At 45.7% G+C, this 546216-nt stretch overlaps 4 protein-coding genes and 3 long non-coding RNA genes across 24 annotated transcripts; 4 read left to right on the top strand and 3 right to left on the bottom strand.

Annotated features, from left to right (window-relative positions):
- Positions 1–66957: 66957 nt before the first annotated feature.
- Positions 66958–104190, top strand: SYNJ2BP (synaptojanin 2 binding protein). Its single transcript, XM_047738574.1, has 4 exons — positions 66958–67146; positions 87079–87215; positions 97356–97451; positions 100030–104190. Exons 1-4 carry the CDS (start codon positions 67083–67085, stop codon positions 100168–100170), a joined length of 438 nt encoding a protein of 145 aa, XP_047594530.1. The 5' UTR covers positions 66958–67082; the 3' UTR covers positions 100171–104190.
- A 4358-nt stretch (positions 104191–108548) lies between these two features.
- LOC125105267 (cytochrome c oxidase assembly protein COX16 homolog, mitochondrial) lies at positions 108549–140284 on the top strand. 4 transcript variants are annotated; one of them, XM_047738576.1, is made up of 5 exons: positions 108549–111295; positions 119396–119467; positions 123536–123574; positions 126711–126773; positions 138338–140284. In XM_047738576.1, the coding sequence occupies exons 1-5, from the start codon at positions 111227–111229 to the stop codon at positions 138431–138433; spliced, it is 339 nt and encodes a 112-aa protein (XP_047594532.1). In that variant the 5' UTR covers positions 108549–111226; the 3' UTR covers positions 138434–140284. The 4 variants fall into 4 exon arrangements, with proteins under 4 accessions (XP_047594532.1, XP_047594534.1, XP_047594531.1 ...); XM_047738575.1 differs by lacking the exon at positions 138338–140284 and adding an exon at positions 130358–133035 and having other exon boundaries at positions 109596–111295; XM_047738578.1 differs by lacking the exon at positions 123536–123574 and having other exon boundaries at positions 109168–111295; positions 138338–140277.
- A 128-nt stretch (positions 140285–140412) lies between these two features.
- On the top strand, positions 140413–193933 carry LOC125105268 (uncharacterized). The gene is made up of 5 exons (XR_007128851.1): positions 140413–142306; positions 145554–145664; positions 148415–148656; positions 191617–191737; positions 192728–193933. It is a non-coding gene; the product is annotated as an uncharacterized LOC125105268 (long non-coding RNA).
- Positions 181958–184623, bottom strand: LOC125105270 (uncharacterized). The gene is made up of 3 exons (XR_007128853.1): positions 184540–184623; positions 184110–184174; positions 181958–182232 (listed from the first exon to the last, which is right to left on the bottom strand). It is a non-coding gene; the product is annotated as an uncharacterized LOC125105270 (long non-coding RNA).
- Positions 193934–197349: 3416 nt separating the features above from the next.
- LOC125105269 (uncharacterized) lies at positions 197350–208548 on the bottom strand. Its single transcript, XR_007128852.1, has 3 exons — positions 208233–208548; positions 207486–207712; positions 197350–200282 (listed from the first exon to the last, which is right to left on the bottom strand). It is a non-coding gene; the product is annotated as an uncharacterized LOC125105269 (long non-coding RNA).
- SLC8A3 (solute carrier family 8 member A3) lies at positions 204804–346644 on the top strand. 9 transcript variants are annotated; one of them, XM_047738565.1, is made up of 8 exons: positions 204804–204991; positions 229176–231021; positions 327921–328027; positions 335429–335446; positions 339405–339529; positions 340075–340174; positions 341830–342105; positions 344475–346644. In XM_047738565.1, the coding sequence occupies exons 2-8, from the start codon at positions 229238–229240 to the stop codon at positions 344849–344851; spliced, it is 2787 nt and encodes a 928-aa protein (XP_047594521.1). In that variant the 5' UTR covers positions 204804–204991; positions 229176–229237; the 3' UTR covers positions 344852–346644. The 9 variants fall into 9 exon arrangements, with proteins under 9 accessions (XP_047594521.1, XP_047594523.1, XP_047594529.1 ...); XM_047738567.1 differs by lacking the exon at positions 204804–204991 and adding an exon at positions 208857–209460 and having other exon boundaries at positions 341833–342105; XM_047738573.1 differs by lacking the exons at positions 204804–204991; positions 327921–328027 and adding exons at positions 208859–209460; positions 330522–330625 and having other exon boundaries at positions 341833–342105.
- A 15479-nt stretch (positions 346645–362123) lies between these two features.
- Positions 362124–514228, bottom strand: SMOC1 (SPARC related modular calcium binding 1). Of its 7 annotated transcripts, none has more exons than XM_047737985.1 (14): positions 513880–514228; positions 446140–446305; positions 444642–444754; positions 417746–417845; positions 415362–415409; positions 415204–415230; positions 400613–400702; positions 398559–398639; positions 381845–382037; positions 381227–381309; positions 379399–379504; positions 369635–369879; positions 364675–364728; positions 362124–364195 (listed from the first exon to the last, which is right to left on the bottom strand). In XM_047737985.1, the coding sequence occupies exons 1-13, from the start codon at positions 514138–514140 to the stop codon at positions 364694–364696; spliced, it is 1548 nt and encodes a 515-aa protein (XP_047593941.1). In that variant the 5' UTR covers positions 514141–514228; the 3' UTR covers positions 362124–364195; positions 364675–364693. The 7 variants fall into 7 exon arrangements, with proteins under 7 accessions (XP_047593941.1, XP_047593942.1, XP_047593946.1 ...); XM_047737986.1 differs by having other exon boundaries at positions 362124–364192; XM_047737990.1 differs by having other exon boundaries at positions 400613–400669.
- Positions 514229–546216: the final 31988 nt, after the last annotated feature.

Raw genomic sequence — 546216 nt, 5'->3', positions numbered from 1 at the left:
CTCTGGGTTTTGGAATCTTTAAAGATCCCCCCGTGAATTGAATGTGCAGGTCCATCTAATCCTCGAGACAACCCTATGAGGAGGGGCCGGCACTATTATTGTGGAACCGGCTTTACACTTAGAGGAGGACAAATTAATCTTATGAAGACCGCATTAGCTCCCGAGTGGCGGGGACAGAACCCACACCCAGGCAGTCTAGTTCCAGAATCCTGTCGTCTTCATCCCTGTGCAATGCCATTTATCAAATGTTTGGTATTATTATCTCACAAGGAAACTCTATACGTACCTGTGCCGTGTGGTTGAGCACAGTAAATTGAGTTGAGTGGAATTGATGTTAAGAGAATTAAGTGCAAAAGACTATGCAAGCACACCAAGTGTAAGATCTAAGGCTGCATTCACGGGTTGTCTCATTTGATCTTCTTTTATAATCTTCTTTTTAAAAGGAAGTCATGCTAGAGCATACTGCCCTGAGCCTGTTCCTTATTTTTGTAAATAAAGTCTGAGAACACAGCCAGGCCCACGGGTTTCGGTATTATCTCTGGCTGTTTTTACCAACAAGGCAGAGTTGAGTCATTATACAAGAGACTGTATGGTCCACAAAATCGAAAATATTTACTCTCTGACCATTTACAGAAAAAGGTTGCCAACCCTGAGTTAAGTGCTTCTTTCTCCACAGTCTTAGCTGGGAAGTGACTATCGTCTTTCTTCAGACCCACGTCTATACAAGTCCAAAGCCAATCCTCATGACCTCACGCATTCACAGTCTTCCTCAATGGGGAGTGTTAGGAGTTCATTCAAACGTTCATTCAAGAACACATTTAGTGGATGTCCCTTATGGGCCAAGTGCAGCTCATTATTGAGAGAAATTAGATTTTTTTTTTTTTTTTTAAAGAGAGAGAGCATGCCTGCAGAGGGGTCAGCGTTGGAGGGGCAGAGGGAGAGAGAGAATCTTAAACAGGATCCATGCTCAGTGCAGAGCCCTAAGTGGGGTTCCATCTCACAACCCTGAAATCATGACCTGAGTTGAAATCAAGAGTCAGACACTTAACGGACAGAGCCACCCAGGTGCCCCAAGAGAAATGGGATTCTGTTCTCTCCCCTTGAAGGAGGAACAGCGTGTCCTTAACCACTCAATTCACCCAGAATAAATGGTGGCCTTTGGCCGGTTAGATTTTCACAGATGAAATGGAACAGGAGTAGTGGCCCAATGCCAGACATGTTTAGGCAAACAAGGTCCAGAGACAGCCTCCTCAGTCTCCCTCAGCGGCACCGTGGGCTGACAGCTGAGAGTACGGGACAAGAGAAGGGAGCTGAAAATTGAGGACCACTGGGTGGCTGGAGGTTGGCAGGGGGTTCCCATGGTAATGGTCAGGAGAGCCTCAGAAGAGACTGCTAGGTGGCTATCCTAGGCCAGGCACAAGGAGGAGGCTGAGCTAAGAGGGTCCTGGAGGGAGAAGTGGGTGCACATGTGGGCTCTGCCATCAACCCACCTGGATTCCAATTCCAGCTCCAGCGGGCACAAGCTGTGGGATCTGACCAAGTTACTTAATTTCTCAGTGCCTGGGTTTCTTCAACTGTAAAATGGAAGAACATCACCGACTTCTCCCTGTAAATTGAATGAAACACAGTGCTTAGCACCAAGGAAGTGCCCCATAAATAGTAGCTGGGTCAAGAGCATGATGAGAAGAGGAGGATAGTAATCTCTGACCTTAGGCATGGCCTGTGCTCTGATACCTATGCATGGAATGGAATGGCAGCATGGTGTGAGAAGGGGAGCACCAGTGGGAGGTGCCAGGAGCCAAAGGGTAGGCACCAGAAGAACCCAGGGTGGCAGGAGGGTGACAGGCTCCTGTAAACATAGAGGCATGAGGACACCCCCCTCAAATGTCCCCAGATATCAATCCAGATAAAAATCTGTGATAACACAAGATGGTGGCAGATAACCCAGCCACCAGAGATAAGTGCACTGAGAAGCCATTCCAGAGTCCATCTTTTTGTGTCTAATAGTGGGACACTAAGTGAGAGGTTAAGATTAGAAAGCAGTCAGTATTGGAGAGAGTAGGAAAGAAATTGGTTAAGTGTAGAGCAGGTTTCTGCACCTCACCATGACTGACATTTGGGGGCCGGGTTGTTCTTTGTAGTGTGTAAGGTTGGGGGGCTGTCCTGCTCCTTGTGGGATGTCTAGCAGATTAGCATCCTGGCGGCTACCCACCTGATGCCAGGAGCACCCTTCCCTCAAGTTGTGACAACCGAAAATGTCCCCAGGCATTGCCAAAAGCCTCTTGGGGGAAGGAGGGGCAAAATCTGCACCGATACCGCCCCCCACCCATGACGAGAACCACTGGTTCAGGGAGAGAGAGGGCTAACATTCATTCATTCATTCATTCTGTTTGATAATGATGGTCAAAGGATGGACTCTGGATCCAGACATCCCAGATTTTGATTCCATCTCTGCCACTTCCTGGCTGTGGGATCCTGGACAATCTCTTCACTTATCTGTGTTTCATAGGTTGCTGTAAAGTTCAAATGAGCTGATACACATGATGAACAAACTCAGAACAGAGTCTAGTCAGGTGTCCACTATTTCTCGAGTGCATAAGTGCCAGACACTAGCCTGAGCCTTGAGGATCCCTACAGTCAACTGTCCCCACCATGAACAGACTCAACTTTTATATGTGGATATTTCAACTGAACTATGTAATATTGTCGATCTAAAAAAAAGGGGGGGTAAATGGAGGCAAGCTCAAAAAAGGAGGCATTTATTTGGAAAGAGCAGAGGAATTTCAGTTTGAGACAGACAGACTATTACAAGCTATAAGTGAAGGCCTTGAGGGTTTGGGGTAGGTTGTATTTGTGGAGAGGGAAGGTAAAGAGGGGAACGTTCAGCCAGAAGTCAATTTAGAATCAAACACACATGAAGACCAGCTTTGAAAATGAAGGGGTCCAAGACAGACCCCCCCAGAATGTGCGAATTTGGCATGTGGATTGTCTTGAGCCGAAAGCACCATGGGCTCAAGAGACAGTTTTGTCCCTCCCTTAACCATGGAGAAGAATCTAAATTAAGGGTCTTTCCGTGAATAAGAGTTATTAACAGAGATCGGTTTCATCAGAGTGGCCCAACTGTCTGGTAGGGCAAACATCTACTTACCAAACATCGGCTCCTCGTCTTTTCATCCTGTGAAGTACATTCCTTTCTTCCGAAGTCCCAGATCGGTACCGCTTCTCCTTAGTTCAGGATGATATACACACCTGATTTTACCTGTCTTTGGAATGTCCATGTCTGTGTGGATTCCCCGTATGTACGCTCTTGATTTTGATTTTTCTCCTGCTAACCTGTCTCATGTCAATTTGATTCTTAGTCCAGCTAGAAGGACCTTTGAGGGGACTGGAGTTCTCACTCCCTGACCTAGTAAAATACATACCACATAAAATTTTCCACTTAAGTACATGTACATGTACAGTTCAGTGGCATCAATCATGTTCACATTATTGCATAACGAGTCCACTCCCAAAACTTTTCATCAGCTTAAGAATCATCCCATCCTTCCTCAAATAAAATCCCACCTGGCTAACATCAGCTGACTCCTGCTTATTCCCATGACCTCATTTCCTGTCACAGGACTCACTCCGCTCCAGCCCTCCTGGCCTTCTTGTCTTTGCCTGTGCCAGTCCCTCTTCCGGGCATGCCCTTCCCCTTCCAGTCACGCAGCTGGTTCCTGCTCCTGAGAGATGACATCCTGCACCCGCTGACCTTAAATAGCACACAAAACCCCATTGCTCTAAAGCCTTTCATCTTGCTTTACTTATTCTCTTTATACCTTTCTTAGTTAATTTCCTAGCTCTCCACTAAAATTTAAGAGCAGGGACCTAGATCTCTTATTTATTTCTATACCCCCAGTTCCCAAAGCAGTAGCTGCCGCACAGCAGGGACTCAGTAGATAAATATCAGTCGAATTAAATGGCATAATAAACGTACGTGCAGATTGCTGTGATCCTAAACACAGGGTTGGGGGAGGGGAGAGGCACCATCTCTTCCTGGTTGTTTTGGAAGGAGTTCCAAGCAATCAATAAGCATTTATTTAACCCTGTGGTAGGCAGTATTCTCAGACTGGCCCCACAAGAACCCTCACTCCTGTATGAACTCCTGCAGGTTGGGCGAAACCTCTGAATAGGATGTATTAAAACAGAAACAGCAGACCCAAAATGGAGTCACTTATGCTAAGCCCCACATAGCAAACCTAGACTTCCTAGCAACCAGACTGCAGCTTCAGCCTCTCCCAGAAGTAGAATTCTTAACCAGTCTGGAATTTCCTGATTAACACTAACAAGGTAATCTGCATGATAGACCCCTAGCTTCCTCCCAGCAACACTCCCACCCTCCAAGAAAAGTGATCTTGCCTGAAACCGTCCTTTCTTCTGTTTTGCTAACAACTTCCGTGTCCCACCCATTTCTGCCTATAAGTCTTCCATTTTTTTAAGATTTTATTTATTTATTTGAGAGAGAGAGAGTGTGTGTGTGTGTGTGTGTGCGCACATGCGCGTGCGTGCACGCACACACGCAAGAGCAAGAGGACAGGGAGGGGGAGGGAAAAGGGGAGGCAGAAGAAGAGGGAGCCCAATGTGGGACTTATCCCAGGACCCTGAGATCATGACCTGAGCTGAGGGCAGATGCTTAAGTGACTGAGCCACCCAGGCACCCCAGTCTTCCAGTTTATACAGCTCTTCTGATCCCCTTTCTACTTGCTAGCAGGATGCTGCCTGATTCATGAATCATTGAATAAAGCCAATTCAATCTTAAAATTTACTCAGTTGAGTTTTTGCTCTTTTAACAGATCACATATCACTCCTACAATTATGTTATTGTTGAAGGTTAGTTGGAAGAGAGGCAGGCAGGGACAAGGGTCCCGCCCTAAGAGAACAACCACCCTTAAAAGGATTTTACACCACCTTGAAAGGAGCCCTCCACTCTTCCCCTCCTGTGGATGACAAAACCCTGATTGGATGACAGGCTCACAGAGGGTTTCTCAGATAAAAACAGTGCTGCCACCCCACCGAGCCCATTAAAAAACTTCTAGATTCAGGAAATCCAGGGGCAACCCTCTGAGATCTCCTCCCTCTTTGGGAGCTTGGTACTATCACTTTACTAGGACTCAGAAAACTTTGCTGCCCACCACTCTTAGTCTTGTCTACTTCATTCTTCGAAGTGGCGTGACCAAGTGTTCTGGGCACTGAAGAAGGAAATCCTGTAACATTGTATGGCAAAAGAGAAGTCGTCGGGGCAGTTGAGCCTAGTTTCTCTGGCTGGTGGTTGAGATCCATTGCTGATAAAATCAAGGTATATCATAGTAGCTGCTCAGTAATTGCTCGTTTTCATCTTTATTCATCCCCATTACATTTCTAGGTTAGTCTTCCAACCATGCTGCAATCTGTCCTCTACACATCAGTCAGACCAATGACACTTTGAAGTCTTACACTTTTAGATCACCTCCCTGTCATAACCACACCTTACTGTGGCTCTGCAACCCTATCTTTTACCACCTGCCCCCCTTACCCCCTCCTGCCAGCCATGCTGGCTTCATGGCGACACCAAACACGCCAGTCTCATGCCTACCACAGACTCTTCCATTGGCTTTTCCCTCTGCCCGAAAGGTTCTTCTCACTGAATTCCCAAGACTTATTTATTTTCTTATTTGCATTGTGAAATATAACACGGACACAGAAAAGTACATAAAAACACATATGTATAGTTGAATGAATGATTATAAAACAAAATCACCCCTGCACTACCCAGGTCAAGAAATTAAACGTCATCAGCACTTCAATCATTCTATCCCCCCACCCCCACCTCCACCCAAATGCCCCCCAATGGCCACAATTCCTTTCCCACCCCCACAGAGACCCACCCTGTCCTTATGACCACTATTTCTTTCTTTTTTTTTTAGACCACTATATCTTTGCATTTCTTTATACAGTTAGCATCTAAGTCTGTATCTTTAAAGAATATAGTTTGATTGCACCTCATTTGGAATTTACATGATTGGGATCATACTGTTCTTTTATGCCTTGCTTCTTTACTTAAAAACATTTATTATTGGATTACAGTTGAAATACAATGTTATATTAGTTTCAAGTGCATAGCACACTGAGTCAACAATTCTGTGCATTGCATAATGCTCTAACTTTTTTTTATTGAAGTATAATTAACATATAATTTCATATTAGTTTCAGGTGTACAGAGTCTTGATTCAATAATTTTGTGTGTTACTCATTGTTCCCATAGTAAATACAGTCACATTATTACAATAGTATTAATTATATTCCCCATCCTGTACTTTTCATCTCTGTGGCTTCTTTTTTTATAATAGAAGTTTGTACATTTTTTTTAAGATTTTTCAGAGAGAGACACAGCGAGAGAGGGAACACAAGCAGGGGGAGTGGGAGAGGAAGAAGCTGGCTTCCCGCCAAGCAAGGAGCCCGAATGTGGGGCCCGATCCCAGGACCCTGGGATCATGAACTGAGTTGAAGGCAGATGCTTAATGACTGAGGCACCCAGGCTCCCCAAAGTTCATACCTCTTAATTCCCTTTATCTATCTATCTTGCCCTTCCTACAACTCTCCTCCCCTCTGGGAACCATCAGATTGTTTCGCTGTTATTTGTGTTTCCTTGTTCATTTATTTATTTATTTATTTTTAAAGATTCCACACATAAGTGAAATCATATGGTACTTATGTTTCTTTGTATGACTTACTTTACTTATATGCTTTGCTTCTTTTAGTAAACACTATGTATTTGACAATCTTCCATGTGAATGTTAATAGAAGTAGTTCATTCATTTCCATGGCATCATTTGTGCTGTATGGTATAATCACAATTCATCCTTCTACTGTTTTGAGTTTTTTTTCTTTTAAGATTTTATTTACTTATTTAAGAGAGAGAGAGCAGGAGCAGTGGGGCAGAGCAGAGAGAGAGGGAGACTCAGGCTCCCCGCTGAGCAAGGAACCCCATATGGGACTCCATCCCAGAACCACAGGATCATGACCTGAGCCCAACGCGGGAACTCAACCGACTGAGCCACTCCGGTGCCCTCCCCCCACAAACCAGTTTCTAAGTGGGTTTCCCGTTTTACATTCCCGCCAGCCAGGGATGCCAAGTCTCATTTGCTCCACAACCCTGTCGACACTTAGTGCTGTCAGACTTTTTACCAATCTGATAGGTCTATAATGGCACTTCATTTGGGGTCTTTAACCCACTTGAAACTGATTTGTGTGAATTGATTGAAGTATTTCCTCACTTAATTCAATCTCTACTCATGTGTCATTCTCTCAGAAAGGCTTCCCTGAATATTAAATAGAATAGACAGCCCTATCCCTACCCTCAACTCCCCCTCCAGGGTTCCATCCATCACTCTCTATCCTCTTACCTCGTTCGTTCTCTTTCTCTTAACTTTCGACGCTGTATTCTATATTTATTTCTCTTGTGATGTTGTACTTTATGTTTATTTGGTTGGGTGATTTGTATTTTCTTAACAGATAACCAGCTGTGTTCTAAGGGCATCACATGTATCCTTTTAAACCTTTTAACAACGCCATGAGGAGTGGCCCTATATAATGAATACTATTATTAGCCCATAATATAGATGAAGAAACTGAGCCTGGAGAGATTAACTAACACGTTCAAGGTGACACAGCTAATAATTGGCAGAGCCAGGCTATAGTGCGGGTGTGCACTGTTAGTTTATCATGTGGTTCTCGGGGTGTGGGGGGCAGGTGTCTCTGAGATGCTTATAATTGGCAACCTTAAGCTGTCTCCCTTTCCCCTACAAGATCCATCAACACCATCTGGAAAGGAAGTTGAACAACACAGTATGGAAGGAAATAGAGGAACACAATATTTCCTACTCATCCGAGGATAACTGTGTGATAACCCTACTAAGAGAGAAAACAGAAGTAGGTAGGGTTTGTATTCTAAGCTCTGTTCGAGAACACCCAGGCAGGCCTGCACAGTCTCACCCTTGGGAGAGGAGAAGAAGGAGGTTGTGCTGCCAACATGCACTTTCACCATAAAGCAGATCTAGCGAGAGACACATGAGCCTTCTACAGAGGCCTGGTGAGGACTCAGTAAACACCAGGTGATGATAGAGGAAGAGGAGGTTCTAGGGTAATCAGAAACAGGTCTGAAGTCAAGGACTAGGGTGCCTGGGTGGCTCAGTCAGTAAAGCGTGACTCCATAATCCCGTGCTCCTGAAGTCCCAGCAGGGAGTCTGCTTCTCCCTCTCCCTCTGCCCCCCCACACCCCCCACCCCGTGCGTAGTCTCTCTCTCATTCTCTCTCTCTCTCAAATTAAGTAAAATCTTTAAAAAAAAATAAATAAAGTCAAATAAAGTCAATAAATAAATAAACCTCAGAAGCCCAATTTTTAAATGTCTTTTTCCCTTTAGCATTAAAGCATTCATGTTTTCTTAATACCCACTCAAGACGTGTTAGCAGAGTATTATTTTATCTCTTAGTTCTCAATAAAGGATTAATTAATTAATAATGTCTATGAAGTAGGCACTATTACTATTCACATTTTACAGATTAAAAAAATGAAGACTCAGAGAAATTAAATATGAGGTCCAAAGTTTGAAAGGGAAGTAAGCCCAGAGAGCAGAGGTTAAGAATCAAGCTGAGCTGGGTCTTTTCTCCCCCAAGGTTATTGTCAAGGTTGTATTTCATTACCTGGTGGCATATGCTTTTCAGAAGGACCAAGGCAGAAATTCTGACTGGCCTTAATACAGTTGGTTGCTAAGTAGAAGACACTGAATTGTATAAATCAGAAGGTGTGTTTGAGTGAGTGAGTGAGTGAGTGTGAGTGTGTGTGTGTGTGTGTGTGTGTGTATAATTACAAGGCTTATTGCAAAATCTGTGGCCCACTCCAAGGAAACACACAATTTTCCAGATTCATTTCTGACCACATTTTATGTCACCACCTCTTGTCTCTTTTCTTTCACTTTTACCCCCAAAGTCATTCTTTTAACACAACAACCTATACCTGGGAAGAGAAGACATGCTTTTGTAAAGTCCATTTCCAGTGCAATGCTGTGTATCTCAGGCACTTACCATGAATGCGGAAAAAATACGTAAAGGCCTCTTATTTGTGGCGAGCAATGCCATGGACAATGAATTACATGACCTTTTTAAGATGACCTTCCTTCAGAATATCCTAGGAAGACAGGAATTGTCTCTAGGAATTGTCATAGATCAGTTTCCTAGAAGCAAAGCCTGAGAGATTATTCTTGTGCTAATAAGCTGTAGGGGGCACGCTCCGGGGACCTGGAGGAGGGTGTTGGAAGGGGACAGGGTGAAGGAAGAGGCTCTGGAAAGATGTGGGTTCAGGAAGAAGCAGGTAAAGGCTGATCTCATGAAGAACTCAGAGCACAACAGTACCGTAGAGGTTTCTCTACCCAGAGGCAAGAGGGCTGAGCTGTTTCTTTTCACATCAGCTGGTTATTGGCCATGAGGACTGTGACTTCCAAGGCTTCTCCTGGCAGGGGACAGCTTCCCTTAACCAATGGCAGAGTGGGCACGGAGCAGGGCACCAAGAGTTCCCGCTACGCTGGGACCACCACAACTTATGTGTGATACTAAAGTCGGGTATATGTGATAGTTTTCTGGTTGTGCTATTCTATTTATTTACTTGATTTTAATAGACTTTGTCGTTTTTAGAGCAGTTTTAGGTTCACGGCCAAATTGATCAGAAAGCACGGAGAGTTTCTATCTATGTCCCCATCCCGCACACGCACACAGCCTCCCCAGCGATCCACATCTTTGTCCTTTTATTACCATCAATGACCTTACATGGATACATCACCATCGCACAAAGTGCACAGCCTACATTAGACTTCACTTGTGATGTTGTACATGCTATGGATTTTGACAAATGTATAAGGACACATATCCACCATTTCCGTATCAAACAGAATAGTTTCACTGCCCTAAAAGTCCTCTGTACTCTGCCTCTTCATTCCTTCCCTCCTCTAACCCCTGGCGACCACTTATCTTTTGTACTGTAGTTTTTACTGCTTTTTTACTATAATTTTGCCTTTTCCAGAATGTTATGGAGTTGGAATCCTCTGGTATATAGCCCTCTACACTCCTGACTTCTTCTTTTTTTTTCCCCTAAAGTAATCTCTGCACCCAATGTGGGACTTGAACTCATGAGCCCCAGATCAACAGTCCCACAGCTCCAACTGAGCCAGCCAGGCTCCCCAGACTGGCTTCTTTCACTTAGTACTATGCATTTAAGTTTCTTCCATGTCTTTTCACAGTTTAATAGATCATTTCTTTTTTTCTTTTAAGATTTTTATTTATTTGACAGAGATCACAAGTAGGCAGAGAGGCAGGCAGAGAGAGAGGGAAGGAAGCAGGCTCCCTGCTGAGCAGAAAGCCAGATGCGGGGCTGGATCCCAGGACCCTGGGATCGTGACCTGAGCCGAAGGCAGAGGCTTTAACCCACTGAGCCACCCAGGCACCCCCAGCTCATTTCTTTTTAGTGCTGAATAATATCCCATGGTCTGGATGGACCCCAGTTTATTTTTCCTTTCATCTACTCAAGGACATCTTGGTTGTTCCCAGGTTTAGCAGTTATGAGTAAAGTTGCTCTAAAACGTCCATCTGCAGATTTCGTGCAGCCGTAGGATTTAGCTCACTTGGCTCAATACCAAGGAGTGCAACCGCTGCAGCCTATAGCGAGAGTGTTTCATTTTGTAAGGAAGTGCCACAGTGTCTTCCAAAATGTTTGCACCTGTTCCATCCTGCGTCGTCCCCAGCAATGAATGACAGCTCTTGTCCTACATCCTCACAAACACCTGGTGTCATTCAGGGTTTGCACGTTAGCCCATTCTAACAGGTGTGTAGCGATGTCTCATTGTAGTTTTAATTCACGGTGAAATGTACACATGATATTGACCCGTGACATTGAACATCTTTTTGTATGTTTATATACCATCCCTGTATCTCCTGTGATGAGGTGTCTGTCCAGGCTTTTTAACCATTTCTTTTTTAAGATTTTATTTTTAAGTAATCTCCACACCCAACATGGGGCTCAAACCCACAACCCCAAGACTGAGAGTTGCACACCCCACCCACTGAGCCAGCCAGGCGCCCCTTGACCATTCTTTTTTTTTTTTTTTTCATTTTCTCATTGTTGAGAAAATAATGTGAAGATTTATTTGTGTATTTTGGAGAAGTCCTTTAACAAATATATCTTTTGCAAATATTTTCTCCCAGTCTATGGCTTGTCTTTTCATTCTCTTGATTTATTTACAGTTTTTAGAAAGTGTTTTACTCAACACAGATGAACCTTGAAAACACTATGATAATTGAAAGGAGCCAATTACAAAAGTCCATATTGCCTCATTCCATTTATATGAAATGTCCACTAGGCAAATCTATAGAGTCAGAAAATAGTGGTTGTCAGGGGCTGAGAGGATGGGGAGTGACGGCTAACACAGTTTTCTTTTGGGAGATGTCCTAAAATATTGGTGGTGGAGGCAAAGCCATGAATATTACTAAAAGCCAATTTACACTTTAAAAGAGTGATTTTTGTGGTACATAAATTATATTACCATAAAATTGTTACTTTTCAAAGTTTGCGCTATAGAGTTAGGAGTTATACAGATTTACTTTATTTTTTCCCTTTTAAAAAAATTTATTTTTTATTAACATATAGTATATTATTAGCCCCAGGGAGTTTATTTTATTTTTTAAAAGATTTTATATATTTATTTGAGAGAGCGAGAATGAGCATGAGCGGGGTGGGGGAAGGGCAGAAGGAGAGGGAGAAGCAGACTCCTCACTGAGCAAGGAGCCCGACGCAGGGCTTGATCCCAGGACCCTAAGATCATGACCTGAGCTAAAGGCAGACGTTTAACCGACTGAGACACCTAAGTGCCCCTTTATAGACATTTTTAATAAAAACTTGGGTTTCCAATGTTTATAGCAGCAACAGCCACGGTCGCCAAACTGTGGAAAGAACCAAGATGCCCTTCAACGGACAAATGGATAAGGAAGATGTGGTCCATATACACTATGGAGTATTATGCCTCCATCAGAAAGGATGAATACCCAACTTTTGTAGCAACATGGATGGGACTGGAGGAGATTATGCTGAGTGAAATAAGTCAAGCAGAGAGAGTCAATTATCATATGGTTTCACTTATTTGTGGAACTTAACAAATAGCATGGAGGACAAGGGGAGTTAGAGAGGAGAAGGGAATTGGGGGAAATTGGAAGGGGAGGTGAACCATGAGAGACTATGGACTCTGAAAAACAATCTGAGGGGTTTGAAGGGGCAGGGGGGTGGGAGGTTGGGGGACCCAGGTGGTGGGTATTGGAGAGGGCACGGATTGCATGGAGCACTGGGTGTGGTGCAAAAACAATGAATACTGTTACGCTGAAAAAAAAATGAAATTAAAAAAAACAAACAAACAAACTTGGGTTTTAGGTCAGAACAGGACTTTCATATTTACATAACTTCAGTGTCACTCTCCCTCTAATTAATGCTCCCTGTATTTTATGCATCCTTCAAAAAGGACTGCATTCAGTCCTTTCTGGAACAAGACTGGGTGTAAATAAAAAGATAAAGACTGAAATACCTGATTCATCTTTATGTTCCTCAGGTGCCTTAACCCTTAGGGGTCCAAAGATTTTCATATTTCAGAAGCAAGAGAGAATGTCGTGGTCAAGGTCCATCCCCAGAGGTTACACATCACGTGTCGAAATCTGCTGCGCCTCTTGGGGAAGTGCCCTTAGTTACCAACACAAACGGTCAACATCTTCTCCTTTGAGCCAGTAAGCACTTCTTAGTCATTTTGCAGATGCCCTTTGACTGTCATGTGATGCTGTGGACAGGGCTGGATCAGGTGACTTACCCCAATTAATCCACTCAGTGGATCCAAGCATTTCCTTTAAACTGTGACCCTGGGGAAGTCTCTCAGCATGCTGACATGCCCAGAATGTCATACCTCTGTGTGTGCTGATAGGCAGATTGACAAAGAGTTCTTAGACTTCCAGAATCAAAAGACACCTCGTGGGGGATGCAGTAAGAGTGGAAACAAATGAACGACCCAGAAACTGGCTGGGCAAGCTTGCCCAAGGCACTCCACCATCACCGCCCATCAACCCTTACTCACCTTGAAAATCAGACTTGAATTCAATGATCCCTCAGATGTCTTCCCACTTTAACAGATCAGCTGGTCTAGGGCTTCCCAAACTCTGGGATTTCACTGATTAGTACAGTTTTTGCAAACATTCAAGAATTGACACAGGGTGTTAGGGGCGCCTGGCTGGCTCAGTCGGTTATGCGACAGACTCTTGATTTCTGCTCAGGTCATCATCTCAGGGTCCTGGAATCAAGCCCCATGTGGGTCTCCAAGCTCAGTGGGGAGTCAGTTTGGGGCTGCTCTCCCTCTCCCTCTGCCCCTCCCCTTGCTCACACACTTTCCTTCTCTCTCTAAAATAAATAAATCTTTTTAAAATAAGATTTTATTTATTTATTTGACAGACAGAGATCACAAGTAGGCAGAGAGGCAGGCAGAGAGAGGGGAGGAAGCAGGCTCCCCCCTGAGCAGAGAGCCTGATGTGGGGCTCAATCCCAGGACTGGGATCATGTCTTGAGCCAAGGGCAGAGGCTTTAACCCACTGAGCCACCCAAGCGCCCCTAAAATAAATAAATCTTAAAAGAAAAAGAATTGACACAGAGTCTTTACTTTCTTACTTCAAAAGGAAGGGCAATGAAAAAACAACTATTATTACTGCCATCTGCTATCATATCATTTTCAGAAAGGAAAGCTATATTAACTTAAAAAAAGGTAGGAAAGAAAAAATCTCAGGATGAAAGACAGTCCTTGTTTAAGAAAAGAGTTGGCAACTTGACTTCAGCATAAGTACTGTGTACTGGTTCTATCCTCCTCATTAAAAAAAAAACAGCTTTATTGAGATATAATCTACATATCAAATAATTCATTCATTTTTAAAAAAATATTTTATTTATTTACTTGTCAGAGAGAGGGCACAAGCAGGGGGAGGGGCAGGCAGAGGGAGAAGCAGGCTCCCTACTGAGCAAGGAGCCCGATGTGGGACTTGATCCCATGACCCTGGGATCATGACCTGAGCTGAAGGCAGACACTTAACCAACTGAGCCACTCAGGCATCCCCATTCATTTTTTTTTTTTTTTAAGTAGCCTCCATGATGGGCGTGGAGCCCAACACTGGGCCTGAGATCCAGACCTGAACTGAGATCAAGAGTGGGGCACTTAACTGATCCACTCAGGCACCCCTCAATTCATTCAAGTGCACAATTCAATAATTTATAGTAAGTGTATAGAGTTGTACAAGCATCCCCATGATCCAATTTTAGAACATTTCTATCACCCTGAGAAGATCCCTTGTACCCATTTGCAGTCACTTCCCATTCCCATCCTCCAGATCTGGGTATGTCCTTATATGGCAAGAAACTTTGCAGACATGGTTAAGGATCTTAAGATGAAGAAACTATTTCGGATTATCAAAGTGGGCCCAAAGTAATCATGAGAGTCATTATAAAGGAAAAGCGGAGAGAAAAGGAAGAGCCAGGTGATGCAGCATATGCAAAAGACTTGTCTGGCTTTTTTTGCTGGCTGTTGAAGATGGAAGGAGGCCGTGAGTCAGGAACGCAGGCAGCCTCCGGAAAAGGCAAGGAGTTGTATCCAGAAGGAATGTAATCCTGCCAACAGGCTTTTAAACCAGTGAGACCCATTTTGTACTCCTGACCTTCAGAACTATCAGAGGATAAGTTTCTGTTATTTTTTAAATATTTTTTAAAAGATTTTATTTATTTATTTATTTATTTATTTATTTATTTATTTGACAGAAAGAGACACAGTGAGAGAGAGAACATAAGCAGAAGGAGAGGGAGAAGCAGGCTTCCCGCCAAGCAAGGAGCCCAGTGTGGGGCTAGATCCGAGGACCCCAGGATCACGACCAGAGCCAAAGGCAGACACTTAATGACTGAGCCACCCAGGTACCCCAGTTTTTGTTATTTTATACTGTCAAGTTAACCGTAATACATTACAGTAGCCATAGGAAACCAACACACTGGGTCATAAAGTAATCTTAACTTCACTTTTATGTTATTAACAGACTCACTTAGGGAAGCATTGGTGGATGGACTTAAGAGCTCAATTTACCAAGTGTATGGGTTCAAATCCAGCTCTGCTACTTACTGTACACCATCTTGAGTAAGTTCTTAAAAGTTGTGTGTTCCTCAGCTGCCCCATCTATAAAATCAAGTAAATAAAAATACCTACCTTTGCATTCTTTATTTTTTTTTAAGATTTTATTTATTTATTTGACAGAGATCACAAGCAGGCAGAAAGGCAGGCAGAGAGAGAGGATGGGGGGGATGCAGGCTCCCTGCTGAGCAGAGAGCCCGATGTGGGGCTCTATCCCAGGACCCTGGGATCATGACCTGAGCTAAAGGCAGAGGCTTAACCCACTGAACCACCCAGGCGCCCTGACCTTAGCATTCTTTATGAGGATTAAATGAATAAATTGAATGGGATTTAGTATAACACCTGGCATATGGGAGGCACTACAGAGAATAATTTACTTGTATCATTACTCACATGATCTTCCCCAAACCAAGGAATAATAATAGCCTGTCCCAGAGGTGAAACAGCAAATCTAGTTAAGCCTTTCAAAAGATGTTTTCTTCCTCCCAGCAACCTAATTAAAATTAAAGATTTTTATTTATTTATTAGACTGAGAAAGAGAGAAAGAGAGAGAGAGTGTGTGTGTGTGTGTGTGTGTGCATGCGCACACAAGCACGGGGAGGGGCAAAGGGAGAAGCTGAGCAAGGAACCTGATGCGGGGCTCGATCCCAGGACCCTGAGATTATGACCTGAGCCAAAGGCAGAGGCTTAACCCACTGAGCCACCCAAGTACTCTAAAATTTCTACGCTCTTAAGACCAAATTTCCTCTAGAGCTCAAGCTAAAGGCTTCAAGAAAGTCCTCTCCTTAGAGAATTATCTTTGAGAAGAACCTTTTGCCCAAGCTCCTAGCTGTGGAAGACACAGGAGCCCAAAATGCTCTTGGGAGTTCTGGTCCCTTCCAGCACCTCCTACTCAGAAATCACTGCTTAGACCATGGACAGCAATCTGTTATGTGTTTTTATCCAGTCCCTCAAAACATTCTTAACCACCCAGCAAATGTTGGCTGAATACCAAATAAATTTAAATGAATGGGAGCTGACCAGAAGAGCCCTCTGATTCAAACTTCTGGTGATCTCTCCAAAATAGATGAAGACCCCTGTAAGACCTTGGATATAAAACTTTAGAACTGGAATAACTTAGGAGGTGACAATGGCTGAGGACCCTGGTTTTGCAATTAAAGAAACTGAGATACCGAAGGAAACATGATACCTAAGTATGCAGCAAGTTGTCCACGAAACAACACAACTCTTCTGTTTTTCAGCCTGATGCCTCTCTAGATGTTGCTACAGGTGAGAGTCTAAGACTTTGGACTAAATGGGCTGATCTCAGGTCATGCCCTCGAAATCATTTGCTGTATCAAGTTCCTGGTATCGCCTTGTTTCCTTTTCTTATACTTCCTCTCCCAAATAAGCCCTCTTTTTCAATTTTAGTGTTCAGTAAATCAAAGAAGTGCTATCAGTATTATCTCTTTTCACATCTTCTATCTTCAGACCTCAATGAGCATGAAAAGACATTGGCAAAAGCCACTCTTATCTTTGGCGGATATCGTGGAACCCATGACTTCCCCAAACCGGGGCAGAATTGCATAAATAGTAAGGCTAGCTTGTGATGTTCAGCAGAACACAGACAATAATTAACATGAATTTAAAAAAAAAAACCCTAGTTAATAGGAGCCTAGAGTTCCTCTTTTTCCTTCTTTCTCTACAGTAAAGCACTTGGTTAGATGAGAAGCTGCTGACGGAGGAACTAAAAAAATCAAAACAGGAAGCAGTAAATGGCTCACTGTGTCTAAGAAGACACCAGACATTTTCATGTTTTCATAGATGGGGTGACTGGCTCTGACGCAATGAAAAGTTATGCAGAGCATATGAATACCTTCAAATCTCATTCTCTTAGGGAGACTTTATGTGAATAAAGTCCTGGGAACCCTTACTTTCACTTATATCATTCAGGGAAAGAGTAACTTTATTACATGTATAGATTCATGTAACCACCACCACAGTGAAGGTGTCAAGATACTGGGTGCCTGGATGGCTCAGTGGGATCTAGCCACTTCTCAGGGTTGGCTTCTCGGGGTTCCGTCCCCAGAGGTCTGGCCCTCCAGCCCTCCAGACTGGGGACCGCTGAGGCCAAACCACAGGACTCCCCCTGCCACCCAGGAGGAAACCCTGCCCTTGGGAGCTGTGGGAAACACTCAGAGCCGGAGAAACCTGCACGCAGACCTCAGGCCACCCTCACCTTGGGCGCCCCCCTTCTGACAAAAGAAGCCTGAGCCTGAGGCTCAGGGTCACACCCTAACACAACTCTGTCCCCTGGGATCTCGCCTTTGCGGGGGGCCTCTGGGAGCCGCATGGGCCTGGCTCGAGGTCTCCGATGGCCACAACACGCACCTAACGGGAAAGGACTCTCAGCACCGACCGGAACGCAGCCCCGTTCGCTGCCCATCACCAGCCAACTCTTGAGAGCTTTCTGCCCAAATCGATGTTGATTTGGGCAGGAAGCTCCTGAGAACTGGACAGAAAGCCCCGGTGAACTCGCTTCCAGCGGCTGGGGCCTTCAAGGGAGCTGCCTATGTCCGGCCCCGGGGTTCCACGTGGTACTGACCAAAGCCTACAGGAAAGCGCTCTAAAGGGCGTGTGCACCCACGGCCCTAGTCACCTCCAAACGCCACCCAAACCCACCCTCTTCTCAGCCACCCCCCCCCCCCAGCCCACCTCAGCACCGGTTCAGGCTAGGCCTGAACCCTAAGCCTGGGTTGGGTTCTCAGGCTTCGTCCCCAGAGGCCTGGCCCCCAAGCCCTCCAGACTGGGGACCCTTGAGCCACAACCTCAGACTGCGCCTGCCACCCAGGAGGATACTGCGCTGTTTGGAGCTGCACAAAATCCTCAGAGTGGGAGAAACCAGCATGCCCCCCGAAAGCAACCCCCATCTTTGGCTCCCCACTGGGCCACCAAAATGGAGCCTGTGGCTCGCCTTGAGCCCCTCCCTCATCTCTGGCCCTGGAAAGCTCCCCTCAGCTGTGACCCTCAGGGGACTCGAGTGGGTCCGGCTGAGTTCCCAGATGGTCCCAACATGCACTTAGTGAGAAAGTGCTCTAAACAGCAGGCGTGAGCACAGCTCAAATTACCACACAGTGCTGCCCAATTCTCACGAGATTTCTACCCAAATCGATATGGATTATGGGAGAATGCTCATGAGATTTGGCCGGAACCCCCCCCCAGCAAACGCTCTTCCAGCTTCATGGGCCTTTAGGGAAGCCACCTGGCCTGGCCAGAGGTCCCAGGAAGTCTGGCCCAAACCCTGCAAGAAAGCGCTCTAAAAGCCAAGGCACGGGTGCCCAAACCCTCCCTCTACTCAGCCCCCTGGGGTTTCGTTTTCAGCGCTGGCAGATCGGGCCTGCCACGACCCTAGGCCCTATCCCAAACCCTAGGTTGGGTTTTCAGGCTTCTGTCCCCAGGGGCCTGTCACCCAAGTACTCTAGATTTGGGACTCCGGAGCCACACCCCAGGAGTCTGCTTGCCACCAGATGGAAACTGTGCTGTTTGGAGCTGTGCAGAACCCTTCAGAGCCAGGGAAACCCACATGCCCCCTGAGGACACCTCCGCCTTCTGCAACCCCCTGGCTACAAACCAGAAGCCTGACACGCAGCCTGACCCCGCCCTCAACTCAGTACCCCAGGGAGCCCACCTCTGCACTGGCATTTCAGGCCTGCCATGCTCTTAGCTCAGCTCACCTCAGGGACCCCTGTCAGCTCTAGGCAGACCCGGAACTCCCATCTGCCGCAAAGCTCTGGGATCCCCCTCCTTCTTCCAAAATTACACTGGCCCAAGTCTTTCATGAGAAAGGGAAAAGGATGCCTCCTGAATGCTTTACACCTCCTTTCCTCTTCTGTCCTATCTCCCTCCACTTACCTTTGTGCCTGGGCAAACCGTAAGGAACACAGGAATGGAGCGTGTGCGTGCTCTGAGATCTGAATCTTTCATGGCAGCTTTCTGGGGCTCCTTATGCAATCAGAAACTAGCGTTGCCTACCACAGTGTGTTGGAAAATGATCATCTACAGAACAGGAGAGCGAAAATCACTCCATTTTTACCCCAGTCTTCATGAAGCCGAACACGGTCTTCTTCTTCCCTTCCTTGACTTCAATTCCAATTTGTTTCCATGCGGTGCTAATTCCCTTGCTTCAGGGATAGGATTTCACAATTCCTCACCTGCGTAGAACGGCCAGAGCTCATCACAACAACTGCCTCCCTAACAGCCGTCACCCATTCAACCCTTCCCCCACACCCCTGCCCTCTAGCAACTGTTGGTGTGTGCTCTAAGGTGGAGTCTGTTTCCTCACTGGCCTTTCTCTCTCCCTCACTGTGTTCACCTGTTTTCTTTCTGAAATTCCAAAGGAGTCAAGTCATAGGGTATTGGTCTTATCCTACTGATTTCGCTGAGCCAAATCCACTCTAGATCCATCCACATCCTGGCAGATGGGAGATTGCATTCTTTTTGGAGCTGGGTCCTATTCCGTTGTGTGTAGATATAGATATAGATATGGATATACATGTAGCTATCCCATATCTTCTTTCTCCACTCTTCAGCGAATGGACATTGGGACTCCCTCCATAGTTTCGCTATTGTTGATCATGCTGCTATAAACATCACGGTGATTGTGCCCCACTGAATGTGCATTTTTGTGTCCTTTGGGTAAATACCCAGGAGTGCTTTTGCTGGGTCCTAGGGTTGTTCAGTTTTTCGCTTTTGGGGGAAGCACCATACTCTTTTCCAGAGTGGCTGCAACAGCCCGTGTGCCCACCGACAGTGCAGCTGGGTTCTGCTTTAAGCAGAACATTCCCTGCCGGCAATTTCCTAAGGAGGAAATGGAAAACCTGTGGGATAACTTGACTCATCCAGGGTCAGGCACGAAATTCACCCCAGGGTTCCTGACGCCAAGCCCCTTGAAGCCACCAGCATGCCTCTATCCAGAATTCCCAAACACCCTCCTTCTGACTTTACCACCCATGAAACTGGGTGTCCTCGACCCGAGTCCCCGGATGTTTGCAACACACCTAGCCTGAGAGCACTCTCAGCAGCAGGCGTGAGTGTGGCCTGAATTGCTGCACGATGCCGGCCAATTCTCACAAAGTTTCTGCCCAAATCATTATCGTTAGCGATTTGGGCAGAAAGATCATGATAATTGGCCAGGAGCCCCCAGCATAATCGCTTTCAGCTGTGTGGTCGTTCAGAGGAGCTGATTGGGCTTGGCCCGAGGTCCCCGAGAGGTCGTGGCCGGAACCCTGGGAGAAAGCGCTCAAAACGCCAGGCACACACATGGCCAAACCCTCCCTGTACTCAGCCCCCTGGGGTATCAGTCTCAGCACTCACAGATCAGGTCTGACATGCCCCTAGACCCTAACCACAACACTAGCTTGGGTTTTCAGGCTTACGTCCCCAGGGGCCTGTCCCCCAAGCCCTCCCGATCGAGGACACCTGAGCCACACCCCTGGACACAGCTCGCTACCCAGGAGGAAACCGTGCCAAACCCGCCCTTTACTCAGCTCCCCAGGGAGCTGAGCTGAGCTGAGCTCAGCTCCCCGCCTCAGCACCAGCAGGTGGGGACTGCCATGCCCCTAGGCCAGAACCCTAACCCTAGGTGGGGTTCTCAGGCTTCTGTCCACAGAGGGCTGGCCCTCAAGCCCTCCAAACTGGGGACCCCTGAGCCATACAGCAGGACTCCGCCTGCCACCCAGGAGGAAACTGTCACTGAGAGCTGCGGGAAACACTCAGAGCAGGAAAAACCTGTACGCCCACCTCACGCCGCCATCACCTCCTGCTCCCTCTTCTGCCAAAAGAAGCCGGAGCCTAAGGCTCAGGGTCACACTCTAACTCAACTCTGCCCCCCGGGGAGCTTGCCTCTGCCAGGATCCTCCGGGGGCCGCATGGGCCCGGCTCACGGTCTCAGAGGGCCGAAACACACACCTAGCGAGAAAGCGCTCTCAGCGCTGGGCCAGCTCACCGTCGGAATCACCGCCCAACACTGGCCAGTTCTCATGAGCTCTGCCCAAATCAATGTCGATCTGGGGAGAAAGCTTGTGAGAATTGGCTGGAAAGCCCCAGTGAAATCGTTTCTGAGGTGGGGGTCTTTGAAGGAGCCACCTGGGCACAAGACGGGGTCCTGCATGGTGTCGCCTGAAGCCTAAGAGAAAGAGATTTAAAGGGCAGGTGCACGTGCAGCCCCGTTGCCTCAGACCAACACCTGCCCTCTTCTCAGCCCCCAGGGAGCCCACTTCAGCAGCGACAGGTGGGCCCTGCCAGGCCACTAGGCCCGAACACCAACCCGGGTTGGGTTCTCATACTACTATCCACAGAGTCTTGGCCCTGAAGCCCCCCAGATTGGGGACCACTGAGCCACACCCCAGAAGACCGCCTGCCCCCCAGGAGGAAACTGTGCCATTTGGAGCTGCACAGAACTCATGGAATGGGAAAAACTGCATCCTGAGGCCACCACCAACTTCAGCGGTCCCCCTGCCACAAACCTGGAACCTGAAGCACCGTCTGACCACTGCCCTCCACACAGCACCCTGGCGATCCCGCCTCAGCACCCGCAGATCTTTCCTGGACTCCCAGACTCTCCTGGGACTCTTCCTGGGGCATATTCTGGGAACAAAGGTCATGTCAGGGCCCCAGAAAACACTGACACTGATTATAATGAGACTCTGGGATGTCAATGGAGTCCCAAGCCATGGGCCATCTCAGAGTTTGTCTGCAAAGACATAGTCGGTAGGAAACCCAAAATGCTGACAGAGGGTAGAGGAAGATGGAAAAAGCTAGGCTTCTCCATCATGACTGCACAAGTGGCCTAGGCCAGGCCCGTGCCAGTGCCACAGAGGGCCCAGGAAGCCAGGAGCTCCGTAACATTGCTGAGGGCTGAATCAGACTTGTCCTGAAGCCCACATGTGCTAGATCCTCTGCTAACCAAGGAGACCACATATGTGCTCCTGGTCTTGGCCTGAACAAGATGAGCATCTGCATGGTATATAACCCGCAAGATATACCTGCCAGGCAATGAGGACTGACTCAGCCAAACAAGACCTACATGGGATTCAACCACAGACAAATGTGTTGTGGGAAGCTCAAAGGCGACAGAGAAATGGGGGTGGGGAGGGAATTCCTGAGGCCTTCATTGTTGGCCAATCTCACTATCATCTTCTTTTCCTTTCACCTGCAGGGGCCGGGGTCAGGCAGGATAGATCCCAGTGTCTTCCCACTCTGCCACTGGAAAGAAGAGTCCTCTCCCCCATCACCCATCATGTTGCAGATCTGCAGAAACTACCATCCATGGGCCAAATAGACCTCCCCCCGTATTTTCGCAATCAAATGTGTCTGGAACATGAGTTATGGATGGTCTGTGGCTGCTTTCAAGCCACAGTGCAACAGTGGAGTCATTGCCAGAGACACCACATGGACTACAACACCTGACAGAAAATCTTTACAGAAGACTTTCCAGAAAAGTCTGTGCCGATCCCTGGTCTCAAAGATCCGAGGATCATTGTCCCTTCTTTGAGTAGAATGTAGCGCCTTCTGGGTCAAATCTAATTTCTTCATCCCCAGAGGCAAGGACATCCATCCTTTTAGCCAGAACTCCATCCCCATCCTCCTCCTCTACGGACACCTGGAATGGCACGTCTACTTGTCTGCAGCCCAATGGGACTTCACTGTGGTTTCCATGGTAGTGATGCCCAGAAACAGAGCTGTAAGTGTGAACGTATGAGGGTGAGTGTGTGTTTCCTCTTTGGTAGCCACAGTGTGCAAGGAGAATACAATAGAGTAGCGTGCTTTCTGTCCCACAGGAACGGCCATGCACTGTGGTTGCACAGTAATCTCAGAAGGAGGCCACGTTTATAGAACAAACTTCATCTGGGAGGACTCCCAAGTCCCTTTTGTCCTGGACACTAGGTTCCACCGAGGCTGGGGGCACACAGGGGGACAGAGACTCCCCCTACCCATCAGGGTTTTGAGGGACACCTGCTATTCCAGGACCGAAGATCCTGAAACCATTCATCTGCCTGTCATCCAGCCAGGCATCTGTGAGTGAGTTCTACTGCAAGCAGAAAGGACAGACCGAGAGACAGCATATGATAGCCTTTTGTGACAAGTGCCATGACAGGGGACACTCAGTAGGACTGGGGGTGTGCAGGGTTGGCTAGACCTGGGGGTAGGAGGACAAACTCTAGGAGGGTGATCACAGCTGTGTCACGATAGGGGATGCTTGGGAGGACTGGGGGTGTGCAGGGTTGGCCAGACCAGGGGGCAAGGGGACCATGGGTGCTCCAGGAGTATGTCACAGCTGTGCCCTTGGGTGGCTACACACGTCAGTGTGACTGAGCATTGGCCAGACCAGAAATGACAACATGGGCGAGGGGCGGTGTCCTTAAGCTGTCTTCTGCAAGACAAAAGTTTGGTAATGAGATTTCTTTCAGTACAATTTCTATTTTTTTTAAAGATTTTATTTATTTATTTGAGAGAGAGAGATCACAAGTAGACAGAGAGGCAGGCAGAGAGGGGGCGGGGAAGCAGGATCCCTGCTGAGCAGAGAGCCCGACGCGGGACTCGATCCCAGGACCCTGAGATCATGACCTGAGCCGAAGGCAGCGGCTTAACCCACTGAACCACCCAGGCGCCCCTCTTTTGGTACGATTTCATGTCACATGTATCCGTGAGTCCCTCAAGCGATTGTGTAGAATATGAAGTATGTAGCGGGCCATGGCTTTCAAACCTGAGGTGCCGGAGGCAGAGCACACTTGGTCTTTCTTTTTGTTGCTTTCAGAGTAGGATGTCTTTTCCCGCCTTTCTCTCCAACCCCAGGACAGGGAACAAAGGCAACACACATCTACACATCGAATTGTCCACAGAAGTCTGTAAACCCAAGTTCTCATGGGAGCGAAAGGTTCAGGACCAGGGTGACAGAAAGAGGAGGCAGATAGCAAGGAACCAAAAGAATATGTCATGTGTATGTGAGCTAGCCCATTTCTCTACCTGTGGGAAGCGAGTCATGCCTGACAGGAGGGAGTCCCTCCTGTACCTGGTCGGTCTGTTTGCTGCCCTTGAGCAGAGCATAGGATGGGCAAAGCTGGGTGTGGTTGTCGGGGCTGGGGGGGGGGGTGCGGGGGGGAGATGGCCAGCTTGCCACAGATGCTACCTGCCTAGTATCTAGAAGACCAGCTCCTGGTCCTCAGCTGAGATGAAACAATCATTATGTGTAGTGACCTATTTCCGGGGACAGGGCATGTGCTCAGTGCTCGGTGACTATATCCTCTCCCACTGTACATTTTAAAAACACCTTAGGCAGGTAAGACTGACATACACAAAGCTGTCCATAGTTAATGTATGTATGTATGTAACTTGACCCTGGCCCTAACTTTAGTATATAGTTAAGGTAGACTCGATTTAGAATATGCTCGTCAATTAGAGGATGGTTTTTAGGAGCTAAGGAATTCAGGGACCAAACTTCTTAGTTCTTATTCTCCTTTGAATCCCGTTGAGTGGGAACCCATTCAGCCACGTGCTATCTGGAGAGTGGCCACATGGAGGCAACAGTGAGTCAACAGTGCCCCAAAGCCCACTGCAAAGCCCATTCTTCCTTCATCCTGTCAAGCCTTGTTCATTCAATGTTTACAGATCATCGTATAGATGATGACAAATGTGACGTTATTGAATTTTTTAGAAACCAAACAGATTCATTGAACCTGTTAAGAGTAGAAGATGTTTTCTAAAATCTTGAGGTGAAGGCCCTGGGGCCTGGAAAAGGGCTATTACTATGGAATCTATTCAGGTCTACTTAGGAAACAAGGATGTGTTGGGAACCATGAGGCCTGGTCGAGGGCATTGCCCCACTAGGTTAAGGTTTGAACGGATGCAGGCCTAATCCTGCCGAGGAACGGATCTCCCCACAGGCGGCTCCCGAGGGCCGGATAGCTCCCCAGATAAGCATGGTCTGATAGTCTCTTGCCTTTTTCTGTGATCCCTGTATCTCTCTCAGATTAAGAGCCCTCTACTAGTCCGTGGAATACACCTATTTTTTTCATTCAAAAGAAGTCTGGAAAATGGCATTTATTACAAGAGTTGAGAGCTATCAATGTCACTATGGAAACTATGATGTCACTACACCAGGGCTCCCTTCCCCAGTGGCAGTGCCAAAAGGTTATCATGTTATAGTCATTGACTTGCAGGATTGCTTTTTCACTATTCCCTTACACAAAGAGGATTGTCAGAGGTTTGCTTTCAGCTTAGCCTCTGAGAATTTTAAACAACCCTACCAGAGGTATCCATGGAAAGTCCTTCCCCAAGGAATGAAAAATAGCTCAACGCTTTGTCAAAGATTTGTCCATCAGTTCCTAAGAGGGGGGTAAGGGACTTCCACCAGTAGGCCTACATCACTCACTACATGGATGACATTCTTTTTTTTTTTTTTTTTTAAGATTTTATTTATTTATTTGACAGACAGAGATCACAAGTAGACAGAGAGGCAGGCGGGGGGGTGGGGGCGGGAAGCAGGCTCCCTGCTGAGCAGAGAACCTGATGTGGGGCTTGATCCCAGGATCATGACCTGAGCCAAAAGAAGAGGCTTTAACCCACTGAGCCACCCAGCCACCCCATGGATGACATTCTTATTGCTCATCCTGATCGAGCAACACTACAAGATATATTGGCATTGACAGTGGAATCTCTGAGATTTGGTCTAAAAATTGCCCCAGAGAAAATACAGTTGGAACCCCCTTTTTCATATCTAGGCAGGATATTATATACTCAGGAAGTCTCTCAACAAAATTTACAGTTAAGGAGAGATCAACTACAAACCTTAAATGACTTTCAGAAACTTTTAGGAGACGTTAATTGGATTTGGCCTCTTTTACAGATTACTACTGCTGAGCTTAAACCCCTATCCAACATCTTGCAGGGAGATTCCAACCCTAATTCCCCCACACCCTGCCCTGTCAATTAACACCTGAGGCTCATCAAGCTTCACAAGTTTTGGAGTCAGTTATTAATATAGTCTGAAGCTCAATAGAGTAGATTACGCTCAACCTTGGGCCCTCATAATCCTAGCCACAACATATTCACCCACAGGTTGCCTTTGGCAGGAGGGTCCCTTAGAGTGGCTACACTTATCAGCCACGCCAAAAGGGATAGTGATATCTTTTCCTGCTTTGGTGGCCTTGCTTGTAATGAAGGGTCGCTGATGCAGCAAGGAATTATTTGGTAAAGATGTCTCAGATATTATCATTCCCTATGGTAAGAATCAGTTTGCCTTTTTATTACAGCAAAGTGAAGATTGGCAAATTGCTTTAGAAGGCTTTTCAGGACAAGTTCTATTTCACCTTCCAGCTGATCCTCTATTACATTTCCTTAAGATGCATCCAATAATTTTCCCTTCTAAAGCCAAATCAGAACAGTCCCTCTGCAGTCCTCATTTTTACTGATGGATGGTCTAATGGAAAGGCTGTTAGAATTATTGACGTGCAACCTCAATAATATCCAACAAACTGCAGAAAGTTCAGACCAAAGAACTGAACTCATTGCCATCATTTTTGCCTTCCAACATAAGCAGGGTAGCCCCTTCAATTTGTATACAGATTCGCAATATATAGTCAGACTCTTTCCTAATATTGAAACTGCTTCTTTGCCTCAGCATAAGACCACTATTTTTCCCCTTCTAAAGCACTTACAGAAACTTACTCATCAGAGGGAATTTCCCTTCTTTGTGGGACATGTTTGAGCACACAATTTGCTCCCGGGCCCTTTGCACAAAGGAAATCATCAGGCAAACTTCCTTACTAAGACCCAAGTTTTTCCGGCGTTAGAGGAGGCCCATGTCTCACATTCCCTTCACCATCAAATTGCCTCAGCTTTAAGATTACAGTTTAAAATTTCTTGTGAAGTGGCCAGAGGTATTGTCCAAGCCTGTGGACACTGTCCCACTTTCTTACCTTGCCCCCCAAGTGGAGTTAATCCAAGAGGGCTCAGGCCAAATGACTTACGGCAGATGAGTGTTACCCATATTCCTTCTTCTTTTTTTTTTTTCTTTTTTCAAGTAGGCAGAGAGGCAGGCAGAGGGTGGGGGAAGCAGGTTCCCTGCTGAGCAGAGAGCCCGATGCGATGCGGGGCTCGATTCCAGGACCCTGAGATCATGACCTGAGCCGAAGGCAAAGGCTTAACCCACGGAGCCACGCAGGTGCCCACCCATATTCCTACTTTTAGCAAGCTCTGCTATGTTCATGTCTGCGTTGATACTTTTTCCTCACATAATAATTGCCTCGGCTCGAACTGGAGAGGCAGTTAGAGATATGTTTTTCTGTTTTGCTCATATTGGAATTCCCAAGTCCATCAAAACTGACAGTGCTCTGGCTTATACTTCTGCAGCCTTTAAAAGATTTTCTGACATGTTTCATATTGGCCACACCACAGGAATTCCCTATAATCCCCAGGGACAAGCTATAGTGGAAAGAGCTCACCAAACTTTAAAGACTCGACTTACCGAATTACAGGAAGGAGAGCTGACATATAGCTCTCCCCATCACATACTGTCCCATGCATTGTCATTAATCACCTTAATGTAGATGCAAAAGAAATTTCCAATGCACTCAGGCATTGGGATCCTGACTTAACTAAGCCCAAAGCCTTAGTCAAATGGAAGTACCTTCTCACTGGACAGTGGAAATGGCCAGATGTCGTCTTAACCTGGCGGAGAGGGTATGCTCGTGTTTTCCGACAGGACGCTAACTCCCCTCTGTGGATCCCTGACCGACGAGTACGACCATATGTCCAGCCACCGTCATCCTCTGCCTCCCCGTCTCCCAGCAGATCATCCCTGGAGAACGAACCCATCAGAGACGGAGATGAACCACGAGGACCCAGCCAGGAGACAGAGATCACTGCCACCACACCATTACTGACAGCAACGACCAACATCCCCCTCAGTGGAGTCTCTCCTGAACAACCTGTCCCTGGGGATTGAACGCCCACGCCCACGCCGCGGCGGGAGAATCGAAGATCCCCCGCGGGTGAGTATGCCTCCTGACAGAGACTCACCCCCCTCTTGGGACCAAATTGTGGCATTAACCGGAGAGGCCAGTCAAATCGTAAGAGGAAGGGGACTTATGTGTACCCCCGCCTCCGTGTTTCTGATATGTCTAGTTATTACAGCTTGTCAGACTCTTAGAGCATCATCATTGGAGGATAATTTTGGGGCCTACATTCCTACTCCCGCGATGTTGCAACCTGTTTCTTGGAATGATGAACCCATCCCTGTTTACACAGATCAGATTGATTTACTGGGAGACGATTCCAACTCTTATATAAAGCCTCAAACTAACCACAATTTTACGTATTTTGGAAAATCCCATTTGCCTCCCATATGCTTCTCTTTACCTTCTTACTCGAAGTCCTTTTGCCTTCCCACTGCCATAAAGGAATGATAACTGACACTCATATCTAGGGGCTTTCTGTAAGTGCCAGAGCTGTCGAAAATCACAATATGTGGTGGTCTCTAACATTTTTGACACCAGGAGGCCCTGACCCCAGAGGAGCTCAAACATCTCCTATTCCAAAAGGCTTTGCCCTATGCAAGGACCTGTATGCCACCCTAGTAAAAGAACATACTGATGCTGCTGAAATCATGTTTCTATCTCTGCCATCTGGATTTCCCTTTGCTCCCATCTTCTGAATCATTTCTGATTGGTCCAACCCTAGTCCTCATATGGATTATAGAGACCTCTTAAACAAAGCCAAGTTTAAATATAGATGGTCTGATGCATATTAACTCCCACCTCCATATCCCATAAACCATTGGCACCAGGGAGGATGGGTTCCTCCCACCCTCACCACTAAAACTGATAATGTAACATATTTTCAACCCAACTTATGGAAACTGGTGGCTTCCCTTAGGACTATTAGATATGCTAGGCCTGTTGGAGCAACCAACATTCATCCAAAGCGTGTGTAGCCTCCCCTTATGCACTGCTGACGGTTACTCCTACCCAGGGGCATTTATCTATGAATCCACATTCTGCAGACTTATATTCTGTGCAGTGCTATGAATGTATTCTTACAAATTGTGTTTCTCCTAGGGTGTCTGTTAAAACTGTACTTAGAGTAAAACAACCTCCTTATGTCATGCTCCCTGTAAAAGGAAGGCTGCCATGGTATGATGACGTTGAGCTTCTGCAGGCTCTCCAGGAGATTAATTTGGCTCTATCTCGATCTAAATACCAATCCTTGGTATAACAGCACTAATAGCTATCATTGGATCTTTTACTGCTTCTACTGTCGCTCTTGTCCAGCAGGTACATACCGCTCATCGTGTGAATCAACTGACAAAAAAATGTCTCTTATCGTCTTGCTACTCAAGAAATTATTGATAGGAAAAGTAATAACAAAGAAAATGCTTTGAAGAGGCAGTGCTCTACCTTGGGAATGAGCTACACTCCCTTAAGGTTCAGTTGTCTTTACGATGTCATAAGGAATATAGATGGGTTTGTGTTACCCCTCTGAAACATAGTACTTCCACTATTAATGTGGAATAATGTTCAAAATCATCTTCTTGGGGGTATGGAACCATTCTAATTTCGGATTAAATTTACAAGCCCTTCACCAGCAGATTCAAGATATAAATTTAGCTAATCCCCTTTCTTTGCCTACAGATGTAGCGACTACCTTCGTGGATAATATCAACAACATGTTTTATCATAAGGGCTTATATTGCTCTTCGCAAACAATGGCCTTCTCCTTGGTGTTGCTCTGATCCTCCTATGTCTGTTTCCAATTTTTTATAGAATCCTTAATTTGGCCATAGATCAAATCTCCTAGGATGTCCATGTCCTACATTTAAAAAATAAAGAAGGGGGAGATGTTGGGAGCCATGGTCAAGGGCATTGCCCCACTAGGTTAAGGTTGCCCCACTAGGTTAAGGTTTGAACGAATGCAGGCCTAATCCTGCCAGGGGCCGGATTGTCCGGCAGATAAGCATGGTCTGATAGTCTCTTGCCTTTTTCTCTGATCCCCATATCTCTCTCAAATTAAGTGCCCCTTGCTACTCTGCCGCAAACATCTCTCAGGCTTGTGGGCTGGAACAACTTCAAGGAGGTAAATTATTCTATACCTAGGACTATGGAGAACTTTAGATGTGTACCACAGTAGAAGGTTTCCTCCCTAGGATGATGTTTGTCCAATGCTGCACAAGCCGAGCCATTGAATTACACCTGCCTCCTGCAAAGGTAACACCTTCTTCTTCCTAATTCTCTCCTATATACTTAGTTCCTCCAGATAGCTTCTCGTTTTCCATTAACCTATACCTTGTTTTCCTGCAGTTCCTTACTATCTAGTTCACCCCTATAGCTTCTCACCTTCCATTAACCTATATCTTGTTTTCCTGCAGACCCCAGAATAAGTTACCGAAAAGCACATACTTGTGCTACTTCCCATGGCTTTCTGAGGGACATGATGACTCAAGAAGCACGACCCTGTCTCCCATCCCTGGCACCGGTCTGTACGCATTATAGCTTAACTAGAATAACATGTGCTGAACAAAGAGAAATTGTCTGAAGGGTGCTTGTAACCCCCTACCCCAATTAAACTGTCTATATAAGAAGCTCAATAATCAGAATAAAATGGAGATGCCCAACTACTGACCAGAACTCGCTCTGTGGCTCTCCCATTCCTCTCACGACACTGCCCCTACTTCGGGGACACCTGGACCCGCTGAAGCTGGAACCTGGCAAGGATGGATTTTATTCCATTTCTTTTCAGGAAGAATTTGTGTCAACTAACAGCACAGAATCCACACCAATAAAACAGTGCAAAATGGTGCAGCTCAGAGGAAAACAAAAGAGAATCAACACCCTCCAGAAGCAGAGAAAGAGCCACAGCGAGGAACAAAGATGACCTACCACAAAGGCTCTGCTCAGGCCAATTGGCATTACTGGAGATCCTCTGGAGCTAGAATGCCCCCAGTGCCCCCAGGGGAGGGGGGCGTGGGTCAGACAGAGCGAGCACCCTGAGGCTGCCCTGCTGGAACCCTTGATGAGCCTCCTGGTCCCTTCCCCCACGAGACACCCCCTACCCCCTGACGACTCCGGTCTGCTTCTTGGAACTCCCATTCCCCTTTCTGACCCCATCGTTCACTCTTCCCATCATTGCCATCAGATAGAGTACGTTGAACTACTTACTATTCTGTCATTTACATGTTTTTGGTCATGTTTGCTGTGAAATGAGACCTTGCATCATCTATCCTGATGGAGAATCCCTTGTCGCATTGCCTGACTTCGGTGTGCCCTCACAGTGTCATGGGGCTAGTGTCCTGGGCAAGGTTCTCACTAAGCCGTCTCAGTGGTTGCAGTGAAGGCCTGACCCAGGCACTGCTATTTTTGTGCAAGGAAGGCAGTACAGCCAAAACCCTGGTTTGGGTTCAGGATTGCTCGTGTCCCCTCAGTCACATCAGATGGCCTGGGGGCACACCCTGGAGACAAGGGCTCGTCCAGTGTTGCCCTGGGGAATCTCCATGGAACAGCCATTGTGTCCAATGGGGGAATGCCATAGGGGTGGGGATGGATGGGAGTCACAACTCCTGAGATAGAATCCATCTTGGAGACTGTCCAGAACTTCCTAGGAGTTCATTCCATCGTCTTGCATGAATCAATTCATCTAGAAACATTTCCTCATTTTAGAATGAGCTCCAATGAAGGGAATCTCCTGGATTGTACTGGCAATCAGCGAAAGAGCCAGACTGAGATGGGAGATGGCCTCCATCAGGATCTCCCAGAGTGGCTTTAGCTAGAGCCACAACCACCCATTAATCTTTCCTGGACTCCCAGACTCTCCTGGGACTCTTCCTGGGGCATATTCTGGGAACAAAGGTCATGTCAGGACCCCAGAAACCTCTGATACTGGTTATAATGAGACTCTGGGATGTCAATGGAGTCCCAAGCCATGGGCCATCTCAGAGTTTGTCTGCAAAGACATGGTCGGTGGGAAACCCACATGCTGACAGAGGGTAGAGGAAGATGGAAAAAGCTAGGCTTCTCCATCGCGACGGCACAAGTGGCCTAGGCCAGGCCCGTGCCAGTGCCACAGAGGGCGCAGGAAGCCAGGTGCTCCATAACATTGCTGAGAGCTGAATCAGACTCGTCCTGAAGCCCACACATGCCAGATCCTCTGCTAACTCAGGAGAACCCCAAATGTGCTCCTGGTCTTGGCCTGAACAAGATGAGCATCTGTGGTATATAACCCACAAGATATACCCGCCAGGCAATGGGGACTGACTCAGCCAACAATACATACATGGGATTCAACCACAGACAAACATGTTGTGGAAAGCTCAAAGCTGACAGAGAAATGGGGGTGGGGAGGGAATTCCTGAGGCCTTCATTGTTGGCCAATCTCACTATCATCTTTTTTTCTTTTCACTTGCAAGGGCTGGGGTCAGGCAGGATAGATCCCAGTGTCTTCCCACTCTGCCAGTGGAAAAGAAGAGTCCTCTCCCCCATCACCCATCATGTTGCAGATTTGCAGAAACTATCACCCATGGGCCAAATAGACCTCCCCCCGTATTCTCGCAATCAAATGTATCTGGAACATGAGTTATGGACGGTCTGTGGCTGCTTTCAAGCCCCAGTGCAACAGTGGAGTCATTGCCAGAGACACCACATGGACTACAACACCTGACAGAAAATCTTTACAGAAGACTTTCCAGAAAAGTCTGTGCCGATCCCTGGTCTCAAAGATCCGAGGATCATTGTCCCTTCTTTGAGTAGAATGTAGTGCCTTCTGGATCAAATCTGATTTCTTCACCCCCAGAGGTAAAGACTTCCATTCTTTAGCCAGAACTCCATCTCCATCCTCCTCTACGGACACCTGGAATGGCACGTCTACTTGTCTGCAGCCCAATGGGACTTCACTATCATTTCCATGGTAGTGATGCCCAGAAACGGAGGTGTAAGTGTGAACGTGTGAGGGTGAGTGTGTGTTTCCTCTTTGGTAACCACAGTGTGCAAGGAGAATACAATAGAGTAGCGTGCTTTCTGTCCCACAGGAATGGCCACGCACGATGGTTGCACAGTGATCTCAGAAGGAAGCCACTTTCGTAGAACAAACTTCATCTGGGAGGACTCCCAAGTCCCTTTTGTCCTGAACACTAGGTTTCCACCGAGGCTGGGGGCACACAGAGGGACAGAGACTCCCCCTACCTATCAGGGTTTTGAGGGACATCTGCTGGTCCAGGACCAAAGATCCTGAAACCATTCATCTGCCTGCCATCGATCCAGGCATCTGTGAGAGAGATCTCCTCCAAGCAGAAAGGACAGACCGAGAGACAGCATATGACAGCCTTGTGTGACAAGTGCCACGACAGGGGACACTCAGGAGGCACTGGCGGTGTGCTAGGCGAACGGGGAATCCTCCAGGATCATGTCCAAATGCCGACCACGCCTCTCTTCTACACAGTCCTCCATGCAGGCCACCTCAGCTGGGCAGAGGGGCCCATTATGCCCCTAGGCCCTAACCCTAAGCCTGGGTTTGGTCCTTGGGCCTCTGTCCCAAGAGGCCTGGCCCCCAAGCCAGCCTGATAGGGGACCCCTGTGCCATACCCCAGGAGTTCACCTGTCACCCAGGAGAAAACTGTGCCCTTTGGAGCTGCAGAAAACCCTCAGAGTGGGAGAAACCTGTATGTATCCCAGAGGCCACCCCCATACTCGGCGGGGGATTTGACACCCCCTTTGAACCATGCCCTTCAACCAGCTCCCCAGTGATCCTGCCTCAGTGCTGGCAGATAAGGCCTGCCATGCACCGAGTCCCAAACCCTAACTCTAGTTTGGGTAGTCAGTCTTCCGTCCCCAGACGCCTGGCCCTCCAATCCAGATTGGGGACCCCCGAGCCACTCTCCAGGATTCCGCCTGCCACCTAGGAGGAGACTGTGCCACTGGGACCTGTGCAAAACCCTCGGACTGGGAGAAAACTGCATCCCCCCTCAGACCACCCCCTCCCTTCTGTGCCACCCTGGGCTACAAACTCAGAGCCCAAGGCTCAGCCGCTTCCCCTCCCTTAACTTTGCCCCCAGGGAGCTCAATTCCCTGATGGCCGACAGGGAAGCCGCCTGGACTCAGACCATGGTCCTACAGGTCCCCAAGATGCACCTAGCGAGAAAGCGCTCCCAGCACCAGGTGGGCGTCTGTCCGGTATTGCCTCACAATGATGGCAAATTCTCACTAGTTTTCTGCCCAAATTAATGTCAATTTGGGTAGAAAGCTCATGAGAATTGGTCGAGTACCCTGGCGAACTAGCTTACTGCGGTGGGGGCATTTGGAGGGGCCACATCAGCCCATCACGGGGTCCCGTGTAGTCACGGGCTGATGCTTGCGAGAAAGCCCTCTAAGCGCCAAGCGCAATCGCGGGGCAGTTGGCTTCTGAACGAAGGCCAAGCCCGTCCTCTACTCTGCCCTCTGGGGGACCTGCCTCGTAGCTGGCAGATAGGGCCTGCCATGACCCTAGGCCTTAACCCTAAGCCTGGGTTGGGTTCACAGGCTTTCCCCCAAGAGGCCTGGCGTCCAAGCCCTCCAGAATGGGGACCCCAGACCCCAGGAGTCTGCCTGCCACCCAGGAGAAAACTGTGGCCCATGGAGATACACAGAACCCTCAGAGAAGGAGAAACCTGTATGTACCCCTGAGGCCACTCCCACCTTTGAAATTCCCCATGGCCATAAATCCGAAGCCTGACACCCCATCTGAACACACCCTCCACTCAGCGCCTGGCAATCCTGCCTCAGCACTGGACAGATCAGGCCTGCCATGCCCCTAGCCATGAACCCTAACTCTAGATTGGGTTGTCAGGCTTCTATCTCCAGAGGCCTGGCTCTCCTAACTCTCCAGACTCGGGAGCCATGATTGAACGCCAGGACTCTGCCTGCCAGCCAGGAGGAATCCATGCTGTTGGGAGCTGTGCAAAACCCCCAGAGCTGAAGAAACCTGCATGCCCACCTTTGGCGCTCCCAACCCCCCTGGCCAGAAACTCAAAGCCTGATATTCAGCCTCACCAACTCTGTCAACCCTACCCCGGGGAACACACCTCCGTGGTTGCCCTCAGGGGAACTACCTGGGAACATCCCGCAGTCGGGCATGGCCCCTACCTGCATCTAGCGATAAATGGCTCCCAATACCCAGAGGTGGCCCGAATCACTGCACTATGCTGGCCAATTCTCACAAGGTTTCTGCCCAAAACAATGTCAATTTGGGCAGAAAGCTGGTGAGAATGAGATGGGAACCCCTGGTGAACTCCCTTCTTACGGTGAAGGCCTTCGGGGGGGGCCTCCTGGGCCTAGTCAGAGGTCCTGGGTGGTTGCAGCCCAAAGCCTGTGATAAAGCCCTCTAAAGGCCGGGCGCACGGGTGGCCTGGATTGCCTCTGAACACTGGCCAAACACGCCCTCTACTCGTCCGTCTCCCAGGGAGCCCACTTCAGGGCCTTTTGATGGGGACTGACATGCCCCTAGGACCTAACCCTAAACCTGGGTTGTGTTCTCAGTCTTCTGTCCCCAGAGGCCTGGCCACCCCAAGCCAGATTAGGTACTCCTGAGCCACACCCCAGAACTTTGCCTGTCACCCAGTAGGAAACGGTGCCATTGGGAGCTGCCCAAACCCCTAAAAATTGGAGAAACCTGCATGCACCCTGAGGCCACCCCCACCTTCGGGGGGCCCCCTGGGCCAGAAACCGGGAGTCTGACGCTCAGCCTCACCCCCTCCCTCAACTCCGCCCCCAGGGAGCTCGCCTCCCCGGGGGCCCTCAGGGAGCAGCATGGGACTGGCTTGCAGTCCCACAAGGCCCCAACAAGCACCTAGTGAGAAAGCCCTCCCAGCACAGGGCCAGTGCGCAACCTGAATTACTGTCCAAGGCTGGCCAATTCTCACGAGCTTTCTGCCCAAATCAACATAGATTTGGGCAGAAAGCTCGTGAGAATTGACCGGACATGGCCGGTGACCTCGCTTCTGGCGGCAGGTCCTTCAGGGGAGCCTCTTGGCATCTGCCCGGGGTCCCGCGTGGTAGCGGCCCAAAGCCTTTGAGAGAGTTCTCTAAATGCCAGGCGCAAGTGTGGCCCGGATGGGCTTGAAACGCTGGCCAAATCCGCTCTCTATCAGTCCCCTGGGGAGGCGGCCTCAGCTCCCTCAGTAGGGCCTGCCATGCCCCTAGGCTCTAACCATAATCCTGGGGTGGATTCTCAGGCTCCCCTCCCAGAGGCCTGGTCCTTAAGCCCTCAGATTGGGGACACCTGAGCCACAACCCAGGAGTCAGCTGGCTACCCAGAAGGAATCCGTGCCGTTTGGAGCTGTGCAGAACCCTCAGAGCGGGAGAAACACACATGCCCCTGAGGCCACTGCCGCCATTGGCAACTCTGTAGCTACAAACACCTAGCCTGATGCTCAGCCTCACCCACTCCCTGAACTCTGCCCCAGGGAGATCACCACCACAGGGGCAACAGGGGAGCCGTGTGGGCCCGACCCACGGTCCTGTACTACCCCAAAACGCACCTAGCGAGAAAGCCCTCCCAATATAGGCAGGTCCACGGCCCAAATCGCCACCCAACGTGGCTGATTCTAAAGAGTTTTCTGCACAAATTGACCTGGATTTGGGCAGAAAGCTTGTGAGAATCAGCCAGAAACCCTGGGCGAACTTGCTTCCAGCTATCCGGGACTACAGGGGAGCCTCCTGTACCTGCCTCGGGGTCTCGAGTGGTCGCTGCACGAACCCTGTAAGGAGATGCTCTAAAAGCCATGTGCACATGTGGCCAAACACTCCGTCTACTCAGCCCCCTGGAGTGCCCATCTCAGCGCTGGCAGATCAGGCCTGACATGCCCCTAGGCCCTAACCACAACCCTAGGTTGGATATTCAGGCTTCCGTCCCCTGGGGTCTATACCTCAAACTCTCCAGATTGGGAACCCCGGACCCACACCCCAGGATTCCGTCTGCCACTGAGATGGAAACTGCCATTTAAGGTGCACAGAACTCTCAGACTGGGGGGAACCCGCATGCCTCCCTGAGGTCACCCCAACTTTCGGCAGCTCCCCTGGTTACCATCCCAGAGCATGACACACCCCGTGATCCCTGTCCTCAACTCCGCCCTCTGGTGATTGGGTCTCAGCGCCGGCAGATTGGGTTGCCCTGCCCCTAGCCCCTAATCTTAATTCTAAATTGGTTTTTCAGGCTTCTGTCCCAAGAGGCCTGGCCCCCAAGCCCTCCAGATTAGGGACCCCTGAGCCACAAGCTATGACTCCACCTGCCACCCAGGAGGATACTGCGCCATTTGGAACTGCACAAAACCCTCAGAGTGGGAGAAACCAGAATGCCCCGGAGGCCATCCCCATCTTCAGCGCTAAACCCGGCCACCGACATGGAACCTGAGGCTTGGCCTGAGCCCATCCCTCATCTCTGGCCCCAGAATGCTCCCCTCAGCTGTGGCCCTCAGGGGAGTCGAGTGGGTCCGAGTTCCCAGATGGTCGCAACACACACTTAGTGAGAAAGCGCTCTAACAGCAGGTGCGAGCACAGCTCAAATCACCGCACGCAACACCGGCCAACTCTCACGAGATAAAGTGCACTAAAAGCGAGGCACACACATGGCCAAACCTCCCTCTACTCAGCCCCCTGCAGTGCCGGTCTCAGCACTGGCATTTCGGGCTTGACATACCCCTAGACCCTAACCCGAACCCTAGGTTGGGTTTTCAGGCTTCCATCCCCAGGGGCCTGTCCCCTAAGCCCTCCAGATTGAGGACACAAGAGCCACAGCCCAGGGCTCAGCTTGGCACACAGAAGGAAATAGTGCCATTTGGAGCTGCGCAAAACCCTCCGCGCAGGAGAGGGTGCACACCTCAGGCCACCCTCAACTTCGGCACAGCCTTCTGCCATAAAAAGCCAGAGCCAGAGGCTTATGCTCACACCCTAACTCAACTCTGGCCCCTTGGGTGCTCGCCTCTGCGGGGCCTCCTGGAGCCTCGTGGTCCTTGCTCACCGTCTCGCATGGCCGCAATACGGACGTAGCCAGAAAGGGCTCTAAGCACCGGCAGTGCGTGGCCCGAATTGTCGCCCAACACTGGCCAATTCTCACGAGCTTTCTGCCCAAATCGGTGTCGATTTGGGCAGAAAGCTCGTGAGAATTGGCTGGAAAGCCCCAGCGAACTGGCTTCTGGCTGCGGGGGTCTTCGGGGGAGGCTACTGGGCCCGGCCGGGCATGTGGTCCTACCTCGGTGTTGCCGGAAGCCTACCGGAAAGCGCTCTAAAGGGCGCGTGCACACGTGGGACCAGTCACCTCTGAATGCCTGAATGCCTACCAAACCCGTCCTCTACTCAGCCCACCGCGCACCCCCGCCCCTGCCCCCAGCCCGCCTCAGCAAGTGCAGGTGGGGCTGACCATGCCCCTAAGCCCGAACCCTAACCCTGGGTTAGGGTCTCAGGCTTCCGTCCCCAGAGGCCTGGCCCTCAAGCCCTCCAGATTGGGGACACCTGAGCCAGACAGCAGGACTCCGCCTGCCACCCAGGAGGAAACTGTGCAGTTGGGAGCTGCAGGAAACACTTAGAGCAGAAGAACCCTGCAAGCCCACCTCAGGCCACCCTCACCTTCAGCGCCCCCTTCTGCCAAAAGAAGCCTGAGCCTGAGGCTCAAGCTCACACCCTAACTCAACTCTTCCGCTGGAGAGCTCGCATCCGCAGGCCCAGTGGGCCCGGCTCCTGGTCTCTCACCACCGCAACAGGCACCAAGCAGGTAAGCGCTCTCAGCACAGCCGGTGTGTGGCCCCAGTCGCTGCCCAACGCCAGCTTCTGTCTGTCTGCAGGTCAGAGGGAGAGGGAGAAGCAGACTCCCCGCTGAGCAGGGAGCCTGCTATAGAACTCCATCCCAGGAACCTGAGATCATGACCTGAGCCAAAGGCAGACGCTTAACCGACTGAACCACCCAGGTGCCCCTAAAGAAAACATTTTAAACCACATTAAGATACCACTACACAACCACTGGGATGGGGGGAAAAGGTTAAGACTGACAAAACCAAGGGCTGGTGAGGGTTTGAAGCAACCATAGCTCTCATCTATTGCCCATGGGCGTGCAAAACTGTAGGGTTCTCTGTAAAATATTTTGGTTGTTTCTTTTCTTTTTTAAACTTGTTTAAGAGATTTTTATTTATTTATTTGAGAGAGAGAGAGCACAAGTCAGGTGAGGGGATGGAGGGAGAAGGGAGCAGGGAGCCCTATGCAGGGCTCGATCTTGGGACTTTGGGATCATGACCTGAGCTGAAGGCAGACAGTTAACTGACTAAGCCACCCACGTGCCCCCAGTCTGGCTGTTTCTTTCTCTTTTCCCCTTCTTTTTTTTTCCTCTTGTTCAGAAGCCACCATTAGTTTTTGATGTAGTGTTCAACGATTCAACAGTTGCATAGAACACCCATTGCTCATCACAACACTTGCCCTCCTTAATACCCATCACCCAGCTGCCCCTCCCTTCTGAAACCCTCAGTTTGTTTCCCAGAGTCAAGAATCCCTCAGGGTTTGTCTTCCTCTCTGATTTCCTCCCCTTCAGGTTTCCCTCCCTTCCCCTATGGTCTTCTGTGCTATTCCTTATGTTCTTAGCATAACCCCTCCAGTTCCATCCCTGTTGATGCAAATGGTGGGTATTCATCCATTCTGCTGGCTGAGTAATATTCCATTGTATATATCAACCCCAACTTCTTTATCCATGCATCTGTTGAAGGGCATCTCAGCTCCTTCCACAGTTTGGCTATTGTGGACTGATGCTATAAACATTGGCGTGCATGTGCCCATGTATTTGGGGGTAAATACCCAGTAGTGCAATTGCTAGGTCATGCAGTAGCTCTACTTTTAACCTCTTGAGGAAACTTCATACTGTTTTTTTTTTTTATTTTAATTTTTTAAAAATTTTTCAGTGTTCCAAAATTCATGGTTTATGCACCACACCCAGTGCTCCATGCAATACATGCCCTCCATAATACCCACCACAAGGCTCACCCAACCCCCCACCCTCCCCCTCCAAAACCCTCAGTTTGCTTCTCAGAGTCCATAGTCTCTCATGGTTCATCTCCCCCTCCAATTTCCCCCAACTCACCGCAGCTCTCCATCACCCCATGTCCTCTGTGTTTTCCAAAGTGGCCGTACCAACTTGCATTCCCACCAACAGTGTGAGAAGATTCCCCTTTCTCCACATCCTCGCCAACACTTGTTGTTTCCTGCCTTGTTAATTTTCGCCATTCGAACAGCTGGAAGGTGGCATCTCACTGTGGTTTTGATGTGGATTTCCTTGACAGCTAGTGATGATGAACATTTTTCATGTGTCTGTCAGCCATCTGTATGTCTTCTTTGGAGAAGTGCCTGTTCACGTCTTCTGCCCATTTTCCTGATTGGATTATTTGTTTTTTGAGTGTTGAGTTTGAGAAGTTCTTTTTTTTTTTTTTTTAAAGATTTTACTTATTTATTTGATGGACAGAGAGAGATCACAAGTAGGCAGAGAGGAGGGCAGAGAGAGCGGGGGTGGGGGGAAGCAGTCTCCCTGCTGAGCAGAGCCCAATGCGGGGCTTGATCCCAGGAACCCTGAGATCATGACCTGAGCCAAAGACAGAGGCTTAACCCACTGAGCCACCCAGGTGCCAGAGAAGTTCTTTATAGATCTTGGATACTGGCCTTTTATCTCTAATGTCATTTGCAAATATCTTCTCCCATTCCATGGCTTGCCTCTTAATTTTGTGGGCTGTTTCCTTTGCTGTGCAGGAGCTTTTAATCTTGATGAAGTCCCAAAAGTGCATTTTTGCTTTTGTTTCCCTTGCCTTTGGAGACGTGTCTTGAAAGAATTTGCTGTGGCCGATGTTGAAGAGGTTACTGCCCATATTCCCCTCTGGGATTTTGATGAATTCCTGTCTCACATTGAGGTCTTTCTTCCATTTGGACTTTACCTTTGTGTATGGTATAAGAGAATGGTCCAGGTTCATTCTTCTGCATGTGGCTGTCCAATTTTCCCAGCACCCTTTATTGAAGGGACTGTCTTTTTTCCACTGGGTATTCTTTTCCTGATTTGTCAAAGATTAGTTGGCTGTAGAGTTGAGGATTCATTTCTGGAGTCTCTATTCTGTTCCACTGACCTATGTGTCTGTTTTTGTGCCAGTACCATGCTGTCCTGATGATCACAACTTTGTAACATAGCTTAAAATCAGGCAATGTGATGGCCCCAGCTTTGTTCTTGTTTTTCAACATTCCCTTGGCAATTTGGGGTCTTTTCTAGTTCCATACTAAACAGATTGCTGGGTTCCTAGGAGGAAGGACCTATTGACATCATGACACATAGATAAGGGAATCATTTTCCCAGTCCTACCCCTATGATCCCTAGAGCCATCTAGGATTGTTTGTTCCAACTCTTTGAAAAATGCCAATGATATATTGATAGGGATGGCATTGAAAGTGTAGATTGCTCTAGGCAGCATAGACATTTTTACAATGTTTATTCTTCCAATCCATGAGCATGGAATATTTTTCCACCTTTTTGTGTCTTCCTCAATTTCTTTCATAAGTGTTCTATAGTAGTTTGGCTGTTTCTTATTAATGTAAACATAAACTGGGCTATATACTCAGCGATCCCACCTCTAAATGTTTCTCCAAGTGCATGGAGAACATAGGTCCGTACAAAGACCTGCGTGCAGACGCTCATAGCAGTTTTGTTCATAATAGCCCCAAACTGGAAACAACCCAAATGTCCATCAATGGTAAATTAGTCAAGCGGTCTAGCCACACACTGGACGGCTACTCAGCAATGAAGAGGAACCAGTTACTCATGCAACAACCTGGGTGGATCTCAAAATTATGCTGAGTGAAAGAAGTCAGACCCAACAGACTGCAAGACTGTCTGACTCTATTTAATGTGACATTTGGGAAAAGGTAAAACAATCAGGACAGAGAACCGATTGATGGTTGCCAGGGTCTGGAGGGAGGCACTGACTGCAAAGGGGCACAGGGGAGATTTTGGGGTGAAGGAAATGTTGTGTTTTGACTGGAGTACGTGGCTTCATGGTCGCATACATTTGGCAAACTATTCTATACCAATTATGTCTTGGGAAATCTCCTTTTAGAAGTAACAACATCAAGGAGGAGTCTTCGACTCTTGGTGTGAGGATGATATAGATGTTGGTCCACATCCTGCGGGGATGTTATTCTACCTGCCAAAGGTACCAAGCCCAGTTATATGCCTAGAGACTTGGGGAAGTGACCACTGGCCTGGGCGGCAGGCCCCTTACCCCACTGTAGGCTGTATATCAGCTAGGACTCCACTCTAACAGGGTCTAGCCTCCGCTCTAACAGGGTCCATGAGGATGCATCGGAGCTCTGACTATCAATGTCAATGCAGAGACTGTGTCCAATAGTCTGAGGTATTTCTCAATCCCTAGCATACAGACTCTCAGGAAAATGGCTCTAGGGTTCATTGGGGAAGGACTGGAAGAGTCATTCCATTATCTATGGAATCCATTATACATTTCATCCATGTGTCATGATGGCAATAGGTCCTTCCTCCTAGGAACCCAGCAATCTGTTCAGTCAACCGCTTCTGCCTCTGCAAATCGTCTTTGTTCCAGGAACCGCACAGGGATCGTGAGTTTTTATTGGTGCAACCTTTCCCAGCCTCCTTCCCTGCCAGTTTTGGCTTCTCCCCATTGTAGGTGTTAAGCAGCACTCTGGCTATGACTCCTCTGTTTGCCGCTAGAAAGACTGTGCTTGTACTCCCTCAAAAGTCCCTATGGGTGAATCCCCCTAGCTGCCTCTCCTACTCTGACCATTGTTCTGGTCATTGTGGTTCCCTGGCTGCGGGCTGTCAAGTGCAGCCAGCCGGCCTCTGTTACTTCGGGAGACCTCCTTGTCACCCTAGTTGCTAACAAACACCACTATGTGCCAGTCTGTCCTCTCACCAGACTGGCCTGTAGAGGAGAGACACAGATGAGCTCCTGAGAAGTAATGCTTCTCCTTGCCCCAGCACAGCTCGGTTGTTTCCCTCTCATTGAGGTACAGTGGATACATAGCATTCTGTCAGTTTCAGGTGTACGGTGTAACAATTTGATATTGGTACAGATTGCAAAATGGTCACAGCAGTAAGTCTCGTTAGCATCTGTCACCATACATAGTTACAAAGAGTTGTTTCTGGTCATGAGAACCTTTAAGATGTACTCTCTTAGCAACTTCCAAATAGAGGATACAGTTTGAGTAACTATAGTCACCATGCTATACACTACTTCCCCAGGGGTCATTGGTTACATGACTGGACATTTGTGCCTTTTGACTCCCTCCTTCCATTTTGCTCGCCCCTCCGCCCCTGCCTCTGGCACCCACCAATCTGTTCTCTAGGTCTTTACCTGTGCATTCTGAGAGGTCCTCTGGCCACCTGTAACATGTGCAGATACCATGCTTACTTTTCTCAGCCTTGTTCTGCCAACTGGCATGGGAAATTAAGCATTTCTACTTTGCCCAGGATGGGCTGTCACTTCTCCCTGTTTGTAAGAGTCCCGCTACAAGCGCATGGGCCCCATTCCCTGGACGGTGTCCTTCCCAGGGTGACTCTTGCAGCTACTGAGTGTGAGCCTATTCCTTTCAGAGTGTGGCTTGTCCAGCCAGCTTATGCTCGCAATGACACAGCAGCCCCCACGGGAAGGAGGGCAGCCGGGAAAAGAAGCGGGGACAGTTCCTTGTGCAGGACAAGCTCTGAGCCTCTGTATGGTTCTGCAGAACCAGCATTTTCAGGGGATATCCACCCAGATGTCACCATCTCATATTTATTTATATTATTACTTTTTAAGATTTTATTTATCTCTTTGAGAGAGAGAGAGCGCATGAGACAGGGGAGTGTCAGATGGAGAAGCAGACTCCCTGATGAGCAGGTAGCCTGATGTGGGACTCAATCCCAGAACTCCAGGATCATGACCTGAGCCAAAGGCAGTGGCTTAACCAACTGAGCCACCCAGGCGCCCTCCATCTTGTGTTTAAATCACCTGGTTTCCCCAGCACAACAGGCAACACTCTTGCTCCGGATGACCATGTACGAGTCCCTGCTGCTCTTGGGCCCTGTCTGATCCTGAGATGGCTCCCAGCAATGATTCCTCTTCCACGCCAGGAGATAAGGGTCCTTCGGTAAGCAACCAAGAAAGCCTTCTGGCATTCACAGATGACCTCTAACATTTAGGAAACTAGGGCAGTTGCCCCTCATTCTCATTACCTTTGACAGGGCGAAAGGGCATCAAGATGGCTTAGTCACAACCCGCCAACTCTGCCGTCCTTGGAGACTTGGTGGCTTCATTCAAACACATAATATGTTGCACATGAGATAGATAGAGAGAGAGAGAGAGAGAGAGAGAGAGAGAGTTGCCCTCCCTCGGGACCTTTCCCTGGGTCGCCACTGGTCAATTCCTCACCGTTGGGCTACCGACCACTTTGTGCTAGGGAGTATCTTTTCTTCACATTCCTCCAGGGAGAGAGTCCTCCTTGCCAGCTGAGTGTTGACTGAGCATGGCCCCAAGCCCATCTTGGTCTTTTGTCAGATCACTATCAGCACCACTGTCTTTGGAGAAGCAGATGTCAAGACAGGATTAGAACTTCAGGAGGCTCATGGAAGGAAACATCTCTAAAGATAAAGGGGGAGAAATAGGAGGAGACCAAGAGAGCCTTGGGCTGCAATACCTCTCCTGTTCAAGGAGAGAGGAAAGATAGGATCACATTGGAAGAGCCTCAGATGTCAGAGTAGGTGTGAATCCTGTTCATTCAGGCCAGCCGGAGCCCTTGAGGCAGAGTGACCAGCCTCCTACTTTGGGCAGCAGTGGTCCTATTCCATGCCACCCTGCTTAAAGGGTGGCTGGAGTTTCCCAAGAGAACCATGGCCTGGGGAGAATTTCCCGCAGCCACCAAGGGAAGACAACTGGAGACTGCTGATCAGCCAAGCTCCCTGTTGTGGACTACTTCCCTGAAGGGTGACCTAGGGAGGTCACAGAACAAGCAGCTCCCATGACCAGGAAGGTTTTTTTCATGGGCCACACAAGGACCTCCAATGGGAAGAAACATGGCTCACCATTCTTATGTCCTTCAGGTAAACATGATCTTGCTACTGCCTTAGTTGGTATATTGCTCCTGTGTTGGTGGAGGAGGCAGTTGGAGGGGCTTTCACTTGGCCTTTGCTGCAGTGGTGAACCCACCTCCCTCTGTCAGGGAATCAGTGAGAGCATTCTGCCAGCTGCTAAGTAGAATCTGCTGCTTTCTCAGCAAAGAGCTGGGAAGAGGACAACATACATGGCATGGGTCATGAGAAGGACCTGTGCCAGCAATCGGTTTGTTACCTTGCCTCCATCTGCCCCCACACTAATGCACCATCTCCATCACATTTGTCTGCCTCGAGATCAATAGCAGCTCAGACCCTGTATCTGAGAACTGCTGGTAAGATCTGAGTACTTGCCATGCTCTAGGATCCGAGTATCGCTTGACAGAGGAGTGAAGGGATGGGTTCTATGAATACGTGCATGGTTGCCTTCCGAGTCTCTGCTTGAGGTGATCCTCCTTCCACTTCGATCAATGGGTCCGTATCTGATAACTGGCCCAGGTCTGGCAACTGGGTGAGGGGGTCAGGGTTTTCCATTGTGGCTGCTAATATCATTTTTAAAAAAGATTTTATCTATTTATTTGACAGACAGAGATCACAAGTAGGCAGAGAGGCAGGCAGAGAGAGGGGGGAAGCAGGCTCCCCGCTGAGCAGAGAGCCCAATGTGGGACTTGACCCCAGGACCTTGGGACCATGACCTGAGCCAAAGGCAGAGGCCTTAACCCACTGAGCCACCCAGGCGCCCCATGCTAACATCATTCTTGAGAGCTTTTGGCTTGCACAGATCATGCTTGCCCTCACGGGTTCCCATCTGTCTCTCTCATAGTGATATCATGTTCTTTTTTTTTTTGTAAAGATTTTATTTATTTATTTGACAGACAGAGATCACAAGTAGGCAGAGAGAGAGAGAGAGAGAGAGAGAGAGAGAGAGAGAGGAGGAAGCAGGCTCCCTGCAGAACAGAGAGCCCAACGTGGGGCTCGATCCCAGGACCCTGGGATCATGACTCAAGCCAAAGGCAGAGGCTTTAACCCCCTGAGCCACCCAGGCACCCCGTGATATCATGTTCTAGTAGACATCATCATAGACCCCTGTGAATGAAAGTTTCCTGGGTGGACATTCCAATGTTACGTTTATTACAAATGCTTTGCATTTGATGGTTCAATGATGCCTTGTGACCCCTGCCATTCTAGAATCCTGTCATGTCCAGTGAGAGCTGGAGTCCAGGTCTGTGGCAGCATCAGCCCAGGTCTTCCAGAACATAGCCACTACTGAGCTGCTCAGGAGTGCCAGTGTCCTTCCTTATTGATTCAGTGAAGAGATGCCCTCTGGGCTGTCCCAGGAAACACATTGGGATAGTGGATTTTCTTGTCTTTCCATGCCTTGGTGGTGTCATTGCTAACTTGAGCTAAAAGTTGGAACGCATTTCTCAGCATTGTGTGGGAGTTGGCTTGAAGATGTGCAGAAATGAGTCAATTATGTCTCGGGCAATCTCTCCCCAAATGAAGGAGAGTATCCTCATTTTGGAGAAAGCTCTGTCATCATTTGTGGCCTACATGCCTACAAGTCATATTTCCTTAAACACTAGGGATACCCCTTATGACCATCCCTAAGAGGAACGTGTTCAGGTGAGAGGCCAGTTACTCCTGGTATATACAAAATGCCCCAAAAATGTTGGTTACCATTTTGAGGTCCTTTCCAGGGGCACTTAAGTCAACTGGAGCGTAGCTCCAGTATGATTTCCCAATAGCTAATAACTCCTATGTTTCTCCATTTAGTTCAAATAATTTAATATAGTCCTTGTGTTTGCAGAGACTAAAGGCACTTCTCTGATTTGTCCTGTTTGTGTACCCTACTAGTCAGGTAGTATTCGCCCACATCCCAGATCAGTGGTAAGCTATAGAGTGGAGATGAAGGAGGCATCTGAAGGCATTGTCAGGTGTTTTGCATGGTGCAGGAATTGGGGCCACTCCTGTTTTTTCCAATTGATTTCTCAATAAGGTAAGGTGAGATAGTCAAATCATGGCCAGGGCTGTCTTGTAGGGGATGGCAGAGTCAGGAGCTCCTTGAATTTTTGATGCCTGCAGGGGTCTGGCAGAGCTGCATCAGGACAATATCCTTCATGAGGAAGGTTACGGTGGAAGTTCTGAAAGATAAAAATCTTTAATGTCCCTTTTTCCCCCCAGGTCTGAGATATTCTCTTTTCAAGTTCCAGGGTTGTTGTTCTCTTTCCACTGCCACAAAATTGGTATTTGTCCTCCCTTTTTAATTTTTTTAAAGATTTTATTTATTTATTTGACACACAGAGAGAGAGATCACAAGTAGGCAGAGAGGCAGGCAGAGAGAGGGGGGAGGCAGGCTTCCCGCTGAGCAGAGAGTCCAAAGCAGGGCTTGATCCCAGGACCCTGAGATCATTACCTGAGCTGAAGGCAGAGGCTTTAACCCATTGAGCCACCCAGGTGCCCCAAAATGTTTCTTTTTTTAATGAAGTAGGCTCCATGCCCCACATGGGGCTCAAACTCATGACCCTAATAGCAAGACTCACATGCTAGACTCATGACCCTAATAGCAAGACTCTACTGTCTGAGCCATCCAGGTACTCCTAGAATCTTTCTAAAATCTCCTACTCATACCTAGACCTTCCCTCTAGAAGGGCCTGGTACAGATGACTCTAGGGCACTTATATAAAATTCCATGAGAATTCGGTTTAAATTCTCAAAGCCTCCTTCTGGTCAGGCTGCCCCCCCAGAGGATGTACTGCCAGAGCAGTATACCAGGGGAATGAAGGAGGCATCACCATGCCTAGGAATGGTCACAGCAGAATCCAGAATTTTTAAAATAGAGCTATACAGCATGCCACCCCTTGTGTCCTTATCCTGACCCAGGAAGGAAGTTGGCAAGATGTTGCTGGGGAGTCTGGGGAGACTCCGGGCTCAGAGGCCACACCTACTGGTCCCCAGGATGTCTCTGGAGGCTCTTGGTTTTGTGGCAAGAAAGAATGTGAAGATAGACTATGCAAAACAGTTGGGAGGTACATGTGAAGAGTTTATTAAAGTGGGAGCACACCTAGGGAAGCGAGACAGGTGCACTCAAGGGTGAGTTGTGCACCCCCGGGTGTGGGTTTCTATTATTCCTTGACAGTTGTTAACTAGAGGGTGGAATATTTATTACTTGGGGAGGCGATTTTTGGGGAAGCAGGGTTTTGTGCTTTTTCTTCCTTACTTGGTCAGGGTTTCTGACCTTGTCTTGGGCCTGCCTGGTTTGGTCCAGCTTCATGTGGCTTTGTTTAAGGAGGGCTGCGGGCACAGCCCTCTTCCTTTCCCGACAGCCGGCTGGGACTCCCCCTTGGGCCTCCAGCATTCTGTGAAAGCCCAGGAACTGCCCATGCTAACAAAGAGGCAATGATTCCTTTCTGGAGATCGCATCATTGAGTGATTAAATCATCTTATATCGGGTGGGAGTCAATAGTAGGTGAGGGAAGTAGAAGCTAAAATCTTATTGAGCTGCATTCTTGGAGGTTCTTCCAACACTTGTGTAATACCATGTTTGTGGATGTTGAAGGTTCTTTGAATACCTTTACTGTCTGTTCATTGTTGAGTGGCTTTAGGGATAAAATGTGTGCTCTGTGTAGGTCTCGGTCTATCCGTAGTGATGCTGTTGGCTAGCAATGGCTGGGGCCACTCTCCTGCACCTCTGCTCCTTCTAGTGACTCTCCACAGACATTTCCCCCACTGGAGCCAGTGTTGTGCTTGGACTGGCCCTTGCTGTTCTCCCTATGATTGCAAGACCCACCTCAGCAACAAGCATTAGGGAACTTTGAAAAAGCAAGGTTTATTACTCACAAGTCCTACATGGGTACCTTGGGACCACATAGCCAGGATAGGACTGGGGGAGAGTGCATGGATCTGGGGTTCTATCCTTATGGGGGTTGAGGATGTCACCAGTTTACTCTTTATTGCTCATAAAACGAAAGAGTGGGAATTCAAGCGCAGGAAGAGAAAACCGATCCCAGGGTTTAGTTACCTAGATGACCCAGGGCTTCCTAAAAGGCAAGCTTGATGGGTGGAGTGGCCTGGCTCTTTACCTATTTGTATAGCTAACAATGTATTTATTTGTGATAGCTTTGAAATGGGCACCTCAGCAATCAAAAGCTTAATGTCAGACCCTTATACTACAACACCCTACCACCGTCAGGATGCAAATGGTTCAGACCCAGATTAATTTCAAAGGTTCCAACCAAGTGCCTGAGGTTGGCTGAGATTGAAACAGTGATACTGGAACTTCAGAAAGTGTCCACCATGGCTGGGTGCCTCTGGCAGCCCCAAGAAAGGCTCAAAGTTCTTTGGTCCTCAGTCTGCAGGGAGCTGGGCTCTGCAACATGGGCTCTCAAAACAGGCAGAAGCTTTCAGCAGGAATCACAAGCCTGGCAAGCATCACAAACCTAGAAGGCAGTGGTAGCCTTTGCATCAGAAACAGTCTTTTATCTTTGGGGTATCTTTGGGGTAAAGATACAGACGTAGTAAAAAGAAAGGGCACACGCACCCCAATGTTCATAGCAGCAATGTCCACAATAGCCAAACTGTGGAAGGAGCCGAGATGCCCTTCAACAGACAAATGTATAAAGAAGACGTGGTCCATATACATGATAGAATATTGTTCAGCCATTGGAAACAACGAATACCCACCATTTGCATTGACAGGGATAGAACTGGAGGGGATTGTGTTAAATGAAGTAAATCAAACAGAGAAAGACAATTATCATACAGTTTCACTTCTATGTGGAACATCAGCAATAGCACAGAGGATCATAGGGGAAGGGAGGGGAATCCAAAGGGGGAGAAATCAGAGAGCGAGATGAACCATGAGAAACCATAGGCCTCGAGAAACAAACTGCGGGTTTCAGAGGGGAGGAGGCTCGGGCGGGGAGGGAGTAACAGGGTGATGGGTATTGAGGGCACATGCTGTGATGAGCACTGGGTGTTATAATTAACTAACAAATTGTTGAACATCGCATCAAGGACTAATTATGTACTATACAGTGGCTAACTGAACAAAATTTTTTAAAAATTAAAAAATAAGATAAAATAGGGGCGCCTGGGTGGCTCAGTGGGTTAAGCCGCTGCCTTCGGCTCAGGTCATGATCTCGGAGTCCTGGGATCGAGTCCCACATCGGGCTCTCTGCTCAGCAGGGAGCCTGCTTCCTCCTGTCTCTCTGCCTGCTTGTGATCTCTCTCTGTCAAATAAATAAATAAAATCTTTTAAAAAAATAAGATAAAATAAAAAAGAAACAGTCTTTTATCTTCTGCCTTGTATAGTAGAAATGGATGTGTTATGTGCTTGTAATTTCTGAACCATAAGTGTGTGCCCAGTATATGTAGGTAGATGTTCTGCCGTGTATGGCATGATGGGTGGTACAAAGTTTGATCACTAGTTCGATTCCCGTTGGTCTCATCAGAGAAATTGCTCTTTACCAGGGACATCTACATGCATGATCCAGATGGTTCAGTCCCTACAACTTGTTTCCAGGGCTCATGGCCCCAAAGGGTGTGTCATCATTGTGCCAATCTGTTGTATTCTAAGTAGCAGATTGAACAGCCAGGCCATTGGCAATAGGGAAGAATCCATACAAATGTAGTGGGGCACAGCGGCCCAAGAGCACCCGGCTCTGGGTGGGCCCAAACAGACCAGGTTTGGCCACTCGCCACTGACAAAATCCAAAGGCAGAGGGACGAGTGATGGTGAAAGGAGAAAGGAGTTTATGTCAGTGAGGCCAACACCTGGAAGATAGTGGACTAGCGTCTCAAAGACCATCTCCAAAGCGCTGCAGATACTTCAAGGTTTACAGGAGGAAAACATGAGGCAAAAGTCGGTGGGTACACGCAGATGGGCAGTAGACGGTCAGGACATCATCATCATGGGTGGGGTCTTGCTGGCTCATGGCAGCCCTTACTGCTTGAGAGGGTAGTTTTGGTTCCTTTCAGGGGATGTTTTGCCTGCAGGGTCCTTTGCCTGAGTTAAGATACAAGTGGGAAAGAAGAATTTGATCGGTTAGAAAGGTTGAGGTCAAAATGGCTGCAGTTGAAGTTCTCTTTCGACCGTACAATGGATATTAGAGGCACCTGCACTAAACCCTGACCCGCCCTGCTTAAGGCTCAACCAAAGTAGCTTCTAAAGTTTGGAGCCCACTCAATTTCTAAATCTTCGTTGTGGACACCATTTATTTCTGCTTTAAGGATGCCTTGAGTCAGCAGCTATAGCCGTACTGCATTTTGGCTAGGGCTATATGGATTTCTGCCTCTATTGTCGTAATGACATCCCTTCCTCATCCCTCTTTGGAGGAGAATGAACAACAGTCAAAGGAGCCTTTGAGACTTGTTTGAGCCCTAACTCATTGCTCAGTTTCTAAGCATTTATTGAATGTAGGGCAGAGAGGAACCCTCACTCTCTTCTTGACCACTGTTTGATCATGAGCACTCAGTAGCGGATCAGTCTGGCCTGTGGAAGCCTTTGTTCTCTTTATTCCAGAAAAGCATATTTCTGTTAGCATCCCATCTTTGTCACCAAAATCTGTCAAGAAATGTGATAGGTCTAAGATTTTACCCTATGTGCATGCTAACAAGTTAGCCTGCCACAGTTTTGCGGGGCAATGTGATTGGATGGGGGGCACCACATGCGGTGTGTCCCAGTTGGGTGGGGTCCAGCAAGGTGGATGGCAAAAGACTTTACCTAAGGCAGAACAAGAGATAGAACTTTACTGAATACACGGTAAAGGAGTGGCAGGCAGGAGAGCAAAGGAAAGACTGGGACAAGGTGATGGTGGGGGACCACAATTATAGGGCAGAGGGAGGGAGCTGTGGGAGAGGGGCTGGGGGGGCGGAATTTTCCCTCTTTTGGTAATCTTAAGAATTGTGCCTGCTTGTAATTGGTCAGTTAGGGCCTATGGCCATTTCAAGGTGGGTCACTTAACGAGCCTGTTTGCATTGCCTGTTTGCATTCAGCTTGGTGGCTGCTGTGGGCCCTTTTACCATAATCAGGCTCAAGCTTGTTGCCTAAAAGTGGCCTCTCTAAGTTTCATGGGTGGTAGCAGAAGATGAGATGCCTGGTACAGAGACAACGGACTTTATTTCTCATGGCACAGCAAGGAGCACGAATATCATGCTCTTGTCAATTTAACTTATTCCAAAGCCTAATGAGGGCAATGTAGAGGGGTTCCGAGGATACTGCACGTATAATAACCCAGAGGGAAAATAGGAAACGTTGATAGTGAAATTTCCCTCCTCTACTTATTTTAATTTTATTAGGTTCTTTTCTTGGATTGAAATGTAACTCACTGAAATCCAAATCTTGAATGGTTCTTTTTCTCATATAAACTCTATTAGGTTTTTGGAGAGAAAAGGAAAGCTGGGGGGAAAAATGGGTAGAAAGCAGCATTTAATTGGTACCTACTAAGTGCTAAGTAATTAATATTTGCTCTATAACTTATTGATCACAAAATAGTGATCATCATTTCTATTGTAAAATGTGACCAAAGTTCAGAGTTAAAAACACATTGCAAAACCACATTGAGATACCACCTTACACCAGTTAGAATGGCCAAAATAAACAAGGCAGGGAACAACAAATGTTGGAGGGGATGTGGAGAAAGGGGAACCCTCTTACACTGTTGGTGGGAATGCAACTTGGTGCAGCCACTCTGGAAAACAATATGGGGAGATTCCTCAGAAAATTAAAAATTGAGCTACCCTATGACCTGGCAATTGCACTACTGGGCATTTACCCAAAGATACAGATGCAGTGAAAAGAAGGGCCATATGTACTCCAATGTTCATAGCAGCAATGTCCACAATAGCCAAACTGTGGAAAGAGCCAAGGTGTCCTTCAACAGATGAATGGATAAAGAAGATGTGGTCCACATAAACAATGGAATATTACTCAGCCATCAAAAAAGATGAATACCCAACTTTTGCATCAACATAGTTGAGACGAGATTATGCTGAGTGAAATAAGTCAAGCAGAGAAAGTCAATCATCATATGGTTTCACTCGTGGAGCATAAGGAATAACATGGAGGACATCAGAAGGAAAGGAAAATTGAGTTGGGGGAAATCAGAGGCAGAGACAAACCATGAGAGACTGTGGACTCTGAGAAAAAAACTAAGGATTTTAAAGGGGAGGGAGTAGAGGGATTAGTGATCCTGGTAGTGGGTATTAAGGAGGTCACGCACTCCATGGAGCACTGGGTGTGGTGCATAAACGATGAATCTTGGAACACTGAAAAAATTTTTAAAAAAATAAAAAAAAATAAAAGTCCTTATTTTCCAAATGTGGTCCTACAAGGCGTTCCTCAAACAGGGAAGACAACAAGGATGTTTGCTGTCATCAGTTGGCTCTTCCTTTCACAAACAATTTCTCTGTAACATGTGATGCCAGTTTATAGCACAGTAGAATCACAGTAGATAACACAGAACTTCTTTCAAAATTGGAGTTCTCCTCTCAAATCCTGCAGCTTGCTTTATCAACTAAATTTATGTAATAGTCTAAATCCTTTGTTGTCATTTCAGCAGTCTTCACCAGGAGTAAATCCCATCTCAAGAAACTGGTTTCTTTGCTCATCCATAAGAAGCAACTCCTCATCCATTTGCCTTAACACGAGATTGCTGCAATCCAGTCTCATCTTCAGGTTCCACTTCTGATTCTACTGCTCTTGCTGTTTCCATCACATCTTACTCTACTAGGGCCTCGAACTACTCAAAGTCTCCATGAGCACTGGAATCAACTGCCAGCATCCTGTTAATATTGATATTTTGACCTCTTCCCATGAATTGCAAATGTTCTTAGTGCCATCTAGAATGGGGAATTCTTTCTGAAAGTTCTTTAATTTATCTTGCACAGATCCATCAGGGGAATTTCTATCTATGGCAACTATAGACTTCTGAAATATATTTTTTTTAAATGAACTTTTTAAAAAAGATTTTATTTATTTGATAGAGATCACAAGTAGTCAGAGAGGCAGGCAGAGAGGAGGAGGCAGGCCCCCAGCTGAGCAGCAAGCCTGATGCGGAGCTCTCAGGACCCTGAGACCATGACCTGAGCTGAAGGCAGAGGTTTTAACCCACTGAGCCACCCAGGTGCCCCTGAAATATATTTCTTAAGTAATAAGACTTGAAAGTTGGAATTACTTCTTGATCTATAGGCTGTAGAATGGATATTGTGTTAGGAGGCATGGAATCGACATTAATCTCATTGTACTTCTCCATCGGAGCACTTGGGTACATTACCAATGAGCAGTAATATTTTGATAGGAACCTTTTTTTGAGCCCTTTGTCTCAACAGTAAGCTTAAAATATTCAGTAAGCCATGTTGTAAACAGATATGCCATCATCCAGGTTTAGTTGTTTCATTTCATTCATTCATTCATTCATTCATTCATTCATTCATTCAGCACAGGAAGGGGGCACCTGGATGGCTCAGTTGGTTAAGCACCTGCCTTTGGCTCAGATCATGATCCTGGAGTCCTGGGATCTAGCCCCACATCCAGCTCCCTACTCAGCGAGGAGTCTGCTTCTCCCTCTCCCTCTACCCCTTCCCCTGCTCATGCTCTCTCTCCGTCCCTCAAATGAATATATAAAATCTTTAAAAAAATAATAAAGCTCAGGCAGAATAAATTTAGACTAATTCTTAAGAGCCCTAGGATTATCAGAATGGTAAATGAGCATCAACTTCAACTTAAAGTCACCTGTCGTGTTAGCCTCTAAAAGCCTATGAAGCTTTGAAGCCAGGCATTGACTTCTCTCCAGCTATGAAAATTCCAGATGGCATCTTCTTCCAATGAAAGGCTGTATCATTGTATTATATGGATGGAGGTTTCTGTGATTTGTTCTGCATAACTGAAATCCTGACCTGCAGGTGTGCAGCAGACTAAAGAATGTTGTTTATGAGACTTGTGCTGTGTAAGTGACCTTGGGAGCCTGTTAGTTGACATTAGCTTGCTTCCAGGTCAGAACTGTCCCTTATGGTCTGGATGTGTAAAGCTATAAATTTTGCCTTCCATGCTCTCCAGCCCCCTGAATGGAATCCAGGAGAGGGGGTGAACACACCTAGCCCAGGCGCCTTGAATATGTGAAGACATTATAAAGCAGCTCGCTCCAAACTGCAGGTAGGCAAACAAATGCTTAGCTGTAGATCCTGTCATTTGCCCTATAAACGTGGCCCATTAAGGGGATGGTGAGTTGGAAGTCTTCCTGAGGGGAGGACACTCTGCACCGGCCTCTCAGTCAGGACTCTAGCCTGGCTGTCTCCCCAGGGCTAATGAGGCTGGATGTTTTAAGTGCCAGGTTTGGTGTAACTTTGTTTTATTCTCCTTTACTGCTTACTATTGCCCTTGTCTATGTGCAGATTTCTCTTTTCTTCTGTTTCTATTAGATTTTTACAAAATCAATAAAGTGTTCTTTTCTCTTTGAAACTGAGAGTAGAGCTGCTTTTAGTCTTTTCTTCACAACAATCATCCACATTGAAAACCTCTTGTTCAGTGCAGCCACCTTCATGAATAATCTTTTTTTTTTTTTAGATTTATTTATTTATTTGACAGAGAGGCAGAGAGAGCATGGAGAAGTAGGCTCCCTGCTGAGCAGAGAGCCAGACACGGGGCTTGATCCCAGAAACCTGAGACCATGACCTAAGCCGAAGGCAGAGGCTTAACCCACTGAGCCACCCAGGCACCCCCTTCATGAATGATCTTAGCTGAACCTTCTGCATAACCTGCTGCAGCTTCTCCATCAGCACCTGCTGCTTCAGTATCACTCTGATGTTATGGAGATGGCTTCTTTCCTTAAACCTCATGACCCAGCCTCTGCTAGCTTCAGACTTTTCTTCACCGGCCACAGCCGTCACAGAATTGAAAGGGTTAATGCTCTGCTCTGGATTAGGTTTTAGCTTAAGGCAATGTTGTGGCTGGTTTGATCCTCTATCCAGACCACCAGCCTTTCTCCATATCAGCAATAAGACTGTTTCACCTTCTTATCATTTGTGTGTTCACTGAAGGAGCACTTAAAAAAAAAAAAAGATTTTACTTATTTATTTGACAGAGAGACAGATCACAAGTAGGCAGAGAGGCAGGCAGAGAGAGAGAGAGGGAAGCAGGCTTCCTGCTGAGCAGAGGGCCAGATGCGGGACTCGATCCCAGGACCCTGGATCATGACTTGAGCCAAAGGCAGAGGCTTTGACCCACTGAGCCACCCAGGTGCTCCTGGAGCAACACTTTTAATTTCCTTCAAGAACTTTTCCTTTGCAGTCACAGCTTGGCTAGCTGTTTGGCACAATAGGTCTAGCTTTTGGCCAGTCTCAGCTTTCTATGTGCTTTCCTTGCTAAGCTTAATCCTTTCTAGCTTTGGTTTAATTCGAGAGACAGGTGACTCTTCCTTTCACTTGAACACTTAGAGGCCATTGTAGGGTTATCAATTAGCCTAATTTCAATATTGCTGTGTCTCAGGAAATAGGGAGGCCTGAGAAGAAGGAAAGAGATGGCAGGATGGCTGGTTGGTGGAGCAGTCAGAACACACACAACATTTATCTATTGAGCTTGCGTCTTATATGGGTGCAGTTTGTAGTACCCCCAAAACAATTACAACAGCAACATCAAAGATCACTAATTACAGATCATAATAACAAATACAATAATAATGACAAAGTTTTAAATGTTGCAAGCATTATCAAAATGTGACACAGAGATGTGAAGTGAGCAAATGCTGTTGGAAGAAGGGGCACCAATAGAGTTGCTCAATGCAACGGTTGCCATAAATTTTCAATTTGTAAGAACCACAGTATCTGCAAAGTACAATAAAGTGACTTGCAATAAAACAAAGTATGCCTGCATGAAGTAAACCCACTTAGGCTGAAATATTATCACGATTTCCATTTTCATGACTAGACCTTGAACGATGTCTATATGCACGGAGAATTTCTAGACACTTACACAGAAATTATTTAACAATGCTTCCCTTTAAAGAGTGGAACTGATAAAGCTGGAGGAAAGAACTTTTACTTTTCATTTTATTCCTTCTGAATTCTGTTTCATAGCTGCTACAAACTGTTTTATTCCTACTGTAAACTTTGTGATGCTATCTGTAACTTATTTCACAATAGCACAGTAGAATATATGCTTGGTTGTTTATGCAGAAGTCCCAACTTCAGTGATGACTGCCTGGGACTGAATCAAAAGCCTACTCTCCAGAAATGATTACTACCAGTCTTTTAGCTATCTACTCTAATCAATGCCAGAGGCTTTATTAATTAGCTTAGCGGCTTTTAGATACAGATTTTTGTTGTTCTACTGAACGAGGAATAACTAGAAGATTTTTTAAACTTTTGACAAACTCATGGTAGAAAGGTGATTATTTCCTTATTTTAATATGAGTCTGATATCTTTTTTATATGATTTTGTCTATTTTTTCATCTTTAGGTATTTATAGAAAAACTTTTTTGCATGAATAAATGTCTTTGTGATGTATTATTATTAGGACCAAACCAAACAAACAAACAAAAGAAGTCATAAACTATGATGTGTAGTAGAATTCCACTTTTTTGTCAAAAAATATCTAGAAATAGAGATAGGTAGAGGAATAGATACATAGATACATAGACATTATATATTTGTACCAGGACCTTGAGTTAAACATTTAAAAGTCTGATCTCATTTTCTTTCTCCAAGATCTCTAGTACACCCAAAGCAACTAACCAGTCCCACATTCCTTCAACGCTTTGACTAAAATGATCTAGGGCATCAGATACTTGACTCCAGGAACCACTGATGATAATTTAAATAACCATTCTGAAGGAAAGCTATGGAGAACCAATTCCACATTCCCACCTTGCGTTCTATTCCTCTATTCTATACCAATAACTCTATCATTCAGGATGCAGTCAGGGGTGCAGAATCACTATCAGTGTTTAGGATAAGTGATCCACATTGAAAATTAGGCTTTACACAACTGTGGAGGAAGTGGAAAGTAAAGGTCCAGAAGGGCATCCTGCTGAATCAGAGAAGGAAACACCAAGCAGTCAGTGTGAAAAGCCGCCCACATCCCGCTTTCTGAAGTAGTAGTAAAAGGAAGTTTTTGCCTCTGTGTTTCTACCTCCTCTGCGTGTCCATGTTCAGGTTTCTAGGGGTAGGCCTGGGTCTTCTCTTGATCATCTTGGACAAGTTTTAGGAAGAAGAGTAATGGATGGGACAGAGGAAAACAAGAATGAGCTAGAACCCACCAGGCACCTTGGCACTGTCCATCGTCATACACAACTGCAAAAAGAATTTCAAAAACTACTAGTTCACTTCTGCCTTCCAAATTAAACACATGTTTTTTCTTTGGTTAAAGCCTAAGTTTTAGGCTTTAACCAAGGCCTAAATGTAGTGAAACTTAGTTTGAGAAACTCAGTTTCTAGCTTAATTAAGTTGACAGCACAACTCATCACAGGAACCACTACTATTACTGCTATTTTGCTCTTACTATTATTACTACTAATTTGCTAATTTCACCCTTCCTGTGAAAAATGAATGTGAAATTCAGAAAATGGTTTTTAACATAGTCAGTCAATCAGGGACCTACCTGCATGCTTATCTTATGAAGTCTGAATAATTACACCAAGCTACCAGGAATCCTAATTGCATCAGTCTCTGGTTCTTTGGGAAAGGGAGGTGTATTAGAAAGACCATCAACACCTAAGCCGTACATTCAAATTCTGATAATGCTTCTTTCTTGCCATGCACTCTTAAGCAAGTTAAAATTTTCCTTGATCTTTAGCTACCTCATCTACAAAATAGATTTACCCATACTTACTCTGAAGGTAACTATGAAGGTTAAATCAAATAATATACTGAAACAAACCCATCTTGTTCCCACCATTAGTTAAATGATAAAGTGCACTTGAAGACTGACACTAGAATTAAGTTTCAGAAACCAAAAGATGATAAAATTTACACTATCATCAGGGAGTAGGCATGAGGGGAGACCTGGTTTAGAAGGAATAAGGTATTCGGAGAAGGGATCTAGTCAAGGATAACAGTTCATAGTGGTCTGTGAGAAACTGATCCTGTCACTCACATGTTCTCTGGCCCAATTCCAGGACAATTAACTTATTTATTCATTCAACAACTATTTAGAGAATAATCACTATGTTTCGTTATTACACTCACTGTCACTGTACAGGGGATATGAATAGGAAGACAAAATTTGTACATCTGAAATGTAATATAGGAAGAGTTGAAGATGATGGTGTAGGAAGACTCTGACCTCACCTCTTCCCACAGACATACAGAATCTACACCTACATAGTCATTCCTCCTGAGAAAGAACTGAGGTAGGGCTAATGAAACATCTCTGCACAGCAAAGGATGGGGGAGCCACACAGAGAAGAGACAGAGACACAATAATGACCAAAACCCCACACCTGGTGCTATGAACTATGGGGCAGGGTGGCGGGTTGGAGGGATGGGCACAGATTAACCTAACCTGGGACACAGCAAAACACACACACACACACACACACACACACACACACACACACACAAGACAAAACAAAACAAAAACCCAGTGGTTTAAAGGTCAACTAGACTATAAGTGAAGGAAACCCATTTATGATTCCTTGAGTGTCCACCAAACAGTTGGGGAACTATTGGAACTCTCTCTGAGGTTGGAGCTGCTGGCAAGCACCATTGCTTACATTGTCCCTCCATTATGATAGTGCAGATGGGAGCAGGACTCTAGCTAGTCTGCCCCCTCAGTGGGCCCTGGGCCATTAGCCCACACCAGCTTCCGCTGTTCCACAAATGTGGCTCCCTGATTATGCCTACCCCGGCTCCAGCCTTCACACCAAGGCTGCCCTGGCATGGTACACACCAGGCCACTCCTGGCCTCCACCCGCTCTAGCTCCAGATGACTCACTAAGACAGCCCAAGCACACAGCATCCCAGGACACCCCAAGCCCATGCCTGCTTCAGCTTCAGCCATTCCCCAAAGTGCCTCCTGCATGGAGTGCCATATTCTTCCAGGCCCAGCTGTCCTGTCAGGGCAGCCCTTGTGCAAAGCACCCTGGGATCTGTTGGTTCATGCCCTCTTCAGCTCCAGCTGACCATCCAGGGTGGCCTTAGTGTGGACCTAAGCCCTGGAACCACCCAGTCCAAGTCCACCACAGTTCCAACCAAGCAGTCAAAGTCAAAAGGCACAGGTAGTCTACACAGTGGATATTCCCACACAAACCCACAATACTCAGGACTGGCAGAGGTATGTTTCCCTTAACCCACAGAAACAAACAGAGAAAGTCAGATAAAATGAAAAGATAAGAGGAATATGCTCAAAATGAAAGAACAAGACAAAACTTCAGAAAAAGAACTAAATGTAATAGAGATAATCTACCTGACAAAGAATTCAAAGTAATGTTCATAAAAATGCTCACCATATGAGAGGAGACTGAATGAATTCAGTGACAACTTCAATAAAGAGATAGAAAATATAAAAATGAACCAGTCAGAGCTGAAGAATACAACAACTGAAATGAAAAATTAGTCATTAATTGAAGAAGAGATAAAGAATTTTCCAGAGCAAAAAAAGTTAAAGGAATTCATCACCACTAAATGTTAAAGAGACCACTTTAAGTGGAAAAGACAAGAGCATAACTAGAAGTAAGAAAATTATGAAATAAAAACCTTTCACTGGTAAAAGCAAACATATAATAAAGGTAGAATATCAATCACTTATAAAATTAGTATGAAGGTTGGAAGACAAAAGTAAAATCAATTATATCAAAAAATGAGTAAAGGGATTCATAAAGAGATGTAAAGTATGATATTATATATATAAAACATGGAGTGGGGGAGTGTAAATGTAGTGCTTTTAGAATGTGTTCAAACTTCAGCGACCATCAGCTTAATATGGACTGTTATACGCTTAGAATTTTATATAGAACCTCATGGTAACAAACTGAGAACCTATGACAGGTATACAAAAAAAAAATAAAGAAAAAGAAATCCAAGCATAACATTAAAATCATCTATCACAAGGAAAGAGAGTAAGAAAAAAGGAGAAGACTACAGAAAATAACAAAATGGCAATAAGTACACACCTGTCAATTAATTACGTTAAATGTAAGTGGTCTAATGTTCCAATCAAAAGACAGACACAAGATGACTGAATGCACTAAAAAAAGCAAAGACCCATCTATACGTTGCCTACAAGAGACTTATTTCAGACCTAAAGACACACATAGACTGAAACTCATGGCAAAAGGTATTCCATGCAAATGAAAGTGAAAATTAAAAAAGGTTAGGTAGTAATACTTATATCAGACAAAATAGGCTTTATTTTTAAAAATTTTTTTTAAGTTCAATTAATTAACATATAATGTACTATTAGTTGCAGAGGTAGAGGTCAGTGATTCATCAGTTGCATATAATATCCAGTGCTCATGACATCACATGCCCTCCTTAATGTCCATCACTCCATCCCTCCATCCCCCTCCCCTCCAGCACCCCTCAGTTTGTTTCCTATGTGATTAAGAGACTCTTATGGTTTGTCTTCCTCTCTGATTTCATTTTGTTTTATTTTTTCCTCTCTTCCCTTATGCGCCTCCATTTTGTTTCTTCAATTCCATATCAGTGAGAGCATACGATAATTGTCTTTCTCAGATGGACGTATTTTGCTTACCACAAAATAGACTTTAAAACATAGAGGAACAAGGGCAGCTGTGCACCTCTGAGAAGGGCTAGGTAGGGAAGCAGGTGGCTGTCTGCTAGATGAAGCCACACAGGTCATATGACCGAGGGGATCCCAAGGGATGCTGGCTCTCCTCCCCTGGCCTGAGCACCCAGCCAGACCCCAGTTACGGGGTGCTGCTACAGCAGCAAGAACAAGTACTCGGACCAGAACCAGGAGGAGCAGAAGCTGCTGCTGGACCCTAGCAGACGCCCCCCCCCCACCACCGCCAAAGCCCTCAAAGGAGCAGAAGCCAACTACCACAGCCTGCCTCCCCTCGCACAGATAGATGAGCAGGCCCTGCTCTCCTCCAGCCTTGCTAAGACAGCCAGCAACATCATTGACGTGTCTCCTGTGGACATGAGCAGCACGAGTACATGGACCGGGCAAGGCAGTAGGCACCTGCTTGGCTATGCTGAGCAGCAGCCTGACCCACTGAAAGAAGCTGCCATGGCTGCCGTCTCTCACCAGCCAGCCCCACGAAGTGCTGGCCAGCTAGCCCATCCCCTTCCCTGACTTGCAGCAGGTCTCCGGGAGAGCTGCTTATGCCTACAGTGCACTTTCTCAATCCCTGTGGATGCAAAAGAGGAGCTGGTTGTACAGTTTGGGATCCCATGAGGAGAAGGATCCTTGAATAGCCCTTCTTCTCTCTTTGCCCCATCTCCATCCTGCCTTGGCTGGCCCCAACCTCTCAGGGGCTCACACAGTTCCCTAACATGCTACTAACCACAGAGAAGAGTGTGGAAGAGTCGAAGCGTGAGCAAATGAGGATGGAGCAAGGGAGGGTAGAACCATTTGGGGTTGGCATTCAAAACCCTGGCCAGGGTTGGGGTGAGGGTCAAAAGTAGTCTTCACTAGCAGTGTCTTCATTGTCACTGGAAAAGTGGAGGTACCACTGTGAGGGTGATCCCTAAGGGGTCTATGGAGGCCTCTTCCTACCTTCCCTTGGCCTCTTCCTACCTTCCCTTGGCCTCACTCCATTCTCCCTCTCCCTTGACTTGATGCTCACGTGTACCTCACCAGGGTTTGTTACTACAATATTATTGGCTATATTCCCTATGCTGTACATTACATCCCCATGACTTATTTTATAACTGGAATTTTACCTCTTTATCCCCTTCATCTATTTTGCCCACCCCCAATCCCTCCCACTCTGTTAACCAACAGTTTTTTCCCCTTTATTTTGAGTCTTTTTTTTAAAGTTTTATTGTGTTATGTTAGTCACCATATAATACCTCATCAGTTTTTGATGTAGAGCTCCAAGATTTCTTGTTTACATATAACACCCAGTGCTCCATGCAATTTTCTTGTTTTTTTTTTTTTTCATTCATTTGTTGCATATTCCCTCATTGATGATTTCCTTTTCCCACTTCTATTTTCTCTCTTCTCTCTTGATATTCCAATCTCACTTATTTATACTTTACTTTTTTCACTTACTATATTCTGCTTTTTATTACGATCATGTTATCCACTCATTCAATCAACATGTTGAGGAGGCTTGGAAGTGAGGGTTGTATGAATCTGAGTTTGAAGATGAGAATTTTTTTTTTTTTAAGATTTATTTGAGAGAGAGTGAGAGAGCATGTATGCCAGAGCACATGAGGCAGGGCAGAGGGAGAAAGAATCTCAAGCAGAATCTCAAGCAGACTCCCTGATGAGCACAGAGCCTGGCCCAGGTCTCAATCCCAGGACCCATGAGATCATGACCTGAGCCAAAACCAAGACTCAGATGCCCAACTGACTGAGCAACCCATGAGACCCTGAAGTGAGAAGTAATTTTTAAAATATCATCTCATTTAATCTTTTCAACATTTTAAAGATTTTTTTTATCATGCCCTTTGTCGGATGGGGAATCACAGTTAGGAAATGTTAGGTTACCCACTCGAAGCCAGACAACTAAGAAGATGGGACCAAAACTTGAGACCAGGTCTTCTGACATCATTTCCAGTGTTCTTGTCATTATTCCTTATTAAATTCTTGCAGGATTAGCAGGTAAGAGGTCTTCCTGCTGAATCTCTCTCTCTCTCGCTCTCTCTCTCTCTCACTCTCTCTTTTTAAACATGGTAGGTTCTGGTTTGATTATTTAATCTGAAATTGTTTAATTTTTATTAATTTTTTAAAATTTCTTTTCTGTGCTCCAGAATTCATTGTTTATGCACCATACCCAGTGCTCCATGCAATACATGCCCTCCATAATACCCACCACCAGGCTCACCCAGCCTCCCACCTCCCTCCCCTCCAAAACCCTCAGTTAGTTTCTCAGAGTCCACAGTCTCTGGGGGAGACTGGGGAAGACTGGGGAAGAAGTTTGTCTTCCCCTCCAATTTCCCCCAACTCCCTTCTCCTCTCCATCTTCCCATGTCCTCCATGTTATTCCTTATGCTCCACAAATAAGTGAAACCATATGATAATTGCCTCTCTCTGCTTGACTTATTTCACTCCGCATAATCTCTTCCAGTCCTGTCCATGTTGATGCAAAAGTTGGGTATTCATCCTTTCTGAGGGAGGCATAATACTCCATTGACCATATCTTCTTTATCCATTTGTCCATTGAAACACATCTTGGTTCTTTCCACAGTTTGGTGACTGTGGACATTGCTGCTATGAACATTGGGGTACAGATGGCCCTTCTTTTCATTACATCTGTATCTTTGGAGTAAATACCCAGTAGCGCAATTGCAGGATCATAGGGTAGCTCTATTTTTAACTTCTTAATGAATCTCCACACTGTTTTCCAAAGTGGCTGCACCAACTTGCATTCCCACCAACAGTATAAGAAGGTTCCCCTTCTCCACATCCTCTCCAACACATGTTGTTTGCTGTCTTGTTAATTTTGGCCATTCTAACTGGTGTAAGGTGGTATCTCAGTATGGTTTTGATTTGAATCTCCCTGATGGCTAAAGATGACGAACATTTTTTCATGTGTCTGTTAGCCATTTGTATGTCTTCTTTGGAGAAGTGTCTGTTCATGTCCTCTGCCCATTTTTTAACATGATTATCTGTTTTGTGTGTGTTGAGTTTGAGGGTTTCTTTACAGATCTTGGATATCAGCCCTTCGTCTGTACTGTCATTTGTGAATATCTTCTTCCATTCTGTGGGTTGCCTCTTTCTTTTGTTGACTGTTTCCTTTGCTGTGCAGAAGCTTTTGATCTTGATGAAGTCCCAAAAGTTCATTTTCGCTTTTGTTTCCTTTGCCTTTGGAGACATATTTCGAAAGAAGTTGTTGTGGCTGATGTCCAAGAGGTTACTGCCTACGTTATCCTCCAGGATTCTGATGGATTCCTGCCTCACATTGAGATCTTTTATCCATTTCAAGTTTATCTTTGTGTATGGTGTAGGAGAATGGTCGAGTTTCATTCTTCTACACTTAGCTGTCCAATTTTCCCAGCACTGTTTATTAAACAGACTTTTTTCCATTGTATATTTTTTCCTGCTTTTAATCTGAATTTGAATGCTTTAATCAGAGCTGCACTTTTCAACCCTCCAAGGTGCCCCACCAATCCCTGTGGTCTAATTCCAGGTTGTTTCCCACATTTAAGTCCTCTTCCTGCACTTTAAGCCTTTTGAGTTTTTGATCTGAAATCATTCCTTAGAGCTCTATTTTGGAATTCTACTTCAAAAGTCAGGAAGGCTGATGAAGTCACAGCTAGTGCATCCACTAGTCTTACTGTAAGAAATAAATAAATAAAAACTTTGATTTTCCAAAGGAAGAAACCTTTACCCCTCTAGTTTTTCTTAGCAAATTTTCTTGAGCAAATTTGTAATTATAAATCCTTCCTTTGCCTGTTTTTTAAATTTAAAAAAAAATGTATTTACTGTGGTGCGGGGGTGGGTGGCTGGGGTGGCAGGGTGCCGGCTCAGTCCTTAAGCCTCTGCCCTCCGCTCAGGTCACGGGATAGAGCCCCACATCGGGCTCCCTGCCTGCTTCTCCCTCTCCCACTGGCCCTGCTTGTGTTCCCTCTCTCACTGTGTCCCTCCTTGTCAAATAAATACAATCTTTTAAAAAAAAAAAAATGTATTTACTTATTTGAGAGAGCGAGGGAGCAAAAGCGCAAGCGGGGGTGGGGTGGGGCGCGTGGTGCATGGAGAGAGAAACAAGCAGTCCCCCCCTCCCCCAACTCCCACCTCCCCGCCCCCCTGAGGTCTGAGCGTGAGGCAGGGTTCATCCCAGGACCCTAATATCACGACCTGCCCCGACATCAGGTCAGAGGCTTAACCAACTGAGCCATCCAGGCACCCCTCCTCTGTATCTTTTATTTGTACATAATTTTTTTTTCAAAAGCCAAAAAGCTTTTTATCAGGTACAACTCGATTTGAAAGGAAAATAGTGGTCCCATTTCCCCTCACTGTAGGAGTTAGCCTAGGCTCCTTGCTCCAAGCTTTAAGTATCCTGCTTGTCACAGTTTTATTTTTCTTTCGGATCGTGGCAATTACCTAAGACGGGTGGCCATTACAGGGGTGAGATACCGAAGAATGTATACAGCAAACGGTGTTAAGTTCTCTCCCACGAGACCATGCATGGGATGGATTGTATCTGCCCGGCTCTGTAAAAGGGTGAGATTTCGTTCTCTGCAGTCGCATTAGCGGATTGCCTGCGACGCCCCGGCTAATCTGAATAACAGGATTTATCCCCCCCTCCCCCACGAGATGTCAGGAGATTTTGTTGAATTTCTCCTCGCCAATATCAATTTATTTGTGTCTCCGACCTTGACGACCTCCACTCCCAACGGTAAAGTAGGAGGATGGTAACCGACTCGTCTCAGCCGGTAGTTCGTGGCGCGGGCGGGGCAAGGGAAGCCGGGAGAACCACGACTCCCAGTATGCCTTGCGCTCCCGGCGCTCCAGACTTCCTCTTCCGGTCGCCGGGCTCCTGAAACCGAAAGTGCTGTGCTTTGGGCGCCGCGCGGAGATTGGTTCACCTTCACCTGCGCGAGCCCGGGCAGTCCCAAGTGGGAAGCCAGAAGAGCCGTGAGACATGAACGGGAGAGTGGATTATTTGGTCACTGAGGAGGAAATCAGTCTTACCAGAGGACCCTCGGGTATGTGCGGCACAGGTCGTCTCCGGGCGCAGGGTGCTCGAGGTGATGGCAGAGCAGAAAACTCTCCTGCTGAGCCCGATTCCTTCGGCCTTGGAGCCAGCGGGCCCCAGCCTAGAGGTTCCCCCACAACGCTCTGAGCGCGTAGAAGACTATATGGTCATCCATCGTTAGCCCGACCCGGGTCTGAGGAACCCACCTCATTTTTCAGTCGGCTTATCACCTGTATTCTAGTCTGGAAGGTTTTCTTTCGCGTGCTGATAGTGCTAGAAAGTTCTGCCCCAGAGCCTGCTATTTAAACAAAACCACTCCCCTCCTTCCCGTTGCCTGCCTAATCCCTGTTCCTGGGAGAGAGACTGTTCGGTAAAAACAGGAGCGTAAACGGTGTTGACTGTAAATGCATCGCCGTTTTCTTGGTGCTAGAATCATCCCTCCCGCCTTCTTTCCGTTTTGGGGAAATTCATTTAGAATGTCAACTGGAATACTAAAACGGAAAGAATCCTTAGACATTTGCTACAGCACTTTTCAGACCTGGTTGTGCTTCAAAATGACCCAGGGTTTCTCGGTTTTTCTTAAAAAGTTAATTCCAAATAAAATCTTTTTTTTTTTTTTAAAGTTCATTCCTAGGTCCCATTTCTAGGAATTTGGATTCAGTGCAGATTTTTGTTTTTGTTTTTGTTTGTTTTTAAACAAGCACATCCTGTGATTCCGATACCGCTAAATCCTCACTTAGACTTTAGTCATCTTTCCCCTAGAGCCGCCCCCCCCTCCGTTTCCGCCAGCGATTTCTCTCGAGTGGGCTCTTAACGCTGTTCAAGGTCAGCCTGCCTTGGTTTTTGTTGCCTCCCCTTTACAGCTGTCTAGTGTATGGATTAAGAGCTTTAGCGTTGGGATTATGTAGATCCATCTGGTATCTAACCTCTTACTAGAACTTTGACACTGATTGTCTGACTACTTTATTGATAGAAACTAAGCCTTAGTTTCTCATCTGTAAAATGTGCATGATAGTAGACTATACTTCAAAACGTTCAGAACATTGCCTGACACCTGGAAAGCCCTGTGTGTTTGCTACTATTGTTGTTATTCTTGATAGAGGAATAGATAGATGAGCACAGTAAATCCTAGTAAATAACTTTTTCCAAGAGTCTTCAATAGGTCATCAAGTACTCAGAGCTCTTGTTCTGAAATGTTTCTGTAAATCTCCCACTCCTTTCCGCGATCCCGCTCGAATCTCCACTACCTAAGACAGCCCATCATATTTACTCATGGAATTTTGCAATATCTTGACCACCACTTACAGACTATTCTTCATAAAATATAGCTTTCAGAGTCATCCGTACTTTTTTTTTTCTAGTTATATCAGACTGGGAGTCAGCTTTACTTATAGAAAAATAACTCATTCTAACCTGCATGATTTAGTGTCATACTTCATAGCAGCTCCTAAATGTTTTTTGAATGCTCATTCAGTATGCCCAGTTCTTTTAGATTCATTTTTCCTACTTTATGTAAATTTATCCTTCTCTCACTCTTAGTATTTATTGACTTTTGAGGCCAGTATGAAAAAGTATTGCTAACCCCAAAATCTGCTTTTCTGTACTTCTCATCCATTGGTACTTGTTCCTAGGGCCAGTTAAAACAATGCTAGCTCCTTTTCTGATTGTCCCGCAAGTATTTAAAGTTGTTCTGCTCCCATTTTGTCTCTCGTCTGTAGCATAGGCACCCCTCATTATTATATTAGCTGCCTTGATGTGATTTGGAATTTGATTCTTGCCCGTTAAGAATTTAACGTAGTTTGATGTGGTTCTTTTGCTGTGGCATCCGCAATATTTCCAGGATCTCCTGGCTATAGCAGAGGAGAACTCTGATACTATTTTGTGTGTTTAAGTCATTGAATATTTTTTTTCTTAAGATTTTATTTATTTGACAGAGAGCGAGAGATCACAAGTAGGCAGAGAGGCAGGCAGAGAGAGGAGGAAGCAGGCTCAGTGCTGAGCAGAGAGCCTGATGCGGGGCTCGATCCCAGGACCCTGAGACCATGACCCGAGCCGAAGGCAGAGGCTTAACCCACTGAGCCACCCAGGCGCCCCCACTGAATATTTTTTTTAAAGTTCAAAGTAATATCACATTTTTTGGTGTTTGCATAGCAGGGTTGACAAATGTTCAGCTCAGTGTTTGGTAAAATTTTCTGATCCTGTTGATCTTGCAGACCGAAAGTTCCTGGTGTTGACATTTTTCTGAATCATTGGAGTTAGGACAAACTTCAAGGTACTAATTAAGAAGAATAATTATATCTAGGTAATATATTTCCCCCCAAAGTACTTTAGTTTCTGTAGTATATATGCATTTATTCACAATGAGTATTCATCAGGTGACTCCATTAATTTTCCTAAGTATGTTCATGTCTTACGCATATAAATTGATAAACTTAAGAGTTTAGGAAAGTAGAGCCCCAAACTTAGGATTGAACTGGGATAAAAACAGTCATTTCATTTAGGATTGAACTGGGATAAAAACAGTCATTTGACGTTTGGTTGTTTCAGTTAACAAGAGAAGTTTCTGTTTTTTGCCTCTCAGAACTAGTTACCTGGTATGTTGTACGTCTAGGAAGTCTCACATTCTGATTCAGCTTTTCTTCGCTGTGTCATCATGAAGACACACAGGGAAGAAGTCATTTATCCCAGTAACTTTGATAAGCTCATAGAGATCTTTTGCTCTGCAGAAGAAATATGAAAAACCTCTAGTTCAAATATGCATTTCTGTATGTAGGCAACATTGTCACTCTTTTTGTACAACTTCCTGTGCAGAGACCTGAAAGTTTAACCAGCTAACAGCAAAAAATGTATATTCTCTTGCACTTTTGTGCCAGTGTTCTGTCAAGGGCAAGAGGGTTGGGATATTTTCAGTGTTTGGGCCCATTTTGCAAGGTAAATGAACTTACTCTGTCTGATCATGCTTACTGCAAGGGAACGAATGAAATCTTGGGGAAGTTATGACAAAGAAGTGAGTATCTGAGGAGGCAGAAAGAAGCTTGGCATGTAGCTTGGCATCTCACCTGTTCCTTCTTCCTCAGCTGTTTTAAGGCGACACTTAGGCTGGATGACTTTGGTGGTGTCTTCCACTTACTTCCAAGAGTTGATGATTTTTGGGGGGAAGGGGGGACATTCCACATGTGTTCCTTACGATTCCTGCCATTTTGGACTGACAGTGGGTGATCTGAAGAATTGTCAGAGGCAGTGGTCAGAATTTTAAATGGCTTCAAAGACTTGAAGAGTTCACCTTTTATTCTTTATGGAATACTGTTGATTTTTTTTTTTTTTTCCCTGTGGGAGCTCAGCTTGGTTACAGTCTCTAAAGCCTCCCACATTGTCCTTTATTAAATTAAGAGTTCTTAATTTGGAAAAGACCCAGTTACTCTAAGAGGTATCACAAGAATCTAATCTAGCTCACTCCCTCCACCCCCTGCCCCCAACCCCACTGTAACAGATAGAGATTGGCCATAAAGACAGCCTTGTGACCCACTGGGTGTTAACATTAGGATTCCTTGTTCAGGGCTGAGGCCTCAGTGGGTTTCAGCAGGTTGCTCCTGATATATTATCTTTAAAGAAGGAAGAGAATCTCTATTTTTCTACCCTTTTTTGCAGAGGATACTGCTTTGGTATGGTGTTTTAATAATGAATAATTAGTGGGGTATTATATTTCTGATCTATGCTAATTACTTTATATATTAACTCATTTAATCTTCACAGCAACCATGAGTGCTAAGTGATTCATCCACTTTATTAGATGAGGAAATACCTCTCACAGAGGTTAGGGATTTGTCCAAGTTCTAAAGCCAGTGAGTTCAACCTAGATCTGTTGATTCTACTATTCCATATGTTGCCTTCCAATATAGTAGCCATGTCTAAGGAGTTGATTCCCAGCCTTTCTCCTAGCCTTTATTTGATTATATAATGCCTTAAGGATTTGAGGCATCTTAGACAACTTGCACAGTCCACAGTGGGAAGTTTTTATAGTTTGCTGTTGGTAGAGCTGAGGGCATTTCAAGGGAGAAACTAAAAACAGGAAACCTCATTAAGTCCAAGCATTTAAGTCTTTACAGATTGGTCATGCACTTTGCATTTGACCTTGAGACTGTTGTTAAGTTTTCTGAACTGTTCATTCATGTACCAAATAGATCTGAGACTAAGGTGCTATGTCTTTGCCCTATTTTCTCTTGCTTGCATGAAGTCTTACCCTTAGGAATTTACATTCCAATGGAGACATTACATTTACACCTGAAAAGTGAAATCTCAGTGCAAAGGATTAAGGACTACGATGAGCCAGTATGTTGTCATAGGGCAAGGGAAGTGTGGTCGGGAGTGTGTTAATCTCACCTTGTGCAGGACAAGTTCAAAGAATGGAGCCATTGATAAGGGCCAAACCCATCAATTTCAAGAAGGTGGAATTTATGTTGGACTTAGAGACAGTCTGTAGGTGAGTGCCAGGCACAGGGAAGGGTATGACCTGTGTAGTAATAGAAAAGAGAAAATTAGTAAAGCATATTCTGAGGTCAGTGAGTACACCAGCCTGGGTAGAAGGGAGGGTTCGTTTAGGAGAGTTAAGGGAGATGAGGTTGCTGAGGTTGTTAGACAAGTTCTTAATGCTAGTGTGGAAACTTAACCTTTCTCTTAAGGTTCTGTCTTGATCCCTTTCCCTTCTTGTTCATTGATTAAGACTGAATTCTAAAACCTTCTCCAGGAAGCCTTATATAGGCTAGCTGCCTCCTTGTTACGTATACCATACACCATTTATTGAATGCTTGTCATGTATTGCTAAACTAAGCACTTTGTCTCTTGTACTCCCGACAAGGAACAGTTGAAATGGTTATTAGACCATTGTACAAATGAGAAAATCTTGACTCTTATGTCACACATTTCTTTTTTTTTTTTAAAGATTTTATTTATTTATTTGACAGAGAGAGATCACAAGTAGATGGAGAGGCAGGCAGAGAGAGAGAGAGAGAGAGAGAGGGAAGCAGGCACCCTGCTGAGCAGAGAGCCCGATGCGGGACTCGATCCCAGGACCCTGAGATCATGACCCGAGCCGAAGGCAGTGGCTTAATCCACTGAGCCACCCAGGCGCCCCATGTCACACATTTCTTTAAGAGGTATTGTTAAGAATCAGATTCAAGTCCGTGTGACTTAAAAACCCAGGTTGTGAACCATCATACAAAGTTTTTGTTCTCTTTAGGTTCCAGCAGGACCCTGTACATATCTCTGTCTTAGTGTTTATTTCTGTATTTGCTCCCTTACTTGTGTCTCCTCCCTCTATGAGCTCTTCTGATTCAAAAGATATATATCCTTCGTCTTTTGTTTTCCTAATGTCTTGCTGGGTATGACACAAAGTGGTGGGTAAGTGTTCATGAAATGACTAGGAAGACATAAATGTCGGGAAAAATAGAATAAAAATATTGATAAAAGAACCAGTAACGTGGTCTAATTCAACTTTCAGAAAGTCAAACAGGGTTCTCAACTAACTTAAAGAAAGAATGAATTTAAACATAATGTGTTATGCATAAGAAAGAATGAATTTGAACATAATGCGTTATAATGCATAAGAAACTAAGATTCAAGAAACAAGGAGCTAGAATAGCTAGAAAATCCCATCGAGTAAAAAGAGTGTATTATACAAGTCTTTAAGATTGCTTCAAGGATCATTTTTGTTAATATTTTTTCAAGACAATCAAAAATAACTGAAGTAAAACATCTAGGAATTACTTTGAAGAAAGTAAGAAGAAAGGCAAGCTGATAGATGCTGAGCTATAGAAACATTTTTTAAAGCCATATGACTAGGCAGAAAAGTCATCAATGACTATTTGAATAAGTACAAAATTATTGAGGAAAAAGATCTAAGATGATCTTTTCTTATTTAGGAACAAACTGTTGGTTTCAGGAGAGTCAGAAATAAAGGGAAGCAAACATTCATTTGATGTTTACTATGTGCCTACACTATGATTAGGAATCATAGATACTAGAATAAAGAATAAAAGATGCTTATTTTTAAGACTTTTGCAGTTCAGTAGGAGAATAATTATTAATTATGATAGGCATATGGCAGGTACCTTCAAGAGGTAGAATAACGATAATAACTATGGACCTTCGTAAGGTAGGTTTGGTTCCTTGTAGGTCAGACAAGAGACTCAAGACCATATTAAATGTCTTTAGGAAATGTTTCAGAAACAAATTAGATAATATCCTCCCCTTGTACAAAACTATGGTGTATACATGCCTACTACAATGTGCAGATTACCATATCTTGGGTAAGAAGCAGTAGAGTAAGAGAAAGTTGAAAAGATGGCAGTGGGGGAGGGTTCAGATTATAATATGAGGTGAAAATGAAGAGATCGAAACTTTTGAAAGAAAGGCAACAAATGGAGACATGATCCTGTAGAGACCTGGCATGTATGTTCAGTGTTTGAACAAAGGCTTATCCTGAAATGAGAGATTAAAGATACCTACATAGATATTTCAGAAGAAGTTGAGGAGCTGTCAGTCAAGAAGAGGAGGCTGTAAAGCAGTCAGAATGTTTTCGGGGTTTCACTGAGAGACAGGGTTAACCGAAATTGAAAGTGTGCCGTGAATTGTGAGCCGGAAGAACAGGCTTATAAAAGTAAATGCCACAAGGTCACATAACTTGTTTTGAAAGAATTATAATGGTGCTGGCAGAGTTTAAGCTGATTATCTGATGCAGGATTGGCTGTTTAATCAACAGGTGTTACATTAGCTCTCTTTTGTCCAAAGTAGAAGGATGTGCCCAGTTGGCAAAAGTAAAAAAAAGTAATGATGTTCTGAGAATTAAAATAGGAGACGTACATAAGGCCTACTTCCTCAAAGTCCTTTGCACTCTATTTTGAATGACTCTTAGTTAGCAACCCTTCCTTCATTTTGAAACTTCTTTTACAGAGCAATAAATAGAGGCCCAGGTATACCTCCTCAGTACAGCCTGAACCATCTTTGGGAGGCCATATTCTTTGTTGCCCCTGTCGATGGAGCACCGTGATAGAAAGGGACTGGCCATGGGGGTAACACGTTTTTGGATTGTGGCACCACCTTTTTGTTCCTGCAGTGTTAAAGATTTTCCCGCTTTCTGTGTTTGTCAATGCATATTTACTTGTTAATGTCTTTTCGAAGAGGTAACAAAAAGCAAGTGATGTATTTTATCTTTGCACCAGAGGATTTCTGCAGAGCACACTTTTTTTAAAAATTGTGTTATGTTAGTCACCATAAAAGACATCATTAGGTTTTGATGCCAGTGTTCCAAGATTCATTGTTTATGTACAGCACCCAGTGCTCCGTGCAATACGTGTTTTCTTAGTGCTCACCACCAGGCTGGTTTTGAATGACAAGATGCCTAGTCATTTCATCTCTTTTTTGAGTCACTCGTTTGAATCATTCATTCATCCTTTCTATTCACATATATTTATTTTTTATTTTTTTTAAAGATTTTATTTATTTATTTGACAAGGAGAGAGAGATCACAAGTAGACAGGGAGGCAGGCGGGGAGGCGGGGAGGCAAGCTCCCCGCTGAACAGAGAGCCCGATGCGGGGCTCGATCCCGGGACCCCGAGATCATGACCCGAGCCGAAGGCAGAGGCTCAACCCACTGAGCCACCCAGGCGCCCCTCTCTTATATTTTTAGTTTGCTGAGAATACTTATCATGAAAAAGTGTTGACTTTTGCCACCTGCTGTTTCTGCATTTACTGAGATAATCATGTGATTTTTCCTTTACTAACTGCTGAATTTGTTCATTTGATTGACCAGTGTTAAAACCACCTTACATTCCTTAGGTAAACCCCACATTCATCCTTTCTGTATATTGCTGGGTTCAGTTGGTTAATATTTTCTTGGGGATTTTTGAGTCTATGTACAGGAGGAATATTTTTCTGTAGTTTTGTTTTAATCTATATTTCATGTTTTGGTACCAAGATGATCTTTTTCATAATAAATGGGTTAAGAAACATTTTGTGAAATTATGAACATACTGTGGATTTTTTTGCATACAGAAATTATTTCTTCCTTAAATGTTTGCTACAATACACCAGTGTAATAGTCTAGGCCTGAAGTTGTGGGAAAAATTTTTTTTTATTATGAATTCAGTATCTTTAATACACTTGGAGGTTTCTTTTTAAAGATTTTATTTATTTGACAGAGAGAGATCACAAGTAGGCAGAGAGGCAGGCAGAGGGAGAGGGAGAAGCAGGCTCCCTGCTGAGCCGAGAGTGGGATGCAGGCTTGATCCCAGAACCCTGAGACCATGACCTGAGCCGAGTGCAGAGGCTTAACCCACTGAGCCACCCAGGCACTCCTACACTTGGAAATATTTTGAATAGATATGGGGATATTCAGAAATTCTATTTCTTCTTGAGTCAGTTTTGGTAAGTTGTGGGGGGTTTTTTTGAAAGAAATTTCCTGTTTTACTGACAATCATCATAATTATTCATAATATTCCCTTATCCTTTTAATATCTTTAGGATATATAGTGATAATCCATTTGTATCCCTGAAATTGGTAATCTATAAAGTACATTTTCTGGATTAGCCTTGTTAGCAGTTCATCAACCTTATTAATTCTTTCAAAGAGCCATCTTTTTGGCTTTGTTAAATTTTTTTCACTTTTATTTTCTTCTTTTACTTCCTTTAGGTTTAATTTAGTCTTTTTTTATTAGTTTTTAGAATAGAAATTGAAATCATTGACTTTATACCTATTTATTTCTTCTGTGAACATGTAAAACTGTAAATTTCCCTCTAAATGTTGCTTTGGCTGCATCCCACAATTTTTAATATATTGTGATTTCATTTTCATTATCATTCAGCTATAGTGTTTTCTGGTTTCCTTTACAGTTTCATCTTTTACTCATTGGCTATTTGTTTTCCAAACATTGAGGAAATTTTTTTCAATATCTTTTTTTACGGACTGGGACTGAGTGTTTGTGGTACCTCCCCCCCCCCCCCCCCAATATGTTGAAGCCTTAACCCTCAGTGTGAACAGTATTTGGAGATTTGGAGATAAGATCTTTACAGAAGTAATTAAAGTTAAATGAACTTAAGGCTGGGGCTCTGATCCTATAGAATTAGTGTCCTTGTCAAGACCCAGAGAACTCTTTGTCTCTCTCTCTTTCTCTCTCTCTGCACATGCACAAAGAAGCACACAGTTAAGGGCACCTGAGTGGCTCGGTGGGTTGGGCCTCTGTCTTTGGCTTAGGTCATGGGGTGCTGGGATTGAGCCCCACATTAGGCTCTGCTTAGAGGGGAGCCTGCTTCCCCCCCACCTGCCTACTTGTGATCTCTCTCTCTGTTAAATATATAAATAAAATCTTTTTAAAAAAGAAGAAGAAGAAGCTGCAGCAGCAGCACATAGTGAGATGATAGCTACCTACAGTCAAGAGGAGGCCTCAGCATGAAATTTTCCTTGCTGGTACTTTGATTTTGGACTTCCCAGGCCTCCAAAACAGACATTTTAACTTTGTAGTCTGTGGTATTTTGTTATGGCAGCCCAAGAAAACTAAAACAGTTATTTTTGCTGATTTCTAATTTTAATGTCTTTTGAAATTTAGCAACACAGACTTATGGAGTAGTCTGTGGTCAATCTTTGTGAACATTACCTGTGCATTAGAAAGGAATGTTATTCCATAATTGTTGAGTGTGTTGTTCTGTAAGGATAAATTAGGTCAAGTTGGTTCTTAGCGTTGCTCAAGTATTCTGTATTTTTACTGATTTTTCTGTTTGCTTGTTCTATCAGATACTGCAAGGAAAGTGTTAAAATCTACAACTGTCATATTTTATTTGCCTTTTTTTCATTTCAGTTTTTGCTCCATATATATTTAAGTTCTGCTCTTAGGTATGTTCATATTTAGTATTTTAATGTCATCTTGGTGAATTGATTCCTTTTTCATTAGGAAGTGTGCTTTTTTACCCTCTGTAATATTCCTTGTTCTGAAGTCTACTTTTTATGATATTAAAAGGGCCAATCCAGTTGTTCAGTGTATCTTTGTCCATCTTTTTCATTTTAACTTGTGTTTTCCCATGTATTTATGATATTTGGTGCTTTTATTCCTTTATATAGATCCAGTTTCTGTTCAATGTTATTTCTCTTTTGCCTGAAGGATTTCCTTTAACATTTATCATAGTTTAGATCTGCATGTGACAACTTCTCACAACTTTTGTTTTTCTGAAAAAATAGTTACTTTGCCATTCTTTTTGAATGCTATATTCACTGGATATAAAATTCTAAGTTGACTTTTTTTTTCTTTTAGCATTTTAAAGATGATGTTTCATTGACTTAAGGCATGTATAGTTTCTGAGAAAAGACTATTGTCATTCTCATCTTTGCACCTTAGTACATAAGTGTCCTTTTTCCTGTGACTACTTATAAGATCTTCTTTATATCTGTCTTTGAGGAATGTGGTTATGATGTACTTTGCTGTTTTTTTTTTTTTCTTTTGTGTTTATTCTGATTGGAGTTTGTTGAGCTTAGATCTGTTTATGTAGATTTTTCACAAATTTGAGCCAATTGTTTCTTTTTTTTTAATTTTTAAAAATTTATTAGAGCAGAGCAGAGCTAGCGAGAGAGAACACAAGTTGTGGGAGGGGCAGAGGGAGAGGGAGAAGCAGGCTCCCCACTGAGCAGGGTGCATGATGTAGGGCTCAATTCCAGGACCCTGGGATCATAACCTGAGCTGAAGGCAGACACTTAACCAACTGAGGCACCTAGGCACCCCAAGCCAGTTGTTTCTTTGAATATTTTTTGTTTCCCTTTTTCCTCTTCTTCTGGAACTCCAGTTACATATTGCTGTTATCCTCCATGTTACTGTGGTTTCTCTTCTAAGTCTTCAAGTTCATTTATCTTTTCTCCTGTGGTATCAGATCTGCTGTTAATCACATCTGGTGTATTTTTACTTTCAGACGTTGTAATTTTCAAACCCTGTAAGTCTCATTTTTTAAAAAAATCTTCCATATTCATATGTACATCAATGGAACAAAATAGAGAGTCTAGAAATAAACCCGTGCATGTATAGTCAATTAATTAATGATGAGGGGGCTAAGAATATACAATAGGGAAAGGATAGTCTCTTTAAAAATGGTATTAGGAGAACTGGACAGAATGCAAAAGACAGGCAAACATGAAGAAGAATGAAACTGAACCACTATCTTATACCATATACAAAAATCAACTCAAAATGGATTAAAGGCTTGAAAAAAAAAGTTCTGTTTTGTCATTAGATTTGACTTTATGTCCACATAGTTATAATAGCCTTTTAAACATCTTGTCTGCCCATTTCATCATTTATTATTTCTGGCTGTTTCTAATGACTGATTTTTCTCTTGATTATTGGTCATTTTCCTTGTTTTTTATAGCATGTTAATTTTTAATTAGATTCTGGATGTTCCAAATATTACATTGTTGCATGTCTGCATTTTGTTTTATTACATTAACATTGTTAATATTATAATGTTTACCTTTGTTTTAGCAAGCAGTTAAGTAACTAAATAACTTATAGATGGGTTTGACCTCCCAAAGGCCTGTTTGTAACCTTTTCTATGTTCTAAAGTAGCATTTACTTCACATAAGTTCAGCTCTACAAATGAGGGATGCTCTAAGTGAGTGTCCACAGAATTTTCAAATGAATCACTGAGGATTTCCATTCTGGCTGGTCAGAACTTGAAAGTCTCCTTGCATTTTGTGAACTCTGATAACAATTCAGCTTACAACTTCCTAGTGTTTGTTTTTCCAGCTTTGTGGAATTTGACTTAACATATGCATGGGCCAGTACTTGGTAAAGACTCATGCAGATGCCTGAATCTCTCTCTCTCTTTTTTTTTCCTGCCTGCGTTCCTCCTTTCTAGAATGTTGCCCTGCAACTTCCAGCAACCTCACCCTCTCCAAACTCTAATCCCCATTTCATCAAGCTGGTAGTTTCTGCTTGGGTCCAGCTCCATGTGGTTTTGATCAGAAATTGCCTCCAGATGGAATATTAGGGTGATCATTGAGCTACACTGTTTTAATTCAGTATAACATATATTAAGAGGAATATATGCCATGACAAAATGAGATCTGTTCTATGAATGCAAAGAAGATTCAGTGAAAGAAAATCGTTCAAAGTAATACGACTTGATAATAGAATGAAGGAAAAAAAAACCAATGTGATCATCTCAGCAGATACAGAAAAAGCATTTAGGGATATTCAACACCTTTCCATGTTAAAAACAAAGGAATAAGAGGAAATTTTCTCAACACGATAAAGGCCAAATACAAAGAATCCACAGCTAACATCATACTCACTTATGTAAGCATGAAAGCTAAGACCAGGAATAAGACAAGGATGCCTGCTTTCACACTTGTATTCAACATGGTATTAAAAGTTCTAACCAGGGCACCTGGGTGGCTCATTTGGTTAAACATCTGACCTCAGCTCAGGTCATGATCCCAGGGTCCTGGGAATGAGTCCCACATTGGGCTCCCTGTCCTGTGGGGAGTCTCCTCCCTTTGCCTCTGCCCCTCCCCCCATGTGCTTTCTCTCCCTCTCTCTCAAATAAAATCTTTAAAAAAATAAATAAAATAAAGTTCTAGCCAGAAAGATTGATTAGGCAAGGAATAGAAAGAAAAGGTATACAAATTGAAGAGGAAGAAGTAAAATTGTCTCTATTCACAGATGCATGATTTTACTTGTAGTAAACTCTAAAGGTTCTACAAAAAAACCCAACAAAACCTGTTAGAATTTATAACAAATTCAGTGAATTTACAGAATACAAACTCAACACACAAGATGAGTTTAGTTTCTCCCCGTTAACAATGAACAATTTGAAAAGGAAAGTAAATAATTAATTCCATTTATGGTAGCATCAAAAGCAATAAAATACTTGTAAATAAGTTTAAGGAGGCAATAACTTGTACATTGAAAACTACAAAATTTGACAGAAATTAAATACATGAGTAAGTGGAAATATATTCCACATTCATGGATTGAAAGATTTAGTATTGTTAAGATGACAGACAATACTATCCAAAGCATTCTGCAGACTCAGTACAATATTTGTCAAAATCTAATTGGCCTTTTTGCAGAAAGAAAACCACATTCTGCAATTCATATGAAATCTCAGTGGACCTCCCTAATAGCCAGTGCAATCTTGAAAAGAAAGAACAAAGTTGGGGGACTCACAGCTTCCTGATTTCAAAGCTTGCTACAAAGCTACAGTGTTCCAAATAGTGTGGTAGGATAGATGTATAGAGGACAGAAGTATAAGGACAGATGTATGGAGCAATGGAATAGAAAAAGGGGCCCAAAAATAAGGCCTCTCCTTTATGGTCAAGTGATTTTTGAAAGGGTGCCAAGACCATTTGTTTCATGGAAGGACAGTTTTCAACAAATGATGTTGGGAAAACTGAATCTCCAAATGCAAAACACAGAAGTTGGATTCTTGCCCTATATATCCCATACAAAAGTTAACTAAAAATGCATCAAACACCTTAATGTAAGAGCTAACACTATATGTCCATTGATTGATGAATGGATAAAGAAGATACAGTATAAGTATACGATGGAATATTATTCAGCTGTAAAAAAGAATGAAATCTTGCCATTGCAATGACATGAATGGAGCTAGAGAGTATTATGCTAAGTGAAATAAGAATGGCACATTATGATTTCACTCGTATGTGGAATTTAAGAAATAAGACAAATGAGCCAAGGGGAAAAAAAAAGAGTGAGGCCCAAACCAAGAAACAGGCTTTTAACCTCAGAGACAAACTGATAGTTACCAGAGGGGAGGGGGTAAGGGGATGGATTAAATTAGTGGGGATTAAGAAGTGCACTTGTTATGAGCATTGGGTGTTGTATAGAAGTGTTGAATAATTAAGTTCCACTCCTGAAACTAATATTACACTGTATGTGAACTAACTGTAATTTAAATAAAAACTTAAAATTAATTAATAAATAAGATATCTGCCCCCCCCCCAAGATCTAACACTATAAAACTCTTAGAAGAAAAGATAGGGGAAATATTTACATTTTGGGGCTTGATGATTTTTTGGATATGACATCAAATGCACAGGCAACAAAAGAAACAAATTGGGTTTTACCAAATTTAAATTAAAAATTAATTTTTGAATTAATTTTTAATAAAATCAAAAAATTTGTGCATCAAAAGACACTAAAGAGAATTAAAGATAACACACAGAATGAGAGAAGATATTCACAAGTCATGTATCTGATAATGGATTAATATCCAGAATATATGAAGAACCCTTACAACTCAGCAACAAAAACAACAAAATCCAATTCAGAATATGCAAAGGACTTGAGGGACATTTCTCCAAAGAAGATATGCAAATGGCCTATGAACTCAAGAAAAGATATTCAGTATCACCAGTCTTAGGAAAGTGCAAGTGAAAACCACAGTGACATATCACATCCCCTTCCACTTTATATCCACTAGAATGACTGTTCTCCAAAAAACAAGTGAAAATAAATAGTATTGGCAAGGATAAGGAGAAATTGGAACCTTGGGCGTTGCTTGTTGGAATGTAAAATGATGCAGCTGTTGTGGGAAACAGTTGAGCAGTTCCTCAAGTTGTCAGAAAAATTGCCATGTGATCCAGCAATTCAGTTCCCAGATAATTGCCCAAAAGAATAGAAAGCAGGGACAGGCACTTGTATACCAATGTTCTTAGGATTATTCACAGTAGCCAAAATGTGGAAACAACCAAATGTCCACTGACAGGTGACTGGATACACAGTATGTGGTGTGGACGAACAATGGAATATTTTTCAGCTTATAAAAGGAGTGAAATTCTGATACATGTTACAACATGGGTGAACCTGGAAGATACTGTGCTACGTGAAAAAAAGCGCATCACAAAAGAACGAATATTGTATGATTCCACTTAGATGAGGTGTATAGAATAGGCAGACTCCTGCTGAGCAAGGAGCCCTAGTGGGACTCGATCCCAGGGCCCTGGGATCATGACCTGAGCCGAAGGCAGCAGCTTAACCAACTGAGCCACCCAGGCGTCCCAATATAATCTTTAAGAAAATGGATAAAAAGATAAATTTTATGTTACATATATTTTACCGCTAAACAAACAAACAGTGAGTTTGATTGACATCTAGGGAAAATTTGTGAGATTATCTTGGGCTAGAAAAAACCTGCAGGTTGATGGGGGCAAATAGGGTGTTTATCAGTCTGGTTTTCATAATTCAGCAAGTGGCTACCATCGTTGGTGTTAATGGACTATTTCATTTTAATTATGTCCAGAATTATTAATTCTAGACTAATATGTAATATGGTTAAACATTGTTTTTTACTTTTACTTTATAACTTCTAGATTCTATAAATAAGAATCTAAAATAAACGAAGGGTTTTTTCCTTCTCTTGCCGAAAGTAAACAATAGGGACCCCGACTAAGGTGACAGAACCCCAGAAGGACCAGTTCCTCCTCTGTAATATATTACTTTTGTTAACTGTTCTACAAACATTATTCCAACACTGGCAGGTTGACTCCCAAGATAGCAGCCTTACTTTTCTTAATTTTTAATTTTTTGGCAGCCTTACTTATTAGCAGATGTTTTTTCCTAAAGTGGTTGTTTCTGTTTACTACAAAGATACAGTATGGCAAAATGGTTTAAAACTCACACTGTGTAATCACTGTCTTTGCTTTGTGAAGAGCTGTGTGACCTTTTGTAAAATTACTTAATCTCTAAATGCATCATCTTGAAATTCATCTGTAAAATGTGAGTAATAATCACTCTTTATTGAGATTAAATGAGATGATGTATGTAAAGTGGGTAGCATAGTACCTGGTACGTATTAAATGCTCAATAAACATTAACCATTGCTTCTGCTATTACTGCTCTTACGCATAAACAAGCTCAAGGTCCAGACCTGGAGATGGGAGGGGGGTGTCCACAAGAAGGCATTTCTTATTTAACTGTACAAAACTCTTATACAAAAACGTACTTCTTTTCTCTCCCACTCCTACGGTGGCATCATTCTTCAGCTGTCTTTTTACTTTTTTGCATTTAGACTTCTCTTCCAAATTGCAGACCAAGCACCCATTTTAATCTTATCACATTTAAAAAATTTATTGGCACATTATAACCAGAGTTCACTATGCAATACTTCTTTATTCCCTCACTTTTTGAAAAGTCTTTTGAGTGCCAGTCTATTTCTTTTTCCCTCTGCACTCAACCCCTTCTGCTGAGAGCTGAATTAATTATATCCTGTAGTTCTGTCACACATTGTCATCATCAGTACATGCAAGGTTCCTCTTTTTTTTTTGTTTTTTGATTTTTGCCCTTCATCCCTAAACTTCATTTTGTATCTTTCCCCCAGAGGCACCCATTCTAATGTGTTTCTACATGTCTTTAAATATACATGTACTTTTGTAAGTAGGTAATACTGTTTGTGTGCTGGATTTCTAATTTATAAGAAGGTATTGGGCTATTAGTGTCAACATTACATTTTAAAACTCTGTTACCTTATATATGATTATTCAGAACTTCTCCCTTTTATAAAGATTTTATTTATTTACTTGACAGAAACACAGCAAGAGAGGGAACACAAGCAGAGGGAGTATGAGAGGGAGAAGCAGGCTTCCCGCTGAGCAGGGAGCCTGATGGTGGGGCTCAAATCCAGGACTCCGGGATCATGACCTGAACTAAAGGCAGACCCCCAGTGACTGAGCCACCCGGGTACCCCAGATCTTCTGACTTTTAACCAAATTCTAGTTATCTGTTCCCCAACGGATGGATAACCTGAATTACCATCAGTTCCACCCTACCACAAAGCATGCTGCAATTCACATTCTCACATCACCTTTTTTTTTTTTCTTACATTACCCTTTATAGTTAGGATGGTCATACTGGTCCACAATGAGATGCTTTTTAAATTGAAGGGAACTATTTTAATAATACTGGGACAACAGGTATATATCAAGACTCTCAGACAAACCAGAATATGTGATCTACTCTATTTATGGAAGATTTTCCTAGACACAGTTGATAATCAGCATATATATACTGGGATAGCCCTTCTCCTTCTGCTTATTTCCAGCTGACATCTCTTGCAGTTGGGTGGTGCATGTGCTGGACTGACTGTTGCATATTTTAAATACCACCCTTGCTAGAAACTTCATGATGGGGCTGTGTGGGTCATGAGTTATAGACATACTTAATTTCAGTTAGGTTTGAGTTCCAAACCAGTCTTGTCCTATTAATGGACTTTTTATCTGCCTTGTATTTCAGGGTTTTCCACATTGGTACTGTGTATTTGTTAATCTTTTCTCCGTCAGACTATCCAATTTGGGGCAGTAGCAGGCACCAGTTTGTTGACATCTACTCTTGTGGTAACTACTTTGTAGATCATAAAGGACTTTTTTCAGATTTTATGTTATTAGACCCTACCAATTAGCTTTTGAAGTAGGGAGGGCAGGATTTGTAATCCTTATGTTACAGAAAAGGAAACTGAGTATCAGAGAGGTACACTGACTTATTTTAGTCCACATCTTGTAAATTATGGAGTCGAATTTGTGACCAGGTCTTCTGACTTTAATTTGTTTCTGCGAAATCTAAAAGGGACAGGGAAAAGAATAAATTTCTGTTTCTGGTAAAGTGGTGACTTTCCCATTTAGCTTTATGTCTTCCTCAGAACATAACACAGTACCTGACACATAGTAAATGATCAGGTTTGAGTTGGTAGTACTGCTGCTCAGTGCTTTGGTGACTTCTGTTTATTTCAGCAATGCTTCATATTATAGGTAAGTTCTGTTTTAGAAATGTTCCGGCGGAACAAAGAGACTTCATGTGGGTCTCAGAGTTTTCCTGTGAAGTGGTGTGGTTCATTTACAACTAATGGAGCAGTTCTTTATTAACATGCTTATATAACGTGATTTTTGGGTGAGAGTAAGCACTTGCATGTTTATAGAAAATTTCAGTAAGATTTCTTCCACTCTCCTTCTTTAGGCACTGTTCTGTAGCTTTCAGTAACCAGTAGCAAAGTCCCCCTCTTTCTAACTACTGGATTGTGTTTAGCTACTTAACACATCCTCCCAGTACCCCATGTCCCCAGAGTCATTTGTAGCGTTTGGTGAAGATGTTAGATTGGAAAGATTTTCTCTAAATTGTTTGTGCTAGTATTGTGAAAGGCTGGTTGTCCTCAGCCACCTTGCTCAAACCTGTCAGTTTGGAAATAATTTCAAAGCCTTCACTAATCAGGCTTCACCTACCTTTCTGTCTTATCACTACCCACCTTCCCCTTTCCAGTACCTCCTACCCACTATGATACAAATTAAGTGTTCTAAGAGAAACCATTTAGTAACTTAAATTTTCATAGGCTACTCTTCAAGGAAGTTGAAATAGGCGTCTTTAGAAGGAACTCTTGCTATCCTGTATCTTGAACACTTTTCATTCTCTAGATGAAGTGGTGTGGACCACTGAGCTGAGATAGTTGGTCCATAAGGTATGCTGTCTAAATGAGATGTTTCCTGCTGCTTCTCTCCCTTTGGCCATGTGTTTTCTTAAATCACAGATTGATTTGCTAGTACTTAAGTTAATACTGTGAGCTTCACACCAATGGGGAGAATTTTTTAGAAAGCCCACATATGTCTCCTTTATTTGTTTTCTACTGAAACCAATAGTAAGCTAGTGATCATGGCTAGTCCTTCTAATTGTCCACCAGATTTTTGTTTTTTAATTGTTTTCATACTATTTCTTTTCTCTTGGCACTATGACTATGAATTCTACAGTATCTGACAGAAAGAAAACCCCAGGGAGGTTCCCCCCCCCCCTTTTTAATGCAGAGATAAAATCTCTTTATAACAATTTTTTTTGTATAGTGAAATTCTTTCCACAACTTAGTGGTTTATCCATGGAAATGACACTTTACTAGTCTTCTTTCTTATTAAAATTTTATTTTATTTTATTATGGTAAGAACACTTAAATGAGACCTACTCTCTTAATAGATTTTTAAGTGTACAGTAACACTTGTTATCTATAAGCACCAAGTTGTATGTCATCTCTCAAGAACTTATCTTGCATCTTGCGTAACTGAAATTTTTATACCCATTTAAATTAGTCATTTAGGGAAGCAAAGAATAGAAGGGTGGTTGCCAGGGGTTAGGGCAAGGGGGAGAATGGACAGTTGTTAATCAGTGGGTAGTCCGTTTCCTACAGTGAATAAAACTTGGCAAACTACCCAAATTCATGGTCGTTTGCACTGGAGGTAGAAAAGGAAACAGTCAATTTGGTGATTTAGTTCTATTGAGAAGCTTCAGTTATCTTTTTGGTTCCCAGGATTCCTGCCAACACCTACACTAAAATAGAAAAATAAATGAAACTCCTAAGACCATTTCTTCCAAAATACCTCCAACACAAACTGTCCTGAACACTGGGAGAAGAGAAGTATGAAGGGGAAGCTTTGCTTAAGAATCTCTGCTCCACTGAATTAAGGATAGTTCATTTGCTAAATAGTTAAAAGCATGACTTCTCATGAACACAGCTCACATTGTTACATTAATAGCAGGAAAGTAAAAAATTGGCTCCTCTAAATGTCGCCAGCAGAAGCTAAATCGAATGTGAACAGAAGTGCATAAGAAACACCATTATTTCACTGAGTTTAGTATAGATCTTTTTATACTCAGCAAACTGGTATGACTAGTATAAACAAAATGACTACATTTATATTTTTAGTCTTGCCTGGTTTAAGTGGACAACTCTGGGTACTCTTGACCTCTGTTGATGATACTCTTCACTGACCTTGCCCATGTCATTTGACCCATTATATCACAGTTGACTCATCAGTGTCCCCTCCCGACTAGAACTTTCCTCTTTCTCTCTTCTTCTCCTTTATTCCCTTTCTTCTTCATCACTATCTCCTTTACAACTCCTCCATGATTTTCTCAGGGCTGGGCTTCAACATCGTCGGTGGCACAGATCAGCAGTATGTCTCCAACGACAGTGGCATCTACGTCAGCCGCATCAAAGAGAATGGGGCTGCGGCCCTGGATGGGCGGCTCCAGGAGGGTGATAAGATCCTCTCGGTGAGAACTGGCTTCGGCCTCCTTCACTGTTCCTTGCTCCCTAGACCCCAGTTCTTACCCTTGGCCCCTTCCTTGGGAAGATTTCTGCCTGCCTCTTTGGATCTGGAAATACCGGATTATAGAATGTGGTGGGAGGAGGGACCTTGATCAGTCACCTTTTCCAACACGAACATAGAGCAAAGAGGATATAATTCCTCATTTGATAGACAAGGCATATTTAGTCCAGAATGAAGCTACTTAACCAAGTTCAAAAGGCAGGAAACAGGTAGGGATGAGGGACTGTTGTGGGGAAAAAGGACTTAAAACTCAAAATTGTCCTTCAATTATACTTTATTACCTCCCTTTTGTTAATTGAAAGACTAATGTGTGTCTTCCTTTACTACAAAGAGACACAAAAGGAAGGTAGGAATTGAGTGTCCTTTTTTTTCTTTTTTTTTTTAATATTTTATTTATTTATTTGACAGACAGAGATCACAAGTAGGCAGAGAGGCAGGCAGAGAGAGAGGAAGAGAAGCAGGCTCTCTAATGCAGGGCTTGATCCCAGGACCCTGGGATCATGACCTGATCCGAAGGCAGAGGCTTTAACTCCATGAGCCACCCAGGTGCCCCAAGTGTCCTTTTTAGACTCAGAGCCCTTCTCAGCTGTCATGAAGATGAAAAATTGGAATGCATTCTCATTTGGGTTTTTGTCTAATGAGGTCCCATTTTACTCTGCTGTTTGTAATAAGATGCTATATGGTGAGATTTGATTCTTTTCTAGAAGTTCTTCAAGGAAAGGGACTAGATCTTTTTTAACCTTTTGTATCCTTGCACAAGGTTCATTATATATTTTACAGATGAACAGGTTGAGAAATTTCAGGCAAGCCTAGAAAGGTTGGCTGATCCAGGGTATAAATATAATGTCATGGATGGTAATATCCTACTTTTGTCCTTCTCACCAACTATTTTGCCTCTTTTCAGACCGTTAAGCTTTTCCTAGATCCTGGTTTTTTTTTTTTATTTTTATTTTTTAAAGATTTTATTTATTTATTTGTCAGAGAGGAGCTAGAGAGAGCACAGGCAGAGTGGCAGGCAGAGGCAGAGGGAGAAGCAGGCTCCCTGCCAAGCAAAGAGCCTGATGTGGGACTCGATCCCAGGACGCTGGGATCATGACCTGAGCTGAAGGCAGCTGCTTAACCAACTGAGCCACCCAGGCATCCCTAGATCCTGTTTTTTAATTTGAGAGATTCAGAGAGTGATAAATATCTTTTATCTCAAAACAATTCTGAGAAGTTGACAAGTAGATTATTTCCTATAGACCCCTGGAGAAAGACATCCAAAAAACATGAAATCAACTTGAGTGGTACATTACGGAAAATTTAGAGTAGGTTGTTGAAGGTATAGCATGTACGTAGAAACCGCAAGTTTATTTATTCATTTATTTACTTATTTGGGGGGCAGCAAAGTACTGTTTATTGAGTGATAACAAAGTGATAGTACAAAGCTCCCAAGGAGAGAGGGGACCCGAAGGGGTTGCCTGAAACTATGCAGTTTAAAGTGACATACCACATCCTGTCCAGAACACTGGGGCCTGGGTTACATTTGAAAAGTGTAGGGGTTAAGAGGACACCCATGTTTTTCAAAAAGGTTTGGTAAAATGTAGATTGTTGAAAAATGAGACTGGTTAGAAGTTTTCGAGCACTGTATACTAGCAATATGCTGAGAACCTTACATTTATTTAAAATTTCAATAACCCTATGAGGTGAGTCCATTTATTATGACTGTTTGGCAGGCAGCCGAGGAAGTTGAGTCTTGGTGAGGTCAAGCGGCTTGCCCAAGGTCACACAAGAAGTAGGTGGCAGAGGACTAAAACTAGGCTGCCTGAATTTGGAGCCTCTGCTCTTAATCAGTATGATGTACTGCCTCCTAAGAGGTAAATGAGGAGCTAGGACTAGGTATCCTAAACAGAAAGTTTCATGGTGAATGCATTGCTTTTCTGTGTGGTTTTATATAAAAACTGATAGCAGTCTTTCTGTAAGGGATAGAATCAGGAAAAAAGGTTCATAGAGCTCAGTGTGAGAGAATTTATTAGACATCAAAGAAGATGAGCAGCCTTTCTTATGTGGACCATTGCCTCATAGAGAAAAGAAATTATTGGAAGGCTGCTCAGGTTTGTTTTTTTTTTTTCTTTTTCTTTTCTTTTAAAGGGTATGGTAGGAGATAGATGTCCATGCAGAGAAAAGTAAATGTCAACAAAACAAGACAAAACAAAAAACTCAGCTCCCTTCACTTTAAAATTTGTAGCAAGGAGGATTTTACTTTATGTTTCAAGCTTATGTTTTCGTCAGTTAAGACATGGGAAAGAAGAGGGAAGAAATGCCTGGTGAAGAAGAGGCAAAAGTATAAGACAGATATGGAGAGGAGTAAGACTGAGAAAGAGAAGATGGAGCATGTACAAGAGGAAGAGGCCAGCATATGCTCTTCATTCTTTCTAGGGCTATCTTATTTCATTCCAGTTTCCTTTCCAAGAGTTTGCTCCAAAATTCTTCTTTCTAGACCCCGTTCCTAAGAAATACTGCCTCTGTTGCCTCACTCACCGTCTTCTCCGCTTTCTCTCCTTAAGCAAATTTGCTGGGCATTAACCGTTAAATGTTTATGTCTCCTTTGTAGCTCAGTCTCTCCCTCTGATGTTCTTAAGCGCTCTATTACTGGCTTTGGAGTCTCTGTAAAATGATGATGCTGAACTATTTATTAGTCTATATTCTCATTGATTCTTGATGGGTTTTTCTACTCTCTTCACATAGGTTATTTTTCCATGTTGCAAAATGTGCCCCAACTCTTTTTCTTTTAACTTTTGTTAGATAATCAGACTAAGAATGTCACTTCCTTAGCACATCCATTTTGGATAATTAATAAAAGTTTCATTAAGTGATCTAGATTTCCTGAGTTGTTATTGACAGTTTAATCTTTCCATTTTTCTTGAAATAATGCCCATAATTTTGTCTTAATTTCAGGTAAAATTAAATAATAGCATGACTTACACAGTTTCCTCTTATCAGAAGTTAAATTTTTTGCGATCTCTGTGGAATGTTTAAACTTAAAAAGGGAGAAGAAAAAATTTTTTAACTAATGCAAATTTTTTTAAGGCCCTATTCTATCTGACAACCATGAAACAAAAACAGATATTACTAATAGAATGAACCTGAAGTTGAGATGAGGGCTGGAGATGGAGATTCCTCACCTGAAGTTTATTTTGTGTGTGTGTTGGTGAGGCCAATTTGATATTTGTATAGGTTACCAGGGAACCTGGAGAAATTTTACTTTTGTGGGAAAAAAAATGTAAACTATCTAGGTTTGTCATTTCCCTTGTTGTCTGCCTAAATGAAGGCAGGTGGATAGTCAGGAACAGTCCATCCTCAGTGAACCGTACATTTTTATGATGCTCAGGGTGATGTGAACTGACCCCTACACTGAATAGGTGAATATTCCCTTTTGACCAAACCCCTTATATAACAAAATGGCACCATCAGGCCACCAGTCAGCTGCATTTCATGTTCTCATCAAATAGAATTCTTAACTTGGTGAATGAAAGTGCTGAGTAGTCCTCAACATTCACAACTACTCTACTTGACAGCCTGCAGACCACCATGCCAGGTGCTGTGGAATGATTTGAAAAATGAAAGACTTGTCTTCGCCCGTAGCTTAGAAATTAGTGGGAAAGATCCACCAAAAAACCTTCATCTCAGGCAGCAGCCAAGACATTGAGATATGCAGAATCCTTTAGACAAAGGATGCCTCTAGGCACTTTGTCCTCCTGTCTCAGCAACCCCAGCTTGTAGGCTGGCACAGAGCACACATGCAGTAAGATAGCTGCTCTGTGAATGCATCATAGCATAATGGACTTTTTCGGTTTGGTCTGATTAATTAGAAGTAGATAATATGGTTTTTTCTTCCTTCTTCAACTCTGACAAAGGCACCCCCCACCCTCCATTGTGATTCATTTCAGGATCTTGGCAAAAAAATTAAAATATCCAGAGTATAATCTGGGTCAGTGCTTATTAAATTAAGTCCATTCCTTCCATACATCATCTACATTTATATTAATGCTATTCTATAGGTAGAGCTCTTGAGGCAATTCAAAATTATTAATCATCAAAGGTGATTAATTTGGGGGTATCTGGGTGGCCCTCTCAGTTAAGCATCTGACACTTGATTTCGGCTCAGGTCATGATCTCAGAGTTGTGAGATCGAGCCCTGTGTCGGGCTCTGCACTGGCCATGTAGCCTGCTTGAGGGTTCCTCCTTGCCCTCTACCTCTTTCTGTCTCTCTCTGCCTCTCTAAAGTAAATAAATAAAGGAATACATAAAAGTCACACAGGTGAAAAGTTAAACTTCAAAAAAAAAGATGGAGGAAACTGATTTTAACTGTTTACTCATTTCCTAAGGCAGAAAATAGGAGACTAATTTTTAAAGATTGCTCACAACCATACTTAAAGCAAAAAAAATTCTATGTTTCCCTATCTGTTAAGCAGAACACCAGCATTTCAATTCTCTGAACATTCAGTCAGTAGAATTTTCTACCATGCTGCAACATCTGCCATATCTCAGGTTCAGTGAAACTATTCATGAGTTAAGGAAACTGAAGTAGCAAGTTAGCAGCGTTCTAAGATTTCTCTGTTGAGTAGCTCTTGGGACTAAAAGTGAGGTCCAGGGACCATCTGGCCATTACTTGGGAGCTTGTTAGAAATGCAGAATCTCAGGAGCCCTCTCAGACCTACTGGAATCAAAACCTGCTTTATAGTAAGATCCCTGGGTGTGAATAAAGTCCCTGGGTGTGAATAAATTGTTGAGAGGCACTGCTCTAGGCAAGTGTTATTCAGATGTTTTAAGTTATGACCTATAACAGGTAATACACATACATGCAACCACACATGTAACCGAAGCAAAGGTTAAGAAAATAGTATTTATCCCTTCTATATGTGATACACTGTGTGTTGTGTTTTCTTCTACTTTCACTGTTTTAAAATTAAATACTTATCTTGACCCACTGGATTAACTTCACTGTGTTCTGTGGTGGGTCCATAGACTCATATTTGAAAAATCACTACTTTGGTAAACAGAAAATCACTGATGAAATCTGTGTATGCACAGAATTTGTATTGAATAGGGTAAGCAGGCTGGGTGTAGAGACCAGTTAAAGATTGATTCAGGCAGGTTAGGTTAGAATTAACTCATTTGGAATCACTTGGAGGGCTTGTGAAAGCACGGATTGCTTTTAACTTTTAAGTTCCCTGGTGAATGCTAATGTGGCTGGTTCTGGGGTCACACTTTGAGAACCCCTGGTCTATATTAGTATGGAAGGTGACAAAGAGAGCAAATTCCACATATATTTAGGAATAAAATCTATGGACCTTGGTGGATAGTCAATATGAGGTAGAATCTGAAAATGCATAGAGGAGGCAAATATTGGAAAGCCAATCTGGCTTTGAATTAGAGATGACCTGGACAAGAGACAGAATCATAATTTGTTTTATGGGGCTGTTTTTAAACTTGGGCAAAGGATAAGAAATGGTTCTTTAAAAAAGAAATTGCCCTTGAATGTCTCAAAGGCCTCTTGTCTGGAGTTTTTGTTTTTGTTTTTGTTTTTGTTTTTAAGTAATTAGAGTAATAAATAGTCCCTTTATATTACAATACCTTTAGGCCTAACTAAGAGGATTGAAAGACATGATTGCTATAATTGGCTTATGCGCTGTGTGGCACCCTTTTTGGCCTGATACCACTAATGTCCTTCCCCATGAGCGGAAGGAGGCTCAGGTGAGGACCAAGGTTACACACTGAGTCACTGGTAGGCAAAGCTGCTGTCAGAGTCCAGGCCTTTCAGCTTTGTATAATATTGACAATATGTCGTCAGGCTTTTTCAGGCTGCAGTCGGCAAGCAAACTTCAGGAAATCATGTGACAGTTATTATATTCGTGTTCTTCAAAGTACTCTTCAGATATTACAGGGGTTATGAAGAGTTTTGTGATACAGCCTTTCGAAGTTATTTACAGTAGAATGTTAAGTGATATAAAATAGGGTAGAGTTCACTTTGAGCTTTAAGATCATTACATAATACAGAGATTCAAAGAAAGAAATCAGTCACATCTAGCGGAGTTCTCTAGAAAGGTCATCGACTTGGCACTTAACTAAATTTTATCTTCCCAAATTTTAATGCTGCTTCAATATATGCACATGAATAAAAATATTAATGTAGAAACACCTTATATTCCACAAAACTCTAAAATTTGGAAGTGTATAACTTTTTAGATAAAATGAACCTATAAAACCAGTAAAAATTTAATTTACAGTATTAATGAGATGGATAGTGGTAAGTTGCTGAGATAAAATCCTTGCTTACAATGTGAATTTCTGTGGGTTAGTGTTTTAAAGTGAAGCTTTTATAGCCAGGCCATTTGAATTCTGGCTTTGCTACTTCCATTCTATATGCCCACGGACAAGTTGCATAGCCTTCCAAGTTTTATCATCTATTAAATGGGAGTTCATAAGTCGTAGGATTATTGCGAGGACTAAATAAGTTAGTACGTGTAAAATGAAGAGACAGCTCCAGACATGATAATAAATATTCAGTGTTTCCTGACAGTTATTTTGGGCTGTGATTGCAAAGACGATCTTGAACTTAGTACTGCTGCCATTGAATGTCATTTAGTGACTGAGTTCTCCCACTTGCATTCTTATCACTATGAAACTTGGCTGTGATGCTGAGCTCTGAGATCTTTGGCATTTATTGACATAACTGCATCATTAACCTAATTTGTCTGTCTCTAAGAGAAAATAGCCATTTCCTTACAATGAGAAGTACAGTTATCACATGGGCTAGATTAGTTACATGAGCCTTCCCACTACAGTCCGCAATCTCACACTGATTCTCTACCCCAGGAATTAACTAGAAGGTTGAGATGTTGAGAATTCACTGTGGTGGTTCTAGGACTCCTGAAGTTCTTTTCCTGTGGCATGTTCACCAGAACAAACAAAAGGCATGATCAGAAGGTGGCTTGGTGGCATGAAATCGAAGTCTATCAACTAGAAAACTATATTCGCTTCTACACTGTAGGTAGCAGGACTGATCCTATTTAAGATTAATCTCGGAAGATATGTGGAATTTTTAAAAAAGGAAGTGTATTCAGATGGTCGAAATAGCTGGGGCACAGGCGTGAAAGTAAGGATATATGTTTTACATCGTAGGGACAGTGAATTTTGTGATTTAGAGCACAGGATTTATGAAAGGGAATAATGTGAAATTAAATTGAGAGAGTGGGTTGGAGCCACTTCCTGGAGGACTTTGTATACCAGAATGAGAAATCAGGCATGCAGTCTCTTCTCTCCTGCTCCCAGGTTTGTAGGAACAGAATGGTCCTTTAGGAGGCTTGATCTGGAGACAGTGTTTGAATAGGATAGAATGGGGGGCCGTGCTAGAGGAAAGTGAGTCAATGAGAGGGTGATCACAATAGTTCACCTGAAAGTGTCCACCACCTAAATAGGCAATTGAAGGAAAATAGGGTGTGAGGAATAGTATTATGTTAGCCTATAGGATTTGGCAAGGTATTGTATGTGAACATCGACAGGGAGTGGAGCTTAAAAATACCAGAATTCTAGTCTGAAGGAATGGTAGTGGCAATAAGAGGGAAGGTGGGATAGACTGGTTTTGTGGGAAGTGAAAAGGAGGCTTTGGATTTGTTGAATGGGGGTGTAGCAAAATATTCCTGTCCAGGCATCCAGCAGGAAACTGGCAAGTCCAGAAGTAGAAATAAGGATACGGATTTGGGAGTTGTCTTGCAGAGTACAGTTGAAATTGTGAAAGATCACCATGGGAGAGAAGATGAGGGGACAGAGGACTACAGACATTGAGGAATGCTTAAGAAGGATGGAGAAGAAGAGGAATTGGGAAAGGATTCCTTCAAGAACTAAGGGAGCTTCAGAAGCGGAGACCAGAGAGAACTACAAAAGGGAGAAGTCTGACGCCTGGGAAAGGGCTGTAGGATTTGAGGATTAGAAGTCCCTCCTGACCTGCAGGACAGAATATTCTTTCCTGCCTCCTCATACTCTATGCCTGTACCAGGGATTAGAGTGCATGGCTGTGGAGGAAGTGGAGGCAGTGCTTTCCAAGAGCTCTTTAAACAAGTTTTGCAGTGAAAGGTGGAGGACAGAAGATGGGAAGAGGGTGATAGTGGGTTCCAAGAAATATTGATATTGTTTTCTTTACAGATGAGGATAATTTTAGTTGAGAAGGAGCAGAGAGCAATAATGAAGGAATCAAGAGGAGCCAGTGATCACTTAAGTTCTCTAAGAAGGCTGGAAGAAATGTGACCAACAGCATCTGTGGCTGGTTTAGCCTTGGTAGAGGGAAATGGATCTAAATCAGAAACAAGGGCAAAGAAGCGGTGAGAGGCCATCAGGAAACTTTGAAACGGCAGGAAAGAACATGGAGAGTGTGTGGGAGGTTACCCGTATTCTCAAAGAAGATAAGGCAAAGGAATCTGGAGAGAGGAGATAGGATCAGTGTTGGAGTTTGATGGTAGGAAAGGTCTGGAACAGCTGCTCTTGGGCATTCATTAGGGAGTTCACCAGGTGAGTAGAGTTGTCATAAGGATATAGCAGGTGTCAGCCAGCATGGATCTGTACTGGGAAGTAGGAGGGTGTATTTTCCCCAGGAACATTAAACTCACTGATGACGAGGAAACTAAATGTATTGTGTTTCGCGGGACTGGAAAGATGGCAGAAGATCATGGCGACAAGGGATTCTAATAGTTGACGAAGTGCTTTGTTGAAATAACAGCAAGAACTCCTAGATGGGTTAGGATGCAAGTAAAATCTAAAAAAGGTTATTAAAGGTCTTAGGATACTGAGCAGATTCAGTAGAGGAATAGCAAGTGTGAAGGGAGTAGAAATTGTGGTCAGTTTTCTAAGAGTAAGGTAGACAGTTTATAACACCAAAGTGCTATTAGATTAAGTCACCTAGCAGGAGATTGTATGGAGGAGTGATGTGAACCTCTTGGAGAAGGAAGACAGTAACAAGGAAGATGAAAGGTTTGAATAAATCAATGGCTTGAGCTTCAGCTGAAGCTAGTTCGTGAGTCCAGGTGGAAGAATAATAGTTCAGAAGGAAGAGTAAATTGCAAGGGCACTGTAACGCTACTTCAGATATTTAAAAATACTAGCCCTAGCTCCTATACTTACTATGACTTTGGGTGAATTATCTACCTTGCTAAGCCCCAGTTTCTTCATCTGTGAAAACAAGATAAAAATGGTGTCTACCTCATAGGATTATCGTGAGAACAACATTAGACAGCGCGTGTAAAGCATACAGCACAGAACCTACCAAATAAATACATGAGGTGTTCCTGCTGCTGTTGCTGTTAATGACATGGATGTGTACAAAAGATGTGTAGATCTTGCATAAAGTGGGTGAGGCTGTGGCACTGAGTACACCATAGGGTAGATAACACTTGCGGACAGTGTCACTCCTAACACTCAGAAGATTTAATCCCACTGGTCATCTCTCACCTCTAGATGCTACACTGAAGCATTTTTTGGAAGTTTGTATCATCAAAGAAATATTGTAAAATTAGTAAATTGATGGAGGATGGGAGTATCCATGGAACCAAGGGAAATTGTTCACAATTGAACAAGACCAATAGAATGGGCTAGTAGGTTTGCACCACATCAAAATAAATTGTTTCATAGAGTTATATTTCTAGAGTTGAAGCTGGCAGTACCAGGGATTAGCAATGTGAAGGATAGGATGGTAACCCAGAAGATCATGTTAGCTGTAGGGAAGCAGGCTGATGCTTAGGGAAGACACACAGGTACATAGCAGAAACCCAGCTGTCAAAATGAGACAGGCAACAGGAGCCAAGGTGAAGGAGAAACTTTTTTTTTTTTTTTTTAATAAAAAACCTTGGTGCTCTTCAGATGGCCCACAGAACCTCAGTTCTAGGAAAATGTAGCTTTGAACATGAAAAAAGTGACTTAGTTCTACTTTACTTAACCCATTCTCCTAGTCCTTGAAATTTGCTCTGTAGTTTTTAAATGTTTAATCACATGAATATCAATCTTTGACTTATCATTCTACTTCTTTTACTACTTTTCTTGCTGTTTTTGACAGGTAAATGGCCAAGACCTAAGGAACTTGCTGCACCAGGATGCTGTAGACCTTTTCCGTAATGCAGGTTATGCCGTGTCCCTAAGAGTACAACACAGGGTAGGTTTACCTGCAGCCAGCAAGCTGGCACCAAGCTTTTGTATCATTCTTGGGAATACGACATATTGCACAATCTTTAGTAGTGCATTTGGCTTTTTTTTTTTTTCTTTCTCACTCTTTGGAAGAGCTTGTCTAGCACAGGCAGGGGTCTTCAGGGACTTCTTATCACGAAAGGAAATTCATTCTGCTTGCAGCCTAGGTCCTAGCTTCCAGGAGATGTATCTTAACTGTAAAGCTTGACAACCAAATTCAAATCAATGGGGAGAAAATTCAGCAAGAATCAATTTTATTTTTTAGTAGGGAAGGAAACCTGTGTCTGCCCTTGAACATACTTATTAATGAAACTTGAAGTGTAGAGGGGGTGGCTTTCCTGATACCCACTGTGCGCTTTTCCCAATCACGACACAACCCTTTTCTTATCAACTTGTTGACCCTCTTGACCAAAGCTGTAATGCTCAAAGGGGATCTCCAGGAAAAAGAAAATGGATTTCAGAATTTAGTCAAAGGACGCCTGGGTGGCTTGGTGGGTTAAGCGTCTGCCTTCAGCTCAGGTCATGATTGTGGGGTTTTAGGATTGAGCCCACTATTGGCCTCGCTGGTCAGCAGGGAGTCTGCTTTTCCCTCTGCCTCTCCCACCCACACATGCGCTCTCTCTCTCTCTCTCTCACTGTATCTCTCTCAAATAAATAAATTTTTAAAGAAAAGAATTTAATCAAAGCAGCACCTCTCCCTGCATCCACTTCTTAGTTCCTAGTGTTTTATAATTTGGATGATGGGTAGAGAAGCCTGGTAAACCTAATTCCTCCCTTTGGAGGAATTCTACTCCAAGGACTTTGGGGTGCATTTACAACACAGGTTCAGTGTGCCCTTTTTTTTTTTTTTAAATAAAGATTTTTTATTTATTCATTTGACAGAGACACAGTGAGAGAGGGAACACAAGAAAGGGGAGTGGGAAAGGGAGAAGCAGGCTTCCTGCCGAGCAGAGAGCCCGATGCAGGGCTTGATCCGAGGACCCTGGGATCATGACCCGAGCCAAAGGCAGACACTTAACAAATGAGCCACCAGATGCCCCCAGTGTGCCCTCTTAAATGGTGCTGTCATTGGCTTCAGAGGCTGAAGAAGAGCTTGACAGGAGGTGGTACAGAGCAGAAGGAGCACAGAATGAAAGATACCAGAGTTGTAAGCAGAATCTGTGTGATGGATTAGAAAACAGGTCAATAGTTGAGAATATTGGTAATTGGCTGCTTCTGCCTTGGCTGTTATGTTTCTAAAGTATGGAAGACTTCATGCAATGGTAAAGGCAAGTAATGAATGTAGGTATACACTTCAGGTATGATTAGAGTTCTTTTAAAGGCATGTGGGAAACGATTTCCAAAGTTCATGTTTTGGGAAACATCTATAAATAACTTCTAGTAAAACATAGTAACCCCTAATAAAACACTGGTCAGAGAATTGGCCTAGCCCTAAAAACCATTATCTTATTATTGGGCAGGCCCTCTCAGGACATCTGAACAGGAAATGAGTGAAAGATGTAGAGGTGGGGAAGAGGATAGAAAAGGTAGTTCATACAGTGCTGCCTTTCATATGGAAGGGTCAGACTTTTCACGGGTTGTAATGAGGAGGTTAAATCGAACTGAGACAAAATGGCATCATAATTATTGCAAGTTAGCTGTTAAAAGTTAGTATGAAGAGGGGCACCTGGGTGGCTCAAGTCAGTTAAGCATCCGACTCTTGGTTTTGGCTCAGGTCATGATCTCAGGGTCGTTGGATCGAGCCCCATGCTGGGCATGGACCCTGCTTAGGATTGTCTCCCTCTGCCCCTTCCCCCACCCCCATCCTGCACTCCCTTAGTCCCCTAGCCCCCGTTCACTTGCTTGCTTTAAAAAAAGAGTTAATATGAAGAAATGCCACCCAGCCTCAAATGGGAATGCTTATTAGACAGTGGAAAATTATCACCACTAGGATATGATTTTTTTTTTACTTGTTTACTTCTGAGTATTTTATCTCTGTTCCATATAAGTTTCCTCTTTATCTGTGTCTAGTGTTACAAAATAGAGATGAAGGCCATGACACTGTATCAGGAGGGAATTGGTGCCTTTTGAGAACTGGAAAGTATTTCCAAAAATGGCACTGTACCTGGCCCTTACTGCTTTCTGACAACTGGCAATCTTTCTGAGTAAACATTTCTAGGAAGGTGGGCACCCTCTGCTCCTGCCCAGTAATTTTGAGGTTCCCTACAGGATCAGTAGGTTTCATCTCCTATCTTTGGTTTCCTAGCATGATACATGTAGAGCTTGGTGGAGGCAGCAGAGAAACAGAATGGTTATCCGCTCACCCCTGGGCCCCTTTAGGTCAGTAGCACAGCAAGCTTAAATGCCTCCCCATCAGACTTCTTTCCACAGAGTTGATGGCTCTGATGCATCAATTTAGAATAAACAAAGAGGACTCCTTCTGCCAGATAGTGCTTGGAGGTCACAGCTTTGGGTGGTCTAGACCCAGGTAATGTGTCAGCATGGACACTGGAGTTGGGGTGAGCACACATTGCTTACTAGTGTTAACATTTTTCTCTCCCTTCCAGTTACAGGTGCAGAACGGGCCTATAGGACATCGAAGTGAAGGGGAGCCAAGTGGGATCCCTATAGCTCTGGTGCTGGTGCCAGTGTTTGCCCTCACCATGGTAGCAGCCTGGGCCTTCATGAGATACCGGAAGCAACTATGAAAAGTTTGCTCTCTTCCAGTGCTCCCATTAGAAGACCCATTTTCTTTCCCTCTCACCCTCAACCCCTGCCATTCTCCATATCCTTCCCTCTCTCTGCGTAGTCAACATGTCATTGAAAGTGACTTCTACCCAAGCAGGACCTTGCTGTCCAAATCTCCACATCCTCATATCTAATGGGAGAGTGAAGGTATTGTTTGAAAGAAGGCCGAAGAAAAGACATGCTTAGAACAGATGGGAAATTACATATTTTGCTAGGATTGCCAATAGAAGTTCAGCTACAACCCAAAGAGGGAAAGGTCCAGTCTTCACATCAGCACGGGTAATACCTTTTTCTTAGCTGGCGTGCCTCAAAGGCCAGCTGTGCGATGCAGGAGAAGAGAGGATTTTTCTTCTTAATGATCTTCCTTGGGAAGTTTTTGTGGCCTTTATTTAATTTCTATCTACATACTTGGGTGCCTATATCAAACACAGGATAATGAGAGCATTTTTACTTTTGTAAAACACGTGCATGTGTGCGCTTGCATGCACACGCGCATGCACACGCACACACACATGTCCATACATGATAGTATAATAGCGATGCCTTATGGAGAATTAAAGAAGTGGAAAGCTGCTATTTGGTTTCAGGTTTCTGATATAAGGGAAGTTCTTAATGGGAGAATTTGATGTATAGCAGGAGTGAGAGAGTGAGCCTTGAAAGAGGATGCCCAATCTGGGTCATTTAAAAAAAAAAAGAAAAAAAGGAAAACCGAAGCAACTAATTAAGAATCTTAGGACAATATTTCTTTCATAATAGCTGTGCTGAAGTGGAGGTAAAATGCCATAATCCAGCTTTGTGCAAGTCAGTCTGTTCCCCACACTTTGAGATGTAAAGATAAACCTTACTTCTTCTCTGGGCTGCCCCAGTGACTTTTCTGGAACCTCCCAGTCCTGCTAAAGGATCAGCTGGAATGACTGTGGTCAGAGCTTTGGTGATGGGACCAGACCAACCCAGTGAAAAAAACTCTAAAAGACAAAAGGATAATGCCTCCAGGGTGGCACCGGAACCTTCTCGGGCCATCTAACATAGTCTTTGGTTACTAGTGATAGGCAAATTATGAGAGAAGGGATTGCTCTCTGGCAGGACAGGCATGAAATGAGCTCTGCTTCTGATTCAGTTGAGAGGGTTTGGATTGCGGGTTTTTTTGAAAGGCTCTAAACACTGGCCATGGCTTCTAATAAACCATTTTGCAGGGAAGGGGAAGAAAAGGTTTTTGTTTTTTTGTTTTCTTTTTTTTTTGTTGTTGTTGTTTTGTTCTGTTTTAGTGGGTAGGAAAGTTTGGTAGATGTTTCCTGGGGAAACCTTGAGAGCAGGATATGGGTGAAAGGATGCTCAGGAATACCAAAGACGTTAATTATGAGGTGGGAACCATTCTGTTCGTGTGATATTAAATGTTGATTTTGAAACACTGAGGAGAGCTGAACCAAGGCTAATTCTCTGGCTTTAAAAAAATCATTTCCATTCTCCAAATATATTGTCTAGACTACAGGTCTTACATAATCTTGACAGCATGAGTATGAAGACTTACCCTGAGAAAACCAGTCATGTCCAGTTCTTAGCATGGATAATCCGGTAAGCATTTTACAGGTGTTGATTGGACACCAGTTTTGTTAAGATGCTTTTACAAAGAATGTCAAATTTATATTGCAGATAGCAAAAGGGAACAGTGACTGAGAAGACACTTGAGAAAGTTCCATGGAGGAAGGGAACAAATGAAAGACCCTTGAGGAGCTCACAAGTCTAGTTAAGAGAATTCATAAATAGATGAGAAGTTAAAAGTACATCATCAGGTTAAGTGACAGTTGAAAATAATAAGAAATGGAAAAAGAAATTCAGAGCACAGCGTAGCAACAGAGATGTGCAGGCAGCCATCACTTTTTTTTTTTCCCCCCACAGGGACTGCAAAAAAAAAGCTGTCACATAGTGGCATCAGGCCAGAGTGGGAAGGAAAGGCTTTTAAAAATAACCCGCCTAAGGCCTTGCCTCTGGGCCAACCATTGGTATAGGGAGAAACTTGCTTTAAACAATCCTGGTAGGACTTAGGCCTTTAGGCCTGGAGTGTTCAGTACCTTTGAGCCTCACTTAGACAGCTGCACTTGTAGGTCCGCACAGACGCACTGACAGTATTCCAGTTCTCAACTCAACCAGCCCCGCTGTGCAGGCACAAGCCCCGCCACCCTCCCTGCGTCTGGAGGCTTGTGCAGCAGCTTCCTCAGTGGGCTGGCTTCCCTCCCAGGATTCAGCTCAGGGTTTGGGCATCAACTCCTGAGAGGACCTTGAGACATTCAGAATGAAGCAATTGGCAAGCAGGAGGGAAATCTATCTTGTTTTTTTCTTAGTTGGTAGATGTGGAAAATGACACTTACCCCCTGGTTGGTAGAAGTTTTGCTTTGTTTAATAATAGGGATTCTTATGCACTTTAATAATTTAGGTTTTCTCTGGAATTAAAGAGCATTTAAAGATCCATGATGAAAATTTCAGGCAAGTATACTATTCAGTTTTTATTTCTGATTCTCTAGAAAACTAAATTGCCCTAGATGAGGTATTGGAGTCTATTGTAAGTCACTAAAAAAAAAATTCATGATCTTTGTAGATCGAATCTAATATTTCTTTCACTTTATAGATTGTATCTAATATTCCTGCTACCTAAATTACTGTTTAAAGTTTCAAAAATTGAATGAAAGTATTTTAAGACCATATACTTAAAGCACTTCTCTGTATTTATCATCTGATATTACACATATCATTTTAATAAGACATTGTCTGCTTCATTTGTCTCTCTTTTCCTGCCAAGTTTTAATCTGTGCTGTTGATTTCACTTATTCACACTGTCTAGCCATGTGTAATGGAAAAGGAAACTAATACTTGTTACTGCATTTTCTGCCAGGTGGTGTACTAAATCCGGGTGGGTACGCTGTTTGTTCATGACTCACCACTCTGAGATCTAAGTATTGTTAAAAAGACACTAAGGGAAAGAGAATAAATTACTTTTCCTAAGATTACGTAGGTGGTAATGATAGACTCAGGATATAACTTAGGACTTCAGGTGCTACTGTCGATATTTCTCACTGGCCATGGCTCTCAAAGTGTGGTCTCTGAATAAAAGCATCAGCATCATTGGGGAACTCGTTAGAAAAGTAAATTCTGGGGCTTCACCCCAGACCTACTCAATCAAACTGTGTACAGCACTTCTAACAATCTGTCCAGGTGACTGAGGCACAGTAAGTTTTGAGAATCACTGCTCTCTGCCAATAGTTGTCCCCTTTTTCTCAGGTTAGAATCATCTGAAGAGCTTATAAAATTCTGGTTCTCAGGCTGCACCTAACCAATTAAATAAAATCTCTGGAGAGCGGGACTTAGGCAGCAGTAAAATAAAGTTCATTAGGTGGATTCCACTGTGCAGTGTCAGTAAACAGTGCTCTGTGGCCTTTAAATTATTAAATAAAAACTTACATAAATGATCACATCACACACAGGCATTTGCTCCAGTATAAAATGAGAATTTCGCTTGGGTCTTTTTAGAGCCCAGCTCTCCATGCCCTTCTGCCCAAGTATAGATGTGGAAGAAAAAATGGAGTGTTCTAGGGCTTATTTGTTTAGGACTGACCAGCAAAATGTATTAGTGTTTCAGTATGTGCATCTGTTAAATAAATTAGAACCCAATCAAAGAACATTGGAGCTAAAAGGGAGCAAGAAAGATTCTAGGATGAATCTATCTTAGAGATGAGAAAAATCAAAGCTCAAAGAGGTAGACAGACTTAGTTCAAAGATTTAGTCTGTTGCAGAAGTGCCCTTTCTGTATCATATTTATGTCTGCAATGTATGCACTACATGAACATAGATGAAACTATCCTTTTTATCTCAATCCACTTCTGTCATCTCTCTTTGGACTTGAATAGAGACTGGGGACTGTAAGCCATAATGCAGAACTGGTAGATTCCATGGAATCTGCGAAAGCCTTAATATAAAATTCAATCACATGAGTTCTTCTGTGACTTGTTCCAGTAGTTCTAAACTAGAGAAGTGTGGGGGTTTTTGATGTTGGACATTGTTTTTATTGTGTAAATAGCAATTTAAACTATATTTAAAGAAATGGAACAAAAAACATTAGGCTGTCAAGTATGGGCAAGGGGTGGGGAGTGTCATTTGTGTAATTTCATGTGGAGCCAATAAAGATTTTATCCTAGCCCATTTTAGTCAGACTTTATCTTTGGACAGATGAGTCTTTTTTTCTTTTAGCATATGAGTGCCTACTGGATCCTTGATGATGACAATACAGAGATGCAAAGATCTAGTCACTCTAAGCTGAAACAGTGCATTATCTGAACGTGGGGGAGTCTTGTTGATCTTATAGTATTTTGCTAATATCCTCTAGAAGTAGAAGATTAAATTATGAAGTTGTCAATCTCTTACCTATAATAGGTTTAGAGTTGGTTACTATCCCGGAATAGGCCCCTTTTGCTGTTCGTCTTTGATCTATAAGCAATCTTTTTGAGACCAGCACTCACATCCAAAAGGGCAGTTGTGATCACAAAGAAAACAGTATTTTAAGGAATTCTGTTCTGATTGGAATCAGGTTCTTGACTGCCATAGACTTTTGTGCCTGATGATACTTATACACGCGCATACTGTAAAGCATTTGATGTGCTTACCTGATTGCCCTTGGTACTGTAACCACCTATATCATGAGAAAGTACCGCTGTGTCTAAAGGAGTTCTCCAGATACTAGGTCCCATTTCCAAACATTTTCCATACTCTTCATTTTCTTTTTCTTCTTGCAAGGAGAAGAGAGTAGGGGAGAGGCTGAATTACTTTTTCAAATACAAGTCAATCATTAACAGTCATAGACAAAAGAACTTCACTGAAATTTATTAACCAATCACAGGAAAACGGGATGATCCCTCTTCCTAGTTTACAGATTTCTGAATGGAATCTCAATTGAATTCTGCATCTGCAATGCTGATTTGTTTTTTTGTTTTTTGTTTTTTGTTTTTAAAGATTTTATTTATTTATTTGTCAGAGAGAGAGAGGGAGAGAGAGCGAGCACAGGCAGACAGAATGGCAGGCAGAGGCAGAGGGAGAAGCAGGCTCCCTGATGATCAAGGAGCCCGATGTGGGACTCGATCCCAGGACACTGGGATCATGACCTGAGCCGAAGGCAGCTGCTTAACCAACTGAGCCACCCAGGCGTCCCTGCAATGCTGATTTGAATAGGAGTTTCTTGTTCCTGGATATATGTGCATTTTTACCCCCCAGGCCATGTTACTTCTTACACGATTATTTTCTTTACAGACCTTATTTTGCTTCCTTTCTACTTTGATCCTAACTCACATTGCACACCTAGATCTAAACAGCAGTCATTTTCTCAGATGAAATAGATGTCCTGTTGCAATTTGGGAGACACAGGGACATAAAACCGTATCTTCTAGGGAATATCACCACAGGTTAAATGTGTAAGAGGCCATGAAAATAGCTGATAATCTCTCCTCAGCTTTGCTCTGTGGTACCAAAAATAGCAAATGAGCTAACAGTGTCTCTGACTGTGCCTGGTTCAAATTGGCATTAAAAAAAAAAACCTGTTGCATTTGTCAGTGAACCTTTACAATCTCTTTTCCACCTTATTTTGGAGATTACTGAATAAATATCTCCTAATTTTTCTGCCAGCTTCTTAGCATAACATCTCACAGAACAATGGAAAGAGGAAAGGAAGAAGTCTAAATGACCGGTTTGAGGCTTAGCTTTGATATAGGAGATAAGGATAAGGGTACATACAGTCACCGACATTTACTATCTTACTTGGTCCAGAAAGCCCGACAACAATATAAAGAAGGCAGAAATGGGTTTGTGCCACAGAATGAAAAAGGACTTGTCGGAATTGAATATTGGCCTTTTGTCTAAGTTACTTTGCATATAGCTGACTTGGATATGAAGAAAAAAGGCAGTTTACTTTAGTCATCATTGCTGTGTCACATGACTTCAGCAAAGTTCAGACACAAACGAAGTCCCAGGGCTAGTCTGTCATTGCGGTGTGTACAGAATGTCCATTTTCTCCCTCCACGGGCAGAGGTGTGTCAGTTAGCAATTACATAACAAACCGCTGCAAAATGTGAGTTAAAACAGTGTTTTAATAATTTTTCAAAGATTCTGTGGGTTTCTGAGCGTTTCTTCTGCTGGTACCACCTGGGGCCACATGCAGCTACATCCATCTGATCACAGAACGGGGGTGAGGGTGGGGTAGGCCAGAATAGCCTCCTTGTGGCACTCAGTGCTGGCTATTGGCTAGGGTGCCTTGATTTGTCACTACATGGCCTCTCATTTTCCATAGGCTAGATTGAGCTCTTCACAGCATGGGGGAAAACCACATCTGGTCAAGATGTGAAGCCAGACCAGAACTTTTTCTGTGCTCCTTATACTCCACCACATTGCTCTTGCTTGTGTGTTTAAGAGGAAAATAATGTATGTAGACTGGTAACTCAGGCACGGAAAATTTATTTGGCAGAAGTCAAAAAAAGTAGTGACTCTTCAGGTGGAGAGAGAAGATAGGGAATAAAAAGGGTTGGTCGTTTTCCCAACCTGTTTTAGATATTGGGTATTAATAGAATAATCGAGGTAGAGGTATAGTAAAGTCCAAAGATCAGGGGACAACAGACACTGGAAAGATAGTTTGTTACACACAGTTCCCAAGAGAAGGGGACCCACTATGCCACGGAGAACACAGAGGAAAGCACTAGCAGTGGTCGTAAGGCAGAAAGAAAGGAAGGAGGTGCAGACAAGAGCCATTACTGTGGTTGCATGGGAAGTAACAGGCAAAGCCAGGTACCCAGGGTTAGGATTGGCTGGTTTGAATAATTTTAGTGGTCTGCATGGCATACCTAGTTGTCTGGTATCTGGCGTTGGGGTGATTAGGGCATGTGAATAATGACCCTGAGCATGAGAGCTCCATAAAGGAGTATAGGCTCCGGATTGGTTTGTTTGTATTGGAAAAGTACACTCGTGAGAGAATTGTTCACTACCTGTAAAAATCAGTTAACCCCGGAGGAGCAGTCCCTCCAGGGTCAGCAAGGCCCCAGATGTCAAAACATTAAAATACAGAACATAAAAAAAACTAGTGAATACACTTCCACTACTACTGTCATGGGTTCTCTGTCCCTCTGATTTCTACCTTTACTCCCAAACCTAAAGAAATGTCTGAGATACCCAAAGGTAATCTGAACTCTCTAGAAAATAGCCAAGAACAAGGAAAGAAGCAATGACAACAAAAAAAATTTTTAAACCTGAGCAAATATCACCAAACTCAGTTTTATTTGATATAATTTTCCATAATATTTTATTTTTATATTTTATCCATAATAAACCACAGTTAGAACTATGGCTGGTTCCACTGCCTACTAGGGGCTGGCGGTACATATCCTCCAGGGCCCCTGTTCAGTTAATGGGGAGTAATTCTTTCCCCTTACAACTTTCATCCATCCTCAACCACAGTGTGATTGCATTTCAAACTTTGTGGTTAATTAGGAACCATTTTATGGAAAAGAGGTTTAAGTTAGCTCTTCTGGGCAGCAATCACCATCTAAAGCAAAGGACCACGTCAAATGACCCTGGGTACCAATGCTCCTTGGGCCCATTCAGTTTGGTGGCATGGCACTTTCAGCATTTTATTCTATTTCCCACCTATCACATTGTTCCTTGAATCTTAGTCCAAACCATCATCCAGTTTCATGGGGATTACTGTATTAGGTTTATAGCTGACCTCTTCACTACCATTGTGCCCACCTCCATTTTGCTTGCCTTAAACTAGAGATCCTGGTAAAACGGATTCAGTCCTGTCTTTCATTTGCTTTAAAAGCCCTTGAAGTTTCCCATTGACCTTAAGATTCAGTCCAAAATACTGAATCTTTTGTATTCAGTATGATCTGAATACTGTATGATCTAGTTCCTGCCTGCTTCTCCAAACTCATTTCACCCAATACTTCATTCTTTCTTTCTGATCCCTCCACTCCCCCAGCCTTTTGGTTACTCAAAAATGCCAGACTCTTCCGCTCAGGGTCTTCATACAAACTTTAAAATTTGTGTGTTTTCTCCTTCACTGATTTTCTAGTGAAATTCTTAACTTCACGTCATTTCCTCAGAAGCCTCTGCTTTCTTTTCTTCTTTTTAAAAAATTTATTTGTTTTAGAGGGAGCAAGAGAGTGAGCACATGTGAGTTGTGGGGGTGGGTAGAAGGGGAGGAAGAGAGAATCCTCAAGCAGACTCCCCACTGAGTGTGGAGCCCAACACACGGCTCAATCTCATGACCCTGAGATCATGACCTGAGTCAAAATCAAGAGTTGGGAGACGCTTAACTGACTGAGCCACCCAGATGCCCTGAAGCTGTCTGTTTCCAAGCTTGTCTAGCCCCGAGGGCACCCTGAGCTTTGTTCCCTAGCTACAGCCAGCACACCCCCTCCCCATCACAGTGCATTTCAGGCACCTGCTCCCCACAGTCCTATCTACCTCACCACAGAAGCCTCCACAGGTTAGCCCTTTACCAATCAGCTTCTCCATCCCTCAGACCATCCTAATACCAACTTCTTATGCATTTACATTTTGTTTTCAAATTTTCTTCTTTTTCTCATCAGCACTCTAGTCTCCAAACATTCTTCTTGGACTTCTGTTTTTCCCTGGGTACCCATTCTGGGGTTACACAGAAAATGAATAATTTTTTGATGGATACCAATATATACAAAGAGGAAAAGGTTTGCACCCTGTCCTCATAAAGGGCAGGCTTTAAGAACTCTAATGCTTCCAGAAACCTTCAAACAACTGGCAAAGGAAGTTGATATATAAGCCCTGTGGTCATACAGTCAGAAGGAAAAGGCTCTTGGATTCATGAAATGGCAAATTCCTTTAATTCTAGTCCCCAAGAAGAACTTAATAGAGGAGGAATAAAATTTTGCACGGGGAAGGGGGGGTTACAGGTAACAAGTGCCTTTCCCCCCTTATTTTTAAGTAGGTTAACACAGCTTGTTTAAACAAACGTACAACAAAAAGCAAAAGTCAAATAATTCAAAATAAAGTACAAAAAAATCACTTTAAAGGAGATCCATAGCAACACTTTATACACCCATCCCTCCGATCCTAAATTCTCTTGAGTTCTATAACTGTTCCAGACTCTTTCCCTTAATCGACATAATTTTTTCCCAGCACTTTGCACTGTGCAGCTTGACTTAACTTCTCAGGCTAAGTGCTCCCACCTTATTGCTTCAATCCCCAGGTTTGCAGGGTGTCTCTTCCTTGGAGAGATTGGGGCGACAGAAGATTTGAGAAATAGGGGTAAGAAATTTTCAATCTCACTTTAATAAAGCCTGTCCTGATCAGTCCAAAATCACCCTTGGCTCAGCTCAGCTGATGCTTCTTTGGGGAAGGATTAGTTGGGAGGTTTGACTCATTTCCTCAGTCTCAGAACCAAAAATTAAGCCCCAAGGTTTAAATTCAAACTCTGAAGTATCCTTCCCTCTTTCCTGTTTTTCATCTTGCTTATTTGCTATTTGGAGCAACAGTGACTTTGTATACTAAAATTGAAAATACAGTGTGTTAGTGTTCTGTGATATATATTGGTCAAAGGCTATTGGAGCTCTGAGAAGGGAGTAATTTATATTGCCCGTGGAATAAGGGAGGCTTCAAAAACCTGGGGTCCTTGAAGCTGCATTTTGGATATGTGGAAGTTCATGCAATCCTCAGGGAATAAGATCTCCTCCAAAATTGAGTATGGAGTGAATGGAGAAGAGTAGCAGAAAAGGCAGGCCATTACAAAGGACCTTAAATTCCTTGCTAAGAAAATTGGAGTGATTAGTATAGGTAAACAAACAAAACCAACCAGGAGAATTTCATTTATGCTTTTTAGATAACTTTTCAGCAGTGTGGAAGATAGACCTGAGAATCACAACTAAGGTTATGTTTGTTTTTTGGGTTTTTTCATACTTGACCCTGTGGGCCTATAGATATGGGTGTTATAAGAGCAGGTGAAAGGTAGAGAGGGAGTTTCTCAATGTGAGACTTACTATTGTGGAATGACTTCAATATGTGGAAAGATGACAAGGGATTAAACCAGAATATTTCCATGGCAATAGAGGCAGGGGCAGATGAGAAGATCACAAGGATAACATGGGAAATGTTACTCCATGTCACCTGTATTTTATACTATTATGTCAGCTCAAATAGCACGTGTTAGGTGAGGCTTTCTCACTCACCCTGGCAAATGGCACGTGGGGGTTGGTTCCTGATCAACTGTTGCACTTAAGGCACAGGCTCATTTGTTTGCCCACTAAACTATCAGCTTCTTTAAGGCAGGGATTATATCTTTTCACCTCTGTTTTCCTCAAACCTTCTAATGACCTGCAAAAATGTGTGCTGGAGGGTTGCAGAATGAGTGGAAAATAGACATTCATAAATGGCTGAACATTACAGGCTATCTAGTAGTTAAAGCACTAGCATTAAAGGTTCAGTGATATCAAGGGGCTACACTGATTGCCATTCAACCTACCCTTTCGTGGTGACTTATTTCTAAATCTTAATTATTAAGCTGTAGAACTCCCCACCCCACAAATAGCCAAGAGTACCAGAAGCTGCAATACTAGCTCGAAAGTAACTTTTTGTTTTTTTCTTAGCTGATTTTATTGAGCGGCTATGTGCTAGGGAACGTCAGAAGACGTTGGGCAAGACCCAGAACGTGGGAGGTATCTGTTTCCACATCATTTACTGAGGACTACAAATACGGCTTCAATTCGTTAAGTCCCGACTGCAAACCAATGTCCCGGAACCAAATGGCCGACACACGAAATTTCCCCCCGGACGCGCGAGTGTGTTACGCGCATCTATTGCTTTTGCCTGGCGGAGGCTGATCAGGGGAGGACCGAGCACCGAGAGGCCGAGGAAAGGAGGCGAGTCAAGGACTTCCTTCTGGGGAGGGAGCTTGGATTCGGGAGGCCGCGCTGGGCCTGTCGGACTAGGCGTCCGCTCCCGTGGGAGAGTTCAGTCATGTCTGTACATTCGGTGATGCGCACCCTGCGCAAGAACAAGACGCTTCGCTATGGAGTCCCCATGCTGGTGAGGGCCGGCAGGGAGAGCGCGTGGGGCGTGATTCCGGAAGGGGTGGGGCGTCCGGCTCGGCCGGTCCCGGCGGCCCAGATCCGGGAGGCAGGGGGGGCGGGGTGCCGCAGCCTGGGCGGGGAAGGGGGGCGGGGAAGGGGTTGGCGGCAGGTGGCAGTCCTAGTCCTCTCCCTTCGCTCGTACCACGATCTGGAGTCCCTCTTTTACCCTCCCTAGTAGTCACCAGGGTGTGCTTCAGGGAGCGAGGTCAGAACCAGATTTTGCCCCAGGTCTGGGTGATTACTGAACTGACATTGTTAACCTCCTGCTACACCTGGACGGTGGTGTGGCTCGTTGGAGCCAGGTGTATTTACTTAATTTGTACAGTTTCGGGCATCTCCACGTTTCAGCTTCCTGGTTTGTGAACTGGTTTAATTCTTCCCGGGTTGTTGGTAGGAGTTCAATAAAAGCTTGTGAAAACTGAGTGTTTAGCACGGTGCCTGCCACATTGTAGGACCTTTCAAAAGGTCGCTGACTTGCAGTTGATCATTTTGAAGCACGTTGAGTGTACTTTTGGTGTTTATGTGTTTGCGTCCTGTCCTACACTGAGTTCCCTGAGGATCTCATTCGTCTAGAAGATACAGCTTGAGGTTAACATAACACCAGCCAGAGCTGGAATCCAACCAGATAACTCTCTACCCCCCCCCCACCACCCCCCCGCGCCCTTTTTTGTTGTTGTTGCTTCACCTTGGCAAGTTATTTTGCTTCAGCAAGCCTTGATGTGATAGTACATGAGGCAATTTCAATAAAACGTGTGGACAAAAGCCACTTTCTTTTAAATCCTGTTTAATTCTTTGTATGGATATTGGTAAGATGAAGTTACCAACTTCCACATTTAATCAGAACTAAAGGAGAGAAGTGACCTTTAAAAAGTTTAAAGAGGGGCGCCTGGGTGGCTCAGTGGGTTAAAGCCTCTACCTTCAGCTCAGGTCATGATCTCAGAGTCCTGGGATCGAGCCCCACATCGGGCTCTCTGCTCAGCAGGGAGCCTGCTTCCTCCTCTCTCTCTCTGCCTGCTTCTCTGCCTACTTGTGATTTCTGTCAAATAAATAAATAAAATCTTTAAAAAAAAAGTTTAAAGAAAACTATCTTAAAAGATAATGCAGTAATTATATTTGTGTAAATGACAGGGCATGTGTAAAAACTATCCTCCCTCTAGGTTCCTCTGCCCCCAAATGGAGATCCATTCAGAAGCATTGTGGTCGTGGTCACTAACTTGTGGTCACCTGCATGTCCCAGGGAAGGCCAACTTGATTTTGTTTCTTATTTTTCAAAATCACAAGCCACGGTATTAAAACCACTAGTGTTGAAGTACCTTCTAGGAGTTTAGGGGTTTCCACTTGTATTTTATTTCAGGGAATGGAAAGTACCACAGTAGCCTTTTCCCCAAATGTGATACCCTGTACTGGTCTCTACATCTATACCAGACCTAGAGAACCATGTTTCAAAATATGAGTCCTAAACATAGTAATAAATTGAAGAGGAAAATGTTGAATTCAGTACTCTGAAACCAAACAGTACTGGAAAGAACTCAAAAGATACATCCTCTTCATCATGTAACAGTTGCATATGCCATAATTACTATACTACATTTATCTTCAAGCTGAAATTATTTCCTCTCTTGGATAAATATTAATGCTTCATAGGACATACAGAAGAGGATTTTGAACACCAGGTATATAGGCAAATACAACTCTCCTTCCCTCCGTGTCCAAACTACTTGAAGAAAGAGAATATACTTGTTTCAGCTTCCACACTACCCATTTAGTCAGGATTTATCTTTCTAATTTGACCAGTGACCTACTGGTTCCTACACACCAAAAAATTAGCCCATTTTAAGTGTTCGGTTCAGCGTTTCTACTATATTCACAGAGTTATGCAACTACCACCACTGTCTAACTTCAGAATAATTTCATCAGGGACACCATGCTCATTAGTAGTCACTTCCTGTTTTCTCCTCTCTCCCCCCAACGTAGGCAACCACTAATCTACTTCTGTCTATAGGTTTATTTTATTTTTTTTTAAAGATTTTATTTATTTATTTGACAGAGAGATCACAAGTAGGCAGAGAGGCAGAGAGGCAGAGTGAGAGGGGAGACACAGGCTCACCGCTGAGCAGAGCCCGATGTGGAGATTGATCCCAGGACCCTGGAATCATGACCTGAGCTGAAGGCAGAGGCTTTAACCCACTGAGCCACCCAGGCGCCCCTATAGATTTTTTTTTTTTAAGATTTTATTTACTTATTTGACAGAGATCACAAGTAGGCAGAGAGGCAGGCAGAGAGAGAGGAAGGGAAGCAAGCTCCCTGTGGAGCAGAGAGCCCGATGCAGGGCTCGATCTCAGGACCCTGGGATCATGACCTGAGCCGAAGGCAGAGGCTTTAACCCACTGAGCCACCCAGGTGCCCCTGTCTATACATTTAATAGTGTAATATGACATGTGGTCTTTTGTGACTGACTTCTTTCAATTAGCATAGTGTTTTCAAGATTCATTCACGTTATAACACGTATCAAAACTTCATTCCTTTTTATGGCTAAATAATGTTCCAACATTTGGCTAGAAAATTTTTTAATCCTAATCCTGTCCTATTTATTTATCATTTTATTTATCCATTGGTGAACATTTAGATTGTTTCCAGTTTTTGGCCCTTGTGAATCATGCTGCTACGAACATTCATGTACAAGTTTCTGTATGGATGTACGTATGTTTTCTTTTCTCTTAGGTATCTCCCCAGTGATAGAATGGCTGGGTTATCTGGTACTCCATTTTGAGGAACTGTCAAGCTCTTGCCCGGAGTGGCTACATCATTTAACATTCCCACCAGCAATGAATCCTCCGTGTCCTTGCCAACACTTGCTAATGTCCATCTTTTTTGTTACACTCTTCTCAGTGTATGTGAAGGTATCTTATTGTGGTATGGATTTGCATTTACCTCATGACTAATGATATGGCCCATCCTTTCATATGGCTATTGGTCATCTGTATCTCTTTGAAGAAATGTTTATTCATATCATTTGCCCACTCTAAATCAGGTTATTTTTCTTTTTATTGGGTAGAGGTTTCCTTAAACACCTGGAACCAGTAAGTCTTTTTTGAGGGCCTCTGTGTGCTTGTTTTGGTGTGTCTTCAACACTCAGCCAGGCAGGTTACAACTCTGCCTTGAGCTTTTACTTCCCATTTGCTCAGAGACTCAAGGTTAGCCACAGGCAAGTGTTTAAGGCCTTCTCAGATCTTTCCTGAGCTTACACAACTCTGGGCATGGGCACAATTCTGTTCATGAGCATTTCCTTCTAGATTCTCAGGAGTATATTAGAACTTTCCAGAGTCCTCTGTGGACACCTTATTTCTCATATTTTCCTTTTAAGCTTTTTGTTTAGACTGTTATTTGCCCTGTTGCCTACCATCTCAGGCAGTCACAATGTTAAACAATTGCCTCTGAATTTTTTCAACAAACAGTTCTTGGGAGAAGTCTCTTAGTACTAGTTGAGCTCCAAGTCAGGAAAACTGAAGCAAGCCTTGTGACTGTGATTTCCACTGAACCACCAGATTTGGTCAAGCAGTGACAGTTCTCAGAGAATAAGATTTTAAGGAGCCCCAACCCCGTGCTGCCCCTTTAGAGGATACTGCTTTGTATCATGATGCGTTCTATTTGTTCTCATGGTTACCATGGAGCTGGGGCAGGGAGGTGGGAATAAAAATGCCACCAAGCTTTCTGTTCTTACTGAAAGGTAGTCTCCTTCTTAAGAAGATGTTCCCAACATTACTGCAAGTCTTTGCTTAATTTTCAAATTTCTAAAAAAGTTGCTTTGACAACTTTTGCCAGTTTTCTCATTGCTTTGATGGAGAAGATTTTTGGAGGTTCTTAGTCTGCCATTTTACTTGACGTTATCTTTTGGTTCTTTTTTTTCCTATGTCTTTGGTGAGATTTTCTAATTTTTCATTTGTTTTAAGAACATCTGTTACTGCTCTCTGAAGCATTTTTATAATGATTCCTTTAAAATTTTTGTTAGGTCATGGGGTGTCTGGGTGGCTTAGTCAGCTAAGTGTCCAACTCTTGGTTTGGGCCCAAGTCATGATCTCAGGGTCCTAAGATCCAGCTGGCATGGGCATGGGGCTCCCTGCTCAGCGGGGAGTCTGCTTCTCCCTCTCCCTCTGCCCCTTCCCCACAGGTGCAGGTGCAGGTGCAGTGGGCGCTCTCTGTCTCTCTCTCAAATAATAAATAAATCTTAAAAATAGATAAATAAAATCTTTGTCAGATCATTCCAACATCTGGTTTATCTCCATGTTAATATCTCTTGATAGTCTTTTCTAATTCAACTTGCTGTTTTCCTGATTCTTGCTATGACAAATGAGTTTTTATTGTATCGTGGACATTCTGAATATTATGTTAGGAAACTCTGTATCCTATTTAAGTCTTCTACTTTAGCAAGCAGTCACCATGCTTAGACTTAGCTTGTAGGTAATAGCATACTATTTTGGGCTTTCTTTCCAATAATAATTTAGGTTCCAGAACCTTTGCAGTGCTATTCTGGTATGCTTTGTTTGTTTACTTGGTGCTGCTTTGTTCCCCTGGTGCCTGCTTGATCCCTTCTAAAGGTGGAGTATTAGTAATCAACATGTGAATATTTTTAAAGTTATAGGATTGATTGAGATCACAAAAGAAAGTAATGTAGAGAAGACCAGTCATTGTGCGCTGGGGTACTCCCAACATTAGGGGTTGAGTGCACAGGAAGAACCAATAAAGACACTAAGAAGTATTCTCAGGTAAAAGAAAAACCAGGTGTAAGGGGGAAAGGAGTAAAGTGATCAACTGTGTCAGATGATGCTCATGAATAAGATGAGAACAGAGAGTTAACCATTGGATTTGGAAATGTGGATGTCTTTTGTGGTTGGAATGGGTCTAAGAGAGAGTGGGAGGGACAGTGAGCATCAACAACTCCTTCGAGAAGTTTTACTGCATATAGGAACAAGGAGAGAGGACAGTAATGTTAGGAAGTGAGGTCTAGAGAAGTTTGTTAATAAGTGGGAGAAATAATAGCATTTTTTATTATGACTCATGTGGTAGTGAGCAAGATTTTCATGATCTAGGAAATGAGAGAATTGATGAATCTGGTTCCTTCAATAGATAAGATAATATAGTATCTACTGCACAAATGAAGATACTTAGTTAGGAGTGTAGATACTGTGGTAATGAGGGGTAGGTGGTACAGTTCTGGCCCTAATCAGAATTAGCACAGATTTCACAGAATAAGGGAATAGTCCTTCATGAAACTCCCCTTATTTGAGACACCAGCTGAAAGCTCTGGCATTCTTAGACCACCTGTGCTTCTGATACAACCGATTATAAATTCATGGGTTCCTGTTAACCCCCTCAAATTCAGTAATTCACTAGGATGACTCACAGAACTCAGGAAAGCACTATACTTACAATTATAGTTTTATTATAAAGGGTATAAATTAGGACTAGCCAAAAGAAGAGACCACAGGGTAAGATCTGGAAGGTCCCAAAAGCAGAGTTTCCATTTTTCCTCCTGTGAAATCAGGGCATGCCACCCTCCCCGCACATTGATGTGTTTACCAGCCAGGAAGCTCAACCAAGCTTCAGTGTCCAGAGTTTTTTTAATTGGGGTTTTATTATCTAGGTATGGTTAATTGAATCATTAACAATGTGAGGGAACTCAGTGTCCAGCCCCATCTCCTTGGGGGTCAGGTTGATATCATAGGGCTTAAAGCCCCATCACTCTATTCACACGTTGGTCATTCCAGCATGGCCTGACTGTATACTGTAACTATCTAGGGGCCTGCCCTGAGTCACCTCATTAGCATAAACTCAGGTGTGGTCTTAGGGGCCCCCCACCAATAACAAAGATACTCCTGTCACTCAGGAAAGTCCCAGGTAGTACTTTCTGCCCAGGAACCCAAGACAAAGATCAGACAAATTCTTCATTATGTAACATGTGGGTACTATGATTGTAGAAGTTCCAGAAAGAGATAATGGATGCCTGGACTAGAATGTCAGGAGAAGGTATAGTCAGAAACTGTCAGATGCAGGAAATATTTTAAAAGTAGAGGTGATGGGGCGCCTGGGTGGCTCAGATGGTTAGGCATCTGCCTTTGGCTTGGGTCATGATCCCAGGGTCCATTGAGCCCCACATTGGGCTCCCTGCTTGGCAGGGAGTCTGCTTCTTCCCCTATCTCCCCCTGTACCCCCTGCTTGTGCTCTCTCACTCTCTCTGTCAAATCAATAAATAAAATCTTTAAAAAAAAAAAAAGTAGAGGTGACAGAACTCAGGGATGGATTAGATGTGAGAAACAAATGAAAGGAGCTTATGATGATTCCAAAGAAGTTTGCTTGAGCTGTTGGATGAAAGCTGTTGACATTTACTGGAAAGAGTGTTGGGGTAAGAGTCAAGACAGTTTTTTTAAATGTTAATTTATTATATCTGCTAGACTTTTTTTTTTTTTTTTTAAGATTTTATTTCTCTGAGAGCATGTGGAGGAGGGGCAGAGAGGAGAGAGGGTGAAGCAGACCTCCCCCCATGGCGGACCAATGTGGGCAGATTCCAGGACCTGGAGTTCATAACCTGAGCTGAAGTCAGATGTGTAACCAGCTGGGCCACCCAGGTGCCCCATGTGTCTGTTAGACTTTCAAGTGGAAATGTCAAATAGGAAGGCAATGGGATGCTTCCCATTGAAAGCCTGCATTTGGAGGTTGGTAGGTTATAGAGCCCATTTAAAGCCATGAAATTGGATGACATCAGCTATGGACTCAGTTTTGATTGTGAATAGTTAGAAGAAATGTGAAAATTGGAGCCTTTTGGGATACTCCCAACATTTTGAGGTTGGGAAGATGAGGAAGAATGAAAAAAAGGAGACTGAGACAGAGTTACGAAAGCCAGGGATGTGTCTCTTCATTGAAACACAAAGACAAGAGTTATGTTACTTAGTAATTCTTACGTATTGACATTGCCAGATATTTTTCCTGCTTTGTTGTCTCTTGATTTTGTGTTGTTATTATTTCATTTATTTTTCAGGATAGACATTTAAAATTTTTATGTGGTCAGACTTACTGGGTTTTAAAATTTATAACCTAAAGGTTTTATTAGTATTTCAACTTTAAAATTGTAAAGTTTTATATTTTACAGTGTTTTATATCTTTATATTTCCTTATTTGGTGATATTAGTATATTGACATAAAAACGAAGGTAGTGATCAAACTTTATTTTTATCCAAATTGCTAGACTATTACAGCTTTAGGATTAGGGGTGAACGCCCATTAGATTATTGGAAGAGATGATAAAACAGCAATGACAGCTGGAGGGATCTTGTAAGGTTTGCCCTGTATTGAGAAGTGTGGTATATTTTATGCGATTCTTTTATTAGTTGGTAAGAAAATGGAGAAAAATGCTGTGTAGTTAGCTTATTTTGCAAACACAGAAAATTGAAAGAATTCTGGTCTTGAAGAAATGAGGCCAGAATTTAATTCCTAGCTTTACTCAGATATGATCATAGGCAAGTCATTTAGTTGCCTGTTCTTTTATTTCCCCATCTTTTAAATGGATTTTTTCTTAGCTTTAGTTCTTTTATAAGATCAACTAATACAATGCTTGTGATGATGTTATTTAAACCATAAGGTGTAATACAAGTATGAGGGGGCACCTGGGTGGGTCAGTTGGTTAAGTGTTCAACTCTTGGCTTCTGCTCGGGTCATGATCTCAGGGTCATGTGATCAAGTCCCACATTGGGCTCTACACTCAGCGCTCAGCACAGAGTCTGTTTGTCTCTCTCCCCCACCTCAAATAAACAAATAAAATCTTTAAAAATGAACAACAACAAAAAAAAAACAAGTAATGGGGTACTGACTTTGATATTTGGTGATAGGGTAAAATGTTTCCTAGTGACAGTTCATACTGCATCTACTCTGAACGGATGAATGGTAGCTCACCAAGAAAATAATGTATTGGGTTTCATATAAACTGCCACTGTTGACATTAGTCTGTAGATAGACTGAATTCTGCCCTTCTGTTTTGTTTAACTGTTTCCTTTCTTTGTTTCAGTTGCTGATTGTTGGAGGTTCTTTTGGTCTTCGTGAGTTTTCACAAATCCGCTATGATGCTGTGAAAATTAAAGTAAGGACTGTAATTGGAGTTTAACATGTGTCTGTGTATATGATTGTTCAGGTTTAGTGTGTTTACTTAGTGTACTAAGCAGTGTGAGTTTTGTCTAATTTTTCAAGGGGTTGTATGATCTTTGGGCTCTTTCTTCCTCTTTAAGACAACATGAGTGATCATATGGAAATGAATCATGAAATATAAAGAATTTAGTTATCTTATTCATAGAAAATTTGCAATACTGCATTCTCCAATGAAATATATTCAGTAGAGTTGTTTTTAGGATTTAAAAGGGGCTGGAGAATGTTGGACAATTTTACTCCTGTTATATTATTCTAATTACAAATTAGCTGTTTTATATTAATACCAGTAATTTTATGAATTATATTGATATATAAAGTATACTGATAAACTGAAGGAAAGGAAAATTATTTTTCATTACAAATAATGATACTTAACTTTTTTAGGTATATATTTATATGTTATATATGAAACTATACATATAAATATATGTGAAATTTATTTCACAGGTGAGGAAACTGAGGCTCAGAGAGCTTCAGTAACTTACCTATGGATACATGGCTATTTAGAGCTATTTAGGATTTTCACCCTCTTTGATTTACAATCATGAACAAATTTAGGCCAGGTGTTACATAAGAACTCTAGTTAAGTAACTCTGATTAATTCATTCAGAAGTATGTAGTTTTTTGGGGCACCTGGGTGGCTCAGTTGGTTGGGCGACTGCCTTCAGCTCAGGTCATGATCCTGGAGTCCTGGGATCGAATCCCACATCAGGCTCTCTGCTTGCCAGGGAATCTGCTTCTCCTTCTGACCTCTCTCCTCTTATATTCTCTCTCTCTCAAATAAATAAATAAAATCTTAAAAAAAAAAGTATGTAGCTTTTGTTTGTGGCCACATCTGATATTTTTCCCAAGTTTTGTATATGTAAAGCATATATACATATGTATAATTTCCTATGTACATATATAACATTTATATATACAAATTTTTCTACCAATATTATTGAGATCTACTAGTGAAATATATATTATATAATGTATATTAATTATATTAATTAATAATTATTAGTAGGAAAGTAAAGTGTATTAAAGACCCATTCAATTTTCTCAGTTAATTTTATAGTTTAAGAGAAACACCAACTTCAACTAGTCTTAAAGACAGTAAGTATTAGGGTAAATATTAAATTTAAAAAGAATGTATAATACATATAATGTTCCATGAAATCATGTTTTTATTTACTTTTTCCTTTAATATCTTGAATATATATGTTACTTTAAAGTCCTATCTCCAACGTACATCAACTATAGATCTGCTTTAATGTCTAGTTTTTTTCTCTTGTTGGTTTTGTGGGTAAATGTTCTGTCTTTGAACACACCTTGTAATTTTAATTTTGTTATTTTTATTTTAAGATTTTATTTATTTATTTGAGAGAGAGAGTGAGAGAGAAAGAGAGAAAGAGAGAGAGCATGAGCAGGAGGGGCAGAGGGAGAGTAGAGAAGCAGACTCTGTGCTGAGCAAGGAGCCTGATGCGGGACTCGATCCCAGGACCCTGGGATCATGACCTGAGCCGAAGGCAGAAGCTTAACCAACTGAGCCACCCAGGCACCCTGACCTTATAATTTTTTAACTGAATATTGGATCTTGGATAGCCTGGGGGCCAGTCCCCTTCCTGCTCTGGAGGAGTGAGTATTGAAGTTGATCACTGCTCCAGTGTCTGTTGGTCACTTATATTTCCTTTTTTGTGTGTCTTCTATTGTGATGTTTTAGGTCTTGGTTGCCCATTTTTTCTGTGGATTGTTGGTCTTTTTCTTATTGTTCTGTAAGATTTCTTTATACATGGCAGATTATAAGCCTTTTCGTCATCTTAATGGTGTCTTTTGATGAACAAGTTTAGTGTAGTCTGTTATTCCTTTTTTACTCAGAGTTACTTTTCTTTTTGTCCTTTTAAGAAGTTTTTCTTATGCCAAAATAAAAATATTTTTCAATATGATTGCTAAAATTTTTGTTTGGCCTTTTATACTGAGATCTGCAACTATAAAACCCAAATGGAATTGATTTTTTGTACACAGTGTGAGGAATTGTGATATTCTGATTTGTAAGAGATAGGTATTTGGTCTTTGCCCTATTTTCTGGCATTGAACTAAAATCCCTGGAATTTCCTAATTGTTGAGAGCAAGCAAGGTGTCTTTTGTTGTGTGAGTGATTTATGGAATGCCCCTGGGTAACCTAAAGATGGGGGCTGGTTGCTAGGAGAGCCAGCCTTGTGAGACAGGGTTGGAACTTTCAGTCCCACCTCTTGACTTCCAGGGAGGGGAGTAGGGCTAGAGGTTGAATCAATTGCCAATGGCAAGGACTTAATCAGTCATCCCCATGTAATGAAGCACGAATAAAACCAAAAAGATAAGATTCAGACAAATTCCTGGCTGGGGAACTTGTAGAAGTGCTGGGAGAGTAGCCCTCTTAGAAAGGACATACAGGGACGCCGGGGTGGCTCAGTGGGTTAAGCCTCTGCTTTCCGCTCAGGTCATGATCTCAAGGTCCTGGGATCAAGTCCCGCATTGGGCTCTCTGCTCAGCAGGGAGCCTGCTTCCTCCTCTCTCTCTCTTTGCCTGCCTTTCTGCCTACTTGAGATCTCTCTCTGTCAAATGAATAAATAAAATCTTTAAAAAAAAAAAAAAAAGACATGCGATCTCCACACCTTCCCTTGTACTTTGCCTGAATAAATAAAATCTTAAAAAAAAAAAAAAAAAAAAAAGAAAGGACATGCGATCTCCACACCCTTCCCTTGTACTTTCCCTTGTGTCTTTTCTATCTGGTCTTTTATAAATAAAATGTTTCAGTTCTGTGAGTTGCTCAGGGAGGGATTGTTGGAACCTCCAGTCTATAGACAGTCAAGTCAGGTGACATCCTGGATTTGCAGTTGGTGTATGAAGTGGGGAAGGGGGCTATCTTAGATGACTGAGCCCCTAACGTGTGGGACCTGACTCATCTCCAGGTAGGTAGTGTCAGAATTGAGTTAATTGCTTGGTGGTTTGGAAAAAAACCCATACACATTGGAGGAACTATAACGGAACTAGCTGTAACTCAACTAATCTGAGTTTGTTTGCTCCTTGGTGAGTTGCAGATAGAGATTACAACAGCTCATTTATAGGAATGACAGCAGGCGGAGTTGTTACACAAAGGAAACTTGATTTGCAGCAAACAAGAAGATAATCATGGAAATAACTTCCAAATCCATGACTACCCAAACAGGGGTGAGAGAGTTCTTTTTATTTAAGATTAGGATGGATATTCAGAAAGGAGAGCTTTGTCATCACATGTAAAGACAGGAATAAGGTTGTGCAGACATAGTATCTTATGAAACCTGTGCTCCTCACAGGGCAAAGACTTTAATACTGTACTGAAGCATAATAACTGTTGGACAAAGGGAAGGGGCTATGGACACGATCCACAAGCTAGTATAAACTGGATGGGATCTTTCTTTCTTTCTTTTTTTTTTTTTTTAGGATTTTATTTATTTATGACAGAGAGAGAGAGAGGGAGAAACAGGTTTCCCCTGAGCAGTGAGCCCTATATGGGGCTCCATCCTAAGACACTGGGATCATGACCTTAGCTGAAGGCAGACTCTTAAATGACTGAGCCACCCAGGTGCTGAGCTGGATGAGATCTTAGGCTGGTTTTCTCAGGTAAGGTCTGCCAGGGCCTGCTTGTTCATAGACTGGAACCTTATCAGTTGACCCATAGCCAGTGTATTTCTTAGTGGGGTCTGAAAAGAAACAGTAGCTGACTACAGAGAAACAGTTCTGAAAAACAAGCTTTAAATTTCCTGCTAGTTTCAATCCTGCAAAGACAGCTCAAGAATGTGCTAGGTCAATCTTTACTTTTGAAATAGCACTGGGAGTTTTACCATTGATTTTTTTGTTTCTGATATGGTTAGGCTATCTACTGGCCTATTAGAGACTTAGTTTTTACATTCCCATTGTTCCCTTAAAATTCTTAACTGCTGTTTTGTTTTTTGTTTTTTCTTTTTCTTTTTCATTTCTTTGTAATTCTAACACCCCGTAGGCAGTTCTGCGAAGAAGTGTGCTTGGGCAAGTAGAGTTGGTAAGGCACACATCCAGGGGGTGGGGGAATAGTGGCAGGGGATAGCTGGGGACCTGAAATGTCTGGGTCTTTCTTTTTCTGGGGATCCCTAACTCTGCTTCTAGAATGTTTCCCCTAATATAGACAATAAGTTGTCTAAGCACCATTTACTGACACAACATTTTTCCTTCCTGCTCTTCTGTGTCTGTTTTGTTGTCTGTTCTGTTGCATTAATTTATTTACAAATTACATTGTGGTTTTCAAATTAATTGTGCATTCCTGAGAAATGAACTCACCTTGTCTTTTTGGTATGTTGCTGTCTTTTGTAGTATGTTCTTCAGGAATTCTGCATTAGTGAAGTTGGCCTGTTCTCTTACTATCTTTTTCAAATTTTGACATCAAACTTGTGCTCACCACATAACTAGAAGGTTTTTTTGTTACACTGGCATTATTTCTTCTTTAGTGGATTCCACTGGTAAAGCCACCTGAACCTGGGGTTTTCTTTACGTAAGATTTTAAAGTTCAGATTCATCTCTTTATACATTATAACACTGTTCAAATAGTTTATTTTTTCTATTACATGTTAGAAAGTTGTAGTTTTCTATGAACTTGTCCATTTTGTCTAATTTTTCAAGTTTGTGGGCCTAAAAGTATTCATATTATCCGAGTATCTGTTGCCCATAAAATTTATATTGTTGACATCCTTTTCATTCTGAATACGCATATTTGTGACTTCTCTTTCTTCTAAGTCGATTTTACTTGAGATTTATCGATAACTTTTGGTTAAGTTTATTCTCTTGTCATGCATTTGTTTGATCTTTAATTAGTTCTGTTCTCTATTTACTTTTTCCTTTAAGTTTCTTTTTTCTAACTTTATGAGGTAGATTCTTAGCTCTTTTCCTGTCCATCTTTTTTTTTGTAATTTTTTAAAGAATTTTATTTATTTATTTGATAGAGAGCATAAGCAGAGGGAGCAGCAGGCAGAGGGAGAGGGAGAGGCGGGCTCCCCACTGAATAGAAAGCCTGATGTGGGACTTGGTCCCAGGACCCTGGGATCATGACCTGAGTCAAACACAGCTGTTTAATTGACTGAGCCACTCAGGCATCCTCTTTTTTTTGTAATATATGCTTATAAGCTGACAAATTTCCTTTTAAACATGGGCCTAGCATGTCATGCAAGTTTAATATATAATATGTTCACAATCATTTAATTAAAAATGTTTTCAGTTATTCAGAAGCTACTTAGAAGTGTTTAATTTATAACTATAGGGTATTTTCTAATTATTTTTTATTGATTTCTAACTTAGATGCATTGTGATCAAAGAATATTTTCAATGAGCTCATTCTTTGATATTTGTTGAGACTTTATGACACAGCATATGATCAGTTTATATATAATGTGCGCTTGAAAAAATGTACGCCTGGCAGTGCTGGGTACATATTAAAATTTACACATCCATTTATACATTCATTTGGTCAAGTTTGTAGGGTTTTCTCAAATTTTATGTAGTGTTGACTTTTTAAATCTGTTTTTTCTATCTGCTACTGAGAAAATTGTGCTGACATCTCTATTATGACTCCCATTTCACCATGATATTAGGCACACATAATTTCAGAATTAGTACATCTTCATGGCTGAGTTTTTAGTATAATGAAGTTTTCCTTAAAAAAAAAAATTCAGGGTGCCTGGGTAGCTCAGATGGTTAGGTGTCTGCCTTCAGCTCAGGTCATGATCCTGGGGTCCTGGGATCAAGTCCTGCATGGGGCTTCCTGCTCCTTGGGGCGCCTGCTTCTCTCTCTGCCTCTGCCTCTCTCTTTGTCTCTCATGAATAAATAAATAAAATCTTTTAAAAATTCCAAATAAATATCAGTAAATTTAAAGATCAGGTTGGTTTTATTCATTGATTCCTGCATCTGGCAAAAGGAAAGAGCTCTGAAGAGCTGTATAAAATAGGAGACTTTTAAAGACCGAACTGAGCAGGGACAAGGAACATGTTATTTCATCTTTCTTTGGGGGACAGACGGGGACAGTCAGGCAGTTTACCTCACTCCTCTGACCAGGAAGTTCCAGACTGACTGGTTAAGATCACATTCCTGAGAGAGAGTGGAACTTAGGTTAGATATTAAGTGTCAGTTTGGTGACATGCTTAGCAGAAGTGACTCCATTTTGGACCTGTTGCCTTTTTCTTAACGCTTTGCTTGCTAATAATGCTTCTTTCCTTAAAGGCTGTTTTGTTGGATGTTAATATGACTTCTTTAGCTTCCTTTTTAAGCTTAACCTTTCTATATACTTAGGTTTTAAATATATCTCTTATAAACAGAATATATGTTTTTAATAGTCTTGTTTTTTAATTGGATCATTAAATCCATTTGCATTTAATGTAAATTTTTATGTATTTGGGTTTAAATATACTTCTTATTTGCTGTTTGTTACAGTTATTTCTTTCTGACTTTTTTTGTGGTCCTCTTTTGGATTAATAATGTTTTATTAATTTGTTATTGTTCTTTTGGTTAGAAAGCTGTATTTTTACTCTTCCACTGAAGGTTACTCTAGAGATTATTGCAGGTTTTAGTTTTTGTTTTTTTCCTTCTATTGTTTGGTGTTGAGGGGGAGCAGGATATGCTGTCCCAAAATGAACCATTTTGACATGTGGATTATTTTGAGCTGAAGACCTAGCAGACTATGGAAAGGATTTTTATCTCTCCTTTAACTGCCTAAAACAACTTAGATGGAGGGCCTGTACCAAGAAGAGACCTATTACCAGGGATAACTTTTTATATCAGAAAGACTTACCTGCATGGCATAGTGGACATTTGTTTACCAAACATTTGCTTTTTATCTTCCTGTGAATTGTCTTCCTCCCCTTTTAAACGCTAGCTTCCTACCTCATTTTCCTTAGCTCAGAATGATATTTAATTGTCTGACTCAATTTCCTGGCTACCTGTGAGTCTCATGTCTTTGTGGGCCTCCTGTACATATATAATTAAATTTGTTTTTCTCCTGTTCATGTGTTTTATGTCAATTAATTATTAGGCCAACCTCACCATCCCAGCCATTCCATATATAACTTTTTTTTTTCCCCTTATATAACTTTTTAAATTCAAAATTGAATCTAACAGACTTAAATAACTTATGGCTCCTCTTTCTTTTCTGCAGATTGATCCTGAATTAGAAAAAAAACTGAAAATGAATAAAATATCATTGGAATCCGAGTATGAGGTACATATGTTAATATATGTTATATGTTAATATAATCTCTCTTTTGTAGCAGTTAAAATAATATAATATATAATGTTAATATAATCTCTCTTTTGTAGCAGTTTTCCTAGCCAGTGACTGATTCTATCTTAAATTATTACCAGTGCAGAAAAAAATGAGCCCAAACAATATGGTATTAGGACAACTAACTATGTAGTCATTTGATAAGAAAATATGATGGATCTATATTTCACGTGTTAAAATGAATAAATTCTAGGTAGAACAAAAATTTAAAAATAAAAAAAAGTGCTAAAATACTAGGGGGAAAAATGGAGATTCTTTTTGTGGTCTTAAGTCAGAAAAGTTGATTTAAATGTGATACAAAATTCAAAAACTTTAAAAGTAAAGATTGATGAGTTTATATATAAAAATTCAGAAGTTCAGCCTAAAAAAAAAAAATAAGGTATATAAAGTCACTAGTTAAATGAGGAATCCTAAAAATACTGTTATGATGAATTAGTTTACTTAAATATGAACAGCATTTACAGATCAACATGGAAAAGTTTAACATTTTAGTTGGTCAGTGGGAACATGAGGCAAAGAATTTAAAGACTTCAGCAAAAAGGAAATAAATATCATTCTTTTGTGTGTGTGTGTGTCTTTTTTTTAATGATATTTTTAAATTTAAATTCAATTAGCCAACATAGTAGTACATCATTAGTTTTTGATGAAGTGTTTAGTGATTCATTAGTTGCCTATAACACCCAGTGCTCCTCACATCACATGCCCTCCTTAATGCCCATCACCCAGTTACCCATCTCCCTACCCATCTCCCTTTCCACAACCCTCAGTTTGTTTCCCAGAGTCAAGAATCTCTCATGGTTTGTCTCCCTCTCTGATTTCTCCCCATTCAGTTTTTCCCTTCCTTCCCCTATGATCCTCTGTGCTATTTCTTATATTCCACGTATGAGTGAAACCATATGATAATTGTCTTTCTCTGACTGACTTATTTCACTTAGCATAATACCCTCCAGTTCCTTCCATATCAATGTTACTGGTAGGTATTTATCCTTTCTAATGGCTGAGTAATACGCCATTGTATATATACACCACATCTTCTTTATCCATTCATCTGTTGAAGGACATCTCTGCTCCTTCCACAGTTTGGGTATTGTGGACATTGCTTCTGTGAACATTGCTTCTGTGAACATTGGGGCACATGTGCCCCTTCTTCTCACTACATCTGTATCTTTGGGGTAAATATCCAGTACTGCAATTGCTGGGTTGTAGGGTAGCTCTATTTTTAGCTTCTCGAGAAACCTCCATACTGTTTTCCAGAGTGGCAGTACCATCTTGCATTCCCACCAAAAATGCAAGAGGTTTCCCCTTTCTCCACATCCTTGCCAACATTTGTTGTTCCCTGTCTTGTTAATTTTAGTCATTCCAACTGGTATAAGGTAGTATCTCATTGTGGTTTTGATTTGTATCTCCCTGATACAAATGTGATGTGGAGAATAAATAATTCTTAAACATAGGACAAGATACCAAGCTTATAGGAATGTTAGTTAAAATTATAAGAATGTGTCATCGTCCACCCATCTGATTAGCAAAAATTCCTGTTTAATAGCAAATGGTGTTATAGCATGTAGTTAGGAAGATGTTTTCCATTTCTTGTATATTGTTGATTTTTTGCCTGTGGATCATACTTTCCTGTTTCTTTGTATGGTTAGTTATTTTGCTTGAAAGATGAACATTGTGAAATACATTGAAGAAACTTGTGAAGAGTGTTGATTTTCATTTTAGCAGGCAGTTCAATTATTGGCTGATTATTTTGAGCTTGGTTTGTCTTTTTAAGGGAGGCTCTGTGGAAAGTCTTTGGTGTTTCCTATACTGCTGTAACTCTATGGGGCTCATTCGCCAAATTGTCTCTCCAGAGGATCTTGTCAGAGCTTGGATTGCAATGAGTCCAAAGCAGGTCTTACTCTTGGCATAATCCTTATTCCTAAAGATTAGCCTTTTTGGTGTCTCAGGCGTATGTCAAGGTAGGTGTTAAAGAGAGGTCTCCACTGTAGCAGGGCTGAAAATCCAGTATTGATTGGCAATGCGTTTCTTCAGCACTTCTTGATTCTGTTTCATACTCAATTCTGTAACGGTTGTTAAGTGGTAAGCCTTAGGTGGTCTTGCCCAACACATGTACAGCATGGTCTTCAGTGACTGTCCATGTTTTGCTAAATTCCACAGAGACACTTTCATTTACTGTAGACCTGTGAAGACTGAAACAGTTTTATGTGAAGTCGTTCTGCCCGCCTTGCATCCCATCTAAGAAATATTCTTAAATTCTCTTAAGCATATTTGTCTTATGTTACCGGGGTAAAGGCCATCTTATCTTCAAAGCTTTTTGTAACTTTGGGTAATTTCAATACTGTACTTGAAAATAACTTATTCCCTTGCACATTAAATAAGTAGAACTTTGTTCATTTATGTATATTTAATATAGACTCCTAGCGAAACTGTAAGTGACATTTAGAGCATGGTTTCAGTTCACTACTTCCCCATTATTTTGTCAAGACCAGTGACTTGCTACTTCTCAATCTATAAGCACTATGTCAGTAGTGATGCTCTGGAGGGTTTGTCTGGGAGTAAATTTTCTTTTAGTTATTTTGGGAACCATAGAATTTGAGAGCTGAAGAAACCATCTAGACCATTTGGTTTAGCCTTTTTATTATTACTTATGAGGGAATTAGTGCCCAGATGGCTTATTAAATCACTTGCCCAAGGTTATACAGCTTGTTAGTAAAAGAGAAAGGCTTATTATCCAAGTGTCAGTGTAAATTCATATTGTTTTTCCTATCTCTGGATATAAGCGATTCTGTGTTCTCTGAGCCTTTTTTTTCTCAGTAATTCCAGAACAATAAAAGTAGATGTAGAAAAGTTACTGTCAGAGTGGTGTTGAAGGGTGAAGAACCATTTATATTCTTCCCTTTATTCGACCTTCATTTCTGTGCTGGGCGGCATTTCATACTGTGAAGGTACGATGATCCAAACTGTAGTTTAAACTAGGTTTTATTGAATAAAAGGGATTTGCTCCTGGCATCTGTGGGGAATGTCTTCATTTGCAGGCTCAGGCTCATTTCTCAGGTGCAGGACAAATCATTAGTCTCTTTTCTTCCTTCTAGCAGACTTTAGGGTCTCCACCTTTGTTCTTTTCCTCTCATTTACTACTGTCACCAGGCTAACCCATGCTAGTCATTATTAGCTGAGTCAGCCTTCAGAGTTGGACTTTTGTTTTCCCGGCTTCTTGCCTTTCTTTGTGCTCTCAGAAATAAAGTATGCAGACTCTTTCTCTAATTCAGTAATTTTATTCTGATGGGGGGAGGGAGAAAGATTTTCTAATTAACCTCCACAGCAAGCAAGAAAAATTCCAAATCCTAGAAGATATGTCACTACTTCAGTTAGTATGTGTGACATGCAGCTGATTTATTTGTTACAATTTGAGGGCCTATTGGATTTTTTCCACTCATTTAGTCATTCATTTAGTAATGTCCTAATCAAAGCCACAGGACTTTTACCCTAATATATATACTTTAATTTTTGTGGCTCTGTAGAAAATAAAGGACTCCGCTTTTGATGACTGGAAGAATATTCGAGGACCCAGGCCTTGGGAAGATCCTGACCTCCTCCAAGGACGAAATCCAGAAATTCTTAAGACTAAGACAACTTGACTCAGTTGATTCTTTTCTTTTTCTTTTTCTTTTTTTTTTAAACAAAAATGTTATCAACTGGAATTCCCACTACATACTAAGGGGGAAGAAAATTTCAGACCTGCAGAAGCTTGGATATGAGTAATGTGATGACAGATAATCTTGATTAAAACATCACAGTAACATCAGGCAGTGATTTTTTTGTCAATCCTGTGTAGGAAAATAATATCAATCACAGGTGATGAGAGTTTTGGTTTTACGTATAATACCTCACATGATATACTAATCAGTCTCCAAAGTATATAACTGATGATTGTGTTGATACCATTAAAACATGTTGAGAAAATAATATTGTTCTTGGTTAAGGCAAAGATCATGTAGTAGTACATATTATATACAGATACAGCAAATTTGTTCAAGTATTCCAAATTTGTTATCTATGTGACTACAATTTGGAAATGCTGCTTAAAGGTATACTTTATGCCTTAGCATAATTTTCATGCAACTTGACTGTAGTTCTATTCTTTTTCTTTTTTTAACTTGGGGTTTGCTATGATCTAAATGCTAGGCAAAAAGATAGAATTGAGAGAAGTTGGGTTTTTTTTTTAGTTTATTTTCTCCTTTTTACCTGTGTCTTAGCCAGCCTGTTACCCCACTCTCTGATTTTTTTCATACTGAGTTCCAGGTGCCTAAAGTCTCAATTGAAATACTCCCTCTTATGTTGACAAAAAATTATAAATCTACCTGCCTCTTGCCCAATCAAGATCACTGTTTTCAGTGGGTTAGTTTTAGCAAAAAGAAAATCAAGCTGATTATTTAATGATGATAAATCATGAGATATTAGAGAACAGTTGGATTTCATGGGCCAAAAAAAATAATAGATCTCCACTTAACATTGCTCCATGTACAAAAAGTAACTCAAAATGGATCTAAATGTAAAACTTAAAACTTTTGGGAAAAGAAGGAAGAAAGTCTTCAGGACTTAGTGTATAATTGTTGAAAAATAGTTCTTAACAAAAACATTCATAAAAGAAAAACTTGGTAAATTGAATCTCATCAAAATTAAAAACTTATGTTTTCCAAAGACCCCATTAAAAGTGAAAAGACAATCCAGACTGAGAGAAAATACTTGCAAACCACATTTATGATAAAAGGCTCATATCTAGAATATATGAAGAATTCTGAAAACTCAGTAATAAAAAAGCAAACAGTCCAATAAGAAAATGGTCAAAAGACACAAAGCAGCATTTCACTGAATATATTCACTATATGAATATGGCAAATAAGCACATGAAGAGAATGGTTAACATCACTAGCTATCGGGGAAATACAAATTTGGACTACCTTGAGAAATCACTACACACTTACTAAAATAGCTGAAATAAAAAAGTGACAATTCCAAATGCTGGTAAGGATGTGGAGAAACTGGACCCCTCACACATTGCTGGTATAATGTAAAATGGTACCACTCATCTAGGAAATTGTTTGACATTTTCTTTAAAAACAGCATGGGGGACTTCAGTTTCTGGTCAAACATTTAGGAACCTTGGAAGTTACACCTCCCATCCTAACACAAAGAAAAAGCTGAAAACCTGAAAATCAACAGCTATTCTTTGATCCATGGGAGAATTGAGGACACAGGACAAAACCACCAACTGAAAACTTGAGACAGACAGATAGAGAGGATCACAGGTTACCTGGAGGAGAACCCACCTGAAAGCCACTGTTGGAGCCAGGATCAGGTAGGAATGCTTGAAGGGTAATTGACTAATTACTGGAGACAGAGCATGGACAAGCTTGAGTTAAAAACTCCCTAGATACCAGGCCAGGGGCATATTTTTGTGAGTTTTAGTTCCTGGAGCCCCACTAGATTCTCACTCTGAATATTAGAGAAAAATCTTGTGGTTTCAGCAGGAGGGAGGAGAAATGAACCATTCTGAAATATGTCCTCTGAATTTTGTTCTTAACAAAAAGCCTAGCCTCAAAGGAAACTTTTGCTGGAGACTAATCACACTGGATTTTGCCAGAGCTTAACCAACTCTAGGGTAAGAGAACTACCCAATTTAGTCCCTTCTAGCCTCCTGTTTTACCTAAATGGGTTGAGGGTGTGGGGAGGAAACCTGGAGAGGTAGTAGTGAAAGTCATGTGGGACCATGATCACTAAAAGACTAAGACCTAATCATAAAACCATAGAATGTTCCCTTCCCCCTTCACATTACTACCAATTCACTGAAGGCTATTCAGTGGAGTTTCTTTTCCCCAATCCAGCTGAGTATTATGGTCAACTTTGAAAAGAGAAATTACAATGCATATTAAAATACAAAAAGCACAGCTTGAAAAGACCAAGCATCAAAATCAGATTCATATATGGCAAGGAAGTTGGACTCACCAGACTGAGAATTTAAAATAACTATAAGTAATATGTTTAGAGCTCTGATGGAAAAAGTACACAACACGAAAGAACAGATGGGTAATATAAGCAGATAGATGGGAATTTTAAGAGTCAAAGAGAAATTCTAGAAGTCAGAAACAGTGTAATAGAAATGCCTTTGATGGGGTCATCAATAGAATGGACATGACTGCCAGATGGTAATTTAAAGACAAGGAGCACCAATAAAGGTATTTAAGTAATTATTTTTTTTAAATCACAATTACATTTTTTCCTTTCTGAATTCATTTAAGAACAAATAAAACACTTTCTATAAAATGTATTTTGAGGTCTACATATAGAAATGTAATATATTAGGCAATAATAGAACAAAAAAAGGTGGGAATGAAGCTTTATTGGAGCAAGGAAATAACACCAGATGATAATTGAATCCACAGGAAGCAAAGAAGAGAACCAAACTTGATAAATAAGAAGATTAACATTTAAAAGCTTATAAATAATTAAACGACTTCTTTAGAGGTACTTGGGTGGCTCATTTGGTTAAGGTCCGATTCTTGATTTCGGTTCAGGTCGTTATCTCATGATTGTGAGATTGAGCCCTGCATTGGGTTCTGTGCTCAGTTAGGAGTTTGCTGGAGATTCTCTCTCTCCCTTTGCCACTCCCCGCCCAACTCATGCACATGTGCATGCATGTGTTCTCTCTCAGTCTCCCTCTCTAATAAATAAATCTTAAAAAAACACTTCTTTGAAACACATAGAAGAACATAAGTCAATAATTATAAGATGTTTGTTGGGCTTGTGACATGCATAGGCTCAGGTCATGATCCCAGGGTCCTGGGATCGAGCCCCACATGGGGCTCTCTGCTTGGCAGGGAGCCTGCTTCCCTTCCTCTCTCTCTCTGCATGCCTCTCTGCCTACTTGTGATCTCTGTCTATCAAATAAATAAATTTAAAAAAAATTTTTTTTAATGTAGTTAAAAATCATGGGATGCCTGGGTAGTTCTGTCATTGGGCATCTGCCTTCACCTCGGGTTGTAGTCCTGTGGTCCTGGGATCAGCCCCGAGTTGGGCTCCCTGCTCAGCAGGGGGCCTGTTTCTCCCTCTGCCTGCTGCTCCCCTGCTTGTGCTCTCTCTTTTTGCCAAATAAATAATAAAAATAATAAAGTAGTTAAAAATCATAAAAGGAATTAAATGTTACGCTATAAAATATCCTATTAATACAAAACAAGGCAGTTAAGGCCTAGAAAAAAATACAAAAGACGTAGAAAATAGTAAAAATAGCAGATGGCAGTCGTACTTAGCAGCTTACATTAAATATAAAAGAATTATATTCACTAATTAAAAGGCAGAGATTGACAGAATGGATAAAAACCACAATCCAACTATATGCTCTCTATAAGAGGCTCACTTTAGGTTCAAAGGCATTAAGTTCAAAGTATAAGGATGGAAAAATTGACACCGTGCAAATGGTAACCATATCAGAGAAAGTATACTTTGAGGCAAAAAATTATTATAAGAGACAAAGAGGAACATTTTATAATGATAAATGGTCAATAGGCAAGAAAACATAACTTATAAAAACATATGCAACCAACAACACAACCCAATAATACAAAAAGCAAATACATAGAAAAAGGCAATTTTAAAATAATAGTAGGAGACTTCAATATCCAACTTTTAATTATGAATAGAAAAAGTAGGCATAGGAGACTTTAATACACAGCTTTTAATAATGACTAGAACAAGTAGGTGAAAGATCATCTACTTAGGTAAACAAAAGACTTGAACAACACTGTAAACAAACTAGACCTGACCTCTGTGGATTACCCAACAACAGCAGAAGACACATTCTTCTCAAGTGTACATGGAACATTCTCCAGGGTAGACCTTATGTAAGATCATAAAACAAGCCTCAAGAAAACTTAAAAGGATTTCAATCATACTAATATCAAACATGTTCTAGGATTGTAAGAAATCAACTATAGGGGAAATTTTGGAAACTTATAAGTACATGAAAACAAAATGTAATTGACTGTCCAGCTGGTCAGAGGAGAAATCAAAAGCATAATAAATACTTTGAGATGAATCAAAATGAAGATACAACATACCAAAACTATGGGATGCATCAAAACAGTACTTAGTTGGAAATATGTAGCCATAAACACCTATATTAAGAAAAGATCTCAGAGTTCCTGGGTGGCTCAGTCGTTAAGCGTCTGCCTTCTGCTTGGGATCCCAGGGTCCTGGGATCAAGCCCTGCATCGGGCTCCCTGCTCGGCAGGAAGCCTTCCTCTCCTTCTTCTACCTCCCCCACCCACCCCACTTGTGTTCCTTCTCTCTGTCAAATAAATAGTCTTAAAAAAAAAAAAGATCTCATTAGTGACTTAACCTTTTACTTTAATGCACTTGAAGAAGAAAGCAAACAAAACCTAAAGCAGACAGAAGAAAGTAAAGATTAGAACAGAAATTTCAAATGAAGGAGAATAGAAACACAATAGAGAAATCAGTGAAATTGGAGGCTCTTTTTTTTTTTAAAGATCAATGAAATTGACAAGCCGATAGCTAGATTGACTAAAATTTAAAAAGAAGAGAAATCATTAAAATCAGGAATGAGAGAGGGGACTTTACTAGCAAACTTAGAGCAATTAAACTATATGGAATGCTATAGACAATTCTATGCCAATAAATTACATAATTTAGATTAAATAAATTCGAAAAGACAACTACCTAGAAAGACAAACTACCAAAATTGATTCAAGAAGGAATATTAATCTGAATAGACCTATAAGAAGTAATTGAATTATACCCACCCACCCACACATACACACACACACACACATACACAGCACAGACCCAGACAGCTTTGTTGTGATTTCTACCAAATATTCAAAAGAAGAATTAATACCAAATCTTTACACACATTTCCAAAAAGGTAGAAAAGAATGGAACACTTATCAACTCATTCTATGAAGCTAGTATTATCCTGATACAAAAAAACAGGCAAAAGCATAACAAAAGGACAGGTCAGTACCTTCTATGAACATAGATGCAAAAATCCTCAATAGAACACTAGCAAACTGAATCCAATAATATGTAGAGAGGGGTTTTCCATCATGATCCATTGAGATTTATCTCAGGTATGGAAGATTGATTTATCATTCAAAAATTATGTAATATGCTACATCAATGAAATTAAGAACAAAAACTTCATAATCATATCGATGCAGAAAAACACTTGACAGAATTCACCTCTTCATGATGAAAACACTCAACAAATTAGGTATCGGAAGAAACATGGTTCAGCTTGACAAAAGTCATCTACAAAACAACCAAAAAGCACCTCACAGCTATCAAATTTAACAGGCAAGGAATGACTGCTTTCTTCGTAAGATCAGAAAGAAGGAAGAATACCTGCTCTCACCACTGTTATTTGACATTAAACTTGGAGGTTTTAGCCAGGACAATTAGGAGGGCACAAAACGAAATAAGCATCCAGATGGGAAATGAAGAAGGAAAAACATCAATCTTTGTAGATGACATGATCTTGTTCAGAGTACATTGTAAGGAATCCACTAAAAACTATAATAAATGAGTTTGGCACTCAAAGGGGAGTGGTGTTCAGATTTGGTAAAACTAAGCCTCTAAGGCAGGCAGTGTTTCTTTTTCAGTATCTTGCCTGATCTCTCTTGTCTCCACAATGGCAAAGACAGTGCTTTGTGAACTGACCTTAAGTCTTTCCTGGTCATTCCAAGTCCCTGGTAAGGAATGAATATATCAGTTTAAGACATTGATGTCTTATGCCTTTGGGAATCCATTTAAGCATTGCAATTCAGCATTCAATTGATGGTTATGTTCTGTCTTTGTCCTTGAGTTCCCTATCATAGGGAAACTCAGCTTTCTGACATAAAGTATTAGTAATCTATGTAAAATTTACTGAAGATTTCATAGAGAAAAGAGAAATCCCCTTATTAAATTCCTCTTTCACACAAAGTCCATCATGATCTTCCCATCTTTTACTCACTTGGCCATTTCCTTATGTAGGGCCCAGCCTTGATGGATTCTGTTTTTCTGTTTCTGGATCTTCTCTTGCTCTTAGCCAGTACCTTCCCAATTCCTTTCCTTCTCTCTGTCCCCCAAACTCATTACTTTCATATGCACAGCAAGTTAGCTTTTCCCCAACTCCTGCAAATCTGCACACCCATCTCCCAATCCTCTGCAAATGAGCTCTTTTCTGTCACAGGGAACTAATGAAGAAACATAGTGAGGAACATTACATTCTACAAATTAAACATACACTTACTATCTTGGGAAAATTATTTAACTACTTGGTGGCTCAGTTTCCTCATGTGGAAAATGGGAATAACAGTAGCAATGTAATAGAGTTGATGTGAGTTAATTAAGAACAATGGCATAAAGAAAGTACTCAGTAGATGCTAGCTATTATTATTAAATAATTACTTAGCTAATAATTATTAGTGACAACAAAATTCTCATCAAAATGTCACGTCTAGGAGCACCTGGATGCCTCAGTCAGTTGAGCATCTGACTCTTGGGTTCGGCTTGAGTTGTAATCTCATGGTTGTGGATCCAGCCCCATGAGCTCTGGGCTTGGCTTGGAGTCTGCTTTGAATTCTCTCTTCCTCTCCCTCCTGTTCTCTCTCTCTCTCCTTAAGATAAATAAAATTTTTAAAATGTCATATCTGAAATAGTATTTTAATGACATTGCCCAGCTATCTATTAATTGAAATTAATCCTGTGTGGAAAACTGCATGATCTTATATGTCTCTTCTGCAAACAGCAAAGTTCAGTGGGAAAACACACAAATTGATAAACCTGAATTGGAATCTTGTCGGTTTGTCAGATTACAAGCCATGTAATCCTACATAGATTACATAACCCGCTTCAGTCTCAGTTAACTCATTTGTTTGTGAATTGGGAGTTTTAGTTGTCTCTGTCAGTTAACCTCAGTGACTAGGTATACAAGGCACTCAGTAGAGAAAGGGGCAAAGATGATGGGTGATAAAAGAGTGGCTGTTACTGTCATTGACTAGTAGATGAAAAATAATTTGCTTACAGATGATAGACATTCCATCCAAAGTCATTGCTTCATATAATTCACTAAACATTTTTTTTCCTGGTTTTCTGCCTTTGGACCCTTAAACAGTGCTTAACCTGCTGGATGTCTCAAAAAATGTTGGGGAAACACAGAAAGAGATTCCTGCAGTGGAATTTTTTATCTCCTTCAGTCTGTGAGAGTGGAGACTAGACTTTAAGGACAAAAGGGCTCAGAGGCATAACTAGTCTGTGATGCTCCCAATAGACAGCCTAATAGACAGTCACTGCCTAACACCACCAGAGGGCGTTCGAAGACCACACAAGACTGAATTTGGGGCCCTCCACCTCAGTAAGTCCAGTTCTGGTGTAGGGCTGCACTCTCTATGGGAGGTCCCATACTCAGGATCCTGACTTGTTCTCTCTCTGCATTCTCCCTGTAGGTACTGTGGGGCCAGGAGATTCCAGGCTGCCTAAGTCGCCTCAGCTACCTCAGCTACTGCATTCCCTTTGTGCAGAGCTGCCTCCCCCAGATCTGACTGATGCCTTTAGCCCAGCAGAACCACATAAGCCCTGTTCCACAGCAGGGACACATAACAAACCACAGATGAGAAAATCTTCCACATCTGGTGCTCTGAGGGGCTGCCACCCAGCTGGGCTCTATACTCTTCAGCTATTTCCTTGCCTTCATGCTTCGTGCTCAGCTTTCTCCTATTTGTTCTTGCCTCCTTTTTCCTTGCCATCGTGGATTAACCACAAGAAAACAGGGCTCCTGAGCATCAGCTGCCTCTAGGCAGTAATAACCAGCACTTCCCGCCGGTCCACTGAACCTGCCATTCCACAAACTACTGACACACATGTGCACACACCCAGGTGCACCTGTGATCTGCACATGGTGGGAGTCTGACTGGGAAGGCACCATCTGGGTCAGTGGCCCTGGAAGGTGTCTCTGAGGCCTGCCTTCAGCATAAGTTGCCCGGTTGTATCATATCACCATATCAACGTTTCCTCCTATGCTGTGAAGGGATGATGTCCTTGCAAATCACATTTTTCTTGACCTGGAAAGTCTCTTTGGGGTGAATCAAAGTTTTCCTCAGGCATTGGGAGAACAAGAAAAGAACTCCAAATCCTACACTGGATACTATGTGAGAAAACATCCAACTCCCAGAAAATCCAGCTCTACACCAACAAAGGCTCAGCAGGAAGATTCTTCAGGGCCTGTGTGGTGATTTTTGTGGGAGGGGGCCTGGATAAGCAAACTAAGTACGTTGGAGTATGGCCCTTTTTAAGCACACAGGAAAAACATCCTGAAAAACCCCTTGTAAAGGGGTCTACTGAGCAGTTCCTTGGACTTTACAATATTGTGAAGACCCCAAGAGCAGCATTCTGTCCTCTGTCCTTCCTTCCCCATCAAGGAAGGCAGGAAGCACCACGGTTGTCATCCATTTGCCCCTTTCCCTTCGGTTTGCTCTGGTAATCACTTTTACCATGAGCTGTCTCTGAACTTCTAGTATATAAAGAGGAGAGACCTATAGATAGCCAAGTGCCAATCCATTCCATGTGCTTAGGCCACAGTTTCTGATGTGGTCCCAGAAAATAGTATCTCTTACTCTTCACTAGGAAAAAATCTAGGCTCATCATCAGTTTACCCCAGCTATAACCTCAGTAACCTCAGCTTTCCTACAACTGATACCAGGTCTACATTTATTAAAGTGACAGAGTTAGAGAATGTGAAATTGAATAAGACCCTTACTTTACAGAAGTGGAAGAGGAGTCCAGAGAAAAAAGATGACTTGCCCAAGGTCACACAGCTGATTAGTAGACGATTCTGGGCTGAAATTTAGTTATCCTGACTACCTACCAGTAGAAGAAATCCTCCTGGTCACTGTCAGTTTAAAGGGTTGGGTAGAAATTATTTTTTTCTAAAGGCGATAAAGCCTGCATGTCTCCATTTGTGAACGTGGGTGAGGATACAAGCTCCTGAAAGCAGGTACAATGTTTTTGACATTTATAACAATGCTAGGTGAATACATGCTAAAAAAAAAATGTTAATTGAATGAAAAATGTTAAACAGGCTCCACTTGGTATATTTCAGGCTCCTCTATTGGGAAGTACAGAGCCTGAGGCTCTAAAACCTTAGCTCAGCTTTGGCCCACACTGGCTGTTTTTTTTTTTCCAAACCAGGGAAGAAATTGCCTTTGAACAGACAAAGTAGGTCACAAAAATCCTTAACAACACCAACTTAATCAAGGCACCAACATAGAAGACTTTTATTAAAGTAATCTACATCATCATTAATTCAATGTACATTTATTTTTATTTTATTTTAAAGATTTTATTTATTTATTTGACAGAAATCACAAGTAGGCAGAGAGGCAGGCAGAGAGAGAAGGAAGCAGGCTCCCCGCTGGGCAGAGAGCCCGATGGGGGGCTTGATCCCAGGACACTGGGATCATGACCTGAACTGAAGGCAGAGGCTTTAACCCACTGAACCACACAGGCACCCCTAAATGAACATTTATTAAGCACTTGCCATACACTAGGGACTTGTATAGATGTTGGAGATTCAAACAATAAGACTATCCTCTTCATGTTGCTTATATCCTTATATATGTTGACCCTTGAACAACATGGGTTTGCACTGTATGGGCCCACTTATATGCTGATTTTTTATAGTATGGTACTGTAAATATTTTCTTACAGTACTGTAAATATTTTCTTTACTGTAAGAATGCAGTATATAATACATATACAAAATATGTGTTAATTGACTTTATGTCATTGGTAAGGCTTCCAGTTAACAGCAGGCTATTAAGGGTTTTTTTTGGGGGGGGTCAAAAATACATGCAGATTTTTTACAACATGGGGTCAGCACCCCCAGACCCTGTGTTGTTCAAAGGTCAACTGTATAGTGAAGGCACTGACTTTATACATTAATTAATATATTGTGATAAGTGCTTTGCAATATGTATGAGTCATAGTTTCTGAAGTTCTGAAGAGGAATGAACTTAACACTGCCTGCAGAGTCTGGAGGCTTCATAAACCTGGTTTCCCTGGAGGTGCATTTTGTACTTATGTACTTATGAAAGTTCACAGAATTCTCGGGGAATGGTGTCTCCCTCTAGGTGGAGTATGGAGTGAACAGTGGGGTATAGAGGCTGGAAGGCAGCCTTTGACCTCAAAGTTATAGTACACAAGACTTGAAATTGCACGCTAAGAAAATCAGGATGAAGGCTATAGGCAAGGGCAGGAGAATCCCCACCCTCATTTATATGTTTTCAGTAACTTCCAGTAATGTCAAAGATGGACTTGGGAATCACAATCAAGTTTCTTTCCTCTCCTCCAACCCATATTTGACCTTCTAGTCCACTCTAACGGACATAACTTTTAGTGGAGCAGCCTAAAACCGTTGGAGACTGGCTTAAGGAACACTTTAATAGGTGGGAAAATAGTAAGATTAAACCAGGGACTTCTCAGTGACAAGAGAGGCAAATACAGATGGGAAGATTTCAGGGATAGCATGGGAAATGTTACTCCATGTTACCTTCACTCTGTACTATTATGTCATCTCAGATAGTGCTTGATAAGTGAGGTTTTCTCTGACTCACCCTGGCAAATGGCAGCTGTCCCCTAAACTACCAAATGCACACGTTCATTTGTGTGCCCGTTTAGCTGCCAGCTTTAATATCTTTCCATCTTTGTATTCCTTTAGCCTTGTTCCTTTAGCACACCGCAAAAAGGTGCTGGGGTTACTGAATGAATAGAAAATAGATTCATAAGTGACTGGATTACAGGCCATCTGGCGGCAAAAGCACTACTATTAAAGGTCCAATGATAAGATACTACACTGATTACCATTCGACCTAACCATTCATAGCACCTTAAAAAAAATTTTTTTTTATTACGCTGTAAAGCTCCCCTTCCCACAAGTAGGCACAGAGCGTAGAGTACCGGCTTCAAAATAATTTTTTTTTTCTTAGCTGATTTTAACAAGGATCTTTGTGCAAGTATCTATGTTCTAAGAAGATGTCAGTCCAGAAAATGGGGGTTTCGGTTTCCATGTCAGCAGACAGCAAACCCAATTCAAGTCTCTAAACCCCAATTGCCGGCCAACGCGCCGGAACCAAAGCGTTGGCGCTTCAATTTCCGGGCGGAGGCGCAGTATGTCGCAATGGGTTGATTGCTTTGGCCTGGCGGAAGTCTATCAGGAGAGGACCGCGGCCGCGAGGACCGTGGAAACGCAAGGAGCGTGTGATGTCCTCGTCGCCCGAGAGCTTGAGCTGCTGAGTTTCGGGAGGCCACGCTGGCCCTGTTGGGACGACCAAGCGGGTCGGAGAGTTCAGTCGTGTTTGCACACGCGCTGATCGAGTCCCCTTGTTGGTGATGGAGAAGTGAGAGCAGAGAGACCGGAGGTAGAAGTGTGAGGGCGGGATTCTGGAAGGGGCGGGTCGTGAGGCGGAGAATGTGTGATTCGCCGGGCGGAAGGCAGGGACCCCGACGCTCGAGGGTGGCCGGTGGGTTGGGGGGTCTTCAGGCAGTCTTCGTCGAGGGTGACCCTTGCAGGAGGTAACAAAATGACCAGACGTCGGAGCCAGATTCTAACCCAAGTGTGGGTAGTTACAGAGTCTGCGGACTGCGGCCACCGGGATGAAGTGTAGTTACTTCATTGTGCGGTTTTCGGCATCTCCGTGCGTCAGTTTCCTACTTTGTAAAATGGACTTAATTCGTATTTCGCATAGTTGATCGAAGGATATATAAAGAGTTCAGCACAGCGTCTTCCAAATGGTAGGGACTCCCAGAGTGGTTTACCGCTGTGTTACTCTTTGTGTTCTTACAGCTCTTTTTGCCTACCTCACTCACGTGATACTCTTGTGTTCTCTACGTGTGTTCCCTTCTACACTGAGTGCCCTTAGAATGAGGACTTTGCTCCATTGCCCAGGGGAGTGCAGGTTGACTTTGGCGTCAGCGGTGGGAGGATTAGGTCTTGGAACCATTTAGACCTCAGTTGGAATCCATGCAACTCCTTTGAGTTGCTTAGTGACCCTGGGCATGTTGTTTGCTTTTGCAGTCCTCCGTCTGGTTCATAAACACAATAATTGGGATAAAGCTTTGGGCTCTCCTTCCAGTCTGAATTAACTCCAGTTATACTAATGAGACCATGGACAAAGGCCATTTAATTGTAAACACAAAATGGTCTGTGTTTTTGAGGAACTGTAAAATTTATTTCTGGTGGCCTGTGAGGCAGACAGAAAATATTGGATTCGGCGCTCTTAAACCCAGCAAAATTACTAGAATGAATAAAGTAATGCACTGTCTTTCCTTGTAGCGATGTTATGTAAAAACAGCATATTGTTATATATATATCCCATAATTACTATGACGTCTTCAAGGTGGATTATATCTTCTGATAAATATTACTAATCTTTTTTTTTGTTAAAATCTTTTTTGTTTAGATTTTATTTATTATTTGACAGAGAGATCACAAGTAGGCAGAGAGAGAGAGGGAAGCAGGCCCCCCGCTGAGCAGAGAGCCGGACGACGACGATGCAGGGCTCCATCCCAGGACCCTGAGATCATGACCTGAGTGAAGGCAGACGCTTAACCCACTAGCCACCCAGGAGCCCCTAAATAGTACTAATCTTTATGGAAAAACATTCAGAAGAGGGTTTTAAAGTAACAGGGATACACTAGTAATATTCTCAGCTAATGCCTTTGAAAAAATGATGAATTTGATGCTTTGGCTTCTCTATCTGTTCCCTCAATTGCCCAGTGACCCACTACTTTCTAAATCTAATATTTTTTCATCTTTATCCACCCTGACTGTTCTATAGTATATGCTACCAATGCTGACTTCCTGCTTTTTAAAAACCATATTGTCATTCATAAACTCATTGTGCTTGCTTTCTTCTCCAACCCTGCTCCCTCCCCCTCCTTTTTTTGTTAGGTCGCAGTCCTTTCTCATTTTCCTTCATGATTTTTTTGGTCTGTCCATTAATCTGTATTTTTCAGCACTCCCTCCTACATACTTCTAATTCTACATGTCCAAAACCACACTTGACGTCTTCAAACTTTGTTCTTCACTCTACAATATTATACATAATATTCACCTATATACATGTATTTTCACCCTCCTCAGCCCCCACTGCCAGAATTCACCAGGATCTTTAGTTTGTCTCTTAAATGTCTCTATTCTATTCCTACTACTTTGCTTTAGTCCTCAGTTATGTCTTCTATTCCTGCTCATACTCTGATATTTCCTACTCATTGGGCAGGAACTTTGAATGCCCAGGGTCTAGGATTATCCTGAGGCTTCTTCATGCACATATTTTGCTTCTACCCTGGAATGGCTGTCATGGTATCTACTCATGGTCCCTCCGTGTGGCCCCTCCATGCTTCTCATAGCATAGAACACTCTCCTAAGGGAGTGTTCAGAAAAAGAATATCTGGAGACTGAGTTCCAGGCGAGCCAGGTAGAAACTACTTCTACTACTACTACTTCTTTTTTCTTCTTGTATATCTCTCTAGACTTGGAAGTAACCCAGGTTCATTATTGTTGCATTCTGTTAGTTACAGGCCAACCGCTAAGGCCAGTTGAGCCCAGATTCAAGGAGAAAAGAATTAGACTCCATCTCTTGATGGCAGAATGGCAAGGTCACCTGGTATAAGAGAATGTGGGATGGGGGTGCCTGGGTGGCTCAGTGGGTTAAGCCTCTGCCTTCGGCTCAGGTCATGATCTCAGGGTCCTGGGATCGAGCCTCGCATCGGGCTCTCTGCTCAGCGGGGAGCCTGCTTCCTCCTCTCTCTCTGCCTGCCTCTCTGCCTGCTTGTGATCTCTCTCTGTCAAATAAATAAATAAAATCTTAAAAAAAAAAAAAAGAATATGGGATGGATGATATCTTCAGAAAATATCATCTGTCAGATACATGTAATACATGTGTATACTATATATATACACAGTGGTAGTTTTTTCACCCAAAGAACAACAATATTCATAAACTAGTCTGAACTTTTTTTCTGTTATTTTGTAGTGATCAGTGATATGAGTGTCACATCCTTCTTTCCTCCCTATTACTTTTGTAGTAGTGTTCATGGCTGCTATACACAAAAATGTATCTTTAGACCAGGTAACCACTATGTAGGAAAAATGACAGTTGCCACTTTAAATACCTAGAATGTTGGGTCTACCCAGCTCCTTACCTTTAGTATGTCAGCCTTCATAAAGAGGAAAGGGGTGTGGCTTCTCAGTCCTCATCACTAATCACAAAATAGAGAACAGGGTGCCTTCTTTCTCCCTGTAATTTAGATGTGATACATGTAATTTCAATCTACTGGAGTTTCTCTAGCGCGCATTAGCAGATTACCACTCCTTTTTTATAGTGCTTTATTTCCGGAAATTCAACGAATAACCACTCCCATGTGCTTTTTGCCATTGGGAGAACATTCCTGTCACGTATTTAAAATTATATTGATAGGTAATCAGGTGCAATTTTGAGTTTAACACAAGGTCTTTGGAATTGCTCTGGTGATCTCCTAATGTGGGCCCTAGGGCCAGATAGAGAAAGGTGCCTCAGTCTGATTAAGCTCAGTTTGCTGTAACGTGGTTAGGTTAAAAGAAGGTTTCAGCGATGAATGACATTTCTCATTTTGTCTACCTCCTAGGTAACCCTGCTTGTCAGTGGCAGTTACAACTCTAGATGTTTGTGTGTCTGTTTTCAGTATCCTCTCAGGACACAGTGCTTCCCAGACTCTGTCCCACGTCCACAATTTATGGTAATATCTGTATGTCATTTTGCTGTCTGCATTAGTTTTTTACTGTTGTGTAACAAATTACTATAAACTTAGTGACTTAAAACAATACAGATTTATTTATTTATTTATTTATTTATTTATTATTACAGTTCTGAAGGTCTGAAGTCTGATGGGCATGTCACTGGGCTAACATCAGGGTGTTTGTTGTCAGGGCAGGACTCCTTTCTGGAGTCTTTGGGGAAAATCTGTTTTCTTGCCTTTTCCTGCTTCTGGAGGCTGTCTGCATTTCTTAGCTTGTGGCCCCTTCCTCCATCTGCAAAGCTGGCAGTGGAGGGTTGCGTCCTTCTCACATGTCATCACATCACTCTGACCTTTTCTTTTGCCTCCCTTTCCCACTTTTAAGGACCTTGATGACTCCATTGTAATTGTCTGGATCATCGAACTGTTAGCTACCTTAATTCTATCTGCAACCTTAATTCCTTTTTGCTCTGTATGATAATATAGTCACAGTTTCCAGTGACTAAAATGTGGATGTCTTTGGGAGTGGTGGGGAGTTATCCTGCTTAGCACAAGGAGAGTTTTATTATTTTGGAGGAGTCCTATTTGAGTATGATAGGAAAAATGTAGAACTATCTCACAAATAACATCATCATCGTCATAATCTTCCATTAAAAAACTAAGACATGTTAAATATGTTTGAAAAGCAAATAACAAGCTTATGCATATATATCAACTCACTAAAATCATTAAATAATGATCTAAAACTATCCACAAGTTACCACTTTACACTTAAATTCTTTTCAAATTTAATAATATCCAAAGAAATACGAGTCAGTGAAAATTTAAATAGTATTTTCTACCTGTTTGATTGTCAAAGATTAAAACACTTGCTTATGTACAGTTAGTGAAATGATTAGTGAAAATGTGCACGAATATGCACACTCATTCATTGTTGGTATTAACAAGTTTGATGTGAATTTGATAAATTCATCAAAATTTAAAATGGGTATTCCTTTGACCTAACATTTCCACCTCTGAAGTAAATATTCAGATGTTCTTTATAATGTTATTTGTAATTTTGAAGGAAAGAAAAAATGAGGTAGTTTATATGTCTAAAATAAAACTTTGACATTTATGTATGTATATCTATATGTTAGAATGATACCCATCACTTTAAAAATGTATGAGTAGAGGACTTGTAGTTCTGGCTAAGATGGAATATAAGTATCCCTTAGTGCTCCCTCTTAACAACTGAAATCCCTGAATGTAATACAACAAACAAATATAGGAAGACGCTAAACAGGGGAAAAGAAGATGACAAACTGTCTAGGAATCTCATAAAATGCAGTTAAGAAATGAGATGAAGTAGTCACCTGCCTTTGGGATACTGTATACGGACCTTCTGTTGAATAGCAAAACGTATTTTTAAAAAACAGTCCTTTGTGCAAATTCAGACCTTCCTAGGCCTGCCTCTACAGAGTTACTCCTTACTTTTGGAATTGGCACACTGTGGGCAGGATAGCTGAAAGCCAGATGACAGTCCCTCAGGAATCCCATGCTTCTGAAGAAACACTCTTGTAAACACTGTATATATAAGGAGGTGAGAAATATAATGGTTTTATTAACAAATCTCTAGTTCTCCTTGAAAGGCATTGACCTAGAAGTTGTTGAGACCCTTGGCTCACATAGCAGCTTCTGAGGAAATCCTTTTGAAAAGCAGTGAAATTTAAATTGCTCAGAACATGATGACAGGGAAGGAATTTGGGGATTCTGGAAAAGAGGAGTTTGTGAAATGGATCATAGTCTTCTCAAGCAGGGCATGCCAGGGCAAAGAAGAGGAGAGGTAGGGTGGTGACAGTGGAATTTATCTTTCTGGATGATTTTATTCATTTGTGTCATCTACTCAGTCTTTGAAAACGTAAAAATTCACTTTGGAATGATCCTGGGAATCAAGAAACCTATTCTCCGGTTCTACAGGATTTTTACTTCGATTTTTGAAATACTGAAAATAGATTGAATTTTCTTATCAATTCCTTTACAAAACCAGTTTTCTCTAAAACATGATGCCCTTGTTGTACCTCCCCCTCCTTGGCTTTCCCCACTCTTTATTTCCATCCCTTTTCCTGTGGGTCTTCCTGTTCAGGAGCAACAATACCACTGCCTTATTGAGAAGCGGAGGTGTCAGTGCCCAGGGTCCAGTGTTGGTGGTGTCCATCATACAAGCTGCTATATCTGGGCCTATCAGCAGCAGTGGCCATGTCTACCCTGGACCATCTGTGGAGCTAGGTGTGCTCTGCCTTCGTGGTCATTATGCTTGGCTCTCTGGCTTTCCCAGATGGAGCAGCTTAGATCACTTAGAATCCGTTTCATACTTAAAAACAATAACCTAGACTGATAACAAACATTTATAAAGCATCTGCTTGCTGACTAGATCTGGTGCTGCAGAAATGACCAAGACACCGTCCTTTCCCTCAAGGAATTTGCAGTGGAGTTGGGGCAAACTGACAACTAAAGAAATAACTACAGGACCTCTAGTATCAATAGTGATAGACCAGGTGATTCAAATCAAACTCTGAGAAAACCAGAAAGTCTAAGTAAAATTTACAATAAAAAAATCTACTTGAAGGCATAAAAGATATAACAAGATAGAGAATAATTATCAGGCGAGAATGGAGAGAAGAAAGAAATCTAGAGAGCTGAGCATGGAATTGGTGGTGTTTTTCCCCTGGGAATATTTCTGCCATAGGCTGAATGTTTGCATCTCCCCGCAGATTCATGTTGAAACCTAATCCTCATGATACTGTTTGGAGGTGGGGCCTTCGAGAGAGGATTACATCATGATAATGGAACCATCATGAATGGGATCATTGCCCTTATAAAAGAGGCCCCACAGAGCTCTGTGACCCTTCCTGACATGTGAGGTTATAGCCAGAAGACTAAACAAGGAAGGGGGGCTCTTAACACTGAATTTCTTCCCACCTTGATCTCGGACTTCAGCTTTTAAAACTGGCATGTAAGTCACCCAGAGTATGATACTCTGTTATAGCAGCCTGAATGGACTAAGTCAGTTTCTAATTTTAGAAGTGGTAGCTGAGATGCTAAGAGATGATGCAGTACTTATGACATTGTTGGAGGTATAATAATAAAAAAGTTGGGACCCAGGGCCCAGCAAAAAGGGTACCTAGTAAACTATCATGGCTTTGGATTGGACAGTTGGAGAGCTTCACTGACTGCTACTTAGAGAAACAGCCCAGAATCCATTCACTTTGAAAATAGCTTGGCAGTTCCTTAAAATGTTAAGCATAGAGTTGCCATATGACCTAATAAGAGAGATTAAAACATATATTCACATAGAAACTTCAACACAGATTCATAGTAGTAGTATTTATAATAATTAAAGGTGGAAATAATCCAAAGTACATAAGCTGATGAGTGGATAAACAAGTGGTATATCCATACAATGGAATGTTATTCAGCAATAAAAAATGTAGTACTGATGCCTGCTACAACATGGGTGAACCTTGAAAACATTATGCTAAATGAAAAAATTCATTCACAAAATGCCATGTATTGTATGATTCGTTTTGTATGGAATGTCTAGAAGATGCAAAATTATGGAGGCAAAAGTAGATGAATGGTTGCCTAGAGTTGGGCAGAGAATGGAGAGTGTGTACTAATTGGTATAAGTTTCTTCCTGGAGTGATGAGAATGTTCTAAAGTTAGAGAGTGGTAAAGGTTACAGAACTCCATGAATATTCTAAAAACTCTTGAATTGTACACTATAAATGGTGAATTTTATGGTATGTGAATTATGTCTCAGAAGCATATTTAAAAAAAAAAAAAAGAAGAAGAAGGCATTATCTTAGTCCCTGAATTTGGATCAGGGTGTTTTGGATTGCTGTTGCCTTTAGGTGCTGGCAGAAAAAAAGAGAGTGAAATTCTCTCTGGAGAATGAAAACACTGTCTTAGCCCACAAATTAATAAATCTTGCAGATGTAATGTTAAACAGAATTTTAAAAGAACCAAGCACATAAAGAGACAAAATAACATAAACAAGAACCAGCAGAAACAAAAAAATAATAAGTTCAAAAAAATAATAATAATAAGTTCATGGGAACTCTAGCTGTTGAAGTTAATAGCTAGAGACTTAGAAAACTGTGCTTAATAGGTTTAAAATGGTAAAAGACAATATTTTTTAATTTTGGCAAAGACCTGGAAACTATGAAGGATGTAAATTTGAAAAAGAACCAAAAGATACTCTAAAATGAAAAGTATAGCAAATATTTAAAACTCAATAGGTAAATAATAAGAAACAAAGCACAACTGAACAGAAAATTACCAAACTGAAAGAAAGTTCTGGAAGAAAATATCCAGGATAAAACATGGAGACGTAAAGTGATGAAAAGTAGTGATGAGAAGGTAAAATACAAAGAAGATACCATGAGAAGGTCTAACCTATATATAATTGAAGTCCTAGGAAGCAGGTATGAGATGAATGGGGCAGAAGCAACGTTTGAACAAACTAATCATTGAGAATTTGCCAAATCTCATGAAAGATAGCAAGCTGCACATTTGAGAATTGTTACAAACTACATGTAAAATAATAATAGCAATGATAGTAATAAACACACTTTACAAAAAATTTGCTGAAAACCAAGGAAAGGAAAATAACTATAAAAATAGCAGTGGAGAGTGCTTGGGTGGCTCAGGTGGTTAAGCATCTGCTCAGGTCATGATCTCAGGGTCCTGGGTTGGAGCTACACATAGGACTCCCACTCAGCAGGGAGTCTGCTTCTCCATCCCTCTCTGCTCCCCCCCACTGGTGTTCTCACCCTCTCTCAAATAAATAAAATTTTTTTTTCAAATAAATAAAATTTTTTAAAAAATTAAAAACAGCAAAGGGAAGTATCTTTATTGTGTAGCATACTACTAGTACTAAAAATGGAGGGGAAATTTCTTATTCTGATACAAGGTTATCTATAAAAAGCCTACAAAATATGGTGAAATGTTGAAGTCATTCCCTTTGAGGTTAGATCACGGATTCCCACACTTATCCCCACAGTTACCACTTATATTCAACAATGTACTGAAAGTCTTAGCCAATCTAGTAAGGCAAGAAAATGAAAACAATTGGTGACAGATTGGAAAGAAAATTTTAAATGTCATTATTTGCATGTGACTGTGTGAAAAATCCCAAAAGTTCTACAGATGAGCTTTTAGATTTAAAGAGTTTAAAAATTTGCAATTTAAGATCCATAGATAAGAATCAATTGTATTTCTATAAAGCCAGGTAAAAAAATGAAAGTTAATTTTAGAAACAATACCATTTATAATATTTTGCATATTGCATCCCAATATTTTGCATCAAATAAAAGGTGTTCAAGAATTCATCACAGAAAATTAGAAAATTTAAAAAAAAAAGAAAATATTATTGAGGTTAAAAGTGACCTAAAGTAAAGGTAATGATACATACCATTTCATGGATTATGAGATTAAAAATCATACAGATGTCATCTCAATAGAGCATGATCTATAAAATTAGTACACTCCAGTCACAATTCCAACAACTGTTTGGTGAAGTTTGAGAAGATGATTCTAACGTTTATGTTGGAAATTCAAAGGGCCAAGATTTGCCCAAGACAGGTTAAGGTATATGTGCAAGGACAGATGAATAGACAACGTAGAAAATAAAGATTATAGGAGAAAAGACCCATACATCTCAATACCTCAAAACATAGAGCATAAGATAAAGGAATATTTAGATATATAGTGCCCCCCAAAATAGATTCTTGATTCTTCTCCCAAATAACATAAAATCAGTATTCCATTAGTTATATTTGTCTTCATATAAGAGATTAGTCTCACATGTCTTTATATAAGACATTATAGTCTTCATATAAGACATTAGTCTTCATATAAGAGATTTTTTTTAATTTTAGATAATATTAGATAACTTAGAGCAGAAAAATAAATATTAAATGGGATATAAAATAAAGGAAAAAAAGTTTCTAAAGATGAATTTATTTGCGAAGGAGGTGGTGAGGCTGAGAGTCTTAAGCAGCTCAGCACGGAGCCTGACATAGGCCTCAAACTCACAACCATGAGATCATGACCTGAGCTGAAACCGAGAGTTGGACGCTCAGCCGACTGTGCCACCCAGAGGCCCCTAAAGGAAAATACTGATAAGTTGGAAAATGTTAAAATGAAGAACTTAGGTCCATCAAAAGATAACATTAAGAAAGAGAAAGAGAAAAGATAACATTAAGAAAAAGAAAAGACAAGCTTTAAACTGGAGGATTTTATTGCCATACATAAAGTCAATGAAGGGCTTGTGTCCAGAATATAAAGTGAACTTCTTATGAATCAAAAGTAAAAGAACAAAGGCTTCACAAAGGAGATATATCCACATTGCCAATACAGGTGTGAAAAGGGCCCAGCCTCATTAATCAGAGAAAGAAATGCAAATTAAAACCACAGTGAGATAACATTGCATGTCTAGCAGAATGGCTAAAATATTTTTAAAAAGAAAATAGTTAAGAATTGGCGAGAATGTGGAATAACTAGAAATCTCACATGTTGCTGGGAGGGTATAAATTGGCACAATTAATTTGGAAATAGGAATGTGTGTCTGTGCATCAAGATACATGCATAAGATTGTTCACAGCCACATTATAATAGCACATTTCATAGCAGTAAAAAACCTAAAATCAACCAAAAAGTCCATTATCAGTAGAAGGAAAAACACATGAGAAATGGTGAGGATGCTGACTGAGGCAGGGTAGAGACAGAGCAGAGCAGAAAGAGGGAGGGAGAGAGAGAGAAGCAAGATTTGAAAAGGAAACTAGCCAGATAGGACAACAGATTAGAGGGAGCCGTGAGGCAGAGGGAGAAACCTCAGTGAGTGAGGTCCCATGATCTCTTGAGTTGTGCTGGTTGCCAGTAGGGGAGAAGTAGAAGACAGAACGGATTGATCTCCTTTTGCTCATTAAACATTACTGAGCACCATTTATATCCTAAGCACTTCTCTAGAATCTCGAAATACAAATATGAGTTAAGAGTGCAGTCTGCTGAGTCTTCATTTGACCTTTACAATAGCCTTTCGAATCTAGACCGTCATTTACATTTGACATAGTAAAAACAACCCATACAGGTTTTATCCTGAATGGCGTTGTACATGGAAATCAAGGGGAAAATGTTTTTCAAGAGAGAGTGTTCACCTGCATCAGATGCTTGAGACTTTATATAAGAAGAGACTAGAGGACTGGTTATTGAGTTTAGCCACATGAAAGTCATTCCAGAGGGGGAGTGGGGATAAAGCTGTATTGGAATGTATTGAAGAGAGAATGGGAGGTAAGAAAGTGAGAACAGGTAATGTGGAAAACTTCCAAAAAGTATTTTTGCAGTTAAGGGAGGTAGAGAATGGAGTGGTAACTAGAGAGAAGACTAAATTGGTTAAGGTCATATTATGGAGAATGTTTTTCACATTGGCAGTGAAAACCCATGAAGATTTCAGAATCATACAGTTCACTGAATGTAGAGGGTGGAATTGGCATGATTACTTGGAAAGGGTGACGTTGATATGCCAGTGAGCAGATAGTCCAGGAATAAGGGCACAGGGATATGAACCTGGTGGTGGCCACCAGGATGGAAATTAACAAACAGAATGAGATAATTTTTTAATTTTATTTTATTCTATTTTCTTATTTTTATTTTTAAGATTTTATGTATGTATTTGACAGAGAGAGACACAGCAACAGAGGGGAAAGCAAGCAGGGGGAGTGGGAGAGGAGAAGCAGGATCCCTGCGGAGTAGGGAGCCTGATGTGGGGCTTGATCCCAGGACCTTGGGATCATGACCTGAGCTGAAGGCAGACGCTTAACGACTTAACCACCCAGGTGCCCCTATTTTATTTTTATTTTTATTTTTTTTTTTATGATTTTTATTTGAGAGAGAGAGTGCACGTGCTTGAGCTGGGGGAGGAACAGAGGGAGAGGGGCAAGCAGACTCTGTGCTGAGTGTGGAGCCCAGCATAGGGCTTGATGCGGGGTTCCATCTCATGACCCTGAGATCATGCCCTAAGCCAAAACCAAGAGTCATATTCTTAACCAGCTGAGTCCCCTAAGCGCCCCATAAGTGGGGGTCATTTTAGATCTTTAAAAAGATCATTTTAGTGATCTTTGCTGAAAGATTTTCAGCAAAATGCCCAAATCACTTACTTAGAGACAAAAGTATGGAGCTGAAAGGAATCTCATGTTATAGAAAAGGAAACTAACACCCAAGAAAGGAGTTAAAACATGTATCTTACTTGGAAAGAAATTAAATGTACCCACATATATTTATATATTTCTGCATTGAGAATATAAAATGTACTTGAAGACACCCCGGCCAAGGGTCCTGGCTAAGGTCCTCTGAGCAGTTTGCTCCGTGGTCTTCAGCCCCATCCGGCAAATGGTAGGACCTTAGGCTTTCCTCATTCATGTCTCTTAGGTGTTCCCCAAAGGGCAGGGCTGTGGTACACATTAACAGTTCCTGAGAACATCAGTTTATACTGGGCTCATGGGAACTTTACTCTGCACTTCTGTTCTATGGTCATCTTGAGTCAGTCACCACTCACCCTCTCCTCTGCACATCTGTGGCCCTCAGTCAGCCAACTCTCCCAACATTCCTGTTGTGGTGGAGCTGGCTTGTTGTCCTCCAACTCTGGTTACGATTTGGGCACCTGCCGTCCATATTGCTGCCACCGGAGACAGGCTGGCTCTTAGCTGCTGCAAAGACCTTGAACGAATTACTAACTTCTCTGTGCTTTTGATACCCACTTGAAAATGGTAAAAATATTACTGCTTACCTTACAGGTTTGCCTTGAGTATTATTAAATAAATTAATTACTATAAAACACTTAAATACATTAGCATTTAGAGAGCTTAGAACACTACTTGGTACGGAAGAAGGATTTTTAAGGCATTACTATTATTCTCACCGGATACTGGGGATCAAACTAAATGTTGCACTTAGGCTCTCTTCTTCCTGCCCAAAAGAGCCCTACATAAAAGGGGTGTGTGTGTGTGTGTGTGTGTGTGTGTGTGTGGTGGTGGGAGAATGCTTTACTACAGATTGGGGTATGGAGGAATTGCATTTCATTTGTGTCACGAACTTAAATTTCAGCGTATACATTTCTGTTCCTAAAAGCTTCTCAAGCCACTTTTAAATTTACTCTCCTCTCATTCTCTGCTCATCCCACATTTTTCATCTTTATGAATACAGAGAAATTGAGCTGTGTCTTCACCTTTAGCTGCTGACTTGTGATCGCAGAGTCTTATCATTCACTCAACTTGTTTATTAAGAATTATCTTAAGCACGGGTATTTCCTTCTTCTGTGAAACTGTAGATACAGTTTCTAATGGTTCTCATATATTCTTTAATATTGAAGTATGTCGAAAGCAGTCCAATAAATTTTCTTGTCATTTGAGCCATCAGGCTGGATGTAGGTTTTCTGTAAATCCAAACTTTCACACCTTAAGAGTGCAAAAGTAATACAAGAAACTGTAAGCCCTTAAAGAGCATAGATTAAATCTTTTTTATCTCTGTGTCTGCAGCAGTACCCAGTAGGTGTCTCAAAAACAGATGTACACTTAAATCATTGTATCTTCTCAGTAGAAATGAAATACTTTCTTCGGGGAGAAGTCTTCAAACTTGGTACTCATTTGCAGTGAGTCGGTGTAACGTTGCAAAATTTCTTCACTACCATGGTGGTAAAGCAAATGATTCCTTTTGGGCTCAGCTCAGGTGCCAGAGAGACCAGCTGATATTTATACTCTGACATAATGCCAGGAACATCATGAGCAGTTCTCATTCTTTTCACTCCACAGGACTTGATCTCTAACTTTATGTTACTATAATAATTACTCTTGATACTGAGTTTCTTCTGTGGAATAGTAAAGAATTTAAATTTTCTACCAACTTTAACAGTTTGACCGTAGTTATTCCTCTAGTGGTGTATTCCTGGAAGACGAACTGGTGAAGTGGTATCTAAAAGGAGAGTAACATTCTTTTCTCTGCAGACATAGTACTTCCAACATGGCAGGTACCCCTTTTGTTTCCTTATACAGTTTTGTTTAAAATATTTTTGTCATAAAGAGTGCGACTCTATTTTTTGATGTTTAACTGACATCTTTTAAGCCTCATCTCTTCCTCTTGGCCATCTGTCTCACATATGGGCAAGCTGATTGAGTGATCTTTCCTTGTGCCTATGGAACTTAAAACCATGCCTAGGAACCCTTGCTCTAATCACCGTCCCTAGTCACCATAAAAACCTGAAACCAATCTTTTCCTGCTCTCTCAGGCCATTTTTGGACCTGCCTGGAGCTACCCTGTTCTCACCAGAAGGTCTTATTAAATGATAAATTGTTTCATACCTTCCTGGTGTCTGTGGTGCACATTTAAGTCAGATTTGAATATCAGGGGTCCATCTGGACCCTACAGTGTAGGGTCAATTTTATTAATTCTTAATACATACAAAAAAAATGTTTATATGTTTAAAATATAAAAGGAGCAATTTAAGAAGTTCTAGACCTATCACCCCAATCTAAGAAATAGAACATTCCCACTGTATTTGAAGTGCCTTTCCCTGATTTCATACCTCACCCTTCATAAACCAGTTCCCTATCACAACTCATCAAGGCATTTTGGATATTTGATTGTTTGTCATTCCCTCTATTTTCTTTTTACATTTTAACTGCAGATGTATGTATTCCTAAGTTATATATTGTCTTGTGTTATATGTTATTTACTCAGTATAGTTGAACTCATACTGTGTAAACTATTTGGGTAGTTTTCTTGTTGATACTATGTTTGGAAGTTTGGGTTCATACAGCTTCATGCATTCATTTTTCTCTACTGTATTTTATGTCCATAGTGTGAATGAATTACAAATAATTTATGGATTCTCCCCTTATCCTTTGATCTTACATATAATATTGCATATTAAACATTCTTATACATAGCTCTGGTGAAAATGTTCAAGAGTTTCTCCAGGTTTATGCCTAGGAGTGGAACTTCTGCATCATACAACATCCATAGTTTAATTCTATTGGATGATGACAAATTGATTTCCAGTTTCATATCTACTATTTGGATAAACAATTTTTCCAGCACCATTTATCGAAAGGCTCTTAACACCACTGATCCACATTATCACTTCTGTCATACATCAGGTTTGCATATATATGTGGTCTGAGTTTCTCTGTTCTGATACACCAATCTTGTTTTATCTGTATCCATACAGGTACAGTTTGGCCTTATGAAGATAGTTTAGTTATAAGTCTTGATATCTAATAGAACAAGATTCCTACTTTATTCTTTTTTTTTTTTTTTTTTTCAGGAGTGTCCCAACTATTTGTGGACCTTGTTTTTCCGTAGAAGTTTTGGAGGGGCACCTGGGTGGCTCAGTGGGTTAAGCCTCTGCCTTTGGCCCAGGTCGTGATCTCAGGGTCCTGGGATCGAGCCCCGCATCGGGCTCCCTGCTGAGCAGAGAGCCCGGTTCCCTCTCTCTCTCTGCCTGACTCTCTGCCTACTTGTGATCTCTGTCTGTCAAGTAAATAAATAAATCTTTAAAAAAAAAAAAAAAGTTTCGGAAACTGCTTAGCGAGTCACCAGCCAAGAAAACAAAATAAACACCCAAAACTAATCTTAGGCTTTTAACTGGGAACAAATTGAATCTATAAATAAATTTGAGGAGAAGTGATACCTTTATCAGTGTTGGGTCTATGTATATATTAAACATTACATAACTGCCCATTTATAGAATTCTTTTTCAGTATCTTCAAGAAAGTATTACAGTTTTCCTCAGGAGAGTCTCACACATTTTTGGTTAGATTTAGTACAGCTACCTCCATTTTATATACTATTGTTCATGTAAATCTTTTTTCTAAGTTAGGTTTTATATTGGAAAGCTGTGGTTTTGGTGGTACATATAACAGAACTTGACTTGTATGTCTTGATTTTGATTCTACATACATTAGACACCAGCATTGTCATTCCAGTAATGTATCTATAAATCGTTTGGTTTTTTCCTCTGCATCTCTGAATAATAACAGTTCTGACGCTTCCTTTCCAGTCCTTGGTAACTTTTAACTCTTTCTCTGCCTTCACTGGCTAGAATCTCCCATATAGTGTTGTGTAGAAATGTCCTGATCCCTTGTTGTAAAAGGTTTCAGCATTAAGTAGGTATGCAGACTGTTTGTAGCTGCCCTACACAGACTGTTGGTGATGCCCGGGAGTGCTCCTTGGTTGCCCAACAATGAAGTAACTGGGGCTGGGAATGCTGTGTTCTACGGCTCAGTAGCAGGGGGTCAGCCTAAGCCCACTTCACAAGGACCTAGAGGCTTTCCATCCTTGAGGTACCTGAGTCCGGTTGCCTTAATCTCATCAGTAAGATGAAAACTATGACCGTACAAAGACTTGAACACGAATATTCATGGCAACGTTTTTCACATTAGCTAAAAAACTGGGAAAAAACTAAATGTCCATCCGCTGGGTAAATGGATGAACAAAATATGGAATAGTCATATGAAATGGAATATTATTTGGCAAGAAAAAGGGATGAAGTGTTGACACATGCTACAGCATGGATGAGCTACAGAATCATTACACTCAGTGAAAAAAGCCAGTCACGGAAGAACACATATGAATCCATTTACGTTAAATATCCAGAAAAGGCAAATCGAAAGAGATAGAAGTAAATTAGTGGCTGCCTACTGCTGGGGGTGAGAATGGAGAATGGCTATAAATGGATGTGAGGGCTTTTTTAGGGTAATGGAAATGTTCTAAAATCAGGTTGTGATGATGATTGTACAACTATAAATATAATAAAATTAATTTAATTATACACTTAAAATGGGTGACTTCTGTGGTGTATAAATTATATCTCAGTGAGGCTGCTTTAAAAAACCAAAACAACAGTAAAAACAGCTGATGTTCCATGACAGTAATCTGACTGACCGGCATCTGAACCTAGACCACTTGGTGTCCAGATCCTGACTGATTAGTCCCCGCATATGAGTCTCCCTCTGACGCTTGCCTGGCCAGTAGGATAGTAAAGGGGCAGGGGACCATTGCAAACAAATCCCTGAACGGCCGCCATCTACTCAGACCACAGTGCATATACCAACCAGCACAGTCCATTGGCCACATGGTACTGAGGTCATGGACTCGAGGGAGTAGCCATGGTGGCACAGAGCATGGCATCCGGCATTGAGGCTGACCTTGCCCCAGCTTCCACCCTGCCTGTCAACCGCAGACAACTGCTGCTGAGCCTTTTAGCGGTGTGACATCTTCAAGGAGACCAACCAAGTCCACTTAGTGGCACTTATCACATCAGACCTTCCACCATGAGGGGGAAGCAGTTCATTTGAAAGGGTTTTCTAAGTGTGCGCTTACGTTTCCTGCCGGTGTCAACTGGGTCAGCACCTCTGTGCTAGGACCTCGCAGCATTCCGATTGACTGACATGGGATCTCCACCTACTGTCACTTCAGATCAAGGACCTGATTTCTGAAAAGGTCCTGCAATGGGTAGATTCCTGTGAGATTCACTGGTCCTTGCTACTCCCACAGCCTCCATAAGCTGCCGGCCGCTGGAGCAATGAAATGGCCTCTGAGAAACATAGCTGAGCAGTACTTTGTATGGACGTGATACCCTACAAAGGTATGCGGTCGGGAGGCAGCATGTAGATTAAAGCAGAGGTTCGCAAGCTGGTTCCAAGGCCAGATCAGGCTTGCTGCTCTTTTACAAACATAGTGTTATTGGAACGCAACCACATGCTCATCTGCATATTGTCCGTGGCCTTCTCTTATGCCATATTCAGCAGAACTAAGTAGTCGTGTCAGAGGACTCTGTGGTCCCCAAAGTCTAAAATAGTTTACTGTCTGGCACTTCACAGAGAAAAAGTGTTTGCCCACTTTTTTCCTTAAACCACTGAGGATTATATGGTTCTGTATTACTGCTGAGAGCCAAGGAGTGGGAAGGAGGCTCTGTTCCAGCAACCCCTTGGGAGACTTTTGCTTCCAGTTTCTGAAACTTCAGGCTCTTCTTGTTGAAGAAGCAGAGGTCCTGGTTTCTAGAAAGGGGACACTCCACTAGGGGAAACATTATAGTTCCACTAAACCTTAAGGCTGTGGCTGCCATTCATCATTTTATGCTCATTGTGCCAGTAGACCAGCAAGAGCAGGAAAAGAGTACCATACTTGAAGGGGTAATTGGGTTTGCTAACCATGAGGAGGTGGGGGTTGTGGCTATGTAATGGTAGCAGGAGGAATATATTTGGCACTCATGTGAATTACTGGAGTATCCATCTCTTTATGGTAATTGGAACCTCTGTTTTCACTGTCAGTTCGCAAGTAGAGCTCAACCGTGCCAGGCAACAGCATGGGAACCAAAATCTCAGACCCCTCGGGTGACAGTACCATGCTAATCATGTAGGCCAGCAGACATGCTGGCACAGGTGAGGGGAGTATGGACTGGGAGTAAAGAGAGAAAATGATCCATATCAGTTCTGACCTCAGAGTGGACTGCGGCTGTGGAGGCTGTAGTTTATCCCCACGAACTTCTCCCTTTAAGTTTTCATAGAAACTGTGACCAGCCAGAATCCTGAAGGTTACAAAAGAATGGGGTGAACCTAATGTGTAAAGCAAGTGACCTGAGCTGTACAAGGGGTAGAGCACAGCAGTGTTGGTGCTCTGTCCAGATCGCCTTTTGTGTGGCTTGGTGTACTCATTCTTCTCCAGATGCTGCATGTGATGCCACTAATGCACTTGCACTGTTTTCAAGAGCCTTGCCTCTGGTACGTTGGAGCGCCATCACCAGGAGGTGGCGGGAAGTTATGCACTACTTATCCCTGTAATGGCCTGTAAAGAGTGGCTGCCCAGTGCATGATACGGAGGCGCAGAAACCTCACTCCCCTGCTCTAGGGTGGCAAAGACTGTGGTGCGGTATGTGCATCAGAGCTCCTGGAGATGTGGGCTGAGGCTAGACCACTGAAACCACAGTCTTTCTTTGCTCCTTCCATTGGCCTCTTCTGTGTTGTCCCTTTAAGTTCTGTTGCTTCCCTTTTTCTTACACAGTTTGAGTTGGACCTTAAAAGAGGCTGTTGATATGCGGATTGGTCTAAAACAGGCAGCATGGGGTTGTGTCTGGCCCAAGATTTCTTGTAATGTAATTTCTCTCTCAATAAAAACCGGTTTTATCTTTTGCCATTTGTAAAGTTTGTTCTGTATTTCCCCCTAATGTCTAAGGTTGGAATGCTTCTAGTTCATTAATTTTGACCCTTTTGTGTTTACTTAGGATATACAATTACCCATTTTCTTCAGAGTAAGACTTTAGGAGCATCTCATAAGTATTGAAAAAGACCTTCTTTATCATTCAGTTCTGAGAATTTTCTGATTTCCATTATGACTTTTTTGAGCCACAAATAAATTTAAAAATTTTCAAACACATGGAATCATTTCTCTTTGTTTGTTACGGATTTTAACTTAATTTATGTTTGTCAAGTAAGTGTTCTGTATGATATTGGAACACATTTTAATGTGCTTTTAATAATTTATTTAATTAACTTAATTAAGAATTAATTTAATGTGATTTTTAAGAATTTACTAACTTCAGTGTTTGTACCATCATAAGTATTGAGTGCTTGGAGAGAATGTATATTTGCAGCTGTTCAGCCCAGTATTCTCTCTCTGTATGTGTGCTTTTCATTAAACTTGTAAATTGTATTGCTCAGATTCTTTAATGTCCTTATTTTTGATCTATTTAATTTACAATGAGAAATTTAAAATCTTCCTCTGCGATAGTGAAATTGTCTATATATTTTGAGACTGCTATTAAGTACATAAAATCTAGAATTGTTATATTTTCCTGATAAATTGAAACTTTTATCATTGTATAGTGATCATCTTTATCTCTAGAGATGCTTTTTGCTTTAAAGTCTATTTTGGGGGCACCTGGATGGCTCAGTCATTAAGTGTCTGCCTTCGGCTCAGGTCATGATCCCAGGCTCCTGGGATCAAACCCTGCATGGGGCTACCTGCTTGGCGGGGAGCCTGTTTGCTCCCTCCCCCACTCCCCTGCTCATGTTCTCTCTCTCACTGTGTCTCTCTCTGTCAAATTAAATAAAATCTTAAAAAAAAAAGTCTATTTTGTATGGTATCAGTATTGCTATACCAGATTTCCTTAATATTTTCCTGGTCTATTTTTTCCATCCTTTGACCTTAATACTTTTTCTGTCCTTATGTTGTCACTTACAAAGAGCAGAGAATTGGATTCATTTTTTTTTTTTGCTTTTAATTTTAATTTTTTATTTGTATTTAAGTTCAGTTAACTAGCATATAATGTATTATTAGCTTCAGAGGTGGAGATCAACGATTCAAGTCTTGTATAATACCCAACGCTCATTATATCACATGTCCTCCTTAATGTCCATCACCCAGTTACCCCGTCCCCCAGCTGCCTCCCCTCCAGCAACCTTGCTTGTTTCCTGTGATTGTCTCTTATGGTTTGTCTCTCTCTGTGGTTTCATCTGGTTTTATTTTTTCCTCTTTGAGAATTGGATTATTTTTAATCCAGTCTGACAGTCATTGACTTCAAATTGGATAGTTTCGACAGTTTCCATTAATTTGGATCAGTTTTATATTTGGTATAGTAGATATCTTCAAAATAGTCAGTGACCCTTCCTAACAGCCCCTCCTTACAAGCCCTGTCTCTTCTAAGCCCATTCCTGTTGAAGTATTATAACCCCATTGACCTCTAAGTCTATTAAGAGACTTGGCCTTAATGATGATGATTTTTTACCAATTAAAAGCAAGTAGAAATAAATGTACTACTTTGAGTAGAAGATTGTAGAGTCACTATGTTATTCTGAGTTTTTCTGTGTCACCATACCTGTAGGTTTCAGACTAAAGCCATTCCTTCAGTCTGGGTTCCACCTTGAATAGCGAAGGCCGGCCAGGGACTGGCATGCAATGTGAGAAACAGATTTCATAAGTTGCTGAGGTTTGGGGATTACTTATGAATGCAGGATAACCTTACAAGATCTGATGCTTGAACAAAATGGGTTTGGGGCATTGACCCCCAAACAGTCAAAAATCTGCTATAACTCTGACTCCCCCAAACTTAACTACTAATAGCCTACTGTTGACCAGAACCCTTATCAATAACACAAATATGTAATTAACACATATTTTATATGTTATATGTATTGTATACTATATTCTTACAATAAAGTAAGCTAGAGAAAACTATTATTAAGAAAATCTTAAGGAAGAGAATATACATTTACAGTACTGTACTGTAAGAAATCTGTATTTAAGTGGACACATGCCGTTCAGACCCATGTTGTTTTAGGGTCGACTGTACACTTAAGTTTATTTCTACCCTATTATTTGCTGACCTCTATTGCTCTTGCACGCGCTCTCTCTCTCGCTCTCTCTGTTCCTTTTTGTCTTCTATTGTACTTTCTTTTTTTTTAACTTTTAAAGAAAGATTTTATTTATTTATTTGAGAGAGAGAGAGTGTGTGCACGAGAGGGGGAAGGAGCAGGTGGAGGGAGAAGCAGACTCCCTGCTGAGCAGAGAGCCCAATGCAGGACTCAATCCCAAGACCCTGGGATCATGACCTGAGCCTAAGGCAGTTGCGTAGCCAACTGAGCCACCCAGGTGCCCCTATTGTACTTTTTACTTGATTTATTTTTAATTTTTTTCATTCCTTTTCTCCCCTAAGAGTTTAGAATTATATTCTGTATTCTTTTATTTCCCTATAATATTTTAACTTACAAACCAGTAGGATAGACTATATTATGGACTGGAATAAACAATCCCAAATTCTTAGTGGCTTAGAACTATAAAGGTTTCTGTACTCCCTCTGTACTGTAGGCTAATGGAAGATTGACCATTTGAGAATATCAGTGATAGTAGCAAAATCAGAGAATGGACAGTTTGTAGTGGTGCTTAAATACCTCTGCCTTGGATCATTTCCCATATATCACATGGGCACACCCAAATTAGCGGGACCAGGGAAATGCAATCCTCTTATGTGAGTAGAAGGAAAGGAAAACTTGAAATAATGGAAAGGAGATAAGTGTCAACCACAGTTTGCCCTTCTGCTTACCAAATGTTTGGATCATTCTTTCTCTGGTGTAGATGAAGCTTACTCCCATGTCAAGGAGAGCCACCCCACATTCCCATCTAGTGAGGAAGTTTAGCTCAGGAACAGGTTTCCTTTGTATTGTAGGGTGGGAGGGATGCACAACAGTCTCTACAACAGATCTTGATGTGCTAACTTGATACAAGCACTTTCAGCCAAAAAGAAAAATTAGGTTTGTTACATGCTCCCAGTAGATAATGATGAAACGGGCACAGCATAAATAGAAAAGTGCTCCCATTTGGAAAAGACTCCATGATACAGAGAAATCACTGGTCCATAGCAGTTTTGAAATTCTGGTGGGCACATATGGTTAAGGCCCTCCATCTTTGGGGTGGATTAAATCTATTCTAGAAAGTGAAGGGACTTATTTTTCCATTGTTCTCTGTGGCCCTGACTCTACCTTTGGGAAATTTCCTTTTGTATTATTCTTCTCAGCCCCATCTAAAATAGAGGGCAATAGAATCTCCTTGTGGACCATCCAGTTTTCTCACCCTTTTGTTGCCCTATTTCCTTTGGCACTAAAACTCCTCAAAACTTAACAGACTTGCAATTTATTTGATTTCAGTCAGTTGTATGCCAGTATCCATATCTGCATTTCTTTATCAGTGTGCTTTCTTAGAGTGTAGTGTTTGTCATCTCTGACATATATTCCTATGTCCCCACCCCCTCTAATAGATAACTTGAGTTTACTGGATGTCACTGGGAAGAACACATACTTTAGCTGTTTACTCTGAGTGATTTTGTCTAAGTGAACAATTTGCTGGCTATCACACCCTTAATTTGCTTTTTGCCCTGAAGTTCTTAACCCATCCAGTGGTTTTCACAAAGTTATAATGAACACTCCTTTAATTTGACCTTTGCTTCAAAGTTAAGTGCTTTGCTAAGTTATAATTAGCCTTTGTTGCTCAAAGATTTCCTTACATTTAGCTTTGACATTTTGGGATAGTGAGGAAGTTTTCCATCTCTGAAAGTCCATGAATTTTCATATTCTCTCTACTCCCTTTTATTCCTGTCTATAAACATACAAATTCTTTCCTGAACCCAGAAAATGGTCAAATGCAGCTAATTACCAACACTCACTAGTAAAGTTTGTTTTCCAACTTCTTCCCTTAGAGCCACATACAAGTTTATTAGGTTACATGATATATCTCCCAGCTTAGGGCAGATAACTTTTTACCAAACATTTTGGCATTGCTTGTTGCTCACCTTCAATACACATTTCCCCACTGCTTTCAGTACCAGTGCTTGTTTCTTTGGGACAAGGTATATTGTTATATGAACAACCCAAAATTCTCAGAAAGAACCAAGATTTTGTCCTCACTCTGGGTCACAGGCTGTTGAGGGTTCCATAGGAATAGGCTTTTCACTGGTCACAGCAAAAAGGGAAGAGAGAATAGATACTCTAACTCATAAATATTTCTTGGAAGTGACACTTTGTTCATCTTCCATTTTTCAAGGCTAGTTTCATGGCCAAGGCTAACTTCCAGTAGACAAGGAGGTATAGGCTCCCAACATTCCCCAAAGGAGAGGAAAATCATAATACTGAGGAGTAGCGTTACTGTCTGCAATGGAATACAAAGTTGTTAACATTAGCCTCTTCTATCATAATATAAGGGCATTAGGAAACTTTAAATCTAATTTTCTGAACTTCTGTATTTCCCAGGATATATTTTTTAAAATCCTCTCCCAAATTAGATATTATTTTAATGCTGTTTTCTCCAGTCAGTATTTATTTAGATTCCTTCATATGTTTACTTTAATCTCCCGTATCACATTTTCTTACTAAATTCAGTTTCTTTGTGTGTGTGTGTGTGTGACATAAAGCCTTTAGAGTCCTTCAACTGAGTCTGTTAGTAGCAAATTATTTTTGTCTGAAAAGGTTTTATTTCACCCCTTTTCTTCTAAGTGAGAATTCTCTTCGGTACTCAATACTAGGTTTTCCTCTCTGATTTTGAAGGTGTGATTCCCCTTTCTTATGGCCAGCCAGTACCACTGTTGTTAAGAATTCAGCTGTTTGTAAAACTGCCATTACTCTGTATCTACTCGCCTTTCTTCCTAGTTTCTTTCACATTCTTCATTTCTTTGCTCTTCTCTAAGTGCACTGCGATGTGTCTCGGTGTGGAAGTCTAGTTTATCCAGTGTAGGATTTAGAAATCTTTATCTGAATGTTCTTATCTTTCATCAGTCTGGAAAACTTTCAGCCTGGATCGCTAGGAGTATTCCTTTACCAATTCTGTCTGGAAACTCTGATTAGGTATAGGATAGGTCTTACTCTAATGTCTAGGGATTTTTCACCTACCATATAGTATTTATCTTTTTGTTTTTTACTCTACTTTGGTCTTGGATAATTTCCATTACTTTCTTGCTAGGACACCTATATTATATAAAAAGTTGGGAGGATTAAAAAAAACAACTATCAAGGTGTTTAAATTAGTTTGCACTATAAGCATGGAACTGGATAGATAGTTCACCAAACTGTCAAGTATGGAAATGAATTTTCCTTTTTTTTTTTCTTACTTTCTTATTTATTCTCTCACTTTATTTATTTTCATTCTTTTTTTTTTTTAATTCTGTTACTTTTGAGCAGGTACTCTAGAAAGACCATTAAAGAACTGGTGTTTGTTTATGACCCTTTAAACTACAATGACCTATCACTGACTTCCATCTCATATATAGAATCTTCAGCATTTTCCAGTCCAGGCAGTTACCTTAGCCCTTTCCTACTTTGTCCATTTCCTTGTTTTTACTTCTTACTTGAATCCAGAGTATACTCAGGTTCTTACCTTTGTCTTTATATCTCATTTTAAACCCAAAGTTGACCTCATAGACTTGAACATAAGTTTAGCCTTCTGAGTTTTTATATCTTTTTTTTTTAATTTTTATTTATTTATTTATTTATTAAGATTTTATTTATTTATTTGACAGAGAGAAATCACAAGTAAGCAGAGAGGCAGGCAGAGAGAGAGGAGGAAGCAGGCTCCCTGCTGAGCAGAAAGCCCGATGCGGGGCTCGAACCCAGGACCTGGGATCATGACCTGAGCCGAAGGCAGCGGCTTAACCCACTGAGCCACCCAGGCGCCCCCTGAGTTTTTATATCTTGATAGTCCCTAGAATTTGCCTTTTGTCCACATCATTGCCCTTTATGCTTTTTTACTCTCATAACTGAATTATTACACTTGACCAGATCCTACACTAAGCATCCTACTCTGTTATTAGCCATCTGACTTATACCCTGGAAAATGTGTCCCCACTCCAAAAAAAAAAAAAGAAAGAAAGAAGAAGAGAAAGAAAGAAGAAAAGAAGAAAGAAAGAAAGAAAAGAAAAGAAACAGTAAGGAAAAGACACCCTCAATTCTACCTGTGACCACTCTTTCTGACAGTGATGAAACTTTAGTGCTTAAACCAAGTAATACTCTGAGGGTCTGTGTTTTTCCGTTGGCTGTGTTGGTATTCCTTTGATGGCATATCTTACTATGTACCAGGTGTTGATGTTTAACAAGTGTTTCTACTTTTCCTAGATAGCTGTTCATAGCTTGTTTTTATGCACACGGATTTTCCAGGCTTTAGAGTTGCAGTTCATTTCAGTGCTCCAAACATGGCATCTAGTTCCAAGGAAACGCCTTCCCATTGTGTGCACATTCTCATCTCAAATAAAGTACTGTGGACAGAGGAATGCATGGGTCTCAGTGAATGTGAAAATTCCAAAGCCAGGAAAGACTTCAGCTATATGCAGGTTGAAAACCCCAGTGGGAAGAAGTCATGGTGCTTTTATCAGAGTTAAGAAAAGATGGACGCAGAGCAAAAACAAAAACCCCTAAGATGTTTACTTCCACTTATTACTGTGGGTTGGACAAAGTCTGGCTACAAAAAGGTTTCCACTCCTTGAGCTTTCTTTTCATATGCCTTTGAATAACTGATTCTATCTCTTAATCTTCTCCCTTGCTTTGTGGTTTAGACAAGCAGCCTGGACCTTGGGTACCTTGAAGGGTAGCCATGGCACCTGTTCCCTATAAACCTAGCAGAGTTTCCACTTCTTCCCAAGCCCAGTTCCATTCCTTGGGATCTTCCATTCTCTAGATCACCACAAGGTACAGGAGGCCCGAGCAATGATGAGTATAAAGACTTAGGGAGGGCACTTGAAGTGATGAGCAATGGGCATTACATGCAACTGATAAATCACTGAATTCTACCTCTGAAACTAATAATAAAGTATGTGTTAAATAAATTGAGTGTAAATAATTTTTAAAAAGAAGGAGAGAGACTAGGTGAATTATTCAGTTGATTAGTCCAAGCCGAGCTTGGCTCAATTTACCAATCCTACCACATGGGGGCAATAGGAAGCAAGAGAGAAGGAGCTACGCCTAAGACCTTTTAATACACCAGGGCTACCAATCAGTAACTGGCCCAAACAGAATCCCAGAATTTGACAAGATATTAGTAGCTCCTCCTCAGGATTGGGGAAGAGCAAGAAGGGGGTGTGAAAGAAGGGAATAAAGTTTCTTTTTCTACTTGAGTATACATTTGCCCAGTTATTTTTCTAAGCATAGGGGATAATAGTTGTTTAGTGATTTGTTTTTTTACTTAAGAGTATAATTTTCATGTCCTTAAATATGTGATAGCACATAATTTTTAATCACTGGATAAATTTCCAGTCAAAAGACATAATACATCTAACCAAACCACTATTTTTGGATGGTTAAGGAATTTTCACATTTTCTATATTATAAGTAATAATGGTGTAATTGATTTACATAGGGTTGAATCATTATCAAAAATTATAGTTATTTTCTCCATACAAATTATATAGATGTAAGTGCTGGCTTTAAATGAATATAGATTTTTGAGGCTAAATATTGTAAATTCTTCAGGAAGTGTATACCAAACTATACTTCACAAATAACATATTAATTATTTATTTTTGTCTTTACCATGCCAATACTTGGTGACTTTTTAAATCTTTGCCAAGTTGATTTTCTGTTCATTCATATTTCTTAAGTTGTAAGGAGGTGAATATTTCATGTTATTAGCATTATAATATTTTATTTACATATTTATTGCTATTTTAATTTCTTCTTTTGAATTTTCCAGGAATATCTTTGATCCATACATACTTAGTTGTTCTGGTATTTAGTCTGATCTGGTTATGTGGCACCCCTGTCAATTTCCAGGACAAGAAAGCATTAGCAAAAAAAAAAAAAGCGGGGCACCTGGGTGGCTCAGTGGGTTAAAGCCTCTGCCTTCAGCTCAGGATATGATCCTGGAGTCTTGGGATCGAGCCCCACGTCGGGCTCTCTGCTCCGTGGGGAGCCTATTCCCTCCTCTCTCTCTGCCTGCCTCTCTGCCTACTTGTGATCTCTATCAAATAAATAAAATCTTTCTTTTTTTTTTTTAAAGGAATTTGTATCATTATGCTTTTGAAAAAGCACTTACATTTCTAATGCTGCATTTTGTTTCCATTCTCTTTTCCTCTCCCACATAATTAACCTCCCCCACTCTCCACCCCACCATCAATTTCCCCATGGGGGGCTGCTCCTTTAAAGAGTTTGTGGAGACACTGAGATCCACCCCATTCATAGTCCTCACAACAGGAAATTGAGCCCAGCACTCTACCTAATAAAGCATCCTTTTCTGACCTTTCCTGGTCTTCTGGTTTGTGATACACTGGCTTTCATTCAGTTTCCTGTGCAGCCTGTTCTGATGAATTCACCACGAGTCACTTTCACTATCAGTGCATCCATCATATTAAACTAGCACTTCAGAGTTGGGTGAGGCAACTAGGAGGAAGAGAGGAGAAAGTAGAATGAGCAGAAAGAGAGGAGGGTAAGGTGGGAATCCTGATGCTTGATGGGAAAAACTTACTGGACTGCCCTGAAAATAGACTCACTTAGTTTTGGATCAAACCCGGTGTTCTATCTAGTGTATTTGACAGCTGGAGTAGGTTATTATTATTACTATTATTATTAACATTTCTTCCTCTTTATGACAAAGTTATTTTTAGAAATAATCATGAAATGAAATAAATAATAATGGCCAGAAAAAATGTAAATAATGAACATTTTCTTTTTTTTTTTTTAGTTTTTTTTTTTTTTTTTGACAGACAGATCACAAGTAGGCAGAGAGCCAGGCAGAGAAAGACAGGAGGAGGCAGGCTCCCCGCCAAGCAGAGAGCCCGACGCGGGACTCAATCCCAGGACCCCGAGATCACGACCTGAGCCGAAGGCAGAGGGTTTAACCACTGAGCCACCCTTTCTTTTATTGAACGTCATAATACATCATGTCAGTAAAAATAAATAAATAAGCAAAAATTCCATTTCCAAAAAGGGAAAGAGGAAATTTTCTTTTATTGAACTTCTCATAAGTAACCCTACAATTGAAAAAGTTTTAAAAGGTAAAATATATAGGGCAGTAAAAAAGAGAGTAGTAGGTTAACACTTATTAAATGCATACGTATATATACGTATATGTATATATTTGACAAAAATATAGTAAAACTTATGCCCACATATTGGGCAATCACGGTAATGAGTAACAACATTACAGTTTCCGTTGGAGCCTTCTGCAGACTTGTCAGTGGCTTTCTCAATTCATTTTCACATACTCAAGTCTAATGGACAGTTTAACTTGTTATTAACTTTTTGTTTATTTTAACTTCGAAAGTTTTGACACGAAGCAAGATAAACTAGCGAAGAGAAGTTTTAAACAAAAGGATAAGCAGAGATTCATTAGAATTCAATTTCGTAGCAAAATCCAAAAATTGCAAAACTGCCTGTGTATTTCTTCAGGATGAATTCTAGCAACTTTGAGATAGCTCTATATTATTCTATCTCTAAATGTGGAAGTAATGTGTCTGTCTTTATAATCACTGTGCTGTCATTACTTATTTGAATTTTTGTTTAAACACTAGAATGTGTGGCATCATGAATTGGAGACACAAACTGCAACCATATTTAGTTTGAATGATTATGAACCTTTATAAACTTACTTTCAAAATGATTGCAGGTAGCTAAGTCTGAATGCCTAGGGCCAGCGCTCTCATTATTAACCTCCATGTTTAGAATGCAGTATTTACTAAAGAATAAGCAACAAAAATGCTAACATGAGGGTTATATATATAATTAAAAACTTAGCAATTAGCCACAGCAATTGTTTAGAACCTAGTCCAACCAAAAAAGTATTTGAGGAGGAATACTTATCACTGACCTCGTATAGGATTACAGATTTATAGTAATAATAAAAAGCAGGCCAAAAAAAAAAAAAGCAGGCCAACTTTTTCACTCAGTTGTTTTTTAACTCTCTCCAGGTAATATATTCCTTTATTACCTGCATCTGAGGCAGACATGTAGCCCCGACCATGGTACAAAAATTAGAGCAAATTCTCATAAGCTCACCAAAAAATAACACAGAAGTGCTACTATTTAGTGATTGGTCACTTGCTATGCTTCAAAGGCTCTGCTTTCCAAGTACTATTTCATTAATCCCTATTCTAACTATGAGATTAAGTGTCTTGAATATATACACTTTACCAGTGAGACAACTAAGGCATAAAGAGGTTAAGTAACATGGCTAAGATTACACAGCCGCTGAAAAATAATCCAGTCAGTCAGGATTGGAACCCAGATCTGTCTGATGCCAAAGTCCGGAGTCTTAATGACTACATGTCTGCTAGAAAAGCAACTTACACTTTTCTTGTCTGCTGCAGGATTTTCATGTTTGTAGTACTGAGTAGTCTCTTGTGACAACTGGATGGGGAAAGAAGGAAGCAAGAACCAAAATGGGGTCAGAAATATATAACTGGTTTCATGTGAAGAATACCAGACTTGGAGTCACAGTACCTTTATTTGATTTACCTAACGAGATGAGACCAGTAGTACCTGTTAGTATTTTTTGCAGGATGTGGTTCATAGTAACAGTTGAGTATTTTTAAAATACATATTCTTAGAGCTTACTGCAGACCTGGTGAATTAGAATTCTTGAGTTGGAACTTAGGAATATGAAATACATCAAATTTAAGTTAAAAAGGACACCAGAAGCTGACTACCTGGGGAAAAGATGTGACAAACAAGATACAGCAAACAAGCTCTTATAAATCAATAAAATGACTAACATCCCAGTAAAAGTAGGCATTTAGATAAAGATGAGATACAAATAAGCAATACATGAGAAGATGCTCAGACTAGGACTTTTGAAGGTATGCCTCGGTCAGTGTGTGGAAAAACAAGAACTCTCAAAGTTTAATGGTTGCAGTGTAAATTGGAGAGCTGAAGTATAAATTTCCAAATTGGAAAGCTAGCAGTTCTGCTTCAAAAGAAAACAAGAAGGATTTCCATTTTGGACAGTTTGGCCAAAGAGATACCTGGAATATCCCTTTTAGACTGCAATAATTAAAATGATAAATAAAACATTTAAAAAAAAAATTAACAGGAGATGTGGGGAGACCATTGAGAAACCATAAAAAAGAAAAGAAAAACTCTGGTTTCTGGTTCAGCCTGTGGGGAGCTTGGAGTTTCATTTTGTCCCAACAACAGGGAAAACACTGAACAAACTGAAAAATTAACAACTCTTCTTAGATCCATTAGAGAATTGAGAAGTTGTGTGTGGGGTGGAAACAGAAGGTATGTGGGAACTTTCTGTACTGGATGCTCAGTTTTGCTGTGAACCTAAAACTACCCTGAAAAAAAGTCTATTAAAAATTTTTGTTTAAAGCTTTTCTGAGTTGAGACAAGTGAAATGATTGACAGAGGCCAAAAATAATACTAGGAGGAACTCCCAAGAAGTAAGAGAGAACTCAGTCCTCCTTCCCCCCCATGGTTTCTCCTAATCCCTGGAGATTTTTATTTTTGGGGTCCTGAATGCCTGTATTATGCAAGGGAACAGGAAGTAAAGTCTTGGATCTCAGAAGTCGAACAGAAGATCTCTTCATAAAGCTAGACCCCAAGGGGAAAATCAGAAACAAACCTGCTACGAAAAGGAGAAAGAGGGTAATTACTTGTCTCAAACTTGTAACAAAGGAGAAGTGGGTAATCTCCTGTGAAAAGTTATAATAACAGGCAAACCCAAAGTAGGTTTGAAGCCAAATTCATACAATCTATGTGACCCCTAGAAATCTCTAAAAACTTTCAGTAGAAAATTTAATTTAAGGTCGTCCAGATTAGTATAGTGCCCTTAGGCAGCTAGTAGAAGGAAAAGCAATCTTTGCTGGAATGCAACTTCAACCAAATCCCAAAGCATTCCCAAAGATTCTAAAGTAAATGAATAAATGAATGAGTGAACAAACAAATGAATAAAGAGCTCCAGGAAAAACATCATAGGACAGAGATAAGGCCCCATAAGCGACTGCCAAAGAAACAACAGTACTATTAGGACCCCAAAGACCTAAAATATTCAAGTTGTCATATATAGATTATAAAATAAACATCCTTAATATATTCAAAGAAAGTTTTTAAGCTTAAAATATATTCAAAGAATAAAAGATTTGAAGATAGACCACTAAGATTTGGAAAATAACCAGCCAGAATTTCTAGAAATGGAAAACATGATACTTAGACTGATAAAACTCAGTGAAATGAGTTAGAACAGTTTCAAGAAAATTAGTGCACTGAAAAATACATTCAAAGAAATTACCCAGAATTCAAATTATCCAGAAAATGGAAAAATGAAAGAAATATAGACAAGGAGCCTAGAGCTACAAGTTCTAACAAGCATCTATTCAAAGTAAAATACAGAAATAACAGAGAAAAAGGAAGAGACAATTTTCAAAGAGATAATGACACAGAATTTTCCAGATTTTATGAGAAACACAAAGCCCAGTGAATCACAAATAGAATAAATTAAAGAAAATTTATACTTGACAAGTCATGGTGAAACTGTAGCAATGAAGAAAAAGATAATCTTTAAAACAAGCAGAGAGAAGCAACTAAAAATATTTGAGCTCAGGGATATATAATCAGACCTTGCACTCTAGATCTGGAGAATTAAAATTCCTTTCAAATTCACATGAAACTTATATGAAAATTAACCATACTACCACATTCTCCAACCGCAATACAATTTAGTTAGAAATTTTTTAATACAGCAAAAACACCATGTATTTAGATATTTTAGAATATACATACATACTTCTAAACAACTCAAAGAAGTCATGATAGTAATAAAAATATTTAGAAATAAATTATAATGGTAATTTTAAGTGAAATAAAGAGTCTGATTCCTCTGGTAACGTTTGCTGACAATTTTCACCCCCCCCCCCACCTCCCCACCCCCTCCCACCCCCGCTCCTTCCCCTTCTGTCCCGCTGCTGGGCAAGCAGATAAGAAAGCTTGGATGTTTCCTCCCTCCTCTGGTGCTAATAAGACATTGAAGCCACATAAGCTCCAGTCTACATGAGGGAGCTCTTACCTCAACCCCACCCCTTAACCACCATAAAGTCCCAAGCCAATTGCCCCTTCCTACTCTCTCAAGCCATCTTTGGAGCCACTATGAAGCTTGCCTTACTCCCCAGAAAACCTCATTATGTGAGTAATGAACCTTTTCATACTCTCTTTAGTACATACATGTGTGATATCATCAGTCTCAACATCAAAGTCAAATTTTGGGTGAAGTCTGCATCCCTTCTCTGTAAGGGACTACATGTTATATACCAAAGCTTTCTATGTAATACTGCTGGGCTCACAGGGATATTTATAGTCATGAAAGATATATATCCTGGGAAAGAATAAAGGTTGAAAATTCATGAGCCAAGTATCCAATTTAAGAAGTTAGGAAAAGAATTGAGAACAAACCCAAAGAAAGGCAGAGAGAAGGAAATTAATAAATGAATATAAAATTGAAAGATTCATCAAAGTAGAAACTGGTTATTCAAAAAGACTTACAAAATAGGTAACTCTTGGAACACCTGGCTGGCTCAGTTGGTAGAGCATGTGACTTTTAATCTCAGGGTTGTAAATATCAAGCCCCATATTGGGTATGGAGATTACTTTAAAATATTAAAAAAAAAAAAAAAAAGAAAAGAACCCTTTAGCAAAGATTACCAGGAAAAAAGAAAATAAACAAAATAAGAAATAAGAAAAATGTTATAACACAGAGATCAAAAAGACAACGAAATGAAAACTTTTCGATAGCACATTTGAAAACTTAGGTAAAATTGGGGTACTTGGGTGGCTCACTTGGTTAAGCCTCTGCCTTTGGCTCAGGTCATGATCCCAGGATCCTGGGATCGAGCCCCACATCAGGCTTCCTGCTCATCTCACTCTCCCTCTGCCCCTCTTCCTGGATAAACTCTCTCTCTCTCTTTTTCTCTCTCCCCCTCTCAATAAATAAAATCTTTTTTTAAAAAGATGTGGGGCTTGCTCTCAGGACCCTAGGATCATGACCTGAGCCCAAGGCAGATGCTTAGCTGACTGAACCACCCAGGCACCTCTCCGACAAGGATTTTTAAAGAGGCCATTATAAAATGCTTTAACAATCATTGCAAATTCTAAGAAATAGAAGTTATAAAAAAAGAAACACTGGTATTATAGAACTGAAAAATGCAATAAAAGAATTCTTTTTTTTTTTTTAATTTTTATTTTTTCAGCATAACAATATTCATTATTTTTGCACCACACCCAGTGCTCTATGCAATCCGTGCCCTCTACAATACCCACCACCTGGTGCCCCCAACCTCCCACCCCCCACCCCTTCAAAATTCTCAGATCGTTTTTCAGAGTCCATAGTCTCTCATGGTTCACCTCCCCTTCCAATTTCCCTCAACTCCCTTCTCCTCTCCATCTCCCCTTGTCCTCCATGCTATTTGTTATGCTCCACAAATAAGTGAAACCATATGATAATTGACTCTCTAAAAGAATTCTTTTATATTGCTGGATTAAAGAGTAGAATGGAGGTGACAGAGGATAGAAGCAGCAAATTTTAACACAAATCAATAGAATTTACCCAGTATGACAGGAAGTAAAATAGAGTGGGGGGGGCAATAGTGCTTTAGGGGCTCAGGGACCTCTGAGACAATGCAAACATTCAAATTATCAGAGTCCCAGAAGGATAGGAGAGAAAGTGGGACTGGAAGAATATTCAAAGAAATAACAGCTAAAAATGTCCCAAATTTGGTGAAAGACAAAAACCTACATATTCGAGAAGCTGAGTGAATCCCAAATAGAAAATCCGAAGAGGTCTACTCCAACACACAGCATAATTAAACTTCTAGAAACTGAATAAAAAGAAAAAAAATCTTGAAAACAGAGAGAACGTATTACCAAAATCCAAGTTCAACTGCCCATCACTCAAAAAGCTAATACTCATGTGATAAATTTTTTTTTTTAAGATTTTATTCATTTGACAGACAGAGGTCACAAGTAGGCAGAGAGGCAGGCAGAGAGAGTGGAGGAAGCAGGCTCCCCGCTGAGCAGAGAGCCTGATGTGGGGCTCGATCCCAGGGTCCTGGGATCATGACCTGAGCCAAAGGCAGAGGCTTTAACCCACTGAGCCACCCAGGCACCCCGTCATGTGATAAATTTTGATTGGAAAGGAATATGAACTTTATTCAAGAGGCCTGCCACCTGGGGAGAAGAGGGACTCTTGTCCAAAGACCAACTTAAAGATTTCTGGCTGGCTCAGGGGCTTTTAAAGGAATTTAGGGCAGTTAGTCATTAACAGAAAGGCAGTGATCCATAACATTTCTTGATTATGTGCAGACTCAATGGTGCCAGCTACAGACGTTATCTCAGTGCTTGGAGGTTGTGTAAGGGTGGTCTGGTTCCTTGGTGCCTGAGTAGGGGTCGTTACGCAAGAGAATTTGGTGATATGCAAAAGAGTTCTGTTTTAGGAAAGAATGCATAATCTATAGATATGCAAAGAAAGTTTTAGTTAATCACAAGGGCTAATGGTACCAGCCTGGAAACTACTAGGTTGGCCAGAGGGGCCAAGGTGGCTTCAAATGATGTGTTACCTATAAAAAAGGCCAATTCTAATGACAGCAGATGTTTCATAAAAAACATGCAGGCCCAGAAGGAAGTGATGAATTTTTCAAGTAGTGAAAGAACAGAACTGTCAACCATGAATTCTATATCCTGTGAAACTACCCCTCAGAAATGAAGAGGAAATAAGGACACCCTTGAAGGAAGGAAAAATAAGAATTTGTCTAGCAGACCGACCTTAAAGATTAGCTAAAGAAACTTCTTCAAAGAGATAAGATATGATAAAAGAGGAATCTTGGAGCATCAGGAAAGAAGAAAGAATAATGGGAAGAGTAGAAATATGGGTACACACAGTAGACTGTCCTTCTGTTCATGAGTTTTAGAAATCATTTGAAGATTTTATTTGACAGAAAGAGCACAAGCAGGAGGAGCAGCAGGCAGAAGGAGAGGGAGAAGAAGCAGGCTCCCCACAGAGCAGGAAGTGCAATGCAGGGCTTGATCCCAGGACCTGGGGATCATGACCTGAGCTGAAGGCAGATGCTTAACCAAACCAACTGAGCCACCCAGGCATCCCTAGAAATCATATTTGATGACTGAAACAAAAATTGTAACACCATCTGATACTCAAGACACCTAAATGGAAGTAAAGTTTCCAAACTTCACTTGAAGTGCTCAAATGTTGATACCAGTAGGATATAAGTCACTTATTTATAATACTTAGAGCAGCCAGTATGAAACGTATACAAAGAGGCACACTCAAACACACTATAAATAAGATAGGATCCTAAAAAATGTTCAAATAACCCACAGAAAGGCAAGAAAAGGAAACAAATGAGAACTAGAGGAAACAGAAACAAATAATAAAATTGCAGACTTAAACATTAACAATAATCACCTTAAATGTAAATGGTCTAAATATACCAATGAAAAGACAGAGATAAGTGGGTGGATAAATAAACGTCTCAAAAATGTGCTGTGTACCAGAAATTCACTTCAAATTCAATAAAATAGGTAGGAGTTGAAAGTAAAAGGATTGAAAAAGGTTTATCTTGCAAACATTGATCTAAAACCAGGAGTAGCTTCATTAATATCTGATAAGGTAGATTTCAAAGCAAAGAATATTACTAGAGACAAAGAGAAATATTACACAATGATAAAAGATCAGTCCGCTAGCAAGATACATTAGTTCCCTAAGACTGCTGTAACAAAGGACCACAAACTGGGTGAGTTAAAACAATATAAATTTGGGGCACCTGGGTGTCTCAGTCAGTTAAGCATCTGCCTTTGGCTCAGGTCATGATCCCAGGGTCCTGGGATGGAACCCCATGTCGGGTTCCCTGCTCAGAGGGAAACCTGCTTCTCCCTCTCCTGCTCTCCCTGCTTGTGCTCGCTCTCTCTGTCAAATAAATAAATAAATCTTTTATATATATATATATATATATATATATATATATATATATATATATATACTTATTATTCATAGTTCTGTAGGGTAGAAGTCTGAAATTAAGATGTTGGCAAGGCCATGCTCCCTCTGAAACTTGTAGGGGAGAATCTTCCTTTTCATCTTCTAGCTTCTGGTTGTTTGCCAGCAATCTTTGGCATTCCTTGGGTTTTAGATGTATTACTCCAATTTCTGCCTCTGTCATCACATGGCTGTCTTCCCCCTGTGTCTGTCTGTGTCCAATTTTTTCTTTTATAAAGCCCTCCCTAATCCAGTATGACCTCATTATAACCTGATTACATCTATTTCTAAGTGAAGTCACATTCACAGATACCAGAGGTTATAACTTCAACATAACTTTTGGGGGACACAATTCAACTTTTAATAGAAGATATAATTATCTTAAATGTGTATGGACTCAACAACAGAGCTTCAAATTACATGAAGCAAAAACTGATCTAGCTGAAAAGGAGAAACAGACAAACCAAAATTACAGCAAGGGACTTAAACAGCCCCTCATAGAAACTGATAGAACTACTAGACAGAAAATCAACAAGATCCTATTGAATGATTGTGTTGGATTCTACCTAGCAATCAAGCAATAGATAATCCCATCTTAAGCCATCTCTTCCAGAAACTTACAAAAGAGAGAATACTCTTCAATTTATTTTTAGAAACTGGTATAATCATGATAATTAAACCCAAGAAAGAGAACACAAGAAAGGAAATTATAGGTAATGTTCAATAATGAATATGGATTTAAAATTTTTAAATAAAATACCAGCAAACTGAATTTAGCAACATATAAAAAAAGATACTACATTATGACTAAGTTTAATTTATCCTGGTAATGCAACATTTGTTCAACATTTAAAAATTAATTGATATAATTCACTATATTAACAGATTAAAGAAGACCATATAACCAGGTCAAGCTATAGGGTTACTTGGTTAAATTTCAACACTCATTCATAACTTTTAAAAAACCTTGTTAGCAAACTAGATAAAGGGGCACCTGGATGTCTCAGTTGGTTAAGCATCTGCCTTCAGCTCAGGTCATGATCCCAGGGTCCCAGGATTGAGCCTCGCATCGGGCTCCCTACTCAGTGGGAGTGTGCTTCTCTCTCTGCCCCTCACCCTGCTTGTGCTCAATCTTTTTCTCTCGCTCAAATAAAGAAATAAAAATCTGTTTAAAAAAATTTTTTAATTAAAAAAAACAAACTAAAAATAGAAGGAAACTTCCTGATCTAACAAAAATAAACCTACAACAAATATCATATTAAAATATATTAAAAATTTTAAAATATATTAAAAACCTACAACAAATATCATGTTTACCTCTGAAACAAGCATTCTTCTTAAGATTTATTACAAGACACAGGTTATCTATTACTACTCCTATTAATCATTGTTCTGGATTCCCAGGCCAACACAGTAAGGCAAGGAAATAAATAAATGTATAAGTATTATAAAGAAAGAAATAAAATTGTCATAATTCATAAATGACATGATGCTACCAAAGGACATACAACACCTTCACTGAAAAAAATTATAAACCTTTAATGAATTAAAAGAATAAATAAAAATAAAATAAAAGAATAGATACATAAAAGAATAGATACAAATAAAAGAATAGATACATCATGTTCATGAATTGGAAGATAGTATCATAACAATATCAGTTCTCTCCCAAATAGATATATTTATTCAGTGTAATTCCGATCAAAAATCCCATAAATGCTTTAATAATCTTAAAAGCTAATTCTAAAATGTTTATAGAAAAGCCAAAAATAGCCAAGACACTTTTGTAGAAAACTTCAAGATGGGGAGACGTACCTACAAGATATGAAGAGTCCTTTTACAGCTCCAGTAGTTAAGGACAGTGCTACCTTTGGTGGAGATGTAGACAAAAAGTTAACTTGAATAGAAAGAAAGCCCAGAGAGACTCAGACAAATATTGAAACTTGGTATATAATGGATCAGTAGAAAAGGATAAATTTTTTAATAAACAGGGCTGGGATAATTGGTTATTTATATGAGGAAAAATAAAATTATGCCCATACTTCACATTATACACAAAAATTAGCATCAGGTGGGTTAAGATTCTAAATGTCAAAGACATTTTTAGAACTTTTTAGAATTTTTTGAGATTTTTAGAACTCTATAAAAAGTTCTAAAAGACAATATAGATGCGTGCCTTTACAAAACACTTAACAAGACAGGCCTTTATACATGCTGGCCCTTTTGTCCAGGTCTGTCTTGCCCTCTCCGGCCTGCTTCATGGCAACTCACACTTCACATTCTAGCTCATATGTTACTTCCTCAGAAAAGCCTCCTTAGTTATCCAGACTTAATCACATCCCCTGGTTATAAATGCTCAAAGGTCATTCTACTTTTTCTTTTTTTTTTAAATCATTCTTTGAGGTATAGTTTATATAAAATAAAGTGAACAAATCTTAAATGTACAGCCTGATGTATTCTTACATGGGTAAATACTTGTGTAACCACCACCTACATCAAGATATGGAACAATGTTTCTCCCAAGTTTAAGCAGGTGGCTTCTCCCTGTTGTTAGATAAATGGGCAATAAGGGCTGGATGGAGGTATTGGCTAGCAGATAGTGAAAACTGTGAACAATTCATTGAGGCTGAAATTAGTGCAGCCTCCAAGTAGGGCCCTTTAAGTGGGTGCCTGGGTGGCTAAGTGTCTGCCTTTGGATCGTGATCCTGGGGTCCTTGGGATCGGGACCCGAGTCAGGGTCTCTGCTCAGCAGGGAGCCTGCTTCTCCCTCTGATCCTCCTTGCCCCACTTGCTCTCTCACTTTCTCTCTCAAATAAATAAGATCTTTAAAAAAATAAAGGGAATGGATGTCACATACTGGCTTTGGAAAGAAAGCCCATTTATTCTACTCAAAGCAACTTCTTTTTTTTTTTTTAAGATTTTATTTATTTATTTGTCAGAGAGAGAGAGAGGGAGAGAGAGCAAGCACAGGCAGACAGAATGGCAGGCAGAGGCAGAGGGAGAAGCAGGCTCCCTGATGAGCAAGGAGCCCGATGTGGGACTCGATCCCAAGACGCTGGGATCATGACCTGAGCCGAAGGCAGCTGCTTAACCAACTGAGCCACCCAGGCGCCCCCTCAAATCAACTTCTAACTCTCTACTTACGTCACTTTCTGAACTCTATTCTCTGTGTGTGTGTCTATTTTTGATTATTTTATTCTGATTTCAATATCGTAAACTTTTAATATACTCTTATATATGATACTGAAAGTACCCCATCATTATCATTTTTCTTTTTCTTTCTTTTTTAAAAATTTTATTTATTTATTTGACAGAGAGAGAGAGAGATCACAAGTAGGCAGAGAGGCAGACAGGTGGGGGGGAGGAAGTAGGCTCCCTGCTGAGCAGAGAGCCCGATGCAGGACTCAATCCCAGGACCCTGAGACCATGACCTGAGCAGAAGGCAGAGGCTTAACCCACTGAGCCACCCTGGTGCCCCCATCCATCTATCTTTCTTTCTTTCTTTCTTAGATTTTATTTATTTGAGAAAGAGAGAGAGAAAGAATGAGGAGGGGAGGGGCGGAGGGGGAGAGAAGGGAGAGAATCTCAAGCAGACTCTGCACCAAGCACAGAGCCGAAGTGGGGCTGGATCTCATGACCCTGAGATCATGACCTGAGCTGAAACCAAGAGTCAGATGCTTAACCGAATGAGCCACCAGGCACCCCATCATTTTTCTTTTTGAGAAATGTCTCACTGTTTTCACCATTGTTTTTCCTTCTAGATAACTTTCAGAATAATTTTATCAACTAGCCATAAAGCCATAAAACATTCTAGGAACATGTCATTTCTTCAGTTGAGGTTTTTCATTCATGTCTCTGGTGACATAAACTGCTCTGTGAATTCTGGTCCGCGGAACGTGGGTCAAATTGATGACGGAACTTCCAGCCTTGGCTCATAAAAATCTTTCACTCAATATTCCTTCACTTAAAAATCCTTCATGCTCGTTTCCCATTTGACTTGGTTGGAATGGAGGTAGAAACAACCCCATGGCAACTTTGGATGAAACATGGAGGCAACACAATAGGGAAGTAACTTAGGTCCCTGAATCCCATTTGGAAGAGAGCTGCCCACTGATCTAAAATACCCATTTTGACTTTATGTGAAGAAGGGAGTAAATTTCATGGGGTTAAGCTACTGAAATTGGGGGCTGAGTATTATAACAGCTAGCCAGTTCTGAGTCATGCATCCTTTAGGTGGTTCTTCAGATTTTCCATCACAGAAACTATACTGTTTTAATCATATATTAATAGAACAATGTTAGAAAAAATAGAAATGAGGAAAGTTACATTAAAATCACCGTAATACTGCGATTAATGATAGCCATTTTTAACATTGGGTTCTATCTTTTCAGTTATCTGTCAGTTGATCACTATCTCTGGGTTTTGCCGTATTGTGATTAAAAAAATCAGTTACCATTCTTAAGTTCCCACTTGCCTATCAGTAGAGTTGTTAGATTTAGCAAATAAAATACAAGATCCAAGTTAAAAAACAAAAACAAGATCCCCAGTTATATTTGAATTGCACATAAACATGAATAATTGTTTAATGTAAGTGTTTCCCATGCAATATTTGAGAAGTACTTATATTTAAGAACTGCTGTTTGTCTGAAATTCATATTTAACTGGGTATCCTGAATTTTATCTGGCAATTCTACTGTGCAAGGACTTAATACACTCAAAGTGTGCCCCAATTTTTTCTAAGTTTCCTTGTCAAAAACAGCTCCAGCATGGTCTTTCTCTGATGTCTGTCTGCCCCACTGCTATCTCCCTTCCTGATGGTCCTCAATAAAAAAGCCTAGCTAAAGTTATATACAGCTTGTTGGAGAATCATAAACAACAAATAAAATAGAGCTACAAGCCTAGACTCATCTCCAAGTCCTTATTGGGCACCTCTTTCCCAATCTCCTTACTTGCCTCCACGTGGTAGGACCCATTCATTCCCATTATTGGGAAAACGAGCATCTCTGTGCCTTAAGTCCAGACTCAACTTCCTTGATGCCCTAAGTGAGCACTTCTGTCCTTGGCATCATGCTAAGTGTTTATGTGTATTTTCTTATTTAATTGGCTAAAGTGACCAACCACCCTGGGTCCCAATTTTAGTATTGCAAATCCTGGTCCCAGGAGAACCCCCCCCTCCCTGGGGGGAAAAAAAGGCCTGATTTTCAGTGATGGGTGTACAAGGTGGAGGGAAAGTACAGACCTCATAGAGTGGCCCAAAGAATAGAGGCTGAAAGCAACATTGCTTTCTAGTGTCAAATGGATACAGTATAGATCATCCATCTTTTGTAGCTACTGTTGATTCCCCTTGTCCACTGATGTCGCAATGGACTGCCCTCCGCAGTCCCATCATTTCCTCACTCCCAGTGATGCAGCTGAAGTGTGCATCTTAAGTGCGTTGTAATCAAACTGTTAACAGTTTGTGCTTGACTGCCCGTGGATTGTTTTGCTTTTTATCAAGTAGTGCTAGTTTATTTTTTCACATTGTGAATATGCGACCACGTTTTCTCATGAGTTCAGATAAGGGAGAATTAGAATGATACAATGCCATTGCTAACATCACCCCAACTTCGCTAAATAATGGGGCAAAGTGTGTTATTTAAATAATAAATGGAAAGACATACAACTGGGTAGGAAGCTATGTGACTAGAACAGACTACTGCACAGTATTGGGGTTGGGCCTGGTGGAGAGGGGAGGTAACAGCATATATAGAAACTGAACTTCACAAATCTGGAACGAGACAGGCAAATACTTCTAAATCAATAAAAATGTTTTGTCTCCCCCTCAAAGACACAAATGCTAACTTGAAGAGCATGGCTGCTGAATTACCTTGCATATAACACAGGAATAAACAAATACATTATCATATTTACCTTGACCGCTCCACGATATTGAATGAAGTTACATTTCCTGATTCAAAAGTTGCAGCCAAAAAGTCCTAAGGGCACACAAAAGGGCGGAGTTTCATAACAGACGTGTTGGCCCCTTAAAGTGTAGAGCCAATTCTGTCAGTTCTTATCAACCATCCTGCTTCTAGGGAACATCAGATGATGCTTCAAAGCTCTGAAACTAAAAGGTCCTTTGATTTCAAAACTGGAGTTTCAATCATCATCTTGATTTCTACTAAGATTTTAATGGAAGCAGAGAAAATATAAGACAACAGGTTGTTGATATCTTGTCCAGAAACAAACTAGACTTTGCTCATCTAGCAGCTCATGAGCTCATCTAGCTCATCTAGTCAGCAGAACAGTGAAGATTTAAGTTTTGACAAGTTCCATTCAGTCTGTAAATACCTTATCTTACCAAAGAAAAACGAAGACGTTGTAGCTTCTAAGGAATCTGCACATTTGTAGATAACACTGCTAACAAGAGGTGACTTGCTTACCTGTGAAATTGAAACATTCATAATGAAAAATTTTAGTCATTTCAGTGTTCTCGAATGTACAAAAGCATTTAATGAGATCTTTGATTTTACAGAATGGAAGGAGATAGCCTCATTATACCTTCGCCTACAAGACAGCTGTCATTGCTGCCTTCCATAGAAAAGAGGTTAAATGTTGGCCTCCCATAAAAATCAAATCTTTAAAGTGTGGGGTATGAAGAATATTCCTTCTCTAATTGGAAATACATTGAAGAGAAAAGGGATTACAGTAAAATAGAGGGTGCCTGGATGGCTCAGCCGTTAGGCGCCTGCCTCCGTCCGGGATCATGATTCTCGAGGTCCTGGGAGCAAGCCCCACGTCAGACTCCCTGCTCAGCGGGAAGCCTGCCTCTCCCTCTCCCACTCCCCCTGCTTGTGTTCCCTCTCTCGCTGGTGTCTCTCTCTGTCAAATAAAGAAACAAATCTTAAAAAGAGAAAGAAAGAAAGAAAGAAGAAAGAAAGAAAGAAGAAAGAAAGAAGAGAGAAAGAAAAAAGAGAGAAAGAGAAAAATGTATATGCTTCTTCTCTAAAATTGATAGTCTCTTGGGGCACCTGGGTGGCTCAGTGGGTTAAGCCTCTGCCTTCGGCTCAGGTACATGATCCCAGGGTCCTGGGATCGAGCCCCGCATCGGGCTCTCTGCTCAGCAGGAAGCCTGCTTCCCCTCCTCTCTCTCTCTCTCGCTGCCTGCCTCGCTGCCTACTTGTGATCTCTCTCTCTGTCGAATAAATAAATAAATATTTTAAAAAATAAAATAAAATTGATAGTCTCTGAAGAGGCTAGAAAAGGATGAAACTGATTTCTCCTGAGTTTGATGTAGTTTGTAAGTTGTGACAAGAACTCATGCAGTGAAAAATGACTCCTTTTTTGGAAATAACACTGTTCCAGAACGCAAAAGGAAAAACAAACCAACTACCAAAAAAGATACCAAGTTAAATAGGACTTCTTAATTTCCTTACTACCTGGTAACTTATTGGACTTCACCTTCATTTTCACAAGTTCAGATTATCTCTGTGCTTTTAAAACTATTTTCTCTGAGAAAGAAAGATTGAATTATGATGGCATTTCATGTGTTCAGAATAGTTTTAAAAGATGGGTATTTAAGACCTGGTTGGCCTAGAGGATGAATCCATTAATGCAAAGGACCTAATTAATTGACAAAGAACTAATCTATCAAACAACCCTAGGAAAACATGTGGATAGACTTTTAGAGAGCTGGAACTACTTTCTACAAGTTAGAAAATCTGCTGGTTGGAAGTAAATCCTCAGTTTCTTAGTGTCACGTGCTTTGTCAAGATGACATTTAGCGGGGCGCCTGGGTGGCTCAGTGGGTTAAGCCTCTGCCTTCTGCTCAGGTCATAGTCTCAGGGTCGAGCCCCGCATCGGACACTCTGCTCAGTGGGGAGCCTGCTTCCCCCTCTCTCTGCCTGCCTCTCTGCCTACTTATGATCTCTGTCTGTCAAATAATAAATAAATCTTAAAAAAAAAAAAAAAGATGGGGCGCCTGGGTGGCTCAGTGGGTTAAAGCCTCTGCCTTCGGCTCAGGTCAGGATCCCAGGGTGCTGGGATCGAGCCCCGCATCGGGCTCTCTGATCAGCAGGGAGCCTGCTTCCCTTCCTCTCTCTCTGCCTGCCTCTCTAATTGTGATCTCTGTCTGTCAAATAAATAAAATCTTTAAAAAAAAAAAAAAGAGGACATTTAGCTTGATGTCATCATATTGGACTACTACCTAGACTCAGAGTCATGTGGGCCTGGTAAGAGCAAAACTGCAAATCAAAGTCCAATTTTATGTTTTACTGCTCAGTTTTACCATTATGTTAAAAAAAAAAAAAGGATGTTCTAAAGTTTGTAAGTAATATTGGAAAAGGAAAACAGTGAAAATATGGGACAGAAGTCATCATTATTTTAATTAAATATAAGTAATACTTCTCTAATTAGTCCTATTGGTTTACATGTTTCTTTTAAAAAGTCTTACATTTATATGTCTTATAATACATAATAAACCAATGCACCCACGGGCGACTGATTTTCAACCAGGGTGCCAACACTGTTCAGTGGGTGAAGAGTAGTATTTTGAACAAATGGTGCTGGGACAGATTGCTATTGTTCTAATTAACATAATTATGTTAATAACAACAATAACATGCTATTTAAAAGTATTTAAAAGTAAATAATACAGGGGTACCTGAGTGGCTCAGTCCGTTAAGGTCATGAGTCCAGGGTCCTGGGATCAAGCCCTGAATCCGGCTCCCTGCTCAGCAGGGAGTCAGCTTCCCCATCTCCCTCTGCCCCTCCCCTCCACTCATGCTCTCTCTCTCTGCTAGCTCTCAAATAAATAAATAAAATCTTTTTAAAAAATAAAAGTAAATATACAGAATGATGTATAAGTTCAGATAAACACCTCTTTTCCAAATTTTTGTTAAAGTAATAAACATAATTATGCCAATTATGATTATACATTGTATATAATAAATTTATTACATGCATTTATAATATAATATATATTATATGTTGTATATATTTTAGTCTGATATGGCTGTGTCCCAGGTTGGCGCTTTAAAAAGTTGGTCACCCCAGTTAACCCTCACCTAAACCCTATGAGATAATACTGTTTTCCCCTCCAATTTATGGATGAGAGAACAGAGGCTCAGAGACATAAATTAACTTGCCTAAAATAACAACATAATAAATGGAGGAGTTTTTTTCCTTCCTCCCATCTAAGGTTCATCTACTCAGTTCTTTCCTTTTTTGGGGAATGATTGAACACGGAAATGTCCAATCTCTTTAATACAGGGTACAGAAATTACTGGTCCATGATAATATGAACATGTGTGTACACATACGTGCATGTATGTGTGTGTGTTGGCTAGGAGTGTACTCTAAAATTAGGAATCCAAAAAAAAAATAAAATAAAATAAAATAAAATTAGGAATCCACGTTTCTGTTTTCTCTTGAGAACCCAGAGGACCTGGAAACACCGGGCCCACCTTCTTCCACAGTAGCGGTTGCTGACCAGTAGCTGTCTGTCCAGGCAGGACATTCATCCCAGTTTGCCCAGTTCCCCTTCTCCCTTTTGCTCATGTCCAGCCAGCTTTACTCAAGGACGTTACCCTCGCTTCAGAGAGGCAGCAGACCATAAGGTAAGAGTCTGACTGCAGCCAGACGGGGGTTCAAATTCCATCCTTGCTACTCACCGGCTCCTTAACTTTGGACAAGTTCCTTAACCTCTCTGTACAGGATTCTTCCATCTACAAAACTACACAAACAATAGTATCTTTTCCATAGGGTTTTTAAGTATTTAAAATGATAATTCAAGTAAAACTTTAGGACACTCTTTGGCATGCGTGTTTCCTATCATTGTCATTACTGCTTGTCACCCTGTAACCACTTTAGTTTTGCATCCTCCGATAGAGAGGAAACTTCCTCCCTCCGCCCTCAGAGGTGTGGCCCCAGCCAGACAATGAGAACAGATCACAATAGTCCAGCAGCTGTGCTTTCTGGGTTATTCTGTTTTAGGTAATTCCACACACGGACATCAATCATCTGGCCCCCTTTGAGCTAAACCATGGCCAGTCCAATTACTCTTTACAGTCTCTGTTCTAAAGGGAAGATCCTGCCTCCTGTCCTTCCTGCAGTTTCAATTTCCAGCTCTAGATATCGGTTAATCTGCACGAGATTAACCGAAAAGGGACAAGCAACACTTGGCAAGGCAGTGCTCACTAAATTTACACAGGCAGCCAATTGTATCTTTTCCACTCTCACCTTGAACCCACGCCCCAAAGAAGTTACAAAGTCTCAGAGACAGCTCTGATGCAAACACACTCCAGACGGCCTATTACCAAACAATATTGGCCATTCCCATCTAATCATCTGAGTCATGTTAAGGGTCAAGTCCCCCAGTTCCCCTCCAAAGATATGAAATCAACTTTCTACCTCTTTGAGGACTGAAAAAAGGCTGGCTTTTTTTTTGGCGGGGGGTGGGGGTAATCTTTACAAAAGATTCCAAGGGAATCTTAAAGGTCTGGTTTTAAATAATATCTAGATATAAATTGAGATTATAAATACAATTTTAACAAAATAGATTCTGCTCTCCATAACATCTTTCAATATGTTCTTCCACTTAGCACTATATTGCTAATATATTTGGTGTCAATACATTTACTTTTACAATGCTATTTTTATTGGTTTTATGGTATTCAGCTGTACGAATGTAATCAATGCTTTATACTCAGACATCTGGGTTGTTTCCTGGTTTTCGCTAAGACAACAATGAAGTGACAAACACATCCTTGTGAATTAAATTTGAACAGCAGCTTCGTTTGTTTAACCTGGGAATTTTTCCTAGATGTGGTTCCCCTACGTACTGCCCACCTTTGGAAATAAATCCATTTGTCAGGGGGAAAAAAGTGTTAAAACATGCTAAATTGCATATTCCATCTATTTCCTATTAGACGTAACTGACAGAGAAGCTACTAGTTATCAGCACCTGCTATGTGTTGTACTTTCCATTTATCTGTACATATTATCTGTACTTTACATTCTTCACTTAAATGACCGAACAGTCTTTGCAATGGGCCTTATTATCCTCATTTAAGAAATGAGGCTCAAAGGAGTAAAGGATTATATCCAAGGTCACATCTAGTTAAAAGCAGAAAATTTGAATTCTTGTTGGTCCGACTTCAAAGTTCAGGAACTTTCCTTAACACCATATTCCTGAAGAGATTCCATAATTCAGTTTTTGTATAGACCCAGCAACAATTTAGATGCTGTGAGGCCGATGACCATTTAAAACTGTCATTGAGGGGCACCTGGGTGGCTCAGTGGGCTAAGCCTCTGCCTTCAGCTCAGCTTATGGTCTCAGGGTCCTGGGATCGAGCCCCTTATTGGGCTCTCTGCTCAGCCGGGAGCCCGCTTCCCCCTCTCTCTCTCTGCCTGCTGCTCTGCCTACTTGTGATCTCTATCTCTCTTTCAAATAAATAAATAAAATCTTTAAAAAAAAAAACCATCAGTGAATGAATTTGCAAAATGAATAACCACTCACTAAAAAACCAATGGAAACTGAAATGTTTCCTTATAAGTAGCTGAAATCAAGTGGTATTTCTAATTTCATTTGATCCTGAATTTGCATTACTCTGTACCATCAGCTCCAGGGTGAACGCATGCTCAAGGCATATCTCAGGCTCTTCCTTAGTGCTCACCAAATTCTCTGAGAGGTCCTCTATTGTGAGTATGACTCCCTGTTTCTATACTATGTAGGTTCACTTTTCTCTATTAGGTGTTGTAAAAAACATACATAGGGATGCCTGGGTGGCTCAGTCGGTTAAGCATCTGCCTTCAGCTCAGGTCATGATCCCAGGGTCCTGAGATCGAGTCCCACATTGGGCTTCTTACTCAGCAGGGAGCCTGCTTCTCTCTCTGCCTCCGCCTGCCACTCGGCCTACTTGTGCAGCGTTTTTCTCTCTCTCCTCTCTCCTCTGACAAATAAATAAATAAAATCTTAAAAAAAAAAAAAAAACATGTTTCAGGCTTAAGAGAAGCCTAAGGAGTATGCCACAGGGTGCCTGGGTGGCCCAGTCAGTTAAGTGGCTGCCTTCTTCGGCTCAGGTCACGATCTCAGGCTCCTGAGATCGAGCCCCATGTGGGGTTCCCTGCTCAGTGGGGATCTGCTCCTCCCATTCCCTCTGCTGCTCCTCCTCCTTGTGCTGTCACTTGTACTCTCTCTCTCATAACTGAATAAAATCTTTAAGAAAAAGAGTGGGGTACCTGGGTGGCTCAGTCAGTTGGGCATCTGCTTTCAGCTCAGGTCATGATCCTGGGGTCCTGGGGTCAAGTCCGGCATCAGGCTTCCTGGCTCAGCAGGGAGTCTGCTTCTCCCTCTCCTTCTGCCTGCCGCTCCCCCTGCATGTGCTGTCTCCCTCTCTCTGTCTCTGTCAAATAAATAAAAATAAAATCTTTAAAAAATGTGTATAAAAAAGTATGCCACGTTAACTGTGCTCAAGGATTATGGGATACAGATTCTGGATGATTCCTTTTGCTCACTCCCTCATCTTAATCTGTCCATCCTCTGGAAGGATCAGCTTCTACCAGTTGAAAGAAAAATGCATCTTATTCACCCAACTGGTCAACTCCTGACACTGAATTGGTGGTTTGTAATTTAGCAGTTACTACAATATTGACACTGCCTTTCAGAAAAGTTGAGCCTCTCATGCACTGGCCATCCTTGGCATGTATCAATTAGGATAGGTTCACCTGCAAGAAAGAGTGCCTTAAAGCATGAGAAATCTTCTTACTTCTTAGGAAAGATTCCCAAAGTGGGCAATTCTAGGGTTGACTGGTAACTCAAAAATGTCATCCAGGATCTAGTTCCTTTTCACACTTGAACATCAGCATCTTGAGCCTGGGGGCTTTTCACCCTCGTGCTGTCACCTCACTGTCACCAGATAGCTAGGCTGCCACAGCCGTAGGCACTAGGTCTTCATACTGCATTCAAGATGAAAAAAAGGGGGCAGAGGAAAAACACCCTTCTTATTCTCCAGGAAAGAGGTATTTTCCAGATTTTTTCCTGTGCCCATCATGGGAACTGAATCACGTGGCTGTCTCAAACAGCAAGGCAGGCTGAAAAGTAAGTTCAAGATTGAACCCCTAGCAAAGGGGTTCAAGATTCCCACGATTGACTTCGACCAGTCCCAACTTGTATTTATTCAGCCTTTTTATTCCTACCTTTCAGTGCCTTTTTTTTTTTTTTAAAGATTTTATTTATTTATTTGACAGAGAGAGATCACAAGTAGAGAGGCAGGCAGAGAGAGAGAGAGAGAGAGAGAGAGAGAGGGAAGCAGGCTTCTTGCTGAGCAGAGAGCCCGATGTGGGACTCGATCCCAGGACCCTGAGATCATGACCTGAGCCGAAGGCAGTGGCTTAACCCACTGAGCCACCCAGGCGCCCTGCTTTTTTTTTTTTTTAGCTCTTTCCTTCTTACTGTGGTCAACACTGAAAAAGGAGGAAGTGACTGTTGGGTGGGCAGCTGACAGTGCCTGCTCCTTGTGTGATAACGGTTCTTCACGAGACCCTCTGCACTCAGATAAGTAAGAAAGGACAATAAGGTCACACACATGCTATGACTGGGGCCCGTCAAGAAGTGGGCTGGGTTTATGTTTGGCTCCTGCTTTAGCCTTGCCACAGTAAGAATGACAAAGATAACAAAGACACCCAAATTGTAAGAATACAGAAGCTTTTTAAAATGTTCCATTGGCTGAACTCATTACAAATACCATTAAGAGGCTCGTGTGGGACTAAAAGAAGGAGGCGGCCGAAGTCTATGGCTCCAAGTCAGGCAGAGAACAGTTTCCCTCTGACAGGGTCCTCGCTGAAGACAGCTCTCCTCACCTCGCATGACTACGAATTGGGCCAGCTTCCCTGGTTAGAAAGGCCCAGTCACGAGGGCAAAAATCAGATTGTGTGCTGCGATATGGGTGGTCAGAAATTTTTTTAAATGCCATTTGTGTGGGTGTGTGTGTGCACGTTCCTCAGCAATGCATCACGCATTGCACAAGTCTGACAGCTCCCCACCAAAGAAAATCCTCTGCTCTAAAAGCTGGTCTCTGCGTCTCTGAGTCTCTCCTGTCCTCTTCCGGTGACATCATCTTATGAATTGGGGAAGAAAGCCAGGAAACTACCAGGTTGTAACACCACGGTTGTTACCTCAGAAAACAACCCCGTGGGACATAATTTGGCATTTGCCCACCCCAGCCTCGGGCTGCCTTGTTTTCCTTGGTATGGCTGGAGCCTAGAGCCCAGTCTGGGGACCTACAGAAGATACTGTCAGTGGGAAAGTGATTGCTAACTAGTGCTAAATTTAAAATTGGGATACAAAACTGTAGCTCCCAAATGACCTCAGGTAGACCCAAATATTAACTATAGTTATAGAAAACTAAAAACCTTAATAATAGTTATCTCTAGGTGGTGATATTTGGGTGATTTTTCCTCATATCTTCCTGCATGTGTAATTTCCCAACCACAAATAGTGTCCCCATAATTAGTAAATATCTTGTTTTCTTCTCTCTTTTTTTCATCAGCATCACCGAGGAAGACGCTGTACAACAGCTGGTGCAGTTGCCATCCTGAGAAGGAGCAAACCGGGCAGGAGTTGCTTTCTTCCGATAAAGAAGCACAAAGGCAGAATAATCCAAAGATCCAGACCAGAAGTCTTGTGATGGTTTCTTAGGGAAGAGACTGCCCCCCGGGGCGGCGCTCCGGGCCTCTCCCGTCTCCCTGCCGCTCCCGGCTCTCGGTAGAATTTAGCAGATTCATCACTGTGCTCCATCCCAGCTCTGCTATTTTTAGCTCTGTTGACTTCCCAACTATAGGCAGACAACCATCCTGTAGGCTAAGCACCTGGCAGGTGGGCAAGGGCGCCCCGGCAGAAGGAGAGGACGGCTCGCCCGGGGGAAGGAGGGCCTGGAGTCTCAGGCAGGAAGGATTTAGAGAAGCCGAGATCAAGCCTGCGGGCCCCCCCCACCCCCCTGGGGGACTCCAGGCTGGTGACCCCAGGGGCCCGGATGACCCCTCCTGTCCTCCAGCCCGCGCCAGGCCGGCCCGCCGCGCCTTGGAAGTCGCTGCTCTTCTGCGCGCTCCCCTCCACCCCCCACCCTCAGGACCCACCTTCACGGCCACCACCGCGGCCCCACCACAGCCACGGCCACTCTCCAGCCTTTCCTCTGGCTGGAGCTCTTGTCACACCACTTAGGTTCATCTGAAGTTTGACAAGAAGGCGGCGGAGTTTGCTTGTTGATGGACATCCCACCCCCACCCCCACCCCCACCGTGGGCTCTGACCCACGTCCGCCGGGAGGAGAACCTTGCGGGTCTCCGCCTGGAACGCCGCTGTGTGTCCGTGACTTTCAGTAAATAAATCGCGCCATCAGGGGCCAGACGGATCCTCGCCCTCCCCTCACCCGTGAAGCTGCTGTGGTGGCAGCTGGACCGCTGCTCCCTCAGGTCCCCGGTGAGTGCCTTTCACTCTGGCCATCCCGGCCCATCACCGGCGTCACTGCCCCGAAGCGCGAAGCGCGCGTCCAGCTCACCTCGCCGCTGCCGCTTTCACTCTGGTTCTTGCCTTCAGTCTGTCCGCGGGGGAGTCGCCTTAGAGCCTCAGCCTGTTTCTGGGAGTCTCAACTGTGCTTTTTTCGTTAAAAAAAGAAAAAAGAAAAAAAATGGGGGGGGGGCAGCTTTATTGAGGTAGAATCGACAAATAGAAATTGTATATATTACTTTGTACAATGTAATTTTAAGGTGTGCAGTGTGATGACTCAATGTATGTATATGTTTCCAGTGGGGAGAACACTTAGGATCTACTCTCAGCGAATTTCAAGAAGCATACAATACAGTGTTATTTACTGTAGTCACTGTGCTGGACATCAGATCCCCAGAACTTACTCTTCTTATAACTGAGGTTGTACCGACTCCCAGCAGCCGCCATTCTACTCCAGGCTCCCGGAGGTCCACTTTTCTAGATTCTACGTATTAGTGAGGTCATACAGTATTTGCCCTTGTGTCTGGCTTATTTCACTTAGAGTAATGCCCTCCAGGTTCATCTACGTTATGGCAAATGGGAGGATTTCCTTCCCTTTCACTCTATCATAACAGAAACATGTTCTTCTCCATCTGAACTTAGCCTCTGAACCTCAGAGACATAACTAATGTCCAAAGGCAATGATCCAGAAACGCCCACAATGGCCACCTTCTGGCTACAGGAGCTCTCGTGAAACCCAGTGCAACCCTGACACTCAGTTTGGCAATGTGACAACTTTTTCTCCCCTAACAGAATGGAACGGGTAGTCCTGAATTTAACCCTCTTACCAGCTGTGGACCTTTGACTACCATCTCATGATCCTTAAGTTACAAACATCATGGGAAAAGTCAAACATGCCAGGGACAGTTGAACAGAAATTTCAGGAAGTTCTCCCATTTTTAATGACTCATTTTTTTTTTTAAAGATTTTATTTATTTATTTGACAGAGAGAGATCACAAGTAGACGGAGAGGCAGGCAGAGAGAGAGAGGGAAGCAGGCTTCTTGCTGAGTAGAGAGCCCGATGTGGGACTCGATCCCAGGACCCTGAGATCATGACCTGAGCCGAAGGCAGCGGCTTAACCCACTGAGCCACCCAGGCGCCCTTTAATGACTCATTTTTAATGAGCTGCTAAATTACCCTGAGATAACTTTCTTTTGTACTTCTTATGGCTTAAACTGCTGTTGGGTGGGTATTCTATGGAGGGAAAAAATCCTAACAGGGTGTGGGATTGACCAAGGGTTTCTTACTTGCACATATAAATCCTTTAATTTTTTAAAATGTTATTCCATTATTATTATTATATCATTATTTGCACACATAATTCTTTATCAAATTACCAGTGTACATTTGGGTTTACCTATAATTTCTGTTCATTTCAGTTCTATTAAAATCAGGAAGAAGGAAAAATGCCTGTTATTTCTTCTGTGAGTCCACATTGTTTTATAAGATTTAGCCAATATGATAAGGAAATAAAATAAAACAATTACTTTAAATATTGGTAAATAGTAAAATTTTCCTTTTAGGATTAGAATATTGTTTTCCTAGAAAGACTAAGATATTCTACCTTAGGTCTCAGTTTCATCATCTGTAAAACTGATATAATAGTACCTATCTTTTAGAAATATTGAGGATTAAGTGAGTTAATATACATAAAAAACAGAATAATGCCTGGCCCATTGGTAGTTCTTGTTGTTATTAAAATAATGGAATAAGGTGGGGTGCCTGGGTGACTCAGTTAAAGATCTGACTCTTGATTTCTGCTGAGGTCATGATTTCAGGGTCATGAGATGGAACCCCACTTGAGAGTCCCTCTTTCCCTCTCCCTCTTCTCCCTACCTGCCCCCAAACTAGCACACACTAGTGCTAGGCATGCCTTCAGATGCCAAAAAAAAGAAAAGAAAGAAAAGAAAATTGAATAAGGTAACTGGACACAAAAAGTACAAAAATTAATAGTTTTACTTTTAATCAACAGAAATTTGGATGTCAGGAGGGAGGAAATCCCACTTTCTAATAAAAAATTAAACTGTAAAATGCCTAGAAGTAAAATTCACAAGAAAGGCAAAAGACCTAAAGAACTAACTATGAATCCTTATTAACATGTGAAAAGAGTCTAAGTGTAGTGACAACTGACTAAGAATGATAGAGGGGCATCTGGGTAGCTCAATTGGTTAAGTAATTGATTCTTAATTTCCTTGATTTCTGCTGGGGTCATGATCTCAGGGTTGTGAGATTGAGCCCCCCTTAATCTCCTCATCCAGCTCCTGCCTCAGTGAGGAGTCTGCTTCTCTCCTTCTCCCTCTCCCTCTGCCCCTCTCCCCACCCATGGTTGCACAGTCTTGCACACGCTCTCAAATAAATAAATAAATAAATCTTTAACAAATTTTAAAAATTAAGAATGCTAGAATGTCATAACATTGCCTGCCCTTCCCAAATTAATTTACATATTTAATGAAATGTCATCCAGAATCCTAGTTTATATGATGATTATATATGATGATTTTAAAAATCAGTGGAGGAGTAGCTGAGAGTACGCAAGTAAATTCTAACAGAAAGATGGATGGGTGATAAAACAATTTGCTTTATATCTAATGTAATAAAAAATACAAAGTATGGGGACAGAGAGTTTATGGGAACTCTCTGTATTTTATTCCCAGTGTGGCTGTGAACTTAAACTTGCTCTAAAAGATGGTTTATTTAACATAGATAAATAAGTAAAAAAAAAAAAAAAAATGATGGGCTTGGCACAATAATAGACAAAGGGATCAAAGAAACCGAATCCAAAATTGGTTCAAGTAGTTACCAGTCTTAATATTTGACCAAGTGGAAAAGGGTAGTTTATTTGATAAGTTACACTGACAGAACTGGCATCTGAAGGCAAACAGGTTAGACTCATAAAGCATACCATGTACAAAAAAAGTTCTAGATAAATTAAAAACCTAAATGTAGAATATAAAATTTTAGGAACTCAACTTTAGGAAAACATTTGTTTAAGCTTCAAGTGGGGAAGCCTTAAAACAAGGTCTAGAAGTCATAACAAAAACATGGGCATTTTATGCACATAAAAATTAAAACTTTCAGATCAGAAAAGATACCATAAGTAACATTTTAAAAGGCAAACACGCTTTGGGAAAATATTTGCAACATATGTGACGAATGAGGGGTTTATATCATGAATTATATTGAGTAGTCTTAGAAATTTGATAACAGTAGGAAAAAGGGCAAAGGATAGACACAAGAATTTTCGAAGGAGTACATGCACACGGCCAATAAACATTTTTTAAAAATTCTCTAAATATCTTGGAGTAAAATCAAATACATATTTCACCTAGTAGACTGGCAAAAATTGAGAAAGTAGCAATGTATTTATGCGGTTAGAAAAAAATAGAAACCATTTGAATCTCTAGCAACAGGAGAACAATTTAATAAATATGACATATATATAGTATGGAATATTATGCACTTATATACATTTTTTTTATGCACTGATGCAGTTCTTAGTAAAAAGCAAATTGCAGAATCGTGTATGCATGATACAATTTTTAAAAAACAAACCCAAAGGGTGCCTGGGCGGCTCAGTGGGTTGAGCCTCTGCCTTCGGCTCAGGTCATGAGCCCAGGGTCCTTGGATAGAGCCCCACATCGGGCTCTCTGCCCAGCAGGGAGCCTGCTTCCCTTCCTCTCTCTCTGCCTGCCTGTCTGCCTGCTTGTGATCTCTGTCTGTCAAATAAATAAATAAAATAAAAACAAACCCAAGCTAATTGTCTTTGGCAACCACTATATTGGTATATGTGAGTATAAAAAAAAAAAATGGAAGGATACTCAGCAGACTTTAACATTGGTTACTTCAATAAAGGAGACAGATTGGGAACGGGGATTTATTAAACTGTTCCTGGTATATGTCTGTATTATTTAATTTGATAGAGCAAACATATATTTCTTTTGTGTTTAAAAAAACAACTAAGTGATCTGCACTTTCAGCTATGGTTTGATGATAACAGAGCTACCAAGGCAGTAAGGACCCGAAGCACTAAAAACCAGAGGAAAGGAAGGCATTGAGAAGTGAGCTGGAAGTCTCTAGTGCATTCTTCCTCAAAGCACCTGCAGACCCATAAACTCTGGTCCACCGGAAAGCTAAGCAGGACATAGCAACTAAAAGATGGAGATATTAAGTAGAATTCTGAGCAGTCTAATCTACGTGGAGACAAAGGAATTGGAATTGTGGCTCACCACGGAGGTGAGCCTTGGGAAACGGAGGTGACCAGAAATAGACCACTGCTTGCATCAGCATGGAGCAGTCTCAAATAAACTCACATGCAGACAAAATTAAGATAATTCATCTCTATCCTAAAAGCCTACCCCAAAGATAAGTAAGTCCTCTCTAAAAAAGCTAATATTACCCAAAGACTCATATTGTACACTCAAAATGTGTAGGATTCTTCATACCTAATGTTAGTATTCAGCCCAAACAAACAACAAAACAGCAGGCATTCCCAGAAACAAGAAAAACAAGAGGGAAGGGAGGAGAGGGAGGGAGAGAGAGAATGAGAGGGGGAGGGGAGGAAGAGGGAGGAGGGAAGGAGAACAATATCTAGAAACAGACCTACAGGAGGTCTAGATTTTGGAGGTGCCACATCCAGACTATAAGAGAGCTGTGATCAATAGATAATAAGATAGCAATTTTCAGCAAAAACTTGGAATCTACTAAAAAATGAGCAGATGGAAATTAGGGAACTGAAAGATAGGTCAGTATAAAATACTTATGCTAAAACATAGAGATGAAAAGGAAGAGAAAATCCAGACAAGGGCGTAAAAGAAATGCAGGGCATACTAACACAATTGAACATCCCTGTAATTGGGGTTCTAAAAGAAGAGGAGACAGACAACAGGCAGAAATATTATTCAAAAGTATAATTACTATATTTCCAAGATCATTTAAGGACATTAAGTGACATGTTCAAGAACTTCTATAATGGGCTCCCGTGTGGCTTAACTGGTTAAGCATCCCACTCTTGATCTCAGCTCAGGTCTTGATCTCAGTGTGGTGAGTTCAAGCCCCACATTGGGCTCCATGCATTTCCCCCCCATTATTGTAACTTATGATTAGAAAAGAAGGTATAAGTGTCTAGGGGGAGAGGGCAAAGAGAATGCTTTAATACTGACATACTATTTAAAAAAAAAAAAAGAATTTCTACAAAATCCAAATAAGATAAATTTAATGAAAGCTATACCTAGGCCCATCATAATAACACTGATAAGAACCAAAGGCAGAGACAAATTTGGGAGCAACAGAACAAGCAGATCCATTAGCTGCGAAAGAGCAGCAATGAACTGACAACGGACTTAACTGCCTTACTGATATTAAATTTAATAAAGCACGGGTACCTCTTATAACCTCTAGGTCAGGGATTAGCACTTCTGTAAAAGGCCGAGTGGTAAGTATTTCCCTGCCTTACCGGTCATACAGCGTCTGTGGCCACCACTCTGCCCCTCTGTCCTCAAGCAGAGCCCTCACTGACAGTACATAAACAGGCATGCGTTCCAATAAACGTATATTTGCAAGACAGGCCACAGGCCCGATTTGGCCCATAGGCCATAGATTGCTAACCCCTGCTCTAGGATAATCGTTTAAAAAGGAGTAGAAGAGCATGTGGCTAGCACTACATATTCTCCCTGGGTGTTCTCATCCGTTCCCATGGCCTCCATGACCACCTACGCGCTCCCAAATCTGTGTCCCCCCACCAGCTCTGCCTCTGAAGCTTCAGATCTGTCTCTGTGCCTCTGAGATTTCCTTTTTGAACATCCCACGAGTTCATGAGGGGCAGAACCACACCTTCCTCCTTGCTTTCCAAACGTGTTTTCCCTTTCAGATTTCCTAAGCCAGTGCTGCCCTCCATCGAGTTTCTCAGGCCAGACCCTTGGAAATCGACTTAGCACCCCTTCTCCATCATCTGTTAGTCAATCAGCAATCGAGCCTACTTATTCCACCATGGAAATATTTTCTCTCCAACAACTCACAGCCCTAGTAATAAAACCTTCATAAACAAATGGAGAAATTATGTAAGAGGTAAAAGGATGTGTTGCTGGATATTGGATGAGGTTGTTCATTGCTTCTTAAGAACATCGCTAAATATCCAGGAAATTATGGTAAGCCATGGCTAGAAAAGAAGGTGTGTCTAGGGAGAGGGCAAAGAGAATGCTTTAATATTGACATGCTATTCTTTTTATTCCATGCCCGCTGTCGTCCACATGTCCCTGGCAGAAACAGTGTCCAAGAGCAGCCCTTTCCACCTGGCTGATGCTCCCATAGATATTTGGGAGGCCCGTTAGGGATGGAAGAACACAGCCCTCGAGAGAAACTTCAAAGGCATGAAAATCAGGGGCTCCTCTTAAAGAGACCTGTTCTCTTGCTTAGAAGATGAACGAAGTTCTTCTATACCTTTGAGTATTCTCAAGGTCACGGTGAACTGGAAGGGAGGAGAGCAGTTGTGAACACGGAATTGAGACCAAGGAACCTGGATGAAGAGAGATCCAAATGACCAAGAATATGGTTCTATATGGTTCTGTGAAGAAACAAATTTGTGAAAAACATTAGATAAGGACATTACAAGAACAGAAAATTGCAGACCAATCTCTACCGCGAATATAGATACAGAAATCCTTGACAAATTGTAAGCAAAGCAAATCTAATAATACATATAAAAAGATAAGTACATCACGACCAAATAACCTCTATTTCAGATATGTGAAGCTGGTTTAACATTAGGAAATGAGTCCATAGGGGCACCTGGGTGGCTCAGTCAGTTAAGCATTCATGACTCCTGATTTCAGTTCAGGTCATGGTCTCAGGGTCAAGGGATCCAGCACTGTGTCAGGCTCCGTGTGGAGTCTGCTCGATGATCCGGTTTCTCTTTCTCCCTCTCCCTCTGTCCCTCCCCCCACCTGCATGGGCACACACACACTCTCTCTTTCCCTCCCTCTCTCTCAAAATAAATGAATAAATGAGCGTCTGAGTGGTTCAGCTGGTTAAGCTATTGCCTTTGGCTCAGGTCATGGTCCCACGAAGTTCCAGGATTGAGTCTCAGTTCAGGTTTCCAGCTCAGTGGGGAGTCTGCTTCTCCCTCTGGCCCTCTTCCCTCTCATGTTTTTCTCTCTCACTTTCTCAAATAAATAAATAAAAATCTTTAAAAATAAATAAATAAATAAAATCTTTAAAAAAAAAAGTCCATATAGTTTATCACTTTAACAGAGCAAGGAAAAATTTCATACAATCATCTTAGTAGATACAAAGAAAGGATTAGATAACTTTCAATGCAAGTTTATGATTTTCCAAAAAAACTTTAAGAAACTAGGAATTGAAGGGAACTTCCTTAATATCGTAAAGATTTTCTACGAAGAACCTACAGTAAACTTCATATTTAATGGGAAAATACTGAAACTAGTTCCATTAAGACGAAGAAAAAAACCAGAGAGAGTCCCATCATGTCCACTTCTATTTACCATTGTATTTGATATCCTAACCAGTGCAAAAATGAAAGATTTGAAAGGAAGAAATCTGTAAACATGATTATGTATAAGGAAAATGAATAAAAAGGCAAAATCTACAACTGTGAGAACTAAAAATTTGAGCACTGTCATTGTATGCAAAGTAAGTACACAAAAATCAGTAGTGTTTTATTCACTGTAAAAACAATTTAACATAAAATTTTGTTTAACAACAGATTTTTGTTTAACAACATAAAGAAAACAATACCACTTGGTGTCACAAAATCTAAATACTTAGGAATAAATCAAAAGAAATATGTGTGAGACCTATACATTGAAAATTTTAGAACATTACTGGGAGAATTTGAAGAAGATCTGAGTAAATAGGTAGTCTGTGTTCATGCAAAAGACTCAATATTATAAAGATGGCAATTCTCTTTAAATTGATCTATAGATTCAGGGCCATCTTGATATTCCAGCAGGCTTTTTTTTTTTTTAAAACTGATAAACTGATTCTAAAATTTATATGTAATTGCAAAGGGTCAAGAATAACCAAGATAGGGGCGCCTGGGTGGCTCAGTGGGTTAAGCCGCTGCCTTTGGCTCAGGTCATGATCTCAGAGTCCTGGGATCGAGCCCCGCATCCGGGCTCTCTGCTCAGCAGGGAGCCTGCTTCCTCCTCTCTCTCTGCCTGCCTCTCTGCCTGCTTGTGATCTCTCTGTCAAATAAATAAATAAAATCTTTAAAAAAAAAAAAAGAATAACCAAGATATTCATGAAAAGAACAAAGCAAAAACACTCACTCTACTAAATGTCAAGTTTTCTTATAAGCTACAACAATTAAGACATATGTGAATAAAAGAAGAGAAAAATAAGCAAATCAAACCAACTAGAAAGTCCATAAACAGACCCATACATACACAAATACTTGATTTGTATCAAAAGGTAGTGCTGCAGGTGAAATGATGTCTTTTCAACAAATTGTACTGGGTCAGCTGTATGTCCATATGGGAAAAAAAAAGTTTCACCCCTTCTTCACATTAAATTTAAAAAAAGTAATTCTATAGACCTATAACTACAGAGAACAAGCTGGTGGTTGCTAGAAGGAAGGGCAGTGGCGAGGGGGCGATGTAGGCAGAAATGAGTGAAGAAGAATGGGAGATCCAAGCTCCCAGTTATGGAATGAAGAAGTCACAGGAATAAAAGACACAGCATAGAGAATATAGTCAATGATAATGTAATAGCCTTGTATGGTGACAGACGGTTGTTACCCTAATGGTGGACATAGCATAACATACAGAGTAGTTGAATCACTATGTTGTACACCTGAAATTGATGTAACATTGTATGCCAATTATACTCAAATAAAAACATGAAAAAAATAAAATCCTGGAATTATAGATCTAAATTTGAAACATAAAAAATAAGAATTCTAGAAGATAACACAGAAAAATATCTTAAAAGCCTTGGATAGACAAAGTCTCAAAGAACACGTAAAGAAAAAATGATAAATGTGCTACATTAAAACTATAAAAAATTATTCATCAAAAGACACAATTAAGAGAATGAAAAGGCAAGCCACAGGCTGGGAGGAAATAGTTGCAACACATGTAATGACAGAGGACTCGTATCCAGAATATGTAAAGAACCCTCACAAGGTCAATAAGAAAAAGACAGACAATGCTCTAGAAAAATAAGCAACAGACTTGATCAGACACTTAACGAAAGAGACTATCCAAAGGGGAATATATCTAGGAAAGATTTCCCACTTCCTAGTCACTAGGAAAATGTAAATGAAAGCCACAATTAAATATACACCCACCGGAATGGCTAAAATTAAATGGATTGATAAAACTCAGCACTGCCAATGACCTGATGCCACAATGCTGGGGAGGGGAAGGTGCAATTGTACCACCAACTGAAAACTATCATTATCCATTAAATCTACATATTCACCCACCTCATGAGCCAACAAGTCCATTCTGAGATACAGACCCAAGAGAAGCAAGTACATATGTAAACCCAAACCTATGCATGCAAATGCTCCTAGCAGCATTATTCAAAATAATAAAAACAAAATAAAAGAAAACAAGAAAACAAAACAAACCTGGAAACAACTTAGATGTCAATCATGAGCAGAATAAAAATTCAATTAAATTGGGGGCATATTCACCCAATGGAAACACCACAGCAAAGAAAAGCAACAAACTGCTGCTACACACACTTTGGATAAACCTTACAGACCCACTGTGAGCAGACCCAATAGTACATTTTGTGCTTCCATTTATACAAAGTTCAGAAATCACATAAAACTCATGTAACGGTCCGGAAGTCAGGAGAGCAGGTACCTTTGAAGACAGAGAGGACGCGTCATTGGGTGTAGTACCTGAGGGGTACCTGGGACACTTGTAATATTTATCGTTCTGGGTAATGATTCAATGAAATACAATCACTTTGTGAAAATTCCTTGAGCTTGGACTTATGACTTGTGCACTTGTCCGTATGTGTATTCTCCTTCAACAGACACTTTTAATAAAGGAAACAACAGAAAAATAATTAAGTGAAAAATGTTGGAAATACAGGTTATAAGAGAGTTAAGAATTATATGGGTGCCTGGGTGGCTCAGTCGGTTAAGCATCTGACTCGGTTTCAGCTCAAGTCATGATCTCAGGGTCCTGGGATGGATCCCTACGTCAGGCTCCACGTTCAGCTCAGAGCCGGCTTGAGATTCTCTCTCTCTCTCTTTCTAAATAAATAAATAAATCTTAAGGAAAAAAGAATTCTATACCCCATAGGGAAGAATTATGTCTTCCTAAACTCTCCTATTATCAAACATCCCGTGTGAAACTTCTCTCTCTCCTACAGAGCTGCTCCAGAGTTTACTTAAGTTCAACGTGTTGTCTGCTTCTGCCTCTCCTCAACTGCTCTCAGATTTTATAGTCCCAGGGCCATGGAAGGCCAGCACCTGGGCACAGTGATGTCTGTGACAAGCAGAGCTAAAGGCAGCAAAGGCAGGCAGGGCTGGTCCCAGTGAGGTGCCTGAGGCCCCATGTCTGGAGAGGCACCGACTTGAGGAGCTTTTGGGGTATAATGGTAAGTAGTGGGGCCTAAGGAAGAAGAAGCCACGGGGCAGGTTCTCAATATTCACCCCATCTGCCCCATTGTGCTGCCAACCTCTGGAGAAAGAAGGGCATTCATTACCTGCTCTTGTCTGGTGACAAGTCATGGGGGTGACTTCTCCCACTTGAAGTGTCTTCTTCTCTAGATAAAGGGATGCTATGCAGCTCCCAACATGGACGTGAGGAATAAATAACAATTTTTCGTGAACAGGTCTGACATACTCCTGCTTATGAATCTCAGAGTTTCCTGTTCTGGAACCTACTTCCTTCAAGCATCATCATGGCTCCCTCCCCCTTCTCCTTTGAGTTCTCACTTTACTGACTCTTTGTCATTGAAGCTTCCAAAACAAATTCCCCAATCTCTCCAATTAAAAAGCCAAATGATCTCCCCTCCCTCCCTTGGCAGCCCTTACCCTTTCTTCCGCTTTATTTTTTCTCCCCAGCCCCATGTATTTCGTTCATTCATTTTTATCCAAATGAATTCCCAAATCTGGGTTGTTTTAAGGTACCAAATAACCTGAAGGAACTCCTTGAAGTTGGAAGAGAGCCAGCCTTGCCAGGAATCAGCCAGAAGACCTGGTTTCTGCATGAGTCTGCTCTGGCCGCCATCAGAAAATACCACAGACTGAGTGGCTCAAGCAGTGGAAATTCATTTCCTCACAGGCTGGAGGTGAGAAGTCCAAGATCAAGGTGTCAGAAAGTTCGAGATCTTCTGCAGCCTCTGTCCTCAGCTTGCAAATGGCTGCCTCCCTGGTGTGTCTTCACATGGTCTTCCCACTGCCTATCTGTGCTCCCGTCCTTTTCTTATAAGAACACCAGTCATTTGATTAGGGCCCACTCTAATGACCTCATCTAACTTAATTATCTCTTGGCCCTCACATGCTGAAGTACAGGAAGCTACCAGTTCAACCTACGCATTTGGGGGAAGGGGGTCCCCCATGCAGCCCATAATGGGCTTGCTGTGTGAGCTCTGTGACTGGGTTGAATCCCCCAACTTCTCTGGCCTCTGTCTCCTCCTGATTTTGAAAATGAAGTCTGTGGCTCTTGTTCCTGCTGCTGACAACAAGTAGCCCGCTTGCTGGCTCTCCTGTGAAGATCTCCTCGCGTCCAACCACAACCAGAAATTAGGGAATAAACAACGGCAGAAACTGAAGGCAGACTGTCATCAGAATTACCGTAGTTGTTTATAACCCTGTATGCAGATAGTAGAGAGGGGGATAAAGTGGGAGTCTGTCCCATGTTCAGAGGAGACAGGTGGATGTAGAGCATACAGTGGGAGGCAAGCAGGGTAAGGGGGAGAAAGAGCGAACTGACGTGCATTTGAGAATTACTCTATATCAGAAACTGTAATCTCACGGAATCCTCACGCTGACCCCACGAGTGGGGTTGTTGTTATTAATTTTTCTTCGATGCTATAGGTGAGGACACAGAGACTCAGAATGCAGAACTGGGCTTGGTTATTTCAGTCTATCTGGAAGTCAGATAACCCCCACGAGTCACTCTGCCCCCAGCGATGGTTGAACGTGCCGAGCTACTCCCCTCACCTCCCACCTTCCTGCCCAGCCACACCTGCTGCAGGTGAAAAGAAAATGAAGCTCCCGTCAGTTTCTGGTAGTTCTAGAAAAAAGATAAGACCAGTTCTGTGTGTATTGTCACTGCTGCTGTTTTAGTGAATGGGAAATGTTCTTTGAAGAACTATCAAGAGCCATAAATGGACACAAAGAAGAAAGTTCTAGAAAAAGCAAAACTAATCTACAGTGACAGGAAGCAGATCAGTGGTTGCTTGAGGGGAGGAGGGATAACTGCAAAGGGGCTAGGAACCTTTGAGGGTAGATGTAAATGTTCTGTATCTTGATCATGGTTGTTATACTTGTGTGTACTGCTATCAAAACCCATCAACCTGTACACTTAAAACAGGTAATTTTATTGTATGCAAATTATACCTCAATAAAGTTGATTTTATTTTATTTTTTTAAAAGATTTTATCTATTTGTTTGATGGAGAGAGAGAGATCACAAGTAGGCAGAGAGAGGCAGAGAGAGAGAGGGAAGAAGGCTCTCCGCTGAGCAGAGAGCCCGATTTGGGGCTCGATCCAGGACCCTGAGACCATGACCTGAGCTGAAGGCAGAGGCTTGACCCACTGAGCCACCCAGGCGCCCCAATAAAGTTGATTTTAATAGAAAAATAAATCACTAAGAATCCCACCACCCAAAGATAACAACTATTACCATTTTGGTGTTTTTATGCTAGTAGGGCGCACACACACACACACACAGTGTCACATTCTATGTTCCATTTCCTTTTTCTCTCTCAGTAACATATCATGCAGACCTTTCCATGTCAATACATGGAATGCTGCACTGGCATTTTCATAATGGTAGAATGTACCATTATGTCACGTAACACAACCTGCTCAAACAATTCTGTTTGAAAATTAAGATGTTTCCATTTTTAAAAAATACTTTATTTATTTGACAGACAGAGATCACAAGCAGGCAGAGAGGTAGGCAGAGAGAGAGAGAGGGAAGCAGGCTCCCTGCTGAGCAGAGACGCCCCCCCCAACAATGTGGGGCTCGATCCCAGGACCCTGGGATCATGACCTGAGAAGAAGGCAGAAGCTTTAACCCACTGAGTCAACCAGGTGCTCCAAGATGTTTCCATTTTTTTGCTGTTATAAACACTATCATGGATATCCTTGTAATGTGTTTGAGCACATTCTTAACTATTGCCATAGAGTAAATTTCAACCAGTAAAATTACTGAGTCAAAGAGGTTCATATTTTTTAAGGAATTTGATATATCTTTCAAAGGTGCCCTTCCTAAAAGCAATACCAATTTACATCCCCACCAGCCATCTCTTGGTCTTCACTCTAGACCAGTCAGCATTGTGGATCTCTGTGGAAACAAATACAAGGAAGATCGCACCAATGACATATCCTAAAATCCCAAACTTTCGAAGTAACTGAAATCTTACAGAGTCAGTGTTTCAGCCTTAACCTTAACCGAACTCAAGAGCCATGAAGGTTCTGGGGTCTGAGATCACCAGGCTCAGTTAGGAGTACACCCGGGACTCGAACTCAGGATGGAAACCACCACATGATTTGCTGAAGGAGCAGGGAATCAGGAAAGGGATCAGGAAAGAACTCACATCAACCCCAGACTCACATGTTTTCTAACTCCTATGCTCACTTGTCGATTGGCACCAAACCTTGCTCTGGAACAGTCCCCCGGGGATCCTGGAATTTGCACATATCGTCATGATGATCAGCAAAACTCCAGTTGGTTCCACCTTTTTTCCATCTTCCCATCTCTGCTGCTTGTGGCCTTGAGATGGTTCTTAGCCTCTCTGAGGATCGGTTTTCTCAACAGAAACGTGGAGTTGGTCATTGTACCTACCTCATGGAGTTTTATGAAGATGACATGAAATAAAACAGTCAAATTCATTAGCAAGGCTGCCCATCCTAAGGAGGCGCTGATACATGCTAAGCATTTTTCTTCCCTGGCCCCTCAGGCAGCAGAGAAGCCTGAGAGGAACAACTTCCCACCTTTGGGATTCTGCCCCAGAATTCATAGCGGTGCCTCTACAAAGGGCCAGCCCGCCTGCCACCCCTCTCCTTTTAGATCTGCCTAATGCCATCGATAAACTAGAAGAAACCTCATTCTTGGGGGAGGCCTGCCCACCCCTCATGCCTCCAGGACCACGCCTGACAAATATAGAAGAAATTACAGGCATCTGATTTCAGGCTACGTGTGTACACTTTGTCTGAGCCAAGCCCCAATCCCTAGTTCTGCTGCTGCATCAAAAGACCATCTCTCCTCCAGGCTCCAGGCCCAGAGTAAGCAGCAATTTAGGAGGCAACCCCCTCTTATTTTTAGCCTTAAAAACCCAAAAGCCAACATACCAGCACTCACCCAAGCGTCTCTCGCAAGCTGTTGTTTGATTTGGGTTGAGAAAATGACAGACTGAGTTCTGCACCAAGAACAGAAGAAAAAAAGAGGGGAAAAAGGGAGTTTTATTTTCCCTCCCCTGCCAACCTCCATCCCCCTCAACTCCTCCCTTAGGCCTGGGTGGACCCTGCCTGGGTAATCGTCCCCTGCTATATTTAAAAACCACAGATGTGTTGGTGGAGACTTAATTTCGGAATTGCAGGCGGCGTCTCCTGAGGACAGGGGGAAAGCCGGTGCTGCGCGCCCGCCCGCCCGGCCGCCCTCCCCGCCCGCCGCCCGGAGCCCCGGACTCCGCGGAATCCAGGTCAGGACGCGCCGCCGTCTTGGGACCGCCGCCGGCCCGGAGGAGCCGGGCACCGGGCTCCGGCCGTTAGGTGGGTGGGTGGGTGGCCGCGGGCGAGGGCTCCCGCCCTCATTGGATCCCCCAGGGCCCGGCGTGGGAGGGGGGGCCCGCGAGGCGCAGGTCCGCTTCCCCGAGGCTGCTCGGGACGCTATCTGAAAATCCCCCCTCGGCGCGCGAGGATAAATATGCGCGGCTTGTCATTCGGTGCGGCTCCCTGGCTCCCAGCTGATAGGGTGACGTTCGGTTGGGAGGCTTGGAGATTGGCTTTTTGATTTGGCTTCTTGCTGCAGCTTAATGGGCAAAGCTCACGGCTCGCCCAGAAACCAGCCCCTCCGCGCGGCGAGGCCGACACGTCCCCCGCGGTGACGGCGTGCCAGGCGGAGAGTCGGCGCGCGCCCAGCCCCGGGAAAGCCCCGGCGACGCGGCCGCGAGCCGGGGTCCCTCCGAGCCGCCAGGGCGCGCCGGGCCGCCCGCCTTCCTGCCCCTCCCGGCAGGGATCCCCCCGCTGCCGGCGGCCGGGACTCCGGGCCTCCCCAGGCTCAACCCCGAGCCCGCGCCCCGGCCCGGGCTCCTCCGGGGGTCCTCGGGAGGGTCTCCCCGCTCCTCCCTAGGCCCCCTGCCCCAGCCGCAGCCCGCGCGCCCCCCCACCACCCCGGAAGCCTGCGAGCCCACTAGCCCCGCGGGCGGCGGCGGCGGCCGACTGACATGTCCCGGACGCGGCTGCGGCCGGCGGGCAGCCCGCGGGGGCGATGAGCCGCTGCGGCCGCTGAGCAGCCGGGTGGCGGGGCGTCGCGCACCTTCCTCTCCCCCCTCACTTGGCCGCTCCGCTCGGGAGACCGGGAGGAAACGGTGAGTAATGGGGTGAGCCTCCTGCCCTTCCCCCTCAGCGGGAGGCCGAGGCTGGGGGCTTGGGACGCCCCCCGGAGGGTTCCCGCTTGTGAATGCCGGTGTTAATTAAGTTATTTCTCGAGATCATTCATACCCGCTGCCTTCCCGTGGGTTTAGTGCCTCAAGAGGTGGGGGGAGGGTGCCTCGGAAAGTGAACGTTTTGTCTGCGGAGCTGGGGGGGGCATGGTGGCAGAGTGTCGGGGGGTCGGGGGGGCGCAGAACGAGACGCCGGGGCGTGTGTGTGTGTGCTCTCGGGCGGCGGGTGCGCCCCGGGGACAGGGAACGCTGCGGCGCGGGCCGGCTGCATGTGTGCCTGTGTGCCCGTGTGCTGGCGGTGCCCGGCCGTGCGGCGCTCCTGGGGCTCTGAGTGCCGGCGGGGGTCGGGGGCTAGGAGCGGAGCGCGTAACCCCGCGGCGCGCGCCCGCGTGCACACACGCACGCGCGCGCCCAGCCTCGGGACTCCGCGGCGGCGGGTCGGGAACTGCAGCCCCGGCGCACCGGCGGGCCGCGGCCAAGAGGGCGGGGAGAGAGGGAGGGTTGCTCGGGTCCCGGGCGCTCCGGACGGCGGGGTCTGGGCGGGCCGCGGCCAGGTGGGGAGAAGGGAGGTGTGTTAACTACCCACTCCCACCACCCTCCCCGAGACACACACACACACACACACACACACACACGCGCACACAGACGCACGCATGCACCCAGAGGCCCTCCTTCCGAGGCTAGTGCTGCTCTGCAGACCCTGCCGGACCTGCCCCGAGGACCCAAGCCACTGGGAGAGATGAAGAAAGCGATTTGCTCCGGGGAGAGAAAGCAGTTTTTCGTCTTTATTCACTGAGTTTTATTTTTAACCGTGGAGGGAGTGCGGGGGGGCGGGCGGTGGTTAAATAGAACAAATGCCTTTAATGCAGTGCCATAAATTTACCCGCCTGCTGCCCGCCTCTCTCCCTCCCTCTCTCCCCTCCCTCCCTCCCTCCCTCTCTCCCCTCCCTCCTTCCCTCCCTCCCTCCGTCACTCACTCACTCACTCACTCATTCACTCATCTTTTATGGCGACTAAAAAACCCTGCCCGTTTGCTGGTTCAGTCTCCTGGGCAGAGGTTGAAATTGGGGCAGGTTCTCAGAAAGGCAGGCTGCCGCGGGCAGCGAGACTCCGAGCTCCCGGGTGGTCGAGAAACACCCTGAGCCGAGGGAGTTGTGGGTACGTGATGGGCACGCAGCGGGCCTACTGGTGTGGCACCGAAAGGGAAGCCTCCGGGCCTCTGCCGACCCGGTGACTTGCAGCCGCCTGTGATTAATCTCCCACAGCTGTTGTGCCCCATCCACTGGAGCTGAGCTCTTGTTTACCTCAATTTTCAAATATAGCTTCTGCGCCATGCTCTTCCTGAGATGGGGGATCCGTACGCTTTACAGGGGCGCCGGCCTCCTGCTGGCCCTTCTTTTTAGCGGGCTCGCAAGTTTGAGAGGAACCTGCCTTTTCATGCGGTGCGGTGCCTCCCGTGGGGACGGCAGCTGCCAGATCTTCTTGGTGTGGGCTGATCACCCCAGCTTCTCATCGCTGCCTACAATTCCTGCCCGAGGTCCCCACACACGTGTCCACTCCCTAGCCCCTTTCTTTAAATAAAATATGGATATTGGGTTGAGAAGAAGCAGATGGAGCCTACAGAACTGAACTTGAAGACGTTCTTGAACTTAATGGAGATGGAAAGCCTACTCATGCGGTTTTCTGTACTTGGGATGCTTTCTTGTTCTTCCAACACCCCTAAACTCCAACTCCTTTCTTGTCTAATGTACTCCTAGTCTTCCTCCAGCTCCTAGGTCATTGGTTACTTCCTTAAGGATGCTTTCCATACCATCTCTGACCCGGCCAGAACGTCTGTACACTCATAACCTGAACCTGTTATTTTGAAGTAATTTAAAGAGGCACATTCAGTTTACTTGTGTGGTGGAGTAAATGCTAATCACAACTCTAGACTGTAAGCTGCAGGAAGGGAGGGAATATAACTGCTGTTTATTCATGGTGTATCTGCAGGGCCTAGCACTGTGCCTGGCATAGAGTAGGCAGTCAGTAAATGCTGGGTGGAAAATGAACTCGAAGGGCCAAGGTAGTTCTCCTCTCTGCTCCTGCCCCTCTGCTGTCCTCTTTGGCATCTCTTCTGTATGGCTTCCTGGTCACAGAAAAGAAAATGGGGTTATCAAACTGACCCTGTAAAAAAACATTTCCTTCTTCAGGCTCCTTCCTGGGCTAGAACCCTGAAGCTGAGGGAGTAGGCTCTTGCCTCATCCCTGCCCTGTCCCTGTGCCAGGCGGCCCCCTGTACAGTTTCTGGGCAGAGTTGCCGGGATTGTCCATGGGGTCGTGATGGGGGGCATTGTTCCTTGGCCTGCATGGTCCAGTCACTGCTCCCATTCTGGATCTAGGGGAACGTGTCCCACATCTTGGCTTCTCTTTAAAGTTACCAAAGTCAGGTAAGAAGAGAGGGGTGACCCCCTTTTCACTCAGTCTGGTTGTTTTGCCCAAAGGCTCAACTGTTTGGTGAGGCTCAGCCATATATTGGACTCTAAAAGAAAAAGCATTCATTTATTCATTCAATCAGCTATTTATTCAATAAATATTCAACAACAGCCTGCTCTGCCAGGCATCTGCCAGGTACAGAGACAAATAAAACAGAACGGTCCTTTTCCTTATAAACATACATTCATTCCCGCAGGAATAATCAGCTAGTGACTCCTTTCAGTGGAGGGTAGATCCTGGGTACAGTGGAAGCATGTAGATCACCTCTCCACAGAGCCTTCACAAGGACGTCTAGGGACATTGAATCCCAGAAAGAGAGGATGGGTAGAGGTTGGCTTTGGTGAAAGCAGAGAGAAAATGTTAGGACAGAAGGGCTCCACATGCAAAGGCCTAAGGTGCATAAGGCCAATGACTGAAGACAGAGGGTACAGTTCCGGGAGAGAAGTTTGGAGGACTCCAGGGGCCAAAATTTTTTTTTTGAATTTTAATTTTGTATTAACATATAATGTATTATTAGCCTCAGGGGTACAGGTCTGTGAATCGCCAGGTTTACACACTTCACAGCACTCACCCTCACTCACAGTAACCACCCTCTCCCTAACCCCCTCCCCCTGGCAACCCTCAATTTGTTTTGTGAGATTAAGAATCTCTTATAGTTTGTCTCCCTCCCGATCCCATCTTGTTTCATTTTTTCCTTCCCTACCCCCTAACCCCGCCATGTTGCCTCTCAAATTCCTCATATCAGGGAGATCATATGATAATTGTTTTTCTCTGATTGACTTAGTTCGCTCAGCATAATACCCTCTAGTTCCAGCCACATCGTTGCAAATGGCAGGATTTCTTTTTTGATGGCTGCATAGTATTCCATTTTGTGTGTGTGTGTGTGTGTGTGTGTGTGTGTGTGTATACACACACCACATCTTCTTTATCCATTCATCTGTTGGTGGACATCTAGGTTCTTTCCATAGTTTGGCTATTATGGACATTGCTGCTATAAACATTAGGGTGCACGTGCCCCTTTGGATCACTACATTTGCATCTTTAGGGTAAATACCCAGTAGTGCAATTGCTGGGTTGTAGGCTAGCTCTATTTTCAACTTTTTGAGGAACCTCCATGCTGTTTTCCAGAGTGTTTTCACCAGCTTGCATTCCCACCAACACTGTAGGACGGTTCTTTAGGGACCAAATCTTGAAGGGCTTGTACTCCATGCTAAGGATTTTTGCTGTTGCCAGTAGGGGCTTAGGAAGGTTGTTGGCACTGAAGTGCACAGTCAGGTTTGCATTTGAGAAGGTATGTTGAGACTGGACTACAGGGAGAGAGACAGAGGTGCGGAGCCGGAAGGCTGTGGGAGAAGCCCAAGGCATCCTCTGGGTGGCCTGTAAGGGAGGGGTACGGGTTCCTTTTTCTGTTTTAGCATATAAACTGGAGCTGCTCCTCTAGGAAGATGTTCCACCACTTTCTTTGATGAGATTGGCTTGGGCTTGGTTGTCTGTGTTTTGAATGGGCACTCTAAACCCAACACCAGACAGGGTGCCTCAGAGAAAAGGAAAAGTGACTCCTGCAGGTGTAACACACGCCTCCTGGCCTACTGAGCTGCAGAGCAGGGTGAACCCCTAAAGATCGGAGATCTCTGAGGACTGGGGATGGTCTCAAGAAGGAGCCTGGAAGAGTAAGAATGGAGTTAGATTCATATTTGGATCCATAGAGACTATTGAACAAGACGTTTAGATAGGAAGAATCACATGAGTTCGTATACATCTATGTGTAGTTTTTGATACTATGGAGAGTGAATAAAGGTTACTTCCAGAATCGAGTGTATTTGGATATGGTCTACAGAATCATGTCTACGAAGGCAACAGTTCTAGTTCATCCTGGATGAAATTTACTGCTTTGATACTTGAAATGACAAGTAATGCTTTCCTGGTTGTGCGGCAGGAGTGCTGGGGCATGTGGGGCCTGGATGTGGATATGGGACTGGGAACTGGGACTGGGAACTGGGGTCCTGCCCTGGCTTCCCTGCGGTAATTTCCTAATCACTTGAGAGGAGAGGAACTCAGGGTCATGCACGGCTATGCTCGTCCTCGCGAATGAAGCCAAATAGCATGCACTTGGTCAACGTTCTTCCTTTGCACCCCGACCTCCCCACTTGGCTCCTTGTGCTTCCCTGGCCCTGGTTTCAGAGTAAGAAAGAGCTCCCTTCCCCTCCTGCACGGGGCCCAGGAGCCAGCCCTGCTCTGCCTTCACAGCCCATCTTGCACGCTTTTTCCTCCAGCCCTGGGTCCCCTCCCTCCAAATGTAGGCATGGTCAGCAGGCCCTGGTCCTTGTCCAACTCCTACCCCTTCACGTTCCCTTTCCATGCAGCTTTCACCAGCTCTTGAATTTTAGAGTAAACCGCTGTCTTCGCTTTGTCACCACTGGTTTCTCTGTTTAGCCCCATGCTTTCCCACTTTTCTCTACCTTCTGCCCAACTATCACCCACCAAGGACTTCTCATTCCCCCCGAATGGAGTAACAGATTTCTGATTTCACCCGCACAGCCCCCGCCCCGATAAGATTGACTGTTAGCTCCCGAAGACTTTCCCCACTAGGCTCCCACCACGCTGAGCTCTCCGGGACCCATAGGTCTCTAGATGGTCCCCCTTCCACCTCCTCTCCAGGAGTCTCTCCTCCCTCCCATTGTCCCCTTCTACCGCCCCTCTGCAGTCTCCCTCATGGTTTCTGCTGTGACTGCGGCTTCACTGTCACCGTAGCTCTTTAAGCCTGGTGTCTTGTTTCCAGCCCCTTGCGCAATATCTCCGACAAGATGTCACCTCAGCTCCTCAAACTGAGTTGCTGCTCAACGGACACCGTCTTCATCCTTAGGAGCTACTTCTCTTCACTTCCCACTTTGTGTTGACAGCACCAGCCAACTTCCAGTCACCCTGGCTCAAAACCCCCAAGTTTCTGTCTGTCTCCTCTACCTTATTCCTGAATATTGCTGACATCCATTAAGTCTATCCCCACTTTCTCTGTCCCTATCACCAGCACCCGACTGCATTTGATAACCTCCTACGACATCCTACCGGTAACAATAACAGTTGTTATTACAGCGACCAACACCTGTGCCTGTACCACTGGTAGCTCCTCGGTTGCAAAGTGCTCTGTATTGACTTTCCCTTCAGGCCTCACCATACCCCTACCAAGGAGCTGCGATTATTGTCATACTCTATAAATTAGCTTTCTAACGTCTTCCCAGCTTCAACCTCCCAGTCCTTCAGGTCATGCTAAGACTGGGTCAAGATCCCCCTCCTAAAACAGCCTTCTAGGCCCATCACTGTCCTACACAGAGACCCAGAAGGGCCTCCCGTGGTTGGCAGCCGCCCACCTGCCCTCCATGGCCTGCTTCACTGCTGCGTGTGGAGGTTCCCGTCTTCCAGGTCCCACATGGGCACCTCAGTGAACTTGTCCTTTCCTCTTCTGTGCCTCCGCTCGCGGTTTACCTTTCACTGAGAATCCTCCCTGTTCTTTAGTGTAAAACTCAAATGCTTCTTCCTGACAGGAGTGTCAATGGAGAGCCTCTCTCTGAATTTTGATAACATGGTGTCCATTTTTCATGAGGCCCTTAGACTCATTGAAATGTAGTTTTGTGCATGCGGCTTGCCCCCCCCCCTTCTTGGACCAAGTGCTTTTTCTTGCTCCCACTCACTGTCACAGGATGCCGGAGAACCGGTGGGTGTTCAGTGAGAAATGAATGCGGGAATAAACGAAGAACCTGTCTCACTTTTGAAGTGGGTGAAACAAGGTCAAGAAAGGGGATCTGTGCCATTTATCATAAAAGAGGCCGGTGGTGGAGTCAAAAATCAAACTAGGAGCAGGCAGTGTGGTATAACAGAAGCAGCGCTGAGCTGCCGAAGTTTATGGTTTAGTTTTTATCTGACGACGGCAGGAGAGACCACTTCTGCTCCGTGGGCCTTGAATTCCTTATCCATCAGAAAGCGTTATGTCGGCTGCCTTTTCAGCTGCGCCCCTGGCCTGACAATTCTGTATTCTGTGAGTCTTGCTCCTCACGCTGTAGATTGCCTCCTACTGACAATACTTTCAGTGCTGACAGCATCTTTCATTTCAGAACCTCCCAGCTTCACGCTGAAGCCCCTGGTGTGTCTGCTTTCACACTGGGATTCTAAAGAGCAGCGAGGCCAGCTGACTCAACTCTCTGGACGTGTGGCCTCCATGGTGCCCCGAGCCGGTTGAGTGCCCGATGGCCCTAGGCTGCCACTCCTACCTGGAGTCCCCTCCTGCTGCCACACTGCAGGGCATTCCCAGAATGACAGGTGGTGCTCTGGACCCCATGCACTCCAGCTGATCTAGGCCTCAGCTCCCGCACTGCCCTGCCTTCCTTTTCCATCCAGGATGGCTGTTTTGAGATTTATGTCGACTCTGTTGAGCGACTTGTGGGACTCCTATGCTCAGCAGCTTTCCACAGGCTCTGCCCACCCCCTGCCACACCAGCGTTCTCTCTCCCCACTGAGATAGGAAGAATCAGGTTGAGTCTGTGCCTTCTAGTCCCTCAGGAGGAACAAATGGGGGAGTCAACTTCTAGGGAAATCATTAGAGGAGTGGGGAGAGCACACAGCCACCGCCTGTCCTCAGAGTCTGCCCGTGACACCCTCCTGTCGCAGGAGGGCCCAGAGTGCCCTAGAGCTAGCTGATTGTGCAAGAGAGCCCCCAGTCGTGGCTCAGAGAGATGACTTTGACCGCTTGCCAGAGCCCCTTTGTTCTCCATTCAGGCAATGATATGATTTAATTCCATATTTCAACATTGGAAAATTAAGAGAAATTAAGTGGCATTAAAATAAATCAGGCTCCTGGAGAAGGAGCCGAGGGAAAGGGACCTAAACACAGCTAATCACCTGCTTCCCCCGATGGGCAGACAACAGGGCAGAGCGATGGCAGCCCTCTCTCTGGGGATAACCCCCAAAGCCCAGGCGGCTTTCTCTGGGGGGGCAGCAAGGGGACAGGAACAATACCCCTCAGGCTGCCCTGGGCTTCTCACTCCCTCGACCCAGCCTGGGCAGGGGATATATTCTTCTGGCCGGTTCTGAAATGATGCTCCTTCAGGCTTGGGGGAAGGAGACCGCTGGCGGCCCTAGGACCAAGGTTTGGTTCTGGCTCCATCCGGAATTGGCAGAGAGATTCTTGGCATTGCAGCAAGCCCCAAGGTTGCTTCGCCTGTGGGAGCCGCCTCACGAAAGGATTACACGAGTCCAGGTGGCTGAGGACGGGGGCCTTTGTAAACCATTGGTAGCTGGCGTTGCTTAAGACTTGCTGAATGAACGGCGCCCTCTAAATGTGGCTTGTTCCATGCCGCACACTGTGCCGTAAGGTGCCAACAAGGGGGCCGTGGCGCAGAGAGGGAGTCGTGCTTAGAAACAGCCTCAGGACTGCTGTCCAAACAGTGTATGCTCTTGTTCTTTTGGAGGGAGGACACCGACTGCTGTCTGAGGTCAGTGGCTCTCTACCCGCCGGCTTCCCGGGAAGTTTGGAGGCCCCCTCACTGCTGCCTCCTTCCCACAGGACTTAGTCCTGTGGAGGCCACACGGATGTCGTCAGCAAACACGACTCTCACCCTGCCAGGCACCTGCCCTGAGCATACTGTGGGCAGGAAGGTGAACCAGGACGGGTTTCCAGCTACCGTGGGGATTATAGCCCAGGTTAAACTGGTAGACAAACAGAAACAGTGAGGATTTCAGCAAGTGATCTATGCCATAAAGAAAAGGAACGGTAGTGGGCCAGAGAGTGCTGGCGGGGAGGGCTGGGATCACCTTCAGAGAAGACGAGGAGGAAAGCCTCTGAGAAGCTGGCATCTGCGACCTGAACGAAATGAGAAAGTGACCTCTGGGGATATTTAGGGTAAGGGGAGGGAGTGCCAGCAAAGAAAACCGTAAACGCAAAAGTCCGGGGCAGGTGCATGCTTAGTATGTTCTAGAACCTTCAGAGAACGCCACCTTAGCTAGAGTGGAGTATGCAGGCAGCAAAACAGAGTGGGGGGAATGAAAGGCAGTAAGTTTGAAGCAGAAGTCAGTAACAGGGTGAGCAGTTCTGCAGGAAGAGGAGGTTACCAAGAATGGCGGCGTCTGATTTAAAAAAAAAAAAAAAAAAGAACTTTTTGGCTGTCTTGTGGAAAATAGACCACAAGAGAAGGGGCAAAATGAGTAACTATTGCAGGAATCCAGGCAAGAGATATAATATTGAATCCCCAGTAGCTAGAGCAGACTGGGACACTTAATTGCCGCTCAATACATTTGAGAACACTTCCGGGCAGAAGTGAAGCCTATAACCACGATGAGCACCTAGTATGGGCTCGACAAATACTTTTTTCATGAGTCAATGAACAGAATCGGGCTTTCTTTTAGTCACTCTAGGATTTGAGTTCCTCTCAATATTTTGGATCTTTAAAAAATTCTTTTCATTGTTCTAGCTAACAGTATTTCAGAAGGACAGTGTGGTCACGAGTTTATTTTCTTTTCTGTGAAACTGCATGCTCCTTTGAGACAGACATGAGATAGACATAAGAAATCCAACTCCACCACCTCTGGGATGCTCTCAGCCTGTGCACATAAATCCCCAAACCCGTTGCTCACATCTAGATCCAGATCTGGTATGCTTTTCCATGCACCGGTCCATGGAAGGACCAAACCTGCCTCATCACCCCATCTCCAGAGCTTATCACAGTCTGGACAACTGACTCAACAGAGAGCTATCGTGTTGACTCGAGTGAGCAGCATCTGGTGCTTTGGTTGAATTCCAGGGCCTTCTTGCTGTCTTCCCGGAGAGCCCGGAATCCTTGCTGGCCTCCTCTGTTGCAGGATGTCCTGAATGCGAAACATGCATCTAAGTTCAGTGGGTTTTGTGTGGCTTCCTTGCTTTTGGGCCTGGAGATCCCTGATGTAGGACGGATGTGGCAGAGCCAGTGGGAGACCCAGCAAGTCTGATGCAGTCTGGTCCTCGCTATACCTCTTCATTCTCTTTTCACCGTTCTCCCGTTTTCTGCTGGTCTCCATGGATGCTTCTTCCGAAAGAGCTCACACACCCACACCTTCCACCGCAGGCCCACTCTCATTGCGTCTGTTCTGGTTCTGGTTCCGGTCCTTGGTGCACTCAGGTGCTGGGAGAGCCTCCAGGCCCGTCTTCCTGCCTCCCATCTTGCCCTGCTCTCCTTCCCCTGCCCGGCTCCCCCATGGTCCTCACTTGAGGTCTCCTGTCCAAAAAACCATCACTCTTGTCCCTCCCATGATTGAATCAGTGCCAAGGGCTCCCGGTTGCTCCCAGGATAATGCTCTAAGTCCTTGGCTGGGGGTACGAGGCCTTTTACGAACTGTTCCTCACTTATCTCTGCAGCTTCTGCCCAGGGCCCTGCCCTTCAGCTGCACTGCTCCCCCTTCTCGAAGCAGACACTGCTCCACCAGGCTCCTTCACTTCCGTGAGCACAGGCTTTCTGTTCTTTGTCGGAGATGCACTGACTTCCGCCCGGTGAAGTCCTGTTCATTCCTCAAACCCTCCACGGCCCGGTTCATGCACCCGGCCCTAATGACTGTAGACAGCGCGAGGCCAGCCTTGCTCTGCGCTCTCTTGGCGCATCACACACGCTTCCACGTCTAGGACTTGTTTCGTTGTGATGATTTGGTTTTCTGTCACTCTTCTTCAGTGAAGTGAGCGCTCCTCAAAGGGGATTATTTTTTGTTCCTACTACTCAAACTTGAAAAACCTTGCTCCCAGCATCCCTGACAGATGGGATGCTCCATTTGAACACTGCCAAGCGTGGGAGAAATCGCTGGATATTATGCCTTCTATTTTTGCCCATTTATTCAATGTATCTATTCATTCAGTAAATATATACAGAGTAACTACTATATGCCAGGCACTGAGATAGACACTGGGGATACAGAAATACCAAAACAGATACAAATTCCTACCCTCTAGGAACTTTTAATTTTTTTTGAGTGTGCAAAAAAAAAAAATGAAGGTACAAATCAGAGTAAATCCGAGTAACTTCCTCACCATAATTCCGTGAAAATCAACCTGTGACACATAGACTGGGTTTCATTCAAATGCGTGCATGCACGAATGAATGAACACATGAAGGAACAGACTAAGAGACCAGAAGGAAAAGTGTGAACAAGCCAACCTAAGCTCCCATCACTGGAAGTGAAAATAGCTAAGAACCTGTCCTGCTAAAAATGGATAGGTTGCATCATTTTCCCATGAAAAGAAGGGAACTCTGGATCTTTTAGATTTCCTTAGTAGAAGTATAATCCCAGCAGACAGCAGGTTTAGGGAGAGACAAAGGGAAAATCTACTTGTGTGGATAGGCATACCCTTGGCAAGGTACGAAAGCAAGAGTCCGGGAGTGTGGTTTGTCTAGTACATAGAAAGACTTTCCGGTACCCTTCGTGAGTCAGCTCACTATACACCAAGACTTCTTCTCCTGGCCAGAGAAAGTCTCTAATGGTTGGAATTACTGAGCTGCTGGTGTCAGAGTCAGGCTGCATCCCTTCTCTTCTCTCCCAGGCTTTTCAACCTTGACTGTACCTCAAAATCTGGTAAGGAACTTTTTTTTTTTAAAGATTTTATTTATTTATTTGACAGACAGAGATCACAAGTAGGCAGAGAAGCAGGCAGAGAGAGGAGGAAGCAGGCTCCCCGATGAGCAGAGAGCACGATTTGGAGCTCAATCCCAGGACCCTGGGGTCATGACCTGAGCCGAAGGCAGAGGCTTTAACCCACTGAGCCACCCAGGCGCCCCTGGCAAGGAACTTTTAATTAAGAGACCTAGATATTGGGGCTCCACTCCTGGAGAGTCCAAAACTTAGGTCTAGAGCAGGATCCAGATGTCTGAATGTTCTAGAGCTCCAAAGTTAGTTGAATGCACAGGCCTTTCCAGCATGCGGTCCCAGCTCCATTCCTCCCTCCAGCTTGGGGGATGACTTAGAAGCTGTTGCAGGTCCTACCGTGGGAGAAGCAGAACGTAAGTGGAGAAGCACAACTTCTCTTCCTATCTCTGGCCCACTCTCATTGTTCCTTGCTCCCTAGATCTGTCAGGGACTTGCAGAGGCTAAAAGTCCTCTGGCTTCCACAGAAGTCTGGTAATCCTTAGAGTCCTGGAATCAATGAGCCTTTGAGTTCATAAAATTTTAGAGGCAGAGAGGATGTCAGAGGTCAGGTTGAACCTCTTGGCCCTATCAAGAGAGTTTCACTGCTTGTGACCACTTGTCCTAAGAAATAAATGAATGAATGAATGAATGAATGAATAAATAAATCTGCCCAATACTGAATTGAGATCCCTCAGGGAGTTCCCGTAAGAGTGTAGAGGATGGGGTCTCCCGGATGGCTCAGTGGTTAGGCATCTGCCTTCGGCTCAGGTCATGATCCTGGGGTCCTGGGATCGAGCCCTGCTTCAGGCTCCCCGCCCAGCAGAGAGTCTGTGTCTCCCTCTCCCTCTGTCTGCCGTTCCCCCTGCTTGTGCTCTTTCTCTGTCAAAAAATAAACAAAACCTTAAAAAAAAAAAAAAGTGTAGAAGACAGACATGTGAGCTTGTAAGCCCAGGTCAGTGTAAGTCCTTCAGGGTTGGTCAGCATGTTAGAGGAACACAGGAGAGTGAATGAGGTGTTTTGAAGGTGGAGGAAGAGGGCATTGCCAGGGCAGGCTTCCCAAAGGAGGTAAACATTTTGGGGGCTTTCGGTTCTTGATGTAAGGGCTCCAGATTCTTACCCTACTCTTCCAACCTCCCTTTCACCCCCTGAGGTTGGGAAAGCAGATTTTGGCAATTGATACCAAACTTCCTAGCCCGACTGTGCTCCTTGCTCATCTAGTGGCTTTTGGGTGGCTTATTAATCTTTGAGCCCAAGTCCCCTCATTTCTAACATGGACAATAATGCTTGTCTCACTGTGGGCTGCTTAGGTATTGAGTAGCAGCTGGAAAAGTGCTTAATGCAATGCTGGCCATAGAGTAGGCTCTTGATAAATAGATATGATTATTGTTTTTGTTGTCATTTTAAAAATGGATTATACAAAGAGGCTGAGGCTGCTGTTCCCTGACAGCCCCGGGGGGCTTCCTCTGCTGGTGTGATAGTGCCTAGGAGAATGTCAGCAGGGTTCCGTGAGGTTATCCTACGGTTTGGATATCATTAAGAATTTGAGGGACTTCTAGGGAAGGCGCATCTGCCAATCTCATGAGACCGGAGAAGCGAGAACTGTAAAATGCCGTAGCACATACTACTGCAAGATTCTTTACATTATGAAGCCGTGCTGCATTGCAGCCACTGCCCACATGGTTTGAAGCAAGGAGTGCAGGGACCAACCCGGGAGCTTAGAGTGGCACAAGGAGCAGATGGGACTTCCTGTGACGTCATCGTAACCAGTGATTCCCGGAATTCCTTATTTGTCTCCATCCCTTATCAGAAGAAAAACTCTAAGGTTGAGGACGGGGCATAGCTCGTTCATGGCATTACTCCCCAAGCACAGCGCTTGGCCCGGGGTGGGCATTCAAAGAGTGGTTGTTTAACAAATGAATTTGATCCAACGTGCATTTGGCTAGTCCAGAAGGTAGGCTCTCCTTGCCTTTTCCTTGGGCCCCATCTTCCTACCATCCTGACTTCACCTACCCTCTTCTGCTCAGAGGGCTCCGTGGGAGTCTGAATTCTGTGCCGGTTTCTCACACTGCTTGGGGCCAAGCTAACGTGAACGTGTCCCTTCGGTTCCTTGTCTTTGGAGAGACATGCCTCCCTGCGATCAGAGTATCTTTGTCCCAAGGGACCTGTGGAGATCATCCAACCCAACGTGAGTTTTCTGGACGAGGAAGCTAATTGCCTGAGAGGTGCAGGGACTCTTTAAAATCTTATAGCTTGTGAAAATAGTTCTTACCTCCTGCTTTCAAATCTGGGGCTCCCTCACCGCCCCAGGCTGCCCCAGAGTACGGAGAGCCGCCGAACTCGTGGTGAGAATGGCACCCCCAGAGAAGCTTACCCCATCCTTCCTGGGCCCGTGCTCCAAGGCAGCTCCAAGCCCAGGGCACACCCCAAGCCAGTGGGTGACTCCAGATGCCCCAAAGTCATGCTGCCAGTACTCTGATGCTTTGCTTTCTACTCGTTCCCTGCAGTGTCAGGCAAATTACTTAATCTTTAGGAGTTCGAATGAGCTTATCTGTAAAACAGAACATGAGGATAATAGCATCTTCATTCACTACCAAGATTCACAGAAATAATAATGCCCCAAATCCAGCATCATTGTGTTTTCCTCCTTGGATCCAAGGCCCTGTGGTGACCGTCAAACCACCTAAGTGGCCGGGGTCACCACTTTCCTACTCCAGAGAGTGTGAGGGCTGTCGCTCCTGAGTGTCTGGGGAGCTCTGCCACAGAGAGGACTGGGCACCGACTCCCCCCACCCCAGGGAAGTGCAGGAAAAAACGCTGTGCTCTTGCACTCCGCTGACACATGGCGTTCAGTGCAGCCTGAAAACTTGAACTTGGATTGGCCGTGACGCCCGTGCCGGGGCCCAGATTTAGAAGCAGAGCCGGACGACTCTACTCAGGCTGGCGACAGGCCTGGAGCAGTGTTCCCATTGGAGAAAGCGGAGGGCGTAGCAGGAGGGAGAATTTGCTCCGTCTGGCCTGGTGGCACTGTTTTATTAATGATCTGGAAGAGCAGAGGAACAGTGACTTTAATTAAATTTGCCAGTGATATTAAAAGATGTCAGGAGCTACTGCTGAGGACACAGACACCTTGCAGATGGCCCTGGGGGGGTTTGGAAAATAATCCAGGAAAGGGATGAGAAGCCATGGGCTGAGCCGGAGCATTGTTTAGGCCGAGGAGGAGGAACATGACACGGGGACCGAGGGTCATCCTATGCAGAAACACCCCAGGCCCATCCTCTTTATCGGTATCTGTTCTGTTTCCAGTGGGTGTCTAGCTTATCTTCCCGCTCCAGTCCTGTTCCTCTTAAACAGCCATCTTAAACCCTTTAGCCAAATTGGGTTTTCTGAAGTACAAATCAGACCATGTCATCCTCCTGTTTAAAATCCTGTCTTGGGCTTTTCACTGCCCTTCGGATGAAATGCATCTTCTCAGCCTGTCATGTAAGACTTGCCAGGAACGGAGTCCTCCCTACGTGTCCAGTCTCCCGGGCACTCATCTTCATGCCTCCGGCCTCACACTGAATTCCGTATAATCGCAGGCACACAGCAGGCTTTTCCATGTCTCCATGTCTTTCCTCCTTTCCAAAGAGGCTCTCCTTTTTGACTCAATGTCCATCCTCCTTCCTTCTCTTCCTTTCCCCTCCCTGCGCCTCCCCCTTCTCCTCCCTCCCTCCATTCCTTCCTTCCTTCCTTCTTGACTAAAGCTCACTTGTGCTTGAAGACTCATTTAAAGGATCACTTCCTTCAGAATGCCTCCCTGACTCTCCAGGCTGGCTCACTGCCCTCCTCATGTTCCCACAGCATTCTGCCCCCATACGTTCACTTCCTGTAGTAAAAGTGCGTATTTGTGCAGCTGTCATCCCCTGCTGGATTGTACCTTTGGGGGCAAAGCCTGTGTCTTACTGTTCATTTTGCCCATTGACATCTAGTACCAAGCCTGGCAAGCCATTGGCTTTAGTGAATTTTGTCAAACTGAACTGACGAGAAGGAGAATATTCAGGTGGGAGGTCCCCTCAGGCAGCTGGGACACCCCAAAAGCCTGGAGACCAGGCAGCTTTGCCAAATGGTCAGTCTGTCCTGTCAGGGTGGATGGGTCCGTGCTATTGCTTCTAAATCTACAGAAAATTGGAAGCTGACGAGGAGCCATGGACATTCTGCAACAAAGTTGGACATCTGAGTAAAATGGAGTGGTTAAAGCCATAAATTTTATGTCATCTCTGTGTGAGTTCCGGACCTCCTACTTCCTTGCTTTATATTTTGATTAAATGACTTAATTAAGACTTAGTTTCCCAAAATGGAAAACAGGGATAAAAATAGTACTAATCTCATAGGATCATTATGAAAATTAAGTGAGGAAGTGTTTAGCGTTACACACACACTAAGCACTTATGTGTGTTAGTGACTGTTATTAACATCTTCATTATTTGGGGTGATATTGGCGTTCTCAAGCTGAGTCATATCCCTGAATACGCATTAGGGCTGATTAAGAACCACGGAAGATCATTTGGGTCTTTAAGGAGCTGGGGTGGACCCCCAGTAGGTTGGGATCTGCCTCCGATGTGTCTGGGGCCAGGGGTAACAGCACAGAAAAGTGACCATTGGCCAGGTCATCCACAGTGTCCACGCTCCTCCTAACCATCTCGGGCAGAAACCATTGCCTGGCAGGGTCAGAAGGAACAATTGGGAATTCACAGGCCATTTTCTACCTTCAATTCCAAGGACTTAAGTACCTCCTAGTCACTTTCCTGCCTTATTTTCTTTCATCTTTTCCTTCCGTTCATTCATTTTCTGTCTTTTTAAGGTCGGCCCCGATTCTGACCACGTGACAGCATATTCCCTACAGAAACCCATTGCCACAGGTGTTTGCAAGACCTAGGAGAGCAGGGGCACCTGGGTGGTTCAGTGGGTTAAGCCTCTGCCTTCGGCTCAGGTCATGATCCCAGGGTGCTGGGATCGAGCCCTGCATCGGGCTCTCTGCTTAGCGGGGAGCCTGCTTCCTCCTCTCTCTCTGCCTGCCTCTCTGCCTACTTGTGATCTCTCTGTCCAATAAATAAATAAAATCTTTAAAAAAAAATGACCTAGGAGAGCAAAGACACACGATCTTTCTAATTCTCGTGCCGCATAAGATGAGTGGGGGTCCTTGTCTTCTGTTGGTTGGGACGACTCTACTGCCTATGCGTTCCGTGTCCATTGACCACAGAAAGCCAGCTCTCCTCCCTAACCTGTGGATGGCCCACCCCCTTCAGGATGGCCAGCCCATGCAGCTGCCACCTCCCATCACCAGGCGGGCTCCTGATCACAGAGCTGCTCCAGCTGCGCCCACCTTCTGTCTCCTACTGTATGGGGCTTATCAGAATCCCCAAAATGGAGGGTTTGCAGAGGTCAAGGCAGGGTGCCAAGATCCTTCTCTGTCCACAATTCTCTGGGGCTGGTGAGTGCCAAAGCTGTGTGTGTGTGTGTGGGGGGGGGTGTGGTTCTCTGTGTACATCGCAGATTATGAGAGACTTTTCAGCCTCTGACATGGATACCAAACAGTTTCAGCCGCCTCCCCTCTTCCGCCGTCAGCCTCATAACCTCTTCTGAGTGAGGACCAAGCCCCGAGCACGTGCTGTGATGATGCCCGGTACCTGGACTAAGGGGAAGGCGGCCTCAGCACTTGGCTGCCGTTCTGAGGAATATGAAACCAAGTTAATCCACGGAGCTCTTTGGAAGGGAGGCCTTCATGATTACAGTATGCACCCGGGCGCACGGTGTCCTGAGGGGAATTTCTCTTTGAGTACCAGCCTTGGGGATTTTGAGAGGTCATACATAGCCTCTGAAATCTCGTCAGGATTTGTCTGTGAGATCTATTTTTTCCTGAAGCAAATGGCTGTAATTCGGGTCATAAAGTGGCTTTAAAGAAGGCTGATGTCTGAGTGTATTACTCAGCTCAGGCGGCCGTAATAATGCCACAGACTAGGCAGCTTAAACAATAGAAATTTATTTTCTCACAGTTCTGGAGGCTGCAGTGTCCAAGATCAAGGTGCTGGCCAATTCGTTTTCTGGTGAGAGCTCTCTTCCTCGCTTGCCAATGGCTGCTTTCTCACTGTGTGGTGGGGGAGAAAGCACTCTCTCTTTTCCTCTTCTTGTAAAGCCATCAGTCCTATCAGAGTAGGACCAACTCTTATACCCTCATTTAACTTTAACTATCTCCTGAAAGCCCTGTCTCCCAATATAGTCACACTGGAGCCTAAGGTTTCAACATATGAGTTGGGGGGAGGGGACACAATTCAGCTGATAGCACCGAAGAAGCTTCCTTAGTGGCTGTATTTATTTGTTCCAAAAACATACCATTTACTGAGCACTTACTGACTACTTAGGATACCAAATACAGGATACAGAATAAACATAGTCTTTGCCTTGATTTCATTCAGAGTTTAATGGCTGAGCTAGACGTTAATTATATAATCCCATAAATATCTAATTTCAAAGTTTTAAAACTGCTATGAAGGAAAGTCGAGTGTGATGAGAGGACATAACAGAGAAAGTTGACTGTCTTAAGGAGTGAGGATAATTTTTTCTGGGACAGTGACACTTAAGCTGAGATCTAAAGCATTGTTAAGGGTGTGGGTACCAAGGAGAAACACTCATTTCAGGCACATGTGGTTGGTGTTGTGTGCAAAGGTCCTGAGGTAGAAAATAACTTGGTTATCTCCAGGGCCTGATATGAAGCCACTGTTGCTGAAATATGGTAGGAAGGAGAGGGGCAGAAGATGAAAGAGGAGAGGAGACTTTGTAGGTTACAGTAAAGAGTCTTTGTATTAAGAATAAAAGGAATTGGGGCGCTGGGTAGCTCAGTTGGTTTAACATCTGCCTTCAGCTCAGGACATGATCCCAGGGTGCTGGGATCCAGCCTCACATTGGGCTCCTTGCTCATCGGGGAGCCTCCTTCTCCCTCTCCCTCTGCCTGCCTCTCCCTCTGCCTATTCTCTCTCTCTGTGTGTCAAATAAATGAATAAAATCTTAAAAAAAAAAAGGGATAAGAGGAATCTACTGCAGGGCTTCAAATAGGGATGTGACAGTATAGGTCTGGGGTTTTTAGAAAAGGTGACTGTTGCTGTATAAGGAAATGAAGTGGGGAAGGGTGAGAATCGGAGTGGGGAGTTCAGTGAGGAGGTCACTGCAGTAGATTCACTAAGTCAGGGGTGATGGCGGCTCTGACGGTGCTTGTAGAGATGAGGGGAGAGTCTGGGTGCTGAGTAGACAAGGGACAGGAGTGAAAGGGAGGGCTGCAGATGAACAACACTCATTGCCCAGCACACATAACCCGGCGGATGGAGGTGCTATTTTCTGAGATGGGAAGCAGTGGAGACGGGGGTGGGGGTGGGGGACAGGACCTGAAACCCTGTAAGGTGCTATGCAGATGAAATTAGCATGCTTCTGTTACTCAAGGAACCCCGCAGGGCTATAGCAGAGGTGGTAATGGGCAAATAGCTTTTTGTTTTTTAAAGCTATGGCACGGTTATGGGCATCCTCATTGCATCTGAATGAGGTAGTGATTGGAAAGATGAATCCATAGTTTCTGCTGAATTTCTTTCCATTCTCCTGAATTCATGCTCACCTCTTAGTGGTCCCAGCCAGCAGGTGGGGCTGCATTTCACCCCCAAATCTTGTCTTGAGTTTTAAAAAAATGCATTCGAGAGCCACTTGCATGTTTTATTAATAGTGATTTCTATCACTTGGCCCTTTCAGTGTCTGGGTTTGGAATTCGAGTGGCTGGATGATTTTCATCTTCCTGTAACTGAGTGTCTCAATGGTCCCATAAGAATGTTTTGCTAGTGGGCTAAGGAGGCTGTGAACTGGGGCTTGAGCACAGCTTATAGGGGCCTTGGCTTAGCTATCCTGCAGGGAGCATCCGTGACGCTGTCTGTCCTCTTGATTTCCCAAGAAATGTCAGAATTACAGCTTGCCTGTAGAAGTTTTGCATTCGGGGAAGGAGTTTTTCCCAAGTGGGCTCAATTGCATGCAGAGTGATGTGTTCTATTTCCGGGGGAGTAACCCATGAGAAAAGTTCAGCTCCATCTGTACTCTTCTGGCACACGTATGTCATGCAGAATTCTTGAGTATGACAACAGCGCGGGGGAAGAAGCCCCCAAACCTAGAAACACTACAAGAATGAAGATTCGGGTCATGCTTGGCCTATTTTCAGTTGATTCTTGAGAACTCTCGCAGATAACAGCGGGGTTTGGAGACAGGACTGGAAGGGTATCACTTATGTTTTCATTACCAACATTCCCAGCTCTTTTAAACCATTCTTCAGCTGAGTCTCCACCAGATGGTCCTGAGGACAGAGTCGCTCTTCGTGCCTCCCATTGACATCATTTTTTCCGAGTGAGAGACCGCCCCTTGTGTTAGTGCCATATGTCGCTCAAGGTGAAACACCAATTTGTATTGGTGGGAACCTGCCATTTGCTGTCCCCCTTTTTCTCATGCCTTTCCCTACCTCTCTGGTCTTTTCTAGGTCTCTGGCCTGTCAGGAGGACCCTTGGCGCCGCAGTGGAAGCCAGCGGCTAAATCTCGTGTATGGCGTGGTTAAGGTTGCAGCCTCTCACCTCCGCCTTCCTCCATTTTGGGCTGATTACTTTTGTGCTCTTCCTGAATGGTCTTTGGGCAGAGGCTGGTGGCTCAGGGGAGGTGCCCAGCACAGGGCAGAACAATGAGTCCTGTTCCGAGTCCTCGGACTGCAAGGAGGGTGTCATCCTGCCAATCTGGTATCCGGAGAACCCTTCCCTTGGGGACAAGATTGCCAGGGTCATCGTCTACTTTGTGGCCCTGATATACATGTTCCTTGGGGTGTCCATCATTGCCGACCGCTTTATGGCGTCTATCGAAGTCATCACTTCTCAAGAGAGAGAGGTGACTATCGAAAAGCCCAATGGAGAGACCAGCACCACGACGATTCGGATCTGGAACGAAACGGTCTCCAACCTGACCCTGATGGCCTTGGGTTCCTCTGCTCCTGAGATCCTTCTCTCTTTAATTGAGGTGTGTGGCCATGGGTTCATTGCTGGCGATCTGGGACCTTCTACCATCGTGGGCAGTGCAGCCTTTAACATGTTCATCATCATTGGCATCTGCGTCTACGTGATCCCCGATGGAGAGACTCGCAAGATCAAGCACCTGCGAGTCTTCCTCATCACTGCTGCTTGGAGCATCTTCGCCTACATCTGGCTCTATATGATCCTGGCAGTCTTCTCCCCTGGTGTGGTTCAGGTTTGGGAAGGCCTCCTCACTCTCTCCTTCTTCCCCGTGTGTGTCCTTCTGGCCTGGGTGGCAGATAGGCGACTGCTCTTCTACAAATACATGCACAAAAAGTATCGCACAGACAAACACCGAGCAATTATCATAGAGACAGAGGGCGACCACCCCAAGGGCATTGAGATGGACGGAAAAATGATGAATTCCCACTTCCTGGACGGGAACCTGGTGCCCGTGGAAGGGAAGGAAGTAGATGAGTCCCGCAGGGAGATGATCCGGATTCTCAAGGATCTGAAGCAGAAACACCCAGAGAAGGACTTAGATCAGCTGGTAGAGATGGCCAATTACTACGCTCTTTCCCATCAACAGAAGAGTCGTGCCTTCTACCGGATACAAGCTACCCGTATGATGACTGGCGCAGGCAATGTCCTGAAGAAGCATGCGGCGGAACAAGCCAAGAAGGTCTCCAGCATCAATGAGGTGCACACCAATGAGCCTGAGGACTTTGTCTCAAAGGTCTTCTTTGACCCGTGCTCTTACCAGTGCCTGGAGAACTGCGGGGCCATCCTCCTGACGGTGGTGAGGAAAGGGGGGGACATGTCCAAGACCGTGTATGTGGACTACAAAACAGAGGATGGTTCTGCCAATGCCGGGGCGGACTATGAGTTCACAGAGGGCACTGTGGTTCTGAAGCCAGGAGAGACCCAGAAGGAGTTCTCGGTGGGCATCATCGACGATGACATCTTTGAGGAGGATGAACACTTTTTTGTGAGGTTGAGCAACGTCCGCGTAGAGGAGGAGCAGCCAGAGGAGGGGATCCCTCCGATAGTCCTCAATAATATTCCATTGCCCCGGGCCATCCTGGTATCCCCTTATGTGGCCACAGTCACCATCTTGGATGATGACCATGCAGGCATCTTCACGTTTGAATGTGACACTATTCATGTCAGCGAGAGTATCGGTGTCCTGGAGGTCAAGGTTCTGCGGACATCCGGTGCCCGGGGCACGGTAATCGTCCCCTTTAGGACAGTAGAGGGGACAGCCAAGGGTGGTGGTGAGGATTTTGAAGATGCGTACGGGGAACTGGAGTTCAAGAATGATGAAACAGTGTAAGTAATCTTTCCATATTCTAGCCCCCTCTATCCCTTGCCATCTCTTTCTGTCCTTACAGTTCTTCCTCATACCGCGTCAACGTCAAACTTGGGTCCCAGCACAGGTGTGCAGGATTTTTCAGCAGGCACCCCCGGCAGGGTCCATTTCCAGACCTTCCTTCAGTTTTCTCACTTAAATGGTCTCTGGGCAGGGAATTCCCTGGCAGGATCGAAGGATGCAGAACAATCCGTCCACTGGAACTCAGAATGATATGGCCAGTGGAGATGTGGGGCTACAGAAGTTTTGATGTCAGATTTTGGAGAATTCTTGTGACTAAGCAGAAGCTAGGAGGCCCGTTGGTTCTCTCCTTCCTCCCCTTCTCACACCAGAGGCTCATGTGAGCCTTGAGGCTGAGCCTTTCCGTCCTGAGGCAGAGCCAGCCCAATCAGGGCATCCTTGGGGAAGCAAGTGGCACTGGGTTTTTTACCCCCAGGGCCATCTTGAGGTTGTATTGTATAACCAGATTTCAGGCATCTCTCCTTCAATTTGGAAATTGCAAGGTTGGTTGAAACTTGGCAAGCTCTGTAAATGCCTGTAGGCTGTTTTATGCTATGAGACTTGCCCAGGCTAGGTGAGATGAGTCAGTATGGCTTGGGTATGGGACACATCTTGCAGAAGCAGAACTCCCAGAGCAGTGGCCACCTGTCTTTGGTCCCAGATGTGAGCTCTAGAATCTGACTAAGGAACATAGCAGGCATCTCTCGGGAATTGCAGGAGAAAATACACCTTTGGTGTGGTCATCTCTTTTCACGGTCTAGAATTCTCCCAGAAGACTTCTCAGGTTCATGGCCCATTTCGCCCTTCAGACATGGTGTGTGTTGCACTTCCATGACCTTGATCACTGTAAGAGCGCTCCCCAATGAACCTTCCTGTACTAGGTGTTCTGAGATTCGTTTTGTTTTGTTTTGTTTTCGTTTTTCTCAGATGGATAGCTTTGAAGAAGAAAAAGAATGACTTTCCCCAGAATTTGCAGTTTACGGGAAGCCAGACTTTCCAGGGTGGCCAAGGGGAGGGCGGGAACTTGTCTCTGAATTCCTGCTCATATCTACAATCAAGAAGCCATCACAGGAGGTGGCTGAAGGACAAAAGGGGCATCTAGGAAGGGGGGATGTCAAACTGCTCCAAGAGCCTGCTAAAGACACTGGGAGTGGGAAATGAAAACATACAACTTGAAGGAGAGTGAAGAATGGAACACACACAGAGGGGAGCCCCTAGGGCTGAGGGGGAGGGGTCTCAGAAGCGCTTCCTCCAGGTCCAGGCAGGGGGCAGGGCTCCCAAGGGGTTGGAAGGTACTGAGAGTAGAGTGGAGTGAGCCCCCCCCCCCCCCCCCCCCCCCCCCCGGGACTGTGCTCTTGTCCTCCCTCAGTCTCTTCCTGATAACGTGACTCTGGGCAAGACATTTAGTCTCGGCTTGAGAACTAAACTGTCTCATCTGCAAAGTCGGAACAACCATACTTTCCTTGCCTGGAGGCAGGGTCGGATTGTGGATCCCACCCAGCTCTAGGATTTTCTGTACCATAGATATGGGCACGTAGCTTAGGTCCTATTTGCACCAGCCAAATACGGAACAGGGATACTGTCTCTTGAAGTGAAATAGCCATCGACAAATTGATTGATTAGAGCTCTGTGTAGTCATTTCGCTGGGAGGGATAATCATTCATTTACCCAAGTAAAAACCTACATCTTCTGGAGAATACTGTCCAACTGTCCATTTCTGTGTGCTCTGGAGAGAGGGTTTCTACATACAAATGAAGGACAGCCCTTGTTGGGAAGACAGACTCCATGCAACTTCTTTATGTTTATGGCAATGTCAGTATGTAAGAGGTTATTGTTGGGCGTTAAATGACATCAAAACTCCAGCACTGGCTGTAATTTGAGGGACTAGTGGTTTCTCGAATTCGGTACCTACCTATCACAGGCACTGAAGAGTCCTTTTGGACAGGTCAGGAGCTTGGCACCCCATTTCTTTGTCCCATTAACAGTTGTGTACTTTGGATCTCTGAGTATGACTAACCCTTCCCTCAAGCCTATTTGTGTTTTCGGCTTGATTAATATCTTGGTGTAAATGGGCTTCTGAACGATCCCTTCTGATAGCGGTTTTAAATATAGCTCGAGCTCCACACGTCTGCCATGCAGGCCCAGCTCTTCCAGGGCTCAGGGAACAGGCTAGGTTGCCAGCTATTTTTTAGGCATGAGTAGACCTCAGCCTACCTTTTTGGTTTTCTTCATTGCAGAAGAATGAGTCCATAACCTGCTAGTCACCTGTCTTTGCATCGCAGCCCTACCCTTCTTACTTTAGGTTGTGATTTTATGAGAGGCAGTGGGAGGTAGCGGAAAAAGCATGGGCTGTAAATACTCTGGGTTACGATTCTGGCTCTAGTTCTGATTTCTCCAGGTAGCTAGGGGAAATTTTATTAATTTATGAGATTATTTCCTCATTGGTAAAGTAGGGATAATACGATTTCTCTTGCAAGGCTGTTGTGATGATTCAAGATACTGTATGCTGTGTTGTTTGTATATGGTAGGTACTTAGGAAATTAATAGGCCATTAATAATAATATCAGTGAGTTAACAATACTCTTTAGAAGACACTGTTGAGGAGATTGGGCTACTTGGATCGTTCTGTGACCCTAATTCATTAACTTGCTGGTTTTGGGGTGACTGTGAAGATTCCTAATGCAGATTCCTAAAATATTAGAGCCAGAAAAGACCTTAGAATAACTTCTAGAGGAGTGTTTCTCAAATTTTAACGTGCTTCTGAACCATCCAGGAAGCTTGCTAAAACGCAGATTACAGTTCGAAAGGTCGAGAAAAGGGCCCGAGATCCGGCGTTTTTAACAAGCTCCTGATGCCTTTGGTCCCAGCTTAGAGCTGAAATGCTCTAAAGCCCTGGGCCAAACCCTGAGACCAGGGAGGGAAAGTGAAGTTTCCGAGGACTTGCTTAACTGAATCAGGAAGGCTTACGTTCCAGTTCCAGCTCGCGACTCCAGCTTAGCCAGAACCCGGCTTCTGCTGAGACCTTGCTGGTTGTGGCACCAGTTTGGAGGCTGAAATGGACACCCCCGACGTACCTAGCCGGAAGCTGGGTGAGGCCGGGAGCACTTCCACCTTCCAGTCCCTCCCTCTCCCCATAACTTGCTTTGCTCATCAAGCTTGGGAGCGCTGGCAGTGTCGCCCTCAGTACACGCTTCTAAAAACCTACTCAGGTTGGAGCCAGGCCTGTGCTCTGCCCATACCATTGGGCTGTGAATTCACTTGTTTGGTTTTAGGCTTTAGTTCTTCAAAGATGTCCTTAGCCCCACGGGAGGATAGAAAACCCACGAACTCTGAGGTCTGACACACAGATGTGCACCTGTCACTCCCCAGCTGTGTAACTTGAACAAGTCATTTCACCTGTCCAGGCCCCAGATACCCGGTTGGAATGTCAGGAACAGCGCTCTTTCTCCTGCAGGGGAGTGGTAAGCATACATGCAAACACGAAGACAACGCACCTGCAGCCCCGTGCCTGCTCATGGAAGGTGCTCAGTCATTCAACAAACACTTATGAGATGTCTGCTATGTACCAGATGCATTCCTGGGGACGGAGATAGATACATGAGTAGGACAGATGGGCGTTTCAGCTCTCAAGGATCTTCTCCAGTGAAGAGGCTACTAGGTATGCAGACAGATCAAAACACCGGGAGAAGTGCTCTGGTTGAGAGACGCTCAATAAAAGAGAAATGAAAGCTGTCCGCTGTGTGTGTGACACCACAGAAGCTTCTACAGCAACCTTTGCGGAGGACGTGGCAGTGAAGCAGACAGAGCGGGGGTGGGCGCCTGACGCCCTTAATCCCACATTCCAATAAACGCTTGACATTTGAGAGAGAACCTGTTGACATCTTAATGATCTAGAAGAATCCCCACCTCTGTGACTACCACTACAGTACATCCTTAGAATTACGGCCTCCTGCAAACAATAACAAAACCTCGTGGAGATACCTGGGTGTGCTGCTGGCCCGTTCGTCTCGGTCCCTAAACCTGCATCTGCTCCTGTATCCCAGACTCAGGGGTGTTCCTGCAGAATAACAGAATATTGCAGCTCACAGATCTTTGGGATCTCTCTCTGAGAATAATCAGAATCTCCAATGTCAAAGAGGCAAAGGCCAAAATCTAGCACAATTAAATGGCATAGGCCTCTGTAGAAGAGAATAGCGTATTAGCTGTGCCTCATAGCTTCCCGTCCAATTAGAATGTTAAAGCCTGAAAGTATCTGACCTCCAGCTGTTCTAAATTATGAAGCTGAGATTCAAAGAGGGAAAGTGACTTGTCCGATATCACACAGCTAGACAGGTTAGAAAGTTAGAACTGGTGAGGTCTTTTTGGAGCCTACTGATTTAACGTCTCCCCCTCCCGGTTTGGACTTTCTTATTTTTAACCATCGGAACAATGTTAACTTTGGAAAGGTGCTCGGGAAGTACAGATCCAACGGTATCACATGACTAATATCCTAACTTAGAATAATAACATATTATGGACTATTTTTAATCTCTTGGCTCACCTTGAGACTGTTCAGGAAGAAAAATATTGAACCCATAGAAATTAAAAAAAACAAAAACAAAAAAAAAAAAACCAACCACTGTCTTCATGATCTCTTCCTGAGAAAAGGTGCGACAAGCCTAGCTGGGATGTCTTTTAAAGACCCTCTGGCCTCTTTTTTTTTTTTTTAATTTTTATTTGACAGAGAGAGATCACAAGCAGACGGAGAGGCAGGCAGAGAGAGAGGGAAGCAGGCTTCTTGCTGAGCAGAGAGCCCGATGTGGGACTCGATCCCAGGACCCTGAGATCATGACCTGAGCCGAAGGCAGCGGATTAACCCACTGAGCCACCCAGGCGCCCTGGGATGTCTTTTAGACAGTGCTGGTAACTTGGAGATGGGACCTCGTTCCATGAAATAATGACATTCTTTCAAAATTCTGCAGGCCATTCTCTTCCAGGTGTGCTTTCTCTGTAAAGTTTCCACCCTGGGGAATCTTTCCATCAAAATCTGGCATGCTCCAGGACACAGTTTACACCTTCTCCAATTTAACTGGAACACAGTAGTCCTTTTCTTTCTCTTTGGCTCAGCAGGGTGTTCGGACAGTCTCTTCCCTTGCCATCCGGGAGATTATTTGACCCTAGAATGCCCTTCTATGCTTGAAAAGAGTCACAGGCTACAAGGTTAGTGAGGGTAGGAGCAGAGTGGAGGTCACGGTCATGCTCCCTCAGGTGGCATCCCTCCCTTTCACTTTCCTTCTGCCTTCAGTGCCTGACTACGGGTAACGAGATCGTTCTCCAGACACTGGTAAACAGTGGGTTACCAGGACCCATGGCTTCATGGAACTCACAGAGGAGCTCCGTCCATGGCTCCCAGTAGTCCTGACGAAGGGAATCCATAGCTCAGCCAGCTGTGGAATGGAGTACTTAATAGTACAAGGGAACGTATCAGATAGGGTTGCTCAACTCTAGTGCTTTCCCTTCTGGGCCCACAGGAGTGATGAAAGGCTATGAGGCCTTCTTAGCAGAAGCTTTGGATAGTGTGCCCAGAAAGACCTTACATCCTGATCATTTTTTTCATAATTACTGAAATGGTCAAAGATGATGTTAAAGAAGGTCATATTCCAATTCTGGGATCCATAAGGCACCCCAAGTCTACTTAAACTGGACACATCTACAAAAATCTCTACAAGTCTTTGGGGCACCTGGGTGGCTCAGTGGGTTAAAGCCTCTGCCTTCAGCTTAGGTTGTGATCTCAAGGTCCTGGGATTGAGCCCCTCATCGGGCTCTCTGCTCAGCGGGGAGCCTGCTTCCCCCTCTCTCTCTGCCTGCCTCTCTGCCTACTTGTGATCTTTCTCTCTGTCAAATAAATAAAATCCTTAAAAAAAAAAAACAAAAAAACTCCACAAGTCTAGAGCCTTCCAGGTTAATTTGAGGGGCTGAGGTGCAGTGTCTCCTGGCAGCCTTGGACCGCTCAGCATGCCCTCTGCCCGACTTGATCGGAGAGCATATGCCGCCCAGCATCTGGTGTGCCCATCCCTGCTCTACTCACGCTGCCTTGCCCTCCCGTATACGACAGCGCAGCGGCGCACAGTTGGAGAGTCCACTGGCCAGAACGTTAGGTTGGTTTGAGGAGACAGGAACATGGCAATTGGAGACAATCACATGACTGGCCAGTCGGGAAACAAAGCAGTCTTACCCTCAGCGGCTTTCCTTCTTGGAGAAGAGCTAGTTGGGCCCCAGGCAGTAATAATAAAGAGATACTGATGGATATCCTGCCATGAGCTGTGGTTATTTTGTTTTGATTCTTCTGGTTCTTCTGGTCAGTGGTTCTTTGTTCATTCACAAGAATGATAGACAGGAGCGAAGTCAGGTGGGAGAGTGGGGAGGACTTTTCTTGCTGTCCAGCCTTTCATCAACTTCGCCGGTGTAGCTGGGTGGTGCATGAGCCCTGATTTCTTCTCTACCCTTTGGCTGTGACGCTGTCGGTTCCACAAGGAAGGTAGTAGAGTCTAGAGCTCAATCGAGATCTTGTTTTCTTGTTTTTTTTTAAGTGAGAAACTGAGCTATGCTTCCAGAAACAATAGAAAGCCCTGGCATAGAGTCAGTCGTATGTAACGGACAGTTGGAGGGCGAGAACTCCTTGATCTGCAAATAGAGCAAAATCCCCGTATTTAAATTCTGCACAAGTCAGAAGCATTTTGCAGGAATCAGATGCTTTGAGGGTTTTGCTAAATGACCACGAAGGAAAACACCAGGCAGACATTCTCAGGTGGTGTGATAGTTAGCATTCATAGGAATTCTATTCCAATCCCTACCACCTACCAGGTACCCAAGTAGGAAATTACCTGGATACACAGAAATGAAGATAAAGTTGAAGGTGGAACTTAATTCTTTATGGAGAAGTTTGTTTTTCTGAAAACGGAATCACCACTCGAGTGTATGTATACATTTGTGCTTAGTGATGGGTGTGGCGCCATCCTGATCCCCACTTCCAGCTAAGAGTCAGCACGCAGGGACGGAACCTGGTTAACCTGGTTAACCTGTCCCTGCCTGAGCCCAGTTCGGTTACCACTTAGTGGTTGGGGTTCACAAACCAGATACAGACAATGCTCTGTCGGGGGTGCTTTAATTGGTGCCTTCTAAATAGGACATCTTGATAATAAACTCAATACTCAGAACACGGCTGCAAACCAAATTATAGATTATAGATGACTAATACCCCTTCTTCTCCCTAGTGGTCCATGTCTTTCCGGAGCCATTGGCCTTGATTTGTCTATCTTTGGGTGTTGCCTTGTGAGCGCCAGATGATTTCTCCTTGTGAACCCCATTACCACCTGACCCTGTCTGTCCCAGCCGTGGTGATCGGGGGCGAGCTCCACCGCCATTGCTGGGGCTCACTGAGGCCCTGGCTGCAAATCCCCAGATGTGTTTGCTTTATTCCCCCGCTCACACCTTACTTTCTGTTTGAATGCTCTTTTCTTACACTCACTGCCTCTTCCAAACGTCCTGAGCTGCAGACTTTCTTTCTCTACTCTACACGCATCAGGTGCTGTCGCCACGAGAGCTGTGGTTTCCACTCCCACCACACTCAGTGCCTTCCTCTCCGCCTCCTTGAGTCTCTCTCATCATTTATTCTTATCCTGTTTCCTGCATCCTTGTCCCTCACACCACCGGCATCTGTACTGGGGTTGCCTCGTGTCTCCTGTCTGATCTATGCCTTCTTCGAGTGATCAAGAACGAGCTGGGAGCATCCCTTAAGCAAGCCTGTCATTTGGACAGAGAGAATGAGCTTCCCAATAATCCCAAGAAGACTGATGTTCCCCAGGAAGCAAACCACTCATGGTGGTGCCCTTTTCCCCTTCATCGCAAAGTCTCTGCCTGACTGTATGTTAAGACGAGAAGGTTGCATTGTAGGTATCTGCAGCGACTGGAAGTGGCAGCAAACACTGTCAGGCAGGGGAGCCCTCGAGACCACTCTCTCTTTCTGATGCTCTCCCTGCTGGCCCACATGGTCTCTGTCTCCCGAGTCTCTGTTTCTGTCTGTGGCCTTTTCCGTTATTGCTTCTAGCTTGCAGCGAGATCTCACAGACCAACTGTCTGAGCTCATGGCTCCTCTTTCCATTTAGCTCTTGGCTCTTCCCTGGAAGGATCTTCTACCTCAAATTCTCAAGAGAGAGAATCTTATGAGTCCTTTTTTCTCCCTCCCGCTTCTCCCCAAGTTGGCCATGTCCAAGTCCACTGGCCAGATATGTCTTGGTTGCCCTGAGTCAAGCCAAGATCCCCTGACCCCAACAGTTAATCTGCCAGAACCAGAGGGTGGAGTAGAAAAATGAAGTTGCCATGAGTATTCCATGGTGAGCTACCTAAGCAATTGTGTCTGTCAGTGGTGACAGTGTCCCTTAGAAGATAGCACCAGCTGAGACAGTCATCTGTCACCTCCAAACCGGCATCTAGAAGGTCTGCCAAGAGAGCACTGATTTCACTGTGGTCTGTGCTAGGGCCGTAGGCTGGAGAGGGGGAGAAAGAGCCCCCTCAGGAGGCCCCAGCTTGATCAGTTCATCAAGCTGACCACAGACCAGCAGCCGAGATCAAAGTGGCCTCAGTCCAGGTCAACAGAAAACATTCGATGCCCAGTGGCATAAATCTCAAGGCTCCTGGTGTCCCTTCTCCCCCCTCCCTAAAGTCTGTCCTCTCCAGGAGACTAGCGTCAGAAGATGAGCCGATGTCATTTTCAACTGTGCTATTTGGGTACTGAGTCACTTTCAAAGCCTCTTCCTGGGTTTGGGTTTCCAGACCGGCCTGTGTTCCAGACCAGGACAGAAAGCTCTCCTCCCTCCTGTGCTCGCCAGGGACAGAGTGACAGGCTTTCCTTTGCCACCCTTCCCCAGCCAGACAGCTGGTCGGCTGGACGTAGCTGGAGCCAGCAGGCACCCCCTCTCTGTCTTTGGAGCTGTAACTTGACACGCTTCCAGGAGCTCCCCAGAAGCCAGAGTATTCCCGTCTCCAAGTGGAACAGTGTGTGACTGTCAGCTGCCTGTGTCCCTGGGCACAGGGCTAAGCTGTGAGATAGGGCTCCTCTCATGTCAACTGCAGTCAGTTCCTAGTGATGGTCCAGGGGACCATCTTGGAAAGGACTTTTGAGGCTGGTCTCTGGGCTCACCTGTGGCTACGAGAAGGAACCTCTAGTCCTGGGGGGAGAGATGGAAGGAACTTCATGGGATTAAGAATCTCAGAGTTTCAGTTTCAGTAAGGTGCATTAGCGTGGGGGCCACTCTAACATGGGGCCAATCCTGATGGGAAGAAAATTTCTGAATCACTCTCTTCTTTAACCTACATAACATAGAACTCTCTTCTATTCCCCAGATGAATCCGTAAGTTCCCGTAGGACACACGAAGCAGATGATTTCCTTGTCAGACTGGAATCTTCCAGAACCCCTGCTAAGCCAGTGGGTTTCATAAGCTAGATCAGTGGTTCCCAGCTGGCTCCCTACACAGGCCATTTTAATTATCTGCCCCTCCTCATGGAGCCCATGTTTTAGAAGATTCGCTGAAAATTAATTAGATTTTCATTTTTTTCATAATAGCAAAAGATAAGTTGTGTTACTACAATGAGTTAAACTAATTCTAGCCAAAGCAAAGAGGAATGGCATTTAATTAACCCATGTGGACGGCTGGAAGAAAATACACTTTCTAGTTTGGGGGCTGGGGAGTGAGTAGAATGAACACAGCCAAGGGCCAACTTTCAAAGGAACTGTCTGATACAAAATGCTTTAAAACTATTAGACACTAATTGTTTAAAGGTACTTTGATGAAGGTGACCCCATGGGGAGATCAGGATACCGGAGAACATATCAGAATGTACTATATCAGACTATAGGGGGTGGTATTGGTACCTAGGCATCACCATTGTTCAGACCTTGGGGGAAAGACTACTTTTTTTTTTTTTAATGTAATAAAACTTGGAATATTTACATGAACATATTTAAAAAGTAAGGATTTTGTCATACCTTAGGAGTGACATTATCATTTTCTTCACATTAGGTAACCGAGTCTAAGAAATATTAAGTAATTTGTCCTAGAACACAGAGCTTTTAAGGGCAGGTATCAAAACCAAGATCTTCTGATTCCAAATTACACATTCTTTCTACAATGTTCTATATTTTAGCCTCAGAATAAGGTATGAAGCTGAAAGCAGCAGGCTTTCTTCTCCTCAGATAGAAGAAGCTAAGGGTGCATCCCCCATCCCTTCCTTAACAGCCAAAGTTGGCTGCTTTCCTTTTAATTCAGGGGCCCCTGGGCTCAGGGATGTTGGCAAGGGCCAAATAAACTCCTTAACGCCCAGCCCAGAAGTCTGGATCATCCCCCTTGACTGCTGGTTCGGCCCCGTCTGTGCCCAAGCTGGTGCCCCAGGACTCTTGCTTGTGCTGTTTACCATCAGGAACCACCCACGGGTGATGCTTTGGCCTGCTGCCTGGGCAAGAGGGCAAGGTTGGCGCAGGACCGTGTGTTCAGGTCCAGGGGGCCTCCTCGGAGGCTGTGTCTGAGGGCATCTAGGATCAGGGCTTAGAGGGAGGGATATTAAGAGAGAGCAGGAAGGGCTCGGCCAGAGCCCCCCAAGAGCCTATGAGAGCTTCAGTGAGACCTGAAGCAGCAGGAGAGTGCAAACCGGACCCAGGTGTCCGTCCCTTGGGGTACCATCCGTAGACACGCTTAGGCTCATCCTGTGAGCTGACACAGTGAAAAGAGGCCAGGTCCTGGTCCTCATGAAGTTCCCAGTCTGGCAGGAAGAGAAGTGTGTTGGGAGAGCTGCCTATATGGAATTTAAGAAACAAAACTAATGAGCAAAGGGGAAAAAGAGAGAGAGAGAGGTAAACCAAGGCACAGACTCTTAACTCTAGAGAACAAACTGAGGGCTCTCAGAGGGGAGGTGGGTAGGGGGATGGGGGCTGGGGATTAAGGAGTGTGCTTGTGGTGATGAGCACTGGGTGTTGTATGGAAGTGTTGAATCACTACATTGTACACCTGAAACTAATATGACCCTGAATGTTAACTAACTAGAATCTAAATACAAACTTAGAGTTGCCGTAGAAGAGGGGGCCTCTTCAGACAGAAGAGGTAGGTAATACACAGAAGTATTACCACCTGCCCTTGTTGGGATTCTGTTAGGAGGCCTTAGAGGTGACCTTCTCCTGTAGTCACCCCAGAAGGACTTGTGGAGAAGAATGGCTAATTGGCTTGGCTTGTGGGGTGCCCACAGATAAAAGCACAAGTTGTCCTCAGGAGTAAATGGTCCCCAGGCAGGCCCTGTCCTCAGAGTAGAGCAGCACCCAGTTTTTCCCCATGCCTGTCACCTGTCATAGAGACGCCAAAAAATGTCTGTTGAATGAATGAATGAATGAACGAATGAATGAACAGAGTGAATTCCTGGCGTGTCTTCTGTCTCTGTACCACTTCCGGTTTGTACGAAGACCAGGGATGCCTCCTCTCCTCTCCCAGTTTCAGTGAGATCCATGGGGCCCTCTGAACTCCAGTGTCCCTGAGCTTCTCCACAGCCTGACCCCTGCCTGGCACCGCTCCTCAGAGGGTCTGTTCCTGGACTGTTCATGGACTCGGTTACCTCTGAGTACAGGCTGCCTTTCATGCTCAGGAGACACCCTGTAATTCAATTAGGAGCTCCCTCCAGGGAGCATGTAATTATGTCCTCTCTGGGCCTTGTAATGACAGCCCCCTGCCACCGCACAGGGAGCTGCCCTGCTCAGCTGCCCAGAACCTTTCCCTGGGAGGGAGCTAATCTGCTTAGCCCAGATTGGATGCAGTTCTGCGCAGTACTTCCCTGAAGGCCTTAGAAAGAGTCCCACTAGCAGCAAGGAGGGAACCTGAGGGTTTACCCCATCCTGCTCAGCTCTTTCCCATAAGCCCCCCTACCCAAAATTGTTCTTGGCTGAATGGGAGGTTGAGAACCCCATTCCCCTCTCATGGTCAGAGACCCTGGGTGTCCCCAAGCCCTCCTGGGGTTTAGAAGAGAGAGGAAAGGAGATTGAAGGCCTGTTGTTTTCCATGTTAGCTTGGTGAGGAGGGGGGCAGTGTTAGGTCAGTTGAGTTACCTGGTATTTTGCCTGGAAGATTCAAATGTTGCACTTTGTGGAGGGTGACACCTGCTGTTTTGAGCTGTGGGAGAATTGCCTGTGCTCTGTGGTGACTTTCTTTGCTCCTTCAGACTCCATTTCTGTGAAATGTTCTAGGTGGGGAAGCAACTCAGTCTGATGTGAACAGTGCTCAGGGGGGGTCTCCCCCTTCCACCTCCCTACCTGCACCTTGAGCCCTCCTCTTAAGGAACCCACATTCTTTACTTGCCATTATGTGGGATCTGCCAGAAACGCCATTGGCAGCCTGTACTGGGTTGAAAAGAGTCCATCCACCCAGGTTCTTGTCCACCCCGAACGTCAGAATGGGACCTCACCCTCAATTAGGGTGGGCCCTAGCTCCTATGCCTGGCATCCTTATTGGAAGGCCATGTGACGACAGAGACAGAGGTGCAGAGAGATCTAGCTACAAGCCCGGGGGTGCCAAGGATGGCCGGCAAACACCAGAAGTTGGGAGAGAAGCGTGGGATAGATTCCCCCTCAGAACCTCCTAGGAAGGAATCAACCCTGCTGACCTTGATTTCAGACTTCTAGCCTTCAGACCCGTGAAAGAACAAATTTTTATTGACTGAAGCCACCAAGTTTGTGGTGATTTGTTATAGCAGCTGCAGGAAGCTAATACCCAAGCCCTGCCTAATGCCTGCTCTAGACTTCAGTGAGTGAGGGAACTCGCGCTCACGGTCAAGGGGTAGGTGCAGAGAAGAGCACCACCAGTGGGGTTAATGTTAACCGATAGCTCCCTGGGGCAGAGGAGGCCAGAGCTCATTTAACAGCTCATTTGTTATATGTGGACTGTCATTGTTAACCTTTCAAATTCCTGTTTGCAGATTATATGAGAGTCCAGAAAAAAAAAAGGGAGGTCACTTTCTCGAACCCATTGACCCAAATCAGTCTAGTTCCTTTATTACTGCTATTCTAATGGCCTCCTTTTTTGTCTTCCAGTCTCCTTGGTCCCAGTCCACTGGTAGTTCTTGGTAATTGCCCAGGGGCTCCAGCTCATGCTGCATGACCTGCGTGCCCATTTCTCCCTTTCCACCATCCCAGTGGCTAAACTCTGGGCCACTGACCACAGTGCCCCACCATGTGGTTAAGAATCTGTCATTTCGTGACTGGGAGGCAAGAGGAGGGCCTGTTCTCCAGATCTTCTCGCCCTCTGGTCTTCCCTGGTGCCTTGCAGCTGGCCCTGAGATCCAGATGTGTCACCTGCTTATCCTGAAACACAGAAGGACACTTTTCCTTCTGTAAAATGAGGCAGGCCTGGATGGGACATGACAGCCTGAGAACAAGGGAGCCAGGCCTATGTGTGATGAAAGGAGGACGGCCCTCGCAGGTGAGTAGGGGGCGTACTGGGTGAGTGTCAGGGAGCTGGAGGACAGAATTTTGCTTGATCGCCAAGGAAGTCACCAATGACAGAAGTAGGAGAGCAACAATGTGGGTAGAAGCCCAGATACCCATAAGAGGGTAATAGAGCAGGGTGGTTAAGTGCGTCGACCAGGTGTCCCACTGACCATGTCGGGAGTCCCTGCTTGCCTACTTATCAGTGATGTGAGCTAGGGCAAGTTACCTAACCTTTCCCTTCACTTCACTCATATATATAATATGGATAATAATAGTACCTCCCTCACAGGGTTGGTGTGAGGATTGAAAATGCCTGTCAAACATTTAACTCGGTGCCTAGTCTAAATCACTCATCAGGCGTATCATGCTAGTTATTAGTTAAGTAATTAACAAACAGAGTCGTGGCCATGTCGCTGCTGTTCTGACTTATGTGGGCCAGCATTGTGCTCAGGTTTCCCCATCAGTGATTATATTCCTTCTCTGAGCCCAAGGTGAGCTTTTAGGAAGACAGTTGATCTAAAGATAGAAAGCCAAAAAGTCTCGTCTGGAGGAAGGTAGAGGGAAATATCATTATCCAGGCTTTCTTTGACGATGTCAGGGAACATGACAGGCTGGTCTCCAAGGAGAGAGCAGCCTCAGGCCGGGGTGAGAGGTGACCTTGGGGTTCACTCCTCTGCATCTGCATGTGAACTTTATGGGACATGTTTGGGAGATGAAGGGAAGGAAAGAAGGAACGTGGAGAGAGAAGGAGAATAAAAGGAGAGGAGGGGCTGAGAGGATAATTACATGTGAAATCACTTGCTGGTGGGACTCTGGGGCTGGGACGACACAGTAATGGTAATGCAGGCTCCCGAGGGCTCTTGGGTATCTCTGAGCAGCATGTCGGTAGTGTTGAGGCCTGTCTCACTGGACTTGCCCTCTAGGCCCCATGCTACACCATCCACCCAGAGCTTGTTCCTGATCAGGAAACTTAAATGGAACAATTACTGTTCCAGAATGGAGTCATATGATGAAAACTACAAGCTCGTGGGGCCTGGGCTGCTTCAGAAGGAGAGCCCTGCTCTTGACAGGGAAGTGATCTGGAGCAAGAGAAGCAGGGCTCCCATAGTGCTGTCCAAGGTGCTGCCCTCCCCCCATGGCTCCCAGAAGAGGAAGTTCACCTAGTTCACTTATGAAGAGTTTAATCTTTTCCAGCCTGATCCTGGCTTTCCCAATGAGGGCTTCATATGTTTCCTTTTTTCCCTTGTATTCGGAAATGACTCACCCTTGCCTTTATCTTATGTAAGCAAGGCAATTTTCTGTCACCTAATGAAGTGCCAGATAAGAAGATTGCCATTTACTTAGTATTTTGCATGTGCCGGCTATTATACTAGGTGTGTGACATGTATTATTTATGATCCTTCCACCAGTCTGACGTTGGTGTAAACCCATCCCCACCCTGCCCACTCTGCCTGTTTCCTTATTCATGGTACAGGATTTTACTAAATTGAAGTCAGATATTTGAAGATTAAGCTTGGGTTTGATAGATGTTCATCCTTCCCACAGTTATGCAGAGTTTTCAACTAAAATTCCTGTGGTTGGGGCCTGGATGTGATCCCTGATATTGTGCCTCTTGGCTCTGAGTGCCTCATTGTTTGATTCCTGCCTTGACATGTCCCCATTCACATCTCTTCCCACTCAAGAAGACCTTCCCTACAGAATTCTTGGTCTCTTCCCAGCTTTTGGTCTCTGACCTGGCACTTTCTAAGTGCTGGCTAAATCTTGTCCTTGCATTTACTTGATGGAGCACATGTAATTGCATTCATGTAGATCAAAAACAATAATTTTGGCCACTTCCTGTGGCTCATCCAACACTAGGGATCTAGTGTTTTTCGTTTGTCTCTGTATAAATGTTGCTTCCTCTAAACTTCCACAGGCTATTTCCTAAGCAAGAGGAGGTAAAATGCTGCCCATTCCCACCCTTCAACTCCCAACATTTGGAGGTTGCCCACTTTTTAAATGGTCACCTTTACTGCCACCACCCAAGGCTGAAGAGACTCCCTTTGTGTTAGGGCTTAGACCTTAGCCATGGTGTCTGAATGTCTTTCATATCCCCTTCTGCAAATGCCCTCCCCATGCCAACCAAGTAAGGAAGCCAACAGACAAAAACTAAACCAAAGATGGTATTACACAATATAAAGGGCAAGAACATTGGCTTTGGAGGCAAGTGGACCTATGTTTGAACCTTGATGCTGCCACTCTTCAGCTGTGTGTACCAGCTTTCTATTGCCACATAGTAAATTACCACAAACAACACTCATTTATTATCTCTCAGGTTCCATGGATCAAAAGTCTAGAAACAAGTTAGCTGAAGTCCAGGTGTTGGCTGGGACTCTGATCTTATCTTGGGGTCCTTTTCCAAGTTCAAGTGGTTGTTGGTAAAATTAATTTCCGTGTATGGCTTGCTTCTTCAAGGCCAGCTTTTACCTCTTTTAAAAGGCTCCTCTCATCAAGTCAGGCCCACCCTGAATCATTTCCCTTGAAGTCAAGGCCTTAAAAGTCAATTGACTAGGGACCCTAGTTATATCTGCAAAATCCTTTCACCCGTGCATTGTGATATAATCATGGCACATAACTTTTACCAGGCTCACAGATGCCACTCCTACTTGAGGGATTACACAGGGCATATATGGAAGAAGGGAAAAGAATCCAAGGGCCACTTTAGCATTCTGCCTCCCATGCTCTGTGACTTCAGGTCAATTGCCTAATCTCTCTAAGATTCCATTTCCTTACCTGGAAAAAAAAAAGGGGGGGGCTGAAAACAAGCCATATGGAGTTATTACAAAGACTAAATGACATAAAATATGTTGTAAACAGTGACAGACAGTAGACACAAGTAGGATTTCCTTCCTTTTGTTGTTCATCTGTCCTGCAGACTTTGTGATTTGAAATACTGTAGAAAACCTTTCCAAGGAATCAGAATGATGCCAGAAAATGTAGCTGATTCTTTTCATTTGCCATAGCTCCATTCTGTAGAGTTGTTGCAAACACTGAATTCATGAATACTAAAACATTGTGTGGTGGGGAAACGCACTTTGGTTCCTGAGACCCTCTCTCTGGTCATAACGTTTTCATTAACTGGCAACACTTTAAGTGTGTTTCTGTTTAAGGACACCTTTATTTAATATAGACTGTTGATTAGTTATCGTTTCACAGCACTGTAGCTGATTCTTGAATGAAGATCATCTAACACACAGATATTCTCCAGAAGGCATATCACAACCTTCTCGCCCGTAGGAACACAAGACAGCACTTCGGCACGGTGGTCATGGGCCAATTTTATTTATTCATTTTCCAAAATTTATGTTTATTTTTCTTAAGTAAACTCTAGGCCCAACATGGGGCTTGAGCTCACGACCCTGAGATCAAGGTTGCATGCTCTGTGGACTGAGCCAGCTAGGTGCCCTGTTTGGGGGTCATTTTAAATAGCAAAATAAAAAAAAATTAAGAAACCACCAAAATGTGGAAAATGTGGCATTAAATAGGCCACAAGAAGTCACTTGTTTTCAGTATGAGATGAAACAAGAAGGCAGAGCATCACCTTGGTCGACCACCTGGAAGCATGTAGTCAGGTGACCTGGATTTTATAAACATGCAGATATATATATATATATATATATATATATACAGTAGGCTTATTTTTTCATGGCTAGATCCAAGTGCAGGAGCCATGGCCAGAAATTAAGCATCCTTTCCCCCCTTTCCCTTGCTGGGCCTCTTTGGAGAGCACCCATCCCCTCAATACATTTCACAGCTCTTCTGGGGTACTATTAAAAGAGGGAAACTGAGTCACTACTGATTAAAGAAAAAAAAAACAATTTGCATGTCACCTGGCACTAAGGGGTGAAATGTGCTTGGGTAACCTTGTGAAGACCAGGACTAGCCCTGGGCTTTGTGGCAGACCCAGATTCCTGCCAGAGGTGCTTTGACTTGAACTTTTGGATGTGGCATTGTGGCTGCTACAGACCTCACACAGCCCAGAATGGGGAGGCTTCCACAGTGGCCATTAGATTTCTAAGAAGGTTGACAAGGTGATGTCTAGGTGGCTAGAGCTGGGTGTGCATGGACCAAACATGGTGTCTTTTCCTTTCTTTCTTTTGCATGTGGTGAAGGATTGCATGCAGCCCCAGCTGCTGGTGGCTTTGAGACACATGCATGGCCTTGCAGAGGAAACCTTATACCAAGCCTCTACTTTGGACACTTCAGACATGCTGTCTTTTGGTCCTTCCTTACTTCCTTCCTTCCACTCATCTCCTTTAAAACCAGCTCTGCTGAGTGCCTGTGTTTTCACCTCTTCATTGGTGACATTGGAACACTTCCCTTCTTCCTACCCTGATGGTGGCTCATTAAAACCCAGTAGCAACGGCTGTATATGCTGGGCAGTAACTGCTGTGGGGCCGAAAAGGGGGCTGGGGATTCAGTGTTGGGTAGCAGGGTGGTGCAGTGGCTTTCTAGGGCAGGTGAGCTCATTTGTTCCTTTTGTCCTTTTTTCGTTCCCCCTCCCCCTCCCTTTTACTGAACCAAAGGAAAACAGAAAACAATCAGCTGTTTGGCAACGTGGCTGTTTTGGGTACCAAGCCTGCCATCTGCGGGGAGCCCTTCTGTATCATCAGTCAGCAGAATAGCAGAGCAGAGCCCACCCCCCAACCCCACCCCGCCGTGTTCTGTAGCTGATACAGCAGAGCAGTGTCTCTACCGAAGGGGCCAGGCTGTCTAGTTCTTTCATTAAGAAATTAAATAGCAGACCTGATTCTATATTTAGAAATCACACTCAGGTGCAACTGCGGGTGTGCACGCACCAACCCAGACTGGCTGGCTCCACTGCCTCTCCTCCGTAGTGACTGGTTGAATTTCTCAATGGGGAGGGAGGTACGAAACCCAGAGTGAGTTGAACTGAAGGTTTGGAGGCTTTGTGCGAAATTAATACATAAGGGCTTTGGCAGTGGACGAGGGAATCTTCCCTGATACTTCTCATTCAGTTTGGGAGCCAAATAACTAAGCATTTGCAAACGGCAAAAGAGAAATTAAAATGGGATTTAATCTGAGAATTTCCGTTCTTCATATGAACCACATCTTATAATGAGAATTATGCTTTTCCATTTCATGCCCAGTCAGTGAATATGATTGGTGGGTACCTAGTAAGTTCAGGGCACTGGGCTAAAAGGGGTTACCAGATGTCTTCATTTAACAAAGTCCCGCTGAGCTCCTAACCTGCGCCAGCACTATACCTTGTGAAGACTAATGTCAGAGCGTGTCAGACCGTAAAGAGCTTACCGTTTGTCAGGAGACATCAAACAAGTGAGCCAACAAAATGACTTACCATTTTAGAGACAGTCCCTAAATTCACGGAATTTACACCCTTGTTAGGAAGGCAAAAAAATAAACCTATAGGCATTAAAAACAACCACCACCACTGAAGACAAGAGCAGAAGAATGCAATTAATTATACAGACTTTAATGACTATAAAAATTCACTAAAAGAGATCATTATGAGCTGGGATCAATCCAAGAAATTTCCCTTTGGAAGTAGGTTTTGAGCACACCTTGAAAGGTGAATTACTTTTGTTTTTTTGCTTCCTGTAAAAAGTCTTCGTGTCAAACAGAGATGAGTGGAAGGACAGGTGGTGGCTCCTGAAGGAGAAAGATTTCTCTAAAGATTTTTCCGCTCTCAGGTGTGAACGTATTTTCTTTGAACCAGCCTTGTTCCAGTCCATCCTCTGTGCTCCATCACATGGCAGGAATACAGAGGCAATCCAGACACAGCCTCTATCCGGTCTGGTGAGGGGGCAGACTTAGAGACAGTGACAATACAAGGATATCAGTCCTATAGGAGACGAATGATCCTGGGGTAGAGGGAACTTCCAAGAGGAAATGACCAACTGTGGGGGAGAGGAGGGGGAAAGGGGCGGGTGTGGGGGGAGAATTCACAGAGGATAAGTAAGCTCCTGAGTGCTGGGGAATGTGTACACAGCTCGCAGCTGTGTTGCATTTCAGCACCCAGATAAAAGGGGATAGGGCTGCTGGCTCTCTGGGGGCAGGGGGAGGTGTGGGATTCTAGAACAGCAGCAGCAAAACCACCAAGTTACTGGCGCTGGTAGAACTTGCTCAGATCAGCTCTGGAGTCTAGAATCCAAACACTTTCCTAGGTATGAATTCAGTCCTTTGCTGTGGCTGAGTGGCTCTAAGGCTGGCTTCTCATTAGAATTACCCAGAGAGCTTAAAAAATACTGATACGGGGGTGGGGGGCACCTGGGTGGCTCAGTCCAGCTTGTGTTTTTGGCTCAGGTCATGATCTCGGGGTCCTGAGATCGAGCCCTATGTCAGGTGGGCTCTGTGCTCACTGTGGAGTCTTCTTGTCCCTCTTCCTCCTCCTCTGCCTCCCACTCCAGATAGATAGATAGATAAATAAATAGATAGGTAGATAGGTAGATAGATAGATAAAATCTTTTTAAAAAGTACTGATAGCTGGGTCCTACCTCCAGAAATTCTGCTTTTACTGGGCTGAGGTGGGGTCCTGGGCATCAGAATATTTTAAAAGCATCCCAGACAGTTGTAATATGTGGCCAGGGTTGAGAACTCCTGCTCTCCATGACCTCTCTGCTCTCCAGAGGAGCTCCCAGACCCATCCCTTCATGAGTGTACAGGGTGGTTTTTTTTTTTTTGCAGTAGTAGATGGAGAGAGTTCTGTGCCCAGGCTCTGGAACCAAGCACACCCGAGCTCAAGACGTTTTGCTCTCATTTAGTGGCCACTACTTAGGCAAATTGCTAAACTCCCTAAGTTTACAAATTCTTAGTCTGTAAAACGAGGACAATGATAGTACCTCCTCACAGGATTATTGTGAGGTTTCCATGGAATAATTCCCCAGCTCATAAATAAGCACTCACACAGGTCCCATGGGCTAGACCCCAAACACTTAATGTTTGAAACCAGAGGGAGCAGCCCAGATGTAAGGAATTTATGCCACCAAGTCAAAATTCTATGACCACTGTTCAGAAGTAAAAACCTGTCTCCAACAGCTCTTGTCTGGAGGATGTGTGAGGAAGAATGAGCCCCATGGGGTTACTGTGGGGTACTTGGGAACACAATGAAGTTCAGGAAAGCATTGAATGTCACTCGTATCTGTGCTCAATGGTGAATAATAAAAAATGAGTGTGGTTCCTAGACCAAAACTTTGTTGGTGAGACAAAGGCAATGGGTTAATTTTGCATCCACTGAGAGATAATTCTAGAAGTGTGATTTCTTCTTTTTTTTAAGCAAGAGAATCTGGAGGATATTTGATCCAAAACAATGCATAGGACAGAGTCTTGCCCTCTCTAGGACTAGATGGGGAAAAAGGTCAAATTCGGGAAAGAACAAAAGAACCCTCCACTGAAATAATAGCATTTAGATAACCACTTTTGACTGGGGGTTCTTAGAGAGTAGGTTCCACCCATAAATGAGTAGATTTCTAGCCAGCCAACCGTCAGAAGGCAATACTGGGCTTGTTTGGTTCCTAAAAGATCGGTCCTGTTTGTCTTTGAGAAAAATCAACCAGTCTATTGATTGGGTCCAAGAATGTAGCCTTACACTAATTCCAGCAAAAAATTACCTTTGTTTTACACAGTTGTGAATAGTTGACAGAAGCTACATCATATTTTGGGGAGTCCTATGCTCAGTGAAGCCTCTTTCCGATAAACTATGGATCGATTGCAGTGCAGTCCTTAAACTACTGGTCCACTCCCACTCAGCTTTTATGCGAATGCAAATGATTACAGAGTGTCTGAGGGTTTCCACTGCTTTTTCTGGACTCTGCAGGGAGAGGGTACAACATCTGTCAGGGAGGCCCTGGCAGATTGTCCAGGAGAGATTGGAAGCCTGTCTGCTCCTAGCTGTAACATGAATCTGTTCAAACATTTCCCTATGCATCAGAACTACTACTTTTTGTCTTTCTTTCTTTTTTTTTTAAGATTTTATTTATTCATTTGATAGACAGAGATCACAAGTAGGCAGAGAGAGAGAGGAAGGGAAGCAGGCTCCCCCTGAGCAGAGAGCCTGATGCGGGGCTCGATCCCAGGACTCTGGGATCACGACCTGAGTAGAAGGCAGAGGCCTTAACCCACTGAGCCCCCCAGGAGCCCCCCAGAACTACTTCTTGAGTGGGGTTTCTGACTCAGCACAGCTCCGGTTGCTTGCCCTTTCCACTTCTCTCTCTGGCTCACATGGGGCTGCATTGACCATTAGGTGCTGGGCTGGGCTCCGTGGAGCAGGGTTCTATGGCAGGACTCTTGTCATTGGTGAGAGACAGGCCCCCTGGGGCTACTGGGATGGATCTACAGGCCCTGGAGGTAGCAGCTAGGTGGGCACCTTTTCAGAGAGAAGCCTGGATTATAAGGTGAAAGAGGTCAGCCAGGGAGAAAGAGAGAACTGGTCTAAGAAAGGTACAGAGTCCCTGGGAGTGTCGGCAGAGCAGGTCAGGGGTGACTCTCTAGGATGGTAATATATTTCTGTATCACAGCACTTAGGTTCTGCGGTATGCATCAATTGATTTATGATCAGTTAAAGTCGGGAGTATTTCCTTAGTGTCATATCCAAAACCTCGCCTTTCCTCCCAATAAGTCTGGGGAATGCTTATCCTGTTGACAAGTACAAGTAGGTAGAAGAGGGTCCCGCGAAATCCTGTCCTATGGAAGAGCTCCATGTGCTAAAACAAACAAAGCCTACCTTTCTGAACTGCTGCTTTGGAGTCTTGTGTCTGCTACCAGGCTTGGACCTGACCAAGCTCCAGAGCCAGAGCGATAGAACCTCCATGCCGTCATTTGTTAGCTACACGCGCTCTGTCAAGTCACCCAACTTGTTAGCACTAGAGCACGGGGATTAAGACTCTGCTTTGGAGGCAAACTTCCAGGATTTGAATCTTGGATCTTTCCTTTTCTAGCTTTGTGACTTAAGCAATCTGAGTAACCCATCTATGCCTCTGTTTTTCTACCTACAAAATGGGTACACCAGCATCTATCACATAGCCTTGCAGTAAGGTCTACATGGGGTAATACTTGCTGAACACACTTTGAACAGTGTCTGTGCTGACTGTAAGCTCTTAGTCACTCTTAATTAAACCAACTAACGAACCCAGCCCCAGACAAAACCCTATTAACCAGGGTTGAAGGAAGGAGTCCCCAAGAGAACGCATTTGGAGAACCTGGTGCCATGCCTGCCATCAAGGGCTCACTAATTCAGTTTGTTCTTTTCAGTATCGGCATCCCCATCCTCTTTCCCTTCCCTAGGCCTCAGTTTCCCCCAGCTGTGTAACAGGTGACCATGCTTCAGCAGAAGCATGGACTGACCTGACTTAGGTCAGGCCCTTATGGTGTATATGGCCAGATGGGCCGGAGCATACAGAGAAGTGCGGATTTGGTTTCACGCTTAAGTAGCTTATCGTGTAATTAGGGAGAGGTGTAATCCGATGGAAAGGAAACCAAACACCCGCAAAGCAGGTCGTGGGAAGTGCCATGAGCTGCAGATACAGGGCTCCTTCGAGAAGGTCTTACTGATGCCGTGGGCGAGCAAGGGAGATGGGTGCCCCTGGAGCTAGGCTTTCAAGGGATTGGCTGAAAGAAGTAGGGAAGCACACATACGTCCCCGTGAGGTCCTCCCAGTCCCCTGATGGTGGGTGCTCTGCTTCAGCCCAGACTCAAGTGACATCATTTGTCCAGAAGCCCCAGGTGTGGGGCAGCGGTGCCAGGACTCGAGTCCGTGGCTGCTGTGCCCCGAATCTGTGCTCTGAATGCCAGTCCGGGGTTCAGTGCCCAGGGAGGAATGAGGGTGGCAGTGTGTTGCAAAGTGAAGACCAGGGGTTCCCACTCCGGCCTGACTCCTGGCAGGTTATTTTGGCTTCTCAACCCTCGGTTCCTCATCTGCTTGGTGAGGACTGCAGATCGCAGCTTGCATGGCAGGCGCAAGCGTGCAGTGGGAGGACATAGTGTAACTCGTTTGCTAGGCCGACTGGACTTAGACGGGATGTGGGGCGGTTCTGTTGTTCTCCACTCCGCTGTCTCCCAAGGCCTCCCATTCCTGCCCTCCCTCCCTGGGGCCGATGCCTCAGACTGGTTGAAGTCCGGAACAGAATCCATGATCTCCTGGCTACCTCGATGGTTTTAAACTGTTCTGTCCCTCTAGCCGAAAGCACCAGTCTCAGACACCCACCATGGCTCTCGGGGGGTACCGTTGGGGATGCACGGCCCACCTCTGGGACGCCTCCATCCTGGCCCACTTCTAGACTTCAACTCCTCTGGGTCAGGGAAGGGTAACAGGAGACCTGTCTGGGGTTGTCACTCCCCCTGTTGACACAGCTCAGAGTGACTGTGGATCCTCTGAGAGTGGCAGTTGTAATTCCCTTAGGCCAGACCCGTTGCTCTAACCCCTCTCATTTGACCCAGAAGCCGCCCAGGCAGCCTTATGGCTCCTGCCTGCCCTTTACCTTTATGTTCTCCTCTGGGTAGCCATGCAAGTCTCTGAGGTCCTCTTTGATACCCTCTAAGACCCAGAGGTCCCTGGAGGAAGGGGAGGGACGGTAGGACATTGCCCTGCTGTCCCCCCTCAGCTGGCCGCAGCTGTCCAGCAGGCCTCCTACCAGGCAAGAAGCAGCAGACACGAACCCCCCGTCTTTTCAGATGCTCCCAAACTCTCGGGGTTTCACCCTCGCTCCCTGAAAGACTCCCTCAGTCCTCTGCTGTGCCCACTGTGATGGCTGCACCAGGGAGAGCATGCAGACCGTCGTCTGGGAGTGGAATACCAGTGGCCCTTCTTGGAGCTGACCCTTGTGTTTCTAGGCAGTTGTCTCAGCGCTCCCTTCATTTGCCTCTGAAGGGGTAAGAGGAAGGTCTTCTCTCCTTTCTTTCACGAAAGGAGCGGGAGAGGCTGAAAATCCCACTCCCTCCACATCTCCTTCTCTCCTTCTCTGTGTTATGGAATGGGCAGGGGGTTTGCTGGAGCAAGGGGCAGGGGACGGAGGAGGAGCGGGCAGAGTCAGGGCAGTGGCCTTTTGCAAAGTCCAGAGGGAGGTGTCTGGCTCAGCCATGGGCTCTCTCTCTAAGTCTGGGAGACTTAAGTTCTTTCTGCCTCAGCTCTGTGGTCTAATTGCCGGCGTTGGGATGGCAGGGAAAGTTCCGTCCAACATCCTGTTAAATAGGGAATGCATATTAGCGCTGTGCCTGGCACCGGGCAGGTGTTTTCTAGGTGGTAGCCAAGGCGAGGTTTACTGTATTATTTTCCTGTTTGCTTAACCTCCAAGGTGGCTATTTATTCGTCCCCACGTGGCAGGACCAGCAGAGCCCTGAGACTGTGGGGCTCTCTGCTCTGTGTCCTTATCCCACCCTGGAGTCTGGGAGGCCAAAGCCTAGAGACACTCATTTGCAAGTGTTTACTGAAGCCTGCTCTATGCAGAGCACTGCGCTAAGCCACAGAGGCCACTTTTTCTGAACTCCAGAGCCGGGCACGTGGTTGGATAATTTCAAGTTTGGGGATCAAGGAAAGAGATGATTGTTGTAGGCAGGGCCCTGACCCCCTACCTTCCGGGAGCTTACAATCAGTGCGGTGATGGGAGAGGTTGGAAACAAGATTTAATCTGATTTTTTTTTTTTAAGATTTTATTTATTTATTTGAGAGAAGAAAGAGCATGAGTCGGGGGAGAGGGGACAGGGCGAGGGGCAGAGGAGGAGGGAGAAGCAGATTCCCCATGGAGCTGTGAGCCTGATGTGGGGCTCAAACCCAGGACCCCGCGATCATGACCTGAGCTGAAGGCAGACGCTTAACTGACTGAGCCACCAGGGGCCTCATCAATCTGCTTGACTTAGATGGGCGGTACAGTGAGCAGAACTACGTGCTCAGAGCAGGAAAGGTTCAAAGAAGCATTCGTCACCTTGAAGCTGCTTTTTATGGCTGGTGGGAAGCATGTGCGATCATTTATTCTTTCCTTCCTCTGGTCGACAAAGATGTCTAAGTCCTCCTACTCTGGGTGCTGAGGACATGACAGTGAGCAGAGCAGATAAAATCCTGGCCCTGTGGCATTGACGTTCTAGAGACCGAAAGCCCCTTTCTCAGCAGCTGCTCCCTTTCTTTGAGAAACCACAGGCTATTCTCATGGTCCGGAGCTCATGGCCCCACAGCGTCCCACAGGCGGTCAGGAAGCTCTGCGGCCACGGGATCCCTAAGGCCGGGGTCTGTGGCTGCTGACTGTGTGAGCAGGGACACCCCCTTCCCTGCTGCCTCCCCTCTCCTGAAAGCAAGATCTCAGGGAACATCTGCCTCCCATGGCCCCTCCCTGAAGAGCTCCAGGAAGGGCATATGAGGGCCTCACCAGGCGTGATGGAGTGAGGCACCGTGGACGTGAATCAACGCCCAGCCTGGAGAAGGAGGACAGGCCATGCTACGTCGTCGGTTCTTCTGCCTTGTGGAGGTGAACTGAAGATCCCGTTTCCCCAGAGAGTGAAAGCAACGAGGTGCTGAGCGATTTCCAAATTGAGGGCTGGGGGGAGGAGGGGAGGGAAAAAAAAGTCTCCACTAGCTTTCAAACCAGACAGACTGGTGGGTTGTTTTGTGGAGCCGATCACCGGGCATCCAACCCTGAAAGTGGGCTGAAGGCAAGGAACATATATGAAAACTTCATCCACCTCTGAGCAGGTGGTACAGATAAGTGTCCTTGTGTTTCCAGAGGCAGGAATCAGGGCCGTGCCTCGATGCCGGCTACCTCCACAAGCACAAAGCTGAATTTTCACAAATGATGGCTGAGGAAATTGTTGCTCATTTTACCAATTAGGTTACCTCAGGATTCCTTTTTAGTGGCTGGCTCCCTCAGTCCCTTAAAAATATGACTTGATTTATAAAAACTTGATATATAAACAGATTTTCATGATATTCTTAGCATGAGAATTGGGGAAAAAATAAAAAGCCTGCATTTTAAGTCTTAGAGGCCTGGTTTCTAATTCTGTTCCTAATTCCAGCAAAGCCACGCAGTCACCTCCACTGACGAGCCCCGCTGCTCCACGGGGGCGCTCCTTCCTTCATCAAAAGGGAGGTATGACAGGATGTACCACAATCCTTCACTCAAAACGTTATTTATCGAGCACCTTCCATGTGCCAAGCACTGGGTGAGAAGGATGTGTCGGTGAACAAACTCTTTCTAGACAGCAAGCTGGCTTTAAGCAAGCTCGGCTCAAAGCAACAATCCCATTAGACGGTCCGTGCCCGGATACAGCTGATGTTCTTGTGGGAGAGGGAGGTAAACCAACAGCTACACCTGTGGAATAACTTCAGGTTGAGATGGATGCTGTCAAGGAAAGAAGCAAGATGCTTTGAACTTATGGAGGTCGGGTGGTCTGGAAAGGTCCCTCTGAAGCGGCAACATTTGAAGCAAAACTGGAGAAAGAAGAAAATGCCAATTACACGAAGAGGAGGCAGAGAAATGTCCCGGGCAAAGGCCTAGTAGGCTCAAGCCCCAGAGGCGGTATGGGTTTCCTGTGTTCTAGAACTTGAAGAAGCAGCCAGTGTAGCTAGAGTAAGGGTCAGAGGGCACCACATGGTTCCGAGACGTGGGCAGAACCCTCGTCGCACAGGTTCTTAGGAGCCAGGTGTATCGGCTTTCTAGAGCTGCTGTAGCAAGTCCCATAAGCCCGATGGCTTCAAACAACTGAAATTTGTGGTCTTACCATGGCGGAGGCCTGCCGTCTGAAGTTGGACTGTGCTCCCGCCGTAGGGGATCCTCTGTGGCCTCCTCCTTGCTGCTGGTGGGTTGCTGGCGATCTTTGGCGTCCCTTGCCTTGTAGCTGTGCCACTCCAACCTGCCTTCATCATCAGGTGGCGCTTTTCCTGTGTGTCTCTGTCTTTCCATGGCCACCTTCTTAGAAGGACACCAGTCACACTGGCTTGGGGACCCAGCCCACTCCACTCTGACTGATCATCTTAACCTGACTGATCCCATCTATGGCAACCCCGCTTCCACATTCTGTGGCACTAGAGGCTAGGACTTCAGCACCGAAATCTCAGTGGGACACAAGTCAACCCAGATCACCATGCAAGCAGTGTGAATGTTACTCTACAGGCAAGTCCCGAGTGGTCTAGAGCAGGTAGATGGTGTGATGTAATGTGTGCTGTGTGGGGATGAGCTGCTGCTGTGGTGGAAGGGGGGTGAGGACAGAAGTTGGTGAAGAGCGAGTGACTTGTTGGAAGGGCCGTTCCAGTGAGAGGTGATGATGGCACGGACCAAGGTGACAGCAGTGGAAGTAGGACGTCAGAGAACAGGAAAAGTGACAAGATGTGCCTCTGGGCTGGTTGTGGGACGAGGGAAAGGAAGGTAATGGGGATGGCATTTGGGCTTTTTACTTCAGTTGCAAGGGGTGATAGTATTATTGACTTTCCTTGGGTGAACTTGGAGAGGACCAGGTTTGGGGCCGGAAGTGGTTTGGTTGGGGAATCACAGAATGGGGAAAATGCAGAAATGAAAATCCACTCCCAGTCACCATCATCTTGCTTCTGTCTAAAATATCATAAGTAGGGCGCCTGGGTGGCTCAGTGGGTTAAGCCTCTGCCTTCGGCTCAGGTCATGATCTCAGGGTCCTGGGTTCGAGTTCTGCATCAGGCTCTCTGCTCAGCAGGGAGCCCGCTTCTCCCCCTCTCCCCGCCTGCCTCTCTGCCTACTTGTGATCTCTCTCTGTGTGTCAAATAAATAAATAATAAAATCTTTTAAAAAAATAAAATATAAGTAAAAAGGCCTTCTTTTGTCAGAAAGCTCAATCCCTTGTTAAAATGTAAACATCTGTGGGAGAGGAAATAGTCGGCCAGAGCACCTTTCCCAAAAGCACCTATTGATCGGGAAATGAGACAAGACAGCAGAGAGAATGTGTTCAGGAAAGAAAGAGCAGTGAAGTTTCAAGGCAGAGCGTCCCGATGTCACACTTGCTCTGTGGACTAGCTGTAGGAGTGCGTGCTTAATTTAATTCCATCTCAGTGCTGGAGCAGAACCAAAAGCAAAGAGCCAAAAACGCCAGCAAAACGGGGTTATGGGGTCGCAAGTTCCCTTCACAGGAACCGACTGGAAGAAAGGAAGACAGAGGGGAATTCTAGGGGTGGGTTGCGGAGGGGCAGGGGACAGTAAGAGAAGTCCAAAATGCTGAGAACAGGATGGGGCTTGGAGTAAAAAGTGGGCTAAACGCCAACCTTTCAAAAGCGAACTGTTCCCTGAGCTTGACCCTCCATGTCCATGGCCTTCTCTTGCCTTATCACGTTCTTCCGCGTTCCCGGCAGGAAGGCGCCCAAGACCCAGCAGCTTTGCTTCTCCCGGAGCTATTTTCTTCACAGCATCCCCTTAAGCTTGTAGTCACTTGCCCTTTTGGGTTTGAATTCCTGACAGTTCAATGAGATTTGGGAGTTTGGGATGATAGCCATCAGAAGTGGCATCCTGGCTTTGGGACTAGGCACTGTGGGTCCCGCCGGTCCCCAACATTTGATGTGGACCCCCCATCCTGGGTTCTCCCACCCATGTATGGACTTTGCCAAAAGACATGCTCTGTGTCTGCTCCTCTCCAGCCTCCCAGCACCTTGCTCTGAATAGCATAATACCATCCAAGAGCATATGTGAGGGTGTTTGCCTTTGCCAGAAGGAGGCCCTAGCCCTTTTGTTGCTTTTTTGGGGGTGACAGTGGAGGAAGGGGTGCCTGCGGGTCAACCCTCTGAGAATATGGCATCAGGACCACTTGTCTAGCCTGTAGACTGGAGGCTCTTCTGCCTGAGCTGGGTGCGCACGGGAGCTTTAAGCAGCACTCAACACCCTATTTTATCGTTTCTTTCCTCTTTCCCTTGAGGGCCTCATTGCTTCGACCTTGAACAAATGGCAAAGGCGACCATCAAAGGCACCAAGCCAACCTTGCCTCAGAGTTACTGCCATGCTGGTGGGGAGGGAAGGTCCCCCCTCCCGTATAACTTCAAAAGACATCTCTTTGGTTTGGGAGATTGGGGGTGGGGGGGTGTAGCTCGAGGAAGGAAGGATTTCCTAAGTCATGTTTTCATGGGTTTTCTTTTTTTTTTTTTTTTTTTTTTTAGATTTTATTTATTTATTTGACAGAGAGAGATCACAAGCAGGCAGAGAGGCAGGCAGAGAGAGAGGAGGAAGCAGGCTTCCTGCTGACCAGAGAGCCCGATGCGGGGCTCGATCCCAGGACCCTGAGATCATGACCTGAGCCGAAGGCAGCGGCTTAACCCACTGAGCCACCCAGGCGCCCCTGTTTTCATGGTTTTATTGAGCGTCAAACCTGGCAGTGAATTAGAATCAGAAGACAGCAGTCAGTGACAAGTGTTGGCAGGGACAGGTAGCAGAGAGAGGTGAGTTGCCGGCTGGCCTTGTGGAAAAGATTTGGAGGTCTCGTCCTGTCAGGTGGTCAGTCCCTAGATGCCCGAGGATGGGCTGTGATGACCTGAACTCCTCCATCTACCGTCTTGTCCCCCCTCCCTTGGGACTAAAAAACAGCACACGCTTACTCACAGTGGCTAGGGATTCAGCAGCAAAGCAAAGAGCTGAATTTATCTGGGCAATCAGATACCCATCTCTGAACACCACATTGCCCAGGATTGCCCCCTCCAAAGGCCGCCCCAAGAGGCAGCTGGAGAACGGGACAAAGAGCTTCCGGTTTCCTCCACGTTTGCCTTTCCAGCTGCTTGGAGCACCAGGGGAAAGCTGCCGGAGCTCCGCTCGCCAGGCCGCACCCAGACAGCGCTGCTCCTGTGGCTGGAAGTCTGAGCCCCTCAATTCCAGTCTCAGCTTGGCTGTGGGCTCCCTGCGTGTTTGGCAAACTGACCTGTTCATCTGTAAAATGAGTTAGCTCTTCCTGGTTTTGTTTTTGTTTTCATCACTAACGTGCTAGGAGTCTCACGAGTCAACTCAAGCAGCGTCTAGCGCGGGGGGTGTCCCCCCAAATGTAACACGAAGGCTGCAGCCTTTACTGGGTTCGCCGCTTTCTCCAACTGGAGGCATTTTGTTCCAGTTGGGTTTCCTCTTTCTCATTCCAGTCCAGCAAGAAGTGGTTGCCATAAGGGGAACTCACCAAAACAGGACAAGCTAATTCTTTCATTTTTAACTCATTTCAACCCAACAAGTGCCCCGGACAGAGCCAAGGGACCCAGGTTCTAGCTCTAGCTCTGTCATTAACCACATGTTAGCCATTCTGGACTCCAGCTCTTCCGCTGTATGGTGAATGGGATGATGGCAAATCCTTCCCCACTGAATGGGATGATGACAAATCCTTCCCCACTGCTCACACGGGAACTTTCCCAGGAGGCTGCATGGGGGCCTCATGGCCCTCCTCCTCTTTAGAGCCAGCCCTGGGCCCCAGCCTCTCCTTTCTTGCCTGGGACCTTGTGTCATGGGCGGGCTTTCTGTTTCTTCCGTTGTTCTTGGACCGTTCTTTCCAGTTCCGAACTGTCACCATGACCTTTACTTTCTACTATCCCTGAATGTCAGCCTGACTTTGACACAGACATGGTGCCTTCCTAAACAATTGCAGGCTCTGTCACATTTTGTAACCAATGCATTTCCTGTCATCAGTTGCAAGGGTCTAGGAAACTCATGATTTCTCCCAGTTTCATCAGGAGAAGTGGGCAGCTCTTCAGTTACCCAGTTTGACGATGTGAGGGTCAGTGTCTGAATTTGCCTGTCTGTCCCTATCACTTCTGTTTTTTTTAGAAAACCTCTCCTATGACCCTGTGTCTTCCTCCAGCTCCATTTATTGAGCACCTACTGTATGCCCTGTGGTCTAGCTTTTATTGTGATCCCCTTACTGATGAAGAAACAGGCTCAGGGGTGACATGACCTACTCCAGGCCACACAGTGGAATGGAAGCTTGAGCATCTAACTAAGCCTTGCACGGCTCCGAAGCATTGCAGAAGCACGACCCTCTGCCTCTTCTCTTGCGTCACTTCAGCTCCTTCCCTCGCATACTTCTAGTTCCCATCTGGACTTCTCAGATGTCTCACCATCTCTGGGGCCCCATGTCCCTTCACTCCTTGGCCATCTGCAGTATGACTTCTCTGAGATCATCCAAGGTGTTTGAATTTGACCAGTGCTGATCACTGGCCTTCTGGAAGCTTTGTACCCCCACCTACTCCAGAATGGAACACACTCTCCTGGCCCTTCTGTCCTGTCTCTGTTGCTGGTGGCTTTTTCTCCATCATATCCCATATATATTGGTGCTTCTCAGGGTCCCACCTCTGCTTCTAAGGCCTCCTTGATCTGTTTCATCCGCTCAGGTTGTGTCCACAATTTCTGGACCGATGAGACCCAAATCTATATCTTTAGCCCTGTATCCCAGGGCCTGCTGGACCTCTCTGCATGAATGTCCCCCCATCCCCCCACCGCGTGCTGCAGGGTCACGTTCCCCAGAGAGCCTCCTCTTCCTCGGCTGCTAACACTAGCCCTCATCTGGGATCCTTTTAAGCCACGCTTGCTTTGCTCTGCCTCCAGTCCAACCCCATGTCCTTCTTCCCAACAACTTGTTCTCACAAACTGGTCTCAGGATGGCCCCAAGAATTCACCCCTTCTCTTTTCCATCTGCCCATCACTACCTGTACATCAGGCCTTCATCACCTTTATCCTCTCCCACGGCCATGCCTCCCTAAATGGTCTGTGTCTTTAGCCTGTCCTCCGGCCTGTCATATGGTCACCGGAGTAAACCTTGCCTCTGAAACCCTTTAGTGGCCCCCACTAAAGTCACTAGCAGAATGAGACACAGGCTTCTCATCCGGAGAAACGGCACCGTCTGTGATGTGGCTGTGTTTGCCTCACCTGCCTCATTTCCTTTCACTCTGCTTTAGGCTTTGTGTTTTAGTGGCACATCACAGCCCCTGGGCCCTGCCCATGACTTGGTGTTTCTTTCTTTATTTTTAAGATTTATTTATCTAAGAGAGAGAAAGAGAGAATGTGTGCATGTGTGCGTGAGCCGAGGGGGGAGAGACAGAGGGGGAGGGAGAGACTGTCAAGCAGACTCCCCACTGAGCATGGAGCCTGAGGCAGGGCTCAATCTCAAGAGTCTGAGACCAGGACCTGAGCTGAAACCAAGAATCAGGTGCTTAACTGACTGAGCCCTCCAGGTGCCCCCATAATATCTCTGTGCTTTCAGGTTAGTCCATCTACCTTGAATGCCCTCTCCCTTTTCTTGCCCAGAAGATCTTACCTACTCTATAAAACTCAACTGAAGGTCACCTCCTCTGGGAAGTCTTTACACACACACACACACACACACACACACACACGTACACAAACGCCGCCCCCCCCCCCCCCGGCCCCCAGTCTGCTTTGGGTATCCTTTCTTGGTCTTCCCTAAAATACTCTGTACAAATCTCCACCCTCCCACTCACGTTACTGCACAACTGTCCATTCATGTGTCTATCATCCCAGTCAGACTATGAGGACAATGACTCACCCGGGTGCTTGACCCCCATGCCTGGAACTCAGCAGGCACTGAGTAAATGCCTAGAGGATAAATGAGTGGACGCACCAAGTGCAGAGCAAACCTTTAACTTGGATGTCAGGACAGGGCTTCCTTTTCATCTCTCTCTCTCTCTTTTTTTTTTTTTAATAAAGATTTTATTTATTTATTTATTTGACAGACAGAGATCACGAGTAGGCAGAGAGGCAGGCAGAGAGAGGGGGAGAAGCAGGCTCCCTGCTGAGCAGAGAGCCTGATGCGGGGCTTGATCCCAGGACCTGAGATCATGACCTGAGCTGAATGCAGAGGCTTTAACCCACTGAGCCACCCAGGCGCCTCCCATTTCTTCTTTTTTAAATTTTATCTCTCATTCCTATTAAGCCAAAATGCTTGAGAAGAGCAGACCATAGAATCTTGAGAGCCAGCCTAGAGATGAAGAGTACTTCAAAACACATTAGGGCATGGTAAAATATGTGACCTGTTTTCTGTTATATGTGAGTAACATTTCTGGATCTTAGGTTTTCCCAAATTCATATATACACAGATGAGACCCTCCCGAGAGACAGCCTTTTAAAGGTGAGATTAGCCAAGGGGCATATTCCAATAAAAATAATAAAATTATTTAATAAAAATAATAATAGTTATTATTATTTTAAAAGATAATGTTTATGGGTAGTGGTTCCATGTACCAGGCACTCTTATCACGCAAGTTACATAGTTAATATAATTTGTTTAATCCTCTGAATGACCAAATGAGTGAAGTCCCTTTGCTCTCCCACTGTGCAGATGAGGAAACTGAGGTATAGAGATATTATGTAGCTTGTCCAAAGAAACGTAGCCACCAAGTGGCCCACGCAGATACTCAGAAATCTGGACAGCATTAAGTCCCGGTGGAATCTGTTCTGCCGGCTAGGCTGTCACAAGCCAACTAGCCTCACTTCGTTCAGAACTGCATTGCATCTTGAGAAGGAAGAAAGGAAAAGAAAAGGCATGAATCGATACTTTTGGAACACCTATGATGTGTCAAGAGGTGCTGGAGGGGTCCTATAAAGATTACCTTACTTTTTGCAATAGCCTGACAAAACAGGTGTTCCTGTTTTACGGATGGAGAAACTGAGGCTCAGAAAGGCTAGGGTACCTGTTTGAGATTGCTGAGGAAGTGGCAGAGCCAGAGGGGGACGCAGGCCTGTCTGATGGCATTGACATCACTCCCCAGTCAGGGCTCAGGGCAGGCAGGGCGAATGCTGGGGGGCAGAGTGGGCGTTGAGCTACCGGGTACCATGAAATGCAGTTCCTGGTGTGAGCCGTTGAGATCGTGGCACGTTCGTTGGTGAGGCTAGTCTGGAGTGGACTGCAGTAACAAAAATCCTCCCTGCCGGACGGTGTTTCTCTCGTTCGCTGGACACGAAGCCCAAGGCGGGATCTCTTGCCCTCCTTCAGCTGATGGCTCCTCCATTTGGAAAGGATGGAGACAGAGGGAGGAGTCACACCGGCTCTTAGCTGCCTTCGCCTTGGAATGACGCATTTCACTTCGTCCTAGACTGAGTACATGGCCCAATCCAACTGCAGGGGAGCCTGGGAAATGTGGCAAGGGCCTGGCTGCCCCAGGAGCACACCTTTGCCACGGTGCCTCTGCGCGGTGTCTGCCTCTTATCCCCATGGGCTGTTCAAAGATGTTGATGGTGTGAGCGTGGAGCTCTGGCTCGCCTCGAAATCAGTCCAGCACAGTTCTCAGCGCTCCTTCCTCCCGTGTGGAAGAGGATCAGGAAGTCCCAAAGAGGCAAATTAGCAGCTTAGCGCCCTTTGAACCCTGTGCCTTTTGGCTCTGGGTCTTGTGAAATTCAGCTTTATCCTTTTGCACTCACTGACAGAAAGGGGATGCCTGCTCCAAAACCCACTGTGAAATGTGCTGCTGGATCTTCATGGGCTGAGAGACAGGGAAGAGCCGGCCTGGGCAGGGCGCACCCGAAGGGGGTAGAAGTGGGGGAGGGCTCCAGGCACCCTCCTCCACAGCAGAGAACACTCCTCTTTTTATTAAGGCATAGTGCCTCTTTCAAAAATAATTTACAGCACAAAACCCGGCCTGCTGTGCAGCATTACGATTTGTCATTAGAACTCCATTCCCCTTGTGAGAGTAAATGAGCCATTACAGCCGGGCGCCAAGATGGACTGTTGTTATGTTTTCTGCTTTTGTTATTACGAATGCTCATAGCTCTTCTCAGACAAGCCCCCGAGGATCCCCACAGGACTTGCCTTGCCATTCAGGTCAATGAGCCTGGCTTGCGGGTGGTTTCCTGGGTGTAGGTGTCATCAGCCTCGCAGAGAACTGTGGGAAACCAGACCTGGGTGCTCCCAGTGTGGATGGTGACCCTGAGAACTATCGCTTGTACCTCCATTGCTATCATACACACATGTACACACGCTCGTGCATGAGCTCACACGTGCACACACTCAGGATGTACATACGCAGCCCAAAGGCAAACCCAGACACCCAGCATCGCCACCTTCCCAGTCATCAGCATTGTTGCACCTCTGTGGAGGGTGGGCACGTGTGGGTCAGCAGGTAAATCTCAGGGGAGGTGAGTATCATTAAGGAAGTTTATTATATTTCCTTGGAAATATGTGCATAGACAGGCTCAGTAAGTGGCCTTCAAATGCCTTCAGATGTGAAGCTCTGTCCCAGGGTCTTTCTGGTCTCAGAATTCCAGCCCCAGCTGCTGTGCCGGGTTGTCTGATCCAGACAAAGCAGATGATGATCAAAGAAGCAAGTCAGTCAAGTATTCATGGGGGGAGAGAGAGTAAGGAGAGCCCATGGGTGGCTCGAGAAGGACTTAGTACTGGTGAGGAAGAGGAAGCTTGCCCCGAGGCCAGAGGGCAAAAGCTCTGTGTTATTTATCTCTACATCCTCCCTTTTGGACACATACCACACTGGCAGGTACCTAGAAGGTGCTCGGTAAATATCTCTGACATTGATTTATGCACAAAAGATTTGATTCTGCCCTCAAGTACTTTACTGTTCAGGTTAAAGAGGGCACATGCCCTCCTATCTTTGCCTTTTGACATCTGACTTATCTTGCAAGTGCACCGGTCCAAATTCTTTTCTCTAATTAAGACCACTGAGTCAGTGCCAACCTCTCCCTCTCCCTAACAAATCAGGTGTACTTGAACACTGAAGTAGCTCCTCCACTGGCCTGTGGAGTTCCTGGATCAGGGAGGATATTTGGTTTATCCCTGTATCTCCCACGATGTCTAGCACAGTGGCTGGAGCACAGTGCTCAATTAATCCATTAAAACATTAATGAAACTGACTAAATTCTTTTCAAGTTTTCTCATCTGTACTTTTCTTCTCTGTAAAATAAGGAATAATAATAATAATAATACTGACATAGGATTCCCAGGAGGGTTAAAGGAGTTGATGTACATGAAGCTTTTAGCATAAGCCCCTGACTCACAGTGACACAGAGCTACCATGAGCTGGTCACCTTTAGGGGAAGTTTTCTCAGCATTATGTACCCTTCCTATAAAGGAGTCAGATCAGAATGGTCAGATTTCAGCACACCACATTTTCTGTAGGCTCTTCCTGAGGAGTATAAATAAGTATATTCTGCTTCACCCCAGGCTCTGTTGAATTCTTTTCCTCCCCTTACAGGCATTGCCTGCCCAGTCTTGAGCAGGGTATCACCTGAGATGAGTTTGAACATAGAGGGGAATTCTATTCAGGTCTACCCTGTATAGGAAAATATGCCTTGCCAAGGTCTGTCTGGCCCACTGTAGAGGAGTCATGCATGGGCATTTAGGCCCAGAGCCCAAACCAATAACGGGACCCACTTTATTCATGCAGCCATATCCTACTAGCATCACAATGATGACCATGCCCATAATGGCACAGAGACTAATTAAAGTGGTGATAACATTGGCAAATGCCAAGGCACCCTAAGTTCTGACTCCTTTGTGCTCTGTATGAGCTCTTAAATGGGGAAGGGAAGCTCTTATACCAACACCTATCATGGGAGGTACACAGTAAGAGCTGACATGGAAGTACAAGGTACAATGATGCGGGAGAAGGATTTTAACAGCCTGAGGTCTGGCCCTTGAGTGGGAGAAATAAAAGATGCTGTTTCAGGTTTTTCATGGTTTTGCTTTTGTACTGCTTCTACTAACATCTTCATATCACAGTCTTAATAATCAGCATGTCATCAGTTTAACTTTAAACTGTTAAAGGCACCACTCTGTGAGAATGTGTGGGATGGGAAGTGGCTCCATTAAAGAAGTGAGTCCTAGGGGCACCTGGCGGGCTCAGTCAATTAAGTGTCTGACTCTTGGTTTCAGCTCAGGTCATGATCTCAGGGTTGTGAGCCTGACCCCTGCATCAGGCTCCATGCTCAGTGCAGAGTCTGCTTGAGATTCTTTCTCTTTCCCTCTCTGCTCCTTCCCCCACTCAACCACCCCCCTGCTCAAATAAATAAATAAATAAAATATTAAGAGAGAGAGAATGAGTCCTTAGGAAGAAGTAGGGTTTTGTCAAGGTAATATGGGAGGAAGGACATTTCTGGTCAAGAGAAGGAATGGCAGGGCCAGGAAGAAGGTGCAGGATGGAGTGAAGTATGACCAAATTGTAGAGAACTGTAGATAGGCTGAAGGGTTTGGACATTACTCCCTAGACAGGAAAGTGACCATAGGAGTTCATTTGAGTAAGAGAATGACATGACAGATCTGAGTTCTTGAAGGGTTAGTCTGGCAGGGATATGGAGGATAGATAAGGGGCAGAGGGGAGAATCCAGAAGGAGGACCACCAATTAAATAATTCTCACAGTAATGCAGGTGAAAAGTGATGGGAGCCCAAGTTGTGTCCATTCAAACAGATGGGAGGAGATGGGTAAGAAGGTGTTCTATGACAAGAATCAATAGATTTAGAGACTGAATGGCACTAAGGAGGTAGAGTCAAGGATGACTGCCCAGTTTCAATCCAGCATGACAGAATGGATAGGATTGCCCTTCAGTAGATTGGAGAATCTAAAAAGGGGAATAAGCTTGTGAGGTATTTGGAATTTCACTTGTGACATGTTGTTTTTGAGATGGCAATGGAACACCCATGTGAAAATGCCTTATGCAAATGGAAATATGGTCCTGGCATTCAGGAGAGGTTCAGGGCAAGGCACACAGATTAGAGGGTCATAAGAGTGGAGGTGAGATTGAAGACCTGGGGGTAGACAGGATCACTGAAGGGGAGAATTTAGAATGAAGAAAGTCCAAAGGCTAACTGTTGTGTCCTTTCTCCTCACCATGCCCTTTGGACCTGAGAACCAACCATCAGAGTGCCATGATGCTTGACACCATCTAGTGGGTGATCATGGGCAAGTACCTTCTTTAGAAGGGCCTGATTCCTCATCTGTAAAATCAGAGATTGGACAACATTGTTCATGCTCTGTGAAGCCATGTTTGGAGAGAATGTAACAAATTGGCTGCTATCAGAAAAGGACATTCTGAGGCAAAACTAGGGAAAGAAAGCCTAACACAGGGAAGACACAAGGAAGCAGGACTCAGCATAATTCACTGCCATCACAATCACCAGCTTTCAGCTCTTACTGATCACACTCACAGGAAGAGAAACAATTAGAGTTGAGAGTTAACTCCTGGGAGATGGCCAAAGAACATTGGTCTGCAAGAGCCATCAATTAAGTGCTATCGGGAAGGTTCAGAAAGTCTGCCTGTCTCACCACCCAGTGCCCAGATGTCTGACCTTTACCAGGTCCCCATTCACCATGCCCCTGCGAGCCTAGTCTCCACACCATCCAGACTCCGTTTCCAAGGAATAGAATGTTTGCTTCTCAATTGTAGGTGTCCAGGATACAATTTACTTCCTTGTCCCAATCCTTTCTGCCTTCTTCTAATCTAATTTGCATGTAAATTACTTGGGAATGAATTTGGGGGCCATTACTAGGGGAGTAGAAGGCAGAGATGATGGGAAGGGTGGCAGATGTTTCTTGCTACTTCCTGCTGTGTTCAGCAATTAGGAGGTATTCTGGGAGCCCCTCCCCATTGCCAGGAATTAGTCATGGTGTGAACAAACTTGATAGTAGGTTTGGGATGATACCAGCTCTCTAAGGTCAAAGAGACCTGGCTGGAAATGATAGGAGGAACATGGATTTTTCCCTTCCCTGGGTGCCATCTGAACACTGTTTTTCTAGGGCCCTATATTTAGTTCTAAATTGGTGTGTGTGTGTGTGTGTGTGTGTGTGTGTGTGTGTGAATTTTCTTTCCTCAGTTATAGTTTAAGTTCCTCAGGACAAAATTTTGACTTCTTTGTATTCTCTACACAGCTTCTTGCATGGTTCTAAACAATAATACAGACCCAAGTCCTTAATTCAGACAGCTCTAAATTTTCAACATAGAAAGTCTTAGAGGCAAAACTTGGTTGCAAGAGAAGTTTAAGAAGTTTCTTAAAGCACTCTACAGAAATGTGAGAAAATGTCAGTTCACATCTAAGAATGGGTGAGGTTCAGTGGCCCCCAAATTACTTAATTAACATCATTAATTTATTGGTTGGTTGGTTGATTGATTTAAGAAGCAATGTTTCCAATGTCTAGAGCAGGCTGAAAAAATGGAGAAAAAAGAATATATAATGGGCTTTCCATTTTTTCTGATCCTAGGAACATCTGATGGAGGCTTTTAGATCCCCAGTATAAGAGCTGGACTCTGTTGGTAGAGAAACTCTTTAGGAAGCAGAAAAGAAAATTGTGAGAACCTGAACACACCTTAGATATAGTTACTTTATTTTTTAACAGATGAAATGGAGACCCAGTAAAGTACAGTGATTTGTTCATGCTCATATGCTACTCAGGAAAATCAGGACTTCTGAGCTCCACTGCCCTTCCCTTAAGCCAGTGGTTCTCAACCTGGAGGAGCTTTAAAAAACTACTGTGCTGAATCCTTCCCAGACTAATTAAATTAGAACCTATTGTGGGGGGCCTGAGTGGCTCTGTTGTTTGAATATCCAACTCTTGGTTTCAGCTCAGGACATAATATCATGGGTTGTGGGATTCAGCCCTTCTTTGGGCTCCCCATTCAGCAGGGAGTCTGCTTGAGATTCTCTCCCTCTGCCCCTCCCCCCCTCTCTCCCTCTCCCTCTAACTAAATAAATTAAAAAAAAAAAAAAAACTTAAAAAAAAGAAAGAACCTATGGGCATGAGTCCTAGATGTATTTTTTTATAGCTCCCCAGGGTGGAGAACCATTGCTCTATCCTATGGGGTTTCTACAGTATTGTAACTCAAAATGAGTTCAGAAAAATTTATGGATCAATTTAAAAAATATTTACTGAGTATCTACTGCGTGCAAAGTACTATTAAGTAGCTAGCTACAGGGTAATTAGATTGGAGAAGAAAAGTAAGGTTACAGCCTAGACGAGCTTCACACTAATAGAAAGGACAAGGGATACAAATGGGATGGCACATTCTTCCATCTTCCCCCGCTCCATCCTTTTGACAGTGGCAGATATTGCTAATTGATTTTGGCACCCTTTTTCTCTGACCCAAATATGTTGTAATAAGCCTTTCAACCCAGGGCTCTAGGCAGACATCACCTTTTGATCTCTTGGCATCTGAGAAGAAACTCATTTGTTATTTTTGGACAAGTCATATGTATATGGCTTGAATTAAATGATTTAGGGGAATAATAAGACTTAAAGGGAGGATTATAGGTTCAGGAGATAGAGAAGGGTCTTGTCTGTCAGGCAGTGATTTTAATCTTCATTTTGTGGGCAATCAGAGCTATGGAGGTTTTTGCACTAGAGACAGTAGGTAGGATTAACCTGGTTACTGTGAAGGACCAAGAGATGGAATTGGTGAGACCAACTGGAAAGCTATTGCATGGTGGGGTCCTCAGGATATGTATGGGGCAGCCAGGGCCAGAACATGAAGGGTCACGGTAGAAATGGAAGGAAAGGGACAACTTGAGAGACACTGAAAGAGAAGATGTGACAGGGCTCCATGATCGACAGAGTGAGGTGGCAGAGAAGAGTGTGAGACGAGAAGGCAAGTACCAGGGGACTGGGGTCACTGCAGAGAGGCTGGAGGAGCCACGAGAATCCATGGAAAGTTTTACCCTAGAAGAAACGTGTTCTGAAGTGGCATCGGCACACCTGGATTCAAATTCCTAGTGCCTCCATTGACCTACCAACCGATATGGCAATGGGGTAGGTAGGCCTTTCAATTTGTCTCAGTTGTTTCTTCTGTAAAATGGGAGCAATGATCTTAGTCCTCCTATCACAGGGTTATTTTCAGGATTCAATGAGACAAGTGTGGTAGGGCTTTGTAAACAGTGATACATCATGAGCAGTTGATTAATTATGGATTCTTCTGGCTTGTCCGCATGCATGTATGCAGGCTCAGGGGGCCCAGAGTCTGGGAGGAAGGCCAGACCTGGAGGTGGAGGCTTGAAAATAAATTTTCTGTGGGTAAGATAATTGAAGTTGGGCAATGTTTAGGACCTCTGGAATAGACGTCAGAGAGGTGGAGACTACATGGAGTGTTGAATAACCTTACTTTAAAAAATATTTTATAGTATTTCCTTTATAAACAGTAGACCTCCACATGGTCTCCTGCCACCAGATACCTTCTGTTGTAGTTCTTTCCATGTTTCTGGTTTTCCACATAAACAAATATTAATGAAGATGAATAAGAAAATGAGAGAATGAAGAAGACATTAAAGAAAAGTTGAAATAATCCTAACCATGGAAGGTAGTCATAATACACTTCTTTCTTAGAGAGGTGGAGATAGAAATCACAGATTCCTATAATTGGGAAAACTGTAAAGTTTATTTAGTCTAACCCTTTTTTTTCCTTCTGCAAAGTTTGTGTTTATTGAATACGTGTTATGCTCCAGGTTCTTGGCTAAATGCTATCCATGCAATATATAATATTCCCAGTAATCTCACAGATAAGTGGGATTACCACTCAATTTACAGATGAGGAGGCTGAGACTCCGAGGCTTGCTGTCCTGACTGAGGTCACAGAGCCAGGCCTGTCTGACATTAGAGCACACACGTTTAGCTGCTATGCCACCAGAAACCTCCACCTCCCTCATCCCCTGCCCCTGCTGCCCTTGGCCAGGAAAGCTGGCACTCTTCCTAAGAGCTGGGAGGGGGATGCGCTCCCAGGGGTGTTGTCTGAGTCATAAACAGCTGGCAGTGGGCTGAGAAATGAGTCTTCCGTGAAACAGAGCAAACGAAAATATGGGTCAGGAGACAGTGATCATTGTCAAGCATTGTGTGAGTGTGTGGTATGGGAGCGGGTTCACAAAGGATTCCAAAGTCACACAGGAGGCTTGTGGCTGCTCATGGCCTCCATCTATGCCCCCCTCCCCTCGCCCCACCAAATCTTCTCTTGATATGGCTCTTTCCGGCTATCCCTGGCTTCTTTAGACGACAGACAGCCGCTCTGTCACCCTGTCCTGGTGGGACAGGGATACAGCCAAACCAGTGGGGAAGAGGCCTCTTCTCCTCAGTGACTTTGAGTCTTTAAGCGGAGAACCCTACTTCATAATCGTTTGAAGTGAGCCTTGGGTCATGACCCCTTTTCTTGCCAGCTGGGCAATGCTAGTGGAAAAAGATGCCCTAAGGGCCAGGCGCTGGGGGAACCACTTCCAGCTCCCCAAACCCCACCACAATCAGGAGCGCTGACAGAATTGCTTTCTCCCAAATGGCCTTCCAGCCTCATTGGCAAGAAAGCCCCTCTCCCCAGCTCTGCTCCAAGGCAGGCTCCTGCAGAGCAGCCCTAGCATTGCGGAGCTGTTCCCATGGCAACAGAGGAAGGGGCTTTTTGTTTTCCTCAGAAGGTTGAATCCTTTCAGCCAGAAGGTGGCTGTTGGCTCTGGCTCACAATCCACAATCCACCCCCTCCCCTTTTTTGGCTGCGTGACTAGTTTTGCAGTTCTGGAGTTTTGAACATAATCGAAAGAGGTATAACATGTGAAATCTGAGGCTGAAGGCTTAAGAAGGTAACTGGTCCAGAGTTTTGATGTACGGTTGTACATCAGAACCGTGGACACCTGCTGAAGAAATCCAGAGCTTTTCCAAGCGAGGAGTCTGGGTGGCAAGGCATTGGGAGACACTCACCTGGCCCCCCCGTGGGCATTTTCCAAGGTTCCCCTCATTTCCAAGGCCATGACTCAAGATGACGGGCAGAGAGAACCTGGACCCAACCTCATCTTCAGGTAAATGACCTCAGTTGAACCAAGTTGAACTTGGCCTTAGTTTTGCTTTACGAGGGAGGATGAGATAAGAGGCTCCTCTTGGGGTCTAATATGCAGTGCTTTTGAGTTGCTAGGGGGGAAAAAAAGACTTTTCTGAGTTGTTGCCATGTTGCAGATTCTGGGCTGTTCCAGAATGAACACCTTAGGGTACTTGCCTTGCAAATAGCCCTTGTTCCCTTCTGCCTCTATTTTATATCGAGGTTATAAAGGAAGCCTGTAAGCTGTCACGTGGGCAGAGAACGCTGCACGAAGGCCACTCCTCCACGCCTGACCCCACGGCAGGCACATCTCTTCCAGACTGTGAACATTTTGAGGACAGAGACCATATCTTAAAGATCTCTGTACATCAGAGTTCAGTAAATGTTTGTTGAACAGATGATCCCAGATCATTAAAGCAGAAAGGATCCTTTGTCCTTCAGTCCCTCCTTGTACAGATGAGGAAACTAAGGCTCAATTATGTGGCTGGTCACACGCCAGCTAATGGTGTAGGGAAGACCAGACTGTCCGAATCCCCCTGCTGCTGCCCTTCCTGCAGTGTTTGTAGTTCTCTTACCAGTCTTGCAGGGGTTTACAGGAGCATACTGCCAGGGCTAAGATCATTTAGAATCCTCCGATCACTCATCAGGAAGGCTAGGTCAGCCCCCAGGGAGGACAGAGCTAGACCAAACTCTGCCTCTTTGCCTTCTGCTGCTTAATAGGGGAATGCAGGCTTTTGAGCGCACGGATTAGTGTAAGCAGGGATGTTGCAAACACACACCTTTCCTACCTTTACACTCAGAAGTTATGGGCAAGAGCCACCCTGGTTAAACTCTCCAATTTCCCCCTCACTTTCTGGACATGTGTCTGCTCTAGTAATAATAACAGTGGCATATTAGTCAGGATGCTTCATGCTAGCTGCTGTAACAAGCCCTGGATCTCATTGGCTTATGCATGCCAAGTCTAACGTCCTGGACAGGCAGTTCTCCTCCGAGCCGTGACTCAGGGATGTAGGCTGCTTCCATCTTGCAGCTCCACCATTCGGGGGCTGCAGAGTTGTTCTGGAATAATCCAACCCCAGAGGAGGGCAGACTTCGCATCCGTTGCTTGGCCACCTGGCCCAGCAGTGGCACGTATCGCTTCTACCTGCACTCCTCTGAGGATCACTCAGTCACGTGGCCCTCCCTAGAGGCAAGAGGGGCTGCGAAATCTAAGTCCAGGCTGTCAGCTATGTCCCAGCAACAGCTCTATACTGTAGAAGTGGAGCCTGAGTCTTTCCCGGTCTCTACCACAGGGAGCTAGCGTTTATGCAACACTCATTATCGGCCAGGCAGTGTGCTAAGTATTATTTCATTTAATCTCTAAAACAACCCATAAAGGTATTGTCGTCCTCAGCGTACAGTGAGCAAACGGACTGTGAGGTGTAATGTGGTTACTGCAAGCTTACACAGTAGTGGGCGGCCAAATTCAAGTCCCAGATTCAGCCATAACTTCAGAGCCTCCCATTCATAATGGCTACATTCCACTGTTTGGAGCTTCTGATCTGAGAATCCCCGTCAGCCACTCTGTGTCTTTTAATAATTTACTCTTCCCCTCCACACCTTGGTTTCATCCTCCATAAAGTTAAACCGGGTGAGATCTGAAGTAGCCTGCAGGCTGGAATGTTACATGATTCTCGGGATGCACAGAGCAGATGTGTGCATGTCTTAGCTTGGACCGCTGTAGCAAACTACCCTAGACTGGATGGTTTGAACAATAGACATTGATCCCTCACGTTTCTGCAGGCGGGGAAGCCCACGATGAGGGGGCTGACAGGTCTGATGTCTGGAGGAAGGGTGCTTCCGAAAGTGTAGACAGCTGCCTTCTCACTATTGCCTTGCATGGTGGAGAGAGAGAGCTGTGGTGTCTCTTCCCCTTCTTACATGGGCACTGATCCCATTGTGGGTGTTCCGCACTCACGATCTCACCTGAACCCAACTCCCTCCCCCAGTACACACTTCCTAGTATCACCACTTTGAGGGGTGTTAGGGCTTCAACATAGGAATTTGGAGGAGGAACACAATCTAGTCCATTGCAGTGAGATCCCCAGAGTTGCTTGACTATAGCGAGGCCTTTCCAAAGGTTCCCTAATTCCCTATAGAAACGTGAAGACTTACAGTGTCCATATAGGGGAAAGCAGGATAAATTGTTCCCAATTAGCTCGTGAAGAAATCAATATACAGAAAAAAGAGAGTGCTCTTGACCCTAAGGTCTGAGTGACTCACGGGTATCCTTGGAAATAGGACTTTTTATCTAGTGCTCTTGCCACTAGAGTGGGAAAAGCACTGCTTCTGTGCCCAAATTGCTGATTTCCTAAAAGCAAAAGGTGTCACATGGAAACAGATAATTCCCAACAAAAACACTTGCACTTGAACGAAAGAGTGAAGCTGCAGGACTTTACTGAGTTATGTCCTGTAGGATCCCTTCAGAGACAGTTCTTGAAAGCTCGAGATACATGAATTGTCCTGTGTTTCTTTCCCTTAGAGATTTCATATGGTAGGAGATTAAGTCCAGACTCATTCCAGGTCCAAATATTTAAGGAAAGGATAATCTTTGAATGGCTGTGTACAGCAAAGCTATATTTTACTGTGTGCCAAGGAGACCAGTTGTGTATTTATGTGTTGTGTGTTGTGTATGTGTGTGTGCACCTGCATGTGTGCTTTCTGCCTGCATCATCTTGTTGCTCCCTCCCAGCATCCTATGCCCCATCCCAGGTTCCTCCTGAGAGTCCTAAACTCAAGGGTAGGAGAAGTTTCGAAGGCCTCTTATGAAGTCTTTTGGAGGCTTTTTTTTTTTTTTTTTTTTTTTTTTTGGTGACATGATGGACAGACTGCTAAGGAACAGGCATCCCTTCTTGAGAATGAATTGTTCCTCTGGAAGGATGATCCCACAAGAAGAGAAATAAAGACTTGCCCTTAGGGCTGCCTAGTGGCCGGAGCTGAGGGGACTGAGCTCCATGCAGGGAGGACTCATGAGCAGCTTGGGAAGATCCCAGAACTTGTTTGGGTGGGTTCCTCTGCAGTAAGTAGTTCTTGTCCATCCTTTTTCCAGGGTAAGAGAGGAGTGGGAGGAGTCAGAATGTGAGTGGAAGCAGGGTATTAAGCGTGGAGCCCTTGTGATCTGCCTGTTGTAACCTGCCCCCCAGAGCATTAGGCTGGGGGGATGCTGGGGAAGGATGAACACTGTGGCTCCTTCACCTTAAAGGACAGCGTGTATGCAGGGACTTAGACATTTTGTTGGCTTGGAGAAGTTTCTCCATAATGCCTTGTTTTAAAATGTACCCAGGATTTGTGTGTAAGTCACACTTATTCTTCATTTTGCAACCACCTGTCATTTTCATATTCTCTCATAATACCCTTTCCCTCCTGCTGGGGTTCCTGACGGCTGCTCCTCTAGTCTCCCTTCTCCTCATGTCTAGGCTTCGTTGTAATAATAGCAGCTTGTACTGATCGGAACCCTGTGTGCCAAGGATTGTGCTAAGGGCCTCACATGAATTAATTCATCTACTCCTCCTAAGAACTTTGTAAAGGAAGAGCCATTATTGTACCTATTCTGCAGATGGGAAAACCGAGGCACTGTGATTCATATCAAAGGAATCCCTTCTTTGGGGCATCTGGGTGGCTCAGTCGGTTATGGTTCCAACTCTTGATTTTGGCTCAGGTCATGATCTCAGGATTGTGGGATCGAGCCCCATGGTGGGCTCCATGCTGGGCTTAGAGTCTGTTTAAGGTTCTCTCCCTCCCTCTTCCCCTCCCCTCCTGCTCATGCTCTCTCTCTCAAAAAAAAAAAAAAAAAAAAAAAAATCCCTTCATTTAACCAGCTCACTACTCTGGGCAACTAGCTAGCAATGAAAATGCTGGTATCTGGATTACTTTTGGCAAAGGTTTGGTTCACTTTTTAGCACCTTATTGGAAGAAGGGACTCCTTTCTCAAATTTTGGAGGAGGAGGAGTGGGAGGAAAGAAGAGATTATACAGCCTGAAGCTTGGCATCAGGAAAGCCCACTGGACGCGGAGTGAAATACCTTGGTGTCTAGGCCCAACTCTACCTCTGCTTTGCTGAGTGCTCCCTGGATGTCACTTTATTTGACAGGGCCTGTCATCTTCATCTGAGTAAAAAAGGGCAGAGGTATACAGATAAGAAGATTTTAGTATTCTTAGAGTGTTCTAAAATGTTCTAGAACACAGGCATCTTCAGAATCTGTGGCTCTGTCTTTCAGGTTATCTCTGTGCAGGGAATTCCTGGTCCTATCCCACAGGGAGCCAGACCTCGTTCATCAGCCCTGCCTGGAGTCTTCAATGTCCACTTCCTATCAGCCCTGCCTGGCCACGACACACAGAGAGAGGCTGAAATAAGGAAGTTTCACCTCTTGGACTCTGGAGCATCCCCTCATGTGGGCACACACACATATACACATACACGTGCACGCACGCACACCCTCCAGCCCAGGTGAGGAGTCTGGAGGTCTGAGCAATCCTCATGGCATCCGCAGACCCACAGGGATTCAGCTTTTGGCCCAGGCAGCACAGCCCCAGCATCGTCATCTGGGTTTTACTTGGTATGTTAATACGTTCAGTTGAGGGCTTATATCATTGCAGACTGATGATCTCCAGGCCAATTTTAAGTCAAAGCTATTTTTAATGGAATTGTCAATGGATGGTAGAGATGGGGGCAGGGAGAAGAGATGTTTAGAGAATGCTTTTTCAAGCAAGTAAGTCTCCCCAAATTTTAGCCTTTGCATTAATGGACCTGATTTTGAGGGGAGGGACAGGGATTAGAGAGTGTCAATTCAACCATAGCAGATATATGGGAGAGCTGGGTTCACTTCTCTGCGCCTACATTTTTCTTCCAGATGCTGTTGCAAATAGTAGAAAGGTGACTGGTGTCAAGGGACCTGAGTCCATTCCCAGCTCAGCTAAAAACGCTTAACGTGTCCTTGAGCTAGTTCCTTCCGCTATCACTTTCCTCATCTGAAAAATGAGAAGGTTAAACTAAATGATCCTCGTGTCTCTTCCAGCCCTCAAATCCTAGATGATCCTTAGATGTCAACCATGTTAATGCCCCCAACTGTGAAATGTCGTCCAGCCCACAAAGGGTTAAGTTCTTCCTTCTTAAATTCTTTCCTTTCCCCAGGACTTCTCAGTCACCTTTGTTGATACAAACTCACCTGTCCTATGAAGTATCCAAGGACCTAGGGGAACCTAGGCGGTCTATTTACAAACTTACCTGGGGAAAAAATGTATCAAAAGTTCTGGGGGGGAGGGGAGAGCCAGAAGTAGAACCGAGGAATCACTGACATGGTCATTGGTAAAAGTTTATTGCTCATACACAGACAGTGTGCAAACTAGGAGCCCTCCAACCAAAACATGGAATGAGGCTCAGAGGAATATTGTTATAAGGCAGATTATATGTTGTGGAGGCTGAGCATTTATTCTCCACGGTGATTGATTAATATTGGAATTTTCTTAAATGGAAGGGAATTGGTTAGTGGTTATCTCATATCACTTTTGGGGAACAAGTTCCATTTCCCTTGTGAGAAGTGACCTGGGTCAAGTTAGCCTCACTTGTCTTACAAAATAAGCTAAATTAAACTTTGCTTGTGTGACTAAACTGGTTTTGTCTGCTCAGGAGATTTTTATGTCTGGCCTCTGGTTGTGTTTGGTTTTAACAAAGGTAAAAGACGTCTTTGGGTTATGGGCACAGTCTAGAAGAGCAGAGTTCGAGTTAGTCCTGTGCCAGGAATTCACGAGACTTACTGTCAAGTCTTCAGAGAGGAAAATGCCACCAACTCCTAGCAACATCGGAAAAAAACACATGTTCAAATCTGCCACAGTCAGGTTAGGATGCAGAATTCTGGCTTGACCTTGAACTTGCTATAACTGAACACCATGGACAAGTGACCTAATGGCATGCTTTAAAATGTGTTGATTCCCTGAACACAGAGGTGGATTTTTGAGCCAATTTTAGGCAATCCTGGTTCTGTCTGTGCATGTTGACTTAGCCTGTGGTTATAGTGCTAACAATTTAGTAATTCGCCTCATTTTTAATCTCCCTTTCCCTTTGGCAGGATCATTTTCTCTGTGTTGAGGAATTAACATTGAAGTAAGAATGGCTAAATAGACATCCTTTCTGGAATACGAATGACTTTATATACACGAGACTATAAAAGGGAAGAAGTAGGAAGGGTTCTTATCTCTCTTGCTGTCAGCAGAGGCCCGAGGCTCTCCCCCCTGCACTGGCTGGGGCAGTCATGGCCTCGAGGGTGCAGTTCTGGACACTACATTTTAAGACATCCCCATGCTCAAGTCCCACTGGGCACAGAGACCAGGGTCCTCAGTTGAAAAGTGTTTCCCAGAAGTAGGGGGAATGTAACCTTACTTAGAAAGAGGGTCTTTGTAGCTGTACTAAGTTCAGATGAGATCACACCAGAGTAGGGTAGGTCTTGTATCCAATCTTTTATGTCCTTAATAGAAGAGGAGAAGAGACTCAGACAGACAGAGGATGAAATCACGTGATGACAGACGCAGAGATTGGGGTGCTGCATCTGCAAGCTAGGAAATGCTGAGCATTGCTGGCCACAAGCCCTTGAGACACGGGGAGGAGGCAAGGAAGTCTACTTCGGAGGGATCATGCCCCACTTCACCTTGATCTCAAACTTTGGCCTCCAGAATCAGGAGATAATAAATTCCTGTCGGTTCAAGCCACATGGTGTGTGGAACTTTATGACGGCAGCCTTAGGATACTGATACAGCCAGGCTGGAGGGGCCATGTGAGAACAGACTGAAAGAGCCAGAACCCCCCAGCCTTGGCTTGTCCGCTGCCCATTTCCTTAAGAATCATCTGGGTGCCCGTCCCTGCGCTGCATGGTAAGAGTTGCAGGGGTAATAGACACAAAATCCTTCCCCTTGAGGACTTTCTAGCCCACTAGGAAAGGCTCGATTAAATAATAAATCACTAGATACATAAATTGCCATTTGTGAAAAGTTCTGTAAAGAAAATAAAAGGGTGCAAAGATGACACTTGATGACACATTAAGTATAGAAGTTACACAGGCAGATACTGAGAAAAGAGCAACCCAGGCAGAGGAAACATCACATGCAAAGGCCCCAAGGCCGAGGAGGGCCAGGACAAGAAATGAGAACAAGGGAAGGCCAGTGTATCAGGACAATGATTTAGGTACAGAGCTAGACAGGGCCCCCCAGATCACAGTGAGTAGTTCAGATTTTCTTCTTAATGCACTAGGAAACCGGGGGAAGTTATAAGGTAGTTTTGCATTCTAGAATAACATGATTGCTATTTACAAGGTAATTCATCTAAGGACGGCATCTTCTTAAATCAACTTTTGTGTACTTGGACTGCGCCAGCATAAGCAGCAGCTGTTCTAATTCCAAAGTGGGTCCTCCCGCCAAACACTGTGTGGGACAGAGCTCTGATTCATAAAGGGGGTATTTCTTCTCTGGGAGGAACCCAGCGATCTGCGTAGAGAAGGAGACGAAGCAGCAAAGGAAGACAACCTGTTGGGATAGGGATTTGTAAGAATGAAAAGAGAAAAAGAGGTGCTGAACCCTCTCCCCTAATCCATATCCTTCAGAGGAGCCTGCCTTCACTGCTTCCATGTGATGATTGGATGGAAGCAAATCCCAGAAATAAACTCTGACTGCTCACCCAGTTGCTCGGTGAATTTTTGTTGAGTTATTATTACATGCCAGGCTTTACCAGGCACTGGGGAGATGACAATGAACCAGACAGGCAAAGCTCTTGCCATCAGAGAGCCTACATAGCGGTGGACGTGAGGATAGGCTAAGGGCAAACACATCCATTGATGCCAAACATCTATAAGAGGCAAGAGAGAGGGAGGAATTTTAAGACCTGACCTGAATGATGCAAAGGAAGTTTTTGGAAAGGAAAATAGAGAGGAAGGACAAGGGAAATTATCTGGATGGTAAAATTTGTCTGCTCTGGTCCCTCATCCTCTCTCTAATCCATTTCTATCCAGCCCCAAATCTGCAAGGATTGCCAGGAGAAGCTCCTGCTGGAGCCATTTCTGGAATAAGCAAATGGGCAGAAATGACAACTTCTGTCCTTAGTTTGCAGACTTCCCTATCCTCCATCCCCATTGTAGAAAGCAGCTGATAGAAAAGGATGTGCTGTGGCCTTCTGAGCTGTTGTGAGAATGTTAGGACCCCACTGAATGGCGTTGGCATGAATTAATCTACTGCAGTATCTCTACAAATCAAAAGGCTGACTTCTACTGGAAACATCCCAAGGCTTTATGCACAGGGCAAGCCAAGTATCTCCCCACACTGAGACTGAAAATACCTTGGGTGCCCTTGCTGATAAGAGCTGATGTATAGATGCATGTCTACAAGCACTCAGTGGCTGCTGGCAACTTTTGTTACAACCTGAGTATGAAGCATGCTATTCTATTCAAGGACTCTGATGAAATTTGTCAGCCCCAGTAGTACAAGGCACCTGACTCCACTGTGGCTGATTAGTTATCTTATTTCCTATTTCTATACCCCTTTAGTCTGGGGAGGAAGCAAGAAACTGCTTAGCAAATGCTGTCCCTTTTCAGTCTGGAGGACATGGTTATTTGGTTTTCTATAGGAAGAAATATAAAACAATCCGATTAAATTGTATTCTGTTGACCTAAGAATAACTGGTCCCAACTTACACCTTCTAGCCCCATCTTCTACCTATTCTTTGTTGTGCTTCCTCCTCCAAATTAAACTACTTGTGTTATCTTGAACTTGCCAACTTTGTTCAGTCTGGTCCTTTTACCAGGAGTGCTCCAGGGAATTTTTCTCATCTTTAGGACGCAGCTATCTTTGTTGCTGAAAATTCTTGCTGTCCCTACTGGAAGTCTTTCTTCTGGGTTCTCACAGGTCAAGTCCTGTGCTTGGCACTGGGAACTTGAAGTCAAGTAACTTAGCATCTGTGTCCTCAAGTCCTCATAATCTGGTAAGGAAGAAGACACAAGGGGATATGCCGTGTGCAACTTCCTGTAACAGAGGTAGAAAAGAAATACCGAATAAAGTATTAGAATAAAGTTCAGATTGAACTTGGGGATCTTTCATCGTTATGAAATTCCCAGTTTGCTCTAGTGAGGTCATAATCTCACTCCAGCACAATCCAAGGCACGTTGGCCACATTTCTGTGAAGTAATCACCATTCTCATTACAATCAGCAGCAACCTGACTACCATCATAGTCATAAAATTACTAAAACAGAGTTAATAATATGGGAACTTTCCAAATCAACAATGTATGGGATGATTATTTGTGTTACAAAGATGATTATTTTCTAAAGGCATCTCTAAATTCTAAAATTCCTGCTGTGATAAAACTTAAGTTCAATTTACAGATATTGAATACAGCCCATTTTTTTCATGACTGTTTCTTTATTTCATTAAAGAATTAAATTTTATTTAGTCAGATATGAAACAGATATGAAACATGCTTTAAGAATAGAAATAGTGATGGTCACTATCCTGTCTACAATTGATAGCTTTCTTTCAATGTTCCTATTCTTTGTAGTATTAAAAGTAGCAATTATTGTGCAGAATACCAACTGTTCACATGCATAAGAGGTTTTCTTCTTGTACTGCAGGTAACCTAATTTTCTTTAAAAATTTTGGGTGTGATCTCTTTTCTATCAGTTTGTCCTTGGTGAAAATGAGAAACTCACTCTTCTGCTACATTAATCTATCATTTTGCTAGTACTACACTGGCTGAATTATTGTGGCTTTTTAGCAAGAAGTGGGACTCTCCCAATTTTATTTGTCTTCTTCAAAGATTTTTAGGTCTTCTGCATCACCATATACATGTTAGAATCAGCTTATTAATTTTTATCTTAAAATGTTTGTGATTATAATTGGAGATGTGGTGTTGAATGTATAAATCCATTTCAGGAGAATTAAAATCTTAAAAATATTGAGGCTTCTAATCTATGAACATGATGTGTGTCTACATTTGTTTAGATCTTTAGTTTCCCTCAGGAATGTTTTATAGTTTTCAATGTAAATGTATTACATATATTTTCACAAATTTATTTCAAAGTATTTTTGCTTTTAATACTATGTTAAATGAAAATTTTTTAAAAAAAAATTTCATTTTCCAATTTTTTGCTGCTAGTGTATAGAAATATAATTGAGTTTTGTGCATTGGCCTTATGTCCTATGACCTTTCTAAATTCACTTATTAGCACTTAATAGTTGTTTTATATTTTTCCCAAGGCTTTTTATATAAACAATTATGTTGTCTGCAAATAATTTTACTTCTTTCCTATCTTCATGCCTTTTATTTCTTTTTTCTTGTTAATTGCCCTGGGCAGAACTTTTAGTATAATCTTGAATAGGAGTGATAAGAATGGATGGACATCCTAACTTTGTTCTCAATCTTCTTCAATGTGATGTCTTTTCCAAGTTTTTCATAAATTCCTTTCATTAAACTGAGGAATTTTCCTTCTGTTTCTGTTAACTAATAATTTATTTTAACCATTTACATTTTTAAAAATTTTGTCATTTTTTCCCTATGTCCAGTGAGATTATCATATTGTTGTGCTTTAAAGCTGTTAATATGGTTTAATTATACTGATCAATTTTCCAATGTATACCAACCGTATATTACGGGCATAAGTCATACTTGGTCATTGGTACATTATCCCTTTTATATAGACAATATAAAATGGACTCAGTCTAATACTACTTTGTAAGGTTTTTCTTGTATCTATATTCATGGTGGATATTGGTCTGCTGCATTCTTATAAAGTTTTACAGGGTATAGGACATCAAATTTATGCAGGCCTCACAAAATGAGTTAAGAAGTACTCTATTTTCTGAAAGAATTTGTGTAGCATTTGAATTGTTTTTTCCTTGGATGGGTTATAGAATATACCAATGAAACCATTTGGACTTAGTTTCCTTGTGGGAAGGCTTTTCGTAAAGAATGCACTTTCTCTGATACATAGTACTTTTGTTTTCTATATCATCTTGCGACCGTTTTTTTTTGTTGTTGTTGTTTTTCAAAGAATTTGTCCGTGTCCTCTTATGTTGTTAACATTTTTAAAAATATTCCCATATTATCTTTTGATTGTCTGTAGGATCTGTAATGATGTCCTCTCATTTAGTTTCAAGAATTCTTACTAGTCTTATCAATTTTATTAATCTTTTCAAAGAACTAGCTTTGGCTTTTTTCATTTCTGTATTGTTTGTTTATTTTACATTATACTGATTTCTGTTCTTATCTTTATTATTTTCTCCTTCTTACTTACTTTGGGTTTAATTTGTTCATCCTTTACTTTCTTGAGATGGAAGCTTACATCATTGGATTTGAATCTTTCTTCTCTAATAAATACATTTAAATTTTTTTGAAGTACATTTAAACTTGGAAATTTCCCTCTCACAAATTTTGATATTGTGTTTTCATTATCATTAAATTCAACATATTTTAATTTTCTTTATGATCCTATTTGACCCACAGGCTATTTAGAAGCATGCCATTAATTTCCAACTATTTGGGAGCTTTCACAGATTTATTATTATTAATATCTAATTTATTTCTGCTCTGGTCAGTGTACATATTCTAAGAGTTTCAGCCTTTTGAAATTTATTGAGAATTGGTTTCTGGCCTAGTGGATATTTTATCTTGGTGAGCATTTCATGCATACTTGGAAAGAAAGAGTATTCCATATTTACTGGGTGTAAAATTCTAGAAATGATAGTGGGGTGATCGATAATCTATAGATCATCTATATTCTCACAGAATTTTGTTTCATGAATTACTGAGATAAAGATGTCAAAAATCTACATCTGTGATTGTGGATTTGGCCATTCCTCTCCTTAATGCTGTCAGTTTTATTTCATATAATTTGAAATTTTGTTATTAGACACATATGTATTTATGGTTGTTGTATCTCTTGATGAATTGACTATTATTTATGAAATGTCCTTCTTTATCTCTGATAATATTCCTTGTCTTGAAATCTTTGCCCGATATTAATTTGGTCATTTCATCTTTCCTATGCTTATTATTTGCATAGTTTATATTTTCCATTATTTTACTTTCAAACTACTTCTGTCTTTATATTTAAAGTGCTTATCCTGGGTGCCAGGGTGGCTCAGTCAGTTAAGCACTTGCCTTCTGCTCAGGTCATGATCCCAAGCGTTCTGGGATTAAGCCCCACATCTAGCTCTGTGCTTAGTGGGGAGTCTGCTTCTCCCTCTCCTTCTACCCCTCCCCCCACTTGTGCATGCTCTCTCTCTCAAGTGAATAAATAAAATCTTTTTTTTTTAAGATTTTATTTATTTATTTGACAGAGAGAGATCACAAGTAGACGGAGAGGAAGGCAGAGAGAGAGAGAGAGAGGGAAGCAGGCTTCTTGCTGAGCAGAGAGCCCCATGTGGGACTTGATCCCAGGACCCTGAGATCATGACCTGAGCTGAAGGCAGCGGCTTAACCCACTGAGCCACCCAGGCGCCCCAAAGTGAATAAATAAAATCTTTAAAAAATAATAAAATGCTTGTCCTGTAGACAGTATATAGTTATTATCTCTTGATTATTTTTATTATTGATCATTTCTGCCTTTTTATTTAATATGCTTATTAATATGATTGGATTTAAGTCTACCATTTTTTGATTTGTCCTATCTCTCATTTGTGTTGTTCCTCATTTATTGCTTATTTTAAGTTAACATTTTTTAAGTATTCCATTTTAATTCCTCTGTTGACTTTGAAGCTATCATTCTGTGCATTATTTTTTATTGGTTGCTCCAGGGATAACAATATGCATCTTTAACTTATCATAGTCAACTTAGAGTTTATATTACACTACTTTACCTAAAATATAAAAATTTTCCAGTAGTCTTTGCTCCTCTATATTCCTCCATCCTTTGTGCTATTGTTATGATATATATTATAGCTACAGACATTATAAAACCCACAATACAGTGTTGTAACTTTGGCTTTGAACCTTGTATGAGTTGTAAACATTTTATGCATAGAAAAGATATACGATATTTTGTTCTTACCTACATATTTGCCATTTTTACTGTTTTTCACTCTTATCTGTAGATGTATTTCCATTTGGTGTCATTTCTTTCCATCTGAAAAAATTCCATTAGCATTTCTAGTGCAGGACCACTGGCAACATACTCTGTTTTCATTTATCTTAAAAATGCCTTTATTTTGCCTTCACTTCAGAAATATATTTTCATTGGCCATAGAAATCTAGGTTGTTAATTTTTTTCCCTTCCCTTGGGTTCCTCTGTTTTCTGACCTCTGTTATTTACGAAAAGAAGTTATTCATAATTTTCTGCTTCCTGTATATAATATGTTACTTTTCTTTGGCTGCAATCAAGATTTTTTTCTTTATCTGTGGTTATCAATGCCTTGACTATTATGTGCCTAAATGTTTGTTGCTTTTTGCATTCATTTTACTTGGTGTTCACTGGACCCTTCAGCTCTGTGAATTAACTTTTTCAGTAAATTTGGGAAATTTTAAACCATTATTTTATGGTTTTTTTCCTTCCCTATTCTCTATCCTGTCTTCTGGGACTCCAAATACATATAGGTTATACTGCTTGATCCTACAGGTCATTGAAGTTCTGCCCTCCCTCCCTTCCTCTTTCCCTTCCTTCCTTCTTTCCTTCCTTCCTTTCTTCCTCTCTGTTCTTCAGATTGGACAGTTAACCTTGCTCTATCTTAAAGTTTATTTATCCTTTTTAATGGTGTTTCTAATCTGTTTTAAAGCCATCCAGGTCTAGAATTTCTACTATATTCTTTTTTATAGTTTCCATTTCTCTGCTAAGATTCTTCAAATGTTCATTCATTATGATTCATTTTTATTTAGTTTCTTAAACATATTTGTAATAGCTGTTCTCAAGTCCTCATCAAGTAATTTGAAGATCTGGGTTATCTTGGGGTTATTTTCTATTCAGGGATTTTTTTTCTTCTTTGTTGGTTACATTTTCCTCTTTCTTCACATGTCTAATAATCATTTATTATATGTATGCAAATAAACATTTATTCCATTGAAATAGAATATTGTAAACAGTTTCAATAATGCCATCTGCATTTAAAGGGTCATGAGTTTTGTTTGGAAAGTAGCTATGTTGCTGTAACTTTTTTTTGTTTTGTTTTATTTTTATTTTATTTTTTTTAATTTTTTTTTTATTTTTTCAGCATAACAGTATTCATTATTTCTGCACCACACCCAGTGCTCCATGCAATCCGTGCCCTCTACAATACCCACCACCTGGTGCCCCCAACCTCCCACCCCCCACCCCTTCAAAATTCTCAGATCGTTTTTCAGAGTCCATAGTCTCTCATGGTTCACCTCCCCTTCCAATTTCCCTCAACTCCCTTCTCCTCTCCATCTCCCCTTGTCCTCCATGCTATTTGTTATGCTCCACAAATAAGTGAAACCATATGATAATTGACTCTCTCTGCTTGACTTATTTCACTCTGTTGCTGTAACTTTTGTTCCTCTCAAGGCTGGTCTTATTCTTTGTTAGGATGGGACTATTTTAGTTTTAAATTTAGCCCGAGGGCATGGCTCTTGATCTATACTATGGTCCTTATTTCTATTACACTTATTCCTAATGCCTGAGATGCTCAGTAAGGTCTTACTGCTGTGTCTGGGCTGCAATTGTGTTTCCCAGCATGGTCTGATCCCTGTTTTCATTACTCAGCTCTCAGACGTGCAGGAGGACATCTCTTCAGGGCCTTGTGGAATCTTGCACACTTTGTGCAGCCCAACTCTCTCAGCCAGGGACCTGCAAGGAACCTCCTTGCAGACTTCTGGGCCCTCCCCCTTTGTATAGCTTCCTCTTTCCTGGCACTTTGCCCTGAAGAATTTTAGCCATCTCAGCAACCCCACACTCTAATCTCTACCTCCTAAGCTGAGCTAAACTACCACTGTATTTGGGCTCCATCTTCTTGCTCCACAACAGGAGAGTATTTCCAGGAAATAAGGCTGGATGACTGTGGTGTGATTGTGGCACTTGATTTGTGTATTTTCTTTCTCTCAACGATCACAGTTCTGTATTCTGTTACTTTTATTCAATATGTAAAGACAGTTTCTTCGAATATTTTGTTGAGTTTTACGGTGCTTTTCAATGGGAGTTAAGTCTAGTACAGGTTACTCTGTCATGGTCAGAGGCACATGTTTAACTTGACTCTTGTTTTAAATACAAATTGGGTTTTATTGCTTCCTGCTCCAAACCCGCTGATAGCTTTCTGTTGCTCGTAGGATATAGTTGTAATCCATATGACATCATCTTCAAGGCCCCACATGACCTGGACTCTGCCTACTTCCTCAGTATCTTACTGAACCACCTTCCCCACCCCAACCCCATACACTACCCTCTTGTTAGTCTTTGAAATTCTACCCCAGGCACTTCTCACATGTTGTTCTTTCCACCTTGACAATGCTCTATCATCAGGACACCTGGGTGGCTCAGCTGGCTGAGCAACTGTTGATTTCAGCTCAGGTGATGATCTCAGGGGTCATGAGATTGAGCCCTGCATTGGGCTCCAGACTTGCTGGAGAGTCTTCTTGGGATTCTTTCTCTAGCTCTTCCTCTGCCTACCCCTCCCCTGATCCTCCTAAAATAAATAAATAAATCTCTCTTTTTTTAAGGTTTTATTTATTTATTTGACAGAGAGAGACACAATGAGAGAGGGAACACAAGCAGGGGGAGTGAGAGAGGGGGGAGAAGACTCCCTCCCACCCCCCAATTCCAGGACCCTGGGATCAGGACCTGAGCCAAAAGTGGACGCCCAACGACTGAGCCACCCAGGTGCCCCAATAAATAAAAATTTTTAAGAAATGCTCTACCATCTCCTTGCCTCAATCGTGGCAATTTAACCTCAGATTTCATCTAAGAAATATCATTTCCTGAGGATGGCCATTTCTGAGGCAGCCAGTCTAGGTTACATCCCTTGTAACATCCTCTTGTTTCACCCTCTGTTTTTACTTCAAAGCACGTATTAAGATTGTAATTATGTCATTATTTGTTTGATGTCTGTGTGTGCCTCTATAAAGCACAGAGATCTTGTCTCTTTTATTTATTCTATATCCCCGGTATTTATTAGTGCCTGGCACCCAGTAGGTACATAATATATACTTGTTGAGTAAGTGAATCCCACCTCTGTCCTTGAGATCTTCTACTCATTTTGTTATTGATAATGAATATAATACCTTACATTCATTTAGTCTTTTTTTTTTTTAACTTTTCAAGGAGGGAGTTCCTGCATGACTCCTCCGAGCCTCATAAAACCCAAGAAAGAAGGTTTGTGACTGTTACCAGAAAAAGATTTTGAGATGTGAAAGATCCAGGTAATATGCTAAGCTCATACTGCCAGAGGCAGAAATCTGACTAGAATAGTCTCTTGGCATCTAATCAGGAATTCTTTCATAAGACCCCTTGGTCTCCCATTCTTCTTGGGTTCTTTCTGACCATCTAGGGGAAATGTCTACATGGCATACATTTTTTGAAATAGGTTTTTCATTTTGTAAATTGGAATGATGTTGGCTTTTTAGGCCCTTTAGAGACATCAATGAGGACAAAGAATGCTCTCTGTAGATTTACAGTGATTTGCTCCCATCCATTCCCACACTGAGCAGTTTCTCCATGTCCATTCTTAGCCTTGTTGGGCTCTTTGTCATCTGGTTACAGTTTGAAGTTGTTTGGGCCTTTTTGTTACAAATATGTATTTCAAACATTTCAATGCCTCTTTTTAAAAAAAAAGTGATTAGAGACTGTGCCAAAAGCCACCCATAGATCTAGAAAGGCTGCTGTCATTTGTGTGTTGTTGTCCTGGGTAGAAGTGACTGTGTTGAGCTCTACGCCCTCCATCTAGCTTCTTTCTCTTCCCAGCATGGCTGTTCACAGGACAGTTGGCTGGGAACACCATCTGAATTTTTGACCACACAAAGCTGGATGGCGGATCTAGGTTTAACCTTGACCTTCTCAGCTCTACCTTCTCAGCACCACTTGGCTCAGCGGCTTTGTTATTTATTCCAGGGGTTGAGCAAATTCAGTGCTAGTGTTTCTTCTGGGGTTTTGAACTCCTTTACCTATTCAGTCTCTTCTAAAAGATGAAGAGGAGAAAAAGGGAGGCCCAAGAAGTCTCACACTAGTAAAGATTCTCTGATTTCTTGCTGCATGTTCTTTCCCACTTTTCTCCTGTTCTGTAATTCCAAAGACCATAGGTAGGTCAGCACATGGTTCTTAACATGATGGCAGTGGCTTTAGTAAGTCTTGGGCTCAGTGGAACTGGACTTAGAGCACGGCCTGTAAGGTAGTGATTGCGTGAGCAGCAAATTCTGGCTTTAAATGCACATCAGCAGAGCCTTTGTCAGATTCCTTGCAGCCCAGGATCCCTGTGTATGTGAAACACCTTAGAACTCTGGGAATTCTAATTCCTGAAGCAATCATGAGGCTACATTTTTGATACTTAGTGCAAACCAAGGGGGCACTATGAACATTTATGCAACCGACATTGTGCTAGGCTGGTACTTTTCATTCTCTATAAGGCAGGTACTTGTAGCCTGTTTTACAACTGGGAAAACTGAGAGGCAAAGAGACAAAATCCGTGAATTCACTGAGCCAGCCCATAGAGGAAGGAGCTGGGATTTGAACCTAAATCTGTCTGTCTGATTCCCTAGTCTTCGCTCTTAACCAGGGATTGGCAAACTGTGTCCATAAAGTGTAGATGGTAGATATCTGAGTCTTTGCAGGGATGATATGGCCTCTGTCACGTATGCTTTCTTTCTATTCCAATCCTTTAAAAAATTAAAAGCGATTCTAAAATCACAAGGCACACAAAAGCAGGTCATGGACCAAATTTGGCCCAGGTTGGGGCGGCAGCCCTAGTTTGCTGACCCTTTCTTTTCATCAGTGCACACCCTGCTTCTCAGCGTGTGAAAACTCAGTGTTGCCCCCAGAAGACAGGAGAAAATGGTAAGGGCCTGGGAGAGGTGGCGGGATGGTGGTAGGTGCTACCCCTGCCCTGGTGAGATGGAGATAGGGTCATGTCACCACCGGGCAGCTGGACTCAATCCCGGAAGCACTGGACTTTCCCTTTCAGATTCTTTCATGCCTCCAGCAGCACAGAGAACTGCGGGCTGGAGGGACAGGCCTCCTCTTGGGAGAAGGACATGTGCAGGGCAGAAACCATCTTCACATCTGATCCTTCTCCGGTTTTCTCCTTCGTATTTTCTTGGTTATAATCAGAGCACCATCAGGAACCCTAGAGTCAGCAGTTTTTATTTTTATGTCTTAATTTATTTTTTTTTTCGGCTGCCAAGTGTCTGACTGCTTAAGGGACTCCCATGATAAATATTTATCTCCTTCCCAGAAGAAGCTGAGGTTCCCTTTGCTGAGCCCCCACAGTGTGGCTCTTCCAGTGCTGCTGGCCAGGACAGCTGACCAGCTCCAGTGGGTGCAGTCCCCAGCTGTGGGCTGACCCCCTTCCAGAAAAGGCTGCTGGGCCAAGAAGCTTCCCTGGACTCCCCTCCATGGTCCTGTCTAACCAACCTCTCAGTCTCCTCACAACAAGCTTCCCTGCCCACCCCCTTTCCCTGGCGCAGACACATTCTTCTGCCTGGCAAAAGGAACCTTGTTTCCATGGAAGCCTCATTAAATCTGCATCTTGCTCAGTTTGGGTTGGATCACGGCTGCCAGAAATATTTTTAGCCCATGCAGTTGTGTAATGAGATAGGGATTGAAGGAGGGAGAGGGGACAGTATGGACAGAGAGAAGTTTTTTTTTAAAAAAAAAAAAAAAAGGAAGGGAAGGAAAACCTCAGAAGGAAAGGGTTTCACCAAACGTGGGAAGGCTGGAACAGTCCTCTTGGATGGCTGGGGCTGCTGCTTCTGGCAAACTCCGTCCCACTGGAAGCCTGTAGATGCTTGCCGTGACCACTGTCCTGGTCACACGGCAGGGGAACCTCTGATCTCCCTTTCCATGAGCTCAGTGGGCCAGGGGAAGGGTGTTACTTAAACCAGAGAGTGTGATTAACTGAGATGCTGCTCATGGGCTTCCCCTCCTGGAGAGTGGAGGGGGCAGGGAAGGAACAGCAGCGGAGCAGAGAGCTGGGGGCCTTCAGGTCTGCAGTGTGGAGTGGCCCCAGAGTGATAGCTGGGGAAAGAGGGCATCTTAACCCATTGCAGGTTTCCACCTGAAGACAGGATTTGGGGGTGAGAGAGATGTGGCATACAGTGTGATGGGTACTAGAACCTGATACCAAGTCCTTCCCTTGGCTGTTAAGGTTCTCAGAACTTTTGCCTCTGCTCTTCAGCCAGACTGTGCCCTCCACCATCCCTCTGCACCTGAGAGAGATCTTGATCGCTGTGTTGGTTGTTTGCACTGGAGTTTGTTGAGCGTGTGTGTGTGTGTGTGTGTGTGGTGTGCATGTGCCTATCCATGTATCGCATAGAGGGAGGAAAAACCACAGGAAGAGATGGTGGCTGATGTTTATTGAGCCCTTATTATGGCTACGTGGTGTTACAGGCATTGTGTGCCTGCTAACCCATTTTTCCTTTCCCTAATTCTAAGGACTAGACACTCACCACCCCCATTCTGTAGACAGGGGAGCTGCGGCACAGAGAAGTAGAGACACTGACTCAAGTTCATCCAGCTAATTTGTGGCAGGGACAGGCTTTGTACCCAAGCCACCTGATCTGAGAGTCTGCAGTCCTAAATCAGTAACATGTCACTGGCCTGTCATGTATTTGCAACAGCTCTCTGTGCACAGATCCATTTATAGTAACTTTGTATTGATGAGCTGGAAGGAATCTCTTGATGTGCTGCTGGGATTTCATTCATCCTCACGGAGGTGGGTTTTTTTGTGGTTTTTTTTTTTTTTTTTTTCACCAAAGGTTTTCTGAGGGCGGTATCCAAATTCATAAAAATCTTTACGATCAAGATTTCCACGAGCTTCATTCCAACTCTCCTGCATGGCTGTTCTTCCCGAATTTCCAAGTGGTTTTATTGTGTTGTCTCAAGCCCTCGTGACTCCCTAATGTTGCTTGTGTACCCGTGCCTGCCTTCCTACTCCAGAAGTGGGGGGTTTCACTATTCATCTGGCCCCACCATCCTGCTTCTACTGTCTGAGGACAGCATTTCCTTTCACCCAGGGCTTCCCCAAGGGAGAGCTCTGAGACCCTTCCTTGAACTTGGCAAGCTGCTTCCCTCCTTAGCCAGCCAGTACCTTTGAGCGTCTCTTTTTCAGCCTGCTCCTCTTGGAGGTCTTAGTTTTCTCTGCAGTAAGTTACCAGCATCCCTCCATGTCCCTCATAAAACCAAAGTGCAGAAGATGAAACCAAAACACATTCACGGTCCCCCTTTCCATAGCTCTCCCCCTTAGGACTTGAAAATCACAGGGGACATGTATTGAGGATTTCTTTCTTATACTACAAGCCTCGATCTTTACAATAGCCTTATGAGCTAAGGACCATGACTGTCCTCCATCTTACAGATGCATAAGCGGAGGCACAAAGAGATAGAGTCACTTGTTCAAGGTCACACAGGAAGCAGGTGGTTGGAACCATGATGCAAAACGGGGCCGTCTGACTCCAGAACCCATGCTTTTAATCTCCGCTCTCTATTGCCTCCCGCTTGAAAATGTCCAAGGAAAAGTTGGAGATCGGTCATCTTCTTGCACAACAAAGCAGTGGCCGGCTGACCAGGAGCTGCCCTGGCCTGATTATTTGTTGTCAGCGGCTGGCGTTCAGCAATGGCCTCTGAAGTCCAGGGTCTGGCCCGGGGTGCTGTGACATCAGGGCACCCCGAGGAACAACAGACAGCTATCATTTCATCAGTGATGTAGCCCTTTAAGGGCAGGGTAGGAAGAGCACATGCATATTATCCTTGTCAGTCTCTTTTGGTTATAAGAAGCAGGAACCCACCAAAGCCAGCTTACATTAAGGTAAAAAAAAAAAAAAAGTTGAATGCATAATAGATACAGGAACCTTGCAGAACTCAAGTTGGGGCAAAGGGCCTTCTGGGGGACTGGGATATTTCCAGTGTCTTCCTCTCTTTTCCCCTGGAACCCAGTGGGTTCTCACCTGCTTCTCCCCATCTCGCTTTGTTCCTCTCTCAGTCTGCAGACTATCTCATTGCTTGGTCTTACACGTGGAAAAACCTGCATCGACACTCCTGAGTTTACCTAGCTTCGTTTCGGGCAGCCACAGTATCCTTAAAGCTCCACATTCCAGGTGGAAAGCTTGGGTCAGGGACCCACCTGAAGGGCAGGGAAGTGGAGGAAAACAGACATCGTGGCCAGGCCTCTGAGCAGTGGGGAGCCTGGCCACGAAGCCATGGCGATGGTCTAAGTGGGGTTGAAAAGGTCAAGGCAGAAGAAAGTCACATCCTTTTCCCAGATGGAGAACTTGAGTCATAAAACAAGCCTGGCTGGGGATGCAGATCTCTGGCCTCTGTGTCAGTGCCTGGCCCCCCAGATGTGGCATCTGATCCTGGCAGGTTGTATGGTTTTTCTGCTTGGTCCTTCCCCCTCCACAGAGCCCTGGCTGGCCCGGGGCAGGGGGGTGGGGCAGGGGCACACCTGGGACCTCTCAGGACGGACTCAGTTCAAGAGCCTCAGAGGAAAAGCATCCTAAGCAAAGTTCTGGAAGATCTCAGACTCTGGAATTGGGACACCTGGGTCTTGGGACCAAATGTTTGCTAATCTGCTATGTGGGGGTACACTCGTGGAGCTAAGGTCCAGGGTTTCTACATTTGCATACAAGTCTCCAGAGCCTCTGTTCTTTCTATCATGTGACGAACCCTCATAAACTTCCCAACAGCCCTATGAGACAGAAGCTTTCAGATCCGTATTATAGACAAGCAGTTGGGGCCCAGAGGGTCAGCAGCTAGTTCAAGGTCACAGAGCTGAGTCAGGATGTGAGCATAGCTCTGATTCCTAAGAGCCACTTGTGATACTCTGCTCTCTGCTTCATTTCCTCATCTGTCAGATGGGAATGATAATGCCCATCTCACATGGATATTGTAGGGGGAAAACAGATAAAAGAAGAGAAAGTGCTCTGAAAAATGTAAGCAGCCTCTGCAGATGGGAATCATTTTTGTTGTTGTCACACACTGCCAGCCCCCAGGGCTTTGTCAAGCCGTACCTAGCTTAGATCTCCTTCCCACCAACAGCAGCGGGGGGACAGTCTGTCTTCATCCTGAGCAAGGCTGGCAAAGTGAGCCCTATTCCCCACCCCCCACCAACATCCACTGCATGCCTGGAAGGAGCATAGCTCAGACTGTCTCTTCCCTTATTGCCAGGGGAATACAGAACGTAGAATTTGGGTCTCAGTAGGCCAGGGAGATAAAGAGATGGATACTCTCCCCCACCCAAAAGTTTATTTTTGAGTTATTTTTACTCGTGGTTTCAGGTTTGCTTGCACGTTTCTTCAAGAGATAGAAGATCTCCCAATGATGGTCACTATTTTATAATTGAGGGATGGAAAAAAGAAACATCAGTTACTGAGCACCTATGTGACTATTGGTCCTTCTTGCAGTGTAATATGGGCTTTATTATCTCGATTTTACAGCCTGTGTAAAGTTCTCACAGTGTTGGCAGGTCTAGGATTTGAACCCAGCTCTCCAGAGCCTCTGTCTTCCTACCATTGCCTTCTAACGGAGGGAGGTCATGTAAGAGGTGTGGGAGACATCCCTTTCCAGTCAAGCAGGCCAGGAAGCTGCTGGGAGCTACTTATGCAGAGATCAGCAAGAAGGAAGCATGGGGTTCCCGGGCAGCTGGCCCGTGCTGGCCCACACCATCTGGCCAGCTGTCATCACCAGGTCTTAGACCAAGCTGGCTGTGCTCTACAGAGGCACCTTGGACATTGCATAAGCTGTGGGAAATCTGTGAGGAAATAGTCTGTCAGGTTTCACTGAGGTTCAGCCCAACTCGTTAGTGAAGACAGATACCTGGGGGCATGTTCCGAGGGATGGAACTGGTCAGCAGGAGACTCAGGCTCCATTTTCATAGCCAAAGGCTGTGCTGAGAGGCTTTCTGAGCTGGGGCAGAGTGGAAAGTGTCTAGAAGCTTTGTTTGACAATTGAGCCAAGAGGAGAGGAAAGAGATAAAGTGGATGTTGGACGTGGGATGGCTCACCTCAGCTCCTCGCTCTTGAACCTGTGACCCTGCTGTAGGCCATGTGTTTATCAGAGCAGACTGGTCAGCCCAACAATGACCTCTGTGTTTACAAAAGGGCCTGACATGCTTCCCCTGGAAAGGATTTGACAACAACAAAATGCCACCATATGTGTTTTCTCATTTTATACTCTCAATAGTCCGGTGAGGGATGTGAGGCAAGTCCCTCTGTTTGGCACACGGGGAAAGCAAGGCCCAGAGAATTGAAGTTGCTTTCCCAGAGCCTCACAGCTGGTAAACAGTGTCCATCTCAGCTGTCTTCTCTCCCACCATGCAAACGGAAAGCCAACTGGGCGGCCTGTCATTGTATGTGTCTGCATGCAGTCTTTCTCATTTGGTCTTTCAGGACTATAGCCTAGAAAAGCTAAGTATTCTTAGTTAGACAATAAGTAAGTAAGTAGTCAGCATTTCTTCAGGACAGTTGATCAAATACCAATAGAACAAACTTAGACCCAAATAGATGCTCAGAATGTATAGGGAGTCATCACTGTATAGCTCTAAGGCGTGACCTTCACACACCTGTCATAATATGACACATGTTCGCTCCTCTTAGTCCTTGATTTCACATGACAACAAACACGACATCAATAGCTAAGTTTATGGAGCCCCTTTTGAATGCCAAGCTCTGAGTCAGCTACTGGAGGAAGAGACATGAAGAAGGCAGTCCACATTGCTTGAGAAGATTCTTTCATTGCAAAGAGTGGAAACCCAACTTGCATTCACTCATTGGCTCACACAAGCAAAGCATGAGAATGATAGTCTCAGGGATGACCACAACCAGGAACTCAGATGCCTCCAGGATTCTTTCTTTCTTCTCCATCCAGGACAGCTTTCTTCTCTCAGACTGGTTCCCTTCACAGGGCTGGAGACAGCTGCAAGAAGCCATCAGGCTCACATCTTTGGCTTAAATATTGGGGGCACACTGTCCCTCCTGTGTCAGGAATCACTTAGACCATTCACTCTGCCAAGGAGGGAGGATATTTTAGAAGATGGTGGCTTCCATTTCAACCACATGGTTAGAATTAGAGGATTGAACATACCCCAAAGCAGAGGGCTGAAAGAAGGAGGTTGATGCTCTAGATGACAGATAATACCTAATCCCTGACCTTAAGGAGCTCTCAGTCTAGTATGGACATGGCCAAGTAAGTCAATATGACTTACTATGTCATAATATGTGACACAATGTCCTAAACTCTATGACATAAGAGTCTTGATAGCCAGAAGAGAGCCATCCTCATGGGTCTCCATTGGAGTGAGGAGGGCCATCAGAAAAGCTGAGGGACACTTGATGGTGGAGAATCATCAAGAATTCTAGCCAGAAACAAAGATAGTGGCAAAAATCCAGAAAGGGAGGGTGGTAAAGTCCTGATGTTAAGGATTAAAGAATAAGGTTCTTTGAAAATATTTATGAAATTAGGACCACAAGAACTCTGAAAAAATAGAATAGTAGTAGTTTAGAATAGAACAAAGAAGAACCCGAACAAAGTGTGTGGGCTGGGAGATATTGGAAAGGAAGCAACATGGTGAGAAATGTTGGCTTGAAAACTATCTGATATGATTCTGTTTTCGATGATTTTCCTTTGGAAAGACAGAGAAAAATCTTATATCATCCCAGTAACTAACGAGCTTTGCTGTACATAGAAAACCTTAGTAAATGCAGCTCTAAGGGTGATGGTGAGATAGACAAGGTAGATCGTGATGCAGATGGTAACTAGTGGCTACTAAGTTGTATCCTTCAGGTTGTACTTTTAAGCATATTTTCAAAAATTAAAGGTCAGTTAAGATAAAAAAATAATATCGGAGGAGGGAGATTATGTCATCTCAAGTTGAAAAGGAGCATACAAGATGTTGACTCAAATGATCAAAAGCACCAAGCTGGCCCCTTAGGATTCAAGGGAGTGGAGTGCGACTCAGAAATCAGATATGTGCAGAGCAATATGGAATGAGATAAACACCAGACATTTAGAAGATTGGCACTGATCTAGGCTTTTGAGGTGCCAGCTTCAAGAAAATGAAATGAGATCTAATAAAGGCGAGTAGAAGTCAAGGGAGTGTAAAATATTAGAAAAAGTGAAGAGCTGGAGATTTGTGGGAAGCAAGGGGTGGGGGCAGGGGCAGAAAGGGCAGCTCTCCTAACACAGGAGCCTCCTCTGCCCCTTTCCTCCCTCTTGCTAAAAAGTGCATTTGTTTTAGCTGAAATGTCTGTAAGGCAAATTTTTGTTTAAAAAAAGGAGCTATTTTGTGCTGATTTTCATCATCAAATCAGAGCTCTGCTGCCATAAAATAAAACCTCATAATAGAACAAGTTGAAAGCTTGATAACCCTGCAGAAGAAAAGATGGCAGCTCACCCAGTGCCATGCTGGGCGTGATTGCGCGCAAGCCGCGCATCTCCTGCTGGCAGTTGTAGCTACTGCCTAGCGGTTCACAGCTTTGTTGCAGCTGTTTTCTGCACATTCTGAGGTTACTGAAATCCCTCACCCATCAACAACTGAGCTTTAGCCCTTAGTCTAGGAATTATTAACCTGGAGCCCAGGGACCTTTAGGGGATCAATGCTGCTTTTCATAGGGTCTTGTGAACTCCCTGAAATTGTATACAGAATACTGTGTCAGAGTGTGTACATTTTTCTGGTAAAAAGCATCTGAATCATCAGAACCGCTCATGACCCCCAGAGGGCAGAGGCCCATTCCCTAGAACAAAGAAAGTTTTTGCTACACATAGAGACTTCCAGAATTGACCAGGGCTACTCTACAACTGGGATGCAGTTCCATACTTCAACAATGGGTCTACTTCCAGCCGTACACGTTCATTAAGGACCTACTGGAGTAATTCTATATGGAGCAAAAATTTAGCACAGTGAATGTGTTTAGAATAAGGGTGATGTACAAGTGCTTTCAAAAGACCAAAGATTCTGTCCTAAATAGGAATGTACATTCTCAGATTCATGACGTGCTTGTGTATTTATATTTCAATCCTAAAAAATGATGGTAACTTCGCTAAATAAAACTTTTATAGTTCAATCAGGAAAATGTTAGCTGATTTGGGGCCCTCGGGGGAAAATGTAGTTCTTGTGAATTCCCCTTGCACTGTTCTCTCCCCTAGCAGCAGGACTGAGCTCTCAGAATCCACAGGTAGGCATAAGAATGTGCCCATGTACACCTGGGTGGCTCAGTGGGTTGAGCCCCTGCCTTGGGCTCAGGTCGTGATTCCAGGGTCCTGGGATTGAGCCCCGCGTCCAGCTCTCTGCTTGGTGGGAGCCTACTTCCCCGTCTCTCTCTGCCTACTTGTGATCTCTCTCTGTCAAATAAATAGATGGATAAAATCTTAAAAAAAAAAAAAAAAGAATATGCCCATGTTACGTGATATGCTTCAGGACTCAGAGATAGTCCCTGGACTGGAGAAGAAGAAAATTCAGAACACAGATCTTGTATGGACAATCCACTTAAAGGAGGCAGGAGGGAGACGGAGCAAGAATATGTCCGGTGAGACGTAGATGGGCCAATAGCCTGTCAGTGTGTTGATCCAAGAAGTTATCTTTTGGGGGAAAACAGTAGAAGCCAATTGAAAAATAAGCATCGTGCCTCCTACAGCAGCCGACAGACGTCACAATGGCCTGGTTGCATGTTGAGGCGATTAACAGCTGGAGTTAGCAAAATACGCTCCAAAAAGAGAAATAGATGTTAGGACGAGGAAAAACAAAACAAAATCAGAAACAATGGAGACAATTATTCAGAAAACGAAGAGCTGAAAACCTCACTTGAGACCCGACTTATCTGGATAATCAGAAAAACTTCCTACACGAAGAAGCCCCTGTCAGCTGCCCTTTCCTCTCAGTTCTATATTCGAAGCTACCCTCTGTGCCGATGGCTTTGGAGACATCTTCTTTGTGATAAAGCCCAAATCTGTGACTCCTGGACCCTCTCCTTTATGGCTAGCCATAATCTCCCCAGTCAGCATGCCCACACTGAAAGCCTCATTTTCACTCACCAAAACCAAGTCCTTCTCCTTTTCTGGAAGTTCTATCCAGGGTACCATCTCCCCACCTCCATCACCCAGGAGGGGCGAAACCTTACATTTATTTTTTATTTTGCCTGGCCTCTCATTTCTGTATTTAAAATGTTTTTCTCATGCCCCTTTTCTTCAATCATTCATTTGCTTATTTGTTTATTTCACACCCATTCATGAGCTTCTGCTGTGTTCTGGAACCTGTGCTTGGTGCTGGGGACAGTCTGTAAACAAGACATTTCAGCTGGGTGTGATAAGCGTCCTCACAGAGCCAGTGCAAGGTGCTGTGGGACGACGACAGGTGAGACCCACCAATCCAGTCTAGGAAGGTTGGGGAAACCATCTCGGAAAGGGTGGTGTCTGAGATCAGGAGGATATGTGGGAACTGGGGAAAAAAGAGGGCAAGTAGCCTCAGTCCAAAAACGGGCCTTTTACAGGATGCCAGGAAGTTTGGAGGACAGTGAAGAACCATTAAAAAGAGGGGACTGGCTAATGAGATTTGCATCTTGAGCAGATGGCTATAGCTGTGTTCTAAGAATGAAACTGAGTAAGTATGAATCGGGTCACGGAGATGGGTTAGGAGACTGTTAGCGGAATCCAGGCCAGAGGTGGCTAGTGAGTAAGTTTTAGAGGAGAATGGCAAGAAGGAATTGTATTCTCGAGCTATAAGAAGGTCGAAATAGCAGGATGTGGAGCCTGACTGGAAGGGACAGCACCAGTCTGCAGAGGGAGCCATGTTGCAGGAATGAAGGCATGGGGGTGTGATCCACTGGCATGGAGATGGGAGGAGGAGAGGCTTTGGTAAGAAGATGGTAAGTTCGGCTTTGGAATGTGTGAACTTGTTATGTCAGAGATGGAGAAGTTCTAGGGGATGAGAAAAGTCAAGGCGTAGGGTGGGCAGCTGAAGTGGTGGTGAAGGTCATCAAAGATGTCAAGGTCAGTGGATCGAGGGGCAAAGAGTAGTCATCTTTTGGGGTCACTAACATCACCTAGGATGCTGGTGGGAAGATGGTGAGCCAGGTACCAAGGTTTTCAATGTTAAGGCAAGTGATCTGTGTGTCAGCAGATAGGGGCAGGAAGCAGCAGGAAAAGGGTCTGTAGTCTGTTGGGGAAAGAGACCATTATGTGAGGGTGGCAGGGAGGACAAAACTATCCAGATGATGTAGCTCAGAGCAGTTGTGCCTCTCAGTGAACCCTTCATAGAGAACCAGCAGTATCCAGAGGAGGTGATAGGTACTGGCATCCCCAGAAAGCTTGCCCAGATGGGTTCTATGCTCAGGGGACTCCTGTCTAGATGAGGGGCTTTGCTAGTTCTCAGAACACCACCAACCGGATGTATAAAGCATTACCCACTGACTCCTATGATCCCTTCTGCTCTGGCCACATGGCCTGCCCATGGTCTGCTGAATACACTTTGCATTTTCCTCTTTGAGTGCCACACTGTAAGTTTCTTCTTCACTTCACCTACCTGAACCTTATGTATTCCTAATGACTGACTCCATCCCAGCTCATACAAGAACAATTTTCATACCTACCAAGTAATTATTCTCTCCCCTAATGGTACACTTCCTATAGTACCTGTTCTGTAACCAGCAAATGCTACATATGTTGCAATCTCTTGGTGGGCACAAAATCTGACTTTTACTTTGTTGGTTTCCAGACCACTCCTGCAAATGTAGATGAGCTATGAATATTTGGAAGACTGGTTAGTTAATTTCCCACCTAGAAACTGCATGGGTTGCAAAGTTCTGGCGCTTGTGTTTCCTGTGTATAAAGTGGGGATGACAGGCAGTATGTGGAGGTCAAATTCCATGAAGCCAAAGCATTGGTGCTGAATGATTTTTTTTTGCCTTTTAGCTCTTGTAACAATTGTTTTAAATTTGTTTGATTTGCCTCAAGAGCCAAAATTGTGAATGGCAGCTCAAGTGATTTTTCTGTACATCCAGAAAATGGAATTGAGTATTTGATAGAGAGTAACTGCTTAAGACGGGGAAGAGAGGAGATTGTAGCACTCAAGATATTTTTTACAGCCGAGCAATAACAAAAAGGGGTGAAGATAAATGAGATCGAGTGGCAAGTGTCTGAGCCTGTGGGACACAGACCCCTGTGGCTATTGATGGACAGTGTTTATAGGACTGCTGGGCCATCGATAGATAACATACATCAGCAGCCCTTGTTCCAGGAAGTCGCAGGAGATGAATGGGAGCCGCATGGCAACCCAAGAGCCTTCTAAGGAAGGTATTCCTCCTTCAGAACGCCATCTGCCTGTCTGCCGCCTCCTTATTCTTCATTCAGCTGTCTTCCTTGTCTCATTTTTTATGATGGTTCTCCTAATAATACTCCAGCTTGGACTTAGGCCAGGAAACTAGAAGGTAAGTTTCTAGGGAACTAGAAAATCTTATCTTACTGTTCTAGAAACTCCAGAATTTGGGAGATAAGAATTATCCTGAATTCTTTTTCCCTTTGGATAATTGTAATGACTTTAACAACTTGTTTTGTGGCTAGAGATCCTTGGAAAATTTCTGTTTTCTTAAATAACCATTGAAGGTGGTGAGGCATCGGACAGTGGACAGGTGGATGCACCTGGAAGGTGGAACGTTGAGAAACAGTGACCTAGAAGAAGACCTGGCCATATTCACAGTGTACAGATTCCTGTGCGTGGCAATTTTGCCTTGGCTTTAGTCTTGGGAGAGAGAACCAGTGGAAGGTGACAGCAGCAGCCCCCAGACTCCAGCCACTCAGAACCTTTGGACCTGCGGGGGGCTCCAGCACTCCGAGCTCGGCACTGGCTCCATGTAGAAGGGGGTCCGGGTATTGTGTTCTGATTCATTGTCAGCAAGATGTGGATACAAACACATTCCCAGAGTGAGAGCTTGGTGTGGCTGCTCTTAAGCCAAGGGAACTAGAAAATCTTATCTTACTGCTCTGGCAATTCCAGAATTTGGGAGTGGGGCGGGGACACACAAACATTCTGTCCATAACAGGACAGAGTGCTAGTCCCGCCTCGTTCCGTTGTAATGAGGGGTAAGTGAGATGTGTTGAGGGCACTCAGCCTGGTATTGGCACATAAGGAGCCCTCGATAAATGTGGGTTGAAAAGAAGCCAGAGAGACCCGAAGGTGATAACAGATGACAGAGGCCACTATCTCCTTCTGTCTCACTAGAAAGCAACTTTTATTATCTCACTTGAAAGGCAGTATAGTGTGGTGGTTAAGGGACTGGGGAGCTCGGCTATCTCAGTCCAAGTTCTATCTCTGTCGTATATTAGCCATGTGACCTTAGGCAAGTGACTTAAGTGTCCTGTGCCTCAGTTTTATCATCTCTAAAAGAGGAGAATGAATAAAATAATAGTTTCTACCCTGCTGGATGATGGAGATTTGCTAAGTTAGTACCTGGGAGACACTTGAAACAATCCCAGGAACCTACTGAATGGTACGTAAGGAAGAGGCGTTATTATGAGGTGATGTGTGGCTTGAGACCTACAGGAACTTCAAAGTCCTTCCTAGGTTTGTAAGTCAGTCTGAGCTGACAGCATAAAGATCTGCTCACATATCTGCCTTCCCCACTGGACGGTGAATTCTCAAAGAGTAGGCAAACTGATTTTATTTATCTCTGTGTAGCTTGCCATCTCTGTTATGATGCCCAACTGGGTGCCAGACACAGTAGTGGGCATGTTGTAAGGATGTGGTCCATGTGGGCCAGTGAGGGTGGGGAGCCGGGCAGGTGAAAGGTGAGAGAAGGGCCTCGGGGACATCACACTAACTAATCACCAACACCAACTACAAACATGGTTACGCAGGAGAAATCAGGTCAATGTTTTGTCTTCAGTGTCAGCACCAAAGAAAGCCTAAGGAGGCAGGAAAGAGAAAATGATGATCTGCTTATGTGTTTTATTATTATTATTTTTATTATTATTATTACTATATGGTTTTGTGTATGTGTTGTATGGTTCATTTTGTGAAGGCAAATGGAGTGCCAATCCACTCTCTCTCCCAAGAGTAGAGCCGAGGCAAAATTGCCATGGACGGGAATCTGTACACTGTGAATACGGCCAGGTCACTGTTTCTCAACGTTTGTAATCTATTTTGTACTAGGCTCCTTGAGGTAAAAAACAATGTCTTACTCATGTTTGTAACTCCTTCAGCCCCTAACGCCTATCACACGCTTTGCCCATAAGATGCTCAGTAGCCATGTATGAATGGATTGAGCTTCTGGAGTCCAGGAGGGCACTCCCTCCTCCCCACCCTCCTCCCCCCTTACATCTTCCCTTCCATCATCTATGTTATAAAGCACATGAGCACCTCCAAGGAGTCTTCTTACTCCATTCTGTACTGACACATCCGCTGCTCTTTGTCTCCCATTTCAAACATTTCAAATGTCATTTAGGAAACAGGATTCTAGATATCTGGAGCCCAAAGTCACTTTAGACCCTGCAATCCAGTTTTCTGACCTGAGGCAGGTCCATGATGTCTCTCCCCAACTCCATTTCTTGCCTTCCTCGGTGAGTATTTTCTGGGTCCCAGTTAGGCATTAGCCATTCCAGAAAATATTTCATGTTCTGCTTTCTTATTGCCACACTCCTGGACACCGCATTCCCCCTGGACACTGAGCACTGGAGAGAGATGGAAAAGTACTTTGAATGTGTGTGCATGTGAGGAAAATGCTAAGTGTTCTGTCTGATGACTTCAGTGACAAGTCTGCTTCTTTAGAAACTTGACTAGACAGAGGGTGAGGGGAAATGAAAAGGCAGAAATGTGTTAAGCTTGGCTGAATAATGGCCAGCAGGGTGAAAAGATAAGATAACCACCCACCCGCAGGATTTCTACCCTCCAGCCCAAGAAGGTTGGCAACAAGCATCGAATCTACTCTTAATGGAGGGTACGCTTGAAAAGTAACTTCACAGCCACTTGTAGGAAACGCAATAGGGAAGTTGGTGAAAGAGAGAATATGCCTACGTGTGTGGGATACGATCCCCATCTTGGAAAATAACCAAGATGATAAGATCTTATTTGGGATCATTTCATTAAAACAGATTCAGCAATTAATGCCAGTGTTGCTGTCAACAATCATAAGGGCATGAATAGATACTGAGCAAGTTGTGCTTAGCAGCCCGTAGGAGGATGTCTCCCTTAATCCTCATGCCATCCTCTTACAGATGAGAAAATTGAGGCTTGGAAAGGTGATTTTTCCCAATGTTATCCAGTTATTAGTGCCAGGACTATGACTCAAACACAGATCAGTTTAAGAGCAACAGCTCTGCTCTTGTCTCCTTTGTAGTAATATGCCCAGTGCTTTGAAGTGGACCATCTTAGTACACTGCTTCTGTTACCTTCAAGAACGCCCAGGTATGGACTGGGTAGACCTTGGCCTTGTTACCTGAAGATGTGAGCCTAATCCAAGCAGTGCCATTTACCAGCTGTGTGGCCTTGGGTAAAGCCCTTCATTCCTCTAGGTCTCGATTACCGAACCCCTCAAATGAGAGTGGTTGTAGCTCTGTGGACCTCACTAGGTTGTTGTGAGGAGAACATGAAGTAGCTCTAAATAGAAGTGCCTGGGGGTGCACCTGGGTGGCTCAGTGGGTTAAGCCTCTGCCTTCGGCTCAGGTCATGATCCCAGGGTCCTGGGATCAAGCCCCACATCGGGCTCTCTGCTCAGCAGGGAGCCTGCTTCCCTCTCTTTCTCTGTGCCTGCCTCTCTGCCAAGTTGTGATCTCTGTCAAATAAATAAAAATCTTAAAAAAAAAAAAATAAAAAAAAAAAAGTGCCTGGGGCACATGCAAGGAATTACCAGCACTCCCTATCCTTCAGGTATTGGGAGTTGGTACTAGGCAGCTAGGAATAGAAAAAACGGTCAGTTGTCTGCTGTCTGATGTTATCATTAGTTTTGGCTCCTCTCCTCTTCCTACTCCAAAACTCAAGATTAATTGCCAGCCCCCTTTCCAGTAGGATTTTGTTTTCCTTTGGTAGAGAGGAAATGAGCCAAAATTCACCCCATAATTCCATTTTCGGCAATAAGTAGAGTGGGGTCCCTGACAATCATGCTGCCTACCCCACAGGACAATTGGGAAACTGTTGAGTGGTCATGCATGAAAGAGCATTTTCTAAGCGGTAAAGGACTATCCAGAGAGAAGTCTCTGTCAGAGAGCTCCATCCATGCCTAAGGGATGGATCTTGGAAATGAGTAACTGTACCTATGTGGCCAGAATCTGCGGGACAGACATGCCACGGAGAGGTGCCAGGTCAGTTTCCAAAAGGCATCGTGGAAACCAGTCAGTTGCATGGGAGGCTGGTGAATCCATGCTGTCCGTGCTCACCTCCCTTTGTACTGACAATTCCTTGGCCGCCTCCAGTTTTGATTTCCCTTGTTTCAACTTCCTGTTCCTGTGTGACTGCTCAGTGGCTCAAGTTAACCTCACTGGGCCAAGTGCTGGAGAAACAGAGACATACATGTACAGCATGACCATGCCCCCGTGGAGCTCACAGGACAAGGATGGGAGAAGACAGAGGTTGTGGGTACTGGGTGCCAAGTGGTTCCTACAAACTGGAAATGGGACAGGTTTGAAGAGGGAGTGGCCCACAGGGGAAGTCACTGGGGAAGGTTACTGGAGCAGATGGGACCGTGGCTGTGCCTCAGAGGCAGGACTTACAGAATAAATGTATTATGGTCCTCTGTTGTTGGGGGCTTCTAAAATCTGTTTTTAAAAAGACTTTAAAAATGCAATCTGCTGAAAGATCAGGAAGCAGAAATGGAAAAAAACTGGGTAAATAATCTTCTTGGAGATATTCCTGCGCTTACCTAGTACTAGATTATCCTAAAACATCAGCTAAGTAGGGATCATCTCCCCCAAAATTGGGGGAAATAATTTGAGATTGAAAAAACCCTCATCATGAGAACTCAATTGGACTTCATACACTTACTTTATGGGTTCATTTTGGGTAAGAATATACATAGGCCTTAGCATCGGGCCATTAATTGGGATCAAATCCTGGTTCTATCTCTTACTAGCTGAGTTAACTTGGGCAGAATTACCTAACTTCTAATAGTTTCAGTTTCCTTACCTGCAAGCTAGGAATTCTAATAGTATCTGGGATACTGGGAGGGATTAAATGACGTATTTGTGTAAAGCACAGTGTGTGGCCCAGAGGAAGCTCTTGCTTATAGAGGAGGGGGACATCATTAGGTTTTCAGCATATAGGGGAGATTAAAACCTCAGTTTAATCTTGACTGCCTCCTTCAACTGCATCATCAGGACTTCCTTGCTTTGTCATATAGTTCTCCCAAACCCTTCAATGATGGGAAATCAATGAGTAGGCTTTCCTGCCCCTGTATATTTTCCCAGATTTTGCACTTGGTCAGTAAGTCTATTTTCAGTCCAAATCTCACATGCTCCTTTGGGACTTTTCACCTGATAAACATTCCTTGTATGTTCTTGAGTATGGTATCCATTCGTTGAACCCTTACCCAGAGCTTCCTTGCATGTATATCTGCTCTGTTAGGCACAATGATGACCTCACCAGGGTCAGACAATGGCTATGATTTCATCTGGACCCTGACGACCAGTCCGTAGGCTAGAACCCAGAGCTTAGCAACTGGCCGAGGCCCAGAAGGCAGTTGGAAACCAAAGAATGGTTCAGCCTGATCGTTTTGAGATGCCTGCCCTTAGGCTGCTATAAATGAGCTTGAGAAATCAAATAGGAAAAGAGAAAGATCATTCCGTTATGTCCCTTCTCCCAATTTTTTGACTCAAGAGTTTGCTAATTTGCCTCCTGTTAAATTAGTGTTTATCAGAATCTCCTGGGATCTACTGAATCAGAATCTGGGATTAAGACCTGGGAAGCTGCACTTTTACGGTTACGCCAGATGTCTGTAATATGGGGACGTCCACAACTACACTTGGAGAAGGGCTCCCTAAACCTCTCTCTCACTGCGTGTGAGGCTGGAAGGAGAGGTTGTCCAAGAGGGACCCTCCACTTCAACTAGAGCACCTCTGATTTTGCCTGCTGTGCTTGGTTATACCTCACTGTAGGCTTCCTTTTTCACACAAATTTTCTTCAGCTTTAAAAAATGGTTTTTGATAGCCATTGGTATGGAAAGAGCATTGAATTAGGAATCCAGGTGTTTAAGTCCCTGCTCTGCCATTTACCAGCTGTGTGACTTGGGCAAGTTGCCAACCTTGATTGATAAACCATTTGAGGAAGGCTCCAGAAGCTAAGGCTGTGGCTGGGCAGCATAACGAACAATTTTCAACAGTCATTCTTCTTTATCTCCCCTTTTCGTAAGAACTTTTCCTGGGCATTGCCTCCTATCTCCTTGGGGCACCTCCTGATGATGGAATGCACAGGTAAGTGTTCTTGGAGAGCGCCAGCTCACTGGAACCAGTCCCCAGCCAGATCCACCCATCTTCATGGCCGAGCTCCATCTTTCCTTTCAGGCTGTCCCCCCCCTTCCCTCTCCACCATCACCATAGCAACACAGTGGTGTAAAAGATAAAAGAGCTAAGGCATCTAAATATAGTCCGAGTCTCAACACTTCCCGCATGGAGCCTAAAACCTAGGGGGTGACAGCTAGAAGCATCTAAAGGATGAGTGGCAGCCAGGAGGGAGGATGAGTCAAAGGAAGGGTCGAGGATAGAAGAGAAGGGCAGGGAATGGTGATTTACTGAGCCTGCTGCCTGTGTCTTCTCATCTAGGCTACACACCACCCCATGTGGATGCTATCATCTCCATGTTACTGCTGAAGACACAGAAGCTCAAAGAGCTTCGGAAGTTGGCCAAGGTCACACAGCTGCAAGCATTAGAGCTAAGACTTGAACTCGAGAGTCTGCGACCCCAGAGCTTATGTGTTTTCCCCACCATATCACATACGTAGACACAGGCGTGAGAGCTTGCTGGGGATGCTGCACTGTTTGAGCAGGTCATAGACCCACGCTGAGGGCAGAGCTCCACTAAACTATTGGATGGGTTTAGACTCGGTGTGATGGAAACTGGGAGGAGAGGGAAGGTATATGGCTTCTACCCGAGCAGCCCCTAGGTGCTCCTTGAGGGCTGAGGGGAGCAAGAGGGAGTGTTGGTGAGACAGCATTTTCTAGGTGCATGGCAAGGAGTGGGAGTGGAGACCTTTGTCATGCCCTAAAATGGAACTTAAACTGGTACAACAAAGGGCCTGATTAGAAGCCATAAACCAGAGCAGGCTCACTGTGACTCACACCATCACTCATTCCCTCATTCAGTCATTCCACAAATATTTTTATTATGCACCGGACATGTGCTCAATATCAGGGATAGGGACACAATTAAAACAAGTACAGCTCCAGCCCTCCTAGAGCTTAGAGTGAGGTGGTGGGGTCGGGGAGACAAATGAGGAAATAATTACACACTTGATTGCTTCTTTACAACTGTGACGGGGACAATGATTACCTAACAGAAGAACATTGCCTCCCTGATGTTATCAGTGGAAGGGAAACACAGAAGCTCTTACAAGTGAACAAAATCCACTTAATCCACTTAAAATTTTTTTTTAAGATTTTATTTATTTGACAGAGAGAGATCACAGGTAGGCAGGGAGGCAGGCAAAGGGAGAAGGAGAAGCAGGCTCTCTGCTAAGCAGAGAGCCTGATGTGGGGCTTGATCCCAGGACCCTGAGATCATGACCTGAGCTGAAGGCAGAGGCTTAACCCACTGAGCCACCCAGGTGCCCCAACTTGATCAATTTTAAAGGTGATGTGCATTTTCAGGGTGAACAAGGCGGCTGTCCTTGGCCTTGACCATGGTAGCTTGGTCTTCACCACGGGCCCGTGTGGTCAGCGCACCCAGCAGACCCATTCCCTGCCTTGTGTCTTCACTATAATCACGAAGTCCATACAAACCATGCTTTCAAAACACAGCAAACTAGGCCCAGATGAAATCTGACAGCAAGGAAACGTATCACGTCTTCTTCCTCCAGCGCTTAGTATCGCCAGTGTGAAACGGAGTATGTGGTATGTAGACAGGATGAGTCAGGCTATGGTATTGGCTCCTGAGGGTTCATGGGAGCGGCCCTGGGAAAGTGTCTGTGAATTAGGCAGGGGCAGGACGGGAGGGAGAAAGCATCAGAGTGAATTTCTGTGGATCCAAAGCCTTAGCAAACTACCTGCAAGGCAGCCAGTCTGGGGGCTGCTGTATGAATGAGTTAGAATTAGATAATATAATGTGTGTGGAGCCCTTTAGCTCTTCAGAGAGATGCTGTCTAAATACATAGTGTTCACATCAAAGATAATGATACAGTACTCTATTTATAGTGCTCGGCTCCCTACCTGCTGGCTCTTTCCCAGGGATGTGGGGTAGATGAATGGGCAAGGTCTGGAGAATGTGCTTCAAAATCCTTGATTAAAGGCCCTCCAGGCAGATGTAGAATTTTCAGCACATTATATGACTGTCACTGTAGTTGTGTTTTCTTTTCCCACCTGGAGTGTCACCGCCTTCTGTTCCAGGTGCACAGCTCTGCCTGGCTGTTGGCATGCCCTGAACGTCATGGGGAAGACAGCAGCCCGCAGATGTGCAGTAGATACAAACATGTCTTTAACTGAGGGTTTCAGAGGGGCTGCGGGTTGGCTCCCGTCAGCGGGCCCTCGCCTCTCCGTGAACACAGGCTCTCCACCACAAGGGCAGACGTGTGTGCGTATCGCGCTCGAAATGAGTATTGACTACAGACCTTCTGGCCCCGGGAAGGGTTGAGAGGTGGCAGTTGGAGGAAGACAGTTGGAATGGAAAGGAAACAGACTCCCTTGCACCGAAAGCCAGTTAGGTCACCCCGCTGCCAGGCCCACGAAGGGAGGGAGCAGGGTCAGAAGTCATTGGCGTGGGGGCAGGGTGGAAAAGGAACTTGAGCGATGGGCACTGATTGGGACCACAAAGTCAGACTCTTGCATCTCTGGTAAAAGAAAAGGGCGCGGAGGTGGGGGGATTGTCTTCAAGGAGAACAGCCAGGATCAGGCTCCGTGGGCAGTGAATTCACATGCTGCCTCCACTTCGTTGACCTCTCATGGAGCCCTTTGCCGAGGCCAAGGAGTCTTCAGTACAACACTTGGTACCATTGCATCCTCCACGCAAACCTCCATGGCGATCAGACAGGATCCTTGAGGGTGTCTCTTCGTGAAAGATGGGATGGGATGAAAATAGGCACATGAGCAGCCTCACCAGCCATGCTGTGTGCTCCTGCCTCAGGGGAAAGCCAAGAGCAGTGTTGGATAGTAGGGAAGGTGGCCCCCCGAAAGGCAGGCGCTTGCACTGGGGCAGCAGGTGCTGCGGAAGGACCATCTCCATCAGCGGAGAGACTTCCTAAGACTTCCTAAGGTCCCTATGCAGAGCTGGGAAATGAGCAGGGGTGCTGAGGAGATGTGAGCCCTCTCCAGGCATACCCTCTCGTCTCGAACCGTTCCTCGGGCCAACCACGGAGCTCAGAAAATGCCCTGCCTGGTCCCACACCAACCCTTGCCCAACTCCCAACCATGTTGCCCTCTTCTGACCTGATCCTGGAGACTAGGGAAGAAGGAATCCTTTTCCTGGTGGCTCTGGCTCTTACTTAAACAATAGACCATAACCACATTAAGTGACATTTTGGACTGCTTACTACATGCCACTTCCCACGCTCCGAGTTTTACTTCTTTGTCTCAATCCTCTCAAAAACCTTCTGAGGTTTCAGAGAAGGAAACTGAGACTCGTAGAGAGGAAGTAATTTGCCACGAGTCCTAAAACTCTTACACCCTGAGTCCAGATATCTCTCGCCATAGGGCCCATGCTCTGAACCACTAATGACAGAGTGACTAATGATTTTCATGGCATCCATCACCGGAAGAAACCGTGGAAAATACACTGCAATGAAGCCATGAGTGGAGTATTGAAGTGACAGCAGAGCCAGGCTCCAGCCAAGGTGACTCCTTTCGTGCATGCGTCGAGGACAGGGGAAGAGAGTTTAGATTTGTTTGGGAGGGAAAGGAGAGGGATTCAAGTGACCTTTTCATAAAAGTAGCTGAGGGGCAACTGGGTGGCTCGGTCAGGGAAGCATCTGACTCTTGATTTTTGGATCAGGTCATGATCTCAGGGTCGTGAGATGAACCCTGGGTCAGCTGCGCACTGAGATTCTCTTTCCCTCTCACTCTGCCCCTCCTTGCTCCTAAAGAGGAAAGAAAGAAAGAAGCCCAGTAACTAGGCTCTAAAGGGAGTTGAGTTGTGTGGACAAGAATGGAGTCACGGAGACCAGCCACATCTCTGCCACAGCTCTCGGACCACTGGAAGGCTCTGCAGTCCATCCCCGGCTCGAATTCTGGTTCCCCCACTTAGTACTATTCGTTCGTTCCCTGAACAAACGTAGCGGTACCATCTCTGTGCCAGAGATAGTTCAGGTGCTGGTAAATGCGATAGCCCCAGTTTCCGCCCTCTCCGAGCTTGTATTAGATTGGAGGAGAACAGACCATGCAGGGATAAACAAGGAAGACAAAACAAACCAGAGTGGTTTGGTGGATAGTAGCTGGAGTCCAATCCCAGGGAGTGGACAGGGAAGTAACATGCATGCTGAGACATTTTAAAAGGACCCGGTCCTAAGAGTATCTGGAGGAGGAAAGATCCAGACAAAGGAAACTGCTTTGGCAAAGGACCCAAGACAGGAATGAGGTTGATGGATTTGAGGAAATAGTAAACAGAGGAGGACAGAAGGTGAGAGGGGTGGGGAAGCCAAGCTGTTTTTGCGGGCTGCATCAGGTTCTCTGGGGTGGTCTAGGAGCCCCAAGCCCAGCAGTTAGTTGCCTGGAAACCTATTTGAAATGCAAACCTTCCAAATCAGAAGCTCTGGGGATGGAGCCCTTGGGTGATTTTGTGTACTAATGTTTCAGAACTCCTGGGCTAAATTATGCAATTTTAATTTTACTCTTAAGTACAAGGGGAATTTACTGAGGGTTTCAGGAAGGAAGTGGCATGTTATGATTTTTTAAAACAAATTTTTAAAAGTTTATTCTGACTGTAGATAGGAGAATGGGCCTCAACGGGGCATGGGGGATGGAAGCAGAGAGCTGGGTTGGGTGACTGTCGCAAGGGTCCCATCCGCATGTGACAATGGTTTGACTAGGGCGGCATGGCGGAGAGGAGAGGTGGAACAGAACTGACAAGGTCAGGGAGGCAGAAACGAGGGCCACAGAGAGCTGGCTGCCATCTGTCCAGAGCACAGTTCAGAGGCAATATTCTCCGAGAAGACATTCTGCCCTCCCCCAGTCCCTCCCTATTGTCTAAAAATAGGGAGCATTGCCGAGATCCAGTCTGTCCCAGAGGACAGGTGCTTCCTCAGCTGTGGGAGGACAGATGAGGGAGAGTGGTGAGGGAGGGATAGACTCTACGAGGCTCAGGAAGTCCTGGAAGGCTAAAGTTGTTAGCTCTGGAGAGTGAAGCAGGAGGCTTACTGACGACGCTTGCGAGCTCTCTCTCTCTCTCTCTCTCAATCTCTCTCTCGTGTGCGCGCCCAGTTACTGAGTTGAATGAGACCCACAGTTTCCATAGCAAGGGTTGTGTTTTTCTGGTCGTACCATTACCCACAAAAATCCCAAGAGAGAAATAAGGCCTCCGCCCCCCTTATATAAGCTCGGAGAGAGGGGAGGACCAGGGGGAAGGCAGGGAATGAAGCCTCAGAGCCCAGACTCCAGTCTTTTGCTTCCTGACCTTGTCTCTGTCACACAAGAAGGCACCGGATGGCCACTAGAGTTGATTAGGGTTACGGTAAGGCGAGTCAAGCTTGGGCCCTGTCTTTATTTTAAATGTGTGGTATTTCATTCATCATGGATTGTTGTGTTAATTCTTACTTTTAAAAACATCACAGTAAATTATGGCTGATGTGGATTACTGGGTCGTTTGGTGTACCCTTAAATTTTGCACCTACGCCTTACTTGCCTCAGCCCGGTCCCGTCTCTGGACCCATTGCTCTCTGCTCCCCATCAGCCTCTTCCACTGACCGTCCCCGGAATATCAGAGCTTTAAACACTGGCAAATAGGATTTGTATGCCCCTCACCCTTGTGAAAATGTCAGCTTCTACCTTTAGACTCTGTTCTCCAAGAAGTTTGCCTACTACGTTCCTGACAAGGTCACCAAGTCCTGTGAAACTCGCTGTGGGCTAGGTTGTCACACTGGAGGGGACACAGTGCTCCGCGCTGCTGCAGCTGAGATGGGGCTAGGATTTAGGCAGTCTGCTCCAACCGTGGACAGCCTGAGCCCCGTTTTGTCTCTAGGTGGTGCAAAACAAGAATTTGCCCTTTGGCTGGTAGAAGGCGGCGAGAACTGGAAAACAGTTCATGCAGGAGTCTGACAGGTAGAAATTGTTGACAATCCCGCTGGGTCCCACAGCACAATACACTCAGATGGTGACAATGGCTGACAGTGACCCGTCTGCTGTTTTCTCGTCCAGAGTTGCTGCTCTGCGCACAACCCCAGGGGGCGGCATTTCCGTTGACTGGCATGAGAACAGAGCCCACTGCTCTGCCTTCGTTTAGTCCCTGATTGATTCAGTCAAGAAAACGTCTATAGAATAAGCACATTTTCCATGTAGTTAAGTCTCTAATTGAAGGATTTTTTCTAACCAGCCCAGGGACAGGAATCTTTCCTGAACTTGCTATTTACTGGGATCTCTAGAAATTATCCACCAGCAGTATGGGCCGTATACGTGCTCTTGTGGACAGGGCATGAAGGTGGTAGTACGGAGCCTCCATAATGTTTGACTCAAGTCCTTAAGAGCTGGTCCCTCTTGCTTCCTAATTATTAGAAGGTTTTTCTTGTACCTGAAGTTCGTGTCCATACGATATGGTCTTCTCCACTTTCTGCTTGGATCACAATCACTCTAGAAAATGAGATACCCGAGGGCACCTGGGTGGCTCAGCCGTTTGAGCATCCAGATCTTGATCTGGCTCAGGTTATGGCCTCGGGGGTTGTGGGATGCAGCCCTGTGTCAGGCTCCCGGCTCAGCCCAGAGTCTGCTTGAGACGCCCTTCTCCCTCTACCCCTCCCCTAACCTGTGTGCGCATCCTTGCTCTCTCTCTCAAGTACATAAAGAAAATCTAAAGAGAGGGAGAAAAAAAAAATGATATGCCCACCGGAGAGGGAAAACAAGACAGAGAGATTCAACATCTCCAAAGCCGTTAATCAGATAACCAGCCACTTGGTCTCTACGGTGCTGGGAGCACACAGGTAAATAAAATGATTTTGTAGATGATTCTCGTTGCTTTTCCAGGAAGGGAATTTATCAGCTTCAGGGTACAGCAGGCATTTGTTCCCAGACCATTGGTAGGTTTGTTTGTTTTACTTCCCCTCTTGACTAGAAGCAAGTGGGAAAGAGTTGGAGCTGTGAATCGTCCTCCCTTTCCCAGACCCCACTCAGTTAAGGAGAGGCAGGGCAAACGTGAGGGCCGTGTAGGACTAGAAATAACTGAGTCACAAGTAGAGCCTAACCCTGTCAATTCCACTGCTCTGGGGATCGGAAATCGGATGCCCCTTTGAGAATAAGTGGGACTTTCTTTCTCTCTCTCTCTCTTTCTTTCTTTCTTTCTTTTTTTAAGATTTTACTTATTTATTTGACAGACAGAGATCACAAGTAGGCAGAGAGGCAGGCAGAGAGACAGGGGGAAGCAGGCTCCCTGCTGAGCAGAGAGCCTGATGCGGGACTCGATCCCAGGACCCCAAGATCATGACCCGAGCCTAAGGCGGAGGCTTAACCCACTGAGCCACCCAGGCGCCCCTAAGTGGGACTTTCAAGGCCAGACTCTCCTGCTAACCTAGAGTGGAGTTTCCCAGCCCTCACTCCACCCCATCACACCCCACTCACACCCACACTACAAATAGTAATATGAAGCCCTTCCCACCACAAGGCAGCAAAGAGGGAGAGGAATCTATCCCAGCTTAAAGAGAAGAGAGCACTGTCGTCCTGGCAGAGAAGTTGTAACTAGACAATGCATGAGCATATTGATTTTCCACGTGTCTGAGCACACACTCAGAAACACACAGCACTCTCTTTGCATTGGGGGCTGGGAGAAATGGTCTAGCTTAGGAGCTTCCTTGAGGTTCCCGCTTTTCAAACCGAGACGGGTTGGAGCGACCTGAGGCAAGTGTGTTGATTCGCTGTATTAAGATAATACATTTCCTAGAGCTTACTGTGACCCCCTACTTGCGTGGAAATTCCGCACAAGCCAAGGGAAGCAGCAAAAGGGATGTTTTTCTGTCCATGTTCCCATTATAGGACTATAAGCTTCATGAGAGCAGGAACATACTTCCGATATGTAACGACTGGGTGTGTAACCGGGGTGGTGAGTTGTGTAATTCCTTGGTCCTCATCTTCTCCAAGGAAAGAGGGACTTGATAGAGTGAAAGTAGCAAAGGATTTTTTTTAGCAAAAGGAGACAGCGCACCCCAGAGGCAGAGGAGCAAGAGGAGAGGAGGGAGGCAGCATGCTGAGCTCCTCATTGTTATTTTCTGGGGGTTCATTTGGTCTCCTCCCTCCCATCCTGTTACCATGGTTCCACCCATGAACGTGTCTTGGTTTCTTCCCCTCTAACCTTTTGTGCAAGTTTATGGTCGTCATCTGCCCACTAGCCGCTAAGACAACCCACAGGGTGGGGTGGGGGGACCAACCCGCAATGCAAATGGTATTACAGAGATATTATAAGAGCTTTGGGGTTACTAGCAGATAAGGTCTTCCTTAAGTGTGCAGGTTCCAAAGCTGGGGCCGTCTCTGTTGCCCTATCTTCTGCTTATCAGTCTGGGCTAAACGGCAAAAAGGGTTGGTCTAAGGGAGATGGGGCAGTCTCTGGGTGGAGACCATCCCTGGCAACTGTCCCTTTGTTATCCTCCTTTCTCCCTGGCTGCTCCTGTCTATCTAACTGCCTACTCTAACAGGTTAGGAATGGGTGGATGGATGCGTCATGGACCATGTATCCAGTAAGCACTGAAGAGGAACCAAAGAAGGAGAGAGGGGCGAGACATATTCTGAGCCTTTGAAATAGAGCCTAGCTCAGGAGGCAAGATAATGATGTGTGAAGGCAGTATGGACTGCCTCAGGCTGTAGATGACTGGATTAGTGCGGTAGTCAGAAGGTCAGGAACCCATCCTGCGCTGGATGTGTAGGAACATCCTCAGATCTAGGTGGTATCTAGATTCTATTTGAATGGAGTAAGGGGCACCTGGCCAGGTAGAGAGGAGGGCAGACCATCCCAAATGCTTGTAGGGCCCTTTATGTCCTTGACTCTGCCTTCTCTCCTGACTCATCTGTTCCCCCTCCCCCCTCTCTCTGGGTGCTCGAGCCAAACTGAACTCATTTCATCACCTTGAAGCCACCATGTATTTTTTTTTTTTTTTCCACCACCAAGACTTTGCACAGGGCGTCCCCTCTCTCTGGAAGACTCTTTCTTCTCCTTGTGGCCAAACCAACTTGACTCATCATTCAGGCCTCTGCTGAAATACCTCTTCCTCTGGTGAGGCTTCCCTGATTTTATTCTTGACCACATGCCTCCTCAGCTCTGTTCTCCTCCCCATCATCACGCTGACCACACTTTACTGTGATTACTTTGTTACTTAAATGCCTCCCCGCTACAGAGACGACTCTTTGAAGTCGTCAAGTCTTGCTTGAGAATCATGTCTGCCATGCATTAGGAGCTTCATAAATACTTAGTGAATGAAGTATTTTATTATGCAGTTTAGGAAGGAACGAATGGGTGGATGAGTGGGTGGGTTGATGGAGTGATGGGTATAGGAGGAAAGGGAGAGAGGGAGGGAAGGAGGGAGGAAAGAAGGAAGGTCTCCAGGATAAGCAGAAGTATGGCATGTTTTGAGCATAATGAGAATTGAAGTGTAGACTTTGTGTGGTCAAGCATGAAAAGATAAAGTTGAAGAGATGGGTGGTTGGATGGATGGATGGACGGATGGATGGATGGACATTACAGAGAGCTTCTAATTCCTGGGATGAAGGGTTCAGTCTTTATCCTAGGAAAGAATGGAGAGAATAAAAATCTGTAATTTAAAATATTTTCTACCTTGTAGAGCTGCAAATCATGACAGCCTTCAAAAGGAAGGGTGCCTATAAAGAGTTTATTTGTCAGAGAGAGAGAGAGAGAGAGAATCACAAGCAGGGAGAACAGCAGGCAGAGGCAGAAGTAGGCACCCTGCTGAGCAAAGAGCCTGATGTGGGATTCGATCCCAGGATCCTGGGATCATGACCTGAGTCGAAGGCAGATACTTAACCAACTGAGCCACCCAGGCGTGCCAGGGGTGCCTATTTTAGAAGACTGCTTTTCTAAGAAATAAAAATCCCGTCACTTTGCCCTGACCTTTGGGAGACAGAGTGAGTGGCTCCTTTGGGGGGTTTTGGTACCACTTTGCCTCTGACCCTATCCTGAAGACTAGATCTGTAATCATACAGTCATGTGAGATGCACTTTTCCCTTTAGCCACGGGTAAGAAGCTCTTCAGGCATTAGGAAAGTGGATATTTGGGAGAGTAAATGAGTCAATCATGAGTTACAGTGCCCAGTATGAGCCCAGACATTCCAGAATGACCACCAAGTCCTCAAACATGTGCAGGTGTGTGCCCATGGACAGGCCCAGCAGTCAGATCTTAACTGACAGTGGAGACAAAGTGTTCATACAGTTTGCTTAGAGGAAGCTCTATCTTTGTGACTACAGGTACTCATAACTATGAAGAAGCTGCAGGCTGCAGAGGGCTTATCAGAAGGGTCCAGAATAGATGTCAAAGCAGCAAAGATCACATGCATGCTCCTTCACATGCACCCAAACACCCCTCCCTCCCAATTTGTACCTCCCTGCGCCTTCATCCTCCCACCCACCTGACCACCCCTCCTTGCGCCCCCCCCCCCCGAGTTGCAGAGAGTTCTTCAGTGAAATCCATCTCTCTGCCTCAGCCTGTCCCATATTCCTGCTGGTTCTGGCATGTGTATGGAATAGTGAGTGAATCACACAAGAGTCTGCCAAGCAGGACTGCTGCTTACAGTTGTGCATGTTGTGCACTGAATAAAGACCCTTGAGTGGAAAGCTAACAATCCAGCCAGTTCTCTCCATGCCAAGCCCAGCATCCTGATGCATTGCTGTGCAAGTTGGAGAAAAGCACCCTGTCCTTGCCAGGCTCTGCATCTCCAGGGCTGTGTCTTTTCTCAACTTTGCACAGAGGTGCTACATAGCCTAGCAGTGGCCCTGCCATCAGGATAAAGTATTATGATTATAAAATAGATACAGCAAGACAGTTTCAAGAGATCATCTGGCTCAGTTCCTGACTTTGTGAAATGAACAAGCCTCCCATATTGGTTGTCTATTGCTGTGTAACAAGTTGTCATAAACTTTGAGGTTTAACACAATATCTAGTTATCATCTCACAGTTCTGTAGCTCTGAAGTTCAGGTCTGGTGTGGCTAAGTTCTCTGTTCAGGGTCTCACCAGGCTGACATCAAGGCTGTATTGGGCTCCTATGTGGAAGCCAAGAGGAAATGTCGGCTTCCAAGGTCATTCAGGTGGTTGGCGGAATCCAATTTCTTGTGGCTTAAAGCCTGAAGGTCCCAGTCCTTGCAGTCTGTCATTCAGGGAGCAGCCTGCTGCCAGAGGCCACCTGCATTCCTGCTCATATGACAGACTTCATCTTCAAGCCAGAAACAGTGTGTTGAGACCCTCTCATGGTTTGAGTCTCCGGCTTCCTCTTCTTCTTGGGCCCAAGAAAACTGTCTGCTTTTAAGGGCCCAAGTCCTCTCTTGCCCACCCACGTTCCTTTTACAAGCCAAACCTTTGAGTCTTTTTTCCAAAGGCTTGTTTGGAGAAACACATTCACCTCACTGCATCAGATAGTTGCCCATTTTGAGGAAACACTAGCACGGACAAAATCATTCCAGGATCAGAATCCATCAGAACCACCTTTTGTCATCCTAACCTCTCTTAAACATTTTTAGTAGAGTCTGACGCTGTCCGTGGTGTGCTGGAACTGGCTCCTGCTAGTTTGTGAGAGCAGATTGTTAAATGTTTAGGAATTTTGCAAGATGGTCATTAAAAGCTTAGTTGCCTGAAATTGACTTACAGTGGGTATTTACGCTATGGAAGGCATAAACCCTAAATCAGAGTTCCTCCCCCCGCCCCGCCCCAGAGCGCTGGTCTAGCAGTACCCCACTGGGTGTAGACCTTTACAGATCATCTACCTGACTCTGTGCGGCAAGCAGGAATCCTCTCCACGGCCGTTTTCACGCATGTTTATCATCCTGCTTTTTAATACCATCAGGAACCGGGCAGGCACTCCCTTACATGCCACTTCATCTCATTGTTGTCATGGTCTGTGCCGAGTAGAAGTCTGTCTCCCTGCCAATGGCCACAGTGCTTTGGAAGCAGCGTCTGTGACAGCCCCAGGACCACGGGGCGGTGTCGTCTTCTGCAACAGATGCCTGTCCCGTGGATCCACACTGCAGACCTCACGTTGAAGCACGGTCTTTAGAGCCACACTGGGTTCACATCCCAACTCTGCCGCTTACTTAGCTATGACCTTGGGCAAGTCTCTTAACTTTTCAGGGCTTCCGGTTCCTCACCTACACACTGGGGACAAAAGCAGTACCTACCTCACTGGTTATGGCGAGGCTCCAGGGAGCTCATACCTGCAGAGAGAATAGCACCTTGCCTGGCAGGTTCCTGACTCACCGGTTTGCTGTAAGGATGAAATTACTTAATGTACATGAAGTGCTCGAGTAGCACAGTGCCTGGCTCAGAGTAAGCACTATATAAATATTAGCAAATGGATTTGAAACATGGTTTGCAGACCCTTCACTGTACCAGTCACCCTACTCTGGGTGCACTCTGATGTCCCTCCCAGAATACAACATCTTAGAGGACCTACTAACTCCAGCCTGTGGCTGAAGTGCTACCCTTCCATTCCAGCCTCCTTCTCCCTGACGGGTGCTGGCATTTGAGCAGCTGTCTGATTTTCCCTCCGTTTTTAATAGCATCAGAGAGAGCTCTCCAAGGAGTCTTGAGCCCTAGACCAGCAGCATGGGTGCCTCCTGGCTGCTTGTCAGGAACGCAGGATCTCAGGCACACCCCAGACCCACTGAATCGGAATCTGCATTTTAACAAGATCTCCCAGGAGGCAGACATATGCACATCAGAGTTTGAGAGGCACTATTTTGGGGGACCCTATGGACATCTATTTTCAAGAGACATCACTTGGGGGCATCCTAAATCTTTTCATGAGACAAGGAACCTCTCCCCTAGACCTTGGTAAGGGCCAGGGGAGTGTCAGTGTCAGGCTGTCAGGGTGTGGTTGGGGATGGGAGGGGCTTTTCTGCCCTGAATTGGGGCCAGAAACCTGCTGGGGGAAGAGAGGGGGGTCTGCTGGTGCCTAATAAGGAAGACTACAAGAACCCAACACAGAATATGAGGCTTCTGAAAGCTCCCACAGAAAGGCTTACAGGTCCACGCCCGCTGTCCTCCAGGCCGGGGTGGAGGGAGCTTTGTGAGTTGTGAGCAGGCCTGGAGCACCTGGGGTAAATTCAGAAACGATGAGAAAGAACCCTTCTCGATAGGGAAGAGTCATTTCATAGAAATCCGAAGGGCAGCAGTCACTAAGTTAGAGATTTCTTAGCGATTACTTCTAGAAAGGGAGGGCCAAAGAGTTAGCAAGCCCCCTACTCCCGGTGCAGTACCCAGGCAGAGCCACTTAGGAACCGAATTTCTCCCCTGCTGCCTCCATTTAAATGGGAGAATTCTGTGGTTCCTCCCTGTGGCACAGCTCAGGAATGGAGTCCAGAGTTTACCCGCCTGCTTGCATAAAATAGGCTGTAGCAGTAATAAGGGACGTTTGCTAAAATCCCAGCTCCACTGTGTGCTAGCTGTATGACTCTAGGCAAGTGACTTAGCCTCTCTGAGAATTTGTTTTCTCATCTTTTAAAGTGCAAGTAATAATTCCTACATTAGATGGGGGAAGTAAGGATGAAATAAGGAAGTTCTCATGGTGTTGAGAATGTAAATGTGTATCTTATCTCAAATCCCTTTCCCGTGTAAAGCCAAGTCCACAGGGCCCTCCTCCAGGGTAGTATTCATCCATTCTACAAATAAATGCTGCTTCCTCTCTCTCTTTCACCCTCAGGGAACTCAGTGGCTAAAGAGCACCCTTCCCTTTGCAGTGTCCTGAGGACGAGAGGCCTGGTTTGGAATTGGGTGTCCTCAGTGCAAAGGAATGTTCTGAGAGGCCAGGCAGGCAGACCCAAAACGGGTTTCCTGATCCCTTCTGGCTTGTTGGTGGGAGAGCTCCTGGGAGCGTCTTTTCCAAGCAGTAGCCCTTCGAGCTTGGGAGCACTGCCGGCGTTGGTTCCTCCCTCAGCAGAAGGCTGGGAGGAGAAGCAGGGCAGGTCAACACCTTGCCTTGGTATGATTCAAAGCCCCCAGCCAAGCCCCATGAATTCAGTCCCAGCGTGTTGCTGGAGAGCGGTCCTGTAGACAGACAAATGGAGTGGGCTCATCAACGGACGGTAGAGTTGGATGACAATGGGCTTCTGGTCTCTTTGTCCCACGGGGAATCCTTGGGCATTATATCAGAAAAGCCTTCAAAGCAATGTTTTATTGTTGTTCCTAATGAGTTTTTGCTGCAAAAAGGCAGGTGTATTCTCAGCTGTGTCAGAAATTCACCTTCAGTCCTTCAGCAAGTCATGGTCAAGGTCCTTCTCCACGCCGGCCACTAGGACCGTGATGGCAAGTGAGACAGTTTCCCTGTGCTTACATTCCAATGTGGATAGACAGACTAGAAACAAGAAAGTTAATAAACCAGCCATTTGCCTTCAGGCTGTGATTGGTGCACTGAAGGGAATGAGCAGACGGAACATAGAGGAAGGTGACCCATGGTGTGGGGGGTAGAGACAGTGAGCAGGAAAAAGACACAAGGAGGTCAGGTGCCCATGGAGGGCCTCTCCTAGGAGGTGATGCTTATGTGGAGACCCAAAGGATGAGGATAGCATAGACCCAGGCACAGAGAACAAGCAAGGATGATGCCTCAAGTGGGAAGGGTCTTGATTTAAGGAATAGAAAGAAAGACCAGTGTCGGTGGGACTCCCGAGCAAGGGGAGAATGGTGGGAATGGAGTCAGCAAGGTCACCAGGAGCTGGGATATGTAAGATCCTATAGGCCATGGTAAGGACTCTGCATTTATTCCAATGATAATGGTGGGATGGGACTTGGATTGTGTTTTTAACAGACAGCCCTGGGTCATTATGGGGGGAAGGAATTGAAGGAGGGGGCAAAGGCCGGAATATCTCTTACAAAGTTATTACGAAGTCCAAAGGAGAGGCAATGGTGTATTGATCGGGGTCTCAGTAGCAGATGGAAATATGACAGCAAATTACATTAGGGTTGGGGTGGTGTTGGGGGAAAGAGTGAGGAAAAGGAAAGAATCAGGGGTGATTTCCGGGTCTGGATAGACCATGTTGCTATTGACTGAAATGAGGAATAACAAGTTAGGAAAGAGAACTCAAGACCTGGCTGGTGACTCTCCCTTAATTTAAATGTCCTTGTGGCTTCATCAGAATTGAGGACTTACTTGGTTTTCAAGAGCTAGAAGAGAAAGGGTTTCTCTAGCTCCAGGCAGGGTCCAAATGGAGGTATTGCCGTCCCCATGACTGATCCCAGCGAGGGAGTCAGATACCCCGTCTCCTGCACTCCTCCAGCCAGTGGGTCCGCCAGGCCCACCTCAGTTCCTCAGGCCACTACTACTGTCTGTCCTCGTTTCCCTGTCTTCCACTGAGTTATCGATGACATCTCTTATTCTCTTCATCTATTCACTAAAAGTCACAAGCACAAGTCACAGATGGTCCCCAGACGCGGTCTGTCCAGCCCAGAGCTTGTCAATGACAGAGACTCAAGGCCGGATTTTGAAAAACCGTGTGAGTTGCTGTCTGTGCTCTCACCTTTAGCGTTATCAGCCCCTCCCCTAACCCATCTAGGACGGATCGTCCTGCACTATCCAGTCCTTTCTTTTCTTTCTTTCTTTTTTTTTTTTTTTTGTTAAGATTTTATTTATTTATTTGACAGGCAGAGATCACAAGTAGGCAGAGAGGCAGGCAGAGAGAGAGGAGGAAGCAGGCTCCCTGCTGAGCAGAGGGTCCAAAGCAGGGCTCGATCCCAGGACCCTGAGATCATGACTTGAGCTGAAGGCAGAGCCTTTAACCCACTGAGCCACCCAGGCACCCCTATCCAGTCCTTTCTTGACCTGACTTCCATTTCCGGCCTGTACCCCCCTTGAGCCACCCGTTCTATCTGTTGCTCTCCCCTTATTTTCTGACTTAAAGACTAGAGATGGCAGGAGTCCCTCCCATACTACTCTCAACCCCCCACATCGGGGTCCTGTTGCCCTTAGTAATAATGGTTGTTATTTATTAAGTGCTCACGAGAGAACGTGTCCTCACCAAGTGCATCAATCACGTGCATGATCTCATTTAAGAACGCTCTGAAGTAGGTGTTCCGATAACAAATGAGACTTGAAGAGCTTTAGCTGGTTGCCCCGGGGTCACCAGCTGGTGAGAAGTGGAGGCCGGATCTGACCCCAGGTCCTCAGTCTCTAGTACCAGGGCCGCTGCTTTCAAGGAAGAAAGAGGCTGAACGCTCACGCTTTCCGTGTTGGCGAGCCAGCTTTCACTGCGACGGCAGTGGGTGCGGCAAGTGAGGACAGTTTGGCGGCTCTGATTTTGAAGCCACGGATTGGCGGGTGCTAGGGTGTGTTAGTAATCACTATTCATTCACCTCGGGAGCCACAAGCCCGCATTGGTTCTCTAGGTTCAGCAGCGTGGACGAGGGAAGCTCTGTTGCCATCCAACACACTCGACGGGGACTTAGGAAAACTTGAGCGAGCAGAGAGGTTGTTCCAATCAGAATGTAAAGATAGTCCTACTTTATGTATGTGTGTGTATATATATATACAACATATATACATATATGTGTGTGTGTATATATATATACACAACATATATATATGTGTGTGTGTGTGTGTGTGTGTGTGTGTGTATATATATATATATATATTTTTTTTTTTTTAAGGGAGGTGCAGAAGACCTCAGCCTCCTCAACAAAGGGTCCACAAAGGGCAGGCCTGTGGCCCCCTCAAGTCTGTGAGGGTGCATGCCCCATGGGCAGCTGGACAGGGCTCCTGCATGGGTCTCTTCGTCCCACTGCTGAGGGGAGACTCAGCTCTGGGCACACCCCTCCAGCAGTGTCCCACACCCTCTGTGACTGGCCTCAGCTGGAGTCTGGTGCTGGAATGTCCCCATTATTAAGCAAAGGTTGGGGGAGGCCCAGATCCATCTTTGTTTTTAAAGCTCCTAGTAATAGGAAGGAAGGAAGGAAGGAAGGAAGGAAGGAAAATGGAAATCAGGACTATAAAAATTGGTTTATGTTTTTCATTGTTTAGCACCTTTTAAAGATTTATTTATTTTTTTTTAAAGATTTTTATTTATTTATTTGACAGAGAGAGATCACAAGTAGAGAGGCAGGCAGAGAGAGAGGAGGAAGTAGGCTCCCTGCAGAGCAGAGAGCCCGATGTGGGGCTCGATCCCAGGACCCTGGGATCATGACCTGAGCCAAAGGCAGAGGCTTTAACCCACTGAGCAACCCAGGTGCCCCTGTTTAGCACCTTTTAATATAAAAATAGTATAATTGTGCTAATCGCAAGGTCACTATAGGATTTGTAAGGTAACTGGGGCTCAGAGTGCCCTAGAGTTCATGTAATCCGGTTCTTGCCCCCGCTGAGGCTGCAGACCTCATTCAGAGGTAGCTTACAAGCTTTTGAAGCCCGCTGTGAGTTCCAGAATGTGTGACTTGAGCCACCCGGCCCTCCTGGCTTCCCCATGGTAGTCCCTGCCACAGAGAAAGGAAAGAAAAAGTCCTTCTGTGTCCAGGCAAGACTCCCACAGGCCAACAGGCCCCCCAGCCGCGTCCTTTCTATAACATATGCCTTTCAGACCAATACCAGCTGATTTCAAAAGTCAAAAAATTCTCCCTGTCCCCAGAGCGAGAAGGACAAGGAAGCGAACATCACGGAGGACCTAAATGACGGGACCATTACGGTTATATTATTTCATTGCTCTCACAACTGCTCTGGGACGGTATAAGCATTATTTAACCTGTTTCTGTATGAGTTACATTATTTGTCCAAGGTCACATGGCGTATCCAAGATTAGAACCCAGAACCTTTGACTTTCCAGACTTTGAGTCTGACCATGCCACGAAGCCCCACGAAGCCTAAGAGGAGCCCAGGGAGCCTGGAAGGGGGCCTGGGGCAGCCCCTCCCCTCGGTGCCCCCGTGGGGACACACTTTGACCTTTCTGGATCTTTTTACTGTTTCCTTCTCTTCCTGTTCCTTCTCCCAGCTGGCTTGCTGCCACCCAATCTGCTCCTTGCTTATGATACTTATTTTTCCATCCACAGCAAAACAATTCACATCAAGGTAATTGATGATGAGGCGTATGAGAAAAACAAGAATTACTTCATTGAGATGATGGGCCCCCGCATGGTGGATATGAGTTTTCAGAAAGGTGTAGTACCCTGTCCTCCACACTAACATTAACATTCTTCTCTCCTCTCCTCTCCTCTTCTGGTTCTTTCTTTCCCCCATCTGTTTGTCTTCTATTCTCCCTTTCTTCTGCCTCTCAAGTCCACGTCTCCTTGTTTTCTTTCTTGTTCTCTCATTTCCTTTCTTTGCACCTCTCCCTCTCCTCTCTCTGATCCCAGCACTGCCCTAACACCCGTCAGCCTGTCACATGGTATCCGAAGAGGGATGTTCAGGAGTCAACGGTAATTTTTGTGAGATGGAGAAATGGATATGGGAAAAACACAGCGTGGGGGAGAGAGAAAGAGATAGCCAGCCAGAGCCTGGAGTATCATATATAGGGCTCTCTGTTTCTCCTGGATGGCTTTCTATATGGGAAGGAGAAAGACCACACAACACGGCACCGGGTGGGAGGGCAGCACTGGGAAACTGGCCTCCGTGATCAGCACAGATTCCCATGGGCCAATATTCTCAGGGCTAAGCTTAGAGTCTGCAGACATTGGCAATCAGTATATTGGGATTTGGGTTCTATTTATGGTTCATCCCATTCCTCAGAGCAGGCCTTAGGAGCCATTTTTTCTGCCGTATTCCTGCTATCAAGGTGTGTTTCCCTCCTGACCTTGATTGAGCTGAAAGTAGAGGTTTTAGTTTGATGTCAAGGTTGCAGACCTACCTGCCAGCCTCTTGTTTTCCCTGCAGAGAACATCTAGGTGTGGTGGCAGAGACTTAGAATGGTGGGATGGGGATTATGGCTTGAGTGGAAGCTTTCCCACAAGATCACAGTATTTCTCAGAGTAGATGAAGCCTTTGCCTTCAACTTAAATGACCCCACACACCCCAGACTTCTCATAGGCAAGTCAGAACATCCTCTTCTGGACAGACCATCTGGGTCAAGGGGAGCCACCAGTATTTGGGGACAACATTCCTTCCCTCCAGTCATATCCCTCCAGCCAGGCCCTTGGTCCCAGAGCACCCACTCCTAACCCACAGCAGAGTCCCTGCAAGGGAAAAGCTGCCAGGCTCACAACTCCTAGGTAACCCCAGGTTCCCATATCTAGGGCTTAGAGAGAAGTTTCTAGAAAATCTTCTTGATAGTCATTTAGCTTTGTCTTTTGTCTACTGAGCAAAGTATGTAAAGGTGTCCAAAAATAGCACCGAAAAGGGTGACTCAGAGTGTACTTGTGAAACACACACACAAAACACAAGTGCACAGCAAACCTTATGGCCAGCAAACACCCTCAGATCAGTCTACCATTTTACAGATAGCAAAGCAGAGCGTATCTTCAGAAGGAAAGAGGAACATCAGAGGCTCTGACGAGACATTTTAGGTTATTGTTTGTTAGTACCTCTCTGCCCTTTAGAGAGCACTTAGGTCCCAGGCCAAAGACAAAGCAAGCAGAAAATAACAATCATGGCTCGCTACTGGGACGTGCGAACCCCATTGTGGTTCCAGGGAGGACCAAGATGGGGATCGCAACTTCTCCAATGACAGCTGGCCTGATTCAGCCTCATGCGAGTCTCTGGAGGGAAGCGATTTTCCAAGAAACTTGGCTTCCCTCGGTGATTTGTTTCTAAATGACACTATGCTTTGTTGAGATGCTGAGAAATGATTATCTGGGACCTGGGGAACCCTCCTTCACCATTTTCCCCAGGCCCCAGATAATCAGCATTTAAGGAAGCCAGCCTTGGGACTTGTCAGCGCTATACGATAGAAGTACAGAGGTGATTTAGAATTTGATGACATATCATTTTCTTTACATTTTCCTAGGAGTGCTTCAGCGGTAAATATTAAAAGGAGTCCTGTATCACATTATGGTTAATACATACTCATTTTAGTTCCCACTGCTGGAGCCCTAAGATCAAGAATGACAAAGATATTAGAATTCTGCCTTCCTTTCTCTCTCTCTTTTCTCTCCCTCATAAATACTTTTGAAGTTTTCTTTAAGATGCTCACATAAGAAGTGAGTATAGACACAGGAAGGGAAAATGAGCCCCTGGCTTGGTACTATTGGTATATCTCCTGTTGGAGAAGGGCCCTGGATCGTTCCCAATGGGTCAGTAGTTTACCTGCTTCCCGAGGAAATGCCAGTTACCATGTGACACCCGTGGAACGTGCTGCCCAGCTGACTTCTTACTAACCATCAGCAGGATCTAAACTGACCCCCCCCACCAGCACCCCCCTTGCCCTTCTCCTTTCCCTCCTGTCCTCCTGGAACCCTTCCTTTGCCCACTTTTCCTTGCCTGCCGGCTCCCATTCCTTCACACCCATAAGCAAACTACGACCAAGGAGACAAGAAAAGCTGAGACCGTTTTTTTATATGAGAAAAATACAATCCACCGTAGTCCTACTGGATGCCGCCACGGCGGGACTGGGCTGCATGCGCCAGGAGTGATGGGGAATGATTTTAAAGGCTGTGCTCCAAATGACCAACCAATCTACCGACCCAGTCGACACCCTCTCTCTCTTGTTGTCCCTACAGGAAAACCATAAGGGTTAAAATAGTAGATGAGGAGGAATACGAAAGGCAAGAGAATTTCTTCATTGTCCTTGGTGAACCGAAATGGATGGAACGTGGAATATCAGGTGTGAGATTCTTTAAAAAAAAAAAAAAAATCAACAACAACCCAAAAAAAAAGAGAAAAAATTGAAACTGAAAAGCAACAGCCACAAAAAAGCAACTCTGTTTTTTTCCTCCCTGCCCCCCACCCCTCACCATTTTCTTCCCTTTTCCTTTTCCTCTTTTTGACCAACGGACTTTTTTATTCTTTTCCCTCCTGTATTCTCGCTCTCACCCTGTTTCGGTGTCATCTCTGCCTTCTTAGCCTTAGCTGATTCCCCAGTCCTCCTTTCCCACCTTCTGGACAGCGCTGCAGCCTCAACTTCTCATTACCCTACCGAGTTACCTCCTCCCGCCCTGTGCTCCAGTGATCTGATCGCCACTGTCCCTGGCACTCTCCCCCACAGCCCCCACACATCCATGGAAGCTGTACCTGTGGAAACTCCTTGGTGGGTGGGGAGGAGAAGGAAAAGGAAGGAATGTGATGCCATGCATGTCTGTGCCCTTTCCCTCCTTCTTGCCCTCCCACCCTTCACTCTTGAGCCTGGATTGAATGGGGGAAGAGTCTGGGATGGGGGCCGGGGCCCGTGTTGCAATGATGCTTTGACAGTTTCCTGCTGCATTCCCCAACCTTCCTTGGGTGCGTGGCGGGTTATTCCCTTGCAGAGTGGTTCATAGGCCCCTCTGCCCTTCATGGAGGTAAGTGTTTTATCTGACTATTTCACAGCTGGGGAGACCATGGTATGAAGAGGTGTGCCAGGTGTCAGAGGCCATAGCTTCTGAGACCTCTCTGAGACAGAGCTGGCTTCGGAAGTTTTCATATGACCTGGAGTCCTGAACTATTCTCCCTCCCCCTTGACATCCAGCCCATCTCATTCTACCTTTATTCAGGCTGCTTTAGGACCATGCAATCCTAAAGCAGAAAATTGAGAGTCTGCAAAAAGAAGGCAATAACTCCAGGTATGGGAATCTCCCCAGCCAGAGGGCCCTGGAAAAGGACTAACACTGAGTGGGCCCAGAGTATTGACTTACGGGTTTTCCAATAGGAGAAGGGCCTCTAAATGGTGTAGTGGGTTTTGATCCCTGAGAAATAACACAGTTCACCGAAGCCTGCCTGGCTTGGCATCTGCAAATAGGCTTATCACCCAGATCCCAAGATAACCCTCATCTCCCACCAGAGGAGTGGCCCCATCTCCTTCCTTCCTCAAGACATGCATCTTGGAATACCTGCTAGGGTTCCATTCCTAAGGGACTGATTATGTTGCAGCCAAGGAAGATATAAGGAAAGATTTCTTCCCTTGAAGAAAAATCATTGGAAACCACTACTTCGAAAGTGCTGGAGGAGCATATGTGGGATTGGAGAAGGGTCCTCTTGGGAGGTACCAAGAGAAGGACATTCACACTCCCTTTCAGGAGAGAGATGCTTCTGGGAGCCTCATGGAGGATGGAACAGTGAGACCCACTTGTTTGTCAAAAAAGGGGGATTATTCTGCAACTACTCCATATTCATATGACAAAGAGCAGCATAAAGCCTTTCCTTAAAGGACAGATCTAAGGGATTCAGCAACTATACTCCTAAAGCCTTATCGACAGGATTGATCAGTTCTCACAGTCTTCTGGGGACTCTCTGCAGATATGACCAGTTCTGTGTCTACCTAGGTTTGGGCATGCCTAGTGTCCTAGGGGCAAAAGCCCTCTCCATCTTCCATTACTCATCCTCTCCTTGCCACCTGATAGGATGTCGCCATAATTCTGACTGCCAGAGTGCCAGAGAGGGGAGAAAATCTCTAGTTCCATTGTTTAGATTGCCAGTCCGCCAGTTGCTACCACTGAGAACATTCTCAGAAGTTGGCTCAACACCTGCCCTACCTCATTCCGACTTCCCTTGTGCATCTACTTCACCGCCTCATGATTGGTTGGATGCAGCAGATACCTAAGGCCATTGTAAACTAGATGTATCAATTTCCATAGTCTGTTACTAGGTGCAAATGAAAGCAGCACAAGAGATCATTCAGGGTAGCTGGAAAGCAGGCAGTGGCTCCAGACACAACGAATGGGTTGAAAGTCTATCCGTGATTTTATTCCACCAGTAGAGAGGCCTCCCTCTTCTTTTCTGCCTCCCCAATAATCCCTGATCGACAGCAGGACAGGGAGGGACCTAAGATACACCTTGCTCTCTTCAAGAGATTTGGCCAAATGCAAATGCCTTTGGCTACTCCCCATTTGAGGACACCCCTCTTTTTTTTGCCCTGGACTCTTTGTCCAAGGAGACGTCAGCAGAGTCCTAGTGGAGCCTAGTCCCAGGGAGTGAGTGGGTGAGAAGGCAAGGACCCTCCAGGTCTTCCCAGTGACCAAGATGCCAAGATCGAAGGTGCCAATAGGAAATATGTGCATTTCCCGACCTCCTGGTCTATTGTCTATTTTCAGTGTCTTCACATCTTCCCATATTTTGGCATTAGACCATTAGGTGAAAGGTCATAAAACTGGATTGTCTAGACTCAGAATCACATGAAAACCCATCCTGATTTTCAGAATTCCCCGCTGTTCTAAGAGTGAGAAACTGTACAGTAGGAAGCTTTTCATGACCACTGCTGCATGGGGGAGTCTTAGGCATTCAGAACAGCATAGACTTTGCATGGTCAAAATGACAATTGCATTACCGAAGGGGGGAAAAAAAAAGCACTACATTTGAAATAGCAGATTCTATTCTTGGCAGACAAAACAGACTTTAGAGGTGAGACTAAATGCTCTGGATAAGCTAGAGGAGGGAAAAGGGAGGATGAATAGGAAACATGGTTGTCGTGGCTTAGAGTAAGTGCCAGAATCTAGAAGTAGACATCGGAGGGCAATGCCAAGCAGCATGGTCAAGGCTGTTGGGCCAGGACACTGGGAGCCTCATGTGGAAAGGAAAGCATTCTCCCCCAGTCATGGGGCCTGTCTGTGCCCCCTCTTACCACATCAGTGGGCTCCCCCTGACAAGCTGCCCAGATGCTTCCAATTACTCACAGAGCTATGCTATTTCCTGTATGTCCCTGGGGTGTCCGAGCAGGGATAAATGATGCTCACCTGACCCTGGGGATCAATACAGGGGAAAGTTCAGCTGCAGATTCTCTCATCAACAGCAGCAGGAAAAACACCCTGGAGGTGTTATGTCACTCAGAATTGGCCTATCTGGGTCTCACTGACCCATCTGTAACTGCTAAGTGGAAAGTCTCAAATTCATGTAGACAATGACCAGAGAATAGTACCATTTCTGGCTGACTGCAAGCCCAATGCTTGGAAGGGACTTCTGAGTGAAAACCAGGCCAGGAGAGACCTTTCTGGAAGAGCTTCCTCTTGTCTGGCCTACCTGGGTTCACTGATGTATTTGGGTTTCTGGTTTCCCCTGGAGCCTGGGGGGGCCAGGAAGGGCTCTGCTTCCTTGCAGTTCCATAAAAGGAGCAGAATGAACAAACTCTCTTGCTATCTGTCTATCTATCCATCTCAATGTAGCAAAGAGAGTCACTCACTTGCCCCCTTGGAATTCCATATGGGAGGAACCAGAAGAAGTCAACCTCTGTTCACTCTGCTCATATACATAAAAATTCTCAATCCAAAAGTGTCTTCAGTGGTTTTGACTGTGAAATGATGGATTGTTGGCCAGAGCTGCGTTCCTAGAGATTTTTAGAAGAAACAATTCACAGACACCACCCCCGCTCCTTCCCCAGCACCATCAGTCACCATCCATACCACGAGTATGTAGTGGGATGTTCCCAGACTTCTATATGACAAGAGCCAGGGAGTGTGGGGCTGTACTGAGACACCATTGAGAGGGAAATGTGGTATGTCAGAAGAATTTTTTAGCATAAGTACAAATTTGGGAGCTAGGGATGCCCTGTGTTAGGTATATCTAACTCAGCTTCCCAGTCCCACCTACAAACAGCTTTCTCTATAACAGTTTCTCTGGTCCAGAATACCTGGACCCTATTTAGCCTGTCCTTTCTGGAATAAAGACACCACTCTGCCAGGCGCAGCACCACAGAATCTATAAAAAATACAATTGCCAAACTAGGTGGCAAGAAAAGATATCTCTACCAAACACCTACTAGTTGCCGTGACTTTGCCTGGCACAGGTAATACCAAATGGTATTACCCTAATCTCCAGGCTGTATCTCTAAAAAGATAAACCATTCAGAGAAGACGTTTTGCAGAAATTACCTTTTCATGAGGTCCTCCTTTGAGGGGAACTCCAAATTCTGGCCAGTGTGGTAGCTAGGAAGCTATTTGTGGCCATGGGAGTGGTATGGGCACTGGGAAGCTAAACTCGATCTGGTTATAAAGTTAGGACCAGAAGACACAGGACTGAGCACTGTTCCACTCTTGTAGGCCACTGCTCAGGACCTTGAAACCCTAGGGCCATGTGCCCCACTGATAAGCCAGTTACACTATACAGTTTTCATGGTAATTAGATCCTCATTCTTTTACAGAATGGATATGATAACCTGATTTCTTAGAACATCACAAATGACCAACTCTGTCTCTGCTCCACTCACCTGGATTCCCCATCCTCCTTCCTTTTCCCCTTGTGCCCCGAGCTGTAGGAAATGTGTGGGGAAAGTCAGGGCTCTGGTGCTCAGCAGTCCCTCCAGTGGCTTACACCTCTTGCTGCTGCTGTGGTTGTACATGCTCCAAATGCTGCCCTTTGCATGTGGCTGCAGGGCTCTCACCCACTAAGCTCACTGCCTTCCTTACCCTGCTGCAACCACAAAGCCTGGGGATACTTTCAAGATGGGACCTTAATGCTCTTTCCTTTTCTTTCTTCCCCTTGTCTGGTATCCATTTGCGAACAGCGCTCCTGTTGTCTCCAGGTAAGAGGTGTCTTGCCCCCTCTTTCTTGCTTCTCGCCAGTGCCATTATTTAGTTTAAGACCAATGTCCTTTGATTTATTTAATAGGAACTGCGGGCTCCAGGTAACCTGACAAGTTCTCCTAAGGACTGAGAGCTTTATTTCCCCACTTGAAGTAATTGTGAGGAAGTAGACAATTCTTTGAGCATCACTTCTGTCAGCAGATGTGGGTAAAGGCAGAACCGGTCCTCTCTGGGACCAGGAAGAGAGTTGAAACTTACAAACAGACAGTGGGTCATAGAATTCTCCAGAGTCTTAGTTCATCTGTCATCTTATGTTGTAGGGCAAGAGAGGGTGAGAGTCAGGGCTGAAGCTCCTAATGGGATCGTGATGGGATTTGAAAGCAAATACTTTGATCTTGAGGGAAGCAGGGGAAAATAATCAGGAGCTGCTGTGAGAAGGTGAAAAGCAATTTTTAAAGAATCTGGAATTTTACTGATCCTGGAGATCTTCCATCTCATTACAGCTGAGACCTAAATTGCTAGAACTTTGGTTCATTTGTCATTGACCCTTGAAGTCACATGTGCCATGAACATGAAGAAGAATTAGGATATTATGGGTGGTGGGGACAATTATCTGGCTGGAAATAGAAATTTGGGGGAATTTATTTTGGACACATTCTCATGCAGAATCTAGGTTCTGTTGTAGGATGAATACCTTCTTTGAGAGTGCTTGCATTGGTGTAATGAAATCATAAATGACATCCAACTTCGTGAACAGATAGGAAAGCATTTCCAGCATATCTGCAATTCTGTAACTCTCAGTGCAGGCAGAGTGAGCTATGCAAGATGTCTCAATATAAGTTAAAATAACACTTTAAATTCATCAGTTCTTTGAAGATATAAAAAAAATTAAGAGCAATTGAGAGGCAAAACATCTTACAGAATTCACTCGTATTCAAAATTACGAATAGGCTGCACCGGGTATTGAGAAGGGTAATATATAAAGAACATTGACCTCCTTGGAGGCTTTAAACAATAACAACAATAAACATAGGCAAACTTTTTTTTTTCTGAAAACAAACAAAAAAAAGGGACTCCTGCTTCCTTGGCCATTTGCTTCCTCTTTATACCAACAGGATAAGAACTACCTCTGACCCCATATATTCCACTACTCCCTCAAGGAATTAATGTCATAGCATTGGGAGTTCCTTCTCCAGTAACTTTCTTGCCTGAGAAGATATTTGGGCTTCTTTGTTCCAACTCTTGCTTCCACCTACCCCCACCACCTCCCACACACATAGACACACAACAAAGACTGGTGATTTAATTTAGGCTTTCTTGTACTTTGAACATATTTGCAAAAATACCAATAGAAGCTAAAATAAGAAAAGCAGGTATCACTTTCTATATCTTTCAGTCTGTAAACTTTTAATCTAGGAGCCCATGGTTAGACTTAAAACTCACTGGAAATCTCATGTTCTTGTCCTAATTTTCCTGGGTGGACAGGCAAACATGATTAACAATGTCTGGTGGTGAAAGACAGAGTAAATATGTTCATTCTGAGCTATACCACCAAGCTCAGGGACCTCGAAATGAGCGCACTAGCTGCATCGCCCCATTTCTTTCTGAGGATACCTGTAGAGCATTGAGAGCAATCTATTCTTGTCTGGCCTGGCAAGCTCTTTGTTCTTCCAATATTTGCTCAATCTTTCATCCTATTCATATTCTCTCTCTTTCTCTCTGTCTCCCTCCCCTCCCCCTTTCCTGCGATCTGAGAGTTTATTCAGTTAGTCCAAATATCAAAATCACCTATCCTACCCACTACCTTCACTTGAGATTCTGAGGAGTTACATAAACAAGCTATCACAGTCATTATGGTCTTTTAAATGGAAGACTTGTCACTCTCTCAAGAAAGTAGTTTGAATGTAAAGGAATGATCATTACAGAAATAGAATTACTATCAAACCAAGACACTAAATCAGAGTTGATTTAAAGGCATGTGAATCAATCACTTAACTGATATATATGGAGTTCCTCTGTGGGGCTGTGGGAGATCCAAAGATAGAGGATTGGTATTTGTCAGAGAGATTTTTGCAAAAAGCTAGATGGAAAAACTGAATGTCACCACAGGGGTGGACAGGTCAGTAGGTAGATCAATATCCTGCCAGATGGATATAGTGCCAGATTGATAGCTAAACAAGGGGTTAGACAGGTACATTTATATGTCACTGGAGAGCTCATTATATTGGTATAGAGTTCTTGAGGCACATGTAAAGTATGACATGGGGGCATCAGGGAGGGAGGAGTAGAATAAAGTAGAATAATACTGTCACTGCTAAGATAGCCATTGTGATATGGTGCCAAAACCTACAAGTAGAGGGAAAAAGTACTCTTGTTTTTAAGGAATCTATAAGTCTCTTTCTAAAGGCTTTTTCTCACAGTAGCCTGCAACCTGGCTTCTAGGATCACTGACTTCATAGCCAGAACCCTAGGTATACCCAGATTTACCTTCATAATTAACTAATAAAAGACTCTGAATCAATGGGTTGAATAAAGTTAGACTGCTAGAGGGTGTCTGCTTGCTTAGAAATAGGACATTGATCCTTAAGAAGTAATTCCTTCTGAAAGTCGTCACCAACGCTACAGGAGGACAGCACCACGGACAGCTCCCAAACATTTTGGGATTGCCTTCTGTGTTTGGGGCCAGAAGCACTCAGTGGAGCGGCCAGCTCAGGAACCCAGTGCATACTTTCTTCCCATCTTTATTCAGGACAACTAAGAAAATCCTCCTATAAAGCAGCCTCTCTGGTAACTTACACTCTTGGCTTATCGTCTTTCCAGTGAATTCCTTTCCTTGCAACTTCAAGGGCTTGAGCGTCACCCATCCTTATGCCTCACCAATCCCCAGGTTAGAGAGAAAAGAAGACCTCCTTGGCCTCTGACCCACTTTGTCCTTGAGATTATCCAAGGACTAAAGGATTCCCATAGGAGATTCACTGTGTGGAATGAAAGCAATTAAGGAACTCAATAAAAGAATTAATTGCATATAAAAATGTGGGCTTGGAAGGAAAGATGTTTAAATGATCTCTGAAAGAAACAGGCTGCCAAGAGCAATTTTCTAATCAAAGGGGAATAAAAAGATTCAATCTCTATTTCACTCTAATCCAGAAAACATGTCTTCGTGGTGAAGTAGTCTTAAAATGGACTCACCAGCTGAAGTGGAACATTTTTCGCACCATTCAACATGAGAAGGGACCTCTGGTAAATGAGTCAAGATGCTGGGGGACACAGGGAATGCCTCAAAAAAAAGTAAAGGAAGAGCTTACTTTCGGTTTTGGTTGAACAAGTATTTCTGTTCCAGAAGAAATACACCTGGTTCCTACAGAAATCCTGGGGACCTTTCACTGGATAATCAGGAAATCTTTCAGGAACTCTCCCAAGTTTCTCACTGTGAGGACAACATTCACTTGTATGGAGTGTAGATATTCCTGCTTTCTCCTCTACAGAGGGCACAGTCCCAGCGTCATTGGAAACAGATGTTAACAGGAACCAGTAGACATACCCTTTGGATTAACATGTGGTTCTGGCCTCCAAGAACTTTTATATCAAGTAGTTGAACAGTCAGGCCCAACAATTCAAAATTGGTAAATGCTTTTGTTCCCAACTCTCCAATATCTCACCAGATGACTTGGGAACTTCACTAGGTGCTATTTCGTGGAAGGTCTTTGGGTCAGGTTGCACACTCAGTTATAAGATGGAAATAGGAATACTTATCCCAGGTCTGCAGGGGACCCTCTCATGGTCTGATGGTCATAAAATGTTCAGCATGTTATAGAAAGAGACACTAAAAAGTACCCGAAGTCCCTACTCTTGAGAAGAGCTTGCTTTGTGCCCACTACCCATGCCTGATGCTCTGAGCTATAGATCCCTAGGGAGTGAAGAATGTGCTAAAACTAGTCTGATTATGTTTTGTTGCAGAGGTGACAGACAGAAAGCTGACTGTGGAGGAGGAGGAGGCCAAGAGGATAGCAGAAATGGGAAAGCCAGTACTGGGCGAACACCCCAAACTAGAGGTCATCATTGAAGAATCCTTTGAGTTCAAGGTCAGGCCATAAGTGAGATCTAATTGAATAATAGAGTAATGCGGTGGGAGGTAGAAGTTTTGTTCCAATTTCACCACTCAATAATGAAGTTGAAACTGAACAAATCACCTACTCACCCAGTGTCAATGTCCCCATGTGTAACCTGGAATGAATAGCCCTGGCCATTTAGATCCTAGGAATATTGGGAGGAAACATAACAAATGGAATAAAAGGGCTATAAAGCCCCTGTATGTATTATTTCTATTGTTCAACTGAATTTTAAAAACAAAAATTCTAAAATTTACTACTTTGGGGCAACATTTATTGGTATCAATACCATTATGCTTTATTGTATAGCTCTAAGTATCCAATATCTGCCATCACAACCAAAGAAAAGAGAAATAGAAAGACTGACCCAGAAGATATCATGCAAGGCCATTACTCCCAGAACCCATGTGGATATATGCCCAGAACGCAAGACATCTTTCATCCCCTTGAAGCATCAGACTCCTCCACAGTTCTGAGCGTTCTAACTTCATGATTCCGAGTTTTTATCTCCCCGACAGAATACGGTGGACAAACTGATCAAGAAGACAAACCTGGCCATGGTTGTGGGGACCCATTCCTGGAGGGACCAGTTCATGGAGGCCATCACTGTCAGTGCAGGTAAGAGGGTCTCAAGATGGGCACCGGCCTTGCTGAGAGAAACAGGCGACTCCAGAGAAGGGCAAACACAGCCCCATCCACAGCTACCGATTTCTGGGAAGGCTTCTGCATCCCAGATCTAGTCCTTGCTGTTGGCCTATTTTACCAGGTCACTTCGGAGAAGGATCATGGGGTAGCTGGGAGAGCCTGGCTACCTGCTGGTTTTAAATCCTGGCTCTGCTGTGTGACGTGGGACAAGTTACCTTCCCTCCACCTCAATTTCCTCATTCAAAAAGGGAATCATTTCGACCTTTCTCAGCAAAACTGAATGAGAGAGTCCGGTGCCAAACAGAACTCATTAAATTCTGGTTTCCGTCATTCCTTCCTCTCATTATTTTGGTCCTCCTTTTCTGTTAACTGGAGGACTACTCTGATTAGAGATGTGGGGGTCCAGAGTTTGTAAATTCCCCGCATTGACACTGGCAAACCTCCACTCTGGATGATTCCAGACCTCTCCTTGGCCATTCACTGTCAGGCTCCCTCAGTGGTGGCCCAGAGCACAGCCAGGGCCCCAAACAAGGTGTCTCCATCACCACCCACAGTGCCTTTTGGCACCACGGCAGCCTCCTCGTTCTGCCCAGCTCCACTGGCCTTGTCTGCTTTCATGAGGCTTCGTTGTCATAGCAACCCACAGGGTCACATCCCTGAGGCCCAGGAGCCAGAGCAGAAGGACCGCCAGGAAGAGAGGGTGTCTACAGCCGCTGCTCCCCCACATCTCACGGGGCCTCCTCAGATCTCCCCAGGACACCCTCTGATGACCTTACTTTGCCCCTAAGGGGACAGTAAACAGAATATAGGCCACATCATCAAACCCCCTCCTTTCTTGAACAAAGGAACTGAGGGTTAGAAATAAGAGGTGATTTTCCCCAGCTTACAGATCCTCTTCCTGGCAAAGCTGCAACCGGAACTCACGTGTCCTAACTCCTGCTTGTTAAAACCTCACTTCCTCCGATCGTGTTAAATCTAATTGAGGCTGCCCCGGACCAGGTGCCAGCGGGCCTCAGCACATCCTCTCCTCCCGGACCACTGAACGGGCCACTTGGCCCCTGTTTCCTGGCGAGGACAATGGGGCCCAGCCCCACTCTGTCCCACAGGATATCGGGAGGATGGCACTGGTTCTCTGGTATGCCCACATGATCTGGAATGATAGCCGCGCCTCTGGGGACGGATGGCAACTGGAACCACGAGGTTACTTCAGCAGGCGGGTCAGGAAAGTTAGGGAGGAGCTCGGACATACAACTGATTTTACTTTTCTTGGCCCAGGCAACCGAGGAAGCCTCCTCCACCCTCCTCTCTGCCTCATCACCTTGTCCCTCCTGTGATCTCCCCCCACCCCGACCCTTTGTCCTCTCTCCTCCCTTCTCTCCCTATTCCCCTGTCCTCTCCCTCCCACCCTCCCTGCTGCCCTGTACTCATCTTGACCAGTGGGCCACCCCCACATGGCTCCCCTTTCTCCAGTGTTTTCAGGCACCCGCAACCTGGCCCCCCGGCGGCTCAAGAGAGAGCAGGAGTGTCCTGCCCGCTGATAATGCTTGCCATGTTAGGTTGACCTGAGTTTTCCTGAACGGGGACCTGACCTCGCTGCCCTTCCCGGGGGCGTTTTATCTTGTCTGCAGCAGGGGATGAGGATGAGGATGAGTCAGGCGAGGAGAGGCTGCCGTCCTGCTTTGACTACGTCATGCACTTTCTGACCGTCTTCTGGAAGGTGCTGTTTGCTTGCGTGCCCCCCACGGAGTACTGTCACGGCTGGGCCTGCTTCGTCGTGTCCATTCTCATCATCGGCATGCTCACGGCCGTCATTGGGGACCTGGCCTCCCACTTTGGCTGCACCATTGGTCTCAAGGACTCAGTCACAGCTGTTGTCTTTGTGGCATTTGGCACCTCTGTGCCAGGTAAGAGTGAGGGGAGCCTGGGTTTGCAAAGAGGTTACTCCTGGGTCCAAGTGACCCCCTCCACTTTGCCTCAAGATCTTCTTACTACCACTGATCTGAGCTAACAGAGCCTCTGCCCTGAAGGTGTGCGGAAGTCAAAGGGATTCCTGACAACAGCACTAGTGAGAGCAGACATTCCTTGAACCCTTTTGATGTGTCGGGCTCTGTGTATGCCACACAGTTGACATGTTTTCTCTCTGTAATGCTTACCAGATCCCTACGTAATCGGGATCATTATTATCCCCACGTGACAAATGAGGAAACTGAGGCCCACAGAGCTAAATCGGCTGCCCGTGTGAGCAGCCCACTTTCTCAACCTCCACGTGATATGAAGGCCACAAACAACACAATTCAAAGACCATAGATACAGTTTTCCTCCCACGTGTCTCTGGCAGCCTCTGAGACCAAAGATTAGCCCACTGGAAGGTGTCACCCTGGAAATCTTCACGAGAATTCTTGGCTCCCTCACTTAGAAGGACACCTGTGAGTACAAATCTTCTCCTGACAGGACAGGAGAGGAAGCTTAGTGAGCTCGTGTCCTTTCATATGATGAATTACATGTTCTTTTCTTTTCGCATAAACACCCAGAGACGAACAAGAGCAAGCCTGAATTTATTCATTCATTAGGCAAATATTCATGGAGCCGGATGCAGTCTCGTGCTAGGCTGTTGTGGAAGGTGGGCAGGCGCGCTCCCCACTCTGAGTGGAGTTCAGCAGCTAGCGGCAGAAACGACTCAACTCCCATTATTGAAATCATCTCCGTTTAAGTTAAATGACAAGAGAGTAGAGGTGCTGTGTTAGCATAGACGGAGGGACGGGGCTGGGCTGGTTCGTGGACAGCTTCCAAGAGAGGCTTATATAAGCTGGGCTGGAACGACAAGGAGCAGAGGGCTATGTTAGCTCAGGCTCCTGACTGAGTTCAGCTGGGTGTCCAGGACATCTGAACCTGAACTCCTGCCAGGGAGCCTCCCTGCTGCCACAGCAAGGAAGAGAGAGTGTCAAGTGCCAAGAGGGTTATGTTGAATCCCATCAGACGGGACTCTGCTGGCTGGACCCAGGGAAACCCTTCCTGGACTAAGAGAATAAATCCCCCTGGAGGGTAACTGAATTGACATGACACTCCAGGGAAACCTCGTCCCCAAACCCCAGCACAGAGCAGTGGGATGATTTGCACATTAGTGATGCAAGAGCCTTGGCTCTCCTGGAAATGCATCAGGTGGTAGGAAATTAGATGGATGGTGCATGGAAAGCTTTGTGGAGGAGATGCCCTGTGATCTCCGTTCTCCAGGCCTCAAGGGACGGAACTAATAGAGGGAAAGGAGCAGAGCTATCACAGTGGGAAAAGGGACACACGTGAAAAGAAATTGCAGAGGATCAGAGGGGGAAGAGCAAGGTCATAGGTAAGAAAAGGCAAGAGATTTTCTCTCCGAGATCCGAGAAAATTGGCAAGAAGGAGGCAAGCCAGGACAAGCTTGGGACATTTCCAAGTCCTTGCACTTGGTCAGGGAGCAGCTGGCAGCATCAGGGGCTTGAGAAAGGTTACACAGTGGTGCACTCAGCTGATTTCATGGCTTTGCCCAAAATTCTTTGGGATGATCATATGCAAAGGGCCCATCCATGAGAGTTTTAGGACCAAATGTCTTGTTAACTGCCCGTGTAACCTTGGGTAGATTGCTTGACCCTTATTATCCTTACCTGTGAAATCAAAGGGGGGCTAGATGTCCCTGACAGTCCTCCCAACGCCTACAGTCCAGCAGCTCGCAGGGCCCAGTGCCCCATATACTTACTACAGAGGCTGAGTCCCGTCTTCCTTGAGTCCGTACCTCATGGTTCCCTGGCATGTCTCTGTCCGAATAATCCAGCCCCTAACGTGATGCCAAGCCTGGGGGCCATGACTCTGTTATGTGAGCTGATATTGTGCAAGATGGTTATAATCAGCATCTGCCCTCAGCAGCTTCCCAGGCGGCCAAGTTTCCCTGGGCAGATGGAGAAATAGCAAATTCCCCTTACCGGGAAAAAAAAAAAAAAGAAGAAGAAGAAAAAAAAAAATCCAAAGGGAACAGCAAACCCACTCAGTAAATATCAGGACCTAGGCCCTTAGGGATCTTTCAGACCCCAGCGGATGAGGAACCTAAAGCCCAGAGAAGTGAGGTGACCTGTCCAAGGCGACACAGCCTGTTCATGTCCAAGGCCACACAGCCTGCCTCTCCTTCCTGAGCTTGGTCTGGGGCCCCAGCTGCCTTCTGGACATACGGTGGGGCCAGGGCGGGAGTGGGGGGCCCTCCGCGTCTCAGGCTCCCTCCAGCTCCCATCCTCTCTCCCTCTTCCAGACATGTTTGCCAGCAAAGCCTCAGCCATCCAGGATCTGTACTCTGATGCCTCCATTGGCAATGTCACGGGCAGCAACGCCATCAACGTCTTCCTGGGCATTGGCCTGGCCTGGTCCGTGGCCGCCATCTACTGGGCCCTGCAGGGACAGGAGTTCTACGTGTCGGCCGGCACGCTGGCCTTCTCGGTCACCCTCTTCACCATCTTTGCGTTTGTGTGCATCAGTGTGCTCCTGTACCGCCGGCGGCCCCACCTGGGCGGGGAGCTGGGGGGCCCACGTGGCTGCAAGCTGGCCACGACGTGGCTCTTCGTGGGCCTGTGGCTCCTGTACATACTCTTTGCCACGCTGGAGGCCTACTGCTACATCAAGGGCTTCTGAGCCTGGCGCGGGGCCTCCACTGCACATGCCTCGGACTTCTCCTGAGAGAAGGGCACTTGGCCACCGTGACCTCGCCCGGGGGGGGGGAGCAGCCCACAGAGGCCCCAGGAACCTCACCCGACCTAGACCCCCCGGGCAGTGGGACTGAAAGGGCAGAGTCTTAACCAGTCAAACCGAGTGGAGGAAACACCCTCTTTACAAAGTATTTAATTCAATACAAACCAACAACAGCAACAAATCCACCTCCTCCCCATCTTCCCATCCGTGTCCTGACCCACAGCAGAGGTCAAACCTTCCACCGCCCTCTGATTATCCCTTTGCTTCTTCTCCTTCCCTGGGGCAGGGCTTCCACGTCTGTCCTGTTGGTCGCATCCCCACACTGTCCCCCAGCTGGTGGGGGTGGAAGTGAGTCCTATTGCCCAGCCCCCCCCCCCACCTCCGGCCACTTTCTGGTTCTCTTTTCATCGTAGCCATTACTGTGCTCACTTTGCCATCAGGTGTCGCTCATTGTTTGCTCATATGTCTTTTCTTTCTGGTCGGTTAACAAAGGTGCTGTGGAGGAACTCCCTGGGAGGGACAGGCAGAGGCAGGACGCTCAGTGGCACCCTCTCCCCCTCTCCTCCGGTAACAGCTGTCTTTTGGCTCCAGCGGAGTCCTGCACCGCACCCCCCCCAATCTGCTTTCTTTCTCAGTGGGAGAGGGCTGGCATTTGGGTGGTAGTGTGTTTGCACACCCATGCGGTGGGCTGAAGAACCAGGGCTGTGGCAGGGGCAGGAAGACCTTTATATGCTTCTGTCAAAATCCAGTTCAAAGCAAAAAGTCATGGTTCCTTCCCTCCCTTTCCAGTTTACTCTGCCCATCTCCCTGGGGCCAGGTCTATACATTCATCCTTGTGCGGGAGGACGACCCACCACTTGCGAGACGGGGGACAGGAATAGGAACGGGATGTGATGACAGAGCCTGCTGGGGAGACAAAAGGCATAGGTGGCTTCTTGAGTCATCTTTGGCTTCGGGTCTGAGGCCGAGCAGAAGAGCTGTCCACCTCGTGAGATCTTTAAGGGGAAAGTCTGTGTTTAAAAGCGTCAGTGTGTCAGACAAATGTCAGCCTCACCAGCCCCTCACTTTCTAATGTGCCACACTGAGAGGCCTGACTGTATTTTTTAAGATTTTTTTTTTTTTTAATCAACCGAGAGGTTGATAAGAAAACCAGGGGCTCCTTCCACCTCTCCTGGACCCTCAGGTCACGTTTGAAAGCATTTTCACAAGAGAGGAACTGGAATTTCTCATCTCTCCCACATTCCTGATTGTTTTTAAACCTCACGAAGCTCTTTTTCCAGCCTGTGGGCTATTTCTTGCCCCACTAAGAGGAACTTTAGTTGCTATCATCCCACGGAGCCTGGGTTTATAGAAAAAGAGATTGCCGTGGCCTACAGACCTTTTCCCAACAAATTTGAAAAGGACCTGGCTTTAAAACCCACACGCTTGTGTGTGCGCGTGTGCGCACACACACACACACACACACACACACACACACAAACACGGACACACATAGGAACTCATCACAAAACTGCCCACAGATCTTTAGGCTTTCTGCATTGACATAAATACATTTTTTTAAGGGGAAAAAAAGAGAAATTAAAAAAACACCTGTTTAATTTTAAACACATTTTTTTAAGAAAAAAATAACTAAAAAAGAAACAGTGCTCATGTCATAAGCTATGTTGACAGTTGCCAGTGGAAATGTTGGGTTGGTTTAAAAAAAAAAATAAAAGCTATACTTATATCTCTCTAAATACAGCTTGCTCCTTCCATGTTTCTTCAGGAAGAGGTCCAGGGGGCCATCTGGGGTTTTTCTTCTGGAGCAGATGTGGTTGAGGTGAAAGTGTCATCTCCTATTTGTATCTCCTGTCTGCCTCTGCATTCCCTCAGAGGCCAGTGTTCCAGACCCAGTGTTTTTAAAGCAAAAAAATACGTCAGGGAAATGCCACCTGTCAAAAGCTGGACGATGGGATGCTGGGGGACAGAAGCAGCAGAGCTGTGGTGATTAAGGGAAGGAGGCTTTTGTATCCGAAAGGCACGGTGGGGCAGGAGTCCAGCCAGGCAAACGGGGCCCTGTGTTTATTACCAGTAAGCACATTCGTTCATTCACTGACTCATCATCTGTGCAACAAGTGGATTTTGAACACTGTCGCAGCCTTGAGCTACATTCTGGTGATAGACGGAAGACTTCAAGCAACTCACGGTCCAGAGGCACAGGTAATGCTTTCTTAACCAGGGCCCTTTTGGTTCCAAGAAACAGAAACCCATTAACCTCGTCCAAGAAGTGGGGGGAGGGAAGGTAATGCTGCAAAGGCCTGGTGAAGGGACTGCTCTCATGGAACCCAAGACAGAAGGCACAGCTGGCAATAGGAGGCTGAAAGCCCTCGGGAACCAAGTCTTCTCTTCCCCACCCCCAGATGGCATAGTCCCCCCACTCCTTGCTCCTGTCTCCCCTTCAGATCTGGCCCCTTCCTCTCCCTCTCAAGGTGCTCTGCTTGACCCATGGCCGAGTGTGGCCACCCGCCCTGACACTATGGCATAACTCTATAGCTCCATTCCCACAATTGACGGGAACATCCCTTTTCTCTTGAGAATGAATTCTTAATGGAGAGAATAAGACCAATCTCCTAACCCCAAAGGGCTATTCCTGAAAGGCAGAACCCTCTGTTGGAGGCAGGGGATGCGGTGCCTGTGGATTGGGAGTTTGGTCTGAACTCCCAGTCTGAATGGCTCAGGAAAGGAGAGGGGTGACATCACAGGTACTATTGCCCTTTCCAAAAAGCCAAGTGTTGGGAAGGGGCCTATGAAGCATATGAACCACCAAGGTACAAAAAAAATTCCAGTTCTGTCATGAGTGCTCTGAGAATGCCATAAATAGGTACCACCAGAAACACTAACTCAGCCTGGAAGCATTGGGAAAAACAGAGCATGTAACATTTAAGTAGGATCTTGAAGGAAGGGGGACCATTAGAAAAGATCCCCAGATCTTTTGGTGAGGGGGCTTGGTAAGAGGGGTAAGCAGGTTATAGTGTCATCCAGGGATAACGCTGGCAGGCTTGGCTAGAATGTAGGGTTCAAGTGGACACGAAACAACCCAGAAAAGTAGACAAGGAGAAAGGTTTGGCCAACAGGCTCTTTCAGTTCTTTGCCAGCCGCTAAGATGCAAATGAAAAATGTCCTTTAGCTGATTACATGGTAGATGCTAAGTCATGAGATCCATTTGTACCTACCATTCCCCCTTTTTAGCCATTTCTGGGTTATCTAGATTTCAGGCTTTTATCAAGGGAGAGGCTGGGATAAACCAGAGAGAATGGGAAAGAGGGTTGAGAAGAAGAGCCTGGGAACCTGAAGCCCCAGGTGCTGTCCTGGAGGCTGTCATTCCTTGGTTCTGTGGACCTGCACCGCTCCATCTCTGCTCTGGACTAGTTTCCTGAGCTACAGATAAGCTCTTCCATGGCCTCAGAGGCTATTACTTCTACCTTTCACTCTGGCCTTCTGGAAAACATACACAAAAGTGATGTGTGCACCTGTGTGTTTATAGGCATGCACTTGTGCATGTGTGTGTATGTATAACAACAACCTTACCCGACAGAGGGTTGCAGAAGTCCTTTTGGAATTCCCTGGCCCTGTGGCCTGTGTATTAGAGTGAAAAAAGACATTTCCAGCCTTTGCACACATGTTCATTTTCAGCACTTTTTACTGACTGAGCCACACATTCCCGCTCCCAGGTTTATTTGTTACCAGGGTGATATTGCTGCTATAATAAGTAAACCCCAGGATCACAGAGGCGTAGCAGGATGAAAGTTTGCTCCTCACTCTTGTGATAATCCGACGAGGATGTGCCCAGGTAGCAGGTAGTTCTCTTTCACATGATGATCCAGGAAATCCACTTCCCTCCATTTTGCATTTCTGCCCCTCGCTGAGGCCTTGACATGCTCCTCTTCCAGTGCCAGAAAGGAAGACAATTCAAGAAGGCACACACACTTCGGACTCCCTTGGCTCTGAGGTGACATGCATTACTTTTGCTTGTATTCCATTAGGAAGCGCTCATGGCTTTATCCCACCCAAAGGCAAAGGAGACTGGGAAGTACAGACCTGGCTGGGCAGACACTTCCCAGGGTCCACTCTATTTTACAAGAAAATGAACCTTTACGAACGTGTGCCTTCACCACAACCCTTCTGTTCTTAAACATAGATATTTTTAATATCAATGGCAAGAGCCATCTGACCTATATCTATGTGAGGCTTTAGAGGTTATAAAAAGCCTTTTATATACATGTGTTTGAGCTGGATAAAAACCACAGAATAGATATTATTCTCATTTTATCACTAAAATCCTGAGTGGCTAAATGATTGCCAGGAGCACCTAGTTATTAGAGGCAGGACACAAACACAGGTCTTCTAATTCCAGATCTAAGCTCTTCCCAGCATATTACAACCTCTGATGACAAACACCAGAACAGAGTTTGAGGCCCCCAGGAGGCAGATCTAGCCAGTGAAGGAGCTCCTTGAAAGCAGCCAGGGGCCAGGAGAGAAGGCAGAAGAAACCAGCCAGCAACTGGCCCTCTCAATTCTCCTTCAGTTCCCTTCTCCTCTGTCTCCATCCTTGCTGAGCAAGGAGCTTCCTCAAGAGGCAGCTGAATGGACGGATGTTCCAGTAAGAGCCAAACTGGTAGAAATTTCCAAAGGGTAGAAAATTACACAATGGTAAAGTGAGCTGGATTGAGGTGTCAAACTACCATTCATAATGGAGAATTACCTGGCCCCAGGGAGGGGGTGATTCAAAAGACATCTTCTTGGGAAAGAGTATCCAAAAAAGATTCCTGGAAAACTGCCCTAGTAGGTAAATCCTGTGACATTTATGACACTTGCAGAAGAGAACAGGCTATCAAACTTCATAAGAAAAGAGATTAGCCTTGACTCATACTCAAAGGAATTCATCATTCTTTCTTAAATATCTAGAAAGGAGGTCACCCAAGGGAAACTCTTCTGATGCCTCAAAGTGCTTAAACTCTGATGTCCAGTCTTAGTCCTTTTGCTGTGTCTCACCTTCTTCTGACCACATCAGCATAGCCGGTTGTCACTCCATTTCTCTGCCATCCCTCTTATTAGAACTGTGGATTACATGAATGGGGTTTCTTCTACCTTGTGTGGTAACCATTCACTCTTCTGCTATGGTCAACGCCTCTGGCTTGGATCCTCGTTCAATCAGTTTCTCTTTCCATGACCTTAGGGCAGCAGTTAAAACCTGGTGGCCATGAAGCTTGATGTGTTTGATCAATGAAGGGGTTTTTTTAAGTGGAATAATTGTTAATGTTTTGAAACAAAAATATATTGTGTAAAAATGTGGACTTGGGTTTCTTTGGCCATACTCTATGGGCATTCTCATGTGGCAACAATCCAATGGAGCTGTTAACTGGCCACCCCGTATAGAGAGGGTTTATGTTCTCAGTTCACTAGAGCCCCTACCCATCTCACCTCTCTCATTCACATGACTCACCTGGCCCCTGGAACCATCTGTGTGGTGACACCTGCTATGGGGTCAAGGCTTCAGGTACTTGCATTTTGGCTTTTCACATATTGGTGCTACCATTTCTACCCTTTTGATGGTAGACTCTCAGCCAGAATCTCATCTGGGTGAGGTTCTTCCCTTGGTGGGATAACTCAAAACTTCATTCCCATAAATTTGAATTCTTGATGCATTGCTCCACTTTTTAATGACCAGTTCTTTCAGGCAAGGGACTATGAAGGAAGCATTCCCCATGAATCCCCAGAGTCCAAACATCGTTCTTCTTTATCTCGTTGTGTAGCAACAAACCAATTTCCCCCAAGTAATTGGGACAATCGCCCCACACTGCAGTGATCCTCTCTGGCTTATTGGCATAAAGTGCCCTAAATGAGTAGGGGGCAGGCCCAGCTTCCAGTCCATCAGAGCCATAACTGTGTTTTCTGATGGAAGCACTTCTCCCTTGGGCATTAGGGCCTCCCAACCTACTGAGCCCAAGGTTGTAGGGACACAAAGCAAAACTCTTCAAGGGGTTTATTAGGCATGATAATGAGAAGGATCACCTCCCTCCCCCATCTCTACCTCTTGGTCTCCAGGCCTATGTATCCGGTTTAGGGGCAGTCAGCACTATCCGTTGATCTCCAGTTTAAAGCTTAAGTGCACTCAGTAAGATAGCATCCCAACTTAAGGCATTATTGTCTCCTAGCTGGTGCTGTATTTGAGCCTACATCAGGTCATTCCAGTATTATGTAAAGCCAGCTACCTTTGCATAATGGGAAATGTGCTAAAACTAATGCCTGTGATCAGAGGCAATATTGTGAAAGGTATCATGGCAATGGATAAGGCATGCTGAAGTCCATGAATGGAGATGTTAGCAGAAATTCTATGGGTAAATCCACATCCAGAATTTGTGTCCCTTCCCTGTGAAGATGAACTGCTACCTCCTCCATGATGGGAATGATCCAATGTAATCAACCTCATACCAAATAACTATCTGATCATTGTGGTATATAGTATTGTATGAAGGGCTTATCAGTTTCTATTAGCAGATTGCCCATTCATCCATGCATGAGTCCGATGAACCTTGTTGATGGGGCCCATGTACTCGAGCTCAACCATAGTCTCCATCTCTGTTGCCAAGACCATTTTATACATGGTCCACTGAGCAAGCATCAGAGTGACTAGGGAAAAGGCCAGCTAAGATCCACAGGATGAGTCAACTTGTCCTTTTGATTACTGAGAGCCTCCACAGCCATGATTGGTTTTAGGATGGCATTCATGTAGAACACTAGTATGTTCCAACGCTTCAATGATCCAGACACCCATTATCCACTGCATGAGTCAGTGTAGATCCATAGTTCAGGCCAAAGTGGACAATCACATACACTGCCTGATGTTCTGTCCCCTGGGAGGGTTTCCATTCACCAGTCTTTGAGGACCATCCAAGTGGGGCTGCAGCATGGTGCTGTCCACTTCTGGCTGGTGCTGGCGTGCTGTGCAGATCCAATCCTGAACTGGGTTTGTGCTTTGTTCTTATCTATAAACTGATTGCAGGGAATTCTCTGTGAAACCATAGTGTGGTTGACGGATAGGCTACAAAGCTGCAGATACGGAGTGTAAGTCACCTGTTTTTGCAGCTTACTGGCACCCTCTTGACCTGAATGGCTTGGACTCAATATCTGTACCTTCCATTTTATAATGGAATGCTGCCTTATAATCCTTGATTTTGTGATTTTTTGGGTAAGGCACCAGTTGTCCATGGGTAATTTAAGTCACATGTCACTTGGTTTCTTCCCCACCTGTGTCCTCAAGAGAACTAATAATATTGAGCATTTACTTAACAGAGAGACTTGGGCTTGGTCCATATTCCTGTCCTCCCAGTGCCTACAGGAGAGGAGGGACTGCTTTAGAGTTTCCTGGGGGAACATCCACTTGTCCATGTGCATATTCATAGCTATTCATTTGTCTTTTTCTCCTATGTATTATGTCTAAGGTCATAGGAGACTCAGGTGAATCCACAGTTTTTATAATCATTGTTATAGTCCTGGTGCCTAGGTTCTAGAACCACTTGCTCTCCCAATACCTTTCCCTCCACCTTTTATCATGCTAACTTCAGTGATAATTTGGATTAATATGATGCCACCATCTACCATAAGCTATCATTGCCCTCTTTGCCCTCATCGAGGAAGCTATCCCTGACCACATGACCAACCCAAACCCAGAGTCCCACTGTATGAGTTTGTCTCCTGGGTCCACTTCCACCATCCATTCTGTATCAGCTAGAATCCCCATAGAAGCAAACGGAACATTGAAATTGCGATAGTCCAAAGGTGCGGACAGTGTTGGAAATCCAGGACCAGCAGGACTGGAGCTGTAACCACCTGTTGGCACACGTTTCAGGAGAGAAGAGGTTTTTGGAGTGAAAAGGAGAGTCATGTAGATAAGCCTCCTTGGGGGGAGCAGTTTAAGTGGAAAAACACAACCAGCCCAAGTCAACCTCACGGGAAGAACCAGGAGAGTAAGTGTCTTGTCCTCCTTCCTTCCCAACTCCCCATCCCTGTTTCCTGCTGGACTCCTGGTTATCCAGAGGAAAGAGGAGTTCCAAAGATGCAGTTCATACAAGCTGCCTCCCATGGTAGAGCAGACAGTGGGGTGGAGAAGGGTAAAGAGTACCACTAGAGAGTCAGGCAGGCAATTTCTGGCATGTCATATAGAGCTGTTGCAATGATTTTATGAGAGAACGAACCTAGCAAAGTACCTGACAGATAGTAAGCATTCACAGGTGAAGACACTGATGAAGCCCAGGGAGGTGATGCTAACTGCTCAAGGACACACAGCCAGTTCCTAACAAAGCCAGCTGGGGACTCCCATACTTGAAGCTCTCTCCACTGCCCCTCCTTGCCCTGATATTCCACCTGGCTTTGCTACTGACATTAAGTTGTCCCTTCACTCTTAGCTTCTCCTCAAGGAGTTAACTCCCTACAATACAGCCCCTCACCACACCTTTTTGCAACAGAATACACATCTCCTCATGGTACTTCTGCCTTATTCCCCTGCTTCAGCAAATATATCTCATTAACCCCCTCCCTAAACATCTTACATTTTAGATACGGACATTATGTAGTACTCAACATCTCAGTAGACACACTCCTTTTTACATGGATAATGGACTTCCCCATTAATGTACATCATACCCCTCTTTAGATTACCATATTAAGTGCTATAAGAATACTAAATTAAGGGCCACAAAAAGTGGATTCTAATTCCGGCTCTTCCATAAGCTGTCTGCTCTGGAGAAGGCCCCTTCACATACTTGGTCTTACATTTTTCATGCATAAACATTAGAGCAGGTGATTTTCCAGGATCCTCCTAGCATCAAAGTTCACTGATGATGCAGAGGAAGAAGGGGAGGGGGAGGGCTCACAGAGAATGTGTAAGAATACTTTTCCATGCAGAAGTGTTTGTACCAGGCACTGTGCCCTGTACTTTACCCTCATGAGCTCACTGAACCACCAGGGCCACCCTGTGAGAACGGATTATTAGCCCCATTTTACAGATGAAGGAACTGAGAACAGAGAAGCGATTTGCCCAGAGTCACCCAAGTACTTTTTAGCAGCACCAGAACGTATACTGGAATCAGATTTATACTGGAAACCAAACTCTAAACCAATGATTCTCAAAGGATAGTTCCAGCACCAACAGCATTACCTAGGAATTTATTATAAATTTAAATTCTCAGGCTCCACCCTGACTCCCGACCACTGGGGATAGGTCCCAGCAAACCGTGGTTAACAAGCCCTCCAAGTCAATGTGACGCCTGTTCAAAGGTGAAGTCCAATGTTGCAAACCGTTATGCTCTACTGTTTCCCTTCCCAATTCTTTCATCATATACATCTCATTACATGCTCAAATATGCAGATAGCAATACAGCTCTGTAAACACAGCCTCAGTGTCTTCTATTTGTGTCTCCAATTCTACCTTCAAATGTGCTGATTGCATAATTCTTCCCATGGAAACATCTCAGTATCTCTCATACACCCTTTACTTATTTTTTTTCAAGATTTCGTTTATTTATTTATTTGACAGAGAGATACACAGTGAGAGAGGGAACCCAAGCAGGGGGAGTGGGAGAGGGAGAAGCAGGCCTCCTGCTGAGCAGAGAGCCCCAATGCAGGGCTCGATCCCAGCACCCCAAGACCATGACCCGACAGGACCCCAGGACCAGGACTCGAAGACAGACGCTAAATGAGTGAGCCACCCAGGCGCCCCTCTCAAAACCCCTTTAAATGCTTTACTGTAACTGCCCTCACTCAGGTTTGCAAGCTATTCTAAGCCTTAAGGTGGTGGTTCCTGTCTAACAGAAGGAGCAGACATGAATGATTACACCCAGGCAGGGATATGTGCTTGGAGGGATGTAGGAAGCAGCAGCATTCGATTCTGAAGCAGAGCGAAATGAACAAAGAAGGTAGGGATTTTTTCCATACAGAAGCAATGCTTGGGTAGAGTTTCCAACATGAACAAGAAGAATAATTATTGTTATTGTGGGGATATTTTTGTTTGAATCTTAGTTCTTTTTTTGAAAAAAAAATCGAACAGAAAGAAAATCTTTTCACCAAGTCAGAGATTTTAGCTAATCCCCCCTCCCCGCCATGATAAATTAAGGAAAAGACCTTAAAATAGAGACTCCAGTTTTAACCAACTCCCCTCTGAAGCTCAGGGAGGTGGCTGAGGTAAGAATGGGGGTTGGGAGCATTCAGGAGGAAGCATTGAGAATCAGATGGGTGAACCAAGTTTCGAAGGATGAGGCATCAATAAAGATAGATGAGGGCACCCATTTCAGGTAGTTTAGCAATGCTATAGGGAGAAGCAATTGAGAGCAGGGAGTGGTTCATTTGTGAAGAACTGGTTTCAAGTCCTGCTCTCATTTGACTAGCAGATTGACCTTGACTATGTCACCCAAGGAGCTCAAGTGTTGTATTTTTCACTCAGTTACACACCTAAGATACTGTTCTCTACTTTAGAGTTTAGCGGGGGGGGGGGGGGGGGGGCCGGTTTTAAAATACATAACTGCTGTAATTTATGCATATTCTGTGATATTTATGTTGTTCCTAACATTGCTGTTGTTCCAGGAGAAGACATAAATTTGAAGGCCTTAAGTAGCAGGTGGGACAGACCATGGCCACCTACGACTTGTGGAGTTTGTGGGATGTGGAAACAGCAGGGTTAACGAGATGCCACCAGGGCAGCAAGCAGGGTTAACCAGACGCACACCAGGGCAGCATGGCAATAGCACAACAATGGAATTGTCTGTTTTTGCAGGAAAGTGTGCGTGGGAGGAGGGACTGAAGATCATGGCCAGACCAAGAAGCTTAGTTTCTCGGACTTAACGGAGGCAACTGGATTTACCCCAGAAGCTACTGTGTACTCTGCTCTAGTCTGCCGCAATTAAAAAATACCACAGGCGAGTGGGTTAAACAACAGAAGTTTTCTCCCAGTTCTATAAGCTAGACGTTCACGGTCAAGGTGCCATCAGGGTTGGTTTCTGGTTTTGGCCTCTCTTCCTGGTTTGCAAATGGCCACTTCTTCATTGTGTCTAAGTGGCCTTTTCTCTGCGCAGACACATTTCTCTGGTGTCTCCTCCTCCTCTTCTTTTTTTAAGATTTATTTATTTACAGAGAAAAGAGAGAACACAAGCAGGGGGAGCAGGAGAAGGAGAGACAGACTCCCCACTGAGCAGGGAGCCCAACACAGGGCTAGATCCCGGGATCCTGAGATCATGACCTGAGCCAAAGGCAGACACAGCCCACTGAGCCACCCAGGTACACCATCTCCTCTTTTTCTTCTAAGGACATCAGTCCTATTGGATCAGGGCCCCACCTTTATGACCTCATTTACCCTTAATTACCTCCTTTAAGGGACCATCTCCAAATACAGTCAGAGTGGAACTTAGGGCTTCAATACATGAATGTTGGGGGACATGATTCCATGCTGTCCCACAGTGGGACTCTAAGGACAAGAATACCATGATCCGGTTTGCCTTTTCCTTAAGTCCGTCCTAGCCATCCACGTGGTGGGTGGTGGAGGTGGGGAGTGGAGATCAGCGCCATTCAAGCTGTGGACTAGTAGGAGGCAGATGGAATGGCGGCCATGCGGGTGGAAAGGAGGGCACAGAGAATTAGAAGAGGGACTCACAGGAAATGTGACTGCCAGGAGGGACAGGGAGAGGTGGGTGGGGCTGATGGGTCCAGTTCTAGGCATGCTGAGTTGTCGGGCTGGTGGGCACCCAAGGGGAAGCATCCAGGAGCCCGGACTCCGCAGACACTCAGGCTGGGGTCTGAGACAGGCACAATCTCAGTAGCAGATGCAGAGTGCAATCACAAGTCTCCTGAACATCTATTCCAGGCGGAAAAGAGCCCACATGCCACCCTGCAAAACCTTCTAGTCACAACTGTGAAAACCTCAACCACCAACAGCCTAGTGCAGAAGAACACGCATTAGCCTAGCTCTAGTTTGTTTTTCCAGTTTGAGGTGCCCCCTTCCTCCCACCCCTCTTCCTCCACACCCCCCCATGCTTTTCCCCTGGGGTGAGCCCATCAGCCTCTCTCCAACACGCTTCTGATCACTTCCTGCCTTTCTCCTCCCTCCCCTGCATACCTCTACCTCTTCCTCAGTCTGCATCCGACCTCCCCCTCCGCACTCACATCTCTGCACTTCATTTTCTTCTTTCTTTCCTGCTAATGGTCCCCACCATGTGGAGCCCCTCCAAGGGGCCTTCCCACACCCGCCGCACTTGCTGAAGGTGTATTTGCCACATCTCCTGGTCGGGACTAGCCCCTCTTCCCTCGGGACTATACCCCTCCCTCTCCGCGTGCATCTCTCCCTTCTCTGAAACACAGGAGCCTTGCAAGCAAGGACAACTTCCCTGGGCGCGGCACAGCACAGTCTGATCAGAAAGAATCTAGGTCCGTGGGGGCAAAGGGAGCCACCCAGCGCCAAAGGTGGTGGCTCAGTGGCTAAACCACAGAAGCTGATCTCTCAGTCCAGGACTTGTCCTGAGACACCTGGGAACCGACACCACAGACGTCTAGGGCCACACAGACCCCCACTCTCTCACCTCAGCTGGGCTGTCCTGGGGCCCTCCTCACCATGTCTTGCCCGTACCCCACCACCCTCCCTGAGGATCAGGCCGCCAAGCTTTCCTGCCCTCCGGCCCCCAGCCCGTGGTCCTGCCCTGCTATCTGGCTGTGCACCGTCCTGGTCCCCACCAGGCCCCTTCCACACCCAGTCAAGGGTTTTGAACCAGCTTCCTGGAATCAGCTTCCTGGAAGCTTCCAGCTCAGCATCCTGGAATCAGCTCAGCTCAGCCCAGCGTCACTCGGGATCTCCAAAAGCCGAGTTCCCATCTTTAACAGGGAGGAGGTAGCCTGTGGGAAAGAACCACTAGCACCGGGCAGTGGGGAGGATGGGAACACTGCAAAGATGGGGGTTTCCACGTGTGGTGTTGGGTCACGTCTCTGAAAGGACTCCCTTTGAAGAGATCCTCCTCCTTCCACTGCGCCGGGTTGCTAGGGTCTTACTGGTGGGAATTTAGACCATGTTTTTATACAGCACAGTGGGCCATGTGAGGAGTGAGGATAAGTGGGTGTCCAGGGGGCCCACCCTGCCCTGGGGCAGATGCCCCAAGGACAGACCCATCTGGGGCCACATGCCCATTAGGGTTCTCAGAGGGTGGGAACCTCGGAGCCCTGGTCCTGGGCTTGGAGCACCTGGGGAATTATCCCTGGGATCAAATTCCCTTTGCATCTATCACTAAACCCACCATTAACAGTATTTTATGGGAGAGGGGATACGCATTTCTATTTCCAGAATAGTGATTAGGACGCGTAACTTAGAAAAAAAGATGCTAAGTATCCCATGTCCTGAAGAGCCATAGTTGGAGCTCAGTGCCCTCCCCGAGGACAGCATGACACTTGAAGCAACCCTGCAACCAGCCACCCTTCCCCGTTCCAGTCCACAAAGGGTGCGGGAAGAGAGAGGGAGAGTGGGAATCCCTGCATTTCTTCCTCTCCTCCTCCTTGCAGCTGGAGAAGCTGGGAAACTCCTGGAGAACTGCCCCTGGAGATCTAGGCCAGCTGCCGGCCGGACACCTCATTTGGCCTTCAGAAGTCTGTGAGGTAGCAGGCTTGCTGACCAGCGTCTCCCCAGTGAGGCAGGGTGAGAGGCGGGGAGAGGCAGAGCCAAGACAGGAGGCACTGAGGGTCATCCTGCTCCAGGGAAATGAGATGTGAGTTCCCCAGGGTGAATGGGCACCACAGAGGCAAACGAGGCCTGAACCCTCAAAACCGCAGGCAGGATCCTGTGAAGGAAGCGGACATGGGGTAGGGCGGTGTGGGGAGGTGTGGAAGAGGTCAAGCCAGGGCTGACTCTCCCATGGAAAGGCCCTATGCATTGGGGAGGCCCCCACTCTAGGACCTGACATGGGCCCCACTCCAAGAGCCAGCACTGGGGCACCTGCCCACAGAGGTGGGGGCTACCCACGGTAACCTGAGAGGCCTCCACTGGGAACAGAGGAAGACCTGTTTTCTGCTAAGGAGCTCTTACCGGTTTCCTCTCCTTCCTCCACTACCCATCCCTTGGAAGAGCTGAGTCCCATGAAAGCCCAGGGATGTGGTTTCAGAGCCTGCTGGGACCCTGCTCTCCAGCCAGCAGTCACATGCCCGCTCAAGGGGGTGCTGGGGTAGCGGGGAGGGTTGGGGAGCAGGATCTAAATCGAGCTGGAGATTGAGGTTTGGTAATGGGCAGAACCGAGCTTGTAAAGAAGGGAAGTGGCCAGGAAGTTGTCATAAGGGATCCAGGGCACCGTGGAAAGAAGGTGCAGAAAATAGTGAGCCCAGAGGACACATTTTACCATTGTCCCCAGGGCCCTGAGGTTCCTCACAGGGGGGCTATCTACCCTCGCTGAGCTCTCAAGCACCTGGGAGCCTCAGTCACCAGAGATGCAGCTTCCAGGTGGTGGGGGAGGGAGCGTTGAGTGCTCACAGGAGGGAAGATATATTCCTGCTGCATCACAAACGTGGTCTACCAGAAGCCATGGGACAATGTAGAAATTGCAAATATTTTAATCCATATGGAGAAAGGAAACACAGAGATAATCTATGTTGGATAGTCACTGGAGTTCACTAAGTATTCTAATTCTACTCTGGGTACTTACCAGCTGTCTTGGAGTTAGGTGGGAACCATGTGGTTGCTTTAGTCAATGAACATGTGGGCCGAGTGACATGTCATTCCAGATGGAAGCTTAGGAACCAGTGTACAATTACCATGTGTCCCCCCACCTCCCCTTTTCTGCCATCACCCATGGTGGAGGATGGAGCCTCCCTTAGCTTGGGTCCCTGAGTGAAGACAGAAGGAGGAGCGCCCCCTGCTGACGTCTTATGGATAAGTTGCAGGAATGAGAAGAACTCCTTTGGGATTGAAGCCTTGGGGGCTGTGGGTGTCTGTGTACTGCAGTTGATGGTGGTCTCTCCTGATTCCTGTGAGTAGGCTAAACAGTGTGCCCATCACCCAGTGAAGAGATCCACAATGTAAGTATGCAGCCTCTCCACCATCAAGTGTGTGAACGATCAGGGTTGGTTTGGTCAGGTATGCCACATCCAGGATCGTGGTCTTTTAGCTACATCAAAGTTGTGGCTAGGAAAACCCCCCTGCAAGGGGACCTTCATGGTGTGTCCCTTGTTTAAGGGAAAGGGGCAGTGCAGGTGGGGGAAGGACTGAGGCGGCCCTGATGAGGTACTGGCTGGGGATGACGTGGAAGAGTAGAAGGAATTGGCCAGAGCTCTCACCCAGATTTGCTAAGAAATAACGGGAGAAACCTGTGTCACGTATTTTGCACCCCATCCAGAGGGCAGGCATCAAGTAGGCCATGATCGTTCTTTTGGATTCATGGAAGTCATGCAAAGGGGGGTAGTGGTCCAGGCTGCAGGGAGGAGGGCTGAATTCATGGCACTGCACAGAAAAGGTCAGGTTTCCCCAGTCCCCACCTGCACAATGGAACAGAAGGCCAGTGCCACAGAGCAGAAGATGGGCATGCTGAGAAGGTCTGCAACCACGCTTGTGGCCTTGGGGGTCATTCAGGAACTTGGGAGCAAACAGCCAGGTGACCAGCCTGGCTCTCTCTGTCTTTTTTTCCTACAAGGCATGGGTGCTGCCCGCTTCCCCTCTTCCCTGAGTCCCCTAGAGAACCAGGGGTGTATACCAGCCTACAGGTCCCTCCCCAGATGGCAGCACAGGCCCAGCGACACCCCTTTCTTCACATCCTAACTAAAAATGTCCTCACTCTTTCCCTCCCCTCAGAGGTTAGGTGTGGCTCAGGAACATCTTGGCGAAGGGAGAAACAGGATGGGTCTATCTTTTCCTTGACTGCAACTGATAATGGTCCTCCTGTCCTTGGGGAAATCAGAGAAAGGCTGAACGGGGCTGCAGGTGGGCCCCACACTCACGCGCAAGCTCAGACTCGTCCTCTCCTGTACCAGGCTGGGAGTCTCTGCCGGAGACTTGGTCTGCCCTAAGTCTCCCACTGACGTCCCACATGGGCAGATGCCTCCCCTTTTTCTCTCCCCCAAATCCCTGAAGCCTATGGGAGGCCTCAGCAAACCAGGGGGCTTTTACTGAGACTCTAAACACCTCAGAGTAAAACACACTCAGAGCTGAATGCAACCACGTGGGCCCCCGGGGGGTGGGGGGAAAATTGGGGGAGAGGGGAGAGGCTGCTGTTCTAGCTCCTCAAGGACGGCAGCCAGGAGTGGGCAGGAAACTGCGGGTGATGCCACCAGCAAGTCACTGAACTCCCGAGTGTGATTCGTGTGAAACGGAGAGAAAGACGCGTCTCGTCGGGATACACAGGATAGGGCACGTAGACAGCGCGCTGGAGCCGGGGGTGAGCCTGGAGACTCGGTGTCAGCACTAAACCCACATGATGACATGCACGGGTGACCCCCTTTCCCAGGAGCACTTAGCTGCATAAAGGGGTAGGGGAGGGTTTTTAAGAGGAATTACCTTCTTTCTGTTTGCTGGCAAAGAACAGAAGGGCAGAGTGTGGCAGAGGAAATTCTGGAGAAGGTTCTTGGAGGGTGGTGGAGAAGCCATTTCAAGGGACAGCCTGCCCCTTTGTGTGGGGAGGGGAGGAAAGGAAGAGGTGCCAGTATACTGGAGAACATCTAGAGCCTTCCCTTGGAAGCCAGTCGAAGCTCCCTAGCAATGGGGACCAGGCCAGCAGCCTCAACCCGAGTAGGTATCCCAGAGATGGCATGAACCCCTTTGGGCCTCTGCACCCTGTCTACAGCTGCTTCCCACCTGGGGTCCTGAGACCGGAAGTATGGCTGATGTCCCCAACCCCTCCAGCCTGAAGCCATGGATTGGGCTTCCACCGCCCCCCCCAGCCCTGCCCCCACAGCACGGCCTACAACACTGCCAACCTTCCGGTGATGGTTTTGGGGAGGGTGGGCAGCTGTACAAAGATGTACAAACATGGGAGATGAAGGCCAAAGGGATCAATGTCCTCATAGCAAAGCAGGCCGACACCTCTCAGCCACTTCAGACTTCCCTACTCATCTGACAACTCGGACTTCTTAGAATCAGAGCACCAGGGAAAGCCACCAATCTTTTAAGAAAAAAGAAACCCTTCCATGAGGGGAAGCCACCCAAAGAAAGAGGCAAGAGCTACCAAGGTTTACTCATTTTTATTTTTTATAAAACAAGCTACAAATACCTCCCTCTGTCCTCACAAAGGCAAGCCACACAACACAGCCCACAAGTGTGAGAGAGAAGATCCAGGGTTGGGGAGGAGGGGTTCTGAATTTCCACAGGGGGGCGCCCTCTCTGTGTTTTCATGCTTCCTCCAGGCCCCGGGAAAGGGGCTGGGGCCTCTGGAAGGTCCATCCTGCTCTAGCGCGCTGTGTCATCTGTCCAGGCCAATGCTGGGGGCGAGGGTTGGGGGAGGAGCTCCCTTTCCTCCTTACCAAGTTGGGATGGGGCCTCCAGTCACCCCTGAGACAACCTCTCGGACTTGCTCAAGAACCTTCTCTAGCATGAGGCCCCACCAGAGCATGTCCTGAGGAGGGTGTGCTGACCCCCAACTCCACCCTGGGCACTCCCTGAGGAGAACCTTGAGTGGGCCCGTGCTTCTGGTGCCAATGCCTTCCAGACCGGAAATGGATACACTGTCTGCTGAGGTGGGTGCACTTATGTGAATGCTGGGTGGGATACAAGATGAGGCCAGAGTTCCAGGACCAATCTGCTAGGGGCACCGGTCCTGGGCCACCTGTCCTCCTTCGATGCTGCCACGGCTGCTCATGGGAAGAGACACTCAGTGTCACTTGTTGCTGTCTAATGGCTGTCTGAATGGGCACGGCCACCGGGCAGAGGAAGGCTGGTCAGGCTGCTGTGGAATCCCAGAAACATGTCTGTGGAAGGTGAGGCCTGGATTTCCCCCTAGCTGGGTTATTAGCCCTACACTTCCAAGGGGGGCAGAAGTTGAAGGCCCAGGATCAGTTTTGCTCTGGAATTGGCCTTGAGCCTAGAAGCCCTTAGGAGCATTTGAGGGAGAAGGAAAAATCTCAGTATTGGGTTAAAAAACAAACCACTGAGTCACCAACAAGATGACCAGTTGAGCTCCTCCCTCAGGCTTGTCATCACCACTGAGGACAGAATGGCCTGCGAGATACAGAGTGGAGATGAAGACCCCGTCTGACCCCACTGCTGAGAGAGCCAGTCTTAGGAAGCCTTGCTTGTGCGTTTGCAGGGGGCTGGCAGCGCACTCATCAGTGCTGGCCTCTGTCCTCTTTCCTCCATGGCTTAAACATCAAACATCTACCAAACAGAAGGACCCACTGTCTCTTTTTCTTCTTTGCCTCCCTTCTCGTGCTTTACAGAGTAGACACTAACACGGGCAAAAATGTTTCAAAGGACCTAATGCAAATCATCTGGGGATCATTTGCTCAGTGGGTCACGAGGATCCTGGCATACCCACGGATGGATTCTCTTCTGGGCCGCCTGAGGGTCCGGAGAGTAAGACCATGTGGGGATGTGAGAACGGGTGCCTGGGCTGGATAATGCCCTCCCTCCAGGGGGCATCTCCATCTGTCCCCCAACCCAACCTCCCTTGAGAAGGCCAAGTGCCCAGTGACCTGCCAGATCTGACAGCTAAAGCAAGGGCAGGACCCTCCTCCCCCGAGAAAAGAACCAACAGAGTCTACACATAGGGGTTGGCCTCCAAATGGAATCCAGGTGGGCTGGGGATACAGTCCTGGGGTCTAGAAATTGGGGCCATGTGTCCACAGCCCCCACAAGGAGGGCAGGAAGAGGGAGGGGAATGAACAAACAGCAATGCCAACGCCTGTACAAAAGAACTATACAATTTACATATATATTTATGTACAGTATATAAATCTCTTTCTTCTCAGTCCCAACAACAAACACCCGCCCGCCCACCCTCCCCACAACAAAACCCCTCAAAGTTGTCAGTAGCAAATCCAAAAACTTACAATAAGAGAGAGAATAAACAGTCTTTTTCCCTTTCCTTTTCCCACTGGTATTAGATACTGGTGTTTAAAAATAAAACCCAAAAGAAAACACACAAATCAGAGTTATTGAAAGTGCAAACATGGTGGGCACCACTTATGTCACACGGGATGCGGCCGGGCCGGGGGAGCTGGGGAAGGTTTGGTGTAGGGTGGTCCGTCCTGCCTCCCTGGTCTCTCCACCTGCCCTTTGGTTTTCTGCTCCTTAGACGAGGCGTCCTACTGGGAAAGGGAAACAGAAGCAAGAGGTCAGAGGTGGGCCAACTGCACACATTCATTTCCTCACAAGAGCAGCCTGTTAGAGACGGGCTGGGCAGGACGCAGGGAGCCCAGACTTACAGGTAAGCCCGTGTTTTACCAACCCATCCTTTGCCCCCATGGAGCACCACTGTGACCCCTGAAGCAAGTCTGGCATTCCAGAGAATGAGGCCTTGCCCAGGAAGCACGGCTGGGGGAATGCAGCCCCTATGGGCCATCTGACTCCCAGACACTAGCCCTTCAACCTGGGATAGAGCAGGCATGGCTTTATACTCAGGGATGGCAGATCCTTGTAGAAGGAACCAATCTTTCCCTGTGTCCCCAGCAAACAAAAATGGAAAATGGGAGCCTAGATAACTTGGCCAGCTCCTCCACTCGGGCCAGATTACCAGTGCTGCATTTAGGGGGCCCACGGAGGGGACCCCAGAAAGAAGGCAACTTACTGAATGGGTTTGGACCGGCTCATTTTCCCTGGGGGGCGCTGCTGAGACCACCACCTGCAACAAACATAGGACACTCAGGGGGCCTTGACCCAGAGAACTGGTGGGGCGGGGCTTCCTCTGTGCCTGGGTGGCTGTCTCCTCCAGCCCCTAGAATGAAGAATGGACTTAGGAAAGAGAGATTGTGTGGCCGTGCTTCCTGTTCTGTGGGTGTTGTCCCTCTTCTGCCTGGGTGAAGCCACCGCTGACCAGCACCTTTAAACAAAGTCCCTTTTCCATAAGGCCAGGCCCTCATGGGAGCGCCTCTCTGAAATCCCCCAGCTATTAGCTAAGAAGGGCTTTGATGCCAATGGACATTTGCATAACCTTCCTGGGTCCCGGTTCTCCATGTCACAGAACATCAGGGATGGAGGGAATCTTAGTGACCATCTGGTCCCACCCCTTCACCCAGCAAATCTGGAAACTGAGGCTTGGAGCAATTGCATGAGTTAACCAAGGCCCAAGCCTCACTCTGCTAACACCCACTCTGCCCCATAGGGTGCTGATGGGTCTTGAAGGCTCCTGTAGGGCCCAGGGCTCCTTGAGGAGGAGTGGGAGCTGGGCCAGCTCCGTGTGACCCCAGGAGGCTGCGTGACATTGCGCACGTACCATAACCCCGCTGGGCCAGTCTACAGAATGGGAATTGGGGCCACAGCTGTGCCGCAGGGCTGCCTTGAGGATGGACTGAATTCATAAAGTGGAGAAAGGGCTTTGAAGAGCGTGAGGTACTGCGGGAACCCACACCCACCCATGGGCCATGCGGACCCACAGCTCAACGCTCCCCTCTCCCTGTTACGCTAACATTCCTAAGACCTGAGAGCAACAGAACCCCAGTTGGGGGGTGGGCCGGGGGCAGAAACTGAGATGTCCGATTTTACAGATGAGGAAATGAGCCTGGGAAGAGAGTGATGGGCTCGGGGACCAGCAGGTGGGCAGTGACAGAATCCCACCTGACTCAGAATCCCATCATTCATCTGCTCTGTACAGTGGCAGCTTCTCTCAGTTGACAGCAGGAAGATTCACAGAGAGAGGTAGGGGGAGGTGCCTTAGTTGAGCCAGGGGGCCAAGCAGAGACTTGGGGAAAGGAAACACCCGCTGGGGAGGACCCAGCCCTCACTTGGAGAGGCTTAAGGCACGAATCCCTTACCTAAATCTCGTCATTTACCCTGCGGGGCAACTTTATATGATAGTTACAAAATGATCCAATCATCCTCATGTTATGATGGGGGCACTGAGGGGAGATGGCATAGCTTTTATGTGTGAAGTGAACTCAGGCCTGGCTCTGCCCTCCCAGCACCACACTCTTAGGGGCACAGGGGTGTGGAGGAGGAAAGGCCGGAACCCGGGGCATCCTTGGGCAATGCCAAAGGAGGGCTGGGATGTTTCACAAATGCAGGAACTAGTCTCCAGTCTGCCTGCCTCATGTGATGGTGCCCATCACCCTGACGAAGACGGTTTAATCACCGGGGAGGACAAGCCAAGAAAGAAGGCCCAGCCCTCAGAACGTTTGACCCCTCATGCCGTGCCGACAGCTTGGCCCCCAGTGCACAGTCTGCTGAGTAAAACTACCAGTGTTCACGAGGCATTTCCAGAAAATGTGGTTTCTGAGACCCAAAGCGACACTCGTTCCTAAACTGCCTGTGCTCCCCCAGCCCCCTGGAGCCCCCCCACCGGGCCTGCAAGCCCCTCTCAGCCCACCAGAGGGCACCACGTGTCACCAGATGGCCAAGGCTAGGCTCGGGCCCCAGGGAAGCTGCCTTCAGCCCGTGGGCGCGCTCCTCTACTACTACCAGTTTCTTCTGTGCGTTCACCACAGACTGGGTTACTGGGCTAAGTGCCTCACAGGCACCATCTTGTTAAATCTTCACACCAAATCTATGAGGTAGATGCTATCACCTCCATTCTGCAGACAAGGAGGCCAGAGAGTTTAGATGACTTGCCAGAAATTATAGGGCTAGGGAGTGGCAGAGCCGGGATTTAAAAGCCAGGTCTGTCCGGCTCCAGAGCTTCTGTTCTTCATCCACAGCCCCAGCCCCGGCCTCCCCTATGCCTCCCATTAATGGCCCTTTCTCTGGCAGGAGAAAGCACTCTGGGGGCCTCCCTGGGCAACTTGACACGAAAGCCTCGGCCGAGTTTGGGTGAGGAGGAGCAGGGCTCCCTAAGTATCACATCCCAGGGGACAGTTCTCCTGGGTGCTCCCCTCAGGTCCTAAGCAGCAGCCAGCGTTGGCAGACCCTGGCATCTGGCAAGGCTTCCGAGAAAGGCCCAGAAGCCCCGCTCTGCTTTGCGGACAAGAGGTCCCCTCCCTCGGCCTCTCCTTGGTTTCTGTGTGGTGCGTAGACTAGAGGGTACTGAGGGCAGAGTCATTACAGACTCCTGTGAGTCCGTACCCCCTCGGTCCCTCCATGCTCCTGGGGCTGGGCTCCACACTAACACTGGGTGGGTTCCTCCAGTACTGACCCCTGCCCGTGCTCTGGGAGATGAGCGCAGACTACAAGCTTTGCTAGAGCAGGTGGCCCCCTCACCCATGAGGTCATTGGGCAGATAGGAATGGAACGATGCCACGCCTGGTGCTAGCGGGGACACTGGGAAGACCGTGCTACAGGGAGGGGATGCGGCTTCCCCAGGCAATAATGGTAAGAACAGGAATGTTGAACTTGTATCCAGTTCCTTCACTGTCCCAGGGGCTGGATAAATGCTTCCACTCACTGTCCCACTGAATCAGCACAATAATCCTATGGGGTAAATACCCTGGTTATACCCATTGTACAGATGAAGAAACTCAAAGCCAGAACAGTTGTGTGGTTTGTATATGGTGAAGGAGCGAGTCTGTAGCTGAGGCAGGGTTTGAGCCATGACATTGCCCTGCGTCCTGGGGGAACACACAGAGCCTCCTCGATCACACAGGAGCGGCCGGAGCAACAAGCTCACTCCTCCAGGGTCATAGACCCCAGAGGCAGGGCCAGAACCAGCTGTGGAGTGGGGAGGTCCCGAGACAGGGTCCCTAGTGGTCATTCATCCACTTCCTGGGCTACCCATTGGGTTCAATGTCAACTGAGGGATCAACTGCCAGGGAAAGCCCTTATGTTTCCTCCCTGGGCAAGCTCAGCTTTATCAAAGCTTCAACTTCAAATAAATTGGTATGACCCGCCCAGACCCCTCACCTGCACTAGAGAACCACCCATCCTTCAGGTGCATCCAACTTGACATGTCCAGACCATACTGGTTGTCTCCCCCCTGCCCCACGTGCTCTGCTCCTCCTTCCATGTCGCCCAACTCCGTGAACAGACACCCCCTCCAGTTGCCCGAGCCCACCTCCATCCCTCTATCCACTTGGTCACCAGAACCACAGCTCGAGCTATCTCGAATCCACTCGCTTCACCCCTGCTGTGCCTCTGTCATCTCCCGCCACAGCCTCCAGTGGGTGCCTTGCTCGTCTGCAAACCCATTTCCTGCACTGCAGCCTGAATGATTTTTTATTTTCCTTTTATTTTTTTTTAAAGATTTTATTTATTTACTTGACAGACAGAAATCACAAGTAGGCAGAGATGCAGGCAGAAAGAGAGAGGAAGAGGAAGCGGGCTCCCTGCAGAGCAGAGAGCCCGATGCGGGGCTTGATCCTAGGACCCTGAGATCATGATCTGAGCCGAAGGCAGAGGCTTTAACCCACTGAGCCACCCAGGTGCCCCTGAATAATTTTTTAAAGCAAAACCCATCCAGTCATTTCTCTGCCCGAGCCCCTGTGACAGCTCTCCGTGGACCTTATGAAGTCGAGACTCCCCGCTTGCCTCCTTTCAGCCCTTGGCTGCTGCCACGTTCAAATACGCATTTCAGCCCCACTAACATCTTCCTCTACGACAGTCCTCGCCTCCACGCCTGCACCCTTCAATTGCCGTAGCTGAGAAGCCCCGCCCCCCACTGACGCGCTGGCTCGGCCATCTTGTACCCGTGGCTCCGGTATCGGTCTAGACCAGGGCTCAGCAAACTTATCTGTCACGGACTAGGTAGTAGATATTTTAGGCTTCGTGGGCCAAGTGGAGGCTGTCATTTGTTCTTCTTTGTTGAAAATTACATCCCTTTAAAAATATAAAAACCACCCTTAGCTCGCAGGCCATATAAAAATAGGCCACGGGCTAGATGGGGCCCCAGGGCCATGGCTGGTTTGGACATCACTTCTGGCACCAGGTTTTCCAAGGCTGTCCGCCCCTGGGCTAATTTAAGTGCTCTTACACGTGTTCCTACAATACTCCACACTTGTTCTATCATGACAGAGATGATTAGGTTTCCACCCAAATCCGTGTTCTCCTCCTCTTCCTGGGCTCCCAGCCTTCCTTACTGTGGGGTGTGGCCTGGTAGCCGTTCCAACCCCGGGGATAGGAGAGGGGATGTGTCACTTCAGGACTGGCCCATAAAACTCCCCCACGGGCACGTGCACTGCTCTGTGCTTGACTCCCTCTGGCCGACTGGGAATGGAAATGACCCCCCACGGTGACCTGGAAGCCCATAATAAAAATGACGAATCATTCTCGGCCAAGATCTCAGAGTGAGTGCACAGAGCAGTCTTCATTCCTATCTGTCCTCCTGGAAACACACACACACACACACACACACACACACACACCCCATGACCCAGAATCACATGCTGAACTATCGCATGGGCAAGATGGACAAGTTTCTCCTGTGTTGAACCATTACATGCATGCCTGGCTTATCCGAACGCATTCTCCCAGCACTCAGCACAATGTCTGTAAATACGTTCCTATCTATCTTCTTGGTAGACCGTGGGAGGACAAGGATTTTGCCTGTGGACTCCTTTACTTCCCCAGGCATCTCCCCGGAGCCCCCTCTATGGGGGGAGCCCCCGGTCCCTTTGCCCCCGTGGGCCAAGTTCTGGAAGGCCAGGAGCCCAGAAGCAAGCACTCACCTTCTTTGCTAACACCCAGGCAGCCCTTCAGCTCGGGCAGCGAGATGACCTTGTCCTTGTTCAGGTCGCAGTAGTCAGTGAAACGCCGGGCGCACTTCTTGGGCTTGGCTTTCTTCTTCACGTAGCGCTTGAAGGGCTTCATCTCGCGCTTGTTGATGTCGTTGCTGCTGTTGCTGTCCAGCTGGCTGAAGTACCAGTGCACCACTCGCTCCTCCAGGGTGTGGCTGGGGTCCGGTTCTGCAAACCTGGGCCACAGGCAGACCCCCGCCCCGCCCGAGATCCCTGCTCAGCATCCTGCTGGAGCCACCCGCCCTGCCACAGGTGTCTCCCACAAGGTCAGATGCCGGGGTCCTTGTGCTGCGCTGCCTGCGGCCGGGGAGAAATGGCTCCCCCGAGCCAAAGACCCCCCCAGCCCCACTCAGCCAGCAGCAGGATGGAGCTGTCCTCTCCTGCTTGACTCTCAAGACTGGACACTTTATTTTTCCAGGGTCCCCAAGCACGTCCCTCTTATTACATCAGCCTGTCTCACCCTCTACCATAGCCAGGAGTGTTCCTGTACAAGATGGGGGCTCCGGATACACTAGTTAGATTTAATTCACCCAAGTAAAATGCAGCTGGCATCCAAGCTGTCCTCCTGGCCTGGGGTTCTCTGCAGGACAACCTGCTGTTCCCATAGGAACATGAACACTCAGTAATCGGGACTATGATTGAGCATGCGCACACACCCAACACCAGGCCAGGTTCTGGGACAAATGACCCTGGCCTCAAACTCCTCAGCATCTTGTTGGGACAGAACCCAATATGCTGACACTGGGCAGTGACAATTAGGTGTAAAGCTCCCAGGGCCCGATCCTGTCAGGCACCAAGTATGGTAGGAACTGGAGAGAAGGCAGTTATGATGGACACAGACAGAGGTTCTGAACCTGGCAAGTCCCAGACCTGCTAGGGGTGTGTCTCTCCATGCAGAGTTTTTAAGACTGGAGGTCTGAGATGGACCTGGGAAACCAAAGGTATACTAGAACCCCTGGAGATTTTGCTTAGGAGTACTAGACAATAAGAACCAAGAAGGCTTCCTGAGGTCAAGGTGCACAGTAATGACCACACACATAACACCGTCCTGTCTACACAGCACATAAAGTGGAAAGACCAGTGTTTTTATGTGTAACAGTTCACACGCCCTACCCATCCATGTGATTTACTTATGCCATTCAGGATGCCAGCTAATAGTTAAAACTTTTAGAGCCAATGACAAGCCTGTTCCAGAGGGGGGTGACTGTAGCTTCTGCTCCCAGGGCTTGGCACTGAGTAAATATGGCTCAGGCCCTTGTGTTCAAAATCCTGGGCACCTTTCCCTTTGTAGCGGGGAGGAAGGCTCAGGTTGGGAGGCCAATACCTTCAAGTTGTCTGCAGAGCCCTGAGAGGAACTACAGCTCTGCCGTGGATCAGAAATGGAGGCAGCGGGGGTCACTGTCACACAGGGATCCCAGACCAGGGGCTCTGGGCTGCCAGCACATTCTGAAACCATATCTGGCAAGAAAAATATCCAAGGCACTTGCCAATACCTTGGGGTTCTTCCCTGGGGTTTCCTGAGTTTTCCAGAAGGGAGGAGACCATCTCTGACCACACCCTTACAAACGAGCCAGCAAACTCTTTCCCTTTCCCACCCCCAGGTGACCTCAACATTTAGGGGAAAAGAAGTTTCATTACCACAAAAAGCCAGGCATTCCTGCTAAATGCCCGTTGCTAATTAACTGGATTGCAGTCCCGGGCCGGCACCCCTGGGCATCCTGGGCTGATTCCCAGACAGCGCAATTATCGCATCTGCCAGTGGAATGTCACCCCCATGGGTTTAATGCAGGGAGTACCTGGGAAGGTGCGAGGCCCCCTCGTTGTGGAACTCAGATTTTTGTTTCTGTTGGCATGTGGTATTTTGGTGTTTTAAAACTTCCTTTACTTTACCCACCATATTCACTCTCAAGCCTGCAGGGCAGACCAGGTGAGCAGTGGAAAATTCTCTCTCAAGATGTTCAAGGCACAGGAGGGAGGGTGGCTAGCTCCCTCTTGAGCACCCTGCATGCCTGTGTTCCCCGAAATGTGAGGGAGGCACCCGGGCTGGCTGCGGAGGAGAGCCAGGACGAGCCCCAAGTGAGGCACTCCTGCATTCCCACGGAGCGCTCTCTGTGGGCCCCTCCAGCCAGGGGCCATGGGAGCCCTGTGGCAGCAAACGCAGCTCTTTCTTTAACCTTTAGGCTCTGCATAGCGCATAGCGTCATGTCTACCTAGAGGCTGGAATAATAAAGCCTCAGTCGCTGAGCCGGGAAGGGATGAGGTCATCCTGCCCAGCTGCCCTGCCAGGAGAGGCCCGCTGCCTCCAACACATGTTGCTGGGGCTCCCGCCTGTCTGCTTCTCAGGGACTGCACTGAGGGAGCTCCCCCACCTTCCTTTGGGCCGGTCCACCACAAGAAGCAGCTCTTCGCCCCACTTTACAACCTCTGGGAGTTTCCCCCCACACGGAGTGATAATCCTTTGGCTCCTGCTCCCTCTTCTTTCCTTTTCTTCTGACTCTCTCTCCCTGTCCTGTCACCCTTGTCGGCTTGGTCCTGCCCTCCTCACTCCCCCAGCATCTTGCAGCCATGACCCCTGGCCTGACCTGGCCCTGGAGGCTCTGCGGATGCTCGCTTCCCAGGAGGAAGTCCTTTGAGGCCCCTTCAAGCAGTGCCTCTGGGTCCCTTGACCCTGTCACAACCTCAGCCTGTCCTGTAGGCCCCGAGGGGCACCCCTCTTCCTCATTCCAGCTTGCCTAGGGCTCCCTGCTTCTGAACTCCTCTGACTTCCAGAAACCCACATCCTATCCTCACTGCTGATCACAGAGCCCAGCTCTACGTGTGACACTGACAGCTTTAGGGTCCTACTTTGGAACCCAGTGCTTTACCCTGGCCAAACTCCAAGTGTATTTAAAGCAAGAATTTCTTAGCTTTGAGAGATCACGGACCCTTTCGAGAACCTAAACAAAGCTATGGTCTTCTCTGGAAAAATGCATCTGCACGTAGCACTCTGCTGACTGGACTCCCTAAACCTCATCCAAGCTCATGGACTCAGCTGAAGAACCCTTAATCTAGAGGGAAGGAGACTGCAGCCATGGCCCTGGAAGAATGTTTAACCATAAGTCTTCTGGAAGAAGATGGGGCGAGACAAAGGACAGTGGCTGGACGGGTTTGGAAGCTGTTTCCAACAAATATTTCCAACAAAACATAATGGAAAACTACTGATGGCATTTAGTCTACAACTCTGAAAACCAGGTTTCTGGGTTTACAACAGCTTTAAGTCCATACCATGCGTCATACAAAATCAAGTCAAGACTGAGATGGGTCAGGAGTCCGGGTTTGGTCAAACCGGCAGTGGGCATGCATGTGCAAAAGAGCCAAAGAGAGGCCTCAGTTAGCTAAGGAGAAGCTGAGATTTTCCCAGGGGAGTGGTGGCTGGGTGGGGCAAAAGGGCCTCCCCTTGAGTTTCCAGAAATGTCTCAGTCTTATTAGAGTCCCTTCCATCACAGTTAAGATTCCCCCAAACTTATCATTGACCTCAGAGCCATACCCCACTGATCCCTCCGGTTCTTGCAGCCTTCCAGAAATATCCTCTGAAAACACTGGCAGCTTGCGCTCCTAGCTCCAGGCTGACTTACACTGGCACCAAACCTCCAACCATTCTCTCCCTATGTGCACACAGCCGCCCCTAGAGATCAGAGTTGCTGGATTTCAAATCTGCTCATCAGGTGAGGGCTGGGGACCCTGCATCAGAGGGCGAGATGGTTCCTTACATCACTCCACATTGGTGGTCCGTGCCACTGGCCTCCCTGCAGGGGAGGCTCTACTCTACTGAAAGGGTTCATTGCGTGTGTAGAGTTATCCAAGCTTCCTTGGATATGGTATGGAAAGTCACCCACAGGATACCAAATTCCAGATTTTGGAAAAACAAATCCTAAGACTGGTGGCAGCTCTGTCTCTGAGCTGTTTGGGTGGCTGTCCTGTTGACTCCCACCTCCATGGATGAGGGAACCCACTCGAGCCAGGCTCCTCCCTGGTCTGGCCCCATTGAGTTATCCCCCAAATGGAGAGGGGACAGGTGCTGCCCTTGTCCTGCAATGCTTTCAGTTTTGCTTCTGCAGCCTCACCCTGCCAGGCCTGCCTTGGCAGCAACGCACAGCTGGAGAGCCAGCCCCATTCGCCCGAGAAAACTTGCTTTGGCCAACATCTCGGGCCTTGCTCTGCTGTCCCAAGCAGTTTTAAAGAAGGTGAGGCGGGACGGCTTGGAAGCACTAGCCAAGCCAAGCAGACCAACTGATCCCCATCTGGAGAGGGGTCTGGACCCTGCCAGCTGTGTGGGCGGGTTGGGCTGGGAAATGCCAAGTCAGCCACATTCCAGCCTCTTCCTTGCAAGGCCATTGACAAGTAGCTGCACTGGGCAGGAAGGAGGGAGCCACTGTACGCAGGGTCTCTCCTTGGGGGACCACCAGAAGGCTCACACAGCCCATCCCACCTCCCCTCAAAGTTGACTTTCTCTAGGGTGTGATGGAGAAAGGGGAGGGTTTCCCTGCTCGAGAAGATTCTGCCAGCTGGGATCTCAGAACTCTTCCTTGGGGTCTGATAAATGTTAATGGGCACCATGGGAGGGCCGATCTAAGGGGCAGCTCTCCCTCTGGAGCGCCAGTGGGAAGGACCATGAGGATAATTCAATCATCCCCAAACCTTCACTGAGAACTGCCAGCCTCCAATGACACTTGTCAGCCACCCCTCCCAGCACTGACGGGCTGTCTGTCTGACTGACTGACTGTCAGCCACCCCTCCCAGCACTCCCAGCACTGGTTCCGTGGACACCCCATTCCACTCTGCCTATTCTCAGATTTGGGCAGTAGCACTCCCCCACCCAAAATCGGTCTGGAAGGCCAGAAAAGGAAGCAGCTATCTCCCCTCCCTGCCGTGTCCTATAACTAACAAATCATCTTGAAATCAGATTAATTTCGCTGCTAAAGCTTCAGTGAACCATCCCCTCCCCCAGAGCTGTAGTGTGGCCTCTCCTCAGCTGTCCCTCCCAATGACGGCTGTAACCTTCCCCACTCCATCTTGCTCCCTTCCCATCCAGCGTCCCCAGAGCCTTCAGGATGATTCTTCCAACATGCTCACCTAAATCATGGGCGTCGTGCTGCCCTTGGCATGAATCCCAAGGCCCGGCATGATCTGGCCTCTGCCCAAATCTACAGCCTCACCTTTTGCCTGCCTCCCAGATGTAAGCCATACTTCTCACGGTTCCCTGCACAGGCCCCACCTCATGGCTCTTAAGGCCCCTCTGCCCCAGTCCCTCTAGGTTGGGCCTTTCCCCTTCACACTGAGGATGTGGCTCAAATGTCATCTCTCTGAAGCCTCCCCTCACAGGTCCTCCCACCCCCAAGTCCCTGAGGCACTTTCCCGTCCTCTGTTGCCCCGCTGAGTTCATAGCTGAGTTCATAGCGCAATGACGGGATTGCATACCTCTTCTCTCAACCAGACCAAAGCTCCTCCAGGCCACGGACTTTGCCTCTGTCCCTGTTTGCCCATAGAATCCCACACAGAGCTTACACCAGGGAAGGGCAGAGATGTCATGGTTCGTACAAAGCCCGAATCTCTAGACCCAACAGGTGGTAGGTTGGGGAGAAGATAGGACTTCTCTGTCCCCTCTTTCCACTGACCCCAGCAAATGTCCAGCCTTAATTACCAGACCCTGAGAGGAGGGAGGAGGGATCAGATGTGTCTTCCTTGACTTCAGTCTCCTATGCCTACAGACCCAATGTTGCCCAAACTCAGGGCCAAGGCCAGAACCCAGGCAGCCTGGATTCCCAGCTTCTCTTCCATAGTCCTCTTCCAGATGTGCCGCCCAACCTTCAGCTGCTCTGTGCCTTGGTGCTTTCTTCATACGAGGGTGCCTATCTAGGGTCCATCCATACAGTGACCCCAAGTCTCTGGGGCCTGCGCAGGGTGCCATAGGGCCCTGGTAACAAAGGAGGGCCATGGTGAATGATGGCTACGGTTGGCCTCGTGATGAGTCTTGCAGCAGGTGGTGAACCCTCTGATGTGTAGGATAAAAAGGGTACCTTCAGCTGCTTATTCGTTCAACAGATATTTTATTGGGCATCTACTATGTGCCAAGGACTATTCCGAGTGCTAGGAACACAGCAGGGAAGAATGCAGCCCATGTTCCTTCTCCACAGAACTTAGATTTTCATTCAGTAGGGGTGAGACAGACAATAAATAAACCAGCAAAATGTCAGCTAGTGTACATGCTCGGCTGAGAAATTAAACAGAGGTGTGGAGATAGAAGGTGACCGACAGCCCCTTTAGACTGGCTGGTTGCTAAGAAGGTGACATTTAAATGGATAGTCGGGGCTGGTCACAGAAAGATGGGGCCTGATATTCCAGGCTGAAGCAGTAGCTGGCATGGCAGCCCGGGGGGCAGGCAGGAACCCTGAGGGTTCAGGTTCAAGGTCTATTGGAGGTACTGAGAAGGACAGCGGCTGGAGCACAATGAAGGGAGGGAGGACATGGCCAGTGAGACCCTCCTGCAGGGCCAGTTCAGGTCAGAGCTAGAACTCGCCCAAAATATAGTAAGAGACCTTGGAGGACTTGAAACCCAGGAAGTGGCCTCCTGTACAAGTGCTTCTCTCTTCTTCATCCTGCATCCCCCTGCCCCTGCCTAGATTTCTAGACTATTTCTTGGTTCCCCTTGCCCATATTTTGATTATGAATACAGCCTCTAAGTAACACAATTCCCCATGTGGTTCAAACCTTTCAAAACCCATCAAAACCAAACACGGTCTGGCGTAATAGGAGCTTAAAATGGAAAACATGTTTAGGAAAGAATGTTTTTTTAATCTTTTCCCAAGTCTGTATCTGTATTACACCTTAAAGAGAGAGTTTTTCAAAAGAAAAAAGAAAATCTATTCCCTAAAGACACATGGATATTAAAAACTGTGATTAAAAACATCATACACTTCTTAGTTTTTATTTTCTGCAAAGATCCCTTTGGCCTGCAATTTGAGGGCAAGGCATCAAGTCCTGATGTCCCCTGGCCAGGGGCCCCAGCCTGTGCCCTCAGCCCCTTGTGGGTCCCTTACCCGCTGGCCCAGGAACCGTTCAGTTCTGGTACTTCCCTAGTGCCCTCAGTCTGCCTGGGGCCCAGGCCAGACCATGCTCAAGGGGCAGGCTCCCAAGAAGCAAGTGGGACGCACTTGAAATCTTGCCTCCTCGGGAGCGCTGTGGAAACACAGGCAGGCTCCCCAAGTGGCTGGGCAGCGCCGCCAGCTCCAGGGGGCTGTGGGGGCGAAGCGCCTAGACCTGGACTTCTGAGCCCATGCCCCCTCCTGGGTACTTTTTCCACTCTCTTCTAATAAACACAAGTATCTCATCCCAATTCTTGCCTGAAACAACAGGTATTCCAAGCATAAATCACCACGGCATGGGCTACTAAATAAGTTTTCACCATCTCCTCCCACCGACTCTTCTCGAAGTCTGGCTATAGTTCTCTCCACCATAGCTGCTCAATGGTCGAGCGCCTGCAGTTGCCCCCAAGCAGCCCCCATCCGCCAGCCTGTCAGCCCCTCTCCATCGTCTCAGACATAGGGCTGGGCCTCCTGGGGAGGCTGATCCCATCCACAGGGTGTGTTAAACCAGAAACCAACCCGAGAGCTCATAGGCCCGTGGGGCTGCTGAGAATGAGTGCGCTGGACTGGCAGCTTCAGAGAGGCACCCAGGAGGTGGCAAGCTCTGCATTCATTTGGACATGACCTAACCTTGGGCTTCCTGGACAGCCGCCCACACCTGCCTCAGGTGGCAGCATCACTGACAGCCCTGTTTCCCTGCGCCAGACACATGCCCTGTGGTTCTGTGGCTCGCTGGCCAGGCAGCCATGCCAGGGCCTTTTTGGGCCTGTCTCCATGCGGGCACTCCTTGCCTTGCTGACGACAGCTCTGCCTCTGGGCAGACGTGGAGGGACTCGCCCCGCCCCCCCTCGGTGAGCCTCAGAGCCCAGAGGCAGGCTGCCCATCCCTGCCGAGCCTGGCTACTTCTTCCACTGTTGAACCCTCTCCACATTCATCCCCTGTTGTGCCTCCTCTCTGGCTTCCTAGCTCCTGACTGTCCCTTCTGTCTCATCTGTTGCCACTCTCCTCTCCTCCTCACCCTGTTCTCCCTGGCCCAGGCCTCCTGGACTATGGATACTCTCTTTCTTGGAGCCCCATTATTCTTTCCTTTTTCCTGGGATGACTCTCCTTCTTTTGCTGGCTCAGTCCTACTTGTCCATCAAAATTCAGCCCAGCTATCACCTCCTCCAGGAAGCCTTTCTGATTCTTCCAGACTGAGTTGGCAAATCCTTCTCTGTTCTTCCACCTCATTTCTCATACTTAGGATGCAATTTGCAAATATCTATCTACAGCCTAGGGTGCCCACCAAGCTGCAAACTTTAAAGACAGGAACATGCCTCACATCCTGCATTCCCAGGCCTTAGACCAGTGCTTGGCATGCTGTGTACGTTCACCAGGTGCTGAATGGATAGATGGGTGGATGGGTGGATGGATGGATGGATGGATGGATGGGTTGGTGGATGGATGGATGGATGGATAGATGGGTGGATGGATGGATGGATAGGTGGATGGATGGATAGATGGATAGATGGGTAGGTGGATGGATGGATAGATGGATAGATGGGTGGGTAGATGGGTGGACGGATGGGTGGGTGGGTGGGTGGATGGATGGGTGGATGGATGGGTGGGTGGGTGGGTGGACGGATGGATAGATGCATAGATGGGTGGATGGATGGGTGGATGGATGGGTGGGTGGATAGATGGATGGATGGATGGATGGATAGGTGGATGGATGGGTGAGTGGATGGGTGAGTGGATGGATGGGTGGGTGGGTGGATGATGGATGGATGGATGGATGGATGGATGGGTGGATGGATGGATGGATAGGTGGATGGATGGATGGATGATAGATGGGTGGATGGATGGGTGGATGGATGGATGGGTGGATGGATGGGTGGGTGGATAGATGGATGGATGGATGGATGGGTGGGTGGATATGGATGGATGGGTGGGTGGGTGGATGGATGCATGAGTGGATGGATGGGTGGATGGATGGGTGGTTGGATGGATAGGTGGATGGATGGATGGATGGATGGATGGATGGATGGATGGATGGATGTGTACTCCAACCACTGGCCTAATGGGCTAATGAGTGAGTGCTGGGATGCTGGTCACGGTGCATGTGTGCATTTCAGCCTCATTTAGGACTGCCTCCACCTACATATCGTCTTCTGAACTAGGCTGGATTTGGGTATGCAATGTCCAACCTCCCAGCTGGAGCCCTTGGGATTTTCAGGAAGTCAAAAAAGCTCATGATTCCTGCCTTCTCGGAAGAGAAGAAACTCACTAAGTGCTCTGTCCTTCCTTTCTGCTCCCGTTACATACCCCTCCTCCTTCCTGCGACTGAGGACTCTCACCCCAATGCATCCACTCCTGAGACTAAGGTGCTGGAAGTCTCCAGACACCCTGAGCTTGCCTGTCATCAGGTAACTAAAAGGCAGAAGCAAGCAAGTCCCGAAGAACCGGGAGGAGAGAGGATCCCAAGATCTTTGGCAGAAGGTGGGACAGGCCCCTGCCCTGCCTAGCACCTCCCCGCTTCTGAAAAGTCAGGGACACACCTGCCCCGTGGGGCCTGAGTCCTGCTCACATTCTCACCTCCCACCTCCAGTAGGCGCTGCTGAGTTAATGGCCTGCACCATGTCAGTGGTGAGAGCATCCAGGAGGCTGGTGATAAATTCCATCTTCTTCCCTTCTGGACAGCCTGAAAGATTGAGTGAGATGTGAAGGCAGCTGCCAGGTGAGTAATCAAGCAAACAGTTTCTTCAACTGCCACCATTTCCCAAACCTCTCCAGGTCTTCTTGCCCAGCCAAATCCACTCTGGGAACTATTTAAGGCTCAGATGAGTTTCATAAACCCCCACAGTTCCTCTACACGCCACCTACAAGGGACCAGCGGAACAAATGGAAAATCATGCTTTCACTTTTCTTCCATTCCACAAATTTTTGCTGAGTATCAGCTGAGGCGCTATGTCAAATGTTAGGGATTGGGTACACAGGGTCCCTATCCGCCCAAGTTCAGAGTCTGCTGGGAACGCCAGCTAGCTCGGGGAGAGTCTGACCAGGTGGTCACGCTAGAGCGTCAGAAACACTGCTCTCCTGAGGACGAGCAGTGCTGAGGGGGCACAAGGGACGGAGATGTCCCCCAGTGGTCGGAGGTGACTCAAGTAGCCCTATCAGTTTATCTGTCCAAGAATCATCTCCTTTCTTCACTTCTGTCTCATCCAGCTTAGATGATGATAAAACCTCCCTTCCTTTGTTTCTTGTTTGTTCCATTGCTTGGTTTTGGCAAAACCCCAGTCTCTCCCCCATGCATTAGCTCTGCTGGTGTGAACAACCAGATAGGTGGGTGTCCCTGTATATTCATGACTGCTGGCCCCCACTGGGCCCTACGATCATTCCCACAACCCTCCTCTCTGCAGTGACAGCTCTGTCTTCCCTCCGGCAACCCACCCAGTCTCTGGTGAACCACCACCTTCTCAGAGAAGCCCCGGGCCCAGAACCACAGTCTCCCTTCACATCTCATGGCTCGCTGCTCTTCCCCTTCAGAGCACCTGCCACGGATCTTTATACCAGCTTGTATTCATTTATTTGTATCTGTTTCCTCAGCTGTGGGAGCCCTGTGCTGTTCAGAGCCCTTGATCTCACCCTCATGCCCGGCACATGGCGGAATCTCAGTTCACACTGTTGAGGCGGGGACCCGAAGCGGGTACTCTGCCTCTATGACTCCAATCTCTCGGGACAGGCTGGTTTTCACAACAGGACTTTCAGGAGCCTCTGCTTTCAGTTCTCAACGTGGAGTCCTGACAGGGAGTGGGGAGGGGGCCCAGCTCCCCTCGGCGTAGGTCCGAGTCCGTGCTTGCTAAAGACTACCCTGTTCCAAGCCACCAATATTTAGTGATCTTCCTGTCACCCGCTGGCAGAGCACACTGTTAAATATGAAAAACCCCTCACAGCGGCCAGCTGGAGGCTCTGGGCCCCTGCCCACACGTCTTGGGTCACATCCCAGTGACAGTCCTGTGCCACTGGGATGGCCACGGACACTGCCCATGCCCCTCAGGACAGCCCCTCCCTGAAAGTTCTCCTCTCAGCCCCTGGAACACTGTCCCAATCACCCCCCGACGGACAAAGAATTGCAGGATGGCAAGGACACGATTTTAACCCAATGGCTACGTTATGAAGATAAAAGCTAAGAGCAAGGAGGAGGAACAAATTGCTCAAGGGCACCGGCATCCTTAGGGACAAATCCCAGCCTGGATGCAGGTCCCAGGGCTCCTGGGAGGCTTCGCCCCACACCCCTCCCCCCACGCCATCCTACAAAAGGGGAGACAGAGCCAGAGCAGAGGAAGGAGATGCTTGGGCATGATGGGAGGTGCAGGAATAGGAAGAGGGGAGGGCTTCAGCAAGGGGCAGCCTTGTCTCCCACCTGGCAGCTCCCTGTCCTTGAAGGGATCGTCCACCTCCGCACTCTTGGCCCTGGCATCGCTCTCACAACTGGGCATCACGTAGCTGGGAAGAGAGACACGGGAGTGGGGGGAGGGGTGAGGAGGGGCCAGGAACTGAGCCCGCTGGAGCCACGGCTAGCCACAACCATCCTGTTGCCACTAAGTCTAAAACTCCCAGGGCAGGCTGCGGATCATCTCCTGTGCTGTCCAGCAGCTGCCCAATCCCGGTAGCAATGTTCCCACAGAGACATGTTGAGGCATGTCCCCAGTTGTCACTCAAGCAGAGCGATGTCACCTTGTGTCTGCATGCAGGACTTTTGGGATCTACAGAACCTAGGGACTCAGGCAGGGCCTTAACCTCCTCACCAGTGCACTGAGGTTCCAACCTGCTTTTCCAAGGTCACCCAGCTAGGAAGGAATAGAACTGTGACCAGAACCCAGGACACAGTGCAGAAACATTCTCCTAGTGCCTTGATTCCCACCGGGTCAGGCAAGCAGGGAAATGTGAAGCTAGCCTAACAGCAAGCTGCTGCTCCTCCCCCCGGGGTCCATCTCAGGGACTGGACAGGCTCCGGGTGTGTGGGGTGGGGAGGGCTTACCGCGTGGAGGTCCCGGGCAGCGGGCGCCCCGTGTCCACCAACACACACCAGCAGTAGCCAGTGGACTGGTGGCATTGCACAGGCTTGTAGAGCCCCCCGGGGGCGCACTCGGGGATGACAATGCCCTCCCGGGGATTCTGCCTGGCCTCTTCCAGGGCGCTCTGCCTCTCCTGGTCACATGAATGGACTCTCTCTGCAAGAGAAGAGGCAGCCTGTGGTGACTTGCACTCTTGCAGCTTATCATTGCTGCTTTCCCAGCAAGGATCCGGCCTGGCCCCAAGCAACAAATGGCTGGGGAATCACCCAGCAGAGAGCTGTGGCTCCCGTACCGGCCTTGCACCGGCCCCCATGGTGAGGGTGGGGATGGGAGTGGGGGTTTGGAGGCCCAGAACCTCCCCAAAGCCTCTCCACTGCCAGGGTTCGTTAGCATTCACACGAAGTTGGAGAAGTTCCTTCTAGCAGGGCCACAAGCCAGCTGGGGGCTGCAAGGCCGCTCCTTATCTGAACAGCAGTTTGCCCTGGGGGTGGAATTCCTGACTGTTTTCAGAGTGGTTCCGGATGAGGCTCCTCTCCTAGCTCTGGGAGAGGCGGAGGTACAGAAGCCTAACCCCTGAGAGATGAGGAGCGGACGCAGGAATGCCTGTGCCTGCAGACACTCTCCCAAGCCCAGACCCAGCAGGACTGAGCCACGGCCGCCAGCCTCAGGGGAGCGATGCTCAGCGCCCAACAGGATTAGAAACACAGCCCAAGCCCACTCCTTCCCAGGTTCCAACAGGGCTGGGCAAAGTAGGCTCGACAGGCCCGAGGCCATGACAAGGTGCTGCTCTATCCAGTGGGAGAGAAAGACGCCCACAGGAAGTGTCTGTGCTCAGCGGCGGCGGGCAGCCGGTGAACACGTCTGTACAGCCAAACCTGGATTCCCCGAGCAGGGCCCAAGGCTGTGTGTGGCACCCTGAGCCAGGTCCCTGGCCTGAAAACCCCACCCACCAGTCCACTAATGACCTGCCTGATGTCCTGTTCCTGTTGGGTGGTTCTTGTGTTTTCATTTGTCTTGTTGTTATTAAAAAATAAATAGCATTGGGTTTCTTTTCTTGGTATAAAAAAAAATTGTGAAAACCCCAGAATCCCACGGAAATTAAACACTGCCTGCCCTAGACCTTCTGTCTTGCACCTACGACATGAAAAAATGCATATGCCCACATTCACTTGTTTTTTTTTTTAAATAATAAAAGGGGTCACATCATAAACCTGAACTATTACTCTCTTTTGTCTATTTCTTTATTATATCTTTCTTTCTTTCACGAACGTGATGCCACAGCTTTCCTCTTGAAGATGACAGGAATAGTCTTGGGCATCCCGTGAAATGTTAACAGTGTGTTAATAAAAATACAGTTCTTCGAGCCAGGAAGCCGGTATCAGCAGCCTGGAGGCTCACGGAACTCACTGAAGAGCCCAAACGGTCCAAGTCACAGCCGCTGAACTCGACAGGAGCCAAACCTTTGAACCGCAGCTCCATCAGTGACCCACGGACGAGCGGCGCAGGTGTTTCAACAAAGCAGGTGCACACGGTGCCGCAAAGCAGTCCCACGCGGTCTCCGGGAAAAGTCACACAATGGGCAAAAGATTCCGCTCCCAGAAAAAAACGTGGAAAAGCGACAGCCCCTTGATTCTCGTTGTTGCGGGGGTGGGGGAGGGAATGTCTGCTTAGTGCCATAAAGACATCTCAGGGTGAGGAAGCAGGTGAGCAGAACACATTCACAATTAAAATATAACTTTGAATTTGGAAAATGAAAAAAAATACTACTGTTCTTATAAAGTAAATACAGCACAACTAAACAGAACTCCCATGGCTAGAGGGACAGGAGTCCGTAAGAGCGGACAGACTCCAGAGGAGGGATTCTGAACCTAATTAGAACTACCAGCGGAAGAGACTCTAGAGGCAGCTCAAATAAGAGACAGAGATTGATGAGTAAGAGACAGAAATTGATGGGTTTACCGGAGACATGAAGTTGGCTTAACGGCCCAGAATCCTGCCTTGGGCCCCTGCCTTGGATGACGTAAGAGTTTTTCAAGAGCTCCCACAATCCCAGTTTGGTTACCTTACTTCCCGACCTCATATTTCATGCCCTGAGAAAGGCGACGGAGGAGCAAAACCAAAGGAAAACAGCTTTTTACTGGCACCATGTTCATGCGACAACCCCGACAGAGGCTTTAAATTAAGATCCTCTGGGCCAACATTCTAAAGCCATAAATCAGCCCAAAAGCGAGAGGCAGAGAGAGTGGGAGTGGGGGGGAAGCTTCCCGAGAGGCAGGGAGAACGATCCCCTGACTTCACACCATTGAGGATCCCGAAACTGCAGAAATGAGGAGAGAAGCCATCTAAGAGGAGGCGGCATCCCATGGTTTGGGGGCTGTCGACAGACTTCTGGAAGTCCTTGAAGGCTGCCCTGAACCGTGAGCTGCCAGCCTCCACAGAAGCTTCATGGAGTTCGATGGAGAATAAAAACCGCACAAGGGACACATCTTGCTAATTTGGAAACATGGGCCTGGCGTGGAATTAGAGAGAAGGCTATGTCTAGGGGTGATGGCCTGTTGGCACATTCGCTTGCTGCTTTAGGACAGGCCCTGAAAATTCCAGATGCCCCTCTAAGAAAGAGACAGGAGAAGTTTATGATAATAATCACTTAACCATTTCTGAAGAGTACCCAGAAAATTTATCTTCCAAAAGAGATCTCCTTTAAGACCATCTTTTTTTTTTTTTAAGATTTTATTTATTTATTTGACAGACAGAGATCACAAGTAGGCAGAGAGGCAGGCAGAGAGAGAGGGGGAAGCAGGCTCCCCACCACACAGAGAGCCCGATGCGGGGCTCGATTCCAGGACCCTGGGATCATGACCTGAGCTGAAGGCAGAGGCTTTAACCCAATGAGCCACCCAGGTGCCCCAAGACCATCTTTATATGAATAACAGTCAAAGCAAATATTCATTGAGTAGTACGTGCCCGGTGATAGACAAAGGGCTTTGCTTGCTTACTCTCTTCATCCATCTGAGCGGGGCACGAGGACTATGTTCATTTTGTAGACTGAGCTGAGCTTTGAGGGGATTCATGAATTTTCCCAAGTGTACTCAGCCAGAGAGGAGAGAGGAGAGAGCTGGGACCCCAGTCAAGGGCTTCTGACAGTTGAGCCTGTCTTGCTAAATTTTAGACACAGGTTGGTGCCTCTAATCATTTGCTCTGGGAGAAAAATGAATTTGTCTTTAGCGTGACGTTCTCTTGGGTCAGTCACTCTGCAGACTCCCCAAATCTGCCACATTCCAAATCAAGTGTGTAAACGCACGCATTTGCCCATTAACACAGCACAGCTTCTTCTGAACCAATGATTTTTCTCAGCCTGAACACACCACACATCTTGTACCCGAGTATTTTTGCCTCTTTGCTGTGGAACTGAAAACCTAAAGCCACATTTGTCACTCACCTGCCATCAAAGAACACAAAATGAAGACGAAGAGCTCACACCTGTTTCAGGGTTTACCGTGGGCCAAGCTTGGAACTAGGCACTTGGTTTGTATTAACTCACTTTAAGCTCACCACAAGCCTCAAGATAGGTGCTATTATTATCCTCAGGGAGCAGAGAAGGACCCAGGACCGCAAGCTGGCTGCAGGGTTTCTTCAAGGTCATACAACTAGGGAGTAGCAGAGCGGCCCCGCCACCCCCCCCCCCCCCGGGAGTCTGCTCCCAGGCTTTGCTCGCTACTACCCGTCTTCAACACCATCTCTCACTGCCAGATGCTAGTCTGATCTTCATTCGATTCCCAATTCTTCTTTTCCTTGGTGTGGCAAATAGTTAGAAAGGGGCTCCGGTGAATCGCACCTCAGACCCCTTCACCCAGATGATGACTGGACCAAGAGAAAGGGGAGGCGGGGGTACAGCATGTCCCTTCCAGGCCTAGGCCTTTAGGGGCCTTGCAGCCTCACCTTCCACCTTCTTAGAAGCTGCCCTGAGAACAGCACAGAAGGAAGCCAGGCCAGCCCACCGGAAGATGAAAGGCACAGAAGAAAACAGGAGTCACTCGGTCTGCAGCCAGCCCAACCGCCAGAGGTGTGCCCTTGGCCATCTTGGCCACCCAATCCCATGGACCCTCCAGCTGGATGAGTCCAGGAGTGAGTTCAGACAGAGCCAGTCGGGGAAACACGCAGCAAATCCACAGAAACATGATAAATTAAAGGAAAAATTATTTTTGCCGTCTGCCATTTAAGTTTTGGGGTGGATTGTTACACAGCAGTAGCATGTGAAACACCTTGACTTGCTCAACTCCACATTGATCAATTTACTCCTTATACAAGGACTTTTGTAGCCTCTCACACCCTTCAGTCAATTGATTAATAATAGCTCAATGGGTTATTCCTCCAGTGCTTCCCCAGAGGTCATGCAAATATAAATCAGAATGTACCAAGGGGCAAAACTCATTCTGTATCTGAGGAGACAGAAGCCAGCCCCCTCCGTAGGGCTGCTGTCACCCTCTGCCCTTCTGGGTCACCTCCCAAAGGAACCTTAAAATTCACAACTATCCATTTTCCCAAGTACCAAGAAGTCACCTTGGAATCACGCAACACTAGTAGTCTCCTTCAAGGGTCTCTTCCTGACCTCTGGTTCAGAGAGGGAGTTGCCCAGAAGGGGATGCCCCTGCTTTATAACATTCTGTCCCTGCTTCAGAAACGTCAGGGAAGGATGACAACATCAGAAGGTTTGGCCTGATGGTGAGGAGAAGGGCCAGGCCCATCTGCAAACGCTTGACAGAGAGGGGAGCAGTCGGGGCCGGCCAGGGGGCGAGCGGAGACAGGAAGACACATTCTCACATACTCACGCACCCCCCGCCGCCCCACGATCCAGTGCCAGGATGGTACCGAAGAGAGACGAGAGCCACGTCACTCCTCACCCGGCAGTGGGGTCTTTGAGTTCCATCAACACACATCTGTCTGCCTGAGAGAAGAAATACGACAGAACACTGTCCCGTGGAAGAAATGAGGACATGGCCCAGCCCTGGTCCCCAGAAAACACGGCCTTCTCTGCCATCACTTACTCTAGCACCAGGGAAAAGCAGGCCTGAAGCAGGGCGGGAGGGGCAGGGAGGGGGACAGGGGAGGGAAAGACGAGGCTGAACCAGACAAACCTAAACCCCTTCTGCAGGCCCAGGGCACGGGTTCTCGCGTGTCCCGCCAAGACAGGATAAGCATGGAGAACAGCTCTGTCTGCTGTGGCTAGCCCCTGCCTCTGCGCCTCTCAATTACTTGTGGTAATTAGGAGCAAAGGAGAGCGTGGACAACCTAAATCCTCAGTTAATCCCCAATCCTGATTTTAGCCCAGAGTTTACCCTTTTGTCCTGGGAACTTTTTCTCCTTTATCATTTTTTCCTTTTTTTTCTTCTTTACTTTTTTTCTTTTTAAAACAAAAATAGCCAACAAACATAAACATTAGAGGATTCGAGTTTCAGGTTCTTGGGCTGCTCTTTCTTTCTGGCTGCTGCCTTCCAGAAGAGGAGCTGGTAAAGGAAGGAGCAGAGAGAAAAGCTGAGACACTGCATAACCCAGGCCTGCAGGTATCCGAGAGCCAGTCACGTCGTGAACTCTTTGGAGAAAGAGCAGGGGAGCCTCATAGAGATGGAAGCAGGGGGGAAGAAGGCAGTTAGTCAGGGCAGGGCAGTAGCAATCAGGGTTCTCCAGAGTAAGAAAACCAATAAAAGACCTACATCTACATCTATACCCAGATATCTAGATCTGTCTGTATCTAGACCCCTCTCTCTATTTATATTCATATATATATTATCTTTCTATATAGATCCATATACATACATATATGCATATGTGTGTGTATGTGTGTGTGTGTGTGTGTATAGGCACTATAGCCTAGCCAAGTTCACATATATATGGATTTATATATAGAGATAATATATATATGAATATATTATCTATCAATCTATATATATATATATAGAGAGAGAGAGAGAGAGGGAGAGAAAGAGAGAGAGAGGTATTTATTTTAAGGAATTGGCTCACATGATCATGGGGCTGGCAAGTGGGAAGTTTGCCGGGTAGGCCAGCAGGCTAGAAATTCAAGTAGGAATGATCCTGCAATCCTGAGTCCAAAATCAATAGGTCAGGTCAGCAGGCTGGAAACTCAGGCAGGATTTCTATGCTGCAGGCTGGAGGCAGAATTCCTTCTTCAGGAAATCTCAGATTTTGCTTTGAAGACTTTCAATGGACTGGATGACGCCTTCCCACGTTATGGAGGGTCATCTGCTTTACTTAAAGTCAACTGATTACAAATGTTGATCTTTTCTTTAAAAAAAAAAAAAAAAAAAAAAAACCTTGGCAGCAATGTCTAGACTAGTGCAGAAACAGTCTATTGGTCTAGAAACCGGGCACTGTACCCTAGCCAAGTTCACACACCAACGTCACAAGGTCCATATGAAAAATGAGAGCAAAAAAACCCCCAGTCTTACAGAAAACCATACTCAGAAGAAGCAAGAAGAGTCACGGGCCATAGAAATGTGCACTGGGAAGGTGTCTTGATGACTGAGGCAATATTCTTGGAGAAAGAACCAGAGGCTCTCCTCCCAGTGGAGGCACGGTTGGTAACAAAGGGCAGGTGCCCAGGCCATCCTGACCAAGAGTTGCTTCCATGAGAGGAAAGGAAGTGGGAAGATGATGGAATAGAGGACAGTGGGCCAAGAGAGGAGGGTGTCCCCAGAGCGCTGGACCTGACACGGATCCTAAGTGACCCACGAGATGAGGGCTCACAGGATGCAGAGGAGGTCAGGGGCCTTGGTGGACACACGTTATCACACGGTCTGGTACTGGGCATGGGTTGGCACTGAGTCGGCCTCTGGAGAGGTCATGGAAGTTCTGGGAGACATAGTAAGATGAAAGAACTAGCCCTGAGGTCTTAACCTATCCTCACGTCAGGCCTTCCTCCGTCCCTGAAGCTTTCCCTGAGGGCCGCAATCTTAGTGAGCCTCCCTCTCCTGAGTCTAGGACTGAGGATCTGCTCCCCTCGAGGAGACTGGGGACCATGACTTGTCTGGACTGGAGGTTCCCGAGAGCGAAGACTCTATGGCTCCCTTCCTTATCCTCCCCACCCCCACCCCTAGCCCCCAGCTCCTTATTCATAGCACAACCGTGGAGTCTCTATTTAAAGGATACAGAAAGAGTGTTTAGCCCAAGAACCCCTCTATTGCTTGAACCCCTGCTATGTGCCATCTCCAGCAGCAGAATTCTGTTCTAGCCTGGCATTTTATACATGGGGCCCCGCACCGCGAAGTAAATACCCAACGGGCGGCTGAGACTGCAGAGACCAAGATAAGAATATCTATCCCCTTGATTAATCCTGGAAAATGCTACACTCCACCCTCAGACTATCAACCACTGGATTTTCTTAGGGGGAAAAAACCCGTAAAAGGTGACCCGCCTGGAAAGCGAGAGGAGCTTATTTATGTTTCACTGTGAATGGAATTGCCCAGCAGGCCAAGAACATTAAGGAAAACACTAGTGTTGTATGGCCCACAATTCACCCAAAACCTCTTCCAATACCACACGCCCACCTTGCCTCTTATCAAAAATGAATGCAATGCTGCCCAATAACCCAAAATAACAAACCGTGTGTTAAAAACAACCTTTCCTAAATCACAACTTGAAATTCCAGAGGCGGAAGAACTCCCGCGGCCCCTGCCTCCGGGTTCCCTGAGTCAGCGAGTGAGGGTGGCAGTCACCTACACCGCGGGCCACAGGCTTGGCGTGGAGAATCCAGCCGCAGAGGCACGGCAGAGGCAGGAGGAGGGACAGGTAGGACCAGGTCGGAAGGCAATGACTTTCCGGGTTTTGAAGGGCGGGAGGTGCGGTCTCCAGGGGAGGACAAGCTGCTGGAACCCACCGTCTTCGGGAATGATTAATGGAACTTTGCCAAGCAGGCCCTTTTTGTTTACTTGGCCACACAGGGTTTTAGCACCTATGGTTTCAAGCCAACTGTGTGAAGAGGTTATTTTTCTCACTTGTGGACTTTGCACTTTTTCACAGGATGGGCCAAGTGGCCCCCGGAGGACAGTTCCAAGCACCATGTGCTGGGCTGGCTCTGCCCCGTCACCGTGGGCCCTCTGTAATATCCAGCACTGAGCAGCCCCTAGGCCAGTGCCGACTCCCGAGGCATACTCTTCTAGGGCTTCAAGAGCCCCCAAGAGAAGAGGGGAATGCACAGAACCATTGCTCAGGCCTACCTTCAGATCTGAAGACAGACAACAGGCCTAGAAAAGGAAAGGCCCAGAGGAGAGGCCCTGCCAGGTCAGAGGAGAAGCAGCCTCACCGACAAAGAGAACAGAGTCAAGCCCTGAAAATGTGCTCAGGGGTGCAGCAGGTAGTGGGGGGATGGGGGGAGGGAGGGAGAACAGAGACAGAAAATGCACACATTTAAAATGGTTGCCCTTCCACTGGGATGGGTTCTCCCATCTCTTTAATCTAAAGGCCATTTCATTCATTTGGGCAGCCAAATGAAGTGAAAATGGTACCATCACCCAATCTTAACCTACAGATGGACTTTGGGCCATTGGAGGAGGTTGGTCTCTGGAGGAGGTGACCCCTTCTGATGGACGAACTGGCCAAAAGATGCTCTTCCCCCCGGCCCAGAACAGGTGAGGATGGCAGCAAGGCTCAGGGAGCTGGCTGGTCCCAAACACCAGAGGGAACTCAGGGCAGTCAGAGGAGCAGGAGTGGGAGTGGCATGGGGGACACCTGGGCTTCCTTGGCAAGGCTGAAAGCAAGAGTAAGAGCCTAGCACTCCCAGTTTGCATACTCCACCCCTGGGCCTGGCACAGGGAAGGCTCTGTGGCTGTTTCATGGAAGTCAACAACAGCTGGAGGCCACACAGGGTGGTGGCCAAGAACATGGGGTCAGATGGATCTGCCTCCACCATGTGTTAGCTCTGTGACCTTGGGCAGTCTCCTTCAGCTCTGTAAGTCCCAGGCTCCTTACCTGTGAAAGCAGGGTAATGACAGCACACACACTTTAGGGTCCCTGGGGGATTAAATGAAGAAGTAGAGGCCAAGAATTTCTCCTGGCCCCAGAGTCTTAGCCGGTCTAAGGTGGCAGTGTTCTCAGCAAATGTGGAAAGAACCTGGGCTTCCTGACCCATCCCGGTGAATAACTGGTCTCCTCAGTTGGACTGCAGGGATGGACCACAGATGGGCAGTGGCCACAGTCCACGCAGGTTCAGGTGATACAGGGGCACACTGGCGGTAGGCCAACTAAACAGATAATAATGGAACTAAGATCTTTATGACCGCTGTGCCGGCAACACCAAACAAGATCAGTGATAGAACATCTCTCTGCACTGGAGTGGACGGCACCGCTGCCCCCTCCCTTTGGCATGCCCCAGCCCAACAGCCAGCTCCTTGCTTAGACATGCCTCGCATTTCTTCCCTTTCGCACCAGGTGGATGGGCCTGTGACTAGCCTGGGCTCTATTCGGTCACTGAAAATGAAGTGGTGGTACGATACGAGGCGGTCTCAAAGCCCACAGCCTTACAATTAGGCAGTTTTGGGAGCACTCCCCCCGCCCCCCGCTCTGGGGCTGGACCCAAACTCCACCTCCATGACCCAAACTCCGCCTCCCACGTCCCCTAGGAACCCAAGCACTAGGAAGGGGTTAAGCAAGGCTATTGCATTGGTTCCGGGTTCTCCCTTGTTCCTCTCAACCCCTTCAGAGGCATCCTGTGGCTCAGAGGCCAGATCCCCAGAACAAAAGTCACCATGCCCACCCCACATCCCCGACGCTGGCTCAGGGCACCTACTCACAGGGGTGTTTGCAGTTGGCTCTGTAAATAGGGCATGCTGCTGGGACAAAACGTCGTGGGTGAGGACGTGGAAGGGAAAATTACAAACCAACCGGCCTGTCTAAATGATTTCTCTCTGTGGAACCTAAAATGACCAGGCATGGTTCACCATTGTTGGATGCACCGACCTCTGCCTTCCCACACAGAAGAAACTGAGGAGTGGAGGAAAACAAGATATAAATTCTACAGCAGATAGTTCTTGGAGGATGGATCGTCCCAATATAGAATATAGGCACTTTTTTTTAACTTTTCCCCCAAAACATCACTGACTCACATCCCCTCAAATTTTAGAAAAGGCTCCATCTCTCCTGCCTCATACTATTAAGTGAGCTCATGTGACCCTTCCACCAACAAGCATGTGAAATGTTTCCCAGTGGTTTTGCAATGACAAGTACTGAGAAGTGGCAAGCAGTCTTGTTTCTATTTTGCTCAGTAACTTCATTGACCTTGATCTGACAAGCTCTGTCCTTTAAGGACAAGAGCTAGCAAATACACATTTAGGCAAGAAGGAAGGAGGGGGCACATGCTGGAGCAGGGGCCGGTGGGAGGAAGAGAGAGTTTTTAATTTGTCATAAAAAGTGTCTAACTTCACTCTTCATCTCCCAAAAACACTTACGTGGGAGTGTGTTTATAAGACATATACTCCGCCTTCTCGCAAAGCCATTTTACAAATAAACACAGAATGAGGATCCTCAGAGCGGAGACCAGAGTTGATGTCTAGCAAATGGGAAGGAGCCAATTACAATACCTTAGAGGGATCTGTAGTTTCAGGTTTTTAGTAGCAGAGGCCAAAAGAAAATGCTAGGGCACATGGTTTTGCTATCAGCACCAAAACCTGCACAAACTCACCTACTAAAACAAAACAAAACAAAACAAAACTTTTGCTGTTCAAGCAAGGCCCAAAGGCCGATCACACTCTCACCTCACCTTGGCCCATCACCGCACCCCTGTGTCCAAAGCAGATGCAGTGAGGCGAAGGAGCAAGACAACTGGGAAAACTAATTTTAAAAAACGAGGAAAGGGCGCCTGGGTGGCTCAGAGGGTTAAGCCTCTGCCTTCGGATCAAGTCATGATCTCAGGGTCTTGGGATCGAGTTCTGCATCGGGCTCTCTGCTCAGCGGGGAGCCTGCTTCCCTCTCTCTCTCTCTGCCTGCCTCTCTGTGTACTGTGATCTCTCTCTGTCAAATAAATAAGTAAAATCTTAAAAAAAAAAAAAAAACGAGGAAAAATGGATGTGGGGCTGGGCTCTCTGGGGCCTCTAAATGTGTGTACAGGTCCTGTCTGCAGAGGGAAAACTTGAGAAAGGCCTTTGCTGCTACGGAGAGGGACAAAGGCATGACCACACTTCCCTGTCCCCAGCTCTATTCTCTGGCCATGACGGACCAAGACACCTGCAGCAGATAGATGGGCAGGCGTCCAGAAGGCCAGTTATAGAAATAAACATCAAGGGTTTGTTTTTATACAGACATTTTAAATGCTCACAAGCCTAGACCTGTCCTCGGCTGCTAACGTTAGCGGATTACTCATTCTTCCTTCCAATCACGTCATGTGTGAGGTTCCAGGTGGCTGCGGGGTATTTGCTTACAACGGCTACCACTGGTTTCCCTGAGAGCTGTTTATTTTTCCAGGCCTCAGGTCATTACATCACCCCGCGGTTTCTGGGCAGGCCAAGAGTGCCGTTTTGGGGGATGGGGGATCCGGCCAGGAGGTGTCGTTGCCTCAGTGACCCCGCATCCCAGTCATCGCAGTTGTCCCGGCAGGAGCTTCCCTGGTGAGGAAGGAGAGGTCCAAATCCAGCCCAGGGGCCCACAGCGGGCCGAGAGGAGCAGGGCTCTGACGCCAGCAGGTAGGAAGGAGCAAGGGTGCTTTGAACATCTGACCGGCCATGCGGACGGTGAGGTAGGCAAACGCTCCCACGTGTGAGGAGACGGGGCTGTGTTCGTGGCAAAACTTACAAGAAATGATTTTCACCTTGTAACCCTGCTGACGGCTCTGTCTCAGGGAAGCAGAGTTCCCACACGCTCCCACATTCAGGGATGTCTGGAAGGAAGCTCTATCGGGCAAAGAGGCAAGGGAGGAAAAGCAAGTGCTTTTGGATTTCACCCCCAGGGTCAAGTTCTAGGGCCTTCTCAAAATCCCAGATCAGATCATGAAAGAAGTTAATGAGGAAAGGTGGCAGGAAAGGAAAGGAAAGGAAAGGAAAGGAAAGGAAAGGAAAGGAAAGGAAAGGAAAGGAAAGGGATGGGGAAGGAAGAAGAGAAGTCTAAGGACCCCACCAGTGGCTCCAAGAGGTAGCCAGCTATGTGGGAGCAGAGGGAAAGGGCCTGTGTGCCATGAGGGCGTCACTGTGCTGCTCCAAGAGAAGAGGTAAGGCTCACACGACCATATTTCCTGAGAGTATTTTCCCAGACAAGAAAGCACAGAATTCTGTCATACAGAAAGAGAGAGACTTTTATAAATCATAGCTATAGGAAAGTGTCTGCACATAGTAAAATTAGAAGCAGTGGGACATGAAATATGGGATGAAGAATGAGACAAAGCCTAGTTTTCATCATTTCTTTAATCTCTTTGCTCTCTTCTATAAAATGCAGATGATTAAAAAGATTCTTATACTCTAGCTATATTAAGAAATGCTTTGGTAGCCAGCTTCTGATACCAAAAGCTCAGCAAGAGTTCATCTTTGGTCCTAAAAGCAGAACACAGTCTCTGGCCAACACTCGTATGTGAGAGGATGGCTAGTGTCAAGTTCTAGGGTGTCGGCTGGCCAGGTATCCCGTCTTCCCGAATGCAAGAGAGCTCTTGGTGCAACAGAGACCAGAATCAGAGACAGGAGCCCAGAGGGGCAAACCCATCGACGCTGAGGCTGCTAAGTCCTCAAAAGACAATACTGACCACGGGGAACATAAGACAAAGCCTTAAAAACAAGGATCGACACCCCCGGGAGGAGAGAAGGAGACAGGATAAGTCTGCAGGCATATGTGTCATGTTATTGGAAAGCTTCAGCTGCCCAGTGGAACCTTTCCAACATCAACAGTCCCCAGGCCAGAAAACAAACCTGGCGTCACAGGGTCTGAGTGTGAAAGAAGGATGTTTGGGGTGGTAGAAGGGACTAGGATGGCCTTCCTGCCTCTAAGAGAGAGTGGGAAGAGCGCTCACCTAGACTGGCTTCTGAGTCCTGCTTCACCCTTTCCATGGGTGGGGGCTGACGCTCTTCTAACCCAGAATCTTCTGGCAAACTCCAATGGGAAACTGCCTCGGGGGCTTGACCCAGAGGCTCCACTCTGTACCAGAGCCAGCTGCCCAGACAGGAGTATCACTAACGTGTTATCTGACTTCTCATCAACCCAAACGAGATAACATGAAGAGCGCTTGGCGCAAGATTCAAAGATATTCCGCCAAGAGTAGCCATTATTTTTTAAATCATTCATGATATACCTAACTCTGTGTTAGGCATTTCACATATATTGTTGAATCCTCAGAAAAACCCTGCAAGGCACTCAGAACCTTGTTTCACAGCTAATGAACTTTCTTAAGGTCACTCAGCCTCTCACCGGAAGCCAGCACGGGAAGCCAGGTCTGCTGGTTTGTCTGATACCGAAGCCCATGCTGATGCCATTACGAGGTTTACCACTTCTGTATAAAAATGACCCCTAGCTCTGCCCACAAAAGCCAGACGTCAGGAAGCCTCCCCGGCATCCCATTTGTGAGAGAATACACCAGGACAGAATGCTGAAGCTCTGTAAAGGTTCACGTTGGACAGGGCAGGGCCACGTGGGCTGCCCCAGGTCCCTGAGCTGACGATGCAGGCTTCCCTGGGCATGTCGGGAAACATCTCCCGAGGCACGGCCCCTACTTCTGCCTGGTCTATGAGAGGGGCCAGTCACCAGGAGAAAGACACCCCCATGCACACATTCCCGTCCAGATGCTTCTAATTCCGACCCACAGACCAGGGGCCAACAAACTGCTTTCTGTAAGGGGTCAGATAGAAAGCATTTTAGGTTTTGCAGGCCAGACGGTCTCTGTCACAACTATTCAGCTCTGCTGTTGCAGCCTCCAAACAGCCATAGGTGATATGTAAACAAGTGGGTGTGGCTGTGTTCCAATAAAACTTTATTTGCATGAAAAGGCAGCTGGCCATTTGCCAGTCCCTGCCTAAATGCCTTTGTGACACCATGCTTTTTTATATATAATTCTGTCAAAAGGATCGACAGGTACTCAGTATTACCACTCGATCATGATGGAGAAAGTCCTCAGTTTACCAGAAAATGCCTAAGGTCTGGATCTCTGATAATTATTGCTGGCCTCAATTTCTCCCAGGGAAGCTTTAGCTCTCCCTGAACTTTCCTGTTCTACACACTAACCTTCCAGACATAACTGGAGCCAACCAGGAAAAAATGAAGATGGCTGGGTCACACCAATAAAAGGAAGGCGGTTGTACCTGGCTGGATACCATTACTCCATGAAGACCCAATAGTCATCCAGTTGGCAACTATCCAGGGCAGGTAGGAATGGAAAGCTGAAGAACTCAAGCGGAAGTAAACATCAAATAGCTTCATATCACCACTTTACTTCACTTGGAGAGAAGAGCCCAAGAACACAAGCACTCTGTTCACAAAGAGAAATCACTTTCCCCAGCCCCACCCCTTACTAGCTGGGACCCAGGATAAGTTACTTCCTCTCTCTCAGCCTCCATTTCTTCACCTGTCAGATGGAGGTGATAACAACACTTAATCTCATTGGGTTGTGGTGAAGCTTCAAGGAGATAACACACATAAGGTGTGCAGGATCCGAAAAGATGATTCCGATTTTGATGATGATGATGATGATGGTGATGATGGTCTTTTCTGTCCTCCCCCAGAGCATTCAAACACAGTGAGCTAGATTCTATAATAGATATAATAGGCAGGCAACAAAGCCCTTGCCCTCACAGAGTTTAGAGCCTTGGTACAGAAATTAGCCACTGGTAGATGAAAGGAATTTCTGGAAGCAACTGCTAAATGTCGAGTGAGTGTTCCAGGCAAACGGTGCTGCAGGATTTCAGAGAGCGCTGACTGTCATAGCTGCCTCTGGTCACAGAGTGACAATAAAGCCGCTAAATAAAGGCTTTGCAGACCTGCTGGGAGTAGGTGGGGACCAGGGATAGGGGGACCACTGGCACCAAAACCATGTCGCTTTGACTTATCACATTTGTCTAACAGCAAGAGGGGAGGTGGAAGAAGGTTCTACAAAGAAATTTGAATTGAAGAATTCTCACTGTAAGTGGTATCATTAACATGCCCATTTTTCCTATTGCAACGATGATCGCAATAACTAATGTACTTTCAGCTTCTCTTGTCCTTACTGTTTACCACTTAGCCAGGCACTGGTTAAGTACCAGATAGACAGTATCTCGGTTAACCTTTACCCAAAGTCCTTCAAGGGAAAGATCATGACCCCAGATGAGAATTGAGGCACTGGAAGGATTATTACACTTGCTTGGATCTCTCGCTAAGTACAGGAGCCTGAAAGCAAATGCAGGTTTGCTGATTCCAACACCAGTGCTTTAACCACGGCACTGTTCTGTCCAAGACCCTGGCCCATGGGACTCACCTGGTCTTCTTCCCACCCCATCATCCCCTACCTCCACCTTTTGTCAACCAGGGAACCAGACACATGCAGAGGTACTGACCTGCCCATATCACAGAGAAAATCCAGCGATGCTGTACGGGGTCACCAAAATGGGTAACTTCCTTCGTACACTTGAGTTCCTCCACTCCCACCTTTAGGCTAGAGCTGGCAGACGGATACACCTAAAGGGGCTCAATGAGAGCCCACTCACTAATTAAAGGTCTTCTAAAACTACCCATCAGTTCAAAGGGATGGATCGTTTGTTTATAGACCTTGATATCCATAGGGAGAAAATGATATGGCTGAAATGAAATTCACCAAATTTATGCAGGCATAAATTATGCAGAGGGGCATTTCTCACAATGAAGTCCTAGGCGAAAAGAAGGGTGATTTCCCCACGATGGAGATACACATTGGCTTTGTTAACACACTTTCCTGTCGGTGGACATCTGGTCTTTACTGATGGTGAAATGAACTTTATTGACTTTGGTCTTCATTGATGATAAACGAAATCTATGAAAGAGTCCTATGAATCTGATCACCCTCCAAAACTCGTCACCCTTCTACAAGGAGCTCAGCCAGTACCAAACCTGACCACTCATAAAACCCTCAAAAGATGAGATCAGAAACAACATGACTGTAAGCAATTATTTGGAGCCTTAAAAAATACATAGAACCGGGGCTCCTGGGTGGCTCAGTTGGTTAAGCAACTGCCTTCGGCTCAGGTCATGATCCTGGAGTCCCGGGACAGAGTCCCACATCAGGTTCCCTGCTCGGCAGAGAGTCTGCTCTTCCCACTGACCTCTCCTCTCATGCTCTCTCTCTCTCTCTCAAATAAATAAATAAAATCTTAAAAAGAAAATCTTTAAAAAAAAATACATAGAACCAAGTCTCCTAAGCCTTGAGGTCCAACATTTCCATGCCAGGTCAATTTTTTTCAAATTCTTCTGCATGGCATGTAGAGAGTCAATTAAAACAGAAAAACATATAGTTAAAAGATTTTTTGCTAAAAGATCAGCTCCTCATGAAAGATGATACCTGAGCTACTAATTGAAGAAAATTAAAGTTGGAAGGGATTCACTCATCTAATCTTACTTTATAGCTATAGAAGTTGAAGACAAGACACGTTAGATGACTTGCCCAAGCCCATACAGTGGGTAGTCACAGAGCAACCGTGGGACAACTGCAGGCGATTCGGGCACATACACAATCCCAGGCAGATTATTTACCTGAATTCCTTACATTGGTGTTGTTCAGTTTGGAGTCCTTGATTACCAAGTGCTTAATCCACAGAGTAGGAGCTGTAATTTCTGGGGCAGGAAAAAAAAAGAAGAAGAAGAAGTGAGAAAATCTGGGCAAAGGGAGTGGTTAACTTAGAGGGTAGCCCCCAGGCTTCAGGAACTTTTTCTAAAGCCTAAGGCATCAAGGCTTTGAGCTTTCTTCCTCATTTCACATCCACTTTGTCCCAACACCTCTCCCTTCTCACTACGGAAGCTCCTCTCCCCGCCAGCTCATAGGAGCCAACCAGGGCCTCCCCTGCTCAGAGGCAGAGTGGTCTAAGTCCAGAGGCGCTGAGCTGCTCCATCCAGGAATAAAAATATTATCCCAGGAGGTGAGGAGCATGGGCCAAGCCAAGTCTCTCTCAGCTGCTTCCCTGGAAGAAGATTTAAAGGGGATAAATCAACAAATGAATGCCAAGCAAACCACAGAGACCATTTTGGAGGAAACGGCTGAGCCACAGCAGATTTCAGCTTGCTGAGACTCTGTTCCACATGGAAGGAAAGTGGTGAGTCCAATGTGTGCGTTAATATCCTTCCTAATGGTTTCTCAGGGACACAGGCTGACTCCTCCATCCAGAGAGCTTGGGGGAGATCTCTAGCCCTTTGGGGCTTGGGTCACACGATGGACAAGTGGTATGAGAATCGGGAGGACCCTGAACTCAAGAGTGATGAGTCCTTCAGTGAGATTGCTGGGGTGATCTCCCAAGGTAACATGGTCTCCATTTCCCATCTGATCCCTCGAGATCCCCAACTTGCCAAAAATCCAGGAGATTTGTGGATCACAGAAACATCTGAATTTCTAGGCATAAACATACGTATGTATGTTCCACTAAATGACCAGTTGTAAAGGAGAGCTCACATGTCAGTCCTTCTACCTAGAGGTGGGCCTCTGCTTGGGACATCCGTAGGCACAGTACTGACCAGTGGCATAATTTCTTTTTATTCCTGTCTCCCAATCCAGTCTCATGATCCAGGTCTGGATACACTCAGCTGAAAGCTGCTCAAAGTTTGCTGTGTATTGCACTGATAGCCGAACCCCGGTGTCAGACTTTCTAGAAACTGCATTTTGCCAAGCTTCCTACTTCCCCTCATGGGAGCCTGGAGTATATGGCAAAGTGCCCTGAAGAATGTAGGCCATGAGCAGCTCAAACTCAAATAGAGGCCAGCCTTCTGCCCCCCACACTCCTCCTATCTAGCCCTCATACCCCCAGGGACATTCAGCCTCTATCTTCCTACCAGCAATACTATGTCTCTTGCCCTAGAATTCCCTCTCAAATGCTCTCAAGGTCCAACTTTGTCAAACTAGGTCCACTAACCAATCTCTTTCCTCCTACTGTCCTACTATACCCCAGCCTCACCATACTCTCCCTCTCTGTCCCTACCAGTTCCCCCACTGCCCTGATTTTTCCCTTCCCCTTTCACGATCCAGCCCGGGTCCCATCTCTTCACATAGTCTTCCCCCAGACCACTGTGATCTCTTTTCTCCCAAAAACGTCCACTACAATAAAAACTAAGACCATATAATTTAACATCTAAAGCTCTCCAGTAGTTGCCATTGTCTTGAGAGCAAAGACTTCATCTCAACTACTCCTTCTTGGTCCCCCAGAGGCCTACCACAATGGTGGGCACAGAGAAGGGACTTGTAAGTGTTGGTTCATCTACTGAAGGGACAGTGCTGGCCTGTCTTTCTTAGCCATGGCTCTTTGGTCTTGGCAGCTCAAAGGGTCCATCTAGGCTGTGTTATTGTTGGACATCAGCAGCCAGGCAGGAAGCCTGGCTAGAACAGAGGGCCTTTCTAGAAGTAGAGAGTGTACCAGTTCCTGGGAGGATCTGCATTTTTTTTTTAAAGGTTAAAACAACCCAGCCTAACCTGGGAAAAACTGAAATTAAAAAAGAAAAAAAAAAAACAATAATAAAGTTTATACAAACATCCAAAGAAAAGATGTTCCTCAAATCTAAAAATGGGTGGGAGTATACGAGTCGGAAGTGATACAAGAGCTTACCATCTCCGTCGAACACGGGCTGAGTCTCCATCGTGGGTGTCGGCTTCGACCCGTCATCTGAATTGAGGGTTAAAAAGAATCGAAAAGAGACTACCATTATTGAGGTAAATACTATCTACTCTCCAGCACTGTTGAATGGTTGGGGTTTGCACATGGCCCGGCCAAGTCCCAATGAAGAGACCAAAGAGAAAGGAAAGAAAGAAAGGAAGGAAGGAAGAAAGAAAGAAAGAAAGAAAGAAAGGAAGAAAAAAAAGAACCACAGAGAGACACCAACAGTAAGACAAATCCAGGTGTATGTTCACCATCCCAGCGGTGGGACAAAAGGGAACTCAACTGTCATGGTCTTGGAAGGCCCTTCCTCATCAACCCGCATGACCCGGCATGATGACTATCAGCCGTGGTCCTCCCCACAAGAAAGCTGGGGTGTGGGGGTGGGTGTGTACCTTCCCCAGCAGCCCTGAGCTTTGGGCCAGGCATGTCAGGGTAAGGCTGGCATACATTGTGGCCTCAAATCCTGGTGTCCCCAGTTCCTTCCTGCCCTTTTGTGAAAGGTACCAGCCGAGTACCTAGTGGCCCTCATTGAAGAGCTTCCGGAAAACAAGAGGCTGTGCTGTATTCCCTCCCAAACACCTAGCTATTTCTCTATCTTCCCCTAAAAAGGAAGAAAAGGCAGGAAGGACCATCCTCTCTCCAGTATGCTGAACTGGAGAGAATCAGGAATCCCTAGAATACTTCTAAGTACGAAACACCGTGCCCACCCATTCCCAGGGAGAGGTGGGGGGCAAGCAAGATAGAAGGGGATGTGAGAAACTGAAGCCTCGACTGGCTTTGAAATTTCTACAGTAGAGGACGGGAGCACGAAGTTCCCAGAAACAAGGTCCTAACGCACCGGGTCCCAGCAGAGTCGGCGGCTCTGCAGAGCAAGACTGTCTGCAGGGCAGGAGTGAGTGTAGACTTTGCCGCCCTTCAGGACTCTGGGTTACTTCCATCAAGAGCCCCCAAAGCCTCAGTGCAGGTCAGTGTCTCTCAACTTGTTTTCATTACTGCCCAGCTAAAGAGCATTTTTAGACTTTTTCTTCCTAATCGCCTTCCTAATGAAATATTCATAACACAGACACTGAATGTATATCTGCTTCTGTACTATATGTGTATCTGTGCTTTATATGAAAAAAGAACAAGAGTTCTTTTGTCCCCCTGCCTCCTCCCACCCCCAACCAACTTCCCCTTCTTGATATCTCTGCCTCCATTGAGATTGCATAGTTTAGAGATTTCTCTGTGTTCTCCCTGGACAGGGGCGGGGGTGGGGTGGGGTGGGGGGAGAAGAGCCCCGGTGGTCTCAGGCAGTGGGATGATTACACCATCCCCCAGAGATCTTGTACAACTGAACACTACATTCTCCAAGCACTAACTATTTTTTGGTCATTTTATTCATTTAACTGCTATGTATTTATTTATATTTGTTTGTTTTGCCAATAGTTCTTATTTTTAAGAAGAATAAATACCAGTTATTATAACTGGTATAATAACTGGTATTTATTTATTTTAATGGAAGAATAATCAACATACACTATTGTATTAGTTTCAGGTGTATAACATAGTGAGTTGGTGTTCATGTTCGTTACAAAATGATCACCCCAGTAAGTCTAGTTCCCTCTCTCACAGCACCAAGGTGTCACAGTATTACTGGATATAGTCCCTGTGTTGCACACTACATCCCCATGTCTTATTTATTTTATAGCTGGAAGGTTATACCTCTTAATCTCCTCCACCGAGTTCATTAACTATGGAGAAAGCAAGTTCTCAGAGAGTCTCTGCGACGCCAGTCAGATCAGCCTTAATAACAAACCCCCCACCACCCGCTGCCATTTGGAGCTCCCAAAACCTTTGGCCGACTTCCCTGCATCTTATCAGGGAGGGAGGAAAAACACAGAGTTCTGATCCCTTTCTTGAGCATCAGACTCACACCCCACCCTTGGGATCTTCAGACTGGAGCTCTAGAGAAACCCTAATCATGGCCAGAGGCTGAGGCCAGCAGCCCCACCGTCGGGTGACACATGACCCTGCTATTATTCTCCTCTGCTTACACCAAGACCCAGCTCCTACCGGGGCTGAGGCGACCCTGCACCAGCTGGCAATTATCCTTAGGAACAAGATGCGGGCAGGGGGAGAGGAGTGAACTTGCTGGATAGCTTGTTTGCCTCCAACCGGAGTCCAGAACAGGCATCTTTTGATGCACAACCGTGTAAGTTTGATCTGGAAGTCATTGAAGGAGAATAAACACAGAGCAGAACCACACAATGTCGCTTTTTTTAATAGCATCACTTCCCCTGACTCTATTAACACCTCTTTCCACTGAATTCAATGAGCCACTGAAAGAAGGCTTGTGGCAGCTGCAAGGCACATTTGGTTGCTCCTCGGGATACAGAATTCACAGTCTAAGGAGCCCGGCCCCATGGGCTCAGGCCCTCCATCCAGGGTGGCTTCACTTTAGAGGCCTCCAGGGCCACAAAGGGAAAGGGAGAAATCAAACATTCCCGGAGGGACAATGGTGAGAACCCAAGTGAAAAATGGCTCCTGCGAGATTTTAATATTCAACTAAAAATCCCCCCATATTCCAAGAGCCGTAGCTCTCTCTGGAGCAGGGTAACAGAGAACATTCTGCAGCTTCCTCCCACCAATCCGATGAGAGTCTGGGGCTGCCCATCTGGTGTATCGATCAGCAAAGGTCCATTGCCCCAGGGGAGGAAGGAGTGTTTCCAGTCTCCCGGGAAAGTTTGGCACTTGTACAGGCCCAGGACCTCCACGGTTGCCCAGACGCAGGCCCAGAGCCCAAAGCGCCTGAAGGCACGTGTGGGCAGTGAATCTTCCTGCCGGGCGGGGTCACCAAGGGTGAGGAGGTACAGCTGGACCGCCACAGTGGAGGCCCTAGACAGAAATCTTTATGAAGTGAGAAAAGACAAGGTGCCCCACTGCCAGGAGAACCACCTGTGAATTTCAGCTGCCCAAAGGATGAGAAGCCTAGCCAAAGCCAACAGGACCCTCTGACCATCATCTCCGGGCACCTGGGCCCCTGGCTCCCAACCCAGCAAACAAGCACACCCTTCGACCAAACACAGGTCCAAGGCCTGGGTCCAAGGTCCACATCAGTTCGGCTTCCTGGCAGGCCTTGGGACAATACCAGGCCCCACACTGAGCCCTGGGGAGAGAGAAATCTTCCCCTTATTCTCCCTGTCTCCAGTGGGGGCACACTCCATATCCTGGCTTTACATCCAAAAAATGGGTAACCTGAGCCCCTCACCTTTCTTCTCTGGGTAGTGACAGCTTCTTCTGAAATGAAGGGTGCCTGCCTCCCCAGTCTTGGGACAATGTGCAGGACTAAAGATTTAAAGGCTCAGGAGCAAGGACTTTAAAGGTATGAATGCTATGAGTATAAACCATCTTAACCAACTGCTTACTCTTCAAATTGGATTTACAAAATTAAAATCCTATCAAAGTTTTTAAATTAAAAAAAAATAAAAGTAAACCTTTCAACTCAGTAAGAAGATGAACAACCTGATTTTAAAATGAACAAAATACTGCAGTAGACATTTCACCAAAGAAGATGCACGGACAGCTGAAGGATGCCTGAAAAGATGCTCAACACGATTAGTTATTAAGAAAATACAGATTAAAACCACTATGTACCTACTAGAATAGCTAAGATTTTAAAAATAGTTAATACCAAATGTTGGCCAGGGTGTAGAGAGACGAAAACCCTCATTCCTTGCTGTGGGAATAGAAAATGGAGTAGCCATGCTGGAGAACAGTTTGGCAATTTGTTTGAAATGTGAAACATAAACTTACCAGCCGACCCAGAAATTCCGCTCTTGGGAATCTGTCCAAGAAAAAGAAAAACATGTCCACCCAGAGACATGTGTGCAGAGGTCCATAACACCACCACTTATGAGAGCCTCAAAACTGGAAACAACCCAAATGTTTGTCAACTGGTGAATAGGCCACAGATGGTGATAGGGCCCTATCATGGAATACTACGCAGTGACGAAAAAGAATGAAGTCTGAATACAAGTGACGCTATCGATAAACTTCAAAAACATTAGACTAAATGAAAGAAGCCATGTACAAATGCTCATATTGTAGGATTCCACTTAGATGAAAAGCTTAGTAAAGATAAGTCTATAGAGTCCAGATCTGCAGGTGCCCAGGGCTGGAGGAGGCAGTGGGGTGTAACCAGAAGTCGGTCCACGGTTTCCTTTTGGAGTGATGGAAATGTTCACTGGTAATGGCTACACGATGCTCTAAATGCGCTAAACTCATTGAACTGTATGTTTATGATGGGTGAATTTTATGGTATATAATCATGCTTCAGTAAAGCTGTTAGAGTACCAATGTCATCTCAGATTCAACCTCAGGCAGCAGCCACTGAATTATTTCAGTGATCCTTAATTGGCAGGGAGACTCCCACATATTTTAAAGAAAAATGTATCTCAATCTCAGCACATAAGTTCATGGTGATGTGATATCTCGTGCTCATCGTTGGTGGTGCTTTTGGACCTCACATAGTAGGCCGTTAGTCCTCTTTAACACCAGTACACTCTTCCAGAACAAGAAGAGGAGAGGACACTGCAAACGCCAATTCGAAGATTATCGTTTTTCTTACAGAGAGAAAAATGTAAATTCAGAAACAGTGGGGAGGGGATAAAAAGCAAAATAAAAAATAAAACAAAAATTTTTTTTAAAAAAAGGCAAGCTTACATTTATGACTAAATGGATGAGGCAAAGCTGACAGAATTTCTCAAGGATGATGTCAAGATCTGCAATAATGAGACCACGTTTTGCAAGACTCCCTTTCTGGCAGGTGGCTTTCCTCATCTAGTCTCACCAATGGCCAGCACAGAGGAGGTCACCGGGCAGATAAAAAGAGATGGCGTCGCAGAGGAAGAAAGTGATTTGTTCTGGGCCCAGAGGCAGGGAGCAGCTCTGGAAACTGCCCAGGCTCAGGGTCCTGGAGTTTGGCCTTCCAGTTTCTCCAACCCCCAACCCTGTCTCTTTCTTAAGGTGCAGCCCCACAAAGCCGTACCCCCAGCACGGGTTCCGCGAGCCTGTCCGGACAGTGGGTTTGTGTGACAGCACAATTCCTTGCCCTGTGAGAAGGTCTGGCCCACGCACAGACAGCTGGAAGTCACTTCGACCCCCGATGACACCGTTCAAAGCCTCCTCTGTTTGGCTTTTTGATTCCTGATTGACATTCTCTGGCAAGTAGAGATAAATGCAGGCTGAGGACAAATGTTGATCTGCTCTGACTATTCTCAGCGAAAGACTTTTCAGAATAACAAACAAAACAAAACAAAAACTCTAAAACATTGGTGTGCTTAAGGGACTGAATAGAGCCCAAGAGGTCCAGGGAAGCAGGGCCCGGCCTTTCAAGGGGCTGGCGAGTCCGCCGAGGAGTTAATTGTTCGGGTGTACAATGAGTTTATTCTGACCACATACAAAGAGCTTTCTCTTCCAGGTCCTTCAAAAGCAAATGTGTCAAAGGGGCCAGAGGAGGAATCTGTATTAATGGCAGCTCTTGGGGTCTCTGAGACTGAGGAGCCTTGGAGAATGAGGAAAAAAGAAATTGCCCCCCCTCCCCGAGATTCGGAAGGTCTCTCCACGATCCCAAGCCCCCTTCGAATCTTGGGCTCTGCCCAAGCCATGTCCATCACCGGCCACCCTCCCTTGTGAATTCTTTTAGACCGCCATTGGTCGTCTTTTACAAAGACATGGAGAGAAACTTCAGCCTGGCGGAAGTACTGGAAGGTTCTTGCTTTTGACGGGACCACATTTATGCCAGAGCCACCAGCCGCCTCAGCTTGTGACTCAGGGACCCAGTGTGGAAATCGGAATGATGTATTCTGGGCATCACAGGGAGACACAGGTGCCTTTTGCAAAAGTCCCTTAAGACCCTGGCCCATTCGGCCCAGGTCATGATCCCAGGGTCCTGGGATCGAGCCCCACATCGGGCTCTCTGCTCAGCAGGGAGCCTGCTTCCTCCTCTCTCTCTGCCTGCCTCTCTGCCTACTTGTGATCTCTGTCTGTCGGATAAATAAATAAAAACTTAAAAAAAAAAAAAAGACCCTGGCCCAAATCATGTGAGGAGGAGGATGGAATTTTAGTCAACATTTCCTGAGATGCATGTCCCAGGAAAAATGAGGCTCAGAAATGTACTATGAGCTTTCCTAATCCTGACCTTTGAGAACAGGGGCTATCTGGGCACCTTGGGTCCTTTCCAGAGCAAGAGATCAGTGTTTTACATTCCGTCTACCCACCTGCACACTCCCTCCCAAAAGAAGTAGAAACAAGCTCAAAGCTGGGTTGTTTTTTTTTTGTTTTTTTGGGTTTTTTTGCAAACAATTCCCTACATCCTCAAGCTCCACATTCCCCTGAATAAGAGCAAAAACATGATGCTGGTGAAAAAAATAGACCAGACATGGAAGAAGAAGAGAAGAAAGAGGAGGAGGAGGGAGAGGAGGGGGGAGAAGGGGGGAGGAAGGGAGAGGAGGAACCACCAGCAGCAGAGTCAGTTCCGAGCTGGGTTCACAAAGAGAACTGGGCTAGGTTTTTTTAAACTCTTTATTTTGAAAAAAATGATAGATTTCCAGGAAACTTCAAAAATAATACAGGGAAGTTCCATGTACATCTTGCCCAGTTTCCCTCGATGGTAACATTGTCATAGCGAACCTAAATATATAGGCAACCTACAAATATGTAGGTTACCTCATTGGACAATATCAGAGTCAGAACATTGACGGGGGGGGTCATCCATGGACCTCATCCACATTCCGCCAGTTTTACGTGTACTCATGTGTGTATGTGTGTCGGGGAGGGGGGTATTTCTATGCAATTCTATCCACGTGCTAATTCGTGTGCCACAATTAAAAGACAGAACTATTCCATCACCATGAAGATCTCCCTCTACGGCCCCTTGATCATCACACGTGCCCTCTTCCACCCCATCTCTCACCCCTGGCCACCACTGATCCTTTCCCCATCTTTACAATCTTGTCTTTTTCTAGAATGTTATTTAAATGGAATCATGCAGGAAGTTACCTTTTGAAACCAGCTTCTCTCACTCTGCATAATGCCTTTGAGGTCTATCCAAGTCGTGGTTTGCACACACGGACGGGTTGTGCCCTCTTACCGCTAGATCATGTTCCACGGGGTGGAGGCACCGAGCTGTGTTTCACCCACAGAAGGACATCTGAGTGGTTTTCCTCTTCGGCTACCACAGATAAGGCTACTGTGATCATCCACATTTGGGTTCTAGAGTACACACAAGTTTTCATTTGTCTGGAATAAAGGCTCGGGAGTGCCATTGCTAGATTATAGGATAAGTGTTTGTTTTGTTGTTCACTCTGTAAACAAACTTCCAAAGTATATCTCCCAGAGTGTGTATCGTTTTACATTTTTACCAATGATGTGTGAATCATCCAGTTTCTCCACAGCCTTACCACCATTTGGTATTGTCACTATTTTTTTTTTCTTAATTTTAGCTATTCTAGTGGGTGTGTAGTGATATACTCTCATGATCTTAATTGGCATTTCTTTATGGCTAATGATGTTGAACATCTTTTTGATGTGTGTATTTGCCTTCTGCATCTGAGCTCTGGTAAAATGTCTATTCATGGATTTTGTCCATTTTTAAATGGAACTGCTTTTCAACAGGTTGAGTTTCTGAGAGCTCATTACATGTTCCAGATAGAAGTCCTACACTGGATATGTGGTTGGTAAGTATTTCCTCCCAGTCTATACTTTTTTTGTTCTCTTAACAAGATCTTTCAGAGCAAGTTCTTAATTTTGATGAGGTCAGATTTCACAAATTTTAAATTATAAACTATAATCATAGTTCTAAGACAAAAAAGCTTAGACTCATCTACCTATGGTTTCTGAGAATCTCCTCCTATGTTTTCTTTTAAAAGTTTTAATAGTTTTACATTTTACATTTAAGTCCAAGATCCACTTTGAATTCATTTTTGTGTAAGAAAATGGGGTTTGGGTTGAGGGCTTAGGGTTTCTTGTTTTTGTTTTTGCCTACAGATGTCCAGTCGCTACAACGCCATCTTCCTCAGAACTGCTTTCTGTCTCTGTCCCATCAGTTTGCCAGCCTTGTGAAGGCCTTTCTCTGTGTTCCTTGCTCTGCTCCACTGATCTATGTGTCTATCCCTTGGCCGACACCACACTGTACTGATTACTAGAGACTGTAGGTCTTCACCAGGGTATTATGATTTCAACTTCGTCACATTCTGGAAAAGGTAAAATTATGGAGACAGTAAAAAGAGCAGGGTTTGCCAGGACTGGAGAGCATGGAGGATTTTTAGGACAGCGAAAATACTCTGTGTGATATTGAAATGGTGGACACGTGCCATTATACACCTGTCCATTTCCACAGAAATGACAACACCGAGAGTGGGCACTAATGTAAACCATGGGTCCTGGATGATGATAACAGGTCAGTGAAGATTCACTGATTATAACGAATGTGTCACTCTGGCGTACACGTTGATAGTGGGGCGCCTCTGCCTGTGTGGGGGCAGGGGCTGTATGGGAAATCTGTGTACTTTCCTCTTAATTCTTCTGTGAAGCTAAAACTACTCTAAAAAAAAAAAGAAGTTTTTTTTTTTTAAGAAAAAGGAAATGAGACAAACATTTTTAAAAAGGGAGAGGTCATAGCATTTGTTCAGAAGAATACAGGGAAGCATGAATTGAAACTTTATCAAGGGTCATGGGGGAATAAAGCATGAAAGATTTCTTTGTTTTTAAAAGAAATCAGAGTGATACCTCCCACTTAATTTTTCATTTTAAAAATGTTTTAGCTCTTCTATCTCCATTGCCTTTCCATGTAGACTTTCAAATAAGCAGCTTCTGGGTCTCTGTTTTCTTTCAGCTGGCACAGAATTGGTACAGCAGGACCCGAGAGTGGTGATTCGTCAGCCTCTCCCCCAGGAGCTGCGTGGTGCTCTGAGCTGGAGACAGGGGCTCAGATGTGGCCCAGAGACTTTTGTGTGCACACGCAGAAATCTCTGCTTCCATCTGCGTTCCTGGGTCAGGCCTGGAACTGAACTCAATCAAGGGACAGCGAGCCAATGAACAAATTCTCAATGGCCTGACAATCTCTGAGTCCTCACCTGGACGTGGGGGACCCCACAAAGGTACCAGGCAGTGGGATCAAGAATGTGAATGGCAAGTCATCAGAGAGGGAGACAAACCACAAGAGACTCTTAAGTACAGAAAACAAACCGAGGGTTGCTGAGGTGGGTGGGGGATGGGACAACGGGGTGATGGGCATTAAGGAGGGCACGTGATATGATAAGCACAACTGATACACAACTGATGAATCATTGAACTCTATATCCGAATCTAATGATGTACTATATGTTGGCTAATTTAATTTAGATTAAAAATAAAAAAAGAACTTGCCAATGGGCCATGCTCATCCCAGGCACCTTTGCCAAGGGTCTTTCCTTCGAGGCTCTGGCCTTGGGAACTACCAAGCAAGGCTGTGTGGAGGGGCCACCTGGTTTGCCTCCCAGCAGAGGTGACAGCTTCCCAGCACCTAGAAGCCTGTGCCTCCTGGGGAGGCTTTCCCTCCCCCTGAAGGGAACCTCTCTAAGAAAGAGGCTAAGGGCCATTAGAACGGGAGTTCCACAAGGCCGAGCTCTTATCATGTTCCTTGTTGTTGGGTCCTCAGTGATCGTAACAAGCCTGGCACTTAGGAAACTTTCAGTAAATATTTGTTGAATGAAAGAATGAGAAACCAAGTAGAAACACCAGAGGTTACACATAACACCAGGGACGCAAAAGAATCCACGACTAGGAGGCTTTTCCAGATCCCTAAAACCCCTTTCCTCTCCAGTCCTTGGATGGGATTCAAACTCTTCATTTGGAATCCTCCACGCATAACTTTCTTTCAGAGACCCCAGCATGGGGACTGGGTGGAGGACAGGGCTTGAGCACATGCAGCCAAGCTGGGGAGTGAGGAAGGAAGGAGACAGGGCACATGCACGTGCGCTCGAGCATACCCACGCACACCTGTCTACACTGCAAAGCTGGTACCCTGACATGCCGGGCTTGGTCAGCATGGCTCAGGGCCCCAGCAGGCAGCAGCCACACACACACAGACAGCAAAAGGCTGCCTCCCATGGGTCTGGAGCTGCCTAGGCCCGCTTCTGTCTCAGCAGGTGCTGTATTCAAATGACCGCATCTCCCTGGGGAAATCCAGTGTGAGCAGAGGCCAACCCATTGAGGTCATCAGCTGCCCATCCCCACTACGTCCAACCCCAGATGGTAGGGAATCAGACTGTTGCCATCTGACAACCACGCTGACAAGTCAGCTATTGAGCTTGCCTCTCCCTCTGTGCTGGGTGAGATGAAAAGAGGGGAATCTGAGACTAGGGTAGAGTCATTTGAGCAGGAGGGCCGCTCCACGTTTAGAAGATCCTGAGACAGCCCGAGATGTGCAGCTCAGGGCAGTGAGGCGAACCTCATTCGGGTGTGCTGACCACAGGAGGGCTGGGAGCCACGCCGTCCCCGCCGTCTGGGATGCCTGCGGCCCATCACCCCTGCCCGAAGCACATCCCTCAGCCCTCAGTAAGCGTGCTGCTGAACCCATCACCTGAGTGACAGGTTGTCCAAGCTGACACCAACCTGTAGACCAGACTCCAAGAGAGTCTAAAAATGGAGACAGAGAAAGAGACCCTGAGACAAATAACTATGACTCACTCTTTACTTAAGAGCACAGGGTACAGAGCAGCTCTTGGGGGATTCAAGGTGGGCTGGGTTTGGGGAGCTCTGCCCCTCTCTACCACTGGCTCGACGAATACAGAAGTCCATGCAGAAAATGCAAGCAGAGTCTGCTAAGGTTTCTTTTTTTCTCTCACTTTCCTTAAACGGCTAAATCCCAGACATCTTACAAGTAGGAAATATGCAAACTGCAGAAAACCCCTCATGGTCCTCAACCTTCCCTCGCAGATTACTGAAGCATCAGCCGGGAATCTCCAGGGTCCTGGGTGCTCAGAAGAAGCAAGCTCCCAGAGAAGGGCCAGGAAAGAATTTCACAAGTGCTCTCCACCCATTCTCCCACTTCATTGTTCTACACCCCAAGGTCTTCCCCAGGAGGCTGAGAACTCCCCTCCCGCACCTCACAAGCAATCCTGCCCAGGAGCTGCCCCCGACTTTGCTCCTACGCTCCCCAAATCATCCACGTTCCTTCTCATCAAGACCACAAAAACAGGCACCTCAGGAAAATCCACTCAGGGTAAATTCACGATCTCGAAACACATTTTGCTCCCCAGCCATGTCCCAGCTGTCCAATCCATCTCTACCTCAGCTTCTGCAGCCTTCTACTGTTCTTAGCAGCAGATAGGCAGAGCTCAAGGGGCTGCTGGCAGCCCTCTTCCTCTCCTCTGATCGTCCTCTGAAGCATCAATAAAACACATGTGGAGGCACGTGTGCCCCCCAGCTCCCCAAATACACCACCCCCTTGCATCTCTCTTCAAGGGCAAGGACCAAAGGAAAAGAAGGGGAGGGGAGCCAGGATGGGAGTGCCCCAGATCAATGGATATTTGAAACTCAAACACATGGCCCGGGACCTACGCTGCACGTGTTAATTACCACACATGTTCCCATAAAGGGGTCCGTTAAACACAAGGGGCCCAAAGAACAGAGCGAGGAAAGGACATTCCAAGGGATTAAGTAAATAGTCTGAAGTTCTGACCCTCCTCCCCTCCCAGAGCACGTGCATCTGGGTAAGATAACAGCGCCTCCCTCCCTCCTTCCCCCACTTCTCCCCTTGGGCCGCACACCTGTGGACCCCGAGCCTCAAGCCAGGCCTCCTGTCTGGGCCAGCCGCCTGTGACCTGCTACTGCCTGGCTTCTCTCCCTCCTCCCTTCCTCCTGCTATCTCTCGGAGCCTCCTCCCCCAGCCTCCTCTGCTCAGCCTTCTCCTCCTCTCCTCCGCAGGCCTAATTCCTGGATGGCAACCAGACCCTCCGTCTCCGCACAATACACCTTTTCATTCCTTGCAGGCAGGGAGAACGGATCCTTCTGAGCCCTGTCAGTGGAGCGGGCTCTGAGACAAGAAGGTGGGGAGAGGAAGGCCTGGGCCCGCTCCCCCCCCCCCCCCCGGCCACCCCTGGCGGCCCCCACCACTCTCACACCCAGACCCGGGGCGTCCTTGCTGGGTGTGCCTCTCACCCTGCTCGAGGGCCAGGGCCGCAGCAGGCCTCAGGGCTGTGAGCCCCGGCTCTAGGGAGATCCCGTCTAGGAAACCCCACGTGTGGGCACCAGCTCAGACAAGGGGCCTTTGTGTCTTCCCACCTGCTGCCCTCCGGAGCACATTCCATTCTTAAGTGGCAGCTGAGAGAGGGACCTCGGCGGCCGACACAGGATATTACAAAAGCCCTCTCGCACCCTGTCCCCCTTCCAGCTCCAGCTTCCTGGACAGGTGTGGCTTCAGGTGGCCCTTCCTACAGGTGGCCTGAGCCTGCTTTTCTCCGCGCTGCCCATGGCAGACAAAGAGGAGAGGATTAGCACCTAAGGTGATCCTTTCCAAAGTAAAAGGAAGGAGAGGCTCTGGGCAAAAGTCAAGTCTCCAGGGGCGAGGGCGCCCTAGCATCCCCCACTGGGCCTCTGCACCAAAGAGAGGCTCTGCAGAACCATCTGGGAGGGAGGAGCCCATCCAGTGTAAGGGAGCAAGCTGCTGGAAACTAAGCAACTTATCTCTGCGATGAGGCTTCAGACTCTATGCCCCTATTCCGTGCACTGTCCCTGGAGGAATCAGGTGTCCCTGTCCTCTCCCAGCTGGATCAGCAGGAGCCCGCAATGGCTACGGGTCTGTTTCTTTTGTTGTCCACAGGGTGCAAAGCCACAGCAACCTGGGAAGTACTCCTCTGTACAGTTTAAGATCCCAGACCCCACGGTCCACCCTTCTCGGCGTGGGAGCTCCATTCAGCATCACGCCTTCAGCTCCCTTTGGTGGGGGAAATCTGGGCTGTCGGTTTTGCACGATTGCCAATTGCCTTTTACTTTGCCTCGATCTCGTGCCCCAGAGCAGAGGCGATGTTCCTGAAGTCTTCAGTTGCAACAAATCAAATTGAAGGCAGCTCCCCATCGCAACTCCAATAAATTGCAGACAGACACACAAGCCATGCACAGTGTTGAGGAGTTCAGATCTTTGCAGGAAGAAACATTCACACCCTTCTCCCACTTTGCCACCTAGAAGGGAACTGCCAACAGGCACGGCTGCCTCTCCCTGTTCTGGGAAGGACCTGGAAAGGCATCTTTTTACCTCCATAGGCATTCCTGCTGGCAGGAAGGCCCACTGGTCCGTGTTTTCTAGTGGGATTCTGATGCTCCATTTCCATGTCCTCTTGGAACACCTGCACTCAGCCCAGCAGATTCTCCAGAGTCTCATTTCCTGCATTCAGGGAGGGTGGTTTTGCCTCCTCTTCCCATTCCCATGGGATAAGCATGTAGGGCGGGCTCCAAAGCCTCGCCTCAGTCTCCCTGCGACCACGGGTGCAGGTCAAGCCCATGTACCTCACGCTGATCCTACCCAGGCCCAACGCTCCATGTGGACATTTAAGAACATGAAGTCCCCAAGGCCCAGACACAGGTGCGAAGCCTCAAACTCAGCTACCATCTCCTGGCTGGGCTTTTACCCAAAAGCCCGAAACAGCGGTCCCGGAGCGCTTACACACGCAATGACGTTGGCATTGGTTCTGCCTGCAGCTGCTAGAGCACGCTCGCTCTTTCCCCCTCTCTTTCCCTCTCTGTTATCCCGGTGGTGAAGCCCAGTGTGTCTCACACTGGAAATGTGGTCAGCACAGCCCAGGGACCTAGTCCTCATGTTGGCTGCTCCACTAAGCAGCACTCAGACAAATGCCTTAATTGAGGTTAGCCGCATAATTTGTAGGGCCCGATGCAGAATCAAAACGCAAGGCCCTTTGTTCAAAAAGCAGGAAAACAGTGCCACGAAGGACACTGAACTGCACAGTTTGATCCTCTCTTCCATGGTCTCTCTCCTGACTTGTTTTAAATTTTTCCATTTAATGTTGTTCTACGTAAGAAGGATTAAAATCTGCAGCGTCCAGCGGAAGCCCCACAGCCCGCACCACAAAAGCGATACGCCGACGGGGTGACGAGGCCGCGCACACGCGCGGCTCCCGGTCCCGCTGGGCTTTCCGTAACAGAACACAAGTTCGAAGACAGGATGATTAAGAATTCCAAAACAACAGCAGCACGGGTTGCAAGCCTGTGAAGCCAGTTTCCTCTTAGTGAAGAAAATCTGATGTACCAGAACAGTTATTAGGGAGAATCAGCGAGGGACCAAAGATGTTCAAACCAGTGTTCAAAACAAGAGAGTCGGGGCAGACTTGGACATGACTGCCTTGGCATCCTTTTCGGTTGCCTGCTGCCTACCTGGTAGCTGACTGCCTGAACGGCCCAGGAACCAAGGTTCTCAGGGTCCCTGCCAGCTCTGTATGCTGCGCTCACTCACCTCCCTCAGAAATTCTGGAAGCGTGGACCCCCACCGCCGTATGAGCCATACTTACCTCCTCCCAGGCCTTCTAGGAAGAAACCTAGAATAGGAATGGAGATTTTCTGTGGGGGGACTTTTAGCCTACACCCAGGCTCCTTCCATCTTGTCTAGAACTCTTCTTGGACTGGCTTTAGAAGCAAACATTTGGATAGAGCATAAAACTCTACTCACCTTTCCTTCCTGAGTTACCCTGGCTCAAGGGCTTGTCGGTGACTGAACCTTGGGTAAAAGGGAAACACAAAACACAGACATTCAGAACGTATCGTGGTTGGTTTCTTTCAAAGAGCTGGCAAAGCCTGCAGCTGTAACCATATGGTTATGTATATACATGTACTGTATACATGTCTGGGGACATTATATACAAAGAACGGACATACACGTCCAGTGGTGTTTGCTTCACGTCAATGTCACTGATATCGCAGTATCAGTGAGATGAACCATGATCTCCCGGCAATAATCCTGACCAGATTTTTACAAAACTTCCCTCCACAGAACTCCCTTGGTGAAGGTTCCAGTCACTGCCCCTCACCTCCACTCCCCATCTCCCCTACATCCCGCCACTGCCGTGCTCTGAGCCATATCCAGTCAGTAGGGCCAACTGAAAAGAAGCCCCTCTTACTGAAAATGCAATGATTGACATCCCTCGCTGGTTAGGGCAGGAAATCGGCGATTTTCCATCTGCATTAAGTAGAAAATTGTTGGCCCAATTGTATTGAGTGGGCCAAAATAGTCTGAGGCATGGAAACAATTTTCTAGACGCAGCCTATTCCTCAAAGAGGGTACAGTGTGTGTGTTTGGCCAAACGCTTTGCCCTGCGTCTGCTAGGACGCCATGTGCACCCATCCTGCGGTCCGGGCCCTGTGGCACCTGTCTTCTCCCTGAAGCCCACACATGCAGGCCAGAGTCAGCACACCCACGTAAGGACATCTGCGGAGGTCTGGCCATGAAGAGGGAAAAAAAAAAGGATTCCCTCTTTTCTCATTCTGTACCATACCTTTTTCTCCATATATTAGTTTTGTGAGAATTCAATTATATTACTCTGCATGTCTTGTTTCTAGTGCATTTGTTTGCTTTACATGAAACTTTCCAGGACATTTGCAAGGAGGGCTCATTCCTGCTTCTCCCGACACCAACCCCAATTAAGGTTTCCAGTTTCCACATAAACCACAAATAAAGTAAACTTTCCATTTTGGCCTGCAAATCTTGGTTTCCTAATGTAGATGCTTACTGCCTTTCTTACCATTCCTTATATAGCAGGGCTGGTAGAAAAATGAATAAAGCTTGTGAAAAAAGAAAAATGTTAGGATAGCAGGGCTGTTGGCCCTTGGCATTTCCCATAGCCTTTAGAACAATGCTTTATCCTTTGTTTGCACTTAAAAATTAAAGATAAGTAAATAAATAAAACCTCGTAACACACAGATACGAAGAAATATGAAGTGGCTGGTGGCTGGACGGGCTTTCTTTTTTTTTTTTTAAGATTTTATTTATTTATTTGACAGAGAGAAATCACAAGTAGGCAGAGAGGCAGGCAGAGCGAGAGGAGGAAGCAGGCTCCCTGCTGAGCAGAAAGCCCAATGTGGGGCTCGAACCCAGGACCTGGGATCATGACCTGAGCCGAATGCAGCAGCTTAACCCACTGAGCCACCCAGGCGCCCCATGGACGGGCTTTCTTGAGTGAGGGCTGAGCCACTCCATGAATTAAGGGAGGGACCCCCAAGTCCTTTACCATCTGAATGGAAGTAGGAAGTGTGGGGCTTGTGTAAATCCAAAATCCATGATCCCGTGGGTTGACCTAAGAGCAGAATTTCTCTATGCTCGTAGAGTCGGCAAGAGAAAGGACTAATTGTCTCAGTGGACTAGTGTAGTGGGTCGCTATGAAGCAATGATCCCCTCCCTCGTCCAGTTATCAAAACCACCTCAGAAGCTTCGCAGAGAGGTGGACTCCGGGTCTCACTCTAGACCTGCTGGATCGGATTGTTCTGGGGAGCCTCGACACCTGGGCTCTTTTTAATTCCCCAGGCGCTGCTGCTAACAGCCAGCCTGGAGGGCCACTGGGATGAAAGTTTCCATTCCTCTACATTACATTGTTGGGGGGAGGAGGAGCAAATATATGGCACCCAGGCCACCATGTCCTCATCCTGTGCCCGTGACGGACATCACTTGTTGATCCTCCAGTCTTTGATGCCGAACTCCTATTCGGTTTTAAAAGTCTGTCTCAATAAAGTGCTCCCAAGACCACTAGCAGCCAGAGCGCCCCGGCTGAAAGCTTAGATGCCATTCTCTAGGAATTCCAGCCAATGCTTGGGAAGAGAGCGTTGAACCAGAAATCTCAACTCAAAATAAGGAAATATATACCCATAGGCATATACTGAGCCGTAGCCCAGTGGACCGCAGAGCAGGTGTGTCAGCGTGGAACGCTCTCTGACCTGGAAGAGGGCTCATGACCACCCGCCATCTTTCCACCAAGTTTCCAAGGTTCCCCCACGAGATGCAGGAGACTAGCGGAGGGGTCTCTCTCCAACTCTTTTCTTTCTTCCCGCCCCTCCCTACGGTACCTGAACATACAGGAGTTTTATTCTGCACAGAAGAGCCACTGATGGGCTTCCCATCTGTGGTGACACACCAGCAGTATCCTGTGTAAGTATGGCACTGCACCTGTTCAGGGAAGCGGGGAGGAGGAAGAGAACCGTAAGTTGTGGGTCACCATATCAACAGTCAGCTCCCACCCCTTCCAAAGCCTTGCCACCGTGGTGAAGGAGCTCCTTCCATCTCTCACCCAACACCTGTCCCAACTACCTCCTGCAGGTGGGTCGGTCAGTCGACAACATGGATATGTGTCTTCTGTGGGAGCCCCCAGGCCCAATCACAGCAACCTACCTACGTCTTCCTTATGACTTTTAATGCTGAGTATCTTATATCCTATCAACAGGTCCACTTTGTCTTTCCTGTGAGGGTTCTCACCAAGACCTGAACATTCCCCCCCGCCAAGCATTGGCATATACACTCCCATCCATCTGTAATAAATTTGGTTTGGTGAACTAATCTGGCAAGTGTAAGTTGGGATGTCACCATGGGGGGCTGAAATGACCCTTCCTTAACTAGCAGTACAAGTAGTGGGCTCTTCTTCTTCTAGCTTCTCCCAGCATCTGGTCAGACAGTCGGCCTGCCTACTACCCAGGTGGCTCTCGCAAGACCAGGGCACACACTAGCAGTTGCCCATGAGATGACGGGGGTAAGGTAAGAACAACGTCACTTGACTCTGCAGCTTCTAGTTCGAGATGCCCTGCTGCCCCTCTGTGTAATCATCCTCAAGCCTCCATACTTGGGTCCACCCCGTCTGGGAATAGTAAATAAAAATGAGGCTTTTGCTTCATTTGGGTAACTATTCTCTCTCTCCCAACAGCTATCACTCTGTTCACCTCCTCTCACCCTAGCGCCCCTCTTTCCCACCCACTTTGCAACACGGAGTTCCTAAACACAAATCAAGGCATCACTCCCCTGCAGAAAACCACTCCGTGATTTGGCACTGGATTAGGATAGAGATTAAGCTCCTGTATGTGGAGCTTAATCCCCCATGATCTGCCCCCTGCCTATCCCCCACAGCCTCATTTTACACCCATGTCTGCACATATACCCTCCAATGGAACCACACTGAACCTTTCCAAGCCTGCAAACACATGCTAGGATTTTATGATTCTGAACATTTGTTTGCTCCAAATATCCAGTGGTCCGGGATACCATTCCCCAACACATCCCCAACCCCCTCCTTGTCCCTTTGTGTTCCCGCCCACTTTGTGATACACTTTCTCTGCAAAGCAATCCCAGCTTCCCCGCCTTCTCTTCTCCTGACCCTCCACATACCCTGGCTCTCTAAATTCAGAGCCCTTATCTCCCCCACCAAGACTGTGACATTCTTAAGGCAAGGGACTGCATGCTGGTTATTTTCTACCTCCTAAGCATCTAGCAGAATGCCTGACATTTACTGTAGGCATTTGATGAGTTGAATAAGTGCTTCATTATCATATTTTCTCAATTCTTGGTCCCCATCAATTCTAAAAATGTAGCATCCATTTAAACAGCCCCACCACATTAAACATGGACCTCAATGACAGGATGAGTGCCAGTGCAAAGACATTAACATGTGAAAAAAAAAGTGCTTCTTGGGATCAAGGACATTTTGGAATCAAGGATAGACAGTAACAGCATACAAACTGGCTAGTAAAGTACATAGGGGTAAGACAAGAGAGATCTGATGGTCTGGGTGAAATCCAGAAATTATCGGTAAAGCTCCACAGTGGCTTCTGCTCTTCTATGGGTACCAAAAGCTATAGTTTTCCCCAAGACAAGGTGTTGTACTACAGACCTACCCATAGAAATCAGGACAAGAACAAGATGGGGGCATCTTACCAATATGATAACTGGATATAAACGAGGCATTTACCTCCACTGCTCCATGTAAAGAAACTACATTCAGTGCCCTTGTTCCAGTACCATATTTTTGTCCCACTTCATCTCATGGAGACATCTGTAAACCCAATGGCTATAGTTGCTGCCACAGATGCTCACCCAAGATCAGTATCTTGGGTTGAGTCAGCGCTACCTTTTGAGAAAGCCTAATGACGGAGTGGAAGAAACCCAGATAGACCTGGGTTTGAATCTGGATCCAGCCAGTTACAAATTAGGCATGTTACTTAGCTCTCTGAGCCCCATCTATAAAATAGGGAGAACACCGCCAAACCTGGAGGGCCCTGGCAAGGGAAACAGACAGGGTGAGTCCAGTGCCTGGCACAGGAGAGGGCTGGGTACAAGGTGACCACAGTGATGATTGCTCCCAGCTGTGTCACAGACACCTGACAAGCCGGCCCCGTTCCGGGCCAGAGCTCCCTGGTAACCTCCAGAGGTTTGGGTGGGAAACGCTCCTGGAAACTTGGGAGTTTCCCCCTTCAGATTTTGTCAGCCCTGCAGGGGATAGTTGCTAGATGATTCCTCGCCAGTGGCAGCATTTTAATGGAGCCTGGCTGGCTGCTTTCTCCTCCCCAGCCAGTAATCACCTGTGGGGAAACCAGTCCCCGGGGCTGGGGGGCCACACTGACTCAATCCCAGGCCCCCTGGCTCCCATGGCCAGAGCCAGCTTCCCTCTCCATGAGGACTCTACCTCCCCCCCCCCAAGTCCAACACTGGTGCAGTCCTCTGGCCCAGTGCTGCCTGCTGGGGCTGGGTGCTGTGGTCACGCAGGCTGCGCGGGAACGGCTGGACAAAAGCCTCCTCCACCCAGGCACGCAGAGTCCCAGCCAAAGCTACTGAAGAGTGAATTAAATGCACGAGTACGAGGCTAAACCCAACGCTTCGTTTTAGGGGCTATAATCTGACCTCTGGGCTAAGCAGGTCCCTGGGGCCACAAGCTCACTGAGTGTGCCCATTGTATCCCTACAGGCATGTGGATGCTGCCTCCCAGCCCCCAGCCAGGCCCACAGGCCCAAACACAGCCCCATTTTCCCCAGGGCTCTCAGCATTTTCCTCGGACCAGGCTCCAAGGAATAGACTCCAGATTACAAAATCCTCTGGCTGGGAGGTGCTTCTGAATCCTAGAGAACTAGAATTGAATGGAGGAATTATTGCCATGCTCCTTGGGCATGCAGTAATGGGCTCACAGAGGACCCGGGTAAGGTCTTGGGCTGCAGGAACCCAGCAGGTGACCAGCAAGCACTTCCCTTTGCCAAAGGAGCCCCATGTTATTCGCCCCTGATTCTCGACCAAGAGGTTGTTTGTAAGCTGTTTTGCGGGGGGGTTTCCAAGAACTATTCTAAAGGAAAAAGAAGTTAGGTGGAGAAAGAAAGCAAGGGTCATGGAGTCAGACTGCGGCCCACTTAACTAACTAGTTCCACCACTGTAGTTAAGTTAGCCACTTACCTTTCAACCCTCTGCCGCCTTGGAAATGTTCTTAATCAAACCAAGCCTCAGACTGCCCCTGTCTACTTAAAAACTGGAGATAATTATGGGGCGCCTGGGTGGCTCAACCAATCAAGCATCCAATTCTTGGTTTTGGCTCAGGTCATGATCTCAGGGTTGTGAGATCAGGCCCTGCATCAGGCTCTGTGCTCGGTGTGGACTCTGCTTGAGATTCTCTCCCTCTGCCTCTGCCCCTTCCTCAGCTCGTGCTCTCTATATCTCTTTAAAAATAAATAACATCTTTAGAAAAATAACAGGAGATAATTATACTTACCTCACTCAGTTGTTGAAAGGATTAAATTAGATAATGTAAATAAAGCACTGAACTCACACAGTAAGTGCCCAGTTAAGCTTAGCTATTTATTTTTATTATCATGTTATTTTTCAGCAACCTATCTGTACACTCAAGAAGGGCACAGCCACATTCCCTGATGGAAACCAAAGAACATACTATCCTGACCAGTCCCAGGGGAAGGGGTAGTCTAAGTTCAACAAACAGTTTGAAAAAGTTAGTGGGAGAAGGGAAATTGTGTTTTCATACAGAAGTAGTTCAATTACTCTCAGAGGAGAGAAGTAAGGTTTCTTGCAAAAAAGCAGTCAGGCTATAAATTCTATAGAATTGGTGGTTTACATACACATAATCGAAGTGCAAATTCGTACTTTGACAACTTATTTAACATTTTAAATTAATAAGTAATCCCTTTTGTTCTACCTCCCGCAACCCCAGCCTCAAATTAATCAACTTTCACATTTAATGGGAAAGTCATGGTCTATGAGGAATTGCAAAGGTAATGAGCCATTTCTAGGATCTCACTGTGCAGCTCTCAAAGCTCAGGGCTGACCGAGTATAGATACAAACCATGGAGTTTGCTCCTATTCTCTCTGGAGCATGTTGGGAAAGCTGAAATGTCAACTGATGGGTCTTCCTTCAGAGACAAAAGTGTTTATATATCAACCTAAGTGAAATTACTCATTGCTTAACTATACTGTTGAATATGACTGGCATACTTAATATAGGCTTTTATACACCGAGGACATTGTATGTGAACCTCACAGTAACCATAAATCCAAAACCTAGGATTGATACACACACACAGACACACACATGAAAGAGAAAAAAAGCCAAACATAACACTACAGGAACTCAACCATCATAAAGAAAGAGAACAAAGGGAGAAAGGAACAGAGAACAACAACAAAACAATGAGAAAACAATTAACAACATGTCAATAAATCCTTACATATCAATGATTATTTTATTTATTTTTTTAAAGATTTTATTTATTTATTTGACAGAGATCACAAGTAGGCAGAGAGGCAGGCAGAGAGAAGGGGAGAAGCAGGCTCCCCGCTGAGCAGAGAGCCCGATGCGGGGACTCGATCCCAGGACCCTGAGATCAAGACCTGAGCCGAAGGCAGAGGCTTTAACCCACTGAGCCACCCAGGCACCCCTCAATGATTATTTTAAATGTAAATGGCCTAAATGCTCCAATCAAAAGACATAGCCTGGCAGAATGGATTAAAAAACCAAAACCCATCTAAATGCTGCCTACAAAGAGACTTCTCTCAGACCTAAAGATACAAACAGACTGAAAATGAGGGGATGAAAAGATATTTACTACGCAAACGGAAGTGAAAAAAGAAGCCGGGGTAGCAACACTAACAGCAGACAAAACAGACTATAAAACAAAGACTATAACGAGAGACAAAGAAAGGCCTTACATAATGATAAAGGGATCAACCCAACAAGAAGATATAAAAATTGCAAATATCTATGTACCCACCATTGGAGCGTCTAAACACAGAAAGCAAATACTGACGAACATAAAGAGAGAAATTGATAGTAACTTAATAATAGTAGGGGACTTTAACACCCTACTTGCATCAGAGGGGAGACCATCCAGGCAGAAAAATCACTAAACGTACTTTAAAACAGTGTGTTTTTAGGTAAGCAAATTTCATCTCTGACTCATACACTTAAATATTTTTGGCAAGAAGCCCTTTGCATCAACAGCCCAATGGTATATTTCAGGTCAACCTCTGTCCAAATTAAGACAAATGTGAAGTTACTTTAAGCCTGTTCAACATTAGCCCAACTCCCAGACATCTGGAAGAATGTGGGAGGCCAGCACTCTCAACAAACAAACACAGTGAGTAACTCTCGAGTGCGGGGAGCAGAGCAAACACCAGCTCCCAGGATAAAGCAGATCAGGGACTGAAGGCAAGGACTGAAGTGGGAAAAACAAAGGAGACTCCCAGACAACGCATATAGACAACTGCCCCCCACTGCTTCCATGCCCCAAATGGAAAACACCTCTTCTACTTCACAGCGGCTTTTCATTCACCAACGATGATCCCACCGGACCTTCCCAGTCATGCTGTATGCAAGTCCTTTATAGGACAGGTTGGCGTAGCAGAGGTTATGTGTTTAAATGTCACAGCTAGTTCTTAACAGCTTGAGAATTTGGATCCCTGGGGTGCCTGGATGGCTCAGTTGGTTAAGCATCTGGGTTCGGCTCAGATCATGATCCCAGTGTCCTGGGATCGAGCCCTGCATCAGGCTCCCTGCTCAGCGGAGAGTCTGCTTCTCCCTCTCCCTCAGCCCCGCCCCCCTCCCCCCAGCCCCGCTTGTTCTCTCTCTTTTTCTCAAATAATAAAATAAAATAAAATAAACTTCCAAAGAAGAAAAAAAAAAAAAGAAGAATCTGGATCCCTGGATTCAAACTGCCATAAAATTTCAGAATTGACAGAGCTGGGGAAAAAAGAAAAAACAAACCGTAATGATCACCAGTCTAATGCAAACATTTCACAAAGGAGGAAACAGGTCCGAGTCTGAGTCCTCGGACACAGCCTGAGTTCTGGCAGCTGGATGTCCCCCAGAACTGAAAGGGAGAAGGAGAAAGGCATGGCCCCTTGTGCCGGCATTTGAGGGAACTGACAGGGTCTCTTTGTGCCTTATAACTCTCTGGCATATGGAACTCTTTGGGGGGAGATGAAGGGAGGGGTGGAGATGGAAATGGGATAAATACTCGAATCAAGGAGGCGGCTGGAAAAGTCTCTTGCTCCAGCTGGGTAAAAGGATGCTTCCGGTGTGGTTCAGGTGACAGTATTGGTGGTGGGGGGGGTGCTCCACTGTGGCCCCTGGCTGTTCCTGGGGGGCTTCTGTGACAAGGGCAGGACCCTACGTCCCAGAGTAGCTCCTCTGTTGTTAGGCATTTGCTCTCCTTGTTGCCAAGGGCCCCCAGATGCCCTAGGCCAGTCTCCCCTGCTTCTAACTCCTGCCACACTGAGATGCTTATGAAGACCGCAGGTGTTCCAGAAGGTGTGACCAGGAATTACCGGGGGTGAAGCTCTCTAGCCGAATAACTTTGGAAACATTGGGTTAAATAAAATCAAAAGATTTCTTGATTATCTGACTTAAGACTCTGAGAAGTCAGATCATGATTAAGCTCAAAGAGGAAGATAATGTTTGCAGCAACTCCTAAACTTATTTAACGGGGGGAGCCTCCCTTAATTTTGTGTGGGGAGCATTTTGTGGGACTGGTGGTCTCTGAAACGTGCTTTTAGAAAAAGACAACGTAATGAGCTGCAAGGCTTTGCTGCGTTTCCTTGCTTTTCCCAGTCCGTCCTTCTTAGAGCCCCAGATCGGGTTCTCATTTTAGCTCAATCTTCCTGAAATAATTTCCCTCCGGCAACCCCCCACTGCCTTTTTGTAACACTTTCTCAAGCTCTGTATCTGTTAACGAAATCCATCTTGAGTAGCCTTGGACCTTCACGGACAACTGGATCCCCTCCAAAGCACAGCACCTTCTCACCCCGTGGTTTCTTCTCCCCCCGCCCTTTGCTTTGTGCCTCTTTTGTAAAATAGAAAACGTGAGTCATATGCAAAGGGTCGGGCTTGAGGCAGCCTTCTTCGCAGCAACCCCCAAACCCGTCATGAAATAACTCCTATCATGCACACGAACACTTCCCAGTGGGAAAAAGGGAAACCACGAAGCAGAAGGCATGCAGATATTTGTCTGACTCTCTTTTGGCAGTGGGAGTAAGAGACTTTTTTTTTTCTCTCTTATCTGCCAGTTGCCCCAGATCAGTTAGCAGGTACTCTTGCTTAAGTTAATGCACAGTGAGAGTTCAGCAACTTGCTATTGGTCCAACTGATAACTTTGTTTCGGGGCAGTATTTCCGGCGGCCCCACTTTCCCTTTGTCCGCATTCCCTACGGGACCTCGGAGAAACCGTGTGCCTCCATGGGTGCCACAGGCCCTAGCTGGAAGAATGATGAGGCCCCAGGCCATCTGAGACAGCCACTTGTTGCCCTAGAACATCTCTCTCCATCTGAAGCTGCCGGAGAACGTGCTTTATCGGGTGTGTTCCCCACACGTACAGTTTCGGGATTCCTTAGGTCTGGGATCAGTTGGAGAATCTGCATTTCTAACAAGTTCCCAGGTGCTGTTGCTGCAGGAACCCCATAGTTCAAGAGTCACCGCTTTAAAGGAAACTTCCCCCAAACTGCCCTTTCTGGCATTTACCATGAGCTCCTCGAGAAACAAGTCCTTTTCCAGGTGAGAATTTGGGAACAAGGAGCCTATGACCATACTTCCCTCCCAAGTTTTTATGTTCCTGTTGTTTTGATAACATCCGCGGTCTTCTGATTCATGGGTCTAGTGATTGCAGCATTAAATCATCTGGGTGATTTTACACATGGGAAAGAGTTTGCTTGTGGTAAGAAGAAAGGGGAAAGAGGGAAGGGATAGTGTAATTCTTTTGGTTTGGCTAGCAGGAGCTGTTTTTTCCCCTCGGTTTAGGAAAGCTTATCCCGCAAACGGCCCCCTCATCTTTAGCCAGGTTTGGCTCAGAAGCAACAAGATGCAGAAGGAAAAACACAGCTTTGGAGTCAAAATGACAGGGGCTTGAATACCAATCTCTGCCATAAGCTGTGTGACTTTGGCCAAGTCACTTAACCTCTCTGAACTGTCTGGGATACTGAGCTACTGGCGCCCACTTTGAAGGTTACTGAGAAGACAAAATGAGAGGAGATAGATAAAGCATCTAAAATGCTGTGGGCTGTAGCATATGCACTCAGCGCAAGCTGAACTTGTCCTTTTCCCCTTCCCTTGGCAGGCAAGATGGAGGTCATCGCTTCAGAGCGCCATCTTCTTATTAGCTGTAGACATTGTCTCTTGCCTTCTGCCAGGTTAGGGAAGCCTGTATGTTGGGGAATGAGGGCCTTTCCTTTAGGAATATTTACCTCAACCTCTAGAGTTTAATGGAGGAGATGTGGGAAAGGAAGGTGATCTTACAACTTCAAATATGAAATATCCTCCTCAATATGGGAGTCTTTGTTGACACATTTTTATGTGTTGATGGTGTAATGGAGCTACAGGCATGATATTTGTTAGAAGAGGCGAATTCAGAAAGAGAGCCAGAGTTTCTCTTTCCTAGGCTTTTTATGACCACACCCCAGTTTTGGGAAGAACACTCTGTAAGAGACATCTTGGTAAATTGAATTCAGGGGGAAAAGAGACATAAATCCCTATGATATGGGAATGACTGATAGAAATAAGGATTTTTGCCAGGGCAAAAAGGAATGATTTGTTGGCTAAAAGATAGAATTTCACAAGGACATAATGATGTCTATCTTCAGACTTTCCTGAGGAATGTGAGATTTCTGCGGATCCAGTAAGTCCCATAGCTGGGACAGGGGTCATCTGTTGCCAGTGACAGCTCTCCAGTCAAGGTAGAGAAGGACTTTCCTAATAAATTGTCCTGAAATACATTATGTCTGTTGTCTCTGGTGGTAATAAGCTTCCTGTCCCTGGTGGCAATCAAGAAGGAGGTAGATGACTGGGTCCTGAGCCCTCAATTAAGACAGGGTAGGGAGCGGAAGGGGAAGATGAATATCTAGATACCTCTGAGTTCTCCTTCTACCCAAAAGCTCTGTGATTCTACACCTTGCTCTAAGTTGAACGTCTGCTACCCAGGAGTACGGTGAGAATCTACTAACTGGCCCCTAATGATCAGTTAGGACCACGCTTCCAAGTAGCTGATGAACATTTTTTTGTATTTTTTCAAAAAATATAAACACCATCCCCTCAACACACACATAAGGGATGTTTTAAAAACCTGAGTGTTAGAATCTCAGGGACCCAGAGGACCTTCTTTCCTTAACCCCATTCCCTCTGTCTGATGCCTAGAATGGCCCAGGCTTTGTAAGTAGAAAATAGAGCACTTCTTGTTTACTCGCTTTTATTTCCTTTTGGGGTGGGTGGGGGGGTGTGTGCAATATCAAATATGCTTTTTTTCTTTTTTAAATTTTTTAATTTTAGTATAGTTGAATCAAATATGCTTTTTTTGTTTTTTAAAGAAAGGTACCCGGTAATAAAGCTGCTTGTGGGTAGGAGCTGTATTCAGAGCAGAACCGGGCAAGTCTGGCCCGGGGTGAAGCTAGGGAGGGACAGGGATGGTCTGCAGGAGTGGGTGCTCTTTCTCCAACGGACTTCACGTTTAATGAAACCTTTCCACCTTCATACCTCCCTCCTGTGTTCTTATTTATTGCCTTTCCCTACTTTGATGGGGAAAAAAAATCCTACCCCTTTAATTTTGCAGAATCACTTAGCTAAATGACCTGCAGGGTCACCTCCTGGCATGTCGTGTGCAACCACAGGAGAGCGGCAGAAGTCCTAAGTGCGTGTAGATTAACGGCTAAGCTGGAAGGTTCCTAAGTGTGTGCTGCACACCAACTTGTGCCTCCCCACCCAACTGAACATTAGCTACAGTCTTGTAAAATCCAAAAAAAAAGTGTGGAGGTCACCTCCCAGAGGCCATTGAGTGAACCTCCCTCCCAGGGCAGAAGCACTCCCTCCTCTCCCCAGCAGCAGCCCTGTTAGATGCCAATTCAGTTCCCAGGATGGGAAGGTAAGTTCTCTCTGAGTCAGACATTCCATCTGTGGATTGCTCTACTTGTAAAAAGTTCTCCCTGTTCTGAGTCAGAATCTGAGTCACTATAGAGTTTACTCAGTGATCCTGAGTCAGCTCCCTGGGACTATTCAGTAAAAAGCTATTGTCATCCACAAAGGTTGGAAGATGGTTCTCTGTATCCCCCTGGTCATCTCCTCCCTGCCCCCCATCCCATCTGTTGGTTCTTCCACCTGCAAATCAAACATGTCTGGCTCCTGGGCAAGCATGCAGGGTCTGGGTGCTCCCAGCTGGGTGTCTGAACTCCCCATGGCCCCTGGTAAGTCTGTCCCTACATTTGTCTATCATGGAAATGAAAGGTGCCAGCTCTGGGCAGTGTCTGCTGCTGCTGCAGGAGGGTGTACTTGGGAAGGAGGGAAGGGCAGAGGCCTGCTTCTCCAGCCTTCCTGCAGCCCATGGGGAAAGGGAGGCTCAGAGGTGGGGGGCTTTGATCACCCTCTCTGCTGTTCTCTTTTTCAGTGCCTGGGCTGGAGCTAAGAAGCTGGTCTGGATGTTCCTTTTTAGCTCTTCCTCCTCTCCCCCTCCACACTCCAGAACTGTGTTTCCTCAAGTCACTGCTGCAGGCCTGAGATGCATGCTTAGCTTGCAAAACGAATGATGCTGGCCAATCTGGGAGAGGATGCTCTATGGCCGCTCAGCATCAAAGAGCAGGACAGAGCAGTGGCTGGGCTGCCAGGTCGCCACAGAACTTAATGGATACAGTGTTTGAGCATAAAACAGGCTCCATCCACCCACACCGTCTTGCACTCCTCTGCATTGGACGGGTGACTCCGGGGGTGACCGGTTCTTTCTCTGAAAAGAGGAAAGTGGTTGCCCCCACTGTGTACAAGAGCGTAGATGAACCCCTTGCTAGACGAGTCCTTCCTGCACACAGAAGGAGCAGGCCCTATCCCTGCCATCATCCACAAAACTAAAAATTCACTTTCACAGGACGGCCAACAATTGGGTATAGGATTTGATGAAAATGCTTTGGTACAAGATCATGAAGATGGCTGCATACCGCTCTGTCAATGTTAAAAGCCACTGAATTATACACTTGAAAGGATAAATGTCATGGAATATGGATTACATCACTAAAGCTGTTATTTTAATTTTTTTTAGGTAGGCTCCACACCCAGCATGGAGCCCAATGAGGGGCTTGAACTCACGATCTGAGACTGGACTTGACTTAGCTTAACCATATGCAGCTATAGATCGATATCTGGTGCCCCTCAAGCTGTTATTTTAAAGAACGAAACCAGGCGGCCAGCTCCCAGGTCATAGTGTGCTGACCTCTGAAACAGCTCAACCAGCTCTCCCATTTTATAGATGAGCAGACTGAGGAAGAGGAAAAAAAACTAACATCTAAGAAAACTACTATTTTGTGCTAAATAGTGGGTATTTTCATATGAATTATCATATGCAGTATCTGGCTTCATATGTATCAGATACATAATAAAAACATATGTAAAAATAGGAATAGGCTGCCTTGGGCATGGTAGATGTTCAAACTGTAACAATAATAATGTGTTTGTTGCTTATTTAACCAAAAAGGAATAAGAGATGCAACAACTTGACCGACAGTGGGTCTATTTACCATTATGCCACTTAGACATAAAGGATGGGCTTGATTTTTTTTTTCTTCACAGTGTAACTGCTTAAAAAAAAAAAAAAAGTTGGCATTGTACACGCCACAGAAGGCTTGGGGAGCCTAGAGCAGGCCACCATGCACTAAAACATACAGAACTGGCTTTGTCTGGGGGCATCCAAAGGAGCCATTTATAGCTAGAGAAACTCCGAATACTCTAGCTTCTGGATGCAGCCAGAGTTTTAGTACTTTACCTAGAGAGGACTCTGCCATGAGCAGAGACCCACATGGCTGCTCTAGGTAAGACAGTTCCCCACGAAGACAAAAAGACATAGCTCCTAGACTCATCAAAGATAGGACGGACCCTTCCCCTAGGACAGTGCTCGGCATTCCCGCCTGCTGATGTTCAATCTACCTTGGTCAGCACGGCACGGATACCCTCCATACTTGCGGGGGACCTGGAAGAGGAAGGTCCAGCTGGTAAGCCCTGGTGATCCCGGGGCAAGCTAGTCACATCTCAGGCCCACAGGGGCAACTTCAGGAACAGCAGTTCTACACGACAGGGTGGGGAGGGGGAGGAGTTCAAAAAGGAACATCAGGGACATCTGGGTGGCTCAGTGGGTTAAGCGGCTGCCTTCAGGTCAGGTCATGATCCCAGGTCATGGGATGGAGTCCCACCTCGGGCTCCTTGCTCGGCAGGGAAGCTGCTTCTCCCTCTGCCCCTGCCTGCCACTCTGTCTGCCTGTGCTTGCTCTCTCTCTCTCTAACAAATAAATAAATAAATAAAATCTTAAAAAAAAAAAAATTCCCTTAAAAAAAAAAAAAAAGGAACATCCACACCTGCTTCCTAGCTTGACCCAGGCACTAAGGAAATAATAGTTCCCTAGGTTTTTGGAAATATATCAGTAAGAACTACAGCAATGCTGACAAGGGGAGCCCACCATCTTTGCCCAAAAACCACAGAACTTTTTCTTTGCACTTCCAACTTCAGAACAAAGCATCATCGAAGGAAAAAATAATGACAGCTCCCCAAGTCCCTAAAGGCAAAAAAAAAAAAAAAAAACCCCTCAGGAAATAAAAAAGCATGTGTAAGTGTGCATTCGTGTGGGGAGCAGTGATTAGAACAAGTAAAAATGAGGAAGTGTTAGTGCCAGATAAATCTTTATTAAGGAAGACTGTTCCTGGAACATGAAATCAAAGATGGGAAACAGAATACATTCTGTCACAGAGAAGTAACATCACAAATGGTGTCTTATAGTCTCTAGCACTGTTAGAACCATCCAGCAGCCCCCCAAAATTGAAGTGGCTTGGGAATGTATTTGATAATAGCCATGAATCAGCCATGTTGCCCTCGATGCTGTGCAAGGCTATTTGGTGGTATGCATCAGATGCCTTAAAAAGTACGTGTCCTCTTGACCCAATATTTGACTTCCAGAAATTGAATCCCCAAACTTCTGGGATTCACTGTGTAGTCCACTCAGTGGAACACATTGCAGCTGTTAAAAACCAGGTAGCAGGGCAGGAGGATCCAAGATGGCAGCCCAGGAAGAACCTGAGCTCACCTCTGCTCGTGCCACATTGGGTCTACAGCTGCATAAGGATCATTTCTCTTTGAAAAAGATCTCAAAGCGTGACAAACTGCTTCTCTACAAGGAAGGATAAAAGGACCCCATCAAAATGGGTGGGAGAGGCAGAGACGCAGTCTTGGCAAAACCTCACACTCTCAACCCAGCCACTTGCTGACCCACAACAGGGAAGGCTCTCCCCAGTCCAGCATCTGTCTGAGAGCTCCTGGGATTTGCACCAGGGAGATGAGCCCCCCCCAAAACACCTGTCCTGGAAAAGCAAGGGGATGATGTGCAAGACACCCAAAATGCTGTAAGAAACTGAGATTTCCCTCTTTAGAGGTCTCGCAGGCAGTCCTGTTCACCCTATTCACTTATTCACTGGATCACTGAATGATCCAGTCCAAAAGCAATTTGAAAAGCACCTGGACCGTATGTAAAGGAGATTCATTTCCTGGTCTGGGGGCTTCTGCTGGAGCGGCAGTGGACAGTGGGGTTCTCTCTAGAGACATCAGTGCCAGCAGATGCTATCTGGGTCCTCTCCACTTACTGGGGCAGGCAGGCCCATTCAGACACAGCACCCTCCCCTGCCCCACTGGGAGGCAGGAGGAAGGGTGGGGAGGCAATGGTCCTGACACGGTCCCCTTGCCCTGTTGAAGCCAGAGGCGGTCACAGAGCCACCCTGCTCCCTAGCTGGGGTAGATAGTCACCGATGCCCATGGCATTCTCCCACTCCTTTGCTAAAGTCAGCAGCACAAGTGGTTATCACACTCTCCCACACCCTCACTGGGGCTGGTGACTTTGAGTGGTCGTGGCTTTCTGCAGCACCCAATCTGGGGCCAGCGAGCCCAGTGCAGGCAAGGCACTCTCTAGTGGGACAGCTGAAGTCCTTGAGTGTGCACAGTCGCAGCATTATCCCACTGCATTTCTGAAGCCAGACAGTGGGCCCCACCCCTGCTCTCTCCAGCTGCCCTGCTAAAGTCAGCACACACAGACTGCACAGGGGAAACCCCTTGTTTGCCTGGCCCTGGTGGCCAAGGGGGCTGACTTTCCTGAGCTCCCAGGGACTATAACAGACAGTTATAAATTCTAAGACAGTTCCCGGCAAGCCAACACCTTGTGCAGGCACAGTCCAGACAGCCAACTGAAACACACACCCAGTCCTGTGAAAAAGGCCTATTTACTAATCCTAGAGCTACAGCCTGGGGGACAGGCTTCAGGTTTCCCACACTGCTAGAAGCTAGTGAGGCGCTCCCAGAGAACATAAGCAGGGAGACACCATTCTTGCATGACCTTTGGTCTTGCTATGGCTTGACAAGACCCCCCAGAAAAGAGTTTATATATTCATCTGAAGCCCGGAGTTTTGCAACTGTCACCCAGGGGACACCTCCAGATCTCTTGACCTGGAGGCCGGCAGGGATGACGAATGCAGCCCCACAAAACTATAGAAACATATACATATTCTTTAAAAGCTTTTAAAAACTGCTGCCTGAGGGTCTGGCTTCCAGTTGGTCTGAAACTAGGTGCTAAATGAGATCCTTTCCCTTGTAATATGGACAGATGTCGACATGCCCTGATATATCAAGAATAACTCGGGTTGTTTGGACAATCACCAGAGTTCAGTAGACAACCAAGAACTAGGGCAAAGTTGAACTGTAAGGTTCATTACGTGCACAAGGTCACTGCTTTAAGAACTGGGAGAGGTAGCTTGTTTTGCCTAATGCATTGAAACAGACAAAGGAAGTCAATCAAAATGAGGAAACAGAATTATGTTCCAAAAGAAAGAACAGGACAAAACCTCAGAAAAGGACCTGTGTAATGATACAGAGATATGTAATCAAGCTGGTGAAGAATTCAAATGATCATAAAGATGTTCACTGAATTTGGGAGAAAAATGGAAGAACCCAGTGAGAACTTCAACCAAAGAGAGAGGAAATATTTTTAAAGTACCAAAAAGAAGGGGCACCTGGGTGGCTCAGTGGGTTAAAGCCTCTGCCTTCGGCTCAGGTCATGATCTCAGGGTCCTAGGATCAAGCCCCGCATCGGGCTCTCTGCTCAGCGGGGAGCCTGCTTCCCCCTCTCTCTCTGACTGCCTCTCTGTCTCCTTGTGATCTCTGTCTGTCAAATAAATAAATAAAATCTTAAAAAAAAATAAAAGTACCAAACAGAAGTCACAGTGTTAAAGAATATAAAAACTGAGCTGAAAAATATATGAGAGGGGTTCAACAGCAGGCTGGATGAACCAGAAGAATGGATCAGCAACCTGGAAAACAAAGCCCTGGAATTCACCCAGACAGAGCAATAAAAAGAAAAAAGAATTTTAGAGGCAGCTGGTAGCTCAGTTGGTTGGACATCCAACTCTTGATTTTGGTCAGGTCATGGTTGAGCAGTTGTGAGATCGAGCTCCACATCAAGCCCAGCGCTGAGCCATGCATGTGGACTCGGTGGGGAATCTGCTTGAGATTCTCAACCTGTTCCTCTGCTCTTCTTCTCTCTTTCTCCCTAAATAAATAAAATCTTAAAAAGAAAAAAGAATTGTAAAAATAGAACTAACTTAAGAGACCTGTAAGATAACATCAGGCAGAATAACATCCACATTATAGGTATAGGGGTCCCAGAAGGAGAAGAGAAAAAGAAAGGGGCAGAAATCCTATTTGCCAAAAACTCCCTAACCTGGGGGGGAAACAGACATCAAGGTACAGGAAGCCCAAAGAGTTCTAAATGAAATGAACCCAAAAAGATCCACACCAAGGCACATTATAATTAAAATGTCATAAGTTAAAGAGAAAATCTTAAAAGCATCAAGAGAAAAGCAACTGGTTACGTACAAGAGAAACCCCACAAGACTATGAGCAGACTTTTCTGCAACTTCCAACCACAAATATTCTACCTGGCAAGGTTATCATTCAGAAGTGAAGAAGAGACAAAGTTTTCCAAATAAGCCAAAGCTAAAATAATTCATCACCACTAAACCAGCTTTATAAAAAATGTCAAAGGTACTTCTTCTAAACTTAAAAAAAAATGGCATTAATTAATTAAAACAACAACAACAACAAAATGCAAAAGTAAAGATTTCATTGGAAAAGATAAATATATATAGTAAAGGTAGTGGTTAAATCACTTATGAAGCCAGAGTGAAGGTTAAAAGACAGAAGTAGTAGAATTAACTAAAACTACATTAGTTATAAGATATATAAAATAAAAAGAGGTAAAGTGTAATGTCAAGCACATAAAAACCTTGAGGGGGAGAGTAAAAATGTAGAGTTTGGGAATGTATTCAAATTCAAGTTTCAAATTCAAATTCAACCTAAAGGAGACTGGTATATATACATAGTATATTCTATGTAAATCTTGTGGTAACCATAAAGCAAAATTTATAGTAATACATAAAAGAAAATGAGAAAAGGATCCAAACATAACACTAATGACAAAAAAGGAGCACAGAGAAAGTACAAAAACAGCCAGAAAACAATTAACAAAATGGCAATGATTACATACCTATCGATAAGTACTTTAAAATGTCAATGAACTAAATTCTCCAATCAAAAGACATAGAGTGGCTGAATGGATTAAAACACACACATGCACACATATACACACACACACACACACACAACAACAACAACAACAACAACAACAAGACTCATATATGCAGCCTACATAGAAGAGACTCAATTCAGAAGTAAGAACACAAACAGACTGAAAGTGAAGGAATGGAAAAATATATTCCATGCAAATGGAAACCAACAGAAAGCTTGTGTAGCAATACTTATATCCAACAAAATAGTCTTTAAAACAGAGACTGTAATAAAAGTCAAAGAAAACCACTATGTAATGATAAAGAGGTTAATCCAGCAAAAAGATACAGCATTTATAAATATATAAGTACCCAACATTGGAGTACCAAAGTACATAGAGCAAATATTAACAGACATAAATGGGGAAATGAACAGCAATATGATAATAGCAGGGGACTTTAGCACCTACTTACATCAATGGATAGATCATCCAGACAGAAAATTAGTAAGGAAACAGCAGCCTTAAATGAGACATTAGACCATATGGACTTAATAGATATATACAGAACTGTCCATCCAAAAGCAGCAGAATACACATTCTTCTCAAGTGCACACAGAACACTCCCCATGATAGATCATATTAGGCCACAAAACAAATCTCAATAAACTGATGAAGATTAAACTCATTTCAAGCATCTTTTCTGACTACAATGGTATGAAACTAAGAATTAATTACAGGAGAAAACTGGAAAAACCACAAACACTTGGAAATTAAACAACATGCTACTGAACAACTATCAGAACAAAATCAAAGAAGAAATAAGAAAATACCAGGAGACAAATTAAAACAGAAAAATGGCATAAAAAAATCTGTGAATGTAACTATAGCAGTTCTAAGAGGAAAGTTCATTGTAATACAGGTCTACCTCAAGAATCAAGAAAAATCTCAAATAAGAAATCTAATTTTACACCTAAAGGAACTAGAAAAAGAAGAACAAATGAAACCCAAGGGTAGTAGAAAGAAAATGATTAGAGCAGAAATAAATAAAATAGAGAATAAAAAGACAATAGAAAAGATCAATGAAACTAAGAGCTGGTTCTTTGAAAAGGTAAATAAAATTGACAAACCTTCAGCTAGACTCACCAAGAAAATAAAAAAGAAAGAACTCAAAGAAATAAAATAAAAAATGAAAGAGAAGTTACAAGAGATACCATAGGAATACAAATGATTATAAGAGACGTCTATGAACAATTGCATACCAACAAATTGAGCAAACTAGAAGAAAGGAATAAATTCCAAAAAACATACAATCTTCTAAAGCCGAATCAAGAAGAAATAGAAAATGTGAATAGAGTGATCTCTAGCAAGGATACTGAGGCTAAATCTTCCCAACAAGCAAAAGTCCATATGGCTTCACAGGTAAAGTCTATCAAACATTCGAAGAAGATTTAATACCTATCCTTCTTAAACTCTTCCAAAAAGTTGAAGAGGAGAGAACACTCGCAAACTCATTTTAAGAAGCCAGCATCACCCTGAACAAAAACTGGATAAGGACAACAACAACAAAAGAAAATTTAAAGGCCAATACCCCTGAAGAACATAGATACAAAACTCCTCAACAAAATGTCAGCAGGCCAAACCCAACAATAAAAGATCATACACTGTGATCAACTGGGATTTACTCCAGGGATGCAAGGATGGTTCAATATCCACAAATCAAGTGGTATATCACATTAGCGAAATGAAAGATAAAAATGATATGATCATCTCAACAGATACAAAAAAGTACTTGGCAAATTCAACATCCATTTATGATTAAAACTTCTCAACAAAGTGGATATAGAGTGAATGTACTTCCACATAATAAAGGCCACGTGTGACAGACACAATGCTAATACTATTCTCAATGATGAAAGCTGAAAACCTTTCCTCTAAGATCAGGAACAAGACAAGAAGCCCCACCCTCCCCACTTTTAGTCAACATAATATTGGAAATCCTAGCCACAGCAATTAGGCAAGGAAAAGAAATAAAGTTCATCTAAATAAGAAAAGAAGAAGTAAAACATTCACTATTTGCAGATGACATGATATTATACGGAGAGAACCCTAAAGATTCCACCAAAGGCAAGGGGAACAAAAGCAAAAATAAACAAAACAAATGGGACTACATCAACCCCAAAAGTTTCTGCACAGAGAAAGAAACCATCAACCAAATGAAGTGGCAACCTATATATTCAACAAGGAGTTAACATCCAAATATATAAAGAACAACTTAAAAACAAATGAGTTTAAAACAATCCAGTTTAAAAATGGGCAGAGGATCTGAATAGACATTTTCCCACAGAACACACACAGACGGCCAAAAGGCACATGAAAAGATGTTCAGTATCACTAATTGTCAGGGAAATGCAAATCAAAACTGCAATGAGATATCACCTTCCACCTGTCAGAATGGCTAGTATCGAAAGGATAAGAAATAACAAGTGTTAGAAAGGATGTGAAGAAAGTGGAACCCTCATGGACAGTTGGCTGTAACGTATATTGGGGCATGACTACAGAAACAGTATGGGGGCTCCTTAAAAAATTAAAAATAGAACTACCATATGACCCAATAATTCCACTTCTGGATTTAAAGAAAATGGAAACACTAACTCATAGAGACAGAAGTACTCCTACGTTCACTGCAGCATTATTTACAATAACCAGGATACGGAAACAATCTAAGTGTCCAACAATAGTTGAATGGAAAAAGAAGACATGGCCTGTGTGTGCGTGTGTGTGTGAGTGTGCAATGGAATATTAGCCATAAAAAGAATAAAATCTTGCCATTTGTAATAACACAGATGGATCTTGCGTGTTAGGTTAAGTGAAATAAGTCAGAGAAAGACAAATACTGCATGATTTCACTTGTATGTAGAATCTAAAAAACAAAACAAACAAAGCCCAGGTACAGAGAACAGACTGGTAGCTGCCAGAGGGGAGAGGGGTTGGTAGGTATGAAAAAGATTAAGGGAACCAGAAGTACAAACTTCTGGCTGTAAAATAAGTAAGTCATGAGATGTAATGTAGAGCATAGAGAATGTGATCAGTGTTATTGTATTACATTTGTATGGTGACAGATGGTAACTAGACTTACTGAGCTGATCATTTCACATTGTACACAAAAATTGAATCACTGTGTTGTACACCCGAAACTAACATAACATTGTATGTCAGTTATACGTCAATAAAAATTTTAAAATTAGGTAGATTTATATATAAGATGGAAATAAGTCCACAATGTAATTAGTTTAAGAAAATGTTATTCAAAGAGGGGCGCCTGGGTGGCTCAATTAAGCATCTGCCTTCGGCTCAGGTGTTGATACTGGGATCCTGGGATTGAGTCCTGCATTGGGCTCCCTGCTCAGTGGGGACCCTGCTTCTCCCTCTGCCAGCCATTCCCCCTGCTTGTGCTCACTTGCTCTCTCTCTCTGACAAATACATAAATAAAATCTTTAAAATAAATAAATTAAAGCATTGTATTAGTTATTAATATTTTTTTAAAAGAAAATGTTATTTTAAAGTGTAAGATATTAGGGCACCTGGGTGGCTCAGTGGGTTAAGCCTCTGCCTTCGGCTCAGGTCATGATCTCGAGGTCCTGGGATCAAGTCCCGCATCAGGCTCTCTGTTCAGTGGGGAGCCTGCTTCCCCTCTCTCTCTCTGCCTGTGTCTCTCCCTACTTGTGATCTCTGTCAAGTAAATGAATAAAATCTTTAAAAAAAAAAAAGATTTTATTTATTTATTTAACAGACAGAGATCACAAGTAAGCAGAGACGCAGGTAGAGAGAGAGAGGAGGGAAAGCAGGCTCCCTCCTGAGTAGAGAGCCTGATGCGGGGCTCGATCCCAGGACCCCGGGACTATGACCTGAGCCGAAGGCAGAGACTTTAACCCACTGAGCCACCCAGGTGCCCTGATAAATAAAAATCTTTTAAAAAAATAAAAAGGTATAAGATATTATACCATTTTTGTGCTAAATAATAAGTATGTGTAAAGAGAAAAAACTGGAGAGTTAGACACTTACCTGTTGCTCTTTCTTTTTTTTTTTTAATTTTATTTATTATTTATTTGAGAGAGAGAAAGCGTGTGAGCACGTGTTCAAGCAGGGGGAACGACAGGCAGAAGGAAAAGGAGAAACAGGATCCCTGCAGAGCAGGGAGCCCCATGCGGGTCTCCATCCCAGCACCCTGCGATGGCAACTGAGCCGAAGGCAGACGTTTAACTAACTGAGCCATCCAGGCACCCCCAACTGCTTTTTCAAGGAGGTAAGATCACTGACTCTATCTTTCTACCTTTCACACCTCTGCATTTATCAGAATTCTCTTTACAAAGCATATATAACTTTGCTATTTAGAACAAAATGAAGATAGTTCTCTTTTTAACTATTTGACGAATTGAGTCCCTAACATACCTGCATACACCCACTACGTAAAATGAGCCTCTGTAACACATCGTTTTACTAGCTACAGAGTGCAGAAGTTATGAATTGAGTATAAATGATATCTAATTGGTTTAAGTGATTTTCCATTACTGGATGTTTAGATTGCTTCCAAACTTTTGCTACTATCAGCAGAACTTAGATGAAAGTCCATGTGGCTAAGTATTTGCACATATTTTTTTTTAAGATTTTATTTATTTGACAGAGGTCACAAGTAGGCAGAGAGGCAGGCAGAGAGAGAGGAAAGGTGGCAGGCTCCCCACTGAGCAGGGAACCCCATGCAGGGCTCAGTCCCAGGACCCTGAGATCATGACCTGAGCCGAAGGCAAAGGCTTAACCCACTGAGCCACCCAGGCACCGCTTTGCATGTATTCTTAATGTTTCCTGAGAATAAATTCCTAGAATTGGAAGGGTGGGCATAAGATGTGGGCACATCTAAGGACTCTTGACACACATTGTGAAATTGTTCCATAAAATGTCAATGCTGATTTACTTTCCAAACTGTAATATGGGGGGGGTAGCTTTTTCCCTTTAGTAATTCTCAATTTTTAACAATTTTTCTCCAATTTTTAACACTTTGGTAAGCAAAATGACTTTTTTTTTTTTTTTAGTTTGTATTTCTTTAATTACTAAGGCAAATGAGATGTTCCGTATTCATTTATCGGCTAGTTGTGTGATTTGCTGGTTGGTATCTCTTGTCTGCTTTTCTACTAGGATCATTTTTCTGGTGTGTAAGAATTCTTCATTTATCAGCTCTTTGTCATTAAGGCTAATAAATGTCATTTGTCTTTTAGTTTTGGTTAAGTTTAATGTTCAGAAACTTTTTAAAAAAAGATTTACTTACTTTAGAGAGAGAGAGATAGAGAGAAAGTAGGGAGGAGGAGCATGGAGGAGGGGCGGAGGGAAGGGGGAGTATCACAAGCCAACTCCTCACTGAGCACAGAGCCTGCTGTGGGGCTCGATCTCACCACCCTGAAATCATGACCTGAGCTGAAATCAAGAGTCAGACACTTAAGCGACTGAGCCACTCAGGAGCTCCTGCTCAGAAACTTTTCATTGGTATAAATTTTTTCAACAACAAAATGCACTTGGAATTCCAAATTACTCATTTGTAAATGGGGATGTGAAATATAACCATTTGAAATACGACCCTGTATATTAGCTACTTTATCATTGGTTTTCATATCTTTTCAAGGAAAGCTACTCGAAGACACATGTTGCAACATTTCTTGAACCCTCCACGGCAACCAGCACACAGCCCAGAGCAGGACTCCAAGATGTTGGAGATGAAAACAGCACTGTGTCTGGGATTTGCTTTGAAACAGTCCAGTTCAGGGTGGGAGATGAAAACAAGACAGAAACAAAACAGAATCAGCCACATGTTAGTAATTGTTAACTCTGGCTGGGTAAGGGGTGCAAGGGGTTCTTTATACCATTACTTCTTGTTGTATATTTGAAGATTTCTGTAATCAAAAGGATTTTTTTCTCCCCCCCCCCCCTTTATGGATTGGCCACCAGCTTCACAGTGGGGCCTTCTAGAATAACAACAGTGCTGAATATGAACTACACACACATCAAGGCCACTTTTTATAACATAAAAACGTTAAAAGCCCAGGCCTTGAAAATTAGGTAGGGCTGGGTACAAACCCTTTCTAGTGTCAGTGATCTTGAACCAGTTCTCAACCTCTCTGAAACTGAGTTTTCCTTTATAAGGAAGGGCACTAGTAACTACCGCAAAGGGTTCAGGCAAAGATTAACGGGTATAAAACTCAGTGCCTCGCACCCACCGGCACTCAGCAGAGGAGCCTTCATCATGACTCAGTGATGCACCAGCCTGACAAGCTCCAGCCAGCATTTCCTGGTGGTGTTAATCCAATCCCCTTCTACTGCAGCTGAGCTTTCAGCTAATCGGTTTGGGCACCAGACAACCGCTTGGCAGAGGACTAGGCAGAACAGATGTCAGGAATTATGTTCCCGACACCCAGAAGAGAAAACAGATAAGGCCGCAGGAAAGGACAAAGCACTTAACTCCCAACCTGACTCAGCGGGTCCCCAGAGAGAACTGAACTCCACATTCCAAGGATGCAATCAAGAACAAGAGTGATGACAACAGCGGGTCATTCAAAAATTTGACCAAACGCTGTCATCACCTAGGGAGCTGAAAATAACACAACGTCTGGGGCCCACTCCCCTCCCAGCATGCGGGGTGTAGACTGGGTATCAAGGTTTTTCAAAGTCCCACATGACCTAAGGCACAGCCCCCCTGCTGTGGGGGCTGGGGTGGGAGCTGGGAAGAGGACAGGGCAAACAAAGAAGAGAACAGAGACCACTGCATCGCACATGAACCCCATTAAAACCAGCCCACTCATGTGGTCCCAAGCTGTGTCCCATGACAAACAAATCTAGTCCTATTAGGGTCCCCTTGCTCCCTCTATAAACTTCAAGAGCCCATTACTGGTAATAATTCACAGGGCTGAAATATGGTAATAACATCAGGATGCGTGCCTATCGGTATTTTAAGGAGTACCGAAGTGACAGCCCCCTCTGGATGCTGGTCTCACAAAACAAAACAACAAAGTCAGGCTAAGCGACGGAGGGGACTGGGGGAGGCAGAAAGCGCTCTGTCTCACAGCCATCGGGCAGCCTGTCCCCGCTCCTGAAACACACTCAAAGAGGCAGCCTCATTTCGTGAAGTTACTGCAGCATCTTTGATCAAGGCAAAAAGCACATCCGTTTCAATCACCGTAACGGGGCGAGCGGGCTGTCGGGTCACCAGCTGCCCACCGTGGTGAGCCGGCCTCGGGCCTGCGGACACATGGCAGTGCTTAGTGTGTCAGACAAATGAAGGGGTTCTTGACTGTCTAGCCAACATTTGCTGAACTTCAGGGGCCCCTGTGTTTAGCAATTCCTCTCCCGGCAAACACCACCTGGTCAGGAACGACCTCGCCAAAGCCAAAGCCGGCCAGCAGCTCTCTGTCGCCAGGCAGCAAAGCCCTGAGAGCCAGGAGGGCAGGAGTCAACCTTCTCATGAGCAACACACGGGAGGTGACACAATCTTCGAGAAAGGGGAGAATGACGACCATCCACTTGCCCTCCTCCTCACGACCTCCATCCTGGTTCCCGGTCCCAAACCTAGTCGAAAGAGGTCTGATTTTCTCCCCTACGTGGGAATTCCCAGCAGTGCGGTTCCAGAGACAGACACAAACACGTGCCTTCTTTTCACCAGAATACATGAAAAATAAGAAATTGCAGAGGGAGAGGTTCAACAGAAGGTTTTCCTTTCCTTAAGTCACATTGTCCATAACATCTTGGGAAGACGTGAGCAGTAGTGCCAGCGTAGATCTGGAGAGGACGCTGAGGAAAATGCAGGATATTTAAATAGCATCTATGCGTTCCAAGGGTTGGACGTGCACGAGCATATGTAAATCCTTACCACAGCCCCATGAGGTAAGCTATCGTGATACTCATTAATAATAGTCATAACAAGAGTAACATATAATAACATACATAACGTAATGACTATGATTATGTATGATAATAGTGGTGACCATAATCTCCATTTTTCACATAAGGACACTGAGGTCCAGAGCTCTATGACTCGCCTGAGGTCGGGGCTGGGTGCCTTCAGGAACCCCGGGGAAAACCATAGCAGGAGACTGCCTTCTGGCAGTCCACGCCTCAGAGCCATCTGGAAAGCTGCCAGGGCAGGGCAGAGCAGAACAGGGATGACTAAGGGCCTGGGAGCGGGAGGGGTCTGACTTTGAAGCCCAGCCCTGCCTCTCCCTGTCCCTGTATGTGGGGATAACAACACGTACCTCGCAGGCTTGTGGTGAGGCGTTAGTGAGAAAAGGAATAAAGGTGCTTCTTGGGGCGCCTGGGTGGCTCAGTGGGTTAAGCCGCTGCCTTCGGCTCAGGTCATGATCTCAGGGTCCTGGGATCGAGTCCCACATCGGGCTCTCTGCTCAGCAGGGAGCCTGCTTCCCTCTCTCTCTCTGCCTGCCTCTCTGTCTGCTTGTGATCTCTGTCTGTCGGATAAATAAATAAAATCTTTAAAAAAGAAAAAAAAAAAGTGCTTCTTGAATTGTCGGCAGCCAAGGCCAGTTTAACCCAGAGGCTCTCCATCCTGGCTGAACATTTGAATCAGCTGGGAACTTTAAAAAGTACGATGCCCAGGGGCACCTGGGTGGCTCAGTGGGTTAAAGCCTCTGCCTTCGGCTCAGGTCGTGATTCCAGGGTCCTGGGATCGAGCCCCGCATCGGGCTCTCTGCTCAGCAGGGAGCCTGCTTCCCCTCTCTCTCTGCCTGCCTCTCTACCTACTTGTGATCTCTGTCTGTCAAATAAATAAATATTTAAAAAAAAAAAAAAAGTACGATGCCCAAACCCTTCCCCGCCACCCCTCTGCATTTCCACGCCAACAAGTGGTCTATCCGAAATCAGCAATCCCCAGGCCCAGCCCCAGAAAGAAACCAAAGGCCAGCCTGCAGCGTCTGCCCCCTTGATTCAGAATTACAGGAAAGCTTTTAAACCTCGGAAGCCTCTTCTTCCAGCCCTGAGGCAGTGGGACTCCTCCAAATGCTGCTCTATTTCCCACAGGGAGAAGCAGGCACCAGGCCCACCCCCAACCACATGACTGATTCACGCTGGTCCAGTGTGACCTTCCCTACGTTCACCCAAACCACACCTTCATCCAGCTGCCTCACACCCGGCACACTATATCCCCCATCCAGTCGGAAAGCTTTATAAAGGAGCGCCCTATTGTCCCGTGCTGCCCGTGTTTTAGAAAGAGTTGTGCCAACACCAATACCCAACATCGATTCTACACAAAGCACTAACCAGAAGACCATGCAGGATGAGATGGGGGGACGGCCCGAAGGCAATTTTTAAATCTGAGCGTGTGCATGCACACTCCTGTGTGATGTGTGTGCGTGTGCACACACACACGCACTCCAAGAATCATGGTACAACGTGTACTTAAAAGGAGCCCTGCTTTGTTCAAGGACTAAAGGTGGGAAGAATGGGATTGCAGAAGGGGTAGAAATAAACAGTGAAGGGATTACTAGGGTTGCCCTTGGAAACTGGCAGGGATAAGAAAAATAATCAGCCCGCATTTGACAGAAGAGAAAAATGGAGACAGCCAGCAGGGAGGACGGGGACCAAGCAATGCCAGTTTCCTGGCTCAGACTTCCATGCCCCTTTTCAGGAGCCACTGCCAGCTGGCGAGGGATGGCACGGAGGGCCCCGGCGGGGGAATGCAGGCACCAGAAGGTAGCACAGAGGGGTGTCAAAGAGCCCTCCACAGTTTCCCAGAAAGCAAAGGCTCTGAGGGGCCCTCCCACTCGCAAGCACCTCCCCTCGGCCATAGTCCAGGAAATGGGCCTGAGAGACTTGGCCAAGGCCTCACCTGGGTAAAGGAGCCATCCTCGCTGCACTCCGGGACAAACACCGCCTCCTGGGGCTTCTTGGCTTGCTCCAGGGCCTGAGCCCGCTCCAGGCGACACTTGCTCTGGCCAGCGTCTATAAGAGGAGAGGAGGAGCGAGGTTCGTACTTCCCTTGAATCCACACGGGAGCCATGAGACAAAATGGCTGCCCAGGCCTAGGAAAGCTGAGACAGAGCCTCTCTGTGGGCGGCGGGGGGGAGCCCGTACCACCAACTGGCTTTTCTAACAACACAAAGCCAGTGGCTAGTACGTGCTACTCAGCCTCCCCTTCCCCTTAGTGTTATTCTTAGAAAAGTTAGGGAGGTGCCTTTATACCAGATTCTGCTTATTTTTTTTTCTCCCAAATACCCTCAGCCCCTCCCATGGGAGGAAAAAAAAGTCCCACTTCTATTATTTTTCACCGGGTTTATTGAAAATCTTGCAAGCCCAAGGGGTCTCAGAGATGTTTTAGAGTTCAAGAATGGCAAGTGTTGGGGCACCTGGGTGGCTCAGTGGGTTAAGCCTCTGCCTTCGGCTCAGGTCATGATCCCAGGGTCCTGGGATCGAGTCCCATGTCGGGCTCTCTGCTCAGCAGGGAGCCTGCTTCCCTTCCTCTCTCTCTCTGCCTGCCTCTCTGCTTACTTGTGATCTCTCTCTGTCAAATAAATAAATAAAATCTTAAAAAAAAAAAAAAAGAAAGAAAGAAAGAAAGAAAAAGAATGGCAAGTGCTTTCTTTGGAAGATCAGAAGCTCTAAGGCAGCCTGCTTGGTCTCACACAATTCCTACAAAAGCTCTAAGCAGCCCACGGCTCACAAACGCAAATATCTACAGGGCGGAGGAAAGTGATATAAATTAGGGAGCTGAATCGGGTGTGCAAAGAATGGCACTCAGCTTGGAGATGCCGCAACTGGAGAACAGGCCCCCCCTTTTAAAGGAGGGAGCTGCCACTCAGGTCTCACCATGTGTCTCTCTGTGGGAGGGAACACAGACCTAATATGATCAGAGCTTCCAGTTATTTATGAGAAGTCTAAAAATCCAGATTTTCATGTTGAATCTCTCCACTTTTAAATGTTGTCTCAAATGTTTTTAATATTTTTAAACATGTAAGCAGCCCAAACAAAATACATCTGTTGGCCAACAATTTGGAAGCCTTCCCTATTCAGGAGCCAACAATAATGTCTTGCCATTTTAAGCATCTCCATTTACAAAAATAAAAAATAAAAATAAATAGCTCTAGCCAGATAGCAGTACATCCGCTAAGCCCTAGCCTGGTGGCAGTATTTGAAAGACAGAATAGTGCTCATTCCTTCGAGTAGGCCCGCTTTCCTTCTCCTAGTCCCCAGGGGAGGGGTGGAGAGAGAGCAGCAAACACAAGGAATGGACTCATTCTGAGCCTCCCCCACGGACAGCGCCCCATGCAGGGCATGGTGGCGCCTGCCTGGGAGCCTCCTGTCTGCTGGGCCGGTGTGCACACACTCACCTTTGCATCTGCCACGATGCACCACACCCAGATTCGGGTCTCTGCACTTGGCTCGTTGGTACTCACACATGGACTCATAGGACCTGCCGTCGGAGGCACAGATGGGTTTGGGCTGAGTCCTGGAGCAGTGGAGGTTGCACTGAGGGTCACGGTCGCTTATGAGGAACTAGGTTGGAGAGAAGTGAAAGGGTGTCCAGGTTACTTTTGCAAGGAAAGTAGGGGTGAGTCCATGTCTCACAATACTGGTTTGCCTGGGGGAGCAAGTCCAGAATAAACCCAGAAAGTTATTAAATCCTAGAAGGGGACGGGGAACGGAGCAGCCATGAAGCCTAACCAAGGAAAGCATCCTGTGCTAAGTCATTCACAGGTAGGATCTCCTTAATCCTCACAATGGCCCTGTGAAGTAGGAACTGTTTGTTTTGTAGATAAAGAAATTCCAGCCAGAAAGAGGTAACTGGTCCAACGTTACACAGCTATAAGTGATGGGCTTGAACCTAGATCAGTCAGAAGTCAAATCAAAGCTTTTACCACCAGGATATTCAGTCTCTCCATCTTTGCATGTGGCCACACGACCTCTGTTTGGGTACTTTCCCAAATCCAGAACTCACTAGCAATCTCTACATTCCATCTTTGGAGAGTTTCATGTATTAGAAAATAGCTTGGAGACCCAACTCCATCACCCTTCAATTTCTGCCCACTGCTCTCTGGCAGAATACGAGTGATTTTCTATGAGAAAGGGATTTCCTGATTTTAAAAGATCATAATAATCAGATTGGGAAATGCTGAGTTAAACAGGTTCCTTTACTGCAGGACTTCTCAGACACGTTTGGTACGTCCTTACGGACCATGCTGGCAGCCAATTGTGTGCTACTCTTTCCATTGAGCTACTTCCCTTCCCTTGAATCTGGACTAGCCTCAGTAATTTGACCAATAGCATGCTGTGGAAATGATATTTGGGACTTCTGAGCTTTCCAGCTTCCTCCCAGGCCTCTCGCAACACTCACTCTGGGGGAAGTCAGCCACCCGGCAAGAAGCCTAACAATCCTGAAACCGTCACACTATGAGGAAGCCCAAGCTAGCATGTGCCAGAGCCACGGGCAGACAGAAATGCCCCACCAACCCAGGCACAGAGACCCAGTGAATGAAGAAGCCATCTGATGAGTCCACCCCGCGCCCACTCTCCTCTGATTGCAGCTACCAGATGGAAGTAAGTATTTGTGTGAGACACCCCAAGTGAGAATCGCCCAGCTGAGCCCAGTCAACCCAGGGAGCTGGGTTGGGATAGCAATACATCATTGTGCTAAGCCACTGAGTTTTATGGTAGCTGGTTACACAGCAAGAGATAAGCAGATCAAGGGGCATGTAAGATAACGCATCTCCCACTTACTTGACCATGAACACTTTTATCAGTGAACCCCTATTAGCAACTATACGATACAGCAGGAAAATAATAATTGGATCATACAATAATGAGCTTCTGTTGAATAACCCATGATTAGGTTGCATGGGCCTTGAGAACTGGATCCATTCTTAGCCATCCCTAAATACCAGAGTTCTAGGCCCACTCAAGGCTCTCTACCAGCACAAGATGACAGAATGCATATCTCACCATAATGCAGGCAATGTCATGAGCGCACATCTGGCCATTGGTGATACTAGAGTTGACTGAATAATCATGCCAAGCTCAAAGGGTTTAGGGGAGGTGTGAATACGACCCCTGTTTCGGGTGTATCTTGAAGCCCTTTGTGCAAAGCAAATAAATGAGAACTTGACCCTTTTCCAGAACAGCAGAGGGAGACTGGAGGCAGCATCACTCCGTTCAAGAGAGCACTAGGAACAACCCCACCCCCCATACTGGCCAAATTCCTAGTGAGTCCAAGCCCATCCACTAGTGCTCAGACCGCCTCCCAACTATAAAACCAGTACCTCCCGCTAGACTGACCTCCCACCTGGGTGTTGGCTGCTCAGCACAGGGAGGGAGCAGCTGTGGACTAAAACCATGCCAGCCTCCTCAGGATCGACAGTGCAACTTGTCTTCCCTGCAGACCCTTGGGGCTCCCACGTGCATGGGCTCAACCTGAGTCCTGCCCAAGCCCAGAGGGAAATGCCCTGAGTGTCTCATAAGAGAGTCCAGCATTCTGGGATTGAAACTAACACAGCAGAGAGCCATATCCAGAGGAAGCCCGCTGCCTCCCAGGCCACCACACAGAGAGAAGAGCTGAAGCTCACAAGATAGCAATCAGGGGTGGCACCACCCACACCTCAACCCTGTGTGGGATCCCCCACCTTACTCGCCTTGGGTTGCCCCTGCTTTAAACCCTAGAGCAGGGCGCCTGGGTGGCTCAGTGGATTAAGCCGCAGCCTTCGGCTCAGGTCATGATCCCAGGGTCCTGGGATCGAGTCCCGCATCAGGCTCTCTGCTCAGCAGGGTGCCTGCTTCCCTCTCTCTCTCTCTCTCTGCCTGCCTCTCCATCTACTTATGATCTCTCTCTGTCAAATAAATAAATAAAATCTTTAAAAAAAAATAAAAATAAACCCTAGAGCAGTGTCCCATCACCCCTGGGGACTTCCACGAGGTCTCCTAGGACTGGCAGACTCTGACCCTGGGGTCCCTCCCTGGCCTCAGCTCTTATGGCCTCGTCCCCACCTTGCTCACTGCTGCTCAGGTACACTGGCCTGCTTTCCATTTCCCAGACATGCTACATTTGCTTCTCCCTCCAGGCCCTTGGACACACTTCCCTCCCACCCCTCCTTCAGATTTCGGCTCATATCTTCTGTTTTAGGAGGCTCTCCCTGACTCTCACAGGTGCCCTATCATAACCCCTCACACCTCACTTTTCCCTCACGGCACCGAACACAGTTTGTGAGGATGAGCTGTGTGATCTGATTAATGGTGGAGCCCCCAACTCTGAACCCTGCAAAGACAAGGAGAACGTCTCTCTTGCCTGTGAATGCATCCCCGGCATCTAGAACAAAGCTGGGAGCCCGAACATTTGAAGGATGAACGTGATCTCGTCGCAGCCTCTCCCATGTGGTGCTGCCTCCTCACCAGATGGGGCCGTGTGACCGGCCTGACCTTGCAGGCTCCCGCCACCCCAGGAGATCACTGGGCTGTGCCCCACCCCTGTCTACCCTGCATCACTAGGCAGGCAGAGGTGGTCCACAGCTTCCCATCCTGGCTCCACCTCAAAATTTAAGTTGTCTCTGAGACTGAGAGGTAGGTGGGTCTTTTCTCTCTTACCCCACCCAGAGCCCTCTGCCACTACAGGCCTCTGGTCTATGACTGACTGAGCACCAGGGAAAACTTGGAACACAAAGGTCCAGCTGGATAAGGTAGGTTTGGGAAGCCCCGGCCACAGGCTCCTGAATGGGCACAGAATACAGGTGGCTGCAACCAGCAAAGCTGGCCTCAAACATCTCCCTTCCTCCCTCTGTGTGGCCCTCCCGGCCCCATTCCTAAAATGTCTGCAGCCTAGAAATGCAGCCGGATCTGGCTTTGTAATTCTGCCTGGTGAAGAGCCAGTCCCCAGCCAGAGGGTGGCATTGGTATCCTCCCACCCCGGCTTCCAGGCCAACCTGTAACCCCAAGACTGTCTGAAAGAAGGCCAAGGCACTGCTGTTATCACACAACTGTCTTCCCACCTGTGCACCCACGAGCCACTTACCTGAAGTGACACCTGCTCATAAGACCTGTTTTGTTAAGTGATTCTGCCATGGGAATCAGCAGGGGCCAAGGGAAAACATGCCCTTTCTTTTCTCATGGTCAGACAAGGATGAAAATATCTGTATCTTCTTTTTTTCTCTTTTTATTTTAAGTAGGCAGCATGCGCAGCACTGAGCCCAGTGTGGGGTTTGAACTCATGACCCTGAGATCAAGACCTGAGCTGAGACCAAGAGTCTGATGCTCAACCAACTAAGCTACCCAGGAGCCCCAGAACTATCTGTATCTTCTAGAGCCCGGGAAAACTAAGGAACTCATCCTTGGTCACAAAGGGATTGGCGTAGCCTCAAGAGCAATAATTATAAAAGCTGATAATTAGGTCTCACTTATGATATGTTAACGAATTAAACCTATGAGGCAGGGCAAGTTACAATCCTCATTTTACGGATGAGGAGACCAAACAAAGCCCAGTGACCCCTCCAAGCATGTACTGTGTGAGTGTCAGATCTGACACCCCCAGCCTGGCTCGGAGCTCTGCTCCCAACTACACCCAAAGGCACTTCTTCATTATTCCAGAGCAAGGCTGCAAGTAGGAGCTCTGAGCCAGTTGCAAAACGGAATTCACAAAATCAAAAACGATTTACCAAGAGCCTACTGTGTGCCAGCCACCAGCCGATAAAGATCCAGACAAGACAGGCCTGTCTTCCGGGCACCTGAGGCCTCCTGGGAGAAGCTCCTCACAGGGCCCTTGTTCGCTTTAAAAAGCAGGGATCGAAAAAGACAAAGTGTCTTTTCAAACCGAAGGAGATTGCCCCGTTTTCTCCTCCTCGGCACGCGGGAGAGGAGAGCTATGGGCGTCACCGTGGCATTGAACTACAAGCCATAAATTTGGTTTGGAAATGGCTAGCTCTGGGCCAACAGAGACACTGTGGCAGCCGTGCCAGAGACCAGCTTAACGACTGGGGGAACATTCTGTCTGCAAATAGACAGGTTAAAGACCTTCAGAAGAAGCCCCACCTACCCCAACACACGGAGATCCCTCCCACCTCCACAGGGGCTCCCAAAAGGTTCTATCTAGAAATTACTGGTCCCTGAGGCCAAGGAAAAAAGTTGTGAGACGGCATGGGGCCATTGCTAAAAGACTCTTCCATGGTCTGTGGTGTCCTATTTTCATCTGTTTCAGGAACTGTGTGTATTTGTGGTTGTTTAAAAAAAAAAAAAAAGGCAATTGAGTTCTATAAAATGGACTTTTAATAGGATGACTACGCCCTAATGGGTCACCCAAAGCTCCAGGGCCCGACGGGATCACTTTCGGTCCACAAACTCGGCTTATTCACCCATCCGTTCATCTACTTTTGTCTTCAGTAAGCCGGTACGATGCACCCAGCCCTGCAGGAGGCCTGGCAGGCAGAACACACCCACCCGGGTCCTGCCCACACTGGGCTTGCACTCTGGGGTGGAGACAAGTGAGCCGGCCGTGGCCATCCAGCAAGGGAACAGGATACTGCAGGACCTAGAGAGCACTGAGTCCTAGGGATTCTGCAATGCTAAAAGCCACACAGTCCAACAGAATATTCTGCAATGACAAACATGTTCTCTGTCTGTGCTGTCTAACACGGTGGCCACAAACCACATGCACCCATTAAACACTAGAATGTAGCTAATGCCATGGAGGAACTAAATTTTTAGTTGCATTTAATTTTAGTTAGCTTAAATTTGCATAGCCACATGTGGCTAGAGGCTGCCGTGTTCAAGAGCATGGCTACTAAGGGGGGAGGGAGAAAGGCTCATCCTCCCTGGAGTTTCTCCTGGTTGAGCCAAGCTAAGACTCATTGGACCAAGGCAAAAGAGAAGCAGAGCCTGAGGGCACGTTCCGCATTTTGAAGCTGGACATGAAATCAGTTCGTAACTTATTGACCAACAGCACCACAGCCCAGAAGTTCCTCAGTCTACCTGAAGTCACAACGGTGGCTTTTTCCTCTCTTCTGTGGGAGTTAGGAGCTCAGGCTACAAGTCCCAAGTGCCAGCCTGTGGCCTGGGTCAGTTCTCTAGGCACACAGACCAAACTTAGGAGTTGAGTCACCCTGGGGGATCCTGAACCCCAGAGCCACAGACGTCTGTCGTGGGCTCAAAAGCAGCCACGGTTGCAGGAAGATTTTGTTGTTGGGCAGGTGCCAGCTGTCTCTCCAGCTAGACAAAGCATGAACCATTTCTCTTGGGGGGCGGTGGGGGATAGGGCACAGTATTTTCATAAAAATCCTCACATACATTCCCTTCCTTCTTCCTAACCAAAAGACAACAAAAACAAAACAATTATGCTAAATATGATTGTGTAATACGGAAACCAAACAAAGGGGACCAGGACAATTGTGAGTTTGCAATCCTCTGCTACTCCCACCCTCTCTCCTTGGGGAGTGAATGATTCCAAAGCAAACACACGGCAGTTTGTGTTCTGCTCACATTTGTAAAGTAGGACAAGCCCTTGAAATACACGTAAACAATCCATCCTTGCTGGTAGAAAAGTAAGCCACAGGCTGGGGGCCGTCTTCTCCATAGAGATGGAGGTAGACGAAATCAGTCAGACCAACAAGCCCTTCTTCCTGAAATGCACGCATGCCCATCTTAGCCCTCAGATTCCAGCAGTGTAGCAGGCAAACTCTGCCACAGTTTTGGCACAGAGAGGCCACGCCAGTACCACAAGCCGTGTTTGGTTGGACTGACTGCCAGGTTTCCATGACGATATAAAGGAAAATGCCATCCTTTATAATATAGAATTGGCTTTGCTGTTTTAACTTCCACCTGTACTATGCTGATTTAACCAGTAGCTGAAATTCCAAGTCAACATTTTCCTGGCAACATGCATATGTCTCAGTTTTTCTGAGGTGTAGAAGAGGGGGTGGTGACCCACCCACTGGGCTTAGAAATGTGAAGGCCACATTGTGGCAAGTGGCAAGGGGCATTCCCCTTTATGATATCAGGTTCAAAAATCACAGATCAGACTCCACTGATCTGAGGTTTCTCTTGAACAAGTGTGTGCATAGCACAGCTTCTGCCACTCACTTTAAATATTTTTCCTTTGCTTATCTGTTGCTGCAAAGGAAACCAGCCCCATACTCGTTGGCTTTAAACAACTAATCATTTCTCCCAAGTCCATGGGTTGGCGGGGATTAGCTGGGAGGTTCTTCTGCTCCACGTGGTGCCAAATGAAATAACACACTTGGGCTGTACTCCGCTGGGAGCTTGGCTGGGGCTGGAACAGCCCCTGTGGGGTCCCTCACTGGTGCCTCCATTGGGGCTGGTTGGGCCTCCCTCTCCAGCAGGCTTTCCTCATTCATTCATGATGGTTTCATTCAGTCCTTTCTCTCTTGCCTAGAGGTCTGACTGTACCTCCGACCTTTCCTCCCCATTCCCGTCCAAATTCCATAGCCCACAGAGGTTATCATCCTAAAGAGCAAATGTTTTTGTGTTTAAATGCCACCGTTACTTAGCGCCTTGGAGCTCCTGGGACCTTGTGTTCACCCTTTCACCCAAGCCCTCAACACACTACACCATCATCTATGTGTGTTCCCGTGTGTGTGAAGGACCGCCTTGTCCTCTGTGGCTGTGCGGGGCCTCACATAGTGCCTGATCTACAAGAGTGGTTCGATATCAGTTTGAGGGGGGGTGGGGTGACTGTCAAACCTTACCGAAAACATATCCTGGATAAAAGAAGCTCCTTTTTTTTTTTTTTTTAACCAGGTACTGTGGAAAGAGATATTCTTTTTTTTTTTTTAAGATTTTATGTATTTATTTGAGAGAGAGAGAGAATTAGAGAGAGAGGGAGCACGCATGAGAAGGGGGAGAGTCAGAGGGAGAAGCAGGCTCCCAGCTGAACAGAGAGCCCGATGCCACACTCGATCCCGGGACTCCAGGATCATGACCTGAGCGGAAGGCAGTCGCTTAAGCAACTGGGCCACCCAGGCACCTGGAAATAGACATCTTTGGCCAACCACTACCAAAAACTTACAACTCTCAAACACATAGAGGAATATAAGCTGCTTGTTCTCTTCTTTCCTTTTAAGGAACATCTATTAGATAAGGAAAGCCATGCGTTAAACACAGGATTTTCCCCTCAAATTAAAGGAAATCACAAAGACATTGAAGGAATGTACCAGAGTAGCTGAGGCAGGACCCACATCCCCATGGCAGATGCCATCATGAAGCAGCCAAGCGAGGCTGGCCCGGTGGGAATGCTCCTCACGCAGGCCCCCAGAAGCCTTCCTGCTCCCCTTCAGATCAGTTGTCCCCTCCATAAATGTGTCTGAAATGGGTGTGTGTCAAGGCAGAAAACTGTGTTAATTTAACAGCCAGCATGGTGAGCACCGTGCTTTTTCCTGCTTCCGCCTTACGCAAGCACTTGACTAAGAGCAACCACCAGATGATAAAATGGTATCAATGATTCATCTATTATATGTCAGGTTGTTGACACCCTGAATTCACTTTTCCACAGAATTAAGATTGTAAGTGATGGTGACTCTCCCGGCCCAGATGGCAGATACCCACTTGGAAGGAGTGGGAAGGGGAGGGACCCCTACCTGTGTGCCTGCTGTGTAGATGACAAGCACAGTGAAGGCCCCTCACACCCGGGCCCCCAGTGAGGCCCCCTGGCACTGTTCCTTCCTGCCTCAGGACCTGCTGGTCCTTCTCTGTGGACTGTGCCCCAACCTCATACCTCCTTTCATCCTTCCAATTTCAGCGCAAATGCTGCTTCCTTGAGGCACTGACTTCCCAGACCGGACCCCTGTGATGAGCCTCCTTGACAGCTTTTTTCCCACTGTGGTCTGTGTCATGACTGTCATTCAACGACCAGCAGTTCCACTGTACTTTTCTTGCCGAGGCACCAAGATCTGGGGGCCACAACCGCTGGATCCCTAGTACCCAGCAGGAGCCTTGCCCAAAGTGGGCGCTGGAGAAATAGTGGCTGAGCTGATGGACAAGGAGGAAGCCAAGGTCCCCAGCCAGGTCAAGCTAGTGAGTGGCCAAGCACACTCTATGTCTGCCTTGGAAGGGCCAGACTCTTTCTACTATACCTCGAGGAGCCTCCTTTGGGGTGGGGGAGGTGGGGGGGGCAGGGGCTCTTTTGTTGGCTCTGGCAGTGGTGCCCAGGGTCTCCGGTGTCCTTTGGTGGGCAGGAGAGGACAAAGTTTGCAGGCAAAGCAAGCTTCCTCAGGGAGGACTATTTTTCCCATCATGTTTGTAAGTCAAAGCCCAGCTCAAGGGTTGAGAGCTCAGGCACCACAAAGCATTTCTGGGAGGTAACTCTTTGCCACTGAAAGGAGAAAAAAGCCGCTCCTGGAGCCAGTGCCTGGAACAAACAGTAGAGAACCGCATTCCAGATGTCTAGCTGTAGCTCAGCCTCTGACTCTCTAAGCAGGGACTCTCCGCCTCTTGTCCCTTGCCTCACCAGCTGCAAAACCGGACTTTGGTTTTTTTCCCCCGGGGCTTGTGTCTTTGGGAATGAAGAGTCATTTCACATTAAAACGTCACTCACCCACCCGCTATCTAATCCATCATCTGCATGGAAAAGCCACATCCCGATTTCTGCCAGCTTGCTCTCACCCTTCCCTGACCCCACAGCCACTGCATTTACACAGGTGCGAAGGAGGGTCTAGATCTGGCGGCTTCGGAGTGGGGCCGAGAAGATGGAGGAGGAGAGATAAGGGAGGTCAAAGGGAAGGGGAGGTCTGCAGCCTCGCGGGTGTCTGCTCTTCTTCGACACACCTTCACCGCGGGCTTGACAACAGCACGCACCCCGATTAAAGGGCTTTTCACGCTGCTGAGGGAAAGCAGACGTCCCCCTCCAGCTGTTCGGCAGCTGGAACCACTTCTGTTGTTTTAGCCAGGAGAGGCCTGACCTTTGTCACCCGGCTCCCTCCCCAAGGGAGGAATTTAGTGGTCACCCCATCCCATCTACCCAGCTTACCCCCTCCACCGTGCCCCCCACAGCTATGGGGATGACTGGTCAGGACCCAGGGGAGAGGTTGTCTTAGGCCAGGTGCCACTGTGGGGGACAGGAGGGGACAGAAGGGGACAGAGGGTCAGTGGGTTTGACAAAGCATCTGGGACCCTGGGTCCAAAGAAGTACTAATAACACTGCAAGGTAGGGGGGACTCAGACGCTGGCAGTTCACACAGACCCGACCACTCCCCGTGCGTGCCCCTGGACAGTCTATGAGAAATGTGGAGCAGATAAAGTGTGGGTTAGGGTCCACGTTATCAAATTTCCAAAAAAAAAAGGAAGCATGATTGTAAGTGAAAGAAGCCAGATTCAAAAAGCCACATACTGCATGGCTCCATTTATATGACAATCTGGAAAAGGCAAAACTATTCAGATATCAGTGATTGCCTGGGGTTGGAGGGAGGAGAAGCGTGAGAGAATGGGGGTGGGGAGACTAGTCTCTATCTGGGTTATGTTGGTGGTCACACAACTACATAAACATTAAAAATCATAAAAAAGTGTATACCTAAAAAGGGTGAACTGTACTGTAAGTAGATCATATCTCAATAACCAAAAATAACCATAAAACTAAAGAAAAATAATGCCAAAACATGTTTGCTTTGAATGGCACATCGGACCTCCCTTAGGCTGTAAAAGAGGTTTCTGGAGATTTCTCTGCCCACTGCCTTAGATTACCAGGCATCTTGCTAGGTGCACTGGGGATTATGAAAAAAAGCAAGAACAAAGGCCCTGTCCTCCAAAGCTGAGCTAGTCGCAAAGACTAGCATGTACACAGCTGGTTCCATAGGAACTGAATTTGCAACACCAGCAACTAGGAAGCAAAGTCCACGTCTCAGACAAAAGGATGGCGTGTTTGAAAATAGGGTGCCAAGAAGTCCAAGAGAGCTAACTCTTTAAAAAAGAGAGAGGGAAAAGAGGAGAGGAAAGAAAAGAAAGACAAAAGAGGCATCCATTCAGCAAAGAATGACTGAGCACCTGCTATGCCCCTGGGCTATGCTGAGTGCTGAGGACAGAACAGCTGCCCCCCTGTTATGTGGGGTCTGAGTAAGAAGTCCATTCAGACTAGAAGGATCCAGGAGGATTTCTCAGAGAAGACGCCATCAACAGGGAGGGATGTCAGAAAGGCATCCTGAGAAACAGTGCGGGTATGCAGAAGTAAAGAAGCAAACTTATCTTTTTTCTTTTTAGATTTGATTTATTTAATTGAGAGAGAGCATGAAAGAGCAAGAGCAGGCAGGAGGGGCCAAGGGAGAGGGAGAAGCAGACTCCCCGTTGAGCAGGGAGCCCCATGCAGGGCTTGATCCCAGGACTCTGCGATCATGACCTGAGCCAAAGGCAAATGCTTAACTGACTGAGCCACCCAGGTGCCCCACAAACTCATTTTAAAAAATAGATTAGGGGGTCACCTGGATGGCTCAGTTGTTGAGCATCTGCCTTTGGTTCGGGTCATGATCCAGGAGCCCTGGGATCGAGCCCCACGTGGGGCTCCCTGCTCAGTGGGAAGCCGGCTTCTCCCTCTGCCACTCCCTCTGCTTGTGTTCCCTCTATCACTGTCTCTTTCTCTGTCAAATAAACAAATAAAAATCTTTTAAAATAATGAATAAATAAACAAATGAATGAATGAATGAATGAAAGATTAGGAATTACCATTTAGGGAGAAATAAGGCTCTAGGGCCAGGTTGGGGGCAAGAACACAGAGGGTCTTGAAAATTCCAAGTTGTCTTTTTCTTTCTTTCCTTTCTTTCTTTCCTTCTTTCCCTCTCTCTTTCCTCCCTCCCTTCCTTCCTTCCATCCTTACCACCTTCTTTCCTTCCTCCCTTCCTTTCTTTTTAAGAATTGGAAGCCAGTGAAGGAAGTAAAAGAAAAGGTCAGACCCGAGCTGTGGAAATCCCTGTCAGAGGTAGGAAAGACCACAGAGACTGATCAGGAAGTTACGAGAGCCACATGCAGCAGCAACGAAGAAGGGGCATATGGGAGCCGAGGAAGTGGCTGGGGATGCCCACTGGATGAGCCAAGAGCATCAAGAACCAAACAGCTGTGTGTGTATCCCAGGGACACACACATCTGGTGGTAAGGATCTGCTACATGAGCACTATCTCTCCACCTGGCAGGAACGATTTATTCTGTCCAGGCCGGTGGCTCCTTACGAGGTTATCCTGAACATTCTCACAGGCTCTGCCCAGAGATATGCTCCAAGTTTTCACTGTGTGTTGCTATGAGTGGGACTATCTAATGTGTCACTGAACATGCTGGCCAGTGGCAGTGGGACCCAGACATGACTCCTGTACACCCTGGCCCTGCCCCCCCATACTCTGTCCCACTGTCCCTAGTAGCCTTGTATGCCCAGGGATATGTGACATGGGTTTTACGACACGGGGAGTGAGCAAGGAAATTGGTCAGGATTGGGGCTACTGACTATGGGGGTGGAGGGTGTCTGGGATTAGTTCCAATAAAGCTGGAAGTGGGGCAGTAACTGAGCCCCTCTGGCTGGAAGGACAAGGTCCCAGAAACAGAATTGTTTTCACAGGAGACTGGATGGGGCTCTGGGCAAAGTGGGAGGTACAGAACCTGAAAAAGATGTTCAAGAGACTCAAGATCACTTGGAGAGATTCTAGGCATGCACAGAGCTCCTCGAGGGCTTAGGTGACAAAGAGACACAGAAAGGAGACAGGTCTTCTCCCCACCCCTGCATGAAACCCAGCCCAGCTCTGGCAACTGAGTCAATGGCTTTGGCAGCAGCGGGAGAGAATTCCGCTGGTACAGACTCTGGTGTTCTCACGGTGGGCACTGCCAGCAATGAGGTTCCTTTGGGCAAAGGGGAAAATCATGACTAATTCGTGGAAATAGTTAAAGCACCCCAATGCTGTTTGAGCAGATGAGGGTCTTGAAGTCACTGCAATTTGGGAGTAAAGGTAAATGTGGTGCCATTTTTGTTAGACACAGACAGAAGAGGTTTGGAAATATCCGTTGTAAGGACAGAGACAAATGGGAGTGAAGTCTACTTCGCAGGCTGTGGAAGTCAAAACGAGCAGTCCCGAGCTTAGGAAGAATTTGCAGAGGCTAACTGAAAATCTGGAGATCAGTTTTCCACAACAGTGACACCGCGTATGGTTGTCAGGCTACCAGGCTGGTCAATAAAATCCCTCAGTAGCTCAGAATGTGGCAGAAATAAAGTTCACGACACTTGGCCCAGAGGAGGCTGGAGAGTTTGGGGTGGGTGGGAGTTGGACAGTTCTCCCCAAAAAGAGCTAGTCAGCTGAATCTGTTCAAGACTAAGGAGTATGCGTGTGTCCACGGTATGGACGCCTGCATGTGCGTGTGTGCAAATGCACACACTCTCAGAACTATCTTCTGGGGTGGGGGGTGGGCACCATCACTAGCTTTGGTTCAAGAGTCTGGGGTCAAGCACTTTGAAGAAGAGAGCTGCCAGCTAAGTGACTTGAGAAAGCAACAGCACCGGAAGTCTATTTCCCTCCCCTCATGGCTTTGCCTTGCACTCTCAGATCTAAGTCCTTCCACATGACAATATGTTCCCTAGAGGAAGTGAATGGAGACCCTGTTTAGTGAGCCCTGCCACCACCCACGGAAGTCATGAGCGGACACTCCTGGTTCCTCCTACAATAGGCCAGTTGGGCCATTTGAGCCGAACACCCTGTGGTGTGCTTCCTGCTGTCACTCCTTACATGACTAGCACCCCCCTCCCCAGCATCCTGGGTGGTGGAGAGGCCCACAAGCCTCCTTTAGGACTGACTCACTCCACCCGAAAAACAGACACTGGCCAAGTCTCCCTTCTCATCCTGCCAGAGGGCCACCTTGAGCCCTCCCAAGACCACGGCTTGGGATTCTTGGTGCTGCTGCTGTTAGTTTTCCGACCTTAGAAGGTATGTGTCCACTAGCATATGCTGCAGCACCATCGACTGCTCTCATTATCAACACCAGCCCCACCGCAGCCCACCCGAGATAAAACACTCCCCGCAAAGTCTAAACATGGCGGGAGGAAGGGGCAGGAGTGGTACACCCTCCAGGCTCCTGGGAATTATTTCATGGTTCCCTCATAACTAAATGAAGAAACTAGTGTACTTTCAGTGCCATGTGATTATCACAAAGGGAAACTGTCATTTTAAGGCCTGTTTCATTCGGTCGAGATACTATGGCATATATATATATAGGCTCATTTTCATATCCACTTACGCTGTGGGGCGATTTCTATAGACAAGGGAGATAACAGAGGAAGAGGCACTTGGGGAAATGCACCCCCTTACAGCACTAAGCCCTGGGGATGAAGGCTGAGCAAGCAGAGAGTGAAACAAAGAAGAGGAAATCTCAGTCTTGCTCTTTCCCCGGATTGGGTTGGGCTGTGTGTGCTCACACTGTGTGTGTTTTTTTACTGCTATTTCCATGGTCATCTTGAGGTTCTGCTGTTCTGGGGCTGGGCTCCAGATCACCAAATACACATACACGTACACACACGTGCCCTCACCCACACGTGCAGGCGCATGTGCACGCGTGCGCACACACATACACGCACGCACACTGCCTGTAAAGTCGCTTACAGACAAAAGAGAAAAAGAAATAGTTTGGCCCATGCAGGACGGCCATGTGCCATGTAAAACCCCCAGTGCTGTCAGCCCATCTTGGGCTGAAAATCCCCACTGCGTCGCTCAGACAAGGATTAATTACTGCTGTCCAGAGCCCAGGCTCACGTCTGACTTCACACAAGCGTGTGGCTGTTCTGGGCAGGGGAGAAATCCTGTTGACCCAAACTGGGCCAAGGAAAAGTAAATAGAACCATGTCAAATTCTACAGGCAGGAATGGAAGATTAGTGGAAAACCAAAGCAAGCCCCCTCCTGTGGGAGAGAGAGAATGGTTCTTCTGCTTTCCAACCCTTCTGGTTCCCGGGCACAGAGAAAGTCTTTCTTTGAAGGATAAAGCCTGTATTTTACTTTAGGGAATCTTTTTCTTTTAGTCCAGACATTCATAACCCTTACGTCCACATTTCCCTCAAACACCGGGCCAGACAATCTGAGGGAGAGGGCACCTACCTTTGCGCGGGCAGCTGGCGTCTGATAAGCAAGCCTGGGGGAACCATAGGGCAGAGGGTAGGCTGAGTCTATCTGGGAGCACCGCGGGGCACACTCAAGCAAGGAATTGGGCTTCTTGGGCTTTCTGACATGACGTACGGGGGCTGCGCTGTGTCTCTACAACCCTGCAGTTCGTATATCACATATGCATGACGTCCTTCTAAGTCCTTGGGGCTGCCAGGCTACCAAGTCGGGACGCAGGCGGACTTCAAGGACAGGGTGGGCCGAAGCAGCACATGCCTCCCACGTGCAGCAGATACCTTGTGGAAGGCTCTTCTCGGTCTGAATCACAACATGGCTACCCCTCCCCCCCCAGAAGAGATGATGCTCTTCCTCAGCTAACCCAGAAAAACAGACTGACTCAAAGGAGAACCCAGAGAACTCGCCAGAAGACGGTGTAGTTCCAGCTAGCATGAGTACTCAGGCCACATCAAGATCCGGAGATGAGGGGCACCTGGGTGATGTAGTCAGTTAAGTATCTGACTCTTGGTTTCGGCTCAGGTGGTGATCTCAGGGTTGTGAGATCGAGCCCTGCATTGGGCTCCACGCTGAGAGCAGAGTCTGCTTGGGATTCTCTCTCCCTCTCCCTCTGCCCCTCCCACTTGTGCTTGCACAGGTGCTCTTGCTCCCTCAAAATAAAAACAAATCTTTGAAAAAAAAAAAAAAAGTTCCAGAGATAACTGCCTCCCAGCCTGGCCTCCAAGAGGATTAGCGCTAAGGGTAATGTGCTGGAACGTTTTATCTTATCCAAGAAACTATCCTTGTAGGGAAAGCAGAAAAAGATGATTTCTAAATTGCCCCTTTTTACCTCAATAGATATATCCTCCTAAGCCCTGATGCGTTTTAAAGCATATTAGAAGAACATGCTTAAAGTAGAAGCTTCTTTGCTTTAAATAGATTCTCCATGCCAGATCTAAATCTGTTGGAGTCTCGGTATCCACCAAAAAACACTATATTTTAGTGCAGAAGTTCCAAGAAAGAAGACTGTATTTACCTAACCTAGACTATAAAACACCTAATTGCCCAGCGACATTTTCAAAGCAGAAAGAGAAAGTTGGAGAGGCAGAGGCATTGCAGAAATAAATTTGGGGGGAATTCTCATGTATTGTATGACTTCTGGGTGCCAGGTACAGTGCTGGGCATCATATTTGAATGCTTTTCATCAGTCCTGACAACAACCCAAGACGTAATATTTTCCATTCCATTTTGCAGATGAGAAAACCAAAGCTCAGGAAAGTCAAGCAATTGCTCAGGTTCACACAGTCAGAACCCAGAGACAGACCTATGACTCCACAATATCACAGGCCAACACACCATGTGAGGACCCACAGGGTTACCTGATCTACGAAAGAAAGAAAGAAAGAAAGAAAGAAAGAAAGAAAGAAAGAAAGAAAGAGAAAGGAAAAGAAAAGAAAGGGCCCCTAGGTGGCTTAATTCGTTAAGCATCTGTCTTTGGCTCAGGTCATGATCCCAGGAACCTAGGATCAAGCCCCACATCTGGTCCCCTGCTCAGCAGGGAGTCTGCTTCTCCCTTTTCCTCTGTGTGTGCTGTCTCTCTCTCAAACAAATAAATAAAATCTTTAGGAAAAAAAAAAAGAGTCACCTGATCTAGCTTTGGGCTACATAAAGTCTCAGAGTTTTTAAAAATTCAGTCTGACATGGTTATGTCCTTGCACAACTGAATAAAGAAAATACAGATTCCTATGACCCAGCTACCACATTCTTGCCTCCTGCCTTCCAATCCCTTAAAAAAAAAAAAAAAAAAAAAAAAAAAAAAAGGGACAGGAGGGCAGTGGAGAAGAGTGAGACAAAACAAAGATTCGGGATCTTTCCCAGGCCACGGCACCTGGTCCCCAGCAAAAAAGTTTCCCAGGACCCAATACCTCCGGTTCCTGCGGTCCAGCTCCACTCCATCTTCCCATCTCACCTGGCTGAGAGCTGTTTCCAGCAGATAAAAACATCAGGGACAGAGCTCAGAGGCCATGCCATTCTATTTCTGATGTGGGGGAAAAGGGTTTGTCCTCATTTATGAGTAAGGGGCAAGATGCATACCAGACTAGCTCAAAACCCCAATTGTCAGACAGCTGTGATGTTTTTAGCAGGAACCAGATCTGAGCCTTTCACAGGGCACAGCCAAGAAGGTGTTGTTTGGGAGGGTCGTCTGCCCCTGGCAGAAAATGCAGGTGTCAAAAGCATAGACTTGGAGTAGACAAACCCGGGATCCCATCCTTGGACTGTGGACCTCATTTAAGATACTTAACCTCTGTGAGTCTTAGTATCCTCATCTCTCAAGACAAGGAAAAAGAGCCGTTTCTGCCAATGGTTGATCTGCAGATGAAAGAGTAGGTTGGCTCATGAAAGGCTCCTGGTAAATCTTAAGCTATCACTATATTATTACTTCCGTTATCTACTCAATCAGGGTTTTTCAAACTGCATTCCACAGTTCCACATATTGTCACTGGAGACCCTAGGGCCCCCCTGACTGGTCGTCTGAAGCAGGACAGCAGGTGGGGCAGGAGATCTGGGAGAAGAAGGAGTTGAGGCCACAGAGGACCCCTCGGAGGGGGTAGGATGTGGGGTCCTTGAAGGGTAAATCGTTGCGCACTCACGGCCCAGAGGAGGAAGGGAGAGCGTGCACAGGAAGCTGCCTAGGAAGGTCGGCGTGAAGGCGCAGCAGGGTGCCCCCTTCCACCGGGCCAGAAGGCCCCCGTGGAGTCCTGTGTAGGAAAGTCACTTCATAAAACTGGTGTTTTCCGCTGGCTCCTCGGACCGCAGCAGGGAGAAGGGCTGGCGGCCGAGAGAGTAAACGCAGAATGGGCAGTGAGGAGGCCCTGGCGGAAACCCAGGCAGGAGGTGCTGACAGGGGCCTGGGCTACCCAGTGGCAGTGGGGATGGAAAGAAAGAATCAATACGGGAGGTGGTTTAGAGGAAGATTCTGGAAATGGCTGTCCCCATCTTCTGGTTCCAGCCTGCCTTAGTAAACGCGATGTAATTAGGTCACCTCCTGCATTCCCTGCTCCAGGCCAACAGCCGCTGCTTTAGGCACTGCGGCCCGATGAGTGTCCTTGTCAGGGAGGGAGTGGCAGGAGCACTCTGTCGCCAGCCAGGCTCCTCTTGGGACCGTCTCTGTGGGTCCCCCTGGAGAGAGAGCTTTCCCAAGCCCAGACCCTGGAGGCCAGCGACTCGGGCTCTAGTGTCCCAGGGGGCCCTCTTCCTCACACCTCTGACCCTCCCAACTCCACCCAGGGACCCAGCTGCTGGCTCCTACCCAGGAGCGTGGGGAAGTGGCTGGGTGGTGTTACTCTGCACCCTGTCGGCTGCCAAAGGGAAAGATCCTTCCCCAAAGCCACAGCCTGGTCCAGGTGATTGAAACTAATGTTCCACAGAACACTCAATAGTCCCTGACCCTCGCCCCAAGCACAGACCCAGCCTCCCTCAGAAACATCTTGGGCACAAGACAAATGCCACACAGACCTCCTGGGTGAGGTGGCCCAGCAGCTGACTCATGAGACCAACCTTGTAGTCACCCGGTGACCTGGCCAGAGATGTGCAGAGATGAGAAGGGGGCCAGCAGGGGAGCCCATCTTCAGGGGCGGAGACAGGGTGGAGGCAGAGGATGGAACAGGGCCAGGAATGACCCAGAAGCAGACCTAGGGCTCAGGCTGCTCTCTCAGGCTCCATGACACCCCCCTGGCCTGCTCCCACCTCCTTAGATGAAGACCACAGTGGGTGTAGAGCTAAGCAGTTCTCTGGGGAGTCATGTACCAGCCCTTACTTGAACCTCCAGAAAAGTGACTATCCCCAGCTTGGTGCACATACCACAAAGAGGTTTCTTTGTAGGAAGGCTTCTCTCCTTTGCCAGCCTGAAGCAACCCCCGCCCCACCATCCCGCCCAGGGCCTTGCCTCCTTCCATGTCCACACCGAGAAACAAGCCCCATGGAGTCTGGCCAAAATCCAAGTGACTACTAAGAAGTCCCACCTGTGTTTAATCCAGCCCCAAGAAACTCCTTATTGTACTTTCCACTGGAGATCACAGAGCTGGCTCTCTGCCCCACCCCCCGCTCTCTGGGGGCTTGGATGCCTAAAGAAGCCTCCAAGATTCAGTACCCTTTGTCCCGGGATTAACTTTCAAATGGCTTCCAGAACATCTGTCTAACACACTCATCCCAGCACCCTGGAAGGCACTTGGTCTCTCAGGCATTTCTGTGGCCAAGCTAGCACAGTATTTAAGACCGTGACCTTTAGAATCAGACCAGGATTTCAAATCCCAGCACCACCACTTACTTGCTGTGTGATCTCAGGACAGTCATCTAACCTCTCTGAGCCTTAGCTGCTTCACTGGTAAAATAAGAATAATTCCATTCCATAGATTTGTCACGAGAACTACTGAAAGGGTGCTTATAAAGCACTTAGCACAACACCCGGCACTTTGCAAATGCTAGATAAAGGGTGGCTGTCTTTGTTAGGACCACTCCACTGTCCTCAGACCAAAATCCGATGGGGGAGAAAGAGAAGTAAGGAATGGAGGAGAAAGACTTCAGCATGTGGAATGGTCCCAGCTTCCTCTTCCTCCTCCAGTGGGTTGGTGTAGAGCCCCCAGGGACCTTGGCTGTGGCAGACCGTGCCCTCTAGAAGGTCTCTTCCTATGCAGCTTGTAACCTTGCCTCTCCAGTCCTTTGAAGAGATCCTCTGTTAGAGAGATCCAGACCCTCCAGAGAGTTGCCACTCCAGTGTAGACAGATTTCCAGATGGTCATTTCCTCTCCAGAAAGGTATCTGTCTCTGTCCCAGCACCTATACCATCTCTATCACTTGGGAGTTAAAGAGGTAGGTTCTCCTGACCCATCCTTGGTGAATTTATGATGAAGGTAGAAAATAATAGACATAAGCAAAGGAAGTATGTGTATGTATGTATGTGAACACACACACGTACATGTGTTTACACATATAGATGTATATATTTGTATATATATGTATATATGCATGATATAACTATTTGGGCTATGAAGATATGTAATATTAGTAACTCTACCCAGATGAGCACATTAATTGGGCAAAACAGATTAATCTAGATTTTCTCCCAAATTGTTATGTTCGGTGGGTTCCTATGTCAGTTGCACTCTGAAATAAAGGTCCCAGGAAGCAGATAAAGGGTCCACTGAAGAGCGCCCCCAAAGATGGGCACAGAGGAAACCCAGGGCATACAGCCATACTACCTGCACCAACGACCAGAAAGATCCAGAGCTGGAACCACGTCGGAGTAAGCAAATTCAGCTACAAAGCTCTCTGGGCTGGGCTGGACCCTCACCCCTGGCTGCCTCTGGATCTGGCCTCAAACACACTGAACCTGCATAAAGAGGGGATTACGATGACCCAAGCTATGAGGAGACTGCATTTTTGCTTTCTGAAAAAGTCTTGATTTGCCAAGAAAAACCATCTTTGATTCACACAAGGAAAATCTTGAAATAAATCAGAGCTGCACATGGGCACAGCACAGCTGAGGAAGCCTGCCCGCTTCCTGGAGGAGGCGGGCTCCCCGGTCAGCTGACCTCCCGTTTCCCAGCCTGGGGGCCAGCAGCAAACACTCACAGTCTATGAGTACATAGTCTCCTCCAGGCCTTGGGCAAGTCTCTTGTCCAGTGCGGGCCTGAGGTCTGAAGCTTCCCGGGTTTATGAGAAGCATCCCTGCTCTTCGGCAGGAAGCCGAGTGCATCAAAACCCAGTGGCTCTCCTTGTCCAGTTCCCAGTCACCTTCTCTTCCGCACGCAGATCCCGGCCTTCTGTTTCTTCCGTTTCTAGTTTCCTCCCTCTTAGCTTCACATTACTGGACAGAGGGGAACTCTGCTCCATTTCCCCCGGCCAAGGTGGCTTGGAAGTCACCTTGATCAGTGATCAGTACTGCCAAACGCTTGGTTCAGATGTGAGCAAGGACGGAGGACCAGGCCCATCCAGCCTCCCTCCAGAAAACCAGAGCAAGGAGAAGTGGCCGGAGAAGTGGCCTGGCCCCATGCAATCCTGCACTCCCTCTGAGGTTTTCTGGCATGGGTGAGAGGTTTCCTCTTACCATGTTACTGAGCTCAGCTCCCTATCCTGCCAGCCCCCTCACATTCTCAAGCAATCGAAAGGCCCTTCCTGTCTGGCGTTTGTGGGTCCCAGCACACACGTAGCAAATGCTCAGATGTCAACGACCTCCAAAACCAAGCCCCAGGCCCAGACCTTGTGAAGCCTGCCTGGGTGGGTAACGCCGAAGCAATGGAAGTTGGCCAACACTCACAAAACACATTCTGCATATATTATCTCAAGTGGTCAGGGAAATAAGTGCAGAGCTTCCGCCCCTCGCACTTTGTTTGTGGCCTTGGATGTGCTATTTAACTCCTCCGTGCCTCAGTTCCCGCAGCTGTGAAATGGGCATGACGACAGAACCAGTACATAAGGATGGCACAAGCAAAGTGAAGGCATGTAAAGAAGGCAAAATCATGCCCGGCACTGAGTGAGTGCTCACAAATGGCCATTATTGTCGCCCACGTCGTAACACGGCAATGGGTGCGCGGTCCTGGGCACCTGAACTGAGGTTCAGAGAGGCCAAGGAACATCCTCAAGGTCCCCACGTAAAGAACAGCTGGAACACGGCTTTCAGTGAGCTCTTCTTACTCCGATGTACTTCCCACCGTTCGACATCCAAGACCAGTCACTTGGTGCCTATGTGCCATTCTGCCCCAGGAGCATTAGCTGAGAGCTGGGCAGGTGTCTGTGGTCCCCGACTGTGCCCCACTGGGGAGCGCAGAGTATGAATCGAGGAGGCTGATTTGGGAGTGAGTTGACAGGATTGCTCAGAGCGCTGGCTGTGGGACAAAAGTTGGGTTCCGAGGTCTCTGAAGAAAAGGCCATTTGATACTCTGCAGGGCCTCTAGGACTGGAGGCCACAAGAGGGAGAAATGACAAGAGCCCAGCCCCCAGAGCCCTATTCTTTCCACTTTCCCTTCCTGGTGCTTTCAAAGTTATGGGGACCCGTCACCTGACCCGGAACCTAAGGCAGGGAGGATGGCTCAGTCCTCTGGGACACAAAATCAAAAGCCAAGATTCAACCTGGCTCTCCACAGGGGAGCGATTGTTCTGGATACTGGGCCTCCTCCTTCCGAAACCTCCCAGAACACGATTCAAAGGCCTGAATGGCTTAACTTCATTGTGCCCTAAGACTCTCCCAACAGGAAAATGCTGCTTCTTGTTCTTCAAACAAAGGTGTCATCCAGGAGAACATAGTTCATTTGTGTCTGTTCCCCAGACACGCAATGTCCAGACCTCATCAGAGCTTTGGGAATACCAAGTCAGGAGTCGGGGGGAAAAAATGTGAAAGGCCGTGATACTAACCAGCTCCACAGGCCTCCATGCCGGAGGGGCCCTGAAATGAGCCCCTCGTGGGCAGCTAACAGGGCCCCAGGGAGGTGCACCTTCAGTTGGGAAGAGCCAGCGCACCACTCCAGGGTGTGCTCAGACTTTTCCAGAACTTGTCTTTCCTGGTGGTCTGAGGTATAAGCAGGAAACTGGGTTTCATTTCCTGCTTTGCTTATTTTGATAAGAAGAAAGTTGGAAAAAGAACAACTTCTAACCTACCATGGATGGAGTGGCCTGACCTTAACTGGGCCCCGGAGAGGGGCCCAGAGAGCTGGCAGCTGGCAGCTCTTGAGTCTCCCGGGGTGCAGTCACTTGAGCCTATTATGTGCCCGGCACTGTTCTTAGTACTGGGGATGCGGCAGTGAGTGGGACACATGAGGCCCCTGCTCTCACAGGCTTGACATCTTAGGGGGCTGGGACAGACACACAGAAATAAAAGGACAAACCATTTCAGACAGTAATATGTGCTCTGAAGGAAACAGAACCGGGTGACGCCAGCATAGCAAGTGACGAGCTCATGAGGTCAAAGAAAGACGAGACAGTTGGGGGTGGGGAACACTTGAGCAGAGACTCGAAGGTCAAGATGTGCTACCCACACAAGATCCAGGGAGCTCTCATCCCCTGCTCGTGGGGAGGCAGAACGCTGCAGCCACTCTGGAAAACAATCACAGTTTCTTACAAAAGTAAGCCAACTTGCCCCCTACGACCCAGCAATCGTGCTCCTTGGTATTTACCCAAAGGAAATGAAAACCTACGTCGACACCGAAACCTCCCCGTGGATCCTTATAGCAGCTTTATTCGTGATTGCCAGAGCTTGGGAGCTACCGAGAGGTCCTTGAGTAGGTGGCTGGATAGATAATCTGGGGGTACATCCAGAGAATGAACTATTATTCAGCATCAAAAAGAAACAAGCTATCATGAAACACATGGAGGAAACCAAAATGCGTGTTACTAAGTGAAGGAAGCCAATCTGAAAAGGCTACGTATTCTAGGGCTCCAACTCAGGGGCATCCTGGAAAATGCAATACTAAGAAGACAGTAAAAATATCAGGGGTTGCAGGAGAGGGATGAATCTGGGGGATTCTGGGGGACAGTGAAAACACACTGCACGATACCACAATGGTAAAATCAGGCCATTCAACATTTGTCCAAACCCACACAATGTACAGCACCAGGAGGGACCCCTAATGTAAACGACATCGGACTTTGGGTGATTACGATGTGTCGGTGTAGGTTCACCAGCTGTAATAAATGTCCGACTCTGCTGGGGGAAGCTGATAATGAGGGAGGCAGAGGCTGTAGGGGGAATTTCTGTGCCTTCCTTTTCATTTTGCTGCAGATCTAAAACTGCTCTCAAAACTAAAGTCCTTAAAAAAAAAAAAGAAAAGAAAAAAGAAAAGATTCACCCCAGGGACTTTTCGAAGAGGGTAAGAAAAACGCAGGGAAATCAACATTGAGGTCATTGACGCTATCCAGGCCCAAGAGATGAGGGAAGCAGCTTAGAGTAGGATAGTGGTTTGGGAGCGATTTGACAGGATTGGTCAGAGTGCTGGAGAGACAGAAGTCAGTACAGATGGGAGAGGGTCTGGAGGCAGACTCTATGGGATTTTCTGATGTACCAGATGTGAGTAGTTAAGGGGGAAAAAAAATGGACCCAGAGTGATCTCTAGATTTTGGGCTTCAGCAAACGGGTGAATGGTAGTGCCATTTACTGAGATAAGCAAGTCTGGGGAGGAGTCAGCTTGCACGGAAAGAACAATCTGAGGCTTATTAAGTCATAGATGTTTACTGGACGTCGGTAGTAGGTGCCACTGATGCCCCACACAGATCCTGTTTTCTGGCTGGTGCATCTATCACCCATTTGCTGCAAGTGCAGAACTGCCTTATGAAGGCGGCCACTCCACCAGCGGACACAGAGAGGTGTGTGCCTGCCTTCCCCATACACCCAGTGCCCCCACTCCCCACCCCCGATCAGGCCAAGATCAGGCCGAGGCCAGAGATTATCTGGCACCACCTGGTTTTTCCCCCCAAGCTTACTGAAGCATAATTGAAAAATAAAAATTGTATTTATTTAAGGCATACTACATGATGTTTTGATATATGTATACAGTGTGAAATGATTACCATAATTAAGCTAATTAACAAGGCAACCTCACATAGTTACCTTCTTTTGCAAGATGGGAACACTTCAGATCTACTCTCTTGGTGACTTTCAAGTATACACTAGATTACTACCAACTATAGTCTTCATACTGTACGTTAGATCCCCACAATTTATTCCTCTTATAACTAGAAGTTCATACCCTTTAGCCAATATCTCCCTATTCCCCACCTCCAGCTGGTGGCAACCACATTCTACTATTTCTATGAGCTTGCCTTTTTTAGATTCCACATATAAGGGAGTGGCACCATAACTTTGCAAGTCTCCTCTCCTACCCTATCCTGTTTCCCTTACACACTTTCCCCTGAGAGCATGCTCTCACTAAATCTCATGCACCAGAATCCCTATCTCAGACTCTGTCTGCCACCGGGTACCCAACAAAACAACTCTTAAATGAAAATGTCCAATAGGCAGCTATCCTAGGAGCCTAGTCATCAGGGCTAGAGATGTAAATGCACCACCAAGGCATGGATCTAAAGCTATCTGGGTGAAACAGTACAGCTCAAGACAGAAAGTCCAGGACCATGGCACGGGCGATCCCATACTGAGGGGGTAGCCAAGGAAACACAGAAGGAAACCCAGTGAGTTCTCGCTCCTTCCAGTCCACTGCCCCACCGACATCTGCACCTGGCTGTCAGAACCAAGGAGAAAACTCACACGTCCATGGAAATCATTTTGTTGCACTTAATCAGACATTTATTGAGTCCTACTGTGAGCCAAGGGGTGAAATGGCATGGAGGGCATTTGCTGGGGACAGCAGAGACCCTGCCCCAGGAGCTCACCTATGGGAGGAGTCAACAGGTGAATGAGGTTCAGTGTGACAGCTGATGGGAGGCAGAAAGTCCCAGGTCAAGTTCTATTGGTTTTCCAGTTGTCTCATCTGCTCATTCCTCCCCCCTCTTCTGCCCATCTGTACCCTTGACCCACCACACCGAAAATATAGTGAGAGCTTAATTCCCATGAGCCGATATGAGGGCAAGCAGGCTTCTCGAACTTTAAGGTGCATACGAATCACCTGGGATTTTGTTAACCTGCAGGTTCTCCTGCATTGGGTCTGGGGGTGGGCAGGGGGCAGCCACCCAGATGCTGCATTCCTAAGAAGCATCTAGTGATGCCAACTATGCTGGCTGGGCAGACCACACCACAGCTCCAACACGAAGGGTGTAGAGAACGCATTTCACCCAACAGCAGTTGTCAAGGGCAACAGCAGGAGGTCAACCTGACTTTCCCTAGGAAAGCCAGTTCCCGTAGCAGGAGGGGTTCAGAGAGCCCTGGGCCTCATTCCAGCATTTCAAGCAGCAGCACGTACTCTACCTGAGCATGGAATGATGCATAACCTTTCTGCCTAGAGCATGACAGGAAGAGTAACAGATGCAGGTAGCAACATCCATCCTGGTTGACACCAACTTTGTGCCAGCCACTCCACAAAGGACATTATGTGCCCTTTCTGCTCTATCCGCACAACGTGTGGTATTTGCACTTCCATCTTACCCACAAGAAAGCTCCAGAAGCTCTGCTACTAGCCCAGGACGACATAGCCGGGCAATCCCACTCCAGAGCCTGGCTCTGCACCACGACAACTAAGCTGCCTCTTAGATGAGCTCATGGAGTATGTAAAGCCCAGTGACTCCGAGCAGGAGCACCACCTCATTCTGCAACGAATGGAGGGGTCCCCTGAGGTTGCAGCAGATAGGAGCAGTGGTCCCAGGTGGGCATCCCATGACCACAGACAAACTCCCCCAGAACACTTCAGGGGTCCTGGGGTGGAGAGGAGGGCTCCTTCCCTCTGTCCCCATCTTTCCCCATCGTGATGCCTGGCCCGCTGTTTCTGGTGGCCACCGCAAAGCACTCCATGCTTCAAGACCCTCGGAGCCATCTTCTATAAGGAAAGAAATATGGGAGAAGCACTGGTTCACTGTCCAGCTGAACGATGCAATGAGATCACCCCAGTTAGGGCCCCAGCCCAGCCCCTGGGAATGCTCTTTGGTTGTACACGGGAAACTACTAAGATTTTCCTGGGGTTGGCCAGCCGTCTCCCTCCCCAGAATACAAAGCCCTGTGTGATATGGGATTTCACTCCCCTCCCCCCACCTTGCAGACTAGTTCAGAGAGGTGGAGGGGCCCGGCACTACCACGGGCTGGGAGCCCCTGTGGACAGGGGACAGAGGCCCCAGACCCCAGAGCCCAGGGACTCAGGGCATGACACATCAGGGTGTGCAATAAATGTTTGCTAAATGAACTGATGTCTCCTGCTCTACCGGGAAACTTGGCCCAGCACAGAGAAGGACTCATCACTCTAAATTTTGCTGTGAGTAAGTGGAAATGAAAGCCAGAGTAGGCTGTGAGCCTCGCATCCTGACAGCCTGCCCTGGGAAGGGTCAAACATACTCTGCAAGGCATGATGGGTGGCCGGGCCAGCCACTCCTTCTCCGCCGCAGTCTGCCAGGTCTTGCTGTGATGGAAAGACCAAGGTAGAAGTCTGCGGGGCTGGGGGCTGCTCAGTCAGGCTCACTCCCTCCTAACCCTTCCCTGGCCTCCCCAGGTTGTGACTCAGGCAGGAGGCAGAATTTGGGAGGCATCCCGCCAGCCCAGCAGCAGGAAGCTAGGGTGAGAAAGGGTAGTTCGCGGCCCTTCTGGGCAACCAAAGGTGGGCTCTCACCCCTAAAGAATTTAGCCCCTCACAGGGGCCCAGATGTATCTAACACCATAAGAAACCCAGGACTCAGGAGCACAGAGCAGGGCTCCTCATCGGAACAGTGACTGCGAATTGGCTTAAAGAATGGGGAAAATTGGGATGCCTGGGTGGCTCTGTCGGTTAAGCATCTGCCTTCAGCTTAGGTCATGATCTCAGGATCCTGGGATCGAGCCCCACACCAGACTCCCTGCTCAGGAGGGAGCCTGCTTCTCCTTCTCCTCCCTGCTTGTGCGTGTGCTTGCTTTCTCTCTATCAAATAAATAAAGTCTTAAAAAAAAAAAAAAAAAGAATGGGGAGAATTTCCACAGCGCACCTCTAGCCACCAAGTCTATCCCAGTCCATGAGTTCTGCCTAGTGTTCCTCCCCTCCCTCCTCCCCAAGCAAATCCTCCTCCTCCTCCTCCTCCTCCTCCTCTTCCTCCACAGCCCACAGACCATCACATCCTCAGGGAGACCCTCTCTGCTCCTCTGGCCTTCCAGGCTGGGGCAAAGGTGTGGGCCAAGAAGCTGCCTTGTAGCTCTCACCATGTCAAAACCGTATTCTATCTGTGTGATTATTTGACTGCCCACCCCCATAGACAGAAACTCTACCATGGCACTGGCTGTGTCCATTCTGCTCTCGTCACTCGGTCTGGCTGTGTCTGGCTCAGAGCAGAAGCTCAACATCAATGTGCCGGACGAACGCGGGAACTGAGTCAGAAGGATGGAGCAGTGGCATTTCTGTTTGCATGTGGCAGAAGCTGCTGCCGTGTCTAAGCACAGGAATGAGGACTCTGAGTCCCAGCTCCGGCGACAGCCCTTTATCCATAATGATTGGGATGCTGTGCAGGCTCCCAGTGAGGGTTCCCATAGCTCCCCTGCACCTGCCTGGTCTGCATATCCATAAACCCAACAGCCAGGTGGGTGGCAAGCACAGAGCCAGCAACCACACTAATTATAGCCAGAATCAGCACATTAGGGCTCATTCATTTGCAAAGAGTCAGTCATAGCAAAGCCCTGGAGAAACCAAGCACAGAAAGAGTTTCCCACAACAGAATAGAGGGGCTTGGGGGCTCTCATAGCTCCCAGGGAGGCACTCCATCCCTCTGCCTGCAGATCCAGTCCCCGCTAAAGGCTCTGGGCCTCACTCCAATGGGATCCCTTAAACTGAAATCAATCCATGCCCACAGCCTTGGCAGCCACCAGGGAAAGAGACAGGAGACCACCCATACCTCCCCGGAGACTACGGATATGGAAGACAGCCATCGGGACTACAAAGGTAGGATGTGAGGTGCCTCTCATCCCTGCTCCAGGGGAGAGCACGTGCGCACGTGTGTGTGTGTGTGTGTGTGTGTGTGTGTGTGCGCGCGCACGCACATGTGTGCATGCACACAAGCGGCATTTACGCTGATAGGATGATTTAATACAGATGGTTATATTACTCCTATATGAATAATACATCTCCACATCAAAGTTGAATAATTGTATAATGAAAACACATTTCTTGAAAAATCTACCTCGGCCACGTTTCCACGAACTTTGCCAAAGCCAGGAGCGTGAACAAAGCAGATTTCCCTGCAGGTCCCAGGCTTACCAGATCCCCAGTGCAGCTCTGACAACTATGAGTTAAGAGGACAAGATACGCAATCACGGTCCAAGCTTGAAGCCCAACCTCATGTTCCTGAGCCAAGCGATCTTGGGCTTAGGTCAAATTTCATACTCCTGTTTCGTCTGCATGTCCGCGAAGTGTAAATAATCACAGGTATGTTATGTTACTGCATGTGCCTGGCTCCTTCTTGGTCTCAGTAAACAGCAGCAGGAATAATTCCTGCGGTTAAAATAATAATCATTATTTTTTAAAGTAGAGAAGGCAGAGGTTCAGGGTCTGTGTGGAAAGTAGAGTAACTTCCCTCTTGGCCAGAACACAAGTGGACAGGGGAGACACAATTCTGGGGAGCTAAAGTCCAGACTGGAGAAAGGGGCTGGGAGGGCTGCACCAGGAAAATGGGTGTAATTCTTCACCTCCACGGGAAACCTCTGGGTTTCTAAGCATCCTTTCTGTACCAGAATGGAAGATGGTTGCTTAGTCCGGCTCTTCCCATTGCCCTGACCTGGTTGTAAGAGGCAACAACAGGGTTTCCCAGTGGGAAACCAGCCCCATGGGAAACAAGATTCTATCCCCTTCTACAAAAAATAACCCTAAATCAGCACTTCTCTACCCCACCCCAAGTGTGTATGCCTGCAGAAGCAACAGCAAAGAAAATACATGCCTTAAACTCCAGAGAAGCAGTCATCAGAGACAGCCACAATCCCTTTGCTTATGCATATTAACAGGAAGAGGACATGTCCTCATCCTTGTATCATTCGCTTGGGTGTATCTGATGTCCTGAGAATTACCTGAAGTGCCTCAAAATGCTACAAGTTCAGGAGAGACAGAGAATCTTTATTCTTAGGTCAATATCCTGTGGTCTTTGCTAGATGGGCAGCTATAAAAAGCATCACCTCTCATAATAATGATGATGACAATGAGGATGGTGGCAAACATTTTTCTTATTGCCGGGCATTATTCCAGGTGTTTTCACATGTTAATTCATTTAACCCTCCAAACAGTTGTGTGAGATACATATTTTTTAATAGATTTTAGAGATGAAGAAATTGAGGCACAGGGAAGCTCTATTCCTTGGCCAAGGTCACTACCTGGTGATTGATGGCACCAGGAATGGAATCCAGCCTGTCTGACCCTAGGGTACATGGTCAAAACCGCATCATACAGGCAGGAAGGCGGCGGTGAGGGGGGTGGGCAGTGAGGCAAGGTTTTGCTTTTTGAAGAAGACACTCCATAGTGCCTCCCCTTCGGACTTCCGCTGTGTTCATCCAGCATCTAGCATTCATGAACTGAATGTCTACTGTGTGCTTACAAGTTGTCTTTGGAATCATTCCTGATGACTCTCTGGAAAAGACACCCAAGTTCACTGGCCTCAGTAGAGTTTGTTCATACAGAAACCAAAACACAATGCTTGCTATTTTTTTCCCAATAGCTTAAAAAGAGAATAAATCAGAAGAATCTGCTTTAAAACCATTTTTAGGGGCATCTGAGTGGCACAGTCAGGCAAGCGTCTGACTCCTGGTTTCAGCTCAGGTCATGATCTCAGGGTTGCGAGATCAAGCCCCGAGTCAGGCTCTGCGCCCAGCATGGAGTCTGCTTAAAATTCTCTCTCCCTCTCCCTGCTCCTCCCGCTTATGCTCTCTCTCTCTCAAGTAAATTAACCTTTTTTAAAATTTTTAAAAAATAAAAAAATAAAACCATTTTTAAATGACCAACTGACATATTGAAAGTCCAAATGTTAACACACCAAAGACCACCAAATCATTGCCCCGTGCTCCCAAATACACTGTCCTGTGCTCCCAAAGTTTTTGCACGACACCCAGTAACAAGACTTCTCCCAGCCCATCTTTACGTACCTATTAAAATGTTTTCTAAATACACCATTCATTGATTAGGAAAGAAGCCGCAGGTCTATGTGTTTTGCTTTGCTTTTTTAAATTTAGGCCACATGTGTCATTCATGTGAAATTCTAGAAGCAAGTTCCCTGCAACAGCCCATGTGTACTACGTTCAAATGCTCAGGCACATACTCAGCAACTATTCTCACCATGGATGTGGATCAATTGTTTAAGAATCTGTGAATGTGTGGGGCGCCTGAGTGGCTAAGTCGGTTGGGCACTAGATTCTTGGTTTTTGTCAGGTCATGAGATCGAGCCCCAAATCAGGCTCTGCACTCAGCGGGGAGTCTGCTTGAACTCCTCTCTCCCCCTCTGCTCCTCCCCCCACTCACATGCTCTCTCTCTCTCTCTCTCTCAAATAAACAAATAAATCTCTAAAAAAAAAAAGAAAAGAAAAGAAAAAGAAAAAGAACCCATGAATGTGTAACTCATCACATCATAAAAGCAGCCCATTCATTTTAAATCTGGTTAACTTCTTCCCTGACTGACATGTGGGCACATAGGCACATGCAATTTTGAATGACCAGTTGCTAAATGCTGCTAACAACTCAACTCTGAAATAAAAATATCTGACTATCCTCCCTTTAAACTTCTGGGTCAGTTTAATTTGAGCGTATTCTGCTGTTGCAATGTAAATTGGGACTTTCTCAACACTTCACAAAAAAGACAACTAAAGCAAGATTAACATTAGATGAATTCTAATACCATTGATATCCATCCTACAAACTGAGGTGCCTTCTAAATGTGTTTGGAAAAAGCATTATTCTGATTTTTAGAAGTCTGGAAAAAATTAAACCTAAGGGGTAACATCAGGAGGTCAGATCAGAGAGGGAGTAGAAGTGCAGATCATGGAAGGCTCTGGAAGCTGCTGTAGGGTGGAAAGCAAAGCAGGGACTGGTCTGATCCTCATTATAAAAGACTCACTCTGCTGCTGTGTTGAAATGGAGTATAGTGGGCAAAGGCTGGAAAAAGGAGGCCACAATGGCAACTGTCATAGTGATCTTGCGAAGAGGTAAGAGTGGCTTGGACTAGGATATACAGCCAAGGTATTAAGAAGTGGGTGGGTTCTGGACACATTTTAAAGTCAACAGGATGTGCTGATGGCTATGATTGGGAATGTGAGAGAAAGAAATGTCAAGGAGGACTCCAAGGGTTTTGTCACATCGGTAAAGATGGCATCATCATTGATTGATTGGAAATCAGGTTTGGTTTTGACTGATTGAGGGTGAATGAGTTTGGTAGAGTTGGCGAGAAAAATACGAAGTTTGGTTTTGGTCACTTCTCATTTTGGATACCTATAACACTTGCAGGAGGAGATGCTGAGTAGGAAGTTGGATGGGTTGCTATAAATATATCCAGAAGACTAGAGACATAGACCTGTGATAGCTTTGCATAGAGATGCTATTTAAACCATAAAACTAGATGAGATCAGAAATGGAATGAGTACAGAGAGGAGATCCAAGTGCTAGGTCCTGGGGAGCTCCAACATTTAGACATGTGGCAGAGGAGGAGGAACCAGGAAATGAGATGAGCTGGGAGCATCCGCGAAACAGGATGAGAGCTGAAAAAGTGATGTCCCAGAAAACTGAGGGAAGCACGTCATGGAAGGGGCAGTGAACAAGCCTGTTGAATGCTGCTTGAAAGCCTAGTAAGGTAGGGAATGAACACTGACCATGGGACTAGCCAGCCTGAAGGTCAATGTGACACTGACAAGTTGTTTCAGGGAAGTGATGGAGACGAAAGCCAGATAGGTGTGAGATCAAGAGAAGACGGAGACAAGGAATGGGGTAAACACGTAGCAGCAACCCTTTCCAAGAGTTTTGCTGTCAGAGCCAGCAGAGAAATGGGGTGGTGGCAGGAAAGATACTTGAGAGAAAACACAGCAGTTTTGACAATGAGGGAGTGATTGGGGGTGGGAGGGACAGCAATACGGAAGGCAGGGAGGCGGATGCTACACTAATGTCCTCAAGCAGGTGCAGGGAGATGAGATCAAGTGCAAGGGTGGGGCGTTTGCCTTGGATGGATGCAGGGGCCGTTCATCTGCTGTGAGAGGAGGACAGACGGAGTCCTGGGGACAGAAGGGGGTCGGTTCAGAGATCTAGTAATGGCACCCTGCAGAAGTCCTCTTCTCTTGCTTCTATGTTCTCAATGATGAAGCATCAAGGCCATCAGCTGAGAGCAGGGAGGGAGGAAGATGGGCTGAGGGTTGAGGGGAGGATGTGTAAGCTCGTCCTCTAGAACAAAGGGAGAGTGAGTGGGCTAGAGAAACAGAACAGGACTGCCAGGGAGCACTTGGGACACAGAGGAATAAACCCCCACTAAGAGCAGTCAGAATGGCTTCACTAGGGAGCATGAGAGCTGCAAACAGGGTGGAACCCCCAGAAGGACAAAGCACCATCCTAGTCACCAGGCCGGTGAAGAGCGAGCCTTCTCGAATGACGGTAGCTACTTCACCAGACCCAGCAGCTCTGTTCTGCCATTTTCTCCTTCTGGTAGCTCTCCCTGCCGATTGGTTCTTGAAGAGCACTGCACATCTCTCAATGATGAGAAGAGGCAAGTGACAAGCAAGTCTGCCTGCTCCGAGGGTTGTTCCTTCCTGCAGGAGTCAGGAAGCTACTCCGGAGAGACATCTCTGGCCCAGCTCCTGCTCCTGTGATGTAAAGCTGCATTTGCTTTATAACCCAGCCACAGCCACTCATGCACGCCTTATCTGTAGCTGCTTTTGGACAATCATGGCAGCGCTGAGTAGCAGACACCCTATGGCCCTCAAGTCCAAAATATTTACTATCTGGTCCTTGATTTTTATTTATTTTTTTTAAGATTTTATTTATTTACTTGACAGAGATCACAAGCAGGCAGAGAGGCAGGCAGAGAGGAAGGGAAGCAGGCTCCCTGCTGAGCAGAGAGCCAGATGCGGGGCTCCATCCCAGGACCCTGGGATGATGACCTGAGCCGAAGGCAGAGGCTTTAACCCACTGAGCCACCCAGGCATCCCTGGTCCTTGATTTAAAAAAAAAAAAAAAAATTATCGGGTGCCTGGGTGGCTCAGTTGGTTGGGCGACTGCCTTCAGCTCAGGTCATGATCCTGGAGTCCCGGGATCAAGTCCCACATCGGGCTCCCAGCATGGGGAGTCTGCTTCTCCCTCTGACCATCTCCTTGTTCATGCTCTCTCTCACTGTCTCTTTCTCAAATAAATAAATAAAATTTTTAAAATAAATTTTAAAAATTTTTTTAAAATTATCAATCTTTGATTTAGAGCCACGGTTCTCAAAAGTTTACTGTGCATCAGATGCCTCCCAAGAGTTATTAAAAACAGATTGCTTGGCCTACCACAAACAGTTTCTGATCCAGCAGGTCTGGGGTGAGGCCCAAATTTACATTTCTAATTAAGTTTCCAGGTGGCACTGATGCTCCTGGTCCAGAGACCACACTTGGAGAATCACTGGTTTGGAGAAAGCCCCAAATCTATCAATATGGGCCTATTGTGCTCACGTCAAAAAGATCTTATTCATGACTCTGCAGTGAACTGAGCTTTCCTGTTCTAATTCTAGTTCCAAATGCATAAATGGATATTCAAGGAAAGCATACACAACTCTTAAAAAAAAAAAACAACCTCTAAACAGGCAAGGGATAAGTCAAAGAGATAACAAGCTCCATATCCCTATGTCTCTTAAACCTTAGCTAGGGTTTCTCTAAAGCCTGCTGTATTCAGTCAGCTTATTAGCAGTTATGATAAGGGAAATTTATTTTCTCTGCTTCATAACAGCATCAGAAGTCTCATACTCAGAGCAAAATTAGATCAACAAATTTTCTACCATTGTGCCAAGAATGAGTGTTTCATTAAAATCAATTCCACCCCTCCAGCTCTATCAGGCTGAAAGGTAATCAAGGCCTTCTCCTGACACCCATACATTCTAAGTAGGGTTACCAGATTTAATAACCCAAAATAAATGACTCCTAGTTAATCTGAATTTCGGATAAGTAGTGAATATATTTTTAATATAAGTGTATCCCATGTGCTATTTGGGACATACTCATACTAAAAACAAACAAACAAACAAACAAAAAACACTGTCTGGAATTCAAAGCTGATAGGTGTCTTGTGCTTTCTCTAGCAGCCCTAACTCTACAGTTCCACAGAGCATCCAATCTTATTTCATTTGGTCTTCCTAGAAAGCTGGCAAAAAAATATGTAATATTCACATATAGGTACATAAAACACTGGATACAGATGGAAAAACCACCATGTTCCTGCCCTCAGGGGGATACAGTCTCATAGAAAGGAAAGAGATACAAAAATGATTTCATTACATAGCAAGCCAACCCTCCAGGTGGAATGACGCAATCAAGATGCCAGAGGCTTTGAAGCCACACACACAGCTACGTGCCCCAGCCTCAGCTGGCCCTAGGCTATCCCCTGGGTTTTGTCTGCCTCTTCCTTCCTTGTCAAACTGTCCTGATTAGGGTCTCCATAGACTAGCTGTTGGCCGTCCCTCCTCCAATGTTCTCATGCTTCCAAGTTGAATCTTCCAATTTCCAAATGAACACAAGTAATGGACTTGTTCAAACTGTGTTTAAAGTGGAAATAAACAGGTTCCAAGTAAAAGTCTGGATCACTCTCCTAGGCAGAAAGTAGTCCCATGTCAGGGATATGGACCAACTAGAGCCTGAGCAGGGTTACAGCCAGGGTAGTGAAGAAATGTGTGTTCATCTCGCATGAGAAAAAGCTGAAAGAGCCCTTCACTGTTCCCCATTCTCTCCCTCCTACCTGGAAGCTACTGTAATAGCTAGAGTTCTTAAAAAAAACCATCTTGTGGGGCTCCTGGTGCCTCAGTCAGTGAAGTGCCTGCCTTTGGCTCAGGTCATGATCCCTGGGTGCTGAGATGGAGCCCTGCATTGGGCTCCTTGCTCAGCGGGAAGCCTGCTTCTCCCTCTCCTTCTGTCTGCCGCTCTCTCCCCCCGTTTCTGCTCTCTCTCTCTCTCTCTCTCTCACTCTCTCTCTCGCTGTCAAATAAATAAATAAAATCTTTAAAAATAAATAAAAAATAAAAACCATCTTGTGACTTTAAGAAAGGAAGCCACAATCTAAGGATGAGGGCATAGAAAGACAAAAGAACCCGGGTCCCTCGTGCTTTTGCATGGTGCATCTAGAATCCCTTTACATGAGAGAATGAAGCCAGATATAATTAAGCCTCAACTACAGTTGAGTCGGTTTTAATTGTAGCCAGACTCTACTCCTAAATGCTATAGGCTCAAGGGTATATGAAAATAGAGAAACACCGAAACAAGGTTACCAAAATTGTGCTACATTTTTAAGTGTGAGCACTTCACAAATGAATGGTTGTTTCCTACATACGAAAATACAATTTAGTATCATTGTGCTGTTTACTTCTTTTGATCCTGATTGGGACATGTAACCTCATTTGGAAACAATGTTTGAAACATTTAAATAGAAAGGCAAGTTAAAAACCACCAGGAGATGCTACCTATATTTTTAGCATAGTACCTATGCTAAAAATATAGATATAGACACACATCCAAGACCAAGTGCTGGTAAGTACACAGAGCAGCCAGAATGTCACACATTGATGACAGGAATACAAAATGGTACAGCCACTCTGGGGAAAAAATTGGCAGTTTCTCATAAAGTTGGGTGTACACTTACTTATGACCCAGCAACCCTACTCCCAGAAATGAAAACTTACGTTCACCCAAAAACCTGTGCGTGGATGCTTCTAGCAGCTCTATTCATCATCTCTAAAAGCTGAAAACAACTCAGATGTCCTTCAGCTGGTGAGCAGATAAACCAATCACAGCACATACTCAGCAGTAAAAAGGAAGAAATGGCTGATAGGTGCAGTAACATGGATGAATCTCAAATGTACTATAATACACAGAGGAAGCCAGACTCAAAAGACTACATAAATCCATTTACAGGACATTCTGGAAAAGGCAAAACTATGGGGGGTGGGGGAAACAAAGTGCTCTGTATCTTTACCATGGGGGTTGCAATGCCAAGCATTTGGCAAAATGGCCACGTGGCTTCCCTGGGATGTCCCTCTTCGACCTCAGTGTCAGTGTCCACCCCAATCTGCCCCAGCCCCAAGGCCCAGACACCATCTGGACATTCCTCCAGGAACCCGTAGAGCAGAGAGGACTCTCCGTCCAACCTGAACACATCTTCACACCAGCCACTAAGTGGTACCCCTGGAGTGAGGAACAATGGCCATACTGTACGCAGCTCCATACGGGCCACTGCGTAAACATTAGCAACGAGTTCCAAGGTGACTCCCGGCTACTGGCCTTTGCAGCTGCCCAGCTCACTCAGCTTGAGGACCCGCCCAGGGTAACCCAGAGTCTGGATACAGCCCCATGTGTCAGGCTTCAACCTGTAGTTCAGAACCATCTCAGTCCCAGGAAACTTGCCAGTAATGGTACCGACAACAGAGCCCTTCCACCTGAGGCCTCCAGTTTTGGGCTTCCTACTAGTTATCCCTGATGGCCCCCTGGCAGAGGACACCCTAAAGCTGCAAACGTCCAGGGTTAAATGCCAAGAGTCGGGCCGTGGAAAACCCTTCTGTTCAGGGGTGGAATCTGATCGGGAACGCGTCTGACTTGACACCTCCCCAGTCTGTCACTCTTGACCTTAGGCAACTACTGTGCCTGGCTTATTAAAAATTGAGAAGCCAAAGCTCATTGCAATAGGAGTATTTTTGTTGACACACACTCCCCCCCAAATCCTTCCAACATAACTCATTTACGGCACCCTCCACATTAGCTGGCACAAAATAAATGGAGCCTGTCTTGTGGGTAGGAGGTGCCAGAGTGACTTTGCCAGCTTCGAGCCTCCTGCCTGGCCATCGTGAACTCCACCCTCGATGTTTGCAATATAGTAAATGTCTTCAGAAAGGTTTCTGCCTACTCACCTGTGCTGGGTAACCTGAACTTTACTCCACCATGCCATGAACGCACCCAACGCGTCCTGGAAAGCATAGGGCTATGTAACTAGGCAGAGCTAGATGCAAATCCAGTCTCCTCCCAGGGTCCCCGAGCACTTGGATTAAATCTTCTGTACCTCAGTGTGCTCTTTTATATGTGGGGACAATAACGGGTCCCCTTTTTAAGACAGCTGGCTGAAATGAATGAGTGTCTGTACAGAACACCTACGTGGGACTTACTCATAAAACACGCTCCTCACATCTAAGCCTCTCTTTCCCCCGATCTGGAGTTACCCCATACCAGCCCCAAAACGCAGCCGAAAACGGAGCAGAAGCAAATGATCAGAGAGCAGGAGGAAGCCATGCGCTCCAAGTTAGGAAACCTGGTTCAAAGAAGTGACTGATATGTGAGTGATGAAAAGAAATCTGGTCTCCAGTCGTGTCACCTGGACTAGTAACCCAGTGGCTCCCTCCCCAGGGAGCAGGACCAAGACTCCACTGCTCTCTCACTCATACTATCCTGACTTACACCCAGCTGGAATTCTTTTTGGCCCAAGAATCAATGAAAAACAAATTAAATGGCCAACGTCCATCAGAATACAGATTTTTTTTTTAAGTGTTTTAACTGCTCCTACCTCCTAGGGTGCTCTTGGAAAATGCCCTGACATTTTCTGGAAACTTTTTACACAGCATAACTTAAAACTCAAGATTGTTTTCCAATGGAAAATAGCTCCTCACAAAAATAAGAGATGGAGCATTCATTAAAGATACAGTCACAATTCTGAAAAGCTTTTACATAAACCCTTGCCAGAAATCATGTTTCCCCAGTGCTACACCCTGCACTAGAAGCTGTCTTCCTCCCCAGCCACATTTTCCACTGCCTAGAGACTGTCGCAGGAACTCTGTAAGGCAGAATTCGATGTATCCGTCTATACAGTCAAAGTGAAGCCTGTCAGAGGACGCGTGTTTGCTTCGAGAGGCTTACCACACAGACAGGCAGGAGCACTAGCCCATCTCTGGAGCAGACACAGCATATCACACACTCTGCATACACCAGTTAAAAGTAAAATTACACACCACAGAGAGTCCACACCTGCTGTAGTTCAGAGACCCAGCAAACTCGTGTATTGATGATGAAATGCTGGCTGGTGCTGTTACTAGTGGGTTCAGCACTTGAGGCAGTGTTGGGGGCTGGAAATACAGAGACTGTAGATAAGGGTCTGCTGAGTTCTTGGGATGTGGTTGGGGGTTCCTGCCCTCAAGGAGCCCACCGTCTAATGGGCAAAAAGATCACTGTACTGTGAGCAAATGAATCCGTCACCACAGAGGGCATTAGCAGGCAGGAACACAAAGTGGCAGGGGACAGACACGGAGAGGAGAGGGACATTCCGAAGAGACAGTCTGGAAAGTAGAATTCTCCCAAATAAAATCCTCCCAAAAAATAAAGAAAGAAAGAAATACACACACACACACACACACACACACACACACACACACACACACACCCCAATAGTTAGGACTACCAGGAAAAGGGTAAGGAAAGAGAAGGAAAACAGAAGAACCACTTCCCTCCACTGTTGGAGCCCAGCTGCCCCAACTCCTAATTGTGCCCGAGGAGGTCACCGCCACACGCCAGAACATCTCCTGCTTCACCTCCAGCACTCACAGGAAGAACATCGCAGGGCCCCCCAAAGCCAGCACGGCCCCCGCAGGAGAGGCACCGTCGAGATTGAAAGAAGAGTCCAACATACGCATATTTTGCAAAGGAATAGGACAGAGGCCCCATGAGAGAGAGGACAGGGGATGCTGAACCCCAGGCCCTCCCAGTCCTGGCCGGAGGTTCTCAGGGGTGTAGCTGTGTTCTTTCCCTTTCTGCATTTAAATGCAGAATGCTCTGTGGCCAGTCTGTCCTGTTCCCACCGCCCTCTGAGCCTCAGTCAAGGGAGTGGAAGGTAGGGAAAGGCAAGAGCCAGGACTTACCTTCTTACCGTAGCTAAGTGAGCGAGGTTACTGGACAGCATTCACATTTGAAATGAACAGATATGCAGATTTCAGCCATTGCTTCATTTTTCCTAATAGTACTTATTCACACAAGAAATGCATGATCCCTTTAAACAAGGAAAATGAAAAGTCTCTGTAATCCCCTCACCCAGAGGGAAAGAAATAACATTTTATTTTTTTTAAGATTTTATTTATTTATTTGGCAAAGATCACAAGCAGGCAGAGAGGCAGAGAGAGAGGAGGAAGCAGGCTCCCCGATGAGCAGAGAGCCCGATGCGGGGCTCGATCCCAGGACCCCGAGATCATGAACTGAGCCGAAGGCAGAGACTTTAACCCACTGAACCACCCAGGCGCCCCAAGAAACAACATTTGAATGTGTACTCTTTTTTCTATGCATACTTATCATTTACAAAATGGGAATCTATAATGTAATAATGTTCTTTTTTAAAAGATTTTATTTATTTACTTGACAGAGAGAAAGTGAGCACAAGTAGGCAGAGCAGCGGGCAGAGGGAGAGGGAGAAGCAGGCTCTCTGTTGAGCAAGAAGCCCTATGCGGAGCTCGATCCAGGATCCTGAGGATCATGACATGAGCTGAAGGCAGTCGTTTAACCCACTGAGCCACCCAGGCACCCCTATAATACAATAATGTTTTAACCCCTTTTCCTCCCTCCCCCAGTACTTATCCATATCAAAAACATAAGACCATTTTTATAGATTATGCCACAGATTTGTGCCATAACTTACTCACCTACTTTCTATTTAAGTTCATTCTTCTCTTCTGTTTCTGTCTCGTCTACCCTCATTTTTACTGAATGTCACTGAATTAGAGAGGTACACTGCCCTTACAGCTAAAGAAAAAGAAAAAAATTGCAGAGTCATCTTAAATTCTGCGTCCTTAATTTTGTTCTCTCTACCTGTAGTTAATTACAAGATGAAACCGGATCTGTGTGCCTATCCTTTTGTGTAGCTCTGAAGGGAAAGCCAGGACCAATGAGAAGAAGTCTCAGAAAGGCAGAATTTCATTTAATAGAAAAAGCAATCACTTATGTACTTAAGAAAATAGATCCTCAGTAAGGATGTTATAGAAATAATTTCTTAATCATAGTAGAAGCAAATAAGGTACATAAGATTTCCCGGGGTAGATTTCATCTTTTATAAATAGACCCTGAAATTACCTAAGTTTTGCTACTAAAGCAATATTATAATTCTTCAATGATAAGACGTTAAATGGAATAGTACGGCTTCCTGTTGCTGTCAATCCCTGAATTCTAACCCAATGCCTGTTCCACCACGCACCTCATGACAGCTACCAAAGTAAAAGCGGTTATGATTCCCAGCCTCAGATATTCTCTACACTGCCATCTTTTCAGCCTCCTTCCCTCTTCATCAAAGGCTGTTCAAGACCATTTCTTCAAAAGGGTGTTTGTTCTCATCCAACCCTTCCTATCTCCAGCCTCTGGCTCCTCTCAAATCCCTCCCCACCATCTTCCAAAGAAAATTCTTTGACCCTGTGTCTCCATCTAATTCCCACCCTTCTTGTCCCATGCTTCAAGGCCAAGCTTGTTGAAAAAGAGACCAGCACTACCTTTCCAGTTCCCACCCATGGCAATCCAACATGGGCCTTCATGATGCACTGAAGGTGCTCTTGCTGAAGTGACCAGTGGTTTCCCAGTGGCCAACCCACTGGACACCTCCTAGGTGTTAGCCATCTGGACCTCTTTTGGCCTCTCTCTATTAGCTTCCAACTTCTTTGGCTCTTCCCTTGTTGTCCTTGTCCTGGTTATCTCATTATCTATTACTGTACAGCACATGGCCCCATTCCGTTGTCAGTTTGGGTCACTATAACAAAGGTACCAGCCTGGTGTCTTAAACAGCAAACATCTATTCCTCACAGTTTTGGAGGCTGGCAAGTCCAAGACCAAGGTGCTGGAAGATTCGATGTCTGAGGAGAACCTGCTTCCTGGCTCCTAAACAACCATCCTCCCGCCGTGCCCTCACATGGTAAATGAGGTAAAAGAACTCCCCGGGTTCCCTGTAATAAAGGCACTGATCCCCTCCCTGAGGACTCCACCTTCATGACCTAATCATCTCCCAAAGGAACCCCTCTCCTAATACCATCACATTGGGAATTAGCATTTCAACATATGAATTTAGTGGGGGGACACAAACGTTCAGGCCATAACATCCTAAAACTTAGCAACATAAAGCAATAATTTTGTCATACTTACAGATCCTGTGGGTCAGAATTCAGAAAGGGCTTTCCTTTAGGGATGGCTTTTCTTTGCTTCATGAAGGGCTCAAAGGCTATGGGTGAATTTACAGCCAGGGGCAGGAAAAATCGGGTAGTGTCCTCACTCACACATCTGGCATTGACCCTGGTGGGGTAGGATCAGGTAGGGCTGTCAGCCAAAATGCCTATGCATAGCTTCTCGCCATGGCCTGTGTTCTTAAAAACACATGTTCTTAAAAACATGGCAACCTCAGGTTTTCAGGGCACCAAAGGTGATGTCCTAAGGGAACAAGTGGAGGCTGCATCTTCTTTTATTACTGAAGCTTGGAAGTCACCCAACATCACCTCTCCTGGAGTCACCAGCCTGCCGAAATCACGGAAAAGAGACATAGACCCTCCCTTCTCTGGGAGCAATGGCACGGTCACACAGGCAAGAGGGCACGTGGGTTAGAGGATACTGTTGCAGTCATCTCTGGAAAACGCAGTCTGCCAACATCCTCTTCCATGCCCAGCTTACTGGTAGCATTCTCCAGAATCTGAGCACACATGTTCCCTGAACAACTTTATTCATACCAGTGGCTTTAACCTTCTACATGTTGGTGGTTCCTCTGTCTACTGCTGATCTAAATGCTATCCTGATAGCTTCACCTAGACCTCTCCAGATGCCTCAAATTCAAGTCCAAAACAGTCTTCCCTTGCCCCTCACCAAGTCTGCTTCTTTACCTGTGTTCCCCCATGGGATTTGTGGCACCACTTAATTTCTGAAATCTAAGTGAGATAAGAAATAGGCAGCCTCAATTTCTCCTTGTCCTTCACCCTCGACAATCCCACATCCAATTGGCCACCAACTCCTTACAACACTGCCTCATTGAGGGTTTAGTCCTTTGTCTCTCCCATGGTCACGACGACCACCTTAACTCAGATCCTCATCAGCTCTAGATGGACTCCCGTCATCAGTTCGTAACTGGTCCCACAGCCTCCTGCATCCCTGCAAACTCTTCATTGCCTGGACTTTGATGGCACTCTCTTGCTTAAAGTCCCCCCAGCAATGCCCTACTCTCTATAGGACCAAGTCTAACTCCCTAGCAATACAGAGGCATCGTGACCCTCATGATTGGCTGCCACCTGTCCAGCCTTCCTCCTTACATTCCCTTACAATTAGCCCACATCGTGGCATACTGAACTTCTTACAGTCTCTGGAACACACCACTCTCTCATACCACCATGCCTTTGCCTGGAAATTTCTCTCCAGTCCCTGTCTTGGAAACTCCTACTCAGGGTTAAATACCTAGATCAAGTGGGGTTTCTTTGATTCTGCTCCCAAAAGAACTGTAGCCACTCTTTCCTTTATGCTGCCATAGCACTGCCATCTCACCATCATCATATTTTTATCACATGCAACATTATCACATGATGCTAAAATTTGTTGATATCATCATCCCCTCTACATGAGTCATATTTGAAAGGAAATAAACAGACGCACTATTAGAAAAAGTTCTCTTTATCATAAGCGACCCATTACAATCTTGATTCCAAACCAAATAATGCATGATTCCTTCTAGTGTTAACAGTGAAATAAAGGGAGAGGGGAAAAAAAATATGTTCTGTGATACTCTGCCTTCAACAAGAGAAACAATGTTGAAAGTCACCACTAAATGTGGACTGCCAACACCACCTGCCAGGGACTGCCCATGCCTTCCCTCACTGAACGGGCCCCATAACCCCATGAAGCAGGTATTACTACCTCCCATTGTACCTGTAAAGAAACAAAATTTCAAACAGATTGAGTGATTGAGTGATATGCAAAAGGCCCTCCACTAGCAGGTGTCAGAGCAAGCCTTGGAGCCCACATACATCCAACTCAAGGGCTGGTGTTATTTAATTGCCTCTAGTACATTCCTTAGTCTCAAATAACATGCTTCACATCTCCTAAGCATTTTAAGGACAGACCAGGAACCCCAGAGGCGATGTGTAAGAGCCTATAAAAAGGAACTGCAACTTCAAGAAGTCATCTTGGAGAGAACGGTCTCCAGTGATGTGAAGGAATGTCAAGTGTCAAATCACATAAGCGACCGGTAAAGCCCAGCTATTGAATGGTCTCCCAACAGGTGCACGTGCTGGACAAACCCATCTTTCAGGCACAGTGGCACTATCATTCAAATAAGTTACACAAACATGAGCAAGAAACGGATTCCACCACGTGAGTCCACACGCGCACACTGACAAGTGGAGACATAGGTGGAGGCAGCTGGTCTCCTTGCCCCAGTGGCACAGGCGGAAAGTTCTGCAGAGGCGCACTTTTGATAAGGTTTCGCATATCATGTTTAAGTATGTCAGGTAGAAGCATTGCAAAGCAGTCTGTGCTGCAAATGACAAAAAGTAAAATCAGACTGACTTAAGCCAAAAGAGGAGTGTTATCAGAAGCATAACAAGCCCCTCCAAAATTTAGTGGCTTAAAATACCAATATCTGATGCTGTGGCTGCACGGAGCATTTCCTCTGCTGGCTTCACCTGGGCTCACCCACTCAGCTACCATCAGAGGGAAGGTCAATTCGGCTGGAAGGTCCAAAATGATCTCAAGGGCAGTTGGTGCAAGCGACTGGTGCTTCAGTTCTCCTACACATGGCCTCTTGTCCTCCAGCAGATCAACTTTCTTACATGGTGGCTGTGGGGCAGTGGCCCAAGGGGGTGAAGGCCTAAGCTTCAAGGTTCCTTGAGGGCCCGTGTCCAGAACTCACACAGGGTTGCTCCGACCATATTCCATGAGGCAAAGCAAGTCACAGGCCAGCCCAAATTCAAGAGGTGAGGAAAGAGACTCCATCTCTTACTGAAAAGAGTCACAAAGAAACGGTGGCCATATTTAATCTACCACAGGACGTTTCTGGCATGTATAATGGAAGCTACAAGGGAGCTTCAGGCATAGCTGTGTCCAGATGCTCACAATATATTATCAGAAACCAGTGTCTTTCCTTCTCAGCTTTGTTTTTGTTCTATGTTGGCTTTATGGTCGGGTGAGCTTTTCATTCACAGTAACCAAGTGACATCCAACCACCATGGGCCTACGTTCTCACAGTGTCCCAACCCCAGAGTTTCTCTCCTCCAGCGGTTAGTTGTACCATGGAGTCCCACAGTGGGGTTTGTTGGTCCAACTCGGGTCACAGGGGAACTCCTGACCTGGGAGGGAGCACACACTGATTGGCCAAGCCCAGGAGGTAGGATAGTCCACCTGAGTTATGGGGAAGGAAAGGGAGGTATTTTAAGCCCTAAATTTTGGAGTGGCTTGTTATGCTTCTACTTTCTTTCTCCCCAAAAGAAAGTAGAGATTTTATTACCAGAAAAGACAGAATAGATACAAGGCAGACCAAACCAACAGATGTTTACTATAATAGACTTCTCAGGATGGTGGCAGGGCAAAGAGCCACCACGGAACACGCTGAACTCCCCTCTCCTGATGCATCACGCAACTTTGCCAGCTGACAAGTCCCAGCTTCCCAGTGGGGTGTTATGTGCACCACTGAATAGCTTGTTGTGCATTTGAAAAACAAAGACATAGGACAAAGCCTTTTGCAACAAGCACTTGCACAATTCTTCCATCTGGCAAAAGCTGTCCCTTCTCGGACGTCTGTCACATTGCTTCTGAAGACACGCCTCCGTAAAAGGAATCAGAATGCTTTGTCTTTTAACTTAGTGGTTTCTCTAGATCAGATGCAAACAATTTCCTTCTTGCCTCCTACAGCCCTATCAAAGGCCAACTCATCGCTGAATAAATGCACTAGAGAATGAACCACAATGTCCGTCCCTAACTAGAGCTGTGCTCAGGTCCAAACCTCCCCCCCAGTACGGGAGGCAAAGATGGTCAATGGAACAATCCAAGTGTGAATCCAACTTTTTGGAAGCTCTTGGACTCCAATGTACTAATTTACTTGGAGCACTTATTTTCATCTTACTGAACATCTCCTGAGTATGGGACAAGGGGCTGGAAAAAGAAATCTTCATCTTTTAAAAAGATTTATTTATTTATATTTTGAGAGAAAGAGAGAGAGACTGCACATGCGAGCTAGTGGTGGGAGGAGCAAAGGGAAAGAATCTTCAGACGGGCTCCCTGCTGAGCACAGAGCCCAACACAGGGCTTAATCCTGTAACTCATGAGATTATGACCTGAGCCAACACCAAGAGTCAGATGCTCAACCAACTGAGCTACCCAGGCACCCCCAAAAATTTTCATCTTAAATTTCATCTCATGGCATAGCAGTTTCCTGTGGGCCTAAAGACTTGGTCTTCCAAAGAACTGGACATCACCCTTTTAGAACTGCAGCTACCCAGTGCATGAATGGCTCCAACTCAAAGCCAAGATGCTCTTCTACCCTCAAACATGAACATAACATCTGGGAAAGCAGAAGCCAGAGGCTTTAAGAGGCTCCCTTCCTTTCAAGGGAGCTAGTCTTGATGTATGTGCGTATGTATTAGTGAAAGCAAATTGAATTTGCATTCATTTATGTTAAGTCAAAAGTTGCATAAGCCCTGGGTCCAAGCCTTGCCTGGTAGATTGTATTCCCTTCTACAATTTTAGCCTAAAGAAGTGTCATTCTACAGAATGCATGAGAATCACCTGCACTACTTTTGAGAAAGGCACATTGCTGGACCCTTTGGCATCTCAGGTGAGCTACACACAATGCTTTAGGAAACATACACTTTGAAAAACACGTAGCTATAGGATGTAATGAAAAACTTTTTTTAAGATTTCATTTATTTATTTGAAAGAGAGAGAGAGCGATCAGAAGCAGAGTGGATGGGTAGAGGGAGAAGCAGACTCCCTGCCAAGCAGGAAGGCCAATATAGGAGTCGATCCCAGGACCCGATCATGACCTGAGCTGAAGACAGACGCTTAACCGACTGAGCCACCCAGGTGTCCCTGTAACAGATTCTTAACTGCTGGGTCTTACTCCTCAGAGAAGAGGCCAAGGATTTGTTAATGACACCCAGTTATAGGCTGATATGACTAGAGTTTCCATGAGCTGGACCAGGCTATTGTGGTATGTGGTTATTAGCCCAGTCATACGGTGAGCACAGGAACATGCAAACACTCTTCACTGCGATGCATTAACTCACTCACCACAGCACTGGGGAGCACCTGATTATTGGTTTTTTCATCATTAATGTGAGGGGAGAGCTTTTGGGTGTTGGGGATAGGCAAGAACAATGTACCAGGGTCGTACAGGGAATATCAAAGAAAAGTTCCCTCATGCTTTCAGCAGGGGAAGGGAGAAACAGCCAGGGCATTCAGTTCTTTTTAGCAAGGCCTACCATCAAAAGAAACCATTTAATCAGAGCCTAACTTATTGGGGTTTTATCCAAGCTAGTCAACCTGACTTGGAAGAGAAATACCTGAGTCTGGCCCGCTCTAGCCATCCTGTCCCATCTAAGGGAAGGAAGCACTGAGACATACTTAGGAAGCTCATAGTCCAAAAGACTGAGACCTAATCACAGGACAATAGAATGCTTCCTCACTCCCCACACCTCACCACAACATCACTGAAGGCCTTTCCATCACAGTTCTTTCTACGTAATACATCACGTCTGATTTCAACAAGAAATTACAAAGCTTACTAAAAATCAAAAAACATAATTTGATGAGACAGAGCTACCAACAGAACCAGATTTAGATAAGGGAGAGATGTCTGATTCAGCAGAGCAGTAATTTTAAAGCACTATGTTTAACATACTAAGACCGCTAGTGGAAAAAGTAGACAACATGCAAGAACAGATGGGTAATGTGAGCAGAGCGGCAGAAATTCTAAGAATCCAAAAGAAATGCTAGCGGTCAAAAACACTGCAAGAGAAATGAAGAATGCCTTTATTATTATTATTATCATTATTATTAAACTATAATTGACATACAATGTTATATTGGTTTATGTATACTACAAAGCATACCTTTGATGGGCTCATTAGTAGACAGGACACAGCTGAGGAAACAATCTCTAAACGTGAGGATGTAGGTACACCTGGGTGGCTCAGTTGGTTAAGGGACAGCCTTTGGCTCAGGTCATGATCCTGGAGTCCCGGGATCCAGTCCCAAATCGGGTGCCCAGACAGCTCAGAAGGAAATCTGCTTCTCCTTCTCCCTCTGACCCTCTCATGCTCTCTCTCTTTCTCTCTCTCTCAAGTAAACAAATAATGTCTTAAAAAAAATAAACATGAGGATATGTTGACAGAAACTTCCAAACTGAAAAGTAAAGAGGAAAAAGACAGGGTAGGAGAGGGATAACAGAACAGAATATCCAAGGTCTGTGGGACAAGTACGAATGGTGTAACACACATGTTGCAGGATTTCAAGGACAAAAAGGAAAGGGAGAGAAGAAATATCCCAAGTGATAATAACTGAGAATTCTCTCCAAAGTTAATGTCAGATATCAAACCACAGATCTGGGAAATTCAAAGAACAGCAAGCAGAATAAATGCCCCAAAACTATACATGGGCATGTCATACTCAAACTGCAGAAAATCAAAGATAAAGAAAAAATCGTGAAAGAAGCCAGGGACGGGGGGGAACCCTCACCTGTAAAAAGGCAAAAGTGGGAACTGCATTGGGGTTCTCATCAGTAACCACACAAGCAAGAAGACAGCAGGCTGGGATATTCCATGTGTTGTTGAGAGGGGGAAAAAAACCCACCAACCTAGAATTCTATATCTTGATAAATTATCTTTTAAAAGCAAAGGAGAAATAAAGACTTTCTCAGATGAATAAAAACTAAGGGAATTTGTCGCCGATAGGCATGTCTTATAAGAAATGTTAAAAAAAAAAAAAAGTTCTTCAGGGAGAAGAAAAATGATACAGGTCAGAAATGTAGACCTACCTAAAAAAAGCAAGAGTGCTGATGAAGGAAGACATTTGTTCTTATTCTTAATTGATCTAACATGTAAGTTTGTTCAAAGCAATAACAACAACAATGCATTCAATGATTATAACTTATTTTTAAGTGAGATGAATTACTTCGATGGAACAAAAACCAGGATGGAAGAACTAGGAATTAGGAATATTTTGTTATTATAAGGTACTTACACTATGCATGAAGCAGTAGAATAGTATTTCAAAGTGGACTTAGGTGCTGGGGAAGCTGGATCACTTTCTTACACCATACACAAAAATAAACTCAAAATGGATTAAAGGGGCACCTGGGTTGGTCAGTCATTAAGCATCTGCCTTCAGCTCAGGTCATGATCCCAAGGTCCTGGGATCAAGCCCCACATCAGGCTCCCTACTTGGTGGGAAGCCTGCTTCTCCCTCTCTCGCTCCCCCTGCTTGTTTTTTCTCTCTCACTGTCTCTCTCTTTAATAGATCCAAAATCTATTAAAGACCTAGATGTAGGACCTAAAACCATAAAACTCCTAGAAGAAAACATAGGCAGTAATGCTTTTGACATGGGCTATAGAAACATTTTTCTAGATATGTCTCCTGAGGCAAGGGAAACAAAAGATGAAAATAAACTACTGGAACTACATCAAAATAAAAAGCTTTTGCACAGCATAAGAAACCATCAACAAAACAGAAAGGCAACCTATGGAATGAAAGCTATTTGCAAAGGACATATCCAATAAGGGGTTAATATCCAAAATATGTAAAGACCTTATACAGCTCAATATTTAAAAAAATAATAATAATCCAGTTAAAAATGGGCAGAGGGCCTGAATAGACATTCTGCCAAAGAAGACCTACAAATGTTCAACCAACACATGACAAGATGGTTAACGTCACTCATCACCAGGGAAATGCAAATCAAAACCACAATGAGGTATCACCGTACACTAGAATCAAATAGATAAGAAATAACAAGTGTCATCGAGTATGTGGAGAAAAGGGAACCCTCACACACTGTTGGCTGGAATGCAAATTGTTGAAGCCACTGTGTAAAACAGTATGGAGTTTACAGCAGCATTATTTATAAGAGCCAAGATATGGAAGCAACCCAAGTGTCCATTAGTTGATGAAGGGATAAAGAAGAAGTGGTATGTATGTATGTGTGTATGTGTATATATATACATATACATATATATATACACGTATATACATATATACACATATACATACATATATATATATATATATATATATGATGCAATATTACTCAGCCAGAAGAGAGAATGAGAATCTGCCATTTGCAACAACATGGATAGAGCTAGAGAGTATTATGCTAAGTGAAACTAGTCAGACAGAGAAAGACAAATACCATGTGATTTCACTCATATGCAGAATTTAAGAAACAAAACAAATGAACAAAGAATAAAAGAGTCAATCCAAAAAAAAAAAGGATTCTTAAATACAGAGAACTGGTATTTACCAACATGAACAGACATTTCTGCAAAGAAGACATCCAGATGGACAACAGACACATGAAAAAGTGCTCCACATCACTCAGCATCAGGGAAATACAAATCAAAACCACAGTGAGATACCACCTCACACAGTCAGAATGGCTAAAATTAACAAGTCAGGAAACGACAGATGCTGGTGAGGATACGGAGGAAGGGGAACCCTCCTGCACTGTTGGTGGGAATGCAAGCTGGTGCAACCACTCTGGAAAACAGCACGGAGGTTCCTCAAAAAGTTGAAAATAGGGCTACCCTACGACCCAGCAATCACACTACTGGTTATTTACCCTAAAGATACAAATGTAGTGATCCAAAGGGGCATGTGAACACGAATGTTTATAGCAGCAATGGCCACAATAGTCAAACTATGGAAAGAACCTAGATGTCCATCAACAGATGAATGGATAAAGAAGATGCGGTATATATATACAATGGAATACTATGCAGCCAGCAAAAAAGATATCCTGCAATTTGCAACAACGTGGATGGAACTAGAGGGTATTATGCTGAGCAAAATAAGGCAATCAGAGAAAGACAATTATCATATGATCTCCCTGATATGAGGAATTTGAGAGGCAACATGAAAGGAAAAAATGAAACAAGATGATACCGGGAGGGAGACAAACCATAACTGACTCTTGATCTCACAAAACAAACTGAGGGTTGCTGGGGGGAGGGGGCTAGGAAGAGGGTGGCTGGGTTATGGACATTGGGGAGGGTATGTGCTATGGTGAGTGCTGTGAAGTATGTAAACATGGCAAGTCACAGACCTGTACCCCTGGGACTGATAATACATTTTATGTTAATAAAAAAAATTAATTTAAAAAACTGGTAGTTAACAGAGCAGGGTGGCAGGTAGGGGTGTGGATAAGATGGATTAAGAGGGACAAATTTCCAGTTACAAAATAAATAAGTCACAGAAATGGAAAAGTACAACATAGAGAATATAATCAATACTTTTGTAATAAGGTTGTTTGGTGATGGATGGGGACTACAGTTACTGTGGTGAGCACTAAGTAATGTAAAGAATTGTTGAGCCATTATGTTGTACACCTGAAACTAATATAATACTGCATGTTAATTATACTGGAATTTTAAAAATCAATAAGTAAAGAGGCTTTCTTAAAAAAAGAAAGTGAAGTTGAATTCATTGTAAATGTATATTGCAAATTCTATGGCAATTACTAAAAAAAAGTTTTTAAAAAGAAGTATGATTGATATGCTAAGAAAGGAGTGAAATCGAGTCCCATAGAATGCTCAGTTACAAGCATGAAGATGGGGAAAAAGTGGAAGACAAACATAGGAACCAAGAATATGAACAAGGAATAGAAAACTACACAAATATGATTGAAATGGGTCCAACTACACCAGTAATCACTTTAAACGTCAATGGTCCAAATTTACCAATGTAAACTACCTGGAAGGGAGAAGATGTGGATATGGTTGCCTAAGTCACCCTATCTAGAACTATCCCTCAGGAAGCCATGCTAAGAGCCAGGAGTTTTCCTTTCTGAAATGTGGTTCTAAAAGCAGCCTGGAAGATTGGGTTTGGGCCCACCCACAGGACCTGCTGGGATGGGCTTTCCAAACAAGGCCAAGGGAAGGCTGATTGGAGGGGGAGGAACACCAGAGAATCAGGCACTGCTCCTCCCGCCTCCTGGGGGCAGTGGCCTGGTGACCCGATCTGGGAACATACTGGGCAGTCACCTGACCCCTGAGCCCAGAAGTTATGAGGAGGCACATTGGCATGGAGTCACGTGGCCCTCTGGTTGCCTCCTAAGAGCAAGACTGCCTCCCACAGTCTTAGAGGAAAAAGCGAAGGTGAGAAGGCTCACTCAAGCTTCCTTCAGATGCTAAACTCAGGAAGACAAACTCCCATCCTGGGAAAGAGAAAGTGAAGGAAGATTTCAAGAAGCAGAGTGTTGCCTGGAGAAGACATGGTCAAACAGCAAATGGAGGAAGATCACACCGAAGAACATCTTTCCTCCATTTAAGAGAAGTCGTCTTGACCTGGATCTGGTTGGGAAAGGGGAGGAATGCGATTGATCACACACACAGGAACCAGTTTCATTTTAAGCAATAGGTAACAGAACCAGAGATTAGAAATCTTCCACATACTGAGGGGCTTTATAGCCTTAATTCCAAGGAGGAAAACTAAGGGAAACAAAACAACTTTGGGTTCTTCTAGGAATCTCTCACATTCTCCTATTACGTCCATTATTTGTATGAATAGTTAACATTTACTGAGCATCCTGACGTTATTTCATTTAAGCTCCTCAGTGACCCAATGAGGTAAATAAAATCTTCCATTTGCAGATGAGGGGGTGAAACTCAGAGTCCATCTGCCCAGGAGCACATGGTGAGGAAGCACTAGAACTAGAACTCAACCCAGGTCTCGTTGGTCCCAAAGTACTACACCACGCTACGTTCTGGAGGGGCAAGAAAGCAAAGTTTGTCAGAAGGCTCTGGCTCCGACCTCTCTCACCTCCTAGCAATGAAACGGGAGATGGATTTCATTCTAAGCTAGCTGTGGCTTTCAGGAAAGAAAAGCTAGAAACCAAGATCAGCAGTAGATGGAGCCCAGGCTATGAGTGCTATCTTTTTCTAGGCCTCTCCCTGGATGGGGAGAAGGTACATGAGAGGGTACGTGAACCTCAAAGCCAAAGAGAAGTCAAGACAGACAGAAACGAAGCATCCACTTCTCTATTCGGCCCCTGCCTTCAGAACGCCTGGCCCAGCGCAGGCCTGGACCTGCCCTTAGGTTTTCTGAAGGGAGGCAGGGAGAACGTGTCCATCCAAGTGTCCTGGACGCTTTCAAACCCTCTTCAACAAATACAAAGCGTTTCTGCTTCAACCCTCCAATTGGGTATTGATTTTTAAAAAGGCCTCCCAGGAAAAGATTGCGCCAACCATAAAACATGCACCCTGTGCTCCAGACCATTCGTCATCTGACTCTGTGAACATCTGCGCTCACTGCCTTGCTATGAACAAGCGTTAAGAGTCTGACAAGATCAGCCTTTACTTCTTCCAACTGTACCACTGGCTACTTGTTGTGTCTGCTCTGTTGCACGTTCCCACCTGAAAGCTTTCAGCATTTGCAGAAACCAGGAATGCACCTCTTTTAGGGATTGAGAAACCAGAACCCTATGAAACAGAAGGTAAAAGAATACCAGTAGTCAGGTGTCGCGGAGGGTCAGGATTCCACAGGCCCCTGACTTTGGGGCCACAAGGAAACTGGTGAATGGGCCAAAGGCAACTCAGAAATATGATCCTCTACTAGAATTCAAGCTAGTTCCTCCCCTTGGCAGGACCTTTACCCCTTTCCCAAAGTTCTCCAGGCCACCTTTAAATGTGAAAGTCACAGACAGAGCAAGGAGGCAGGGATCCGGATCCTGACTGGGTGGAGTGGGGACAGATCTTACCTCATGCATACAAGGAAGACGCCCCTGAGATTTCTTCCCACTGTGGGATGATGCCTCATGCTCATCTCATTTGGGGGGCCTTCTGGAATCATCCTCATTTGGCCTATTTATTCTGCCTGGAAAGGGTCCAAGTTTTTCCCATGTTCCCTTTTTCCTATCAGCTCCTAATCTCCGAACGTCTGTGCCAATAGTAACCTTGGAGGTCATCTGTTCTCCCTTTAATAGAGGAGGGAACGGATCACACAGTAACAGGAGAGCTCCCTCTTCACCAGACTGTGACCATCGGTGTCCAGCACACTTCTTACCACACAGCCCGCCCCACCATTCTGCTGATTAAAAAAAAACAATGCTCCATGCAGCCATCAAAAGAAATGAAATCTTGCCATTTGCGACGACGTGGATGGAACTAGAGGGTATCACGCTTAGCGAAATAAGTCAATCGGAGAAAGACAACTATCATATGATCTCCCTGATATGAGGGAGAGGAGATGCAACATGGGGGGTTGAGGGGGTAGGAGAAGAATAAATGAAACAAGATGGGATTGGGAGGGAGACAAACCATAAGTGACTCTTAATCTCACAAAACAAACTGAGGGTTGATGGGAGGGGGTTGGGAGAGGGGGGTGGGGTTATGGATATTGGGGAGGGTATGTACTATGGTGAGTACTGTAGTAGTAGTAGTAGTAGTAGTATGCTGTGATTTGTGTAAACCTGGCGATTCGCAGACCTGTACCCCTGGGGATAAAAATATATGTTTATAAAGCTGTAAAAAAAAAAAAAAAAAAAAAACAATGCTCCAAATCCCAAAACAGACACTGCCTGTTGCCCTCCTCTCCCCTTCTCTTCCCCAACATGTGCGGCCATGCAGTCAGCAGAGGGAGGAGGAACCACCTGACCCACAGCTCCAGAAATGGGTACCCTGTCTCCAACCCTGCCACAGTGACCGTCCTAAGGCATCCAGACCTAAGTCACTCACAGCATGGCACTCTCCTGGCCAAGGGATTGGCCCAAAGAATGGGCATTTGATCCAGTTTAGATCAATGAGCTAAATGCCAAAGTTTTCTGACGTCATCTAGGAATGAAGGTTGTTGCTTCTCTGAAAAGACAACTTCAAGTCACCTCTCTTCTGTATTCTAGAAAATAAGATGTTGGGATGAGAAGTATGGAATCATTGCAACAATCCTACCACCATGAAAAGCTAGGCTTGAAATTAAACAGACAACACAAAAGCAGAAAGGGAAAAACATAAAGACAACACAAACAGAGGCAGAGGGAAACTGTTGACGGCATTAATAAGATGCTGAGTCCTACCAATCCTGAAACCCACCTTGTATCTTCATTGGGTAAGCCAGTTCAAAACATGGTCTCTGCTATCATGATATAAATTCCCAACTGACGTGTACATACCAAAGATCATACTCAAAGCCGATCTACAATTACACTTTAGAGGCCTTTTGGTTAGCACTCGAGAGTAAAACCAGCTCACGCTCTTACTGCTTCCCCCAGAAATCAAGGAGATCCTCCTTCCTCGGCCACCCACCAAGAACTTGGAGCATGTCTCCCCTCAGAGCTCTGCAGTCACACACAGCCTCCCCATCAGGAGGCCATTGCTGAAAAGAGAACACTGGCAATTAAGCCCTCTGGAGGAAACACCAGAGACGAGAAAGATGGCAATGCCACACAAGGCATAGAAGCTCTTTTCAGTTTAACCTGTTACTTGTTTAAAAATCACTAACAGGGGCGCCTGGGTGGCTCAGCCTGTTAAGTGTCTGCCCTCGGCTCAGGTCACAATCTTGAGGTTCAGGGACTGAGCCCCATGATGCGCTCCCAGCTCAGCGGAGAGTCTGCCTCTCCCTCCACCCCTCCCCTCACTCGTGCTCCTGCTTGAGTGTGCACTCTCTCTCTCCAATAAATTATTTTTTAAAAAATCATTGACAACTCCTAGAAAACTAATGGATCCCCCAAATGATGCTGATAGCACAGATGTTACGTGCCTCCTGGTGGAAGAACAGACTGACTCCAACGAAATATACTTGCCAAGAAAATATCGTATCTACGGGCACGTGAGTGGCTCAGTCCGTTAAGCATGTGCCTTTGGTTCAGGTCATGATCTCAAGGTCCTGGGATCGAGCTCCGTGCTGGGCTCGCTGCTCAGCGGGGACCCTGCTTCTCCCTCTCTCTCCGCCTGCCACTCCCCCTCCTTGTGCTCTCTCTCTGTCAAATAAATAAATGGAATCATACACACACACACACACACACACACACACACACACACACATATATATGAAATATATATGATCAAGTCTCTAGATCCACCTCTCATTTTACAAGAAATATGAAGGGCAGAGGAATGTGGTATACAACGTTACAGGAATGTAGTCAATAACATCTAGTGCAGAAAACCCTAGAGCCACCTGTTTATTCAAAAATAAATCACAAAGTAAAAAGGAGGTGGAGGGGAAATTCATAGACTCAAAGAGATTTAAGATACAGATTAACCAATATGTGGACCTTATTTGGGTCTTGTTTCAAATTCACATAAAACCACATCTAAGAGATAATCAGGGAGATCTGAATGTTGATTGCATTATATTATAGAGGTATCCCCTGTTGTCTGAAAGTACAGCTGTCCTATGAAACATCTCATCAGCAGAAAAGGCACAAAGTGAAGAAGCAATTACCATGAATTTATATGGAAACATTTTTTTAGCACTCCCAGGTGCAAAATATAACCTCGCGGGCTTTTCTGATACCTTAGGACACAGCTTGCTAATGGGTGCACAAAATAAATCAAGAGAAAGCGAGATGCTCCCAGACACAGCTCAAAGGTCTGGCGGCTTGAGGCTGAGATGCCGCTGAGTATGGTTCCTAGGGAAGGAGCTGCACCCCCAGCCCCATAACGGCTCACTTCAGAGTGAACACTGAATGCGATTTTTGCTTTTTGCCCTCCTTTTGTAAAGGCAAAACTCCTCCTGGGATGTCTGTCCGGTAGCAAACACTGGTTCTACTGCAGATCTTTCATAAAAGCCAACTGGCTGAATGCCAACTTTCAAAATACCTGTATTAAGCACTTATTAGTATTCCTTGGTTGTGATATGGCATTGTGGTTAGGTTTCTTTTAATGTCTTTATCTTTTAGAGATATATTTGAAAATATTTACAGATGATAAAATATAATGTCTGGACTTGCAAAATAATCTGAACAGGGACCTGGGGGATGGGTGGAAGGAATGAGATTGGCCAGGAGTTGTCCATTATTGAACCTGTGCAAGGGTTCCATGGAAATCCGTTACACCACTCTCTCCTTTTTTGTATTTGGAATTTTTCATAATAAGGAAAAGTTTTTTTTAGGTGAATGGAAGAGATCCAAAGGTGAAGGAGAGTCTAAATTCCTTGCCAAAGTCCTAGTGTCTCTTCCAGGATAGCCTGCTTACCCAAAGTGACACTTTTTATATAAATTTCCCCAAGTAATTACCTTTAATGGAATATTTTTCAGTTGACACATCTTCTTTCCAGATATTATTGGGAATTTCTGAAATACAGGGCAAGTGCTCTTTCCATGGGGTTACATTAAGAAGTTCAGTTCACAGGAAATACTATACAAATTCCCATCAAACATGAAATGGATGGCCGGTGTGATATATGTCTCCCAGCTTGTACAACTTTAGAAATGCATTCACCTTAATTTCTACCATCTTAGCAGGGGGAGACATTTCTCACCCTGAACTGAAGATAGAAACCATAATAACAAATTAACTACATACAGATGTAAAATTTACTAGACTGAGGCCATTGTCTTTTTATAATGAAAGGCATCTGCCAGACATGACAAAAAAAACAGATTAATATCTTTAGTATTAAAACAAACAAACAAAAAACTCCTCCAAGTCAGCCAGTGAGCCAGGGAGAAAAAATTACCACACTTACTTTAAAAGTTGACTAAAAACCTGGATAGATGATTCCTAAAAGAAAAAGAGCTAACATAGGATGGCCAGATACAATACAAGATACCCAGTTAAATTTGAATTTCAGATAATTAACAAATAATTTTAGATAAATGACAAACAGGTTTTTATTTAGGCCATATTTACACTAAGACCATGTTATTTACCTGAATTCAAATTTCTGTAATTTACTTTCTTCTACATTATGTTATTCACTTACATCCTTCAAATGTATGCAATTTATAATTTAGGCGATCTTATATTAGCATTTTTATTTGCCAGTTCTGACAACCCTAAATTAATGATCAATAAGTTTGAGAAAACGACCAAGCTCATTCCTAATCATGCAATGAAAGCAAGTACAGTGAGAAAAGCAGAGGCCCAGGAGAGCAGAGAGGAGCCCCAGCACTGTCAGGCAGACGTGGGAGACGGTACCATAACTGTGCCTGGCCCTGAGCTGGGGGAGGCATGGCCTCAGGGCCTCAGGAGGGCAGGAGGGAAGTGGCCAGCAATATAAGGAGGCGGGGAAGCCATATGTTTGGCTAAATGTCCCTGAACATGTCCTTCTGGGGAAAGGAAAAGTGTGATCAACAGTACAGACCTCTCAAAGAAGCATCACTTTTATTGCTTGCTCTTAAAACTGTTGTGATATATCCAAATCCGTTCTTTAAAGATTCTATTTATTGGAATACTATGCAGCCATCAAAAGAAATGAAATCTTGCCATTTGCGACGACATGGATGGAACTAGAGGGTATCATGCTTAGCGAAATAAGTCAATCGGAGAAAGACAACTATCATATGATCTCCCTGATATGAGGGAGAGGAGAGGCAACATGGGGGGTTAAGGGGGTAGGAGAAGAGTAAATGAAACAAGATGGGATTGGGAGGGAGACAAACCATAAGTGACTCTTAATCTCACAAAACAAACTGAGGGTTCATGGGGGGAGGGGGGTTGGGAGAGGGGGGGTGGGGTTAGGGATATTGGGGAGGGTATGTGCTATGGTGAGTGCTGTGAAGTGTGTAAACCTGGCGATTCACAGACCTGTACCCCTGGGGATAAAAATATATGTTTATAAAAAATAAAATTTAAAAAAAAAAGATTTAAAAATTCTATTTATTTGACAGAGAGATAGATCACAAGTAAGCAGAGAGGAAGGCGGCGGGGGTGTGGGGAAGCAGGCTCTCCACCAAGCAGAGTCCGATATGGGGCTTGATCCCGGTACCCTGAGATCATGACCTGAGCCGACGGCAAAGGCTTTAACCCACTGAGCCACCCAGGCACCCCTATCCAAATCCATTTTTATCTTTTCTGGAAAACTGTATGATCTATTATGTAGTGCATACAAAATAGAATTTTAAAATCCCTGTACTCACCTCCCGCTTTAAAAACATAAAACATGGGGCGCCTGGGTGGCTCAGTGGGTTAAGCCGCTGCCTTCGGCTCAGGTCATGATCCCAGGTCCTGGGTTCGAGCCCCACACCGGGCTTTCTGCTCAGCAGGGAGCCTGCTTCCTCCTCTCTCTCTGCCTGCCTCTCTGCCTACTTGTGATTTCTCTCTGTCAAATAAATAAATAAAATCTTTAAAAAATAAATAAATAAAAAATAAATAAATAAAAACATAAAACATTACCAATTCAAGGCAAACCTTCTGTGACCCCTCCAGCGTGTCACTGGCCTTCCTGCCCTCTCACCTAATTAACCACTAACCTGAGCTTCAGAATTATCATTACCCTTCATTTTCTCATGCACTCTTTACATATGTATGTACTCCTGAACAACCATCGCTCTTGCATGCTTTCAACCCTTATATAAATGGCACAATGTATGTGTTTTTGTACATTTTGCCTTCTTTCACTCAACATTCTGACTATGAAATTCCTCCATAATCATGGTTATAGCTTTAGATTAGCCATTTTTGGTGCTGTGTAGTATTCCACTTTTTGTATATGCCATAATTCATATTTCTAGTCACCTGCTGATGGGCACGTAGGCAGTTTCCAGTTTTGTTACTGCTACCAAAAAATGCTGCTATGAGCATCCTTAAACATGTGTCTTGGCACATATTTAAGCACATTTCTCTAGGGCATATAGCAGAGTGAAAGTAAAAAGTCAATCCTACGAAGTGACCGTGCTGATTTATATTTCCACCAGCAGCAATAAGTACATTTTTATATTTATGTCCTGCTAAGGTTAATTGGAAACTCTCCTTGAAGGCAAACCGAGTTTGGGGAGCCTGGGTGCCTCAGTCAGTTGACCGAGTGCCTTCCGCTCAGGTCATGATCCCAGGGTTCTGGGACCGGGCACCGCATCGGGCTCCCCGCTGCGTGGGGAGCCTGCTTCTCCCTCTCACCCTGTCTGTTGCTTCCCCTGCACTCTCTCTCTCTCTCTCCATCACATAAATAAATAAAATCTTTTTTAAAAGTTCAAAGCAAACTAAGTTCAAAGCATGCTGGAAATGAGTAGGAGGCCTGGTGCTAACAGTGACTAAACCTGAAAATCAGCCTAACATGAGACAGGCTAACTGTCAGATGTAGACGGAATCCAAGGGTATTCAGGCTGGATTCAGCCAGGTTTGGAACTTTTTTTTAAATCACGTGTGTTTTAATCTTTATTATTGTCCTCTAAGATTTAAAAATGCTCATCGTAAAATTAGTTTAATATTTACTAAAACACATCCCATAGAGGTGGAATATCCCATGCTAATTACCATTAGCCACATGACTTATAACCCACCCCATTTTTCTGTACATAAACCAGCTTTTTTTGCTTTGAGCAAACAGGATCATATATTCTGATTTGCAGTTTACTTTTTTTTTTTTACTGTTCAATATATCTTTATAAGGGAAGAAACAATCTATGTTTCAAAAATTCTATTGTTAGATGAACATTTACTAAGCACCTGTTCTTGGCCAGGATAAGTCTATAAAGAAAATTAAATAATTCCACCATTAGGAGACTCCCACTCTGAAAGGAAAGAAACTAATAGATGTGGGTCATTATAATGGCCCCGGTTTATCAAGCACCTTCTATGAGCCAGGCACTATATTCGACCCTTAGTGAATGTGGTAAGCAGAACAATGGCCCCTCAAAGATGCCCATGTCCTAATCCTAATAATGCTATGTTACATGGCAAGGAGGAATCAAGATTGCTAATCAGCTAACCATAAGATAAGGAGAACATCTGAGCTCATCAATCACAAGAGTCCTTAAGGGGATGGTGAGCAGCAGAAGAGTTGGAACCAGAGAGATGGCAGCATGAAAAAGACTTGACCAGCTTCTGCTGGATTTGAAGGTGGAAGGGAACTACCAACCCAGGAAGGCAGGCAGTTTCTAGAAGCAGGAAAAGGCAACAAAATGGATTCTCCCCTACAGCCTCCAAAAAGGACCTGAGCTCTGCTGATTTTTTAGCCCATGGAGACCATGTCAGACTTCCAATCTCCAGAAATGAGTGTTATTTAAGTCAGTGGTTGTGGTACTTGTTATAGCAGGAATGGGAAGCTAAGACATCCCACGTGCATCCTCCCCACCACCCTGGACATAGAGGCTATGACCTCTATTGTACAAATCAGGGGACTGAGGGCCCGTGAAGTTAAATTACTAGCCCAGGACCACAGAGGCCAAGCCAGAGTCAAACCTGGGTCTGTCTCTCTCCAAAGTCTGTGCTGAGGCTGCCCCAGCACCTTCCTATGTACGGTCGGCTGCGATACTGGGCAGATGAGACATGCACTGACACCAGGATGAGCAAAGCCCAGGGTGTAGAGAGAACTCTGCTTGGGGCAAGTCTGGGAGGACTGTGTGGAGCCATCCAAATGACAGGCAGAATTTTGAGAGACAGAGATGGGAAGGAAAAGACAGGTTAGGAAATGTGATATGGTTTAGCACGGCTACAGTCTGGGGCACATAGTGGAGGCATCTGGTTGGGGGTAGGGGTGGGCACATGGCTAGAGACCCATACTGTCCAGTGTGATAACCCCTAACTATATGTGACTATTTTAACATTAACATTTAAATTAACTGAAATCAAATTAATTAAAAATTCAGTTCCTCAGTTGCACTAAGCACATTTAAAACTTCAACAGTCACGTGTGTCTACCATCGGATGGTGCCAATGTAGAATATTACCATCCCAAAAAAAAAGGTCCAGCAGACACTGCTGTGGATGAAGTGAAGCTCTGTGTTCCACCTGGTCAGCGGCTCTGGGCACCCGAGGAGCAGGGAGCAGTCTGTGGGTTTGGCAACTCTCTCCACCTCACCCTCATTCTTATGATCTACTTTTGTGTCCTCTCCCTGGCTTTGCAGGGTTCTCCAAGAACTCATACACAATAAACACCCAACCAAAATACCTAAAACTCCCAGCAGTGTCCTAGAGATGCTTATCTGGTCCTAAAAGTGAACTATTCTGGGAAGTAGGTCCGGTTTTCCCCCACCGTCAATACTTTAAATAAAAAAAGGAAGGAGAAGAGCATTCAGTCCTTATCTGAATCAGATCGACGCTGCCCTGTGAAACAGATATTAAAGAGGAAGGGCAGAGCAGCTTACATTTGTAGAGTGTCTGTCAGGTTTCAAAGCATCTGCTGCATTGTCTCCTAGAACCTGGCTCAGTGTGGTCCTCCCAGCTTGGGGGTGGGGGGGGTGGGGAGCTGTCCTGGAACTCCAGCTCTCCTGAGCACCTTTTCCCGCTTACTCAGCAGAGGCTGCCCAACACTGGCTCCCAAAAGAAGGAGGCTGAAATCAATGTCTGGGAAGTGTGCAGGGCTCCACACCTAACAAGCTTAGATTTCTGCCAAAGGTAAGATTATTTTGTGATCTAGCAATTGAGTTTAGAATGATGTCAGATGCAAAATGAAATCCAATTAATTGCTATAATGACCCATGTTGCTTTGGGGGTCTTTATGGCGCTGTTGGGAATGTTCTTGGAGATCCAATTCTTGTATCCCCTCGGTGACTCTGGATGTGTGCAGAGCACATATGTACAATGCTAACCCTGTTTGGCAGGCCTCACAAACAGCTCCGATTGATTTCTCATCCGCAACTCAACCCTTGTCCTCTCCCAAACAGCTCTGTGGTGACAAATGGGGAAGGGGGGGGCCTCCTCACGGACATTCTCTCCCACCATCTCCACCGCCAGCGATGCCAGGAACTTGGCTGCTTAAACAATAGATCTCTATGTGGTCGGGATAGAAAGGGTGCCCTGTACCTGCTAAGGAAGGCCATGCTCCCCTCCCCCAGGCTCTGCCAGGGGGGTGAGGGAGGAGGCCAGGATGAAAACAGGCATCCCATCAGATGCACTCTGTTCCCCCTCCCCCAGTCCACCCCCACGGGCAAGTAAGTCTTATGACCCAAGCATCAGCTAGTGAACTTTTCTACTCTGCGGGGCAGGGGACCCAGATGTGCAGGATAGATCCCCCTGAGCAAGGGAGAGGGAAGACAGCCCACCGCCAACTCAGCCTTACAAATGAGCCCTTTGGCCAGCTGATGTAGATACTGATGCCAGGGCCTGGGCCTACTCTGGGTCAAACCGGCCACGAACTGAAACAAGCCAATAATCACTCCCCAGCGTGGTATTTTAGGTAGGACCACATGCACATCTGGAAAAGGGGGAGCAGAAGGAGGCAAGACAGGGGTTCCTGCTCTGGCAACTTTTGTTTGTCTGAGCATGGGGTGCCAAGAATTGAACTAATCATAAACTTTGGTTCCTGATACTCAACATTGGTCTATCCAGGCCCCACTTTAATTTTTCATTTAATCAGCCACTAATCTTTATTAATGGAGAACTACTTTCCAACCCATCCTTCCCTCCCCCAAAAGGTAAAGTATTGACATTAACTTACACTAACCATACGATTTACCCCACCATGTGCTTCCAACCATCTGCTCCCCCATAACTTCTCCCTAAATCCTCTGTCCAACATTACTTTGCTTTTCTTCTCATAGAGCATTATTGTAGTTATATGTATTCCTAGAAGATATTTTCTTTAATTTTAGCTCTTTTTAAGTTTATAAGATGCCATGCTCTGTCTTCCAGTGCATTTCTTTTACTTAATATCCTATTACCAAGATTCAACCATATTTTTGCATGTCAGTGTTGCTCATTTGTTTTGCCTGAGTATGATCCTGCACCGTGTGAAAACATCAACTAATCTGCCCTCCAACTAGTGGGCATTTGGGCTTTTACCAGGTTTCCAGCATTACGAACATGGTTGCATGGGTCTTCTTCTGGACATGAGTTTCTCTTGGGCATATGTACTTAGGACTGCAATTGCTGGGCCATAAGAAATGTGAATTTCAACTTTGGGAGAAAATGAGATAACATCCAAGTGTTTTCCATTTGATAGCATTTCCTACAGCTTCTAAGATGATCATTTCCTCTTCCTGGCCTTCTCAATTTCGCTCCTCTAAATTTCACATGTCAGTTCCATCAAAATGTTTAAACCAAGTTCTTTGCCTAACACGTGAAGAGCATTTCAGATAAATCTCCCGGGGTGGAAAAGAAGGGTCTTGTCAGGCTCACAGGTAACAGGAAGAGTGTCTACACAGACTCAGGGACCCACCCCAGTCCAGACACTGACGCAGACTAGCCAAAAGAAAGAGCATTCTAGAAGCTGTTTCACACCTGCTCCCCATCCCAGTTTGCTCGTTCTGTCTCTCCTCCCCCAAACCTCCCATAACCACCACACATACTAATTTTTAAACAAAGAACAAAAGCCTGTAAATGGGGGGAACATTATTTATGAAATAACCAATTTCAGGTTCAAATGAGAGCAAGGGGTCTAGCTTGGACACCACTGCAGATTCTGACCCATTTCAGTAAACATTCAGAGAACACTTTGCAATGTAACCCAGCACATGGACAAATAAGACCTCTATTCTGCCCTCAAGGTGCTGTGAGTTTGTTCATTTCCCAAGACAGGGTTGTACGTGATGTGCCACCAGCGTTAGCGCGGAGAAGGTGGGAGATGCTAGCCTGATCTCGAGACGCTCATTGTGGAAAGATCAGCCAAAGCTAGAATGCAAGTGAGCCAAATACAGGAGCTGGTCGAAGGTGAGAGCAACCAATTCTCCCCCAAAGCGTGTTCTGCAGGAGAGCTCCTGGGGAGTGGTGCAGGAGCTGGGTTTTGAAGGGCAAACCCAGCCAGCGAGAGGAGAGAGAACCAATAAAGAACAGACATAAAACAAGAAACCCAATTCCTTACTCAGACTTCTTGACCTTCCCATTTTCGCCTCTTTTCAAATTTCTTAAATCTATTTCTGGCCTCCAGTCACGCGAAAGCACTAAGAAAGTGGAACCCGTAGAATGCTGTTAAACATGCATTGTCTGCATTAATTGATTTTTTCCATAAACAACAACACAGTCCTTCCCCACCCAGCATCTGGCCCCGTGCTAGGCTCTGGGGATGCACCAGTAGAGAAGATGGGTCAGTTTCCGCCATCACCCAGCTCCTGGGCAGACAGAGGTTTAGACAAAGACAGGCAGTTGACTTGGCCTGACCATCAGCCAGACTCCATCATCCTGGGATACCCCCTCCCCCACTCCACCCTCCCCCAAAACATTTTCAGTAAATTGTACAGGATTAAAGAAATGGCTGCCTTCTCAGTAATTAAAAGGATCCTGACCAGCATCCCAGGTAGTCAAGTGGCTGCTCAGAGCTCGGAGACCAAAAAATCAGGTGCTTCCTACAAAATAGCCTCCAATCTGATACTTGATAGCTGTGGGTTTCCAGAGTCAAACAGATGTCAGGAATTTTATGAAGGCAGGAAGCAAATAAGGGAGCGAGGATTGGGGTCTAGGCCTCGGGGGAGCTCAATTAGTGGGCCAGATAAAGTTAAACCAAAAGGCCATGCTCTCAGTTTCCTAGAAAGCCAGCTGGAAAAGATGCCAATCCTTAAGCCTCTGTCACTCAAAAGATTAACAGAAGAGACCCAGGGGTGCCCAAGGGAATATTGCAACAAACCAGATGTTTCTGCTTCTCTGACACTGACACTGGCCACCAGAGCCACACTCCTCAGGCCATCAAGAAGCCAGAGAAGAGAGCTGGAATCTTTGGGGATTGCCTGAAACTCAAAGGCATCACCCTTTAGCGATTCAGACACCAAAAAATATTATTAACCCTTTCTTACAGCCTCCCCTAATGCGTCCAGGTTCAGTATTGTCTCAAGGAGCCATCTCTTCCTGTGAGAGGGACAGCGCCACTGGTGGGATGAGCGCTCCCTGCGGCGGCTTGGTGGCAGGGAGAGCACACCACCTGAAAATCCATATAAACTGGGACGTGGGGCCCACAGCTACATGTGCACCGTGAGTGTTTCAAGCAAGCCTATTAGCTTCCCAGGGTCTCACTTGCAAAATGGCACTAACAAGACCCCCTTCCTTGTTGTTCTATGCATAAGTGGTCATGGAAATGGCCCAGCCCCCGTGTCCCTGAACGGCAGCTCTTCTTGTAGCCTATAAATGCACCCAAGTAAGCACATGCTCAAGACAACAGCTTTCCCTTGGTACTTTTACAGTGGGGGTGTGTGTGTGTGTGTGTGTGTGTGTGAAAGAGAGAATGCAGCTGGGATCCACACAAGCCTATTTACAGCTCCTGTTTTATTTCATCAGATCTATCAAATGATTAAACTAAAGAAGCTAGAGGGAAACCTAACCAATGTCCCGATTTCTCCCTAAAGCCTCTAGCCTTCCCCTAAAAGTTGCTTCCTCCAATTTCAGGAGGCAGAGAAGGAAAGCCATATGGCTTGAGATGCTAGACATGCCCAGCAGCAAACGAGCCCCCCACCATTTGTCTCTGGGCCTCTCGTGTGGGCGGGCATCCAGATTTCAGTCGGGGTGCTCTGGTCTGCGTCTCTGTCTTGACTGTTCCTAATTATTGGAGGGAACGCTGTGGCTCTCCTGACCTCGGAGTTTAAGAGCTTCGGAGTCCTAATATCAAACCAAGCAGCTTCATTTAAAAGGCATCCTCATCTGCATCCATAAAAGTCCCTCCCGGAGCCCACACTCGCCCCAGCTTCGAGAACGCCTGCTGTCGAGGATTTACGACACACCCTGGATCTAATCTGCGGCACCTTAACTGCTTTCTGTGGCACATCTGGTCATAAAAGCAAGGGCCGGCACAACACGGGGACAAACACTTTTCTTTCCTAAGTGGCTGCAAATCTGATCTCCCAGTGATAGCTGGGCTCCCACGTCAGCAGCAGCCGGTATCCGGGCGGTCGGGAAGGCTGGCCAGCCTTTGCAAGGCTTTTCCTCCACACACGACAGCTATAAAGAGGACTATCCTAGAGCAAGAGCTCCGAATAAAGAACCTGCGGTCTGAACAGGTGGTAATGGGGCTAGGCCGGCAGATACCCAGGAAAGCCCCTGGCGCTTAGGGAGCCGACCTTGTTTTCACAAAGATTCCAGCTGCTTCACACGGACTCTCAGGCTGCCAGTCGAGGCAAGCAGCTATCCGGAGAGACTGCCCTGACATAAGCTGATTCTTGGCCAGAGATCCTCTGGATTAAGTTCGGTCAAATGAACCACCAGGTGGTTTAATAGCACTTTTTTTTTTTTTTAAAGGCAGCGGAATCCTTCATTTAGACCAATTGGGGTGGGAGGAGCAATAATTTAAACCAGCCATGAACACAATGCCTTCAGTTCCAGGAGATTTTACAGCTCTGGACAGCCTGTCCTGTGCACAGAATTGGCACGTTTGCATATCGTTCAGAAACTCCAATCAGACCAAAGTTCAACAAGTAGTTCAACCTCCCAGCCCCGAAGTCAGGGGGAAAAGACTCGAGCACTGCGCAGCGCCTCTCCGCAGCCCCCCACCTCCACCCCTGCTCCGGGGCTGTGCCCAGCAGGAGAGAGCATTAAAATTATCTGCTGTGGGTTTTACGAGCAGCGACCACTTTTTAAAACAACAACACAAGGTCCTTGTGTGGCTCTCAGGTAACCTAAAACTCTGGAGGCAGAGCTGCCCCCCACCCCCTCGCCGCCCGCCAAGAACGCCGGCGCTCCGGGACCCAGACCCGGCGCGGCGTGAGACCACAGGGCAGCCCACTCGAGAGGAGAGCGAGCCCTTTTCGGACGCTGGAGGCACCCGCTCGGAGCAAAATACTCTAGGAGAAGAGACAGGGAAAGAAAACCCAGTGACAGTTCGAGGGGGGAGGCGGGAGGCAGATCGGCGCTGCAAGAAAGGAGGGAGGTGGGGGGAAGAACGGGAGAAATTTTTATTCGCCCAGAAGCCCACGGGGACCGGGTGGTAGGTGCGGGGTGGCGGGGGGAGGACACCTCCCTTCCCCCTCCACCCCCACCCCCGCCCCGAGGGATGGGGGCAGGCGACCTCAGACTCCCTCCGCAGGTGGGCGCGCGTTCGGGGGCGCACTTACCCTGGGGCCCGTGGTGCGGTGGCCGCGTACTAGGGACAGCTGCACCAACACGAGCAGCAAGTGGGGCGTGAGCAGGCGGGCGCAGCGCGCGGGCAGCATGGTGCCAGCCGGGCCGGGCAGCCGGCTGCGGGCGGGGGACGCGGATTCCGCGGGGCGTGCGGCTGCGCCTGCCTTCCTGCCTTCCTTCCCTCGGGGGCCCTCGCGGCGGCCGGGCGGCGGGGCGGCGGGGGCGGCGGCGCTGCGCTCAGAGCGCGCGGTCATGAACCGCCAGGGAGGGGAGTTGGAGTGCGAGCGTGTGCTCTGCGCGCGGCGCTCGTTCGCTCGGCTCGGCCGGGCCGCGGCGGCAGCAGGTTGGACGCCAGAGCCCAGGCCATGGGAATTCCCGTTATAAACCCCCGGGAGGGGCGGGGCGGAGCCGGGCGGCCCTGATTGACAGGCCGAGGGGCCCGTAGCAGCCGACCGTCTGGCAGGTGAAAGCCAATCGGAGAGCGGACAGCGGGGCGGCTCGCGGTCAACCCCACCGAGGAGAGACACCCGCTTGCTCAGCCGGAGTGGGCTCCCGGAGAGCCTGGGAGGAAGAAGAACTTTCTCTCGGTCCTTCTGTCTGAGGAAGCCTCGAAGAGCTCCAGCGGCCCTAACTCCCGGAACGCCCACCCAGCTAAAAAGTCAGGCCTTAAGCGTGGGTAATTTTTGACAGAATTCCACGAGTTGTCCCAACAGTCCTGTAAAATAAGCAGGAAAAATATTTGTAGCCCCATTTTTCTGAAGAGGATACTAGGGCTGAAAGGAGTTAAGAAATCTGTTTCCTCATCGTATCAACACCAAAAACAACTGAGAAGGGGACCCGCGCGGGACAGGCTGTGAATGGCCTTGGGAGTGGGGAGTGCATGCGTTCACTTCTTGTAAAGAAGCTTCCAGGGGATGACAACCCAAGTCCTAAAGCATTTCCCCCAGGAGAAGTGCCTAGGAGATAAGGTGAAGCACATCCTAGTTATCCACCTGCTGGGGAGGGCCCCTGTGGCTATGGGGTAATGCCCACCTGGAATCCTGCAGGGGGTGGGGGTGGGAATCCAGGATTGGGACCCAGGCATCCTGACTCCCTGCCTTGGACTGGAGGGCCAAGGGGCAGCCACTCTGTGGCCTATGAGTTCTGGGAGAGGAGGTCAGAGGGGACCTGTTCTCCAACTGGGGGAGTGGAAGAAAAATATTGATGGGGAGGGATGGTCTGTGGGTGCAAAGACCCCACAGCTGGGTCAGAGTGGGGAGAGGAGACCTCTCCTGGGTGCCCAACCCACTTGGAGACGATAACACCACAAAAGGTCCAGCCGGATGTTGAAGGTCTCTGCACAGGATGGTCTCCAAAGGGCCGTCTTGGGAATGGTCACAGCTGCATCACACCAGCTCCTGGGCCAGAGCACCATCCACTGCATTCAACCCAAGAGAACCATGGCTTCCCTTTTTGTGTGGATTATAACCCTTAGGGAAGTAAACCCTAACCATTGAATGGACCACTCACTACATGAGGAGGGAATCCTTTCTCCAACCAGACAGGAAGCATCAGCACCAGCACTTAATTCCTCCCCCGCGTCTGTGCCTGAGAGGTCCTACCAAATGTTAGCTCTGCTCCCTTATGCCTTCTCCTCTGGACTGTGTGGACATACTTCCCACCCAACTCCTGCATTCGGCTTTGCCTTCTCCCCTTGCCTGCCTCATCCAGCCTCCACCCTACATCCTTCCAAAAGAGCAAACCTGAATGTACTGCTCCCTACTTAATAGACTTAAACTCTGCCCGGTGCTCTCCGATAAGAGAGCCCAGACTGGATGCTGGAACAATAACAAAAGTACTTGTCGTTCTCCAGACAAAAACAAAGACCATCTCTCAGGGAAGTGCCTGTCTTCCTCTGCTGAGAAGTTACACAGTGGTCAGGCTGCTTTCTGGAGTTAGACAGGATGGGTTCAAATCCTGGGTCTGCCACCTAGTGGCATAACCTTGCACAAATCACTTTACTCCTCTGGGGTCCAGTCTTTCCCTCTGTAAAATGGGGATAAAAATAGTCTCTACTTCATGAGTGGTCAGGATTCAAGGAGATGGTTAAGTTAGAAATACCACCTCTGGCTAAGAAGAGGGCAAGGCAAATGGCTCATCTCATTTTATCCTCAGAATGATCCTGTGAAGTAGAGAGATAGATCCAAGTTTACAGGTAAGTAAACAGATAGTCCAGGAGATTGTGACTTCCTTTCCTCATCTGGCTGGTAAAGGACGTCCGAGAGTCAAGGCTAGGTTTTCAGATTCTAATTCCGCCTCTGTCGTGTGATGACCACAGTGTCCAATCTCAAATGCCATAGGGTTAGATGCTCCCTGTGTGGTGGACAGAGAATCTCAGCCGTGACCTGCAGAAGAACCGAGACTTGGGAGAGCTACCGAGCTTCAGGGAAAGAGCGTGGAAACAGCCCCTATGATCTGGCATGCTGGGAATTCGCCCAGCTGGACTCGTGACACTGGCCCAATACTACTGTGCCTCATGCAGCACTTAGATTAATTTCCGTGTGCCCTGTGTCTTCACGCACCAGGGGTAGGCAGGATGGAAATGTTATCACCGAGCTCCGCAGCCTGACAGGTCTGTCCTGACTCCACCACCTGGCCATGTACACATGGTCAAGCTGGTCAACTTCTTCCTGTTGCTGGAATTATTGAGAAATCTGCTGGAGTAAGTAAATATGCTTGCGATGGCCCCCCAGTATCTGGCAGCTCCGCGCACCCAGGGAAAAGGCATTGCAATCGTCCTTTCCATCCATAACACCACATGCGGCTTTCTAGCCAGAAAGCCTATTTCCAACTGGTTGCTGGTCCAAAAGTCTACATTTTCTGGATTTCGACCATGTAGCTTAGTTTAAAATATGAGCAACTGCTTTCCAGTTACTTTGCTCAGCAAGTATTTTCTTTCCCTCTGGTTGGCATGCAGGGCCTGTCGTAACCATGGCTATCATTCAAATGATGCATTTTCTTCTCCCGACTCCTCCCAACCCCAGAGAAGGTTAGAAATTCCAGAGAACTACTAGTCCCAAACAGCGTGTCTCTGCCAGGCTCAATCTTCTGATCCAAGCAAAAAGTGAAATTGACAAGTTCCTTCTTTCCCTGGAGGCTAGGCTTATGGTCCAAAAATAAATTTAGCTATTCTGGCATCTGGTCTGTCCAGTTCCAGCCATACTCCTTGCCCTGTGGGACTTCTATTTGCAAGGGGATATTTCAGTAGGAGAAAAATAATACTTTATATCCCATATTGAGGCCTGAGGGCCTCAAATATTTAGTATTAGCTCGGAATGCCCGTTTCAAGAATATGTTTCTATATAATCCAAAGGAGATCTGCCTTGTCTCATATTACAAATAGAACCTTTCCATTTATTTTAACAAGCACTTTGATGCATCTCCTTCTGTGCCCGGCACAATGCTCACTATTATGAGGAATTTTGGGTGCACATCCTGCCCTCTGAGTGGTTATAATCTAAGACACAAAGCAGACAGATTCTTGGAGACCATTACTTAAAAGCAATGTATTTTGGGGACTCAGAGAGCAGGGATCCACTGTAGACCTAACGACCAGGGAAGGCCTCATAAAGAAGGTAGATCTTGAATGAGGTTTTGGAGAAAAGTCCTTCTATAATATAAATATACTTTGATTTATGTTTGCTTCACTTGTGACAACAGCTACCAACAGAAAAGGGTGAGTTGTGTCCAAGGTCCTGGATTCTTTTCAAATATACTCCTGTACCCAAAAACCTGGGACACCAAGAATCTTGGGTTTTATTTTTTTATTATTTTTTTTAAAGATTTTATTTATTTATTTGACAGACAGAGATCACAGGTAGGCAGAGAGGCAGGCAGAGAGAGAAAGGGAAGCAGGCTCCCCGCTGAGCAGAGAGCCCGATGCGGGGCTTGATCCCAGGACCCTGGAACCATGACCTGAGCCGAAGGCAGAGGCTTTAAGCCACTGAGCCACCCAGGCGCAACGAATCTTGGTTTTAAAAAAAGAAAAATATGTGGGGTGATGGATATATTCATTGACTTGATGGGGAAAACCTTTCATAATGTATACATATATCAGATCATCATGGCGTGCACCTCAAGTATTTTACAATTTGTCAATTGTACCTCAATGAAGCTGAAAAAATATGCATGTCAAAAGTAATTAGAGTGAACAAGTTAGAAGCTTATTTCTCTCTTTTGTACACAAACTCCCTTCAAAGTCAAGGGTAGCTCCCTCTAACCCAGGCTTCTTCTAGTATCACCCTATCATTTCTTTCTTTCATTCTTTTTTTTTTTTTTTAAGATTTATTTATTTATTTGAGAGAGACAGAGAGAGCATGCAACCAGGGGGAAGGAGCATGCAACCAAAAGGGAGTGGGAGAGAAGCAGACTCCCCGCTGAGTGGGGGGGCCCCAGAGGGAGCTCAATCCCATGAACCTGGGGACTCCATCCCACAAACCTGAGATAACTTGAGCTGAAACCAAGACTCATATGTTTAAATGACTGAGCCACTCAGGCACCCATACTGTGTCATTCTTCATAAGCAGCTTCTACCTCAAAGTCCAAGATCACTGCTCAAGCTCTAGACATCACATCTCTTTTCTCATCAGCAGGGAAAGAAAAGGGCCAAAAAGGAGCATGCCTCTCTCTTTAAAGACATCTCCCAAGAAGTCACATTTCATTGTATCTGTATGACCACATCTAGCTACAAAAAAAAAAAAAAAAAAGATTGAAAAATTTTCATCTTAATTGGAGGTGGCCACAAGTGTCCAGCTAAAAGTCAGGTTTTATGTTACCAAGAAGAATAAAATCCTGGAAGACAACTAGCAGTAGGGGCTATCATCATTATGATGCCTAGAGTTGCCAAACAAAAGAACCATAAACAATGCAATAGGGGCGCCTGGGTGGCTCAGTGGGTTAAGCCGCTGCCTTCGGCTCGGGTCATGATCCCAGGGTCCTGGGATCGAGCCCCACATCCGGCTCTCTGCTCAGCGGGGAGCCTGCTTCCTCCTCTCTCTCTGCCTGCCTCTCTGTCTACTTGTGGTCTCTGTCTGCCAAGTAAAGTCTTTTAAAAAATAAAATCTTCAATCTAATATTTTCATTTCTGCATCTATTTCCTCTTTGCGTGTATACCTACTTTCAATATTTGTCTACTCACAAACCACCTTAAGTAAATTTGGGGGTTCAAAAAGTCTAAAATATTAATATTGTCAATCTTTTTAGCAAAATAGGAAGGTTCAGGCTTTTCCCATGAAATACTATGAAATCAAGTTCATCTTGATTTCAATGAAAATAACATATTTCCTTTTTGTCCTTAAAACATATTCTTGGCGCACCTGGGTGGCTCAGTCAGAGCCGGGGTGGCTCTTGATTTCAGCTCAGGTCATGATCTCAGGCTCCTAAGATTGAACCCACAAAATCAGGCTCTGCTCTGAGCAGGAGTCTGCTTGAGATTCTCTGTCTCCCCCTCCCTCTACTCCTCACCCCCACCCCGCACACACACACACTCTCTTTCTAAAATAAATCTGGGGCTCCTGGGTGGCTCAGTGGGTTAAGCCTCTGCTCTCGGCTCAGGTCATGATCCCAGGGTCCTGGGATCAAGCCCCGCATCAGGCTCCCTGCTCATGGGGGAGCCTGCTTCCCTACCCCACCCAGCTGCCTCCCTGCCTACTTGTGATCTCTGTCAGTCAAATAAATAAATAAAATCTTTAAAAAAAAATAAAATAAAATAAATAAATCTTTTTAAAAACCATATTCTTGGGGCGCCTGGGTGGCTCAGTGGGTTAAAGCCTCTGCTTTCAGCTCAGGTCATGGTCTCAGGGTCCTGGGATCGAGCCCCACGAGAGCCTGCTTCTCTCTCTCTCTCTCTCTCTGCCTGCTTGTGATCTGTCAAATAAATAAATAAATAAATCTTTAAAAAAAATAAAAACCATATTCTTAGTTCATTGATAATCAAGCTGGAGGAAAATCCCCTAAGATATCATCATCCAAATATTCATAGGCTAAGATTTCTTTTACATAATTTCACCATCATTTGCTTATGTTCTGGAGTGCTACTGACTCTTTGCATTCATCTTCTGATTTATGCAGTAATTGTGAAACCTCTCTCACTATCAATTTACTTCTCTTTGCCACTAAAGGTAGAAAATTAAAAATTCGGAGTTTTCCATCGCACTCAATAAAACTAAAAGCAGATCATAAAGATGGTGTCTCCAGGCCTCTTTTATATCTTCTTGAAAAATGATATAACACTTTAGGCAATGAATTAAGAAAACTGAAGGATGACAAACAACTAATGATGATACTGCTACACCATCCTTCTAGGTAACTCCGCCGTCCTTCGGTTTCCTTATTTTAGTCTTTTTCAACATCGTTGGGAATAAATGATGAGTAATGAGAAATAATTCCTAGGAGGACAAAATGTTTCAAGACACAGGAAAAACAAAGATCACGAGGTTCTTGTAATGTATCTCACATTTATAAAAGTGTTGCAGTGTACCCATATCATAACTGCGAGATCGAATGAGTTTTAGTCTATATTGGAAAAAATAGGCAAATTTTATCTTTGTGTCCTAGGAGACATCGGAAAAAGCATCAAAGCCAAGAAATATCAATGCTTTACCAAAGTTGCAAGTGCTTTTAAAAATCAGCTAAAATTGGGTCCTGGGGTCCCTGTATGGTATTAACACAACCCAGCTAGTGGATTTGGGAGAAGTGGCACCACTGACATGACTTGAAGCAGACGCTCTTCATGTCCCATCCGCATCCTTTCAGACCCCAAGTCACCATGCAGCAGCTAACCTCAGGTACCTCTTCTTTCTGCCTGAGGACTTCCTTTGGCTCCAGGTGCCTGCTCGTCCCATGCAGAAGGCAACCAGAAGTGTCTTGGAAGGTAATGCCACCAGGAGCAAGCCTCACCCAGTGGAGAACAAGAATTAGTAGGCACATTCCTCCCCTTCCTTGCTGCCCAGCAAGACAATTCTGAGGTGCATCCCACAGTCTTTTAGTGGGTCCCCAACAGGATTAAGACCCAGCTGCCCACAGCAGTGACCCTCTCATCAATGAACCATTAGTTGGCCTCTCTCCCTTCCCTGTTGCATTTCCACATCCCCTTACTGTGTTTCCTTAGATTATCTCCAGATAAACTATTGGACCAAAATTTCTTGTCTCAGAATCTGTCATTGAGCAAACCGAAACCAGGACACAGGGTGAAACCACATCATGGTAGAGCAGCCGTGGCCCCAGAATGCACTGGGAGGGCTACCCCTGCTCTACCAGCACCTGGGTGCTACCTACCCAGAATGAGAAGAGTGGGCTGATCTAAACAGGCCAAACAGAGAGGAGACTAGTTCCTGGTGGCAGATGGCAGTGTAGGAGAAATAATGCCTTCAGAGGTCATTCGGATAAGAAGCTGTCTAAAACCATCAGAAATGTTTTATCCATTTGACAAAAACTTGGAATGGGCTCCCAGGGGTGGCAGATGGACTGTCTGATCTCATTTAAGAAACATCCTGGGGCAGTGGATCAGCCCTGGGCATGGAGATGGAGGGCTAGGGTTCCAATCCAGGCCTCTCTGGCCATTCCCACCACCAAAGATGGGTAGCAAGGCCTGCACAGAGTCGTTGGGAGGAATGAATGAAACCATGGGGTGTAGTAGCATGTTCTCTGTTTTTCGTCTTCTTCAGCAAGATATTTGCCATTTACCCTGGAGTGCAGGCTGGAGCAGACACTTGTGTCTAGCACATGGCCTTATTTTGGAAAAGCTACCTGAGTCCCTTTAGTCGTGTAAATGAAGGGTCAGTAGGCACCGGTGTCCTGGGAGAGGAGCCCAACAGGCCCTTTCTTGCGCTGTAAGCTCTGCTCCTTTAGAGGAATCTGGTCGCTGGGGAGAGAGGGAGGCCAGTTCTGCTTCTGGGCAGTGAAGGCGTGTGCAGCACCATCTCGAGAATCCTCTCCAGACTCCAGGCTGTGCTAAGACACGCGTGCCAGGTGTCTAGCTGAAGCCGTGCACAGTGCCTGGGTCTGTTCAGTATGTTGGTTCCCTCCCTGGACCAGGTTCCTATTGTTGCTGTAACAAGTTACCAGTGTTGAAGCTCAACCCAAATTTACTATGTGACAGTTACAGAGCTCAGAAGTCCAAAAGCAGCCTCCGTAGCTAAAACCAAAGCATCCTCAGGGCTTCGCTCGTTCTAGAGGCTCTAGGGAAGAGTCTGCTACCTTGCCTTTTTCTGGAGGCTGCCTGCGCGCGCTGGCTTTGGCCCCAGCCTCTATCCAGAAGAGCAATAGCATAGCATCTTCCGATCACTCTCGGAAGAGAGACTCTCCTCCCTCCCTCTTATAAATTCCCCTGTGATGGCAAGGAGCCTTCCCAGATAATCCAGAATAGCCTCTCTATTTCAAGAGATTTATTCAATCATATCTGCAAGGTCCCTTTTGCCATATAAAGCAACATATTCACAGTTCTCGGGGACTCGAATGTGGACATCTTTGGGGGTGAGTTATTACTGAGCCTGCTCCCTTCCCACACACTGCATTTCCCTCGGATTCCCTCCCACCTCTTCTTTAACCAAAGTGTCCCTAACTCCAGGGCTTCTGTTCATCCCCCCAGCGTTCAGTCCCTGCACTGCGGGGTGTGTTTACTGTCACAGCCTCAGGGCTGACTTGCGCTTTGGTGACTCAGATGACTGCCTCGGGCCATGCATCTCACCTGCTTGTCATAAACAGGGGCATGATCTCCTCATCACCCAGCGAGCCAGCTGGTGCCCACGCCTGGGCTGCCACCCACGGCACCTCCAGACACCTGGCCCTGCAGGGTCAAATTCCCTCCCCGGCAACCCCGCTGCTCACCCACAGTTTTGCAGCGATCACATGGCCGTCTGATTTTCCCAAGCTGTAGTGCATTTCCAGAAAACAAGCCACCATCCCCCATCCCCATCACACACACCTTTCCAAAGACCCTGGGCTATCTGTATTTTCTCTTTTTTTTTTTTTTTTAAGAATTTATTTATTTGTTTGACAGAGAGAGAGCACAGGTAAGCAGAGAGGCAGGCAGAAGGAGAGGGACAAGCTGACTCCCCACCAAGCAGGGAGCCCGATGTGAGACTCGATCCCAGGACCCTGGGAACATGACCTAAACCGAAGGCAGCCACTTAACCACCTGAGCCACCCCAGGCATCCCTTTTCTCTTTCTTCTACAATGAACTTTGTATCTGTGATAAGGGGCAAGTGTTGTTTATAATACAAAAAGAAAAGATCCAATACAGTCCTCTCTCTTCTCACTGCTCACCAATGCACATGCTTCCATGCCTCTCACTCCCATGGCCCCCTGCATCTGGAACCCCAGCCCAACAAACACTCAGGGAGCACCACTCCTGAAGGCACGCACCTCCCCGTTCAGACAGCATCCTCACCCACGGTCTTCTCTGCTCTCCAGCACGCCAGCCGGCGGCTTCCCACAGAGTTCGGCCGTGCTAATGTCACTGGCACAACGGTCCAACAACAAGATACACACATAATCTGGTGGGTTTTTTCCACAAGCCCTACTTATATATGTGTTTTCATGGCTAGTGTTTCCTGAGCATTTACATCATCCAAAGCACTTCAAAAACACACCTCATTCCTTCTTCATGACAAGCTCATTGTCCCTAATATTGTTCCCATTTTCCAGATCAGGAAACTGAGTGTGGAGGGGCTAAGGCACTATACTGGGGTTAAACCGACATCAGTGGCAGAGTCGTTTCAAACCCTGAGCACATCTAACCCCACTACCCATGCTCTTCACCACTAGCCTGCGAGAGCTGGGTGACTAGATGGGACTGTTCCTATGAGACTGAGTGAGGGCTCCACTGGCACAGGAGGCAGGAGGCAGGTGGTCTCCGTGGGACCTATGTTTAAGGATAATGGTGCAGCAGGAGGGCTCTGGCTGCTGAACAAAGAGGTACTCAAGCACAGTCTGGGTCTGAGAGGTAGCGCAACATCAACCATAGCCCCCTTCCCTCGGGGGCACTGCACGGAGGCATTCCAGGCTTTGCAGCCAGCCAAGGAGGCCGGCTGCCCTCAGGCAGGCACACCCCTGACCATCCATGGGGGCATTGCCATTGGCCTACTCTTTCCAAATTGTATCTTCCTGATAGCCTGCTGCCTGCTGTGGTCCTGTGTCTGTGCTGCTCCACCATGCCTCTCAGACAGCCACAGCTCTCGGACCAGTGAGACCACAGACGTCTGGAAGCTGGGAACCATAGCTTCTATTTTGTGGCTTCTCTACCCTCCCCCACTAGGTCAAAATCCATGCTCAATCACACTTGTTAGTTCGGCCATTTAAATGAGCAGATGAGGGGCACCTGAGTGGCTCAGTCAGTTAAGCGTCTGCCTTCGGTTCAGGTCATGATCCCAGGACCCTGGAATGGAGCCCTGCATCCGGCTCCCAGCTCAGCAGGAAGTCGGAGTCTCTTTCTCCCTCTGTCTCTCCCACAGCTAATGCTCTCTCGCTCGCAAATAAATAAATAAAATCTTTTTTTTTAATAAATAAGATCTTAAAAAATAATAAAAATAAAATAAAAGGCCAGAGGACACCGAAGTAGGGACTATGGGAGAGCCCAACTGAATAAATTATTTTAAAATTAAGTAGGATGAAATGCAGATTATGTGTTATTGCTATGTTCCCACGGGAGAGGTGTATTTTTAATAAGAACATGTCAAAGTCCTTGGACATATTTCATTCCTACACTTGTGCCTTTACCAGATGTCTTGCACAATTAGACATCTGTGCACAGACAGAAAAACTTGCATTTGGATGCATGTATTAGAGGCAGGAAATTTAACATCAGAGTTAACCGTTCCAATTTGGGAGTTAGGCCTTGATTCAAATTCCATCTCTGTGAGTGGCTGACCATGGATGAGTCACTCCACCTCTCTGGGCCTCCGTTTTCTCATTTGTGAAATAGTAATTAAAAGTACCTTCCTTAGGGCACCTGGGTGGCTCTGTCAGTTAAGCCTCCAGCTCTTGATTTCAGCTCAGGTCCTGATCTCAGGGTTGTGTTTTCGAGTCCCGTGTTGGGCTCCGTGCTCAGCACAGAGTCTGCTGGTCTCTCTCCCTCTGCTCCTCCCCGCCACTCTCACTCGCTCTCTTACCTACTCGCTCTCTCTCTCTCTCTCAAATAAATAAATAAATAATAAAATCTTTTTACAAATGCCTTCCTCGTTCACACCCATTGGGATGAATGTTACTAAAAAACAACAAAAAAAAAAAAAGAAAGAAAAGGAGTGTTGGCGAACATGTGGAGAAATTAGAAGGCTTGTGCATTGCTGGGAGGGATGTGACATGGCATGGCTGCTGTGGAAAACAACTTGGCACTTCGGCCAAAAGCAGAAACGTCATGGAATTCCCACGTGACCCAGCAATTCCACTTCTGAGTATGTACCCAAAAGAATGGGAAGCAGACACCAGAACAGTTATCTGTACCCCCATGCTCACCACCGACTTACACGCCACAGCCAAGAGGTAGAAGCAATCCAAATGTCCATCATCCAGTGAATGGATCCACAAAGCGTGGCATATGCGTGTAATGGAGGGTTACTTAGCCTTAAAAAGGCTGGAAAGTCTGACACGCTATCGCATAGATAACGTTTGAAGACTTGATGTTAATTGAAATCAGCCTAACGCACTGGGCAGTGATTGCAAGATTCCACTCAGAGGAGGTACCTAGAGCAGTAAAATGCGCAGGCACAGAAAGCAGAATGCTGATTGCCAGGCACTGGAGGGCAGGGGGCAGGGGTGGGCAGTTAGTGTCGTCGGATGGTTATGGAGTTTGGGACATAAATTATGGTGATGGTTATACCACAATGGGAGTATGCTTGATGCCCAGCTGTACACCTAAAAATGGTTCAAATGGTAATTTTTATGTTCTGTCTTCTCTGCCACACAAAACTGCCTTCGTCCAAGTCTCACTGGGAGCACGAAATGGCTTCAACGGGGGGTGGGGGGCACCGCCTGGTGCATAGCAGCACAGTAATAAATTGGGGATAACATTGTTGTTGGCTTTAGTCCTCAGAACCGGAGGCTGAATCCTGACAAACCCAGCTCCTATAGGTAAGACCGAGGGAGGCAAAGCAAGGAGATGCCCCACACAGAGACACCAGAGGATTCTCACTGGGCAGAAACGTAGAAGGACGACAGGGCCCCAGAAGACCTAAGTCTCCAAGGCATCCCAGCACAAAAAAGAGGCGGACCTAGAAGAAACCAAGAGAGAAAAGAATTTTTAGGGGCTCTTATGCAAGAGGGCTGGAGCAGGGCTGCCAGGAAAACACAGGAGGCCCTGTTAAAATTTGTCCACTAAGTAACGAATCATTTTTTTTAAGTACATCCCAAATGCCACATAACCCTGATTTACGGCATGGGACATACTTATGCTAAAAATCTATTCATTGTTAATCTGATATTCAAATTCAGTGAACTGTCCTTTATTTATTTATTTTTTTTTTTTGCCAAATCTAGCAACCCTGTGCCAGGGCCCAGCGTTCAGCCCTTCATACTACATCACTTTTAGGATCGTTACAGCTTCTAGGATATCCTGGTAGCTGAAAATCTGGTCAGGGCAGCTGTTGGGGAACAGAGGATGGGCAGGACTCTTCGCTTTGCAAATGTATTCTTTCACAGTTGAGGTTCTATAAATAGCAAGCTCCCTTAACTGTCTTACCCCAGAAATTAGTTCTTAAAACTTCAATTTGCTGGCCCATTTTTTTTTTAAGATTTTATTTATTTATTTGACAGGGACAGATCACAAGTAGGCAGAGAGGCAGGCAGAGAGAGAGAGACAGGGGTAAGCAGGCTCCCTGCTGAGCAGAGAGCCCGATGCGGGACTCGATCCCAGGACCCTGAGATCATGACCTGAGCCAAAGGCAGCGGCTTAACCCACTGAGCCACCCAGGTGCCCCTGCTGGCCCATTTTTGAAGAAGCCCACCCATCAAAGCTTAAGGCCACAGTCCCAAAAGCTGTGGTTCTGGCTTCTGGGAGCCCGGGATGGGCGGGGGGATCGGGGGGAGAGGATATGTCATACCAAGGGCCACGGCAGATCGAGGTCCGGTTGATGAAGGCCAAGTCACCACCCTGCACGCAGCCGGTCTGGTCTCCCAGCACCCCCTGCCCAGCCTGCCGTGGTCATTTGCATAAAGGGTAGTCGAAGATTCCTCTGAAAGCAGAAACCTAAAAAGGGCTTTGTCTGTGTAAAACCAAACACGATTCTCCGTCTCGGCCCTAAACTGATTAAAAGCCGGAGTCATTCGTTTTGTTTTGAGAAGTGCCAGGGTTTTATGCTCGAGGTGCCCCCCTTCCCTCCTCAGGATTTCCAGCTGCTGAGGCATATCAGTGTGACAGACCACACACCAGCAGGCCCAGCGTGTGTGGAGGCCTGGCAGAGATTAAACCCCAGGCTCAGGGGAGGGCCTCTGGGCGGGAGGGGAGCTGATCTTGGAGAGGGGAGTTCAAGGAGAGGGACCTCCTGGCCGACCTGGCTCCCCCACACTCCAGCCATGCCTCTGGTCCTTCCCACAGTCAGACAAGAGAGGGGTCAAAGGCAAGTCCACGGGAAAAGATCAGCACTGTACTCAGTGCAGCCAAACACGCTTCCCTCTTGACTTTCTTTTTGAACTTAACCAATTATTTCCTCCACACGAACTTCACCAGGCAGGATATCCAAGGGCAGAATGGGGAGGGGGGGCTGAAAGGAGGCACAGTTTGGGCCAGGTGATGGGTGACCTGGGGCCCTTTGCCCGCAGCTCGGCCAGCTGCTGGGCTTTCCAGTCAAGGAGGCTATAACCAGGACGAAAACTAGATAAAAGGTGTGATCGGAGTAGTTCCTACACTCCACCTGGACAACCTGAAAGAGTGTGTTTGCTCACTTGTTTATTGTCTGCATCACCTAACAGAAGCCACAAGCTCTGGGCTGGAGACACGGTCACTAGAGCAGAGCCAGGCGTCAGGCTGAGGCTCCTGAAGTGTTTTTGACTAAATTATGGCAGGTGCATTGATGACAGAAGGAGGCTCTGGGCTTAAGAGCTGCCCTTCCCACCGGAGCAAACCTTTTCTCTTCCTTGCGATGTTTCCTCGGGATCCAAAGGGGACATTTTTGACTGCCCGGGGTCCCTGAGCTATTTATCTCACACCAAATTTTTAAGCAAATGGCAGTTAACTATGGGGTCTTGATCGCCTGTATCTTACACCCTTTGTCCTTCGGCTTTGGAACCCTGCGTTCCCACGGGCAATGCCAGTGCGGGGCATGGGGGACTTGGCAGGGGTGTCCCTTCTGAGACCCCAGCAAAGGACCCTTGGCGACCACCCCTTCTTTCTGGCCCTAACTGCCAAGTTCCCTACCGATAGAATGGGGTTGTCAGGGGTAAAAGGAAATAAAAGCGGGGCAGAAGGTAATTGAGGGAGAAGGCCAGCGTTTCTGGTGGGCCTCAGCCCGGACACAGGCCTGGGCCCCGCATGTCCTGGAGAGGGAGGAGGCTCCCATCCCCACATGGGGCAGACTGGGGCTTTCCCTGCTGCTGGCTTCCTTCCTCCCCTCCTCCCCTCCTCCCCTCCTCCCCACCCCCACTCCCACCCAATGCTGTAATGAAAAATTCATGTTAAAAGTTTCACATGTGATCTGATTTTCAACACTTTAATTGGATTTAATAGAAGCAGAGAGTGTAGTGAGCCCATGGCCCTTCCTGCCTAGGCTTCTCTTCACCACCATTTCCACCCACGCCTTCTCCTTCTTGCCACTTTTCAGAGCTTCTCTCTCTCTCCTGAGACCCTGCTTTGCCTTTCCTCTCCTTTCTCTCTGCGCTGTTCTCGCCCCCATCGCTCCCCTTCCTACCATCCTTCCAGCTCGGTCCCAACAGCCTCCTCCGCCTGGGGCCCGGCACTTTCTGATCTCCAGTAAAATTTTCTCTTCCTTGCCCCACTGCAGGAAAAGCAGCCTCATCACTTAAAATCCTGATTAATGGAATATTTCTAAATATCCGGTAAGTGGGATGTTTCTAAAGAAACTCAGTTTTATTAGGTTCTAGAATATACACTACTTACTAAGAGGGTTACAGGATTAACACTCAAAATCCTTAAAAGACATGAATTAAATGTAATTAGTGTATTGGTTATTAGTGTACAAGTGTTACCATTAGAGGCCTTCATTATTGAGGTGACTAAAACACTTCCTGGACACAATCTGGGCCTTGGCCTTACCACCCCATTTCTTTCTTTCCTTCTTTCTTTCTTTTTCTTTTTTTCTTTCTTTCTTTCTTTTTTTTTTTTTTTTTAGCTGAACTACAGAGGGAGAGAAAACCATCCAGGCTATTCCATGAGGCATAGTAAACAGCTGGGAGGTGCTACTGCTATATCCTTGGGAACAACAACAAAATCCTGTACAGCTAAAAAGTTCTGGACACCTGCTTCCCAGTGCCTGTGTGGTGCCCCAGGACTAGCTCACAGCCAGACTCTGAAAATGTGCCTTTACTCCTCCACCCTCAGTGGCTCCAGCTACATACACAACCGAAGAAACATAGGTGGGCTCCAACCTTTTTTTTTCTTGAATGCCTCTATCGGTAAAAATGTTTTGAGCAGTCACACACTTAAGTGTATGACTCTTGGTTTTGGCTCAGTTCATGGCCTCATGTCGTGGGATGGAGCCCTGCATCCTGGCTCTGCACTCAGTATGGGGTCTCCTTGCCCCTCGGCCTCTGCTCTTCCCCCCTCTCCCACCTCCCCACTAGCACACTCTCTCAAATAAATAATTTAAAAAATGTTTTGAGGGCGCCTGGGTGGCTCAGTGGGTTAAGCCGCTGCCTTCGGCTCAGGTCATGATCTCAGGGTCCTGGGATCGAGTCCCGCGTCGGGCTCTCTGCTCAGCAAGAAGCCTGCTTCCCTCTCTCTCTCTCTCTCTGCCTTCCTCTCCGTCTACTTGTGATCTCTCTCTGTCAAATAAATAAATAAAATCTTTAAAAAAAAAAAACAAACAAAAAAAAAAAAAATAAAAAATGTTTTGAGCATCCATCCCCACTATATATATTTATAGATCTAGTTATAATGTACCATTTGTACTGCTATATTATATACACAGCACAGGGAATATTTTAAAAGGGAGAAGCATGAAATAACTGATATTTTTATGTTGTACTAACCACGGTGGCTTCAATTTATCACTTGCTAATATTTCAAGGCAAAATATTTACTTAAGACAAGACTCTTCATTGAGAGTTGCTGTAAATCCACGTTTCAAGTAGACTTAAGATAATTTATGTTTGCCTTTGTCACTGATTTCTTGCCAGATCATTGTTTTTACCTCGTAATGGGGCTGGCTGAAAAGTAGAACCTAGAGCAGTATCACTTGGCCATTGTCATTGTTTTGGCTTGAAAAACAATATTAGATTTTTTTATGGTATATGATTAATACTATCTTTAAAAACTCAGTTTTTTGCAGGAATCTCTTTAGGCTGCCTGATTATTTTATGAGGGTAGGTATTAGTTAAATCTCAACAATATGCTTTATAAAGTACTACAAACAGGCCCAAACATAGGGCAAGACATCACAACCCAGTTTCTGCTTAAACAACCCCATTTCTCCAGCCAGGAAAGGTAAAGACAGCTCCTCCTGGTGTGCATAAGGCGTTTGCACAGGTGGAACATGAGCGGACTTTCCCCTAGGACCTTTTCCCCAGTTACGCTTTACAGAGAATAAATGATTTGGCCTGGGTCACCAAACTACCAGGTGGCAAAACTAGAATTTGAAGTTGAGATCCAGATACTTCCAAAACCTGCATTGTTTCCAACTCCCCCCAAAGCAGGGAATGTCCAGGTTTTATGTGTGTACCCCGTGTCTCCACATGCACACATAAACGAACATACAGTCCTACAGTATAATTGACACAGGGCAAACAGGTAGATAAATAACTACAGAAGGGAAATGCTGGTAAGTCCTAGAGAAGCCAAAGTTTCAAAAGCTGAGAGCCCCGGAGCAAGCAATGTCCTTAGCCCACAAATGAGATCAGCTCTTGGTGGCTGGTAAGAGAATGATGGTGTGCCCGTTCACAACCTCCTGGGGAAACTGAGGAATAAGACTCAGATTTGTCTGGTCCTGACCCCTCTGTTTGGCCTCGTTGAAGGGATGACATTTACTCTGGCCTTAGACAGAAACCTGTTCTGGTTTGACTACGAATCAGATTCCTTGCCAAGGTGATAATGACCCAAATACCATGTGGGGAACTTCTGCACCAACTGTTCAAGTTCAAGAGAATAAAGTCTGTGAGGAATGTGTGGTCCTTCCGCATCTACGTGACTATGCCCTTGGCAGCCAAGTGCAAGTTTTAAAAACAAGAGAGCAAAGGAATTTTTAAAAAAACCGGCAAAATGGGGTTTGGCTTACCACCCCGGAGTGTGATTGGCTGGGGAGAGTCATTTCAAAATAAAAGTTGACGCTCCTTTCTGTTACTTCTCCCCTATTTTATTACCCCATGGTGTTGCCATGCCTAGATCAGCCCCACTCTCGGGGATGGGGGAATTTCAGCGTCAAAATAATAAAGATGGTGATGACCACGAAGCCAACGGTACAGCATTTGTCCTACATACACCTGGTGCCACGAATTGTCATGAACACTTCTCAAACATTATCTCCAATCACCCTACAGTCTTCGCGGTAGCCACTATGACTATCTTCAGATGAGGAGACTGAGGCTCAGAAGTGCTGGATAATTATCCCAAGTTCACATTGCTATTGAAGAGTGGAGCCAACATTTGAATCCAGATTGATGACCATGATCCTCACCATGGCTCTAGGAACCCCAGTTCGGGAACCAGAGGGAGAGGGGCCACCCTCCTACAATGCATTTATCATCATGAAGTAACTCGACCCAACCAATATCTGGGGCCAGAGAGTCTCTTCCTGTTAAGTGATCTGAGAGTCACTACCTCATCCAACCATTCAGTAAATACTGATGGAACATCTACAGCGTGTCAGGAACTATTCCAAGTACTACAGATACAGCCATGAATAAAACAAAGAAGTTCCTATTCTCATAACACTTAAGACATAAGAGGAGATAGGTAACAAATCAATGACTATGTTATGTGTCAGGGAGTGATAGGCCCCATAAAGAAAACAAAACAGGTGAGGGACATGCAGAGTGATGGGAAGGGGATGTTTCTGTTTTGGATAGGGTGTTGGAGCAGGGATCTGAAGGAGAGAGACCCTCAGCATTCCAGGCAGAGGGAAGAGCAAACACCCCAGGGAGGCCAGGTTTGTTCCGCCTTTTAGGTTCTCAAGCCTGCTTTCTCTTTTGCTAATTTGCAAGACTATATTATCCTTATTTTGTGGGTTCTTTTTTTTATTGATATTTAAATATAGAACTCAGAGGTCTTGATTCAAAAGTCCTTCTCCTGGGACACCTGGGTGGTTCAGTGGGTTGAGCCTCTGCCTTCCACTCAGGTCATGATCTCAGGGTCCTGGGGTCTCTGCTCGGTGGGAATCCTGCTTCTCCCTCTCTCTCTCTGCCTTTCCCCCTTGCTCATTCTCTCTCTCTCTCAAATAAATAAATTAAATCTTTAAAAAAAAGTTCTTCTGACTGGCTTCACAGAAAGAGGAAAAGGAAATTACTTGTGTTGGGTTTACTTCCATGAGCTTACCTATCCTTACGATGGCTCTAAAAAGTAAACGTATCCAGGTTACGGTCTGCTGGCTCCAAAGCCTGCATGCTTTCTACCATACCGTGTAGAAGTGAGGCCCATGACTTCAGCCTGAGGTAATTCCTTCCTTCTTGAGAGCTCAGAGCACCTGGAAACCAGAACTTCAGGGCTTCATCCAGCATCCGACGTGAGCAGAGGGCTTCCTGTGTGTCTGGCTCACGCGGGGCACCGAGGATACAGCGATGAGCAAGACAGACACGGCCCCTCTCCTCCAGGGTGGCTCCGACTGACCAGGGGCCACTTCCAAGATGCAACATCAGGGTGTGTGACACACTCTCACTCCCCCTCCAGCCCCCCGCTGGGATTCCAGAGGAATTCCCTCCATCCTCGCTCTGCAAGAGGGGAAATGAGTTCTGAGTCTCTGGTCCTCAGCCAACTCTGGGCTGCCACCTGGGACTCAGTCTTGTCCCTGCTCACCCTCCATCCTGCTCTCTGAAGCCCTAACACAGAGCAGGTTTTCAAGCAGAACTCTCCAAGTCTCGCCCACTGACTCAGGTAAAGGATATAACTAAGATCCTATTGCTTCCCAAGGACTGGAATTCCAGAGACCTTCATAGGGTGGAACAACCCATCAGAAGAGTCCAGGATGAGTTTGCGGACTCAGACAGAGGTCTAGCTGGTTCTCATTCCATCTAAACAATATTATCATCCTGACAACGAACCCAGCACACCCCCTGCCTCCAAAGGGAATTAAACTCCATCAAGTGTTGCCAGAAACCCGTCTCTCAAGTCCTCCCATAGTGGGATCTAACTTCTGACCCCGCGCACCAACAAACGGATCCTGGGGCAGCCAGCGGAGGGGACATGAGTCTCAATGGGGGCTGTCAAAGCTTATTCAGAAATGGGTCTGTCAGCCCGCTGCTTTCCTCCATGCAGAAAAACTGAACGGGGTGGTTGGAAATCAGCTTTAGAGGGACGGCAGAGTGGAGGAGTGTTAAGTTGTAGCTGAAATCCACCTCCCCCAACCTCAAGGGCTTCGCCCTCCGTGTCAACAAATATGCAACCAATTAATGTAATTGCAGAGTTATTTATGGTGCCCAGCAAAGTGCAGCTGGATACTAAAAAGACAAGGGTGAAAGCGGAGAAAAAAAACTCCTTCTTGGTTTTTGGTGTGTGGTTTTGTTGGTTGGATTTTTTTTTTTTTCCTTTTCTTTCAGATGTTTGAGTCGACTTGTGGTATCCATGTGTCTGGTGGTCATGGCCCCTTCCAATCAGTTTGCAGGTGCTCCTGCCTGCGGGGAGGAGAAGGAGGGGTGAGCTGGGGGGAAAAGCTAAAGGTCTTCAGATTTCAAACTGTGACCTGACATAGAAGACTTTTTTCAAGGTTCCCCACTCTGACTGCATCCCTGTCTTAATCCTCTCCATTGACCCTTTCCATAACAACCACCACCAAAAATCGCATGTAGAGGCCTTTTTTTTTTCTCCTATAGCTCTGTTCTGTGATTGTTTGGAATGACAGCTGTGTTGCCATTCAGCGCCCCACACAAGACAGGTTTTAATTAGAGTTATTGAGGGGGTTGAATTGGCACAATTAGGGCCAGCATTAATGGGGTCTCCATGTGTTCTTTTGAACAGTTTGGCCCCATTTTTTGTTCCAGGACAGGAGGGGGTTGCAACTAATGAAGTTGGAGAGTCCAAATTATCTCAGCAAAAGGAGGACAAGTGTAAACCACCCGGGGGAGGGGGCATGCAAAGAAAAGAAGTGGTTACATATGGTAGAGACACGCACACACATGTTCGCACACACTTGTTTTCCCATCTTCTTTTTTTGATATGGTCCCTCTAGAAGGAAGCTGTGGCCACCAAGTATGTATTATTGGGAACATAAAAAGGAAAACAGAAGGGCGTGGATCCTGTGCCAAACTAAACTAAGTCCGTGTGTGTGTGAATGCAGGTGATAAACACACATGTTTTTAGGCTGACCCCAAATACTTGATACAAAGACAAAATTCAATTATCCAAAGTCCCAGCCCATTTCAGCCCATCTGAAATGTTGCTGGCTCTTTACTATCCCACTTTCCCACCTCCTTTCTTTCCACATGCCTGTCCTTCTCTCATAACTCCTTAAACCCTTACCCTCTATAGTCTCTTGACAGGGCTCAATCAAAAAAGGATAAGCCCCAACCCCAAGTCTCTGAGCCACCCCCCACCCCCCACCCCGCCACTGCCACCCAGGAACTGCAGGCTGGGAGGGTGCTGGGGACAAGCCTAAAGCCTAGAGGCTCTCTGACTTCCCTACGGACCTGACACTCTTCCAGAGGTCATTTACATTACATTTACAAATGGCATTTCCAGTAAAAAGTCAATGCAGCCATTTGGGCAGGAGGAAGGTCAGATTCAGGAAAACAAATATGAGGGTGCCCAGTTATTAATCAACTCTACCTAACGAGAAGGAGGCAGTTGAACTGAAACAGGCCTCGGTTCAGTGTGGCCCTGAGGCTGGGAGTGGCTTTTGAGAGACCTGAGTAGCTCTGGGGACCCAGGGGGTGGGGGGTTTGAACCATTTAGTAATAAGTTCAAGCAGCGCCAAGCCCAGGAAGCATCACACTCCCGAGTCGCAGCTAAGAAGGCTGTGATCATTTACTTGTGAAAGTCAGGGCAAAGGCCCTTCTCATCACAGTGGGCACCGGGGGAGCTGGTGGCTGTGACAAGGTCCGTCTTACTTCACCATGAGCCTCAGGCTCTATTTTGCATGGGTGACATCACCTTTCTTCCTCTTGCCTTCCCTGGCTGCATTCCCTCATGGTTTAGCCCTTCTAGCCACCTAGGCTACTCTCTTTGGCAAAGTGAATGGAGGAAGGAGACTGGCTCACCCTCTGTGGGATGGTCTTGGAAGAAAGAAAGGAGGAGAGCAGTTGAGGGGGGCTGAGGGCCACTCCGGACAAACAGCCAATTCAAAATGCCTCCAGCGTTCCGTGTGAATTTGGGCTCTGGTGTCCAGACAATTTGGTCTTGTCTGATTATGCCAACTCATCTTCTGCCACACTCTCTAGAAATCACAGGGCTAACCTTTATGAAAAGGATCCCACATTGCTGATTGGATTGGTTTCCCCAATTTTTATCCTCAGATGAAAAGCTGAGTTCAAGGAAATCCAGCTGGCCAGCCCAGGAAGCAGGAGGGGGTTGATTTATAATGGTGGTTCTCAGCAGGAACAAACGAACAGCCCCCTACCAGGGGCACATCTGGCAATGTCTGGAGATACATTGGTTGCTACAACTGGAAGGGGGGGTGCTACCCCCATCTAGAATGGACGCTGCCGTTCTGTAATGCACCAGAGAGCACCCCCAGCAAAGAGTTCTCAAGGCCACAATGTCAGTCATGCCCAGGTTGGGAAACCCTGCTTTTAAGTCAAACAGACCTAGGTTCAAACTCCAGCTCAGCCTTCCCCTGTGTACATTTCTCCTATGCGCCATTTCAGCAAACCAATAACCTCCCTAAACCTTGGTTTCCACACCGTAAAAGTTCATTCCTCCACAAAACATTGTAGGGGACAAGAAATACCATGCTTTCCTTTTTTTTTTTTTTTTTTCCCCACCCCTCCAACGTACAACTTTCCGCGCTATCTTTAGGAGAACCACTCAAAGAATGTAGCATTTGGTCATCACTAATGGCGTGGAGCCCTCCAGCCCTGAAAGTGTCTTTTACACTTGCAGCTGTCAACTGCCTCCTTCCCGAAGTGTATTTCTCCCGGAGAAACGGAAGGCTGGGTGCCCAAGCCCTTTGGGAGACACCTTCAGGACACCTTCTACCGGAGCCAAAGCAACACAGAGCAGGGATTCTGCGCAGCGCGTGTTCCCCTCTCCACCCAGGGCCAGCGGCGTTTTGGTCTCCCTGTGGCCCCAGGGACCGACCCAAGTTGGAGGGGGTGCTCATTTCCGGTGGAAGTGGACTTGGGGAGCTCGGCCTTTTCTTTTGAACCACAGGGCAGCCAAACGTCAATTAGCCCAGCCCTGAAAAATGAGAGCGCTCTTGGCTCTCCGCGGGCGGGGGCAGGGCGCCCCCCGGCCTGGCCCGGGGTTGCTGCCCCGTTCCCCCTATTGTGCCGCCAACAAGAGCGCTTCATTGAAAAGAGCTGAGTGCATCTAATGCAGTTATCCGTGTCCGCCCCATCGGGCCGTGGGCTGGGGGCGAGGGCGCAGCTGCCGCCGCCTCACACACCCGCAACAAAGGAGCGCGCCGTGGAGAATGGGTTCCCCTTTGAAAGGCTCATCTGGTTTCCATTTTTGAAAGGTCCCCAATCTTCGCTTCCACCCAGCCCCCACTCACCTTCACCCTTCCCCTCTCTGCTCCTCTGGGCTCTAGCTGTGCCCCTTGGAGGGGGCTCCCCGCGCTCCCCCCACGCAGCCGCCCCCCTCACGCGTAGTGGAGGCGTAGGCTTCACCCCGCTCCGGGCTCTGACGCCCTGAACCACCCGCCAGCCTGAACCTCCTGGCCAGGCTTGGGCCTCAGTTTCCCCATTGTTAAAATGCCCTGGTTGGCTACCGCCTGGATGGCCTTCAACTCCAGCGGGCTGTGAGTCAGTAAACTGATTTGCAAATTATGAGGCAAGTACATGATATAGTAATTAAGAAATTTTAAATTGCCCTAAAATTTCACAGCCTGGAGGTAACCCACTACCAATGTTCCAGAGTCTATTCTTCTAGCCTTTTTCTCTGTAGATAAAATTATCATTGTCTGAAGGGGATCATGTTTTGTAAATAGTTTTATCTCCTGCTCTTGCTTTATCTGGAGCATTCTCCTATGTAAGTCTGGAAACATTTTTAAGCAGCTGCAGTATACACCATTAAGGGCTTGTACCATAATTGAGTTAACTGGTTCCCCCATTTTTGGACATGTAAGTTGTCTTCCTATTTGCCTGGGGTTTGTTGTTTTGTTTTCACGATTACAAATTACAAATTCATTTTTTTAAATAGAATCCTCCAGTGGCTTCCCAAGTTGACCCCTGGGACTAAACCCCCTGCCCCACTATAAATCAAAAGCGGTAAGGCAGGCACTTCCACCTCTTCCTAGGGCTGGCACTGAGGGGAAAGGTCATCCCTGGCCCCCTCCTCCCCTCCCTGACACCTCCAGGCACCTGCAAGTTGGAAATTCACATGTGAATCATGGCCCTTATAAATTACGGCCTTGGGCAAGCTGCATAAACCTCACAGTCTTCTGTACAATGAAGATACAATCACATCCCCTCAGAGGCCTATTGTGGGAACTAAGTGAACAGGAGACCGGGCGTGTTAGCTGATGCCTGGCTGATGCCTGGCGCTCAGCAGGCCCCCTGGTTGATGGAGGCCAAAGGCTTGGGTGAATTTCAGGCCTGCTAGGCTGGTGGGGCCTGGAAGGGGAAGGTGAGGAGTAGGCCTTCTCCGACCTCCCAAACCCTGCCCTCAGAGCAGAGCGCCTGGCAAGGGCACCACTTCGTGGCTATCCCATCTACTGTGCGACCTTGGGCAAGTTTCCTGATCCTTCTGTGGCTCAGTCTCCCTGTCAACAAAATGGGAATTGTGAGATTTACATGAAGTAACACATGACAAGTACGTGACACCTTACCTCAGTCAGACTGGCTGTCATCAGAATGATGACATCAGTGCCGGTGAGGCGGTAGAGAAGAGGGAGCCCTCGCACACTGTTGTGGGAATGTAAATTGGTGCGGCCGCTGTGGAAAACAGTAGGAAAGTATCCTCAAAAAATTAAAAATAAAAATACCATATGATCCAGTAATTCCACGCCTGAGTATATATCCAAAGGAAACAAAATCACTATCTCAAAAAGATACCTGTACCCATGTTAATTGCAGCATTATTTACCATAACCAACACATGGGAAACAACCTAAGTTGTTAAAGATTTACACACACACACACACACACACACACACACACACACACACACGAGTATTACTCAGCCATAAAAAAGAAATTCCGCCACTGGTGACATCATGCATGGACCTTGAGGGCATTATGCTAAGTGAAAGAAGTCAGAGAAAGACAAATACTGTATGAGTTCATTTACATGGGAATCTACAGAAAACCAAAAATTCATTGATACGGAGAATAGAGTGGTGGTTGCTGGCAGCAGGCAGGGTAAGGTGCGGGGCTTAAAATGGGTAAAGGTGGCCGAAAGCTGGAAACTTCTGCTTATAAGATAAGTAAGTTCTGGGAATGTTATGTACAGCATGGTGACTATCGTTATTAATATGGTATTCGATGTATATCAGAAACCTGTTAAGAATGAATCTTTTTTTTTTAAGATTTCATTTATTTATTTGACAGACAGAGATCACAAGTAGGCAGAGAGGCAGGCAGAGAGAGAGGAAGGGAAGCAGGCTCCCTGCTGAGCAGAGAGCCCTGATGCGGGGCTTGATCCCTGGGTCCTGGGATCATGACCTGAGCTGAAGGCAAAGGCGTTAACCCACGGAGCCACCCAGGCAACTTTGTTAAGAATAAATCTTAAAAGCTCTCAATACAAGGAAAAACATTGTAACTATGTGAACTGATACATGTTAACTAGACTTGTGATAATCATTTTGTACTATATACATATATTGAGTCATTATTTGGCTAAAGTGTATCTCAGTTAATACCATGTTATCTACCAGTTATATCTTAAAATGGGGGGGGGGGGAATGTTAAAACAGTGCCTGGAACATACTAAGTGCTCAATAAATTTAACTATCATCATTTCTACCTACCAGCCCTGCTCCTGAATGGTTAAGGCCAGCCTCCCCCTCTAGGAACTAGTTTTCTCTTTAGTTTCCCCAGATAGCTGCTTCTAGATCCTTACCAAAACAGACTCCTGCCTTCAACCTCAGGTCCTCCTGAAGGACCCCAAGACCTTGGAAAGCTGGACCCTGGGGAGGTGCTGATCTTTAGCAAAGAGCCCCACATCCCATCGACACCCTGGCCTCTGCTTCTGGGATTTGGCATTCCTGCTGTGTCGGAAAAGAGCACAGACTGGGAGTGAGGGTGCATAACCATGACCTTGAATCTCCTCTCTTGCCCTCTCAGGACTTTCTGCTCATTTGTGCAGAAAAAAGTAACACCTGTAGCAGCCACCTTTGATGGAGTGCCCACAGGTGTCAGTCCCATCACTCATTCCATCCCTGGAAAGGGTTATCATGGCATCTAGGAATTATCAACCCACTGAACAATGAAGTATGGAAACTGGGCTCAAAAGGGTTAAGCAACTTGCCCACCCCAGTGGAGCAGAGGTTTGAACTCGTGCTGGTCTGACCACAAAATCCTACTCTTCCCCAAACACCACGCGGTTCTCGTTCCTTCATCAGTGGAGCTGGAGTTGCAGACTCCAGCAGTCCATTCCTGGAGGAACCTAAAAATGGGAGGGCCTTTGAGGTAGGGTTGCCAGAGATTTAGCAAATAAAGCTACAGGACACCCAATTAAGTTTGAATTTCAGATAAACAGTGAATTTTTTTTTTAGTGTAAAAATATCCCCATGCACTATTTGTGACCTACTTAAACAAAAATTCTCATCATTTATCTGACATTAACTAGGCATCCTATATTTTATCTGGCAGCCCTGCTTTAAGAGCTTCCTTTACACTCCCCAGTAGCTGGTTTATTAGCAGATGAGAGGCACAGTCTTGGCCTCTGGATCAAATCACAATGATGTGATGTCATCTCTGAGCCATTTTTATAACCCAGAGATCACATGACTTGTCTAAGACCACAAGGCTGGAACCTGAACCACACACAGCTCCAATCTCCGGAGCCTGCTGATCCTCTTACAGTGTTCAGCGAGGTGGCCACTGTAGCCCAGGGGAGGATCGGTGCTTTCCAGTGTAATATTGTCATTTTAGCTGCACTGACATAAGAAACAGGAAAGATTTTCAACACATAATGCAACCTAAGGACTCTCTCTTCTTTTAAGAATCTAGGGGACCTGGGTGGCTCAGTTGGTTAAGCAACTGCCTTCAGCTTGGGTCATGATCCCAGAGTCCCAGGATCGAGGCCCGAATCAGGCTTCCAGCTCTGCGGGAATCTGCTTCTCCCTCTGATCTCCTCCCATCTCATGTTCTCTCTCACTCTCTCTAATAAATAAAATCTTAAAAAAAAAAAAAAAGATTTGTTAAGAATCTTTTGGTTACAAGCAACAGAAACCCTGCTCTAAACTGAAGGTTGGTCTAAGAAGTAATTGATAGCTCCTGTCCCTGAAAAAGTCCACGTGACCACAAAGATGGGATCCAACTGACAGATCTCCCGATGCCCAAAGTTGGAATATTTTGTGCAACAAAATGCAGTGTGGGATTACATCCCAAAGTATAAAGTAAATATACAAGAGTACTTACATAAATAAATAATTGACTAAATAAATAGGGGAAAGAGACAAATCTACCACACAGAAGATTCCAAATAATTTATGTAGGTACTCCATCCTCAAACGGGAGGAACATAAACCCCCACTCCTTAAGCAGAGCTACCCATGCCGACTCCCTTTCCAAAAGTACAGTATAGAAAGGGAGATTGAAAAAGTAACTTTACAGTGGAGAGACCTGACCAACCCAACCTAAGCTAGGTGATGAAGGTCAACATTAACAGTGATAAGCATGTTAACAGTAAGTACTTTTGATATGTTGTGATGAGAATGGCACTTTACTTCTTTTTTTTTCATTAATCAGTTAAATTTTAATTGTATTTAATGCTTAAGTTAATTCCACTTGCTTATATTCAATAAGGCACTTTACTTCTGTGGTCTTCTAAAAACATAGAACCTGGCCTCATTATGAGAAATAGATCAAACAAACCCCAAAGTGGGGAGGGCATTTTACAAACTGCCTGACCAGTATTCCTCGTCAGTGTCAAGGTCACCAAAAACAAGGAAAGTCTGAGAAAATGTCATAGGCAAGAGAAGCCCAAGGGCACATGAAGACTAAATGTAGTGTGGTGTTCTGGATGGGCTCCTGGGACAGAAAAAGGGCATAACAGGAAAATTTGAAATACCTTAATAAAATATGGACTTTATTTAATGAAAATGTATCAGTATCATTCATTAACTAATGTGCCTTTAATAGTGCAGTTTATTGGGGTGCCTGGGTGGCTCAGTGGGTTGAGCCTCTGTCTTCCGCTCAGGTCATGATCCCAGGGTCCTGGGATCAAGCCCCGCATCGGGCTCTCTGCCCAGCAGGGAGCCTGCTTCCCTTCCTCTCTCTCTGCCCGCCTCTCTGCCTACTTGTGATCTCTGTCTGTCAAATAAATTAATGAAATAAAATCTTTAAAAAAAAAAAGTCATTCCAAATTCAACTTGTTATCTTCCACTACCAGCCTCATTCCCTGCCAGGGACACAGATACTGCTGCCACCACCTGGCCAGCCATTCAAACCGGAACCCTGGGCTGACACACCCTGGAAGTCCTGGAAATTCAACTCCTCAAGGTCTCCCCACTCATTCCCCCTCCTCCCCAACTCTACTGCCTCACCTGTCCTCATGCCTCACCTGGTTTCTCATGACCCTTTCAAACCTTCTGCCAAGCCATTCCCCTACTCTCTGACTTGTCACACTGGGTAGTGACAATCAAGTCCCTAAAACAGGCATGGACCCCCACTGCCTACAGAATAAAGGCTGAACCCCTGGGATTCCTGGGGGCCCAACTGAGTTCTATGAATCATGGGAGAGACAAGAGAGATGCGGGACATTGCCTTTGTCCCCAGAGAGTCACAACAAAACTGAGATGATGAGAAAGATACACAAAACCACTTATGAAGCAGACCCACGGGTTTATGGAGGCTCAGTATGTAGAGTCCATACTAGTAAGTCACACTGTCATTATTGTAGGGTGTCATGTGCCCACAGCTAGCCTCGCTTGCTCTAAGTGCACCAGGCCGATTCCAGGAGCCAGCCATGGCCCCCAGAGACCTCACTCCTGTCCTAAGAACTAGGGGCCTCTGTTTTGGTATCTGGCAGGTGGAACAGCTTTGGGAAGGAGCTCTAGGATGCTCAGACGCAAGGTGTCAGAATGCCTAGGCTTCTCTGGATCTTCCTCTCACTATCACTCCACTTCCCCACAACCACCGCCGCCCTCCCGCACAAATCAGGCTGGACATCCCGTGCTGATTCAGGGCCTTTCCCCAAGAACATCTCTGGACCCTTGGACCCTTGGATCTCACGACCTCAAGGAGATATGTCCAGCTTCCTCGCCCAGATGGCCAGCAGCCCCAAGCCCAGACCCAAGGCCACCGCACTAAGCTGTCATCAAAAGTCCAGCCTGGCTTTCCAGAGAGCCGGCGGCCTGCGTGGGGCTTGGCCAGAGGCAGGCAGTGTGGGTGTGCATGCGTGCACACACACGCACGCGCCCTCTGTGGTTCTCCCGGGCCTCTGCCCTCCCAGTCCCTCCCCCGCACCTTCCCCTCTGCTCCAGGCCACTTGCACCCTGCCAAACTCCAACACCCTCAACGGTTTCCCGACTGCTGCCGCTAATCTGGTTCTGGGGAGCAGGTCAGCAGTGAAGGAGCCGCAGCTCGTGTGAAAACAGGCCCAGCTGGCCCCAGTGGCTCACACCTGCACACTCCATTCATCCCCACTGTTTACACATTGTCATCCGCAATTAATGCTTTCCCAGGAACTGCAGCCGGCTGATTGCCTCACCGTCACACAGGGACCCCATTCTGAGCCCTTGTGTCTGTTAAATTGAGCATGGGGCCCTGTGATTAAATTAAGGTTTGTGGCTCTGCCACTCTGGCCCCCGCTCCATCCTCCTCCCCCTCGTCTTCCCCCCTCCCTCCTCGTGCCCCCCTCCGTCTCCTTCCGCTTTCCCTTCCCATTCATCACGGGGCCTCTTTGTGACCTGATGGGGGGAGGCGGGCAAGGGGGAAATGGCCTGGCCCCTGGACGGGGAGGAAGAGTGGACGTCTTCCATTTAAAGCAAGAATAAAAGGGATGCATGACCCCTTGTGAGAGGAGCTCTGGGGAGAGGAGACTGTGTGCAACTAGAAAGAAGAGGGTGGTGTGCGGCCTTTGCTAAATTAATTAATCAATTCCTAGCATGGCAGAGTGGTTAAGGGTAGAGGTTCCAAGGTCAGAAAGACAGAGTTTGGGTTCAACTCTTGGCTCCGTCACTTTCTTCTTCTGCGATCTAAGTTTGGTGAGTCTTGGCTTCTCTGAGCGGGGCAGAGGAATCAGAATGAGCAAGGAAACAGGGAAGCAGGTACCCTTGACTTGATGTGAGGAGAATGGCACTTTATGTCTGTGGTCTTCCTCCCAAAAACCCATAAACACACTCTAATCATGAGAAAAACATCAGACAAATCCCAGGTGAGGAACATTCTACAAAATACCTGACCAGTTCTCCTCAAAAACAGGGGAAGTCTGAGACAGGGTCACAGCCAAGGGAAGCCTAGAGAGACGTGAGGACCATGATGGACTCCTAGAACAGGAAAAGGACGCTAGGGAAAAACTGAGGAAATCTGAATAAAATATTGACTTTAATGAATAATGATACACTGATGTTGGTTTCATAACAATAATGAATGTACCATACCAATGTAAGATGTTGTTAATAGAGAAACCAGGGTGCAGAGTATATGGGAACTCTCTGTACTCTCTTTGCAATATTTCTGTAAATCTGAAACTTTCTTAAAGAATAAAGGGGACTGTTAGAAAGTGGGGGTAAGGGGTGCCTGGGTGGGTCAGTGGGTTAAAGCCTCTGCCTTAGGCTCAGGTCATGATCCCAGGGTCCAGGGTCCTGGGATGGAGCCCCACATCGGGCTCTCTGCTCAGCAGGGAGCCTGCTTCCTCCTCTCTCTCTGCCTGTCTCTCTGCCTGCTTGTGATCTCTGTCCATCAAATAAATAAATAAATAAACAAAAAGTGAGGGTAAGAGAATAGCTTCTGAGAAAATGATGGGAGTACCACAGTTATCAAAACTCCCGTGGGTCCCCTCGAGGCATATGGAATAACCAGGACAGCCAAGTCAGAGACCCAGAGACAACATCTGCAACTGCACTAGACAAGGTATCCCAAAAAACCATGAAGTCCCCCCCTTCCCAAATTCCCAAAACTCACTGGAAATGCAGCAAGTTAACCTAAGCCTAAGTAGCTGAAATGGAGAGGACCCAATTCATGGGTCCAGACAGGGCACCATGGCGCAGCAATGACTGATGGCACGGGATCCCACAGCCTCCCCAAACTAACAAGCCACACTCGCTTCCAGAGAAAGCCCCACCAGGAAGCAGAAGTGCTGGCAAGGCCTGGTCTGGAACAGGACCGGACACAAGGAGCAAAGGAGAGAAAATATCAAAACAGAAGAGGGAGTCTGAGGAAACAAGTCTCAAAAAACAGCAGGTCATTTTTTTTTTTTTAAATCATTTTTCAAAGAACAACCAAGGAAGGAGTTCTAGAGCCAAGAAGAAACTCTTGACTCAACCCTCTCTCGAAAAATACTCCACTCACTTAAAAAAGTAGGAACAGAAAAGGATATTTGAATATCTGAGCAAAAAGATCAAATCACTATTAAGGGAAAGAAAATAAGGTTGTCATCGGACATTCCAGCAGCAATTTTTTTTTTTTTTTTTGCCAAAATGCAATGGAATGACATATTTAAGACACCCAGGAAAAGAACATGAGCACTGTGGCTGTTGTATCCAGCCAAACTGACCTTCAGGCATAAAGGCCACAGATAAACTTGAAAAACAGCAAGAACTCAAGAATATTTCTTCTGTAACCCCCACCCCCGCCCCAGGTGGGGTGGGAAGCAGGCTCAGCAGGGAGCCTGCTTCCTCCTCTCTCTCTGCCTGCCTCTCTGCCTACTTGTGATCTCTGTCTGTCAAATAAATAAATAAAATCTTTTTAAAAAATAAATAAAGATAGCTGTTAGAAGAAAAGTCAAACCTTCCAAAATACCAAAAGGTATGTTGAGAGAGAGAGATGAAAAAGTCCACGCAGTGAAAGATATATGCCAAAATATGTGAACAATAAAATAGATTTATGACATACAACATACAACAGAACTGAGCAAAACTTTGATCATTGTGTGACCAATTGTGTAAATATGCTTACTTCACCTAATAAAAGAAAAAATGTTTAGGTTGGTCAACAAAGCAAAGGGAAAAACCCACACTATGTAAGAGACATACCTAAACAGGGATTTGGACGGGTTAACAATCTTGAAATGCACAAAGATGTACCAGGACTATGTAAATCCATAAAAAAAAAAAAAAAAAAAAAGAAGTGACATTAGAAGAAACAAAGAAGGGCATTTTATAATGGTAAAGCTTATAATTTACTGTGGAGCTATAAAGTTATTAATATACAGCAACCACTTTCAGAAAGGAAAAAGTGGGGGCGCCTGGGTGGCTCAGTGGGTTAAAGCCTCTGCCTTCGGCTCAGGTCATGATCCCAGGGTCTTGGGATGGAGCCCCGCATCGCATCGGGGTCTCTGCTCAGCGGGGAGCCTGCTTCCCTTCCTCTCTCTGCCTGCCTCTCTGCCTGCCTGTGATCACTGTCTGTCAAATAAATAAATAAAATCTTAAAAAAAAAAAGAAAGGAAAAACTGCAGCTTTTACGAGGAAAAATATGAACATGGCAATAGAAGATCATGATATTTTTAGGAACTAATCTCAGAAGTCATTACACCATTTGCACCACGCTCTATGGG

The sequence above is a fragment of the Lutra lutra genome, chromosome 7 (assembly GCF_902655055.1).
Source record: "Lutra lutra chromosome 7, mLutLut1.2, whole genome shotgun sequence".
NCBI lineage: Eukaryota > Metazoa > Chordata > Mammalia > Carnivora > Mustelidae > Lutra > Lutra lutra.
The sequence above is the reverse complement of the archived record's forward strand: the minus strand, read 5'-3'. Positions and strand labels throughout refer to the sequence as shown.

What these genes read in the sequence shown, in the direction of transcription:
- SLC8A3 (XM_047738565.1), top strand. Translation starts at nt 229,238, where the DNA reads ATGGCGTGGTTAAGGTTGCAGCCTCTCACCTCCGCCTTCCTCCATTTT. An exon ending in GGCCATCACTGTCAGTGCAG is followed by an intron (nt 340,175 to 341,829) that starts GTAAGAGGGTCT and finishes TCTTGTCTGCAG; the next exon opens with CAGGGGATGAGGATGAGGAT. An exon ending in ATTTGGCACCTCTGTGCCAG is followed by an intron (nt 342,106 to 344,474) that starts GTAAGAGTGAGG and finishes TCCCTCTTCCAG; the next exon opens with ACATGTTTGCCAGCAAAGCC.
- SMOC1 (XM_047737985.1), bottom strand. Translation starts at nt 514,140, where the DNA reads ATGACCGCGCGCTCTGAGCGCAGCGCCGCCGCCCCCGCCGCCCCGCCG. An exon ending in GCCCGTGTTCGACGGAGATG is followed by an intron (nt 398,640 to 400,612) that starts GTAAGCTCTTGT and finishes TTCCTGCCCCAG; the next exon opens with AAATTACAGCTCCTACTCTG. An exon ending in CCTGGGTGTTAGCAAAGAAG is followed by an intron (nt 364,729 to 369,634) that starts GTGAGTGCTTGC and finishes TGTTTGTTGCAG; the next exon opens with GTGGTGGTCTCAGCAGCGCC.
- LOC125105267 (XM_047738575.1), top strand. Translation starts at nt 111,227, where the DNA reads ATGTCTGTACATTCGGTGATGCGCACCCTGCGCAAGAACAAGACGCTT. An exon ending in GCTATGGAGTCCCCATGCTG is followed by an intron (nt 111,296 to 119,395) that starts GTGAGGGCCGGC and finishes TCTTTGTTTCAG; the next exon opens with TTGCTGATTGTTGGAGGTTC. An exon ending in TGCTTGGGCAAGTAGAGTTG is followed by an intron (nt 123,575 to 126,710) that starts GTAAGGCACACA and finishes TCTTTTCTGCAG; the next exon opens with ATTGATCCTGAATTAGAAAA.
- SYNJ2BP (XM_047738574.1), top strand. Translation starts at nt 67,083, where the DNA reads ATGAACGGGAGAGTGGATTATTTGGTCACTGAGGAGGAAATCAGTCTT. An exon ending in TCTTACCAGAGGACCCTCGG is followed by an intron (nt 67,147 to 87,078) that starts GTATGTGCGGCA and finishes TGATTTTCTCAG; the next exon opens with GGCTGGGCTTCAACATCGTC. An exon ending in CCCTAAGAGTACAACACAGG is followed by an intron (nt 97,452 to 100,029) that starts GTAGGTTTACCT and finishes TCTCCCTTCCAG; the next exon opens with TTACAGGTGCAGAACGGGCC.